Consider the following 576,716-nt stretch of genomic DNA (forward strand, 5'->3'; position numbering starts at 1 on the left):
CTACATTTAAATGGATTCCATATTCACTTACCAGCCTTTCATCAAAGCTTCCCTACTCCTGATGGTTTTTAAATCATGAGTCATCTATCAGTGGGTAAGTTTTTATTGTAAAATATCTTTTTAAGAAGATTCACAGCACTGCCTAAAGATGTCTGTCTGTTACCTTTACATTTGAATGGCACCTTGATGGGGTGGAATGATCTTAGGCTGCACGTTCTTTCAGAACTTGGTAGACATTACTCCAATGTTCTCAGGCTCTGACTGTTGTGAACAATTCTGAGGCCAGTCTAATTTGTCTCTTTTGTAGTTGATTTGTGTTTTTCTGGATGCCTGGAGATTTCTTTGGCTTAAAGCCTCAAGTTCAACAGCTTCTCCAGGCTATGCCTTGGCAAAGGGTTTTCAGTGTCAAAATCTCCAAGAATGTGGAGCGTGCTTTTAACCTGCAGATTCAGTTCTGCCTGGGAAATTTTTCATATGTGTCTCTGAGGACATCTTCTGGTCCTCTTGTCAATCCTCTGCTTCAGGGACACCAATTGTGCTTCTATTGGATTCTCACCATTCACGGGCCGGATCTGTTATCTTCTCTGCTTTAACATTGGTGTCTTTTCTGTGTGCAGTCACTGAGATGAACTCCATCTTTCTTCTGATCTCGGCACTTTGATTCTCAGCTGGGTCCAGTCCTTTGCTTTTTAAAAAATTTATACTTTAGTTCTCTACGTACGATGTTCTGGAGTGTGTGGAAATAGGTGGTGGGGGAGGGGGATGGAAGGAAAAGAAAGAAAACTGAGCTGCGGGGTGTGCAGGCTCTGTTGGAGAAGCTTCCCCTGCTCTCTGCCGATGTGTCACTGAGTGTCTGGAGCTGGTGTCCCCCCGCCCGGCTGAGGGTGTTGTTCATTCCCACCCGGGGCGACCCTCAGGGTCGGATTATTCTCCCAACTCAGGCACCGTCCTAGACCCTCACTCCTGTCAGAGAATCAGCTCTGTTTTTCACTTTCTCCCATTCCTCCCCCCCTCCGTCTCTCCCCCCACCCAATCTTTGTAAAGTGCTTTTCTAGTTGCCGGTCACAAAGAGGGAAAAATAGCAAAATCTGTTGTCTCATTGTTTTAAATAGTTATTTAATCACCTGCCTTTTGATGATCATTTACCATCTTGACTTGTCTTTCTCGCTCACCTGAGATTCATTCATTGGGCATCTACTGTAAGCCATGCATTGGGGGAGGCACTAAGAGTTCAAGGACAAGTGAGACAGTCTCTGCTCACAGAGTTTGTGGTTCATTTTGTTACCTGTCTCATCAGTCACTGAATAGTTTCAATTTACTGTTAGTTATTATTTTCTTCCTCTCTGCTCCTGCTGTCCCTGCTCCGGGCCTGCATTATCTCTGAGATTATTAGCAGATCACAGCAACCGTCTCCTACATCTTCTTTTTTACCTAAGACTTCCTGGTGACAAATCTAGTTGGAATAATGTTTTTAGATAAATCTTTTCAAAATCACTTTTTTCATGACGCTCCTGGGGCCGAGAACTTATCAGTGACTCCTCATTTCTGACCACAAAAATTCAAGTTCCCTGGCACAGGTCTCCTTCCTGCGGCTCCAGGCTCTCCACCTGCAGTGAATCCCGGGGACTGGCTTGTTCAACACTCATTCCAAACCCTTTTGCATTAGCTGCACAAGTGAAAGTGAAGATCCATTTTCCTGACTCTCTTGCAGCTAGAGTTCCAGTTTTCATTTAAGAAGTTCCTCCTCTCGGAGGCAACCCGGGGAGATTCTGATTCACAACTGGGGTATGTGGGAAGAGGAGCCAGGCACAAAGCATCCGTTTTGCTGGTACATATGGCACAGGGGCCGTGCGTTCTGGTTTGGAAGCAGTGACTTCTAGTTTGCAGGCAGCATCTTAATGTGGCAGCTTTCTGATTGTGACGGAGGCCTCAGCCCTCCCGGCAGCCCAGTTCTTCCGTGTGGGGAAGGGACTCACTCTTGGAGGCTCAGCTTAGAGCCTGTTTGTCTATCCGTTCCATTCTCTAGGTGATATATACCATTAAGTCCTTTCTGCTTTAACTAGCTGGGAGGGACCCTGGTTTCTGCAGCCCTTCGCTCTGACCAACACACTACCCAGCTTTACTTCTCACTTTCCCCCCAAACCTATCAGCCTGGTGCCCTCACTGGCCCCGGGAAGATACCCTTCACGTCTGTCCTTCATGCACTTACCCCTTCACCCCTCCTCTAGCTTTCCCCTGCGATGTAACTGTCTCCCTGGGTCCTCCAATTCCAGATCCAGAGCACATCTGTCTCCCCTGGGGCTTCTCTGACCCCCATGTCCCCACTGGTCCTCTTCATGGGACAGAGAAGCCCAGCCCCGAGGGTCAGAGTAGGCTTAGGGCCACAGCTCTCCCATCCAACGGCAATCCCGGATGGACTTGTCCTCAGTTTCCTTTGCCATAAAATGTGGAGGTTGGACCACGTGATCACCACTTTGTTCCCAATTCAAAAGTTATTAAGACTCTAAAACTCAAAGAAAAGCTACTTCCCAAGCCAAGAGAGCCGAGCTGCTCTCAAAAACATTTGAGTTCAAATCCTGTGGCCTCTTTGCTTCCTGACACCTTTCCCCCAAGGTTGGCCATGCACGTGTGGACTGTTTATTTTAACTGCTGGAAAGAAATCCCTGCAGCTGGTCCCGACAGGCAGCGTTCACCAGCTGCACGGGAGCAATGCTCTTGGCTGCGGTTGACCTCTCCACGGCGGGCTCGCAGCTCCTGTCAAATCTGGACGAAGATTACCAAAGAGAAGGGTCTACCTGGCTGAAGCCGTGCTGTGGGAAGAGAGCAGCTGTGTGGCAGGTATTTTTGCTCAGTGAGAGTGTCAGCAGTTTCCTGGTAGCCTGTGTAATATTGGTGGTGATTCTCCTGACTCTGGAACTTCTAATAGATACAAAGCTTCAAAAAAGAAAAAAAAGAAGAAATCCCTGCAGCTGGCAGGGCCAGGCCCTGGGGGATGGGGAGCAGAATTCTTTTTCAAGAAGGCGAGTCCCCCTTAGAGTGTGGGCCCTGTCTCATGGACAAAGTACACAGCTTGCCTATGTTCCGTTACCCAACCTGTCTGCCGAGGCCTCAGGCTGCAGCGCAGGCCTGATGGGTGAGGGTCCATGACAGGGTCTCAGTACACGTTCCCACGGAGGCTGACGACCGGGCCCCGAGAACAGAGCGGTCTCCATGCTGGGCCACATCGCAGGCTCCGGAGTCAGCGCCAGGGGGCGTCTGCTCATTGAGCCTGGGGAGATGGACCAGGCAGAACCCTTAGGCCAGGGTGACATCATCTGTGTGACATCACACATGGCCCTTCTTCAGATAAACAGGCCGCTCTGGCTCCCAGGTCCTGTCCCAGGCAGGTCTGCAGCCGTCCCAGGGCATGGGAAGGCTGGAGACCCTCAGCCGCTTTACGCCCATCTGTCCCAGCTGTTCTCAGCGTCCCCTGCATCCAAGGGCGACATCCCATTGCTTGAACCACCCGCAGGGAGCCTTCCTGGAGCTCAACTGTGCTCTCACTTTTAATCAAGGGTGGATGTCAAAAATGGCCAGTTGGAAACTACTTCTGCCTGTTTCTTTGTATGTGCCTTACACGTGCGCACCAGAGGCCATAGGTGCTACTTTAAAAAAGAGACAAAGCACAGAAGCAGATTGTCTTTGGGTCGGGAATGACTCCAGACTTACCCTATTTCCATCTTCTTGACCTCTTCAAGCACTGGTTCCATCTTTTATACACACACACACACACACCCTTGGGCCCAGCCTCACGGGGCTTGGAGACCCAGCACTGGCCTGTTCCTTCTGACTCTGGCCTGGCATCTCCTCGGTGTCCAGGCCCTGCTTCTAGTAAATGCCACTCACCTCCCAACATTGCCCACAGCTGAACCCACACCAGCAAGGCCCCGCTTTCCAAGGGGGAGATTAGACAGTTCCTGAATGGTGGAAGGCCTTAGACATCATTACACTGACGCCATAATGACAAAAGATCTTCTTTTTTTTTAACATCTTTATTGGAGTAGAATTGCTTTACAATGGTGTGTTAGTTTCTGCTGTATAACAAAGTGAATCAGCTATACGTATACATATATCCCCCCATATCCCCTCCCTCTTGCATCTCCCTCCCACCCTCCCTATCCCACCCCTCTAGGTGGTCACAAAGCACCGAGCTGATCTCCCTGTGCTATGCGGCTGCTTCCCACTAGCTATCTATTTTACATTTGGCAGTGTATATATGTCCATGCCACTCTCTCACTTCATCCCGGCTTACCCTTCCCCCTCCCCGTGTCCTCAAGTCCATTCTCTACATCTGCGTCTTTATTCCTGTCCTGCCCCTAGGTTCTTCAGAACCTTTTTTTTTTTTTTTTTTTTTTTGACAAAAGATCTTTGTAGCAAATTTCTCAAAAAGTTTCTTCATCTTGATGAATTGCTTTGACCTATTTATCGGATGAGAGCTGGGCAACATGTTCCTTCGTTGTCTGAAAACTCTTAGCTCTGTTTTACACCTACTCATAGCCCTTTATAACCCTTAGCCTCCTTTTCTGTTTACTGTCGACACAGCTGCCCAGCCTTGACATAACCTCTGTTGGTAACGTGGAAAAACACAAGCCCAAGAGTCAGACAGATGTGCTTTTAATCCCAGCCTCCATAAACCAGTCTAATGGGTGTGGGCACATCGTTTAACTCCTCTGACATCCATTGCTCCAGGTGAAATAGAGGTACAATCCCCGGTGTCCCGGTGGCTTGATCAGTGTTGAGATTTAATGAGCTAGTATCTGCCCAGAACTCACACATATAAGTGCTCAAAAGATGTGAACCCCCTTTCCTTTTCCATTTTTTTTTTTTTTTAACGGACCCATCCCAGCTGTTTTTTTGCTTCTGGATGCATTGGGAGGCAAGGCATCCATACTGAACAAAGAAATAAGCATGAAGATTGCAGCTTTGTGGATCCTGGCCCCTAGCTGCTAGGACACCTGAATTTTAAGCAACAGGACACTCAGAACCTAGCACTTGACAGGAGGGGGTATGTGCATGAGCTGCCAATGCAAATTGGCTCTCTCAGTTCCCCAAAACTGCTGTGGGGATCCCCAAAACCAGCTCCCAAGTAAGAAATGTAGCTGTAGCTGTAAATAGTCGAGAATGGTCTCCAAGATCGTAAACAAATGTGAAAGCCAGAAACACAACATCGCTGTACAATTCGTGCCTGGCCCAGGGACAGCTGCTCAGCTGGTTAAAATACGTGCCTGCAAATAAGTTTGTGCTGGTGAGCTTGGGTCGTAAAGCTCTTCTCATCTGAGCCCTTATTTTGGGTGTGCGTTGCTCTAGGCAAATGACAGCCTCAGCAGCACTCAAAGAATATTTGATTCATCGGAGAGAGATTGAGGCACCCTGTGCAGTGCAAGAAACAGGCCTCCTGCTCGTCACTTAAGAGCCCGTGCAGCCTTGTCAGGAGGAGAGAGAGCACAAAGGGGACAAGAAACCAAAGAGAATCAAATCAACAAGTATTCATAGGAAGGGGACCCACATGGCCCAGCGATGTCTATTGTCTGGGTACACTTTTTTTTCTTTTCTTCTTTTTTAAAAAATGTTATTGAAGTATAGTTGATTTACAATGCTGTGTTAACTTATGCTGTACTGGGTACACTTTTTTTTTTTTTTGGCTTGGCATGCAGGATCCTAGTTCCCGGGCTGGGGATTGAACCCACACCCTAGGCAGTGAAAGCTCCGAGTCCTAACCACTGGACTGCCAGGGAATTCCCCCAGGTACACATTTAATAAGGCTCCTTTTCACTGTGTTTATTGATACTCACTTTATCAGCTTCCTAGAGCTGCCATAACATAGTACCACGAACTGGGTGCCTTAAACACAGAGATTACCTCACGGTTCTGGAGGCTAGAAGTCCAAGTTCAAGCCATCAGCAGGGTTGGCTGGAGGGAGAATCTGTTCCATGCCTCCAGCCCAGATGTCCTGTGGCTTGTAACAGAGTCCCAATGTCTGTCCTTATCTTCGCAAGGTGTCTGTATGTCCATGTCTAAACTTCTCTTTTTATAAGGGCACCAGTTATATTGTGTCAGGGACCCACCCAACCTACTCCAGTAGGACCTCATCTGAACCAGTTACATCTGTAATGACCCTGTTCCCAAAAAAGGTCACATTTTGAGGGATCGGCAGTTAGGGCTTCAACACACAAATTTGTGGGGGACACAATTCAAACCATAACACCTGCTAGGGGGCACCTTCGCTAGATGCCGAGGAATGGAAAGACGTGTGGATACACAGTCTTTGCTTGATTAACCCACAATCCAGACTGGGACACGTACAGTATTCTGCAAGCTGGGTACAGCCGAGGGCGATGGAAACACGAGTCAAGCTCCATGGGAGCAGGAAGGAAGGAGCCTCAGAGGAATGACCTTCGAGTACTGGGTACACCCTTTAAACTGCATCCTAGTGAAGATGAAGGCGATATTACCGGATTGTCAAAGCCATCTTCAGTGTGTCTGTAGCCTTTCTATAGTGTAAAACCATGTAGTTGTTAAAACTAGCATACTGTGGCATGTAAGTCGTCTGCTCTAGAATTTAAAATGAAAATACTGAAAGTTTCAAATGGTCAGTCACGGTAGGACTATAATTTTAGTTTAAATTGTTTAGAAAATGTATCCAATTAAGTCTGTAATCAGTGTTCAAATGGTCATGAAAAATTATTGTCCAAGTGGGGTTCATTAAAATTGTGTTGTGTTTAAGGCAGGCAGCATCTATTCCCATAAAATATAAAATCATAAAAATACCGTGTTGTGGCTGAATTGTGTCCATCCCCAAACTCCTATGTTGAAGTCCTAACCCCCAGGACCTCAGAGTGTGACTGTACACACATAGGGTCTTCAAAGAGGTGATTAAAGCTAAAATGAAGTCTCTAGGCTGGGGCCCTAGTCCAAGATGACTGCTGTCCTTATAAGAAGAGGGATTAGGACACACAGGGAGAGATGTCTGGGATTCGCACACACACAGAGAAGAGGCCACATGAAGACAAAGGGAGAAGGCGACTGCAAACGGGGCGGCGGGGGGGGCCAGGAAACCAGCCCTACGGACACCTTGACCTTGGACTTCCTGCCTCCAGAACTGTGGGAAAATAAAATACATCTCTGTTGTTTAAACGCCCCAGTCTCTGGTATTTTGTTGTAGCAGCCCTAGCAAACTAATACATACTGTTAGTAGTTTAGAGTCTTCAGGGTTTTGTTTGTTTGTTTGCCTTTTGGCATTTGGTTTTGTTTTGCTCCTTAATTTTTTTTCTTAATTTATTTTATTTATTTCTTTGGTTGTGCTGGGTCTTAGTTGAAGCAGGCGGGCTCCTTAGTTGTGGCTCGCCGGTTCCTTTAGTTGCAGTACATGTGCTCCTTAGTTGTGGCATGCCAACTCCCAGTTGTGGCATGCATGTGGGATCTAGTTCCCTGACCAGGGATCGAACCCCGGCCCCCTGCATTGGGAGCTCAGAGTCTTAACCACTGTGTCACCAGGGAAGTCCCGCTCCTTAAAGTTTAACTTCAAAATGATATACATGTATATCTCCTTTCTACCCCATCCTCATCTCCTCGCCACCCCACCCTCATCTCCTCACCCCATGTAGCCCTTTTTATAATTTGGTGTGAGTGTATACATCTAGAGGATTCTTTTTATAAATAGTATGGTATTGTACATGTTATTTTGCAACTTTTTTTCACTTAATTATATGGCTTTGAGATCTTTCTATATTTTAACATTTTCCTTATTGATATACTTTTAAACTATTTCCAGTGTTTGTTAGTAAAGTCTGTATTTAAAAAAATAGCTCTTTAGGTCTAGTTGGCTGTTTAAATAGTCCAGTTTCTTTAAACTTGTACAAGGAATAAGAATGGTTATTCTTGAATAAACTGTCATGTCTTTGAAAAACGCAAAAAGAACCAGAGTCCTTGGTCTCTTAAGAATTCAGCAGAGCCATACTCCTGAAAGTGATGGTTTCAATGAAAACAAAAACAAAAACAAAAAAACCCTCCAATAGGACAATGTACATTTTTCAACACATAGAACTTACACCCAAACCGGAAAGGATTTCTGATTTCTTAGTGCTAAATTGCTTAAAACGTCAACTGAATGTTTCCCGTAAGGCCTGGTGGGATTCTACTTTAGCTGCAACTCTGGGAATATACGAGGCCTGGTGACCATTTGCATTTTATTGTGACTTGGTATGGATCCGAATTATTTTGAGTTAAAATCAACCCTCAGGCTAAGAAAAGCTGATATAATTTATTTTAGACATTGAACGACATAGCAGATGTGACAGCCCCTCCAATCTGCCATTACCTTTGAGAGATTTAACTGTGTTTCACAATACTTTTGGTGCATATAATTGTCTTATTCTATTTCCAAAAGATTTTTACTGTGCCTATAGCCATGAATGCTTTGTCAGTTATTATTTGTACATTTTACCCATTCAGTTTAGCAGCAAATAGCTTTTATTTGAAGCCCCAAACAAAAGCAAACACAATAATCTGAAAGGACGCGTGCAGATTAAATCTCTCTGAGGCTACCCGGCAGCAGTTGGGCTGCACATGCGTGTGCGCTCCACCCTTCGAAAGAAAATCTATGAATTTTATTTAAAAATCAATTTGTGGCAAACAGTGTACAGAATGTCCTACTGTAAGTTGATGTTAAGTACCTATTAGGTTATAGTTAGAATAACCAACTTTAACTAAATAATAGTGATAATTTAAAGATAATTTGTTCAGATACTACAGTACCAATTAAAATGTGAGCTTTGTAAGTCTGAACATAAAAAGCAATAAAAGTTTTTATTTTAAATTGTCATCAACACTCCCATACCTCTCTCCAAAGCTCCATCACGCCCTCAGAGATGATGGGTCCCCCACGAAGCTGCAGTAGAGGACAGTGGAGTTAGGTCTCTCTGAAAACCTGAACCAGTAGGGTAATAATAGTGGTGGTATTAACAGCAATAGCAGGAGTACTTATTATCCAACTTAGTTAATGAAACATCTGCAATTAAAGTTTTACTGGATTTGGAGTATTTACAGGAATTGGAACTTGAGGAAAGCCTCCGCAGATGTTCTCATAGACTGAGTTCTCTTCTCTCGTCCTAGTGGGTTAACTCTTCTTGGAGGCAAGAACCAGAAAGAGAATAAATACCCTTCTCCTGTTTACGCTCGGCTAGGAGCATGCGCAGAAGGTAGGGTGCCCCTGAATGGTCCCCAGCTCACTTGCCGGGACCACTTTTCACCCTCTGCAGCCCTGGGCTTGGTTCTGAAATTCCATCCCAGTTCTAGCACAACACAAAGCCACTTTGACCCTTCACCTCTTTCTCTTAGAAAGGTTGGAGCTGAGTTCTTGCAAAAGCACAATTTTTGGTGGTTTCTGCCATGAGGTCTGGAAGCAGAGCGGAAAAGGCTTTGGTGTCAGGCCCGCCTGGGCTCAGCTCTTGGTTCCTACACTCACTAGCTGTGAAATCTTGGAGAAATTACTTAACTTCTTTAAGCCCTAGTGTCCTCAACTGAAAAACAGTACTAGTGCTACCCACACCATGGGGTTATTGTAGTGACTAACAGACACAAAGCATGTGTCCTGTGACAATTAAGCCTCTTCGCTGGGTGAGTAACCACATGACCTCAGTTTGGATCCGGCACACCAGCTAAGTCAACATCAGAGCAGGTAGGCTATGAACACCTTGATCACCAAATCTGAGCAAAGTCAAACTCCCCATCAACATGAAGCATCATATAATAGACAGGGAACCCCGATGGCTGACCAGTCTCCCCACCCAATACCTTCGGCTTCTGGGGTCAAGCAAGGATAGGATGGCAGTACTGGGACGAAACAGCAATGTGGTCACATCAGCATCTCTTTAGATTTATTGTAAAGTATTGGTGTTAACTTTTATGGATATTTTTATGAGTGTGAAATTTACCAAATTAAAAAAAAAAACAGTGAAAACAAATATTTACACATCAGAGAAATTATAAACATATTACAAATACTAAGAAAAACATTTATAATGGTTATATTTTATCATTCAAACATAAAATTTTTAGACAACCTTAGTAAAAGTGAAGTGTTTGAAAAATAAGCAAAAACTACATAAATGAAGAACATTTAATCGTAAGTAATGAAAAATAAAAGAAGAATATTTGATCTCTTTATCAGAGCCCAATCTCAAAAAAAAATGTGGTTCAATGGTATTGTTGTTGAAGGGCGAACTTATTTTTATTGAAAATTTTGCAGTACTAAAAAGCTCTTTTTCCTTTTTTTTTGAAAAGAATTGTGAGGAGGTAATTACGAGCTAATGTCAAATATCTCCTTAGACTTCATCTTCAAATAATCTTATCTCCTGTTTGATGATGCTGAAGAATTCTTTTTAAATAACTTTTTATTTTTGGGGGGGGGAGAAGGTGGTCAGAGTCTGAATGTTTTTATTGATAGCATGTTGTTTTTGTTCCGAAAAAAGTATCTCAGTTTTATCTTTCTGCTTTATCGCATATCGAGATTCCAATGCAGTTTCCATATTAACTTCAAAGATACTCTGTTTATATCTTACTTACTAAGAGACTTTTTGAATTGGAGTGAGAAATAGTCTTGTCATAGAAATTCTCCTCCTCTGGTGTCTTCTGAAGGAATGTAGCTTTGTTCTATTTGAAAATTAATGCAGCATGGAATTCTCTGAGTATATCTTAAGACATAACATGATCCCAATTCCAGATTATTTAAATATTTTCCCCAAAAGTTTCACCAACAAAAATATCTATAGTTCAGTAGTCAAAATGAGAACCCTGACTCACAGGGTATTAGTTATCATCAATGCTGTTTTTATGCATTCCTTAAAAAACCATTCCTTGAGCACATATGACCTGCCAGGTCTTCTGCTAGGCATTGAGGAAAAATGGAGAACATGGCAGACGTTATTATCCCTGTCCTTGGGGTGCTCATGGTCTAATGTGAGATGCAATAAACAAATAAATAATTGCAAATGCTGATCTGTATTTGGAGGGAAATAAGTGAGTACTAGAGCAGAGTAAAGGGTAATCTGCCAAGGTCTTTTGCAGGAGGTAACATTTAAGTTGAGTCATAAATGATAACATAATGATGAAAAAAGATAACAACAAACAAGCCATAGAGGGAAGCGGTCCAGGCAGAGGAAAGAGTGAGTAGAAAGGTCCTAGGGCAGGAAAGAGCTTTGTGTATTCCAAGAATTTAGGGATATCCGGTGTGCCTTGGCCGAGTGAGAGAGCAGGAGACAGGCGTGGATGAGGGTGTACAGTGAAGAGGAGCTAGAACAGGCAGAACCTAGTGGGACTTGGAGAAGATATTGGCCTTTATCTTTAGGGCAATGGAACGTCATTGAAGGATTTTAAGTAGGGAGGTGACATAATCGTCCTTTCAAAGAATGCTCTATGGAAAACTGGTTGGATGAGACCGGTTAGGAGGCTACTTGGTCAACCACGTGAGATGTGATGGTGGCGTTGACCCAGATGATTGTGGTGGAGACCAAGAGAGACAAGCGTATGGCAGATATATTTGAGGTTCAGCCAAATGAACGTGCTATTGGGTTCTACAGCACAGAGTGGAAATGCAAGGAATCGAGGATGGAACCCAGTAACCAGGGGGCGGTAGTGATGGGGCAGGGGTGGTGGCGCCTCTTACTAAGAGTGGGAGAGGATCAGACTCGGACTGAGGGAGGCGCTTCTAGGGCTCTGTTTTGTATGTTAAGACTGAGATGCCCGGGGCACCCCTAAGCGGGAATGTTATTGATGGACCTGCTTAACGGGAGAACAGAGACTAGAAGAGGGCCCAGGGCCAAGCCTTGAGCAACTCCCACAACTAGGGGACAAGAGGGGGAGGAGAAGCTGGCAGAAGAGCACGAAAGAGAGGCCAGTGCAGGAGAAGACAGCAAGGACGGGGCGTATCAGAGATGCCCAGGGAATAGTGTCCGGTAGAGCAACAGAAGGGCCAGAGAGTCCACTGGAGTTGGCAGTACGGAGGCTGTGGGTAATCTAGCCTTGCGCAGTTCCAGGGCAGAGACGGGTGGCTGGAAGCTCCACTGGTGAGGAAGTGGATACAGCTCTTGTAGACGGCTCTGCTGAAAGCTTTCCCTTTTCGCCAAGCAGGGGAGTCCAGAACGGGGCCCCGCACCATGGGGCAAGAAGACAATCATTTTGCCCATTAAGCACACTCAAGCCCTCAGCCCAGACACCTTTTCCAAACAGGAGAACCTCTTCTTCCAGCTGCACCCCCACCATCCTCATAATTGTCCAGCTGAGTGTGGGATGGGAAGGGACCGCTTGCTTTGGGCCTCTATGGGGGACGTCTGCTCCTTTTGTTGCCTAGGCGCGCTTCCGTCCCTCTGCTAACAAGCCCCACACCCTCCATCTACGCCTTTTCCACTTGGGCTCACTCACAGCGAGTTTCTGTCCCTTACAACCAAGCCACCCTGACTGATACACCCTTTCTTCTGAAATGGTTCTAGGCCAGCTTTTCTTGACCTTTTCCCTTAGCCAACAATGAGGTAAGACGTGAAAGAGTCTAAGAAACACTGGAGGGTAGGAAATTAAGGAGAATTTGGAAGAATGCAATTGTTCTCACAACATTTTGATTTTTCAAATTTTGTTAAACTAACCACATTATGGGAAATTGCCAATGGAGGAATATTGATTTTTCCAAAGCAGAGCGGTGCTTTAGGAAGAGATTACATGGCTTTTATTGAAATCGCAGAATCGCTTTATTTTGTACGTGCCCTCTGTAATGGCCTGGGGGGGGGAAGAATATGTAATAAAAGTAAGAAAAGGAATAGAAGGAATTTCATTAAGGGTAGGACGCTAGAACATGAAGATTCCAGCTCTTACATAACCGAAGAAGGGTAGAAATTGAATATCGGGAACAAAAGGAAATAAGTAAAGTGAAATAAGACGCAGCAGATCTGATTCTCGCATCACCAGCCAGTTAAACTCTCCTTTGCAGATCAGACATCTTTTCTCTATTTGCTGCAAAGCTTCAAAGCTACAGGCTGGCATCAGGCCATTAGAGTAATTCAAACCACACAGATGACACTTCCTGGAGTCCAGCTTCTAACCACATCCCTCTCTCCCCTCATCTGCCCAGGTCCTGGCACCAAAAATTTAAAAAGATGGGAAAAGAGAATATTCTTTCCTTTCCCTTTCGATGCTCTCTGTGCCTCTCAACAATGTCATACAGTTCCCAACTTTCCCCAGATCCCCCGTCCCACTGCTTCCAGGCAGTTACAAGCCAGGGGAGTCTGGGTGGACCCAGAAGAATGCATGTCTTTTTCTCTAAAAGCCCCTGTGGGAAGTTCCCACTATCCTATGGGGGTAAAAACGCAGTCTGTTTGGTTCATTCTCTATTTCCAGTGCCCCTGGGGCCAGGCACGTGATTGACAATAGTATTTCTTTAATGAGTACATGGATGAATGAGTGAGTTTTCCAAGAGGATATATTCAAATGCCAAACATCTCATATCCATGTGCTTCCAATTACCTCTAAAGAAGTTCCCCTGGTTTTTTGTTTTTGTTTTTAATTTTTTTTTTAAATTTATTTATTTATTTTTGGCTGTGTTGGGTCTTCGTTTCTGTGCGAGGGATTTCTCTAGTTGCGGCGAGCGGGGGCCACTCTTCATCGCGGTGCGCGGGCCTCTCACTATCGCGGCCTCTCTTGTTGCGGAGCACAGGCTCCAGATGCGCAGGCTCAGTAGTTGTGGCTCACGGGCCCAGTTGCTCCGTGGCATGTGGGATCTTCCCAGACCAGGGCTCAAACCCGTGTCCCCTGCATTGGCAGGCAGATTCTCAACCACTGCGCCACCAGGGAAGCCCCCCCTGGTTTGTTTTTGTATCCTTGTGCCTTGGGGGAAAAACTCAAAGCAGCGAAATGACTTTTTGCTGGATCCTGAAGCGTAAAAGTAAAAGGATGGGATCTTGGCAAATCTGTGAAGCTGATGACGCCTTCGCTGGCTCGACTCCCTCTCAGGGTCTCTCTCACGGTCTGCCTCCCTCCCACCTCTCCATTTCTCTTCCTTCCCCTTCCTCCTTCTCCCCCTGGTCTCCAGGGCTCAGCCATGACTTCTGCTGCCTAAAATATAGCTCGTGAGGACTGAACTCTCCTAGAATTATTGGAATTTTAGTAAAAGTTTCTTGAGGACCAGCACAAAGGAATAACCCTAACTGGTAAAATTTCCAGGAGGTGGGACCAGGTGATTTAGGAGGACTTAATTTTTCTATTTCAAATTATCCCCAAATAGGCAGCTATATATATTCCGACCATTCATCAGGCTGTGTCTGCTCCTTGATACTCTGATGGACCAATGTGGATTAGGACCCAGAGTTGCACGATTGCCTTTAACCAGTAACTACCATCCCTGCATCCATCCATTTATCCATCTATCCCATTCATTCATTCATCCATTCACTGAAGAATGAAAATAATGAATTCCCTGGCGGTCCAGTGCTAAGGACTCCGAGCTTCCACTGCAGGGGGGGCCCCGGTTCAACCCCTCGTCGGGGAACTAAGATCCCTCAAGCCGTATGGCGCGACCAAAAAAGAATGAAAATACTGATGAAAAAGACAACTACACGCCAGTTCTCTCACAGCTTACAGACTCAGGGACAGAGAGATGGCAACCAAATAATCCAGCAAGTGAAAGAAATTCCTGAAATTAAAGGAGTGAGGCTACGGGAGTTTGTCACAGGGACTGGGGGTGTCTAGAGGGGCTTCCCAGAGGAAGGAGGACTCAATGGGGGAGGCAGCGTGGCTCTTCCAAGGTACAGAAAGCAGGCTGGAGGGGCTGGAGTGGACGATTAGCTGGAGAGGAAGGCCGAAGCCAGACCATTTAGGCTCTTTGGACCATGTTTAAGATTTTATTCTTTATGTTAAGATCAGCAGGAAGCTACTGAGTAGTCTTAAGTGGAGACGGTCAGTGACGTTATGAAACATATGTTCATGTCTTCCTGTGCTTTTCTTTTCTGCGCTCCTAAATTAGCACAGCTGTTCCTGGGGAGGAGTGAAACTGCGCTTTCCCGGGTGGCAAAGACCAAAACGGGGTCAAAGTTTGGCCATTGGCTTCCAGTCCAGAGATAACAGCTGTGAGAGCCAGAGCTCTGATTTGTAAGAGCAGAGCGTCCAGTGAACCGAAAGGCAAAGTCCCGAAGAGACCAGGGGGATGAAGTTCACCCAAAGTGAGTAGATCATACCCTGGACTGTATGGGGGCGGGGGTGGGTGGGGATCGTGAGCACGAAGCCAGAAGGACTGGCCAGCCTGTAGGAACCATGCAGAGAGAAGGGCATGCAGGGACTGCCCAACCTCTGCCCCAGAAGCGCCAGAGGGCCGGGTGGGACCCTAGCCCACGTGGCAGCCTGTCTACACCCGGGAAAGCACGCTGCCAGGAGGCGGCCTGGGCTGAGGGGTCATCTTTCTCACAGCCCGCTCTCCCCACATCATGAGCCCAGCCAGGGTGACATCATCCTTTGTTCAGCCCACGCAGACTGTCGCCCTCGGTTCAATGGCTCGTGACACATGTAAGTTCTCCCCCCAAGAGAATGTAAATTGGTGCAGCCACTATGGAGAACAGTATGGAGGTTCCTCAAAAAATGAAAAATAGAGTTGCCATATGAGCCTGCAATCCCACTCCTGGGCATATATCTGGAGAAAACTCTAATTCAAAAAGATACATGCACTCCAATGTTCATAGCAGCACCATTTACAATAGCCAGGACATGGAAGCAACCTAAATGTCCATCGACAGATGAATGGATAAAGAAGACGTGGTACATATATACAATGGACTATCACTTAGCCATAAAAAAGAATGCAATCATGCCATTTGTAGCAACGTGGATGGACCTAGAGATTATCATACGAAGTGAAATAAGTCAGACAAAGACAAATACCATATGGTATCACTTATATGTGGAATCTAAAATATGACACAAATGAACTTACCTATGAATCAGAAACAGACTCACAGACGTAGAGAACAGACTTGTGGTTGCCAACGGGTGGGGGGGAGGGATGGAGTGGGAGTTTGGGATTCACAGATGCAAACTATTATATATAGGATGGAAACACAACAAGGTCCTACTGTGGAGCACAGGGAACTATATTCAACATCCTGTTATAAACCATAATAGAAAAGAATGTGAAAAAGAATGTATATATATATATATATATACACATATATACACACACACATATATGTGTATAAGTGAATCACTTTGTTGTACAGAAGAAATTAACACAACATTGTAAATCAACTATACTTCAATAAAATAAATTTTTAAAAATTTCTCCCCCCAAGAGATAATGGTGAAGTAGTAACCTGGATATGCCCCAGTGGGGAACAGTGGCCCCGTGGATAGGGAAACCCCCTGTTATCTGTAAATGAACGAGAATAAAAGAATCGCCTGGGACAAGAAAGTGGAGAGACCCATCCCTCTTTAAAATGAGATTGGCGGGAACTCCCTGGCGGTCCAGTGGTTAGGACAAGGCACTTTCACTACCGTGGGCCCAGGTTTGATCCCTGGTCAGGGAATTAAGATCCCACAAGCCGCAAGGCGTGACCAAAAGCAAACAAGCAAGTGAATAAATAAATAAATAAGATTGGCCTTTTTCAAAGGGCGTCTGGCTGCAGGGTGGAGAGCTGTATGCCAAGGGGCCAGAGCAGAGGTGTGGGACCAGGTGGGAGGCTTTGCAGTGGTCCAGGCAAAGTGGCCATAGCTTGGGCTAAGATAATGGTGGTCCTGGAGCTGGAGAGATGTGATGAGATTCCAGAGATCTTACTGAGATAAACTGACAGGACTAAATGGAGGAGCAGATATGTAAGTAGAAGATAATTATACTAATTAGGTTTCCACTGTAGTATAACCAACAGTTACAGTGGTTTCCACTGTAATGTTGGATAACAAACAACCCCAAATTCTCAGTGGTTACAATACTCATTTCTTTTTCTTGTTATAGGTCTGCAGGTTGGTTGGGGGCGTTTCTGCTTCGGGTTGTAGGTAATCCATGTATCTCTCATTCTAGAATCTGCAGTTACCTGGAGGCAAGCTCTTCCATGGTGGATGGCAGAAGGGCAAGAGGCCAAGCCAAAACACAGAAGCACATTTCAAGCCTCTGGCTGGGCAAAGCCTAATAAGTGCCTGCTCATATACCATCAGCCCCAGGATGCCAAATGGCAAAGCCCAAAGACAGTGGGCCAGGGAATCAGACTCTGCCCAGGGAAGCCATGGCAAGGATGAATTGGGAACGATTAATGCTATCTATCTTAGGAGCCAGGGATGGCGCCTAGGTTTCTGGCTTGCACAGCTGGAGAGATTGTTGTGCCCTTCACCGAGAAAGGAAATACCAGAAGTGGAACAAATTTGAGAGAGATCATGAGTTCAGTCTTGGATATTTGGTTCTGAGATGTCTTTGAGTACCAAAGTGGCAGGGGCTATAGAGAAGTCTGGCCTGGAGGTATGTATCTGGGAGATGTGGCAAAGACTAGCTGGAACCTCCTGTCCATCCACTTACTCCTTCTTCTTTAGTTTTAGAACATCTAATTTTTAGCTGGCCATACATTTCCAAACCTCCCTTGAGCCAGGGTGGTCACCTGACTAAATTTTAACCAATGAAATATAAGCAGTGCCAGGTATGACTTCTGTCAAGTATCCTTAAAGGAAAGGGTGTGTCCTTCCTCCTGACTTAGTCCTGCCTGCTGACAGAAATGTGGTTGTGATGGCTGGAACCCAAGAAGTCATCTTGGACCATGAGGTAAAAGTCCTAGGTTGAGGATGGCAGAGCGACAAGAAGACTAGATCCCTGAATAGAAATACTTTTATAGCATTTAGGCTACTGATACTTGGAGTTTTCTCTCATCTATAGTCAAACCCAATCCTAACTGTTACAAGAGTCATGAGAGCAAAGAAGTACTGGAAGTCGTTTGAGTTCAGAGTCAAGTTTCCAAGACAAGGGTAAGGAGAGCCCAGGGCTGAGCTTGAGAAGCTCCGACGTAGAACAGCCAAGTAGAGGACGCTACATCCGCAGAGAGACAGGAAAGAAGCAGGCAGGGAGGTAGAAGAAAAAGGAGAATGGGGTGTCTTGGACACGGCATGGAAGGAAGAGAGTATCTCAGGGAGGAAAGCGTCGTCAAAAGTTGGAATCAAGCTGCCGAGTGAGATGACGGCAGAGGGCATGAGTTAAGTTCGGCCCATGACAAGGACACGGGGGTAGCATGGTCTTTGAGCGCCAGAAAGTGCCCTCTGGAAGACTTAGGAAGAAAACAAAACTCTATTATGGTTATTCAAACATAATTCCTGACAATTTTCCGAATAGCCTTAAACCACTCTCCATCTTGAGCACACTCCTAGAGGCTTGAAGAGGAGAACGACTTGAGTGCAGCCTCCAGTAGAAGCTGCCAGGACCGATGGAGAGAAGCAGATGAGCCTGGACATCACTTTTTGCCCTTAAACTTCAGCTCTCTCCCCCCTCCCCACCGCCTCTGCCCACCCGCAGGCCTTCTAACAACCTGCGCCTCTCCGGCCTCTCCCTCACCCCACTCCCACTCGGCTTCTCATGATTTTCTTGTGAAAGGGCTAATAACCTCACTTTCTTGCTCAGAATTCTTCCAGGAATCCCTACTGACTATGTTTTAAAGTTAAAATTCCTTAACCAGGCACACTGATCTTTCACGGTCTAACCCTGACCTTTTTCTCTGGTCTCACGTCCTCGACGTTAGCCCCCAGCAACATCTGCCTGCGATCACATGAAAGACCCCCGTGAGCACCGCTCATCTGTGACCAGTCAACCCACAGCACAGTGAAAGATAAGAAAATATTGCTGTTTTAAGGCACTACGTTTTCGGGCGGTGTGCTACACAGCGACAGATAACCAGAATGGAAATTGGTACCAGGAATGGGGTGTTGACGTTTAAAAACGTAAACCGTACGGCATTGGCTTTAAGCCTGTGCCACGGCTTAAAAGAGTTTCAGGAAGATCGTTATCAGGCCTGTAAAAGCAGCGAGGAAATTGTTATTGGAAGCTGGAGGAAAAAAATCCGTGTGATGTAGTGGTGGAGAGTTTAGCAAAGCTGTCACCTGCTCAACTGTGACAAATGTGGAAATGTGGAAAATAAAACCATCCAAAGCTAATGGATAGCGGATTTGGCTAAGGAAGTTTTGGGCAGAAGGTTGAAAGTGTCAACTGATTTCTTTCAGCAGATAAGGGACAGATAAAGAGAAATGAACTAGAAGAAGAATTTTTTAGTTTTCAAACATAATTTAGAGAATATATAAAGAAGCCAGGATTTTCTGGGTTCAAAATTAAACTGCTTCACACTCCCAGCCTTTCCAGAAGGCAAATTATTCTCAAAATAAGACGGCCTTAAGGTAAAAGTTCCTCTCGGACTTGCCTGGTGGCCCAGTGGTTAGGAATCCGCCTGCCAATGCAGGGGACACGGGTTCGAGCCCTGGTCCGGGAAGATCCCACATGTCTCGGAGCAACTAAGCCCGTGCGCCACAACTACTGAGCCTGCGCTCTAGAGCCCGCGAGCCACGACTGCTGAGCCCGTGTGCCACAACTACTGAAGCCCGCTCACCTAGAGCCCATGCTCTGCAACAAAAGCCACCACAATGAGAAGCCCGCGCACCGCAACGAAGAGTAGCCCCCGCTCGCTGCAACTAGAGAAAGCCTGCACGCAGCAACGAAGACCCAACGCAGCCATAAATAAATAAATTAAAAAAAAAAAAAAGTGTCCTCTTAAGGATGTGGTTCTCTTTTACGATTTCAGGAATATTTAATGGCATGTCTCCGAGACCTCTCAGCTGGTCAAAAGACTTCTAGGACTCTTAAGGGTGTTATCCTACAGCATCCTAAATCTAGTCCCAAGCCAGACAGGGCCCCATCTCAAAATATTTGTGAGTGTGACTTTTATAAATTCCTCATGATTCCGGGGAAACCCATACCATGTTAATAAGGTTTGAATTGATGGCTGCGTCATCAGTTTGAACTTAAAGGGCCGGAGATGGTTCAAAAACGAAAAGAAGCCTCTGGACCTCCAAGCTGATGTGGGCAGGAAGCAGGCTATCGAAGCTATTCAGCAGCAAACAAGAGCCCTTTCTTGCAGCAGAGGAAGGATGCTTCAGAGGCCAGCCAATAACTGTGGAGAATAACCCCCCGAGGGCAGGGCTGTGACCTTAAGTCGCTGGGTCCTGCCCAGCTGAGAAATCCAGGATGCTTGCTTTCTCTTTAATGTTGCCCGGATAGGAACAGGGTGGGAAGCCGTGGGCAACAAACTTGATAAGGGGTGCCATGCCTTAGGTCTTAACTCTTCCCACATTCCTCCAAATGGCCCGTCTGCCCTGCAGGACCGTTCTGCTGGGCTGTCACATGTCCTCAGCACTCACCCTGTGGGCCCTGGGATGGCACCCATCACACTGTGTACGCCGCGTGTGTCTGTTGGTCTGTCTCACCAACACGATGACTAGCTTTGTGAAGACAGGCTTGCTCTCAGCATCATTTCTGAAACTGGTGGCCGGAATTCCACTGCTGTGTGCTGTCCTGGAGACGTGGTGTGGATCTGAGAAGCACTGGGGCTCGTTTCCTGTGTCCACCCAGTGCTTTTCTTAGGGTCCCTTTTTCTCCAGGGTCTGAGGTCCGGGTCTCTTGGCAAATGCGAATGTCTTTCCTCCTCTTGCAGAAGCCACCCGAGGAAAGTTGTATTTCTCTGGGTCTCTGCACACAAGGCTCTGCTTATTTTTGGGACTCGAATAGTCACAGAAATTAGAATATCTGGTCCCAGCCTGCATGTGTCCTCAGCCAATGACCTTCAGGGAACTGTGACACTCCATGGGAAACTTCAGCAGAACCTTCTATACAGCAGCTCACACACACCACTGCCTTCAACTGAATGATATTGTCACCAGCTCCTATGCCCACAACGTGCAGGGACCTGGTGAGGCTGCCCCCAAACACATATTCAAACACATCTTTTCTTTTCCCACCTTGAGCATCACAGTCATTACCTTTCTGGGTTGTTATTTTGTTATTTGAATTTCTGACTGCCCTCTAACATAAGCTCTGTAAGGACAGTGTCTTGTCATTTTTGTGTTCCTGGAGCTCAAGCACTCTGGAAACGTTTGTTGAATGAATGAGTTCATAAAGGAAGCAGAGTGATATGGTGAAAAAAAAAAAAGCGCAGGGTATTTATTCGGGTGATCTGAGGGCCAGCTCTGTCATGTACAACCTATGTGACACTGGGCAAATCCGTTTTCTCACTATAAAGTGAGGCTAACATGGCCTGGTCTGTCTCCCAGAGCTATTGTATGGAACAGGTGAGATCTACGAAAGAGTTCTTTCTCAGCAGTGAAGTCTGAATAAATACGCATTATTGTCATGGTGAAAATCTGGAAACCTTCTGTGGGCAGATGGTCAAACAACGTGTGGTCCATCCACACCGAAGGATACTACTCGGCAATGAAGGTGAATCCAGTGTCTACAAACAGCAACTTGGATGGAACTCAAGGGAATTGTGCTGAGTGAAGAAAGTCAATCCCAACTACCCTATGATCGCATTGACTTAACGTGATTGAAATGCTAAAACAGAGAGCAGATTCGGAATTTCCAGGGGCTAAGGAGTGAGTGGGGAGCTATGAAAGGGCAACGTGAAGGATCCTTGTCATGGCAGAAATGCTCTGTATCTTGTCCGCATCAATGTCAATTTTCTGGTGGTGATTTGGACAATCGTTTTTCAAGATGGTATCACTGGGGAAAACTGAGTAATCTCTCTGTATGATTTCTTGCAATGGCATGTGAATTTACAGTCATCTGAAAATTAAAATTCTAAGAAGATGCATTAAAGTTATATGGTTGGATCAGAAGTTTATAAAATAACAACTTATGTTCATTGATTGCTCACATCGGGCCAGTTTATCTTATTCTCGTACTGTACCACTGTTATCCTATTTTACAGATGATAAAACTGGGCACAGGAAATATTAAGGCCACAAAAATAGTATGTCGTATTGCTGGGGTTCGGAGCCCAGAGCCACCACACCACAGTCACCTCCGCTAAGGACAACATGGCGCTCTCGGCATTTGAACCGAACACGGCTTAATCCTCAAACCACCTTTAGGTATATTTAATTAAGTGCAAAGACCACCAGCAATAAGGCTCATTCAAAAGTCATTGTTCAGGATTTCCCTGGGGGATAATGAACAAGCTCTGGGGGTGGGTGGTGGTTATATATGTACATATCTGAGGATATAGTAAAAACCACACACAGAATTGTATACTTTAAGCAAGTGAATTTCAATGGTATGTGAATTATATATCAATCCAAAAAAATCCCCCTCCCTCCAAAAAAAAGTTCCTGTGGTCTGGAAGTAAGGACTTGGCCTCTGACGGTAATGGCGGTGGTAAGGAAATTCTAAGAACGAATGAACTTATTAAATAAAAGTGGTCCACGGCAAAGACATTAAAGATGCCGTGAGGTTCTGAGCCGGGTGACAAGGAAAAGGAGGCACTGGAGATCACAGAGATGTGCTGAATTCGAGATGACAGCATCCCATCCTAGGGACAGCTAGTATCTGAGTCAGGGGCCCGGTGTTTGGAAGAGAAGTCACAGAGCTTTGGGATCCAGAAGTAGATGATATATCTCGGGGAGACAGAATCAAGATGGAAGATCATTTAATAGGAGGAGATAGGGCGGAAGGAATTACTTTCTAGCAGAAAAATAGAGCTCAGCGTGTGAAATCGTCCGTCTCTGACAACAAACTGAATTCACATGTTTCTTCTCTCCCTCAAAGGGCAAAACCAGATCCAGTGGGAAAAGAATAAGACTCAGAAGAACAGGTAAGAAAAATCATGTTTCCCTGGGGAAACACATCACCTGGTTTCTCCTATGCACCTTTGCCGTTGCATGTTTTTTGTGGTCCTGAAAGGAGACTTTGAGTACCAAAACAGGCGACTTTGGTGTTAAAAATTAATACAGTGTTCAATTTTTTTTTTTAAAGTAACGCATTGTAAAACCCAGGTTTTCTCAAGCTTTTCAGTCAAACTTAACAAATTTTATGATTTCACTTAGAAATCTATTTAAATTCAAGTAATTGTTTACAAAAGGACTTTAGAACTTTTGGCTAATTAAATTCCCTTGGACATTTCATAGTGCTTTTATAATGAAAATATGTTTAATTTTCTTTTTAAGCACTTTGGTTGTCTAATGAACAAAACGTTCCCAAATACTTAAACAATGCTTGCAAAATTACTACATCGGCCCTTATACACACGGTGAGAATTAAATTCTCTTGAGCGGAGGCCACTGGTGGCCTCTGACCACCACACAGAACCTAGCAGCCCAGGAGTGGCCTGTGATGACACACTGTTGGAGAGGGTGGGCACAAGAAGGCAGCTGCTTCCCCGTAAAAAGCAGGAGAACAGGCCTGGCTGACAGGATGTGGTACCAACCTGCCCGCGGGAGAATCCCAAGTTGTCCACACAGCTGGCCCTGCCGTAGGAAACACCTCCCATGGGGAAGGTTGCCCTCTACTGGCTTATGTGAGCCCACAGGTGGGAAGGTAGACAGATCAAGGGGGTTCGGTGTTCCAGAAAAGCCTGGCAGATTCCACATATGAGCGGTATTTTACGGCATTTGTTTTTCTCTTTCTGACTTACCTCCCTCTGCATGACAGTCTCTAGGTTCATCCACGTCTCTGCAAATGGCTCAACTTCGTTCCTTTTTATGGCTGAGTAGTCTAGAAAAATGATACAGATAAACTTATTTGCAAAGCAGAAACAGAGACACAGATGTAGAGAACAAATGTATAGATACCAAGGGGGGATGGGGGGGATGAGATGAATTGGGAGATTGGGATTGACATGTATACACAACTATGTATAAAATAGATAACTGATGAGAACCTACGTATAGCACAGGGAACTCCCCTCAATGCTCTGTGTGGTGACCTAAATGGAAAGGAAATCCAGAAAAGAGGGGATATATGTATACGTATAGCTGATTCACTTTGTTGTACAACAGAAACTAACACAACATTGTAAAGTAACTATACTTCAATAACAACAACAACAAAAAAGCCTGGCAGGAAAGAATCCATAGTGTTTGAGTTTCCACTGTCTCCAGATGAGGCTCTGAGGGAGCTGAGCCTCTGCCTTACATCAGGGCCCCCTGTAAACGCAGCACAGCTCCGCCATGAACACTAATACCTTTGGGTCAAATCGCCTTCAAGCGATACCCATGTCGTGTGCCGGAAACCGAGCCTTGGGGATTGACTCCAAAATGGATTTTCCCTATTCCATGTTCTACTCAGTGGTAAAGAGGAAGGTTCCAGATCCTACAAGCATTTACCTAATATACCTAATATGCATGAGGCAATTTCATTTATGTTTTCTCCTCTGTTCCTCTAAAAAGCCTTGCGAGAGAGTTAATATTGTCACCATTTTGAGGCTGAGGACTCAGCAAAGAATTTTTCTTTGCAGCAGTTTCTGCATCTGACGCTGACGGGCTCGTTGACAAGCCTCCTTCCTCGCCATCACTTCTCAGCAATGACTTCTAATCTTGATTCTAATATTGATTATAGCAACCACAGGAAACCCGTACCAAGCAAGTCTGTATCAGGACTAGATGACATTCCTTAGAACTTATGAATGCGGCCCGGGCCACAGGGAAGTGTTTGAAATCCGGTCCCTAGTGTCCTTGATTCTTTGGTAGAACAGGTGGGAGGTGGGGAGGATGCCACCTCCGTGGACAGACGGCTAAGGCACAACAGCTCCAGCTCTGAGGCCAGCACGGAAGCCTTCCCCCCGCCAGCCTGAGACGAGCACTCCATCCAACGGGTCACGCTTAATCTGACTGTCACTCAAGGGGGCTGGTAAAACTCAAGCCTGCTTTATTCTGGATGGCGTGTCAGACCAGCAGTCTGGAAGACTGGAGGCCTGTCACAGCTCGGCCGATGGCTCCATCCTGGGCACACCCCCATCAGCCTCCAACATGCCTGCGTTCAGAGCAGGGGACAGAGCCGGGCCCCTGCAGGCTCCCGTTTCCACTGGCTTCCCCGCCGCAGAGGAGGCCCCGTCCAGGTCCACAGCGTCAGGAAACGCAGGCCTTGTGTTTCTATGGCTGGGGGCTCGGGGGCGGCTGTTTAATAAGGGGGTAGACTTGGCCGTTTATAAAACATCTTCTGAGGTGCTGGGGAGAGAGCCGTTGGCTGCAGTCGCCACCCGTTCCCCCCGGAGCTCAGCCATGCCGTGTCCCCTCTGGCTTTGGAAATCACTCACTTGGAATTCATTTATTAATAGGAATCTGGGCTTGTGCCTTTAAAAGAAAAAAAAAAGTATGGGCTGAGGCACATTTATCTGTTCAGACAGAAACCAGAAAAAGCATCACTGATGGGGAGACGGGAGCCTCCGTGGGTCCCAGCTGGCGGGTCCTCGGAGGAGCGGAATGGTGCCTCCCAATTTTTAACTCGCTTTCCAATCACCTGGGGGTCTGGTGAGAAGGCAGACTCTGACTCAGAGGGGCTGGGGGCCTGAGAGCCTGCATTTCAAATACGCTCCCCCCAGGTGACGCTGACGCTGCCGGCCTCGGACCACACTTTGAGGAGGGAGCGATGGTGGGGTTGGCGGGGGGACCACCATCCTCTTTAGGGTCTTCACATGCCATCTCCTCCCACAGGAAGGACCCCCCACCTTGTGGCCCAGAGTAAATGCTCATTAAATGACACCAAGCGGCTCATACATATAGTATAGAACGTAGTTAATGGCAATGTCAGTCTCAATCTATAAATGAGAGCTGGTTTTGTTTGAGAAGCCTTGACCTTGGGGGTTAACCTATGGTGTTGGGACAATCGTGGGTGACATTTGATCCCTCTCTTTTCCTCCGACGCTTGGACCCATGGCTCCTGTAGGGTGACTTGGGACAGCGTTCCTCTGCCTTTACGTTTGATGAGGGGCTCTCCACGGTGCCCATGGGCTGCACGCAGGGTGTCCCACCTGGCCTCCAGGTGTGATGTGTCCCCCCCTCCGCTCTAACCCTTGAGGCTCCCAACTGGACCTTCGGGCAGCATGACAGCACCTGTGTTTGGAGCTCAGCATCCTGGGGGATACAGGGAGGCCATGGTACAGCGTGGCCAGATTCTGCAGCTGGCAACTCCTGCATCCAATTCACCTGCAGATCCCTGGGCCTCACCTACGACACCTAATTGAGGTCCCTGGGAGTAGGTTGGAGTCTTTCGCACACTGGATTCTGACACTGGCCTTTCTCCCCAGGAAGCCGAGGGAGGCCTCTGTGTGAGCATGAATGGCCAAGAGGTATCTGCCTGTGGGCAGCTCTCCCGTCAGCAAGGAAACCCGCAGCATCGTATGTTTTTTCCCAGAGGCACAAACACCTGCTCTGCAAGCTCTCCGCTGGGCTCCAGCTAAGGAATTGGTTTCCTCCCCTGGGCATGATGACGTGAGCTTTTTCTCCTTGGAACACCATACCCATTTCATCAGCAAACCCTTTCCTGGAGCTTTAAGACGAGGTGAGAAACGACGGTCCTAGCTTAAACACGCGACACCCATAGAGAATATGACGTATCTGTATAAACAGCACCCGAATAAGCAACGAAGTGGAGAGCATGGTGCTGACAAGGAAACCCCAGCTTCCCCGGCTGGAGGGGATGGATACACAAATGCTGGGAGAAGCGGCTTGCCCTGCCCAGGAGCGGTGCGTGACCTCACTGGGGAGGAACATCACATCGGGAAAGCAATGTACCAGGTGGTCCAGGCCAGATCTTCTGACTGTGAGAGACTGGGTGCTGTGACCAACACTTAAGATGCTTTCCATGCTCCTACGAAATCAATGCCTTTTTTCCCCCCTGCTGAATGAATGTGGGGATTGCGCCAGAATCAGAAAGATTTCTGCGGATTTCTCCTAGAATTTCAAGGGTCTGTAAATCCTGTGGCTGGCTTGGAGCCTACTTCGATTATTTTTAATGCAGAAAAGGATGTATTTGAGCATCTGGCCTAGAAATGGACTAAATCTGCCCATAGCATAATTGGTTTGGAAAGAGCTGGAAGACAAATTGAGATTGTGGGTGTAAACAGAAGAAAAGGTGGCAGAAGGGGAGCCAGATGGATGAGCTCAGACACAAAACACACACAAACAAAAGCTGCTTGGGACACCAGAGGAGCACATGGGCATCTGGGGCCCAGAACCGGACTGGTACGAGGGTCCTCCTTGGCTGGGAAGCGTCTAGACACAACGTGTGGCTCCAAGGACGTTCCCTGCATCTGAATAGTGGGAATCAAAACCAGCTTCCACAGGGGCTGATCCCTGGCCACGCTGTGACAGGTGGCCCTCAATTGGCCTGGGTAGTGAATTCAGAACACAAACAAATCACAGAAACATCACCCGGTTTCTTAGAGAATTTAGGCTCGAGGCTGAGGCAGGGGTATGATCGGAGCCAGAGATTTGGAGAAGATGACTTCTTGGTTACTATATATAATTGTGTCTTTGTGTGTAGCGTTCCAGGGCAGCCTAAGTATATTTTGTTTGCAGCCCCGTCAGCATGGTGCAGAGCATCTTGCATGTGGGGGCACCATCAATGCTCGTTTGATGACAGTGATGCTGATGTTTGGTGATAGAGATCTCCTTATTTCATAACGCCTTACTGCAGCAAGGCGGGGTGAGGGGCGGGCATCGATAGTTTAAAACATCTCCTACTGAACCGTACCTCGTGCTCATGAGTCAGCAGTGACCATGAGAAGCTGTTGTCCAAAAGGCATAACTTCTATCTCCACCCAGCAGATACTTATAATTTAAAAATAGTAAGTTTTTCATTTGCTTACAAACACTGAAAACATTTTCCGAGAGTACATAAAAGAGCCTGGGAGGGACAGGCGCAGCGAGAGATGACACCAAGCCAGGTGCCTTTAACAGCCCAAGAGTGAATAGTTACGCTGCCCTTTTCAGAGCTGCGACGTGTGACCCACCCAATTAAGCCTCCGAGAGGCTCATTCTGAAGGCCCACAGTTCATGCCATCCCTTTCATGTTTGTCATGACAGCTTTGCTTTCTGCGCCTGCTTTCCTTTGCAGTTTGCACCCCGTGCAGTCAAATTTCATGCTTCCAAAATGAAAAATACAACTGCCAGTTCTCATCTCTGGGGGAAATGAGTCTTATTTCTCCCATAAATCACGAGCATGCTTCAGCTGTGAACAGAGCATTAGCAACTCTAGAAGTAAATTAACTTCAGTTCCTGGTGAGACCCGAGGTTACTGAGGGTGATTTGGGAATTTTGATTTAGGGAAGGGGAGGCAGGTGGCTTCACAGTGGCTGTGAGGTGCAACCATTTTCAGTTGAAGGCAGGATGCCCACGCCTTTGCCAGGTTGACTAGGGGTGGCCCATGTTTATGCCTGATGTTGCAGGGTAATTATCAAGAGCACCCCTCTCACTCTACATGTGTCCCATTTAGGTTGATAGACTATATTATCAGTCTAATTAAATTGCAGATGAAATAAGGAGCAAAAGCTTGTTTTGTGATAGAAGCCAGGCAGACACAAAAGGCCACATATTATGTGATTCCAATAACACGAGTTATCCAAAATAGGCAAATCCACAGAGATAGAAAGTAGATTTGTAGTTGCCAGGGGCTCGGCATGCTCAGGGGGAAGTGGGGAGTGACAGCTAATGGGGGTGACGGGTTTCTTTTTGGGGGGAGGAAAATGTTCTAAAGTTGATTGTGGTGATGGTTACAAGACTCTGAATATACTAAAACCACTGAATCATACACTTTAAATGGGTGAATTATATCACATATGAATTCATATATTATATACTGTATAATGTATGAATTCCAGGATGAATTGTATAATATATAATTCATATAATACATAAATATATGAATTGTATATATTCATATACACGAACATATGAATATTCATTGTATATATTCATATACATGAATATATGAATATATATTCATATATAATATATGAATTGTATAATATATGAATTCAAGCTGCTATATTGAAACAAAAGCTTAGAAAGAGTTAAACCGGGGTGGAGGGAGGAATAAATTAGGAGATTGGGATTAACATATACACACTACTATATATGAAACAGATAATCAACAAGGACCTACTGTATAGCACGGGGAACTCTACTCAATATTCTGTAATAACCTACATGGGAAAAGAATATAAAAAAGAGTGGATATATGTATATGTATAATGATCCACTTTGCTGGACACCTGAAACTAACACAACATTGTAAATCAACTATACTCTAATAAAATATTTTTTAAAAAGAGTTAAACTGCAGAAATACCAGAAGAGAAAGACAGAAAAAATCTTGGGCCCTGTGTTTCTGCCGGCGAGAAAGACTCTGTACTAGAAAGGCTGGTCCCTCTGAGGAGAGGCTGTCTTCACTTTGAGGGGATGTGGTAACCCTTGCTGGCCTCTGGGGGGCCCCATGCCACAACGCCTGCGTTTTTCTGAGACTTGCTGGAGCAAGAAAAGGAGTGTGTTTCCCCACGGTCACTGCTGAGAGTCAAGGTGTGCGCACTCGCCTTTAGAAGACGGAGGGATTGGTGGGGGACCAGCATCCTGAAGGTGGGGATGAACAGGTGCACGAAGAGCCCAGCAGCAGTGGGTGGCCGGAGGGAAGGTGGCAGGGGATCCTGATCCGGACCTGCCCATCCTCGCTCACGCCCATGGCCAGTGGGCTCCCATTTAGGGAGGGGAAGGGAGGAGTTCCAGGGCAGGTAGGTTTGGGGGATAGGAGTTTGTCCCCACAGGGGAATTAAGCCCATTATTCTACATGTAGCATAGAGTCAGAGTGGGGACAGATCTGCCCAGTTAGGTTGGGAAACTCTAGGACTCACAGGACAACCACGAAGGGTCCACTTGACGGGAGGACCCTCAGGCCACATCCTCTGAAAGAGATAATGGGACCTGGAATGCACCCCAGGCCCCATCCACCACCAGCATTGGGATCCTCATTCAGGGGAACGGAGCTGAACTTGAAACCTGTGAGACGACTGAAAATTTACCTTGTGATGAAGACAGAAAATTTACCTTTACATTTTTATATCCTCAACCCCTCGGACAGGGCCTGGCACTCAGCAGTGGCTGTTTGCACGGATGGATAGATGGCTGGATGGGTGAACAGCACACACCGGGCTCAGGTGAGCAGAAAAGGCTACCAGGGCTGCACGGTGTCCCAGCTCAAGGCCAGGGTATTACGTGTGGGTCACCAACAGAGGGTGCTATATGCCTGAAAGAGCAAGGCCAGGCCCAGGGCCAGAAGCCTGCTTGGCGCAGGGGTGATGGAGCTCTGGCTCCCTGCAGACCAAAGGTGGAGATGCGGCGTTCAAATGTGGGACCTGGGGCAGGCACTGAACCCCAGTATCCACACACCTGGGGCGGGGAGGAGACAGACGCATTCTCCTGCTTGGGCACTTCCTCAGCATTAGGAAAGGAAGCCAACCGCCTGGGTCCAGAACAGGATCCACGCCGGGTTTGTTCACCTGCGCGCCCCCCAGCATCCTGAACAAGGCCCGGCACACGGAAGGCACAAAATCAGTGTTTCTCAAATGGAATGAATTAATGAAGGCGCCTAGGAGGATGAGATCGCCGCTGGACTGTACTATTCTTAGACTGTATCTGAGTGTAGTGGGTTGGCCAAAAGGTTCGTTCGGGTGTTTCCATAAGCTGTGGGGACAAACCCGAACGAACTTTTTGGCCAGCCCAATACATCCTCCCAGGCTGTGCCTCTGGCCTCTGCCTTGTGTGCCTTGGGAACCAGAGTTACACATCAACCCCCGTAAACCACTGGGTGGGGTCTGTACCTGGGTTGGTCTTTCCACTGGATGGAGTTTGACAAGACCAAGGGGGACCCAGCGTCATAAGAAGGACCGTCTCTGGGCGATCAATCCCTACTCACCCACCCTCCCCCCTCCCCCCTCCCCAAACCACATCCACAGACAGAGGGCAGACAAAGCTAAGAAGGAACGGCAGGGAAAGTAGTGCAAAGCCCTCCTGTGAGGGCTGGCACGTGAAGCCACAACATCTTCACGTGCGTGATCCCAATTCCTCCGACATCCTGAAAGTCTGGGATGGTGGGACCACTGGGGATCCAGGAGTGAATGAAACGGCGCTGGGCAGATGTGCTGCGGAGCCCTCATCACGGCGCTTCCTGCTCTTGCACGCCCCTGGGTCTATTTCTTTCTTCAGTGCAAGCCCTTGGCTTTACTGTCCTTCTCTATCGTGGTCAAGGAAAGGGGGCACTGAGCTGCGAGGGGGCCGCCTGGAAACTCGCCTCCCGGGCCGAGGGTGAAGCTCGCACCGGCCTCAGGCCCTCGCTGCAGGCGGCAGCCTCTCCCGCTGGAGGGCGGCTCAAGGACAGATGTGAAAACAAACCACAAGAGTAGTGCCTCACAGGAAGCAGCAGATTTTGCCGAAGGCGCTGGACGCTGCAGACGCTGGCGGAAGAGGAAGAGGATGTGAAAGGGTCCTTTTTTCTCCTGTGGGTTTGGAGCGCTCTGTAAGCTGGGGTTGGTGAAAGCACTTGCGAGCTCGTTGCTTCTGGTTTTAAGTTCTTCTGGGAAGAGCTCCACAGAATCTCAGGGTTTTAGCACGACAGGAAAAAGAGTACGAACTTCAAAGTCTCCCTTTGTTTAGTGTGAGAAGAAACTGTGGTGGCTCGTGACTGGCTCCTACCTCAACACACGCACACACACACACACACACATCATTCAGTCTCACACACACGCACACACAGTCTCACACACACGCACACACACAGTCTCTCACACACACATTCAGTCACGCACACACACGCACCCACACAGTCTCACACATACACATACACACGCACACACACACACACTCAGTCTCTCACACACACGCACGCACACACACAGACACAGGAGAAAAAGAGCAGTAAGGACGAACCTGCCCATCCCTCTGGCATCTCGCTGTGGCTACTCAGCTCACAGAGGACCAGCTTGTCCCCTGGCGGGTGTCCCCACGGAGCCCCAACCACGAGGTGCCTCCCACCCCTCGAGAACTTGGAAATTGCGCTTAGAGTGAAACTAGAAAAATCCACACGGAAAAGATGGGATTAGCCATCTGTGGGACTTGCTGGTAAACATGTGACCAAAGAAACTGGAATCACTCAACACTCAAGGTGGGTCAACGAGGAAAACGGGCCTGTGCGATGTGGACGCGGCAGCTGCATCAGGCCCCGTTCGGAGAAGGGCCGGGAGAACCCCCGGGTGACTCTGGAGCCTAAAGCTCCAGAAGACAGGGAAGAAGAGAAGAAGAGAGGGAATCAGCAAAGACAAACTGACCTGCACCCCACCTCTCCGCACCCCCCAGCAGGGTCGGAGGGCCTGGCTGGACCCCCAGAAGCTACCCAGAGTCCGGTGGGGGCCTTTGTGAAGCTGGACCATGGCCAGCATCCGCCTCCTGCCCAGAGCTCTGCTACAAGGGACAGCGCACTGGACAGAGGTGGCCTCCCCTTCTCGGTTGCGGTTGCATTTCTCCCTGGAAATAGGGAACCCCTTGCCCTGGGGATGGAGCGGGTACAGTGTAGCTAGTAAGCCAGGCCTCATGATGAGGGGCAGCAGAACCTTCTGTTCGTTTCTAGGGATGCTTAACTAATTACCACAAACTGGCAGCTTAAAACAACAGAGATTCACCACTCTCCACCATGGCTCTGGAGGCCAGAAGTCCACACTCAAGCTGCTGGCCTGACCACGCCCCCCCGAAGGCTCCAGAGCAGGATCCTTGCTTTCCCCTCCCAGCTGCCTTGGCTTGTGCCCATCACTCCAGCCTCTGCTTCACCTTCTCGCGCCTTCTCCCCCTTGTGTCCGTGTCTGGGACACGGACCCTCCGCTCTCCTAAGGACACCTGTCACGGGACTTAGGACCCCTCTAAATCCAGAGTGATTTCATCTCTAGATCTTAAACTTAAATACATCTGCAAAGACATTTTTCCCAGGTAAGTCTACAGTCACAGGTTCTGAGAGTTGGGACTTGGGCGTATGTTTTGGGGGCCTCAGTTCAACCCACCACACAGATGCACATCAGGTTCCCGGGCCTGCCATGTGGTGCCAGCATATGGAGGGGGCGCACTTGGAGGAGCGCCAACCCATGGGACTGTTTGGGGGCAAACTGCCTTCGCCAAGGGTGCCCCTCCCTGTCACATCTGGCTCTTATTTTAAACCGATTTTGCTGACCAGTTCAGTTCCGTCTTTGGATCTAGAAAAGCACGTGTCTAGGGCCTCCGCTCGGACTAAAGGCTCAGCCTTGAGGGTCACACCACCTAAGAGATGGAACCTACTTTAACAAACAGCGTGAGGAATTTCTCCTCCACTGTTCACATCTCAGCCACCCCCAGGAAGGAGCTTCTGGAGAGGGCTGGGTGTGCTCAGGTGTGCAGTCAACGAGAGGCCAGGGTGAACGCGTTCGTAAAAACCACAATTTCCTCACCTTTTCCCCTAAGGGGAGCATAAATAGGGATCGTCCTGACTCTGCCAATCTTGGGTCTCCTTTCTGCTTCGGCCTTCAGCCCTGACGGTGGCGGCCAGCTCCCCAAGGGGTGGCGGCTTCTGCCTGAACAGGACCAGCCTCGGGGCAGCTGCCGGGCCCAGCGAGCAGCTCTGCCAGCGCCCGGCAGCCCAGGAGCAGATGCTGAACGTGCACAGCCACCCAGAGGCAGGGGTTAAGACCCCAGAGTCCAGAATCAGGGTTTGAGCCCTAGATGTTCTGCTGACCAGGTACGCGATCGTGGGCAGATTCCTCAACCTCCCGACCCTCACCTGAAAAATGGGTTGTTGTGAAGATTGTAAATTTTCCAGGTAAGCTACTTAACATTATGTGTGCCTGGCTCCCAGGGTGTGTTCAAAACGGGCTTGTTGTTCTGGTTATGATTATGAAGAGAGAGGAAATTCACCGATCACACCCCTTTATCCGGCCTCTCAAAGCTCAGTGCTAAAGGACTGGAAACTGAATTGTGAACTGAATTGTGGAGTCACTTCCACCCCAGGAATTCTTCCACTTTCTCACCTATTTGCCATTAGAAATTTTTTTTCTTTTTTTTCAATCACCCAGAGACACTGAGAGTTTCTCCTGATGGTCTGATTTATGTAAGATGCCAGATTGGTTTTCTAGTTCTAAGGAGCCAAGAGGAAGGAAGCTATTAGAAAATTCTCTGCCTTGTCTCCTAACCGCCGTCCTGGCTATCGGGAAGGATTTCTGTCTACCGCCTTCTCAATCCGCAGCTCCCTCTCTGCGTCCTCTGAATGGGAACTAATTTCTTTCCAACAGGGTGGCCTGTGGAACTTCTGGCAGAAGGCCTGGCAAATAAAGCTCCACTCCTGAGGCTGTGGAAGAAAACACCAAATGCTTCTCACAGGTGGGGTCCCGGCGACCTCAGGAGACAGGGCCCAGCACACCGCCTTCACTCCTGTCCTTGCTCCACAGTTAGGTTGCAACCTGCCTCTCCTCACCTCCCCCAGTCCCACCTGAACTGACCTGGTCCACCCACCCCCAACTAACCCCCACTCACCCCCCCCTCACCCACCCCAGTCACACTGCTTTTCTTTCTTTCCCTCAAATGCCCCAAGTATTCCACCCCAGGGCCTTTGAACTTGCTGTGCCTCCCGGCGGATGCATTCTCCCCGGGATCTTTGCAAGGCTGGCTCCCTTTCATCCCTCAGGTCTGTCCTCAGACGTCACCTCCTCAGAGGTTATGCCACCACACTTCATTTGTAAGTCAAGCAGGCTGTTTTATTTTCTTCATGACGCCTCTCTGTACTTTGAATTGTCTTATTTATGTGTTTACAAGTTTCTTGTCTGTCTTCTCCGGAGAGGACAAAGCTGTGTAGTGGTACGCGCTGTAAAGTTCCCGAGCGCAGAGGATGACGCGCTGGGAGGAGAGAGGATGCGGGGAGGACCTCATGGGCATGGTGGCTACCAACGGCGCTGCTGTTTGGGTAGCTGAAGGATGGGAACGGCATTGCGGGTGAGGCACCGGCAGACACGACGGCTCCGAGGGCGGCACGAAGGCGAAGCTTTGGAAGCCCAGGGAGTCCACACCGGGGTTTCGCAGAGAGACGTTACTACTGTTAACTCTATAGCAATGTCAAGGGCAGCCGTGGGCAAGGTGGAGAGGAGCCCAGGAGAGGGCAGGCGTGGAGACCCTGGGGTCCCAGCCTGTGCTGGAGCAGGAAATGAGTCACCACAGGCTCCTCGAAGGAGAGCCCGCAGTCAAGCTACAAGCCCTGACTTCCACGCAGAGTGGGGCATGATTAATTGTCTGCTGAGTGGGCGGGCGGCTGAGTCAATTAGCAAGGGTGGGAAAGGCGAGCTCCGGCAGAGCTGGTCCCGCCTTGGCGACAGTGAGCATCTGTCTGTCTGCCTGGAGTCAAGGTCGCTGCCGCTCAGGAGCAGATCTTCCGCGGTTTCCTCTCTTTATGGGATTACGCTGAACTGTTCACTCCCTCACCTGTGCCTTAAGGAAACCGTGAGGGTTACCTGGCTAATCTTTCCAAAGGTCTTTGTAGACCCTCTGCATAGAATGCACCAAAGGTGACTGGAATTGTGATACTGTATCTTGAATTTATGTGGTTATTTTGAAAGCTTGGACAGCCTTATTGATGAGGGAGTGGATTTTCTCATAGTATAGTTCAACTTTCATTTCTTTGCCTCCAGAGACTATATATAAAGTGAATGCTGAACTCAGGATCTTAATCCGGATCATTTATTCAATTACTGGGTTGTAAATCTTTTTATTATTCAGTTGCACAAGTTCTTGATATGTTCTAAATGGAAATCCTTTGTCAGGTATCTATCTGTGTATCTACCTATAGATGTCTCTATCTATCTATCATCTATCTACCTATCTATCTATTATCTATCTATCATATCTATGATCTATCTATAGATATCCCTATCTACCTATCTATCACAATTTTTTCCCCCAATCTATGGCTTACCTATTAATTTTCTCACAGTGGCTTTTGATGGGCAGGACATTTGAATTTTATGAAGTCAATGTTTCATAAAAGAAAACATTGGTTAGTGTTCTCTGTGTCTCATCTGAGTAAATTTTGCCTATTCTAAGCTTGCAAAGATATTCTCCTATGCGTACTTCTAAAACCTTTATAGTTTTGGCTTTTACATTCAGGTTTCATAATTAGTTTGGGGTATGGTGTGAAGTAAGGTCAAGATTTATTTTTTCTATATGGACATCCAGTTGTTCTAGCACCATGTATGGAAGAGACTTTCCCCCATGGAATTGCTTTGGCAGCTATATTGAATACAAGCTAACCATATATAATTGAGGGTCTATTAATCCCACTGATGTCTAGGTATATCCTTATGCCAATACCATACTTTCTTGATTAATGCACCTTTATAGTAACACTTGACATTTTGTTCAGAATTGTTACTACTTTACAGTTTATAGCTAATTTATAGTAACTTTTGAATCTCATTCAAAATTGTTTGGCTATTCTAAGTTCCGTTCTTCTCTATAAATTTTATTTTTTTTAAAGATTTTTTTTTGATGTGGACCATTTTTAAAGTCTTTATAGAATTTGTTACAGTATTGCCTCTGTTCTGTGCCTTGGTTTTTTGGCCACAAAGCATGTGGGATCTTAGCTCCCAGACGTGGGATCTTAGCTCCCGGACCAGGGATCGAACCCACACCCCCTGCACCGGAAGGTAAAGTCCCAACCAATGGACCTCCAGGGAAGTCCCCTCTATTTATAAATTTTAGAATTAGCTTGTAAATTTCTACAATAAAAGCCTTCTTGGATTTGAATGGGATTGCATTGAATCTATAGATCAATATGGGGAGAAATGACATCATAACAATATCGCCTTCCAACCTGTGGACAATCTACTTATTTGGATCTTCTTTAATTTCTCTCAGAAGAGAGGTTGGAAGGTGGTCGGAGGCTGGAAGAAGGGGCATCCCTGGGTCTGTTCTGTCCAAACACCACTGAAGCAAGAGCAGATTTGTGGGTCCGCCGGGTGCACTGCCTGTTGTTAACTAGTTTTGGTATCAGTGTCTATCATTCAAGGTTGAATCAGAGAAACAATTAGTAGGAGATACATTAAGAGATTTATTGCAAGGAATATGTGATTGTGGGAGCAGGTGAGGCAAGTCTGAAATCCAGATATTAATATAGACACTCAAGCTTTCTTATGATTGGTGTATATATGGTATATATTTTCCCATAATTTTAACCTATTTATACCTCTATATTTAAAATATGTCTCTTATAAATAGAATAAAATTTGATCTTGCTTTCTTTATCCAGCCTGACAGTCCCCTTCAATTGAAGTATTTAGTCCATTTAAACTTAGTGTAACTTTTGAGATCTTTGTGTTTAGGTCTAATACCTTCCTATTTTTTTCTGTTGGTCCCATCTGATACCTCTCTCTCTCTTTGTTGCCCTTCCTGATTTCTTTTGATTACCTGAGTATTTCTTAGTATTCAGTTTTTCTTTTTTTTTATTGGCTTTTTAACTGAACCTCTTTATTTATTTATAATGTATTAATTAAATACCCGATGTCTTCATTGGAAATAAGTTCCTCAAATCTCACATCGGCCATGAGATTCTCTGAGAAGGTGGCATGAGCTAAGTTAGTACAGGAAGAGTCAGGGACCTCTAGGGAACTAACCGTAGGGAGCTCTACCACAATGGGTGAGAAGAAAGGAGGACTGATCAGAGGGCTGGAGGGAGAACGGGAGGAAAGCAGGGTGTTGGAAGTAAAGGCAGACAAGAGTTTCAAGACAGAGGTGGTTGGTGGTCAAGAGGTGTCTTGAATAGACATTTCTCCAAAGACATACAAATGGCCCATATGCACATGAAAAGAGGCTCAACAACACTAATGATTAGGCACATGCAAATCAAAATCACAATGAGATACCACTTCACAGTAATTACAATGGCTATTATCCACCCCGTGTCCCCCTCCAAAAACACCCAGAGAATAAATATTGGCAAGGATGTGGAGAAATTCGAACTCTCACACATTGCTGGTGGAAATGTAAAATGGTCCAACCACTGTGGAAGACTGTAGAGCAGTTCCCCCCAAAATTAAACACAAAACTGTGATATGATCCAACAACTCCACTTCTAGTTATAAACCCCAAAGAACTGAAAGCAGGAACTGGAACAGATATTTGTACACCAACGTTTACAGCAACATGATCCACAATAGCCAAAAGGTGGAAACAAGTCAAAAGGGCATTGTTGGATGACTGAACAAACAAAATGTGGTATATACATACAAAGTAATGTTATTTAGCCTTAAAAAGGAATTAGATTCTGATACATGCTACAACATAGATGAACTTTGAAGACACTATGCTAAGTGAAATAAACCAGACACAAAAGGACAAGTATTATACCTAGAATAGTCGAATCCATAGAGACAAAAAGTAGAATAGTGGTTACCATAGCCTGGATGGAAGACAGAATGGGGAGCTGTTTAATGGATACAGAATTTCAGTTTGGGATGATGAAAAAGTTCTGGAGATGGATGGTAATGATAATTACTCAAAAGTGCGAATGTACTTAATGCCACTGAACTATACACTTTAAAATGGTTAAAATGGTAAATTTTATGTTATGTATATTTTACTACAATAATAAAGAATAAGTACCAGCAGGGACACCGCATTCCTTCTTTTATAGAAAGAAACAGCACAGATACCAAGGAACTTGCTCAAAGTCGTACTCGGGACGGGCAGAACTAGAATTTGCACACAGAGCGAGTTCAAAGCCTACTGTCTGTTGACCTGAAACAAAAAGACTGCCAGATATTTCTCCAGCAAAGGTGGGTTTATTTGAGATCAGCAGAGGATTGCAATTCCGGGTCTGCAACCATGGTGAGCTATGGGGGCAAGTCCCTGCACAGCAAGGGAAGGAAAATGCTTTTATAAAGAGGAAAAGGGAGCTGGGTGGGCTAAAGTAAACAAAGAGTCCATGGCTTTTCGTTGGCTGAGCCCTGGCCTGGAAAGAAGTGGAGTCTTCCTTCTTCCTGTTGGGTTCTGCTGTTGTCACAGGATGTGAGAGCTCCCCCTCTGGGCTCCTGACTCTTTTTCATTGAGGTTTCTGTTTATTAATTTTTTACAGGTCTTAATCATTCACTATATTGTCTCTTTCCAAGATATTTACTGTGGTAATGTTTATAACAGCAGAAATATGTTAACAACTTAAATGTCTAAAAATATGGCTCAGTAGTGGGCCATCCATTTAATACATTATAAAGCCATTAAACTTATATTTCTGAAGAATTTTCTAATGACATGGGTAAATTATCTACAATGTATTTATACACTAAGTGGGAAAATGGCAGTATACGAAAATGAACTTACATTATGAGCCCAGTTGTATGTTTTAAAACTACAGACATGTTTCATTTAAGCATGTTGATGCATAAAAAGAAGGGATTATATCCAAGTTTTAATGAAGTTATTTTGGAATTATAATATTTGAAGTGATTTTTTTATACCTTTCCCAGTGTTTCTGTATTAGTTACCGAACTGCTGTGTAAAAATTATCCCCAAACTTAGTAACTTAAATACACACTGAATATTTATTTTCTCTAGTTCCTGTGGGTCAGGGATTTGGGAGCAGCCTGACTGAGCAGTTTGGGCTTTTGGTTCCTCATTAGGACCAGTCAGATGTCAGCAGGGGCCGCAGCCACTTGAAGGCTTAACTGGCTTTGGAGGATCTGCCTCCGATGGTCTCATTCACGTGGCTGCCACGCGGGTTCCTCTCCACAATTATCCTTCAGCAGCTTCACAACAATGTCCTCCAGAGCAGTGGTCCCCAACCGCTCTTTGGCACCAGGGAAGACGGTTTCGTGGAAGACAATTTTTCCACGGATGGCGGGGGGCGGGGGATGGTTTTGGGATGATTCAAGCGCATTACATTTATGGTGCACTTTATTTCTATTATTATTACAATGAAATAATTATACAACTCAGCATAATGCTGACAGGAGGCGGAGCTCAGGCGGTAATGTGAGAGATGGGGAGCGGCTGTGGATACAGATGAAGCTTCGCTCACTTGCCCGCTGCTCACCTCCTGCTGTGCGGCCTGGTTCCTAACAGGCCACGGACCGGTACCGGTCCATGGCCCGGGGGCTGGGGACCCCTGCTCCAGAGTAAGTGCTACCCACAAGACCAAGGGGGTGTTGCAATGCCTTTTATGACCTAGCCTGAGATGTCACACACAGTCACTTCCCCAATATTCTACTAGATACACGGACTAATCCTGATTCATGGGATGGGACCACACAAGGGAATGCATCCCAGGAGGTGAGCATCTTCTTGGAGGCTGGCTAACACAGTCTCCAATTTTGTAAATGAATCACGCGGAACGATGTAGCGTCATGGTTAGAGGTGTACGTTCTGGAGCCAGACCGCCTAGATCAACCCTAGTTCAGCCACGTATAATGGTTTTCTCAAATATCAAAATGTGTACAATCTTGAGCAACACACTTAACCAATATGTGTCTCACTCTCTTCATCTGTAAAATGAGAATGAAAATAGTAATCAGCTTACAGGATTATTGTGAGGATTCAATGAGTTAATAGATGTAAAGCCCTAGAATACCACCTGGCCCATAATAAGTGCTACATGACCATTAGCTGTTATTATTCATTACGTTTAAAGTCAGAAAACTGATTACTGGAACAGTCATTTAAGGCCCCTGGTTATATAATATGATGCAATCGTGAAAAATCTATATATGCATCAAAAGAAAATTCATCATTATGTTACCGTTGTTTGTCTCTGGGTTGTGGAGTTATGAGGAGTGACTCTTTTTTCTTCTTCTTTCTGTTGTTATGGTATCCATGTTTTCTAGACAGCATTATTCGCTTTATAATCAGAAAAGTAATAACTTATTTTGTAAGCATTCATTGTCTAACATTAAATCCTCATCCAATTGTTTCGTTTGTTTACATCAGCCAATATGTAGAATAGCTGCCTGGGAAAACATCTAGTTAAAAAGGAAATACTAGTTCCCCTCATCTCAGAGGGGAACAGTATAACATCATAAAACAGTATAACAGTATAACATCATAAAACAGAGCTGAGCTTTATGTCGGCTTTGCTTGTCCTTTTTCCCATCAGGGCAAGTGTGGGCAACCGTGAACTGGGTTATAGTGGCAGGAACTTAGCAAATATTTAAGATATACTGGTAGTGTGCCAGGCACTGTGGTGGGCACCGGAGGGAATGAGCCTTGATGTTTATTTTAATCTTTATTAGAAGGACCAGTTTAGACTCTGTGATGTTTGTGATTCTCTATGACTTTAGTTTTGTAGACTCAACCCTGAAGAAGTTATTCCACTTTTCCAAAAGCCTCACTTTTTCACTTTCAATTTCATTATTATCAAGAAAATGATTCCTCCTTATTTCTAAAAGAAATCCAGTCAGTCAAATATTTATCTTTATTTTAAAGACACATTTCCTTTTTAAATAAACTTTTTTATTTTGTAATAATTCTAGTTTTAAAGAAAAGTTGCAATACAGAATTCCTATATTTCCTCCATGTGGTTTCCACTAATATTAGCATCTTTCATGATCGTGGTAGGTTTGTCAAAGCTAAGGAATTAACATTGGTTCAGTACCGCCGATTAGACTCCAGCCATATTTGGATTTCATCAGTTTGTCCATTAATGTCCTTCTTCAGTTCCAAGATCCAGTCCAGGATCCCACATGGCACTTAGTCATCGTGTCCCCATAGTCTCTCCAGTCTTTGACAGTTTCTCAGTCTTTCCTTGTTTATCACGACCTTGACAGTTCTGAAGAGTGCTGTCCAGATATTTTGTAGAATGTTCCTTAATTTGGGTTTGTCTGATGTTTTCTCATGATTAGACTAAGGTTCTGGGTTTTGAGGAAGAATACCGACAGGCAAAGTGCCTGAGAGGGATGTTGTTTAGCTTCCTCGATGCCTTTAACGCTAATGGGGTGATGTGTATGATGAATTCTCAAGAGGGCAAGCTATTTCTTACAGAAAAAGTTTCAAGGAAAAGATATCAAAAGGTACCTTTCTTGCGTATTCTTTGTTTTCCTATACGTTTTCATCCCGACCCTATTTGCTGACTGGATGTCTGAGTCTGTCCTCAACGTTTTACAGCTGGCTCAGCAATAAAGGGTCTTGGCCTTTTCCTGCTCCTTCGGTACAAGCACCCCCTGTGGTGCTAGCTGCAGGGGGAGGAGCCGGAGTCTCAATGGTGATGAATATAGGCCCCTGCTCTCAAGCTCACCTTTAGTTGGAGAGACAAGGTATTGCAGACTTAAACCAACTTGGTTTCATGTTGGTCGGGTCCTTTTTGGTGGATGACAGTGGCTTCAATGATCCAGGATGCATGGAAGGATGCAGGTGCCTCCTGCCAACCCCCGCTCCTCCCTACCAGGTGGTGTGTTGCAATAAGAGCCATATTCCCGAACGTGAAGCAACTTCTGTCAGCAAGCAGGTAGAATACCAACCAGTCTCTCCAGCTGTTCCGTAATTCTGGTGAAGTCCCTACACTCTGTTCTTTCAGGCTCTCCCACAGACACCTTGCATGAAAGCTTCTCTAGAGGCCAATGCAACTGTATCCCGACAATAAATCAACTCAATCAAATCAGATGGCAGACCTCAGGCTCCCTCTCTTCTGCCCGTGACAGGACAGCGGTGCCTGTACGAGACTTTCTGGTCCACCATGTATCTCTGGATACTAACCATTCTAGAAGTGAAAAATTGCTTCCACATCCCCTAGCCGAAGAGCAAGGCCTCTGGTGTAGATGGCAATAAGGATGCTGGAAGTTGCTGCAGCCCCTCTGGGCGGTGAACTTTTTTTTTTTTTAATTATTTATTTATTTATTTTTATTTATGGCTGTGTTGGGTCTTCGTTTCTGTACGAGGGTTTCCTCTAGTTGCGGCGAGCGGGGGCCACTCTTCATCGCGGTGCGCGGGCCTCTCACTATCGCGGCCTCTCTTGTTGCGGAGCACAGGCTCCAGACGCGCAGGCTCAGTAGTTGTGGCTCACGGGCCTAGTTGCTCCGCGGCATGTGGGATCTTCCCAGACCAGGGTTCGAACCCGTGTCCCCTGCATTGGCAGGCAGATTCTCAACCACTGCGCCACCAGGGAAGCCCCCTAAACTTTTAATGTTTGATCACTGCCCTAGATGAGTGAGTTCCTGACCAAGATACTTCAAATACTAACTAAAAGCTCTAGGCTGTGGATTAAAATTTATTTACACACAGATGTTATCCTGTTAGAGAAAATATAACATAAAAAAGGGAATAACTATAATATAGTATGGCAGGAGAACTCAAATATGTAGGTGGATGAGGACTGGGTGAGACTCATGATGGGGGCTCAGAGAAGTTCCCAGAGAAGGCACTCTTCAGCAGAGCTCCAGAGGATAAGAGGCCACTGGTCAGGGGCCGAGGGGAGACAGGGATTCCAGGTCGAGGGGGCAGCCGCGGAAGGACACAGAGGGAGGAACGGGGTCAGGGAGAGGCCGTGCGTCAGGGAGCACAGAGGGCAGGGGTGGTGGAAACAGGGACTGGAAAGGTGAGGGAGTGCCAGTCTTGTAGGCGTTGGACACTAAGCAATCTCAAGGCTTTGAACAACAAAGAGCTTTATTTGGGGGTCTTAAGAATTGCAATTCGGGAGACACATATTCGGGTAAACTGAAAGGGTCAGGGGCTTATAAAGGCAAAAGCCACGAGGCTGTTCTCTGACACAAGAAATAAATATTTGCTCGTAAGGGATAGGGTAGGGGTCTGATAAGCAGATAGGCTATCGTGAGTAGGGTAAGGGTCTGATAAGTATCTTGAGTTTCTGGTGGATGTTCTGGATGTCTTCGTTAGGACAAGTGGTCAAAAGTTCAGATTCCATCCCGGCTGAGACGTGCGTAAGCCTCCCTTCCTCAGCAGCCACATCGTAGAGAGCTCTCTTAGCAACACCAACTCCATTCTGATTTTCGTTTCACAAAGGTCACCCCAGAGAGACGAACATGGATTTGGAAGCCATGAGATGTGCAGTAGAATTTAAAATGCATGCTCAGGGCTTCCCTGGTGGCACAGTGGTTAAGAATCCACCTGCCAATGCAGGGGACACGGGTTCGAGCCCTGGTCCAGGAAGATCCCACATGCCGCAGAGCAACTAAGCCCGTGCACCACAACTACTGAGCCTGTGCTCTAGAGCCTGCAAGTCACAACTACTGAGCCCGCAAGCCTAGAGCCCGTGCTCTGCAACAAGAGAAGCCACCAAAATGAGAAGCCCCCGCACCACAAGGAAGAGTAGCCCCCGCTCACCACAACTAGAGAAAGCCCACGTGCAGCAACAAAGACCCAACGCAGCCAAAAATAAATAAATAAAATAAATTAATTAAAAAAAAAAAAAAAGAAAAGCCATGGACTCTGTTTAATCCTCCCAACTTCCTTTAAAAATAAATAAATAGGGGCTTCCCTGGGGGCGCAGTGGTTGAGAATCTGCCTGCCAATGCAGGGGACATGGGTTTGAGCCCTGGTCTGGGAAGATCCTACATGCCACGGAGCAACTAAGCCCGTGTGCCACAACTACTGAGCCTGCGCGTCTGGAGCCTGTGCTCCGCAACAAGAGAGGCCGCGATAGTGAGAGGCCCGCGCACCGCGATGAAGAGTGGCCCCCGCTCGCCGCAACTAGAGAAAGCCCTCGCACAGAAACGAAGACCCAACACAGCCAAAAATAACTAAATAAATTAATTAATTAAAAAAAAAAAAAGAACTTGCTTCCTTTAAAAATAAATAAATAAATAAATAAATAAATAAAATGCATGCTGAGAGTTCTAGAAGATGTTATGGAAAAACCCGAACGAACATTTTGGCCAGCCCAATATTTTCCAGTGATATCTACGGCCGTCACACGGAAGGAAGGTGGGAAAAGGAACCGGAGTCAGGGTGACCAGTTAGAACTTGTGGCAATGGTTCAGGCAAGTGATGCTGACAACAGTGGCGTGAAGGAGTAATGATAACGTCGCCGCAGTGAGCACGTACTCTGCGCCAGGCTCCGTTCTAAGCACTTTCCGTATATTAAATCATTTCATCTTCACCACCTTGTAAGGATCATAAGGTTACCATCCCCGCGTTAGAAATGAAGAAAGCGAGACCCAGAGGAGGAGGTTGCCAGATGAAAGACAGATGCCCCACTACATGTGCATTTCAGATAAACAAGGAATGCTTTTGTAGTCTACATACCTTCCATGCACTATTCTATTTGTTAAATCCGGCACCCCCGGGCCCTGAAAGGTGAAGGAAGTTGCTCAAGGTGGCGTGGCCGCCAAGTGGCAGCGCCAGCACTGGAATCGGGTGGGCAGGTGCCAGCTGGCCGGGCTCCACCCGCCTCCACTCGGCGGCCTGCTTCTGCCGCGCGGGCACAGCCAGGCGGGCTCCCTGCCCACGGACGGGACGGGCAGTGCAGAGGGCGAGCCGTGGTCAGGCCGTCAGAGTTAATCAGCGGGCAGCCCTTGGTTTGACCCTCCACTCCTCCTACTCTCAGAGAGCCTGTTTTCTTAGAACAGGTCTGCAAAGCTACCCTAAGCCATCTTAATGCTTAGAGCGAAATCCATGCCCAGTTGACCAAGTAACTAAATCCCCCGCATCTCCAAAGCTTTCTCTGCCCTAAGGGATCTGAACATCTTTAAGGGTTTCCAGCTCCCAGCTCCCCTCTCCAATGAGCACTGTAATTAGGAACTTCTTCAGACCTGATCTGCACACAGTATGCATTTACTGCCCTACATACCTGTTGCTACTGGCCTGAGATATAAAACACAATTTAAACAGATACGTTTGAAAAGATTTAATAAGGCTTCACCTGAGGTGCAAAAGACAATTATACTTTCAACATGGGAATGTTCCAAATATTCAGCAAATGCACGCTAGGTGCTGGCAGTACAGTGAAGTCCAGGGCAGGATAAATACCCTTAGGAGATTACTACCCTTAAGAGTTTCAGGAAGAAGATGGATATCTATTTTTAAAAAAAGAAAGCAGACACAGAACAATGCAAGGAATATTGTCAGAAGGGAATGTAGGGGAAGCTATGGGAATCTAGAGTGGGGAGCTCCTAATTTTGCTGGAAGAGGATGGGGCCATGAGGGCCTGGTACTCAGTGCGATCCTCGTGGACCAACAGAATCAGACCCTGCATTCTAACAAGATCTAAGGATGACTCCTCTGCACATCAGAGTTTGAGAAGCATACCTTGAAGAACACCAGAGATGAAACATGAAATGAATCTGGAAGGATGAATGGTCTTCCAGGTGGGGTCCAGAGGGAGGGGACAGCATAAGTAAAGGCATAGAGCTGTGAAAAGAAATATGCTCAGGAAACAACACAAACTTTGGTCTATCGAGAGCCCAGTAGTACAATACATGGGAGTGACGGATGGGGAGATTGAAAAGGTTGGCAAAGACAGCCTCAGAGGGGGCAGTATTGTAGGTGGCTTTTTTGCCATGGTGAAGGGTTTGATTTTTTTTTTTTTTTTTTCATGAGCATAAATGTTATTTATTTTCTTTTCTTTTCTTTTTAACATCTTCATTGGAGTACAATTGTCCACAATGTTGTGTTAGTCTCTGCTCTACAACAAAGCGAATCAGCCAAACACATACATATATCCCCACATCCCCTCCCTCTCACCCTCCCTATCCCACGCCTCCAGGTGGTCACAAAGCATGGAGCTGATCTCCCCGTGCCATGCAGCTGCTTCCCACCAGCCATCCATTCTACATTTGGTAGTGTATATATATCAATGCCACTCTCTCACTTCATTCCAGCTCCCCCTCCCCCCACCACCGCCCCCGCATCCTCAAGTCCATTCCCTACATCTGTGTCTTTATTCCTGTCCCGCACCCAGGTTCATTAGAAGAACTTTTTTTTTTTGGATTCCATATATACGTGTTAGCATACGGTATTTGTTTTTCTCTTTCTGACTTACTTCACTCTGTAGGACAGATTCTAGGTCCATCCACCTCACTACAAATAACTCAATTTTGTTTCTTTTTATGGCTGAGTAATATTCCATTGTATATATGTGCTACATCTTCTTCGTCCATTCATCCGTCGATGGACACTTAGGTTGCTTCCATGTCCTGGCTACTGTAAATAGAGCTGCAATGAACATTGTGGTACATGACTCTTTTTGAATTATCGTTTTCTCAGGGTATATGCCCAGTAGTGGGATTGCTGGGTCGTATGGTAGTTCTATTTCTAGTTTTTTAAGGAACCTCCATACTGTTCTCCACAGTGGCTGCATCAATTCACATTTCCACCAACAGTGCAAGAGTGTTCCCTTTTCTCCACACCCTCTCCAGCATTTATTGTTTGTAGATTTTTTGATGATGGCCATTCTGACCGGTGTGAGATGATATCTCATTGTAGTTTTGATTTGCATTTCTCTAATGATTAATGATGTTGAGCATCCTTTCATGTGTTTGTTGGCAATCTGTATATCTTCTTTGGAGAAATGTCTATTTAGGTCTTCTGCCCATTTTTGGATTCGGTTGTTTTTTTTTGATATTGAGCTGCATGAGCTGCTTGTATATTTTGGAGATTAATCCTTTGTCAGTTGCTTCATTTGCAAATATTTTCTCCCATCCTGAGTGTTGTATTTTCATCTTGTTCATGGTTTCCTTTGCTGTGCAAAAGCTTTTAAGTTTCATTATGTCCCATTTGTCCATTTTTGTTTTTATTTCCATTTCTCTAGGAGGTGGATCAAAAAGGATGTTTTTGTGATTTATGTCATAGAGTGTTCTGCCTATGTTTTCCTCTAAGAGTTTTATATGTCTGGCCTTACACTTAGGTCTTTAATCCATTTTGAGTTTATTTTTGCATATGGTGTTATGGAGTGTTCTAATTTCATACTTTTACATGTAGCTGTCCAGTTTTCCCAGCACCACTTATTGAAGAAGCTGTCTTTTCTCCATTGTATATTCTTGACTCCTTTATCAAAGATGAGGTGACCATAGGTGCATGGATTTATCTCTGGGCTTTCTATCCTGTTCCATTGATCTATATGTATGATTTTGTGACAGTACCATACTGTCTTGATTACTGTAGATTTGTAATATAGTCTGAAGTCCAGGAGCCTGATTCCTCCAGCTCCATTTTTCTTTCTCAAGATTGCTTTGGCTATTCAGGGTCTTTTGTGTTTCCATACAAATAGTGAAATTTTATGTTCTAGTCCTGTGAAAAATGCCATTGGTAATTTGATAGGTATTGCATATTGAATCTGTAGATTACTTTGGGTAGTATAGTCATTTTCACAATGCTGATTCTTCCACTCCAAGAACATGGTATATGTCTCCATCATCTTTAATTTCTTTCATCAGTGTCTTATAGTTTTCTGCATACAGGACTTTTGTCTCCTTAGGTAGGTTTATTCCTAGATATTTTGTTCTTTTTGTTGCAATGGTAAATGGGAGTGTTTCCTTAATTTCTCTCTCAGATTTTTCATCATTAGTGTATAAGAAGGCAAGAAATTTCTGTGCATTAATTTTGTATCCTGCTACTTTACCACATTCATTGATTAGCTCTAGTAGTTTTCTTGTAGCATCTTTAGAATTCTCTATATATAGTATCATGTCATCTGCAAACAGCAACAGTTTTATTCTTCTTTTCCAATTTGGATTCCTTTTATTTCTTTTTCATCTCTGATTGCTGTGGCTAAAACTTCCAAAACTATGTTCAGTAATAGTGGTGAGAGTGGGCAACCTTGTCTTGTTCCTGATCTTAGTGGAAATGGTTTCAGTTTTTCACCATAGACAATGATATTGGCTGTGCGTTTGTCATATATGGCCTTTATTATGTTGAGGTAAGTGCCCTCTTTTTTTTTTTTTTTTTTTTTTAAACATCTTTATTGAAGTATAATTGCTTTACAATGGTGTGCTAGCTTCTGCTTTACAACAAAGTGAATCAGTTACACATATACATATGTTGCCATATCTCTTCCCTCTTGCATCTCCCTCCCTCCCACCCTCCCTATCCCACCCCTCTAGGTGGTCACAAAGCACCGAGCTGATCTCCCTGTGCTATGCGGCTGCTTCCCACTAGTTATCTATTTTACATTTGGTAGTGTATATATGTCCATGACACTCTCTCACCCTGTCACATCTCACCCCTCCCCCTCCCCATATCCTCAAGTCCATTCTCTAGTAGGTCTGTGTCTTTATTCCCATCTTGCCACTAGGTTCTTCATGACCTCTTTTTTTTTTTTTTTTTCCCTTAGATTCCATATATATGTGTTAGCATACTGTATTTGTTTTTCTCTTTCTGACTTACTTCACTCTGTATGACAGACTCTAACTCCATCCACCTCGGGTTTGATTTTTTAAATAAAACTTTTCAAGCACACAAAAAGTATAAAGTATAAAATCATGAGTGTAAAGTATGAATCAAACTTTACAGCTACAGCCTCCTGTGTATTCCCACCCTCCCCGACTCCATTCTCCTCCCTCCTTCTTGGACCTACTATTCTAAGTTTGGTGCTTACCATTCTCGTGTCTGTTTTTATGATTTTTATACAGATGTTTGTGTACATAAACAATACTGTTTTGCATGCAATGTTACTATATGTATTTTACCACAACTTGATTTTCTGGCTCAGTGTTATGTTTTTCGAGATTTATCTATGGTAACACAACAAGGCTCTAGATTCATTTTCAGCTATGATATATTACTTCTTTGGAGGGATATATCACTATTTATCTGTCTAGTCTTCTAATGATGGGTATTTTGTTTCCAGGTTAAACAATGCTTAAATGAGAGGAGTTTGTGGGTCTCCTCGTGCACATGCTTGCGTTTCTCAAGGGAACATCTCCAGGAATCTTCATCTTCACTAGACACCTTCAGATTGTTCTCTAAAATGCTTGGACCCATTTACAGTCCTCCCAGGAAAGTATGAAAGTTCCTGTTTCTCCACATCCTCTCCAACACTTGACACTGTCACATTTAAAAATTTTTGCTAATTTGATGAGAGTGGGAAGGCATCTCATTTTCGTTTTCATTTCTTCAATGACCAGTGAAGTAGGACATGTCATTGTATATTTATGGGCTATTCAGGTTTCCTCTTTTGTGAACTGTCAGTTAATATCCATTGCCTGCTTACCTACTGGGTTGGTTGACTCTTATTGATGCGTAGAGTTATTAAGATATTCTGGGCACTGCTGCTTTATTAGATATTTGTATTTACAAGTCCCCTCAAGCTCTGGTTGGCTTTATCATGTTGTTATGGAGACTTCTGTTGTATTCAAGTTTTTAAATTTTAGTATAATCGAATGAATCTGTTTCCCCTTTTGTTTCGGGTGTATAGCTTGGACTTTATGCTGTTCCTTGATGTTATAAAGCTATCCTACTATACTTCTAAAAGTTTTAAAGTCTTGCTTCCCACATTTGAGTCCAACTTTGTTTTCTCATGTTGACAGTCAGTTGTCCATGACCATTTATTGATTAGTCCATCCTTTCCCTCTGAGGTGTAGAGTCACTTTGTCATAGGCCAGGTTAACCTCCTAGGGCAGCCGGGACTAAATGAAGAAACCATCTGGGTGGCCCCATCCGTCTTCTTCCAGATCCGCTCACAGGTTTACGGCACATTCTATTTATCCGCCCTGAATTCATACAGTCATGTCGCTAAAACAAAGAGTTTTAACCAGACTTCTATCCTCCTCTAAGTCTTTGATATTCATTTTAACTTTCCCAGGATTATAACACACGAGACGAAGGAAAACTGTGATTCGTCTCGGGGCAGCGGCCCTCCACCCTGAGAGAGAAGCTGGGCGCCACACCTCTCATCCCTCCCCACACCCACACCGCCTTCACTCCGACTCCCTTCACCTCCCTCCTCATACTAGTTTCTTGCTGTTGCTGTCATGAATCACCACAAACCTGACAGCTTAAAGCAACACACATTCATCACCTCACAGCTCCGGAGGTCAGAAGTTCTGTGGATCTCACTGGCTAAAATCAAGGTGTTAACAGGACTGCATTCCTCATGGAGCCTCCAAGGGAGAGTGTGTTTCCTCACCTTTTCCACCTTCTGGCAGCAGGCATTCCTCGGCTTGTGGCCCCCTTCTTCCGTCCTCAAAGCCAGCGATGGCCAGCTGCCCCACTAGGACTCTGTCTCCTTCCTCACATCTCTTTTTGCTCCCTTTTTCCCTTATAAAGACCCCTGTGATAACGCGGGGCCCCCGTCCCCGGGGAGTGAAGGATAACCTCCCATCTCAGGGTCCTCAATCAAAATCAAAGGACGTGGGCATCTTTGGGGGCATTATTCTGCCTACTACACTCTTAGACTAATGTTGTTTAAACTGAAAGTTGTGACTCATTAGTGACTCAAGAAATCAACAAAATGGTTCGGAACCAGCATTTCCCCCCCCGTTTTATTCAAGAATAATTGACATACATCACTGTATAAGTTTAAGGTGTACATCGCGATGGTTTGACGTACACGTATTGTGAAATGATTACAATATGGAACCAGTATTTCTAAGTGAAATCAGAGTACTTTGCTTCTAGTAAGGTTAAGTATTGTTTCATGGGCTTCAGATTTTATATGTATGTGTGTGTGTGTGTGTGTGTGTTTGTGTGTGTGTGTTACCTGATTAACAATATAAAAATAACAATATAAATATATATTTCTTACTGTGAGTTTTGATTTTTTTTAAAAAAGGAAAGCAGCTACAGAACCATCATAATGGCCTCCTAACTGGCCTTTCTGCCCCCAGGCTCTCCAATCCATCCTTCCACGATGCCGTCAAAAAGTTCTTCCTAAAAGTAAACTGGACGTGTCACTCTGCTTAAAGCTCTCTAACGGCTCTCCCCAGTGAGCTGGACATTCTGTGCTTGTTCCTCCAGACCCACCATCCACTTTCCTCCCTGGGGCTGACCCTCATGAACGGCCTCAACCAGGCTCCCGTGCTTGGACTTCCACTTGGGTGTGGACAATGGGAGGCATGGGAAAAAGTCAGAGGGCTGGAAGAGAGAGAAGTTTAGGGCACTTCTCCTCCAGCTTCTTCTCTGCCAGGCAAGGCCAGCTTCACGGGGGTGTAACCTGTACAACAGCATGGGCCCCCGTGCTCAGAAAAGCCCCACGCTTGGCTTAATGCTCTGCTGTTGCCATCTTGAAATTCTTAATCATTTTTGAACAGGGGTCTTCATTTTCACTTTGCACTGCAAATGCGTCACCAGTTCTGCTTCCAGGCCACACGCTGCAGTGGCAACATTTGTCTGCCAGAGGCATGGCCCTTGTCTGACACCCATCTCCTACCACGACAACTGCCGGGTTCCAGCAAACTTACCCACCTGCCTCAGCATTCCTAGCAGGGATGCCGCTTCCTGCTACCGACGACCTGCGTCATCCACCTTTTGATAGTCGCTTCATTAAACTCACTTCACCCCTTTGAGGAGTGCCTGCTTCCTCTCCGGACCCTCACTGATAAACAGACTACAGGGTAATATACGAAGTCTTGGCATTGCTTCACAGGTTAGCCCCTCCTGGTCTTTGTAGCTGACCCACCACGCTACCTTGCTCATACTACGACCCGCTCCACCAGCCCTCTTGTTTCCACAAATACGCTATGCCTTTTCAGGTCGTTAGTGTTCTGCAATTGCTAAAGGTTCCCCAGTATGTTTTCCTCTTCTTCCACAGTGGCAGATTTTTTTAGCTGGGCACCAAGTTATCCACATTATGACAACACATCCCAGCTTCCTCTGTAGGCAGCGTGGCCCTGAGACTAAATTCTGGCTAAAGCTATAGAAGAAGTGCTTGTCTGCTTGGCAGATTCCAGAAACCTCCTCTAAGGGACCCTGCCGGCTCTTCTTCGTCCCTTCTCCCATCCTGTGGCCCGAAACGCGGGCCGTCTTGGACCATGAGCACGAGGAACACACCCTGGGCGTGCAGCATGACAGTGTGGAAGGCACCTGTGTCCCTGAAGACGGTATGGAACAAAGGCTTGCCAGCTCTGGCCTAAATGCCTAAAGGCCTAAGGACTTTTAAATAAGGGAGAGAGAAACTCTTTTTAGGCCACTGATATTTGGGTTTTCTATTCCTTACTGATGAACCTAACTAATCCTACACCTATCATCATTCACTAAAAAAATACTTATTGAGAACTCCCGCGTGCCGGCATGTTAGAAGCTCTAGGGACGCGGTTTGGAATAAGCACGTAGCAACGGCGCCATGTACGGGTGGAGGTGATGCAATCTGAAGTGGTCATGGCTGGAGGGAGTGCACTTGGAGGACAGGTGAGGAGGCCTGGCAAGAGCACAGACAAGACCTCAAGGCAGAGCTTGACAATGACACAGAAGCCAAAGTCCCAGGAACACAAGAGGTTACAACCGGCAAACAATAAAATCCAACCAGATACTGAACAAAAGGCCCGTTACCAGACCTACTGACTGGGAAATGTGACAGAAATGAACAAAATATGTTTTGCAAATACAAGCAAAAACAGACCGGAAGCTGAATTATTAATACCGAATGAAGACTTCTAAGAGGAATTCTTTATTTTTTTTTAAATAAATTTATTTATTTTTGGCTGCATTGGGTCTTCGTTGCTGCGTGCGGGCTTTCTCTAGTTGCGGCGAGTGGGGGCTACTCTTCATTGTGGTGCGTGGGCTTCTCATTGCAGTGGCTTCTCTTGTTGCAGAACACAGGCTCTAGGCATGCGGGCTTCAGTAGTTGTGGCACAGGGGCTCAGTAGTTGTGGCACGTGGGCTTAGTGGATCCGCGGCATGTGAGATGTTCCTGGACCAGGGATCGAACCCGTGTCCCCTGCATTGGCAGGCAGATTCTCAACCACTGCGCCACCAGGGAAGTCCAGAAATTCTTAACAGGACAAAGTGAATGACTTTTTCTTGATGAAGGAGAAGGCAAAAGACGAAAAAAATTACTATTGTAAACAATTATGTGCCAAATGATGGACACCAAAATACACATACCACAAACTGTTAGAATTATGTCTAAAATTTTAGAAAAAATAATAATATTGATAAATTTTTAATACACTCCTACTTAGTCCTTTAAGGATTAGGCAGATAAAAAATAATTTTGGATAGAGAAGACCTGAACAATTTATTTTTAAAACAATTTAATGCAAACTCTACACCATAAACAGATTGTAAACCTTTTTAAGTATCTGTGTGCTATGCCTGTGTGCGGGCAGGGGGTATATGGGCAATCTCTGTAGCTACTCATCAGTTTTGCTGTGAACCTAAAACTGCTCTAAAAAATAAAGTTTTAGTATTTGAAAAAAGTACCTAAATGGAACATTTTCAAAATTTAACCACAATAAGCCTTAATAAATATATAAAGAACTGATACAAGTAACACTACCTAATCACTATACTATAAAATTTGAAATTAACATTGCAAAAAAATCTCTACCTAATTTTCTTAAAACACATACACACAGGCATCTACATACACACACTAAATATTTCTGGGGCTAAAGAGGAAACCAAAATGGCAACAACATAATACTAAGAAAATAACCGTAAAGAGACATCTACAGACCAACAGGTAAGGGATGAGAATTCCACTTGGGCTTGGGACCTAGAGAGCCATATGGAATGTTCCTTCCACCTTAATGATGAGAGAGAGTCTTGATGATCTATAAAATCATAACTCTCTTTCAGCCCATCTCAGAGTTAAGGTTGCAGCCAATCAAGTGAACCAAATTCCGGTGGGTGACAAGCCCTCCAAGGAAAATGGGATGTAAGGACTGTTTTACCCCTGTGGGGGCTCAGGAAGAAGAGGCGGCTGCATTAACGTGAGGGGGAAGAAAACAACTCAAACGTCATGGACTGTTAAAGGTCAAGTGTAGACCGCCATGAGAGTTGAGAATCCCTGGGAGCCCGAAACACGGGGTGTTGAAACACACTCAAACTCTTTTCCCCAGGCCTCCATCAGAGGTTTGCAGAAAGGCTGGGGCAGGACAGGTGACCCGAGGGCGCTCCCTTCCGTGACACACGGGCACAGGATCCTGCCCTCTTGCCTCTCCCTTCTCTCATGCCCCAGGGACCCAGGCAAAGATCCAGGGCTGCTGGGGAAGGAGTTATAGCAAGAGCTGTGTGATGCCAAGAGTGGGGTGGAAAACTCTTAGACACAGAGGAATCATAATTGATCGCTGAGCGAGGGACAGAGGCACAAAACTGCTGCTGGAGAAGGGGAGGGACTTCTCTCCTGCCAGGGCCACCCCACACACACTGCAGAGGTGTATGCCCTGGGGGAAGGGGCGGGACCACGGAGAAAGCCCTCCTCCAGGGTCCAGGTGCCTAGGGCCTGCCTAAGACTGAAGCTAAGACATCAGGTGGTTGGGGACTTCCCTGGTGGTGCAGTGGTTGAGAATCTGCCTGCCAATGCAGGGGACACGGCTTCGAGCCCTGGTCCGGGAAGATCCCACATGCCGCGGAGCAACTAAGCCCGTGCGCCACAACTACTGAGCCTGCGCTTTAGAGCCCGCGAGCCACAACTACTGAAGCCTGCGCCCCTAGAGCCTGTGCTCCACAACAAGAGAAGCCACTGCAATGAGAAGTCTGCACACCGCAACGAAGAGTAGTCCCAGCTCGCCGCAACTAGAGAAAGCTTGCGTGCAGCAACAAAGACCCAACGCAGCCAAAAATAAAATGAATAAATTTATTAAAAAAAAAAAGACATCAGGTGGTCCAAGAACGTTCCCCTTTGCTCACCATTCATCTCACTGAGTAACAAGCCGCAGTCACGTACCCCTCAGGAGGTGGGGGGAAGTGATGGGGAAGAGGGTTCCATGGTCCAGGGGTGCAGAACAGACACAGCAGCCCAGTCCCACACTAAGTACAGGTGGCTTCACCTGCATACTTTGAAGGATGTAAAGCAGTAGAGGCAACTACAGTAACAGCAAAGCAACACTTTTAAAGTCCTGAATGAACTGTCCGCCCAGAGCAGCTGGGGGCGCCGCTCTAGGCTTTGCAGAGGAAAAGCTTAGCTGAGACTAAGCTGGTTACCTGTGCGTGTCTTCCCTCCTCCTGGACCCGCAGCTACCAGACACGTTCCTCTCCCAGCAACAGCAGAAGCGCCAGAAAGCTGGCCCCATCGCATGAGCACTTTCTAAGGTTCTCCTTGCGCCGACTCTGTCAACATCCAGTCGGCCAACGTAAGTCACATGGCTGAGCCCAGGCCCAGGAAAGCCCACCTTGCCTCAGGGTGGAGGACACTGGAAAACTATGTGGTTTGACTTCGGTTAATCAGCAGTTGAGGAAGAGAGAGGGGGCTGAATTCAGAGATGCTAGGATCTCCTTGGGCTCGGACACTTTAGGATTGAACCATACTGTTCCTTTCCCAAGTGTGTGACAAACAAGAAGCGAGAAGGGTAAAGAGTGAGGATCTTTGGGCTGCCTCAGCCCACTGGGGTGGTCGGGACAGTCCTGTCAATATCGCATCAGAAGTGCCCCTCAATGGAGCCTTCATCTCCGCCCAAGGCATCAAAGGAAAAGTTCATTACTTTATTATGAATACATACCTATTCCCAGGCTTCTCCATTCAATCACAGTTCAGAGTAATCAGAGGGGCACATTTTAAATCAGGCAGAGGAAGATACATAATAAATGCATACATTTTTAGAAGGCTGCTTCAGTTTCATGGAAGAAAAACCAACATAGAGTCAAGGAACGTAATTGGGAAAGAGGTAAAATTCATAGCCTAGGTCAGAAGATTTAATTCATTGTGGTATGAATAAGAGAACAATGCAGTCGCTGAAGGTTTCTTGAGTGATTCACAGACTGACTCATTTCAGTGCGTTGCCAGTTACACCAGGGACGGATCTGAGGTGGCCAGGTGCTGCTGGGTAACATCAGAATGAATGAAATTCACATCACAGATTCTATTACGGGGCTGCCGGCCTCTGTGGAGCTTTGTGTGCAGCCATGAAGGAGACATTTGAGCAGCAGGGAAGGGCGCGGCAGCTGGCTTAGAATGAGGCCTCACACATCTGAAACTGAATATTATGGACTCTAAACATAGGTGCTAAATAACCACTCTGTCAGGAAATAATATATCACAAAGTTAAGCTTTCGCTTATGAAATTTGGAAAGACTTTTCTTTTTCTCTGCTATGATCTATCTTAAGAAGACGAAAAGAAAAAAGCCCTTCAGAATTGGGAAATGTGAGGACTCAGAATTTAGACATAGGGGATTCTGCACCTTCTCCATCTAGGTCACTTTAAAAAAAAAAAATGAAATCGAACTAGTGAGAGTAACAAGATCCTTTAGCTAAGCGTAGAGTCTCTGTTATATTCTTGGACCAGGGTTCTGGGGACTGGATTCCCATGACGCCAATGCCTTCAGCAAAATACCTGCACCCCATCCTCACCTCACCTTCAACCAGTGCTTTCATCAGATAAGTACTGTAAAATGATTCTTTTGAGTTACAGATGATTCAAACATAAACTACTGCTGACGGTGATGGGAAAGGAAAAAGGCAAGAGCACAGGTAAAAAGATAGGGTGAAGGGAAGTATTATGGACTGAATTGTGTCTCCCCCAAAACTCGCATGTTGAAGCTCTAACCCCCAATGTGGCTGTATTTGGAGATAAGGGCTTTACAGAGCTGATTAAGGTTAAATGATGGCATAAGGGTGGGGCCCTAATCCAACAGGACTGATGACCTTATAAGAAGAGGAAGAGATGTGGGGACATTCACACAGAGAAGAGGCCACGAGAGGACACGGCAAGAAGACGGCTGTCTGCAAGCCAAGGAGAGAGGCCTCAGGAGAACCAACCCTGCTAACACCTTGACCTTGGACTTCCCAGCCTCCAGAACTATAAGAAAATAAATGACTGTTGTTTAGGTCACCCAGTCTGTGGTATTTTGCTATGGCAGTCCTAGCAAACTCATGCAGGAAGAAACATTTATTAATCGTCCACTAGGTGGCAAACGCTGAGATAAACAGGCCGTTAACTTAATCCTCACAACAACCCAGGAAGTTAGTAATAGTTGAGAGAACTAAGGTTCAGAGAGAGCAGCAGCTTGCTCAAGGTCATGGAATGGTGGCCTCTGATTCTCAACTGTCTACTTGATTTCAAACTCAAACTGTTTCCACGATATTAGGGTTCTCAAATACTGGTGTGCTTCAGAATGCTCGAGGGAGCTAGATCTGCCGACTGAGCTTGCGGCCTGGGACCTGGGCCTCTGTATTTTGGTTTTTCTTATTGTTTTTGCTGTTGTTGTTTTTGTTTTTTGGGCCTCTGTATTTTTAACAAGCTCCCAGGGGATGTGGATTCACACTACTGCCCTGGTTCACGAGGCTGGTGGTTTTTCACCGTTCCATGGTAGACAAGCAGTGTCTAAGACTAGTAAAGCTAATTTAGGATCTTTCTTAACCTCCCAACTTTATTAGAACTCCAGGAGCTATCATTTTCATTAGCTTTTATGGGGGAAATTTCCAACAACATCAATTTAAAACACATTTTGGCACATGATCTTGAGTAATCATATAACCCTGATTGATAGTCTTTAGTTTCTGAGGGTCTGTCTTGCTCTACATTCTGAGGTATTGACACATGAATCTCAGAATTTTTAGCATGGAAAGCTCCGTAGTCTCTGACCCATTTATTGTTAGCCTCATCCCTTACAACAAAATTTCAGCAAGATAAAAACGCCAATTGGTTTTGGAAAGCTAATGACTACTCTTTACTTCTTAATGTTTTGTAAATTTAGAGTTCTGTTTATTGTATTCTCAGAAAATATGTGCACCCATAGTTATTCTTGACCGTTGGATTATCATTTTGTGCAGAGAACCAGGCAAATACCAGATATTCCTTCCTTGACTAGGTTTCCTGAACTTTCTAATTAGTCTCAAGGAGAAAGATACACGTGCATGCCAGCCTATTATTTTCCTAAAATCAGGGAATATCCTTCTCAGCGTACGTCCTATCCCCAAAGGCATGGATTGCTGGGCTGCTTCACCATCAAACGGGAACATAATTTGCTTCTACGTGATCCTTCTGAGGCCCAATGCTTGATTTCTTTTCCACTGTTTTAGGAATGCAATAAATTCAGAAACTCAGTTTGGCTGCAAGGGTTGTTGGCTATTTCCTAACTGTTCCTCTACAGGAAAAGAGGGAGTCAAAGGAACCGAGACGATGGGAAAAATCGATAGAGTGTGCATGAGTTAGCTCTCTCCCTGCCTCAGACGTCGCGAGCCTGTGCTCTCAGCATATGGGGAGCCGGTGGGCGCGCAGAGCCCCAGCCAACGCAGGACCACAGGCTGCAGGCAGCCACGCGAAAGGCAGACCTGCTTTCCTCTCTGCCAGGGGAAACGCACAGGAAGAAGCTGCTCCCCCAAACAGGCTCGACAGAGGCTAGCCCGCAGAGGAAGAACTGAAGGAGCCAGTCTACCCCAGGGCCACCAGACCGTCCACTTGAAAAGGGTGAGTTTTACGGTGTGCGGATTATTATACCCAGTTTAAAGAAGTTGTGCGAGAAGAAAATCTCCACCGAGGGATTCTGGTTTAGATACATTAAGAAGGAAGAGAAAGCAAACGCACTCCCAAAGAGGACCCTGGAAGCACCCAGAGATAGAAGGCCGTCACGGTCTGAGGACAGGGCACCTGGCTCTGATGTCCCTGTTTGCATGGAGTCTGGGTTCACAGATCTGCTGTCCCAGGTCATGGGTCTTGCTTTAAGAGATTCCCCTTCCTGAGGGGTCAGAGGAGGAAGAGGTTTTGTCCCCAAAGCAGCCACAGAAAGGCAGGCTCCCCAAGATTTGACACTTACACCTCCCACTACTGCCCCTGGGGTAAAGGGGGACCTGTCTCTAGGTTGTGCCATAGGACCACAGCCTTGTCCTTCCTGTGTCATCCATGCTGACCCTTAGCAGCGAGTCACCCAACCCACGGCCCGGGCAGAAACTACTTCATCTCAGGTGGAAGCTATCTGTACACGTAGCCTCTTGGGAGTCAGCTTTGGTCCTGAAACCAGCTTCTTTGCTGGGCTTTGTCCTTTTCGTGCCTGAGTCATTCAGGCTCCACCTCTCAGCCACCAGCCCTTGCAGCAAGGGACATGCTGGTGCTCCAGGCCCGCAGCTGGGGACTGTTGCCCCTCAGCTCCCTTGCTCTGAATGTCTTGGACAAGTCTCTGGGCACACAGTCTAGGGCAAGATTAACAAGCCATGGTTCCCTTCTCTAAGATCATAGCTGCCCCCCTAATCAATTCAAGTTTTCTTCTCCAGGATTCCTATCCCTAATTGTATAAAACAAGTCTCACCGGAGCCAAAAAGGGTACACAGACCTAAGTAACTTAAGATGACGGAATTAGTTCCCAAAGCCCTCAGAATCGGGTCTTCTTTTCTTAAAAATATACTATCGCGATATTTAAGATATGCCAAGAAAAGGAATAAAGAATAATAAGATGCCCATGTCCTCATCCCCTAGCTTAAGGCATCAAACACTGTCAATAGAGCAAAAGTGCCCCCCATGCCCCTCCCTCCTCACTTCTACTCTGTAATTCCACCAGGAGGCGGCCCTGTGACCCTGCAGCTGAAGGACACTGCTGCTCTCTAAAAGCTGTAAATCAAAAGGAAGAGAGATTGCTAGTGAATGAGATCTTCTGTGTTCTTTTTTATTAGCACGTGAAATTGGGCTTCCTCCAATACATTTTTATGCTCTGCAAACACAAATGTGATGCATATATCTTGGAAATTAATGACGTAATTTAAGAATCTGTCCTCTCCAGAGCGCTTGCTGGTGGTTACAGGTAGATTTCATCTTCTTTTTCTCAGCAGAGTTGATGAAGCCCAAGTTGATTTTATGTAAATAAACTAAAGGATGCTCACAAAGATTGGATATAAATAAGAATCACAAGTTGAACTTTTTCCCAATGGTCAAGATTCTATTTCCGATCATTCCAACCCCTCCCCCCTTTTTTAAATCAATTATTGTTTCGAGTTTTTGCTGTTGTTGTGTGTTTTCCTGAAAGAAATGTAATTTACATAATGCTCAGTATGTCCACTTACCTGTATGTTAGTACCAGGTGATAAGGTTTGCAGCTCCCCTCAATTTAAAAATTGTACCGAGAATATGACACGTACAGTATCTAAAAAAGTACCCAGTGCCCTGTCAATCGGCAGCATCAGCTCCACACGTCAACGTGAAAAGGGTCAGGTGTGAAGGGATGGCATCCTCACACCACAATAATCCCTCTTATGGCTCCACGATTAAAGAGAGGTGCTCACTGGGTCTGCCCCATCCATCCACCATAGAGCAGGATAAAGACTAGAAATGGTGCACTGCTCAAAATATCAGAATTAGACCCATCTGGTTCATATCTCTCTCTTTAACACCATCCAGAGAGTTCCTCTAACTCAGAAAATTAAAAAGACCAAAAAATCCATTAAGAACTAAAACATTATCTATCTATCCATCCAAAATCGTAATATATAATATATAATTACATAGATCATAATATGTTACGTAATTTACTAAAAGTTAAATTTAACCAAATATACCGTGAATTTCAAATAAAAGCTATGTTTTCAAAATGCCTTGGCTGCCAGCCTCTCTCCCTGACCTCCCCACCAAACCCTGCACACGGGGAAACCCTTGGCTGGGGTGGGAATGGGTTTTCTGCCCTGGTTCCAGCCTCCTCTTTCACCATCTTGATTAAGTGTGTCTGATCCATTCTCAGTATCAACCTCATCCAGATTTCATGCTGATGTGGTCATGAAATTTGTCCTAACAAATCAGATAATATAGATGAGCCAGAATTATTTTATAAACAGAAAAAAATGAGGTCAGAGAAGCTAGGACTTGCCCAAGATCCTGTTAGTTACTGGTGAAGTCAGACCTAGAATTCCACATTCCTAGCCTGCGGTGTACCATGCTTTATCCAGAATGCTTTTTGTCTCATAAAGAAGACTGAAAGATGCTAATTAAGAAAATGCTAATTAACCAGTGCACTTCGGGGGAACTCTCAACATTACACGTAGCAAGTTCAAGAGAAAATGTGCACTTCATAGGCCTCATCTTGACATTGTGTATCTTCTTAGAGACAGTGAAACCATACTCTTAGGACATTTTTACTCAGAGTTGAGGATTGACGCTTACTTGAAACAACTGTTCCAAAGAATCCCAGAAACCCTGAAGTCCTGCGGATCTGTTCTGTGTTTGGATTTGACATGAATTTCTCAGCAATTGTGTTAGTATTTCAAACCAGCTGGAGATAAGCCAGGAAATGAGAAAAGTAGCTAGAAGAATCCAATGCCCTTCATTTAATAGCTGCTTTAAACTCCTAATGAAGTTAACATCAGGCTCTTTTTTGGCCAGTGATGATTAATTCTTGTAATGACTTGGTTTTCTTTTGCCATAGCTTGTCTAAAATACTTTTCTTGCATAATCTTCTGTCAAAACTTTTCTGGTTAAAAAAAAAAAAAGACAACTAACAAATATAAAGGGACATTTTTCAGTCATTTCCATGGAGTGAGGTTAAACCCAGGGCCGGTTTCACCTTCCCCTTGAATTGGACGAGTGCTGATGAGGAACAGCTCTGCAAGCAAAGCAGAAATGTGTTAGATATTCTAGCAGAATGAAGCTGACTGTCCTTTCTCAGCTGACAGAGGACAGTCTGGAAGCAGCTGCTACGTGCCATGCTTGCCACCGCTCCAAAGGGAATGGGTCGATGGATCCCCAAGCCAGTAGCTCACAGCTCACACTTTGGCAAATTTTCTCAAGGCTGTACTTTGGAAGATAATTCATGAGATGGGGTATTACTCCTCTGTTTAACATAATAGGGTTTTTGATGGGAGAAAGTGGGTGCGCCCTCTTTAGTTTATTCCTACTGCATCTAAAGCTGGTCTAAATTGTACCTAGACTCCAGGGAGTGATGGAGCTAAGCCTTCCGTCCCTTGCAGGCTTACGGGGCTCTGGATGGTCCCTGAGGTGCCACATCCTGGGCTGCATGGCCCCTGCCCTGAAATACGATACGGACGGATGGCGCTGGCCTTTTCCCTGGCTCTGCAGCGGTGCATACGTGTCTTCAGAAGAGGCCTTGATTTACAGATTCCTGTTCCCACTAGGAGTCCACAGTCCTCGTGCAGACAAGGGGTGTTGGATAAACGTCTTGCATGAGGCAGACAGACCATGTTGTCCTGTGATATCAAACATAAATCCAGCCGATGGAAAACAGTGTTGGAGGTTTCTCAAAAAACTAAAAACAGAGTTGCCATATGATCCAGGAATCCCACCTTTGGGCATTACTGGGGGAAAACTCTAATTCAGAAAGATACGTGCACCCCAATGTTCACAGCAACACTATTCACAATAGCCAAGACATGGAAGCAAGCTAATGTCCTTTGACAGATAAATGGAAAAAGAAGATGTGATATATATATATATATATATATATACACACACAAATATGTATATATATATACACGTATATACACAATGGAGAACTACTCAGCCATAAAAAATGAAATAATGCCATTTGCAGCAACATGGATAAACCCAGAGGTTACCATAATAAGTGAAGTAAGCCAGACAAGAACAAATATCATATGATATCACTTACATGCAGAATGTAAAATATGACACAAATGAACTTATCTACGAAACAGAAACAGACTCACAGACATAGAGAACAGACTTGTGGTTGCCAAGGGGGAGGAGGTTGGGGGAGGGATGTATTGGAAGTTTGGGATTAGCAGATGCAAACTATTATATATAGGATGGATAAACAACAAGGTCTTACTGTATAGCACAGGGAACTATATTCAATATCCTGTAATAAACCATAATGGAAAAGAAAATAAAAAAGAATATATATATATTCAGTTTTATATATATATATAACTGAATCACTTTGCTGTACACCAGAAACTAACACAACATTGTAAATTAACTATACGTCAATAATAAATAAATAAATAAATCCAGTCATTTTCAACCCCCAAGATGTACTTCTCACTCGTGCTTGACTTGCATCAAAGTTTGGCTGAAGCTCTGCTGCACACAACCTCCCTTTGGGACCCCGACTGCTTTTACAACCTGGGCTGGGATGGTGATGGTTGTACAGCAGACGGGAAGAGGACACAGAAAACCTCGCTTTGGCTCTCGGCACTTCGGCTCACGTTTCATTGGCCAAAGCAAGTCAGATGGCTGCGAGGGTTATCTGTAAGTTGGGGACGTATAAGCCTCCCCTAGGCAAGGCTAGCGGATATTTGAGAACAGTAAAACTATCAGGCATGCTAATTAAATGCTAGACCCATAATTTTCAACACTTTCAGTTCACAGGCGTTTTGGTAAGACAGAGACCACCACATTTGCCCATTCTTAGTTTCACCAAAACCACCATTTACTTGTACATGGTGTCCTTTGAACTACACTTATCTAGACTAATTTTTTCCTTTACCCTTAATTACACGAAGAATACATAAGTATATTCTTGTTGTGAAATACTTAGATAATAAAGTATTATTGGCAAGAACAGTATGGCAGTTGCTCAAAAAGTTAAAAACAGAACTACCATTATGATTCAGCAATCCCACTTCTGGGTATACACCCACAAGAAAGGAAAGCAGGGTCTTGAAGAGATATTTGTACACCCATGTTCACAGCAGCACTATTTACAATAGCCAAATGGTGGAAGCAACCCAAGTGTCCATCTACAGATGAATGAATAAATAAAATGTGGTCTATATATAGAATGGAATATTATTCAGCCTTAAAGAGGAAAGAAAATCTGACACTTGCTACAATATAAATGAACATTGAAGACATGCTAAGTGAAATAAGCCAGTCACAAAAAGACAAATACTGTATGACTCCTCATATATGAAGTATCCAAAGTACTCAAATTCATAGAGATAGAAGGCAGAATGGTGGTTACCAGGACGGAGTGCAGAGGGAAACGGGCAGTTGTTTAACGGGTACAGAGTTTCAGTTTTGCAAGATAAAAAAGTTCTGGTGATCTGTTACCCAACAATGTGAATATACTTAACACTAATGACCTGTATACTTGAAAATGATTAAGATGCTGAACTTTATGCTATGTGGGGATTTTTTTTACCACAAACGAAATTTTTAAAAATTAAAAAACAAAGCAAGAGTCTCTTTGATGACCACTTTTGATCCCATTCACTTCTCTAGAGGTAGCATCTGCTTATTAATTTCCCATGTGTCCTTACAGACATTTTTCTATGTGTTTACATACATACCTATGTAGTTAAAGATAGAAATGAACAGTTTGTGCAGATTTTTTATTTAACATATATTACATAGCACTGCATGTATTTTCGGCAACATGCTTTTTTCACTTGACAATATATGTCTGAGATATTTTAATGCTGGTATATATTGATTTAGGTTTCCTTAAAAATTGCTACAATGATCCACAGCATCAAAGTATGATAGATTATTTAACCATTCTGCTTTTAAAAACACTTAAGTTGGTTTCCAATTTTTCACTGTTAACCATCAATATCTCTTTGAGCATATGTGAGAGTATGTCTCTATATTAGATACCTAGAAAGGCATTTTTGGCTCACCAAGTATGTATATTTAACATTTTAATTCACGCTGCCATGTTGCTCTCCAAAAGAGCTGAACCACCTTTAATGCAGGAAAATACCATTTCCCCACTTCTTCATCAACACTTGCTATTATCAGTATCTTCAATTTTGCCAAACTGATGGCTGGAAATGATGTCTCAATCCTGTTTAATCTGCATTTCTCTGATTGTTATTGAAATTGAGGATCTTTTCATTTAGTTGCTGGTCATTTGTATGATTTCCTCTGAAATGTCTTTTCACGTTCTTTGCCCACTTTTCTTTTGCACTTTGTATTACTGGTTTGTAAGAATTACTTGTATATTCTGTCTATTCATCCCTTGTCTTTTATTATATGTTGCAAAGACCTTTTTGCATCATTTATTTTCCAGCATCATTTATTAAATTTTTTACTTACTGGTCCAAAGTATAACCTTTGTTATTTACTAAATTCCTATATATACATAGGTCTGTTTGTGGACTCTATATATTATGTTCTATTGATCTGTTTATTCCTTCCCTTTAAGTTACATTTTGAAAATTACTATAACTTATAATGTACTTTGATACCCTCATTGGTCTCCTATTTCAAAGTAGGCTTTGCTGGTCTGGTGCGTACTCTCAAAAATTTCAAATGAATTTTTGAAAACATTTGACATGGGTTGTAAGATTTGGGCTGGGGAAAGGAGTTTTGACTGGTATTGCAACAAATTTACAGTTTAATTTGGGAACAACAGACATTTTAAAAATGTTGACTTATCTGAACTAGGAATATGGTTAATTCTCCATTTTTTCAGGTTCTTTTTTGTCCTTTAATAAGTTTTATTTTTTTGTCCTCATAAGTGTTACATTTCTCTTGTTGGATTTGTTCCTAGGAATTTTAGAGATTTTGTTGTTGTTATGAATGGAATTAGTTTTTTCCATTATATTTTCTAATTGCTTCTGGTTGGCATATAGGGAAGCTATTACTTTTCATATGTTGATTTTATACCTGTCCACCCTGATGCAGTCTTATTGGTTAACTAGGTCTTAATTTATTCTCTTGGATTTTATGGATGAATAATCGCGTCATCCTAAATTAAAGACATTTTTGTCTTTCCTTCCCAGTATTCATATCTTATTTGTTTTTCTTATCACTTTGACTAAAGATCTCCAGCACAATGAATGGGACAGGAGCCTTTTCTTGCTCCTTTAATAATAATGCTTCTAATTTTTCATCATTCAGTATGATATTTGCAGTAGATTTCTGGCATATGATCCTATAAAATCAGATTCCCAGTAAGAAACTGATGACATTTTGGAAGAGCATGATCTGAGAAGAATTCGTTTATAATGGAACTAGAATCACTGTTCATGATTCTGTACTTGCAAATTTGCTTACTTGCTAAAATTTACTTGAAACCCTAAAATCAGTGCTTGTGGGGCTTTTGCAGTTACTCTCACAGTCACAAGCAGAGTGGCAAAATATTTGTCGCTGACATGCACCTTCACAGCTGAGGATGGACGAGGTGACACTCGGTGAAACGTCAGCTCTCATATCGTACACACTATCCTCTTCACTGTCTACTCAGTGACACACTTTTCATGTTTTTGTGCTTCTGTTGATGGTTTTGCTGTTTAAAATCTCCCCCAAGCATAGCATGAAGTGCTGTCTAGTATCCTAAGCACAGGAGGGCTGCGTGTGCCCTACACTGAAAACACACGTATCAGGGAAGCTTTGTTCAGGCATGAGTTACAGTGTTTTTGGCCGTGAGCTCAATGCTCATGAATCCTGCCCCTTACCTGTCCTTCCCGGCCTCCAAGCCTGGCGGGGTCAGAAACCTGGGCCAGGTTGCAGGCGCGGAGCCGTGCAGGGAAGCAGCTGAGAAGCCGCCACCAGGCCAGGCCCAGGGAAAAGATTGACGTAAAATCCAGAGTTCTGACTTTTACACAGGGCTGGACACTTTCAATGTTGTGAATAGAAGTGACCAGAGGCTTTTTTTTTTTTTTTTTTAATCTAAAAGCAACAGAAAAGGTTATGTAAGCTGCTGGAGACTTTAGCTGGGGACAAGGAAGAAACCGTAAAGGAGGGGAGAGAAAATGGCTTTCTGCCTCTGCCTCCTTTGGAGCCTTGCTTCTTCACTGCTGGGGACAGATGAGTTAATCAAGGCATGAGCATTGCCAGACTGCTTGCCAAAACAAGCCAGAGCAACTCACACACCTACCAGCGACACAGGAACGCTTCTTCATCTGAATCTTTGCCAGTTCTGCTTGTTTTAACTCCTGCAACTCTGCTGAATAACATTATGTTGTGTTAATTTGCCACCCTCGGTTCACAAACAAGACCAAGTTCATCCTGGAAGTTCAGTGTTTGGAAGCCGGACTGGATGTTAGCAATTCCCGCGGCCTCGAGAGACAGAGGACGTGTCAAAGCCTCAGAGCGAACTGTGATGACCCTTTGGTAGGACAGTTCTCAGATCCATGCCATCCGTTAGATGCAAAATTCTTCACGGAAGTTCACCTTTTAAGAGGAAAGATGATCTGCTATGACCCTAAAATTTCTGGCAATACGATCTCATTCTTATCAAGACCATTATATTTGGTGGTTATAGGACTGCATCTCAAATACTTGGTGCTTGGTGGGCACTAACATCCAGGTCTATTTAATGGCATCTCACAGACTTCTTCTCACGGGTTTTATTTTTTAGCTTTCCCTATTTTAAAACCTCAAATTGTCCACTTTTCTTTGAGAATCAAGTTAGGCCTGTTTGCGGTTGGACACATGACAAGCTTTGAGAACAGAATGACCCCCCGAGATGCATAGCTTTGGGAAAAAGCCAGCTACATGAGAAGCTACCGTCACACACACACTTCCCAGAAACTACTGATATATGTAGCTTAGTGAGTTTTACAGCCTCGCGTTGCATGCTTTCAAAAGCCCTTCCCCTGTGCAGTGGGAGGGGAAGGAGTGGCCCCACTGCCTTCCTCTTTCCCTGGATCAGAATATGCTGTCCAATGGCACCAGAGAAACAACAAGCAGAGAAGATTTTTGAAGAGCAAAAAATGCAGTAATTTTATTCTTACTCAAAGGGAATAAGAAGCAAAACACAGCAAGAGATACCATAGGTGTTTCCTTCAGCAAGAGCTTTGGTGGTTCTTAAGTCCCGTGTATATTATGTTTCTGCTAAACTAAACCAGTTTAGCTGGTTTTAACTCAGCCTGCACCCTGAAGATTTCTTTATGCATCACACCCACAAAGACTAGAGATTTTGCCTGGGTTTTAGGGATATTTTACACACACAGCATGCTTCCTGTGCATTTTCTCAGGTCGGTCTTCCTTAAATTAAAATCATATTATTATCCCACGTGAATTTGTCACATATACATTTTTCCCTTCTCTAATACTATTCACTCCCTTCTATGGTGAAAGCTAACTCCCAAGTCCTGTTGCAGAAATACAAGATGATAGAGATAAGACAGCCAATTGCTTTGAAGGGTCCTTCATTATGAATCACCTTAGCTAAGGCACAGGTGGCCTATGGCCATGGTTTGAAGGACATGTTTCTAACTGAAGAAAACGGTTTTGGTTTTCACAGAAATATACTCGCTGATGAAGTTGAGGAGCACACGTCTGAACATGAGAACACGGCCATTCCCTCTGGTATTTATTCAGGATGCGCTTTGGTCCATGCTCTTCTGGCTGGACCCCTCCTTTTGTCCCCCTTCACACAGACGGCCAAGCTCAAAATCTCTGTTTCTTCTCCCTCCCAGTCCCCTGTGTCTCTCCCCCACTGCAGGGAGGTGTACACCATGCATGTGGCGCGTCCCCTCCCCGCCCCCCCCCGGGACGTCACAGCATCCCTGACCCACGTCCTCTCCGCCTCTGAGTCACTCCTGTCTCCTCACGCTTCCCCAGTCTTGAAAACACCTCCTCTTCCTTCCTTCCTTCTTTCCTTCTGCTGGAAAGCAACTGGCTTTCTTTCCCCTTCCCTTTATTGACATGTTTTATTTATTTGTTCATTTTTTTTAAATTCCAAGAGCAGAAAACAAACTTGTAAAAACATCAAACAGAATGGAAGCGTATTGAACGTAAAAGCCCCCCATCCGCCCTCTCCCTGCCTCCCCTTCACTCAGCTGTTAACAGTTGGGTGTGCAGCGTTATCAGACGTCTATGACATATAAACAAACACATAGCTATTTCTGTGGAGTTCCTCAACCCTAACTGGGGCATAGTACACAGCTCCGTAGCTTGCATTTTTCTTTTGCTTTTCTGTTATTTTAAAAAATCACTTGAAAAATGTAAACAATACAGAAGCATATGTTATGAAACATTAAAGTCCCTCTTGTGGTATATTTACCCACAAAGCCAAGCTGTCCTGTCGTCACTCTGGGTCACCAAAAACAGTTAAAGAAAGAAGTTCACCATCCAAAATAATTGTGAAGTAATTCGAATCTTTACTGTAGACTTTTTCTCTCTGTAACCCCTTCCCTCTTTTGACACACACACACACACACACACCACCGACACACACATACACACACCCCCACACACATACACCCCCCCCACACATCCCACACACGTATACACACACACACCCACACACACACACACCCCACACACATACACACACACTCCCCACACACATATACACACACACACCCCACACACATACACACACACACCCCCCCCACACACACACAGAGGAGTGAAGGGCATTCAGGTTCCTAGTTCTGTCACAAACAGTATGGCAGTGAACAGCCTCACGCAAACACCCCTTTGGGAGTGTGTGAATATTCTGCAGTACAGATTCCTGGAAGTGAAAATATTGTATTTGAGTGACGCACATTTAAAATTTTGTTAGAACCTGCCAAACTGCCTCTCCCAAAACAGCTCTACCACTTTGTACTCTTACTAACAGTGAAGGTGAGTATGACTGTGTCTTCACATCCACATTAACACGGTATATGATCAACCTCCTAAAAGCTTTTTCTCTTTTGCCAATTTAATTTGTTAAAAACAGGATCCCGTTATTTAGTTTTAATTTTCTTTTTCTGTTACATATTTGATAAGAACTGTCGATCAGCCTGTTGTTTGCCTTTACTTTTATTTGTGGGGACTTTCACTATGAGGACATATTTAACTCTTCTATAGTCAAATTTGTCAAGATTTGCCTTTGTTTTCTCGTTTTCCTTTGTCCTAAAAAAAATCCTTCCTCAGGTTAAGATTATTAACACATTTATCGATCTATCTATCTATCTATCTATATCTTTAAACCATTTGGAATTTATTCCTGTGTAAGGAATGACATAAAGATCTATTATTCTCCTAAATGAACTGCCAATCATTCCAACCTATTTATGGAATAATTCATCCTTTCCCTACTAATTTAAAGTGCAATCTATATCATAGGCAAAGTGTGTGCGTGTGTGTGTGTGTGTGTGTGTGTGTTGTGTCTATTTCTGGACTTTTTTTCCCATCATGCTATATATTTCTGAATAATGCCACCCTATTATAATTACTGTCATTTTGATGACATAGAAAATTCCACTTTATTGTTCTTCTTGGCCGATTTTAGGAAACAATCTGTCAAAGTCCACTTTTAAATTCCCAGAAATTTTTAGTGAATTCTCTCTGAATAAATAGATTATTTGGAATAAAGTTCACAAGGGACATTTGAAATCTCCTGTACGTTCCTGGGAATCTAAAAGGCCACGTGCATGTGCAGGGCTGTGTTCATGCCAAGGGTTGTGCACATGCCCAGGAAAATCTGAGAAGGCTGTAAGTTTTCACCTCTGGCTGACCGTCAGGCTCTGTACAAATAAGAAGTGAGAGCTAAGGCAGAGTTGTCAACTTCTTATGGGAGCTTTGAAGGCATGAGTAGCACACACACAGAGCCAAAGGATGGAAACATATTGGTTCAAGGCACATTAGCCTTAAAGGCATAAAGCATGACATGGCCTTTCCAGAAATCCAACCCAATGACTTTCACTTAAACCTCAACGATCTGAACTAGGTCCTATGGCCATATAATTGTAAAGACATCTGGGAGAGTCAGTGTCTTAGCTGGACACATTCACACTCTACAGGAAACCAGTGTTCTGTGTGTAAGAAAGGCAGGCTGAACATCACCAAGGCAGCTAGCAGTGTCTGCCACAACCTGTCGGGTTTTTACTTCTTGGAATTATCGTGTAGATCAATAAATAGATTTTTGAAAAGTCTATGTAGTTTAAGTTAGTGCGGTAGAAAGTTTATGAGTCAATGAAAATGAACTTGCTAATAGTATTTTTATTTTCTCAATCACTGCTGTCAAAAGAAGTTTGATAAAGTCTCTCATCATGATTCTGTATTTCACCTGGCAACACAAGGACCTGAGAATGCTTTATTGAGAATCATAGCTCACACTTATAAAGCACTTGCCATGTATCAAGCACTGTTCTAAGTGGTTCACATATATTGACTAACTTAAGCATCACAGTAACCCTATGAGCGATACTATTACTATCCTCATATTAAGAGAAGTAAATAGACATACAGAGGTGTTAATTAACTTGCCTAACGCAAGGCAATAGGTACCACCAGATAATTAGTACCAAAGTCAGAATTCAAACCAAAGAAATCTGGATTTAGCATCTCTTCTCTTAATCACGAAACACCACTCAAATCTGACCACACATCCAGTTGTTCAGTATTTTAGTTCTACTCTATTATCCCTACCCCTAAATTAGATACTACTTTATTTACTTTATACCATCTGTATCTATATTTAGCAATATCTTTGCTCACAATTTCTTCTTGTCCCTCAGACATTCTACCTGAGGTATTTTTTTCCACATATTTTTAGTATTTCCTTTAATGAGTGTCTTTTAGAGAAAAACATTCTTAGTTATTCTAAGTCAGAAAATGTTTTTATTTAACCTTTGTTCTTAAAGATGGTGTCAGTGGGTAGAGAACTGTGGGTAACTCTTCAGTGTCTCTGAGCACACTGAAAATAATTCACTGACTCTGATATCATGGTCACTGAAAAATAAAATTTTACTCTCATTGCCATTTCTTCGTAGGTAATCTGGCTTTTTTTCTTGGATGCTTTTAAGATCTTTTGTCTTTCATGTCCTATAGTTTCTCTATGTTGTTTCTAGTTGTGGACTTTTTTCCCTACTTGAAGTTCATTTGGATTCTGATATTTTAGAATTTAAATCTTAGCAATATTTCTGAAAATATCCTAGTCATATGTCATTGAAAATTGTCTCTCTGTATATGCTAGGACTTATTACTCTTACTTCCTTATTTTTGGTATAGTTTTATATTTTGCATCTCTGTCTTTTTAGATGGTGTTCCAAATAATTCCTTCTGTTCACAATTTTTTTTAAAAATTCAGCTGTGTCTAACCTGCTCTTTAATCTTACAGATTTGTGACAATTCTTTGTCAGTCATATGTATTACAAATACCATCTTCCACTCTTTGGCTTCCATTTGCATTTTCCTAGTGGTGTCTTTGATAGACAGAAGTCCTAATTTTAGTCTAGTAACATTCATCAATTAAGAGACACTGCCAAGCTTTGCAGAGATGTTGCTTTCCCTTTCAGTAACCTTGAAGATCAAAAAGAATATGTCTGAGAACTAGAAGCCTAGCAGCCGCTAGAGGGGGCAGAATGAGTGCAGAGTTCCCAAAAGGGCCATTCCCAAAGAACTGTCACAATTTGACCTGTCTGACAGCCTGCTGAAAAGTTCCATTTTCAGGGCACCTCTTTTGTTGATGTGACTTAGAACTCCCTCTGTGAGAACAGCCCTACTGACAGGGTATTTGTCAAAACAATCAGCATTAATTGTTTAACATTGCAGTTGCTTAAGGAAGCGTTACAAGTTGAGGCTAACAAAAGGCTATGAAAAAAAACTTAAAAGGAAACACTGGACACATGATATCCATAGGGTGCTTTCAAAAGTTTCTGTATATTCCTGGGAATCTAGAAGACCACAAACACACACACAGGGCTGTGTGCATACCTAGAGCTGTGTCTATGCCTAAGAAACAACTGAGAAGACCCTAAGCTCTCAATTCTGGTTGACCTTGAGGGTCTGCACAAGCAAGAAGTGTGGGCTAATGCAGAGTTGTAAGCTACCTGTGGGAACTTGGCAAGCATGCCCCAACACACACACAGAAGCCCTAGAGAAAGGATGAGAGACTTATTGGTTCAAGACATATAAGGAAATCTTAGTGCAATCATTCACTGAACACTAAGCTAAGTAGCAGAGATTTCAGTGGCTATATATGACAAAGAATACAGACTTTATAAAATTTGTCTAGTAAAGTCACTGAACAAATAAACAGAAAACAGCAAGAACAACAACAAAAAACCTTGGGAAGGAGAGAATCTTATTTCTAGGGTGGTCACATTATTTATCTAGAATGTACAGTTTTCAGCAAAAAATCACAAGACATGAAAAAACAAACAAACAAACCCAGGAAGAATATCTTTTCACAAGGGAAAAAGCACACAAAAGAAACTGTGCATGAGAAAGGGCACATGTTAGATTTACTAGACAAAGACCTAAAGTCATCAATCATGTAGGAAACCATGTTGAAAGAATTAAAGTATGAGAATGACATCTCACAAAATAAAATATGTCAATAAAGAGATATAAATTATAAATTATTTTTTAAATGAAAATTCTGGAGTCAAAAAGTATAAAAACTGTAATGAAAACTTCACTAGAGGGGTTCAACAGAAGATTTGAACAGGCAGACAAAACAACCAATAGACTAATTGAGATTATCCAGTCTGAAGAACAAAAAGAAAAAGAATGAAGAATAATAAACAGAGTCTCAGAAACCTGTGGGACACCATCCAGCATACACATAAGGGGAGTTCAAGAAAGAAAGAAAAGAGAGGAGAAAAAAGAATATTTGAAGAAACAATGGCCAAAAACTTCCTAAGTGATGAAAAACAATCTGCTCACCAAGGAAGCTCAATGAACTTCAAGTAGATAATTTTAAAGAGATCTATACCAAATACATCATAATCAAATTGCTAAAAAGCCAAAGAAAAGGAGAGACTGATGAAAGCAGCAAGAGGAAAGCAAACTCATCCTGCACAAGGGATCTCAATGAGGTTAACAACTAACTTCTCATTAAAAACCATGGTGCCAGCAGGCAGTGGGATGACATATTCAAAGTATTAAAAGGAAAACACTGTCAACTAAGATCCTACATCTAGGAAATCTGTCCTTCAAAAATGAAGGAGACAAAAAAATGAGAGGCTTCATCACTATCAGACCTGACCTACAAGAAATACTAAATGGAGTCCTCCAGGCTGAAATGATGGGACAGTAATTAAAATCCAAATGAACAATGAAGAACACCAGAGAAGGTCAATACATGGGTTTTACAAAGATAGTATGAATGTGTCTTCATTTGTAGTTTTTTTCTTCTTTTGGATTTAAAGACAACTGTACAAAGCAACAATTATAAAACTATCTTGTTGGGCTTACAGTGTGTAAAGATGTAATTTGTATGACAACAAAAGTATAAAGAAAAGGGAGGGAATGGAATATAAAGAAGCAAAAGTTTAGTAGACTATTTAAATAGCTATTAATCCAAACTAGATTGTTCTAAGTTACGATTTCATTTTAATTGCCAGGGCACCCAATAAAAAAATCTCAAAAATATATAGTAAAGAAACAATAGATAATTAAAATGGTATGCTAGGAAATTTTACCTAACACAAAAGAAGGCAGTGTGAAGAAATAAAGGGAAAAAGACATGACATAAAGAAAATTTTAAATGACATACAAAAGCCCTAACCTACTAGTAATTATGTTAAATGTAAATGGACTAAACATTCCAATTAAGAAGTAGAAATTGGGAGAATGAATTTTAAAAAAATCCAATTACATGCTGTCTGCAAGAGAAGAGCAAGCAATGACACAGAATTGCTATTATCAAAGAAAAGAAACTCTTGTGCACTGTTGGTGGGAATGTAAATTGGTATAGCCACTAAGGAAAATGGTACGGAGGTTCCTCAAGAAATTAAAAATAGAGCTACCATATGATCCAGTAATTTCACTTCTGGGTATTTATCCAAAGGAAATGAAATCACTATTTCAAAGGCATATGTGCCTCGGAGACAGGGCGGATGTGCCTGGAGTGGTCGCTGGAGCTGGATGGTGGTAACACACAAAGAACACGTGGTCCAGATGCCTCTAGGATGGGCTGGGGGACATCTGAACGAGCAGGGGAGTGGAAATAGAGGGTGGACACCAGTTTCTTTCTTGTCTCCGCACATTCCTTCCCTGTGGGGACTACCTCTTCCTCTATTTCTGTGATAGTAGTGGAACTACCAATCAACCTCCTCTCTGCACTGTCCCCCTGCCCCACAGAGGTGGGTATGTGACCCAGGCTAGCCCACAAGAGAACACCACTCTGCAGGAATCAGGGAGAGGTATGTAAGCTTGGGCATGTGACCCAAGCAGAGCCTATCGTGGTCCTTTTGTAGGATTGAAATGGATGCTGGAAGGGGTTTCCTTCTTCGCTGCACTTCAAAAACCACTGCTTTTACCAATGGAGAGATTTGGCAAAGAATACAGCCATCAGGAAAACTGTGAGATAGACAGACTGAGATATATTTTGAAAACCTAGCTCCAGACATACGTACATCTGGCAAATCCTAAACTTTGCAGTTATGTAACAATAAATTTAAAAGATTTCCTAGAGTTGTTTGAATCAGGTATGGATTACTTGCAGTTGAGTGATTCTTGACTAACACAGAGAAGTTGTTGTTTCTGTTTTTGACCATTTAAAACTATGGTTGGTTGTGACTTGTGGAAACACGAATCTCCAAGGAAGAAGTCAGGGACAGATTATCCTCGGTCTCCTACTATTTTAGGGAAATGGTTAATAAGAACACAAAGATTTATCTTTGGGAGTATTCAATAAGGTGATGGTTTGATGAGATGATGATAATTAACTAATATGATGTGCCCAAGAGTACTTCCTTGTTAGTATTCATATCTCTCCTCTCCTGAATAGAGCCTTATATTATGGGATTGGGAACCTGGATCTCCAAAAGACTGCAATGATCTCATAGCATCTGTCTCTGAGAAATGAGGAGGATGGGAGACGATGAAACGGGGAGCTGTCTTTGAGGGTAATAAGATTTCCAATCTGTAGCCAGTTGGGGAGGAGCTGAGAAAAGATAGTGGGGCTTTATCCTTCCCATCACTGCTTCATGTAGAATCTCTGCTTCTCATCTGGAATCCCCTCCGGTTATTCATCATTTAACTAATGTGTGAATGCCTCTTCTGCGCAGGCACTCAGCTTAGCACACAGCGGTGCGCAGGCAGAACAGGGCTTTGCCTTTATGGAGTTTCAGCCTAGCTGGGGGAAGACAGACAATTAAACAGTTAATTAGGATGAAATGTGATATGTGTTAATGAATGGGGAAGTAAGGTGTGTTCATCAAGACTCTTAATAACAAGAGAGAGAAACCAAACTCAAGGCAGTTTAAGTAAAACGACTTAATAATAGCCCTGGGTATAGCTGTCTTCAGGCTTGGCTTGATCCAGGGTTTCAACAGTGCAATCTAGTCTCTCCGTCCCCATCATCCACATTTCCCTGCCTCTGTCTCTCTCTGACCTTTGTTTTCTTCTGCATCATCTTCACTCTCAGGCAGGCTTTCTTACTGGCAAAGACGGCTTAGCCCCTGTTGACTCCAGCAAAATGTCAACCTTAGTACATGAGACTTCATAAAAAGAGAGCTCCTCTTTCTCTCAGTCTCCATAGCAACTCCCTCAATTATTCAAAGAGCTCTTTTTGGGCCATGCCTACCACTGTATCAATAACTGTGCCCAGGGATTTGGGGATTTATTCATGGCTGGTCTTGTTTGTGGTCTACATGAAGAATCTGGGAGGTGTCTTCTTGAAGACTTTTTGGGCAGTCCCTGAAGATAACATGTGTATCCCATACCATGTGCTATGTGAACCCATAACAGGGCACATGACCTGAGTGAGAGCATCAGGAGAGGTTTACTGGAGGAAGCTAACTTGTGAAGGATGAGTGACAATTCTTATCACAATAGCTGGTATTTACCACATGCTTGCTATGTGCCAGGCCCTGTGCTAAGCCCTTCACGCGTGTTATCTTGTTTACTCTTCACCACAACTGCTGCAGTTAGAACGCTTATTTTGTCCATCTCAGAGAACATGAAATTGAGGCACAGAGAAGTTAATTAACACCCTTACAGCCCCGCAGGTAGTAAACGGGGTGTTAGGTAAGTGAAGTGAGGGGGAGAATGTCCCAGGTGGGCAGACCCAGAGGTGCCTGTGAGGGGCTGGCTGTAGCCCGGACTGTGAGAGGGCCAGGGGCTGCAGGTGGAAGGCTTGGTGGTGGACACGGGCACGTGGGGGACTCTAGCAGCTCTGTTTCTGCACTGCCTTTAACGTACTCTCAGAGCTTTGTTTTTAGAGACTGATAAGATCATTCAGGATCTAGACGATAAACTACACGGAATTCCCTGCTCATATTCAGAGCCTTGGCCCAGCGTTCTGGCCAAAAACCATGCCTCTATCGCAACTGGTCTTTTTGAGGAGGCTCACCAGGGGTGGCCCGTTATTCCAAAGGTTTTAACAACATTGCAACAATTGTGTTCTTGCTTATGGCGGCTGTGTGATTCTACTTGGCAACTGGGCTCATTTTAGGGAGTAACACAACCTAATTTATCCCTCATCTTTCCCTTGGTCCTGAATTCATTGGTACTCCAGTTAGCTGCTGGTTTCCCTCCCCTCATCCCGTACTGGAGGACTCCTCTGGACACAGATCAGACGCCAGTGGCAGCACTTCTGGATGGCTTTCATTTTAATAACAGGTGGCCATCCCCACTGCAAGCACTCTGGGACCCCAGGTCTGAAACCATCCTCTAGAGAAACATGGTATGAGTGCATCAATCCAGAGCCTAAGGACACATCTTCAGAAGTGGTGTATTTCTATTTACAGAGGCAGTGAAGGAGATGGTTCTCCTCTTAAAACCTGCTCTGCAAAAGTCCAGAAGTAGGTAAGTAGCTTGTGGTCATCATTAATGTCAAGCCGTCTAAAATGCCATTCTGCACTATGATTGCGAAAGATGGGGGAGAAGGTAACAGCGTGTGAGAAGTCTATATAGGGGCATTGCTGGAAGCCTCTGAGGTAGAATAACTACCAAGGGACTACTTTTAGCCACCACGATGCTCTTTGAATCAACTTTGCCTTCGCTACACGAACAGCTAAGATCTGTTTTCATCTTTACTTCTTTCAAGAAACCTCCACCTAAGGCTCAGCAAGATGCAGGAACTATACTAAGCATATTTAACAACCACGATGCCCCAGGCACCGATCAATGAGAAGAGGTGATGAACGATACGCAATGGTTCGGTTGAACTGGTGCTGACCAGCTGACTCTCAGCCCTACCTGTTGGGACAGTGCGTTCTCTCTTCACGCAAGAGACAGTATTCAACATCCAGTGCCAGACCATCAGATGCTCGTCTAGGCCAGTGGCTCTCAAAGGGGGGCAACTTTTGCCTTCCAGAAGCCATTTGCAACGTCGAGAGACGTTTTTGCTTGTGGAAGGGTGCGACTGGCATCTAGTAGGCAGAGGCCGGGGATCCTACTGACCACCCTACAATGCATGGGGCAACCAACCCCTACAACAAAGAATTATCTGGCGTAAAACGTCAACAGTGGAGCGGGTGAGAAAGCCTGCCCCAGATAACACCTTCGGTCTGAGTGACAGCTACCCATGCTCTGGGTTATAACAAAGCTTTTGCAGATGGGCTTGTTGGCAAGTTCCTACCAGCTTGTCAAGTTGGGGGTGTGCCGCTAGTTCACAGTGAAAAGCCATATGTAAATACTACTGCTCCTGTGGCTTTTTCTCCACTAAGCCTCTTAGGAGTCGAAGAATAAAAGAGGCACTGAGAAAGTCATTCCTCTGCTATTTCCTTGTATCAGTGGAGCATGCATTAGGTGAAAATTATTGATGATTAGAGTAATAACGATCAGTAACCTTTATGGAGTCATACTATTATGTGCCAGGCACTACACAGGGGACTCTCAGGCTTTATCTCGACTCTTACAGCAGCTCATTAGATTTCCCTTTTTTTTAGATGAGGAAACTGAGGCCCAGAGAGCTTGATTGCCTGCTGAGAGTCCCGGAGATGGCTCTGTCTCTACCCTCTGTGTTCTCGGTCACTGCACTGTGCTCGTTGCCTTGACAGCCCACTCTCCTAGCAGGAAAGTTCAGTGCAAGATGCAAACAGGGACTTCCCTGGTGGCGCAGTGGTTAAGAATCTGCCTGCCAATGCAGGGGACACGGCTTTGAGCCCTGATCCAGGAAGCTCCCACATGCCATGGAGCAACTAAGCCCGTGCGCCACAACAAGAGAAGCCACCGCAATGAGAAGCCCATGCACCGCAACGAAGAGTAGCCCCCGCTCGCCACAACTAGAGAAAGCCCGCACGCAGCAACAAAGACCCAACGCAGCCAAAAATAAATAAATTTAAAAAAAAAAAAAAAAAGATGCAAACACAGAGACCTAATCCCAAGACTGTGAGTGAGGTTCCGGCAGCTCAAGGCAGGAAGGGGTGTCTAGGGATATTGACAGAATGTTTAGAGGCCTGAGATATCTTTGCATAAAGGTTACACTTTTGCTTAACCAAGTAGAAACTTCTGGGGTGTTAGGGTGAGCTGAGATCACATACCTTTTTTATCCTAACACAGCGAGAAAGCCTTATCTGTAATGAGCATTTCCACATACAGCCACTACCGTGTCTAGGTTTGGCTGAAGCTGGCATATCACCCAGTGGCACACCTTTCTAGAAATCCAAAGAAGGGGATGGCTTTTGCCAAATTGAGTCCCTGCAGAAATTAGCCAAGCCCTACGGATGATGATCTGTCCGGTGAGCTGTCTCTGGGTGCCATACAGAACCCCGAGATCCACAGGCCGGCCTTTCCTGGTTGAGGGAAATGGAAGAGAATCAGAAACCTGGGCACCAGGGCTGGTGACACTTTCTTCGATTTCATTTCTTCCAACAAGACGGGGGGGGTGGGGCAAGGGACAGTAGGACAGAGGGAACAGGACGAGCTCGGAGGGACCTTGCACCGTTGATCCCCTCCTTTCACACGGGATGCACGTCGAGCTGACGCGAGCAGTCCTGCTTTCCCCACTCGCCCCTCTGCTCACAGTGGGAACAGCAGCCTTCCGAAGCGGGGCCTTGGCGCTCCTGTCCGTGCAGAGTCAGTGCTGCTTGGGTTGGCAGCGCAGCTACGGAACTGCAGGGTTAGAGACAGGAGGCCGAGGAGAATCTCGAAGGCTTCCCCACCTTCCGCACTGGGCACACGGGCCAAGAGGGAGGAGAGACATTGTCGAAAACACCTCGAGAGCAGCAGGTTGCTGGGTCATCAAACGGAGGCATCAGTCTTCTGTGGGGAAGCGCTCTCCCTTTGGTCCTGTGGCCTCAAGGACTACCCGGCGTCTCCCTGCTGCCGAGGACACACACACTGGTTTTGTGGTGGAAAGAAAGTACTTTCTACCATGACACAGCCATGCATACAGCTGGTTTCAAAGGTCTCCTGAAAATCTGGCAGAGATCTGATTTCATTCTCTATCAACAAACCAACAGTCAAATCCTCTAAGCCCAAGGGCTGCACTTTTCATTCCTACTGGGCACCAGGATGTCAGTCGCTGTCTCTTCTGGAGGGGCAATGCTTTGTCATGGTATTTATAATTCTTCCCATCGGAACCAGGGTAGGAAGCTCCTAAGATAGAAAAGCTGTACGAATCAGGACTCTGGGATACAAGTGACAGAAACCCAAGACAAATGGCTGTGGAGAAAAAGGGCATCCCTGTGGCTCACAGGTCCAGATAGGTGGCCTCAAGAGCGCCGAACGGGGACCTGATTAAGACTTGCCTCACCCCTCCGCTTTGATTTCTCTGCGTGTCCTCTTCATTCTCTCCAGCTGGCCAACTCCACACGGCTGCAGCAGCGGCTGCTGGTAGCACCTGGCTGACATCTGTCCAGCCCCATGACAGGGAGGAGCTCCCAAAGGATCTGGGAAGGCTTCTGAGGTGACCTCGGTTTGTTTATCATCTACCCATACACCGTGGGCCCTCACTGGAGCCAGGGGGTGGCCGAACGCTTAGATCAGACCCATCTCCAACCAAATTTCTAAGCTGAGGGAGGTGGGGTTTTGTGAGATGGCAGTTCCTGTTGAGGACACACCAGTAGGGGAGGTTGGGAGGGACAAGAACAAGGGACAGTGCTGGTTCCAGGAGAACACGAAGGAGCTGGCCAGGCAACAGCAGAGGTCCTCTGAAGAATGTGGTGACAACTGTGCTCCTTACCCTCCGCCTGGGAACCAGGACAGTGAGGTCTTACCACTCAGTCCCCGCAGCCTTTTCCTGCAAAAGCGTCTGGTTGTGAGAACACCTCTTTACTATGGAAGAAGAAATGTTCCCATCTTTGCATTTCGTGTGACCCCGCGAATCCATCTAGCGTCGGAGTTAACAGCAATGTTCTCTGGGCATTCGCTATGTGCCAGGTATGGGCTCAATGTTTTACGAGAGTTACTGTCACTTTTTTTGTCACAGCTGCCATAACCCATTTCTTAGAAACGAGGCAAGTAGCGCTGGAGAACGCTGAAGTCATCTGCCTAAGTGTACGTGGCTTAGACGTTGCACAGCCAGGATGTCAAGCCGTGCTCTCTGACCCTAGAGTCCACATGCTTCACCTACCCAAATACTGCCTTGAAACACTTTAGAAAATGGAGTGGTTTCGTTTCCTTGATCTGCTTAATAGCTATTATTAAATGGGTACTTTCTACAGGAGCTTTACACCTGTACATATTTCTATGTAAATATTATATATAGTCTACATACAGTTTTAGATTTACCAAAAAATTGAAAGTAGAGAGAGTTTCCACATACTCCCTCCTCCGACCCAGTTTCCCCTATTTTTAACATCTTGAATTGTTGTGGTGCATTTGCTATGACTGATGAGCCAATGTGGACATATTATTACTAGCTAAATTCTGTAGTTAATATAAAGGTTTACTCTCTGTGTTGGACATTCTGTGGTTTTTGACAACCGTATAATGACGTGTACCCCCCTTAGGTATCGTTAAGAGTAGTTTCACTGCCCTAAAAACACCCGTGCTCTACTTATTCATCCCTCCCGCTTCTTCCCCCGACAAGCCTCTGGCAACCACTGATCTTTTTACTGTCTTCATAATTTAGCTTTTTCCAGAAGTTGGCATCATACAGTATGTTGTTAAAAGAGGACAAACACAATTCCCCTAGGCCAGCAGCTAGCAGGAAGTAGAGTTTAGTCCAAAACCACATCTGTCTGACTCTGATTCACTACGTTTTCTGTACCCCATCCTGCCTAATGGTGCTGGCCCGGGACTTGGTCTGTCCACCTTCACCTTGGATGGTGCTCCTAGGGCTTAAATTCTAGCATTTCCTTTCCTTAATAATTTCTTTGGAATCTTGGATCCACTGTTCTTTGAGTCTAATCAAGGTTGCCTGTCACTCATGATCCCTCTGGACCTGCAATGTGAGCCTAACCTGCCTGATATTTAGCTTTATTTAAAAATTCAGCCAGTTTTTTTGACTTTTTCCCCTAACTTTTTGCTGAGGCTTTGAGCATAATTATTCTTCCCCTGGTTCGCACTGAATCTTTTCTGCCAGGAAATTGCTTGCTTACGGGCCTTGTCATGGAGGGTGTCCTACAGTTTTACTGAAGACGAAGTCTGCTGGGTGAGGCTGCTAAATGGAGCACAGTGCTGACAATCGTCTTGGTTAAGTTCTACCCATACACCCATCAGGGCCTGGAACACTTGCTCTCAGAATTTACAGATACTAACTCTATGATCCGTCTGCTTGTTGCCCGAGCAGAGCATCTCTACAATCTATTAAATTCTATTTTACTGCCAAGAGTCTTAAAAAAAAAAAAATCCCACAATCATATTTCAAGTACTAAGGGATATTCTGCTAAGAATAAAAGGTTTATAAGCTCCAAACAGAGGTGAAATAGCTTGCGGAAAACCATAAAGGAATGAAATGGTAGAATTCAGATTCAAATCCAGATCAAGTGCAAAGGCAAAGCTGCAGGTCCTTGAATCACACCAGGCTTCCCTCTGTGAAATCCTATGATGGCAGTGTCAGCGGGTTAAGGAGGCTGTGTGGGATTCAGGAAGAGCCCCAGCACAGGAGACCTACTTAATGAAACTTGAGAGCATCCTTTCACCAATGAACAGTTGAAACTGAAATTTACTGTTTTAAAACAACGTGTATGTAGTCACTGACTATGATGCCAAGCACTCCAAAGTGCCTTGCAAATACTAGCCATTGCTATGTGTTCACGAAAACGCTTCCAAAGTTAGCACCCTGCAGTTATATGCTTTATAAATTGCTAGTGTAATTCCAGGAGTATCGCACCCTGTGGCTGACAATGAGGCCCCATCACTGACCAAGGACATTGCGGGGGGAGGGGGGTTGGGTAGGAAGCGTGGAAAGGACTCAAAGGCCGGGGACACCGTGCTACCGTTTTTCCTGTTTTCCTACAAAGTTAGAGAGGAGGCTGGCGGGGTTAATCTATGACCTACTTACCTCTCTCATGTCACAGGTTACTGCATCTCTATAGATTGTGGCTTCTGCTTGGTTTTGGGCGCCAAGAGGGAGCCTGTGAGGTGAGCGCGGTGGGACCCGGTGCTAGTTTCTGCCATCTCGGGGAGAGTAGCTCCGGAAGTAGCCCCGGTGACAGGCCCGCCGGCCAGGTGCTCGTCCTACCGCCAGGGGCACAGGCAGATTCAGGCTTCCGGCCCTTCCGGACAAGGGGCGAGGATACATTATTTGTTGAAACTAAGGGAACAGCAATAAAAGATTCCAATGACAAAGAAATGAAGATTTATGATAATTAAAAAAAAACCAACCTTGAAGTGCCTCCCCAACCTTCTCATTTTGGGGGAGGCAAACTGGCCGCGAGCGCGGGGTCCGCTCGCCGGGGCCCGCGGTCGGGTGGACAGCCCGGCGGCCGCGCCAGCCGGGCCCGCGCGGGGGGGCTGCACGGACCCGGGGATGCGGGCGGGCTCCCACTGCCCGAGCGCTGGCCGCACGCGGGCGGGGCGACCACCAGCGCGTCGGCAGGCGCCGCCCACCCGCGGGGGAATCCCAGGTTGGGGCGCGGGACGCGCGAAGACGCCGCGCCCCGCCCCCCGCGCCGCCCCCGCCGCCGCCCGCTCCCGGAGCCGCCGCCGCGCCGCGCTGCCATTGGTGCCAGGCGGTGACGCGGGCGAGCGGGCCGGACGGCGGGACGCGGGGGGCGGGCGCGGGGAGCCGGGCGCGGCTGATGAGACCGGCTCCCGATCCCTCCCGCCCTCAACGCTCCATTCACTCCGCGCGGGCAGGTGTGAGCGGCAGGTCAGCTGCCGGCGGGGCGCGCGGCCACCCGGCGTCCGTTACCCGAGTCCCGCGCTCCGGCTCCCCGCGCGCCGCGCCTCCGCCCGAGCGTCCGTCAGTCCCGCCGAGCCTCGGTCGATCGTCTGTCAGTCCAGCCGCGGTCTTGCCTGCATCCCGCCGCCCGCCGGCCCGGTGAGTCCCCGGCCGGCGCCGGGGCAGCTGCCCGGGTCCGGGTCACCTTGGGGGGCTGACCCCGGCGGCGCGGGGAGAGGCGCGGAGCCCGCGCGGGGAGCGCTGGCATCCTCCGGGTGGGCGCGGGCAGGGCGGACGGGGGTGTACGCGGCCGGTGCCCATGCGGCTGTCTCCGCCACGGAGTCCATTTTGGTTCGCTGAAGGCGCGGCGTGGTGCATGATGCAACACCCCGTGAGGAAGCGTGGGCGACCTGGCGCCTCCGGGGTGCCGGCCCCGCGCTCCCTGCGGGGCACCGGGCGCCGGGACGCGCGGGTGGTCGCGGGGGCGTGGGGACGGGGAGCGGGCACGGGGCCCGGCAGGCGTCCGGAGACCTTCCCTTACATGGCGCGGAGCGGAGCACGCCGCCCCGCCGCGAGGTCCACGACGTGTCATCGGCCGCGGGTGGGGAGCCCGCCGGGCGGCGGAGGGTGGTCCCGCGGCAGGTGGCCGGCCGAGGACGGCGTCGCGCACCCGCAAGCTGGCCGCGGCGCCCACGTCTCTTCCTCTCTGGAACCCTGCACACTCCCTGGCCCGCCTCCACTTCTCTTCCGGGTCCCCGGAGTTATTTCGGGGAAGTCCCCCCCGCGGGGGGCTTCCTTGTGACCCGATCTGGCCCGTAGAGGCCGGTGCTCAACGCTTCCAGATGGTTTTGAGCAGGAGGCAGTTCTTCCGGCTTCACCGAGACAACCTATTCTCAGTGTGTTCCTTTCTACGTAGTAGGAAACTTCCCGGGCCAGGCGGGTCCCGCAGTCATTCTGAGACCTGTGTGTACACAGCAGCAGGGCGCTGTAGTACTACTACCGCGTGCTGTTTTAGCTCCTTCCCCTTTTCAGTGGCTGTGAGAACCCGAGAGGAGTGGTGCTTGACTTGTATGATTAGGACAGCCAGACAAGTGCCTTCTGGAGGAAACGTTACACTGCCCAGTACCCGCCCTCAGGCTCTCACGTGTAGAAGTAACCTGGAGTAGGTTTTACTCCAGATTTGTAAACAGAGGAGGGGGTGAGGGTTTCAGTCCCAGGTGTATTTCCCTAAATGAGCTCTTAAAAATGTGACCAGGACTGTGTTTTGGCCTCTGGCTGAATTTCCTAATTGTGTTTCATTTGAATTATAATTTACTTGGGATTTATCTTAACATTTCTTGCCACTTAGGTTTGGTTCCGGTAGTAGGAAACCGTGATACATTTATCCCCCTGATATTTTTAGTTGATCTCAGTGGAAATTATTATTTTTATATGCTCACACCCTTCTGTGATTAAAACAAAAAGATCTTGTTTAAGTCAGTCAGAATAGAAACTTAGGGAACAAAATCAACAATGGATTAAAATAGTTTTTAAAGGTTTAGCATATTAAGATCATGTTTAATTATTATAGGTAAAATTTAAAGAGTGCCAAAGGGGTTTTGACTAAAGAAACAGGACGAGAATTAATAGAGATCAGAAATGTACTCAGTTGTTTAAATCTGGATTGAACCACATGGGTGCTCTTATGCATATAATTATTTGCTTTAAAGGAAGAAAGGCTTGAAAGACGAGATTGCTGACCTCGGGGCGCTTGCATTTTAGGACACACATTAATTGTATTGGGTTGAGGCTTCCATTCTTTGATGGGCTTAAACATATGTTTACTGACTCTCTAGTCTGTCGTTTCTTGTCTACTAAGGCCAGTAAAAATATGTAATTATGTTGGAGGGCCCAGCATTATGTCTTATTAAATTAATCCCTTTCATTATTAACTATGCATTTGAAGGTATTGGTTTATTAATCCCAGAGAGGAATTCGAAACAGGAATGGGTGTGTCCTTGTTATGGGGAGAAACATTTTCCTCTGACCCTGGAGGTGTCTGGGCCACAGGCATCTTCTGAGATGGCCATCCTTCCACCTGGGGCCGGGTCCTTACTCCAGGTGGGACCTGCGGACGGGCGGGCCCTGGTGCTCTCCTCCGGCTTGGGGCCCTCACCACTGCCTGCTCCAGTTGTTGCCAGGCTGTTTCTCTCAGAGAAGCGGGGAGCGGTGGGTGGCTGTCAGGGGGTGGAGGGATCACTTCAGATCCTGGGTGGAGAAAAGCTGGGGGCCGGGCAGGCGTGGAAGGGGGGAGGCCAGAGCAGAGACTGGTAACTTAAGTCTGGAAAAACACCCAAGCCCAGCGTATTGCTGCACGAGAGAGTGTGTCCATATGTCGCTTCTGCGAGAGGGAGAGATGGTGGCAGCTTGGACGGGGTGGATACGGTAGGAATGCGAGCTGGTTGAGTTCTCCCTCTGCAGGCTGCTGTCCTCGCTCCGTCTGTGGATTTTAAAGGAAGGTTCCACGTGAGGCGCGCAAGGCCGGCTGAGGTTCCAAGCAGAGCGGAGCCACTGTGCCAGTGAGGTGGGGAAGGCTGAGGAGAGCGTGCTGGGAAGGACTCGGTAACAGTCACAACCGGCTCTTTTCAGACGCTTCCATCCTCACGGGCCGGGGCGGAGCCAGAGCTGCCTTGTTGCGCCCACGTGCCGCCGCGGCGTTGGGCCTCCTTCCCCTCCGCCCAGCAAGCCTGCAGCCTCCCTGTTCTCCCCTGCGCCCTCCAGTGGGCATCTTGGCCGTGGGTTTGTCCCGTGGCCCGCTTGGGGACTGCAGCCGTGGGGCGCGCCTGCTTTTTCATTCCTGGCCTTCAGGATGCCTGCCTGCCAGGGGTTTCTTGGGCCTGAGGCCACTGGCATTGGACCCCAGGCCAAGGTTGTATCTACCCCAAGGTTTTAGGTCTGTTCCAGTCAAAGAGAAGAGTAGCATCTTTGGTGGCCGATTATGGGCCCTGTGGTAACTTCAGTGGCTTCTCTTTCTCTTTCTCCGTAATCATGTCCCCAACTGCAAAGCAGCTTTGACAGCAACTACTCCTGCACTTGTTCAAAGCAAGTCACAGTTTATCATGGGGGGGGGGCGGTTAGTGCATTTGCCACCTGTGAATCTGCTAGAAGGACGGGCAGCACGTTGGTAAAAGGATTTGGTGCACTGCTATCTTCATTTGGCTCCGAAGGCATTCCTTCAGACCTTTGGCCTCGGCAGGGCAGCGGCTGAAGCTGTTTGCCTCACCCGTCGGTCAGGATTTGTTCATCCAGGGGACACAGGCTGCAGGAGAGACATCTCTGCACGTTGGGATAGATTCTGGCACGAGGTTCCCTCGTCATGCCACACCCGAGTCTTTCATTTGGCTTTTCCTCTGGTTATTGTCATTAGCAGTGGGGACCGCCAGGTGGTAGATTTGGTGGACAAACCACGTCAGCTGAGGGTAGAGCTGTGTGGAGTTAGAGGCCAACTTCAGTGCGGCCTGAGGTCATCGCCCTGAAATGCAGACGCTGCTTCTAGGAGCCAGGGCAGGTGGTCCAGTGCCGGGAACGGCGCCACCCGAGGCGTCTGGTGCAGGTTTGCTGCCGTCTCTGTGCAGCCTCCAGAAAGTCCTTTGGGCTGTCCGAACCCTGCAGACATGCTCTTGCCCTGCCTGTAGCTTGGGGAAGCCCGCCCTCTCAGCCTCATAATGATGAAGCCAATAAACATGAAGTGCAGAATATTCTTTGAAAGAATAAAGGTCAGTCCATTTAGATTCTTTCACAAAATAAGTTCTTTCCATTGCCAGCCTTCTCTTCTGATAAAGGCTACCAGAAATCAAGCTCCGTTCAGCCTTCAAAGGCTACCAAGAGGCGGACTTATACTGAGGAGGGAGAAAGAATGTCCTTCGTCCGGTAGGACAGTGTGTGTTTCCACGTCGTCTCCCTTTTCCCTGAGTCACCTTTCCCCTCTGGAGGCAGTCGTTTCCGTAACATTCTGTCTTCCTGCCATAGTGCTTTCTTCAGAAGATCCATGCAGGTAAGGGTCTTGCCTGTGAGAACAGCCAAGTGCTTTGCCACGTGCGTAGGAGTGGGTCCTGATTCTCCGCACGTGCTGGGCGCACAGGGAGCCCCGCATCGCGGAGACCGGCTCGCCGTGCCGACTCCGGGCAGCCGGGGCGGCCTCTGCCCCAGGCGGCCCCCTGCTGTCCCCGACGGGCCACGCGCTGCGGGGCCGAAGGAGGTGTCGTGGGCCTCCTCCCGCCCCGGAGTGGGCTCCGCTTACAGAATCAGTGCCTTTTCTAAGATATTTCTCGGAGCCACGTTTGAATCCTTTTCCATATTGCCTGCATCATAATTGGCTTCTAGTGCCTACCTTACAGGATTGAGAGGATTTAAATGAGGCAATAATCCAAGTTACGCACTTGACACAGCTTCTGGCGCATACCAAGTGCTTCGTATAAATGTTAGCTGTTTTACTGGAAACAAAGCTCAGTTCTTTGATTTTGGCGTGGAGAAGAAAATCTGTAACAACTTTATTTGCCCTCCCATTTTGCCAAGGTGTCAAAAGGTCGTCCCTTCTCCTTGGAGTTGTGTCTGCCTTGCAGTGGGTGGCGTGGCACCGGGGTGTTGGGGAGGCCAGTCCCCGCAGGTCTCAGATGCACAGCCTTGGGTTTGTCCCCTCCTCACGCCTCTGGGAAGCAGAGCGCACGGTCCCATCCTCAGGGCTTGCCTGCGTGTGTCTGTGTGCACGTGCGTGTGAGTGTGTGCGTCTTTGTGTTTCGGGGGTGTCTGCCCTCATCCATCCTGACCCCAGACATTTGGTCCAAATTACCCTGAACGCTTTGGGTTTAAAAACTAGGGCCAAGTCTGTTTCCCACCTTTTTTCATCCCTTCCTCTGAGGGCTGAGGTAGATGCCCCAGTGCATTGGCGTGGGATGGGGGCCCCATCACGGGGGCAGCGGCGAGGGGAAGGGAGCAAACTTCTTACCGGCGTTTCATCACACTGTTGTCACCGTCGTCTTCCTGCCCATGAAGATGCTGGGGGTGACCTTTTAAGGTCAGCTTGGAAATGCTCTCTTCCTCTGTATCTTCTTATCTGCCTACCAAGTACCATTAACCAAAGTCTCTTACACCAAATAGGAAGGAAGGGAGAGGCCCTGGGGCCGAGTAAGATCCAGACTACAAGCCCTTGTTAGTGCTCACCGTGGGCTCGGCACTTTCTTTGTTGTCATTTAATCCTCACAGCCGCCCCGTGAGGTTGGTCCTGCTGTTTGGCTGCTGGGGAGATGGAGGCCCTGAGAAGTGACACAAGTTGCCGATGGGCACAGGGGTGGGTCGTAAGTGGCAGAGCTAGGATTTGCACCTGGGGCCTGGCTCCAAGGTCCTAACACCGAGCGTGCTTAGGGCTGTGGGCGTCAGCCTGTGCCTGGGGCTCCGGCCGCTCGCTCTGGGGACCGTGGTCTGGCATGCGTGTGCGCGGGGCCACGCCGGGCCCTGAGATTAGCACACGGACCTGGAGATGCCGGGCCGCCACGCGCCTCTTGGTTCCAAGTAAGTCCTGGAGGCGTGGGAGCCGGCTGTGCCACCGCTGGGCGGCAGCATGCTGTTTTTCTCTAGCTGCCCCGGTTCTTCTGAGCGCAGATCTTTCCTCTCTGAGCCCTGGGCTCCGGGCACAGCTGGAGCTCTGAGGTCCTTGACACAGCTGTGCAGAAGTGTGACAGAGGCTGGGCTGCGTTCCTCCTGGGTCAGTAGTCTGACATTGGCATCGCCAGAGCTGGCTGGACGAGGGGCTTCCTGCCCGGGCCACGGGAGCCCTGCCTCACTGATCTCCATCTGTCGTCTCGGCTCCCCCCTCCCCTTCCGCTGGGGGAAGGGCCCTTTGCAGGGGGTTGTCTGGTTTGTAGGGAAAAGTGGCTCCCTTCTCGGTTCTCCCTCCTTCTCAAGGCCAGTGGCAGTAGCCGTTCTCCCAGGATCTTCACTTTGCTGACTTCTGTAGTGTCGGGAGGTGGGGAGGGGTCTCCTTCCTTGGAAGGTGCTTCCTTGACGCCCTCAGGAAGCCGGGGCTGGGGGCTGCCCGAGCCAGGGTAGCAGCAGGCACCGTCTACCCTGGAGAGACTGTGCGCTGGCAGGGCCCCCGTGGCCGTGGCCTTGGCCCCATGGGGAGTCCGTGGGTGCTGGCAGGTGGAGTGGGGAAACTCGTGCCCGCCCCTTCCTGCCTCTCTCCTTTCTTCCTTTGCTCTTTCAACTTTTTGTGGATAGTATTTCAAACTTAAAGAGAAGTTGCAGGGGTTACAAGGAGCACCTCAATTTTCTCAGATTCACCGGTTGTTGACATTTCGTTCCTTCTTTCTGTTTATCTGTCAATCAGTTAATCTGTCTACACACACGGATGCATTTTTTCCTGAACCATTTGAGAGTAAGTCGAAGGCATCATGTCCTTTTATTTACCCCGGCATGCTTCAGTGTGTTTCCTAAGAATAAGGACATTCTCTTACGTGACCACAGTACGACATCAAAATCAGGAAATTTAACATTTATGACGTCATCAAGTCCACAGTCCGTATTCAACTTCCAGTTGTCCAAGTAGTGTCCTTTACACATGCATGTAGGTAGTCGGTTTTTTGTTTTTCGTTTTCTTGTTTTTTTTTTTGTTTGTTTGTTTGCTTTCAGGAGAGGCTCTTTCAATGGAACTGTGGTCTAATTTTCTACCTTATAAGCCTGTTTAAGAAAAAAAATGTTTCTAAAAGTTAGAATGCGTATTGTGAAAAATTTGGAAACTACAGAAAAGTAGAAGAAAGAGAAAATAAACAGCATCCATAATTCCGGCAGAGAGGCTGAGCGCCCGGTCAGGGTAGAGGGCTTGTAGGAAGGTGCTTAGTCGGAAGACTTCAGCTCAGGGTGACGTGGTCCCGCAGGCCTGCACTCCGAACACGCAGGGCGGGGGCCCGGAGCAAGGCCCCGGGCTGCGGGGGCAGCAGGCGCCCTGTCTGGAGCGGATGCCTTTCATGCCCCTGCCCACCACCTGGCCGCTTGCCCACCTGAGCAGGCAAACATAACCCCCTCGGGGTGGGGAAGGGTGGAGATGATTAGTAAATACCCAGAACTTGTTCAAGCCTTGAAAAGAAACGTTGCAGGCCCTCTCTTGCCTGCTGTGTAGCCCTGGCTTCCCAGACTAAGCAGAGGGTAGGGATGGGCAGGGGCCCTGATGGAGAGGAATGGTCCTGGCCTCTTGGCCTGTAGCTTACGGTTATTTCACAAGGTTGTTGAGCCTCCCGGCCGCTACGAGCGGGCCAGGGGAGCGATAAGAGGAGAAATTCTAAATGGTGAATTGTATTCTTTGCTAGCCCAGAAGTTCCTGGGGGAAGGTTCCAGACTGTTGGGTGAGGTGTGGATCTTGCTTCTTTCTGTGTTTCGTTTGTCAAAGCCGTCCCCTTTGTCATCACCAGCAGTACCCCCGAGACTCCGCTCTTTCCCTGGCCCTGGAAGGGGCCCTCGCTGGGTGGGGCTGGTTTCTGGAAGGGTTTCGTTCTTAGAACCCGGCTCCCCATGGTTCGTACCTCAGTCTCCCTGAGCTGTGAAACATACACTGTGTGTGAACAGGGCCTCTGAAAGCCATGATCAAAAGCCCCAAGTATTTTTCCATGTTTGTTTTCTCTTCTCCCGCACCAGACCCTCTCCTTGAAGGAGGTGGCCTGGAGAGGGACCGCGGTGGGCAGCCGCCCAGACTCTGCACACCCCGCTGGGGCCACGGAACTCCTAACCTGGACGGGCCAGCACCGGAGGCTGCTCTTCAAAGAAACCCTTTGAAGTGCAAACATTTCCTTTCCTGAAAAGAAGGGAAATTGAAATGAAAACGTATTGTTCTGTGCAGACAATGTTCTCTTGGATCAAAGAGGGAGTGGGGCTTATAAAAAAGGGAGATTCACAAGTTAGGCCTTAACGTGGCACACGGGGAAGCCGTGACCGTGTACATGTCCACTGCCCGGGGTCCGTGATCGGTAAGGTTGTATCTTCCCTTTTTTTCCCCCTTAAGGTCCTAAATCTGGATCTAACATGCTGTGTTTAACTGTGTGTCTCTCTCTCGTTTGTGTTTTTATCCTGTGGTCAGCATTTAGAAATGTCCTTTGGTAAATTATGACACCATCCACGATGGAATATCACGTAGCCAATAAAAGTGATGTTTTCAAGGAACATTTGATCTTAAGGGAAAAACTTGACTGTTAAAAGTGAAAAAAATCTGGACGCAATTTTGCATAATCAGTGTTCTCTTAATGAGATGCATGTATTTGTACAGAAAGAAAACACTTGAAATCAGGCTCTGTTTTGTTCACTGCTAGGTGTGTAGCACCTGAACTCCTGCTCAGCAAATATCCGTTGTATGAATTATTTTTATAATTAGTGAAACAGCAGTATAGTTTAAAGGGGGGGGGGTGTCTTTGAGCTAAGTAGTAACATTTTGGCAAGTGGAAAGAACAATAAATTATTTCGAATTTCTATTGTAATTCTGTCCTGGCATCTCGATGTGGGGTTTATTTTGGAGGGTTTTGGCTACAAACATGTACCACATTTTGTACTTTGATACACATCACCCTGTGAATGAGTGACTGTGACGTTTCTACTTTTGGAGTAATCGGGTCTTGTTGAAATTAGGGTATTGGGATAAGTTTTTCCTGGGTTGGCTACTAGACTCCTTCCCAGATGGGGTAAGGAGACAACTTCTCACGTGCTCTGTGGCTGATGGACCATTTCACCGGCTTGACCTGTCCTCTTGTTGAGAATTTTGCCTGATTTGCCCAGGGAAAGTTTCTCACCTTCGAGTGTCAGTACTACCAAGATATACTAGTAGGCTGTACATCGCCCTGTTTCTGATTCAGAAGGTTCTTTAGTAACACAGCATCTCAGGTTGGCTTTGAGGATGGCCCTGGTCTCAGTGATTGCGTGTCACAGCCGCCCGTGCTTCCCCCTGGTGAGATCGTTTCGTTCCTCCTTCAGAAGGACACAGGCACTTAGGTTTCAGAGCCCGATCTGCACAGGGTTCTGGAAGCCCCTTGGGGAGGCTTCCTTCGGGCTGGTGTAGGGCTGCTGGGGCCCACACCCCGGTTCTCCTGAGAGTGGCAGCTGTCAGCTTCTTTGCAGTCTACAAGAGGAAATAAACTGACACGGTGCTCAGGTGCACACACAGGGAAGTACATATTTATATACAGATTAAAATGAAACTTCCCACCAAACAGTACTCATTCTCGTGCCTGTGCTGCACTCTGATAATTTTTACTCTTTTCTATTGCATCGAGAAAAATCCTGGTGGCGACTTGCAGTTTGCAAACACTGCTGGGCGTGGGCTTGCTGGCCTCCATGCCCACCCTCCCCTCCTCCGTGGTGTCCTGAGTTTTACATTCACTGGACTAGGGTCTGGGAGGAATTCTCTGTCCACACCGATTTAGACAAAGACAGTCAGAGGGTAGAGGTTGTTTCTTTTTGTGGTGATTTAAGGGTTTCGGACCGAAGTGGACATTATTCTCTACGATGATTCCCCAGAAGGCAAATAGGGACACAAGGCAAGACCTGTGTGAATTCCCAGTGTGGTTTGCTGCTGATGCAAACCCGGGTAGCTCTGTCCTAAGCTGACCTCACACGCTGGTGTTTTGAAGGTGGCCTGGTCAGGCTGTGTGTTTTTTTTCAGGGATGGCCCAAACATTTGTTAATTTCAGCACTTTGACCTTTTTGTGTGTGTGTTTACTTTATTCAGTGTGATTTGAGGAAGAGTCCACCTGAAAGGTGAGCCTTCTCTTTCAGAGTCGAGGATTTGTAGGAAGAAGAGGGAGAAAAGTCACTCTTAACAGAAATACTAATTTTTAGACTCTGAGGTCTGATGGATTAAAATTGAACAGGGCATTGAGATGATAATATTAGCAATAGCAATCATACCATTAAATAGTTCTTCTTGAAAAGGTTGAATGCATTTTGTTCTCTTTTTGAGAAGCGTTTGAATTTTTTTTTTTTTTTTTGCTTAGAAAATTAATATTCTTTAACTAGTAAGTCTTTGTATATAATTCCTAAAACAACTGTAAATCAAGGGAATTGATTCTATGGAACAAAAGCACAGTGACAACAGAACTAGAACAAGATAAATCACCTAGTTTATTGAAACAATGTACAAATATCTGTCCTTGTTTCTTGTAACTTCTTTTATTTACTGTGCTTCTCAGTAAGTTTATTGTAAGAATTCAGAGTGCTTAATTTGTAGTCTTTTAAAAATTCATTTATAAATTACAAATATTACCACTGTTGTTAGTATTTGAGAAGAATCCTCATGAACTTGATTTTATGCTGTTATATACGTTAATATTATGTGAAATAGGGGATTATCTGCAATTGTAATTGTATAACATGTCCCCCATAAGTCTATGACCTAAGATTTTTAGCAGCAAGTTTGGTTCTTACAGGAAAAACTTTGGTTGGACGACCTTTCTTTCTCCCTAGAGGGCAATCTTAGGAGACATTAGGCAACAATATTCACTAATTCTTTGAGTAATCCACATTGAGCTGGGAAGAATGTCTTGCTAGCCTCAGAATTTGATGCAATCAGAATTTGAAAAATATCAGCTGTAATTTGTGCTAGGATTCAGGCCTAGTTACTGAAAGACTCTCAGGTCTGTGGTCTGATGAGTCACGGCAAGGGCTCTGCCACCTTGAATTCCTCAGGCTTCCCTGCAGCTCCTGACTGCCTGTTAACTGTCCTGCCTTGAGCATCCGCAAGGCAGCTCTTGCTGAAATCGCCCTGGAGAGCCCCCCCCCCCCCCCCCCCCCCCCCCCCCCCCCCCGTTAGTGGGAGATTTGCAGCCTCTTAGGGGACTGCTGGCCCTGACCCGCGCCCTCACAGGGTGTCTCTTTCCAGCAAGGTGTGTGGCCCTGGCAGCAGGGACAGAGGCAGAGGGATGCTCCGTCCAGTCTGACACTGCGTGGGAGCGAGCAGCGCTGCCCCCAGCTCATGAGGGACGACTCAGTTCTCCCAGCCCCTCCCCCCGCGCTACACTGCCCCCAGCCAGCAGGACTTCCGGGCCGACTTTATCGTGCATGTGGCCTGAGGGCCACAGCCCTGCTCGTCTAGATCTTGCCTTAGTGCCTGGACCTACAGATGCAGTGTGCACTAATAAATATAAAACTTTAAACCAGCGGGCAAGACTAACCATGGCTGGGAAGGTAGTGCACAAAACAGGAGACGCTTCCATTGCACTGTGCATACTGCCTCTTCGTTATGACTGCTACCCCTCCATCCATGTCTAAAAAGCGCATAGGTAGGATTGGACAGATGTGGCAGCAGGGGCAGGATGGAGAAGAGGAATACATTTTGCATAAGTATGTAAGTTAAATTTGCATGATGTCCTAGTGCCTTTCACATCCCTAAGTCAGACCTCAGGTGTCTAAACCATCTTACAGGCTCACAGGTGCGTGCGCACAGATCCCCTCTGGGGATTTCGCCGACCTGCAGATCTGTTTCTGAAGGTCTGGGGCAGAGTTTCTAACCAGCTCCCGGGTTCTCTCAGAGTAGCCGGCACCTGTCAAACTACTGGCAACTGGACCTCGTCAAGGAGACCTTAGCCGCCCTTGGACCGCAAGCCCCTTGAGGCCAGGCTCCTGGACCCACCAGTGCCTGGTGTTGAGTAGATGCTCAAAAGATGTCTTTTCAGGAACCCAAGCACTTGGTGTCCCCGGGCCCTTGGGGTGGGAGGGGCGTGGGGCGCATTCATCTCTGACCAGCCTGGTTATCTGTTTGCCACCAACTGCAGATAGGGAGTGGAAACTCAGGCTGCAGGGGCAGAGCTCCCGGCAGGGGCAGAGGCGATAAGAATAGCATACGTAGAAGGAGACGCCAGAACTCGGCAGCTCCCGTCTCGGGAGTCTGTGTGTGGGACCACCGGCAGCTCCCAGCCTCAGTTTCCCCATTTGGAAAATGGGGGGAGCTACAGTGCCTACGCTGTAGGCTGTGCTGATGATTAGACATGTGAAATGAGTTTAGAACGTTGCCTGGTGTTCAGTAGCCGTGAGCTCTAGTTAGGGTTGGTGTGTAAAGGGTTAAGCGTCAGCCTCTGGAGGTCTCTGCCCAGTGAAGAGCCCACCTCAGCGGTGGTGACTGTGCTGTAATGGAGTAGGTGTGAATTAGCGTGCAGCGCGCTTCAGAGACTGGGGGGTGGTGAAAGGGGCCAAGGAGAGGTTGCTACTTGTTCTCTCTTGGTCAGGAAGTTCTTAATGGAAGAGGGGGTGTCAGGACCTTTAATTAAAGGGGAGCCGTGTGGAGGGTTGGGGCCTGCGGGTGCCGGGGTTCCCTGCTTCCAAGACCCTAGACCAGGATGCCGCTTGGCGAGGGAGGGGGTGGGTTTGGGCGGACTTGCAGGTGTTAAGCCCCTTGCAGTTTCCCTTCCGTTTGCCTCTGAGGAAGTTTCGGGAGCGGTCGGGTGCTCAGGTGAGGGTCCATCCTCCTCCCGCAGCCCGGAGGCCCCAGAGGTGTGGCCTCAGCCCCTGACCTTTGAATAGTCAGGGGATGCATGCCTGCCTACTGCACGTTTTTGCGTTGGGAAGTGTAAGGATGACCGCAAAGCAGAGCAGTGTCTCAAAAAGCTTTGAAGTGGTCCTCTTCCCTCCTGTTTCACTGCATATGCTGTGGAGACGCCCAGAAGTTCTCCAGAACTGCTTGATCTAAATGTTCCTTGTCACAGGGGAAATAACGAGGGGAGAAGTGATGGGAACGGAGTATTACTACACTCAGTCGTACTTGATTTTTATTTTTGCTGTGTTATCTGGCTCATTCATTCATTTGCTCATGGGAAGGCTCTCTGTTAAGTAGTATATGGAAACATCATTTATGTTTTTCTTTAAAATCTGGGACTTGTGATCACTTCTGTAAAAACTGTGAGCCAAGGCCGGACATTCTTGGAGGGCTGTGCACGGTGGTGGTGACGGTGGGGTCTGAGGGGTCGGGGCGGGGCCTGACCCTGTCCTTGACTCTGTGGCCTTTGGTAGCGTCTGCATTTTGCATCCTGCATGTATTGCTTTATGAAATCCCACCACGGTGTTGTTTCTTGGGGAAAATCAGATTTAATTCATGGTGTCTCATACAGAGTGTCTTATAATCAATAACCTTTCGTACACTTTTCAGTCTCTAGAGACGTGCATGTTATCTGTCTCACCAGGTGGCAGGATGAGCGGTGCGTTACATGGGTGAGACCTTGTGGTCGGGCCGTGAGGAATTCCTCAGCTTTTCCGCGCTCGTCACCTTGGCAGAGGGGAAGGCCGTCAGCCGAAGGGGATTAGTCTTGATAGCTCAGCAAAGCAGCCAGTGGGGAAGTTGAGACGTGTGTGTGTGAAGGTGTGGGGAATGTCTGTAAAGGAGCAGGTAGTGCCGTCCAGCCCAGGAGACGTGCTCCCCGCCTGCTTGTGGGTCGTCTCGAGGTGACAAGGGGTGACTTTCGGAAGAGGGATGCGGTGAATGAGCTGGGAGTCAGGCATGATGGCGTCAGGGGAGCCGGGCTGGATGGATGGGGGCTAGAGCTGGAGTCCTTCGTCCCCTGCTGCCCAGCCCTGAGGTCCCCCTGAGGATTCACCACCCCCTCCCCAGCAAGTGCCCCAGGCAGGCCTCCCCCTCGTTAGACTGGCCTGGAAGTCCAGAGACCTCCTTGCTGCCAGCCGAGCCTCGGACCCCGAGTGACCCTGGGTGGGTCCGAGCCCTCAGGGCCATGCTTTCTGCTTCTGGATTCCGAAGAGATGGGACTAGGATACTCGCTTTGGGGTTTCCAGCCCTAAGCAGGAAGTGGGTGACGTTCTGTGACTATGGAGCCTCTAAAGAGCTCCGTGCAGCAGTTTGGTGTCCAGCCTGTAAGAGTGGATGTTGAGTAGGAACGGTAGAGCTCCGCGGTAGCAGAAAACAGAAGCTTGGTGTTAGGACGCTGACGGAGGTTTTGACTGAGAAGCGTCACTTGGCCTGTGTGAGCCCAGAAATGTCGAGTGGCGGGACCTGTTGCCACCAGAGGAGCAGAGTGGCTGTTACAAAAAAAAAAAGCACCGGGTCGCGGGCCTCCACGTGGTCCGTCAGACTCACACCGCCTCCCAGGAGCCCTCCAGAAGAGCCCAGGCTAGTCAGAGCAGTGGGCTTCCTCAGCGCATCTCTGGAAAGAGCGAGCATCTCTGGTCTGATGCAACACTGCCGGCCGCTTACCCGTAGTCCCGGGCAAGGACATCCTAGCAGGGGCAGCCGGTGCTGATGTGTGTGTGGGGCGTCTCCTGTGGAGGTTTTGGAATGTCGGGATAGGCCATGAGAAGTTTCAGTTCCAAACTGTCTCACCAGAGAGGAAGCTTGAGAGAGGTTATCTTTCAAAAGGATTAGGCGGCCATACACGCCAAAATATATACAGGCGCCATCAAAGGAAAAAGAAAGCAAGCTTGCCCGTGTTAACCCGCCCAGCTTGAATATGGATGGAGCACGTCAGCAGCAGAGCCCAGCTGAAGCTCTGGGCCTGTGATTCTAGAAAGAGCTGTCTTTCGCTGGAAACATTTCTTTTGGAAAATCCTTCGCAGGGTCCTTGTTTCTGCTTCTTCCCCACCTCCTCCAAGAGACATACTTCTCGGCAGTGGAATAAAGACAAAGGTGGTCTCAAAGATGTGAGAGAGAACGGAGGCTCCCTGCCTGCCACCAGGCCCCGCAGGCAGAGAAAAGGGCAAAGGTGGCTCTTTAAGGTTCGCTGCTTTCGACAGGCTGAGACAGGGAGCCGATGCGGGTGATACTGAAGGGTCACTGCTTTTCTAGCGTTGGTGGGTCCTCAGGGTGCCCTGTCTTCCAGGAAGAAATAGCAGACCAGAGCGGATGTCCCAGACTTAGGTTTCTCTCTGCATCCAGGCATCCTTCGCTGCATCTGGGGTGGACCAGCCTGGAGACAGACCCTGAGACACCTGGCGCCTTTCCTGGGCCTCGATTTCAAGTAGCCCCTTAAGGAAGGGCGTTCTGCCCAAGGTCCTTTGGATTTGCCTTAGTGGACAGGATCGGAGATGACAGAGCTTTCCTATTTAGATATGCAGATGTGTGTATATAAAAATAACCTGCCCTTGTATTGGGCAGTGCACACTCAGCTGTGCCACTGAGTTCATGTGAGGGTCAACGGCAGACAAAGGATGGCAAACGGTCAGATCTGCAAAAAAGACTTCGATTGTACAGCCACGGTTCAGATGTCTTAAATATCTGCTCTCTGGACAGAAATCCGATAAGGGTTGTATTACAGGAGAGGGGAAGTTTCTAGTCTGCAAATCCCAGTGAAGGCTTGGCTTTTGTTTGGGGATGGAGGAGAGCTCAGCTCGTACAAGGGCCAAGTGGAAGGTTTGGGACCCCCCCAGTCTGGCAGCACCAGCAGAAAGAGACGTGACCCGAGTTTGAAACTCCTGCAGACCACGGCGTGGCGAGCCGCGGATTTCCCCAGCAGCCCTGGCGGTCAGCTTGGCCCTCGTCAGGACTTTCAGCTCTCTCGGCATAAAGAGAAAGCACACAGTGCTTTCTGCAGCTGGTCACTGACAGCCAGAAGCAGCAGAGGCGGAAAAGGGAAGTGGACGCAAGAAGGACGGTGGTGTCCCCGGGTGGCTGGCACGTGGAGCTGGGGTTTATCACGAATCTTTGGAAATGCTATCGTGGGATATGCCTACGTACAAAGTTTGCTTTGTGAGCTTCTCCAAAGACAGGACTCTCGGCCAGAGTAGACCGAGTTTGACCAAGATATAATTTCTTCTGTTCTTGGCTCTCTGAGTCTGGACCGCGTGGCATTTCAGAGGAGCAGGGCGAGCTTGGTGCCTAAGACGCCCATCTGAGTTGTCTTGTTTACCCTCTGTGGTCCTTGTGAAGTGAGACTCAGCCCCAGGATGGGCACAGCCTTCTCGTCTGAATTAGGAGCCCCCTCTTGGCACCAAATTCTGGAAGATTCCTCTGCTCTCTCCAGGGCGTTCTCCCTCCCGTCCACTCCCCTGCAGTCAGTGCCCTGTCCCCACTTCTCTGGCCATTCCGTGTCCTCCTCAGCCTCTCCCACCCGGTGGGGTGCATTTGGCTCGCGGGAGCCGGTTGAGCGCGGTGCCCTGCTCCTGCTGACCCTGACCCACTTGGGTGGGAGGACGGTGTCCGGCCGACAGGAGCAAAGTCAGCCGCAGAGAAGGTGGCACGGAGGAGAGGTGCCCGGTGAGGGAGCCTTCCGCCCCGTCTGACTGTCAAGGTCACTGTACCTTAGCCACGTCAGACCCCAGTGACAGCAGACCACATTATGTACGGAATTGTAGTTGAATTCTAGAATTGGCCTTGTGTTTCTCTGTTGATAGTTTGTAAAGTTTCATATTGGCATTTAAATGTAGGTAATCGATAAAGAAAATCAGCAGTGGAGATGACCAGCCATGACGAGGGCTCCTGTCACCTGGAGCCGCCTGGATGGGAAGCGGGGGCAGCAGGAGCTGTGGTGCCAGACAGACCCGGGTTCCAGCCCAGGGGCCTGCATCTTTCAGATGGACACCACCTGCTGGGCTGTCTGGGGACCGGGGGGGGAGTGGCCGACCGGAGCCCTCAGCCCGGGGCTGCACTCAGCTCTTGGACGGTGGGTGTTCCTTCCTCTTGTCTGTACTTTTCATTCTTCCGTTGACTTTTAATGTCAATAGACACGGCCCGTTTGTCGTCTGGAAAGACCACAGTGCCCTCATCTAACAGGGGTCCTCAGCGGAAGAGGTAAGGCCATCGGCACAGGAGCAGCTGGTGACCCGGAACACCTCCCTTCCAAGTGTGACGTTCCCCAGCCCCACGAAGTACTGTAGGTCTGGTTTGAGATTGGTATTGTTGGGGTCAGCCTTTAGGGAGAATTGTGGGCCCCAAGAAACCAAAGATATGGTGCAGTGACCAACCCCCAGTGTTAGGACTGTGTCAGTGGAGTAACTGTCTCCCTGCTGTTAGAACATTGGTGGGTCTCAGCTGAGACAGTTGTGTGGTTCTTTCCACCTGCAGAAAGCATGGTCTTCCTGGACTCTGCCGGTCCTGTGAGTGTTTGCTCTTGTTCACAGGAGCGCTAGGCAACCCTGAGCATTAATGACGTTTGCTGAAAGTTAATAATAAAAAGTGTATCTCCAGCACTGAATGGCGAGCTGTGGGTGGATAGGTCCTTCCTTAGAAGTTGCAAGGCAGCGGCAGATAACCAGAGCTGGCACCAGTGTCCCCCGCATGAGGACAGAGATACAGTCCCTTGGGCCAGGTTTGAAAAAACAAGTACTAAGAACACAGACTCCATTTGAATTTAAACTTTTCAGGCATTGGTATGAAAAACGTTTGGTTTAATTTGACCATTAAACTGCTTTTAGCTTAGGTTTTTTACTCCATCATAAAATACCTAAACGTTTAGCGGCAGAGACGTAGAGCACGTTTGCTTGATGCCAGGTGATAGTGTATCCCAAAGCTCAACACAGCGTTCACTTTGTCCAGGCTCGATTTGTTTGTAAATTATAAATTAGGGGCCTTTTAGCAGAACGGAAAGTTCATAGTAGCAAAGCAAATAAAAGTTCCTTTATAAAAACTCAAGGTATGCTGGGGATTTATCCTAAGTTAGAAGCAATATGCAGTACTCTCTTTTTAAAAATATATGTTGTCCTCTTTTTTTTGAAGTTTTTTGTTTTAATAAGGCGTCCTTGGGATTTCTTCCAGCACAGAGCAAGGGAAATTGGCGTGGGGTTGAATAATACTTTTATGTATAAATAAGAAAATTGTGGTGTTCTTGGTTGTTTGTTTGATTAAGCGCTCCCGTCACTAAATACCAGTCACAACAGTTACACAAAGGGGCGTAGAAAATAACGCGTCCGGAACTAGATTCACTTTAGTTTGGGAAGTGGTGGCCTTGCTTCTCGGCTTTGTGCCTGTGAATCTTAACGTGTGCCTCATCGGGTGGAATAGCAGGTGTTTTTGGTTCATTTGTTTGGTTTGGGCCCAGCACAGACGCTTGTGACTCGTCCTACAAATAAGCCTCAGCCAACAAACTAGTTAAAGAGCAAAGAATGTTAGCTACCGTGGTGAGTGCCAGGGAATGGAAGATTTACCCTAGACTTCTATTTTCAATAATTATGTACGATTTCAAATTTCAGAACAAGTTCTTTGAGAAAGTGTAGATTCATTCATTCACGCAGCAACATTGATTGGCTGCCCAGAGGCACTTGCCTGAGTTACCAAAGTGCTGGCCCTTACAGGGCACATCCGTGGCGTTCTCTGCAGGCACCGTGGAGATGCAAGCCGTTGGCTGAGAAGCCATTTCCTTATGATTCAGCTGACTAGAGAGGATGCCAGACTCTTAGCTAGCACCTGTTTTCATCCCTATGGAAACTAAGCTACTGAAACTGCTCACTTTTAGACAGTCTTTTTTCATTAGACCCTCTAGTGGTCTGTCATCAGCCCGCACCCCCTGTTGTCTCTGAAATATTTCACACGCTTGGCCATTCCGTTTTTCCCGCAGACTCTCTCCTTTTCTGTGTCTGTGGTGGCAGCTACCTCCATGCACAGTGTGTGTGGGGGGGCTCGTTAGATACGGATGGGGGTCTTTACTTGCTGCTTGGTCTGGGGAAAGGCCTTTGCAGAGAGGCCGTCTGTGGGACTCAGGGCTGGTGGTCAGGGGCAAGGAGGGTGTGGGTGGAGGTGAGGTGCCCAGGCCTGGGCCGTGGACACCAGGCGAGGGTTCCCAGGTAGAGCAACTAAAAATGCTGGACGGATGACTAGTTAAATTTGGACATGCAGTTAAATTTGAATTGTAGGTAAGCAACGGATACTTTTTTAGTACAACTTTTTTTTATACTGAAAAAATATTTATTGGCAATATTTGGGACATAATTATGATACACTAAGCCATTATTCGTTGTTCATGTGAAATTCTGATTTAAGTGGGCGTCCTGTATTTCATCTGGCCTTGTTTTGGCTCCTGGCTCACGTTGAGAGGTGAGGGTGTGGGCCTCAGGGAGAAACATGGAGTCACACCCCTTTCTCCACTTCAGGAAAGTCCAGCTGCTTTGGACTTTTTGGTTGCACCACACGGCTTGTGGGATCTTAGTTCCCTGACCAGGGATAGAGCCCGTGCCTCCTGCATTGGAAGCGTGGAGTCTTAACTGCGGGACCACCAGGGAAGTCCTGCTTTGGATTCTTTTTAAGGTTGTTCTTTCCCCTTCCCTAGAGCGATGCTTCCTCCTTGGGCTCAAAGCGTGGGCCTGCTCCCCACAGGGCTCTTAGCAGCCAGCTTCCCCCCCGACCCCCCTGTCAGCACTGAGCCCCGCACAAGCCCCATCTGGAGTCTTTGCTTCAGCTGCTCACGTACCCCGCTGTGTGCCGGGTGTCTGTGCTGCTGAACACAGGGCATTTTGACACACTGTTTTGTTCTGAGGATATTTTGACTCTGTTCGTGAATATAAATATTTTATCAGAAATATCATCACAGATGAATTTTGGATGAAAAAGTTTCCCTGAGTGAACTTCAGTTTAAGTCGTTAAGTTTTTAGAGCACAGACAAACCATTCAAATTTTGCTTTTTTCTGAAATTATTGTCATCAGGGTAAATTATATTCCATTTAAATTTCCAGCATTTATCAGCCATTTATCCATAGCAGATTCTGGTGAATTTAGCTTCAGCCACTGTTTCTTTTGTGCCATTTATTCCTTCCGAGTCCAGTTTTTCTAGATCGGATTTTGCAGATTTGAATTGTTAACATACTCAGTTGGCCTTTGCCAGTTGTGCGTATGTGTTGCTTGTCTCTAGTTGGTATGTTGGTTAGTTAGTTCTCTAGCGTGAACCGGCCCTGGTCTTCCGTGCTGCTAACGCTCTGCTTTTGTAAGCCTGGGATCACTTGTATTTTGTAAACCAGAGCCGAGAGAGTGCGTGGTGGAGTCAGAATGGCGGGTCACAGCATCTCCCTTGGTCTCACCCTCACCTCGAACTCAGTGCTTCCAAACCCGGACTTGGATTTTGCACCCGAATGTGTGTTCTTGACGTTGCCTCTTTACGAGTCCTGTCTTCCAGTCTCCCAGGCTTGAGAGCTTAGAGTTACCTTTGACTCGTTCCCATCTCTTGCCTCTACTGTTGTCATTTATTGCATCCTGTCGGTCCTTCCTTCCCCATCTGTCACAGCCATCTTCTGTCCTGTGCAGTAACCTTAGAGGTTTCTTTCAGCTTCCCAACCCTCCACCTTTTGGAAATCCTCTTACATATTCACTCTGTGCTTTTTTTTAATGTGCTTTCTCCCTGTTAAATGACCAACCTCCAGGGCAGGGAGCACGGAGCTTTCTCTGTCACCTGCAGTTCCAACAGAGCGTGTGCAGTGGACGCTCCGTAAGCAGCTCTTGGATGGGGGGTCCTGGGGGTCCGGGCTGGTGAACTGGGCTTCTCCGGTGTGGGCGTGGCCAGCAGTAGGTCAGGGGGTCCAGCCGCGGGCCGTCCCTCCTGCCTTTGGTCCCCGGGTCACACACCCCACAGGTAGGCTCAGCTCTGAGAGCGGGTACCCCTGGCTGCTGGCCATCTGACATCTGGCATCGTTCCCGGTGACATTTCACTCTGACCTTTCCTTTGAAGAAGGGTTTTGAAGCAACATTGTACACGTAAAGGTCAACAAAGAAGAGTGGATGATAGGCCGACAGAAATGTAAGTTAAAAGGCAGGAAGTGGGGCTCTTAATATAACCAGGTTGGAGGCGATGAGCGGAAAAAAAATGCCCTGGAATTTATTCTTTAATCATTTGTCTCTTGAGACGTAGAGTGGGACACAGAAAACAAACATTTCCATTCAATGTATATACGGTTTGGCAAAACAAATAACTGGGCTTTGTGCGCGTCCAGACCTCCTGGCAGGAGGAAAGTGGCCTCTCGACTGGGCATCGCTTTCCGCCAGGGGGTTCACAGTGGAAGCAGCCACCCCGGCGGCAGGGCAGGTAAAGCAGAGCATTTCATTTCCTAACGTGGCCGGATTTGGCCCGAGAGCCAAACAGGTGAAGAGGCCCCTGGGTGGAGTGGTGTCAGCCCGCAGCCCGCACCGTCTGACCTGCTCGCTTGTGAAGGAGGCTCCCAGAGCAGCCCCCCGCCCCCGGCTCCTAAATGACAGCGGACACCAGGACAGCCACGGTCACCGCCAACCCCCGACCCATGCACCGCGGACGACGGCGGCCATCAGCGCTACAGAAACAGGGATGTTTACAGATTCAGAAATAAAAACCGGTGGTTGAAAACTCAATATTAGTTGTAATGTGTATGTCTATTTCTTCATACATTTCACATACTTAACATTCTTAACAGTTTTAAGTCAACTTAAGTATTTTGAGGCAATAGTCCTCAAACCTTCAACCATCTGAATTGGTACGGATGGAAATAAGTCAAACAATAAGCTTATTTTTATTGGGTTGGCCAAAAAGTTCGTTCGGGCTTTTCCAAGATGGCGAACTTTTTGGCCAACCCAATACTTCGGAAACTGTATGCTTGCATAGTGCTCAGTCAATTACAGAATACCTTCATATAATTAAAAACACAGTTGTCATTTAAAGTACCTGCTTAATCTTCAAAGCACTTTACACATTGGTTGCTAATAAGATCTCTTACAGGTTAAGAAACTAGTAATAATTAGTGCTTCCCGTGTGCCAGCTGCTCTTCAGGGCACTGCACGTGTTAATCCCCCAGACTGGGAGGTAACTACGCAGAGGGAAGGGGAGCCCAGGGAAGGTAAGTCACTTGCCCGCCGTAGTTTGAATCCGGTTTTATCTGAGATGTTAACCTCGCTCTTGCCTCGCTGCTCTTTGATCCTCACAGCCGGGAGCAGGCAGGAGTCGGGTGGGGAGGCGTAGGGGACGTAAGACTCACTACCCGGTTTTCAGGTGGTGAGACCGAAACAGAGCAGTCTTTCCATCAGAAAACCGGGGTAGCGATGCATGTCTGAGCTCACCCAGCTCGGGGGCGGTGGGACTTCTCATCCCTTACGATTAGGGAGCAGATATAAAATGGGATGTAGGAAAAATGTTCCCATCTCGCATGTGCTCGGTTCAACAATAACAAACTTGAGCCGAGTTTCCAGTTCCCCTGCTCCCCAGGGTGCCCGGATCCCTGTGGTCTCGTCATGCTGAGGTCAGGGCAGAGGACGCTCAGAAGAGGCACCGCTGGGCACGGTGGCCACTTCATTCTGTGCCATAAAGACATTGTGACCACACCTGCCCAGGGGTTCACGCTCAGGTAGGAGCTACTAGGTGTTTTCGCTCCATGGGCCAGGCCGGGCAGTGCGAGAATGAGGCTGTGAGAGAGCTTCCGCGTTATATCAGGAGACCTTCTGCCCACCGTCCTGACCTTTTCTTTCTGTTAACCTAATTTGTGTAATGTGACTGGGACATGTCTGTGACATACCAGCTGCTCAGATTTCATTAAATTGAAGATTTTTTAAAAATGTCTTCTTAGAATGCAGTGTGTTGTTATAACGAATCACTAGACTCTCTGGGCAGTTTTGAGAGTGAGGGGGGGTCTAGGCTGGCCCAGGAGCTGCGGCCTTTAGGGGGAGGAGGGGCCCCCGGCGGCTTCAAGGCCCGTCCAGCTGTGCGGCTCTATAATAGAGGCCTTGTACGTGGGGTGGCCTGGCTGCCCGCGTTCTTGACGGGACATCAGCAGCTGCAGACATCCAGAGCTCACTGCCTGCAAGGCCGCAGCCATCAGGGCCTCTGCATGCAACAGGGCCCTCTCAGACTGGGTCATGTGAAGTGAGTTTAGTACCTGCTTACAGAGGCGGGGACGGTGCAGGGGTGGTCCGGCGTGTTAGCAGCCCGGCTCAGGTAACGAGGGGGCCGCAGCTGGCGGTGTGGAGGGGTCTTCCATCCCGGGGGTCGCCGCCCTCACCTGCCGGTGCCGGAGTGATCTGGATGCACACAGGTGAGCCTCAGTGCCTGGCAGGAGGGGTGGAGTGGTGGGGGCCGAGGAGGCGGGCGAGAACAGGTGGAGGAATGGTGTCCCAGCCCTGCTCCCGCCCCGACCTGGTTTGCTTTAGACGAGACTCACTCCTTACAATGAAGTTGAAGTGGTTGGACGGAGGCCCGTTTTGAAAGCGTTTAACTGATGGCCTCTTGGGTGAAATTCCTTTATCAAAAGCCTGAAGACCTGTGTGCAGTGGATCTGAGTCATTCAGCGGAATTGGTCTTGGGTCGCCTCATCGGCAAAGTAGAGGTGTGGTGAGAACGAGCTGAAGAGGGCTGGGTAGCAAATATTTTCGGCTTTTTGGGCTGCACGTGGTCTCTGTCGAATAATGATCTTCCTCTTCCTCTTTTTTATTTTTTTGTTTTCAACAGACTTAACAGAAACCACTCTTAACTCAGGGTCAATACAAACGGGCCAAGTGCCGTAGTTCGCCAGCTCGTGGACCAGAGCGCGCTGGGTGTGCTCTGCGTGCGGGATGATTTCAGGGAGAACGCGAACATTTTTATCGCAATAGTGCGTTAAATTCTAATGTCTGTTAGATGCTGACACGCCCGGCGCTCACTACCTGTCAGGCCCTACCCTTCGGGGTCCCCGCGGGAAGCAGACGGCGCTCCCGTGGGATGATGGAGCTGAGTTTCGTATCCGATTTCAGATGGTTCGGTGGTGCTCCACTTGTGAGAAGAATGCAGGTTTTCTGAAAACACTTTAATTATGAAAAGGTGGGTTCCTTTAAGGAACAGTATGAGGCACGCAGATCCAGCAGAGGCTCTTGAGGGTGGTGGGCTGGGAGCCTGGTTCGGAATGTTGTAGATCATCTCGTAATTCCTTCCCAGCGCAGGCCTTCCTGTTCCCTACTTCATGTGCAGCCTGTTGGGACCACTTCACACAGATGAAAATGTTCTCAAGAAGCTCCTCGACAAGAAATTTTGTGTAAGTTTGGTGGAGAAAACGAGAACAGAGCCATTTTTGACTTGAGTCCCGGCTGATTGATGGCAGGTGTGCGGTGCCCCTCCCGGGGAGCAGGGCCTCCTGAGCGGGAGCCCTTGGGAGGCACCATCCACTCCTTGCAGTTAACGTTTCTCTGCCTGCCTTCGTGTGTAGAATTGCAGCGACACAGCCAGCGGTTTAGCCCCAGGAGAACAAATTGAGTCTATCGAAGTACAGAAATTCAGAGGCCCAGGCTTGCAAGTGCTTGCCTAATCCCCTTCGGTAATTGCAGGGCTGCACAGGCAGGCTTCTCGTTCCTGGACCCGGGCTGCTCTCCTGGCCGCATCCAAGGCTCATTTGTCTTCTCAGGCTTCTCCAGAGCCACCGCGCTGTCACGGCCAGATCGTGGGAGGAGAGGGGCAGGCAGACACCTGCCCGCAGGGAGACGTACCCGGAGCCTGTGAACGCCCAGGAGGGGGGCGTGAACTCACCTGTCAGGTGTGCCTTGGCAGACAGAAGTCTGTGGCCGAACCTGGGGATCATTCTGAACATTCGGTACAGGAACCCCCCCCACCACCCACCACGAATTCGCCTCCTGTGCATTTTTCCTTGCAGCTTCCCAAGCTGGGCCTGTCTTTCCCCTGCCTCACCGGTGATTTATTCGCCCTGTTAGTGCACCGTGACGGTCTTAGAAAATACTGTGCTGGTGCTAAGAGACTTTGTTAATTTTTTTCCTGCCTGATGATCTTTTCTTCTGATTCACTTTTCTCTGAGGTCCTGGACCATAGGCACACACAGAGCGAGAGGGATACCCCTCCCCTGGGCCCTGTGTGAGCTAGAAGCTTAAACTAAGTGTATCATTTAAACCAACACATGCTGCAGTCTTCCTCAGTTTTATTATTCTGTGCCCTATCACCGTGAAAATGTAAGCTGTGTATTGAAACTGGAGCCTGTGTTCAGTGTAACGGGACAAAAGCGGAGGCAGTGCGTGTAGTTAGGGCTTATTAAACAGGAGCTGATTTCACGTTCGTGAAACACTCGAAGCAGAAAGACTGTTACGTATATTAAATGGCTTGTGCCGATAGAGTGGAGATCGTCTTATCAGCTGCAGCCAGAGCTATAATTATTGATTGGGTGGGGTGGGGAATGGCAGTTTTGACTTGAAGCAGAATTAAAATATGGGGGACAAAGTGCTGCTTTCGCAGCTGAACTTGGATAGAAGTTGTAGAGTCTGCCCGGGCACCTTTAACAGAAAAGCCGTTACTGGGCAGTTCCTTGTGGGTTGGGTGCCTCTCGGCTTGTTTTTTAAAAAAACAGCTTTACTGAATATAATTTAATACCATAAAGCTCATCCATTTGAAGTATAAATTCAGTGGTTTTTATTAGATCCACAGTTAGGCAACCCATTCCCTCAATTTTAGAACATTTTCGTCACCCACCCACCCAGGCAACCACTCATCTACTTTCTGTCTCTATTCTGGACATTTCATATACCTGAACTAACACAATACATGGCCTTTTGTGACATTAGCATAATGTTTTCAAGGTTCATCCATGCTGTAGCATGAATGAGTACTTCATTCCTTTTTATGGCTGAATAATATTCCCTTGTATGGATAGACTACATTTTGTTTATCCGTTCGTCAGTTGATGGGCATTTGGGTTGTTTAACCACTTTGGGGCTATTATGAATAATGCTGCAGTGAACACATGTATGCAAGTTTTTTGTATACAAGTTTTTTACATTTAACTTGGTTATATATCTAGGAGTGGTTGGGTCCTATAGCAATAACTTCAGATTTTTGAGGAATCTTTTTAGTTTTTGAATGTTACTTATTTTTTATTGTACATTTTGAAGTATACACTTCAGTGGCATTAAGTCCATTCACCTTGTTGTGTAATCATCACTTTCCTCCTCGTAGACTTTGATGACACAGTAGACACCATCGCTCGGGCCCCAGAAAGGGAAAGTGGCTTAGACTTTGACTTGGCAAAGCGGTGGGTTAATAATGAGCCCACTCACTGCCCTTTGAGAGTGAGAACGGGTAAGGGGTCCTTGGTCCCAGACCATAGGGTCTGTCCCTGCATTGATGCTATGGCTTTAAAAAATAGAACATGTTGGTTAAGAGGGGCAGGAGGGGGTAACTTGATGAGGCTGCCCAGGAACCGGGAGCAGGGAAATAGAGGGGGGGCTGCTGTCTGCCTCCTGGGGGGCGCCCACTGGGCGTGGCGGAGGGACACCATCCTCTCCCGGCACACAGGCTTATTTGCCTGGTGATCGACAGATCTGCCTGGGCCCTGGCAGGTGGCCTGAGGGGATCCTGAGCACAAAGGGCTGTGGATTATATTTTCTGAGCCTCAGGAGGATGTATCGGTGTGAGGCCAGAATGTGCGTTTCCAGGGAAACCATCGTCGAGCTGGAAGAGATCTTGCAGAAGCTCGGCCTGGACCGTGGGCAGCAGCACCCTGACCTCGGCTCCCTCTGCCCGTCTCCTGGCAGGCTGGGCCCCGTGCTCCTGGGGCCGCCGTGCTCCTCCCTGCCCCGTCCTGTCCGAGGGGTGCCCGCCCTCCTGCCTTAGCCCGGCCACGCCTCCACCGTGACCACGGCCCCCCTGATGACTCCATCCTGAAATTCCCCCAGGCTGCTTCTCTCTGCTGCTGTTCTGGAGAAAACCCTGCAGTTTTTGTGTTGTATTCATATATTTCCTGAGTAGCTCTTTCACCTTCCCAGCAATAATACGTCACTTCCTCACTGGCAAAGACTATCCTTCATTAAACTCTTTGGGTTAAGTCACTGGCAGACAGAAGCCTCAAATGTCCGCATTCGGGGCAGGCGCCATCGTGCAACCCAACCGCTCGTTCCGAGACGGTTCTTTTAAAACACTGACGCACCATGTCATTAAGGGCTGACAGTCACAGGTCAAACAATTCTTCACTTAAATGGGAGGATTTCTTTAAATAGCAGCTCCCCCTGGCTGCATTTCATCTGCTGGTGTCGCTCATTAGCTCTTTGGCAGAGAGATTCCAAAATGCCAGCCAGGGGACTTCCTGGTGGTCCAGTGGTTAAGACTCCATGCTCCCAACGCAGGGGGCACCGGTTCAATCCCTGGTCAGGGAGCTAAGATTCCGCATGCCACACGGTGTGGCCAAAAAAAAAACCCAAAACAAACAAAATGCCAGCCAGGAGCCAGTGCAGTTGGAAAACGGTATGAAATGAAGAGAAAGTATTTCTGAAGTTATGTCACTTACTCAGAGAAAGGCTTCAACAATGAATTGATTTTAAGAAGTGCTTGATATATTTATAGGCATAATCTCAATTTCCAATTATTTTTAAGCAGTTCTGTGAGTTTGACAGTCGTTTCCTCATTGCAGAAGTGGGGAAATTGGGGTTTAGAGTAATCTGCAAAAGCTCATTCAGGTAGTCAGGGGCTGAAACCCAGGTCATCTTCAAAAAACGATTTCTCCTCATTCCACTGCCTCTGACTGTGTTTGCGAAGTGGGAGGGTCATCTTTGTGTCTAATTAAAGTTTTACTGTAATCACATTATGGCCCGTTGTCCTAGGGGACCTACTAGAAGCCTCATGCAGAGTTTCAGTAGCATGAAATATAATCCAGGAGCCTCAGAGTGGTTTTAGACGCGCTGAGGTTTGAGCCGGGGCTCTGCTTTCTACCTGCTTTAGGAAGCTGCTTTTCTGTAAGAGAAGTGGGTTGTGATAGCTGTGTAAACGTCAGAGCTCGGTTTGAGTGGGACCGAGTAGGCACCTAGAGTAAATGTCAGCCGTCACGATTGCTGCTGCCGTCCTTGCGGAGACACCTGACTGCAGATGCCTGCCCGTTACTGCTGGACCGGAGGTGGAGTTGGGTGGCCGTGTCGGAGGGAAATGACTGAATGGAAAGTCAGTGTGCCCTCCGTGGCTCCCCTTCCTCTCTCTCCCCACCGCTTTCCTGCCCTGCTCATTTTTTCCTTTTACAGTCTGCGGGGATTTCTGAGTTAGGTGGCCAGGGGGTCCTGTCCAACTCTTAGAAGGTAAGATTTCGTCTCTCAAACTGTCAGGTGTTAAAAATAGAGGTTGGCTGCTCACTGGCAGGCGGAGCGTTTCTGGGACGGAAGCTGCGGTCCTGGCACGCGGACCTCGCCTCCTCTTCGTGCTCCTCCAGAACCGCAGAGTCCCGTGTCCCCCGCACTCAGACACTGACACAGTATAACAAGAGCGGCAGTGGAGCCTGACAGCCGCTCGAGGCACTTAACCTGTGCTGAGCCCTGCACCTCACCTGTGAAGCGTTGATGGGGCCGCGTGGCAGGTGCCCGGTTCCTTTCTCTCTCAGGGGGCCCCCGCCAGCAGTCCCATCCCCACGGACTTTTGAGCATCTCCACGTGACGCAGGGTGAAGGAGCTCGCGCAGAACTTCAGGATCAGGTTCACTCTTAGAACCTGGATTAATAAGTGAAGCTTGTCTTAGTCCTCAGCACATTTTTTCATCTTGTACTTTTTTCCTTTGCCTGCTTGCCTCTTAGTAATTCCCAGCCCTGGTTTGGGGACATCGAGGGTTTTCCAGCGACGTGGTGACCATGTTTTGCTTTCTTGTGAATACATGTTTAATCGCAGGCATTATTTGTAGGTTTTTTAAGAGTAAAACATTACTTTAAAATATTTTAAAAACCAGTTCGCTTATTAAAAAACTGCATCTGTGGAGCACTTCACTCACAGCTCTGCACAGCGCGGCAGGTTCCCCCCGCCTCGGCGCTCCGCACCCTTCTGTTGGTGGGGACTGTGCTGGCACTGGAGGACGTCCAGCAGTGTCCCTGGCCTCTGCCCGCTACATGCCAGCACCACCCTCCGTCAGCTGCGACAGCAAAGCTGTCTCCAGACATGGCCAAGTGGTCCTTGGGGGGCAAAATCACCCCCAGTTGAGGACCACTGCCCTACAGCCCCCGACTCGGTGCCCCCAGCCCCCCAGCCTCTCTGGCTGCCCCCTCGCTCTTTGAGCCTCCCCAGGAGATTTACGCCCGTGGGCAGCACGGCCTCCCCTGGCCTGCTGCAGCGCACAGCCGAGAAGGATTTGGTGGCCTTGTTGTGGAGTATCTTGCATCTCAAAGGAAGGATGAGTTATCAAATTGTGGTCGTTTCCTTGGTGCAGAGCTGGCTGGAGTAATGTTAATTATTGAAGGGTTGGGAGTGGGATTAATATCTCGCTGTTACTTCTTTGACCACATTTCCTTTAGAGTTTGTAACTTTTTTCCCCCTAATAAGCATTGTAGAACCACAGGTGGCTATATATATTGTGAGGTCTTTCAGACAGCTTTTAAGTTTAAATGTTATTGCTGCCTTAGGGGGTGCACACAAACTGGTGTTGGCCTCAGTAAAGGTGGAATCAGGGTGGACAATGGAAATTGCCGCGAGAGGTGAGATAGTCACATCCTCCGTGGACGCTGGAATCCGTTCTGGGGAACCTTTAGTAATAGCTGTAAGACCCCCTGTCATCACGAGCCCCCTGTCCTCAGGTGGAAGCCAGTCCTTTCTCACTGGGCACCTGTGAACAAGAGCGTGGTCTGCCGTCGTAGAGCCCTGGGCGGCAGGAGGTGTGGGTCGCGGGGAAGGCCGGGGACATGATGTGTGAAAGTACTGTGGTTTCTGGTACCGGCCAGGTCAGCCCCTCGTGAGTGTATTATTTCAGTCTACGACAGTCGGCTCCTTTCTGGATAAATGCCAAACGCAGAGCTTCAAGAATGGAAAGCTCAGGAGAGAGGGGATCGCTCCCAGGTTCCGGTGGTCTGGAAGGCCATGTCGGAGTCACCAGCTCTCGGCGCGTGGCAGGAGCAGCTGCCGTGATGTCAGTTCTCGATGCAGCCCCATGGCGCCCGTCCTGCAGGGTCATAACGGGAAGGGGAACAAAGTGCGAGCGTCTCTGAGGACAGGTTTGGATCCTTGGGTGACGCCTGGAGGCCTCTCTCCCCCACTCAGGTTTTGAGTCCATCATCCCTCTCTTTCCTTGAACAGGAAGGATATTAACTTCTTCGCGGTACTCATCAGCCTCTGAGCCCGTGCTCCCTTTTAACAAACAAAAATCTCATGCTAAAAATTTCAAAACTATTCATGCCAAAGAAAAAATTTAATTAAAATATTCGTTTTTTCAAACTACAGATGCCCTCCTTCCAGGCTTCCAACCCCCCATGCATCCCCTTGGGAGGTCCTTGGCTGTTCCAGGGGCTCGAGGCCAGCCAGGGAGCTCTGTTCTTGCCACATTGCTTGGCTGCCGTCAGAAGACTTAACAGAATTCCCCTAACTGCCTTGAACTCTGTTCTTGTAGCTTCATTCCTTACAATGAGCTTCATAGCTGACCTTCTCATGGGAGGGAGCACTCGCTTGTACAGTGGGGTCTCATCTTATTTCTAATAACTTCACGGAATTGCTTTAGGAGCTCAGAAGCATGCTACCTCCTGGTGATATTTCATGCATCCTTATTTATCACAGACGTGTTCCTAGTCGCAGAATGTAAATTCTGCCGAGGCAGGATTTTGGTCTAGTTAGTTCACCGCGGCATCTCTGGTTTCTAGAACTGTATCTGGCACTCAAAGACATTTGTGGCGTGAAGAACAATACACAAACTCATTCAAAGGCAAAGCAGCTACTTAAGCCGCCCCAAAGTTGGGCATTGTGTTTAATAAAGCAAAAAACCTGTTTAGTAGTTCCTATCAATGTACTTAATGGGAAGGCCTAATTCCTTTGGATTTATAAATTATTCAGTGGAAGTACGTTTGCTGATGTTTTCGGGTGATTTTATGTATGTATTTCCCATCAGTGTGCAGGTGTCCCCTGTTACACAGAGCCACGTGGTGTCATGGTCACACCTGTGCGGTGTCTGTGCCCTTGGAAGCCCGGCAAGGGTGGTGTTGGAATGCTGTTTGCTGTATTTATGAAAGGAGTGAAATCAAATTCTTTAGGTATGAGATGGTTGTAGCATTCTCATTACTCTGTTTTTAACAAGTGAAATTTCAAATCCGAAGTAGAATAAATCGGTTGGAACATTCTTGGATTAAAGAAAAGCAGTACTAATGAGTTTTATTACTATGCATTCCAATCCCATTAATCCTGGTGGGTTCAGCCTGGTTTAATGTACGGCAGGCCTTCCTTTAGCACTTAAGTTTGGCATTAACTGCTTTGATACCATGACAGGGAAGTGAGAGCAGAGTGGGGCTCCCTCTCAGGCTGCCTCATCCTGCCTAAGGAAGCAGGAGGGCAGCTCCGCTGACGGGGCCTTAGTCAGCCTGGCTGAGTCCGCGCCATAGGGCATCCCTGAAGCAGCGGTTCTCAAGCTGTTCGATCTCAGAACCCTTTTCACTCTCAGAGATTATTGAGGGGCTTCCCTGGTGGCACAGTGGTTGAGAATCCGCCTGCCAATGCAGGGGACACGGGTTCGAGCCCTGGTCCGGGAAAATCCCACATGCCACGGAGCAACTAAGCCCGTGCGCCATTAACTACTAAGCCTGCGCTCTAGAGCCCGCGGGCCACAACTACTGAGCCCACGTGCCACAACTACTGAGCCCACGTGCCACAACTACTGAAGCCCAGACGCCTAGAGCCCCTGCTCCGCAGCAAAAGAAGCCACCGCAATGAGAAGCCCGTGCACCACGACAAAGAATAGCCCCCGCTCGCCGCAACTAGAGAAAGCCCGCGCACAGCAACGGAGACCCGACGCAGCCAAAAATAAAATAAATAAATAAGTAAGTAAGTAAGAAAATAAATAAATAAATAAAATTTTTAAAAAAATTGTTGAGAGAACTCCACAGAACTTTTGCTTATGTGGGTTGTATGTGTCATATTACAAATTAAAATTCAGAGTAACTTAAAATATTTATGTATTAGTCCTGCAAAAAGTAACAATAACAATAAATTATTTTACATTAACAAGTAACAATTGTTATGGAAAACAACTAGTTTCCAAAACAAAACAAGTTTGATAAGAGTGGTGTTGTTTTCCATATTTACAAATCTCTTTAATGTTTAGCTTGATAGAGGCCACTTGATTCTTATGTTTGATTATACATCATTCAGTTTTGATGTATTGTTTTAGTTGAAATACATAAAGAAAATGTGGCCTCAGATCTGTACTTGGAAGAGGAAGAGTACTTTAGTAGCCTTTTCAGATGATTGTGGATATTTTTTGGTACCACACAAAAACTCGACAGGTGGTAGCTGGTATCCCGTGGAGTCTGAAACCACATCCGTGAGCTTTTTGTACTCTGAAATGGGTCTATTTTGTACTTTGAATCCATCTTTTACCCATATGTGATTCTGTTTCAGTGGATTACTGTTTTACTGAATTATCCAGATCTAAATGTTGACAGATTTCATCATATATGTTTTCTAAAAACACATTTGTTAATATCACCACCAGAGTCTTCAGAAAAGTCTTAAGTTTTGGGAAGCTGTCGACTGAGATCTTGGTGACAGATACCAGTTTTCCACAATTCTAGGTTTTTTTGCTTGAAAGCTCAAATTTTATCATTGGCAACAAGCATCGCCAGTTGTTTTCCTTCTGGATTCTGTTCCTTTCATTCCGGAGTTTTCTTCCTAAAATACAGATCCAATCATGGTCCTCGGCGGCTGGACTCGATGACTTGGCCCCAGCCCCTAGCACTTTGACAGTTTCCAGCCTTGTTTCAAGCCTCTCCGTTTAAAAAAAAAAAAAAAAAAATGGCTTAAAGCAACACAAATTTACTGGGTTGGCCAAAAAGTTCGTTTGGGATGTTCCGTAACATCTTACTTTTTGGCCAACCTATTCTTCAGTTTTGCAGGTCAGAAGTCCAGAATAGGTCTCACTGGGCTCAAGTCCAGGTGTTGGGAGGGTGTGTTCCTTTCTTAGGGCTCTGGAGAGAATCCAGTTCCTTGCCTTTGTCGGCTTCTGGAGGCTGCCCGCCCCCTCCCCCCTCCTTCAGCGACCCTGGGGATTACATCAGACCCACCCCGGGAACGTCTCACCCAAGGTCAGCTGATGAGCACCTTCGTTCCTCCTGCAACCTCCCTGTCATGTAACCTAACGTAGTCACAAGTTCCCAGAGGTAGGATTTGGACATTTTGGGGTTGGGCGGTGTTGTTCTGGCTGTCATATTCTAGCCTCTCCATTTTTTGTGTTCCGTTCCCGCTCTCTGCGTGTAAGTTGGGTAACCTCATCCTCTGAAAAGCCCCAAATTGCAGAAACCTTTCCTGAGGTCTTCAGGTGGAGCCACCACTTTCTCTTCTGCCAAGACATAGACTCGCGTGTGAGTCAGCTACCCCTTTGTGCCCAGCTCCCAGGAAGGATCTGTGTGTCCGTCTCCCCCTGGGCTGTGAACCTGGGCCTTAACTCCTCTGCGTTTCTGTCACTACCCTTGTGGTACTTGGCCCATGACAGACAAATGCCAGTATGTTGTTGGTTTTGGACATTTGATTGTGGGCTGTGTTTTAGAGGCTACTGAATGAATATTCGGTTTCTAACAAGTGACGTTACAGTTATGTGGGTGAGTGTCATCCTTAGGAGTTACCAAAATACTTAGAGGTCAAGTGTCATGATAGCTATTACAGCTCAGTATCAAATGGTTCGTGAGAAAAGTGTGTATTTACATAACGATAGAGCAGATGTGGCAAAATGTTAAATATTGGCAAATGTAGATGAAAAGTGTGTAAATATGTGCGTTAACTTCTATGTAGGTTTGGACATTTTCAAAATAGGAAGTGGCAAAGACTGAAATAGTAGCACAGAATGAATATACAAAAGGTGTTGGTGGGATGGAATGGTTGGTTCCAGCTGCTGGAAACCTGCTTTGCTGCATTGAAGTGATGCAACTTGAGCTGTTGATGAGCATCTTCACGTGAGCGTTTGGCTCAGCAATAATCCGCATCTGGGTTCACATCAGGTGCAAAGTCATATGCAGGAAGCTTCGCTAAACCACTCCAGCTCCTGGGTGGGTGCGTGCATGAGCCTGCGTAGAGTAGGAACGCTGCAGTTGGGAAAACAGAGGACTTTATATGCCACTCGTCCAGGAGGTTCTTCCTGGATGCCCCCGTGAGGAGTGACCGTCACCGCATTCATTCCTTCTGGGACTGCAGGCCACTCCCCCGGCACGTGGTGACAGAGCACGCCCCGCGTCAGAGCAGTCTGTGGCCCCTCTGAAGTCACGGGCAGGTGGCTGCTCAGTGCCAGCGAGGGTGGTGTACTAGTGCTGTGTGCTCTGCACTGGTGCCCTGACACTGTGTGCTAGTGCCAGCAAGGGCAGGAGAGTGGCCGATCACACAGATGGGAGTCCCGCGTTTCCTGGAGGACGCAGCTGAGGCTTTCTGCCCCTGCTGACCTCGGTTCTCAATGCCAGCGTCAGGAGAGCACTCGCTCCCCTGGCTGGCCCCTCGCAGGGCCGCAGGGCGTGCACAGCTCCACCTCTGTGCCCTGGATGTGTGGGCGTAGCCTGTCTGGAAGACGCTTTGCTGTCGTCCTTACTTAGACACGACCCCACATTTGTGGCGGTGGCGGGGTAGAACCTCTGGTTTGGAGGCCGTCTGGTCTGGTTTCCCGTCTTCTCCCCAGCGGTGCTCCCCGCATGCGGCTCTGTCCCCGTGGTGGGACCTCGTCTGCCTTCCTGATGCTGAGCTAAACAGAATCTTTCCTCCCTGCGATGGCCGCAGGCTTGGAGGTTCTGGGGCCAAAACAGATGGAGTGTAACGTCTCTTCCTTGCCTCCCAGGAGCCTGCAGCCCCGTCTCGTCCCTCCTGAGACGTCTTCGCTCCAGGACCCAGGGATCCTCGGGGGACGAGGTGACAGTCCTCACGTCACAGTGCAGGTACGGTCTGCCCGGCAGCACCCCGGCAGGAGGGTCTGCTCTTTTTTGCTGGAATGTTACTCATTTAGGCCTTTCGCTGGCCGTTGGCTGTTTAAGTTAACTGATAACTAAGCCCTAAGTTGTCTTTTTAATGTCTCACTGCTGCGCCCATCCAGCTCTTCCGTCCCGTCGACTCACCAGGAAAGGTTTGTCTTTTCACACTAATGGGTTCTCGAATTCTTACCTGCACTTCTGCTTCGTACAGACCTCTTAACGTCCTGCGACAGCAAGGCTTTTGGTGCAGGGCTCCGTGGGGAGAGGATGTCCCCTCACTCCGGGCGCCGCCTGGTCTGCAGCCCTTGGAGGGACTGTGCCCTGTGGGCGGCCACAGAGCCTCGGCCGTGATGCATCCGCTCCGTGTCTGCCTTTGCCTCGGGGAGACTTTGAGGTTTCTCAAGGTCAAGGGCCAGTTCCACTTTGCATTCTGCTCCCAAGCTTCTCGTCTTGCTCCTGTGCCTGTCACTCCTCTGCTTGTCACTCTTCTCCTTAAGAATTCTCCCGTAGCTCGTTCTTGGGTTTAGGTGCTATAACGACCTGCTGTAGGTCAGTGTATTTCAGGCTGGTCCTTGGAGCCCTGGAGTCCTGGGCAGGGGCGGGGCACAGGAGCAGGCATGGAGGGCGGGGAAAGTCAAGGCCAGCCAGGGGGGCTCCTTATCCCCTTGTCCCTTTAAATAAGAGCGGGTCCAGTTTCACCTGATGCTTATATTTGGGTTTGGCATAGGATGTAGTTTGGGGAAAAAGGATTCTACTATAAAAATGCCGGAAAGCTGTTGCTCTGCTTATTTTTTGATTAAGAAAACAGGTTCGCTGAGTATGGAGACAATCATTTTTGTCACTGTTTCATTTATCACAAGGTGTTTTCAGCTGTGTGTGTGTGTGTGTGTGTGTGTGTGTGTGTGTGTAAAAGAACTGCACCTGACTCCCCCCCGGCCCTGCAGTCTTAGAGTCGTTTGGGGCCGTTCGTGTTCTTACTTCCGAGTATGGAGCCGTATTAAGGACGCACACATGATCAGCATCAGCGGCCCTCTGAGTCCTTCATCAGGGGGCTTGGTGGACGTGTAGCCATGACCTTTGCCACACGGAGGTGCCTCTCAGGGACGGGCGGGGCGGAGAGGTCGATGCTCTGAGTGAGCACCTTGTTTACGAGGCTGTTGCAGCTTGTGAATGTCAGAAGCAGAAGTTCCCGGGCGCACTTCTCCAAAGAGTCAGGTTAGATCGTGCAGCAGGGAAGTGGGAGCGTGTCCCATCGTGAGCCTTGAGTAGCCTCTTCTCTCCTCCTCCTTTTCGGCACCTGTTTAGTAGATGTGCTTAAATGAGAGTCGTTCACTCTGTACTCCCCCTCCTCTCTGCTGCTCAGATTCTTCTAGAGCCTCTTCCTCTGTTACCTGGTACCCAGGCTGCGGGGAGTGTTCACGTTTGAGTGAAGAGCCTCAGGTTGCTGGCTTCTCGGGTCGGCAGGGCCGTGATGAGGTGTGTGGGGAAGCCCTGGATGGTTCCTAGTCCTCGGGCAGGTCCTGAACCGTGTCTAAATCAGGGGACTTCACAGCCCACCGGCCACACCGTGACGGCGCCCTTCCTGAGTGAAGAGACCAGGTGCCAGGTGGTGGCGGAGGTGATGTGTCTCCGGAGGGCTCGGGTCTCTGCCGCCTGTTTGTGCTCTTTGGTTTGTTGTATTGTCTTCTCCTGCCAGGAGAGCAGGAAGCTTTGTTCTTTCCCTGCAGCACAGGGAAGGGAGAGGCATATAGTAGGTGTCAGTCAGATAAAGACTTGTTGGATGGATGGATGGATGGCTAATTTGGTCTTTTTTCCAGGCTGTGAGCACCCTGAGAGCAGGGACAGCATATTGCTTATCTTTGTAGCTCCTGCAAGTCCTAGAAGAGGGGCACAGGGTAGAAACACCATTTTTTAAAAGTGAAATAATAGCCATTTAATGTACGCCATTCTTCCAGAAAGAGGAAGTTACTTTCAAATCATTCCGCCTTAACCAAGAAAAAATAGTTTCAGGTGAAGTAAAGGTTAACTCCATCATTGAAGCAGAGAAAGTTAAAGAAATGTTGGGCTCTGGTTTTTGGGTCCTTGAAGGTTTAAAGAGAAAGTGAATGCAGACTCACTTATTATCTCATGGCTCTCTGGACCGTGGATTAGTCAGCTGTCACTGCACACACACCGCAGACTTAGGGGCCTAAAACATCTGTCTTCTCATGGTTTATCTGGTCGGGAGTCAGAGCATGGCTTAGCTAACGAGGTGCTTGGAGTACCGCGAAGCTGCAGTCAAGCTGTGGACCAGGGCTTGGTTCTCAGCTGAAGGCTCAACTGGGGTGGGATCTGTGTCCAAGCTTTCTCGGGTTGTTGGCCAAATCCGTGTCCTCATGGTTGTGGGACTTAGGGCCCCAGTCTCTTGCTGGCTGACTTGGAGGCCACATTGACTGCACCTTGGGTTTTCCCAATGTGGCCACTCACTTCCTCAAGCTGGTAAGACAGAGCCTTAAATAGTGTCACATAATTGTGGGGTGACATCCCTCCCCTTTGCCAGGTGCTGCTGGTAGAAGCAAGCCCCAGCTCCCACCCCACTCCCACTCCCACCAGGGGGAGTGGGTCACGGGCCACCTTAGACACTGGCCACCGCAGATCACCTTTCCTTGCCCCTGAGAGGAGGGATTAAAAGTGCTCCCATCTGATATTCATTTTTGTGAAAAATTGTTTTGCTCCTTTCTTTTTTCCACAATGACCCATGACTTTACATCTATTAAAGGATCACAACTCTACAGGATCCATTTATTCTCCCAACCCACGTGGGTGTCCTTGTGCCCTCACTGACCCCGCTGGGCAGTGGGCAGCTCCAGAGAGCTCGGATCCACTTCAGGAACGTTTGGGGTTAAATTGCTTTTTGTGAGCTGCTTTAGAACCCAGTGGTGGCTTTGTCCCATTGTTGGTATAGGAAAATGTGACCCTGATCTCAGGTGACTGACGCGGCTGTGAACTTCTAGAAAGAAGGCAGGCGCCCTCTTCGTGGGTCTTTCTGTGCAGTGGGGCATGTAGAGAGCATTATTTGGGGCATAAGTTGCAACATCTATTTTCAGCCTTTAAGAATTCCTTAAAAACGATAGGAGAAGTCTTTGCTGTGTTTCCTCATTCTCTGATGATGTGGGTTCTAATTGTCATTAAGTGGGAACCAGAGAAGGGAGAATTTCAGTTAACTGCAGTCTGGATATTGAACGTTGGCTTATGGCGAGGCCCTGGGGTCACGTTTGGGTGACATTCTGGAGGGACAGCCTGTCCTTAAGGTTATTGCACTGGAGCGTCCATTACAGCAGAGCTGGGGGCTCTGCCTGTGACATATGGTGTACACACGGTCCATCCGACGTGCAGGAAAACAGCCCCTTCACACTCAGTGCCGCCGGCCAGCTCTGGTCTCGTGTCCAGCACTCTGGGCTGCTTTCTCCATCTCGGGCTCAGCCTGATCGTCTGGTTCACTCTCTCCTGGCCTTTGATCACTCGGTCCTGCATTCCGGTATTCACAGGCCCTCGTGCAACTGGCCGTTTGCTTCCGATGCCTCACAGTGACTTCGGGTAAACGGCGTCACGTTCTCTGTAAGGGAGGCGTTCTGTTACCGCCCACTGGACGTGTCCTCTAAGCGTGTGACATGAGAGAAAACCTTGTGGCGGGAAAGTGCTGGATGGAAGACAGGTGAGGTGGCGAGCCACGAGGGAGGCCGTGGTGTTTCTTTCAAATTGTAAATGCTTTTCTCTTGGGGGTGAGTGTCTGAAGTTTCGGCCACCAGTGAAAGTAGGTTGCCAGTACTTTTACCAGCAAGACCCATCATAAAACATGCATTTCCTACTAGGGGTTATTCCTGCAGGGTGCACCCCACCCCGTGCAGATAATCCCCGTGGTAACCAGGGCGTGGGTGCTGGGAATGGCTCAGGGCTCTGAGCGGAGAAAACAGGGACGGGGAACAAATGCTGGTACATATGAAAGAATATAGCATTTGCTTGCGCAAAGGGGCTTTATTAGTTGGATTAAAATATCCTGCTCAAAGGCGAACATATCGATTTGCTACCCAAGTAAAGAAGGCCGTTAGCCCTCCAGTCTGTCCTGCACGAGACCTGATTAATCCTCCCGGTGTTATGTTGTTGATGCCCTTCCTTTGCACGAAACTTTTACATCTCGAGGTGAATCCCTCAGCTGCCCACCCGTTACTTTCCTAGGCGCACGGCCCTGGCCTGTCCAGCTCCCCACACCCCGGCCCAGCCTCACCTGTGCAGTCTGGCCAGGGTCACCTGCGGCGCAGTGGGCCTGAGCTTCGTCTCCCAGGCAGGTCAGGGTGTGACCTGCTGAAAGGTGGGAGGTGAACCTTAAAATTCAGGTATGTCCCGCACAATGCATAGCACAGAAACACGAATCTACAAGTTTCTCTCTCCCAGCTTTTGAATAAACTATGAACCACTTCGTTTTTCGTTTTTCTTAGACCCGTGCTGGTTTCTGGTGAGGACGAAATGACCTCGTGTGTGTGTCTGGCGGGGAGCTGGTGTCGTACAGAGCAGTGTTGGTTTCTAGGGGACCCCAGCTCCCCAAGAGTCTGTTCTCCAGCTCAGTTTTGGGAAACTGTCCCTGATTTTTCACACCTTCTTTACTTTTGAACCGGTGCATTTTCTGGAAATTCTGAGTTTTTTCAGAGTTGCTTGTGACGGTGGGAAGACCGGGGAAAGGGAGGAAATTACAGGCGTTTGGGGATTAAGGTAGCCCCAGGCTTACGGGTAAATCGGTGCGCTGCCTGGGTTTGTTAGGGTTTGTTGAGTGAGTAACTGAGTACATGGAAGAATAACGGTCTGACTGTGCAGCGGAATTAGATCAGCCTGGCGGGAACCCCCTGCCTTGCTCTGGTTCCAGATGCCAGGTGTCCTGGGGCATTTTGAAAGAGGACGTTTCTAGAAGGAGCCACCGAAAACTCTAATTGACCTTTCAGGATGCCTTAGAGGCCTAGAGAATTAAAGAGGCAATGTTCTGAGAGTCAGTCTGAGTTCTGTCTTAGGGGAAATTTATTTAAGACATTTCTTTTCCATTTGAGATTGGAGAGCCAGTTCGGTAACGGTCGTCAAGGCCCAGGTGAAGTGCCCACAGTTCACACGTGCACGACTTTAGGAAGCCTCCCCGCTCAGGACCGGGACCCTGTTGGGTTCAGGTTCGTGGACCCTGCACTGGAGGCGGGGAGGTGGCGAGTCTCCCCCTGGACCCTCCCCCCAGCATTTGCATGTCGCTCGGTTTCACGTCACTGTGAACCAGGGAGAGAACTTTATTTTCTTTACATCCTGGAGAATAAGTCTGGCTAAGGCATGTGTCAGAGGAGCTCTGAGCTCCTGACAGAACACGCATTTCTGTTGTAACGTGTTTCTGCACACAAAACCGGGCATGTGTCCTGATAAAGCATGGCCTCCCTAGTGATGGAAATGCCGTCCAGAGACATAAAGACTCTCTAATCACATCCTGCTGGCTTTAGGAGGAAACGTTTCTAGATTGTATCTGGTTTTCATGAAGAAGTACTTACTAGATCTTCCACCGGTTGCTTGACTCTTGTCATTCTTGGATTTGGGTAAACAATCTTGGAAAGCTTGAGTGTGGTTAAGTAGGCAGCATTCACAGTGTCTGGCAAGGTGTCAGTTCATGACTGCCTTGTGACGGGGACGCAGAGCTGCCGGGGAGTGTGTGTCCCCTGCTTCTGGGAGGCAGAGCCAACGGGTAGATGCTGAGACTTAAAGAGAAAGAAGCCGTGCCAACTCAGCATCGGAGGGATTGTCTTCTCAGCCTGCTTATCGGTTCCTCATTTAGTCCTCACGAGCTCCTGCACAGGCAGGACCGTAGAGCCACCCCATCTTTCAGATGTGGAGACTGAGGCCCCAGCCACGCAGACTAGTTTAACACAAGGAACCTGAGCCTCGCGAAAGCCCTGGGCAGAGGGGACAGGGACTCCAGCTGTCTCCACAGTGGGGCAGGGTGGGCTGGGGATGGGACACCCCCCATGTGATGGAAGGAACTGTTGGGAACTATTTCAAAGCTTCATAGACCAGACTGTGTTGCTTGGGTTAGATTTTAACCCAACTAGCATCTTCTTGCCTGTGTATTCATTTAGAGAAACAGAACCGAACTCCTTGGTGAATCAAACCTTTAAATATCCAGCTAATAAGATCTCCTTTGATGGACAGACCCTCGTTAGTCGTTGATGGTCACGCCGAGGGTATGACCTAAGATGAAGGACAGAAAGACAGCCCGTGTCCTGTAAGTTTCCTGAATTTAAGTCAGCGACAGTACTGAGTGTGTGCTGTGGGCACTCTACGTGTTACGGTCCCGTAGGCACTGCTGGGTGCCTCCTACGTGCCGGGGGGACAGAGGGTGACTAGATGCGGCCCTGCAGGTGGGACGTGTGGATGCTCAGCCCCGCGATGGGGGGCCGCTCCCCTGGCCGTTAGCTATGCCATCTGTCCCCCCTTCTTTCTTACACAGCCTCTCTCCCCCCCAGCACACCCCCAGGACCCAGGAGATCCTAATTCAGAGCACAGCTCAGAGCTCTGGAGGCAGTAAGATGTGGGTCTGAGCCCCGACTCCATATTTGATTGGCTTGCCTGCCCTCCACCAGGTGACCTGGGAGAACTTCACAGAAGTCACTTGATCTGCGGTGGGCCGGCATCGTTAGTATAAAAACTGTCCCCACGGGACTCTGATGTGTGGCCAGGGTTGGTAATGACTGAGTTCTAGTCTGCCTGGGTCCCCTTATTTCCAGAATGCAAAGTATTGCCTGCTGGATATGGTGATGTGAGAATTAAATAAAATCATTTATGTAAAGGATCTTCCCTTTGGCTGGTGCCCCCAAATGTTAGTTGTTACTGTTGTTTTTTGCTTTACGAAGTAACACATCTCATTGCCACAGATAACATGGCAAATTTAGAAAAGAAGAAAGCAATGCATGATCGGGAAGATGGTCTCAGTTAATATCTCGGTATTTACACCCCATCCCCACTTAATCCTCATCGGGATCCTATCATGTAGTTTTTAATTTGACGTTTTCCCACGGTCTTAGAACTACTGAAAACACTTCACTGTCTGCACCCCGTCTGGTAGCAGATTTGCACCTGGACGATCTCGCTCTAGGTCCCGAGCTGGTGCCACATCCTCGCTCCCAGCCTGGGATTGTTTGCTTGGGCCTCTGCAAGGCGTGATCGTGGGTGACGGCACCGCTTCGGCCCCCGAGCCACACGGGGTTCCCTGCCCCTCAGTGGCTTGGTGCCTGGCCCACAGGGGGCTCTGTGCCCGTGGTCAGCAGTTCCAGTTCCCTGTGGCATCCCTGCATTGGACTCTGCCCCTGGAAGCTGCTCTGCGGGGTGGGTGCGTGCCTGAGCTGGACCCCAGGGCCGCCCTCCTGGGCCTGGCGGCTGGGAGTTAGGACTGAGATGCAGAACATACCTGCCGTTGTTTACGGGACCTTAGAGGCCTCTGGCACTTCCTGCAGTTAGTTCTGTTGAATCCGTAGGAAGGGTCAGCCCGGGGGCAGGGGTCCTGGGGCTTGGCTTTCTGGTAAGGCCGAGGATGGTGGGCCTTGTGCCTCCCATGCCGGTGGAGACCACATTACCTATTGGTTGTGGATTTCAGCCAAGCACAAAGTGTCTTCACTGGAAGCAGAGACAGGCCTAGGCGCCTTGAGGGCTTTAGGCCTCTGTCCTCTCTGGGTGGAGTGGACCTTTTCTTCCCCGTGGAGGTAGTGGTCTTTGAGACGGACCGTTAAGCCTGGTCCCACACCCCTCTTCAGGAGCCCCATCACCCCTCGGCCCGGCCCTGACACTCTGCTTCCTGGGCTGGGACCGGGTTTATGCTTTTCCCTAAACCTGGCCGTGTCAGCACAGGGCATCTTAACAGCTGTGAGATCCGCGAATTTTGGAGGAATTCAGTTTTATCCTCAGCGTGTCCTTGCTGCCTGGGGTCAGACAAGTGTAGATCTTGAGGGACTTTAAGAGAGAATCTGGGTCCTGAAGTCACATCTCACTGGAGGCAGACAGGCTCCTGCTGCCCAGTGAGGACGTCGGGGTGTGAGCCGGGCCCTGTCACCCACCGCAGACCTTCCCCGCTGTGTTGTCCCCTCCCCTCCACCCCCCCCCCCCGCCGCCCCTGTGCTTTTGGTTCCGTTCTGTTGTTTCCTTCCCTCCTTCCACGTGCCCACATGTTGGGTCTTCATCTGCATCAGCCGGTCCCCTCCACACCACAGGTTTTTTTTTAACTTTAAGTTCTTGCACCTGGTCCTCCTGACATCTGGGGGATGTGATTCTGGCTTGGAGAAGAACTTCCTTCAACACAGATTTTGTTCCTTGCCGTGAGTCTCCGTCACCACGATGGCCCATGTCCCGAAACGCTCTTTTTTTGTACCCCTTGGACCACATCTGGTTGAGGTGGCTCTGTCGTGAGCTCTCCGCTCCCTTCCTTGTGAAACTTGCATGCGCTCTAGAGCCTTGGGGGCTGCTGGGGGGAGTCCCCCATGTGGCCGTAGGAGAGCTGAAGTGACTTTGCTGACTCGTCTGCCCCCCGCTCCGTGTGTCCCGCAGGTGAGCGCCCTAGCAAGGACCTACTTTCTCTAGCCCGGGACACGTGTGGACCACAGTGCATCATTCTCCCGCAGGAATGGCAGATTTTACTCTAGGTGGCTCCCTTGTTTGGGACCGTTGTAAAGATCACTTAAAGGAAAAGCACAAGTATGGACAATAAAATTTCAATATTAAGACTTTCCCCAAAGGATCTATGAACTTAGTGTCTATTGCAGCCTACGTCTGACCTCTTCCCCTCCCTCCTACAAGCCATTAAGCGGACTTTTTCAGTGATGGGACTATCATTCCATTTGAGAGTAAAAAAAAAAAAAAAAAAAATCATACAGTTCACACTTGCCCACCTTTATCAGACACCTTGAAAACAGCATCTTTATCTCTGCAATCTGGACCCATTGGATCATTTTGCTTCTATTGTTATATAGTGATTACTAGAATAAAACTTGGAGTTAGAAATTCTGTGGGAAAGGGGCAGATTTTCTTTGCTTTTCTGAGAGGATAACACATAAGGTAAGTGCTCTTTAATAATAAATGAATCGGGAGTAAGACAGATCTGAGGCTCTTGCTATTACAGGATTTCTGTCAAAAACTGAAATGAAAGTGTAGGTGTCGACTGTTGCACAAATCCCCCCCCACATGAGAGGGTAACGTAATTTCCAGATAATCCTTTCAAAGTATTTGGTGACTGTCTGCGTAAATCCCAGCAGCAGGAAGTCCGCATGACCCTGACGTTGCCGGTGTTGGCGTGGTTAGATGGATTTTACACAGAGAAGTTTCATTTGGTCTTACTGTTGGCTGAGTGCCCACCTTAGGAGTCCAGGCATGAATGTGAGTCGTGCCGTAATGTGTACAGAATACCGCCAGACGATGTCACCCGGAGAACAGTTTTTGCATGACTCCCAAGGAGACAGAAAGGACATTTCTTTAAAATAAACCCGAACAAGGTTAGTGAGCATCTCATTTTCTCCTACCCTGGAAAGTAGAAACGGACAGCGCGCATGTATTTTCCGAATTTTTAGCGCTAGGCCTCAGCAGCTGCGTTTCTGTCCCAGAGGCTTCCAAAGAAGTTGGGTTTGCCCTTTCCCCAGACAGCAGGGAGCACCGAGGAAGTAACCAAGGTGAAACTAACGGGCCCTCCTGTGGTCCCGTCCACTGGCACCCGGAGCACTTCCCTCCGGCTCCTGTGAGGGAGGAACAGCCCAGGACCCTTCGTGAGAGACGGGGGCGCTGTGTCCCTGCTTAGAAGAAGTCAGCTGCCTCCCTGGAGTCACGGTTTGTGGTCTCAACCAAGAAGTCCCTTTCACATATGGTTGAAAACCTGTGTCTAAAATCTGTATCTAAATTTATAGAATTCCCCCTTTATTTTGAAGATGGTGCAGGGGCCCCCAGGGTTAGTAAGTGGGTTCTTGGAGAGGGTTTCCACCTGTGCTGGTGATACTACCCAGGGGCATGTGGCACATGCACTGCAGCTGCGCGTCCAGGGGGGGTCATTCCGGCCTAAAGTGAGGTCAGCGGGCTCTCGGGAAAGTGTCCCCAGGCTCCAGTGTGCCCCTTGCCAAGCGTCCCAGTAGGGTCACTCTGGCAGCTCTTGATTCTGCCCCAGACAGTAGCACATCTGAGAAAGGCGTGTGAACTATGGACCCAGCCCTTCCAAAGAGCCCAGGGCAGAGTGTGTCTGGTCTTTCAGAGGAAGGCAGGTGCCTCCTGGGCCTTGGGGTTACTTTACTCTGTGAAGCTGAGGAAAGAAAACGCTATTTAATTGCATTGTCTTTGCTTTGCACTTGGTTTTGGGGAGAGAATCCGTTTGTTATGAACCAAAAACTACATCTAGGAGAGGACAGGAGCAGGTCAGCGCTCTCTAAATGTCAGTCCCATTTACCATCCAAGTAAGAAACAATGCCAGTAATCAGGAGCTTTCACCCTCCGCTGGGGCCCCTCAGGGCCCACTCCTGACCGAGCGTCAGCAACTGGCCAGTGAGTGGCCGGAAACACCCCGGGCCCCATTGCGCTTTTGTGTGTCTCCTGTTCTGTCCCTGCCCTCTCAGCTCTTATCACACCCTGTGTCTGTGATTTTCCTGCTCCACTGCTGTTCCGCTAATAAGGTCTTCTTCCCTCATTTCCTCCCACTTCCTCCCAACCTCACTGACGGTGATATCATTTCCCCCCCGCCAACGCCAACGCCAGACCCGGATGTGGAGCCAGCACCCTGCACCTTCTGAGCTCGTGACGCTGTTTGACACGTGGTCTCTGAGTTGTTTTCCCTCATCTTTACGAGAAGGAGATCGGATCGGATGAGTTTTATTGCCCACTCTAGCTAAAAACTTTGAGTCTTGAGAAACTTTCTCTCTCCTCTTGGCCTGGCAGAGAGGACCATCCACTGGTCCCTCTGTGGCGTGGAGCTGGCCAGTGACGTGACCCACGGGGGCCTGGCCTGAGGCTGGGAGGGGGGCGGGGCCACAAGGGTGAGGGCGGGCGGTCCAGGGTGCTAGGTGGTTGGGTGTGGACTTGGCTGGACCTGCCGTCTCCATTTAGATGGTTTTGCTTTCCAGTGACTTGCTAACAGCAGAGTTAGGTCAGTAAATACTAATGGATCATAAAGATGAATTTTTAGTAGCTAAAAGTCATGGTGATAGCTTATCTCTGCACATGCTGTTGTCTGAAAACTATCTTAGCACACGCTTCTAGATTTATAGAAAAGCCGTGACGATGGTACAGAGAGTGCCCACGTGCCCCGCACCCACTTTTCTCTCTGGTTAACATCTTACGCTAGTGTGGTATCTTAGCTATGATTAACGACCCGATGTCGATACAGCTGAAGTCCGCACTTTATTCAGGCTGCCTTCGTTCTCCCGGCTGTCCCCCTCTGTCCCGGGACCCCATCCCCTCCTTCGCGACGTGCGGCCTCCTGTCTCCTTGGGCTCCTCCTGCTTGTGACGGTTCTCCGACCGTCCTCGTTTTTGATGACTCCTGACGATTGGTCAGGTGTTCCGCAGAGAGTTCCTCGCCTGTGATTTGTCTGATCTTTTTCTCAGGATTAGCCTGGGGTTGTGGGTTTGCGGAGGAGGCTCTCAGAGGTAAAGGCCCTTCTTATCACATCATGCGTTCAACTGTAACTTGTCACTGTTGATGTCGACTGTGGCCACCTGGCCGGGGCCGTGTCTGTCAGCGTTTAAATCACCGTCCTGGGATGCTGACCTGGGATGCTGTTCACGGTGTGGGTGGCATCCTGGGACCCCCATTGGGTGTGTCCCGTGTGAAAGTCGGATGCCGGGAGCCATATGTGCACGGGGGCCCCCTCTTGGCATGTGATCAGGAGTGCATCATGTAGCACTTTGGGCCAACATTTTGGTCCAGAGGAGAAGTGCTTCCCCGAGTAGTGACGGTTACAGGGAGCCCTAACTTGTGAGTAATTCAACGCTTTTCTGCTCTGGACCTAACTCTGTGTTCAAGTGGAGACGGCTTGACCCCTGCCCTCAGAGGATCCCAGGAAGGTCTCTAAAAGGCATTGTCGTTGCTATTCAAGGCCTCTGGGTCCTAATAATTAAATTAAAATGTGGTTTGGTTTTCTTTCCCCAGCAGCCCACTTGGAATAGCGTCTTGCTTTTCCTGGCAAGTCGCACGATTATTGAGGCAGGAACGACGTCCCTAACGTGTGCCTCGCGTGCTCTTTCTGCCCATAGAAGGCTCTCGCTTAAGAACTGAAATCAGTGTGGAGGCTCAGAGACCAGCGTCCAGTCGGCCGGCGCGTTGGCCTCCGGGTGTTTCTCCCGCTGGTCAAGCCTGAGACCGGGCAGCCGTGGGTGGGTGTTGTGACCGCGGGTCGTGGAATCGTGACGTGCGAGGCCTTAGCTGTAGACGACGACGCGGGACCACCTCGCCGCCCGTGCTGCGGTGAAGGGGGTTAAGGGGTGAGAGCGGGCGGTGAGGAAACGCACACCCTGTTCTTTCTCTCGGCAGGTGTGAGCCGCAGGATGGGGTGCGAGGTGCTGCTGCGCCTCGGGCAGCAGATGCTGCGGCGGAAGGTGGTGGACTGCAGCCGGGACGAGAGCCGGCTGTCCCGCTGCCTCAACACGTTCGACCTGGTGGCGCTGGGGGTGGGCAGCACGCTGGGGGCCGGCGTCTACGTGCTGGCCGGGGCCGTGGCCCGGGAGGACGCGGGGCCCGCCATCGTCATCTCCTTCCTGGTGGCCGCGCTGGCCTCCGTGCTGGCCGGCCTCTGCTACGGCGAGTTTGGCGCTCGGGTCCCCAAGACGGGCTCGGCCTACCTCTACAGCTACGTCACCGTGGGCGAGCTCTGGGCCTTCATCACCGGCTGGAACCTCATCCTCTCCTACATCATCGGTAGGTCCAGGGGGCCCGGAGCCTGCCCCCTGCCGCCTCGGTTGTTCCCACCCCCAGCCGTGGGCCGTGCCCCGCTTGGCTCCCCAGACACACAGAGCCTAGCGCCTCCCTGGCACCTGCGCCTCGCCGAACTGCCACACGGTTTCCCTTTTCCTCTAGTGCAAGGCGGAGGCCACCCTCGGGCATCACTGCCCTTGCTTCTTAATGATCAAGTACATGGGCAGACCTTAGTGGGGACAAGCCAGGCCAGCAAGGAGGCCAGTCCTGTTAGCACGACAGATGCAGAATCAGTAGGGTGTTTGTATCTAGTTAAAAAGGACGTAGTCTCTTTCAGTATTTTTTCTGATTACTTGAGTACATACATCACTGATACAGAAAAATTTAGGAAATGTAGAAGAGCGCAAAGAAGAAAGTAGAAATTACCGACTCTGACAGCCTGGAGAAATTAATTCTCTTATTCATTCATTCTTTCAGCAAACGTTTATCAGGTGCCTCCTCTGTGCCTGGCATCCTGCTCAACGTTAGACCCTGTGGAGGAACAGGATGATCTTTGTTCACAGAGTTTAGGGATATAACGTGGTTAATATTTTTGTGAACCTAAATGTATATTTTTCTGTCTAGTATGTCTCTATACTTGTAAAACAATATATAATGTACATTTTTCATAGCGTTAGTTATTTTTCCATAGTAATATTCTTTTTTTTTTCTTTTTGTAAGTTTATTTATTTTATTTTTGGCTGCGTTGGGTCTTCATTGCTGTGCGTGGGCTTCAGTAGTTGTGGCACGTGGGCTCAGTAGTTGTGGCATGCGGGCTCAGTAGTTGTGGCTCGCAGGCTCTAGAGCGCAGGCTCGGTAGTTGTGGCGCACGGGCTTAGTTGCTCCGCGGCATGTGGGATCGTCCCGGACCAGGGCTCGAACCCGTGTCCCCTGCCTTGACAGGTGGATTCTTAACCACTGCACCACCAGGGAAGCCCCATAGTAATATTCTTGATGATGTACCATTATATAGATTTATACACAGATAATTGATTGGGTGCCTTTGTGGGGTATTTAGATTGTTTCCAGCTGTGTTGTTGTTATAAACAGTTAATTACTTAGTGTCTTTGGCATAAAAAAAAGAAGCTGTGCTTTTTCCTTTAAAATGGTCTAAGCAGCAGAATGTCTGCGTCAGCGGGCCTGCGTATTTTCAAGGTCCGTGTTGCCTGTGATCCTCCTGATGGCCAAGGGCCCCTTTTCCTCACGTCCTTGCCGACTCTGGACTTGGCGTCAGCATTAAAAACAACCAACCAACAAACAAAAACACCAAAGACATCGTCTTTTCTGTTTGATAGAATTCAGCGTTATTCTCTTTATGTTATTTGTATTTTGATTACAGCCGAAGCTGAGCACATCCACTTAAAAGAAACAAACGCCTGAATGTAAGAATAACTGAAGGATACGAATGGCCGGTTCGCAAACAGAAATACAAGTGGCCACTAAATGTTCCAGTTCTGTTTTAGCTCTTTGTAGTAATATCAAAAAACCGGGGCGTGGGATGAGTTGAACCCCGTGGGCCCCGCTGGCTCCCATGCCTGCCCTCTGGGAAGCCGTGTGTGGTGCTGGGCCTCCGCCTGGGCTCCACCAGGCTCCCTGGGCGACACCCTCCCTTTCTTTCCAGCACCTGCCGAGAGCTTACTCTTCTGGGTTGGAAAATAAAATTCCTAATCACGTTTTTCTCAGTGCAGCACCAAAACTTGCAACCATACACGTCCTTACAAGCTGCAGCCTCTCGGTGGGAATGCAGCTATTTTAAAGGGGCCATTATGTTTCCAGAGGATTTACCTGCGAATAAAACAGAACAGTGAACATGAAGCGCCTGCAGCTTCTGGCCCAGCAGGTGACGGGGTCTTGGCCAGAGTGGTCTTGGCTTGTGAGACGCACCCCCGTGCTACTGCAGGCGTTTCTCGGCCTCAGCTCCTGAGCGAGGGCAGCTTTTCTATCAAATGTGGTTTTTTAAAAAGCCACGATTCAGAGGTGGGGAGGCGTAGGCTGGCAGGAAAGGCTGGGCAGCCCTGTTGGCAGCAAGCTGGCCTCTGGGGCAGGAGAGGTAGTGACCTTTTTCTTCACTGGGTTGTGGCCTTGAAGGACAGAACTCATCATAGGCTGGCTACTCGGGATGGAGAAATGTGGTTTCCTTTTTGAGTTGTTGGAAAAACACTTAGCGTGAGACCAGACGGTGAAATGGAATCCTGCAGGTCACTCTGGCCAAGTTCTGTGGAAGATCCAGACCACGGTCACCAGCAAGGCCCCCTTTGAAGATAAAGCAACTTTTTGTGGATATTGGAACTTTAGCGACATTTCCCGAGAAGCATTGCTGGAAAAGCAGTGACGTTATTCAGATTCAGAGAGAGAAAGAGGGAGCAGTCAGCCGTTCTTGGCCTTCGGGGTGCCGGAGGCCGCATCCGTTTGTGTTGCCGTCGGGCAGACCCTCGGGGCCGTGGCCCGCGTCAGGTGGTGCCTGCCCGGGCCCGGAGCAGCGGAGGCGGGGGTGAGCGGGTACTTTGCTGCGGAGGTGGAGCCAGCCCCGAGCCGCTGTCCTTAGTCCCCCGCGGCGGGAGGCAGGCCTGTCAGCTCTGCTGCTGGGCTCTTAGAGAAGGAGCTTCCTGAGGAGTGTGGCCCCTGCTCTCTGCAGCCCAGGAGTGGGTCGTGAAGTCACCTAAATGGTTCGCCCTCCGGAGTTCTTGTCGGATGAGATCAAATAAGTAGAACTCAGCACTGTCAGAGTGCCCCTCTGTGCTCAGGGTGACATTAGCTTGTTAGACTTTTATCATAATTGAGTTACATGTATGTTCGAAACGCATGATATGCACGTCGTATTGGTTGTGATGGAAAACGGGTTTCTTGCCAGGCTCCACTGCTCGCGTCTCTGCAAACACTAACTGGCCCTCACTTCCGAGTCAGCACGTCCCGGGGTCCGGCGGCCGCCGCTGGACCCCCCTGCGCCGGCTGCGATCCCTGCGTGAGTGCCGCCGGTGCCGAGCTTGGTGACAGGTGCTCCGTTAACTGTTTCCCTTCAGTTTCGTCTGACGGTGTGTTTCGTGGCAGGTACTTCGAGCGTAGCCAGAGCCTGGAGCGCAACGTTTGACGAGCTGATTGGCAAACCCATCGGGGAGTTCTCGCGGACGCACATGGCCCTGAATGCGCCCGGGGTGCTGGCCGAAAACCCGGACATATTTGCCGTGATCATAATTCTCATCTTAACAGGTAAAGCCACACACCGGAAGGCACTGGGTTGGAGCGAGGGGTCCAAGGTGTAGGACAGGCTCCCATTAAGTTGGTTTCTTCCTTTTCTCTTTCTCCCATCCCCCCATTTTCTTCTTCTCCTTTTTGTAATTGATATAGACATCTTTTTTTGGGGCTTCTTAGAGATTCACGTAGGATTGACCTATTGAATCGGTCGAGTTACGTATCATTTAATTTAAAGAGAATCTCAGGTGTTTGCGTAAGTGCTTGTGGAATAAGATTTTGTTAATGCTGCAGGCTTTTTGATACAGAAATACAAATTCTTTGGAGTCAGCGGATGACTACTTGGAAAAGGAAAGTTGGCATTTGTCAGCCAGGGCAATGTGGAAGAATGAGGGCCTCAGTGTTGGCGAAGGCTCGGATGGTTTACACCCAACGGCCGGCAAAACACCCTTTAAATAAATAAGCTTCACCACGAAGTTGCTGGTACGGAATTTTAAAATCGCAGGCATGGCTTGAACACAGCTGATGGCAGCTTCTTAGTGGCATTTACCCGAGTCTCAGCCACTAGGATGGGAGTTTTGTTTATATAAACATTAAGCTGAAATGCAGATAAGTTCTCCTTTGAGGTTAGAAAATCTTGGATGGGTTTTAAAAACGTGCCTTATTTTACACACCACATAATTGAAATCATTCCGCACAGGCCAGTCTCAGCAGTATTTCTGGTCCAGCTGGCAGGAACATGGATCAGAAATTAAGTCTGCACGAGTGAGATTTTCATAAACACGAGAGGGAGGGACGCTGAAGAACAAACACGGCAGAGAAGTGTTCCCTGTGATGAATGGCTCAATTCTGTCCTAATGCCTGATTTTCAGAATTCAGTCTATTATGTAGAGCGTCTTTTGTTTTAAAACGTATAAGAGACCTACGCGGCAGGGCAGTAGTTTCCAATCAGGTCGGTGGTCACGTGTCACCAGGCACCTTCCCTGCCTCTTTTCTTGCCCAGCCGAGAGTTCACTACAGAAGCGTGTGCCCTGCGGCAGTGGTGTCATGTGGCTCCCGTGGGTTTCTATCATTCGGTGTCTTTTTTATCCTGAGTTTACAAGCTGGCACTAGTCTAGCTTATACATCGTTCTTCATGCGCCGAGTCCAAGGAGGACCCGTACGTGGCAGGGGTCCCGCAGCCCAGGTGGCTGTCACCGCTTGCACCCCTAGCAGTGAGTGCATGACTCCTCTTCTGGAGAACTCTCACTCTCCTGAGAGACTGAGCAAAGCGTCTCCTGGAGGAAATGAAATCCTGCTCCCGGGTGGCTCTCGGGGATGGAGGCTCAGGAAGAGCGAGGGCTCTCTTCCTCCTGGGGGAGGGAGGGCCTTGCTCTCGGGGGCCGTTGGCTGACACGTCGCTGCCTCTGCTATTCCTGGTGCCCCTGGCCTGGCGTCTCAGGTCCAGAGGGGATCTGGAAGGCCAACCTTGATGGCTTTGTTCAGCACCCCCTCGGACCTTGGTTATTTTGATCCCTGCCTCTAGAATGAGAATTAATTCAGCCCCATTCCTCTTCGGAGGTCTGACGCTGCTTGGATTCTTTTTAAGTCACCCTCTCGTCCCCGTCCCCATCCCAGAAGGACTTGCCTGGTACGAGGTTAACACTGAGAGAGAGTTTCTGTTTATGCGCTTTTACAGGACTTTTAACTCTGGGTGTGAAAGAGTCAGCCATGGTCAACAAAATATTCACGTGTATCAACGTTCTGGTCCTGGGCTTCATCATGGTGTCGGGATTTGTGAAAGGATCAATTAAAAACTGGCAGCTCACGGAGGAGGATTTCCAGAACACATCTCGTCGCCTCTGCCTGAACAAGTGAGTGTTGCTCTGTCTCTGGGTGCGTGACAGTCATGAGGTTGGTGATGCCGTCGGCTACGACAATGCGAGTCTTTTTAAGTGTAATTTGAACTAGAATGTTTTGTTATTATTGAATTGTTTTTTTTGCAGTCAAGTAGCTGAGGGTGTTTTATCTGTTTGAAGTTTGGGTTAAGTTTTCTTTCCTTGTACTTGACTGCACACCGTATGACTAAGGAAGACGTTGGGGAAACAGCATCTTCATGCTAATTCCAAAATTGTGCATGGTTGAGGATCATTGTCAGACTCACTCAGGAATCCCTTTTCCCTCATATTCTGTTTCATGACCAAGCTCTGAATTTTGTTTTCAGAAAAGATTTTCTCTGCAGCACCATGGTGATAACCACTTTATTTTGAAATGCCTTCCTATTTAATAACCTAGAACAAAGAAGAAATACGTGGAACTTTTATCACAGGCTTTTATCAGAGGTTTTCAGACTTACTGAAGTATCAGAACGTGATTATAATAATCTCTTTCACTCGCACTCAGCTTGTGCTGCGTCAGCCCTGAGAGACCGTGGCCCCGTCTCCCTGCCGTATCTGGGGCTCAGGACACCCAGGGCTGGAGGCAGGTGCCTGGCCAGCTCCCCACCCTGTGCCTTTGCAGGCCTCTAGGTGCACCCTTACCGAGAGGCGCATCTTATCCAGGAAACAAAAGCCAAACATCGAAACGGGCCTTTCTGATCTTTTTTGTCAGATTTTTGGGTAAATTTTAGGGTCCTAGGATGGAGAATGGGGAGTTTTCATTTTGTATACAATTCTGTTTTAATTATGGCTAAAGGTTAAACTGCTCTGATGAAGAGACCTTCCTAAAAGTGCAGTGGCTTTAAAATGATGTCTCAGGTCCTGGAATGAACAGTCAGGGGGGCTGGCCAGCGAGACCACACGCTGGCTTTCAAGGACCCGATCTCCCGCCGGGCTGTCCCGTCATCCTTGAGGATGCCGTCCTTGTGCGCCTGGTTGCATCTGGGCTGTGGGCACAGGCATGGCCCAGCTCTCCCCCGAGGGGACAGAGCGTGAGGACAGTGCACTCAGATCCGGAAGACCTGTCCCCACCCGCACGGGCACCCGCGCTGTTCGCTTGGCGCATGGGAGGCAGGGGCGGCTTAAGACATGCTTTTCTCCACCGAAACAGTTTGCCCTTTCTAACCGCGGCATCTCTGGAAATGCTTGTTTTCAGACATGAGCCGCTGGTAAACGTGCAGGACTTGGCGTTTTGGTCCCGGGCGGGGGGCTGAGCGATGCTCTGAGGGTCCCGGAGGAGAGGCTGCGGTCGCTGGTTCCTCCCCTTCCTGATGGGCACCCTGCCTTGCGGTCCCTGTCCCGCATAAATCAGTATTTAGCCGGGGCGTCTGGAAAGGGCATGGTGGCCCCTTGCAGCCCTGGCCGTGCAAAGCAGGGAGGCCCGTCGCCCAGGAGTGTGGTGGCTGTGACAGCCGTCCCAGGACCGTTCACCACGGGTTGGGGGCCCGGCCACAGGGGGACAGTCGGGATGGCTCCTGTTGGGGACCACGGAGCGGGCGCTGGTCTCTTGACTGTGGCTCTCTCTTCCAGTGACACAGAGGAGGGGAAACCTGGTGTCGGGGGGTTCATGCCCTTCGGGTTCTCCGGTGTCCTGTCGGGGGCAGCCACCTGCTTCTACGCGTTTGTGGGCTTCGACTGCATCGCCACCACAGGTATGCCGCCACCCTCGGCCCACCTGGGCCCCCCTGGCCAGGTCGCTGCTTCCCTTCCCGGGCGTGCGTGTGTGCCCGTTGCCGCTCTCTCCCTCCTGGGTACCGTGTGCGTTTGCACCTTTCTGCTAATCTTGCGCTTCATCACTCCCCGAGTGGCAGGCCTGACGGGAAACGGCATCCTGAACGAGACCGCCGGTCCCCTGCGGGCCGGGAGGATGGCACCGTACACAGCTGCAGCTGATTGCAGACCTGTGCGCTCCGGGAGAAACAGGGCCGCTAAAAACACCGTCGTCCTGGTGACTGAACAGGCCGGGCTCCCGGGCCTCCCGTGTGTTCTCTGCTAAAGGCAGCGAGTCTTCCTTGCCGACCGTCAGTGTAAAGGCCGAGAACACTGTCCCTGGGCTTGTGGGTGTCGTGGTCTGTGGTGCTGGGGGAAGGCCCTGGTCCCCACAGGGCCACGTGCAATGGGGTGATCCTGAGCCCCCCGGCTGACCCCTTGCTCCTTCCAGGGGAGGAGGTCAAGAACCCCCAGAAGGCCATCCCCGTGGGCATCGTCGCGTCCCTCCTGATCTGCTTCGTCGCCTACTTCGGGGTGTCGGCCGCCCTCACGCTCATGATGCCGTACTTCTGCCTGGACAAGGACAGCCCCCTGCCAGACGCCTTCAAGCACGTGGGCTGGGAGGGCGCCAAGTACGCAGTGGCCATCGGCTCCCTCTGTGCCCTTTCCACCAGGTGAGGAAGCAGAAATCTCGGGAAGGCGGACTTGCTGTGAAGCTTCCTCTCGTCCCTTGGAATAGAGCCAAACCCCAGTCCTGATCGTGTGGCTTCTCCCCTCGTGCTGCTGTCGGTCACCCCAAGGGCTGTTTGTGTTTCTGACATTTCACCTCGAAGAACCCGAGGCCCACATTGTAGCACTGTCTACTCAGCAAGGTCCTGGTTCTCTGTCCCCATCTGTGGCCACTGGACCAGGCCGCCTCTGTGAACAGTCTTTTGGCCCTTAGTTTGGCCGTAAAGCAGAGGCTACCTTGAAAAAGGGAGCATGTGACTTTTAATGACAAACACTTTGCTCTGATGTTTTCTGCTAGCCTGGACACACAGGAAATATTTGCTAAAAACTGACTGACCACAGAGAAATCCTCATGAATGCAGCGATGCTTTTATTTTCTGTTTGATTCAGCTAGAAATAATCACGGGAATAAATACAAAATTTCTCTTCTATAAAACTATGTCTAGCTGCCACGCTAGTTTACGTTACACGTCTCCCGTTCCTGTTAGACTTTGCAGTAAGTGCTTTTCCGGGGGTTGGTGTGTTGAGTCCCTGTCTTTTAGGTGCGGGCTTCACAGTTTGGAGACAGCTCCCTCTCCTCGGTGGTAAACACGCATGGTGCGTTACGGTGCCTTTATTCCCATGAGATATTTTACGGATGCATTTTGCTTTTCCTCCCATCTAGCCTTTTAGGGTCCATGTTTCCCATGCCTCGAGTTATCTATGCCATGGCTGAAGATGGGCTGCTGTTTAAATTTTTGGCCCAGATCAACCGTAGGACCAAAACACCAATAATCGCCACGTTAACCTCAGGTGCCATTGCTGGTAAGAACTGGAATTTCACATGCCAATATTTTAACAGTGGAGTTATTATTCCCTAGGGAAATATCTTGAATTGTGCTGGTCTGAGAGAAGTTGTAACTGGTCTTTTTTAACTTTGGGTTTTTACTCTTGTACCTGGTTTATTGCAAGGTAACTAAGTGCCTTTTTGACAAAAGGCAGAAGCCAGTTTTACCGAGGATGTGATGGAATTCTCAAACAATTTGAATTTTTAAATAGTTATTGTTTCATTGGACAGAGCTTAGAATACACGCTGTTCCTTCAAAACCCGGTGTCTTTCCCCTTTTCTGAATGTCCCTGAGCAGACCTTGGTGGGATGACATTTTACACGGTACAAGCCAAGTGACTTTTCGTTGGTACTGGAAATTCACCATCCGTGTGTCTTAGCTTGTGAATTCTCTGGGAAGTGAGAATCCCTTCCGATCGATGCTTTATAAAACGTGTCACCTATTCCGCAGGGGACATTGAGGGTGTGGCTGGTAAAGGCGTTCGCCCTGAGTTTATCACCAATGGCAGGTCCAGAGGAGGCCGATCTGACCGCATAGCGGGTCCCTCGCCAAGAGGACAGGTCCGAGAGATGAGAGCCGGGGGCTAGAGAACCCTTGGAGCTCTGTGTGTGCCATGAAAGCCATGGCAGCCCCGCAAGGAGACTGTGCTTTCTTTTTATGTTTCCTCCTTGAATTGCGTTTCGTAGCCTAGGAGGCAGGTGCACACAGATGAGAAGCAGAGGCTGAGAGGCAAAGTGTGGATGCTCTCGCCTGGTGAGTGCAGAGCTTGCCTCTTGGTTCCTGGTTTGTTTTGGGGCCAAAGTAGCTGGTTCCTTCCAGCCCATGAGTAGAGCAGTGGGTCTTCTTGGTAAATGATGGCACATGATACCAGTCACAGCTGTATCACAGGAACTTGTCAGATAGCCTTGGGTGAGGTGTATGACCATCTTAACGAGTGAGTTGTTGTTTAGTAGCATTTACGCCCTTAGCAAAGTGTGCTTATAGTTTTGTGGATTAATATTATATAATGAAGGAAAGCTAGTTTTTCTTATTTTACACATTTGTTATGTGAGTCTGCATTCTTGAGGGTGATTGCAGTGGGGAGATTAAGGGGCACCATGTGTCAGAATATGACCAGTATGTTTAAGGGATTAAGGAATTGGAAATAGTGTTTTTTCAGTATTTACTTGTAATCTGATTGTATTGAAGACTGGCCTTAATTTCCTTCCTGTGCTGATTAAGGGACATCAAACTATAATCTTTAAAGTGACTGTAGAGTACTCCCATCGCCAAACCAAGGATTTGCTCTTTCTTTCTGTTTGGCAGGGGTGGTAAATAAGTATTCAGTTTTCTAAAATCACCTCACATGGAAGAAGTTTGGCTCGAGTTCCTCTGAGTGGGAACGTAGGCATTTGTAGCACACACAGGGGGATCCTCTTCTAATTATCCAGAAGGGCCTCACTGCTCTTCAATTCTGTTTTTTAGCCTCAATTTGAATTTGTTTTAGTTGCAGTGGTCTGTGTGGGCTTGAGAAATATTTGTGGAAAAGTTATGGCTTAGTGTTTATGTTTCAACTTGTGTTGATTGCGTGTGATTTGAAAATATCCCAAAGTAGATCCAGCCAAGTTATTTTTTAAATGGGAAACTTGACACATATACCCACATAAATAGACATGCATACTCTCATAAAAATCTACACAAGATGTTCAAAGAAACACGCATGTTCTGTTTTGCTTGAAGTGGGGTCATGGCGAAGGGACTGTATTGTCTGGGAACAACACTGCTTTCCATGCCCACCTTCTGGGTTAGGATCCTCTGTTGAGGGCAGTGGACTTGTCCCCAGCCGCCTCCTCATCACTGTTGCCTGCTGATGCAAGTCTCGGGTGATATGCTTGGGGAGGCCAGCGGCTGTCTGGTCTGCCTTGTTCAATGGCACATACCTAGCACCCAGTGACTGGCATGCTCACGAGTGCCATTGGATGAGGGATGAGGGATGAATGGATGGATGATGGATGGATGGATGGATGGATAGATGATGGATGGATGGATGGATGATGGATGGATGGATGATGGATGGATGGATGATGGATGGATGGATGGATGGATGGATGAATGGATGGATGATGGATGGATGGATGGATGATGGATGGATGGATGGATGGATGGATGATGGATGGATGGATGGATGGATGGATATATGGATGATGGGTAGATGATGGATGGATGATGGATGCATGGGTGGATGATGGGTGGGTGGATGATGGGTGGAGGATGGATGGATGGATGGATGATGGATGGATGGGTGGATGATGGGTGGGTGGATGGATCATGGGTGGATGGATGATGGGTGGATGGATGATGGGTGGATGGTGTATGGCTGGATGATGGAGGGAGGGATGATGGGTGGGTAGTTGATGGATGGATGCATGATGAATGGATGGATGGATGGATGATGGATGGGTAGATGATCGATGGATGATGGATATATGGATGATGGGTAGATGGATGGATGGATGGATGGGTGGATGATGGGTGGGTGGATGGATGATGGGTGGATGGTATATGGCTGGATGATGGAGGGAGGGATGATGGGTGGGTAGTTGATGGATGGATGCATGATGAATGGATGGATGGATGGATGATGGATGGGTAGATGATCGATGGATGATGGATATATGGATGATGGGTAGATGATGGATGGATGGATGGATGGATGATGGATGGATGGGTGGATGATGGGTGGGTGGATGACGGGTGGAGGATGGATGGATGGATGGATGATGGATGGATGGGTGGATGATGGATGGATGGATGATGGATGGGTGGACGATGGATGGATGGGTGGATGATGGGTGGGTGGATGGTGTATGGCTGGATGATGGAGGGAGGGATGATGGGTGGGTAGTTGATGGATGGATGATGGGTGGGTGGATGATGGATAGATGATGGATGGATGGATGGTGGATGGGTGGTGTATGGGGGGATGGATAGATATACATGTCTATCTATGCATCTGCATGGTGTAGGGGAAGACACATTGGGCTCAGAGCCATAAGAAGCTAGCTCAGAGCCTGACTCTTCCACTTAATAGCTGTATGACCTTAGGTAAGTCTCTCAACATGTCTGAACTTCACTTTCTCCATTTGTAGTGTAGGGATGGCTGGCAAAATTGCCGTGAGGGTCAAAAAGGATCATGTTGATAAAAGTACTCTCCATATAAATGTAATTCAGACAGTAATTATTATTACTGTCTGTTGAGAGCTGTGTATATAGTTAATCCTGAGCTTTTCTCCCCTTTAAGCAAAGTCACCGTGTTTTTCCATGGAAAGGGCCAGGGAGTGCGAGGGGGAAAGTAGAAGCAGCACCCCTCACACAGCCTGGGTCGCAGCTGGGTTGTGGTTCTGGCTGGCTGTGGAGGGCCATGCTCGGTCCTGACGTTCATTTCCTCCCCAGGTGTGATGGCCTTCCTCTTCGACCTGAAGGACTTGGTGGACCTTATGTCCATTGGCACTCTCCTGGCCTACTCTTTGGTGGCTGCCTGTGTGTTGGTCTTACGGTAGGTATGGCTTTCTGGGTTCCAGGACAGAGGCGCCCTGCCAGCCTTCTTTTTAGCAGTTTGTGTCAATGGTTTATACAGTGTAAACTTTAGGCTGCGGACAGCTCCTTTGGGACCTGCCTGGGAGAGGGTGGGATCTGGTGGTTGAAAGCCTGGCTACAGAGAATATCCCTGAAGAGTCCGGGGTGGCCCCACCTGTCTCTCTCATGGGCCCTGATTTTTCTGGCTAGATGTTGGGAGGGTAGAGACACGTTATCAACCCGACTGTTGGGCCTGGATCCTTGGATCAGAATTTTTGAAGGCTTAGGGTAACGATTTCAATTTGGTCCAGGTTCTGGGACAGAGAGGACTGGGGTCAGGCCCTGGTGGGAATTGGGAGAATCCAAGACCTGTGAAACGTGGGTCAGTGTGATGCTCCCGTGGCAGCAGTGCACCGGCCCCGGAGGAGTGAGTGCCGTTACAGGTCCCGGAGTAGCCAACCATGTTCAGGAAGACTCTCCAGGTTCTGGCTTGGAGTCCTGTCTGGACCGGGCCAGCCCCGTGGAGGGCCCTAATAAAGCAGTTCTGGGCCGAGGCTTGGTGTCCTAGGGTCCTCCGCTGCCACGGTGCCCCTCTTTTCAAGCACACCCCTGCTCCAGTTTTCCTTTGCTCTGGGAGACAGGGCTCTGCTTCGTCACTCCCAGGAACGACCCCAGGTAGGGTACGTGATGAGAACAGGTACTCGTGGAGATGCTCAGTGTGGTCACCTGGGGAGAGCCCCCGACTTTCTCAGGGGTTTATACTTGCCAGGCCATTGATTCCATCCCTAACGTGCTCTACAACTAATTACCTAGCTTGAGCCTCAGTAGTGGCTCTGGAGAGTCAGCTAGAGCTAGTTTGCTAGTTTCCGACCACTTCTTCCTTCCCAAGAGCTTAGTGCCAAAATCTTCTCTGAGTTCCACCCCACTGTCTTAACTGACCGAATGGTATTGTATGAGTGAGTCAGTGAAAAAAGTGGTTAAATATCTTTATATTCGCTCTTAGATTAGATGCAGAATAATTCAGAGCACTCCGTTTTTCAAAGCTGGTGGGAAAGATTCGACCTTTGTTCATTTTGGCTGGGAAGATAAGGAGCCTCATTTAAAATGAGTGTTTCACTTGCAGGTGGCTTGTGTCTTGGAAATCAATGCCACAGGCTTGGTCCTTCACCCAGCTCTATAGAGTTATTTATTCCAAGGCACTTGGAGTTTTAAAATAAATTGATCCAATTAAGTCTTGCAAACAGGATTTCTCAAATTCATCAGACTGCAGACACATTTCTCTGGCTCTCTGCACCAGATAGGGTCCTAATATAATTGCTTTCTATTTCTGTCTGTACTGTTAGCTCCCTACAGCCATAGTTTTGTTGGAAGTGGCCTAATATCTTAAGCATCCAAGGGCCAGTGCTACTTTTCAGAGCAAGAGAAACTCTCGGGACCTTCCTCTGGGCTGGTTCATGGTGGAGGTCAAGTTGCCTCATAACAGAGACACCAAGGAGGGTGTTGCCCAGAGGTAGGAGCAGAAGGTGAGGCCTGGGTCTCCTCCTCTGTTTCTGTTTGCTGGGAAATGCATCATTGTGATCATCCTCTTCCCGTTTTATGCCTTGTGTCCTGGGCAGCTTACCTTTGAAGGCTTACTAAGAACTTGAGTTAGTGTGTGTCCTTTTGCTTATTAATTAAAGCATATTACGATGGTCAAGCAAACTGCTGCTTTACAGGTATCAACCAGAGCAGCCTAACATGGTATACCAGATGGCCAGGACTAGCGACGAGCTCGATCCAGTCGACCAGAACGAGTTGGTGAGCACCAGCGATTCCCAGACGGGCTTTTTACCAGAAGCAGAAAAGTTTTCTCTGAAAACTGTACTCTCACCCAGAAATACAGAGCCTTCCAAATTCTCTGGGTTCATTGTGAACATCTCAACCAGCCTCATAGGTAAGAGCCTGCCCTTCCCTGTGCGGTGTTTGGGGTCTGGCTTATCCCCGGGGGTGGGCAAGAGCCGGACTTGCCCTGGGCCGTGACGTCAGTTATTCCGTCCTAACTGGGGTTGGTGCCTGCAGAAATGGAGCCTCCCTCTCCATGGGTTTTGGGGAGAACTGAGGATATCTGTGTGTGGGAACTTGGGAAATGATTGAAGTGCGTTTCTCTCTCTCCCTCGTAGCCCTGCTGGTCATCACCTTCTGCACGGTGGCTGTGCTTGGCAAGGGGGCCCTGGTGAACGGGGAGCTGTGGGCAGTCTTCGTGCTCATGGGCTCCGCCTTCCTCTGCTGTGTGGTCACAGCCGTCATCTGGCGGCAGCCCGAGAGCAAGACCAAGCTCTCGTTCAAGGTGAGCAGCTCAGCCTGACCTGGCTGGAGGGAACCCCCCGGGAGGCCGGGAGCCTGGCGCTCCTGCCGGGAGGCCGCCCTGCCTACCTGGGCTCTGCGAGGCCTGGGTGGGCGGAGGGAGGTGCTCGCTGGCCGGCCTCGGGGGATGTGAGCCTGGGGCTCCCAGGCACAGACGGCGCCTGCTGAGAGAGGCCGGGCCCTGGCTCGCAGGTGGGGTAGCGCCCTGCGTTCTCTGGGCTTCTCATAAATACACGTCTGCCCTGGTGGATCGCATGTCATCACCAAGCCTTGGGGATGACCAGGGCTTCTGCATTTTTCGATTCTACACATAATTAGGTAGTTCAGCCTTAGAGATAAAGCAGAAGCCCCTCTTCCGGCCCCTTCAGGGGAAGAGCAAGAGGGGAAATTAGACGAGAGCTCACTTTGGCAATTAGTAGCGTAGAACAAACTCCCACCTACTAGGATTTGCCTGCGGGGGTGTATTTGGGGGGTGCTGGGGGTACGGGGTGTGGGTACGGGGCTGGGAACTGGCACTCAGCCCCTCCCCACGGAGACCTGGCCGTCCGTATCAGCCTCGGGTGCGCTCCTTTCTTGGGTAGTTTCTCTAAATGACTTGAGCAGACGCCGTCTGTCCCGCACGCTCCATCGCGACAGACCTGACGCTCCGCCTCCCGTCTCTGCAGGTGCCCTTCTTGCCGGTCCTTCCCGTCCTGAGCATCTTTGTGAACGTCTATCTCATGATGCAGTTGGACCAAGGCACATGGGTCCGGTTTGCAGTGTGGATGCTGATAGGTACGTGAGTTGTGGGTTTCGAGGTGACCAGCACGTGATGTCCCAGCGTCTCCTGGAGGCCCCCAGCCCCGCCAGCCTATGCTGAGTTGCTCATTCGTCCTCCCTGCTACTGGCTGGATGGCTCATGCCCTCCAGCCGCACCCGTTTCAGATTTCAAAACACAGCAAAAACACGCATAGTCAGCAGTTTCCTCTCTGACAGTGAGGAACTCCTGGTAGGCTGTGGGTCCTCCCCTCCCTTTTAGATAACTTTAAAGCCTTTGTCTGAACTAGTTATCTCGGGCCAGAGCTTGACTTTCTCAGAACGAGCCCATGAGTCTGCTGTCCGTCCCAAACAGTGGGCTGCGGGGAGTGGCTGGGCCTGTGGGAAGCAAGGGGTCACCCTTTGGGTGCTGGCCCCATTTAGCACCGACCGTGGCCCCTCTCTGGGCCTCCGACAGCAGGCGCTGCGGAGATGGACCCGGCTTCCTTCTGTAGTGTCGGAGGCCGGAGGCCGATGCCCGGGAGACTGGCCTTGACCGGTCCATGCCACTGACGAGAGCGGTGACCTCCAGGCCGTGTTGCGGCCAAACCTCCCAGCCCCAGTGACTGCGGGAGTGGAGGTGGCAGAGGTGGAGGACGCCCGCTTCTGAGCATCCCCGACACGCTCCTGGGTCCCAGGGCTTTTGATGGCTGGGTCCTTCCTTCAAGGCCTGCTCTCCTGTGTCACTGGCACAAAGGTGGCCCCGGGGGGGGGATAGTTAAGGGCACAGACCTCTGTGGCCCCTGACACTCGCTGGAATGACTAAATTCACGGGTTGCACGCAGTCCCAGGCGACCTGAATGTCTGAGTCACTCAGGTAGGGAGAACGAGGGCTGTACAGACGGCGCGAAGAGCCTGGGGAGCCCTAGCGCCCTTGGAAGTCCACCGTGGCGGGGACCGCGTGACGTCTGCAGGGTCTGTCCTGGCCACCCCCAGCGCCCGCGGGGCACCCCGCCAGGTGGGCAGTGGATGAGGCTGCGGAACCAGCGCCCACCCCCCGCCCCAGGGCCCCCAGCCCAGCCGCCCCCCTGGCCTGAGGCTGCCCAGAAGGACGCGCCTTGGCCGAGCGTAGAGGCGACCCTGCTCGAAGAGTCGCGCCCTCCTCCACGGGGGGCCCCGCCTGGGGCTGCCGCCTGCGGGGGCCTCTCGGCGGGGCCGCCTGCAGAGGCTGCTGCGGGGACTGCTTCCCGGGGCCCGACGGTGCCGCTCACACCCGGTCTCTGCCCTCGGCCCGCAGGCTTCTTCATCTACTTTGGCTACGGTCTCTGGCACAGCGAGGAGGCGTCCCTGGCCGCCGACCCAGCAAGGACTCCTGACGGTCACTTGGACCATTGCAAGTGACGCACAGCCCTGCCCCCAAGGCCCCGGCAGCACCTCGCCCCCCCCCGCGCATGCACGGGACCCGCCCGCACCCACAGAGCACAGTGCCGCGACGGGGCGGCCCGCGACCCGCGTGTCCTGCTCAGGCCGGCTCGCTGGGCCCGTCACCTGGCAGCTCCCAGCTGGGGCCACGGGGCCGAGGCTGCCCACCTGCCTCAGAGCCTCTCCCTGAGCAAGACGGCAGCCCTTCTCCTCGCCGGCCGGGCGCCCCTGCTGCTGCGGCCTCGGGCAGAATGGAGGTCACCTTCTCTCGTCACCTGAGCGGTCCAGCCTCCCTTCCAGGGACTGTGCTGGACACTCCAGTCCTCGCCTCCCCGCCCGGCCCCGAAGAGCCGCCCCGGATGCCAGCTGAGCACCACGACACGGTCTGTCCCCAGCTGTGCCACCTCAAGCCTGAGGACAGCGGTTTAGTTTACTTAGGAAGGAAAACTAGACGGTCTCCTTCTCCTGCTTCTGCCCTCCGAGCTGCCTCCAGAGGGGTCGTGAGGACTGCGGTCTCCCCCCTCCTTCCAGGCAGGGGCTCCGGCCCCCCTCGCACACTGCACTCTCGGGCCGCAGGCCAGGCTCTGCATGGGGCCAGGGCGGTGGCTCCTCCACCCGGACTCCCTGCAGCCACCAGCCGTCCAGGCCCCGGGCCTCCTGCTGCTCTGGCGTGTCTCAGCGCCGCTGAGTCCTGAGTAACTGGAATGTGACACTGTTTGTGTAGGACCCGCCTCGCATGAGCAGAGCGGAGAACAGCGCTTCCTGTGGTCCTGGCTCCTCCCTGAGTCCTCCTGCTGCTCGCAGGTCGGTGTCTTGGGTCTCAAGGCTCCCAAGGCCGGCGTCCGCTCGTCCTGAGTGACGGCGTGGCCCTCCAGCTGCTTCTGGCCCCTCTTGTGTCCTACCCTCACGTGGAGTCCTCCTGTCCGTCGCTGTGAATCAGTCACGCCACCAAATTCAGTTGGCGCTTAACAGTGGCGCGGAACACGGCCGAGTAATTACCCCGAATTGTCCAGGCTGCGGGGTCTGCACGTGAGATGGTTTGGGGTCACATTGCTGTGCCTCTCGTGTGGGTGTGTGTCGTCCACATGCTGCGGGTTGGTGACCCTGCCCCGTACCCCTGCCTCGGTGTCCGTGTGTCCCTGTGCACACGGCGCTCCCTCCCGAGGCCCTGGGGACACTCCTGGTAGCCGGGCCGAGTCTTCCTTCCCGAGAGAGTGTAATTCAGTAGACGGAAGGGCCCGTGTTGGCAGGAGGTGAGGGGCAGGGATGTTTTACTCCACAGAAAATGTAAATGCTGCTTTTGAAGCTTAGCTCCCCATATCTTCCCCCTCTGGCCTTTGTCACAAATCTGGTAGAAAGAAGCCTGATGAACTGATGGCACTTGGCTTTTCTCCCTCTGCCCCAGAAAGTTCTTGGAGAAAAATGCAAGAATGAGTGAAGCGGCCAAATGGCAGGGTCAGCCTTCGTTCTAGGCTCTGGCCACTCTGGTCACTCGTGGAAGCTTTATTCTCAGTATCACTTGTGACTCTTCCAGCGGGAGGATTATAAGAGCCCAAAGCTTGGATTTCCAAAGAAAGGTATTTAAATTTATGTAGCTTGGTGCTGTACAATATTTTGATAAACATTAACTTATTTTGTTGGGGTTTTGGTTGTCTGCTGTCTTCTTGGGGCCTGTTAGCCATTTGTTTGCTTGATTTGTCTGCTGTTTTTCCACAGAGGCAGAGAGCATGAGGGAAAGAGGGTGTCCAAGAAAGGTGGCAGGTTGAGAGGTGTTTTTTCTCTTTTTCGTTCTGGCTGAAATTTCCCCGTGTGACACCCCCCAGCAGACTGCACGACTGACGTTTCAGCCAGCAGCGCTCATGGCTCTCCAGCCAAGAAGGTGTGTCTCAGCATCTCACGGGGCGAGCGCATCCTGACACGTGGTCCCCTTCCTCACCCAGAGCCGCGAAGCGCTGCGCAGAAGGGCAGTGGCTGCCTCGAGAAGCCCCCCGCCCTCCCCCCCGGAAAGAGCGCCTGGGGTCCCGGGACGGGGCCTGTTGAGAGCAGGTCTTCATACCGTTGCCGAGGGTTTTCTCTTCTGTGCGTGGGGCGGTGCTGCCAGGAATGGTGTTTGGCGGGCGCCTCCGAAGTCAGTGGGCTTTCTGATCACACCCCTCCTTCCTGGCCCTGAGCTGGACACGCGCACAAACACGTACCCACAGAGACCTGCCAGACAGACACACGGACACACACACACACAGCCAAAAGTAACCGCCGGAAGTGCCCGATGGTTTCACATCCCAGCCCCTCCCGCACTCGGTTCCACGGCTTGGCTACGTTTTCCTGCAGGGTCAGAAGTTCCACATTTCCAGTGACGCGCCCTCCGGGGATACCGTGTCTCCTTTTATCTGTGCACCAGCCCCAAACAGTCACATTGGAAAGACCCGCTTGTGATGAGGAAGCGCCCCTTCCTGCCGCCCGTGGCCCCCTCCCTGCGTGTCCACGGCCTTGTGAAAACCCATGCGGGGGTCCCCGGGACCTGTGCCAAAGTGAGGGGTGCGGGGTCTCCGGAGAGGCAGTGGGGCCCCGAGCCACCCCCCGCCCCGGGCGGGGATTGGGGCCTCGGGCAGGAGCTCGAGCCTCCGCACGGCCCCCGGCTCACCTGCTCACCCCTCCTCTGCCCGACTTTGGGCCGGCTTTGCTTTTACAAACCCAGAGGGCCGCGTGACGGAGCCATCTTTCCAGGCCGTTGTGGAGAAGCTGCTGAGTTTATACTGCCGTCAGGGGCACTCACGTCTCCCCCACTCTGGGTTTTGTCCCGTTGAGTCCGTCTCCATCAGGTGGTCAGCTTTCTGGCTCCGTGTAGTTTGGACACCACGGGCCTCGCCCTGCAGCACTGCTGAGGCTTCTCTGCCCACCCCGAGCCCCCGGGCCCGTGACACTCCCTTCTCCACCTCTGACACGTCTGTTCACACCTGGGAGGGGCGCGGGCCCAGCAGGAGCCTTGCGATGTGTTTGCTGTGCTTTGTGCATGGCGTCAGGGGGCGGACGGCAGGAGGCAGGGGGACCCGGGCTGTACCAGGTCTCCTCCCCTCCACCCCCGCCTCCAGGCAGCCAGGGTGAGTTGACAGGTCTTGCCGTCCCGCCTAGGATGGCGTCTAGCCTGATGTAGGCAGAGCTGCCAGCATTGGCTGTGTGAACACGTCTCCTAATGGCCCCACCCAGACTGTAGGCGAGCCCACGGGCATTTGAGGGGCCTCACTGCTGGAGAAAAGCTGCCTGGCTTCATGCTGAGACCTGTCTTTCCTGACCTGGATGCCCCGCTTTGACACATTGAGCCGCTTGTTCTGTTGGCACCCGAGAACCACCCCCGTGGAGACAGGAGGGAGGGGACTTGGTGCCAGGCCCGGTGGCCTGGGTGCTCTAGGATGGATGGAGAGGCATGACCACCATGACCACACTCTTTGGGCGCAGGCGTGTGACGCTTGTGTGAGTTAACTTCAGATGGAACTAAATATATGTTGTGCATAATTGTTAGGTGTAATTTAAAATGCATCTGTTTGCCTTGGTAATGAGAGTATTGTATGTAAGGCTCCTTAGGGAGAGCAAGATGTACATTTTATCAGACTCTTGTGGACTTTTTTGGGTAACGAAATGCTTTATTGGTCCAGTGGTGCAAGAAGCTACATACATTCTGTATCTCATCATCGTAGTTACAATACCTAATGGGAGGTTAAGGCAGAAAAAAAAAGTCAACTGACCTTCCTGTTCATCACTATGGCCCAGTCTTTCTGTGCCCGTTGCTTCGCTGGGTGGCAGTGCTCTTTCAAGAGGGGCGTGGACTGGCCAAGGGTCTCGGGGTGCAGTTCTCCGGAGCCCCCCTGGCCCACCCTGTAAATGTGTTGAACTGCTGAAAACCCCCGTGAGATGAAAGACCTTGGCTTGAAGTCCAAATGGGATTTCTCCTAACAGAGTCAGGGAGGAGGGCTGGGAAGATGCATTCAGACTTTGTTAAATTATTAACAAGGTATATGATTTTGTGTTTCTTGATGACAAACTTTTTAAGTTTGGGACTTATTTTCCCATTGGAGAAGTTATATATTTAAGATAAGTTTCCTGCTTACGTTGTGCCTTTCAGCATTGATGGGTCTAAGGAGCACAGAGGGTGATGATCTTCTTGAGGGTTGGTTTCTAATCAAACCTGAAGAGCTGTGGTTTCTTCAGTACACTTTTTCTTCTACTGAACGTGGAGCCATTATTAAGAAAATTGTGTGTTTTTTATTATGTAAATTGTATAATATTTTTGCTTGTTTGATGTTCTATTTTTCTAATAGTTTTCTTATAGTTTCTTATAATTGTGATACTAGATTTAGATTCTGATGCTAACTGCAAATCAGATGGGCCTCTGCTGGTCCCCCTGTTTTTATTTTAAGGACAAGAGTAGATGTCGTCCATCGCCTTTAAAAAATGTGAACCTCTGCTCTGTATCCCAGTTTTGCTGACAACACTGTGCATTGATACCGTACTTCATGTTGTAAAGTCAAGCTCTTTTGTGGTACATCCTCTCATGCTTCCGCAAATCCTAATAAATTCCGTCTATGGCCTGGGCGTGCTCAGTGTGATCTCAGGAATTCCGGCAGCTCGGGGTGGGGGGGCGGAGGGGGGGCCCCGGGGTGGGTGCCCTGCAGGTAGTTCAGACCCTGCACTTTGCTTCTTGAGTATCTGCCTGCTTCCCCACAACCGGAAGGATGTCGCGTTGCCTCGTTCTCCTTCAGCCGTTTGGTGGAAATCCTCATTCCGGCTTTAGCGCCTCGGCCAGGGAACCCCTCGACCCTCATTTAGGATCCTCTGAAGCCATCGCCCCACCTCCCACTCTTTTCCGGACTTGGCTTGGGTTTGGGCCCAGAGGTCTTCCTGCCAATGGGTCTGCGGGGCCTGACGCTGCTCGTTTGCAGAAGCACTTGGGTGTCAGTGCAGCAAACCCCTCTGCCTTGAACACTGGCCTTGCGTTTCCGGCCACACGCCCGCCACCCATCTGGAGGGTGGGGTGCGCGCAGGAGCGGGAAGGGATGGGGAGGGTTGTAGCTGTTCTCATAATTCTTGATCTCTCACCACCCCCCCGCCCCCCTTGAGAAAGGAAGCGCTTTCTTACACAGGAGGCACACTCAGTCAAGGGGGTCTTAATTCCCAGACCCTGAGGCCCGGCGTGATCACGCTGGGAGGTCTGCTGCCCGAGAGCAGAGCAGGGGGCGGCTGCTGGCCCCGCGCGCTCAGCATCAGGAATGTGAGGGGCATGCGTCGGCCGCGCGGTGAACCACCCACCAGGCCTGGACCGCGTGGATGCTTTCCCTCCGCGCCCAAGGGTCTGCGGGGACGAACGCAGGCAGGGTGCCCCTTTCTGCCCTCAGCCGCCCCCCCCCCCCCCCACACACACACACAAGGCGATCTGTGACAACTGGCAGGCGCCCGTGAGCCCAGACCCGGACTTGTAGACGGGCCGGCTTCCCCGAGCAGCCAGTCCCGTGGCGCCACACTGCCACCTAGCGGGCGGGCGCCTGAAGCGCCCCCGCCTGGCTTCCGGGCAGTTTCCTAGGAAACCCTGACGGGGGCCCCTGGAGGCCTGTGGGCGGGGAGTCACCTGGAGCACAGTTTGGTGATGAAACACGTCTGGTGAGTCAGAAGCTGCCCCCGGACAGCCCGGCCTCCGCAGCGGGGAGGAATCTCACGGACTCCTCGGGTTGCTGTTCAGCCACCAGACGGCCGGGAGGGCGGGGACACCTCCCCGGGGTAGCCCTGTCCGCCCCTCTTCCAAGGGCCATGGTTTCGCTTTACTGTATAAGCCTGTCCACCAAGCCATCAATACGGCCAGAAAAAGTGCGATGTGAGAGAGGCTTCGGGAATGAAGCAGGTGGTACGTCCGCTGATGACGTGAGCTCTGGCCTCCTTCTCAGCACCGATCCGCGAGCACTCAGGACTGAGGTGCGGGAGCCGGGAGAAGCTGCGCGGTCGGACTTTCCCACGGACGCTTTACATTTTCACTCCTTGAAGCCGTGCGGTTACTTGTTGAGCGTCTGCTAACGCAGCCCCTTCTACGTGGATTTGGGTGCAGTTGAAACCGACAGCAGCAGCTGAGCCTGCCTGGGTTGTCTTGGGGGAGGGACCCGGGGGGCCTGCAGGGACGGGGGCGCCCAGCTTAGGCTGCACAGCACTTCATCCCGCGTGGTGCTGGCTCTGGAAAACTCGCCCAGACTTGGTGAGGGAGGCAAATTCGCCTGCATGTCCCCCATGCTGAGGGGGAAGGAACAGAGCTGGGCGTTCAAGAAACCCGAGGTGTCCTGCTTTTGTTTTCAAAGAGGTCTGAGAGAAGCAGACAGGTTCAAAAAAAAAAAAAAAAAAAGATATTTAGCAAACTTAAGCGAATGAGCTCTAGCCTGTGATGGTGGTGATTTTTTAGAGCATTTGACCCAAACTACCCAGCGGGCAGGACCCTGCCTCTTGCCTAGAGGGATGCAGGGATGCGTTGCGAGGGTGCCCCGCGGGCCACTGCTGGGGGCCTGTTCCCGGATGCAGCCGCGGAGTGAGAACAGCCTCCAGCAGTGAGTGGGACGCCCTGCCCCCGGCTTCTACCTGAGCTCTCCTCACTCCTTCCAGCGTCGGGGACCGAGCGGCTGACTTCAAAAGCCTCTCTGCCACGGCAAGACACCCGTACGGGGGGACACAGCTCTCCACGGATGCGAGGCCCCTCCACCCTGGTTTCCTCCGTGGGCCGTGGGCCGGGCGCCAGCGCCCCTCTGTTAAGCAGCTGTGCTGACAGGGAGGACAATGCAGGGTGGGTATGCTAAAGGTGGTGGCACAAGACGCCAGAAGAAATGAACAGGTTGGGACGGGTTGACAAGTAGATCATGAATAGCAGCCATCGCCAATAATCTGGACACGTGGGTGACCCAGGAGGTCCGGGAGTGGTGCTGGCAGGTCCGGAGTAACTCAAGGGGCTTTATCACCTGCCGAGGGGCTCCTGTCCGGCAGTGGTTCGGGAGGGCAGAGTGGCTGGAGTCTCCGGAGGTCCCTCCAAACCCCACAGGGAACCAACCTGCGACCCCAGGCAGGGCAGCCCCGAGGGACACTCCTGGGCAGGCAGCCAAGTGGCTGCAACCCAGCCTGAAGGCCCGGGTGGGGGAAGTGAGCGCTTTTAGGTTCAAGGGGTGTCCTGGCCCCCGAGAACCCTGAGGGCATGAGAAAGCGCATGACAAGGCAGTGCTGTGACCACCGCCCCCAAGCCCGCCAGCCTGTTCCCGGCGCTCTGAGAGGAGAGCTCTGTGACCAGCCAGGTGCAAAGGGACGGGCTTGAGGACAGACCGAGCTCACTCTGGCGTGGAAGCAATAGGTCCACGTCTGAATTTGACGTTGACGGTGAGGGGACTGGCCTCAATCTCGTGTCCTTTTTCCAACCTCCTCCAACCCACCCGGGCCTCCCCAGGACGGGGGAGACGGAGCAGAGCCGCTGAGCCCCCCAAAGCGTGGGCAAGGCTGCTGAAGGATCTGGGCTGGAAGACGGGTGCAGGGATCCTGAATCCGCCGAGTCGGGGGAGAGTTGGGGGCTCTCGCGACTCAGAGACGGCCAGCTGGCGCACACACAAGGGGAGCCCAGCCTTCTGGCCTCCCTGCCTGACCCCACCGGACCTCCTGAAGTCTGGGAGGGCCAGGCCAACGGTCACATCAAGTGCATGTCACAGAAGGTCCCTCAAGTTCATTTTAATATGCTTCAAACACAAATAGGCAACACAGAACCCGCAGGGGCCGGCAGAAGAACGAGTGACCCCATTCAGATGGCCACCAGGTGTGCCCACCCCCCCAGAACCTCGCCGGGTGTGTGCTGGGCGGCGGGAGGGCAGGGCACCGACGGGGTCCCACGCACCAGGAAGAGGTTGGTGCGGTTCGGCGGGTCTGTGAGCGGCAGGCGCGGAGGCTGCGGCATCTCTGCGTGGCAGCAGCTCTGGCCTGGGAGGTGGACGCCAGGGAGACAGAGGTCCAAGTCCTAACAGTGTGGGGCTGGAGAGGCGCAGAAGGGGCCTGGTGGCCGCTGCCCCTTGTGTTCTGGGCTAGGAGCCGTATATGATGGGCGTCCATGACGGGGAAATGAAGCCAGGGCAAGGTGGGAATTAGCTCAAGTACCCAAGGTCAGGGCTGGTTAGAGCCAAGTTCTAGTCGCCTAGTGAGGGATGACTTCATTCTAACACCACTACAACTTTGACTGCAACAGGCTAACACACTGGACCACATTCTAACATAACACTGATACCTGTATTGCTGTGTAACTGCATTTAGCAAGTGCCGTTAGGGAAGCAGTTCCTAATTCGGAGGGCTGAGCTATTGTGTCTGCAGGTGGTGCCTGCTAAAAGAATAAATATTTGTGTATTTAGTCAACGTGGCATGACCTACTCTAACGGGAGGCCCAACTCAACATCACAGCATCATGCAGAGCCACTAAAGGAAAAAAATGTTTCTTCAGTGGATACTCCTGTGTATGTCCCCAGGATGGGCAAACACCTGGCGGTTTGCTAGAAATGAGATGTACATGAGGCCAGGAAGCCCAACCTTGACTCACGCAAGGGACACAGACCAGGTCTGTCTTTACGCTGGCCACGTATTCACAGAGCAGGCAGGGCCCTGGGCCAGCCAACCCCTTCCGTGGGCCATTTCTTCCCTGCTCTGTGGCTCTGGCCCACGAAGCATCCCTACACGAGTCCGCCTGCCTCGGGGATGCTCAGAGCCAGTCCTGTGCTCAGGACCATTTTGAGGGGCCTTAGGGAGAAAAGTGCAGGGTCTTTGTCACAAACAGCGAACAAAGGCATCACTATCATCACCATATCAACTGTTGAAACCGCTTCTTTCTTTTGTGTGTCTTGCTTCTAATCGTCCACGGCACTACAGGAATACCTCTCAGGTTCTAATTCTACCATTTCAGAGCCAAATGCCAGTCCAGAAGCCAGCCACCGCTGGCTGGTTGTTTCCCGGGCTCCTTCCTCTGTTTGGAAGAACCTCCTGGACCAAAGATGGGACCTCTGTCAGCTGTGGCACTGCTCGATCATCCAGCAGAAAATACACCTGGGTTTCTGGGAGGTCATGTGATGATCTAGCACAGCTTGGAACTGATCCCCCAGGATAGAAGAATTGGTTTTCTGGAAGCCCCTGCTAGAACCCCTGAGCTTCTCAATGTACAGGAATGAGGTTGGGTTACAGAACCAAACCGAAGGGGGGTGCCAATGAAGTGGGGCTGAGGGTCATATTTTGGTGAGTTGACCATTTTCAGCATCACATCAGAGTAAAGCAAATAGGATGCCAGAGTATGCTTTCCTACTCTACGCTTAGTCAGAACACAGACCCTATTAGCAGTCTTCCTTCTTGAGGACGGAGCGTGAATGGTCTTGGCCAACTCCAAGGTCACTCTCACCCTCATCCTATAAGGTCATGTGCTTCCATATTTTCCCGAAGATGAAAGAGCTTAATGATGGATTCCAAGATGCCATTTAGGAAAAAAAAGCAGAACTTGTGTTTACAAGACTATAGACGATCCACTGTCATGAGTGACATCTGCAAAACTCCTCACCCTGTCAGGGTTTCCCACTGCTGCCCCTTATCCGCTCATGACAGAAGTATTAATAATTAAAACTTGGCGGATGGAGTAATAGTGACCTCACATCATGTGGACTAAGAAGCTGATTGTTCCAAAGGCAGTTACCGTTCATGAATGGCTGGTGTTTGTGTTAAACAGAGTACCACGTGGTGGTAGGTCAGAAGGCGCTTCTTCTCTGTATCTTTTTTTTTTTTTCCTTTTTCTATTTTGGGTAGAAATATTCCCGGGAAGGTAGATAGAAATGCATTTTCATTTCCCAATAATTCTTAGGCACGAGTTAGAAAACTGCTGACCTTCACCAAAATATGTCAGCACTTCATGTTATAAAAAATGCAATTCAGAACCGCTGCATGTGTATATACGTATATCTAAATATACACACATATCGGTGCAGTACACAATGATTATTCCATGGATATTCAAAACTGAGCTATTTGTAACTAACCTGATATTCTGCAGTGAAAGTTCATTGCTCAAGAACGATTGGTGTTTCTTTCTTTTGGCTCTAATTACGGTCAAACGTTTGCACATCAGACACTACCATTTACACTTTCCTAAGTGCCAGTACCAGGACAGTCTTACACGAGGATCAGAAAAGGACTCTGCCTAGGATGCAGCTATGCAGCTACTGGGCATGTGCGCAGGGTCAGTCGGGCCGGTCCATGGTCACCACTCCCTCGAGGCGGAAATCCTCGTGGACCAGGCGCCGCGGCTCGACCCGCAGCGTGGTGGCGTCATCTGGGCGTCATGCTGACTCTGGCGGGAGAGGAGGGCCCGGAGGAGGAGCCTCGGTAAACGGGGGACGTGGGGGACAGTTTAATCGGGCTGGTTGGGTCCCCTGTTTGCAGCTTCCAAAGCAGCTCTTCATTGGTTCGGCTCAACCTCTTCTTCTCTTGCGTTTCTTTCTCCACGTATTCCTGGAGGTTAGCGTTCTCCTCTGACAGCTGTCTGCACGGGGAGAACAAGCAACTGTCGAGCAGCAGTCACGCCGGAAGGCGCTTAACCTGAGGTCTGCCAGGCCAAGGGGTGCAGGGAAAGGGGGTGCCGGCGGGGGAGAACAGGGTCCTGCCGGACCCCAGGGACCAAGAAGCGGGGTTGAAACGTGATTGCTACTCGTCCCACTGACACATCCGTTCCCAGAGACCCTCCGCCAACACCCGATCTGCCCACAGCCCCTCTGCCCAGGTCAGGGGAGGCGCTGGGGGCCAGGGGAGAGAGCAGAAGCCGCCGGAAAAGAGAGAGAGGGAAGTGGGGCTTGGTGTGGGACGCCCTGCCCCTGGCTCAGGCCTCCCTGGCAGCCATCACCTCTGGTCTCTGCATCTGGCTGCCTGCTGGACCGGGAGCCCTGGAGAACAGGCCCCAGAGCGGTCCTCCTCGAGTGCCTGGCACCCAGTCTGACGCCTGGTACGTAATGGATGCTTAGTTGATGTTTGCGGCTAATGGATGCTAAGTGAAAAAGGAACCAAGGCATTCTGTGCCTCTGTCGTGACAGCAGTGGGTCTGCCCACCTCCTCCCTTCCTGGGGCCCTCCGAGCAGGGAAGGCAGCACCAAGATGGAAGCAGTGTCCCTGGGGAGCAGCTGCATTGGTGCGTCCCCTCCCTGCTGCCCTCCGGCCAGGCCAGCTCTCCTCTGCCATGACCACCTGGCCCAGCGCTGGTGCAGCAGCTGCGGGCCCCAGTGATGGAGCTCGGGGTCGGCTCACACGGTGGTTCTCTTTAGCCTGGGAACCCCCAGCTGGCAGCCTCTCCGAAACCTCCTCCAGAAATATCCCCGTCACCTCCCAGCTGTGCCCCACGCTTTGGCCGGTGTCACTCATTTCCGCCAAGGTGGGACCCACCGCTCTGCGGAGCCCGGGCACCGGCTGGGTGCTCAGAGAAGTGTGTTCTACGCTTCCCTCCACGTGGGGAGGGCCAAGAGCCTGGGTGGGGAAGCCTCAGGGCTCGGACGAGTGAGGACAAAAGCAGAGCGCTCCAAGGTCAAGAGCAAAGCCATCCTGTCGGCGACACATGCTTTGGAAGCTCCGACGCCCAGGCCCACCTACCTCGTGACGACGGTGTTCTGGTCAATCCTGGCTTTGAGGTCTTCATTCTGCTGTTGGAGAACCTGGATCTTTTCTTCCAGGATAATGTTCTTTTCTGCCTATAAAAGATGCAGTGTCAAGAGCTTCTCAGCAAGGCCCTATGGATAGATGGCAGACCAATGCCCTTGGCTTCTGGGCTTTGGAACATTATCAAGAACAGTGTTTTCCAAACCGCAGTTTGCAATGCATTAGTCGGTTGTAAAATCAGGTTAGAGGGACGTGACCAGCATTTCTTTTTTAAACAAAACAGAATAGAAAATACCAGAGTGCACTGTGTGTAGTAAAAGTATTGTATATATTTTAGATACAGTATATATTTCCCTGTTAGATATATTATGTGGGTGTATATATTAGTGTATATCATGGATTTTATGTATTGTATATATACAATTTATGTGTGTGCCTATACTGGATTCCTGTGTAGAATATATTTCTCACGGTGAGTGTCCCCAGACCCCTGCCACTGTCAGAAATGAGCCGTAAGCACCACCAGGACCCAGTTTGGCTGCTGGGTCCCCCGGTTCTTCCCATCAGGCCGTCTGCCCTGCACCGGCATCTCTGGCCAGGCCTGTGTGCACTCCACGACATTCTGAATTAACGGAGGGCTGGAAATACAAATAGCATGGACACACTCTTTTCCTTCTGAGGCTCTGGGCAGCCAGGAACACGCAGCTCAAGCCCAGCGTGGCACATGCTCAGAAGATAACATCCTCTGTGGTCGCTACTCCTCTGCAACTTATGCCCCGCTCTCTCTGTCGGTGTGTCCCCAGGGCCTGAGACCTAGCCAAAGTAGAGCTCCATTCTAAGATGCACTGAGAAATAAATTAGTTTTTGAAGAGAATGTGACAAGTTCACAGCTAGAGTAATCTTTAAGGAAAAGCGCCACCTCTCCATGAATCAGGCTTCGGCATCAGAGCCTAAGGGCTGGGCTCTGCCCCTGCTCTCCAGCAAGGCTCTTCACCCCATCCTCATCTTTGCTCCCAGGAAATGGGAAGTGAATAACTCAGTTCTTCCCCCACCCCTACCCACCCCTCTGCCTGGAAAGGTTTCTGGAATGAGAACTCTTGCATACCTGCAGAATGCCTGGAGCATGGCTAAAAACAGCCAAAGAAGCCCAGAGGCTTGCAGCTGACCAGATAACGATGCAGATGGCCCTGCCTGGAGGAGGAGGGCTGAGAGGGGAGAGCTCTGTTGGCGGGCCCCCCGCCGGCCTTGGCTCCGGCCTTGCTGGGAAGCTCTGGGCTGCTGGAAGGTGCCAGGAGGCCAGCATTGCCTCTGATGCTGGCAATAGGCACTCACACCCCCGTCCGCCCTTATCCTGACTGACAGGCATCCGTGCAGTGAGAGAGGTCCCCAGAGAGGGATGGTGCTAGATCAGGAGAGGGGACGTGACGACTGAATGCAACAGGTGGTCTGGGACCAGCTCCTGGTTTGGATATAGGGGCTTCAAGGACATTTCCGAGACATACGGAGAACTTGAAAAGTTAGAGGAGGTGATCAGTTACTGAGATGGTAAGCTGAAGATTTGCTAACTGAAAGAAAGCGGGATACAAAACACTCGTATGTATGTGTGGGTTGTATATTAGAGTGTGTACACTTGTACAGAAGAAAGGCTCTGGAAATATTAACAGTGTAGAAATATGATATTTTAATTTTCTTATCTATATCTTATAATTTCCTTTTAGAGGAAATTATATTTCCTCTTAGAGTATCAGAAATTTATTTTAAATATAACAGTAAAAAAGAAAAAAATCTATCTGCGACCCTTGGGCCAACCTTCCCCTCAAGAATGGCATCTCCTTGGAGGCAGGCTTCTCTGCTGCTAACTTTGGATGACTATCTCAGCTTCAGCCCTTGCACCCACAGGGGCGGGGAGTGAACTTTGGCTGCTCTATTCCCCCAGAGGGGTGCCCTTTGCTAGTTCTGTGGGAGCCAGGCTGAAAGGTGAGGCAGAGAGTGTGGTGAAAGCCGGGGCTTGGAGCTTTGGCCCAGGGCTCCCGCCTGGGCTGGACCACTGTTTGGCTCTGGGTGAGACATGACCTCGTCCTAAGCCTCCGTCTCCGCATCTGTAAAAGGAGGCTCCTGACAGCACCTACTCAGTGGATTGCTGTCAGAGTTAAAGAACAAACACACAGAAAGTGTCTGCGCCGTGCCTGGTGCACATCAGCGATGCTCCACGGGTGCAGGCCCACCGCACATCTTCCCCGGGGAGGGGAGGAATTGGCACGCCACAGTGATGGATGGGGAGCCAGGCAGGGCATCAGACGGGCTCCAGGTTTCTACAAATGAGGCCACCTCTGAGATTCCTGAACTCCTGGCTTCCTAAGAAAGGCGTTTTCTGCTCAGTTGTGAGCACCGGACGTGTAAGGGCCCCCACCTGGATGCTGTTAATATTGACATCCACGATGGCAGCAGGAATGTCATGCAGGTTACCGGGGCCTCCCAAGGTAAGAGGCCAACTCACCAGCTTCTCCAGCTCAATAATCTTCTTTTCCTGCTGGTGTATTTGCTGATTCTTCATCTCTAATACCTGCTTCAGACTCTTCATGTCTTCTTCCAAGTGCTGATAAGGAGCCAATGCAATCTACAGGGGCAGAGAGCAAGGAGCTATTTACCAGGCATCCCGGCGAAGCCCAGCATTCACCAGCACCATGGATTCAGCAAAATCTAGTCATCCGTTAACAAGCTTCCTAACAGGCACTGGAGAATGAGAGCGAGAGGGCGAGAGGGAGACAATGCTCACAGCCTTCCCTGATAATGATGCCCACGAGTTTCCACTGGGAGAGCTACTAAAAATCCAGCTCCTTGGGGAGGAGGAGAGATGAAGCCGTCATTCCCTGAAACGTCGGATCCTGGGGTGGCCGGACACTACCAGCCTATCGCCCCAAGGGAACTTAGCGGGTAAAAACAGTACATTCAACATTGGCTTTTAACATTCACGCAGACTACTTGATTCAACAGACAGGTGGGGATTGAAAGGTCCCATCTGTGCCCATGGAGGGCCCCGCCCCCTGCCATGCATAGGAAATGAGCAAAGTGGTTTAAAAAGCAGAAAAGGCCTTGTAGAAAAGGAAATGTGAGAATAAGCTTGCCACATGTAACAAATAAAAAGACAGGATGTTCAATTACATTTGAATTTCACATAAGTATTGCATGAGACATACCTGTTACTAAGAAACTCATTTATCTGAAATTCAGATGTAACTGGGTATTGTGTATTTTGTGGCGTGTATTTTATCTGGCAACCTTACATCAGAGGGAAGGAATTGTGCCCGCCTTTCTGGGGAAAAACCCCTCACCCTACCAACTGGGGCTTCAGGGATGCCTCCCTTGCAGGAGGCACTGGGAGGGAACGGGACGTGGGGCTGGGATGGGGCCTGGCCAGGGTGGGGTGTTCCCAGGCCCAGCTTGTCACAGCAGCCCAGGGACAGGGGCTGGGGAGCCGTATGCAATGAGGCAAGAATAACACTTGGATGGAGAACCCAGGGCCGTCCCGACTCGGCACAGGTGCTGACAGGCACATGCTTAAAATCCCGGGAGGCCCTGACCGCTGTCGCTCTGGCGTCAGATCAGCACAGGGGCCCTGCCTTTGGGGTGACTGCTGGGGGAGCCCCCGGCTTCCTGGGGTCCAACAGAACTGCCTTGCAAGGGCCCTGCGGGTGCTGGGAGGCCGGGAGCGCATGGTACCTCCAGCTGCTCCTCAGTGTTTTTCTGCAAAGCCTCCTCGAAGCGTCTGGCTCGGTCCCGCAGAGACTGGCTCTGGAAGGTCAGCGTGTCCACCTGGTCCTGCAGGTAATGCACGAGATGTCCAGCCCGGTCCCCTGCAGACGCGGCACCTGGGAGGCGGTGATGACGGCCACCACCCTTCCCTGGGGGCTCTTCCCAGGGCGTCGAGATCAGAGGCCCCCCCCCCACCGGGCTCCACCAAAAGGCCTTCGCATGCAGGAGGGAGAGGCCCCCGGTCTCCCTGCCTCCGTGCTTTATCCAGAATGGACCACAGAACACTGATGGATGCATGTTTCCGTCGCACGGAAAGTGCACACACGCTGGCGGGGCACTCGAAGCAGGTGGCCCGACACAGCACTTCCTGAGATCAGAGAGCTGTCCTCGCCCCCCATCCCCAGGAAAGCAAGAAGCCTGCGGAGCGGAGGCGTTTAATAATTTAATATCTGACTTCACAAAAGCAGCCCATCAGCAGAGAGCCATCTTAGTCCAGGGGGCCTCTAGCCCCCGGCTTCAGGAAGGACGATTAATCCATCTCAGAGAAGAACTGTTCTCATTTGTTAAGTTCAAGCCAGAAGCTGTCGAACCAACCTTGACTTCTGGCTCTGCCCGAGCCCCGCCCCCCGCACTAAACACAGCGATGGCAGGTCCCGGAGGATTCTGTCTCCTGTGTCACGTCCCCGGATCCGCGAACACTCCTGATCCCACTCGCTCCACCGAGGGTGGAGCCACTTGCTGACTTTGTCCCGGACCCGGCAACTCGTTTGCCCTCAAGGGGGAGTCAGGGTCAGGGCGGGGGGAGGAGCTTTCTAAAGCGCAAGCCTGAGCCCCTCACCTCCCTACGTAAAACCCCGCGCCCTCGGGACCAAGTGACGCTGACGCAGTGTCCCATCCTCCGCATCCGCCTTTCTCGTCTCGCTGCCCCCAGCACGCCTTACATCCGCTCTTCCTCCACAGCCAGCTCCCGCTCACCCCGGCTCTCTTCTGCCCTCCCCTCGGCGCCCCTGGGTGGCAGGCCCCTGGCCTGAGCTGCCACGTGAGCGAAGTCTGTCCCGTTCAGACGCTCCCCCCGACTCGGAGGACCCTGCTGACCCTCACCCCAGCACGTGCCCGCCACAGGGCCGCTCTGTGTGTGAAGGTGGAGAGAATGGAGGCGCATGTGGGGAGGCCCGGGGCCCCAGCCCTGCTGCCAGCACAGGTGCCACCACGCTGAGCCCTCTCCCCGCAGCCCCGGCCCTGACCGATGGCGGCGGGCAGCAGAGGGAGCCGGGCAGAGCCTTGACGCGCAAGCAGAGGGAAGAGACGGTGCCTTGCTGGTGCCACGTGTTCCAAAGTTCTCCACCCCCATCACCATTTCTGTAACATTAAAACCCAGGGACTGAGGTCTTCCCGTGAACACTTCTGGCAAGAGAGATGGCCCCGCTCACCACATGTGAGCAGCTGGGTGCGGTCAACGATGGAACTGCACACGAGAGCACTGCCACATAGCACGTGCTGGCTCGACTGCTTTCTTGTCATCACAGAGAACCCAGTTTTGCAAACCATCCTTGGCGGGTTCCTTTTCCTTCTCTTTTTTGTTTCCAGTTACTTCCATTTCATTTTTAAGAAATAAAAGCCCCCCACAGTGCCATTAAATGCACATGCTGGTGCATGAGGGCAAGACAGTGTCAGTGGGAGCCGGAAGGCACATGAGCCAGCAAGTGTAAATCGGGGCTCAGGGCAGCCGGCTGGGCCCCGGCACGCGTGCGTAGAACGTGACTATAAAATGACTGGAGCGCTATGCAGTTTAACCACTCTGTGTCCAGGTTTCCCCATCTGTAAAATGGGTATGATAATAATAATACCTAACCCAGAGGATGGTGGAGAGTTAATATTTAGAACAGTACCTGGCATACAGTAAGTGCTCAATAAACATTAGCTATTATTTTATTGCAAAAATAAAATAAAATGACTGGAGTGCTACCCACCTCCTATACAAGCCTCGTCAGAGCAAGCATTCCTCTCGAGCCTCTTGTCCTCCATTAAAAAGTGAAACAGTGAAAAACTCAGGCAAGTACCATCTAGGTGGCATCTAAACTATCACACTGTGGTTCTTCTGCTTTCTTCACCATTATTCAAAACAGATCCTCAGGCACACAATGGTGCCCCAGCAATCAGACAGGACGTGCTGTTCTTCAACTTGGATTGGCTACTTTATGCCAAGGTAAGAGCACCAAGACCCAGCTGGTGACCTGGCCCGGCATGGACCACTTGGAGTTAACCAACGGCCCGATAATAATGATGATGATGGCAAATGTAACAACGCCTGAAACTATTATAATAGCACTAGCTGCTGCCTAGTGCTCTATACCCTTTACACATGATGAAATCAATTTATTTTTAAGGCAGGACCAGAAAATTTTTAAACATAAAATTCTCTCTCTGCCCATCTGGGCCACTACCCCTCTTTAGTGTGCACTGTGCATCTGCATTATACATTAACTAGATCCCCTTAGAAGACACAGGAATGCCTGCTCACCGGGGGAAAAAAAAAAAAAAAAAGCAATTTTCTCCTGGCGCCAGCAAGGTAACTCCTTAGGAGATAACATTCCTTTCTCAATCCTGTAAGGGTCACGATGACCCACTACTTGCCCTGTTGGACTATGTACACTGTCAATATGTTACTTTGATGTAAGACCCTTTGTCTCAAAAATTTATATAACTGTGCATTGACCTCTAAGGGACAGTCCTTGGTGCTTTGTCTTTTAATCTTTAAAAAAAATTTAATACAATTTTTAAAGGTTACTTTCTATTTACAGTTATTACAAAATACTGCAATTACAAAATATTCCCCATGTTGTACAACACATCCTTGAGCCTATTTACACCCAGCAATTTGTACCTCCCCTACCCCATCCCTACGTGCCCTCCCCCCCACTGGTAACCACTAGTTTGTTCTCTGTATCTGTGAGTCTGCTTCTTTTATGTTACATTCACTAGTTTGTTGTGTTTTTTATATTCCACATATAAGTGATATCATACAGTATTTGTCTTTCTCTGTCTGATGTATTTCACTTAGCAGAATGCCCTCCAAGTCTATCCATGTTGCTACAAATGGCAAAATTTCGTTCTCTTCTATGGCTGAGTAGTATTTCATTGTATACCACATAAAGACTGTCTCCTGGGTTCTAATCCTCAGGTTGGCTCAAATAAAATTCTCCATTTCTTTCTTGGATTCACTATTGATTAATTTTTTCATTGACACACATATTATTTCCCTTAAGCTGCTCACACTAAGATGGGTAAACTAAGGTTTACAGCTTATGTAGCTGTCCAAGATTTCAAAGCTATTAAGAGAAGGTACAGTGGGGATTTAAACCTCAAACTCCAATCTTTTACCCCAAACCTGTTTCTCTAGCTGCCAGTAGCCCAAGGAGACTGGCCTAAGCAACTGTACCCACCTCACACCAGAAAACCTCCAGCTCAAATGGATTCTGCCCATGAGTTACCACTAAAATGTGCACAGTTCATGACTGTGTGATGTTAGTGGCAAAGTGAAGACTCATGGATGAAACAGAACTCTCCCTTCTTTTGGTTTTGGACCGTTTGGGGTTTTCTGATACATCACAGTATGGCTGTTACTTTCCTGGTTTGTGTTCCTTAAGGGTAATATATCTGGGTGGTGTGGGATGTGGGGTACACAAAGAAGTTTGGGGTTAATTTGCCAAGGATAAGCCACACGAGGAGCACGTGGGCATGTGCAGCCCCACTGATGGATCCATGCATGGATCGACGGATCGGGGGTGGGTTTGCAGCAGGTGGTTTCCCATTTAAAAATTTTTGAATAGTACACTCAATAGTGTGACACTCCATAATCCTAGATTCTTTTCTCGGCAGGGCAGGCTCTGTGCAAGAAAACACTGCCTGGGGAAAGTGAGCCATTGAAGAAACAAAATTCCTGCCTTTGTATTAGAATTACGGTAATCACCTCCCAAATTTCCAGATGTGAATGTCCCTAATATTTAAAAGGTAATCTTTCTATGACTGGGATGTCCAGAGCTGGCAATGGAAGCAGGGCCACCAACCTCCCCCTGGCTTCCCAGGCAGCCCCTCTCTAGGGCTGGGGGCAGTCAACATCTTTTCACAGAAGCAGCTGGTTGGGGTCTCTGGACGGCAGAGACCTCCATTCTCCCCTTCGAGATCAGAAGGAAGCCAGGCAGCGCCCCTGGCATCTGAGACCCACACTCTGTATAGGTTTCAAGCGGGACGCCAAGAAGCTTCATTACATCTCCAGGGGATTGAAGTTGCTTTTACAATTCCCAGAACATGTCCTGTGATTTCTGCCCTACATGAGTCTCCTTACCCCGTTAACCCTGCCTAGAATGCTCTGCTCCCTAATCCTCCCCTTTCCCCAAACATGGCTCTGACCGCAAGCACATGGGGAGCCGTCTCTCGGAACCCCTGTGGCGCTAACGGTATTATTCATTCCGTGCAAGTATGTGTTACCTTCCGTGCTGGTCTGTCACTATTTGTATCACAGCTCTGAGTAGACAGTAAACTCCTTAAGGGCAGGGAGTAGGTCTTATTTACCCCCATATTCCAATGCTTAGTACAGGATCCAGTACACGGTAGGTGCTGGATAAATGTCTGTGGACAGGAATTACAGTGCTGCCATTATCTTGATGTTGGAGTTAAGGAAACACTAACCTGTAATGACAGCCGCAGCTTTTCAAAATTTTCTTCCAATTCTTTCTTTTCAAGCTCGTGGGTAGACATCAGTTCTGGAGAGAAGACATCAAATTGTTAAGTTGATCTTTCTTTTGAAAAGGGATCAAACAAGATTCTTTTGCCAGGCTAAGACTAGTGATGTAGGTGAGTAAGGGACACCAGTATATAGAGGACTTAAGCCTAAAGAGACCTCTCCATTAGTTTGAAATTGTATGCAATGTTATTTAGGAGAGAGGGAGAAAGGATGAGGAAGGAAATAGGAGAAAGGGCGAGGGTTAAGAGGAAAGAAAGGAGGGAGGGAAGCAAACACAGCACAAGCACACACACACACACACACACACACACACACACTCACTTTTATACCCAGCTCTACCAACACCCTGGCCAAGTCAGATTCTCCATTCACAGCACTCATTGATTCTCCAACTTTTCCTAATGGTAAAACTACTAGGTAATTGATGTTAAATCCCCCTTTTCTTCCCTCCCAGGATCACTCTTCTTTTCTACCACGAAGCTGCAATCTCGGGCTGAAGCAGGGACCTTTCCAAGGAGAGCGGAGCATGGGCTTGCTGGAGAATGGACAGGTGAACGGGACCAGTGCTGTGCCTGCAAAGTCACCTTGGTGGCCTCTGGGCCACACTCTGGAAACCACAGATGCTAGGATTTGCTTGAGCAAAGAGTCGATGTTAAGCCACTCAGACGGAAGGAAGGACTCATTGGGCTGGTTCCTCTTGGGGAGTTTGGAGCAATTCTATTCCGTGAAAAGTGTCATTCCAGTGATAATTTGCAAGACAGGCAGAAAGAGATGTCATGTAAGAGTTATTAAGCAAATGGATTCTATTTTCCTCCAGATGGGAATAGTCTTATTAGCTGGGTGAAGCCCGTCTCATTCTAGCTACACAAGCAATTTGTTTTCATGTTATAACTGGAGAGAGGAAAGGTCTCATTAATCAACCTGGATCATATGCTTAGCACAGGAGAGTAATGGAGACCAATAATTATCATTCCGGCTGGCATAAGCTGCAATTAAGAAAAACTTTGTGGTTTCCATTGACCCAAATCTTTTAACTAATGATGGTTAAGGTCTCTTAGAAATCCACCTGTTATAGCTGAAATTTACATTTGGAAAAAAAAAAAAAAGTTTGTGCTTATTTTACTGACATAAAACCGTGTGGGTTTCTGGTCTACCTGCCTTTGTCTAAATGACTACTTTTAACAGTCATTGAGAGCATCATCCATAATAATGAAGTTTTTAGCTACCATTACATACGCCTACATTGTCTTCACATTATATGTAATTCAAAGGCCCTGGATGTGGCGTCTAAGCGAGATTTCATTAGTCAGAAAAATCTACCAAGTCTATTTATACAAAAATCTGGAAACAAAAGGCAACACTCATTGTAACATTTCCATTCCTGTTCCCTTTCCTGAGACCATTTTCCTACAGTGCAGTGATGGGCTTTAGGGCATTTTCAGATACGCTATACCTCACAAGCAAAGAAAAGTCAGTATCTATTAGGTGGCATAAACCATGGCGACTATCTATGTACTCATAATGTATTTCATTATTTTAAGATCCTGACACTCTGTCCCATGCTGAAGACTGTGCTCTAAGAGAGTGCTTCTCCAATTTTGCTACATATTAGAATCACCTGGGGAGTTTTAAAAAATCCTGATGCCTGGGCTGCACCCCAGAGCAATTAAATCGGAACCTCTGTAGTGGGAGCTACACATCAGTATTTTTTAAAAAACTCTCCAGGTGGTTCCAATGTGCATCCAAGGGTGGGAACTGGTACTCTAAACATGAGACACGCTCTCAGGAACAGGAAATACATTTAACTAGTTCTCAGGAAATTCTCTCCCCTGCGTCCAGCTTGGACTTTCCCATGTATGGGTAGTTCCCAGAGGCGGTGGGGATGGTGCTCGAGGGGGCAATCACATGAGTATTGACTATTGCACAGTGGGCCTTGTTGTTTACAAAGAACATTTAAAAATAATTTTAAAACTCTGATATTAATTCTCAAATTTTTATTATTTATTAATCTATTGTTAAATTAATTGTTTTTCATATACTTTAACAATCAGCTGACTGGGGAGGAAAAAATGAGGAAAGGGGAAATTGAAAAACAAATTCTCTATATAACGTAAATGCATGTTAACATGTAAAAAGCTTCTTTCACAGAGTCAAAATCTTAGTAGTACTTAAATGTTGTCGCTATTGTTACAACCCACATAAACTCCTACGTATCCAAAGATAAATCAAAGTTATAAAAAAATGTAAAAAATGTAAAAAGAAAGATCCTGAGAGTCCACTTACATCCATGGTGAATGTGGTCTGAGTGCAAGGTGTGGAGAGCCAGGCCCAATCAGATGCTGGCGTGGCCCTGACAACACCACACCTGTGGGACAGTTATAAGGCCACAAAACAAGACAAAGCCCAGGATGTCTACACTTACTGTAGAACAGTGGGTCTCAAGCTTGGCTACCTGTCACATTCACCTATGAGCTTTAACAAGCCCAGGCTGTAACCCAGACCAGCTACCAAACCCTGGGCTGGGACCAAGGCTCCCAGGGATTCCAGTATTCACGCAGGGTTGAGAGGATCGGCTTCAGAGGAAAGTACAGTAAGTCCCCTACAAAAGAACCTTCAAGCTGCGAACTTTCAAAGATGTGAATGTGCATTCCATCAATGTCAGGCGTGAGTGAAATTGCAGCTTGCCCTCCGTCTCCTATTGCTGACGATCCTTCCGCTCTACCATCTCCCACCTCCTCTCCCTCCTCCAGTCAGTAACCCTTCTTGCCTGTTCACTCCATGCCAGCCCCTGGATGCCAGCTGTTGTACTGTACTACTGTACTTTTCAAGGTACTGTACTGTAAGATTAAAAATTACTTTTTAATTACTTTTGTGTTTGTTTGTTTGTTGTTTTTTATGTATTATTTGTGTGAAAAGTATTATAAACCTATTACAGTACAGTACTATATAGCCGATTGTGTTAGTTGGGTACCTAGGCTAACTTTGTTGGACTTACGAACGAATTGGACTTACAAACGCGCTCTCGGAACGGAACTCATTCATATGTACGGGACTTACTGTAGTTACCCGGGTCCTGGATTTCTATCTTTTCTTAACCCAAGAAGCAACACAAAGGACACACCAGGAAGGAAAGGAAGGAAGAAGGGAAAGGGGAGCAAGAGGGAAAGGGAGGGCTCCTCGTGCCTGCAGCCGGAGAGGGTCAGTGTGCACAGCCCACCCTGCCAGCCACGCGCACCAAGGCTCATAGCTACCTTGCACCTTGTGGTCGTGGTCATCCTGCAGGAGCGAGACGGCAACCGTGTGGCTGTTTTCCATCTCTAGGAGAGCAGCCTCATGGCTGGCGGTGATGTCTTCCACCTGCAGGAGATCACAGCTCTGGTTACACAGAGAGCCGGGGACCGGGGGCTCCGATGGCCTCGCCGCTTGGAGGACCGAGGTGGACTGCAATGAGGGGACATGTCAGCGGCCCAAACATCAAGGGCAGGACACTCTGCTGAGATGACAGCCACCCTCAGCCTTGTGCTGAGGCAGGAGAGCCAGGATCTGGTGGTGACGTGGGAGGCCCGGAGTCAGGGGCGGCAGGGCAGGGGATGTCACAGGGAAGTCACTGCCACAGCCCTGCTGCTCATGCAACGGGAAGCAGCTCCCGGGGTGGGGTGGGTAGCTGCCGAAGCCACCTCTTTACTGCCCTGGGCCCCCTCTGGTCCATTTCCTTCCACCCCATTCCTTCCCCTTCCACCAAGCACTCCATGAGGTAATAAGGGACAGAAGAGGGTCCTCCCCTACCAGATGGTCCGTTCTGCTTCCTGGCAGCAGGTGGGAGCTACAGCACGCGAGGTATCTGGAGGGAACTAACATTTATTAAGCTACCCACTCTCGGCTTCTCCACTCAAGCCTCACAGCAATATGATAAAGTAAATGTTTTCATGTTCACTTCCCAGACGAGGAAACTGAGGCTCAGAGAGGTCTGAAGTGTTTTACCCAAAGGCTAGTAAATGGCAGAGCCAGCAGTCAGCCCAGGGCTGTCTGACATCCACGGGCGAAGCTCTGAAACGCACTGCCCTTGCCTCCCGCCGCAAGACCAGCAACCAGTGCCCAAGGACCCCCTCACCAGCCCCAAGGCAAGTGGGCAGGTGTGTGCGTGTGCTCGCCACCCCTGCTCCCAGCCGTGAACCTGCCCCCCGGATCACGGTGCAGACCTCCCCCTGCCCAGGCTGCGGGACCTGCTCCCAAGAAGCTGCTGTTCTCTGGCTGATGGTACATTTCCAGGAGTTTAATCACAGGTAGTGCAGCCAGCCCAGGATTTTTTTTTTTTTTTTTGACTTTTGTTTTTCATTATTATTTTTTTTAAACATCTTTGAGTATAATTGCTTTACAATGGTGTGTTAGTTTCTGCTTTATAACAAAGTGAATCAGTTATACACATGTCCCCATATCTCTTCCCTCTTGCATCTCCCTCCCTCCCACCCTCCCTATCCCACCCCTCTAGGTGGTCACAAAGCACCGAGCTGATCTCCCTGTGCTATGGCAGCCCAGGATTTTTTATCTTCCCCCTTCCTGATCTCCGTCCGCACCACACACCTTCCATCTTTACTGCTTTTGTTATTTTTGCTGTTGCAGCTGTTATTTTAACTTCAAATGTATGACTTACAGGAGTCATTGCATAAGACGACCTCTCCCTGTGATAGCAAACCAGAACAATGTTTTTCCAAATTCTCTGTTGGTGACCCATTGTAAAAACACCATTGTACATTGTTACACACACACACACACATACACGGGGCGTGTGTGTGAAACCAAAGTTTCACAAAATGACACTTTCCCCTCTTACCTGCAATAATCTCGTTTTAAAATTTTTATTCTATGTTCCTTTGTTGTTTTTCAAAATACAGTTACAAACCACTAAATTCATTTCATGACGTACTAAGGTGTCAAAACCTAGCATTTGAACAACACTGAACCAGCGCACCTGCCCATGCCCTGAAGCTCTGCGGCGGACCAGTTCAGAATACTGTCCAGCCACCTCTCAGAGGGTCTCATTTCTCTGGGGATAATTCACAGGCTGATCTTTGATCTGTAAGGAGGAAGAACCCTTCACAAGAAAGGAAGTCCGCTTGTGAAGGGGATGCATGGGAGTGTCTGTATTTTAAAATGGGATAGATTCCCATTCTGGATACCATCATTGCTTGGGAAAGTTTGCCCGACTTCTCTCTCCTATGGTAAAAGGAACCATCATCCACTAAAACAGAAATATCACTGGCAAAACCAACAATGAACTTGACAGTGTTCGGAAAGCTGCATTACGACATGAAAATGGACATGGTATGCGATGATTCACTTTTATCTACTGGCCATTCTTGATTAAACAATATTTCACTTGAGGCTCAGAGCTATGAATCCACTCAGCAGAAAGGCCGATTACTGCAGTTTTTAATTGTCCAAATCCTGTTTATATGAAGGTTTTTTATGGAATCTTTGTCCAAAGACTTTCAGTCTCTTGGAAAAACAAATCATTGGTTAAAAAATGGAGGGGCTTCCCTGGTGGCGCAGTGGTTGAGAATCTGCCTGCCAATGCAGGGGACACGGGTTCGAGCCCTGGTCTGGGAAGATCCCACATGCTGCGGAGCAACTGGGCCCGTGAGCCACAACTACTGAGCCTGCGCGTCTGGAGCCTGTGCTCCGCAACAAGAGAGGCCGCGATAATGAGAGGCCCGCGCACCGCGATGAAGAGTGGCCTCCACTTGCCACAACTAGAGAAAGCCCTCGCACAGAAACGAAGACCCAACACAGCCATAAATAAAAATAAATAAATAAATAAATAAAATTAAAAAAAAAAAATGGAACTAGTTTTCCTTATGCTCCATTGGTGACTTCCGTTAGAAACAAGTACCCACACATTGTTTGGAGGTATGTTACCCAGTTCAGTATAAAGAAAACTCTTTCATCAGTCCTTAGTATGATTCTAATTTATTGGGTTCTTACACAAATTGCCACGGGTGGTTTCAGAAAAGAGAGATGGATGCAAGGACTAAGTTCCAGAAGAGTCCCTTTCGTCCTGGCGGTGGATCTGCCCTGATCAGCAAGGGTGGTGCTTCATCGCATGCCCTCCCGGCTTGGTGGAGTCAGGTCTTTGATTTAGTGGTGATGGGATACCACACCCAATATATAGGATGATGTAAGGGTGTGATCTATCTGTTACAGCCTCTCAGAGGGGCTTTTGGGGATGAAATACTGATCCCCTAATTCCTCCATATGCAATGAGAGGAAGGCCCAGGATGTTTTGAAGGAAACCAGTGAGAGCCAGTGAGCCAAAATTTGGGCATCATGGTCCTTACTCTCGAGTGATTTAGGTTTCTAGACATGCGTATGGTTTTTAAAGACTGTTCCCTCTACAAGGAAGGGGCCGTGCGCTGTTGGCCGTCCCCCTTCTTATCCCAGTTTCAATCCCCATGGCTTCTCCTCTATGGCTCTAGGCTTCTTTCCAGAGCACGGAGCAGCAGCCCGTCCGAGCTCTCAGCCTGAGAAGACCTCCAGGTCGGCAGGCATTTGAGGGGATTCAGACAAGTTGACCCAAGGGACACACAAGATATGTTTTGTGTTGTAGATCACCAAAAAAGAGACAGAGGCGCTAAACCATTATCCGGCCACAGCAAACTTACGCTGGGTGAAGCTTCATTTTCTTCCTTTTAGAACCCTGGGTGCCCCCGTCCCCCCAAAATCTCTGCTGGGCCAGCCTCCTCCCTCTTCCAGGAGGACAAAGTTCTGAGCTGGCTGTGGAGCTCCGTCCATGTGCCCATCAAGTAGTCCCAGTGGTACAGAGCAGCAGCTGGTCCCTGCACCAGGCTCTGTTCCTGCAGCTGTTTGCTGTTTAGCTGAGTTCCAGCAAAGCAAAGGGCTGGGAAGCCACCCTCTCCAATGGGTAAGAATAGAGCTGTAGGCTTACTTCATTCAGCCATTTGGAAAATGCAATTATGGGAGCCTTCGGCAATTCACTTAGAGAAGACTTCCATTTAGAATGAAGAAGCATGGGCTTTACATTGTCTCGGCTTTACTCATTAAAGAAAACCAGATTAAACTCCCATTTGCCTCCATCTGCGACGACGTGTATTCCTATCTGATGAGACAGAGGGAGCTGCCCTGTCTTTTCTCTCCAGGGCTCTCTGAACGACTCTCCTTCCGGATAACGAGACGACTCACCATCTCTTCTGTCCCTGCATCCCTGCTACAGCATCCTGGGTACCGACTCGGAGCAGGCAGACAGCCCTGCCAGAGCTCCTGGGCTGACTTCAGCCCCCTCCGGGCTGTGCCTTTGTCCCTTTGCTGCCCACCACGTGGGCAGGTGTTCACAGAGGCTTCTATCTGCCCTGCTCTGCCTCTTTCCAGTGTCCGGAGGCTCTGGGCTGCGATGGGCGGGGCTCTGGCGCCGGAAGACAGAGGGGCCCTCGGGACCTCACTCTATTTGATTAGAGAGTGTGGTTTCGCTGATGGCAGCTGTGCACCTGCTGTGCGGGACGAATAAGAGACAGAATGCAAGATGATGGCCAAAGTGGCCTCTGCACGTTCTGATAAAGTGTGGGCGTGCTGGGCCTCCCAGTTAGTCTAAAAGGATGATTTCTTTAGGAAAGGTTAGAAAGCGTGTCCCGGATATGAGACAAAGCCAACATAAACTCCAACTACTGCCCCTCTGGAAAGGAGTCTCTGCTCAAAATGCAGAATCCAGAATGCCTTTAGGAACCAGGGGGCCCTGCACGAGGCGCTTCCCGGCCGGGTCAGGGAGAGAGACAAACTGCCAAAGGGTGTTGGAGGGAGAGGGTCAAAGGTCACAAGTCTGATCACTAAATACCAGGCTCTGTGGGCGATACATTTGGAGCAGAAAAGGAAAAGCATTTGTGTTTACATTGAAAAATCTGTTTCGTGTGCCCTGAGATAGGGAAGCTTGGGAAATCTGGCTTCTGTTAATGTGCGGCTAGCTCTAGAATGAGCACTGATTTGATGAAACACCTTTACAATCCGACTTTTAAGATAAGAGTCATACCATATCTTTAAAGGCACGCAAGAAAGCCAGGAGGCCAGGCCATGCCCCTGCTCATACCCTATCTTGTCTGCAGGGCTAAAGAAGGAGGCCCTGTACATCCCCCGACACCAGACACCTGCAGCTCTGGGCCCCGGGGAGCCCCAGTCCGTGACTCTGATTCCATTAGCGCGGGGTGCAGACAGGAGGAGTGCTTTGCCAGAAGCTCCCCAAGTGACTCCCATGTGAGGCCAGAGAGAGAGAGACGGCCTTTGCCTCTCGAGGCGAGTGGACGGCTGGATCTTCCTAGGGGCATCCTGCGGTAAAGTCAGAGGTCAGCCGGCCTTCTCGAGGGAGTTCCTGATTGGAGGAAAGCCTCAGAAAATCCTGCGTCAGAACGGAAGCAGCCTCCCCGCTGCTGGCCGGGGCACCGGGGCGCCAGGAGAGGCCCCATTGGTGAACTTGAGTTTTAAGGCTCGAGAAGGACAGAGATGGCAACATCTATGGGTCAGTATTGCCGAACGCGACTGTCCCCCACAAAGAGGACCTGAGTGTGGAGGGTCGGCACAGATCGCTGGAACCACAGACCTTCCAGATCCCCACTGCGGTCAGGCACCGAGCCTCCTCCTGGACCAAATACATGAGCATTTACTCTACCTGGAAATTAGAATATGGCTTGATGTGTATTTCACCTTCTTCCACGTTGCCTGTGCGCTCCCTGCTGGAGAAGCTGAAGGTCAGGATAACAGCCAACATCCAGCAGCAAGAGCAGAATAGGGGCCTGAATAATTCATAGATTTCAACCATCCATCCCTCCCCCTGCCCCCAAACCAATGGGTTTCTATAGGAAAGATTTACTCGAATGTAAAGCATGCAGATGCTCTTTCCACCATAAAGCTTTCCCTCATCCTCCCACCTGGAAGGAAACTCTCAGTTCCTAAACACAGAACCTGTATTTTCCACCCAGTATTACAGTTTCTGGAGAAACTGCCTCAGAACTTCCCTGGATTTATAACCCGAGGTTATGGAACAAGCAAGTCCACATTTTATAAACATTGGCATTTCTTGCAGTATGCCGTCATGAGGCCTTGTGTACGGCGGGCCTTCACTGACTATTCTTTGCTCAGATGGATGAATAACTAAATGAATCACTTTAGCTGTTATAAAGGATCAAGAAGAACAGGACTCAGAGCTCTCATAAGACAGAGCACTTTTAAAATACGCACAAGTAGCTCATGTAACTCACTCGCAAGTGGAAAAGTCAGGGCCTCCAATCTCTCCCAGTGTGAAATCTTTAAAAGGCCACTGTCCCAGCTCAAAGGCAGATGAGGCCACACCCCCCCGGCACCGACAAAACTTAGCGAGGTTCTGCCCCGGCTCCCTCCACTGGCGGACAGGCTCTGCTCGGCAGTGGCCCTGGTTCCCAGTTTCTCACACACGACACCCCAGCATGAGTGTTTGTTCGGAGGCTCATCCTTCTGCCTGGGGACCACCTCCTGCCCTTCCTTCCATTTCTTGGCATCTTCTCAACCAACCCAGAACTTTGGACCAAAAGTCAGTGAATATGAGTATAAATACATTCTTTGTGTAAAACTGGGAATGAATAGCCCCAGGATACAGGGCACAGAACAAGCCGATATCTGCACCAGGTCTGAGCTGTATCAAGGGACCATGAAGCAGGTAAGACTAAAGACGGCAGCCGTGCCAATGTCCACTTAAAGCCAGCTGAGAAGCCAAGATGCTGAAGGTTCCACTTCTAATCTTAGCCCAGCAGGTAACCTTAGCTGTAACCTATCTGTTTCCCAGCCTCTAAGTCTGTACCACCTCAAGCAGGCAGATGTGTCTGGTTTCCACAGGCCTCTAGAAAAAGGAGGATGACTAACCCAAGATGCTGAATAGAAGAAAGTGCTGTCAAATAGGAGATCGTTATTCCAACAATAGTACTTACTATTACTCTGAGATTTCTCCCGTGCCCCCTATGATTCACAAGCCTCTGGGGACCATCGCCATCCAGATTATCTACCAGGGAGGCAGCCCAAACATTCATGATAGTGAAGGGCCACTCGGCACCAGCCTGAGATGTAAAGTGAGCTCTTCACAAATGCCAGTTTACCTTAGGGATACCATGAGCAGACTAGGGGTAACAATACACAATTAGAAGGTGGGCATTAAGGCGTCAAGAGCCTTGGCGACTTAGGAAGAAGAGAAGAGGGAGAAGCAAAACGAGCTCTCTCGGAAGCAGAGTGGTCTCGTCTTAACCTGCCTGTCACACCGGCGCCAACACGGTAACGGACACGGCAGCTGGCCATGGGGATGGGCACACCGGGCTCCTACCTGCTTCCAGGCTGACAGGCTCCCTGGGAATTCTTCCCCAGCTATTCCAGGATGAATGACCCTCTCTAGGAAGACTGCTGGGCTAAGGTTAATGAGCGGAATCCTTCTTTCATTCAGCAAATACACACTGAAGGCTCGCTCCGTGCAGGCAGGCAGTCCCGCGCCAGAGATTCAGCAGTAAACCCGGCAGAAAACTCTAGTTCAGTGCTCGAGAGCACGGACCCTGGGATCAGACTGGGTCCAACCCTGGCTCTTCCATGAGCGTGAATGCTGGCAAGTTATTTAACCTCCGGGTCTCGGTTTTCTCACCTGTAAAATGGGGACAATAATGGTACTCCCTCTTAGAGTTATCGTGGGGGTTAAATGAGTTAGTACATGTAAAGAGGGAAGAGCAGGGCCTGGCATACAGCACGTGCTAGATACACATGTGTCTGTCATCACCACTGTCCTTATGGAATATGCAGAAGATCAACAGGGTACAAAGTAAAAGTTATCATACATTAGGTAGTAATAAGTGCCAAGGAAAAACTAAACAGGAAGAGTGTGCACAAGGTGGGGAAGGAGCGGTAATTTTGGATAAGGAAAGGCCTCACTGAGAAAAGTCTGCAAGGGAGGGAGAGAGGGAGCCATGGGGTTTCTAGAGGGAGAGCATTCCAGGCAGAGGGCACAGCGAGCGCAAAAGCCCGGAGGTGGGAGTGTGCCTGGGAGCACAAGGCAGGGAGACCAGAGTGGCTGCAGGGGACGACGGGAGGGGACAGAGGAGAGAAACGAGGTGGGAGAGCGGGCTTGACCGGAAGCTCACCTGCTTGCTGCACGGACTCCCGGCTGACGCGGCTCCCCTCCACCGCCCACCCACGTCTCCCTCCCGACGACGGCAGGGGCAGGCGCAGGGCCGCGCCGGGGCGCAGACTGACCTGCTCCTGGTGCTGACACCCGATCCGCAGCAGCTGTGCGCGGTGCTCCTCCTGGAGCTGGGCCGCCTCGGTCTCGAACTGCAGCTGCAGCCGCCGTTCCAGGTCGCGCAGGTCGGCCTGATGCTGCCGGCCCCGCCTGCGCACCTCGTCCTCACGGCGCCGCTCCAGCTCCGCCTTCTCCCGCTGCAGCTTCTCACACTTCGCCGCATGGAAGGCTGGGGACAGGGAGAGCGACACTTAAAAAGCTGGTCAGGACGCACCGAAAGCGCCGGGCCCGAGTGTCCGCAGCCCCCACGAGTTGCACATCAAGGTGGACCTAAGGACCAAGGTCACACTCAGTGTGTGGAGCACGAGCTGCGAAGGCTAATCTGGGCTTTCTGACCACAAGCCGCATGTTTCTGCCGCTAGATCAGGGTTCTCTGAGGGTCCACAGACCATGGGCCTCACAGATACTGGGTGCTTGTTACAAATGCACGCTCCTAGGCGCACCCTGGTGGATCAGAAACCCCGGACAGGAGCCCAGCATGTCAATTCTTCACAAGGGCCACGGTGACTCTTACACCCATCAAGGCTTGAGACCTGGCACGCCTGGAGGCTGGAGACAAGACGGGATGCACGGGATTCTCTCCAGGCTGACATAACGAATGGGACAATCGCAGAGGAAGTGTGCGTGTGGGTCCTTTCAGGTGACCGAGACCTCACCAGCAGCATCCCTCCCCACTGGTGGAAGGATGGGTAACCACTCAACGCCCCTTTGCACGGGTGGGTCGCCCTGCCGCAGTTCTGGTTTGCTTCGCGGGGAGGGGCTGCGACAGCACTTAGAGTCCGTGCCTCCCCTGGGCCAGAGCGGACTGCTCTCATTTCAAAGTCTCTTCCTCAACTGCAAACTGCTTCCAAGGAGAAAACCTTCCTTGACAATCTACTCTATTTAGGTCACGTGGAGGTGACGATGCACACGCACGCAGACGACAAAGTGGACGGACAGCTCACTTACACTCCACAAAGACTGGGGCCCCTACGCTCCCTGCTCTGTGCTGCAGTCTGGGGAGGCTTGTCGTTTACTCTGAAGTTGAGTGAGCATAGTCAGATAGCATTTGAAACACCCTAATCAAAAGTCCCACCCTAAAGGCGCAGCTCATTCAAGGGTTTCTTTGCCACACTCTGGCTCTCAAAGAGTTTGTTAATTAGCACAGGGGATGTTTAAAAACATTTTTTCCCTGGCGAAATGAGCAGTGGACGGGCTGGATCTTGCCCTGTGTGCACAGCGTGTAAGAGTCTGGCCAGCCCAGCAGCCTAACACTGTCCCCAAAGGCCTTCTTGGTCTGGGGCTTCAATTGGCCCTGTGTCCTGTGTCCCATCATTTTTGGGAGGATTCTGACACACAATCGTGAAGAGTTGTTAGGATCTGCCAGTGTAATCAGGGTGTACTGAGGGTGGGTGGTGGGCACCCCCATGCCTCTTATGGTCCAGGGTGGACCCATAAGAGGACGCACCGTCTGTAGGGAATTTGAAAGCAATAACCACACTGACTTGAAAAGCCCTCTGCTTTTTGCTGTCACCTGTGCCAGCAACTCTAAAGAATGCTGGTGAAAAAATACTCCTCCTCAAAAGTTTTTGGTTGGTCTACATTCTAAGCAATAGCTACAATTACTGTCGAGGTTTTTAAAAACAATTTTTGTATTAAAAAAAAAATCACAAACAGAGAAAAGCTGGAAGTACAGTACAAGGACATTATTGTCCAAATGACGTTTTCCCCCTGAACCATTTGAGAATCAGAGGCTGACTGCTGTCTCATCAACCCCGAATTCCTTAGTATATATTCCCTACAAACAAGGACATTCTCCTACGTAACCACAATGCAGTCATCAAAATCAGGAATCAACACTGATCCAACAGTGCCCTCCAATGCTCAGACCCATTAAAATTTCACCAGTTGTCCTAATAATGTTCTTCCTAGAAAAAGGATCTGGTTCTGAATCACGAGCTGCATTTACCTGTCCTGAGTGTCCTTCTGTCTGGGATACTTCCTCAGTCTTCCCTGGATGTTCAGGACCTGGACGCTTTTGAAGGTGACAGGCCAGTCATTCCATTCGGCCTCTCTGAGGTTTCCTCATTATTACATTCAGGTCAGGTAGGTCTGGCAGGAATACCACAGACTTGGCACTATGTGCTTCTCATTTGAATATCAATCAATTTGAATCACCTTTAAATTGAAATTTCTTTTTTCTAATTGTTTATATAGTGAGTCAGGAAAATTATGCTTATGACTGATTATCACAACGTTATCCTGAAAATGATTTTGTGGTATAGAGGAGGGAGTGTTACAAATGCTGGGTGTCAAATATGCTAGGGATTCCCTTGAACATATATCTTATTGTCACACCTGCTGTGAGTAAATCTTTCCAGTCAGGTATATGTACCTCAGGACGAATGGCTGGGCGTGCACCGGGCTTCCCACCACAAGTAGTGAAAGGGCGTTTTGCTCGATCGCTAATAAATACAGCAGGAAAAGCAGATTCTGGCTTAGGCTTTCTGGTCCCTGGTAGTGAGGTCACGGGAGGCCACAGTCCCCACAGAAAGAACCTACCAGGAGCTAAAGGCCACAGTGCCTCAGGCCTGGAGGTGGTGGTGAGGAATCACCTGTTCCCAGGAGTCTGAGCCTCGGCTGAAACAGAGCTCCAGCTTTCCCCAAAGACCCTCCAACTTGGGGAAGTTGTTAGAATTTCACCAGGGACCCTAGCTAGTGAAAAAGCTATCAGGATCCACAGACTAGGCAAGAGGTGTACATATAAAGACAGGTTTATCCTAGGGTGACTGGGCTTTAACAGAACAAAGACCATGGAATGTCCATTAAAAAACAGTGTTTTATGGATTGAGACAAAGTCAGATTGAGGCCAATGGAGAAGCACTTATTTACACACACAGACACTCTTTCTCCTATTCGTTTCCATCATGGTTTATCACAGGAGACTGGATATAGTTCCTGTGCTCTACAGGAGGACCTTGTGGTTTGCCCATCCTATATGTAATGGTTTGCATCTACTAACCCCAAATTCCCAGTCCATTCCTCCCCCACCCCCCCAAGGAGCAATTATTTCACCTACATTGGGGGAGGGTGGAGTGTCATCCAACAGACAAGAATGGCGGGGGGGGGGGCGCGGGGCACAGGGTAATGACGGGTAAGTCCCGGGCAATGAGCCCCGGGGTGGGTTTCTGGGTGCATGCGGGGCCTCTTTGGTGGGTGCTCTTGCTTCCATAGAACTAACCTCCTAGCAGTCTTTGCCCCATGCATCCTGCCCCGGTGGATGGGATCAAAATGAAGCAGTGACAACAACATGTTTGTTTGTATTTAAAATAGGTCCACAAAGCAGTGCAGAGATGAAGCATAAACAGCCAAGAAACATGAGAACAGATGGTCGGCACCATTCATGATTCAATACATGCAGATCGAAGCAGGAGATGTTTTTCACCTATGAGGTTGATCAAAATGAAATATTTTGATAACACAGGGAGGGTATGAGGAAACTGGCCTTTGAGGGACCGATGGTGGGGTATAACTGAGAAGCTGCTTTGGAGGGCACAAGTATCTTTCAAAATTTAAAAGCTAGGGATGGGAACTTGAGAAGGGTGACAGCTAAAGGGTTTCTTTTTGGGGTGATGAAAATGTTCTAAAACAGATTATAGTTACAGTTGCATAACTCTGTGAATATACTAAAAACCACTGAATTATTTTCAATTCACATTTTAAATGAGTGAATTTTATGGTACGTGAATTATACCTCAATAAAGTTTTTACCAAATATGGAAAGAAAATCTGCAAAATAACATGACAGGAAAAATATCTCAGAGGATAAATTTAGATGTTTTTGTAGAGGAAAAGTTCATGTTTGGATTTCGAGATTCTGTATAACAATGATGAAGATGTTTGCTGACAAAATAAAAATTCCACCACTACACTGTTTTATACGCACACACACACGCACACATGGCTATCTGTGGAGCCTAAGGGAACCTGAGAACCACTCTTACTGTTTCTTAACTAGAAACAGCACATAAGACTCAAATGAAGATAATAAAAAATGCTCATCATGTATTTTTCTTTAACAAGTACTATTTTGTATGGGAAAAATGTATTTGTCATATACTAATATCAGTATCTTTAGGAAATCAGAACAGTAAGTTGACTATATAGATTGCATAGATGGAATAAAACAGACAAAAAGGTAAAGAAATGAATAATAACAATCAGTTACACTGGAGGAAAAATTAAATGACACATATCTTTTAACCTAACAATTTCACAAGGGCACAAAAAATTTGATCAAGGATGACTACTACAGCACGATTTGCCTTCAGGAAATAGTGGGGGGCTAGTTAAATAAATGATGATAAATCCACTATTCACATAGGACAAATCCTACGTGCAATGGGATACGGGTAACCAGTAAAAAAAGATAAGGTGAATCTTTTCATGTTATCGTGGAATGATCCGTAATACACCGTTAAACAAAAAAGGCAAGATGCAGAAAGAGTATGACAGTGTACTTCTACTTGGAATGGAAATGCATCTGTATTTCTGACCCTCCATCTTTCCCTCCTCCCTCAGAGGTTGTGCGTTTAAGTTACAGGGCTCACTGCCCAACAAACACCTGCAACAGTATGTATTTAAGAAAATCCTATTATGTGTTTTCATGTTTTATGAGTTAAAACATTTTTTAAAATTACTACCATGACTAAGGAGAAGACCAGGTTTTAAAAGGTTATGTAGCCTGTGGTCAGAAAGGATAGGACTTTTCCATCTAACTTGCGATTTTATTTATGTTCGTGGCAGGATGATTCATGGGCCTGGCACTCTTTTGAGGGGTCAGAAATGATTGATTTTCATCCTAGAGCTGTCCCTGAACTGTACTGTTGCCTTAGATAAATCATGAGCTTTGTAGGCCTCAGTTTTGCTGTCTATGAAGTGGCAAAGTAATCACTTTCCCACATATAGCACCAATCCCCAAATTCCCAATCGCTATTATATACGAGAGGTGATACTTCTATTCTTGAAATGACCCCATGTCATAAGCCCCAGGCCTGCAGAAGATATTGGATAAGAAGCACAGCTGAGGCACCAGGGAAAGAGCTCCAATAACAGAGTCCCTAAAGAAATAAACATCCTCTTGCCTCTGGTAAATCTTCAAAAATGTATCTATTGGGGCTTTTTGCAGATAGAGATTCATGTAGGCTAATTTAATGGGTAACATCTGGAGTCTTGCTTTCATTATTTCTATTCATGAGAAAACATTTGGTACTTTATAGTGTGAGAGGCAAACACCACAATAATAAATCCCTAGAACCTAAGAAGCTGAGAAAGTAATTTCTAAAAGAACAGGATTATGACAGGCCAAGAGTATTATAACATTTCTAATTCATAAGCATGAGTCTGAAAAGCAAAAATGAGATTATTAGAGTCTGTTGTACAGTTTTAAATAATTGGACATATATCTGTATGTATGAATGAATATATAGAGTGTGTGTGTGTATACAGTATATACATATATACCACAGTTCATAAATCAAATGAGAGGGAAAGAAACCCAGTGAGTGAGATTAATTGTCTTCAAACAATTGCCCCAAATGTCCCTTGAATAATTACAACTTGTTATTGGTTCACCAAAGAGGCAGCAAAGATCAGTAATTACAGCACTAGACTTAAACTGAAGAAAAGTATCTGGCTCTAACTCATGATAAAGCATAAGGAATGATATTATACTGCCTTTTATGTCACAGGAAGTGCTTTAGATGTAACGATCATAAAATAAACCATCTAAATATGAAGAAATGATACTGTATATAAATACATGGTACTATTATAACAGTCACTGTTATGGGCTCAATTGTGTGCCCCCAGAATTTATATGTTGAAGTCCTAACCCCTAGTACCTTGGAATGTGACCATGTTTGGAGACAGGATTTTTACAGAGGTAATTAAGTTAAACTGAGGTCACTAGGGTCAGCCCTAATCCAATATGACTGGAGTCTACAGGACACAGACACCTGTAGAGGGAAGGCAAGGTAGCCATCTATAAGCCAAGAGGAGAAGCCTCAGAAGAAACTAACCCTGCTGGCATCTTGATCTCAATTTCCAGCCTCCAGGACTATGAGAAAATTAATTTCTGTTGTTTAAGTCCCCCAGCCTGCGGTACTTTGTACGGTAGCCCTAGTAAAATAATACAGTCAGTATTGTTACATATTGACAGGAGATCCCACAGTAGATAAAAGATTAAGTTGTTTCTTTGAGAGACGGGGAGTAATTGAAAAGACAAAATAACTTTCAAGGAAAAAATGTAATTTAAAAATTACCCATAACTCACTACACAAAGAAAATGAAAATTTCCATTTGTGTAGTCCCTTCATAGCTGTTGCAGTGGTATGACTTCTTAATATTCTGTTAGGAAGTTTTCATGTCTTCCTACTTAATATTTTTATGGCTACCTTATACTTTCATGTGGATGCACCGTAATTTATATGCCCTTATTGTCGGACATTTGGTTTGTGTCACTCATATACTGTTTTGCTTTGTTCATTAGGACAAATTTCTAGGAGTAGAGTTACGTGGGGTTAAAGATTATGAGTGTCTTTGTGAAGTTTTTTCGGTGTTTTTTTTTTTGATGGCCTTGATCCTGTAACAAATCAGTGCCCACCAGGGGGAGCTATAATGCCTGGGAAAGCCCTCTGGTGGCGAAGGCCTCTGTCCACACTTGTCAAATCACAACGACCCACAGGAGGCCGCAGGCTCAGTCCATGAAACGCGCTGCCTGAGATCCTGGCCACACTGCCCTCTACTGCCCCGCTCTCTCTTTCTCTTTCTTTAGGACTTTCTATTTGATGAAAATGTCAATAAGAGAGAAAAGGAGGGGCTGAGATGGAGGAAAGGTTCAGGGACCAGGAGTAGAAATGGGAGTGAAAGAGCCAGGGGGAGAGTCCTGGGTCTCCCGGCATCTTTGCAGGTCCGTGCAGTATCCCCAGGGCCCGGGACCAAACAGCCGGCGTTTACGGAGCGCTTCCTGGGTACCACGCACCTGGCACGCCCTGCCCCCCAGGCAGGTGGCCAGTAGGCAGGGGGCGCTGAGAAAGGGATAACTCACTGATCGAGGCCCCCGCGGCAGCTGCGAGGCCCTCCAGAGCAGGGGCTGGAGCCCGGGCCCCTCTCCTCTTCTCCAAGCCCCGATGGGGCCGCCACGCCGCGCCAGGGCTTCAGTGCCTCGGAAGTGAGGCTTTGGCATATCAGCCTTCAAGCACTCTCTGTTTTGAATCAAAGCATATGTCTTTACCTGCCCGTCTCCCTCACCAGTGGTCAGGGACAGCGTCAGAGCCACTTTCGTATTTGCGGTCAGAGAGGCAGGTGCAGCATCAACAGACAGTAGTTGAATTTACTGAGCACCTGCTACGGGCCACGCCCAGTCCCGTGGTGAATCAGACACGCTGTCAGGTGGGCAAATACAGACGCGGGCAAAAATTTTAAACGGCAAAATGTTAGATCGTGAAAACCTGAGATAACTGCAGTGAAGAACGTAAAATGAGAGCAACGCTAGGGAAGGGCTAGGGCCGGGGTCAGATTCCGGTGGCCGGCGGATGAAGGAGGCGCCGGAGAAAACACCCACCCGGGTGGATGTGAACGACGGGGAAAGGGCGGCGTCCAGAGAGCTCGAGGGAGGGGGTCCCAGGCGCAGGAACCGCAAGAGCAAAGGTCCGGAGGTGGGAACACTCGGCTCACTTAAGGAACAGGAAGACAGCACGGGGCTTGAGGACCCGTGATGGAGCCAGTGGAGGGAGGTGAAGATGGAGAAAGGCGGGGTCAGAGCACGCGGGGCCCGTGGTCCCCGGAGAGGAGTGGGGATTGTAGTCCGCTAACTGGAAGACCGCCCTCCCCCGCCCCCGACAGTCTTAAACGGGGGGGGGGGGGGGGGGCGGGGAAACAAGAGTTCATGAAGCTTTTACAAGAGCCCCCTGGTGGTTGCACGGAGAATCGCCCGACGGAGGCAAGGAAAGCCGCGCGGAGGACATTTCTGGGGTCCAGGCAGATATAACGGCGCCCGGGACTGAGGATGCCGCCTGGGGAGGGCTGGATGGGTGTGCGAGGCATTTGGGAGGCAAAGCCACCTGCATCTGCTCCTGGATTGGACGAGGGAGGTGAGGGAAAGCCAGGAATCGGCATCGAGAATGACTCAGGCTATTGGTCTGAGCGACTGGGGATGGTGGTGCCGTTTAAGGAGAGGCAAACATCAGAGGAGTCGAACTGGGGAGGAAAGCACACATTAGGCACCAAATAAATCTCTACTGAACTAATAGCCGGATTCATGTACATATAAGGGCCCATGGTTCACAAACGTTATGGTGGAATTCACCTCTGGTTCGCGGTACTCAAGAAGGGCCCTTCTGGATGCTGTCAATTAGTATGAAAAATGTGAAATTCAGGACTGCTGAATTTTGACAAGCCTTGCAACACTTCAATCATTAATGATAATATTCCATTTCACGTGGGCATATGCTGTGGCCTATTTTATAAGTGTTGAAGTCTTAAAAGCATGAGACCTCAGGATAAACTCTCATTATTAAATCTCCCCCAGTGAGGCAGGCGCAGGTTGACAGATGTGCTTCCCTACCTGAGGGTGTATAAATGGTTTGGGGGAGAATACGAGAGACACGGGATGCAGTAAGATGAAGGGCATTTTCTAGCTGCTAGGCGTTTCCAATGCTATGGAACAAATACGTAAAGGTTTCTCATCAAGGTGGCTTTTCAGAGTGCATTAACATTTACCTGTGGGTCAAATTTTGGGAACACGGCCTCCAAACTGGATGACTATATATAGGAGCCTCAAGATCCCCAAATATGTGTCCTGAAGTCCCACTTACATCCCACCCCCTTACAACTTAAACTTCCACACAGAATGGCAGTAAATAACCCTTCCTGCACACTGAATCCGGACTGTCAGTTTCCAACAGATTAGGAGGGGTGGGGAGGGGTTGGGGAGTGAGAGCTCAGGACAGAAATGGTCAGGTGACACCCAGAAGGGACAGGAGACAAAGGCAAGACCCAGTAAGGCGGGGGAGGCAGGAGGAGCCCTGGTCTCCAGGCCAGCCTCTGTCCCGGGCTCTGCAGACACGAGCTGTGGGAATTTTGGCAACTCACTCAACCTCTCTGGGTCTCCACATCCTTATCCGTAAAATAAGGAGGTCAGGCACCGTAACAGGCTGAAGTGTATACCCCTTAAAGTCACATGTTGAAGCCCCAATCCCCAGGACCTCAGAGTGTAACCCTATTTGGAGATGGGGTATTTGAAGAGGTGATTAAGTTAAAATGAGGCCATTACAGTGGGGCCCTAGTCCAACATGACTGGTGTCCGTATAAGAAGAAAAGCCACCAGGGATGTCTCAGAGGCCAGGTGAGGACACAGGCAGAAGACGTCCTCCCAAAGGCCAAGGACAGAGGCCGCAGCAGAAACCAACTCTGCCAGCCCCCGATCTGGACTTCAGCCTCCAGAACTGTGGGAAAACAAATGTCTGTTGTTTAAGCCACCCAACGTGTGGTATTTTGTTATAGCAGCCCGAGCGGATTAAGATAGGCACCTTTAGTGTTAAGCCCCCTTCTGCCCTGGCATGCTAGAATTCTATGGATATTGTAATGGTGACCAAGGGTCATCAAGAAGAGTTTATGTTTGTCCACTGTCCTCTCTTGAAGAAGACAGGGAAGGGTATACCATTTTTATGATGATCTCCCTCCAAAATGGAGCCCTAAAGAGAGAAGCTTCATCTGCAGAGACAATGTGCTTTGCAGAATGACTCAATGCCCAGCGACAGGAGACATTAGTTTCTGCGTCTTCATTTATGAAGTTCTTTAACACACAATATTAACTTGTTTAATCTTTGCAACAAATTTCAAAGCTGGGGGAAGCCAGCATTTTTGCTCTGATTTTACGGAAGAGAAAATGGAGGCTCAGAGGGGTTAAATCACTTGTCCAAGCTGACACAGCAAGCACTCGGGAGCTGGAAGTCCCTCCAGGTGCTCTGAATCTCAGCAGTGCTCTTTCGAATAGTAATAGTAATACTGCTCTTCTGCCTTATGTTTTGGGAGAATGGAAACAAAGAAATATAAGGAGAAACAGATACAAAAATCCCAATTAGTTTAAGGTGCTTTTCGAGTCATAAATACTTGGTGCCATTTTTATGTGTTCCTTAAGATAAAGGATGAGCCTTTCAACAAATGGATAATGACCGATCCTGTGTGTGAATGTAATTGCAATGCTTAGAAGTAACCTTCTTGGTCTGAGAGGAGAAAAATGCAACAGTGATTTATGGGGGCAAAGGAGGAAAGAGGAAATGGATTTAAAAGGATGGTTATAATGATGAGTTTTGAAAAGAGAAACAAATGCCATCCACATAAGAACTAATAACACCACTGCCCATAAGCAGGAAGTGGCTTTCTGGGGAGATGATTCTGCACAGAATCTGTTCCTCCCTCTCCTCCAGGTTAATCTGGGCTGCAGAGCCGGTGCCGGTTCATCTAACACACCATGGGAGCCGCTCTGATGGCTGGCTTTGAACAGGCCAGAGAGTGGGTCCAGTGAGCATTTACTGCTTTTAATATTTTCAACATTTTTTTGTCCTGTCCAAAATGGCATTGAAAAATGACCCTTTAATTTTACCTCAAATTAATATTTGTTACATAAATTGGGCAGTGAATATCATCTCCAGGTTGGACATCCTTTTCAGAAGGAGCTTTCAATAACTTCCTGAAAGATGTTTAAACAGAAGCTTCAGTTGAGATTTTGGAGCCCTTTTCACTGGCTAGAACCCACCCTACAGGGTTCTAACCAGTGAACTCCTGTGACCCTGTCCCTTCCTTAGCTTCCCAGCTGGCGGGGATTCCACGGCGTGTTGCTGACCTCCACCCTCTGTCCCATAGTTTGGGTGGCCCCATTCCCCTTATTTGCTCTTGGAGGGGATGGAGACCAAGGGGCTGCTAGATAATAAATTTTAATCCGTTTGATGGTGGTAAGTTTAAATACTGTCATTCCTTCCTTTAGGATGTCAAATGCATGGCCTGGATATTCTGTGTTCTCCATGGGATTTGGGACATTTTCTCGGAGGTTTTCCCAGACTTATGACTGTCTTTACTTGTTGTTCGAGGGTTTATCGCTTTTAGTTTTGCACAGGAATGAAGGGTTGATGTTTGAAATCTATAGAATCGAATTTTTAAAGAGGTGTGCATTTCCCCATGAACTCTTCCCATCCTTTTGCTATACTACTTCCAAATACATCAAATTGACTCCAAGGAACAAGATGGACCACCTCTAATTGTTTCTACCCACCAATTTTAAGCATAGACACAGAAGAAGTTAAAGTTTTAGGCAATTAATAATGGCTCAAGAGTATGTTTATGATGAGCATTAATACTTGTCTATCACTCTAGCTAGACCCCGTGCAGCCTTCCTCTATGGACGCCCATCTCCGCACAATGCCAGGCCCGGGCAGATTTCCATAAATGCATGCTGGCTGGAAGAGTACCAGGGGATCACTTCCCTCAGAGGAGACAGCGGCCTGGGCAAGCCACACCCCTTTTGAGTTACCCAGGGCCTTCTCACTTCCGGATGCCAGGTTGCCCTTGCTGATGGGTTTGTGTCTCCCATGCGGGGGTGAATCCCATGTAACGGGTAGTAGTCAACTTGGGTCCACTCCACCTAGATGTATGCGTGTAACATGAGTGTTTCTTTTTTTTTTTAATAAATTTATTTTAATTTATTTTAATTTTTGGCTGCGTTGGGTCTTCGTTGCAGTGCATGGGCTTCTCATTGCAGTGGCCTCTCTTGTGGCAGGGCACGGGCTCTAGGTGCTCGGGCTTCAGTAGCTGTGGCATGAGGGCTCAGTAGTTGTGGCTCGCGGGTTCTAGAGCACGGGCTCAGTAGCTGTGGCACACGGGCTTAGTTGCTCCGCAGCATGTGGGATCTTCCTGGACCAGGGCTCGAACCCATGTCCCCTGCATTGGCAGCCGGATTCTTAACCACTGCGCCACCAGGGAAGCCCATGAGTGTTTCTTTATGCTAGGTCCCACCCTACCATTCATGAAGGGTGGGAAATATTCTTACTGTAATATTTCAGTGATTCTATGTACCCCCCCCTCAAAAACAATAAACATCTAATAAACAGCTAATAATAGAGGCCGGCACGATGCTGAGCCTGGCACTTACTCTGAATTATCCCATTTCAACCTCACACTAGAAGCTGGGAGGTAAGTCCTAGTGCAACCCCCATTTCACAGATGAGGAAACTGAGGCTAAGAGAGCTTAATCTCCTGCACAGGAGCATTGAGTAAGACCAAGTCTGTTGGACCCTGCAGCCCATGCTCCTGCCACAGCACTTGGAGGAAGGAGGTCTTTAACTCAGCACTGTGTAAAGACAATAACAGGATTGACCAAGAACGACTGAACCTCTTCTGAAATAACCGAGGATTTTACTTAACTGAAATATGTTATAACCTTTCTTAAAAGCTATAACATGGACCTCTGATATGGTCCCCAGATGTCCCCTACTGGGGATACCCATAGTCTTACTCAGGCCAGTATAGATTGCCACTCCCCCACCAGCACAGCTGGGATCCTGCTGGTCCAGAGCCAAGCCCAGCCTCTCCATACTCATGCTTGTGTGTGCGGGGACTCTCCCTCTCTTGCAGGGTCTCACCTCCATCTAGCAGCTGCCTCCCACCCCAGCCCGTCATATACAGTAAGCACTGCCCGGGCCACTGCCCGACTGGTTCCCTGTTTATTGCTGGAGATCGTAAGCTCTTTGTGTCTCCATCACGCAGGAGCCTTTTGTACACCTGAAACTAACAACACTGTAAATCAACTATGCTTCAATTCTTTAAAAAGTCAAAAAAAAAAAAATAGAGAGGCAGACATGAAAACAAAACAAAAACGCTGTCTCAGAGTAGGTCTGAGAGGCATGTTAGACGCTCTAGCTAGAGGCAAGCGCTGTTTTTGCCACAAGCATTTCTGGTTACTGATGGTTTTTAATCGGGGAAGTGACAGGGGATGGACGCTAGGGGCAGGAAGGAAAGGAAGGGGATGAGTGAGAAGGTGTTTGCAAAAGGAGAGATGAAGTCACTACAGGCATGAAGAGGAGAGGACAGAAGTAGGACGGACTTCCGAGCTAGAATCAACAGAACCTGGGACTTCCTGGACATCAAGTATGAAGCAGACGCAGAGGCGGCGTCGGCGATGCCCCCTACTTCCTGTACCGGTTTCCTCTGCAAACTGTGGTGTCAGTAACTGAGCTTCAAACTGTGGTTGAGCCTACCCGTCCCCCATCTCCTTTTCTTTCTTTTATTCAAAATACTCTCTAAGTGTTAGCAGAAACGGTTGCCCTGCTGGACACGCCATCTTCCAGCCTCCCTTGCAGCTCCATGGGGCCACGTGACTGTCCTTGGGTCAAGGGATGTGAAGAAGCGACGTGGCAACTTCTAGATCAGATTCTTATGAGGGAGCTGCTTGCCCTCGACTTTCCCTCCTTCTCCTTCCCTCAGGCTGAAACCTGGGGCCTCTTGTCTGCAGACAATTACACGGGAGAAAAATACCCCTCTATCTTACTTATTCCATTGAATTTGGGGGCCTTTTTGTTACAGCAGCTTAGCTTGTACTTGAAATAAATTAGGACTGTAACAGGAGAAGTGGCGATTTGGTTCTGCTTTGAAGTGGGGAGCGTGGGGTAGGTGGAGACGAAATTAATTGCCCCTGAAGAGCTGTACTGCCTGTGGGTCACCAAGAGGTGACCTCAGGAGAGACCAGGGCTGCAGCCATGGGCTCGGAAGGGCACTGCTTAGGGGGTAGTCGAAGCCATAGGGGTAGATGAGGCCACCAGGGAGACCACGGAGAGTGAGAAGGAAAGGGGGCTTAGGACAGCATCAGGGACAAAAAGGTATTTTAAGGAGACAGCCACTAACTTTATTTCATGCTATAATCATTCACTGCCATGTCTGCTTTTCCAACTGGTTACAAACTCTTTGAGTTCTTGGATTATAGCTTACCGATCTCGGAACAAAACACCGAGAATACTTTTATGCAGAATAGGCATTCCAATTTATCTTAAGAACGACACCCTTAAAATGCTTTATGTTTCAGGAATAGATTTGCTTTCTATTCTTGATATTCGAGGCTGTAGACTTAGGCCATCCTGAGTCAGTCTTTAAGTGCTGGGAATCAGAAGACAGATCATGAGCACGATGAGGGTGGGCCAGGTGGGAGCGTGGCAGCCTTGAGAGCACCTGCGTGCCCAGGTGAAGGGGGCGTCTGCCGTTCAGCCAAAAGACAAACCGCGCAAGAAAAAACGGGCGACAGACGGCTCATGGAAGATATCCAATAGCTAATTAGCACATAAAAGTGCTCAACTTCCTTAGTGATCAGCGAAATGCAAATTAAAACCACGATGAGATACTGTTCACACCTGCTCTAACAGCTAAAACAACAACAACATAACTGACAACACCGAATGTTGGCAAGCATGTGGAGAAACTGGAACCCTCAAACACTCTCGGGGACGGTGCAAGAATGGAACAGCCATTTCCAGGACTGTTTGGCAGTTTCTCCTAAAGAGAAACTCACATCTGTCCTATGAGCCAGTAATTTCTCGTGTAGGAATTTAACTGAGAGAAATGAAAAACATCTCCGTCCACAAGAAGACTTGTGTGAGGATATTCATAACAGCCTTATTTATAACAGCAAAATGTGGACACCACCCAAATGTCCATTAGCGGAAGAGTGGATAATTAATGTTGGCATATGCATGCCAATGGAACACGACTCAATGAAAAGGAACAAACTACTGATATGCTCAGTGACGTGGATGAATCTCTCATGCGGGGCAAAAGCACCCAGACACCCAGACGCAAAAGACCATATACTGTCTGATCCCATTTGTAGGAAATCCAAGACCAGGCAAAACTAATCTATGGTGACAGAAATACGGAAGTGGTTGCTTCAGAGGTAGGGAGGGGGTGGAATTGACTGGAAAGAGGCCTGGGGGAACCTTCGGGAGTGATGTAAACGTCTTACGTCTTGTCTTGGGTGGTGATTATATGGTTGTATTCATAGACAAAGATCATCAAGCTGAACACTTAAAACAAAATGAATAATCATTTTAAAACAAAATGAATAATCTTTTATATTTATCCACACATTTACCATTTTGACAATCTTCTTTCTTTCCTATAATTCCAAGTTTCTATCATTTTTAAAAGATGTTTTCTCTGGATATTGACTTCTGCTTTCGTTTTTTTTTTAATTCTTTAAGCAGTTCAAACATGTCATTCCACTGCCTCGGTCTGTTTCTGGCGAGGTTAACTGTCACTCAGATCCCTGTCCTCTGTATGTGATGTGTGTCTTTATCTGGTTGCTTTTAATTCTTCCTCTTTACCTTTGGTTTTCAGCAGTTTGTCTAGGATGTCTTTGGTGTGATTTGTGTATTTGTATTTATCCTGTTTGGGCTTCACTGCTTCTTGGGTCTGCAGGTTGCACTTTTAAAACCAAATTTGGGATGTCTTTGCACATCATTTTTTCAAAAAGATTCCCCCCAATCACTCTCTCTTCTCCTTCTGACAATCCAATTACACATCTCTTATATTGCCACAGGTCCCTGACACTCTGTTCATTTTCTTTTAATCTTTTTTTCTCTCTGTTCTTTAGATTGGATAGTATCTGTTGATTGTCTTCAATTCACTGACCCTTTTTCCTGCGGTCTCCAACCTGCTGTAAAGCCCAGCCAGTGAATCTTTCATTTCAGAGATTCGACTCTTGGGCTCTAACATTTCCATTTGGTTCTTTTGTAGTTTCTGTTTCTCTGTTGTGCTTCCCCCCCACCTGGTTACTCACTACGTTCCCCTTTTTCTGGAAGTGCTTGAACATGTTTATGACAGTTTTTAAAAATTTCACATCTACTAGTTCCAACATCTGGGTTATTTCAACACGCATGTCTATTGACTACTTTTCCCCTTGATTATGGGCCCTGCTTTTTGTAGGTCTAAGTTTTAAAAATAAGTGTTCAACATCATGGATGGTATACTGTAGGAAGCGTGTATTACTTTGTCTTCCTTTAGCAGGTGTTGAGTTTTGTTGGCAGGCAGGTAAATTACTGGATGCCTTTGACTCCACCAGACTTGGTTTTATTCTTTGTTAGGGTGGGTCCACTTGAGTTTCCTAGAGAGACCCTTACTCTCGGTCATGGTCCTTACTCCTAAAGCCTGGCCTTTCTCAGGTCTTGTCTCGAGGTGCTCAGTGAGGTCTCTTCACCCTGGCTGGGCTGGAATCCAACGTCTCCCAGCACTATGTGGCCTCTGTTGCCCTCACCCATGTCAGTCCTGCAGCAGCTGCCCTCTGCCAGGCCTCCCCGGGCATGTGATGCCCATGCTTCATCTAAGATCACCCGGGAACCCCCTGTGCAAATTCCTGGGGCCTCCTCTGCATAGGTTACTGCTCTCCAGTGCTCGGCCCCGTGATTTCTTTCTTTCTTTTTTTTTTTTTAGAATTTTTTTGGCCGCGCAGCATGTGGGATCTTAGTTCCCTGACCAGGGATTGGACCGGCGCCCCCTGCACTGGAAGCACGGAACCTTAACCACTGGACCGCCAGGGAAGTCCCAATGGCCCCACGATTTTTAGCTGCTTTAATCACCTGGATCTCTGGTATCTGCTTCTTCAGCTCAGCAACATGGCGGTCACTGCTGGGGCGCCTCTCTGTGCTGTGGTCTGGTGAGTGACTCCAGGCAGGAAGCTGGGGCCAACAGGGACTCCGTGTGATCCCTTTTCTTCAAGGATCATGGGCCTGCGGTGTCTACTGCTTGGAAACAGCTGCCTCATATATTTTGTGTCTTATAGCTGTGTACAGTGGGATGTTAAGTCCAGTACTAGTTACCCTATAATAGCTGGAAGCAGGGCAGGCATGGGTACTTGGTAGAAGCTCCCAGGTGATTCTAATAGGCTTCCATCTCCTCCCATGGGGATCCCTGGCTAAGAACTGAGGTCCCAGGAACAAAAGAGGTATGCAGATGGCTGCCCAAGGCTATCTCAGTGAGATGCCATTATTATTATAGCACATGATTGATTCTGGTCCACTAAGCTGTCTTCTGATTACAATTTTAGCTTTCTAGGTAGATGTGCCTATAAGGAGACATATCATTACTCATTGTAAATTAATAAATTGGGATTTTCGTTTTCTATAATCAGGCTCTAGTAAACTTACTTAAAAGGCGTTTCCTTGAAAGTCAGAGCCATTCTTGGTGCACTAACAATGCCCACACTTAGGTGCCAGCCTGGTCTCTCCATCTGGAACCATCATTCTGATTAGTTAAATTCTGACCAAATTCTTCATCACTAGCTTTTCCTTTTTTTTTTTTTTTTTTTTTTAAGAAAATAGCTGTGTTAAGGAGCCCTGAGATCAGAATCAGATTCATTATCACCGAAACCTAGTAAGTCTTTACATGGTTCCTTGCAATGCAGAATTGGTCTAGTTATCATCTTCACCAGAATTAACCTCCTGAAGACCTGACATTTGGCTGAAAAACTGCAATTTTAATCAAAAAGAGTGATCTAAATATAACATAAGCATATACTGCAACTTATATATTACTTTATTCAAATTAACTGCCAAATTAAGCAAATAGATTGACAGTACTCTTGAAGCTGGACCTGGTGGTATCTGTGGTTACTTGAATGAGTGAGAGTAATTTCATAATGGCATTAGACAAGAAAAACCAAACGTCTAAAAAATCTATGAAGAGAGATTCATTGGAGTCTAATATCCCAAACATTGCCCTGCTTTGTATGCAAATAGTTTAAAGAGTTTCACAGATAAATTCATTTGCCCTATTCCTCTGGTTTAGGGGTCACCCCATGGATAACCAGTCTTTACTATTTTTCCCATCTCCCAAAGGAGAAATTGAGTCAATGACGTCATTAACGCTGTTGATATAATTGCTCAAGTGTAGAAGAACCACTTCTTCAATGACTCCTCCATTTCCTTTAAGCTCAGCTGTTTTACCCCTAAAAGCCCTTCCTGGACCCCTGACTGTGTTACAAACCATCCTCTGAACTCCCAGACCTCCAGCACCTTACTCAGTACCCTGGGTTTTAATTACCTGCTTATGCATCTGCCTCTCCAGTGCCCAGGTGTCCCCTAAAGTCAGAGACCATGTCGCATCCATCTTCCACTCCTGGTACACTAACAGATGCATCTCCTGGGTTCAGTCAAGTTTATACAATGAAGCAATGAATGGTTCCCATTTAATGCGCTAAGCCCTGGGATGGGGCTCGAGATACAAAGAAAAATAAGAGGGATCCAAGTGCATGAGAGACTCACAAGTGGGCGGTGATTACATTTGCATAATTTGTATGTGATTGTCATTTAAAGCATTGTGTTTTGCAAGATGCTCTTCAGCAATTTTCAGGTTAAATCTATATAGCAGATCACGTCTTTTTCTGCTTTTTCTTATCTTCCCCAAGACACCAACTGAAATCTTACAATACAAAGGCAGCATGCTATGGTCATGGTGGAACAAGATAAGGACCCAGCTCCATTATCCTTAATAGTTATGTGATTTGGGGTTTGCTTTCATTCTCTATAGCCACAATTCAGTCACCTTTAAAACGGTGGTGGTATTATCTACCTTACCTGTCTCCTAGGGTTGTTGTCAGGATTAAATGAAATAATACGTGAAAGAGCTTTGTAAACCATACACCACTGTAGACATTAGATTTATTATGAAGTCACAATTTTATGGAAGCTGCTGACTCCAAGTTTCAAGAAACTGCTTGTCCGCAGGGTAGTTTACGGGCAGCCCTTGGTATCCTGACTTATTTTATTCAGTCAGTTCAGGTTAAGGATTAAACCCACAGATTTAAAAATATTAACATATATCAGAAAGGATTGTCTTTATTCATAAAGGAGTAAATATTTTAGAGGACCACAAAACAGATATCTCCATATAAAATAACTAGAAGGTGCTATACCTATAGACTTCAAAGAATTTTATAAATATCAAAAAATGTGTTGCTGCCAATTGGAATAAATCATTGTCTCAAAGAAAGTAGCAGCTTTGTGGAACTGCAGCTGATGATGTATTTTCCATGGCAACCAAACCCAGTCTCTGGTACATCTAAGGGAGTTTGTGGTTTTGATATTACTGTGCATGGGTAAGCACCTCTTTGAGATAGAAACTAAAATGACTTTTAAAAATTACATTTACTGGGATATAATCTAATCATGGCAGTTGACATCACTGGTTTGAATTTTTCCCAGCTCAGAACATCATTTTCCTATAGGAGGGGCAGGTAACTCCCGGACCTCGTCATGCTGAGTGGTCCATCTTGCAAAGAAAGCAGTATATTTGAAGCTCTATTGTCACACTCAAATTTCTGACAGCAGACCAAACCTTCTAGATCAAATCTTCTAAATAACACTATTTGCCCCACCATAGAACCTAGGACAGTGATAGTTAAATAGTAAATACGTATTTGGGTCCCCCCTGCCAAAGTTGTTGAGAAGATTGAGAAGATTCAACTCTGCTGATCAGAGAGAATTTTGCATTCCACAGATATTGTGTTTTTATTTTCATTCAATTCAACATAAATTTCTAATTTACTTTGTGGTTTTCTCTTTGACCCATGTGTTAGTTGTGTGTTGTTTAATTTCCAAGTGTTTGGAGTTTTCCAGGTATTTTTGTGCTACTGATGTATAGTCAGATTCTGTTATAGTCCAAAACAGTTTGTATGGTTCAATTCTTTTATATTTGTTGAGGTTCGTTTTATGGCTCAGCATATGGTCCATGTGGGTCAATGTTCCACATGTATTTGAGAAGGATGTACATTCTGCTTGTTGGATGGAATCTTCTATGAATGTCAATTAGGTCATATTGGTTGATACTGTTGTTTGGGTCTTTCAAATCCCAACTGATTTTCTGCCTGTTCGTTCTCTCAGTACTGAGAGAGGAGTGCTGAAGTCTCCAACTGTTATAGTGGAATTGTCTATTCCTCCTTTCAGTTCCACCAGTTTTCGCTTCATGTGATTTGAAGCTCTATTTTTAGGCACATAGATATTTAGTATTTTTATGTCTTTTTGGTGAACTGACTCCTTGATCATTATGTAATGGCCATCTTCATCCTTAGTAACACTACTGGTCTGAAGTTTACTCTGTGTGATATTAACATAGACAGTTCAATTTTCTTTTGATTGGTGTTAGCATAGTATATCTTTTTTCTATCCTTTTACTTTTAAATATCTATAACTTTATATATGAAGTGGATTTCTCTTAGGCAGCCCATAGCTGCATCTTGCTTTTTGATCCAATCTGGCAAACTGTCTTTTAATTGGTGTGCTTCGAAGAGATATTTTTATAAATCAGAAAATGTACATTATTTTTGTGATCCCAAGATTAGTTATTTTTTCTGAGGTGTCCTCTTGGGTTTTGCATTTTAACTCATCTTTTTTAAAGCTGTGAGGGGAAGGAATACAACAGAATCTAATCTGAAATTTTCTGCCCAACATTCTGCTAGATCCTTTGCTCTCATTCAGCTCGTGTGACAGGACTATTCCCTCCATCTTACTGACGGAGGCAAGTGAGGCTCCACAGCATAGTTCTCCCCTTCCTCCATAGTAACAAAATATCTGGGCAAGGTCACCAAGAAAAAAGAGCACATTTCCCAGTCCCCTTGTGACTAGGTTTGCCCTGTGACTTAGATCTGGCCAAGGAGATGTAAGTTCCTGGAAACTTTTCCCCAAGAGGGGCTGACCCACTGTTTCTGCTTCTTTGTTCATCCCCTCCTCCATCCTACTACCTGGACTAGAGATAAGATGACCACGTGGCACCCAGTGCTGAGCACTGCCACCCTGGACCACGAGGAGAAGCACCACTGTCTTGGGGATGGGTGAACGCTGAGCTGTTGGAAGCCTGGGCCCCCTGTGGAACAGAACCACACCTGCCTCTGGGTGCTCACCTCCTGACTCTTATGTAAGGGAGGAATAAACGTCTACCTTGATTAAGCTACCATTGTTGAGGGGGTTTGTTATTTGTTCCTGAATCCAATCCTAATGGCTAGAGCTTCGGGATGAATTAACATAACACTGTTACATAATTATACTCTAATCTATGTTTGGACAGATTCATACTAGCATCTATCATGGTTTTGGGTGGAAGTCGTATAGAATTGGGATACAAAACTATTTTATTTTGTTTATCTCATTTTTCAATCTATTAAATTAAAAATTACCCAAAAAAAGTGGTGGGGGAGCTGGGGATGCTGTGGTAAAGTTACGCACGATGTGTAAAGTTACATACGATGTGTAGAAGAATTCTAGACTTGGGTTAAGACCTGACTCTGTCCCATCCCAGCTGTATGCTCTTATGGAAGTCACTTAACCTTTCTGAGCCTCAATTTCCTATAAAAGGCACCAGCACCTACTTCACAGAGCTGTCTGAATGAATAAATAAAACATATCATGTGACAGAGCTTGGTAAGTACTAAGCGCTTTGTAAATACAAGGGATTATGACCATAAATTGGAAGACACATTTTATGCATAAACCCTGGAAGGTAAAATCATCTCACAGATACACTTACAGTGGTGTGTGTAAATATATTTAGGTTGCTAGTTATAAATAAGTTGAAAAGTTCATTCTATTTAGTAACTTAAGAACGTAATAAGTAACAATTCAGTGTTTACTGTCATAAACTGAGATTTCTATCATACCTTTATATCAAAGCTCTCAGAAGTCTTTAATATGACTTTATTTCATGTTACAGAAAACATTCAGGTATTGTTTGTTTGCTTTGTTTCAATAAGCTAACTTTAATCTAAATGTGGATTTAACCATTTAGCTTCCTGTACAATACCTGAGAAACTTTAATAGAAGGATTGCTTTGTTAATTACTGCTTTCTGTTTTAAAACTATATTTCATGTTAAGTGTTTTTAAAGTTTTCAGTAGAGATGAAAAAGCAAAGTCCATCTTAAGTCTGAGGCTGGCAGAAAGCTAAAAACCCATGGCCTTGGCTTGGGAAGAGCCAGAGCAGAGGCTGTAACAAGTTCAAGAGAGGAGGGGGTGACAGAGCCACACGTGGGAGCAGAGAGAAGCTTTGTCCGTGAGCACTGGGGCCGGGGCAGTGGCAGGTAAAGAAGGCCAGGAGGAGGGCAGCTGGGTGACTGAGAGCTTCAAAGATGAGAGGCAATTTCACACCACATTCAGACAGTCACAGTTTTGAGCGGCCTCGAGGAAGGAATCTGGTGGGAGGTGTGCAGTGCTGTTAGCGTTGGTCCAACTTGTGTCTGCACGTACATCTCAACAGGACCCTGGTCTGCCTGTGAGAGCATCGGGGCTAAGTAAGGAGTGTGAGCCAGAGGCCCCATTTGAACCTAGCTATTTATTGCATGTTTTTCTGTGGAGTTCATCTAATTCATATTTTTTATAGCTCAGGTTTTCTAATAAGGCAGCTTTGCTGGAGAGAAGACCATAAATATCTACCTGATGGTGGTCAACAACCTGAAGTATAACGTCTCAAAAGGAAGTAATCTGCTTCCGGGAAGAACATCTTACAAATCTATTTCAGCATCTACAAATGTAAAGGATGAACCTTCAAGGATCCAGTAATTGACTTCCAAATTTGGAGAATGCCACTTTATCCAAAAATCAGGGCTCATATTTTAAGAACTATACCTTTTGGGAAAGTTTAAGATGTGATTAAAAAATCATATATTTCTAGCATCTTTACTCCTCCTTCCCTGGATGTGATGCTGGATTCTGGTTTCCTGGAGATCCGAAATGCCCTTTCATCCCACAACCAATACAGCTAGAGGAAGGCTTTTCCAAGGATAGACCCAATTCAGGCCAACTCCAAAGACAAGGCAAGAGCCATCAACCCTGGAGGGTGACCTGAGGATGAGAAGCTTTCAAGAGGATGACTAGAGATCCCCGTCTCCATAGGAGATACAAATACCACAGATGACAGAAATTTCAGCCACTCCACAGGGACTCTACCCTTGGACCACAAAAGGCTCCATCCCAAACTACGTCTTAGTATATGACTGGCAATTACATGTCCCTTCTCAGGTGTGTGTGAGAGAGAGAGAGGGAGGAAGGGAGGGAGGGAGAGGGAGAGAGAGAGAGAGAGAGAGAGGGAGGGAGAGGGAGAGAGAGAGAGAGAGAGAGAGAAATTGATTTAATTCCCTTCTTATAAGGCAAGCCTAGCTACACTGAGATTAAATCCACCATAATCTTGTGCAGTGATTTACAGAATAAATATCCAGGACACTGCGCATATAGATGAGTTTAAAACAAATGTGAAATCCTACCCAAATTATTGGTCCACACTTTTGAGATTATATTCCAAGAAAATAACACAAGAGGAGAAAAGTAACTTGCAAACAGTACACTCACTGTAGCGTAATAGCAAAAAATGGTAAAACCCCAAACACTCAAAGGGGAAGAGTAGCTGATTCTAGTTTATGACAGAGTGTTTTATAACTCTTAAGTGACAAGTGCGAAAACCCCAAACACTCAAAGGGGAAGAGTAGCTGATTCTAGTTTATGGTAGAGTGTTTTATAACTCTTAAGTGACAAGTGCGAAAAGTGTTTTTAATCCATGGAAGGAGGAATGGGTTTTCCTTTCCAAAGGTATGCAGGATGGGTAATGCCCCCAAATGGTCATGGCACCCATAGGTCCAGGGCACATTCACTGGGGGCAGCAGGCATAGCCGGTGCTCAGAAATTGTGCTCTTTCCCTTCCCATGTGCATCTACCCAAGTCTTAGTCACTGTAAAGGCCCATCTCAGATAGCCCCTCCTGCACGGAGTCTTGGATCGTAAGCTCCTTGAGGACATGAGCTGTGTCTCATCCACCACTGCCTTGTCCGTACATGGCACCAGGTCATAGCCAGTCCACATGGTGCCTTTGTGCAAATTAGAAAAAAGCGCCCCTTCCTGTGGGTGGCAGCAATCCCAGGCTGGGGTCCAGGGCTTGGTGAGCAGCTGCAATGTGGGTGCATTTCAGCCCCCACTCAGAGGGGCGCCCCCTGCAAGGTCTGACTGCTTCACCATCCATGGTGACCCTGCCTAGCCTGTGCCTGGCACATACTAGGCACCTAATAAATATTTGATGAATGAATGAATGGACTGAGATTAAGGAGAACTAAGGCTTTCTTCTTGGTACTTCTTACAGACGTCCCAACTTTAGCCAAGATCTTTGACCATGTCTCAGTTTACCGATCTCACAAATGTGGTGAACAGACTATAGTCATTAAGACCTGGATCACCTCTGAAATGCTATGAAGCTGCCTGCTACATAAAGGTGCTCAGAAGCTTGTCAAATGAAGGAACGATTCTCCATAACTGGGCAAAGCCTTGGCTAGGTACCTTGGCTAGGTGTGGTAGAATAATACATTGGTCTTTGTCCCTGGAGCTCCTAAAACACTTTGGATTTCCTGAGTGATAGGAGTGTGTTTGTATTTATAATGAGCTCCTTCTCTGAGTTTATGCTAACAAGGTAACTTACTGGGGGGCCCCTAGAGAGCCTCAGGATGGGGCTGGTCACAGGACAGACCAGGTGATTAGAGAGATGGAATTTTCAGCCCCACTCACCAACCTCTAGGGAGAGGAGACGCTGGAGAAGGGGTTATAAAATCTCTTGATTCAGAGAGCTCCCAGGTCAGTGAACACAGCTAGCTCCTGGGGGAGGGACCTGTCCTGGGAGGGTGTGGAAGCTCCATGCCTCCCCCTCCCCCCAAATACCTCGTCCTGTGCATCTCTTCCATTTGGCTGTTCCTGAGTTGTATCCTTTATGATGAACTGGTAAGTGTAAGTAAAGTGTTTTCCTGAGTTGTACGAGTCATTCTAGCGAATTATTGACTATGAGGAGGGGTTGTGGGAACCCTTGAATTTATAGCCGGTTGGTCAGAAGTATAAGAGGCTCCTGGGACTTAGGACTGGCACCTGCAGTCTTGTGGGGCTGGTCCTTCACCTGTGGGGTCTGCACTCACTCGGAGAGTTAATGTCAAAACTGAACTGAATTGTTGAACACCCAGCAAGTGTTCTCGATGTGGAAAAATCTCCTACACACCTGATGTCCGAAGTGGGATCAGAAAACACCACTTGGGCTTCCCTGGTGGCACAGTGGTTAAGAATCCGCCTACCAATGCAAGGGACACGGGTTCGAGCCCTGGTCCGGAAGATCCCACACACCGCGGAGCAACTCAGCCTGTGCGCCACAACTACTGAGCCTGCGCTCTAGAGCCCGCGAGCCACAACTACTGAGCCCATGAGCCACAACTACTGAAGCCCACACGCCTAAAGCCCGTGCTCCGCAGCAAGAGAAGCCACCGCAATGAGAAGCCCGCGCACCGCAACAAAGAGTAGCCCTCACTCACCGCAACTAGAGAAAGCCCATGCGCAGCAACAGAGACCCCACGCGGCCAAAAATAAATAAATAAAAATAAATAAATTAAAAAAAAAAAGAAAACACCACTTATTTGGAGATGTCCTCAAAGTTTACTTGTAAATCAATTGCCAGAAATTTCCTACTTAAAAACTAATACGGTCAGAGATTCTCAATCAGTGTGGGATAACACATCTCAGAATCTCTGAGAGGGATTCTAACTGCACGCCTTCTAGAAGATTCTGTGGTAGCTCCCCCAGAGAAGTCACAAATGGAAATGTATTGTAAATGTGAAGTGTGTCAGCAAACACACCAGGGGATTACTTTTTGTGTTTAGTTCCCGGAAGCTCATCTAATCCAGATGGGAGTGGACTCAGAGGATGGACACCCAGCCTGGCCGGCAAAGGCGAGGGAAGGAGGATGAGAAGGAAGGGGGACCTCCCTCCCCTTTCCCGGGAGCCAGGCCAACCCTAAGGGTGAGATCAAAGCAGGTGGAATCTGTCTTCTGCATCTTCCCTTTCGGCACCCTCCCTCACCCGCCTGGCTTCTCTGCCTGGGCCCCTCCTGCTGCCCAGAGCCCTGGCCTGCGGGAACCTCCCACTCCCCGGCCAAGCCCAAACCACCCACTGCCTCGCCCTTGTCCCTGATCCAAATCAAAACCCCTGTCCTTCAACGCAATTCAGTGATTCTCAAACTGCACCTAATAAACACCTGGGGAATGAAGCAATGCCTCAGCCTCACCCTCAAAGATTTTGATTCTGTTGCCCTAGGGAAGGTCCTGGGAATCGATGTTCTAAAAAGCACTCCAGGGCCTTCCCTGGTGGTGCAGTGGTTGGGAGTCCGCCTGCCAGTGCAGGGGACGTGGGTTTGATCCCTGGTCCGGGAAGCTCCCACGTGCCGCGGAGCAACTAAGCTCGTGCACCACAACTACTGAGCCCCCGTGCTGCGGCTCCTGAAGCCTGCACACCTGGAGCCCGTGCTCCGCAACGGGAGAAGCCACCGCAATGAGAAAGTAGCCTGCACACCGCGGCGAGGAGTGGCCCCCGCTCGACACAGCTGGAGAGTCCGTGTGCAGCAATGAAGACCCAACGCAGCCAAAAATAAATAAATTAATTAATTAAAAATAAATAAATAAAAAATAAAATAAAGCCGTTAGTGTCATTATTTTAAAAAAAAAAAAAAAAAGCAAGCATTCCAGGTGATTCTAACACGCACCAGGGCTGAGAACCACCAGCAAAGCTGATTCTGGCTGGATGCTAAAAGCCTCTGATTGAATTTATTCACATCAAGGGTGCAGAAAGCTGATGGGTACTTATGAGCAGATATCGGTAGAATTTAGGGCAGCATTTTAATGGTCGTGAAGAATTTTAAGCAGCGATTTTTGAATGTGGGGGACAGGCCAGCCCTGTTCTGGGATCTGTATAAGTGCCCCTAAAGGATTCTGACTTTTTGCAGCTTCTTTTTTTCTTCTATGTCAAACTTACAATCTTTAGAAATTCCATCTCCCCCTCAGAACCGCACCCCTGGCCCCTCCCCTCCAGTGACCCCGCCCCAGGCTCAGCTGATAAGAGGTCCAAATAAGGCTGAGGGGTAAGAAGACAGGACTGACCATCTCTCTATAGGATCACTGGGAAGTCTGGTTTGTAAGCTCAATACCCCTTTCCCTTCAAGGGAATACCCTGCAGGTCAAGACACTAGAATTTATGACTTTATGGTTAACAGACGATCCCGATATTCCCGTCTTTCTCTCTCACAAATGCAGCCTCTCCAGTGGTTCGGGAACTCGCTGCTAAAGTGTCCTCTGGGGCCGAATGCTGGGCTGAAGGGCCCAGGCCGTGGTGCTGCCTTCCCCTCCCCCCATGGCTTTTTCATTTGGCAGGTGAATTCTGGTTCTATTCTTAGCACTAATGAAGAAATCAAGTAAGGCTTAAACACAAAATCCCAGTGTGATCCCCGTGTGGTTCCTGCTGTACTCAGAGCTTCGGGAAAGCACAGAGGGAGGGGCGCTGGATTTGGTACACACTACCTGGCTGGGTGAGGACAAACACCCCGGATCCAACGCTTGCCCAGGGGGTGCAGATGTCCCTCCGGGGAGGAGTTCACCCTACTGTGGAAGAGTTCGTCCTCTGTCTTCAGATTCAAGGTGCTACACACCTAAGAGTTACAGAGTCACCTTTACAGACGGCTTCATCATCACTCTCTTCTTTAATTGAATTTCCTTTCTATGAAGTGGAACCCGAGGGACAGAGACGCGAGCCAGCTCGCCCTACCTGGACCTCGGTCATTTGCTCGAAAGCCCAGCCATTGCGTGGAGAGACACATGCTTGTGGACCTGGGCTGTGCAGGAGCTACCCTCACAAACTCTGCCAACTTCCATTCCTCGGGCCTCTCAGAACACCTCCCTGTGGGTTCATCCACTGGTGGGGATGCCAGGCGTGGGCGCCCCGGTCTGCTGCTCCAATCACACACAGGTGAGGCCGGGGAGGGGCTGCTCTCTTTGGAGCGGAGAAGAGGCCATGGCTGCCCTGTCTCAAAGGTAAAGGAAGTCGCAAAACTTACGGTGAAGAAACAAAATAAATTTTTTTAAGGTAAAAAAAACTGAAAAAAATGGGTAGGGTAAGCTGTGTTTGGAAATCACTACCCCGTCCACTGGGCATCCTGGGGGCCTGTGCTCCCTGGGGAAGCCTGGCCTCCAGACTCGAAGCCTATTTGCATGGCTGGCCTGGAAACAGGTGCCACGCACTAAGGATGGCCGGGCCGGTTCAAGTCCCTTGCTGGTGGAGGAGGCCACACCTGCACAGGCGGGCTGCCCCCAGGACCACACTGGATGGGGGAGAAACGCTCGCTGTAAAGAGAAGAGCAGGCCAAGGGACTACGTCATGTTTGCTTCACCTTTGCTGGAGTAACAGGTCCCAAGAGAGGAATGGGATCAAGAAACTGGAACGTGAGAAGTTCCTGGTCTGATCTTTGGCCTAGAGTGAAAGCCCATCTCTTACCACATCCCAGGGTCTGGGGATCTTCCTGTCATTGGCAAGGTCTCCTGTGGTTCAGCCAGAACTACACCATCGTATCAGACAAAGAGAAGTAGTTTCAATGTGAACCCTAGCATTTTCTAAGCCATCCAGATTCGTGTTCTAGATCACAGAGTATTTCACGGCAGGGTGTACAGTGGCAGGAGGCACGTTACAGGGAGCACCTCAGTTACCCACCAAAGCTGAGTTGCTTCTGCTGGAGCTGTGCCTGTCCGGGGGTGGGGCATGACATGGAGGGGTGCTTGTCACCCCACACAAGGCAGACAGAGAGATGTGCTGCCATCTGGGAGGAGCAGACTCAAGCCTGATTGGTTCCACCGTGAACGGTTAGGAAGCTGCCTGTATAACCACGGAGACATTCCATAGAAATCAGAGCTCCCCGCAAGGCTACAAGAACCCACCACTGTGCTGGGGATGATACTTTCTTTTGTCCAGGCAGGTGTGCTCTGGTTATTACCTGAGACATAATTGCTTTTGTTATACATTCACAGATAGCAGAAAAAGACACTCTTTACGTTCCTCATTGTCAATGCCCTACTTACCAACTTCATCCCTGATGTTTGCAAGTTCGATTGACAGCTCTTTTTCTTTCACAAGGGCACTTTCATTCTGAAAAAACAAAATGGATACCGAGAGTCCCCTCGTTTTAGGCTAAATAAGCACTTTCACATGTTTAATTGATGAATCATATTAAGCAAATATTTATAAGTTGAGCCCTTAAGGAGATAATTTTCTCATTATATAAGCATACAAAAAACTTACAAAGCCAAGTCTGACTCACTCATTTGTATCACATTCAAATCGCAAAGCTTGCCATATAATATTAATAATACCCATGTTGTGCTTTTTGCACTCTGTATACCTGTATGGCACTCTGTACACCTCAACCTACAGTAATTCTTTGCATGTCTATGTCCTACACATTAATCTACTGTTATATATTATTATATATTTTTAATTATTGTCACTATTACGAGATTTTTGACCATGAAAATACCGTATTTCTCTGAGGGACAGATGCTTATTTTACCAGCTGTCCTCTTAAACTTACCCTTTTGTCCATACATGCACTGTTACCTACCTAATGAATAATGGGCAGAAAACCTAACATGAAACATTTCTCTTTGTGATAAGACCAACACCAAAACTTAAGTTTCCAAGGTTTTTTGTTCCATTCTCTGCATCGGTAGAAGGAAGACGAAGAAAACTCACACTCAAAGTGTTACTTACTGTGAAGAATGCCATTTGTCACTAAATGATTGCTTAGTTGTTTTCAAATCAAATACATACTATGACATAAAATAGACAAGTTGAAGACATGAGTCAGCACCAATATTTACATTTGTTATGATTTTTATTACTACTAAAAATAACTAGGAAAGATGTGGTACATAAATTCTCTTCAAGTGACAGATGCCAAAAGTACAGGCCCTCAAGGAAAGGCTCCTTCATTATGTAGAATGTACTCCCAAAGCAAACATTTCCAAAGAGGGAATTTTGGCTAAAATGGGTACCAAATATCTAGCACAGATATCCTCAGGGCCTCGTGAATGCTTTCTTTCTTAAACTTCCTTTGACTTCGATGTCAGCACCTCTGGACAACCTGTGCCGAATGGGAACAGACAGTTGTCACGATCTTGTCTCTGTGTCTGCTGCGTTTAGACCCCGGTGACACGTGTGCTACTTTGGCTTGATGGCAGGGTCTCAGGTTATCCAAAGGGCATTTGCTAAGCAATGTTAGAATTTCATGCCTAGGTAAAACTCTACTTGCATAATAAGCTGAGAGCTATTTTAGTCACAGGCATTAACAATGATTAAGTCATGGTTCTCTTAAGACTAATGTAGCGACCATACACTATTTGAGGGACAGTGGACCCCCATCCCACTCATGGAGCTCCCTCCTCACCCCAGCCTGTAGCATCCTTGCCTTCCCTGAATTTGACGGCTGGAAATCACCCCTGAAAGTGTACATTCTCCTAATCATTACGTGACACTGCCTCGATGCCACGCCCATGGCACAGGGTTGTCCTGAGGGTTAAATAAATTAACGTACGTGAAGCAGTTAGAACGGTGCCTGGCACTTACAAGCTCCATACAAGTGTTAGCTGTTACTACAACTTTGTTGTTTCCTTTGATTTTGTTTGCAACTGGATGGCATCCTATAGATGATAGGTGCTTTTTCACGTTGAGTGCCTGAATGTGTTTAGAGTTGGCATATGTCTTGTTCTCTGCTTTTTTTTTTTTTTTTTAAAGCACCTTCCTGGCTCTGTCTTGATTCTACTCTAACTTCAAAGACTTAGAGAACTCAGAACAGGCAAAGTGTCTAATCAGACTGATCACAGGGATAGGTGCTTGGTCTAACAGCAGCGTAATACAGCCGGCTGACTTGTTACTACAAATTAAGAAAACTTGGTATTCCTGAGAGGGTAAATTTCAGCATTTACCCTGAAATAATCTCAAACTAGTGAAAAAACTAACTTGTTTCTACTATCAAGAATAATTCTGAACACTCGAATCCTCAATTTCCGAAGCACAGCCAGAGAATTGAAATACTGTCCTCATCGGTCCAGAAATAGCATCACCAAGTATTCACTCTCGGGCCGCTGAGAGTTGCAAAGACTTAGACGAGGTTAGGCTGGGACCGACTAGAATGTAACAAAAACCAACAAACGGACTCTAACCTTTCACCCAAAGCCAACGTTTCCCTCAGCGCCTGCAGAAGCCCTGGGACGAAGCCCTGGGTGGATGTTACCCGTGCGGAGGGATCCTGTGTCACAACCCATCACACCCCACTTTCCAGCCACGGGAAGAATCAGGCATTTGGGGACGGAGTGGCTTGAAGGTCCAGCGAGGAGGACAGGCCTCAGCTGGAGATGGTGTTGATGCTGAGGAAGATCTTCAGACTTGAGTCTGAAAAGCGACCGCTGGTATCTGTGGCCAGGCCTGCCCACCCATCTTTGCTTTAGGAGAAACGCAAGTGAGAGAATGAAAGAGAAGACGCAAGAGAGGAAAGGGAAGAGGATGGGAAGGGAGAAGAGATGCAGGGGAAATAGGAGGGAAACCAGGGAGATGAGAGACCCTGCACCCTCTCTCTTTTGAGAAGCAGAGAGGAAGACGATCCATGAAGACCCAGGCCCCCCTCACCCCCAATCTTCTGCAGGCACAGATGACCAAACCAACTGATCTCGGAGTCATCAAATAGATAAAGACAAGCAAGCAACAAACCTGGTGGCTAAAATGTCAAGGAAAACGACCAAGCTTGGTTAAGGTCTGCTGATCACTACGTCAATATTAACACCAACCTTGACCAAACACTTCCTAGATGCCAAGGCACAGCGCTGGGTAAGCCCTTTTCCTCACTTACTCCCCCAAATACTGTCAAGCAGGTCCTGGGTTTTATTTCCCATTCTGGAGGATGAAACTGGGGTTCTGTGGTTAGGTAACTGGCCAAGTAACCTGCACAATCAGCCAGAAGTGGCCAAGCAGGAGTTTTCACCCGGGCTCCACACTCTTTATCAAACACTAACACAAGGAAATTCTCCCCTCTGTCCCGTGCTTACATAGACCCAACATCGAGATCCAAATTGCACCCATCCTCAGCTTGGATCCGAGCACTCATTACCACGAAGCTTTCCACGTCTAACTGGGGGAGAGGCAGTGCCACCCCCGATGACTGTTTCAATGGAAATGTTGCCTGGCTGCATTCTCACCCCACCTGCCCCGTGCCCTCCCTGTGTTTGTCCTTGGTGTGGATTTGTCAGTTGCACTTCATTTCCATTCTAACCTCTGTGTGGCGGTAACATCTGATAGGGCAGCTACTTAGCTTTTCCTCAGTCAGCTTTCTCGAGCCCTTTCCGATGGCCTCCCAATGTACTCCTCCTGAAGGTGCTGGCACGGCTCTGCTCGCGGAGGCCAGCCGGAGCAGTTTGGCTGTAGCCCTCCTTCCTTAAGTGCTTGATTTTGAAATGATATCAACTCTTCTAACTTGTGAATTCTCTGCATTAATTACGTTACTTTCTGTTTTCTGCAAACCAAACCAGAATGATGTGATGCTGCCCTGCAACGGAATGAGTCAACAACTAGGGCTTCAGGGACACTGCTCCTTAGGCAAGAAAAGAACCTAAAGGGAATTTCCACTCTCCACTCCCTGCCTCAGAGAGTCATCTTTCCAGCCATTGTGGCTCAACAGAGCCCAGCAGCCTTCCTGCCAGGCCCTGAGGTTCTGCTGAACATCAGGAGTGAGGCTGCCCCAAAGACTCCCTTCGAAGGGCTCTCATACACCATCCCCTTACCCTCCCCCACCCTAAGCCAGGTCCGGAGTGATGATGCAGTGGGAGGGCTGAAATACAAGCAGGGCCTCCTCGCGGCCTCAGTGTCAGATCAGTGCTTCCCTACATGGGGAATGAGTGGAAAATTCCTCGCTGGTGCCAAGCACATGAGCCCCTGTGTTCAGTCCGATGGGCTAAAAATAGAACTCAGTATTAGGCATCCAAACTATCCTAGTGATACAGTCCAGAAATTGCCAAGTCGAAAAAGGCCATTCCTCTAAAATTACTGTTTACTCTAGGACGGGCTTAACTAGAAACGGACACTTGGACAACATTCATCTCGGCCCCTCACCAGCAGCTGTGTTTCTTAGCCGCCTCTTTTATGCTGTCACGCACCTCTCCTTTGCAATCCGAGTCCTCTAGAGTCTCTGGCGTGGTCCACTGCACTCAGAGACGGGATCCCAGATGCGCTATCCCCACGAAACATCCGAGTCTCCCCTCCACCTCTTGCCCTACCAGGTCTGCTACAGTGTAGCCCACATTTCTTCTTAGACATGGTGCTGCAAACTCTGGGGAAATGCTGCCTTTGACCTTTGCTAGCTACAGAAGCCTGGCAAAGTGCACAAACTGGTCATCATCCCGTTAACTTCAAGCAACTGGATGTGTGGCCAAGCCCCAAGCGAGCCTGCCACACTCTGTTATCCTAACATGCTTGGTCAACGGGGGGCTGTCTGTTCAGGGGGCTGGTGCTGCCCGTGTGATTGGTGGTGACGGGAAGTGAAAACGCCCATCTGTGTTATCATCATCTACGTGACCCTCACTTAGGCATCAGCCACATAAGCCCCTCCCCCAATTAGAAATCGACAGGACAGCCTGGTTTTTATTAAAATTGAAAAGATCTGTTTTGAATGATAATCAACACATAAAACGCTGCGTGAATCTGAGGTGCTTTCACCCCAACTGATCTAGAAACAGGAATGTATCCAACACAACACATATTTACTTAGTGTCTACTATGTGGCAGGCAGACATGCCAGGCAGGATACTTCTGCCTTCAAGAAGCTTAAGAGTCTCCCAAAGAGTCAGTAAATAAATAAGCGATTACAAAACAATGTGATACAACTCAACCAGGCAGGGCTGGCTTGGAGATTTCCTGAAACCAGAGGATGCGTAAGCAGGGGTCCCAGGAAGGGAGCACCCCAGGCAAAGGCCAGAAGGGCCATCGACACAAGACAGCACCTGGGGCTATTTCTGGGAACCTCTGTCATCCCCATCAGAGGGGGCCTTTTCCTTTTCTTGCCAAGTGTCTGCTTCTGGTCTCTGACTGTCCCTGAAAGAATGCTTGATCAGCTACAAGGGTACTGATGACAACTTCATAAAATTCACTGTAGTTCTGAGTGTTTTTATCAGCTCCCTCTTCCCCATGTGATATATTTTTTTAAAGAGGGACATATGTATGTACATTTAAAAATATATATATATATGTAAGCTTAAAGACTTCCAACTAATCTTTCCTATCTTTTTAGCCTGCCCTGAAATCGGTGCAGATCAGGAAAATTCAATCATGTGAGCTGGGCCACTTTTTCCCAGGCTAAACAAAAGAACCCTAACGAGGAGTGAAAAATTAAAATATCTACAGAATTCTGGTATTTGAGGAAACATCCAGATCCTTTTTATTATGAATTTTTGAAATCCTAAGTCATATACCTACACATGAAATTACAAAGAGGTTAAGGGATTTTTTTCATTCTTCCCAGAAACAATATTGCTTCTCACTCATGAGTTCAGCTGAGGGTTTAATTCTACACGGTAGAACTTGTCTTAATAGGGAAACATTTTCTTTTGTATTTCAAAACGAACCAGCCACCAGGTGACATCAACAGAACACCTAAGTCTTTAGTGTTGTTCTCTTTTCACCCTTTGTGAATACTGCATTCATTTTCAATATTAGTATTACTGTGAAGATTGGCCAGATTCATAATATAGCTCTGTGGAAAATTCCTTTGGGAGGTGAACTGACCTTTTATTCATTTCAGTTATTATGGCTTTAAGGCACCATTGATGCCATGCCTTGACTTAATCAATAAGTATTATTTCTTTCACATATAATTAACACAGCCCACTGTATTTTATGTCTGCTTTTCTACTCGGAAATGAAATTTAATATAGACTGGTCAAAGGGAAAGCATCATTCACATTTAATATTCTTAAATATGTGTCAATGTCTAGTCACGTGGAAAATGAGCAAAGCCATATCTGGTTTCAAAAGAAACCAGACTAAATTTTAAGATGCATCATTCCAGCCTTTGCCTTTGTGCATGCTTGGGTGTTGATGACCGCAAAACATCTAGCTTACCTAAGAGGCGGTAGTTAATAGGAGGGCATCAGAACAAACCTGGATTACCTAGGAACATTTAGGAAGGACAGAGACTTGTGGGGCCCAAGGAGAAGAAATGTGAATCGAAAGAAATAAGGCTGGAAAATTCTGGATCCCAGAGCAAGCAAAAGAAAGGAAAATTAGCCAGAACCACAATTTTTAATCCACTTATGTCTCACTGAAGAAGTCTCTTGACCTTTCTGGATTCTATCATCTTTGAGTGACCTTCCCAAATTTATTACTGTCCCGTCACCCGTGCATACCTGGGAGAAGCAGTGAGGTGCCTTCCCCCAACTCACACCCCTACCAAGAATTTAGAGAAAAGGTAAGTAAGATTAGCCTCTGAGATGATAAGCAACACAGAAAAGGTTAGGGTAGAGATATGCAAAGTAACCCCTAAAGGGAAAGGACCGGACCTAAAGCAGTAAGCCAAGAGCGGGTCATAGAAATGGAAGCAAAGCAAAGGGAGATTGGAAGAGGCAGTCACCAGGGCGAGTAACAATCGCACAGCCTCCCAAGTGATTTCAGGCTGGAGTGGGGATGGGACATGAGGTCACTGGATGCCTAAATAACATTCCATCCTCATCAAAGCTTCTTATGAGGCTAGACTTTGACTCTAAAAAGAAATCCCATGTTTATCGGGCTTGTAATCATTCATTTGCTTGTCAGGCGTATTACTCATTGTTAAAAAACAAGTTGGCATTCTAATTGTACATCTACTTGATTTCTCTTAGTACCTCAACATTCCTAAGAATGACCAACTCTGGGAAGTGTCTGCATGTGCAGAGCTGCTGGCTTGAGCCTGGACCACGCTGAGTCCGCTGGTGAATGGACTCTTGGGGATCCATCTGGGTGTCCCAGGGGCCTTCCTGGGTCATACCTTTCCCTTCCAAATACCTGTAGAGGATGAGTCTTTCTACAGACCGCCTCTCAAATCCCAAGATGGATCCCTACTTCTTCTTAACTCAAATTAAAAAACCTGGGTCTGGTTTTCAGCCTAGAAAACATTTCCCCACACTCCCTATGTGCTTCTGTGTCCCGACGTTGACGCTCACCTTTCCCCAAAGTGGGCTAAGACATCTCTACCCCTGCGCTCTTTGCTTAGGGTTTCAGTCCTTCCCAAAACTCGACCCCGTTCCTCAACGGGCAAGTCACGATCCACTCCTTCTAAGAAACCTCGCCTTTGAGTCCAGCACTGACTTCTCCTTTCACTGGATTCCAGAAACAGGTATGGTCAGTACCACATGACTTTCACTTAAGGATACTCCAGTCTTGTACTAATGCTTTAATTGCCCTGTATGTGTTCCTGTTGCCTACCTCACTTGCAATTTCTCTGGAAAAGGTGGAAATACAACCAAACAAATAACTGGTAAACTCCATAGGACAGGCTGTGCCCTTTAAGAATTCTTTGCTCGTCCCCGTAATAACTGGGCACAGAGCAAACGAGTAAGAAATACCGTCGATGTTTTTACAGGTGTTTTTAACGTTAAAATGCCTAGGCACGATCAGCTTTTAAAAATTATTTGTTCACTTAACAACTTTTTATGCATTTTATACTCTAGGTAAGATTCCTTACTTTCTGCCCCCCCCCCAATAAATTCATGTTAAAGAAGCATCTTAAGACTAACATTTCTTGGTCCATCTCTGAACTGATGACTTATCTACAATTATCTCCCCACTCTTTTCAAAACATCTTTAGCTGCACTATAATCAAACTGTTAAAGACATTTTTACTTCACAAAATAAAGTTTTCTATTTTGTATCTATACAGAGTTTAGAGGGAATGTTTCTTTTCTTTTCTTTTTTTATGGTTTATTAAAATGGGCTAAAGTAATCAGAAACAACTTCATCGACCATTTTATCAGGTCTCTTTCAAACCAGCTTGATGCTGGGATTGTCAGAGCTTATCAGCAAACTGAAGGATTTTACTGTGGGACTTAAAGAGTAAACTGATTTCCAGAGTTTGGAATGGAATCCCATAATAGTCCTAGTAGACCATGCCTGGCCCAGTAGGTAACTATTGAATAAACAAATGATTTTGGCATACTGCCTGCGAAGTTATGCTGAAAGGTGGGTAACTAAATAAAACAACAAATTTTTTAATTAAAAAAGGAAAGCCCTTAATCCTTAAAATGAGCACCTATGAACATATATCTATAAAATCTCCAATGGGAATACCATTCTAAAATATAGCAAAGAAACATCAAGAAATGTGGGTGTAAACTTAATGAGAAAGTTTATAAATGCTGTGTAAGTTTTCAAGTTTTCATCAGGAAAGAATAATTTGCCTTAAGTTTGAAGTTTCAAAGCTAAAACATTTGCAAGTCACTTAAACATTGCACTGCGATGAAATAACATTTAATTATCTTCCTAAAATCTCCAATTTAAAGACTGACACAGGGATAATGTTTTTCAACAACTTGATTTGAAACAAAAGAGGAGGATGGATTCACTTTAAAATATATTTTCTCAAAAAAGACCTTTAATCAGCTTCTATTTTGAAAACTTTTGTACCAGAGCTTAGAAATATGAACATTATAATATTGTTGTACTTGTAGCAAATCCTTCCCTTTTATAATAATTACTGTTACAAGGCTTCCTTCAACACCTCTTGGTGACCATTTCTCTTGAAAAAAGGGCTTAATCACCTCCATGTTGGATTTGCAGATAACTGAGTGCAAATGTTGCATATTTCTATTTGCCAAAAGCACATAAATGTGCACATAAATATTTTAGTTCTTAGTCATGGTAGCAAAAGCCAAACCCACTGAGAGAGTTATTTCTACTGGAAGAGAAGGACCAGGGGACTTGTAAGGTATCAGTTTAACTTTCCTAGGTGGTACGTAACCCTCCTTTAGGTCAAGGTTCATAAACACAACTGATAACTAAGATGTTCCCAAGTGACCTCCTCGTAATGTGTTTTATATTAAGCCATTCATTTCCCTTCACCTGGTCACATACTATACCTCAAGCCATATAGCTGACGCCCATGAGTAGAAAGGAGGCAATTTCAACCTCTCGTTAAACTCCATTTCATGCATTTTGAGAAATCCAAATGTGTGTGATAATAAAATATACCACAGAGACAAGAGTGATATATTTTATTTTGTATCACTACTAGAAATGCCAGCACATTTCTAATAGTGAAATTAAAAGCATATCTTAATCCCTCTGCAAGCTCACAGGCAAATGTCAAAAGCAAAGGAAGGCTTTGTGTTGGAATTGTCATACAATGCTTGCTCACACTGTGTTCTCCATTGCCTGGCTGTGAATTTTCCTTCCAGTGAAAACTGGAACACACCCTCAGGCTCTCTGGCTCCTTAAGTTTTCACCTCTATGTTCTTCACCCCTACGTGAGGCAAACACGTACAGAGAGAATAACTGGACCGGTGCTTGCTTCTCTGACCTTAAGAATAGAAATTACAAGGATGGATGCTGTTTGTCAAAAAGAGCGGCAAACTTTCAAAGTTACCAGTTGGCCGAGGGAAACACGTCTAGCTAATCTAAATTCCCCACTGGACCGTCTTAGATTTCACAGGTACATTAAAATGCAGTAAGAATATTCCAAGGATTTCTTGGCAGTTTGAATTTCAAGATGTTGGAGCAGAGCCCCCCTGTTTCAGGAGAATGCAACAGTTACATGTGAGACTGCAGGAAGGCAATTATGTAAGGCACTGCAGAGTATGGGAGACCCTGGTGTTTCTGCCAACACCGCTCCCATCCAGCACCCGGGAGCCAGTCAGGGCGGCTTCCTGCTCACCCACAAGACAAGTGCACACACATGCTGGGGACAGGGACAGAGGCGCTGGCTCTGGCCTTCTCTCTGCCCTTTGGAAGGAGGAGGGGAGGGAGAGAGAGACAGGGAAGGCAAAGTACCGTCTTGTCCAGGCACTGAAGGCAGTTATAAGGCTTGCAGCAGCAGTGGCCCATCTCGGCAGGCTGGCTGGCAAGGGGACCTTCTTCATTCAATGTGTCGGCGGGTAATCCCTAAGGCGAGGTGATGGCTCCAGCGAGAGGGGCGCGCCGCTGGGAGCTGTCACAACTTCCATGTGGTCCCCTCGGCTACCTTATTTCTCCTAATAACTTCAGGAATCCGGGAACCAGAGGAAGGAGAGGAGGAGGAGGAGCGCAGGGCGGCCGCGTTAGGTTCCCGCTGCGGGGAGAGGGAGGGCGGGAGCCGGGAAGGGAGGGGACAGTTGGAGGGAGGGTCACTTTGCCACTGGAATCCTCAGAGTGAGGCAAATCAATCGTCGCATAACAATCGAGCATTTACCGATGCCACCTCCCGGAGGGGACAGCCGGCGCGCCGCTCCCAGCCCTCCCCCTCGCGCGGTTGCGCCCGGGCGCGACGCAGACACGCCTGGAGAGGACGCAGGAAACACAAAAGGGCTGGTCTTCCAGGGATGCTTGGGCTGAGGACCACGGAGAGGACTGGGAGAGACGTGGCTCTGCTCAAATACTGGCTTTCTATTTTCCCGAGAAGTAAAGATGCTTATAAACGTGATGCATAATACAAGGCCTTTCCTCCATGTAACCTGCCTCTCAGGGCATCGTTGCCTGGGCGGAGGGGGGCGGCGCGGAGGGGACCACCCATTGCTCCTTTTCAAATTTGTGTGCCACGAACAGTTTTGCCTCATTGGAGGAAATCTTTATATTTGAAATACAATCGTGAAATCGCTTGTCTTATTTGACAGACCAAACCATTCAAGTGGCTTGAGTAATTAAAATTGGGGTGTGGGCAGCTATATCTCCTGGGCATATCAGCATAAAAGTCTTAGCGGACTGGATCTTTCTGGGCGATCTGCAATTTTTCAGAAAGTTCAAAATCGAAAAGGGACAGGGGTGGGAGCGAAGGGTTTTTTTTTTTTTTTAATTTCAAAAGAGACGTGGTATTTAAAAATATGTTTGTGTAATCCTGAAAGTAAGAGATGCAAATACTTATGAAATTAACTTTAAACTTCCTGATATCTCAGAGGAGAAATCCTGAAATTTACTGTCTGCAGAAATATACAATTACATTTTTGCCCATTAAATTTGCCTAAGACTGGAAGCAGACAATAGTTAAAATTAGATAATTTTACTAACTTGAGATTTTTCCAAGACGATTTTAATTAAGTAGCACAGGCGACTTAGATTTGCTTGTAGAGAGGTCAAGGATATTTGGTGATTAAATAACAACAGACCAGAATGTTTGTCCTAAACTTGAAAGAATAAACTCAAATCTTTCTTTAGCGCTAACAGGTAAACTGGTATAATTCTTTAGGCTGTTTCTATTACAATTTTAAATGTACATACACTTTGACCCAACAGATCGACTTCTATCCTACAGTAACACATATATACGAGAGTGTATGCATAAGGATATTCAGTTTAGCATCATTTGTAACAGCATAAAAATGGGAACACCCTTGATATACAGCACCTTTCCAGTGTATGGAAACTTTTATGAAAAATGAAGCAAAACTATACACACACATGCGTTTGTATATGTCTACAATAAATCTGTTGGAAAAAATCCCACCGTTCATCCAACAGCAGCTGATCCTTGGGGAATGGAAAATAGGGGTGAGGGAGTGAATTTCCACTGTTTACCATCTTGCCAGAATGTATTACTTTTATTGTTTTCAGACAAAGTGTATCAGGGGAAGGCAGTGACCACTGCCTGGGCTCTTTGATGTCAGGAGGTACAGAGGTGCCTCCCTCTCACACCGGCTTGCCCTCTTTGACAGTGAACTCAGGCAGACCTCTCAGAGAGAGAAGAGCTGCCAGAACCTTGAGCTTCAACCTGGGCTGAGAGCTGTTGCTGGAGCTTTTGACACCTTGGGAGAAAAACTTGACATTGCAAGAAGTGATGCCTTGGTACACCCATGTTCATAGCAGCACTGATCACAAGCCAAGACACTTGGGAAGCAACCCAAGTGTCCATCGATGGATGAATGGATAAACAAAATGTACCCATCCATACAACACAATATCATTCTGCCTTAAAAAGGAAGGAAATCCTGTCACATGCTACAACGGATGAACCTTGAAGACCTTAGGCTACGTGAAATAAGCCAGTCACAAAAAGACAAATACGGTATGATCCTACTTACATGAGGTCCCTAGAGTCGTCGAATTCCTAGAGACAGAAAGTAGAATGGTGGTTGCCAGGGGCTGTGGGAAAGGCGGTAATGGGGAGATACTTAATGGGGACAGAGCTTCAGTTTTGCAAGATGGAAAGAGTTCTAGAGGCTGGTCACACCATAATGTGACTGCACTGAATGGTACTGAACTGTACACTTAAATGGTTGAAGTGGTAAATGTTATGTCATGTGCATTTTACGACAGATAAAAATAAAGAAGTGGTGGCGTGCATTCCCCTGGGGGTAGGCGGTCCTTGCACAGTAAGTTTCTGATCAAGTGAAGACAGAGCAAAGCCTCTCTTGTGGGTGGAGGAGCAGGACAGGGAGACTCTAAGAAGCTGACCGTCTCCCAGTGCCGTGTGCAGAAGGCTTTCTTCGGGGAGAACTGTTTTTCTGCACCTGAGGACACGGTTTCCTTCTAAAGGATTTAGATTGCACCGTCCCAGAAAACGACTGCTTGTTCTTGTGCGAGGTCTGAGCATGCTTGCTCCCGCTGCTGCCCACAGGAGAGAGGCTGAGAGGAGAGGCTGCCCAAAGAAAGATGGATTCAGCTTCTCTTCCTGTGCACAGAGGGCGCCAAGGGGCCCGGGACTGGCTGTGCTCAAGTCGCACACATGGTGAGATCTCAGAGCAAACAACCCAGATTTTGAGAAATGTACCAGTGTCCTAGAGTTACGCCATCTTTATTTTCTTTGTCAGTGAAAAAACTTCAAATGTACTCAAAAACAGAGGGATAAATATGAAGGACCTTCATATACCCATTTCCAGTTTCAACAGTTACCAAGATTTTGGCACATTTGTTACATCTATCCCTTTTTTAAACTTTTTTTTTTTTCACATGTCCATCACCCAGATTCAGCAATTAAAGATTTGAAACTTTATTTTCACTTGTCCCTTTTCTTTCTTTTTTTTTTTTTTTGTTAAAGTATTTTAAAGTCAAGCCCTACATATTTTAGTATGCATTGCTGAAAATTCTGAGCATTTTTACATAATCACAATGCCGTTGAAACCCCGAACAAAATTGACAATATATCCTTAGCATCTAACACTTAGTCTGTAACAACATTTCCCTGGCTTCTCTGAAACAAAATTATTTTACAGTTGGTTTTCTTGACCCAAACTAGGTTCACATATTACATTAGGTGTTAAGTCTCCTAGGCCTCTTTTATCAACCAGTAGGTCCCACCCCTCCCCTTCCTATCTCCCTGCCGCCATTGATTTGTTCAGAAACTGGGTTGGTTGGCTTATAGAATGTCCCACATTCTGGACTTGCCTCTTTGCTTCCTTGTAATGTCATTTCCCTTGTTCCTACAACCCTGTAAATAAAATTTAGTTCTTGAGGCTGGATGAGATTCGAGGTTGAATGTACCTGGGCAACAATACCTCGGATGTGATGCTGTGGGCATGACCCTGCAACCCATCGGGAAGCACACAATGACTGGGGGTTCCATCAGCAGTGATGCTACAGTGAATCAGATGTGATGGCTTCATCTCTTCCATTATAAAGTTCCCCATCATCAGCTCATCTAATGCTTTCGTTAATGATTATTACCTGAATCGATTATTTCATTAGGAGTTACAACATGATGTTCTGACTCTATCATCCTTTTGCATTTCTTAGCTAGAATTTTTGTATAAGAAAAGAAGTTTTCTTCATCAACTAGGGTGATTTCAATTCCCAGCAATACAGGTTGTACAGGAAAGATGGGATAAACGCTCACTCCTTTCCCTTTAAGTGCCAATTTTCTGAATAAAGACTTGGGGTTGTAATGGTACCCAATGAGGTTATTTGCTTTCTCTCACTTCTTCCAAACATCATTATAAACTCATGTTTTTATGTTGATACACACAATGTGTTTTCATCGATTGCATTTATTACCCTTTTTAGAGGCTCAGTTTATCTCATCTCTGACCAACGGGAGCACCTTCTTAACGGCCCCTGTGTCCTTTTGACACAACTCATTCGTCTCCCTTTCTTGCTTTCTGACACAACACGGTATCTTAGGCTCACCTGGGATGTTTCCTGCTACAGATCTGGCACCAGCTATCCCTCCCCTCCAGGTGCCCTGGTTCCTTCTAGTTGGGGATGGGAGTTACACGTCACAAATCCCGTGTTGTTCGTTGTCTTTTGAGGGCCACCTGTTTGGACTGAGATTTCCCTTGAAGGAAGTGGTCCTTCCCTCAGACAAAACATCCTTGGAAGATGTCACTGAAGAAATCAGGGTGGGGCCTTAGGATGGAATGAGTCAATAACAGCTCCTTCTCTTGGGGCCTTTAGATGAGAAAAAGTGCTCAGTGAAACTCACTTTGGGGGAGATCAACTGGCCTACACAACATGCCCAAGCCAAGGGCCGGCACAGCAATTTTCTAACGAGTCCCCCAAATGCATGGATATCTGAAGAAAAGGCTGAACTTCTTCAAGGCGTATAGAATGGGGGATTAGACTATTGTAATTTAGCACAAAGGAAGCTGTGACCTCGCAGCCTGATGAAATCTGGGACATTTTAGTTCCTAATATTCAAAAAAAGTTTGAGATGCGTTTTATTCCTGGTATATTTTTTTTTGCATGGGAGTAGGAACAAACATTCAGAAAAGTTATAGGAAGGTCTATTGGGATAGCTCTTCAGAGAAAACCTCATAAACACGCGACGTTTTAGAGCGGTAAATAATGATGAACATTAACTGATCATTAGCAGATGCCAGGCACTGTGCTTAGGGCTTGCATGCAAACAGCTCATGTAACCCTCACAGAGCAATGCGAAATAAGCCCTATTATCATCTTCATTTTGCAGATGAGAACAGTGCGGCTCAGAGATCGTACATCCTGCCATGCATACATCAAGCGAGGAAAAGATGGAGTGGGGCCCTGAACTCAGATCTGACTCAAAAGCTGTGTCTTTACCACTGTGCTTTTATCTGTAAGGCCTACATCATTATAAGTTTGTGTTATAATCTGGATAAGGGATGTGAGTATATAAAAATATAAAAGAAATTCAAACATATTTATGAAATTGCCCCACATTTTCAGAATTTGAAGCAAGAGCCTCTACCGTAGTGTTTTTTTTTTTTTAAGGTACATTTACAAACCAATGTACAAATAACTTTAAACGGACACAGTAGAAACCTTGGGCATAAGTCAACGTTAAAATGGTCAGTTTTATTATTCCTGTTTCTCTGTCTTCCTTGAGCTTGGAGTTGCTGACCTATCCCGCAGCCCCAATCACACATCAGACCCAAGGCTCCCTCTGCGCAAACCCGACTGCCCTGTCCCATCAGTGCCACTTCGCCTCCTCTGCCTGATCCTTCCACTGGAGTGAATCTCCTCCCTCTCTCTGATTTCATGTCATCGTGTGTACTCGCTCTTGCTCATGACATTCTGCTCCACGTCATCATAAGTGTTTACATCTGTCTTCCCCAAAATATCACGCCCCCTTGCTGTGTCTCCCCCAGTTCACACCCATGGCACCAGCAGTCTGCCTTGGGACTAGGTCTCCATGACCACTGCCTCGAGTGACGCGGGAAGGACCTCGCAGGAGAGGAACTCAGTGATGGTGGCTTCCTGGCAGAAGCGTTTTGTTGTTTCGTGCAGTTTGTCAGCCATGGGCCATTTGCAGGAGGTCAATGAGATCAAAACTGTATGTCTGTCTCACTAATTTCAAAAGAAAAACCATGAAAAACTATCATGAAAGAGCCTCTTACAGACTGTCAAGGCAACCATCTGTTTATTTTGGTTCCACCATCCATGCCTCTCCTGTTTCCATGCATCTAAAATATGACCTGCAGCTCTTGCACTGGATTTTAGCAAAGGGGATTGCCAGGAAAATATGCATAGCTTTTACCAAACACAACCCATCTAGAGATTTTAATGAGGTGAGAATGGGCTGGAAAGGGAAAATATGAAACAGAAATTTTGAAACTGGAAGTAATTGATGGTTACGATCATTTGCATACAGACAATAGATGCTCTGAAACACCTTTGATGTAATAACCAGGATCTAGAATATTAAGGGTATTAAAAAAAAAGAAACAAATGACATATATACTATTCTGTTCTTAGATACTTGTCAAAAGAGCTGTCACTTTTCTGTAATACCCAAGTAGGAAGGCTGCTATTTAGGTATGACAATCTTTTTTGTTTTTAATCTGTTAGTCTTTGACAGTACCTTTATTTTTTTCCTTTTAAGTCAGTGACTAGGATGACTGCAGGAGAGGTATCCTCCTTAAGTTTCTGCATTATATTCAGAAGAGCTGTCTACTCTTGTAAGAGACATGAAATTCAAAATGACCTTTACTAGCTGGATAAATAGGCTGGATAAGACTGGATAACTGATAGAATCAGATACAGAGATGGGCAACAGTTGGCAAAGCTGCAAAGTGCATCTGTCTATTTGACATACATTAGATAAGAAGGATGGTCACCGTGGACCACAAGCTGAATATCAATCAGCAATGGGACTGACTGGCCATTATAAAGAAAGGGTGAAAGGATTTGGACACTGGAATGGTGTCTGTGACCAATCTAGGTGTCCATCCCAGTGCCCTAACCCTCCTTACTATACCATGATGAAGCAGTAGCCTCTCCAAGAACAGACGGGATCGCTGCAGGAATGGGAATGATGTGTAACTCACTGAACTCAGCATATGGCTTCTTACTTTTGTTAAGACTAGTCCCCAGCACCTCAGTTAGGTGAAGGTTTTCCCAGAAACCTCTACGCTTCCTTTGTAGCACCTCTCACCATGGCAATCAAACAGTTCTCTGGCCTGTCTGTTTGCCTTCCTGTACAAGGTCACCAGCTCCGTGAGAGCCTCTAAGAACACGACAGCATCCTTAGCACTCAGCACAGCGCCAGGCACACAGTAAGTACCGGTCCATGTTGAATAAATACATTAAACGTTGAACAGACTCATCCTAGTTTAAGTTGAAGAACTTCAAGACATAGAGACCTGCTAATAGGCAACAACACAGCTGTTGCTCTAACGTTTGGTGGGGGGCGTTTACGACCCCTGCAGAACATTAATCCTCAGGCCCAACTGCATAGACATCATCAAGCAAAGACAGGGAAACCGCTCTGACATCCGCCTGGACCTTTCTTTCGATTTGCAGCTCTGAAGAAGTACAAGACATTAAGGGTGCCACTGTGCGTTGCTATCTTTACTACCTAAGCGTGGGAGAAAGCTGACTCTCCCAACCGCCCTACTATTTTCCTCTTCCCCTTTTTCCACTGATGAGAAGACCCTGGCCATTTATCTGTGTGGGTCTGTCACTAAACGTTATCAGCAATGCTCACTCTGGATTGCCACATGGCCTCCAACCAACGGCTCCGTAGCTTCCACTCTACACCATATGCCCAGATTCCCAAATATGCTACCACTTCAGGGAAGGAAATGGTAGGTGCCTCACAACTAGTGATTATACCTGATGTTTGCAAGAAGTCTGAGCTTGCAGTGAAGGTGACCACAATTCTTTGAAAATAATATAATGAACTCTAATCCTACATACAGTTCAGCAGCAAATCCTGTCAGCTCTCCCTGAAAATAGACCAAGAATCTGACCACCTCTTACACCTCTGCTACTGATTGAATTTTGAAATGGAAGAAAAAGACAGGGATCTCAAAAATGAAGATTAAATTACAAAGTGCTCAAAGCAAGATAAATTAAAATGAAAATTTAATAAAAGGCACTTTAAAAGGCAGAAAAGCAAACAAGAAAATAAAAATGAGAAAAAGAAAGGATTAAAAAAGGGCCATGGAGAAAATATGGGAAATGAAAAACAGATAAAGAGGGATTAATACTCATATTATTAGACTCCTGAAGAGAAAAAACAAAATAATGGAACAGGTATGATACTTAAAAAACATACTGTAGGACAGGAATAAAGATGCAGACGTAGAGAATGGACTTGAGGACACAGGGAGGGGGAAGGGTAAGCTGAGACAAAGTGAGAGAGTGGCATGGACATATATACACTACCAAATGTAAAATAGATAGTGAGTGGGAAGCAGCCACATAGCACAGGGAGATCAGCTCGGTGCTTTGTGACCACCTAGAGGGTGGGAGGGAGACACAAGAGGGAGGAGATATGGGGATATATGTATACGTACAGCTGATTTACTTTGTTATAAAGCAGAAACAAACACACCACTGTAAAGCAATTATATTCCAATAAAGATGTTAAAAAAAAACCACAACAACATACTGTAAGAAAGCTTTTCAGAGAATTGAATCTTCATTTTGAAAAGACCCACTAGGTACCTGGGAAAAGTAGCCCAGATTTAAACAACGCTAAGATGTTTAACTTCTACTAAGTCTGTTAGAATTTAGAGATTAGAAAAAAAATCAAGATCTCTAGGCAAAAAGATCACCTAATTACAAGGGCAGAAATGTTAGATATTCAAAGTAAGACAACAATGGAGCAGTATTTAAAGATGAACAAAGAACAACTTAATGAAAGAACATATAAAACAAGGACTTTCTAAAAAGTCAAGTTCTCCAAGTATCAAGGCTATAGAGAAAGTTTAAAACACAAGGACATAGGGAATTTTGTACCTATGAGTCTTTCTGAAGGAATAGCCTAGAGTTTGTGTGACATTCAACTGAGAGATGACTGGGAAATTTTCAGCAAAAGACTGATGTAAGGATTTATGCACAGAATTGTAGATCTAAGACAAAACCAAATGTGAGTACGAGGATGGAAGACTAATGTACAAATACTATACGTCGTGACAACTAAAAAGAAACAATGCAACTAAAAAACTAGTAAGAAAGAAAACTAGGAAGAGGAAAACTAGAAAATAGGAAGAGGATAAAGAAAGTAAGTTAAGCTCCTTGGCTGCTGTGAAGGCAATAGGTAGGAGTTAAAGGATACAATTAAAAACTGGCAAACTAGATGGTCAAAGGTTACATAAGAAAAAAGGGGACTGGGAACACTCAAAAACGTGTAAGTGTAAAGGTAACCACTAAAACAAAAATAAAATGTGCCTAAATTCCATTCTTCAAAATTAAAGAGCAAAGAATATACAGCTTTAGAAAAAGAAACACATCAATAGAACATAATAGATGTAATTATAAAACATTATGATAGAATTGAGACCAAACATATCAGCCATAGCAATGCGTGTAATGGGCTAATTTCACCAATTATAAGAAAAAGATTCTCAATTCAGCTCACAATGTAAGACCCAACTATATGCTATATTCATGTGATATATAAAACAAAATGATTCAGCAAGGCAAAATATAAATGGACGGATAAAGGTATTCCAGGAAAATGAAAACAATAAGAAAGCAGAAGTAGCAATCTTGATATCTAACAAATAAGAATTCAAGACTAAAAGTGTTAAACACAGCAAAGAAGGGCACCTTTTAATGCTAAAAGCCAAATTTATAATGAAAATAAAATACTTATGAATATCTATGCTCCAAATAACAAAGTAACCAACTTTATGAAGCAGATTTACCACTCTCAGTTCAAGACAGATCAAGTGTGTAAACAAACAAAGCAGAGCAGAATCAACTAGGTAGGTCTTGTGGATATATACTGAACTTTATATTTTGATAATGTAAGCAAATATATCTTTTGTCAAGAGCCTTTGAACCATGCATAAAAACAGATCATAAAGAAACATCAGTAAGTTCCATGAATTAGAAATATTACAAACAACACTCTGATCACAATGCAATAAAAGTAGAGATTATTAACCAATGAAATGAAAAGAGAAATCATTAATCAAAACTAAAAACAATCCTATTAAACAACTCTTGGGTGAAAGAGAAAATACAAATAGAAATTTTAAAAAGTTTTAAAAACCACTAAAAACAAACCACCAAACCCCTAACACATGGGATACATTTAAAGCAGTTATGAGAGGACAACTCATAGCTGGAAATGCTTTCATAAGTGAAAAATGAAAGGATGCAAATAAGTGACTTATATACCTAGATGAAAAAACTGGAAAACAACAACAAAGTAAACCAAAAGAAAGCACTGGGAATGAAAGAGTAAAGGCAAAAGCAGAAATTAATGAAGTAGAGAATAGGAAACCAGCAGATTTAATTGAAAGAAGTTAACAAAATTGCAAGCCACTAGCTAACTTGAGCAAGGAAAAAGAGAGAATGTACAAACAAAATAAGAAATGACAAGAAGAAAACAGAAACAAGAATTAAAAGTTATAACAGGCCTCTATACAAATAAATTTGAAATCCTTTATTAAATGGATAATTTTCTAAAGAAATATAGATAACCAAAATTGAGCCCATCAGAAAAAGTTTAAACAGAGCAAATTTCCACAGAGGATACAGAGACAATTATTAAAGAACTACCACACACACAAAAACACCAGGCCCAGATATTTTCACTGTTGTCTTCTATCAAACCTTCAAAGATCTGACCGTTCCGGTGTTCTATAAATTGATCTAGAGCACTGAAGATTGTGGCAGGCAGGATAATGCCTCCCTTTGCCGGAAAGATGTCTATGTCAGAATCCCCAGAACTTATGACTATGTTATGCTCCATGGCAAGGAGGAATTAAAGTTGCAGGCAGAATTAAGGTTGCTAATCAGCTGACCTTAAAATAGGGAGATTATCCTGGATTATCCAGGAGACCCAAAGTAATCACAGGCACTTCTAAAGGTGGGAGAGGGAGGTAGGAGAGTCAATGTCAGAGAAATGTGACAAGAGAAAAACCATTGCTGGCTCTGAAGGTGGAAGGAGACCGTGAACTAAGGATTAGAGGCAGCCTCTAGAAGCTGGTACAGGCAAGAAAGTGGATTTTCCTTTAGAACCCCCAGAAATGAATGCAGCCTGAATTCAGTCTTAGCTCAGGGGGACCCACTCTGGACTTCTGACTTTTACAACAGTTAGATAACAAATCTGTGTTGTTTTAAAGCACTAAGTTTGTGGTGATTTGTTACAGCAGCAAATAGAAAACTAGCTCAAAATACTGATGCAAAAATAAAGGAAAATTTCCTAATTCCTTTAATAAATTGAGTATTTTGATACCTAAACCTGATGAAGACTCCAAAGAAAGTAGGAAAAAAACTTGCCGATCATCGTCACTCGTGAATATTGATACAAAAGGACTGAAAAAACTATTAGCAAACAGAATCCAATAGCATATAAAGAAAATAATACACCATGACCAGTTGAGATTTATTCCAATAATTGAAGGTCATTTCAATATCAGGAAATCAATATTGATAGATCGAAGGGAAAAAATATAATTATCTCCATAGATGCTGAAAGAAGCCTTTGACAAAAATTCAATACCCATTCCTGTTAACAGCACTCAAGAAAATAGGAATTGAAGGACCCTTTCTTGACATGATAAAACATCTTAACATGATGAAAAATATTAGTTCTAAAGCCATTATTTTACTTAATATGGAAACACTAGAAGAATTTCCAGTCAAATCAGGAGCAAGGCAAGGGTACTAATTATCTCCACAACTATTCAATACTATACTAGCAGTATTAGCCAATGTAATTTGAAAAGAAAAATTAATTAGAGACAAAAGATTTGGTAAAGAATCTCTATCTTTGGTAAAACTATCTCTATCTTTACATGATACAATAGTATAACTAGAAAGCTCTAGAAAATAAGTGGTCAATGATAAAACTGACTCAAATGGTACAAAAATTCAGTAAGGTAGCCAGATATAAAATTAACAGACAAAGGTCAATATCCTTCATGTACACAAACAATAGCTAGAGAAATAACAGAAGAGAAACCCCAACTTACAATAGCAATTCAAATTAAATATGTAGGAATAAACCTATCAAAAATTGGCAAAACCTACATGGAAAAACTTGAAATTATTCCGGAAAGACACAAAAATAGACTTAGACAAATAGAAAATATCTCATATTCTTGGAAGGATGACTCAGCATCATAAAGATGTCAGTTCTCACTAAGTTAATTGATAAATATAATGTAATCCCATTAAAATACCAACAAGCCTTTGTTTTATGGACTTGGAAACATTGACACTAATGTTTATGTGGCAAAACAAACATGCAAGAATATTCAGGAAGATACTAAAAAAGAAAAACTATGTAGGGGGACTAGATCCATCAGACATTAAGACATACTACAAAGCCTCTATAATTAAAACAGTGTGGCACTGGCATATAGATAGACCAATGACCAGTGGAATAGAATAGAAAGTCCAGAAATAGACCTAAAGACATATGGAAATTTAGTGTAGGATAAAGCTGACATCTCAAATCTCTGGGATACATACAGACTTTTTAATAAGTGGTGCTGTGTAGCCATTTGGAAAAAGATAAAATTAGATCTACACCTCACACAATACCCATACCTGATCCAGAAGGAACAGGGATCTAAATTTAAAAGTAAAACCATATAAGCACTGAAAAAACTGAAACAAAAACATGGTAGATTTCTCTTTAATGCTAGTGTGGGAAAGACTTCCTGAATATGACTAAAAATAGAGGCAATAAAAAACTAGTAAGTTTGACAGTATAAAATTTTTTATAAGTTTGGACGATAAAAACTACCACTGACACAGTCAAAAGATAACTGACCAACTAGGTGAAAACATATGCAGCATTTATCACAGATAAAGGGCTAATGTTCCTAATATAGAAAGAACTCTTCAAAATTGCAGAATCAAGGACCAAATACCCAACAGTCAAGTGGGAAATCAATAATTTACAGAAAATGTAATAATATGCCTCAAACATATGAAAATTGTTCCCAGTTTCTCATAATTACAGAAATGCAAACTAAAACACTGAAATGCCATCTCTTACCTCTTGGATTGGCTGAAACTGAAAAAGCGTGGCAGCAAATCTGATTGACAAGGCTTTGGGACACACTCTCATACACTGAAAACTGGTGCAAATCTTCTATAGGGGAATTTGGCAAAATCTGACAAAATTATGTGTGTTCTTTTTTAACCTAGTAATTGCACATCTAAGATTTTGTACCTTGCGAATACATCTCTAACAAGGCACAAGGTTGTTCATTATAGCATTGTTTGTAGTTGAAAATATTTAAAAACAACCTAAATGCCCATAGATAGGAAAGTGGTTCAATAAATTATGGTACATTCACATGTATGCAGTACAATGCAGTCTTTAAAAGAAAAAAAAGAATCAAGAAGATTTATATGAATTTATTCGGAATGAGTTCCAGAATATATTGTTAAGTGAAAAAAAAAAAATAGCAAACGAATATCTAAATTGCAGTACGCTATCTTCCAGGTAAGAAAGAACATAAGGAAATAAACACGTATGTCTTCTTTTGTAACAAGAAGGATAGACCAGAAATGAATCCACCACCACAAGAGGGTTGGTGGGAATAAAGCAGAAAGGATGAGGGATGGGAATGGGTTGGGAGGGACAAAGGAAAGTGACACTTCTATACGTATATCTTCTGTGTATTGTGTGTTAAAGCCATATCAAGGTGTCACATACTCATTAAAGTAAAGAAATAATTAAAATCAACCAGGATGTGTGGTTCATTGTACAAACAATGAACCTAACTGGTGTTTTGCAAATGAATAGCATACCTATACTGAAGCAAATGGGGAAGCAAAAAATTAAGTAACTTTGGAAAACAGTATCTTGACTATACGTTATAAGGCTAAAGACAAGAAAACACTATGCAAGTGGGTAAACAATTGAAACTACTTTGTGTTTATTCTGGAATAGAGCAAAAAAGTAAATACATTGTAGGAAATGAGAGCCATGTTTCTCCCTGTTGGAGAAGGGAGTTACAAATAAGCCAGAGCACAGGCTAGAATAAACCCTATGCCACTGGGTTGGAATTGGAGGTCTCAGAACAAACTCATGCCTTTAATATATATACCAATAGATGCACATTTATAGGAACTTGACAAATGACATAGATTTTACTGCACACAAATGAGAAAAGGAAGGACTATTCAAAGGGGCTAGGACAAATGCTTATCCACGTGAAAACAAACAAAATTGATGGATACCTAATGCCATAACAAAAACTAATTCCAATCGTATTGAAAACTTAAACATGAAATTTAAAATGTAAAAACACTAGAAAATATTATAACAACATATCATCACGCCCTTTTGGGAGAGAAGGTTTTTGTTTGTTTATATCAACACAGAAAAAAGTCCAAGAAACAAAGAAAAAAATGGTAAATTTAACTCCCATTAAAATTAGAAATTTGGTTCATCAAAAGACACTTAAAACGAAGTGAAAATCAAGTCATAAACTGGAAGAAAACGATTGTAATAGCTATAAGTCATGAATATACAGAATATGTAAACATTGTCGAATTAGTAAGAATAATACAATAACACTAGAAATAGGAACAAAGACTCCAAAGAAGCAATACTCAAAAGAGGAAAGAAAAATGATCCCCAAACATGCAAAAATAGACTCAATTCTTAAATAACAATTAGTAAAATGCAAATAGAAACCACAATGAGATACCAATTCATACCAACAGACTGGCAAAAATTCAAGTCTGATAATATCTCTGTTGGTCAGGATGTGGAGTAAAGGGTACATTCATCACAGCTGTTAGAAGAAAAAGTAATGCAACTACTTTGGAGAACAATGTGCGACGTAAGAAAGTTGACGAGATATACACATTTCGACTCAGTGATTCCACTTCTAAACATATACCTTAGAGAGAGATTTTTGCACATGTACACAAGGTGACATGTTTAAGAATGTCCAGCTCATTTTAAATAGTGAAAAATGAAAACAGTCTGTCTTTAAATTCTGGATATCTAAATTATGGCATAGTCACACAGTGGAATTCCATACAGCAGAGAAAATGAGTGAATGAGATCTGCATGAATCAACATGGTAACATCTCAAAAACATAAGTTTGTTTTTAGAAATGTTATATATATATATATATATATGGAGGATGATATATATAGTATGATATTTATATAGATCAAAAACATGCAAAAAGCAATGTTATATACTGCTTATATTATTAACATTTATGTGGTAAAAATATAAAAACATTCTTGGAGTTGCAGTAGCCACTCCAGATGGCCCCAATGATTCCCACCTTCTGGGAGTCACACCACTGTGCAGTCTTGTCCCACCCTATGTTAGGGTTGGCCTATGTCATCAAAAGCATATGGCAGAGATTAACCAAGATGGCGGAGTAGAAGGACGTGCTCTCACTCCCTCTTGCGAGAGCACCAGAATCACAACTGGCTGCTGGACAATCATCGACAGGAAGACACTGGACTTCACCAAGGAGGATACCCCACGTCCAAGGACAGAGGAGAAGCCACAGTGAGACGGTAGGAGGGGCGCAATCAGAGTAAAATCAAATCCCGTAACTGCTGGGTGGGTGACTCACAGACTGGCGAGCACTTATACCACAGAAGTCCACCCACTGGAGTGAAAGTTCTGAGCCCCACGTCAGGCTTCCCAACCTGGGGGTCCGGCAACGGGAGGAGGAATTCATAGAGAATCAGACTTTGAAGCCTAGTGGGAATTGATTGCAGGACTTCGACAGGACTGGGGGAAACAGAGAACCCACTCTTGGAGGGCATACACAAAATAGTGTGTGCATCGGGACCCAGGGGAAGGAGCAGTGACCCTGGGGGAGACTGAACCAGACATAACTGCTGGTGTTGGGGGGTCTCCTGCAGAGGCGGGGGCTGGCTCTGTTTCACTGTGGGGACAAGGACACTGGCAGCGGAGGTTCTGGGAAGTACTCCTTGGCGTGAGCCCTCCCAGAGTCTGCCATTAGCCCCACCAAAGAGCCCGGGTAGGCTCCAGTGTTTGGTTGCCTCAGGCAAAACAACCAACAGGGAGGGAACCCAGCCCCACCCAGCAACAGTCAAGTGGATTAAAGTTTTACAGAGCTCTGACCGCCACAGCAACAGTCAGCTCTACCCACCTCCAGCGCCTCCCATCAAGCCTCTTAGATAGCCTCAACCACCAGAGGGCAGACAGCAGAAGCAAGAAAAACTACAGTCCTGCAGCCTGTGGAACAGAAACCACATTTACAGAAAGATAGACAAGATGAAAAGGCAGAGGGCTATATACCAGATGAAGGAACAAGAAAAAACCCCAGAAAAACAACTAAATGAAGTGGAGATAGGCAACCTTCCAGAAAAAGAATTCAGAATAATGATAGTGAAGATGATCCAGGACCTTGGAATAAGAATGGAGGCAAAGATTGAGAAGATGCAAGAAATGACTAACAAAGACCTAGAAGAATTAAAGAACAAACAAACAGAGATGACCAATACAATAACTGAAATGAAAACTACACTAGAAGGAATCAATAGTAGAATAACTGAGGCAGAAGAACGGATAAGTGACCTGGAAGACAGAATGGTGGAATTCACTGCTGCGGAACAGACTAAAGAAAAAAGAATGAAAAGAAATGAAGACAGCCTAAGAGACCTCTGGGACAACATTAAACGCAATAACATTCGCATTATAGGGGTCCCAGAAGGAGAAGAGAGAGAGAAAGGACCAGAGAAAATATTTGAAGAGATTATAGTCGAAAACTTCCCTAACATGGGAAAGGAAATAGCCACCCAAGTCCAGGAAGCGCAGAGAGTCCCATACAGGATAAACCCAAGGAGAAGCACGCCGAGACACATAGTAATCAAAGTGGCAAAAATTAAAGACAAAGAAAAATTATTGAAAGCAGCAAGGGAAAAACGACAAATAACATACAAGGGAACTCCCATAAGGTTAACAGCTGATTTCTCAGCAGAAACTCTACAAGCCAGAAGGGAGTGGCATGATATACTTCAAGTGATGAAAGGGAAGAACCTACAACCAAGATTACTCTACCCGGCAAGGATCTCATTTAGATTTGATGGAGAAATCAAAAGCTTTACAGACAAGCAAAAGCTAAGAGAATTCAGCACCACCAAACCAGCTCTACAACAAATGTTAAAGGAACTTCTCTAAGTGGGAAACACAAGAGAAGAAAAGGACCTACAAAAACAAACCCAAAACAATTAAGAAAATGGTCATAGGAACATACATATCGATAATTACCTTAAACGTGAATGGATTAAATGCTCCAGCCAAAAGACACAGGCTTGCTGAATGGATACAAAAACAAGACCCATATATATGCTGTCTACAAGAGACCCACTTTAGACCTAGGGACACATACAGACTGAAAGTGAGGGGATGGAAAAAGATATTCCATGCAAATGGAAATCAAAAGAAAGCTGGAGTAGCTATACTCATATCAGATAAAATAGACTTTAAAATAAAGAATGTTACAAGAGACAAGGAAGGACACTACATAATGATCAAGGGATCAATCCAAGAAGAAGATATAACAATTATAAATATATATGCACCCAACATAGGAGCACCTCATTACATAAGGCAATTGCTAACAGCTATAAAAGAGGAAATTGATAGTAACACAATAATAGTGGGGGACTTTAACACCTCACTTACACCAATGGACAGATCATCCAAAATGAAAATAAATAAGGAAACAGAAGCTTTAAATGACACAACAGACCAGATAGATTTAATTGATATTTATAGGACATTCCATCCAAAAACAGCAGATTACACGTTCTTCTCAAGTGCGCACAGAACATTCTCCAGGATAGATCACATCTTGGGTCACAAATCAAGCCTCAGTAAATTTAAGAAAACTGAAATCATATCAAGCATCTTTTCTGACCACAACGCTATGAGATTAGAAATGAATTACAGGGGAAAAAGCATAAAAAACACAAACACATGGAGGCTAAACAATACGTTACTAAATAACCAAGAGATTACTGAAGAAATCAAAGAGGAAATCAAAAAATACCTAGAGACAAATGACAATGAAAACACGACAACCCAAAACCTATGGGATGCTGCAAAAGCAGTTCTAAGAGGGAAGTTTATAGCTATACAAGCCTACCTAAAGAAACAAGAAAAATCTCAAGTAAACAATCTAACCTTACACCTAAAGAAACTAGAGAAAGAAGAACAAACAAAACCCAAAGTTAGCAGAAGGAAAGAAATCATAAAGATCAGAGCAGAAATAAATAAAATAGAAACAAAGAAAACAATAGCAAAGATCAATAAAACTAAAAGCTGGTTCTTTGAGAAGATAAACAAAATTGATAAGCCATTAGCCAGACTCATCAAGAAAAAGAGGGAGAGGACTCAAATCAATAAAATCAGAAATGAAAAAGGAGAAGTTACAACAGACACCGCAGAAATACAAAGCATCCTAAGAGACTACTACAAGCAACTTTATGCCAATAAAATGGACAACCTGGAAGAAATGGACAAATTCTTAGAAAGGTATAACCTTCCAAGACTGAACCAGGAAGAAGCAGAAAATATGAACAGACCAATCACAAGTAATGAAATTGAAACTGTGATTAAAAATCTTCCAACAAACAAAAGTCCAGGACCAGATGGCTTCACAGGTGAATTCTATCAAACATTTAGAAAAGAGCTAACACCTGTCCTTCTCAAACTCTTCCAAAAAATTGCAGAGGAAGGAACACTCCCAAACTCATTCTATGAGGCCACCATCACCCTGATACCAAAACCAGACAAAGACACTACAAAAAAAGAAAATTACAGACCAATATCACTGATGAATATAGATGCAAAAATCCTCAACAAAATACTAGCAAACAGAATCCAACAACACATTAAAAGGATCATACACCACGATCAAGTGGGATTTATCCCAGGGATGCAAGGATTCTTCAATATACGCAAATCAATCAATGTGATACACCATATTAACAAATTGAAGAATAAAAACCATATGATCATCTCAATAGATGCAGAAAAAGCTTTTGACAAAATTCAACACCCATTTATGATAAAAACTCTCCAGAAAGCAGGCATAGAGGGAACCTACCTCAACATAATAAAGGCCATATATGACAAACCCACAGCAAACATCATTCTCAACGGTGAAAAACTGAAAGCATTTCCTCTAAGATCAGGAACAAGACAAGGATGTCCACTCTCACCACTATTATTCAACATAGTTCTGGAAGTCCTAGCCACGGCAATCAGAGAAGAAAAAGAAATAAAAGGAATACAAATTGGAAAAGAAGAAGTAAAACTGTCACTGTTTGCAGATGACATGATACTATACATAGAGAATCCTAAAACTGCCACCAGAAAACTGCTAGAGCTAATTAATGAATATGGTAAAGTTGCAGGATACAAAATTAATGCACAGAAATCTCTTGCATTCCTATACACTAATGATGAAAAATCTGAAAGAGAAATTATGGAAACACTCCCATTTACCATTGCAACAAAAAGAATAAAATACCTAGGAATAAACCTACCTAGGGAGACAAAAGACCTGTATGCAGAAAACTATAAGACACTGATGAAAGAAATTAAAGATGATACCAACAGATGGAGAGATATACCATGTTCTTGGATTGGAAGAATCAACATTGTGAAAATGACTATACTACCCAAAGCAATCTACAGATTCAATGCAATCCCTATCAAATTACCAATGGCATTTTTTACGGAGCTAGAAAAAATCATCTTAAAATTTGTATGGAGACACAAAAGACCCCGAATAGCCAAAGCAGTCTTGAGGGAAAAAAACGGAGCTGGAGGAATCAGACTCCCTGACTTCAGACTATACTACAAAGCTACAGTAATCAAGACAATATGGTACTGGCACAAAAACAGAAACATAGATCAATGGAACAAGATAGAAAGCCCAGAGATAAACCCACGCACCTATGGTCAACTAATCTATGACAAAGGAGGCAAAGATATACGATGGAGAAAAGACAGTCTCTTCAATAAGTGGTGCTGGGAAAACTGGACAGCTACATGTAAAAGAATGAAATTAGAATACTCCCTAACACCATACACAAAAATAAACTCAAAATGGATTACAGACTTAAATGTAAGACTGGACACTATAAAACTCTTAGAGGAAAACATAGGAAGAACACTCTTTGACATAAATCACAGCAAGATCTTTTTTGATCCACCTCCTAGAGTAATGGAAATAAAAACAAAAATAAACAAATGGGACCTAATGAAACTTCAAAGCTTTTGCACAGCAAAGGAAACCATAAAGAAGACGAAAAGACAACCCTCAGAATGGGAGAAAATATTTGCAAATGAATCAACAGACAAAGGATTAATCTCCAAAATATATAAACAGCTCATGCAGCTCAATATTAAAGAAACAAACACCCCAATCCAAAAATGGGCAGAAGACCTAAATAGACATTTCTCCAAAGAAGACATACAGACGGCCAAGAAGCACATGAAAAGATGCTCAACATCACTAATTATTAGAGAAATGCAAATCAAAACTACAATGAGGTATCACCTCACACCAATTAGAATGGGCATCATCAGAAAATCTACAAACAACAAATGCTGGAGAGGGTGTGGAGAAAAGGGAACCCTCTTGCACTGTTGGTGGGAATGTAAATTGATACAGCCACTATGGAGCACAGTATGGAGGTTCCTTAAAAAACTAAAAATAGAACTACCATAGGACCCAGCAACCCCACTACTGGGCATATACCCAGAGAAAACCGTAATTCAAAAAGACACATGCACCCGAATGTTCATTGCAGCACTATTTACAATAGCCAGGTCATGGAAGCAACCTAAATGCCCATCAACAGACGAATGGATAAAGAAGTTGTGGTACATATATACAATGGAATATTACTCAGCCATAAAAAGGAACGAAATTGAGTCATTTGTTGAGACGTGGATGAATCTAGAGACTGTCATACAGAGTGAAGTAAGTCAGAAAGAGAAAAACAAATATTGTATATTAACGCATGTATGTGGAACCTAGAAAAATGGTACAGATGAGCTGGTTTGCAGGGCAGAAGTTGAGACACAGATGTAGAGAACAGACATATGGACACCAAGGGGGGAAAACTGCGGTGGGGTGGGGATAGTGGTGTGCTGAATTGGGCGATTGGGATTGACATGTATACACTGATGTGTATAAAATTGATGACTAATAAGAACCTGCAGTATAAACAAACAAACAAAACAACTAATACTAAACTTTCATTGGGTTATTTGTATGGAAATATGTTAATATAAATGTTTCAGACATTACATGAAATTTCTAAAAATCTTATATGTTCTGGTATAATATTATAAGTCATAATCCTAGTTATTACTTTAAAATGTATATCTCAGAAATAACTAATTTTCTTGTCAACTGCATTATTATGAACTTTCATCAAATCTTTAACCGTGGTCATTTTTAAGTCTTTTGTCATTTACAGACAGTTCTGGGTGTACTCTGATGCTTTTGTAAATATGTTCCTATAAAAGGGTTTCATCTTCAGGAAATTCATGGAAAAGACTCTGACAAGTACAGGTTTCTGGTACCTGACTGTACTGCTGAACTGAATGAATAAGCATTTTCAGAACTCTAATGAAAAACTGATGAGCTCATAAAAGTGCTAACAAAAGATCAAGATGAAAAAAAAAAATTAATTACATGGGACTGAGTGAACTGATGAGGATGAGTATAATTTTTGTGACTTTCTGGTTGAATTTAAAAAAAGAAAAAATCCCACAAGAACTCAGAGGCAAAGAATATACAAATCAATTTTCACTGCAAAGTAAAGGAGCTGTTGCAGTGGAGGATTACTGGACTGAATGTCAATATTATGACATAGTATGAGTGTGTTTCATGTTTGGTAATTGCAATCATTGTTGCTTTTGTTGTGGTCATCCATGTACAATGCTTGGTGTCAGTCTATTTATCTCTTGTAAAAATAAAATACAGTGTGTGTGAAAAAAAAAAAAAAAAAAGCATATGGCAGAAGTGATGGTAAGTCACTTTAACCTCCAAGTGAGGTTATAAAAGACTTGTCTTCCATCTTTAGCATCCCGTTTTCAATCTCTCTCTGATCTGTTGCAGTGGCCATGGGAAAGGCCCACGTGGGGAGGACAGGAGCCTCCAGCCAGAGAGCAGCTGAGTTCTGCCAACACGTGAGTGAGTCTGAGGGGGATCTTAGCCCAGTTGAACTGTGAGTTGATGGCAACCTGGTAAGAGAGCCCAAGTCAGAACCACCAGCTTCCACCAGCTAAGCCTCTCCCAGATACCTGACCCTCAGAAGCTGTGAGGTCACAAATGTTTGCTGTTTTAGGCTGCTATGTTTTGTGGTAATTTGTTATATAACAATAACTAACGCAGAGCAGATTTCTTCTTGGGAGGGAGGGTCATAAGATGGTGGAGAGGTACATGGGGGGCTTCACCTTTATCTAAAATATTTTATTTTTAAAGTAAAACATCTAAAGAAAATATGGCAAGATGTTAAGGTTTATTAAACTTAGATAACAAGCACATACTTGTCATTAAATAATTCCTTATACTTTTCTGTATGTTTGGAGTATTTCACATGCATAAGAACCTCACTTGTAGCAAGACATTCTCCAATGTCACAGCAAACCTGCAGAGGGTGACGATTCTGCTCTCTCACTACTAAATTTGCCAAGTCTTTTCTGAAAGGTTTTATAAGTCACTTACACTCTGCAGGATTAAAATATAGAACCTCAGAAGCTAACTCTTTTGGGTGGGCTGTGCTATGTAATTTGGGTTTCTGTTCCAATAAATAAGAAACAGTATTAAACTGGACGCTTTCATTTAAAAATTTTTGATGCTTATAAAATTTCTAAAAGCCCTCACCCTCAGGACTTCCCTCGTAGCACAGTGGATAAGACTCTGTGCTCCCAGTGCAGGGGGCCCGGGTTCGATCCCTGGTCAGGGAACTAGATCCCACATGCATGCTGCAACTAAGAGTTCGCATGCCACAACTAAGGAGTCTGTGGGCCGCAACTAAGGAGCCAGTGAGCCGCAACTAAGGAGCCTGCTTGCTGCAACTAAGACCTGGCCCAACCAAATAAATAAATATTAAAAGCCCTCACCCTCATATTTGGATAATAAAGTCAAGAAGAGGTTGTCAATATGATTTAAAGCTGAAAATTTTTGTCGGGATTCTGATAAGATTATTTAAGAAGCAAATCAAAATGCTTAAGCCATAGCTATTTAACATGATTATAAGTGTTGATTACTCAAATGAAATTAATTAATCACAAATTCCCCAAGAACATTAAACTACTCCTCAGTGGCAAAAAAAAAAAAAAAAAAAAACAGGCACTTTTCCTCCGTCATTGACTATAAGCTGGATTATTTTATTTTCCTGAAAATATGAAAAACAATTGAAGATTTACTGCTCAGTATTTTAAAAAGATAAAAAATTTAGTTCCACAATCAATATATCAATGGTGAACAACAAGAAAAGCTTCTTGAAGCTTAATAACTCAATGTAACATTTGAAAAACAAAACCTGCTATTACTGAATCTCCAGTGGCCTCTTATTTGGAGTTAAGTAAGGATTCCAGGAGATTGGGCAGAAAGACTTCAGGAAGGCAGAAGGAAACCCAGATTTCGTGTTTATTAGAAGTTGAGCTACAAGCACAGTTTTGAGCATATCCCCTTTTTGGTGACCGGGCAGCTATTTGCTTTGCACATTCTGATTTGTCATGAGGACAAGTCCCAAGGGGAAAAGAATAAAGCACATCTTTTTTCTACCCAACCTTTTCCCCTTCCTCATTCTGTCCATGATGTAGGTTTAAACTCTAGAGGTGGTTCAGGGAGTCTGATAGGGCACGGGGCTGACTCAGGTGTTAGCACAGAATTAAATCTATCAGTTCGGTGGTCTCCGTCTGGGGTAAGTAAGCCAGGGAAGCCTCCTGTGGCTCCAAGGACAATGTTAAAATGGGATTTTTGTGGAGAGAAATAAAGCCAGGGAGGCAGGCAGGGGACAAGTAATGGCCTAGACTCTCAAATCAAGGAGCTTGGTTCTATTCTGTTGACCCTGTGACCCTGGAGGGCTGCTGGAAGGTTCTTATTAGGGAAGGGACATGGTGACTGGTATTTCAGGTAGCTCCTTCTCAAAGCAATCAAGACTTGAGACAGGTAAGTACTAGATAGACAGACTGTGGATGGAGTGTCCTGGAGAGACAAGATAAATAGATGTAAGAAAGATATATAGATGTAAGTATACACATTCATGAGAAAAAACTGGAGAGGAATAAGGCAAGGAGGGTGTATCAGTCCAAGTTCTCCAGAGAAAAAGAACCAATAGATATATACATATCTCCAATTACATATCCTATATATATGCATCTGCACAGGTACATAGAAAATGTATGATATGTATAATGTATATACATGTGTATATACATATACATATGTATATATACATATGTTTTAAATATATGAAGAGATTTATTATGAGGAATTGGTTGATGCAGTCATGGAGGCTGAGAAGTCTCAGTCAGCTGTCCGCAAGCTGGAGTCCCAGGAGAGCAGATGGTGTAGCTCCCAATCTGAGTTCAGAGGCCTGAGCCAATGGTGTAGGTCCAGTTTGAAAGCTGACTTACTCAAGACCAAGGAATAGCCCATGTTTCAGATTGAGTCTGAAGGTACAAAAAAGCCAATGTGCCTGCTTGAAGGCAGTTAGGCAAAAGAATGCTCTCTTACTCAGCCTTTTTGAGTAAAAGTCTATTCTGGATCAACTGATTGGATGTGGCCCACCCTTAGTGGAAAGGGCAATCTGCTGTATTCAGTCTACCATTTCAAATGTTAATCTCATCCATAAACATCCTCACACATACACCAAGATAACGTTTGAACAAATGCCTGGGCACCCCATGGCCTAGTCAAGGTGACACATGGAATTAACCAACAGAGAAGACTACCAGTTTCCTAGTTTAGGTGATGAAATGAAATGAAATATGAAATAGAGTGAACAAGCGTTCACTCTATTTGAATAGAGTGAACAAGGGTTCACTCCAAAATGAAATAGAGTGAACAAGGGTAGGAGAAGGTATGACAGGAAGCCCAGGAACACTGTTTGAAATCTGCTGAATCGATGTTCTTGGCAGCTGGGCGGAAACAAGCAGGAAGCTGGATGTACACATTGGGATGCTCAGGGCTAGAGTCTGGGCAGCCCTTAGCAGTAACCTAGTAACCAGGACAGGATTATCCAGGGATGGGATAAGAAAGAGGAGCTCAGTTGAAAAAGAAAGAGAGAAAAGAAATGGTAAGAAGTGGTAGAAAACAAGGAAAATCAGAAGAGTGTGATATCAGAGGCTAAGGAAGTGAAGTTTCTAGAATTAAGGCACAACCAAAATGATCAGCAAAGAGAGTCAAGATAGGGATTGAAAAATACCCTTTACCACCGGCAACTCGGACATCGTTGGGGATGCCCTCCGTGAATGCAGCACCCACAGGAAGCTGATTAAGATGGGTGAAGGAGCAGAAAGATTAGACCACAGGTAGAGATGGGGAGTGACAGGAGCTGTACCTTAGGGAGAAGAGCATGTTTATAGGGTGAGAGAGGTCAGGAAGGAAGGAGGAGCTAAAGAAATAAGTAGGGAGGGTGGTTGATGAGCAAAGCCCCCAGAGTAGAGGCCAGGGATTAAAATCAAGAGCACAAGCCTGTGTGCATGGGGTCAAGAGGTGGAGGGAGAAGACACTGAATTTGAATGAGAGGAAGGGGCTACTCATCCTGAGACTGGTAAGAAACAAGGGAGGAGTAATAGAGAGGTATATTTGCAAGAGAGCAGGGGTGAGAGAAAGTGAGGGAGATCGTGCTTATTAGTCTTATTCTTCATGACGAAGTAGAAGGCAAGGTTTTCTGCTAAGAAGGAGAAACAGGTTTTTCATTTAAGATGGTAGCTTGAGGACGTGCATCTAACTCCCTGCCCTCCCTCCCAAAGTTGAGCTTTAAGTTTATGCGCATTTATTGGAAAGAAATACAGAGAAGTGAAAAACAATATCACAGACCAACTTCATAGAAGACTGGAATACACAGGAGACAAAACAGCTCTGGGTGGCTCAATAATACGACTATTCAAGAGGCTGCCCCAGTGATCTTCTCATCCTTCAGTAACTGGTGTTCCCTGCTTCCTACACTTGCAACTCTGCCATACGCATGATTCGCTTTTTCCTATATTTTGTATTTGTTTTACTGCAGCTGATGCCCACTATTACCTCTAGATGCTTTTCTTTATCACGTGCTTTATGCTTACTCATGAATGGAACTGCCTCTTGGCTTTTGCTCACTGCTTTCTCTTTTTCAGCTTCTTGACTCCACTACCCCTGCGGATTCTATTACTATATCTCAAAACAAAATCCCTAAGAGAGAGGCTCTGACTGGTTCAAGCAGACGCTCTCCAGGACAAAACATGCCATTGGGCAGAGTTCTTGTCTGTTGATGGTCAAATTTGTTGGGGCCAAGGTGCTGGGGTTTGGGTACCCAGCACAGTGACATAATCAAAAGGCACTCGAATATCATTGGTGATTCTTACATAGGTAGTTGTGGGCGGAAAGCTGAAAGGAGGAACAAACCCATGCACAAATTTCATATTCAGAAATGTACAGTACCAATACGAAAAACGTATGGATATTGACACAGACATATGTGCGTGTGTGCACGCGCACACACACACACACAACTTAATTCCTGAATAAATGAGGTAATACCATTTTTTGCTCTTGATTAAATGATCCTATATTGTAAAGATGTCAATTCTTTTCAAATTAATCTCCAAATCCGGGGCAATTAAAATTTAAATCCCAATGAGCCTTTTTTTTTTTAAAACTTGACAAGTTGTTTTAACAATTCAACTGAAAGAGAAAAATGCCTGAGAATAGCCATGAAAATTTTTTTAAAATAATGATGAGGAAATGCTTGATATCTCTATCTCTATCAACTAAACTACAGTAATTAAAACAGTTTGGTCTGGCCCAGGTAAGTTGATCAATGGAACAAAAGGAGCCAGAATCAGAACAATGTACCTTTTGGAACTCAAAATATAATAAAGGTGGCATTTCAAATTCATGGGAAGTAATGGAGCATCCATCAGTGGTGTTAAGACAATAGACTACTTATGTGGAAAAACAAAAAGGTGAACCCTCTACCTCAAATCACATACCAAAGCAAATTTCATATGGATTTAAGATCTAAACATTAAAATTAAAACTATCAAGGTATCAGTGGCAAATATACACTAGTATCATTATCATCTTGGGGATGGAAGGTCTTCCTAAGTATGAAATCAAACCCATAAGACGTAAAGGGAATAGTCATAGACTTGACTACAGACCAAAGCAAAATCTTATATATGTTAAAAGACAGCATAGGGCTTCCCTGGTGGCGCAGTGGTTGACAATCTGCCTGCCAATGCAGGGGACACGGGTTCGAGCCCTGGTCTGGGAAGATCCCACATGCCGCGGAGCAACTAGGCCTGTGAGCCACAATTACTGAGCCTGCGCGTCTGGAGCCTGTGCTCCGCAACAAGAGAGTCCGCGATAATGAGAGGCCAGCGCACCGCGATGAAGAGTGGCCCCCACTTGCCGCAACTAGAGAAAGCCCTCGCACAGAAACGAAGACCCAACACAGCCATAAATAAATAAATAAATAAATAAATAAATAAATAAACCCAAAGTTTAAAAAAAAAAAAAAAAAGACAGCATAACCAAGTAAAAAGAAATCTACAGATCAAAGAAAATATCTGCAACGCTTATGATAGATAAAATGCTAACGTCTCTAATATATATTTTATCATAAATCAATATGCATAAGACAAACAACCAAAGGGAGAAAGCTGTGGGCTTGTCCCATCTCTTCTGAGTAATAGCAAAGAGCGTAAGATTTGAAATTTTAAAAATGATACCCAGGCCCGCTCTGCTAAAGCACCAGGTGCACCTCTGAACTGCTATGCATACTATATCCTAGGGGGAGGGTCTGTTTAACGCGTAGGAATGAATAACTAATGATGACGTTTTAGCATTAACTCTGGCCATTGTTGACAAAGGGCCATCCTACGACCCTCTATTCAGTCCATGGAAGAAAAAAGGCCAGATTTCAGAGATTCCAGGAGAGATTATTATCTGCTCTGATTAGATATTAGGTCCTTTCAGTTTATTAAACAGATGCCGCAGTAATAACATCACACAATCTCCTCTTTTCCAGAACCTCGGGTCTTTAACATTTCATCATTTCTGTGCCGCTCAGAGATGTTCTTAAGGTCTCAATCAATTCATAAGCTCTTCCAAGGCAAAGTCTGGATCCTTATTTCTTCTGTATTGCCTCCCACTGTTTTACTGGGGTTCTTCCTTCATTCCTCATTAAGTGCTGACTGCTTGTAACACATCCATTTCCAGACATAACATCCCTTCTTCCAAATCAGACCTTCTTTCTGAGACTATTTTTTCTCATTTTTGTTATTTGGAAGTTCCTTTAATGAGAGCCTGTAGGTGGCTAAATCTTTTTTTTTTTTTTTAACATCTTTACTGGAGTATAATTCCTTTACAATGTTGTTAGTCTCTGCTGTACAACAAAGTGAATCAGCTATACATATACATACATCCCCATATCCCTTCCCTCTTGCATCTCCCTCCCAACCTGCCTATTCCACACCTCCAGGGGGTCACAAAGCACCAAGCTGATCTCCCTGTGCTATGCTGCTGCTTCCCACTAGCTCTCTATTTTACATTTGGTAGTGTATGTATGTCAATGCCACTCTCTCACTTCTTCCCAGCTTACCCTTCCCTCTTCCCGTGTCCTCAAGTCCATTCTCCACATCTGCGTCTTTATTCCTGTCCTGCCCCTAGGTTCATCAGAACCATTTTTTTTTTAGATTCCATATATATGTGTTAGCATACGGTATTTGTTTTTCTCTCTCTGACTTACTTCACTCTGTATGACAGACTCTAGGTCCATCCAACTCACTACAAACGACTCAATTACGTTTCTTTTTATGGCTGAGTAATATCCTACTGTATATATATATGCCACATCTTCTTTATCCATTCATCTGTCGATGGACACTCAGGATGCTTCCATGTCCTGGCTATTGTAAATAGTGCTGCAATGAACATTGTGGTACATGACTCTTTTTGAATTATGGTTTTCTCAGGGTATATGCCCGGTAGTGGGATTGCTGGGTCATATGGTAGTTATACTTTTAGTTTTTTAAGGGACCTCCATACCGTTCTCCACAGTGGCTGTATCAATTTACATTCCCACCAACAGTGCAAGAGGGTGCCCTTTCTCCACACCCTCTCCAGCATTTATTGTTTGTAGATTTTTTGATGATGGCCATTCTGACCGGTGTGAGGTGATACCTCATTGTAGTTTTGATTTGTATTTCTCTAATGATTAGTGATGTTCAGCATACTTTCATGTGTTTGTTGGCAATCTGTATATCTTCTTTGGAGAAATGTCTATCTAGGTCTTCTGCCCATTTTTGGATTGGGTTGTTTGTTTGATATTGCACTGCATGAGCTACTTGTATATTTTGGAGATTAATCCTATGTCAGTTGCTTGGTTTGCAAATATTTTCTCCCATTCTGAGGGCTGTCTAATTTCATTCTTTTACAGGGAGCTGTCCAGTTTTCCCAGCACCACTTATAGAAGAGGCTGTCTTTTCTCCACTGTATACTCTTGCCTCCTTTATCAAAGATAAGGTGACCATATGTGCGTGGGTTTATCTCTGGGCTTTCTATCCTGTTCCATTGATCTATATTTCTGTTTTTGTGCCAGTACCATACTGTCTTGATTACTGTAGCTCTGTAATATAGTCTGAAGTCAGGGAGCCTGATTCCTCCAGCTCCGTTTTTTGTTCTCAAGATGCACAGAAATCTCTTGCATTCCTATACACTAATGATGAAAAATCTGAAAGTGAAATTAAGAAAACACTCCCATTTAGCACTGCAACAAAAAGAATAAAATATCTAGGAATAAACCTACTTAAGGAGACAAAAGACCTGTATGCAGAAAATTATAAGACACTGATGAAAGAAATTAAAGATGATACAAATAGATGGAGAGAAATACCATGTTCTTGGATTGGAAGAATCAACATCGTGAAAATGACTATACCACCCAAAGCAATCTACAGATTCAATGCAATCCCTATCAAACTACCACTGGCATTTTTCACAGAACTAGAACAAAAAATTTCACAATTTGTATGCAAACATAGAGGTGTAATTTACAACATCAATAACTAGATTCATCATTAATCTTCAATTCACGTTCAATTCCCCTTATTATATGGTATTTCCATAATAACTTCAGATATTTCAGTCAACCTTACACCTCCCAACAAAGATTGTAAAAATTAAGATGTTAATTTAAAAACATTATTAAAATTCCAGACTAAATAACACTGGGCCCACTCAGAGTGATGCTGTCACAAGAGGTCCTTGGACAGCTACTGCTTCGGTCTCAACACTTTGCCTTCCTTTGGGCAAAGCAGCAACCTGAGCAGCTCTTGCAGGAAAACTACTCTGGAAATATTGTTTGTAGATGTCATTGACAGTATTGAAGTCATTTATGTCACCCAGCAAAACAGTTGTTTTTACCACATTGTGAAGTCACAGCCTGCTGCTTTCAGAATTTCACCCATGTTTGTAAGAGCTTGTTTAGTCTCTTCTGCCACCCCTCCTGGCACAAGCTATCCACTTGCAGGATCCATGGCTAGCTGTCCTGAAATGTAAACGGTCCCGTCGACTAACACAGCCTGACTGCAGGGACCAAGAGCCGCTGGGGCTTTCGCGGTGCTCATCACCTTTCTGATCAAAGACGACATGGCTAATCCTTTTCCCTTGCCGCCCCTTGGAGACAACTACCCCACATACTGCTCCTACCCGCGTCTCACGGGTCTGTTCTGGTCTTCTTAAAATTGCTATTTAAGCAAAACAAGTAGCATCCCCAGAAGGGTTTGTTAAGTGGCAGTACCAGCATAGCCTAGTGAACCGATGACAAATATGGATTTTAGGCATTCTGATTAATAATCTTGGCCCTGCTGTGCATAAACGCTATGGATTTTCTTAATAAGGCAAAACTCAGCCTGCTTCTCTATGTGCCCTTGGAGCAAGGAGACCCCACCTTCTCTTCAACGGCATCATTTGCAGTGACTCTGCTCCCAGCCAATGCCTCTTTCAGTTCAAAACATCTTTTCAGATTCAATGTAAATGCATCTTACAAACCCACTGTTTGTCCAGCGCATCAATTGATTTGACTCTTAAGCTACTCTTGACCCTCTTGTACAGCCCTCTCCTACAAATAATTTGGGCCTCATGCTTCCTTACTCTTCCTTCCTTCCAGTAGTCTCTCTTTATTAAAAAAAAAAAAAGATTATTGTCAAAACAACCTTTGGTTTCTCCTTTCTGTCAGTAAAAGGAAACAATGATTGAAACAGCTGTGCCCAGGAGCACACAGCCATCCAGAATGTAACAGTGTCTATGAGATGTTAATAAGCAACATTTACAGATAATCACCGTTATGAGAAAAAGAAGGGATGGAAAAATAAATGCAAATGGCACTTTGTGATGGCATTTCCACTAGGACAGATGGCTGGGGGCAAGACAACAGCCTTGGGCAAGATATATACAGTGAGACACAAAATATGAACCTGTCTTTTCAGTTCAAATGGAGACAAAAGTCAAAAACGTGCCCATCAAAAATCATATACTAACAGAATCAAACTCAAATTCTACTCAGAGGTGATAATCCGATATAAGTCATTCACAGACCATGTGTCATAGGGCATTTCCCTCGTTTTTAGCCCAATTTGCAATGCCTGCAAAGGTGGCTTAATTATTTCTCAGTTTGAAGATAAAATGATGTGTAGTAGGAAAGTCAAAATTGACTTGATTATTATAAGCTATGAACGTGGCTTTTAGCTGTCTTGATAACTAGGAAGCCAAAATAAAGAATTAAATCCAAGCTCTGCGTGTGTAGACAGAAGCCGGACTTTGGATCCTAGAGAACCAAGTTTAGTCTGAGTATTCTTTCCGTTTGGGGAGATGGCAAAGGACTCTTCTGTTTAGAAAGCTCAGTGTGCTGCATTTTATCAAATGGCACTTCATTTACCCACAAAATGAATCAGGGAAACCGTAAAAGATAATGAGAAGAGGACAAAGCCAGCCTTCTGGATGGCATCTTGATTTTTCCACTGGTGAGATCAGCAGCTCCCCAGGAGCCTGGCACTGGCGGACTGAATGCCAACCCTGGGCACAGGCTGGGGTTGAGAGCAGACTGAAGGCCAATCCCGGGGACACGCTGGGGTTGAGAGCAGGCCCGGGGTGGGCTGTAGGCCCTCATCCTGGGTGCTGCCCAACCACGGGGTGATTTCCTGTAGGCTGGTAGAGCTGGGGACAACCCACCTTGGGCTCTGGGGCAGGGGCTGTGCTGGGTGCTCAGAGCCACACAGCTGTGATTTCACAGGGCAGCACGACAAAGTTCTGAGCTCCAGCAAACGGTGCACAGGGTGAAGCGCTGCCACCACCGTATACGCGCTGTATTTCCTTCTTTTTTTTTTTTTTGATTTTTTTAATTGAAGTATAGTTGATTTACAATGTTGTGTTAATTTCTGCTGTACAGCAAAGTGTATCAGTTATACATATACATATATCCACTCTTTTTTAGATTCTTTTCCATTGTGGTTTATCATAGGATATGGAATATATAGTTCCCTGTGCTATACAGTAGGACCTTGTTGTTTATCCATTCTATATCTCATAGTTTGCACCTGTTAATCCCAAACTCCCACTCCATCCCTCCCCCTCCCCCTTGGCAACCACAAGTCTGTTCTCTATGTCCATGAGTCTGTTTCTGTTTTGTAAATATGTTCATTTGTGTCATATCTTAGATTCCACATATAAGTGATACCATGTGGTATTTGTCTTTGTCTTTCTGACTTACTTCACTTAGTATGATAATCTCTAGTTGCATCCATGTTGCTGCAAATGGCATTATTTCATTCTTTTTTTATGGCTGAGTTGTATTCCATTGTATATAGGTACCACATCTTCTTTTTCCATTCATCTGTCGATGGACATTTAGGTTGTTTCCAAGCCTTGGCTATTGTGAATAGTGCTGCTACAAACATAGGGGTTATGTGCTCTATTTCTAGGTGGGACAGGCTAACGGAGTTTCTAGTTTTTATGATGATAGCTGTAAATAGCATTAAGAGGAGTTTTAAATGCTAACTGCCACTGATAGGACCTCAGTTCCTTAGATTGTGGAAGGTACCACATCAGTCTCAGCAAAATGGCCTCACCGTCCACCCAGCTAAGCAATTGGAAGCCAAGCTCTCCCTAAACACCTTTCCTAAGCACCCCACACCTCACAGCCAATCCTTCACCCACTCCTACTGGTCTACCTTTCCCAGTATGGGAAGATACAAGGAAAGGTTTGATCAGAAAGCTAAAATAATCACGTCGTTCTCCCAGTGGGTGAGAATCTTTCTCCTCTTCTGGCAAACAAGAAAATGTCTCACTTCAGTTCACGTCCGGATGAGATGGTGGTGTAGGTGCTGGTGATTCTGTCACTGATTGACTTGACACATGGCCGCTCCATCCTGCCGTTCATCTGCCCCTAAGCTGGGGTGACAGGACAAACGGCCACCAGTGGAGGGAGGGCTCCAGTAATGCCAGGCAATAGGACACCTGCACTAAAGACTTCAGTGCTGGGGAACACCGGGGCCCCTGCCCAGTGTGGGTGTGATGGGGCAGGGGGCTAAAGGAATTCTCTAGCCCCCTTTTCTGATGGGAAGAGCAAGACCAGTAAAGAAAAGGCTTCTGGAAGGAAGCAACCGGGACCTTCTTGGTTGTCTCTGCCATCTCTACACTTCCTACCCCCTCTCTGCCTGGGCATTTGGGCAACAAGGGCGGGCAACTCAGTGATCTGTGGGTGTGGGGTGCCCAGCACCCAGGGCTGCTCCAAGCATCGCTCCTCAGAGAACAGGGACAGGCTGAAAGAGTTATTCTTGGGGCCACTGGGACAATGAAACCAGAAATGATCTGGTCAGACCATAAAAGAACATGTGCTGGGAGAGTATTTTGGTAGAATCATCCTGTCTTTCTTACAAATGATGACACATTTTCAGCCTGCCTTACGATGCTCCTGATAACCTTATCTCACGCTCACCCACTGTAGCCTGGAAGCCAGGGTGGCTCTTGTTCCCTGAGGGGCCCTGGGGGCCCAGCAGCATGACTGGCACACCGGAGACCCAGAAGAAAAATGAAATGAATGGATGAATCTAACTGGGATTGGAATTAAAATTTGGTCCCAACACTAGTGTCATAAACTGATACAGTGGCTCCCCCTAATCGTATTTTGAAAACTATAGTTAGATGTTTTCAGGTCACCACTATTATTTGAGCAGCAGCTGTGGTCTGTTTTCAGCTGAGAATAACTGTCTCAGGTGAAGTGGCTTAAATTAAGGCAGTCTGGACACAGGAGTGGGGTGGGGACACTGCTGGCTGGGGCTGCCATGTTTGAATGATTCGCAGGCTGTGCTTGGGGCGGCACTGGCTGTCTGCAGTGTGTGTGCCCCGGAGTGATGGCGGCAGCTGTGGCTGCACAGGTCTCATGTATCCAAGCTGTTGTCAGGACCGAAGATAAGAGAAGCAAACCACACAGAATAGGAGCCTCAGTGATCACAAGTAGCAGAGGCCTTTGTTTCGGTCCTGTTGCTCTCCAAGGGCCCAGACTGTTAAAGGATGTGGGAATTCAAAATGCAGTTTGGGCCGAGCCCTCCTCCTGGGCTGTTTGGATTCCCACCCTACGTGCTGAAAGAGCACCCAGAGCATGAACACACGTGCTTCTGCATCTGAAGCTATTTTCTTCTGGACAGAACATAACAGATCAGACCCCTGACTACAGAAAGCTGGTATTTTTACTGAACGGGAGCATAAATCCTGACTCTATCAGAAACTTCGGACAACATCAAGAGTCCAATGAACACAGGATCTCCACTGGACTTGGATAAGTAAATGGAATGAACCCACCATGACTTTGTTTCATTATAAAAAAGTCTCTTCCAACGGAAGAGAAGATTATCCTTTTGGCTGTAATATTTCCCCTTGCTGTCTTCCTCTCACAAAATATATTCATTCAAAGAGGATGTTTTATAAATACACACAGATATTTTTTCTCCCTCTCTTTGGGGATTCTGCTGTGGTGCACTGAAAAAGGATAAATCAGCTTAAAAGAATTTTTCAAAATGCAATCCCACTCCAGGTTTAATTATAGACAATATAGGTCAACTTATTTTAAATAGGCCCCAAAGTAGTTGTCCCTGAACTACTTTGTATGTTTCACGTGAGTCAGTTTCCCTATTACTGAAAAAAGTGGACAGTCAGAAGTTAGACAAATGCCTCCTCTCTGTAAGTAGCCTGTGGACGGGTACCCTGGACAGTAGAAGCAGATGGAACTAGAAGATGCTGATTTTATGGTCACTGGGTCTCCGTTCCTAGCAGATCAGGAGGGCGCACCCACACCCTCGGCCGCCCTCTCCTATGCTCCCGTGTGTACACTTTCTGATGGGCTCTGAAATCACAGGGGCTGGTTCCCACCCCCAAAGGAGGTGAGGGGAGACGGCAGGCCTGGTGTGGCAGGAACACAAAGCCCAAAGCCCGTGAAGAGACATCCTCCCTGTGCCGACACATGTTTTTATTCAAATCAGAAGACATTTTTCCAAATGAACCAAAATTCGAGAATAGTCATTTACTCCATTTCTGCCTTGGCTCTCCAGAGCTGTCCATTCCCTCCCAAGGCAGGGCCCCCAGGTTTGATTACAGGTCACCCCAGCTGCCCCCAATAGTTGAGAGTAGGAGTGGAAATAGACATCATTTCCTTGAGGCCCTCACATCTATTTTAAAATATCATTTTCACTAAACTGGCTGTTAGATACTGCCTAAAGCTTTGCATGAGCGTGGGAAAGAAACACACGTACATAAACGCGCACGCACACACACACACTCAATTTTCATGTCATTTGAACTTGGGTTTGCCGTTTGCCATGACTGATCTGTCTTTTAACAAGACCAGAAGGCAGTGAAATAGAAAGTCACAATTCCAAGAATACAAGTCTCATCTTCAAATACATCTCTGCGTTAAGCGGCTGGACGCCGTGACCCAGTGTCTTCTGATGTATACGCTGCAATCTTCAGTCGGCCTCCCACCTCGCTCCTGCTGCCCCTGTCCCAGCACAGAGCTGTGTTTATTCTCTCTTCTCCTGCTCACGTCGGTGTTTCACTGTCTTCCCTCCCACCTGTCCCTCAGCCTGCCAGGTGTGTCCCGTGTGAGTATCAGTTTTTCCAGGAAGCCTCTGCACTCACTTCCAGCACGCCCCGAGCCCTCCTCATCAGTCACACACTGACTTATAATGTCTCATTGTGTCACATGGTCATCTGATCTCACAAATGAGGCCAACTCCGGAAGGAAAGGCACTGTGTTTTACACCAAAGAAGAATCTCTTTGGACCCAGACCATGAAGGCCCCCAGGAGATGCTCTGCCACTTCCTCTTAAAAGTCAGACAACATGTGCCAGCTACAGGTGTCAAAAGCACCAGTTCTATTTAGCCTACTGGACATCTTCAGTGGATGTCTCAAAGGACCTCAAACTCTTCATGTCTGAGAACTCAGTCCATGAACCTCCGCGGAGCCCACCCATCCCGTCTTCCATCTCAGTGAGTGGTACCCCATTCATGTGGTTCCCCAGCCAGAGACCTTGACCTCAGCCCTGGCGGCTACCTTTTCCTCACCCCTTATTCCAACACATCACCACTCTTACCCGACTTACCTCCTGAACATCTCTCCCACCACCGTGGACATCTCTCCATCTCCACATCCATCACGCTGGTCCAAGCCACCACCATCCACGCCCATGTGGACCACAGCCTTAGCTTCCCATTTGGTCTCCCTGCCCGTCTGTTCTGGAAACGTGAGTCTGCTCAGATCACCCTCCACACAGGGTCTTCCTTTTGCTCCTCTGTAAGGAGCGGGCTCCCCATCACTGTTTGGGAGGTCCTGCAAGGTCAGGCCTGTCAACCAGCTCCCCAGCCTAGGGCTCTATCGGCACCCCCTCAGCTCCATGGACATGCACGTCCCCTCCCCTCCGCAGTGATTTTCCACACAGGCCCCTCTCCCCGGCACACCTGCTGCCATCACGTCCCCTGACCTCTCCACCTCTTTCTTCCATCTCAGAGCCTGCACCCCGGAGCTCCCAGACGAGGCTGCACCCTCCAATACCGTTTTTTCTATTTAAAAGACTTGCTCAATCCCTCCACCAAACTCCACAAGGGCACAGACCACGTCTGCTTTGCCCTCTGTCGTATTCCCAGCCCCGAGCACAGTTTCTGGTCCAGAGCAGGCACTTGACTTGAGGATTATTTTCTGATGAAACAGTCATCATCACCAAGGGGTAGCATCTCCAAACCACTTTCGTGGGACTAGCTCGGTTCACCCTCAGAACGGTCTCCTTTTACAGACGAGGAAAGTGAAACAGACAGAGGGTCTGTGGACTTTCCAGACGACAGTGCTGACAAGGATCGGACTGGATCAGTTTTCTGACGCCCAGTTCTGTGCTTTCTCTACACTGCGTTTTCTCACTTTATTGTGCTAAGTATGAATGTAGTCTGAAGGACCTTGCCCTTGGGTCAGACTCCAGCCTGGCTCTGCATCACTTGTGTGACTTCAGGCAAAGCGACCCTTCTCTCTAGGTCCCAACAGTGCCCACCCACAGGGCTGTGGAGAGAATTAAACGGGACAAGGGGTGGTGAGCCCCTGCCAAGGGCTTGGTACGCAGTAAGATACATAAATGTTAGCTAATAACAAGGAGGGATAAGCAGTCTTACTTCCAGTACCTCTACGTGATTCCCCTACGCTAGCAGGTTATTTTCTACACCGTAACTACGCTAAATGCCATAAGCACTACAGCTTCTGATTATAAAGCATCAAACCCTTTTGCTTCGCTGTGTTAGGAATTTTAGCCCTTCTTTGCTTGCTACAGATGCAAACTTTCTCCTCACTCTGGCTAGTCTACTTTATATGCCCCAGAGCTTCCCCTCTCTTCCTCAACTCCGGGACCACCTATATCTGGGCAGAAGCCCAGAACTCTGCCCCTTTAGGCCCCCAGCTATAGATTCCCAGGGGCAGGAAGGATTCTAGCCAGCTACAGATTCTAATTTGGGTGGCTCTACCTCTTTCTTCCTTGGCTATGCCCAATCCTCCTAAAATCGGTGTAGATTTGCCTCGAAGGGAATGCAAAAGCAGGCAGTCACGGCTATTCCCAGGCAGGTGTTTGCTCTGTGGCAGCCTAAGCTGACCTGCCTCTGCTTTGCTGAGAAGAGTACTCTGTGCATCCATCTCGGGTGCATTCCTTCTTCTAGCAGAACAACTTAACTATTGCAAATAGAGGTTAACGACTGAGACGACCAACACAGGACAGCTCACTGGCTACGCCAAACGCACCCCACGGAGAACTGAGTGGGGTGGGGGAAGCCCCCTTTCTCCTGGGAACTCCCCACTTCAAACCTTGTTATCTTTAAAGCAAGCGCTAATACGTGTTACTTGAAATAACAATACAAACTCATGGAGTACGGGTGAGTTCATGGTCTGAGACGGTTCTCCAGGGTCAGCTGAGATTCACAGCTGCCCAATGTCAGGACTGATGTTGGCCACTCCGATGCCAGCACGACTGTGTCCCCTAAGCCTCTCTATGTCCCCGGCTGTGGGACAGGGGTACCCTGGGATCTGAGCGACTGGTTACCCTTGTGTTTCTTCCTGTTGTGAGAGGCTTGTGAAACACCAGGGAAATAGGACAGGTTGAGAGTCAGATGCCTTCAAATCCTGGCTGTGCTGTGCAGCCTTTGCGACTTAGCCTCTCTGAGCTCCAGGGTTCCATCTGCGAAAAGAGACTGCCTCATGTATAGTCTCTGGGTGGTTGTTATAGCCCCGGGGGGCCTCATCTGGCGGCTAGAACATATTACCAGGTCAAAACACATGACTTCACCATTCCTCCCTATTTTCAGTTATAACAATTCTTTAAAGGTATGTTAGAGATATGAACTGCAAAAATTCAAGTATTCCCAAGTATAGTTTTCTTATTCTCTGACTGCCCGTAATCTCTACCTCAAGCCTCTGATTTTCCTCAGTTTGGGGAAAGGCAGTCTAGTTGCTTTTAGGTGAAAGTTAAATCGCATAATTTCTTAATGTAGATTGACAGAAATCAGCCATTTTCCAGTTCGAAACCCCCCTCTCCTGGGTTTTCTTCTCTCCTACGCCACCCCGGCTTGATTCCGAGTGGGTCCTGGCGTGGGCAGGGGCGGGTGGCCTCTGCCTCTCCTTCCATCGTGCTCCCAGGCTGGCAGCCTTTGAGCTGTGACTCATCCGGAAGGATTCTGAGTGTCGTCTTTCACATCACACCCACTGCTGCATATAACCATGCCTTAAGGGCTGTGATCCCTGGCTCTGTCCTCACAGCGTCCTCACTGTGGCCTCTGGTTGTCATGTCCACGCCCATCCCATTCCACCTCATGTTGGTGGTGTTCTCCATCCTCTGAAGCTCCCGGGAGTCTTATTCTACCCTCCCCGCTCTCCACCCACCTCTGCTCTGTCACCCTCAATCCACTGCAGCTCAAGGGAGGTCAGGGAGGTTTGTCACCACCAGGAGTCCAAGTGAGATGAGCAAGGCAAAGCTCCCCATCACCCTGGGATCCCCCAAATTATGAGGGTTCCACTGGGTTTTAGCCTCTCCCCTTGGACTTATCCTGAGGCAGGTGCATATAGACTAAGATTGCATCTTGAGATTCTTCTGGAACACTCTTCCCCCTTCCCAGCTTGGATAATTTCCCTCTAATTGAGGAAGAATGGGAGGCTAGAGATTAACAGCTGCCCAGATTAACTGCCCTTTTCAAATCTTTTTCTGTCTCTCAGGCTTTTCAGGGTGAAGCTGAGAATCTGAGTCCTTGTTGAGCTCCGAGGCTGTACTATTTCAAGTGGTACCTTGTCAGAGGTCAAACAAGTCAGAGGCTGGGCCAGAGCACGTCGATGAATGCTTTGAAGATGACTCACCACAAACTGACACTTTACACACTGTCCTGCTATAGATGTAACTTATTCCCGTGAAGAAGTGAGAACCTGTCTCACCAAACACTAAATCTATTTGCCTTTCCTATAAGCTTCAAAAGAATAAGACCCAAAGGATAATAAGAAAATGACCATATGGATTGTGACTTTTTCTTTTCAAAAAAATTTACTTAAAAATTAAAAAGTAGTAACATTGACTGTGTTGTGTGGGGGGGGGAGACATTTTGTGTACGGTTCTATGAATTTAAAAACATGTATAGATTTATGTAACTACCACCACAACCAGAATATAGAACAGCTGCACTACTCCAAAAATCTACCTCTGCACACCCGCCCCACATCCCTGAACCCTGGCAACTACTAATCTGGTCTCCATCACTATGGTTTTGCCTTTTGGAAAATATCATATACATAGAATCAAAGAGTATGCAAATTCTCGAGTGTAGCTTCTTGAACTCAGCATAATGCCTTTGAGAATCATGCAAGGTGTTATGTATATCAATAGCTCATTCCTTTTTAATACCTGTAGGGTCTGTGGAGATTTCCCCTCTTTCATTCCTGATGCTGGTAAGTTTGTCTTTTTGTTTGTCAGACTTACAATAGGTTTATCAATTTTACTGACTCTCTCAAAGAACCGGCTTTCAGATTCATTGATTCTATTATTTTCTGTTGTCAATTTCATTGATTTTTCCTATCTTTATTATTTCCTTTCTTTTGCTTGTTGTGGGGTTATTTTTGTGCTATACTGTACCTATGATACATGCTACATTCTTTTTCTAGTGTCTTGAGGTAGAAGCTTAGATCACTGATTTAGACTTTTTGTCTCTTCTGAGTTTTTAATACTATATATATCATCCTAGGCACTATGTTAGCCATGTTCCACAAATTTCTAAATGTTGTAATTTTATTTTCCTTCAGTTTAAAGTATTTTCTAATTTCCCTTGAAACTTCTTTTTGACACACGGGTTATTTGGTAGTATGTTATTTAATTTCCAAATGTTTAAAGATTTTCCTGTTATCTTTCTCCTACTGATTTTTGTCTAATTTCATCAAGGTCAGACAACATATTTTGTATGATTCTAATTATTTTTAATTTGTTAATTTTATGACCCAGAATATAGTCTATCTTGGGGAATGTTCCACGTCCACCAGAAAAGAACGTGTATTCTGCTATTGTTGGGTACAGTATTTTATAAACATCTATCACTTCTCGTTGGTTAATGGTGCTATTCACTTCTTCTATATCCTTGCTAACCTTCTGTCTACTGCTTCTGTTTATTACTGAAAGAGGAGGTGTTGAAATCTCCAAGCATAATTTTAGATTTGTCTTTTTCTCCTTTCAGTTCTGTTTTTGCCTGGTGCATTTTAAAGCTCATTGTTAGACGCAAACACATTTAGGACTGTTATATATCCTTGGTAAACTAACCTGTTTACGTTGTGTAATATCCCTCTCATCCCTGGTAATTTTCTCTGCTCTGAGGTCTACTTTGTCTGCTATCAACACAGCCACTCCTGCTTACTTTTGATTTATGGTTCCATGTTATAACCTTTTACTTTTAACCTACATCTTTCTGTATTTTAAGCAAGATTCTTGTTAACAGCAGATAGTTGGGTCATTTTTTTTTTATTATTTATGTTTCCATACATACCCTGACAATCTTGATCTTCTAACTATTATGTTTTGACCAAAGCTTGGCAAAAATTTTTTCTGTAAAGGACCAGATAATAAATATTTTGGACTTTGTGGCCTATATAGTCTGTGGTACTACTCATCCCTGCTGTTGCAGCGAGAAAGCAGCCACAGGCAGTACATAAAGGAGTGCACGCCACCATGTTCCAACAAAACCTTCTTTACAAAAATAGATTTGGCCCATGAGTCACTGTTTGCTGGTTTAAATCATTACATTTAATGTAATTATTGATATGTTTGAATTTAGATCTACCATTTTATTGTTTTCTGTTTGCTCCCTCTGTTTTTGTTCTTCTGTTTCCCGTTTCCTGACCCTTTTCGGTTTATTTGAACATTTTTTAGTATTACGTTTTAATTTGCTAATTACACTTTTGACCACATCTCTTTACATAATTTTTTAGTTGCTGGTTTGGGAACTATAATATAAAAATTTAACATTTCACGGTCTAATTAAAATCAATATTTTACCACCACATATGGAAAGTAGAAACCTCACTGTCAAAATGGGTCTCTCTGCAACCTCTCCTCTGTGTAGTAATCTTAAGAATCACATCTACGTGCACTGAAAACTCCATCAGACAATGTTGTAATTTTGGCTTCCAGCTTTTAAGTATATTTTAAAGAGCTCAATCGGAAAAGAACAGTCTATTATATACCCAGATATTTACTATTTCTGTTGCTCTTCATTCCTGTTGTTCCAAGTTTCCTTGTGGTATCATTTCCTATCTGTCTGGAGAACTTCCTTTAACAGCTCTTTTAGAACAGGTCTGCAGACAAAGGATGCTTTTAGTTTCCTTTCATCTGAGAATGTCTTTACTTCACCTTCAATTCCAAAGGATGTTTTCACTGGATATAGAATTCTAAGTTGGTGGTTCTTTCTCCCAGCACTTTGAAAATGTTCTACGGTCCTCTGCCCTCCATGGTTTACGGTAAGAACTCTGTAGTCATTTGAATTGTTTCTTACAGGTAATGTGTAACTTCTCTCTGACTGCTTTCGCAATTTTTTCTTTGTTTTTAGTCTTCAGCAGTTTGATTATAGTATATCTGGACGTGGATTTCTTTGGGCTTATCCCGTTTGAGGGATACTGAGATTCTTGAATCTGTAGGTTTATGTTGTTCACCAAATTTGGCAAGTTTCTAGTCATTATTTCTTCAAATGTTTTTTTCTGTAAACACTCTTTCTCCTTTTTTTTCCCCCTGGGACTCCTATGACAGAAATATTGGACCTTTTTATTTTCTCTCTCAGGTCCCCAAGACTCTCTTCTTTTTTAAAAAAAATCTATTTTCTTTCTGTTGTTCAGATTTGACAGTTTCTATAGACCCATCTTCAACTTCACTGACTCTTCATCATCTCCATTCAGCGAATTTCATTTTTTTGGCTATTATATTTTTTACTTCTAAAATGTCCATTTGAGTTTTTATATCTTCTATTTCTTTGATAAGACTTTCTATCTTTCCATTCATTTCTTTTTACAGGAATTTTTTAAAAATTTATTTATTTATTCATTTTTGGCTGCATTGGGTCTTCGTTGCTGTGCGTGGGCTTCCTCTAGTTGCAGTGAGCAGGGGCTACTCTTCGTTGCTGTGTGCGGGCTTCTCGTTGCGGTGGCTTCTCTTGTTGCGGAGCACAGGCTCTAGGCACGCAGGCTTCAGTAGTTGCGGCGCGTGGGCTTCAGTAGTTGCGGCGTGTGGGCCTAGTTGCTCTGCGGCATGTGGGATCTTCCCGGACCAGGGATCAAACCCGCATCCCCTGCACTGGCAGGCGGATTCGTAACCACTGTGCCAGAAGGGAAGTCCCTCTTTCCATTCATTTTAAGAGTACTTGGCCTTACTTCTTGGAGCATTTAAAAAATAGCTGCATTTAATGTCTTCATCAAATAAATCCAACAACTGTGTCATTCTGAATTTACTGTCTGTTGGCTGACTTTTCCCATACAAGTTGAGATTTCCCTGTTCTTTGTATGCTAAGTAATTTTAGATTGTGTCCTGGGCATTTTGAATATGACATTATGTGACACTGGGTCTTGTTTAAATCTTATGTAGAATTGATAGCAGGCAACCGATCAGGTAGAGTTCAGGCTATGGTTCCATGCAGCCTTCTATGGGTTGTGCTTCCAGCATCAATTCAGTTTTCAAAGCCTTTAAAGTGCTGTTAGGATCTGCCCCACACATGCACCTAACAATGGCCAGTCTGGCCTTGGGTGGTGGCCTCTCCTGTTCTTCAGTTCTTAGCATCCACATATGCTGTGGGTGAGAGTCACACACATGGAGCTCAGGGGTGAGCCCAGGGGCACATAAACAATTTTAAGGGGTCACTTTCCCAAGTTCCCCCCTCTCCCCAATCTCCACCATCTGTTCCAGTTCCCTGGGGCTCCTCTTTCTAGTCCTCCAGCCAGAAAGCTGGGACATTAGTTGCCCTACTCTGCTGTGCACTTTGTGGCTAAATTGCAAAAAAACCCCAGAGAATAAAACAGTGGGGTTTGCCTCACCCTCTTGGGACACAGCTCCTTCCAGCAGAGAGGAACGTTCCCCTCTCTCATGGTGTGGCAGGTTGCTCCTGCCACCACTACTGTTGTCATGACCACAAGGGTGCCTGTGGGTTGGGGTATGAGAAAATGGAGAAAAGAAAAAAGATTTACTTAGCTCTCTCTGAGTGCTAGGAGTTCCCTTTCCCACTCCTGTAGCCAGAAACAGAGGGCTTCTCCTGGAGACCCCTCTGCCCATATCCAAGTGTCCACTTCCAGGTTTCAAGCTGCACTGAATTCAGGCCAAGGAATACTGGAGAGAAACCCTTGTAAATTCACCATCAGTTCTGCAATGCTTCAAATTCTGGTCTTCTTCCCAGTCTGCCTGCTATATATTACTTTTTAGCATTCTCAAGTAGCTACTCCATGCATTCTGGGCCAGCTGTACAGCTGCATTTGGTGGGAGAGACAACATGGAGTGTACTTCCTTCATTTCACCTGGAACCAGGACTCAACTGGCATCTTGGGGATCACCTGCTCAGTTTGTGTGTTGGGTCTTCACATCAGAAATGGTCATTCTGAGGAGGTGCTGATTGCCAATAGCAAACATTAAGATCTGAAAAAGAGAAAAACCTATCCACAGAGAAGAAAACATTCTGAATATCTCAGGTCTGAAAAATTGCTCAGGCTGTTACTTTTGGTGGGAAGCACAGCATCATGTGTTTCTTTACTTTTGTGAGCATCTTTATATTTATTTGTGAGCATCCCTTTACTTTTGTGAGCATCTTTATATTTATTTATTTTTCTTTTATTTTTTTAATTGGAGTATAGTTGATTTACAATGTTGTGCTAGTTTCAGGTATGCAGGAGAGTCTTTATATTTAAAGACTTGTGGACAATATATAGTTGGGTTAAAAAAAATCCTTTCTATCTCTTTCTTTTAATTAGTGTGTTTAGACCACTCACATTTAATGTGATTATTTTTCTAGTTGGATTAATATCTTTGTAACTTTTCTAATCATTGCATTTATTCTTCGTTTCTTTTTTCCCCTCTTCTTCGGCCTCCTTTATGCCTGTAAAATAGATATAGAATTCTGGCCCTGCATTTCTTTCAAACTGAAAAAATAATGGGGAAATACTATTGCAGAAAAGGTTGAGAAATGATGTCACTTCCTATTCATTTTGTCAGCACAGTTCTCATGTTGTCTCTGTTTTCAAGAGAGCACTGCCATGTCATAGAGTCTCAGTACATTTGAATTTTAAATGTTTCTTCCTCTGTTCCTGGTAAAGCAGATGCCATGGGCCTTCATGTTCTCCAGGGACTGAATTACAGATATAGATTGTTTGACTCTCAGGTTTGTGCAATATATAACTGCTTTTATGAATTATCTCATAGGGAAACTGCTTGCAGTGTGTGACATCAATCTTATTTTTGCTTAGTACTTTGATTGTCAGGAATAAAATGAAAAATGAAAGCAGTTGTGTGATTTTAATATCAAACCTAATTTCAATTACGTCTGTGGAACAGGCAGGTCTGCAGTTCGCACTTTAGTGAACAAGGGGCGGAGAGTGGCACTTGCCTTTTGTAAAACACCCTGGAATTTAAGGTAATATTTGGCAAGCACTCTTCTGGGGGCACAGATTTCATTTCCAGCCAATGCCCTGTAGATGTCACCATTGCCACTTCTCACAGGGAAACGTTCACCGCGGGCTGACAGAGGCCAAACTTGCTAAACCGTTTGGTTGTCAAGGAACCAGGAGAATTTGGTCGTCCTGACCTGTTCAGATACTCCTGTGAGAGTGCCAAACTCTGGGATATTTCCTCATTCTGTGTCATTTTCATCCACTGTCTGGTACCTGGTATTACAAATCACTCCAACCTACAGAAACTCCTCCCTCATTTGGCTTCTTTGAGGTGGGACTTCTTCTGTTTTCAACAACCTTTCTCACCATCTCCTGCATTTCCTTTCTTTCCTGCTCCTCCTCCTCGGGCTGAGGGGCTGTCCTGTGTCTGCCTTCCTCTTCCGTACACATGCTCCTGTCAATCTCATCCCTCTATAATGTCACTTCTATACAAATGACTACCAAATCTACTTTTCTACAGCTTCCTTTTTCCTCCCCTGACATCTAAACCCATGTTTAACTCCCTAATGGAGCTCCCAGCATCACAAAGCACAAAGAATCTTGGAAACCAACAAAGGGGAGCCACACCAGGTAGGCAGGGATGCTGCATGTGGGATGGCAGGAACCCATAAGCTGAGCTAATTTAAAAGAAGCAGAAATTCAGAGCCACAGGTAACTATAAAAAAATAAGCTCATCCCACCTGAAATTCCTGAGAGGATGGGAGATAGGGAGGATACTCCTGGAATGTGGGATGGGATTCTCAACAATTTCTCCTGAATTCCAAAGGGACAAGTGACACTTGAATAAAAGTTTATTTTTGGAGGAAAAATGTCCATCCCTACAAGTACGTTGGTCCTGGACCTTGAGGGTTCACGGATGCACAAAGTGTGCAGTTTCAGAGAAAATAGTTAAAAAGAGAACCTGTGACCTCTTTAAATATTTCTGAACTATAAACACACAAATCCTAAGTGAACTTAACATTCCCTAGTTTTGTGACTTCTGTTTGGGAGCTGCTGGGGTGGGGATGGGAAAGGTTTACCACTTATCACATGGAGCCTCTTGGACCTGTTAAACCCTAATGAGCCCCCTAATTGGCTCACAGCCCGGGTGCTGGGGTCCTGTATCTGCCCTCTGCTTTGCATCAGATCCTCCTCCCCACTCCTCTCACCCCTTGCCTGGATTATTATTACTACCAGCAGAGCTTCCTAAGTGTTTTCTCTGCCTGGGGTTTTCTTTCTACCATCCATCTCATACCTCACTACCATATTAATCCTCCTGAAATGCAACCTCAAACACTTCAGTACTCTGTCCAAAACTCTCAGTGCCTCCTGACTGTCTCATATTGAGCCTCTCTTTACTTTGCTTTTTTTTTTTTTTAATTGGGGTATAGTTGTTTTACAATGCTGTGTTAGTTTCTACTGTACAGCGAAGTGGAGTTCCCTGTGCTATACAGCATGTTCTTATTAATTATGTATTTTATACATATTAGTGTATATAGGTCAATCCCAATCTCCCAATTCATGCCACTTCCCACCCCACCCCCTTTACTTTGCTATTTAAGTCCCCAAACCCTTCCACCTCATTTCTGGTACTGACAGTCCCAGACTCCAAGCTTTAGGCAAATCAGACTCTTCACTCCCCGCAAAACCAGCCTGCCCTGTCCCAGGGCTGTGCTGCCCGCCATCCGTGCTGGTTCCCTCCACCTCTGCCTACAGAAACCTTATTTCCTCTCAAGGGCCAGTCCACGAGCATCCGTCCTCTCTGAATGGGTAAGGTACACACTGACGTGTCTTTGGAGTCAAGAGATAATCCAAAGAGTGCGTGTGTGGTAAAGAGGAGGCTCTCGGTGTAACTCACTCAGGCAACGAAGGTCCTTGCACAAACGGACCACACTCCCGGTCCTCCCCCAGATGGAAGGCATAGCACAAGTCACCGCTTCACCTGCACCTTCCAGAAACAGACGCCCAAATCAGGGGAGGGGAGGGCTTGGCCTCATTAGACAGCAAGTCCACAGCTCTCTCTCCCTGTCTCGTTGCACTGGCAGTATCCCTGAGAAGTTATAGGAGATAATAATATCCTTTGAAATTCACTCCCGTTTTAAACGTCCCACAGAAGTTTGTTACTTGAAAGTGATTTTTCCCAAAGAGAAAACTCTAACGTGTTTTCTGAACGGTGATGGTCACACAGCAGATACGCTTAAAGTGTCTAAGCCAAGGAACAAGCATAGCTGAGCTGAGCATTTCCTGGCCTTTCAGTTACAGCATCGCCTCACAGAGTTTGAGGAAACGGAATTAAATCCCAGGCCCTGGAGCACGAGCGCCCCTCCACTCTAGTCTTGCCCCTGAAGCTGGACCTTCAGTCACACCATTTCATAGAAAAACTTGAGGTCTAGGAAGTCAACAAACTCATCATCTCAAAGAGGTTTTGGAATGGAGGCAACCGTATCTCCTATCTCCTTAAGCAGTAATTATTTTTTTAAAGTTATCATTCCTTCCACTTCTTCTTACTTGGAGGGGAGTTACAGCATTTAATTTATTTTAAAATACATTTCCAGTGACATTTAAGTAGAGACTTGGGTATCTGTTAGAGGGCCTGGGTCCACATAGGCTGGGGGGGTGTGGCCTCAGTGTGCCACTCCCACTGCCCTCTGCTGCCTCCCTGGCCTGGGGGACCGTGACACCCCGTTCTGCATCTTAGAGAATTTCCAAGGCATGCACTTCCACTACAGGCCGCTTTTAGCCAAGTGCAGACCTCCTTTTGAGAGGAGCAGATGAAACTCATCTTTCTTCTCCCATATGTCCATCTGTATTCAAAAGGAGCATCATTTAATCAAACAAAGAAATCATTTATGACAAAGCATAAGAGAAATGAACTGAATTGGGGCAATTAGTCTCAGCCTTAGTCAAGTATCTATTCTTATCACCTTATTATGAAATTTACATTATCATCAGTGAATTTGGGTCTTATCAGGCCCCAGTCTTGGGGATCTTCCATAAAAGCTGAGAAGACTTCGCAATTTAGAGTTTTATTTTCTACCTACCATGATCGCTTCCATAACTGACACCCCACGCCAGGGATTCTTATTACTTCAAAGAGCTGCTTGGCATAGCTGGGGCGGGGAGGGGGTGTTCTAACGCTTGACATTGGGAATATTTTGATATTTGGGGGTTAGGCTAAGCATTTCCTTAAGCTCAAGTCCTAAGGGTAAGAGCTAACACTCATGGTTCTCCCAGCAAAGGACAGTGGTCACATTGACTTTTGGGACACAAAAGTTCTTTTAGAACAACAATCGTTGGAATAGCCAATTTACTATTTCATCCACATTCCCATCAGGTCATATGCTGAACTGTCAGAAATGCCAACCTAGGTGCTCACTTTTTCTCTAAGGCTTTAGTTATTCAAGGTAAAATTAAGGAAGAAAAGATAATCACAGGGCACTGTTTATAAGGGGGAGAAGCACAAAATACTATATTTAAATGGACATTTTTAGGATTTAGGGAGCAACAGAGAGCGTACAGTTTTCAGGGTTTTTTTTTTTTTTTTTTTGGCTGCATTGGGTCTTCGTTACCGTGTGCAGGCTTTCTCTAGTTGCGGCAAGCGGGGGCTACTCTTCATTGCAGTCCTCAGGCTTCTCATTGCGGTGGCTTCTCTTGTTACGGAGCACGGGCTCTAGGTGAGCGGGCTGCAATAGTTGTGGTTCACAGGCTCTAGAGCGCAGGCTCAGTAGTTGTGGTGCACGGGCTTAGTTGCTCCGCGGCAATGTGGGATCTTCCCGGACCAGAGCTCGAATCCGTGTCCCCTATGTTGACAGGTGGATTCTTAACCACTGCGCCACCAGGGAAGCCCCTCGGTTTTCAGTTTTGATCAGGTGTAATCACTGTCCTGAAGCTCCCCTCGGTGGGAAAGTGTCCTGACACATGAACTCCCTTGGCAGCTGGATACAACAGCTTCTCTACTGCTTTGGAGCCCTAGGGCAGACCTTCATCCTGATGATCCACGCGAATGTATTAAATGGCAAAAGCAAGCAAGCATGCATTTATTTTCCAAAAGGATTCTACACAGCCTGCTCGGATGGAAGCAGCCAGCTGTGGAGCAGGGAAGGTGAATCTGGGCCACCTTCACCAAGAGGAGCTGCCGTCTGTTATAAAGGAACCTTCGCACTTCCAAAAACAGCTCCGAGTCCCTGGATCTCCATCCACAAATCATTAACTAATCTACCCTGGGCTTAAAGACAGGGAGGGGCCACCACTCTGCAGACAACAAGGCTGGCCTGTCCTCTGCCCGTACACACTCTCCCCCTCCTCGTTACTCACAATAATCCCACCCAGCTCTCCGTCCGGGCTCCTGCCAGCCTCCTTCCCAGGCCGCCCCTTCCCACTCACAGGGCTGGGCTTCTACCGGAACATACACCACTTTTGTTTGTGGCTTCAGGTTGACTCTTATCTTAGATCATTTTCTCTTAGCATCCTCTACATGTGTTTAACTTTGAGATTATTGTTTCACATTTTGTTTTTCCCCGTTACGTTCTTCCCCCTTAACTACATCAAAACCTTGAAGGCTGGGTGGAGAGGGAGAGAAAGGACCACAATATTGTGGGAAACATATGGGGTGGATACGGGCTGACCTGCATTTGTATCGTGGCTCCATCGCTTTCTAATTCTGTTGTCTTTGGAAGGCTACATAGCCTCCCTGAGCCTCAGTCTCCTCGATTGTCACATGAGAATAATGTCCACACCAGAGTGGGTTAAAATACTATATGTAAAGTGTCTAGGACATAGGAGATGGTCAATAAACAGGAGCGATATTGTTATTAAGGTGCTTTGCCTTCTACTTTTTTGAACCCTCCACAGAACCTTTCATATGGTTGGGGCAGGGTTGATAAAAATCTACTAACATAAGTGAATTAAAGATGAAAAGTTAAGTATATGAACTATATTTAAAAATATGTATCCCTAACTAACAAAAAAAACAGAGATAAAATGGGACTTCCCTGGTGGCACAGTGGTTAAGACTCCATGCTCTCAGTGCAGCGGGCCCGGACCTGATCCCTGGTCAGGGAACTAGATCCCACATGCATGCCACAACTAAGAGTTCACATGCCACAACTAAGGAGCTGGCAAGCCACAACTAAAGAGCTGGCTGGACGCAACTAAGGAGCCTGCCTGCCGCAACTAAGACCCAGCACAACCAAATAAAGAAATAAATAAGTAAATATTAAAAAAAACATAGATAAAGTGAATACAGAAACATGTCATTAAGTATTAAACCTAAATGATGAGTATTTGCGTGTTATTCTTTCCACACTTCTCCACACTTATTCAATATTTTTTTGTGATAAAAAGTCAAAGAGTAAAAGAAAAAATATACATTCATATATATACACTTCAGGGAGAAGGAGGCTGATGCATGATTAATTTTGATTAAGCTTAGAAAGTACACAAATGCTTGGCATAAATTTTCATGCCTTGTATGCCTAAACTATTTAATAATAAATGAAAAATAGTTAAAAACCATTGTCTATCACATTCATAAAGTTAATGATAAAAATGACACAAACCAATATGAAAAAATATTGAATAAATATAACAAATCTGATTAAAACTAAAACAAAAATAAATACACCCTCAGATGTAACCTGTGTAAAACTTGATGCTACAGGGCGAGGCACACCACTTAATACAGGACCATCTCCTGGATTAGCCGCCAGGGGCTGCTAAAGAGTAGCGTTCCCGGGAACCAGGCAGCAAAAGATAAAAGTCTTTCAACTTGACCCTGAGAAGTGAGAGTCCCTGAGAGTCACACTTATTAGTACAGCCCCCCCAGAGGTCTGGGACCACGGATTTCAGCAGAGCTGTCTGGCCTTTGGTGAGGACCGTGCCTTGTTAGGGGGAATAGAGCTGCCTGGAACGAGCACAAGCGTGAGGTGGGTGTTGGCACCTAAATGTGGCATCTTAGCATCCCTGGACGCTGGGCTCAGGCTGTACCACAGCTGACAACTTTCACAGCCGCTCTGCCAGGAGCTGTGAAGCATGGGGCAGAAATGAAAGATCCCTATCCAGGCTCCTAATTCCTTTTTCTAGTGACTTCCCATACTTAATAGCATCAGCACATTCTGGAAAAAATATATAGCAGCAGCAGCTGAATAGCTGGACTAGGAGATTATTTCTATTCTTAAAGTACACCCCAAGCCATATCCTTTATATATATAAAATGAAATAAGAGGGGTTTGGTCTGTGTTTTAGCTTTACATTCCTCACATATGTCTTATTCATCCCGCTGGAGAGTAAAATATTTGTCACATTTTCCTTGTCCTCAAAAAGAATGTTCTATTGAATATTTGTTCAAAGTACCTTTGCCCATTAATTCACTCCATTCTCACAATAACCTTGTAAAGAGTTATTATCAAACCTATTTGAAATTGAGGAAACTGAGAGTCAAAGATGACTGGTCAGAGGTGATTCTGCAGCGGGAAGCCGAGGGGAGCAAGGATGTATTCCCGTTGGTGATGCTGTCAAGGCTCAAAGAGGGGCCGCAACTCGCTCAAGGTCTCATGCAAGATGGAGGTGGGACCGGCTCCTTGCTGGCACGGCCCCCGCTCTCCACTACGCCTGCTCTGTAGACGAATATGCTACAGCGTAGAAAAGATACAGGTGTAGAGTTCCAGCAGGGTCTTCTAAGCAGAAGAGCAAAGAGATACTACTTTTTCAGGCTGGCTAGGGAGGTCACGCCCTGCACAACTGGCATGCTGGGCTGTGACCATTGCCCCATATATAATAATAATAACAATAATAATAATAATAATAATAATGCATTGGCTTCCCCCAAGAAGAGGGACACGGGTCATGAGAGCATCTCAGGATCATGAGCCCTTGTAGTAGGGGCTCCATCATCAGAATTCCCAGGTTGCCTGGCCTCCACTTCCCCGGGTGCTCCACTCTGGTCACACCCACTGGTCTAGTCTGGTATTCCTGGCAAACTCTCAAATCAATCATCTTAAACCATGTAGAACACATGCCAGCCTGAGTGGAAGCCACTTATGTTCAACTACAGACTTTAAAAATGTCCATTTTTTCTTCTGAGGTTTCTCTGGAGAAAGAGTTGAGATCAGAAGGACGGAAAAAAGAACACATTGTGTGGGAGGTGAAATGCCATGGTCATTGGGGAGGCCTGTCTGGAGTTGCTGGTTGTGATTTACTGAAAAGAAAATGAAATTCATGCCCACCATCCATCTTGCTGAAATGTCATGCCGAGTGCGGCTCCAGCCAGTAGGGGGGTCTGATGGAGATGGCTACAAATCACCTGCCCTTTAGGGTCTCTGCTTGAAGAGCCATGTGTATGCTGCAGAGAAATAAAACTCGTGGTCCATGGGCCAACAGGAATATTCCTGGGGCCTAGAAATGCATCGCTACAGGGAACCGACCCTTATTCAACACAGGAACTCTCTTCTCTGCCATGATGCCATAAATGGGGTCCAAAAGTTCCAACTTGAAAACACAGCGCATGTTACCAATGTGTTAATTCGATGTCTGCTGGCATATCTATCCACACGAAACCCTTATCAAGGATTTGCTATGAAGCTGGATGATGCATGGAAGGCGCAATCCCAGAGCGGGCACAGTTACAAAGTAAATGTTATCACTGAACTGCAACGAACAACGCTGTTTTCCTCTCTTTATTAAAGACTTCACAATCAGTGGAAAATACACAACCAGATGAAGAACGGAAAACACGTCACTCTTTGTCTAATAAGAAAAATGCTCAATATTTACCATGGCAAGTCTGGCCCCTTTGGCACCTCAAAAATGTGTTTGTAACTTTAATTCTTACAGGGGTGAGAACGCAGCAACTGCAGCTCTTTAAGGTTGACCCCAGTGGTACTAGACCAGAAGGGAAGACATAAAATTCAAATTGGCCATTTACTGCTGGTGTTAACATTTTGATCAGGGAAGAGGCAGAAACTATTGGTAAAGCTGAAACCTGTTTGTCTTGTCTTTCATCACAACAATAACTTGGTAATTAGCTCTTTGGGCCAAAAGCTTTAAGCAAAAAAGGAAACAACAACAGAACAGGACAGCTCAGGCTTCTACACTGTGGGGCAAGAGAGGCTGCAGGCTATCATCAAAGGTCAGAGAGCCCTCCACACTTCAAGGTACAGATAATAAAGAAAACCAGTGGGCATGGTGCTGGTTATTATTCTACTGATTTTCTTCTTTAAATTAGTTAGAGATTTAGTTAGTTCATTTTCTTAGTTGGGGGGCATTTATATAGCATTTTTACTTTCATTTACAGATCCCAGAAGGTCCATACATGAAACGAATGCCTTACGGGTTATTGATGTGCTAACTCATAATGTTTAAACCTCAAAGGTAAATGTTCAAGTTCTCCCCCAAACAGGCCTTGGCCACCTCAGGGTGGAGCAGGAACGCACAAAGTCAGACAGACCCGCGCTCCCACCACCGCCCTTTCACATTCACAGGCAGGAAAGCCAAACTACACCATAGCTGGTAACAGACTCGGAGTCCGGGTGGCCCAGGAGCCTCTGGACACTCAGGCTGAGGAAATCAAGCCTCTCTGCATTGTCAGAAGAACCGAGGGGGCAGGGAGGACGCCCCTACCCCATGCTGTCCCACGTGCATTGTGAGCATGGCCCCAAGGAGAGGCCCCAGCCCGGCACCTTCCAGGTCCCCTCAACAGCCAAAGTGGCACTGCTCTGTGGCCCTGGCTCCCTCTGTACTGAAAGGTGTAGACATTTCAGACCCTGGCCATCTCGGGGCTAAAATGCAAACAAGCATATGCTCCATTCTCTTCCAAGACCTCACCTTCAAAACGTTCATTTATACCCTTTCCCTTCTTTTTTACACAATTTTCCCTTTTGCAGTCCAGGTTATGAATCTTTCTTCCCAGACTAATGTCTTCCACGCTCAAGTCTAAACTTGGCACCCAAAACATTACGCGATGCTGGCGGAGATGTTGTGTGACCTGCAAATCAAACTGGTCTCTAACCCCAAACTCGAGCTGAAACACACACGCAAATAACCATCACCACCGCCGTCCTCCCTGCAAACCGAAAGCCCTTCAACATTCACCAGGTGTGGACTCACCTTCCCAAAGAAGAGCTGAGTGGACACGGCGAGCGCCTCGAAGCCCCGGACGGCCCTCCTCAGCTCCGCCTGCACGAGGCCCAGCTGCCGCGCCTGCTGGTCGTAACGCTCCTTCAGCCGCTGCACCAGCTGCCGCTCGGCCTCTCGGGCCTGCGGGTCCGGCTTGGGGGAGACCCCGTTGCGGGGGGCCGTGGGCCTCTGCTTGGGGTATCCTAGAAAGAAAAACAGTCACCTGTGAGAAAACATTCAGCCCGAATGTGACAACGCTCCTTATGACGGAAGGAGTCCATCAAGTAGCTGAGAAAGAACTGCCCATCATTTGCCATTTTAGGCGTTAAAAATGAAAAACAGGGACTTTTAAAATATTGCTCTGCTGATGTGGTCTGAAGTGCAAGGTTTCATGCTTGGAAAAAAGAGTAACAGACAAAATGGCCCAATTCCTTCTAGCTGCCTGCATTTCTTCTAGGTCTGCTTAGAGAGATTGGAGCAGTTGTGTTTTTTGTTTTTGTTTTTGTTTTCTTCAAGGGGAGTCCTCTTTGAAAATGTCTAATGGGAAATCAATCAGTCAATCCAGGTCGGAGTCAGAGTTAACACCTAGCAACTCTTTCACTGGGCATCGGGGAGTAATGCCTACACGCCCTTCCCTCCCTTCGGCCCTTTCTTTAATGTCAGGTTCAAGTCACATGTCTGATGACCTCTGCTGCAGGGATTTCTGGCTTTAAATTCCTACAGCACGCGTGCCCTCCATGTGAGCATTCACACCACCTCCACGGCTGAAGGTCCAGTCCCAGCCACCATAACCTCTCACCTTCTAACGGGAGCCCTGCTTTTTCTCATCTTTCACTGCACAGCAGCCAGAATGATCTTTATAAACAGAAAAGAGCCCACGGCCTGCGTGGACCCCTCCCTCCACGCCTTACGCTCCGCTGCAGTGAGAAGAAAGTGCTCGTTCCTTACCTGGCCCACAAAGCCTCTGAGATCTGGTTCCTGCCGGGCAAATGTTAGGGGTGTGTGTGGAGGAGGTGCACAGAGGGAAGAACCAGAAATTCCACCTGGGGTTGGGGAGGCTTTAAGGAGATTACTAGGCTGAAGCATTAAGGTGTAAAGGCCCAGGAAAGAGCTCAGAGACAAGCACTGCATCACGGTCCCAGACCCTCGGGTAAGCAAGAGTCTTCCTCGGATCGGCTGTCCTTCTAGCATGAGGCTCAGACAGACCTGACACCCCCAGAGAGCCCCTGCGGTGGCCAGTGGACTTATGCTCCCTAGAATATTCTTTCCTTGGCTCCAATAGATCACATCCTAGAGGACATGACAGGGACACTGACCACACAATCATGAATAAACTTTAATGTTTCCACCGTTCTTTCGTCTCCCCGCTCTGCCTCCAAAATATCAGGGAGTAACATACAGAACAAATCAGAAAGCAGTGGCCTCTTCAGTACCTGATACCTTGAGTCGCAGCAGAGTCACAGGCCTGAGAACACATAATGGCCTCATCTTTTAAGGGGAAAAGATGGTTAATTGATCTAAATACTTCTGATTGTTAATTTAATGGTAACCATGCTAATTTTAATCAAATCTTCCTCCTTTTAGGAAATCATCAGAGGGCTTCCCTGGTGGCGCAGTGGTTAGGAGTCTGCCTGCCAATGCAGGGGACACGGGTTCGAGTCCTGGTCCAGGAAGATCCCACATGCTGCGGAGCAACTAAGTCTGTGCACCACAACTACTGAGTCTGCGCTCTAGAGCCCGCGAGCCACAGCTACTGAAGCCTGCGTGCTGCAACTACTGAAGCCCGTGCGCCTAGAGCCCGTGCTCCGCAACTAGAGAAGCCACCCAATGAGAAGCCCGCACACCGCAACGAAGAGTAGCCCCGCTCGCCGCAACTAGAGAAAGCCCGCACGCAGCGAGGACCCAATGCAGCCAAAAATTAATTAATTAATTAATTAATAAAAGAAATCATCAGAGACTGGAATGCGACCTCACATATGACATATCTTCAACTAGTATGGATTAATGGAATAAGCCATACTAGTAGAACGTGAAATTATTGCTTCTTTAAAACTGTCTTTACGGCATAAGAGTATACAACATTCCAGAAGGCAAATCAATCTTAATATATACTTAATCCCAACATCCTCAATACTGAAAACAAAAGAAAAATAACTACTGACAAAATGTGAGAAATTTTACTGCCTGCATTAAATTCTAAGACACAGTCTAAGACCCAAGGCAGATTTTCTTCAGGATTACCATTTGCCATTTTATTGCTGCGGCTGGTGATTTTATAAAACACTCCAGTGTTTTTTAATGCGTTGAGGTACCGGGTGCCTGACACCATTACAATAGAAGGCACTTCTTTTAGAAATCTAAAGAAATAATAAAACATACTTCCAGCTCAGTCAATTAAAGCTAATTGGAATCTATAACATATAGAGTTACCTCTGAACTTGTGGATATTATTAAATGCTCATGTTGTCCTGTGTTTTTGGCTGTCAGATTTATCCTCTGTTATTATTATTATTACCATCATCATCATTATTTTTAGGTTAGCAATTATATTGTAAACAGCCAATATGAAAGGCTTTGGTGAAATCCTATTCTTGGTGTTTACTTTGATATTGGTGTTGTTATTTAAATTGGTTTTATTCACACACTCAATACTCCAGGGTTCTACTGAACACCGGTATACTCAGTCCACATTTCTACTCCTGGGGCCACCAAACAGACATTCTGAGCCAGGACATCGGCTCCCCTGAGAACATCAGCTTTTGGTATGAACATATCAAGCAAATGTTTAGCCGTACTGTGACACCAAACCACCTGATGAAACCAGTCCTTACGTGGGACTACAGGTTGGCTGCACTTCACAGCAAAGACAAACGCTCAGGCCTCAGTGCTAAGACTATTGGAAGGAAACGTGGAGAAACAAGGTTCTATGCGAAGTCCTCTATCGCTTTTAGTAGAAAAGGGTACTGCCATCTTTTTAAATATTGGGTTGGCCAAAAAGTTCATTTGGATTTTTCTGTAAGATGTTACAGAAAAACCCAAATGAACTTTTTGGCCAACCCAATATATCAAATATAACTCTGCCTATGACTAATAATCATTTGACTGTCAGCAGCATAGCTCTGATCCTCACTAAAAACAGCATTCTTTTCTTGTGCTGTGGATTTTGTCAAATATGCCTACAGTTATTCCCTGAAGTATCATTCTGTCACTCACTTTCCTGTCCGCCATATGTCAGACCATCCCCAGGACGGTATGGAAGGATGGCCTCACAGCCTCACCCACCGTCCTGGGGACAGAGAGCTTATGTTGAAAGAAGATGAATGACACACAGCCAGCTTCACCTGGCTCATTAAAAATTAAAAAGGATTTTGCTTCCTTCTGCTGTCTTTTCTTAAAAGCCAGCACATGATGAAGCTTAAATACAAACCTGCTTAGGAAGTAAAGGGTAAATGGGAACACGGGACAGAAAAGTTCTGAGCCAGTGATCACAGGAGCTCAGGGAGCACATGGTCGGCACTGGAACGAATGTGATGATGGTGACCCACTTCTGACCTCTTACACCCAAACTTCTCCGGAAAAGCCACCATACACGCTTCAAATGAGGGCCATGCCACATCCCCTGAGGACACTTCCATGCGCTGGAAGATTTTATTACCTCCTTCCCTGTTCTTTGTGCTATTTATATTGCTTCTGGGGAGGTCAAAGGTTCAAAGCAGGCAGACATGCCACTGACCTCTGTCTGCAGCCAGGCAGAGTCAAGTTACATGTGTTTAGTCTCTTTCCAAAAAAAAATCAAAACTCTGGTTGCTTAAAATATTCTGATTTCCATCCAGTTAAACTAGTAAATTGAGATAGCCTCATCCACCAGAGGGCAGACAGCAGAAGCAAGAAGACCTACAATCCTGCAGCCTGTGGAATGAAAACCACATTCACAGAAAGATAGACAAGATGAAAAGGCAGAGGACTATGTACCAGATGAAGGAACAAGATAAAATCCCAGAAAAACAACTAAATGAAGTGGAGATAGGCAACCTTCCAGAAAAAGAATTCAGAATTGTGATAGTGAAGATGACCCAGGACCTCGGAAAAAGAACGGAGGCAAAGATTGAGAAGATGCAAGAAATGTTTAACAGAGACCTAGAAGAATTAAAGAAAAAACAGGCAGAGATGAACAATACAATAACTGAAATGAAAAACACACTAGAAGGAATCAATAGCAGAATAACTAAGGCAGAAGAATGGATAAGTGACTCGGAAGACAGAATGATGGAATTCACTGCCACAGGAACAAAATAAAGGAAAAAAAATAAAAAGAAATGAAGACAGCCTAAGAGACCTCTGGACAACATTAAACGCAGCAACATTCGCATTATAGGGGTCCCAGAAGGAGAAGAGAGAGAGAAAGGACCCGAGAAAATATTTGAAGAGATTATAGTCGAAAACTTCCCTAACATAGGAAAGGAAATAGCCACCTAAGTCCAGAAGCACAGAGAGTCCCATACAGGATAAACCCAAGGAGAAACACACCGAGACACACAGTAATCAAACTGACAAAAATTAAAGCCAAAGAAAAATTATTAAAAGCAACAAAGGAAAAACGAAAAATAACATACAAGGGAACTCCCATACAGTTAACAGCTGATTTCTCAGCAGAAACTCTATAAGCCAGAAGGGAGTGGCACGATATACTTAAACTGCTGAAAGGGAAGAACCTAAAACCAAGATTACTCTACCCGGCAAGGATCTCATTCAGATTCGACAGAGAAATCAAAAGCTTTACAGACAGGCAAAAGCTAAGAGAATTCAGCACCACCAAACCAGCTCTACAACAAATGCTAAAGGAACTTCTCTAAGTGGGAAACACAAGAGAAGAAAAGGACCTACAAAAACAAACACAAAACAATTAAGAAAATGGTAATAGGAACATACATATCGATAATCACCTTAAATGTGAATGGATTAAATGCTCCAACCAGAAGACACAGGCTCGCTGAATGGATACAAAAACAAGACCCGTATATATGCTGTCTACAAGAGACCGACTTCAAACCTAGGGACACATACAGACTGAAAGTGAGGGGATGGAAAAAGATATTCCATGTAAATGGAAATCAAAAGAAACCTGTAGTACCAATACTTATATCAGATAAGATCGAGTTTAAAATAAAGAATGTTACAAGAGACAAGGAAGGACACTACATAATGATCAAGGGATCAATCCAAGAAGAAGATATAACAATTATAAATATATACGCACCCAACACACGAGTACCTCAATAAATAAGGCAAATGCTAACAGTGATAAAAGAGGAAATCGACAGTAAGACAATAATAGTGGGGTACTTTAACACCTCACTTACACCAATGGACAGATCATCCAGACAGAAAATTAATAAAGAAACACTAGCTTTAATGACACCTTAGACCAAATAGATTTAATTGATATTTATAGGACATTCCATCCGAAAACAGCTGATTACACTTTCTTCTCAAGTGCACACGGAACATTCTCCAGGATAGATCACATCTTGGGTCACAAATCAAGCTTCGGTAAATTTAAGAAAATTGAAATCATATCAAGCATCTTTTCCGACCACAACACTATGAGATTAGAAATGAATTACAGGGAAAAAAACCGTAAAAAACACAAACACGTGGAGGCTAAACAATACATTACTAAATAACCAAGAGATCACTGAAGAAATCAAAGAGGAAATCAAAAATTACCTAGAGACAAATGACAATGAAAACACAACGATCCAAAACTTATGGGATGCAGCAAAAGCAGTTCTAAGAGGGAAGTTTATAGCAATACAATCCTACCTCAAGAAACAAGAAAAATCTCAAATAAACAATCTAACCTTACACCTAAAGGAAGTAGAGAAAGAAGAGCAAACAAAACCCAAAGTTAGTAGAAGGAAAGAAATCATAAAGATCAGAGCAGAAATAAATGAAATAGAAACAAAGAAAACAATAGCAAAGATCAATAAAACTAAAAGCTGGTTCTTTGAGAAGATTGATAAACCTTTTGCCAAACTTATCAAGAAAAAGAGGGAGAGGACTCAAATCAATAAAATTAGAAATGAAAAAGGAGAAGTTACAATGGACACCACAGAAATACAAAGCATCATAAGAGACTACTACAAGCAACTCTATGCCAATAAAATGGACAACCTGGAAGAAATGGACAAATTCTTAGAAAGGTATAACCTTCCAAGACTGAACCAGGAAGAAACAGAAAATATGAACAAACCAATCACAAGTAATCTGTGATTAAAAATCTTCCAACAAACAAAAGTCCAGGGCCAGATGGCTTCACAAGTGAATTCTATCAAACATTTAGAGAATAGCTAACACCCATCCTTCTCAAACTCTTCCAAAAAATTGCAGAGGAAGGAAAACTCCCAAACTCATTCTACAAAGTCACTATCACCCTGATTTCAAAACCAGAAACAGATACTACAAAAAAAATAACATTACATACAAATATCACTGATGAATATAGATGCAAAAATCCTCAACAAAATACTAGCAAACAGAACCCAACAACACATTAAAAGGGTCATACACCATGATCAAGTGGGATTTATCCCTGGGATGCAAGGATTCTTCAATATATGCAAATCAATCAATGTGATACACCATATTAACAAATTGAAGGATAAAAACCATATGATCATCTCAATAGATGCAGAAAAAGCTTTTGACAAAATTCAATACCCATTTATGATAAAAACTCTCCAGAAAGTGGACATAAAGGGAAACTACCTCAACACAATAAAGGCCATATACGAACGACAAACCCACAGCAAACATCATTCTCAATGGTGAAAAACTGAAAGCACTCTAAGATCAGGAACAAGACAAGGATGCCCACTGTCACCACTATTACTCGACATAGTTTTGGAAGTTCTTCTCTAGTTCTAGAGAAGAAAAAGAAATAAAAGGAATACAAATTGGAAAAGAAGAAGTAAAACTGTCACTGTTTGCAGATGACATGATACTATACATAGAGAATCCTAAAGATGCCACCAGAAAGCTACTAGAGCTAATCAATGAATTTGGTAAAGTTGCAGGATACAAAATTAATGCACAGAAATCTCTTGCATTCCTATACACTAACAACAAAAGATCAGAAAGAGAAATTAAGGAAACAATCTCATTCACCATTGCAACAAAAAGAATAATAAACCTAGGAATAAACCTACCTAAGGAGATAAAAGACCTGTACTCAGAAAAGTATAAGACACTAATGAAAGGAATCAAAGATGACACAAACAGATGGAGAGATATACCATGTTCTTTGATTGGAAGAATCAATATTGTGAAAATGACTATACTACCCAAAGCAATCTACAGAGTCAATGCAATCCCTATCAAATTACCAATGGCATTTTTTATAAAACTAGAACAAAAAATCTTAAAATTTGTATGGAGACACAAAAGACCCTGAATAGCCAAAGCGGTCTTGAGGGAAAGAAACGGAGCTGGAGGAATCAGACTCCCTGACTTCAGACTATACTACAAAGCTACAGTAATCAAGACAATATGGTACTGGCACAAAAACAGAAATATAGATCAATGGAACAGGACAGAAAGCCCAGAGATAAACCCACGCCTAATCTATGGTCACCTAATCTATGACAAAGGAGGCAAGGATACAATAGAGAAAAGACAGCCTCTTCAGTAAGTGGTGCTGGGAAAACTAGACAGCTACATGTAAAAGAATGAAATTAGAACACTCCCTAACACCAAACACAAAAATAAACTCAAAATGGATTAAAGACCTAAATGTAACACCGGACACTATAAAACTCTTAGAGGAAAACATAGGAAGGACACTCTTTGACATAAGTCACAGCAAGATCTTTTTTGACCCATCTCCTAGAGTAATGGATATAAAAACAAAAATAAACAAATGGGACCTAATGAAACTTAAAAGCTTTTGCACAGCAAAGGAAACTATAAACAAGATGAAAAGACAACCCTCAGAATGGGAGAAAATATTTGCAAACAAATCAACGGACAAAGGATTAATCTCCAAAATATATAAACAGCTCATGCAGCTCAATATTAAAAAAAACAAACAACCCAATCCAAAAATGGGCAGAAGACCTAAACAGACATTTCTCCAAAGAAGACATACAGATGTCCAAGAGGCACATGAAAAGCTGCTCAACGTCACTAATTATTAGAGAAATGCAAGTCAAAACTACAATGAGGTATCACCTCACACCAGTTAGAATGGGCATCATCAGAAAATCTACAAACAACAAATGCTGGAGAGGGTGTGGAGAAAAGGGAAGCCTCTTGCCCTGTTGGTGGGAACGTAAATTGATACAGCCACTACAGAGAACAGTATGGAGGTTCCTTAAAATACTAAAAATAGAATTACCATATGACCCAGCAATCCCGCTACTGGGCATATACCCAGAGAAAACCATAATTCAAAAAGACACATGCACCCCAATGTTCACTGCAGCACTATTTACAGTAGCCAGGTCATGGAAGCAACCTAAATGCCCATCGACAGACGAATGGATAAAGAAGATGTGGCACATGTATACAATGGAATATTACTCAGCCATAAAAAGGAACGAAATTGGGTCATTTGTAGAGACGTGGATGGACCTAGAGACTGTCATACAAAGTGAAGTAAGTCAGAAAGAGAAAAACAAATATCGAATATTAACACATATATTTGGAATCTAGAAAAATGGTACAGATGAACCGGTTTGCAAGGCAGAAATAGAGACACAGATGTAGAGAACAAACGTATGGACACCAAGGGGTGAAGTGAGGGGTGGGCTGGTGGGATGAATTGGAAAATTGGGATTGACATATAAACACTAATATGTATGAAATAGATAACTAAGAAGAACCTGTTTTATAAAAAAATAAATAAAATTCAAAAAACAAACAAAACAACAACAACAAAAAAACAAACACAGACCTTCAAAATGGGGCTTAGTGATGGTTTGGGAGTCGTTAAATGAAATGAACGAGTAAAAGTACTAGTTTTTTACTCTCTGACCCTTGTAAACTTCCCAACTGTTAATGAGGCTTATCCCCAATGCAAGTGTTCGATGTGAAATATATGAACAGAAATACCTAGACCAGTGTCTTGCGGTGACCTTCAGACAGAGACGATTTCACATGTGCACTTCATGTCGTGTGTTTTGTGGGGACCAAAATATCTGACGACTTTTACCGAGCACCTGCTCTGTGAATGACACATGCACGGCCCAGTGGACATGCAAAGGAACGAGGTCCTGCCCTTGCCAGTAGGCAAGCAAGCGTCAGGAGGGGCCCGGCCACGTCTGGGTTTCTGGTATTCTGATTCCTCGCCGGGGCTCTCACCACTCAAGGGCACTGCTGATCCACTCTGCAGCATCTCTGACAGATCTCACGGGTTTGGGGGCATACCCTAAATCTAGAACATTCTCCCATTATCTCAGTCTTGCCCCAGTCACATCCTACTGGTTGCATTACTCTGATTAGGGGCAGAGAGAATCTATGATGGTCCCAGTGACAGCTGACAACCCAGAGGAAAGAGCGAGTAACCTTATATTCTTACAAAGGTGAATGCAAACAGTTTGCGTGCAAAGGCTGAGCGCCAGCAAGAACATGACCCTTCAAAATGGAAAGAGAACATTAAAAATTCATCTGCAGTCATCTGGTCACTATCCAGAGGATTCTAATGGATGGAAAAGCCTGGTTTAATTTTAAAGCTGGAAGCTTAACTGACATGATAACAAGCAAACAGTGCAGCACTGGGACCTGCATATTTATAATCTCAGAGAAGGCCCATGACCTTAACACTTGTAGACAAGAAAGAAAAGAATGAAAGGACACAACTTTGATAGCCCTCCAGCTTAAGGAAAAGCACTTCATGAGTTTGGTCCACATCCTAACAGAGAGGGAGTCCGTTTCTTGCAGCCTGGCACCAGCATGACACCCCAGGGAGTACCCCAGGCCAAATTCTTTGTGGTCCTGGACAGGCTTTATTTTTCTTAAACTGATCTAAATTTATTTCAGAAAAATCTGCCCAGCAGCACACTACCTTCTACTTAGCACTGGCACTTGTTTGCCTGGACTTGGTTAGTGGTGGGGAAAGGTGAAGGGTAGATGGCATGAGGGTAGGAAATTTCCTTCCGGCCAGTTCCGAGCACGGGTGAGGGCAGGAATTACTAAATTGGGCAGCGCCCAGCCATATAATAAGTACCCTAGAAAGAAGAGGTTTACCTTTCCCACTCCAAAGAAAGAGCAGACTTTTCTATTTTGATGTATAGAAAAAGAGAGAGAAAACAAAAGGATGTTACAACCAGAGTTTCCAAAGCCAACTATGAAAAATCTGTTACTATAATCCACGCTCTAGACAAAAATTGACGTAAAATATTCTCATCTTCAGGAAATCTCTTCTTATTTACCAGAAGTACAAGTGCTATTTATGAAGGTAAATCTGAATGCCTCCTTTCTTTGAGGGTGAAAAATCGTGGTTTAATAGTGTTCTAGCAATTGCTTAATTTTTATATTAAAAATTATAGCTACTTCTGGCCAAGATGAAGGATGGGATTTCCCTTCTCATCTGAAACTACCCAAAACACTTGACCAAAATATGTAAGTCAGTGGATTTCAAGACATTAATGTTAGGAAATGAAGCACAGTGATCCCCAGAGTCGGAAAACAAATGAGGTGCCCCCTACAATCCCTACAATCACCTGACCCTATGGCCTGGGTGCCCTTCCAGGCCATGGCACAGAGAGTCAGGAAACCCACGGGGAGCCTAGTGGCTTCCCCAAGTTGGGAAGGTGGAGCTGGGGGCTCGGGAAGTTCAGAGGTCAGAGGTTACAGGTCAGAGTAGTCAAGAGGACAGAGACAGATGGAGACACACAGAGGGACCCCTCGAGTATCTGGACAAGTCTGATCAGTGCAGCCTGTGAGGCCAGTGTCCAAGGCCAGGGAAAGCATTCCAAGCAGGATTAGAGGGAACACTCCCAAGAGCTCACAGGAGGCCAGGATTAGTTCTTGTTCCCACTGGTAGAGTGGAAAACCTCACAATTCCCGGGGCATCAGAACACCTGGGAGGGTCATGCCCTGGTGCTGTGATAAAATCAGCCTTAGACTGATCGCTAGTCGGGACCATGTAACAAGGCTGATGAGAAAGACCCAAGATGCTCAAACTCTTTCCAAGTCACATAGTTTCACCCAAGAACAAAGCTTAAGAATATTTACAGGATTAAAAAAATCCAGTACCCAAAAAGGAAAAATTCACATTGTCTGTCAGCTAAAAAAATTCTCAGGCATGCAAATAAGCAGGGATGTGCAACCCATAATTGGGAGGAAATGCAATCAATTGAAGCCCGCCAAGAAATGACACCTATGATTAACAGTTATTGTAACTATATGCCATATATCAAGAAGCTGGAGGAACGACTGAATATGTCAAGTAGAAACAAAGAAGACAAAAAAAATGACCTAAATAAAAATTCTAGAGATTAAAACCTCAAATGTCTGAGATGAAAAATACACTGGATGGGATTAAGAGTAGATTAGACACTGCATAAGAAAAGATTAATGACATGGATTTTCATAGCAGCATTACCCATAGTAGCCAAATGTTGGAAACAACTCAAATGCCCATCAACCGATGAGTGGATAAACAAAATATGATATATCCATTTAATGGAATATTATTTAGACAAAATCAGGAATGAAATATTGATCCATGTTTTGACATGGAGGAACCTCGAAAACATGCTAAATGAAAGAAACTGATAGAAAAGGCCACATACTATATGATTCCACTTACATGAAATGTCCAGAATAGGCAAACCCCTGAAACATAAAGTAGACTAGTGGTTGTCAGGGGCTGGGGAAAGCAGGGGATGGGGAGTGACTGCTGAGGGGTGTGGGTTTCTTTTGGGGGTAAATGAAAATGTTCTGGAAGTAGTGGTGACAGCTGCACAATTTTGTGAATATACTAAAAACCACTGAACTGTACATTTTAAAAAGATGAAATTCACAGTATGTGAATTACAGTTCAGCTAACAAAAAAACTCAATCAGAATGTTTTGATAGACCCATTTGGACATGGGGACTGGGGGCATTTTGCTGCCATTTTATCAAAATGCCAGTGTCAAAACAGCTGCCTTAGAATGTCCTGTGTCCCTTTAAAACATGGTTTCTGTTATCAAGAAGCTTAGAGTCATGGAAGGGTAACAGGTCTGATATGTTGGTGCTTTACATGTGTTATCACTCACCTTCCCCAGGACCTGCAGCACAGACATAATTCCTATTTGACCAAAGAAGCAGCTGAGACTCAGAGAAGTTATGTTATTTGTCCAAAGTCATTCATCACGTGAGCTACTGAGCCAGGATTTGAACCTGGTTCAGTCTGTTCTTTTGGGCCAAGCAACCTGGCAACCTTTAGAATTTGCAGAAGAGTTTCTAGTGAAGGCAACTCAGTGTAAGCATTTTCAGATGCAGGAAAGAGAGCTAGTAGGAATTGGTGTCACAGAGTTGAAGGAAGGAAAGTTTCAGGAAGGGAGTGATCAATAATGCCAAATGCCACAGAGATATGATAAGGAACAGGACATGTCCACTTAGACTTAATAACCAGGAGGTCACTTGTGGCCTTTGCAGGGCAGTGGAATGGGCGGGGTGGGGTGGGGTGTGGCGCTAGCCGGCAGCGAGGGGAGGAGCCCCTTGTAAGCAAAGGGACAAAGACAGGGATTACAGAAGACTCTTTCCCAAGCCTGGCTACAAAGGTGGGGAGAGAAGTGGGTCAGAAGTACGCAGGTCAGGGGAATTTTGTTGTTATGGCTTGCTTTGTTTTGGGGATGGGATTGATGACATAAAATACAGTGACTGTCCTCAGCCAATCTACAGATCAGCAGGGGAGGGGAGCACACCTCAACTTCACCAGCCCCTCCTCATCCAGATGACAGTCGAAGGTTCAAGGCCTGATATAGGCACCACTGGTCCAGTTCACTTTCTTCTTTGGTACCCAGTAATCTGAAGAAAGGAGAGTCACCCTCAGAGAGGGATGAAGGAAGCAAGGAGGGGAGGCTGGAACCGAAATACTGTGCCCCCAGGTCTGTCCATTATCCATTACATAGGTTTCTACTCACCAAAGCTGGTGTGAAATTCCCCTGTGGTAATCTGGACTCCAGTGTTCTGCTTCCTTGCATACATATCCTGCTGCTTTGAACTGAATGTTTGGGTTCTCCCAAAATTCATATGTTAAATCTCTAATTTCCAATATGACGGTATTCTTAGGTGGTGCTTTTGGGAAGTAATTAGGTCATGAGGGTGAAGCATTCATGAATGGGATTAGTGGTCTTAAGAGAAGAGACACGAGAGAGATGACCTCTTTCCCCCACATGATGACACAGCAAGAAGGCATCCATCTGCAAACCAGGAAGAGGGTCCTCACCAGTAGCCAAATCAGCCAGTACTTTGATCTTGGACCTCCCAGGCTCCAGAACTGTGAGAAATACATTTCTGTTGTTTGAGCCACCAGTATGGTATTTGTTATAGCACCCTGAGCTGACTAAGACACCTGCAAAACGCCCTTGAGTGTGAGTGGAATCTGTGAATATGACGATTATGTAACATTATATACAAAGGGGGAGATTATCCTTGGTGAGCCTGACCTAATCAGGCGAGCCTGTTAAAAGCAGAGTTTCCTCCAACTGGTTGCAGAGTGGGAAGTCAGAGATTTGAGGCCTGAGAAGCATTCAACACACTATTACTGCTTTGAAGATGGAGGGAGCTGCATGGCAAGGAATGAGGGGGCCCTAAGAGCTAAAAGTGCCCCTACAGACAGCCAGCAAGGAAACAGAGACCTCAGTCCCACAACTACAATGAAGTGGTTCTACCAACAACTTGGATGCACCTGAAAGTGGATTTTTCTCCAGAGCCTCTATTCAAGAACTCAGCCTAGCTGAACCATGATTTCAACCTTGTGATACGCTGAACAGAGAACCCAATGAAGCCACACCTGGATGTGTGACCTGCGGAACTGTGGCCTATAGAACTAATAATTGGGTGTTACTTTTTAAAAAAAAAAGGGAAAGGAAAAGATTAGCAAACATATAGCAGCAGAAACTAGCCAAAATTAAACACACAGAGAAAAACGACTGAAAGAAATGAACAGGGTATCAGTTTGGACAGGAGTGGGGCAACTACCAGGGGCCTAACATATGCATAATTGGAGTCCCTGGAGATGAGGCTGTTAGGGTGGAAAATTTTTGAAGAAATAATGGGCAAAGTTTTTCAAATTTGATGAAACCTACATACCCACAGATCAAAGAATCTCAAGAAAACTTAAGCACAAAAAAACAATCCCACAAAGAAAATGCCACCAAGTTATAGTTAATCAATTTGCTCCAAACCAGTGATAAAGAGAACATCTTTAAAGCAGTCAGAGAAGAAAAAGACACATAGGCACAGAGAAATAAAGATAAGGATGACAGTCCATTTTAAATTGGGAACCATTCAAACCAAAAGACAGTGGAACAACATCTTTAAATACCTCAAGAAAAAAATAATGCCAACTTGAATTCTGAACAAAATAAAAGTATCTCTCAAAAATGAAGGTAAGATAAGCCCACGCACATATGGTCACCTTATCTTTGATAAAGGAGGCAAGCATATACAGTGGAGAAAAGACAGCCTCTTCAATAAGTGGTGCTGGGAAAATTGGACAGGTACATGTAAAAGTATGAAATTAGAACACTCCCTAACACCATACAGAAAAATAAACTCAAAATGGATTAAAGACCTAAGTGTAAGGCCAGACACTATCAAACTCTTAGAGGAAAACATAGGCAGAACACTCTATGACATAAATCACAGCAAGATCCTTTTTGACCCAGGTCCTAGAGAAATGGAAATAAAAACACAAATAAACAAATGGGACCTAATGAAACTGAAAAGCTTTTGCACAGCAAAGGAAACCATAAACAAGACAAAAAGACAACCCTCAGAATGGGAGAAAATATTTGCAAATGAAGCAACTGACAAAGGATTAATCTCCAAGATTTACAAGCAGCTCATGCAGCTCAATAACAAAAAAACAAACAACCCAATCCAAAAATGGGCAGAAGACCTAAATAGACATTTCTCCAAAGAAGATATACAGATTGCCAACAGACACATGAAAGAATGCTCAACATCATTAATCATTAGAGAAATGCAAATCAAAACTACAATGAGGTATCATCTCACACCAGTCAGAATGGCCATCATCAAAAAATCGAGAAACAATAAATGCTGGAGAGGGTGTGGAGAAAAGGGAACACTCTTGCACTGTTGGTGGGGATGTAAATTGATACAGCCACTATGGAGAACAGTATGGAGGTTCCTTAAAAAACTAAAAATAGAACTACCATACGACCCAGCAATCCCACTACTGGGCATATACCCTGAGAAAACCATAATTCAGAAAGAGTCATGTACCAAAATATTCATTGCAGCTCTGTTTACAATAGCCAGGACATGGAAGCAACCTAGGTGTCCATCATCGGATGAATGGATAAAGAAGATGTGGCACATATATACAATGGAATATTACTCAGCCATAAAAAGAAATGAAATGGAGGTGTTTGTAATGAGGTGGATGGAGTTAGAGTCTGTCATACAGAGTGAAGTAAGTCAGAAAGAGAAAAAGAAATACAGTATGCTAACACATATATATGGAATCTAAGGAAAAAAAAAAAAAAAAAAAAAGGTCATGAAGAACCTAGTGGCAAGATGGGAATAAAGACACAGACCTACTAGAGAATGGACTTGAGGATATGGGGAGGGGGAGGGGTGAGATGTGACAGGGTGAGACAGTGTCATGGACATATATACACTACCAAATGTAAAATAGATAGCTAGTGGGAAGCAGCCGCATAGCACAGGGAGATCAGCTCGGTGCTTTGTGACCACCTAGAGGGGTGGGATAGGGAGGGTGGGAGGGAGGGAGATGCAAGAGGGAAGAGATATGGGAACATATGTATATATATAACTGATTCACTTTGTTATAAAGCAGAAGCTAACACACCATTGTAAAGCAATTATACTTCAATAAAGATGTCAAAAAAAAAAAAAATGAAGGTAAACAAAAACAGGAAGATTTTATCACCAGGAAACCTCCACTATAAGAAATTTTAAAGGAAATCCTTCGGGCAGAAGAAAGATGATACCAGATAGAAATCTGGATCCACATAAAGGAATGAAGAGCACCAGCAGTGAGAACTCATTGAGTAAATCTAAAAGACTTTTGCTTAAGAAGAAAACTGAGTGCTGATAATCAAAAATAACAATGTAGTGTGGGTTTATACACAGAACATACGTAGAAGGAAAATGTTTGCTAACAGTAGCACAAATGCCAGGAGGAGAGAGATGGCAGCATACTGTTGTAACACTTATGCTATATGTGAAGTGATATAATACCACTTGAACCTAGAATGTGTAAAGTTAAAGATGTAGACTCTGAACCTTAAAACCACCACTAAAATAACACGACAACAAGATATAGGTAGCTAATACATCAACCAAGGGGAGGAACAGAATCATAAAAAATAAGTAATGTGAAAGAAGGCAGTAAAATAGGGGGAAAAAAGAACATGTGGGATGAATAGAAAATAATAGCAAGATGGTAGATTTACTCCCAATCAAACCAATAACGTTAAATGTACATCAAAGGTAGAGATTTGAGATTGGATAAAAATGGAAGAGCCAATGACAAACTGCCTATAAAAAACCAACTTAAATATAAAGAGACAAATAGATGAAAAGGAGAAGTATGGAAAGAGGTATTCCATGCTGAAATGAATAGAAAGCTGAGTGGCACTATTAATATTGAATAAAGTAGATTTCAGGGAAAAGAATATTACCAGGGATAGAGGGTCATTTCATAATGATAGTGGGAAATTCATCAAAATGATAAACAATCCTAAACATTTATGCACCTAATAGCACAGCTTCAAAATACACAAAGCAAAATGATGATAGAGCTGAAAGGAGAAAGACAAGTCCACAATTATACGCTGAGATTTCAATAACCTTCTCTCAATTACTGATAGAACAGTAGACAGAAAATCAGTAAGGCTATAGAATACTTGAACAATGCTATCAACAAACTTGACCTATGACACTGTAGAATATTCCACACAGAAACGGCAGAAAAGGCATTCTTTTTAAGCACATATGAGAGATTCACCAAGACAGCCCTTGGTGTGGGTCATAAGACAAAGTCTCAATAAATTTGAAAGGATTCAAGTCATCCAAAGTATGTTCTCCAACCACAATGGAATTAAATTAGAAATAAAATCAGAAAGATCTCTGGAAAGTCCCAAATATTTGCAAACTAAAAAAACACATTTCTAAATAATCATGGGGACATAAGAAATCAAAAAGGGAAACTTGAAAATACTGTGAACTCAATGAAGATGAAAACCCAATATATCAAAATTTGTAGATTACATAGCTAAAAGCAGTATATATAGAGGAAAATTTACTGTACTAGGTGCACATTAGAAAAGCAGAAAGACTTCAAATTAATGACATTAACTAATTAAATCCAGTGTAAGCAGAAGAGAAATAATAATGGTCAGAGTAGAAATCAATTGTATATCCTTCTGCAAAAAGAGAGTCAAGCCATACCTCACACTATATACAAAAATTAAATTAAATGGATCATAGACTTAAATATAAAACCTATAACTATAAATCTTTTTAGAATAAAATGTAGGAGAGAATCTTTGCGACCTTGGGTTATGCAAATATTTTTTAGATAACACTCACAATATGGTCCATAAAAGAAAAAAATTATGAATTGGACTTCATGAAAATTAAGAACATCTAATCTTCAAAAGACATTGTTAAGAGAAGCAAAACAAGTCACAAATTGTGGAGAAAAAATTGCAAATCACATAGCTGAAAAAACTGTATCCAAAATATATAAAAACTCAAAATTCAATAAAAAGAAGACCAAAAAACCCCAAATGACGAAAGATTGGAATATATATTTTATCAAAGAATATACACAGATGTCAAATAAACAAAAAGATGCTCAACATTATAACATCATTAGTTATTAGGGAAATGCAAATTAAAACCACGAGATACCACTGTGTACCTACTATAATGTATACTATTAAAAAAACTGACCATACCAAGGGTTGGCAAGGATGTGGAGAAACTGGATCTCTGAGACACCACCGATGGGAATATAAAATGGTAAAACCACTTTGGAAAACAGCTTGGAAAACTTTTAAACAGTTTTAAAAAGTTAAACACATAGCTACCATATGACTCAGGCATTCCACTCCTAGCTATTTGCCAAGAGGAATAAAAGCAGAAGGCCATACCAAGACTTGTACAAATGTGCATAGTAGCTTCATTTATAATAGCCAAATCCTTGGGGAAAAAACCCCAAAGTCTCTCAATAGGTAAATGGATAAACTGTGGTTATTTACACAGTGGAATTCTATTCACCAATAAAAAGGAATGGACTATTGCCACGTGGCTAGATCTCAAAAAAGCCATGCTGAGTAAAAGAAGCCAGATAAAAGTAGAGTATATATTATATGATTCCATCTGTATCAACCTTTAGCAAATCCAAACTAACCTTTAGGGACAGAGCGGGGATTGGGGTGTGGGTGCAAAGGGCTAGGTGGAGAGGATGACAAAGGGGCACCAGGGAACTCCAGGGGATGGTGGACATGTTTGCCGTCTTGACTGCGGTGATGGTTTCACATGTGCATACATATGTCGAAACTCACCAAACTGTACACTTTCAATATGTGTAGTTTAATCTTTATTAATTATACCACAATAAAGATGTTTCAATACAAAATACCACACATTTTTTTGTTTTGTATTTTCTTGGCATAAATATTTCAGTCCTTTTATTTTCAACCTTTTAGGATTTTTTTTTTTTGCCACGTGTTATGAGGGATCTTAGTTCCCCGACCAGGGATTGAACCCGTTGAGGAACTAAGATCCCTGCAATGGAAGTGTGGAGCCCTAACCACTGGACCACCAGGGAATTCCCTAGTATTCTTATATTTTAGGTGTGTACTTTGTAAAACAGTCTAAAGCTAGATTTTACATCATACAATGTGCACTTAATAAATACTGTGTGACTGTTCAATAAATGAATCCAGTCTGGTAATCTAAATCTGTGATTTAGTCTAAGAGTTTAGTTCGTGTACATTCATTATGACATCTTTAAATTAATTTTTTTTTAATTAATTAATTAATTTATTTTTGGCTGTGTTGCTGCGCACGGGCTTTCTCTAGTTGCAGCGAGCGGCGGCTACTCTTCGTTGTGGTGTGTGGGCTTCTCATTGCAGTGGCTTCTCTTGCTGTGGAGCAGGGGCTCTAGGCACACAGGCTTCAGTAGTTGTGGACGCGGGCTCAGTAGTTGTGGCTCGCAGGCTCTAGAGCGCAGGCTCAGTAGTTGTGGCGCACGGGCTTAGTTGCTCCGTGGCATGTGGTATCTTCCCGGACCAGGGCTGGAACCCATGTCCCCTGCACTGGCAGGCGGATTCTTAACCACGGCGCCACCAGGGAAGTCCCTGAATTCATTTCTAATACCTTATTTTATTCTTTCAATTTCTCCCATATCCCTACCTCCTCCCTTCCTTCTTTCCTCTCTTTTCCTCTCTCTGTTTTCTTTTTCCTTTCTCCCTCTTTTGCCTTCATTTATATAGATTTAAATTTTTCTTAACCCCTCTTTCCAACTTTTCCCCCTACTGGTTCAGAACTCTATTTTATTGGTAATTCTAAAAATGTTAACATGTATAGTTTAACTTAACCAAGTCTGAAATTACACAATGTAAAACATCTTTACTCTCTTATTGGTGAATAGAATTCCACTGTATAAATACCACAATTTATCCATTTACTTACAAATAAGGACCTCACTCACAGTGGCTTATTTCCTTGTGTGTGTAGCAGTTTCACATTTTATTCACCAAGTGGATACAAGTACTGTAGCATTTTAAGTTGAATTTTCAGACTGTAGTGGTAGCAGGCATTCCAGCTCCCTGATTGAGGCAGGGCGGATTGAGGTGAGGATTTCCTAAGGGAGGACTGGTTCCCTTCCCACCTTCTCTCAGAGCCAAAGCACAATAGGCCAGACTCCTCCTGCAGGGTGAGCTTCTTTCCTTTCCTAATTTGTCTAGTGAGGGTGTTGCCCTTCAGAAATTCCAGATTTATGAAGGGTTCTCCCATCTCATCTCCCACCCTCTTTAGGCACTGGGCTTGTATCTGACTCCATATTAGATCTGTTTCTTTTGCTTTGCTGCCTGTGCTTAGTCATGCTGGCTCTGCACCTTTTGTAAAAGAATGTTGCCTATAGCCTGAAATATACAGGATAGCCTCTTCTCAAGGCTCTGACCTTTAAGAAGGTCATTCTTATAGAGAAAAAAAGTTGCAGAACAGAGAAAAGCATTTGTCTTGTTGGAGGTTTACAGGAACAGCCTAACCTGACCTACATGCACAGCTGCAAGAACAAAGGATTTCGACACAAAGAAGTTTGCAACAACTAACCATGCCCTTCCCTTACCTTGCCTTTAAAAATGCTTTGCTGAAACCCTTTGAGCAGTTCGGGGTTTTGTGGGCACAAGCCACCCATCTCCTTGCATGGCCCTGCAATAAACCTTTCTCTACTCCAAACTCCGAAATTTCCGTTTGTTTGGCCTCACTGTGCATCATGCACGCGAACTTTCCATTGGTAACAGGTTTTGTCTCCTGACCCTCTCGTGTGTGGCTTTGGATTACTTCCTACACATGTTTGATTTACCAGAAATATTAAAAAGTTCACTATTCTCCAAGCATTCTGGTTAACAGTGTGGCAACTAAGAGTGCAGTTTGGGGATTCAGAGTGCCTGCATTCAAACCAATACTCTACTACTTATTTCCTGTGACTCTGGGCAAATTAACAAAAATCTCTGTACCTCAATTTCCTCACATGTAAAGGGAGAGGCAATAATAGTACCTGTCTCCCCGTTATTGTGGGCCTTAAATAAATGAATATATCTAAAGAGCTTAGGACTGTACATGGTATACAGTAAGAACTCAAACATTAGCTGCTATTACTGCTACTATTTTTGTGCTTAAAGAAAATGTTCTGAGGTTATATTGCACTCTATTCTGCAAAGGGGTTGATACCTTACAGTATGAGTTTTCTTAATAAACAATTTTCAACTTTCATGTGACATGATGTAGCTTATTCATATCAGGATGTAAATAAACAAAATAACAAGTATTTGATATCTACCATTTCTCTGTGTTTCTTCTTTTTGGGAAATATTATCTCTTGAAGTTAGATCTCCAAAGTCTATTTTTCAATTATAAATTATTTTATATTCTGTTGGAATAGCAGATACTCCTACACAGAGAAGATTCTACCACTTAAACGTAGCATAACATTTTGTGTTTTAAGACAAAATGATGCCAACAGCTGGTTCATTTCAGCTAGAGTCAGAACACATCCATACATGTATGTCAAGCCCTGGAACCATCACGCATACCACATGGGCTGGCATTGCTCCATTAATGACATTTGAACAAAATAAATTCCAAGTTCAAGTCTCCACAGATAACACAGTTCACATTTCTTAAATACCTGGTGAATGAAGCTTGGTGGTTGAAGCCGCTGTTCTCTTAGGAGATGAAACTGCAGGTTTATTAGCATCTTGATCTTTTTGTACTTCTTTCTTTGTTCCTATATATAGTTTAAAAAGAGAAAAAGAAACAAAGAGAGCTCTTTACAATTGAAACAAACACAAATTGTTTGTGGAAAGGGAGGCTTAACAAAAGGCACAGAGAACAAAATAATATTTGGGTGATTTGTTGCTATGGTCACCACCCCCTGTGCTTCAGGAATGACACACTTGTTTATAGCAGAGGGAATTTCGTTTTGCGTGGTCAGAGGAATAAGTACACTGCTGTCTCTGATTTGATGAAAACCACCCCTATCTCTGGAGGTCACCGCACCCCAAGGACCCTGACAAACTATCTGGGAATTAAAATTGTGCTGTCCTCAGTCTGCCTGCCTCCTTCTGCCAAAACAAATTTTCATTACATGGAGAAGGAAGCTGTAGCCGAATCTAACTGCTAGCAACTCCAGCATCATGAGAGTCGAGCCGCGGGGGACACAGTCTGCCTCTAATTAATTTCCACACAGCTGGTCCACCGAGGTGACCTGGACAGCCTCTGAGCTCTCTCTCTGCTGCAGCTGAGCCTCTGTAGAACCTGCTGGCAGAGCCGGCTGCAGCAGCACGGGACAGCCTGAGCTCGGGCCATGTCTAAGACCAGGCACTCAGGACACAGCACCGTTTCTCCCTTGTGTGCTGGGCACAGACCCTCCCCTTCACATCCCCTTCATCAGAAAGTCCAAGAATGATGGATGGAAGATCAGAGGAATAACGTCGACCTGGGTGTACCTAGACCCATCTCCGCCTCAGCACAGTTTATTATGTCGTTTCAGAAATAACCCCTCGTGATGGTGATGGTTTCTTAGAAGCGGAACACAAACTTCCCACTTTGCCCCACGCCCTGCATCCTTAGTCCTCTTCCAGAGGTAACCAGCTAGCAATCTGGCGTTTACTCTTCCAGACCTTCTTCTAGGTATTTATAAGTATATCTACCCAAATACAAATACAGCTATTAATTAGCTAAATGCATCCCATACTGCAATTTCTTTTTACCTACCCACACTTTTGAAGATCTTTTTCATATCAGTGTATTCATAGGTCTTTAAAAAAATGCCACATCATATTAATGGGCAAAGATGTACCATAATTTACCCATCCTCCTGTTGACGAACATTTAGATTGTTTGCAAGTGTTAGTGATTAAAATTGCTAAATGTGCTGTAATAAACATTCTTCTACTTGTTTCTTTGTACACACGTACCAGTATCTTTACAGGATGAATGCACAGATACGCTTTTGCTGGATTAAGATCCTGCTCATTTGCAATATTACCAGATACAGCCCAATTGTCCTCCACGAAAAGCTACTAAAGTTACACTCCCAACCAAGTGTGTGAGGCCAGTTCTTCCTACACGCCCCATGCCCTACCGACACTGAAGTCTCATCATTTCAATTTTTGCCACACACTTAGAATCTTTTCAAATTGGTCATGTGCATTTCTTTATTTGAAAATGGCCTAATTAAACCCTCTGCCCATTTTTCTTACTGATGTGTAAGAACTCTTCATTTATGCTGGATATTAATCCTTTGCCTGCTATACAAATTATATTTTCCAGCCTTTCACTTTTTACAACTTATTTACAGTACCTTTCCTTGTACAGTAGTTTTAAATTTTTTAAATGTTCAAATATGTCAACTTTTCCCTTACAGCTTTAAAAGCACTATTACAGATCATTTATATGTATGTGTGCATGCAAGTGTGTGTGTGTGTGTACGACTGGGGAGAGATAATTTCCAGGCTTTGGAGAGGGAGGCAGGTGTCTGGAGCCAACCTCTCTGTCCCTCCTCTCTCCTTTTCTGGCCTGACTGGGCTACTGCTTCTCCCAACACCATCGGACCTGCCTCACCCCTCTCTATGCTTGTCCGCCTGTCTCCTGAGGTTCCTCCCACACACCTGTGAGCACCTCCTCTGTTTCACCGCCTTTGGACACACCGTTTGAGTCTTGTTGATTTACCTCTTCTAAGGTCTGAGTTCCCTTTTGCATGTCTAGCCACTACTTTTTTTCTTCCTACTCTCAGAAAAGGCGCTTCACGCATTTAGTGAACATACCCCGAGCCTTTCCCATCTCAGCCAACGGCTCCACCCTTCACTCACCGTGCTCAGGCCGAACACACAAGGAGTCACCTTGCTTGGCTCCCAGCCCCCATTCAGTGCATCAGCAAAGCTTGCTGGATCTCCTCGGTGAACATCTCCCAGGTCTGACCACTTCCTCCCCCTCCCCACTGCCCCTGCAGAGCCCAGGTCACCATCGCCCCTTCCTCCTCCGTCAAGGCCTCCCACCCCTCCCACCGGCTCTGCTGCCACCACCCCCGCCGCCCCTCTACTGCATATGCCCCAGGGCAGCAGGTGAATTAACTTCAAACCCAAGTTAGAGCAAGTCATTCCCAATCTCAAAACCCTCCACTCACCTCCCAAGATACTCAGAGTGAAATGCAGACTCCTACAAGGCCCTACAGACCAGCACTACCCAACAGAAATACAATGTGAGCCACTTCTGTAATTTCAAATTTTCTACCAACAACATGTAAAAAGTGCAAAGTACAGTGAGATTACCTGTAATAATATGTTTTATTTAACCCAACATGCTGAACATCACTTCAGTGTCCAGCACTGGTCATATTTCAAGGGCTCACGGACTGACTGTGGGCCAGTGAACAGCACAGCCCAGAAGCGCTGGTCCCCAGGCTACGTCAGACACCTGTGATGTGTCAACCTGACGGGGCTACGGTTGCCCAGACATTTGGTCATACCTTATTCTAGATGAGAGTAACATTTGAACTGGTAGACTGAGTAAAGCAGACTGCCCTCCCCAGTGTGAGGGGGCCTCATACAATCTGTTGAAGGCCTGAGTAGAACAGAAGGTTCGGTAAGAGGGAACTTCAGCTGCCTGACTGGTTGATCTGGGACATCGGTCTTCTCCCGCCCTCGGACTGGAACCTACACCATGGGCTCACTGCCTGCAGGTCTTGAGACTTCTCAGCCCCCATAGTCACGTGAGCCAATTCCTCACAATAAATCTCTTTTTATATATATGTATTCTATATTCTATAATATATATACTATATACTATACTATATATATACTCTATATATACTATATTCTGTAATTATATATATACTATATATAAGAGTATATATAAAGTATAGACATAATTACATATTTAAAATATATAATAAATATATTTTTATTTATATAATTATATATTTAAAAAATATATAAATATATAAATATATATTAAAATCTATATATTTTAAAAATATATTTATATATTTATTATAAATAAAATATATAATATATTAAAATATATAAAGTATATATGTAATAGTATATATATACTATTCATAATAAATATAATAGGATATTCTGTATTATAAATGTATTAATACATAAATATATATTATTTTCCTATATAAAATATGTTATGTATATACGTATGTATCTCCTACTGGTTCTGTGTCTCTGGAGAACCCAGGCTAATACACACACACACACACACACACACACACACACACACACACCCCTCTGCACCTGCTCACACACGCCAGCCACACTGCCAGCCTTGCTGGTGCTCACACTTGCTGTACGTCCTCCCATTCTGGTCACGTTAGCTTGAGTTCCTTCTGCATGGAATATGCTTCCCCGAGACCTTAGGCTTGGTTCACTCATCTGCTCATTCAGGTCTCCGCACAGATGGCAATCTTCAGGGAGGCCGTGCCTGACACTCCAGGTAAAACAGCCCTCCTGCCACCTGCCACTCTGCCCCTCACCTGCTTCACTCTTCTTCACAGCACTTGTCACCGCCCAAAACATCCACACATCTGTTTGTTTACTGTCCACCTTCCCCACTAGGACATAAACTTCAACCAGAGGACACACCCTGCCCTGGACAGCGTGGCCATTCAGTCTATGCCCCGCTGTCCGCCCATCTCCCACCGGGCTCTTTTCAAGGCAGGTCATGTCCAGGCATTTGGGGGTTACAGAAGGCTGGACCGGCGGGGTCCTGAAAGCCCAGCCCTGACTCCACTCCACTGAAGCCACACCCACCCTGCAGAGTAGCCCACTTATGGTTCACCTCACTCTTCTAACCCTCTCTCTGCTCAGATTTTAGGTTTCGACAAACACAGAAAGTCAGCCAGACTCCTAGGAACTCAGAAGAGAAGAGTTAAAGGCCAAAGTGTGTGCTAAACACAACACTTTAAGGGGAAACTAAACATAAGTATTTATTCAGAGTCTCCATAGTTTCCATCCAGCCTTCATGGAGTGCTATCTGGCAGCTTCCATCAAAAATTTAAACATTGATAGACTTGACCCAGCAATTCTGCTTCTACAGATCTCTCTTTGGAATACTTCTACAAGTGTGAAAAGATGTACATTCAAAGACATTTCATACATTATTCACAACAATAGAGATGTATAAATAACCAAAAATGCACACAGGGGTATGATTAAATAAACTACTGTATATCCATACGATGTAGCACTATGCCGCATTAAAAAGAATGAGGTTGTTCTATATTATACTGGCGTGGAAAGATGTCCATGAGAAATAAATTAAAAAGCTAGCTGTTGAACAGTATGCACGGTATTATCCCATTTTTATGACACAAAAATGTTACATGTATTATAGTTGTAAATATATAAAAATAACTGAAAGGCCATTTACTAGTTTTTAAATATTTTTAATAATGGTTACTTCTGAGAAGTAGGATGAAGGGAATTTTACTTTTTATTTTAATATGCTTCTGCATTATCTCCACTTTTAATGATGAGCACACACATTACTTTTATAATAAAAAATAAAAGGCATGAAACCAAAACCAAAATGAAAATAATCTATCAGCTCTCTGAAAGGATAAGGAAGGAAGAAACCAGCCTAGTGCAACCAATTCTACAAGAATAACTTTGGTCGAAAGTTTCATGACCCTTCCCCCTAGGAACACAGTGCTGCCCGGAGAATTCCTGTGTGGTTCTGGGAGCTCTTGATGGCACAGAAAATTAGGGCAATTAGTCAAGACTTATAGTTGTCTTTGCAGTTTTCTTGCAGTCTGGACTCAGCTTAAATGTTTTTTGAGTATACCGTCAGCTTTCGTTTTACTCTGTAAGATCCCAGAGTACCTAGCAATGCCAGTTTTGGTCTCACGGTTTTCCTGCTGCCCCTCTGGCCACTCTCCCTCAGTCCTTTCCCTACGCCTAGTAAAGCTGCCCCAGGATTCTGCCTCGACCTTCTCCAGTCCGCTCTTCTGGGTGAGCCTGTCCACTCAGCATGCTTGGACCACCGAATTATACCCACTGATGACTATAAAGATCTGTTATTTCCAATCCAGATGGGCCCAGCCACCTCTCCTGAGATCCAGACCCGTTTCTAGGTGTCAACTGGACATGACCACTTACCTACTGGATGACCAGATCATCACACCCTAAAGGGAGCTAATCATCTTCCTCTGCAATCCACTCCTCTGCCAATATTTTCCTTCCTGGTCAACTGTCCCCCTAGTCACTGAAACCAGAAGCTAGTGAGTCCTCTTCCTTATTATCCTCCCAAATCTCATCGGTTACTAAGTCTCTCTAATTCTGCCCCTTTATCCATCCTCACGGTTTCCCTTAGCTAAGTCCTCCTCATTTCTTGCTGGGACAACTAGGAAAGTCTCCTAAGTGATTTCTCAGTCTTTGTCTTACATTCTTCATCTTCAGTCAACTCACCCTCCTTACAGCTGCCAGAATGACCTTTCAAATAACGTGATTTTACTTTTAAAAGCTTTCCCAAGCTTTCCCCGGTCTTCAGGAGGAAGCCCCAATTCTGTGTCGTGGAACAAGCAAGCTCCAGGATCGCACTTCCTCTGCTGCGCGTCCCCTGCTGTGACACCGTGGTCCCCTACGACGCTCTGTGCTCCCACCGTGCTGTCTCGTAGTCTGGAGGGCTCAGTCTCTCCCTCAGCTGCTTGGCCCACCTCATCATCCTCAAATTCAGCTCCTCCCCTCTCTGAAGCCCTTCTGCATGAGTTTCCGGTTTGCCACTGGAACAAATTACCATGATCTCGGTGGTTAAAAACAACACACATTTATTCTCTTACAGTTCTGGGGTGGGGGGGTGTCAGAAGTATGAAATCAGTCTCACTGGTCTACTGTCAATGTGTCAGCAGGGCTGGTTCCTTCTGGAGGTTCTGGTGGAGAATCCACTTCCTTGCCTTTTTCTGATTCCAGCCTTCCTTGGCTGTGGTCCTTCCTCCACCTTCAAGGCACATCACTGCAGTCTGTGCTTCCATCATTACGTCTCCTTCTCCTCCAACTCCTCCCTCCTTCCTCTTATAAGGACCCTTGTGATTACACTGGGTCTATCTGGATCATTCAGGACACTGTCCCCATCTCAAGAGCCTTAACTTAATCACATCAGCAAAGTCCCTGTGGCCGTGCAACGTAACATTCATAGGTTCCAGTGATTAGTACATGGATGTATTTGGGGGCCATTATTCAGCCTATCACACCTTCACTGTCTATGTGAATGAAAAAATGCAGAAACTCTTTTTGCTCACCAAAGAGGCACTAAGTATTTGGCCTATATTAGTACCCTGAATCCCTGTCACTTATTTATGAAGCTTTTCCTAATTTCATCAACTCCTCTTGAATAGCAGTCTTTCCTTAGAGCCCATTCAGCTTTCCCTGTTTTCTTTCACCCAGTGTAGACTGTATGCCTCTAGTGGATGGATGTCTCTTGTCTGGCCTGAGCTGCTTCTATTTACTGAACCCATGCTGACCTTTGGGAAACCAACCCTTCCCTGCTCTTGGTCCATGTGGTTGGGTGGGGCTGACCTGCCTGGATCTGGAGGTGGGCATGTGACCTAGGCCTGGCCAATCAGAGCTCTGCATCACACCAGTGTGACAGAGCATCTTGGCTTAGGAATAAAAAGAAGATCCAACCTGGGATAATAAGAACCCTACCTTGAGAATTTTGCTGGAATTACTAGAAAAGAATTCTTTTTCTGATAGATACCTAGGCTGGTGGGATGTAAATCTGAACTGCCTTTGACCATCTTTGACCAAAGGGGAGAGCCTTTGTGAACAAGAAGCCAACCGAGGGGAAAGAAGGGCCAAGAGATGGAAAACATTGATGATGACCTTGTCTAGGCACTGTGTACAGCCTCACCTTACATTAGCAGCATCTCCTGAACTTTTCAGTTATATGAGCCAAAATCCCTCTGATCTTTTGCATTCTTTTTTGCTAAGGCAGTTTGAATTGGGTTTCTGTAACTTGCAACCAGACAAGACCTGAATTACAGGATGCCAGCCAGTGGAAATAGCTCCTTAATAAATACTTATACACACTCATCTTTCATGGGGCGGTATACTGGCCAAAACTACTCCTTGTGTACCTTACATAGGCTGAGATTCAGAGCTATATAAACGAATGTGTATATACAAAATCCAGAGCCCTATCATCGGAGCTTTTGGGGTGGAAGGAAGAAGGTGGCAGGTGGGGAAAGAAATGCCAGCCTCACTCTGGTCTCAGAGAAGAAGTCATAGAGTTTCATTTGAAACATGGTCACGGATGGTAGTCACCCATTTCCAGACAATCCCTACACATCCAAATGGCCCTCAAGTGTTTCACCATAAATAGAGCAGCAAAACACCGCCCTAAGGCCTAAGTCGGAAGGTGCTCCCTGGCAAACTGTACAGAGCTCCTTGGAAGAGGGAAGAATAGCGTGCGAGCTCAGCTTCTCACGCGGACAAAGGTCTTCCATGGTGATCTGAGTGACTCTGCCAAGTGTTTGTGTTTTATTCCAAGACCCACCTTGTGTTTTATTACAACCTGCTCATCACGATGCTTAATGCCAAGCCCACCTGCGTGGGAGCCATGAGAATGTGACTAAAGCTGCCCAATCAAGAGCGATGGATGGGCATGAGGCTGTCCTCTTAAAAAAATATGACAAACGTCAATGGCTAAGTCAGGATCCTCACTGAGCACATCAAAATGGAAAGAAAAATTCGATTCAAGATAACGGTTAGAAGAATGCTATATACTTTTTTTCATAAAAAGAAATACGCACATCAAAAAAAAGATCAAAGGGAATTTGCAGAGGCTCTTAACCTCACCCACAATAGGCCACAAATCCCTGCACATCAATCTTGGTAGAAGTAAGAAAAGATAAGAAAAAAAGGATAAAGAAATATGCACAATAACTGACTTTATCCCCCAACCATCTAACCTTCTCACTCCATCCACCTGTGAAAGCACAGGTAACGGGGCTAATTCTTCCCCCAGCCCTACAGAACCCACCCAGACAACATGAAAAGCCATGTTAGGAAGATGAAGGGGAGCAAGAAGAAAAATGAAAGGTAAATGTGGCAACAATGAGTGTTATGATCATCAGACAATGGAACTGGAGGAGGTGATTAGGAAAAAATGAATGATGTAATCAGGAAGTAGGGATTCTGATGTCACTTACGAGACAAACAGAATGAGGGAACATTTCAAGGGAAGATTTATAGGGGTTGAATAGAATGAAGAAAGGAAATGTTATCTAGATACGAATACATCAAATAAAACAGGAACCTGGATGAGTTATAAATGAGAGAGAGAGTGCGTAAGAGAGGATTCAGGAGGGCTTGCAGGGATAAAAGAAGGAAACAGGTTTTAGCTGCTTTAAAAAAATCAACAGGAATATCTGATGTTGGTGGAAAATGGAGTTAATGAGGGAACAATCTGAATACACTCGAGAAAACGCTGGATTTAACCTATTTAAGGTTCATTCCATTTCAACTCCATTTATTGCACACATGAGGGCAGACCCTGTAGCTGGAAATTTAAAGTAAAATAAAGGAGGTCTCTGTCCTCAAATAGAGACCTACAAAAAAATCAGACTCACAACAGAGACCTAATTATTTCCTGGGATAAAAGCAGGGATGATTTAATTCTGAAGATTGTTATGAAAAGGTAAGGATAAAAGAATGAAGAAGTGGGTTTGGGGGGAAAATATTATATCTGTTTAAAAGCTTTATAATCCCCCAAGTATATTCTGATTCATTCATTATTAAGCACCAAGTAGGCACCAAGCACTGTCCCAGTGAAAGAGAAGGTGAGAGCTGTCACGGAAGTCATATTTCAAGGAGTGTGTTTATTATCACAAGCATTTATAAATGCCAGGCAGCACCCTGCAGTTGCTTCTATGTGTATCACCTCACTTTAACCCACTCTCATCTCTGTTGGTATTTTTATTGGTATTATTACTTTGTAAATGAAGAAACTGAAGGTGTGGAGGTAGTAACATGTCCCCATTTACTAGTAGGTGGCTGAGCAAGATCTAAACTTGGGCCTCCTGCCCTCATTTTAGCTTGCATTTCACTGCCCCACAAAGGCCTCGGTGAGTCCTGAACGTAATGAGCCCTACTGCCTGCCTGCAGTACGAAACACAATGAATCCAGGTGAGTCTGACTCCATAGGAAGGTTTAAAGGGAAGCAGGAGGGTGTATGGGGGAGAATGCTTGGAGCAGAGAGCGGGGATGGGGCAGGGGAACATAGACGCTGAAGGCCTTCTATTTGGGGCTGTGACCAGGAGACCAGGGAATGCTCAAGCCGTTTGTTTTCTAAAGCTGGAGGCCAATGAATCCCAGCATTCTTTCCATCCCTGGCCCCAACGTTCCTCTCTTTCACTCAGTCTACACTGTGTGGAACTACTTACTCCTTTGGTAAATAACCTCCCTCTCCCACTTCCATCCTTAATCTTTCAGAGCAAGCTTCTCAAATGGTCCTCATCCTCCTCATCCAACTTATCTTCAAGTCAGGAGATTTCTTTCAAACTATCCAATACCGCAGCAGAACTTGAAGCCGCCATGCTCGTGTAAAACTTCTTTTCCTTTGAGGTTCCAAACTTCTGGCTGATGTGCTGTAACACTGCTCCCTGCTGTCACCTACATTATAGTTACCGCCCCTCACTTACCCTTAGGCGTGGTCTTCCTCTTACCCCAGGTCCTGCCATCATCCGGGTAAACGTCGATGACCCCTGCATAACTCATCTGACATCCCAGCCTTTCAGTACTTAGCCATTTGCAACTCTTGCCAGGCACCTTTAATCAGGACACCTGGGTATCACCCTGGACTGTGTCATCACCTAGAACTTCACCTCTGAAAATCACACACCGCCCCTTCTGAGCACAACCTTCTATCCTCCAGCTGTGTTATTGCCACTCCATCAGTTCATGAATCTAGACAACAAATCCCTTTACCCCAAACTGCCAGGCTCCTCCTGTCTTTGCCTCCTTTCTTATCCAATCTGAAGTCACCCCCAGTGTCCTTCACCTCTACTATCCTCTCGTCTACACTCTTGCTCTAATATCACAGAGGCAGCAGAACCACTTGGTCACAACCGTCTGCAGAATCCAACCTCCCTTAACCCAGCTGTCACCCTCCCTAGTCCAGCTGAGCACACGACAACACAGGTGGAGGCGCCAAGTTTACAGTCGACAGCTGTAACTGCGGCCACAACCCAGTCCAGCAATCCTCCTATTGTTTTCTTTTCAGCGTTTGCACTCATTTTTTTAACGTATTTTTTTAAAATCATAGTTCTACATCTGTACCTTTCTAAAAGATTATTCCACATGGCAAAACAAAAAACAGCAGTATCTTGTCCCACCCTCCATATGCCCAATTCATAATCATCACTTTCAACTTTTTAAGCTGCTTTTCCTAGTATTTATCTCCATACATGTAAGTAACATGTCTATACTGCTAGTTCTTTTTTTTTTAAATAAGTTTATTTTATTTATTTATTTTTGGCTGCACTGGGTCTTCGTTGCTGCGTGCGGGCTTTCTCTAGTTGCGGCAAGCGGGGGTTACTCTTCGTTGCAGTGCGTGGGCTTCTCGTTGCGGTGGCTTCTCTTGTTGTGGAGCACAGGCTCTAGGCGTGTGGGATTCAGTAGTTGCGGCACGTGGGCTCAGTAGTTGTGGCTCACAGGCTCTAAAGCGCAGGCTTAGTAGTTGTGGCGCACGGGCCCAGCTGCTCCACAGCATGTGGGATCTTCCCGGACCAGGGATCAAACCCGTGTTCCCTGCATTGGCAGGTGGATTATTAACCACTGCGCCACCAGGGATGTCCCATGTCCCATTAAAATGTCCCACATTTTAATAGCTCTCTACTACAGAAAATGACAAATTTTCTCTCTATAGGCTCTCTATAGGCACTACCTCCCTCTTCAATACAGGTGTATGATAATTTTTAAGTCAAAATTCATTGTTCATTTTGTTACAATTACATAAATATTATTTACAACTGAGCAATTTCCTTACTTGTATGACTTTTTGTTTTCCCTGGATTTAATAGTTGCCTTGGTTGTTGTTTGTTTAGATTGTTTATATCTACGCATTTTGCTAATTCTCCCCAGAACTCTTTATCAGTCACAACTCTCCTCTCACAATTATATAAAAGGTTTCATTATTGTTTCCCTGGAGGCTTCAATTCTCCATTTTCTTCTGGACTTATAACTTCTTGCACTGTTGTGCAGCTGTCATCCCAGAATCTCCCTTCGTCATCATTCCGCAAAATACCTTTGTCTCTTTCCCATACTGGATTCCTTTTTTCTGGACCTCTCATGTATTCCTTTTTCTTGGTCTGCTTCCTTATTTTGGTAGAGTACTTTTTTTTTTGAGTTTCCAGAGAAATGTACATGAGAAATAAATTATTTGACATCTTCAGTGGCTGAAAATTTCTTCTTACAGTTGACTGTTTGGCTTCATACAGAATTCCGACGTGGCAATCATTTCCCCCAGAACTGTGAAGGCATTTCTCTTTTAGCTTCCAGGTTTGCTACTTAAAAGTCTGATGCCACTCTAAATTTTAACCTTTTGTATGTGATCTGTTTACTCTCTTGGTACCTCTTTTTTTCCCCAGTGTTGTGAAATTTCACAATGTGCCTTGTGTGGGTCTTTTTTCATTCATTATGCTGGGCATTTGGTAGGCTCTTCTAGTCCTACAGTTCTGGGAAATTTTCTTGAAAGGTTGCTTTGATAATTTCCTCCCCTCTGATTTCTCTGTTTTGTTTTTATGGAACTCCTATTATTGTGTGTGTATATTTATATATACAACCTATATATAAATATCTCTTTTTGGATCTCTCCTGGTGCACATGACACTCAGTGCTCCCAACACTGAACTCTCTGTCACCTAACAAAACTTCCTCTCAGTCCTATTTTCTCTGTCTCGGTAGATGTGTCTTTTGCCCGAGTCAGTAATGTTGATCGCATCCTTATCTCCTCCCTCATTCTTACTTCTTATATGCAATAAAATGCCAAATCCTATGAAACATACATCTTGTATCTCTCTTAAATTCAGTCCACCTCTTTTTTCGTAGTCGCTGCAACTCCTTAATTCAGATCACTGTCACTTCTCTTGCAGAACTCTGCACCACCTCCTACCTTCTCTTCTCTCCAGTGAACTCTGCTCCAACTCATCCTCCAGACCTCAACCTAGAGGTCTCTGGATGCTGCTAATATGCTCTGTGGCTACAACCTTATTGCACTATAGGTTGAAAGTCCTTTACCTGTCCATGTTCCCCATTAGACAATGCATCACATGAAAATTGCCCACTCAGTAAATATTTGTAAATAAATGGAGTTGGTTATCATTACTAACTAATCATGTTCTTCCTCTGTGGAAAATGAAGTCAACCTTGAGATTAGGTAAATTCCTGACATTTTGAAATCTCTTCTTGTTTTCTTTCTCTTTTTCATTTCTTCTGCAGTACCTCTCTCTCCCCACCTAACCAACCGGCACATCCTAAGTGAGTAATGAGAAATCACCTTACACACTCTTAGAAGAAAAATGAGTAAAGCTCTGCATATGATGGATGGAAAATAATCCAGTTCTGGGGAATCAAGACACTGCATGATCTATTAGGCACTGAGAAAATGTGAACAAGTAAGTCGTGGTGCAAAAAGTATTTTGTATTTTTGAAACTACCCAAATAGATACTGGGGCTTTATTCATTGTGGCAGTTTTAGCTAGGTAAGCCCAAATGAAAGAAATGGTCTGGGATTATTTGTCTCATTCCATCCAATAATTTTACTTTCACATTAATTCAAGAACACAATAAAATCGTGCTTTTCACAGCTAACATTTTCCCCATATAAATATGGTCTACTTAGTATTAAATAAGTGCCCACACGTTAGTTCCCTGTAGTTTTATTCCACAGGCTGCATCATCCCTTTCTTATTTTCTGAACTATTCATTCCTTGAAAAATCCAAAGCATTCCCTTATTCATTCGTTCATCATGTATTTATTGGGTGGGTCCACCGTACTCGATGGGGTATTAGCTGTTGGAGAGTCCAAGGTGAAAGACAAAATCCTTATGTCCAGAAATTCACCAACTAGTGGGACATGTAAATAAGTAGTGACAAGATAATGAAGCAAGAGCCAGCCCAGAGGTCTGGATAAAGATTCCTCAGGGAGCTCAGAGGAAGAGTCAGGTAGGGCTTCACTGAAGAATGTTATGTTTGAGCTGAGGTGTGAACTATGCAGGACAATCACCAAGAAGGATCGGACACAACAGGCATGGGATCATGTGCAAAGGTACAGCACGTTCAGGGGCAGCAGGGTGGGGTATGAGACGTGAGGGTTTGCTCGAGTCCCACCTTCCTGGTCTCTAGCCCTCCACGATCTCCAATTGCACCAGGCAAATATTAAAAATGCTTAGCATAATGCCAGGCACTTATTACGCATGCAGACATGGTACTTATTAACAATATTAACTTAATTATTATAAATATTTGTTTAGAACCTATGGATTATAAGTGCAGTGCTAGTGTATTAAATCATTACTGAATCAGGTTGACAAGAATTACACATTCTTCTTTTTCCAGTAAGGAATCGAAGGTTAGAGAAGTCAAGTAACTGAATTAAAGTCACCCAGCTATTGGTGGGTCTAACTTCAAAGCTCATTCCCTGTTTCCTCTGCCACCCAAAGTCTATGTGGTAGAAACTCTCAATTAACAGTGGCTTATTAATAAAGTTATTCCACTCATTGGAACAAAAATCATGTGGAGACAGAAACACGTCCAAGGTGTCTTTGTTTTTTTAAACCTAAAAAGATGTAGTCAATGAATAAGAAAAGGGTCCTGTAACCTTGTTGTTATATTTTCCCAGGTCATGGGCACAGAAGCACTGCATGCTGGCAGCCCAAGCAGGTGGGTTCTCTGCTGGGTGATGTTGGTCACAGCAGCTGTGTGAAGAGGCCCATCGCTGCCAGGGCTACAAAAAACGGCACCGGCACCGGGTGCAAGTACGGGCTTTGCAGCTGGATGCCGGGGCTTACACCCAACCCGTAAATCTCCTCGTTTTGTTATCCTGGGAAAACTACTTGATCTCTCTAATCCACAGTTTCCTAATCTATAAAATAGGCTTAAGAATAGTACCTACACATCATAAGGTTTTTAAGTGAGGATGAAATGAAACGGTGGGTATGACTAAGCGTACAGTAAGTACTCAATACATGCTGGCTATTATTATTACTATAGTTGCTCATCAATGAACCATCACATCTGTTTGGCCTGTTTAATATTTATCCCATTGTCCCAGCTCGGATACACAGCATGGTACTGTCACATTACTTAAAGCTGCATATACTTAATGAGTGAGGCATTCGGCTTTCATTCATTCCCCATCTACCTGCCATGCGGACTGTTCAACAATCAGAGCTACTTCTAGGCTGGGGGACTCTGCATTTCAGGGTCCTGCGTCTGGTGGTCGTGTGCAGGCTTCTCATTTTCAGCATGGGCTTTAGACTCCTATCAGCGAGGCTGCTTTGGGGCCCAAAGCAGTTCTCAACACAAATATGCTGATTGATGGATTAAAGACGGACAATATGAAGACTCTGCAATGTCCAAGAAATGTGTTATTCTTTGCCACTTATCTTAGAAAAGGGATGGCTGGCATTTGTCTCTTTCTTATTATATTTGCATTTATTCTAGCTCCCCCCTATCCCTGCCCAAAGACAGTAATTAGTATTTGGTATTTCATCAGTGTAAGGTAGCTAGTAAAACATATAAATCTGCAACGAATTGGAAAGTTTTAAACACTGACGTGTAATTAAAAGTTCCATGCTCATCAGGCTAAGAGATGGGGCTACATCATGGTAGCACTTTGCATAACAATGCATTTAATAGTACAGGAGGCAGAGTCCTGAAGCACATAAATGTCAGAAATCACAATGGAAAACCGGCTCTCCAGGACCATTTGCATTAATTACTTCTGGACCAGCTCCCATAGCTCTTCGAGGCTGACAAGCAGAGTGGGCAAAATACCAGGTGTGTAACCTTTGAGATGCAATACGTGCATATACTCTTAAGTGAGAGCTAGGGTTTTGTGCCTTACTTTGGAGGGGCCACCACGTAATAAAAGGTTTCACACCAGCCTGCAGGGGGCTTAACAGCAAGGAGCGTCACGGCATTTTATAAACTCTCTCTGGTACAGTGAGCATGTCCCCCAGTGCTTCCCAAATTATCCAAAATATTATCCGTGCCGTTGTTTCCATGAAAGAATTTGAAAGGCAGAGCAGAGAAAGGGAAATGTATCCTGTCCCTTACTTGGATCATCCTGTGGCATTTCAATGATAATTGTTAAATAGCCCTCTAGGCCACTAAACTGGCAATAGAGGATGAGGGTATCAGAGCTTTAAACTCAAGTGTCCACACACACACAAAAAATCAAACTGTCCCAATGAACTGCTTAAAGGGCAATGTTTGTGTAATGATTAAGGCCAGGGTGGACTCACCAGGAAAATCAGAGACTGATGAAGCAGCTGTAAATTTTCTGTACATTTTTTTCACGCTGTCTTTTTACCACTTCACAGCTTGCAAGTTTCTCCATAAAAGGGACAGAAGGGGAAAGGAGGGTGTTTATTTTAAAATTAATAAGGAGTCTAGTTTTTAGCAGCCCTAGCCCAAGAGTTTAAGGGGAGGGAAGCTTGGGAACCTCTAAGATTTACAAAGAGGGAATCCATGTGTTCACCTGCACGAAATGCTGTTCCCCACCATTGCTGCCTGGCAACTTCGACTGACCCGTTAGGTCTCTGCCTGCGTGCTTTTTGCACACTACAGTAGGTCTGTATGATATGCCTCCACTGTGCACTCAGCACAACTGTAATTAAATAATTACGTGTGTAAGTACAAGTTTTATGTTCCTCTCTCCTGTTACACCATGGGCTCTGTAGCAACAGAGACCTTCTGTCTCATTCATCATGATTTCCCCAAGCATCCAGCACGGAGCTCAACTCAAAGAAGGCGCTCTGTAACATCCGTGGAATGAACGGATGCCCGTCACTCTCCGGGGTGACTGAGCTGGATGCTGGGGTCACAGCGTGTGACTCACAGCGCCTCCTGGCCGCCGCGAGGAACCTCCCCACTGCTGGCCAGAAAGAACAGCAAACAGGCCTTCCAGGACACCCACGAATGCCACCCTCTGAACGATGAAATGGACAGTCACTCCATCCATCATCCCGCCGTATTTTCCTGTCTCTATGACCTCATGCAAAGGAATGGGTCTCAAATGTATCGATTTTTCTCCCACAAAAGTTCTTTCTAACACTTCTACTCTCCTCTAATCTCCTCTATCCCCAACCCATTGCAGGTTCCCCTGTTGGTTCACAATGACAGATGAGCTAAAGTTGGGCTAGCCATGGGGACCCAGCCTCAGGGAGAACACAGCCAACATCAAGTGATAACACCATCTGTACTGAAAAGCCCAGCACAGCCTAATTGCTTTGAACTTGCCTCCTTCAGGTCCCTCTCCCGGGTCAACGTGGGCTTCCACATTGTGAGGTGCCATGATTCCCTCACTGTCAGAAAAATGATAGGCTCTTAGAGCTGTTTATGTTAAAAGAGCATATGCTATGGTAAGAACCACCTCCCAAACCATCCAGACCCAGGATTCCAGTGGCAAAGTGATCCCTTTACCTGTCCTGTCCTTTCCTAGAGCAGAATATTTTATTTCAGCAAGCTCTTACTCAATCTCTTCATTGAAGATGAGCCCAGAGAGGGGAGATGATGCTTGGCCAAACTGAAGAGAGGCGGGGGAGAACGTGCTAGAGCAGCTGTTTCCGGAAGCCTGCACCTCAAAGTGCTTGGTAAACACATTCTGATGGTGCTGACAAGCTACTTGTCTTTTTGAATTATAGTATGCCCAGAAATACCTAAACTTGTGGAATTTAATGCGGAAATAATAATCCCCTGTTCAAGAAGTAAAATTAAGTTTCATGATACAAGTGGAGTTTCTGTAGCCCATAAAATAACAGCCTCATTATTTCCAGAGAATATTTTCCTTAGGGAGAGAGGAACCCAAACAATAAGACATCAGCTGTTCATCTTCTCTATAACCATGGGAAATCCTTCTACAGCTTAGTCTGAATAAAGGAATTTTATTTTCTGTTATACATCATGTCAACATGACAGTATCAGAAGGCATATTGACCTAGAAGTAGTCTATCACCAGATGAATACTTCAACTGAAAATATTTTCCCTTTTGCTACAACAACTGAAAACCAGTTAGAAAAGTCAATCGGTAAAGCCTGATTATTTGTGTAAAATTATATGGATCAACACCCTGGTGAGATTTTGTATTTGACATACGAACAACAGAACAACTTTTCAGGACAATTCTGAGAAAAAGAGTCACCGAAAGACCAAGGTTATGTTTCTAGAATTCTTCTCTTTACACAGCCACAGGGAAGATGTTCAGTGCTTTTTTTTAAACCATTAGCACTAAATCCACAGCAGTTTCCTTTGTCGTCACACTGATGTCAAGAAGGCAATGAAAAAATAAATAAATAAACAAATAAATAAAGGGAATTCCCTGGCAGTCCAGTAGTTAGGACTCCGCGCTTCCACTGCAGGGGGCACGGGTTCAATCCCTGGTCGGGGAACTAAGATCCCACAGGCCGAGGGGTGTGGCCAAATAAATAAATGAATAAGGAGGCAATGATCATTATGAACTTACAGGAAGAGGATATTATAGCAGTGGGTCATGCTTAGCACAGTGCATTAGTTCTCAACCTGTGTCTGGAAACCTGGGGAAAGAGGGGCGTGGACAGAATACAGAATTATTATAGGGGATCTGGGCGCTGTATGTGCAGTAACTAGCATTGTCCCAGAAAGAAGATTCAACCTCTAAGCTGTAGTTTTCAATGATAGTGACTTCAATAAAATGTGATTAACTGGCCTCCACCTGTGTAAGAATCTGTAAGCAGCACAGCACAAAGGTTAGGTATATACCTTTTAAAGTCAGACAGATCTAGGTTGATTCACGTTCTGCTACATAGAAGCTGTATGACCCTGAGTGGGAGGGGGGTTTACTTAATTTCTCTAAACCCCAGTTTCCTCTAGAGCTAAATTAGGTAGAATATAGAAATCCCCAAGCATACTGCATGGTACATAGAGAATGCTCAGTAAATATATCTTTGAAAAGAAGAAAAGAAAAAAGGAAAAGACCTGAACAAAATAGTTTTGTTATTTATATTCCTGATATCTAAAACATTTAAGCATCCTTCCAATTATCCAACACAGACTATTACACTTAAGACAAATTAATATTGACTTACTTGCCATCAAAAACTGAACTAAGACAACTCTTACTTTAGAGGGACAGCCGAAAACACATGCCAATCATTTCCTTCTAAGGGTCCTGTAAACTCTCGATTATAGAGTTAGATTTCATAAACGATGTACTCCTAGATTATACTACTTTAGCTCCAGTAAAATATCTCTCCAAACAACTCATTTAATATTGTTTCCTTGATTTAGTTGATTTATGGCTATAAGAAATAGCTACAGTCAAAATATGTCTGCGTTATTTGTAAAGCCATATTTCAATGTGACTCCATATTTTTGCTTTTAGGAATCCATCATAAAAACACACTGGATTGCTCAAGCCCTGCCCATTCCCAAGAAGGGCTTGTTTTCATGACTGGCCTTTGGCCAGCTCCTGGGAGCTGAGCTTTTGGCATGTTCTGACTGAGGAAAGTGTTCTGCCTACCTGAGGTCTTGGGTCACATGGTACCAGTTTGCCTAGATAGTCCAGCAGGTGCTATATGCCAACGTAACTGACCCATAATAAAAACCCTGGACAACCAGACTCAGGTGATGTACTGTTGCGTATCGCTGCTGAAGGAATTAAGCACACCTGTATGACTCCACTGGGAGGGGACTCCTGGGAGCTGGTGTCTGGTTTTCTCCGAACTTCGCCCCGTGAACTTTCTTCCTTTGGCTTTTTACTCTGGATTCTTCCACTTTCACAAATTGTAATGATGAATATAACAACTTCTGAGTCCTGTGAGTACTTCTAGGGAAATCATCAAGCCTGAGGGTAGTCTGGACAACCCCAGCAAAATACGTTTTTGCAAAATAAACTTATTGCAATTCCTTGTTTTGTGGTAATGAAACATTGAAAACAACCTAAATGCTGAACAAGGGATAAACAGTCCTACAAATTGGGGTAAATCAATATGAAGTTATTACGACAGGACTAAAAGTTAAATTTTCACATGTTTATCATGACATTGGAAAATGCTTAGAATATAATGTTAAGTGAAAAAGCAAGATACAGAAGTATCTATAAAGCATCAGCTCAATTATGGGAAAAAAATCCATACCTGTTTAGAAAAAAGAGTGAAAGGAAATATGCCAATATATATTATTAGTAGCTATTCATGGCCTGAGATTATGAGATCTTTTATTGTTTCATTTTTTTCTATATTCTTCATGCATTTTTCTGGGAGCAAATTATTATCCTATTTTTTACTGAGTTGTTTTAATGTATTTCATTGTAAAAACTGAAACATTTGGGAAAATTCTAACTATAGAAGGAACACAAAACTTAAAAATGAAAGTTCTTTTTCCTAATCACAATTTTTCTCCAATTGGACACCACACTGATAATAACTATTTAAATGATACTTTCCACCTTTTTTCTATAAATATACAAAAAGGTATACATTTAAAAAAGATTTATTTTCATTTTGGGTTTTGAAAAAATGGGATCATGTTCTGCAGCTTTTCTTGCTTTAACAATATATTATGGACAGTTTCCAAATAATTCATATCGATCTAGCTCAATCTTTTCAATAACTAAATAAGAGTTTATTGAATGGATATATATTGTAACCTATTTAAATATTTCCATATTGATGGATATTTAGATTGTTTCTAATTGTTTAGTATTATAATCAGTGTTGCAAAGAATGTTCCTATACATATATCACTGCTTCTTGAGCAAGTATTTTTGTAAAAGAGAGTCCCAGATGTAGAAATACTGGATTACACGTTAAGGATAGTTAAATTTTCATAGATATTAACAAACTGCCCTCCAAAAGACTGTAGCAATTTACATTCCCACTAATGCTACAAGAGTGTTTTTTTGCCATGTTCTTACCAACACCAGCTGTAATAAACCTTTTTATTTTCTCTAATCCAATATGAAAAAGATGGTATATTAAAAAAAACTGAACGTATTTAGTCATTAGTGAATTCGAACATCTTTTCATATGTTTATGGCCACTGACCTCTTTGTACTTCTATTGTATAAGTCACCCATTCATATATTTTACCTATTTTTCAAATGAAATTGTACTTTTTCTATTGATTTTCATAACAACACTTTGTTGAAGCACTGTCATTCAGTTTATCATCCTTCTTACCTCTAGGATGTCCTTTATTGCAGACAATTTAAAATTTGTATGTAGTTAAATCTATCATTTTTTAAAGGTTTCCAGGTTTCACATCATGTTTAGAAAGGCCTTCCCTATTCCAAAATTTTTAAATATTATCTAAGTATTTTCCTATCAGAAAAGATATGTTTAAACTATACAATTAAAATTATTGTCCATTATGTTGTTCAACATAATTTTTTTTAATTCACAGAGTTAAAATTTTACACATTTGTGCTAAAAAATAAGTTTCTCTCTTCTGATAAAGTGGCACACTTTTTTTTTTCCTGATTGTGTTTCTTCTTTTGCCCTTGCAGTCAGGAAGCTCTGAGCCCAGTTTTTTATTATTATTTGGATTTTTATCTTTTTATCTCTGTTATTCTGTGCCCGTTACTACATGTTGCCTTGTATCTTTTCTGAAATCAGAAAGTGATAACATAATACATAAATTAGAAAATGATTAAACAAATAATAAATAGAAAGTGATTAAATAATTTTAAAAGCCTATTATATTTAAACTTCTTCAGGTCATTTGTTTCTTAATCCATCTTACTATGAATTCCTGGTCTGCTAGAATTAACTGGCAGTCAGCTGATAAGATTACAGATCTCTTGCTCTCACTCTAATTATCAGTGTACAAATCTGTTTACCTTATTTTGAGCCCCTCAAGGTTAAGGACTGTTCTAATTATTCTTGAATGCAAGTCGCCTGCAATCACCAAGGGAAAGAAGCAAAGCATCGCAGTTTAGAAATGTTTCCAACATTTGCGTTAAAACAAGGGTTGGTGTTAAAACAAGGGTTGGTGTTCCCTAAGTAATTAAAATAACCCAAACACCTCACAGTCCCAAGAAATACAATTATTTGGAAGTTAACTGTAATTTGCATGCCTGCCTTCTGCTTTTTAATTAGCTTGATGACAGAACAAGGCGATGTGAAAGCTGATTTGGTATTAGGAACTAGATTTTATTTAAATGAAAAATTCATACCAGTGGAATAAATGCAAACCTAAAATTCAGTAATAAAATTTATCTTTTAACCACAATTTTATAATTGTTGTTAAATTAGGTGTTGGAGTGGGATGAAAGTTAGAAGAGAACGTCCTGAAATCTCTCAAGGGAGATTTCTGCTTCATTTTCCCAATCTGTGCCTTCCCCTGATAACGACATGTCACAGGGGTCACAGCCATAGTCTACACAGCAGCTGGTCTGGGGTCCTCTGTCTAGTAAATGGTGGTGCTTAATCCTCGTTCTAAAACACCCTTGGGACATCCCTGGCAGTCCAGTGCCTTCCAATGCAGGGGGTGTAGCTTCAATCCCCGGTCGGAGGGCTAAGATCCCACATGTCTCGCCGCCAAAAAACCAAAACATAAAAAACAGAAGCAATATTGTAACAAATTCAATAAAGGCTTTAAAAATGGTCCACATCCAAAAAATAAATCTTAAAAAAAACAAACACCCTAGCACCTCCTCCTTATGTCAATAATGGGAAAATGTCTAAGAAGTTTTATGTCTTTGGAAAAATCAAACACAGAGCCTTGGGGCATCATTGAAATAGGTTTCCGAGCAGACCTGGACTAAAGCCTCGGGAGCTCTGTCCACTGCCTGTCTCACCCAGTCCTCCAGAGTCTGGGGCTGCCCCCTCTGCCCCGCACTCCCACCCACTGCAGACCCTGGAGAAGGAGGCTGCAAGTAACAGAGCAAGGCTGGCAGAGTTCACAGTTACAGAGAGGAAAAACTGGGAGAGAGAGAAGGAAAAGAGAGACGTGACTGGGGGCAGCTGCCAACTGTTTCTACCAGGCGAGGCCTGTGTAATTTGCCATCAGAGCCTAAGAAGCCGACCTCAGGGCAGTTGCATAAGGGATGTGAAACAGGTGGGAGTCTCCGAGCATCTGCTGGAGCCTGTTCTAGGACACGGGAAAAGGCAGGACTCTCACTTGTCCTCAGGAACTGGTCTATTGCTTCATTATGTAACAACCTGCCCAAGTCACAAGTACTTTCTGAGCGCTCGGCGTGGAAACTGGTAACATCATGGTGACCCCTTCTCTGCTGGGAACATCCTTACCCCCCATGAAGGCCCTATCCCTCCTCACACAGTATCATTCCTTCCCCTCTCCTCCCTCTGGTTAACATCTAATTTTCATGGCATCACCAACCGAATTCTAACCAAGTCGTCTCAAGGAGAGCCTGGCCTGAGGCAAGAAATCCTGTGTACCATTTCTGTTTACCACCATCCCCAGTTCACACATGTGAAATCTAATGGTAATGGGGGACCACAGATGGAATTCTTACACGCCACAGCTGGATATTTATATTATTGTGGAAAAAGCACAGGACACATACACAACATATGTGATTTCCTGATGCCACCACATGACTTGGGGCGAGTCATTTCACCTCTGAATCTTGATTTCCCATCTGCAAAATAATACTTTCCTTGCCTACCACTCTAGGTTTTTGTGAGGACCAAATCATATTTAGCACATTAAAGTGTTTTATAAAGTAATACAAAGTGGAAGAAAATTTTTGTTATCAAGATCACATGGCTTTCCAAAATCCTCTACAGAGCAGAAGTATTTGAAAAAATAATGAAATTTTTATGATCTTAAACACTGTTGCTGCCTTGCCCTCTATTCTTCACACCTGAAATACCTTATTTCCATTTAGCTCTACCTCCACTAAAACAGCTAAAACAGCCGCTCTCTCTGCACAGTTTTCAATGGAACACTTTAAACATGTACTGAAGCAGAGAGACTAGTCTAGTTAACTATGTATTCTATCACGCAACTTCAACAACAAGCAATACCCATGTTTCATCTTCTGTAACATGTTGACTCCACTTGCCACCATCCTGGGTTATTCTGAAGCAAATCCCAGAAAGCATATCACTTCATATTTGTGCACTTCTAAAAGACGGCTTTTTAAAAAAACATACCCACAGGGAGGGATAAATGAGGAGTTCGGGATTAGCATATACACACTACTATATATAAAACAGACAACCAACAAGGACCTACTGTATAGCACAGGGAACTCTACTCAATATTTTGTAATAACCTATAAAGGAAAAAAATCTGAAGAAGAATAGAATATAGGTATATGTACAAATGAATCACTTTGCTGTACACCTGAAATTAACACAACATTGTAAATCAACTATACTTCGATTAAACAGAAACAAAAACATAACCACAAATACTACCATCATACTCAGATTAATAGCAATAATAGTTTCTTAATGTCATCTAAGAGCCAATGTTGGTTCACATTTCCTCAGTTATCCTCAAAAAAAACTTTTTTTTGGTGTGTTTGTTTGAATTGGGATACAAAACAAGATCCATACTTTGCAACTGGATGATAAGTCTAAGTTTTTTATAATCTACAGATTCCCCCTCTATATCCTTTGTCCTCCTCCCAGAATGTTTATCTGCCTTTTTTTTTTTTTTTTTACAATTTTTGTTGTTGTTTCTGTTTGTTTCAATTTACTGTTGAGTAAATTGTTATTTTGTTGTTTCTGTTTCTGTTTGTTTCAATTTACTGTTGAGTAAATTGGATGGTTTGTTTTATAGAGTTTTTCAGTCTGGTTGGTTGATTTTATTCCCATGGTGTTATTTAATATGCTTCTTTGTCCTTTCTATTTCTAGTAAATTAGTAAATCTAAAGGCTAGAGCGGATTCATTTTTCCCCCAAGACTAATTCACATGTAATGTTGTATATCAGTATTAGTTTGTAACGTCTGGTTTTCCCTTTCCACTGATGATCATTGCCTTTTATCTACTGATTCACTAAAGCTTTGAAAAGGTGATATTCTATCATATTTTATTTATTAACTAGAATGCTTTTAAACACTAAAAGAGAAACTTCCCCTCCCCAACTATTTGGTTATCATGAGATACAGACTGAATAGGAGAAGGGGCTAAAATATTTTATTCTTTTCTTTCTTTACCAAATTTCAAAAAAAGTTTCTTAGCATCATCCAAAGTGACTAGTTTTTATTTTATTTTGTATCATTATGACCTCATGGATACACATATATTTTGATTCGATGAATATTATTCTACTGCAGTTATGAATCCTACTGATATTCAATCTCTTCCTTCCTTCCCTCCCTCTTTCCTTCCTTCCTTCCTCCCTCCCTCCTTTCTTTCTCTTTCTTTCTTTCTTTCTTTCCTTTCTTTCTTTCTTTCTCTTTTCTTCCTTCCTTCCTTCCTTTTCTTTCTTTCTTCCTTCCTTCCTCCCTCCCTTCCTCCCTTCCTTCTTTCTTTCTTTCTTTCTTTTCACCAGCAGGAGCTTATTCAGTCTGACTCTTGAGTTGATAGAATCCTAGTAGTCTTTGAATTCCTCTTGGCTGTCTGTTCTGGGGTCTACAGTTCCTGCCCTAGACCTGGAACCAGCCATTTCTTCAAAGACCCTTATCTCCTGTTAATGCAAAATGTATTCAGAGATCACAGTCTGGGCACTGGGGATGCTCAATGCTATTGGTCTAGTCACTGTTCATAACTTTTCAGTGGACAGAGCTGGCAATACTTTTTAAAGATAAACTTCAGATGAGTTCATACTTTATCCCATAATGCCCGTATCCCATTTATCCCATAATACACACATTCAGAATAACAGCAGATCTGGAATCGCAATAGCCACACTATCACCAATAATGTAATTACTAAAAACAGTTTAAGATTTTTTTTGCAATTCTTTTTGAACATAGAGTATATACTATTAGGGAGGAACAACCAAATTACTGTTTTAAAGTCACTTGGGGGCTTCCCTGGCGGCGCAGTGGTTGAGAATCTGCCTGCCAATGCAGGGGACACGGGTTCGGGCCCTGGTCTGGGAAGATCCCACGTGCCGTGGAGCAGCTGGGCCCGTGCGCCACAACCACTGAGCCTGCGCGTCTGGAGCCTGTGCTCCGCAACAAGAGAGGCCGCGATAGTGAGAGGCCCGCGCACCGCGATGAAGAGCGGTCCCCGCTTGCCACAACTAGAGAAAGTCCTCGCACAGAAACGAAGACCCAACACAGCCATAAATAAATAAATAAAACAAATACTTTAAAGTCACTTGGAATAAGTCTTCTCTGTGTGTTTATGCCACCAACAGGCCATGCAATTACTTTCATTTGTTTAATCATGCTTTTGATTTTTAGCTATCACCTTTTAAAATTCAATGTTAATTTACCATTGTGTAAAATATTTATGTAACTTCCAGGTCAAATCTACACAAGGAGGTGTACTCAAAGTCTAGCTTCTGTCCCCATTCCATCCTATTCCTTCTTTTCCCTTAAAGATTTCTTAAAATTTCAAAGGTTATTCTTCTATTGCTTTTTCTTAATTTAAGCAAGTATGTATTTAACTATACATATGATTTCCCTGTTGTTTAGATAAAAGGTTAGGTCTATCTTGCTTTCATCACTTAATGATGTATCCTGAAAACCACCTTCTAGTAACATATAGAGAGATTTCCCCACCCATGTAACAGCTGTATAGTACTGCATCCCATGGATGTATGACAATCCATTCAGCTGGTCCCCTATGGATGGACAGCTGAGTTGTTTCAGTATTTTGCCATTTCAAATAGCGCTGCAATGAATCACTTGGTGCATTCTGCTTTTGCCAGTCTACCTTTGGGAAAGATTTCTGGAGGTGGGACTGCTAAGTCAAAGAAAAAATGCACGTGTGATTTTATTATTAGATATTGCCCATTTCCTTTCATAGGAGTTGAGCTATTTTATATTCCAGCCAGTACACGTACGAAAATGCCTCTTTTCCTGCAGATTCATGATAGTGTATGTTTTCAAACATCTGGATGTTTGCCCACCTCATAGGTAAGATACTATAGTCTACTGTAGTTTTACTTTATGCTTTTCTTATTACGAGCGATGCTGATTATCTTTTCATATGGCTAGGAGCTATGTGCATTTTTTTCTAAGAACTGTCTGTTCAAATTCCTAGTCCATTTTTCTGTAACAGTAGTTTCACAAGCGTTATCTCTAGACCAGCAGGATCGCCAGCACCACCTGGGAATCATTAGAAATGCAAATTCTCAGGCCCCACCACAGACCTACTGAATGAGATGCTAGGATGAGGCCCAGTAATCAGTGTTTCAACAACCACTTCAGGTGATTCTGATGCACTAAAATTTGACAAACACTGGTCTATAGGATTGATTCAACAACTGTATTTTAACTCAGTGTAGGCTTGTCTAGTTATTTTCTATTTAAACCAAGGCCAAACTGTTAAACTGGAACCAAGAGCCAAAGGCCATGTGACATTCATTCATTGATTCATTGATGAATCCAACCATTAACAAATAGATGCTAAGTAGCCACTGCGTGCCAGTCACTGGGGACACTGCAGCAGCGGGGATACTGCGCTAAATAAAACGGACAAGACACCGTCCCCAGGAGCTTTCCCTCCACTGAGGAAGAACAAAACCAAACAAGTCAATTTAAGTCTTACCAAAGGGGATTACAAGGTGGTACTCCATTGAAGGGCAAGTGGTCAGGGAAATGCAAATTTAAAATAACAATGAGATAGTATTTTACTCCCACCAAATGGACAAAAAATTTTAAAAATGCTATCTATTCTTAGCAGGGATATGGGTGGAAATGTGAAGCACTGCAGCCTCTTTGAAAAGGAATCTAATCATATCTATTAATGCATCAAACACAGCCATCCCACTGCTGGGGATCAATCCCGTAGAAAGAATGCCACCAAGGACATGTACTGCAGCATTGTTTATAGCGGCAAACACCAGTTACAAAGTGAATGTCCACCAGTGGGGGAATGGTTCAATAGATCATGGTATATCCACACCAGGCAGCCTTTGAAAAATGAGCCATACACTGACTTGAGGGCAGCTCTATAACATACTTTGAATAAGGAAAGTAACATGTAGAAAAATGGGTACAATCCAATCTTACTTTTAGGAACTCATGCAAGCCCATCTGTGTGTATACGTATATGCATTGGTGCATGAGTATAAGAGCACAGAAGAATAACCTGGAGTAATGAATAGCCATAGGGGTGAGCCATCTACTGTGGATTCACGCTCAACATCCAGGCTTCCTTCCTCTTAGTGTGTCTTCCTACAGCGCAGAAGATGGAAAGCTAAGCCACATGCCGCGCGCTTGGACATCCCGCGGGCAAACGTGCACGTTTGAGATCTGGGAGGAGAAGGCGGGGCGGGGGCCGCACCGGGTTGCTTCGGCTGCTGACCAGCACCTTCATTTGTCACACCTTTGCGTCAGCTGAATTCCGTGTGTCCCTCACTAGTTTCCTGGCTGCGGAGGTGCAGGGCTCGGGGCATCGGCTTTGCTGGTCTGGATAGAGCAGGCACGGCGTGAGCTCGGGAGGGAGCCTTTCTGCGGTAGCTGCTGACCCCTGCATCCCAGCGTGGGTGGTGCGGGCCTGGGACCAGCGGGGGGGTGGAGCCCCTGAATCCCTGTAGAGGCAGCAGTTTCCCCCAGGGATCAGGGACTCACTCCCGGGGGCACAGTCTGCAGCTCGCTCCTACTGGCCTTCCAACGATTTCATCAGCGCCTGCTTCCCTGAACCAAATTTGCCTAAAACAGCTTGATCCCTTTTTTTTTTTGCAATGGAAACTGTGTGATCTGATGGGTTACCAGTCACAGGGAGGAGTGAGAGGGAGTTGTGAGAATTTAAACATAGGAATATATGAAAGTGCCTTGAAAATTGTGGTAGTATTATTATTAATTTTAAATGCCATCTGAAATTCATCTGTCATCCCATCTAAACAACTGATTTATCCAAGGACTTTCAAAAGACTTTAATGAAGAAGAGGCTCTCCACTGCGGAGCTTCTCCACAGCGCAAGTCTTACCGGCCGGTGTGGTCGTGGATTTTGGCGCCGGAAGCAAACTCCTGCGAGGTGTTGTCACACTGGAGGATGCTGGAGGGGCCGCCCGGGCAGCCCCTTTGGGTGTGTCTTTGGAAGGCAGAGTTGCCTTCAGGGCCGGCTGGTCTTCAGTCCCAAAGGTTGAACCTGTGGAAGCATACAAGTTCATGAAAAATGGATGGACCCCCTTGCCGTGTGCCATTGCCGACCATCCTACCACTGCCACCTGCTTTGGAACCTGACCCGACTCCTAGTGAGTGGCCTTGAAAAGCATTTCTCTGGGACCAGATGTGGGAAAGAGCGCCCTTTAGTCACCGCAGGGAAGTCTTTCACTCCAATCCCCACGCCAGGGGCTCCACGAAAGCCAAGAGCAGCCTCACTTCTCTGAAGATTTTACACATGTGCTCACGCACACACAATCTGCTTGTGTGGATGTGGAGCTGCAGATGCGTATGGTCAGCATTTATTCTGTAACTCACAGAGGATGAGAAACAGTGTGAGTGACCCAGGGGAGACGAGAGCAAAAATGCACATGTGCACCACTGGTCCAGGAGGTGTATTCAGGGCTCCCTGAAACCCAGCTGACTTTACCTTGAGAAGAAGAGGCTTGGGATGAAGGTAGATGGGTGAGAAGTATGGAGACAGAGAATCACTTTGAAACTCATGAAGCTTTTTGTCTGAAAAGCTGAGGCCTCATCAAACTAAGAGGACCTTGCGTTAGAGTCCAGTTTACTGCAAAGGCAGATATTTATTGATCATTTCAGTTTCCTATTCAATGCAGAACAGGCTCTGTGTCTATAGGACAGCTTGTTTACAATGGACTGCTCTGAAGATAGGGCATACTGGGATTTGCGTCAGATTTAAATGCCCGGAATGGTTGTGGCCTAATTTTCTCCTCTATATCTTTTCAAACCTATTATGGTTTATACATTCATAATCTCTTAAAGACAATGACACCACCATCTATTCCTATTGAAGGATAAATCTTCTAAATGTACCTCTGGGTACAGCTACAAGGACTAATCTACTAAATTAAATAGAGAGCCTGAATATACTGAGATTACCGCTTGTTGGGGATAAAACTATCCAGTTAGGAACATGACCATCTACTGTGGAAAACAGGCAATGACAGCTGGAAGAAGTATACAGAATTTTAGTGAAAGATTAAATTTTTTTGTTTTCATCATTTTAAAAGGATAGTCATAACATTCTATTTAGATAGGGCCTGCATCAAAATGATAACATTATTAAAATGGCTTTAGTGTTAAAATATTCAGGAGTTTTATTCAACCCCTTAGAGTAAGAGATGGCTGCTCTCCTCCCTCTGAAAGTCTGTTTAAAATGGGTAAGATTTGTTTGGTTTCTAAAGAAAAGTGTATTTAGGAAGGAAAAGTAAAGAACGTGCAATTTCCTAACAGAGAACCTATGCCCTATAGTTATTTGAAGGTCCCGTACAAGGTTTTAAATAGTTTTAAACAGGGCTAGGAGAATGCATTTGATCCACACAAACAGAATAAAAATGATGAAACTCTGCTGAAAGGATGTACACTGTATCCTGAATTTCAGATTAAAAAGTAAGCACAGGACAGCCATATGCAGAAAAATGAAACGACCACTATCTCACACAGTACACAAAAATTAACTCAAAATGGATTAAAGACTTGAATGTAAGACCTGAAACCATAAACCTCCTAGAAGAAAACATAGGCAGTACACTCTTTGGCACTGGTCTTAGCAATATCTTTCTAGATGTGTCTCTTCAGGCAAAGGAAGCAAAAGCAAACATAAACAAGCGGGATTATAGAAAACTAAAAAGCTTCTGTATAGCAAAGGAAACCATCAACAAAATCAGGGGACCCCTGCCAAATGGGAGAAGATATTTGCAAATAATATATCTGATAATGGGTTAATATCCAAAATATATAAAGAGCTCATACAACTTAACAACAAAAACCCAGACAACCATATTAAAAAATGGGCAGAGGATCTGAATTGACATTTTTCCAAATAAGACATATAGATGGCCAACAGGCACATGAAAAGATGTCCAACATCACTAAATTATTAGGGAAATGCAAATTAAAACCATGAGACATCACCTCACAACTGTCAGAATGGCTGTTATCAATAAGACAAGAGGTCACAAGTGTTGGGGAGGAAGTGGAGAAAAGGGAGCCGTCAGGCACTGTTGGTGGGAGTGGAAATCGAGGCAGCTACTATGGAAAATAGTATGGAGATTCCTCAAAAAATTAACGATAGAACTACCATTTGATCCAGCAACTCCACTTCTGGGTATTTGTCCAAAGAAAACAAAAACACTAATCCAAAAAGATACCTGCACCCCCATGTTCACTGCAGCACTATTCACAATAGCCAAGATATGGAAACAACCTAAGTGCCCATCAGTGGATGAATGGACAAAGAAGATGTGCTACATAAACACATACCTACACACACACAATATAATACTACCCAGCCATAAAAAAGATAAAATCTTGCCATTTGAGACAACATGGATATACCTCAAGGGGATTATGCTAAGTGAAATAAGTCAGACAAAGAAAAATACTGTATGATTTCACTCATATATGAAATTATAAAAAACAAATACCCACCAAGCCAAAATAAATGAAAAAACTAAACCAAAGAAACAAACACATAGATACAGAGAACAGCGGTTCCCATAGGAGAAGGGCTCCGGGTTGGGGGCTGGCGGTGGGAGGGTGAAATGGGTAAAAGGGATCAACTGTATGATGATGGATGGAAACGAAAATTTTGGTGGTAAGCATGTTGTAGGGTATACAGAAGTAGAAATATAATGGTGCACACATGAAACCTATATGTTATAAGTCAATGTTACCTCAATAGAAAAATAAAGTAAGCACGTGTTTGATCGAAACCTCAACAAGAAAAGGGACACCAGGCACCTTCAGAACAGTGAGTCTTAGCTTCTGAATCACAGCGCAGGCTCACCCGTCCCACCCTAGGACTCAGAGAATCGCTGGGGGTTGTAGGACATTTTGGGGGGGATGGCGATGGCTCGGCCACTAGAAATATTTCACATGGAATTATCTAATGTTCAGCCTCCTGCTGACATACTGCCAGAATAATCTAGTCACTGAAATGTGTAGTGGAAGTTGAACTGAACATAAAATCTTCCACACAGAGCCTTTTATTTAACAATTTATTAAAGTTTCTTAAGAAGGGGAATATTTTGTATCATTTGTAGAGTTCAAATGCCCTTTTATCAAATCCTCTTGTGCCTGGCATTATTCTCTTATATGAAATTTATCATTCAGTGAACATGTCAATTTGGAGATCTGGCTGCTCTCCAGGCTGGGAAGTAATTCATCTGTTTGAAGTGGGAAGTACCAAGGAAGCTCTGTACTCCCCTCTGAGAGAGGTCTTGAATTACCAAAAAATAAAACAAAACAAAATAATAAAATAAAATACAATAAAATAGAACTCTGCTCTTGTCCCTTATTGTGGGAGACAGCTGGCAGTGAACAGTACCCCTCGTTGAAAACCAGCTTAAGTCGGCCAGTACTTAAAGACACATGATTCAGTAAATGAAAAGTACTCTGAATTTGGAAACGGCTGCTGAATTCTGTAACTGCTCTGGGACTTCACAACAATGCAGACAACATCAAACCACTGCTTGGTAAGAGGAGAAAACAACCGGAAATAAACCGTGCCTGTGTGAGCCAGAAAGATGTTCTGGAGGATACAGCTAGTGAGAGTGGTCCACGCGTCTAATCAGTCATCCCATTCCCAACCAACCAGAACCTACTGTGTCCCAAAGCATCCACATGATAAATGGTGCAGACTCGGGGGAAAAACAACCAGGCTTCCTCTCCCTCCCACCTCTCTGTTCCTCAGTTTCTTCATCTGTAAGTGACGATAATGATCATTGACTCCACAGAGCTGCTGTGAGAATTAAAAGAGCTAATGCAAGTGGATTTTTAAAAAGGTGATGTAAGAGTTAGTTCAAAAAAAAAAAAAAAAAACAGAGTGGTGTCCGGCACATGGTATGCTCTTATGTGTTAGTTATGAACACTTACAGGTTAGCAACACAGCAAATGAGCTTTTCATAGGAACTTGGAAAGTATTCAAGGATTAATATCAGATGTCACATCATCATCACCAAAGTATGAAGGGATTCCTCTGCTCATAATAACCAAAGGACTACAGCATCCTGCTTCACTGCTGGATAGGGGCCATCTTTTGTAGATATCCAAATCATCGTATCATTGACTTGCTATTTGGAAAGTAAGATCTCCTTCATCAGAGCGTGAGAATTTGCAAGGCCTATATTCTGCATGGTTATAGAATTCAGCTGGGTCCATTTCTATACATAAACCTGATCTCTCTACCTTTTTCTCTTCAAACTGTCAGGACAGCGATGCTTGTTCAGCACCAAATCCTAGAAGAAAACCATCTTCTTATTCTTCCTCCAGCGACAGCTCCTACAGTTCATTCCCCACATGCTTGAGCACCCTGAGCTGATCAATTGAGTCTTTCAAATTTTCACTAGCAGGGCTTCCCTGGTGGCGCAGTGGTTGAGAATCTGCCTGCCAATGCAGGGGACACGGGTTCGAGCCCTGGTTTGGGAAGATCCCACATGCCGCGGAGCAACTGGGCCCGTGAGCCACAATTACTGAGCCTGCGCGTCTGGAGCCTGTGCTCCGCAACAAGAGAGGCCGCGACAGTGAGAGGCCCGCGCACCGCGATGAAGAGTGGCCCCCACTTGCCGCAACTAGAGAAAGCCCTCACAAAGAAACGAAGACTCAACGCAACCAAAAAAAAAAAAAGTTGCTAAGAGAGTAGACCTTAAAAGTGCTCATCACAAGAAAAAAAAAAAACCTATTAAAAAAATTTTCACTGGCAGTTCCCTGGCGGTCCAGTGGTTAGGACTTGGTGCTTTCACTGCCGTGGCCCCAGGTTCAATCCCTGGCTGGGGAACTAAGATCCTGAAAGCCGCGCGGTGCAGAAGAAAAAAAAACTTCATGAAGTCATGAATTTCAGACCGTATTCAAAAACTAATTAAAAATGAATCAAAGACATAAATGGAAGGGCTAAAATTATAAAACTCTTAGAAGAAAACTGAGATTATGGTTTCTCAGATATGACACCTAAAGCACAAGTAACTAAAGAGAAAAAATGATAAATTAGACTTCATCAAAATAAAAACATTTTTCCTTCAGAGGGCACTATTAATAAAGTGCAAAGACAACTGACAGAATAGACGAAGATATTTACAAATCATATATCTGATAAGGGTCTAGTATCCAGAATACATAAAGAATTTTATAGCTCAACAATAAAAAGACAAATAACCCAATTAAAAATGAACACAGGATTTGAATAGACATTTCTCCAAAGAAGAGATATTGATAAGAATGGCCAATAAGCACATGAAAAGATGCCAACGTCACTAGTCACTAGGGAAATGCAAATCAAAGCCATTAAATACCACTTTCAACCCACTAGGATGGGTATAATTAAAACACAGACAATAAGAACTGTTGGTAGAGATGTGGAAAAATTGGAATCTTCATACATTGCTGGTGGGATTGCAATACAGAGTAGTCTCTTTGGAAAACAGTTTGGCAGTTCCTCAAAATGTTAAACACAGAGTTACCATATGACCTAGCGGTTCTACCCTTGGGTATATGCCCAAGAGACTTGAAAACATATGTCCACACAAAACCTTGTACACAAATATTCATAGCAGCATTATGCATAATAATTTAAAAGTGAGAACAATCCAAATGTCCATCAAGAGATGAATGGTACATAAAATGTGGTTTACTCATACAACAGAATATTATTCAGCCATAAGAAGGAATGAATTATTGATAGAAGCTACAACATAGATGAACCTTGAAAATGTTATGCTAAATAAAAGAAGCCAGGCATGAAAGGCGACGTATTATACAATTCCATTTATATGAAATGTCCAGAATAGACAAAGCACAGAAGCAAGAGTAGATTAGAGATTGTCAGAGGCGAGGGGGCCAGGGGAGAGAAGACTGACTGCTAATGGGTAAAGGGTTTCTTTCTGGGGGTGATGAAAATGTTCTGGAATTAGGAGTGGTGGTGTATAACCTTGTGAATATACTAACAACTACCAGATTTATGCATACTGTAATGAATTTTATGATATTTGAATTATCTACAAAATAAATCAATCAATTAAAAAATTCTCATACATCAGTTTTCTTTCCTGGATCCCCTGGTTGGAACAGGTTCCTCGAACTGGGATTCAGCTCTCACCTCTCCCCTGAGACCTCCTGTTCTCAGGCAGGAGTGATTATTCCTACTCCCCATCCAGCGTCCCTGCATTGTGGCTACAGCAGATCCCAACCCGTCCGTCCCAGGGTGCTTCTGTCTCCTGGTGGCACACTCTTGAATAACACAAAAAAGAACACTCCTGGAACCCACTACTGCATCCCATCCACTACAGCAGAAGGACCAAGCTCCCAAGTGAGAAGGATGACACCTAAGGCATCGCTAACTCCTTCACTTTGCTCATCTACTCCCACCAAATCAGGTGTGGGTCTCAGCGGCTCTGGTCCTACGCCACAGACGGAGGAGGCCCCGTGCAAATTCAGGCCAGACAAGGCTGCACGAAAGGAATGAAAGTCCCGCATAGGACTTGAGGCACTGGGCGGAGGAAGTGTAGATTTATAGGAGCCCTGATAGCCCCCTACAATGCAATGAGTGGTATCTACCCAACCTGCTCGGAAGGATCATTCTGACCATGACTGCAGTCAGCACGAGACGTCAGGGTTTCTGACGCATATCCCAACGCTCTTGTTACCACTTCATTTATTGGGAATGCCGATAACTGAGACTGAACTTTATTTTTTTTTTTGTAAGTATACACAGAAATTTTATTTATTCTTTTTTTTTTAACATCTTTATTGGAGTATAATTGCTTTACAATGGTGTGTTAGTTTCTGCTTTATAACAAAGTGAATCAGCTATACATATACATATGTTCCCATATCTCCTCCCTCTTGCGTCTTCCTCCCACCCTCCCTATCCCACCCCTCTAGCGGGTCACAAAGCACAGAGCTGATCTCCCTGTGCTATGCGGCTGCTTCCCACTAGCTATCTATTTTACATCTGGTAGTGTATATATGTCCATGCCACTCTCTCACTTCATCCCAGCTTACCCTTCCCCCTCCCCGTGTCCTCAAGTCCATTCTCTACGTGAGACTGAACTTTAAAAGAAGAAAGAATGGCAAGGAGGAATGAACACTAACCAGACCAGAATGAGGTCTTAAGGGGAAGGCTGTAGAAGAAAAGCAAAGCAGTTATTAATACTATGAAGGCATTACAGCCAAACTTGAAGAAACATGTTTTCCTGATCCTGAGTATTTATCCATATTACAATGATTAAACTAGTCTCTTCACGGATTTTTTTAAACAATCCCAGGCAATCAAGTTGTATAATGTTCTGGCTGTGTGATTGCCTAATTGATGCATATTTTATTGATTTAGCAGCATTTATCACTTGGCAGCAAAATTTAGTTTAATTATTAAGGTACCAGCTGGATGTTTTATTTCCCACCTCTTGCATATTTTAACCCAGGTGGATGCTTTATTTCTCACTAAAGAGCTAAAGTAAACCTGCTAGCTTACCATTTCGGCAAAGAAATCTCTTTGTCAAAATGAAGGAGACTAAGCCTTCTCTGTGCCAGGCTCTGCCCCAGGCAGGAGGCGCAGGACAAACGTGGTCCTGTCTTCACAGCACTTACATTCCAGTGGGGGGACACCCAGAGCACAGACAGGGACAGACAAAAGCATCTCAAACTGCGACCAATTACAAAAGAAACACAGGAGCAGGACAAACTCAAGGGTGAAGGGGGTACTTTAAGTGGAGAGGTTGGGGAAAAGGTAACGTCTAAAGCAAACATTTCTCTCAGCTGCACGCTGGCCCCCGCCCTCCTTTATTCTTGATTATTAATAACCATCACTGTTCTAGAAACTTAGAATTAAAGCGTCAGAATCCTCCTGACCCTCTCCATTCTGTCAACCAATGCAAGTCAGTGGGCTTCCATTTCCGCTACAGACTCCAAATCTAAATCCCTGTCTGCTCCTGCTGGCACCCAGGTCCGTCCCTTAGCACCTGTCGGGGACACAATGGCACGGACCCCGCTCTTCCCCCCTCCCCCCTGCTCCCTCATTCAGTGCATCCGCCTCCCTATACCTCTATGCGGTCTTCCACAGAAACTCCAAACTCTTCTTTCTGGCCCTCCAATTCTTGCCTTATCTGGTCCCAACGTATTTTTCCCACCTCAATTCCCACCATCACATCAAGAACAGTAGAAACTCCAGGCAGGCAGGATTCCACCCTGCGAATTCCTGCCCCGCCATAAGCAAGGCTACGCTTCAGAAGTATCTGCTGTATGAACAGAGTACCGAGTGCAAACCTGTCCCATGGGGCCAGTGCTTCCTTTCATAGTCAACTCTTCTTCTCAATTTCTGAGCCCAGAGACACTCTAAAAGCTTCACCCTTTCCTCAACAGCTCCCATGAATGCAGTCACACTGAGCACAGCCAAGGTGGGGCGTCAGTTGCCTAAAAGGTGGGGACTGTCTATGGTAGTGCGGTGGTTTTCAAACATTTTTTAAAACAATACACAGAAAGATAAACAGAATTTAATGGTTTTTGGGTCTTTTTGCCCAAGCACCCCTACCCCTCTCCCCAAGAGAGGGTACCATTTACCTAATACTTTTCCTCTATATCAGTTCAGTACTTGCTTTAGTCTCATCTTATACATTAAGCTCTGGGTTTCATAAAGTTTGAGAGGATAGCAGTTAAGTGGTTAAGACTGACTGGGTTCAAGTCCTGGACAAGTTGTTCATTCTCTCTGTGCCTCATTTCTTCAACTGTAAAATGGGGGCAACAGTGGTATCTACTCATTAGAGTTGTCGTATTAAAAGGGTTATTACACGTTTAGAATAAAGTGCTTAGGACAGTATGAGGCACCTATAAGCCCTTAGTAAAGGCAACATTGACATTACGCCCACTAACCCAGGACTGAGACTCATTCAAAGCCCATCAGCCTTATCAGCCATAGTAATAGTGCCGTATAGTAGAGTCACAGACACCAGAGGCTCTGCCTAAATTCAATACCTGATGTGAAACCTACTAGTAATATTCTCTTTAAAGAGTTAATTAATTAAGCCTCTTTTACAAAATGGCTTATTTATTTACCCTCTGTCATTAGGCTAACCTGAGAATTATGTTCTTTTTTCATTTGTTTTTCGTTTTGTTTTGTTTTGGCTATGCCATGCGGCATGCGGGATTTTAGTTCCCCAACTAGGGATCAAACCCGTACCCCTTGCAGTGGAAGCGCGGAGCCCTAACCATTGGACCATCAGGGAATTCCCAACCTGAGAATTAAATGAGAAAATACATATAGATCACTTTGCAAAGTGCCTGGTACTCAATAAATGTTAGCTGTCATCACAAGTATCATCAGCTGTCATTTTGTCAAGTGCCCCATCTGTCCCATGTGACTCCTAATGGCACCTTGTTTTATGAAATCCTGTTCCATGCAAGCCCTACAGAAATACCCTCAAGACATCTCTAACTCCACCAGATCAATAAGGGAAGCAGATTAGCGGACGCCAACACTGACAGCCATCTCTACCTTCACAAGTTTCCACTGCTTCAATAGGTAGTTTTCGCAGTGCCGCAGGGCTAGGCATACTTTCCCAAAATTTCCTTCTTTTAACCATGATCACAATTAAATCATCACAGACGGTTAGAAAAAAAAAAAAACACCTTTGTCCCCCTACTCTCTACCCCCCTCCTCCCCACCCAGACACTCCAGAAAAGCTTCCTCATCCCTTCCTGGAGTTCATTCTAATACATAGCAAAGAGGGTCCTCTTTTTTTTTTATGTCTGCTCAGGAAACAGGGGGACTATGGGTGCAGCTGAACTGGTAAGGTGAGAGTCACAGTCCAGAGACACAAATGTTAAAAGGAGAGTGGGTCTGTATGAGTGGTGCCCTTCCCTCCCATCTGTGACATCCGGCAACGTGGGCAAGCCTTCCGGTCCTTTGTAGCCTCATTAAATGCCATCTTCTCTATAACATCTTCTCTTAATTCCCCTCTAGGTAACAGAACTACTGTAAGAAAAACCAAGCTGGTTAACAAAGAGAGCAAAGGCCAGGGGTGATCATACCATCTCTCTTAAAAGCATAGATGTAATCACGGAAGATAAAAGCCAGCATCACTCAGCCCAGGACATTTGAACTCCCAGCACATAAGTGACTTAAAGCTTCTTTTGACTTGAGAAATTCTCTTTAATATTTACCAAGTCACATTCCCAAAGGAGAGAACATCGTCAAATATTGATGCAGGGTAGTGACTTAAAAGACCAAAGGCTAACACGGTATTTCAAGAGACTTTTGAGTAATTAAAAGCAACTTCTTACCATTCCTCTCTTACATCAATTAGACCAGTTGTAATAAATCCCTTTTCCTTATCTGAAGTACTTAAAAGCTTGAGGCCTCATCCATGAATACTCTGGTTCATCACTGTGTGAATCTTTTAGTAGTTAATACCTTGGGGAAAACAGTTAAACTGGAGCATTTTAATTATATGCTTAATATGGGAGCTGTTAAAAGATAAGAGCATCTGATCTGAACTCAATTTAAATTCTGCTGAAGTTATTAATAAGGTATAAGAAATTACAGAAATGATCAAGGGCTTATCTACCGGCTTTTATTAATAGAGCAATAAGAAAAGTTAGGTGTTCCACTTCCATAGCTTGGATTTGGGGCTCTAATATAGTTTGCTTTTTGTGTCGCAGATCTGTTTAATTAATTGTTTTGAAGCATCCGAGGAATGCATGAGTTACGCCGCGTCAAACACTGCTTCTGTAAGCCACAGTCTGGCAGCAAACCAAGTCCAAATCCTGAGAAACCAAGTCAAATGTTGAAAAGTGGGTCTTTGCAACTGAGCCCTAACCTTCTTTCCTATATAAACACTTCAGGGGCTGCTAGAAGAAGTCAGAACTGTACCTCTAGCTGGGATTTCTTGCCCTCTGAAAAAGAACCCTTTCTACTTAGTAGCTTCTGGAGAATATGAAGCCTTTAAGGGAGAAGAAACTGAACAGCCTATTAAAAAATGAACAGCCTATTGGCTTTAGAAGGTTCGCCAACTTGTAAATCCAAATAACATTCATCCCTTGAACTCTAAGAATTTTCTCTCCCCTCCAGGGAGCTGGAAAACTCTCCCTCTTCCTTTAGGGTCCGAGAGGGTAGTTATCCTCCCTTTTTTTCTCTTTCAACATAGTATTGGTTTTGTTCCTCAATGACAACTTCATTATTCTTTCCCTTTGGCCCAGAGTTTTCCAGCAGGGCGCTATCCACATCTTGGACTGGGTAAGTCTTTGCTGTGGAGGCTGCCCTGAGCATTGTAGGATGTTTAGCAGCATCCCTGGCGGCCTCTACCCAGTGGATGCCGGTAGCACCCTCTCCCCCTGCCCATCCCCAATCTGATTTGTTGTGACAATCAAAAAATGTCTCCAGATATTGTCAAATGCCCTCTAGGGGCAAAAACCATCTCCAGTGAGAACCACTGCTCTAGCTGAATGAAAGACTGAAAGATTTAGTGAAAAGACAGTACTTACTTGTCTTAGTGGAAAACAAGACTGGTAATATCTAAAATTCTGCTGGGTTAGCTTGATAGCTAATTCTTTAATAATTCTTGATAGCTAATTTTTGGTTACTTCTTTAGCTAAACTAAGGCTGTTCAAAAATAACTTCAATATTCAACAATGCTTTAATGCCTGTCAAGTAATGGACCTTCCCTGCTTTCCATATGTAACACCCTAGTCTGTCTCAATCAGAAACGGGGAAAATGTACTGAAATCTTCCTGATTCTGACAGCCTTGGTCCAAAACCATGAACCCCCAGGAGCTGTACTAATGTCCACATACAAGTATCTTGATAACATAAATAGCAACTGTCTTCAACTGAAATTGTATGGGGAAACCTCAATAGAAAACAGATGGTAATGCTCTTCAAGCAGTTTAAATCATCATGGTTTAATGGCAAATACGTCATTCCTTGGAAGAATCCTAGGGTTACAGAGAGAAATAAACAGTTTTTAAAGCATTATAATTACTGGACTTATGAATCAAAACAAAACAAAGAGAATTCTCCTTTGCTTTGCTTTGGCTGTGCCTTTCTGGCTCCAGTGAAAGGGCACTGTGGTCGCTGAGGCCCGTGGTAAGTGCTGCACACTGAGAACACGGCAACCCTGTGACAGTCACTAACTTTTCTTCCCCTGCATCTTCATTTGTAACATTAGAAGAGCAAGCACCGCTGGGATCACAAAATCATGTCTAGAGTATCTCATATGCAGTAAGCACTAAATAAGTGGTAGGCTCCCCTCTCCTGGCCTCTGAAAACCATTTGCTCTTCCTTAGTTTATGGACACAATCCTTTTCCTCAAAGTCCTTCCCAATAGAAAATTTCAAAATCGAAATCCCTATTTCCAGTCATTGTTTTGGGTAAAGGTATGACTGGTACCTGCTGTCCAACCATCATCTATGCAAAATAAAATCACAAATATTGAAAAACCTATCATAAAATCACTCAGGCAAACATTATTCAAACTGGTTTTTGCAAATTATCATCAACAGACTAGTAAATGAACCTTACAACCCCTTTAAATCCTTCAAATTTCATGATATGTGAACAAAGGCTTCAGTTGACCACTTCCCTTAGGGAAATTTCTCAAGGATGCTGCCAGCAGCCTCCACACTAAGCCTAAAGCAGTGAAGCCAGGCCTGTCTCTTGGCTTCTGGATTTTATGAATCTTTGATCCCAAGCTCAAGCTTGTGAGTTTCAACTCTTCTGCATCTCCTCTCTCCAAGGGCTTTCTTCTCCATTCCTCCAACAATGGCGATGTCTTATGCTGGGTAACCGTGAGGTGCAAACCAGGCACAGGTGAACACCTGGGGTCACCCTGCAACCCCAAAGGGCAGGGAGTCCCATGTCTGCACTGGGCCATGTTCAGCATCCGTTCCTGCCTGCTCTCCCACAAACTGAGCAACTGCCGGCTCATGAATTCTCTTTTACTTCTTGTTTTTGTCGTTGTTAGAAATTCATAAAGTTGAAAAATGTTTGTAAATAAAAAATAAGTATAAATATTACTCATAGAGCTGAAAATCCATAAATTAAGGTTTACAAGCAGAAGCATTTCAATCAGTAGCAGAATCTGAATTCTGCATTAGTCAGAACATGTGTCTGAAGGGCACAGAATTCCAAGAAAGCTTCGCCTTAACTAAGCGGCAGTAGCTTTGGGCCAGGTAGGTCAGGGAATGGGGGCTGGAACCTTCTTTGCGTTCTGCTCTGAACACGGCACCTAAGGCTGTGTGCACAGAAAGCAAAGAATGGGCCAGTCTGCTGCCTGGGGGCTTAAGCAGAAGTGGAATAAATTGTTTCCTAAAATATTAATGAAATGCAACATCTGCTAAGGTCTCCTTCCCGAAGGGGACTTCTGGCAAAGTGTTAGGCAGCAGATAGGAACAAAATCCTGGGCTATTCCAAGGAGGAAAATTTTTATTTTAAATAAAGGCAAATTCTAAACATAAATGTAATCAAGGTATGTGTGTGAGGAGGATGCTAAAATGTCTTCCAGGAGCCCTGTTCCCCAGTGTACATGCCCTGCATAATCCGCAGGAAGGTGAATCTGAGGGATTTGACTCCAGTGAGTAAGTTGCATTACACAGCACATTGGATATTAGGAAAGGGAATTATCTGGGTGTGCCTGACCTAATCACACTAGCCTTTTACAAGCACAGCGTTTTCTCTGGCTGGAGGCAGAAGAGCAAGTCAGAGATTCAAAGCACTAGACGGACTCAACACCCCATCCCCAGCTTGGAGGTTGAGGGGACGAGGAGCAGGGAATGTGGGCAGCCTCTGGTTGCTGAGGGTAGTTCCCCACTGACAGCTGGAAAGAAAAGGGGACCTCAGTCCTACAACCACAAGGAAGTAAATTCTGCCAACAGTTGAATGAGCTAGGAAGTGGATTCTTCCCCAGAGCCTGGAGGGGAGAATTTCAGCCCAACCAACACCTTGACTTCAGCCTCTGAGACCTTGAGCAGAGAACTCAGCTCTGCCATATGTGAGCAAATAAACAGGTATTGTTTTAAGTGGATAAGTTGGTGGTAGTTTGTTAGGTGACAATAGCAAACTCCTACAGACTACTACCTAGCGCATCAGCCAAGTAGACGTGACGAGCTGGTCCAGCACAGTGCTGCATGGAGATGGGCCCCAAGGTAAGGGAGGCTGCAGCAGAGGCAAGGACAGGCCAGGACACCCCAGCTGTTGCCCTGATCCCCTGAGCTGGCTCTCCTAGTGGAAAGCACATGGATTCACCCCATATAAGCTGGAGTGACTCAGAAAAAAGGCTGAGTCCTTCTGAATCTACATTTCCTCATCTATAAAATGGGTTCTGGTGCAAATTAGAAGAAATAACCTAGACAAAGCATCTAGCAGGGTTCCTGACACATAGTAGATATTCACTGAATGTTACCTTCTTTCTCCAGTCTCTTTGACATCCTCCTCTTTCTCAAAAACAAAACTAATCATTTTCAGTGATCCCTTACTACTTTTTTTTTCAATTTATTTTTTTATACAGCAGGCTCTTTTTAGCCACCCATTTTATACACATCAGTGTATACATGTCAATCCCAGTCTCCCAATTCATCACACCACCACCACCCCCCCCACCGCTTCCCCTTACTTCTTATAAAGTAAATCCAAGCTCCTCAGTAGACCAAGGAAGGCCACTCCCTCCTTGGATCTTAAAGTCTGATATTAGACTATTTATCATGCTGTGAATATACCATGATGTTTTTTGCTTTGTTGCCTTTAAGCATGTGGTTCTCTCTACCTGGAATGCCTTTCCCATTCCCCTCCTGCCAGGTGAACTCTGTTTCATCCTTTAAAACTCAGCTTCAGTGTTACAACCATAGTAAACTATTCTGGGAAGGTTGCAGATAATGGTAATAACATTTTGCTCTGAGGTTCCAAAGTCCTCTGCATGTACATCTACTTGCCCCATGGTAGCATGAAGGAGTTTGGACTTGATCCTGAAGGCAACAAAAAGCCACCGAGGGGTTTCAATATGGAATGACATGGTCATGTATACATTCTAGAAAGATGGCCATGGCTGTGGAATGGGGAAAATGGATTAGAATGGGGCAAGGCTGGAAACAAAGACGCAATCCAAAGCTGTTTTAGTAGATCAATAAGACAAAGTAAGGGTCCTGACTAAGTAATATCTATTGTAAATAGTACTGGGTACATCAACTGTTTTGCAACAGTGAAGGTCTGACCAGAAGAAGGCAACTTCAGAGGAAGCATTTAGAAGCAGGTGAGGGGCCAATAGTACTGTTGATGAGCCATCACTGGGTTGAGAATACCTGCTTGGAGAAGTCTTTAATGAGCTAAGATGTGCTAATGAGCCCTGATCTGGACCAACTCCAAGCCTGGTAGGATCCTGAATAAGGTGTGAGGAAAGTTCATTCCAAAGCAGATAAAGCTGGTTTATGATCAATTAAGAGTGAGAAAAGTCATGGTGATTACAAACCACTTAAGGGTCCCACAGTAGTAGAGATGCTGCTTGTTTCTTGCAAAATGTCAAACATTTTTAAACACCAAAATTAAGTCTTAGGTTTCTTTCCTTCCCTGTTTTTAGGAAGTGAAATACCCGTCTATTCTGTTGACAATTGTTCTCAAAGCCATATGCATTTGCAGACCTTAAAGAAACAGGACATGAAAATATAGTGATGACAGTAAAATATAATGATGCCCTCTTCCCTTTGTTGGTGCTTTGCTGTCCTCGCCCCTCTGTCCAGGCTCGGCCCATGCCCCTCACTGTGGCCCTTCCTGCCCTGAACAGTCAGCATGGGGGCTCAGGCTCACCAATCTCCCCTACAGGAGTTGGCAACGGGGCCCATTTCAATGCCAGGACAAGCTGTCCAGTGTTGGCCACCAGATTCCTGCTCCCCAAGTCGCTATCTGGCAGACACAGTGATACACCCGCGCTGGTCACTGGGCTCCCCCTTGGCTCACTGCCCTGTCACTTTATAAACCACAGCCTCACAGCTGGAATCCCCAACAAGGACCTTTGCCTCTGATTTACTGCTTGATATGATGCTAACGCTCCAAAGCCCTCCCAGGAGTAGACCCCTGTCACTGCCCAGGCCTGCAGGAAACAGACACTAACATTGGCCAAGGGCTAATAGCAGACAAATAGCTTTTCCTGAACACCTACATAGATGCACTCATTTAATCTGTGCAGTCTGCTGCTCATCTTGCAGAGCAGAGACTAAGGCTGAGTATTGGAGCCAGGACAGATTACAAAGGCAATAAATGCACAGTCAGCACTCAAGTTCGAGTCTGATTCCAAAATCCAAGTCCTTTCAACAATTCAACACAGCCTGCCCAGAAACTGAAGGCTGTTCCCGAACCTCAGCTGTCCGGCGGCCAGGAGCGGTGAGTGACCTCTGGGGATGGATCCATCTTCTAGAAATCAGTGTCCCCGCACCTGGGGCGCCCATTACCTTCTACCCCGCCGCCCCCAGGCTCTGGCTGACAGCTCTGCTTCACACAGCAGTTAGGAGTCCATGAACCACAGAACTGTGCTCTCCTGGCTTCTTCAAATCCCAAAGGGTAGAGCCTGGGATTTTAAAAGTGTGCTCCTAAGTCTTTAATCTGGTATATTTCTGACACTGTTAATTAGTCTTTGATGGTATTTTCTAGACAAATGTAAAACCATCACAGAACAATGTCCCCAAATGAAATTTAGAACCAATATTGAATATGGGTGAGATCCTTTACCTTTGTGTATAAATAGTCAGAGTTTTAATTCTGGGATGATGACAGTTTGACAGATGGACCAGAGGGGGCTGCAAGCAAACCTAATAGAAACTCACGGAACAGAGGAAGAAATCCTCACTTAATCTCATCTGAAATGGAAAAGCACCAGGATTAGTCTCAAAAACAAAGCCCAAGGCTGATCCGCCTTCCTTGCCCTACCCTCATCTGGATCCTTCCACCCCTGCTCCCTTAGCCAGCTCTGCTTACATGTGCCTCCAGCTACATGGGGTGCAATTACAGTGGCTGCAGTCATAAAATATTCACCTGGGAATGACTTCATGCTGATGCAAGTGTGCACCGTGGGCAAAAATCATTTTGCTTGTGAGCTAGGGGATACTCAGAACTTGGCATCTTTCAGAAAAAAATCACAGGGCACATTTAATTCAAGTCAGCAATTTTGTGAAAAAAAATTTAAGTGGTGGCACGGGTACTGTAACTTTAAAACTACCGAACAGCGGAGAGAGAGGGAGAGAGAGAGGAAAGCAAGGCAGCAAGTGGTCCATGATTATATAGTTTGATTACTAGCTCAGCTGGCAGTTATGTATTTCCAGATCAAGAGTACAAAAAGTTGAGAACGAGTTGCAGAACGAGGTAGGTGGAAGTAATCTGAGCTGACAGGGTTTTCATATTTCTACCAAGTAGGTGGAGGTAATCTGAACTGACAGGGTTTTCATATTTCTATCAAGTGCTACTCGATATTCCTGCCACAGGGAAGGAATCACTGGGGCACAAGGAGAAAGCTAAATGGACTGGAAGCTTAGCAAAGGCAAGACACACTTACTTTTAAACTGAGGTGGGGTTCTTCCTTGAGTGACCTGAAGTTGTGTTTCTCGGAATGGAGACCCCACTGCTATGCAAGTGAGGCACTGAGAAGGCTAAGCTCGTTGGACATGTCCAGCTGCCCTAAAGCAGCAGCTCATGGTCACATGGCACCAATCTTCCCAATAAGTAACCTCCACGCCGGTAAGACGCACTGCTGCCCTGCACTAGGGCACGTCCAGTCAACCGGGTGGCCAAACACCACTGCCTGCTCTTGCATGAAGTATTTCTTAAATCCACTCTTCCATTCCTATGCCAGTGCCTGGGTCCAGGTCCAGGCCATTCTTTTTTCTGTCTTCACATTTCTTTGTTCATTCACTCATTCACTTATTCATTCATTCATCTCATTCAAAAGACCCTCCTCTGTGCCTGGAGAAGACTACACTATGTAAGCCCCAGTGGAATGAAACATTTAGCAAGGAAGACATTAAGCATATAATCACACTTGGGACTTCCCTGGTGGTCCAGTGGTTAAGAATCCGCCTTCCAATGCAGGAGACTCGGGTTCAATCCCTGGTCGGGGAACTAAGATCCCACATGCCGCGGGGCAACTAAGCCCACGCACCACAGCTAGAGAACCCCACGCACCGCAACGAAAGATCCCACGTGCCGCAACTAAGACCCGACACAGGCATAAACAAACAAACAAACAAATAAATAAATATTTTAAAAGAAATAATAAAGTCATTTGAAATCTTTAAAAAAAGAAAAGCATATATAACACTTAAAATTATCCACAGTTAGACATAATGGCAACCAAATCCCCCACCATCATTGTTGCCCAACTTTCCAACTTGCTCTCTTTTTTTTCCAGAGCCCAGGTCACCTTCTAATAAACTATCCCATTTCTGGGTTTATTATGTTTGTTTATTTATTTAGTCTCATCTGTTAGAATGTAAGTCTACAGGGATTTTGTCTCTTGTTCACTGATATATCCCAACACCTACGAGCTCCTGGCTCAGAGAAGCTACCTGATAGATACCTCTTTAGTGGATGGATGAATATCCTCAAGCCTACGGAGGAAAAGTACAAGAAATGAATAAGTTCTAACTTAATCTGGGGGTGGGGAAGGTCTGGAAAGACTGTTCCACAAAGTCATATGTAAACTAAAACCTGAAGGATGAGGTTAGCTAGGTGAATAGGGTGGGGAGTGTTTGGGGAAATGGGAGTGGCACGTGCAAAGGCCCTGAGATGGGAAGGAAGGATGAACTTGTCAGTGGTCTGAAGGATGGTGAAGTCAAGAAACAGGGGCACAAAGGGAGGCGGTGATACTGGGTGAATCTGAATCTGGTAAGAAGGCGGAGCCTGGATCACATATCCGGCTTTTAACCTAAGAGCTATTGGAAGCCACTAAAAGGTCCTCACAGGGGAGCTCATGATCTGATGTACTTTTTTCAAAGATCCCTCTGGCTGCAGTGAGAAGACAGCAAGAGTGGTTATCGAGTGAGGGGTATGCTTTTGTGGTAGTCCAGGCATGAGATGACAGAGATGGTGGTAAAGACAGACAGGAGGACAGATTCAGGAAACACACAGTGGGTAAAATGGACAGGAGTTGGTGGTTGATTGGAAGCGGTGGCAGAGGAAGTTCTTACAGATGACTCCCAGGTCAGGTGTTTGCCTTAAACCACCTGGAGGATGGTAGCATCACTTACTTTGATAGAATATTCTAGAGCAGGGACAGATTGCAGGGAAAGGAGGCAGGTCATGAATTCAGCTTTGGGCAAACTGAGTTTCAGAGCTTGGTGTCATCCAGATAGAGATGTTGAACAGACATGAGATGTCTGCTCAGATGTTAGCTCTCAGGGACAGCTGGACCATCCTACTGAAGCATCCTCCCTGAACTGTCTGTCATCCCCGCTTCCACATCAGCATCCGAGAACAAGGACCACATCTGCTGGTCACTGCCATGTCCCCAGCATCTAGAATACTGCCTGGCCCATAGTGAGGACTCCATAAAATCTGCTGAATAAATAAAGAAGCCCAGAACAGACACTAGGCTGGAGGTGGAAAACTGGGAGTGGACAGCGTAAACTGTGAAGCCACTGGATGGATGTGATTGTTGGAGGGAGAAGAGAAAAGGACTTAGGGTGAAGCCCTCAGAAGAAAGGGAAAAAACTCAAAATGTAAAATGAGGTGTTAAAGACAGTAAAGTCCCAAAGAAGCACATTTAGTATAAATATCCGATTCTCTCTCTAGGTTGCCCTTCTGGCAGAATGTTCTTCCTGCTTTATCTTATCAAGAAATGTCCTTGCGGGGGGCTTCCCTGGTGGCGCAGTGGTTGAGAATCTGCCTGCCAATGCAGGGGACACGGGTTCGAGCCCTGGTCTGGGAAGATCCCACATGCCGCGGAGCAACTAGGCCCGTGAGCCACAACTACTGAGCCTGCGCGTCTGGAGCCTGTGCTCCGCAACAAGAGAGGCGGCGATAGTGAGAGGCCCGCGCATCGCGATGAAGAGTGGCCCCCGCTTGCCGCAACTAGAGAAAGCCCTTGCACAGAAACGAAGACCCAACACAGCCATAAATAAATAAATAAATAAAAATTAAAAAAAAAATGATGGAAACACAGAACTGAACACTATTCAGTCTTTAAAGAGCGTGATACAGTTATATTCCTCCGTAATGAATCGTCGTCTACAATAGATCACATTATGCAGCAGAACTACTCACATCATACGAGATGATCTCTTACAAAATTATCCATCAACAATATGCATGTATATCGAGCAATGTCTGGGAGAACCATTTCCAGTGAAACACTCAGGCAATGGTGAGAAGGGGCAAGAACCGTGCCTGTCTGAATACTGATGAACCCCCAGCACCCAACCTGCACACAGTAGGTACTCAACAGATACTTCTGAAGTGAAGAATTGAAATCAATTCTTTTGTGTGGTTTTCTCTATTGCCTGAATTTTTTCCTCACATGAAACCATACTCTCATCATAATGGGGCACAGACTGGAAGCTATTGTCACTCTAGAAAAGTCCATCTACATACTTCGCGGCAAAAATCACGCTGGGTTCTTGACACTGTTTGAAATTCATTGACTAACTGCTCAATTCCCCATTTTATCTTATGAAGGTCGGCCCAGTCCTACATAGCTTTTCTTTTGAGGAGAACCTACAAAAATAATTGCCTATTACTTCTCTTCACTATGTGAGGCACAGCAGTGGCAATATTCCATTTCAACCTCTCAAACGTCTTTCTCAGACGAGAATAACCTTCTGAAATGGGAATGCCTAAAATGGCTCGTTTTTTTCCTCTTTCCAAAAATCATTCAAAAAAGTTGTTTTCCTTCTTTTCCTATCAACCTCCAGGCGATATGGTAGATTTACCTCTCCCTTTCCAAATCATGGCAGAAATGTCTCCCTGGAAATAGCAACTTCTTAGAACTAAAAAGCTGAGACTGGATCACTGCAAATGCAAAATGCCTGTGGGTGGGTGGAAGAACCAAGTTGCGTCTCTCCCAGCACACTCTGAATTACGGCTTGTCACGGCATACCAGCTGATGGCGGTTAACCATTGGTGGCAATAAAACTGTTTAGTTTTGTGCTTCAGATGATCAAACTTACATAAAAAGAAGTCTAGAATGATATCCACATTGACTGCAATTTGACCTGTTACACTTCTGGGTAAATTTATGCCGGCACACTCACTGACTCGGTCCCAAGAAGCCAGTGGGCTCAGCGTCACTGTCTCCCTAGGGGCATCATGTCTGTCCTCCTCTGTCCTGCCCGAGCAGAGTCCACATCTTGGTTACCTACCCCCCACCATGCCAGGCTAAGGGTGTTTCCACATCACCAAAAACTTTTTTAAACATACTTATAGTTACCAAGGGGGAAAGGGGAGGGGAGAGATAGATTGGGACATTGGGATTGACATATACACACTACTATATATAAAATAGATAACTAATAAGGACCTACTGTAGAGCACAGGGAACTCTACTCAATACTCTGTAATGACCTATGTGGGAATAGAATCTAAAAAAGAGTGGATAAATGTATCTGTATAACTGATTCACTTTACTGTACAGCAGAAACTAACACAACATTGTAAAGCAACTATACTCCAACTAAAAAAAAACTATACTCCAATAAAAATTAACTTTAAAAAAAGAAGGAAATCCTGCCATTTGCTACAACATGGATGAACCTGGAGGATATTATGCAAGTGAAATAAACCAGACACCCATATACACACACAAAACGCAAAAGCCAAAACCCTCAATAAATGGCCCCAGACAATGGTGGAACCACATCACAATTGGAAGGAATAGAGTGGAAAGAAAGGTGAAAACTTGTTAACGTAGATTCTAAAAAGGCAACAGCGAGGCCAGCATGTGACTGAGCCCACATTTCATACGGTGTTTATTCAAAGTAATTGTGATGTTCTTTTTCTTCATACCCAGGCCCAATGCTTTCATGTCCCCTCTGGACAGGAGACTCTGAACTTTTAGAAACATTCACTGTCAAATCCTTTCTAGTTTGGTTTAAAAAAAAAAGGCAACCCTAAATTCAAACACTTTAACTCTTGTGAGGAATGCTTTCACTCCCACAGCATTTAATATGGACATTTCTTGTGGAATAGTGAATACCCCATGTTGTGAAAGAAGAATTTTCTACCTACTTGAAAGAAAGTAGAAGCATATTAATTAATTCTGAGTCACAGATAATGTGGAGAAACCCAGACAATACTAATTCCCTCTTGCCCCCCACAATCATATCTATTGAGGTAAAAATGAGAAAAATATGGATGGAATTGCTCAATTAATTCAGGTCAAAATGAGGAAATTTACAACCCACCAACCACCCACCACTCCCTGAACTCTTTCTGCTTTCACCATCTGGTTATAGCAGGGTTTCACAGTAACAGTGCAGATCAAAAACTCAACAGATTAGAAACCTGCAGTGTCCTGAAATGGGAGTCAGGAGTCTGGGTTCTGAATTCTTCCCCCTCAACAGCTGTTTATTTTTGATAAGCCCTAAAGTTTCTTCCAGCTCTAACATTCTTGGAGTCTATGAGGATATAAAACAGAGATTCCAAACAGACACCTGCAAGCCAAGACAGCTCAACAGACACAATGTTTGGCCCACACATTGTTTTTGGAAATCATGGAATTAATCATATTCAAAATGGAGGGATTTCACCAAAAATATGAATTTCTGCTTTAATTTTTTAAAAAATCAGAAGATATGGAAATATACTAAATAACACCTGGCTGGAGTTGGGTAGTGGCTTCCATCTTCAGACAGGGCACTGACTCTTCAGTTTGCCATAGTCTCCACTGTTCTCTAATGTCTACCCAACTCCAACATCCACCCAACTCTAACATTCAATGTCAGTCGCCATCAGTCATTAAGCTGTGCCACTGTTTCTCTTACACTTGAATGGAAGTAAGTGAAATATTTCTTTATCCATATTAAAAGCAGGAAAATACAAGACAGATCTAAAAAGCTGAATGTGCCATAAAAAACATGAGAAAGTAATATTCTTCACTTCCACACAAAAATATGCTAGGTGTTTAATATGCAAACATGCATGTCTGCACTGAAAGAATACGGCATAAGATGCCATTTTTAAATAAGCCACAATAAATGCTGGCATAAGGAAAGATTTGTAAGAAAAACTTAATAAAATGAGGAAAAAATTCTACTTTGTTTCTATTAAAAACCATCAGATTTGTTTCTAATAGAAACAAAGTGAATGAAATAGCTGCAACTGTGAAATAATGAATTAAGTGAAACAACTGCTGAGCAGTCAACCTTTTAGGGATGGTGAGTTTATAAAAATGCTAATTGAACACAGCTGTAACTATGTATCCTGACCAGACAGAAATAGCCTTGTGGAAATGTAAGTGTGATCGGAAACACTGTTGTTCAGGGTGTTGAGGAATTAGTGGAAAACTTGCAGGAGAAGTTGCATGAAAAAGATTAATTGTGACATTTTCTCTTGCAGCTGATGAAAGCATTGTAAACTACATTTACTTGTGGGTTGAAGAGAACATTGGTGGGATTGAAGAATTGTTGGACATGGTGCCCATGAGATAGACAGCAGCAGGAAATTATTTATATTGATGGGTTGGGAAAAACATTTAAGTGGGTTTTTTTTTTTTGTAATTTAATGTAGTAATAAGCATGTCTAAAGATAGTCCTCCCATGGGTGGTAAAATCACACATGATATAAAATATAACACGTTCATGTTATGTTACATAACATTCAACAACATGTATAAGAATAATTTGAGTCAGTTCATTGAATCATTCACCAAGAAAGGCTTTGCACTGAAAAGTTAAAAACAGAACATAATAAAATTGTGAACTAGATACACTCCTACAGCTTGAACCACAGCAATTCAAAGCTTGGCTGGATGGACCAGACGTATAATACGGTATTTAGCAATACTATATAAAGTCAGATGGTGGTGCTGAAGATATTTTTTTAAGTGTTGAGGAGTAAATTTGTCCTCATCATGCAAGCAAAATCCTGAGGGTAAAAAAGTGGATCAAAGACTTGGCATCCTTGGATGATGCTGCAACCCATCTAGATACTTTGGATACTCTTTTGTTGAGATACTCATAAGCAGTACACAAATATAGGAACTATTAGTAAAGTCATATGCATGAATAATTCAACTCATTTTCCTATACTTAAATTAGTCTCTAGAAATGAAAATGAAGGCCCAAATTCTATTCCGCAGATTGTGAAGCTGAAACCTTAATTCCTCCAAAATGTTATCTGATTTTAAAGTTTATGAAAATAAATTACCCATGTTTAACTGACATTTTTCATTATCATGTATGTTCAGTCTGCTTCTGACTATGAAGGAATAGCTTGTAGTACATCAACCTTCCTACAGAAAATAGTGACAACCACCCACACACAAAAATACAAAATTTAGCCACTTGAAGACATCAGAGAGCAACCAAAGCAGCCAACATACCAGCACGAAGCAAAACATAGTAAGATGTGAGCCAGACCTTCCCTCTGCTTTCTCCCTGAAGCTTTCAGTGACTTGCAGCGCAGGGCACTATGCAAAGTAGGAAGCAGCAATCTAACCTTCCAGCATCTCACAAGGTGATGTTATCAGGGTTTTTTCCTCTTGGTTTTCAGTTATTTGGTCCTCTCTTCTGGGTTGCCTGGTAGTTTTTGCCATAATGCTACTCATTGTGTATGGAACATTTTAGAGGCTCTTGATGATGTTATCATCAGCAAGAAAGGATCCGATTTTCACCTGGCTGCCAGTAGGAGTACAGAAAGATCCCTGGTCAGATTCAAATTTAATATAACTAAGGAAGAAATGCCCACAGTTGAAAATGAGTTACCTCTGGAGACAGTGAGTGTCTTATAGTGACAGGAAAATGTTTAGAAATTTGGCCAAGCTCTCTTTGGAGGTGTTTCAGAAAGTATTATTGTACTTGAAGTATGGTTAGATTAGATGACCTTTAAGATTCCCTTCCAAAAAGATCCCATGCATCTGTTTTTAAGGCAAAGAAACTAGTATGTTAAAATGAGCCAGAGTCCAACCCAAACATCCAAATTCACCTATAGGATTCATGCTTTTAAAGCAACATGAACAGATGCACCTGACTCTCTGCTGTTATCAATAACACAGTTGTTCCAGAATGTTCCATGAAAAGTCAATGAAAGGAAATAACACTTAATATAGCATATCTTAAAACTATCCTTGATCCTGGACCAGGGCAAAGTGGATTAAGCAGACAGGTTATTCTAAGTAAAGGTCAAGAAGAGAATGAAGGAAAAAGGGAATAAAGTACTTTATAGTAAAGGGATGGTTCAAATGTGGACATTACATGAAAGTTAGAGGTCAAAACAAGATCAAAGCCTGTAACCAAAGGTGGAACCAGAGAAAGAACCAGGAATCACTGCAGAAAGCTAGAGGTCAAATCAGGTGATGACTTAGAGGCTTAAAGAGCCAGCAGAAATCAAGCCTCAGAATCAAGGTACTAATGTCTAGGGAACCTTAAAAATGTCCACAGCCTGCCTCAGTCAGGAAGCCCCTTCACGTTCACGTCATGGCAGGACCAACAGAACCTCCCCAGAGGGCAGGCACTCCAGCAGATGGAGGCAGCATGGTGGCTTATACCCCTCACACCTTCGCACTATGGATGTTGTCATGTCATGTATCTCAAGCGAGAACACCACTGCTCCCAGGGCTATGCTGTGATGAGACAGGGAAAGGGCAAAGCCACTTAGCATGAGCCTGTCAGCTTCCAAATTTACAAGAGAGGGGCAATTTGTTTATTTAAAATTTGTATTGCACAGATCACACATACATATCTAACTTCACATGATTATATAAATGCAATATTTTCTTTTCCCCTCCCTCCTTCTTCTTTCATCCCTCCTACCACAGGTAACCTGGTGAGTTACCTATTTCCTCATGCTAATATTATTTACAAAACATATAGAAACATATACAGTTATTCTGTCATTGTTTTATAAACATGGGCTCTTAGATGTATTCCTTGCATTTTGCTTTACTCACAGAAATCCCTTCAAGTCGCCCAGAAGAATTCCAATTCATCCTCTTTAATGGCAGCACAATTCCACGATGTGGTGGCTCCACAATTTACATTCAATGACTTCCCTGTTGAGTGCCATTCATTTTATTCCAATTTTTGCCATGACATGTGGTCATATATATCATTATACATGTATCTTGATGTACTGATGCTTTTATTTCTATGAGACCGATTCCCAGAAGATTGCTGAGTGAAAGGGTACATGTATTTTTAATGTTAACAGATATTGCCAAATTGCATTTCAAAAAGGCTGTAATAATTCACAAAAGTGACACTATAATTCTATTAATGTAAAACTGGATATATTTTGGAATAAGATGCAAAGTTCACACGATTTTTTGGAAAACACATAAGGCTTCAATGAAACATGAGACCTTCAGCTATCTACACGCTAATATTCTCTAGGCTGTGGGTTTTCTCTTCTCTGCCAAGTTTGAGATGTCCTAGATCACATGAGAGGAGCAGTATGTAACCTATAGGAATAGTGCGTAACTCTTTTCTGGTGGAGTTACAACAGCAAAGCCTGACACCAGCTCATTCCAAGGATAAAGTAACTTCCCTCCCAGAGGCTATGAGAGTATCAGCCTGACTATAATGTTATCCTCCTCTGTTTTTCACAGAGGAAAGCATCCCAGCCCAAGTGGCAATAGAGTGCTCTCAGAGTCTCCTCAGCATGCCGGAGAGGACACTGTCTAGGGACAGCCTGAAGAAGTTGACTTGATGGGCTTCTTGGCTCCTCCCCAGCTAGAAGAGAAGCCACCAAGCTCAGTCTCTTGCTACAGCTCCAGGAAATGGGCCTTGGGTCACATGCCCCCAGGTTACAGAGCCATCCATCATGGCAAGGAGACCTTCAGTGATGGCCCACACCCCCAGCCAGAGGCGGGTCTCTCTCAATTTTTCACGACCTAACAGGGATTTTTCTGTGTGAGATGGAGCCACCTCTCTCACCTCCAGATTAGGGTTCCAGGCACAGTGCAGAAAAGAAAGAAGACCCAGGAGTCCTGCTATCATTCTAAAACCTGTAATCTTCTTGAAACAATTCTAAAATCAAACATCATCTTCACAATGGTTTAACTTTGGCACTTAAGTGAAGCTTTACAAGTCACAAAGTTTATCTGTGTGGCTATCTCTAGTTATACAAATTTCTTTCTTTGGCTAAAAAGGCATAAAAAGATCCCCTTTCCTCAGCAAAGATTTTAATATTAAAAAGGCTCCAGGGGCTTCCCTGGTGGTACAGTGGTTAAGAATCCGCCTGCCAATGCAGGGGACACGGGTTCAAGTCCTGGTCCAGGAAGACCCCACATGCCGCAGAGCAACTAAGCCCGTGAGCCACAACTACTGAGCCCGCGTGTCGGAACTACTGAAGCCCACGCTAGAGCCCGTGCTCTACAACAAGAGAAGCCACCGCAATGAGAAGCCCGCGCACTGCAATGAAGAGCAGCCCGCGCTCGCCACAACTAGAGAAAGCCCGCGTGCAGCAAGAAAGACCCAATGCAGCCTAAAATAAATAAATTTATTTTAAAAATCAATTAAAAAGGCTCCAAGTGTAAATAAAAGCAATTCAAGTTTTTAAGAATTTATTTCCACATTCTATGAATTTTGATGATCCCTACTGAACTCCAAAGTCTTAAAGATTTGTAGGGGAAAAAATGTTTGTCATGTTTAACATTTAAAGAATGAATCTAGGTCTTGTTTTGGGAATTCAAATGGAGTTTCCACGAAGTATCAAGTGATGTGGCCTCTGACGGAGTGAGGGTGTCCAGCTCTCTGAATTCTTCACATGAAAAGCTTTGCTATTACAAACATTTAAAATCTAATGCCGGGACTTCCCCAGAGGTCCAGCGGTTAGGACTCCGCGCTTCCCCTGCAAGGGGCGCATGTTCCATCCCTGGTCGGGGAACTAAGATCCCGCATGCTGCATGGTGCGGCCAAATAAATAAATAAATAAATGACTGATACTGACAGGATTTAAAAAAAAATCTAATTCCAATCAATCAATACATAAAAACAAACCAAAAAAAAGTTAATGAATGAAAGTTTACATATAATATAAGCACAATAATTGTTTGTTAAATGAATAATTCTTTTCTACAATATGTCCAAAATTGTCATGTCTCGATTATAACAACAAAACTACTTAATTAAAAAAAAAATCTAATGCCAACGTCTTCTCTCCATAGTGTGAATGAGAACATAAAAAGCCACTTAGATGCTGAGCGTTAAATTTGGCCATAATGTCAAATATTATTTGGCAGAACCAACAATGAACTATCCCGTGAGTACTTTACACCATTTTCATTTTAATTTGAGATAAAAATGAGGGCAAATCTGAAAGGTCCACTTAGAATCTGTAATGTTATCTTTTTAATCTGAGGGAGGTTGCTTCATTAGCATGTTCTAAGATTGATGGCTGAAGAAGATGAGATATTAACTCCGTGCAACACTGGAAAAATACGGCTGGCACTAACTTAAATTTAATATGGCATCTTGGGAGACACAGCCCTAATTCTACAGGACATTGTTATGCTAGAAGCATGAAGTAATGAACAGAGAGAGTTTATTAAAGAGGAGGCACAATTTCTTATTTACTTAGACTGTTGACAAATTGTTGAAAAAAATCACACCGAGTATGGTACATCCCAGAACAATATTAATGTTGTATTATCATTCTTGTTCCAAAAGGGAAATGGGTATTTTAGTGACAGAAAGTATTCTTTCAGTCAGCGCACGAACAGTGATAATATATGACCAGCAAAGCAGTTAGACTTTCTGACACTGCCTTACCTAAACTGGTAAAAACATTTTGATGCTAATTGGGTAAGACAAGAAAACTAAAGAGAATTCATTTCAGTTATTTAAATCCTGTCACTGATGTCCATGCCTTATGTCTCAGATAAACTATTCAGATGTCTCTTTCTAATCATGTTTTCTGAATTAATCTCTCAGCTGGTGGATCATGATATGATTCACTGGAAGAATGTCACCCTCAATTCTATGATCATAAAGACAGATGGGAGCAGGGGTTGAAAGGATGCAGAATTGCACTGTTGTGATAGGCAAATGTGACGGGAACACCACACCACTCTGCAAATTATCTTTTCTAAAATCAGGTTTGGGGACTAGTCAAGATGGCAAAATATGATCACATCTTGATGTATATCCTCCGCTCCAAACATACGCCCATGACAGATTTAAAATATAAATAGAAGTAACCATGGTCGTCTTCCAAACCGAGATAGATTTGTGAATCAGGATTGGAACAGAACATGAAGCCGTGGGAAGGGTCCACGAGGCTCCCAGTCTGGAGACAGATTCCCATGGGGACAGGGATACACTGCACTGCACTGTCCAGAGTGGCCATCAGAGACGGTGGCCAGCCTTGTGAAGGATGCTGAACAAGTCCGCTGTTCACTGCAGACCTAGCGAGGTTAAAGGAAGCAGACGCAGCCTGGTGACGGGAACCGTGGCAGCCTCCGACCCCCTCTCCCCCCACCCGCTGTCCCACCTCCCACTACATCCCAGTGCACTGGACTGGATCAGAGATAATATCGTCATGGCACAGGAGCTCAAGTCACCTATGAGGACCTCGTTTTGACCGGACGACTCAGGGCCTGGCAGACACAACCATTAAGCAGGGAAGGCAAACGTGGAGGGGGGAAAAAGAGAAACAGTAATAACAAAATGAGTAAGCCAAAGCCTCAAAATATTAATACAGCTAATGCTAAGAAACACAGCTAGCAAAATCTACATGAATTTACCATGAATGAATTCATTTCATGGACTAGTCTGACAAAGATTTTAAAATAAGTATGTTTAGGATACTCAGAGAAATAAAATACACCCATTTAAAAAAAAAAAAAAACCACCAAGACTTCATGGAATGAAAACAGGAAGAAATGTAACAACCTATGGATCCAGAAGAGAACTAACTAGAATGTTTGGAAATGGAAGATACAGTCATTTAAATAAATAAAAACAGTCCAGGTGGGATGAACTCTAGACTGGATGGTGGAAGCAAGATTTAGTGAATTAGAAGAGAGCTCTGCGGAATTCACCCATGAAGCAGCAACGTAAGATGAACAGTTAAGCGACCCAGGAGATAGATGAAGAGCAGGAGAAACTTTTGAAGAGATAACAGCTAGGAAGTTACAAGGCACCCAGGACTAAATCATACAGAAGATGCGAAGGGTCTTTTTGAAGTATCAATAAATTACAAAGTGCTACTGAGAGACACAAAAGAACACTTGAATATATGCAAAGCTAGAGCATATTCATGAAAAGAAAACAATATTATAAATATTAATTCTCCCCAAATTATTCTATTAACTCAAAGAATAATTATAATAAAAAATCCTAAGAAGTTTACTTTTTAGCTAAACAAACTGACTTTAGAATTCATATGTAAGAACAAAGGTCCAAGAATAGGCAAGATAATGATAAAGAAAAAAAGAGAAAAGAGTGAGAGCAATTTCCCTGCCACATCTCAAAACGTAGGGTAAAGCTATTGTAATTAAGACAGTGCGGTGCTGACACAGAGACAAACAGAATGCAGCAGAGCAGAGAGCTCAGAAACAATCCTAGACACATTTAGAAAGCAGGGAGATGGGGGTGAACCCTGGCCATGTGCAAAGACTGTTTAATAAGCAGTTCCTGGGCCCCTGGTTAATCTCAAGAACAAAACGAAATGAGACCTCTACCTCAGGCTAGACATAAAAATCAACTGATGAGTTGCAGGAGGAATAAAAACTATAATATGAAAAGTGAATTTTTAAATCTTATAGAGAAATATACTGGGGGAAAAGCATGGGTAGGGAAGAATTTCTCAAGAAACACAAAGAGCACAAACCATAAAGGAAAAGATCGATAAATCTGATTAAAATTAAATTAAAGTGAAAAACCTGAGTCCAAAAAAGACGCCATAAGTAAATTTAAAATATATCTGATATTCGTATAATGAACCAAGGATTGGTAACCAGAATGTATAAGAATAAAATAAGTAAGAAAAAGGCAATACCTGAATAGAAAAATGGAAAGCATATAAATCAGCAATTAATAGAAGAAATCCAGTCCCCAAAATTATGTACAAAAAACGTGCTCACACAGACTAATAATTAGGAAAATGAAAATGAAAACACTACAATACTATTAATGCCCCTCAGTTGGCAAAGACAGAAAAATCTGACAGCAACAACTATTGGCAAAGATGGGGAACAGTCTTTTTATACAGCGAATTGGAGCATTACTTTGAAGGGCCTTTGCCCACACCTGGTTGAAAGAAGAACTATGCACATACCTTATGACATACCCAGCAATTCTACTCAGAGATTTTCTCAACAAGTGGTTCTCATCTGAACCGTAATGACTGGAGGATTATCTTCTCAAAACTCCCAAGGAGCAGTCCAATGGTTAAGATTCCACGCTTCCACTGCAGGGGGCACAGGTTACATAACTAGCACAGTTCTAGATGCATAGGCAAGAAATTAATTCATACAAATAATGGGTGATTTGGGGCATTAGGGCTTAATTCTCCAGGGGACCCTCGGTGAGGAAGGCTGTGACAGCTGCTCAGAGCCCGCTGCTAGAAATAGTCTAAAGTGAAACAAACTATGTGTTCATCAACAGGAGTACAAATATACATATTGTAGGACGTACCAGAATACTGTATAATAGTTGTCAGGAAAAGCTCAAGCTAAATGATGTATCAACATGGATATATTTAAAAAATAATGGAAGTGAAGTAAGTCAGACAAAGACAAATATCATATGATATCAGTTATATGTGGAATCTAAAAAACTGATACTAATGAACTTATTTATAAAACAGAAATAGACTCACAGACATAGAAGACAAACTGATGGTTCCCAAAGCGGAAAGGGGGAAGGGATAAAATAGGAGTTTGGGATTAACACATACACACTACTACATATAAAACAGATAACCAACAAGGGTCTATGTATAGCACAGGGAAGTATATTCAATATCTTGTAATAACCTATAAAGGAAAAGAATCTGAAAAAGAATAGATTTATATACATGTGTGTAACTGAATCACTTTGCTGTACACCTGAAACTAACACAACACTGTAAATCAACTAAACTTCAATTAAAAATAAGTAAATAAAGGGGGAAAAATCATCATGCTGTACACCTTAAACTAAAAAAAAAAAAAAAAAGGAGAATGGAAAAAGTAAGTTACGGAATATTACATATAGTTTGATAACACTGACGTAAAAATGTAAGATATGTAAAAAAAATACTATATTTTAAGCGTAGGTACAAATATGTGTAGCAAAATATAAAACACATGCAAGGGAATAATAAGTAGCAAATTCATACGGGGAGGAGACAGATTGAGGAGAGGTTCACAGGAAAATCTAACTAAACTGTAATGTTTTATCTCCTTAACAATCAAATTACGTTAAATATTAATACCTGTTAAACCTTTGTGGTTGGAAGATGGGTGTTTGTATGACCTCCTATGCTTTTCTCCATGTTTACAACAGCTCTTACTTTAAAAAAAAAAAAAAAAAATAGACTAGGGACTTCCCTGGTGTTCCAGTGGTTAAGAGTCCGCCTTCCAGTGCAGGGGACACGGGTTCGATCCCTGGTCGGGAACTAAGGTCCTGCATGCTGCAGGGCAACTAAGCCCGCACTCCACAACTACTGAGCCCGTGCGCCTCAACTAGAGAGCCCGTGCGCGGCAACTACAGAGCCCACGTGCTCTGAAGCCAGCGTGTGCCACAACTAGAGAAAGAGGAGCCCAAACAAGACCCCACACAGCCAAAATAAATAAAGAAAGAAATATTTTTAAAAAATAGACTAAAGAAATCCACAAAATGTAGGTGTGCACATCTTTCTGTAACATCTGCAGGACTTGAGGCCTGCGTCATCTCAGCTTGGTTATCTGGACAGCCTCTGTGATTCCCAAATTCATCTTCCTCCCTTCCCTGCTGCCAGAGCGATCTCTGTAAAGCACGCATCTGCTCACGTCAGTCACCTTCAAAGGCGCCACCTTCAGACTCCAGAGCAAGTGCACAGGGCTTCCTTGATGCAGCCCAGGAATCCATTACCAGCCTTACCCCTCAGTGTCCTCCCCATCTTTGATGCTTCCAAAATACTCATTTCTTTTAGTTCCTTAAACACATTACACTGCTTTTCGCTTCTGTTTTTTTGCTTAGGTTGCTTCCCCTCATGAAGCACTCCCCCAACAACTGCTCAGGCCTCGCCTTCACCGGGATGACCCTCCTGACTGGGCCAGGCTGAGCTGAGAACCCTTCCACAGGGCTTTCAACTCTCCTCTCTTTTGGAAGATGACACTCTGTGTATCTTTCAACACCAATCCAAGAGCTGTGACCTATTAACTATTATACCTCTTAAGACTTAATACAATGCCTGGCCCAGAAGTGCTTAACGGAACTGAATGGTGAGCTCTACTACTTTCCCCCTTTCTAGTTTTCCCTGACTCAGTACGCCACATCACTGCCTGAGAAAACAAGAATTATACCCAAGGAGTATCAGTCTCCTATCAGCTCCTGCATTGTTTAGCAACCGCAAAGAGATCTCTGCTGACCTGAAACAAACTGACTGCCAGATATCTCTCCAGCAAAGATGGGTTTATTCAGGATCAGAAGAGAATTGCAGTTCAGGGTCTGCAACCATGGCGAGTCATGTGCAAGTCCCCACATGGCAAGGGAAGGAGAAGAATTTTATAGAGGGGAAAGGAAATTGGGAGGGCTAAAGTAAAACAGTCCATGGCTTTTCGTTGGCTGAAAAGGGAAAAGGAAAGCAGAGGAGTTTCACAGGTCCTGGGAGCTCCCTCTTCTGGTCCCCCAACACTATTTAATTGAGGTTTCTGTTTATTAATTTTTTACACCTTCAAGTTATATATTAACATGACTTCTGCAGCCAGAAGGCTGGAAATAATTCATTTTCAATGTTCTGCTCATTGGTCTAAAGTGTAAACTTATGCTATTGATTCAGTCTCCCCATGAATTAATCCTGGATGAAAATACGAAATGCATCTTTTGGTTATATCTTCTCTTCCAGTACTTTCCCATGGTATCCTCTCCCCCACCTCTTCCTCTCACACCCAAGGCATCCTACTGTCTGTCTTACATCTTAATTTACCATCTCTGCTTTTCAACCACTCTGGGATTAATACATTTAAAACACAGAGTGCCGTTCCTAAGTATTCTGTAGGCAGCTTGACTATGGCCTCAGAGATAATGCACCAGTTTGGGTTTAAAAACAAATGACTGGGGCTTCCCTGGTGGCGCAGTGGTTGAGAATTTGCCTGCTAATGCAGGGGACACGGGTTCGTGCCCTGGTCTGGGAAGATCCCACATGCCGCGGAGCAACTAGGCCCGTGAGCCACAACTACTGAGCCTGCACATCTGGAGCCTGTGCTCCGCAACAAGAGAGGCCGCAACAGTGAGAGGCCCGCGCACCGCGATGAAGAGTGGCCCCCGCGTGCCACAACTAGAGAAAGCCCTCACACAGAAACGAAGACCCAACGCAGCCAAATAAATAAATTAATTAATTAATTAAAACAAAAACAAATGACTGAAATTTCAACTGGAGTATGGGAAATGAGACATGGTTAGCTTTTTTAACAAGCAGGTTTCATGCCTTGAACAGAATTACACACCTATTATTCTATATACTTACTAACCTCGACCTTTTCCCAAGCATGACCTCACTAAATCCCAAACAGTCTCAGAAAGCTTGAACAAAATATTTAAGACCTAGATGAAGTTTATGAGCATACACACAAACTGTAATCACTTAATTTGACTGATTTACTACTCATTAAATTTTGCCCAAGTACCATCGATGCTTCAATAAAATATTTTGACACAAAGCAAATTTTGGGATTTATGACATCCTTATGGACTTGCAGGCTGTTAACAGCTTTTCCCAGCTTTATTTACCACTTGGGAAATAACTCACTGCATTATACTCACCACGTCACTGACATATTTCTTTGAAGATGCCGTACAAAGTCCTATTCTGCATGGTCCTGGAGACTTCGCTATGGTAAAGGGACCGGTATAAGAAACTGATGATTATGTGATTTCACAGTCATTACTGTACAACCACACCCATTCAAAAAAGTCAGAGAGACACTCAGGGAAAATTTACCCTGAGCTATTGCTCTTTCTTTTCAGGTCTGAATATGAAGGCTCTCATGATCAGGGAGCGGTAGGTTGACACTTGGCCCCACCCCCCAAGATTTCCCAGGATCATCTTCCGCTGAGTGGTCTGATGTTCAGCACGGGCTCAGTCCAGCTGTGGTCTCTTGGGCACAGCAGCCCAGATACCCCACAGTCCTCAGCCCACCATTTGCACATTAGCTAGCCTACTTCACAAACACTGCAAAAGAGCTTCCAGAAGCACAGAGAACACAGGCTCATTCCCTAGCTGCCAGGATGTCAAAATCTCAGTTATGCTGGTACCCAGGGAGACAAGAGTTAATTATCACCTTTCTCCTTAACAACTGCTTCTCATCACTGTTCTTATACCTGTACTTCTCCTCGTAAATCAGATTCCCTCTGAGCCAATTATGCAAACAAGGCAAAAACAAAAACACATTGATATCTTGGAAATTCTAGCGCCAGCCACGGAATGTTGAAGCCAGCAAGAGACTGAGATTCCCTGTGACATTTTCCCATTTCCTACTGTTCATCACTGTCTAAAGAGTCACCCTCAAACTCAGACTGGATTTCTGAACCTCCAACAACAGTACGACTAACAATGGCTACGACTTGGACAAGCTGAGGCACCCTGAGACTCTGGAGCAATGGGCCTGAGGACGCCCAGGACCAAAACCTCTCGGCCCCGACATCCGGCCACGTGGCAGCTGTAGATGGCGCTCCCGCTTCCCTGCACAGGGTTCCAGAGAGCCCTTCTGTAATGACATGCCTATGCTGGTATATTCTCAGGGCAAATCACGCACACCTGGCTGTTTGAATTAAAAGGGAAAAACACGTAGTCACCAGAGTCCACTATGGTGATGATGTAAATGCCCCCAGGCCAACTGTGGGCAAGGTTTCATGGTCCAGAAATGCCTGGGAAGCAGCCCTTGGCTGATAGAGTGCCACGACACTGTTACTCTGATAACCGCCAAAGTGCTGGAATGACAAGGCAGTAAGTTACACACACGAAGTGCTCTAGCTTGAGAACGAGAGCACAGTTAACCAGGAAAAAATGCCAAGCAAGGTCAGCCTCTCTATCCAGCAGCGCTGAACTGCGGCATCCAATCAATGCAGCTTCTCGTGCTCACCTGTGCCTACTACCCACAGGCCCCTGAGCTCTCCGGGGAGTCACTGTCAAGGCCACAGTGAGGTCAAACCAACTCCAAGACACATGAGTGTGCCAACCACCTCCACAGCCTGGGGCTTAGCAGAGGTGGCCGAGCATGTGGACCATGGATTCTGGAGCCAGATGACCTGGGTTTGAATCCCAACTCCACCATTTGCTAGCTTTATAAATCTGGGCATTTTTCTTTGCCTTGGCTTCCCCACCTGAATAATGGGGTTAAAATAGTATTTAACTCAATAGATAAACAACAAGAGTTTACTGTATAGCACAGGGAACTATATTCAATATCTTGTAATAACCTATAATGGAAAAGCATAGAAGAAAAAGAATATATAGATATACACACACCCATATATATATATGTATCACCAAATCACTTTGCTGTACACCTGAAACTAACACAATATTGTAAATCAACTATCCTTCAATTTTAAAAGAAGTACTTAACTCATGGGTGGCATAAACATTGAGTTAATATGTGAAAAGCACATATTAACGTAAGTGCCATATTGTGTCAGCCGTCACGATGTTACTTTTCTTATTACTAGAGCACCTGGGAGAAGAAAAAATAGGTGGACCCTCGAGGATTAATCACTGAAGACACTGTCCCCTCCTCCCGTAAGAGCGACTGCTTGGGGTCCACTTCAGCTGTGAGATGGTGCTTCCCAGCTTAATCCAATGGGCAATAAATTATATTTTAAGTGTAATAAAGGAAAACAAACAAAAAGACATGTGGTTGGGCTACATAAAAGAGCAAAAGATTAATCAAGTAACTTGGCAAGTTAAGTAATTACAGGAGAAAAAAAATCTCTTTTTTTTTTCCCCTCCAGTGAATTTCTTTAACTGTCCCCTTGCCTGGGCTAGAGAAAATGATTTTTATCCTAAGTGGGTATTACCAGTTTTAATGACTTAACTAAAACAAAGATAGCTTTATAGCCTTAATATTGTGAAGATAACATGATGAACTGTTATGAGAATTTACCATATGGGAGGCTGTCTCTCCACGGAGTGAGATAAATACTAAAAATTGTAATCGTCTCTTCCTTAGGAACAAAAAAGATCTCCATAACAAAACAAATTACTTTTGGCTTCCTATCCTCTGAAGAAGTTTCTAAGAAGTTCCCAATGATGAACGTCTTGAACCTAACGCTTGTGAAAGTCGTGAACATTCTTTCCCGTGATCCCGAGTGCCACACCTTCTAGAGATGAGGTGAACTTGTAATTGACAAGTCAGCCGAGCATCCCAGGCTGGTGTGAGGGCCCCTGGGCACTCCAGGACCTCCACACTACCCGCATTCCGAGTGGGATCCTGAGTTCCGGGCTGTTGGACTCAGAGGTGCTTCCCAGGCTCAGAGCTGACCTGCATCTCATCTGGCCAGTGGTGCTTCTCTTTCTAATGTTCTCTGACTTCCAGAATCTACATGTTGTCTGTTTACCCCCATGGTGCCTGTGTAGGGGATTCGAGGAATTTCAGGGCTGAGCAAGGAAAAAGATATGACCACAGGTGGCAGTAGCACACATAATGGATGGATGATGGACTGACAGCTTGCGTGCAGGGTAAGTCCCTCACAGCCTAGGCTGGTCCAGAGGCTGCCACAGCGGGTTGCTACTGAGAAGGAAAGGAAGGCCAGGGGACTCCTGGGGGAGAGAGGGACAGGAGAGGACACTTGCATGACATTGCTCAGCAGCGTGGCAGGAGTCTCTGGGTCTGAGTGCTCCGAAGGGCAGCAGCAGCTTGGGGTCCTTATAGCCCTTGGCTTATCTTACCTGTGGCTTGCAGATGCTGGGTCCAGTTTTACCGTGTATGGAAAGCAGGCAGGCTATAAATGGCTAAAAGTCTGCTTATCTGGGCTATGTTTAAAACAGTTGGAGGTATAAAAACTTGAGTATGGCGTTGGTGGGCTTCTGAGCTCCTAAGTCTAAGCCTAGGGGTCCAGCATCAGGAGGAGGAGCCCTCAGAGCGTTTGGCTTTGAAGGCCAGCGGGGCTTGATCGCAGGAACTGCACAGGACTGGGGGAAACAGAGACTCCACTCTCGGAGGGCACACACAAGGCCTCACAGGCACCAGGACCCAGGGCAAAAGCAGTGACTCCACAGGAGCCTGGGCCAGACCTACCTGCTGCTCTTGGAGGGTCTCCTGGGGAGGTGGGGGGCAGCTGTGGCTCTCTCTGGGGTCATAAAGCTGGTGCTGGACATAGCGGGGAGTGTCCATCTAGCGGTGAGTGAACTCAGGCTGGAGGCAGACATCTTGGGTCCTTGGCACTGAGACCTGGCCCTGCCGAACAGCATGCAGGCTCCAGCACGGGGACACCTCAGGCCAAGCAACCCACAGGGTGGGAACACAGCCCCACGCATCAACAGACAGACTGCCTAGAGACTTCCTGAGCCCACAGTCACCTCCAGACATGCCCCGTGCACGGCCCTGCCCACCAGAGGGCCAAGACGCAGCTCCACCCACCAGTGGGCAGGCACCAGCCCCTCCCTCCAGGAAGCCTGCACAAGCCTCTAGACCAGCCTCACCCACCATGGGGCAGACACCGGAAGCAAGAAAACGACGATCCTGCAGCCTGTGGAACTGAGTCCCCAAACACAGGTCAGAACCTACCCTGGTCCAAAAATTAAACTAAATTACATTAATTTTGGTAACAGGTAAAGTAATCTGCAATGGAAACTGAGGTATCTTTAAGGAAATGTTTCTGAATTTATGACGTAAGGATGGGTAGGAATGAATAAGTCTATGTGTAACAGTAGCTAACATCTATTTAGCAATAACTATGGGCCAATACCTATAATAATAGCTCTACAAACATCTCATTTAATGCTCAAAGCAGTTTTATTTCTAGGAATGTGTCCCATTATCTAATTTCTTGGTATACAATTGGTCATAGTATCCCCTTATAATCCTTTTTATTTCTCTAAAGTTGGTAGTAATGTCCCTCCCCTCTTTCATTATTGACTTTAGTAATTTGAGTCTTCTCTTTTTTCTTATTTTTCAATTTTGTTGATTCTTTTCTAAGAACTAACTTGTGGTTTCACTGATTTTTCTCTATTATTTTTCTGTTCTCTATTTATTTACTTCGTCTCTAATCTTGTTTCCTTCCTTATGCTTGCATTGGGTTTTGTCTCATCTTCTTTTTCTAATCTCTAAGCATGGAAGATTCTTGATTTGAGATCTCTCATATAATTTAACATACACATCCACAGCTATAAATTTCCGTCTAGGCATCACTTTAGCTGTATCCCATAAGTTTTGGCATGTTATGTTTTTATTTTCATTCATCTCAAAGTATTTTTCAATTTTTCTCTTGGGATTCTTCTTTGACTCATTGGTTATTTAGGAGTGTGTTTTTTATTTCCCAAATTTCTTTCACTTGTTTATTCCTAATTTTATTCCACTGTCATTGAATAACATAGTTTGTATAATTTCAATCCTTTTAAACTCACTGAGGCTTGTTTTATGGCCTAATATATGGTCTGTCCTGGAGAATGTTTCATGTGCACTTGGGAAGAATGTATGTTCTGCTACTAGTTAGTTGAGTGTCCCACAGAAGTCTATTAGGTCTAGTTGATTTATAATATTGTTAAAGTTTTCCATTTTCTTGTTGATCTTCTCCCTAGGTGCTCTATATATTATTGAAAGTGGAGTGTTGAAGTTTTTAACTATTATTGTTGAATTCTCTATTTCTCTCTTCAATTCTGTCAATTTTTGCTTCATGTATTTTGGGTCTCAGTTGTTTGGTGCATATATGTTTATAATTGTTATGTAATTTCAATAGATTGATCTTCTATCATGTTATTCTTCTTTGTTTCTAGTGACAATTTTTATCTTCAAATCTATTTTGTCTGATATTAACATACAGATTCTAGTTCCCTTTTGTATATTGTTTGTATAGTATATCTTTTTCCATTCTTTTATTTTCACCTATTTGTGTCTAAATTAAATCTAAAGTGTGTCTCTTGTACATAGCATACAATTGGATAGTTTTTTTTTTTTAATCCAGTGTTCAACTCTCTGCCTTTTAATTGGAATGTTTAATTCATTTAATTTAATATGATTATTGATAGGGCGGAATTTATGTTTGCCATTTTGCTATTTGTTTTCTATATTACTTATATCCTTTTTATTCCTTTCTTCCTCCATTACTGACTGCTTTCTTTTGTGTTAAATATATAGCTATTGCCTAGTTTACTGTATTAATTCCCTTGTCATTTCTTTTACTGAAGGACTCTTTTTAGTATTTCTTATAGGGAAGATCTGATAGTGATGAATTCTCTCAGATTTTGTTAAGATGGGGATGTTTAATTTCTCCCTCATTATTGGAGGATAGTTTTGCTGGATATAGAATTTTTGGTTTATATTTTTTTTCTTTGAGCACTTTGACTATGTCACCCACTGCTTTCTGGCCTCTACAGTTTTTGATGAGAAATAAGCTGTTAATATTTCTGAGGATCACTTGAATTTCTGACAACTTTCTTCTCTATTCAAGATTCTCTCTTTGTCTTTGGATTTTGACAGTTTAATTCTGATGTGTCTAAGATAATTCTCTTTGAGTTTATCCTACTGGGAGTTTGTTGAGTTTCTTTGATGTGTAGATTCAAGCTTGTAATCAAATTTGGGAAGTTTTCAGCCATTATTTCATCAGGTGTTCTCTCTTCCCCTTCTTCTCCTCTCTTTCTGGAACTTCCATTATGCATATGTCATTATGTTTGATGATGTCTCACAGGTTTCTGAGACTCTTCGTTTTTTTTCATTCTTTTTTCTCTGTGTTCCTCCAACTCGATAATCTTAATGATATATCTTCAGGTTATGTGATTCTTCTGCTTGCTCAAATCTAGCCCCTCTAGTGAATTTTTCATTTCAGTTATTGTACTTTTTCAATTCCAGAATTTCTATTTAATTCTTTTTTGTAACTGCTATCTCTTTTTTGATATTTTATATTTGGTCAAGGCATTTTCCTCATACTTTATTTATTTAGACATGGTTTCTCTTCATTCTTTGAATATATTTAAAACATCTGCTTTAAAGTTTTTGCTAGTATATCCAAGGTATGGGCTTTCTCTGGGACAGTTTCTATTGACTGCCTCTTCCCCTGTGCAGCCCCCTCCATCCTGTGTTTGGCCATACATGCTTAATTCTTTGTGTATCTCATTAATTTCTGTTGAAAACTGAGCATTTCAAATGATATAATTTGGCAGTTTTGGAAATCAGACTTTCCTCTTTCCCCAAGGTTTATTTTTGTTGTTGTTTGTTTAGTGACTTTTCCGAATGAATTCTGTAAAGTCTATATTCATTTGTCAGGTATAGCCACTGAGGTCTCTGGTTTATTATCTTAGCAGACAGCTAATGACTGAACAGAGATTGTCTTAAATGCCTGGAACTAAGAAGTCTCCTGTCTTTGCTGAGTGGCTCTGTGTTGTTGGCACATGCCTTCAATACTCAGCCGGGCAGTTTACACTCCACCTCAGCCTTTGCTTCCTGCTTGCCTAACGCCTCAAGTTCAGCCAGCGGTGAGAGCTTAGGGCCTCCTCAGGTCTTCCATAAGCATGCACACAGCCCTGGGAATATACACAGACCTAAGTATGAGCATGGCCTTCTAGATTACCAGGAACATATCAGAGCTTTTCCAAGCCCCCCATGGATACCTCATTCCCCAACTTTTTTAAACTTTCTGGTTAGCCCATTGTTTGCACAACTGTTATCCTCTGCCTCAAATCACTTTTCCATTTTGGAATCGAAGTGCCTGGAAGATTTTAGGACCTTCCAGATCTGGCCTATAAAAGAGGGAAGAGAGTTCAATCCTAGGAAAGGAGATACTAAAATGGGTAGGCTTAAAATCAAGTGGATATAAGTAAAGTCTCTTTTCAATCAGGCTCATAAGTCCTGTTATGAATATCTGTATATTGAGGAGAACAGCATTTATGGAAAATTATACTCTTATCAGAAGACCAGGACATGAGTGTGCCAATAAGGTCAGAAGGCCTACCCTGAGACTTCTCCTCTCACAGAGCACTGTCCCACCAACAGTAGCCAAATCTAATATTATGTGAACAACCCAGTATCCCTGTTCATAATGGACTGAACCAGAGAAGGCCACTGGACTCAAGGGAAGCCAGTACACAGGCTGGTCAGTGACCTGTGACCTGGAGCAAAATGATGAGTTGGTGTAATCAAAAACTTAAAGAAAATAGAAAATAGATCATGAACTACTGTGTGAAATGTTGCAGATTTATCTGAAGATACAGAAGTATGGCCATGGATGCCCATGCAAGTCTAACCTCTCAGGAAACATTTCAGGCACTTCAATTCCAAAACGAGTGAACTTAAACACCTGCAGACTTATCACAGTAGGGCTGCAACTTAATCTGCTTTTAGTGAAACACAACTTCTGTCTTTGCCCTACATCCCACTTCTCTTTCTTTATCTTAGGGATGTTTGTTTTTTTCTAATACACTAAAATTAATGTTGTGTATGTGTCTGTGTCATTGTGAGCCTCTTCTCATGGGCTCAGTACTGGAGTTCAGTGACCACGGGGTTGTGCGCTTCGTGCGAGTGTAGCCTTGTGAGTAGAGAGATCAATCAGCCATGGCAAAGTGGTTATGAAAAGCCAGCCTTCGAGGAATAACTTCCCTCTCCAATATTAAAGACTCATAAATTATTCAACCCCCTTGGAAGAGGGTTTTACAGAGAAGTATTCAAAGTCATTAAACACCACTTTTCTTTTTAAAAGAACATCTTCATTTGGAAACCAACCAAAGACAAAATAGTTAATCAACCAAACTTAGGACTGAGAAAGCTTTCTCTTCATTTAACATATTTTATGTTCCTATTTTTGGATAAAGTTTGTTCACCTCACACACCTACACAGTATTGATGCCTAAGAACACAGCAACTGTTGACTAGTTTTTAAAGAGTTTATTTATGGTCCACCCATAAAATTTCTCCTCAGTCTGAGGAAAAAGTTCCTACAGATATTTTCAAAGGAAAGGACCTAGCTGTTTTTATATACCAAGTGAGATAAACCAGAAAATCTGGAAACCTAAATGAAATCAGAAATCATAGGTACAGTTTGAAGCAACAACGTACCTACTGGAATCACAGTGCAAATCAAATGTACTTTCAGATTTTCCAAAAAAAATTTTAAAAATAATCAAATTTTCAAAGTTTGTTTTTAATTGTTCAAGAAAGATATTTACTTTCTGTGCTTTTCTTCCCCTGGGTTGAGGACACCTAGCGTCACTGTATAATATTTAGTTTGCTGAGAGTAGGTGTAAGAATTTTAGGAGACTCAACTGAAAACCCCTTCCTCAGCCATCCAGATGGGTGCTTCTGTCTCTCCCCTCTAAGGAAGAACCTCTCTGTGGTTATTACCACAGTTCCTGCTAAATATTTCCAGTGGCATTGCCTCAAACAGTATCTTTTGACAAAATTCAGGCCAGTAATTGATCTATTAAAATCGTAACCCCCTTTACATTTAAGTTTACTCGTTTCTTTCCAGTTCCATACCATTTCTTTGTAACTTACTACATGAGCCCATGTTAAACAATCCCTTGCATTAACATCCCACCCAGCCTTAGAGCCTGAAATGATTTCCTTTAAATTATGATCATTATTTACAGTAGCTTTTCAGGTTTCTTTCCTTCCTTTAAATGAATCCACCTTCTCTCCTCATTTTTCTATCTATATTTACTCTCTTTGTGGTCTTATCCAGGCGCATAGCTGTCAGTATGACCTAAAGGCTAATGACTTCCAAATTCTTATCTAGAGTCCAGACCTCTCCCCTAAACTCCAGACATGCATATTCAACTGCCAACTCTACCTGCATGTCTATTAGCATCCCAAATGTAAGATGTTTAAAAGTGAACTTCTGGGGGCTTCCCTGGTGGCACAGTGGTTGAGAATCTGCCTGCTAATGCAGGGGACACGGGTTCGAGCCCTGGTCTGGGAAGATCCCACATGCCGCGGAGCAACTGGGCCCGTGAGCCACAACTACTGAGCCGGCGCATCTGGAGCCTGTGCTTCGCAACAAGAGAGGCCGTGATAGTGAGAGGCCCGTGCACCGCGATGAAGAGTGGCCCCCGCTTGCCGTAACTAGAGAAAGCCCTCGCACAGAAACGAAGACCCAACATAGCAATCAATCAATCAATCAATCAATCTTTAAAAAAAAAAAAAAAAGTGAACTTCTGGTTTTCCCCTCAAACCTGCTCCCTGCCCCAACATGGTGGCCATAAGGAGAGTGAGGAAGACATCTGGGCAAATCTTAAGGTGAGAGGACCCATCATGGCTCCCTGCCCAAGTATTTGGGCATGGAAGAGATCTGAAAGTTTTCCCACAATTTAAGGTAAGGTAAGGTAAACAGAAGACAGCTGAGAGTCGAGAGCCACATGCCTACTGGGGACAGCCACGATGCAGGGCATGGGGACCTGTCAGCAGAAGCTCGGAGAGAAAATAAGGAGGATCTCAGGAAAGCAGTAGTGCCAATGAAAGCCAAGATATGGAGATGGCCCAGCCAACTCAAGAGCTGGAAGCAGTACTATGTACCACCTGCACCAAGAGAACACACAATGACTGACACAGTTCAGCTATGGAAAAATGAAGAAAAATATGACTCTCTTCATGACCAAGTTGGGACTGTAAATTCAAACCCACTAAATATATAAAGAGAACATACAAATACATGAGGCTATTGGGTGAATCTGTCTCTGTTACAGTTGTACTTGAATGTTTACATAAATTATATATTTAAAATATGTATGATATTAAAGTAAATGCTCATCAGCCACATCAGGATGCAAGCAAATCTCTGTTGTAAGTTTCAAGAAAAAAACCCAAAAAAGCATATTTTTGAGACCCTGCATAATTGAGCTTTGTACTTCCAGACAGCAATTGGTGGCCACGGGCACATAAAGTCAAAGGTCTATTTCTGTTAGCAACACCCTACTGTCTTGCTCAAAGGCAATCATTAGTGAATTCAATATATCCAGCAATCTAACCAAGCACTCAAAATATTGTAGCCCTCTAAGCCAAAATGCTCCCCAAAGTCATCGACAGTCTGTACATATGACAGATATCTATACAGGCTGCTTTCTCTGTTACCATCCTAAAGCGATTTTTTTTCCAGCACATATATCAAGTGGAGAACACACCTTGCCTAATGGCTATTGCAATGGGGTATTGTCATTTTCTCCTCTGTTACTGCCTATGGAAGTTTCAAGTGGAAATAACTATAATTATGGAGGGAGGGACAGCAAATCCACCTCCCCTGGGGGTCAGTGGAATCAAACCCCTTTCCTTTACAATCATCCATAAATAATTATGCTTTACTGTCCATTAGTCTTTGCATCCTGAAAATAAGAGGCATAGTCTTATAATCGGCTTTCATCATTCAAAGAAAGAATTTAGACTTTATCTTTACAATGTATAAGTAATACTGGACTTCAGTGTCAATTTTTCTGTTTCAAATTCTTTTCAGCTTGTAATAAAAGAATGTAAATTTTCTAAAAACAGCATTAAACAACGATATGTTAAGAACCTCAAAAATACGATTCTCAGGTCCTGGATATACCTAAGACTTAAACATTCTACTCAGATTCAAACTATCCATTTGATTTATGAACATATTATTGGCTGAAAATATAATTGAGGCATGAAGAGGCTGAATGACTGTCAGCAGAGGAAAAGGGAGCTGCTTCAATTTAGGGGCTAGAAAGAGGCTGGCCAGACACAGTTCAGCATTTCACATTTACTCTGCAAATAGTTAATCCTTATAAAACATAAACAGCAGGGAATTTAATTTTCATGAAATACTGACCATAAATAATCACCATCTGCCCCCCTGGGACAAAGGAATCAGCCCTTCAATTTATTCCACCCAAGGTCTGCAATACTATGCAGAAGGGAAATTCCTGTGCACGTGACCATGGGGGTGTTAGGAGAAAACTGTAATTTGCTGCAAACCAATTTGGACAACAAAGTCCCTAATCAGTGGAGGGCAATATGTTTATTAGGCAAATCGAGAGTAATTTTAGAATGCAAAACAGAATGAAGTTTGGCTATTCTTTTATTCGTGTATCACTCCTTTTTACAGTTCAAACCTAACCTTGTTTCCATGGAATAAAATGCTTTCAAATTCCATAATTCGATATGGACAACCATGACAAACACTAATGAATAGAGCATGCCAGCTACTGTTCTGCTTCTGATGGCTCACTGGTTATTTTAAATGTTGAGGCTTAAGCAGTGTGAAGGATTTCTCAAGGGTAAAACAGTAAATAGAAATGTGCGAAATACCATCGGACCCTCCTTCTCTTGTTGTCAGGAAATTGGTTTCTTGATAAGCTCAGAGGTAAACAGAATACATTAAGAGTGCACCCAAACATGCAAGATGTCACATTATGCAAAAGAAATGGTGCGGGCATATCACTGCATGTCCAGGTAGCATGGAAACATCTGGGATCACTGAAGCACATTTTCCAATAAAGTAAAGAAAGCCTGATTTAAGGGGGAAATGAGAGTGAAACAACTGTTAACTTGTAAGTGTGATATTTCCAATTAATATAAAATCAAATAAAATCAGGCTGCCTTTGCAAGTACAACGTCACAGTTTACAATCTGCTTTAAAGGGAAGGGAGTGTAGAAGGCTGTACTCCCTGAAGAGAGCAGGAAAATATCATCTAAATGGGGGAGAGGTAAAAACATCTCAATTAAAATCTAAGTTTAGGTCTCAGAGGCTATCAGACAGTAATATATGCAAAAGATATGGTTTTTGCAATTTCAATTTCAGGAAATAGACAAAGGGGAGTTTAAGAAGTTTATGTATGTATGTATGTATGTATGTATGTACTTGAGACACAAAATAAAACTGGAAAGAGCCACATAATTTCTTTGAATGCAGTACCGATGCAATCATAATCTTCTCAGAAGGTTCGAATAATTCATCATCTTGACCTTCTCTGGGAGAGAATCAATATGCTATTTCCATCCCAATCATTCACGCTGAACTACAATTTTTTTCCTATGGAAATGGAAGACATTTAACACAGTACTGAAGGCCCTAATATCTCCAGTTACTAAGCCCTTCCACTCACATGTGAAAATTATAGATAGGCAATAGACCAAAAACTGGAGCTTTATAAGCAAATAAATTAAAATGTGAGGGTAAAACCAATATGTAAAACATTTAGCATCACATAGATGCTTAAATTTTAATTTATTTCCTTAAGATCCTTAACATTTAGGCCTAAGGAGAAAACAAAATAAACTCGAAAACACTAGCAAGTAGCTCAGCTACTTACATATCCTGAGGCTCAAACTTACCAAGGAACAGCATCCTTTCTCGATGTTTATTTGCAAACAGACAAATCCTTACAGTAGAATGGCTGACTCTAAGAAGTAAAGATTGAGGATAGAGAGATACTGATTTTAACACATTCTACCAAATATCAATAAAGAAAAGAAAGATAAGTCATGGGAAAAAATCTATAATAAAAAATGAACAGGTGCAATTATTTTGCAACTAACACAGACAAAATCCCAGATCAAAGAATGAACTGCCCGGAAGGGTGCCTGGCATACAGTAGGCACAAATTCCATGTATGTTAGAGGAAAGAATGAATGAAAGAATGAGGATGAGAACCTATGAAAAATGTGATTCGACGATTTCTATGATCTTACTTAGGACTGGGACAGCATTTGCAGTCCCAGAGCAAAATTTTAAACAAGGCCCCTTGTTTCAAAATTATTAAAAATTTCAAGGTGGTGACAACAGAACATGAAAGCAAGTGTGAGGCCCTGCTGAGAGCCGGGCTCTGTGTAGCTGCATAGCTCGTTCACCCACAGAGCTGGCCCTGCTCCTGCCCACGGCATCCTAAGCTGTCCCCAGGCTCGCCAATTCTTTCAGGTCACCGTGGTTCTGAGTTCAAACTCGCTCTTCCCTCCTCCTGGCCCTCAGGTTCTGAGCACACACAAGGGCTTCATTTCCTAATGTGCCCCTTTACGTTTGACCCTTAAATCTCTCACCTTCCCTTCTTGCCCCAGAACATCTCCACCCCACACCCTGTTCATAGCTCACCTACTCCAAAGTGGTGTCTAGCCCCGCCTCGCACCTACAGTACCCTTCAGTTCCTAAACCCAATGGACACTTTCTATTCCTTACTTATATTTGTACACATTCATCTGTTCACTATGCATTCATTCTTTTAGTCAACACACACTTATGAAGGGCTGCAATGACCCCAATTTTATGCTAGTCACTTTACAGTGTTTACAGTGGTCAACAAAACCATTGTTCGCGTGTGTGTGTGCACGCGTGCACGCGCATGCACACACACACACACACACACACACAAGGGCTGCTCCTCACAGAGCGACTTCTAGGAAGCACTGATCTCCTGGGTTTCCTCCTACCTGTCAGCTCCTCCCAACTCTCTCCGCTAACTCTTCTCTACCCTAAATGTTGTCATCCCGAACCCCTGGCCCAGGCCCTCTTCCTAGGTGAGCTCGTGTCCACCACTCATACAGTGATGATTTCGCAACCTACATATTTACCCTGTACTCGACCCCAAAGTTCTCTGCCTACATACCGACTCCCCTGCTGCACATTTTCACGTAGGTGGCCCCCACACATCCCACACCCAGCCCGCCCCAATCTGAACTCACAACTCTGCTCCCTCCTCCGTCTCCCTCTTCCACTTTGTACACACCTTAACCTGATCTCGTGTGCTTGTGTGGGACCCTGCACTAGCCTGGAAATGTCCCTGATGCAGTGCCTGACAGTAGGTAGACACTCAAATTTTTGTTGAGATAAACAATCCCCCTGCCTAGGGTTCTTTTTGTAATTTTATCTCCTTGAACGATTTCAAGCTTGAGTGTGTGCAATTGAATCTTATTATAATAAATTAGAATGTTAAATTCAGTCAGAGCCAAGAATCTTACACCGAAGAAGACGCTGAACTGGACACTGCCAACATTTAATTCCCCGTGAAATATCAGGTCTGACTAATCCTTTAATTCATTACGCCATTTTATTCAGTTTATTAAATGCTTCGATTTGCTGGGTGACTTTTCTCTTCACAGGCCAAAGAGCATTCACATGGACAAGAGTAAATCCTTGATGTATTAAACCCTAAATAACTAGAATCGTAAACCACTTTGGTCTTGTTTTGACCAAACACTTTCAGGAGGAGAGGAGACAGAGCATGTCTGAGGGGCAGTGATCTTACAGAGCATCAGGTTCTGCACCTATACTTTAAAAATGACAGAGCTGAAGCTCAGTAAAGTCAAGTGGCCCAGCCGTGTCACACAGGGAGGCACTAGCAAAGCAGTCATGAGATTCCAGACACAGATTCCTACTAACGGGTGTTGTTTCCATGATACCACAATCATCCATTGTCTCCAAACCTCATGGCAAAGACTGCTGGCTGTCTCCCCATGTGCATTTCTCCTTCCATCTTAGTACTAGAACCCCCATAATTTTAGTGGAGTATGTGGTCACCTGGAAGAAGAAAGACACTTCCCAGCCTCCCTTGTAGCTAGGTAGGACCAAGTAGCTAAATTCTGATGCCTGAAACATAAGCAGAACTAAAGTGTGCATCTTTCAGAAACTGCTTTGAAAAGAAAGGGACTAGCCTGTGTTCGGCTCCTCTTCCTTCCTACTGACTGGAATGCTGACAGCATGGCTGGATTTCAAGCAGCCTTCTTGGACCATGAGGCAAAAGCATTAAACTGAAGTTGGCAGAGAAATATAGTAGAAGGAGCTTGAGTCCCTAACACCAAGTCATACAGGCCCTCCAGATTTCTCCAGATTCCTTTCACATGAGAGAAAGATTAATTCTGCCTTGTTTAAGTCACAATTATTTTAGACTTTCTGTCATATGCAGGCAAACGTAATCCTGACTGATATAACCCATCTGCCCTATCTTTCCTCCATTTGACTCCCGCCACTTGTAGATCTCACCTCCACTACTGTGAATATCAGGTCTACTCCGTCCTCCCCATCCCACCCTACAAGTCTCATCACTGCTCACTTAGAAGAGGAAGTTCTCAAACAGATGACATTTCTGCCCAATTACCTGTGCTTTCTATGTCAATAAGATTCTTATTCACTCAACCAGAATTTAATTGTATACAATGTTCTATATTTATAAGGCAAAGGAGTACAATGAAACATTGGAGAAAGGTTTTTGCCTAGAACCCGAACAAAAAGAGCTCTACGTTAACCCAAAAATTTAATTTGCTAGAACCCTCCACTGACCAAGTCTTCCGGCTAAATGAAGAGACTGTGTTTACAAATTTCCTTGTAAGAATGTGCACCACAATCCACAGTTTACACATGGAGAAGAGGAAATTGGAGAAGGTACAGCAAATTTCTAAAAGTCAAACACCAGTCAGTGAACATCTTATTTCCTGATGCAAAGACGAGTGAGATAGGAAGCCTTGCTCCCTCAAGTGCAAGCCTGGGATGGCTGCCACATTTCAGAAAGATTTTTCTTTTTTTTTTTTTTTTAATCAATGGTCTCTAAACGTAGAAAGCTGTTTCAAAGAACCACGAACAACAACCACAAGAGACACACACTTAATGGGAAAGAGAACCTCCATCACTGTACGGGGCTGGAGGACCAACTGGGTTTCACAGCCGTTTCTCCAAGCTGCCCGTCAGCCCTGATACAAGGTGTGAGCCTCACCTAGGCCACCAGGACCTGAGAGCAGATACCCTGCCCCATTTGAGAGACCTCAGGGTGGAGGGGCAGTAAGGAAACCAGATAGGTGGGCTCCGTCGGAAACGCACTTATGTTAGTAAGCATTTGTATCCAGTTTTACAGTGCACGAGCATCTTTATATACAATCTGTCATTTGATTTAAATAATTCAGCCCCAGAGTTTCCTTGGCTCTCTAGGTGTCTTGGAAGTAGAAGCTGATAAGGAGTGGCATGATTATTAGGAGCGGGGTTGACGAACCTCGAGTGGGAATTCAGCTCTAATTCATTAGTGCTCAATTTTGTTTCCGGTGTCAGTGCTCACGGGAGCAGAGTTAATAGCAATGCAGTAATCATAATAATAATAATAGCAATAGGGTAATAATGCAAGCTTCCTTGTCTTTTAGAAGCTCTCATTAAGAAAAGCTCTTTCTGCACTTATGCTAAGATTTCCTCTTCTCAGATTCACTGCATCCTTGTACATTTTCCTCCACCTGGTCCAACTCAGTTGGTCCCTCATACCCGAGCATCTTCCTCCCCTAGGCTCTCTGTCCCTGCTTCCTAGTTTTCACTTCCACAGACAATTCATATCAGGCCTTTACTTCCTTCTCCACGCCCTTACTAGTAGCCACCGCTGTGCCTCTTCTTTGAACCTTTTCTAATATATCAACATGCTTTTCACAGTGAAGGATCCAGGGGTCTCTTGACAGGGAAACACTCTGAATTGACAGGTTTGGAGGATTTAGCTAGAGGTGAGACAATATGAAAGGCACATGCAAATCATCAAATCTTTGTTCCAGGCACATCTGCAACTTCCTTGGCATCACCTTTACTTTCTGCAGATTTGGCTAGACAGTCCTTGTGATGGAAGAGAACAACCCTTATGTTTATCACATGAGAACTGGCTGGAAATGTCCTCAGCTGCTGGCCCAAATTCAGGAGAACAACAGAAAATTAAATACTTGTAGAGCAAATAGGTAGATAAAATGAGGATATCTCTAAATTGAGAATGAAATACATAATTATATTTATGTGTATAAAATATATACACATAATTATCTACCTATCTATCTTTCTGAAATTTTGCCCTGTCCCAGCATAATCCCCTGTGTACAATGCAGATACCTAATGCTTCTGACACACATATAAATTAAAAGCCTGCCTTATTCTGATATAAGCTCACTGTTGCAAGCACCCCCTCTTATTTTCCAATGCAAAAGGATGAATCACACACTCAAAACCATTTTATTTTCCAAACAACTATTTTTATTTTACTTTTAAAATGCTTAGAAACTGTGTTACCTAGACACACGCATGCTATCCGCTTCACTCTTTTTTTTTCTGTGAAATGAAAGGACATTTCACCAAAGGACCTAAAAAGCACCCCATCCTTGGGCTAATATTCCACTTTCCTTTTAAATCCCGCTTTCATAAACGCGAACCATTGTGTTTCACTCTGCAACATCTATGCAGTTTCATGAGAATTAGTGAGATGTTTTAGATTTCACTTGCTGTTTTGCCCCAACAAGCCTGGGGCACAGAAGTCAGAACTCAGACAGCTGTCCCATTAAAAGCCGTGGCAGGTCACAAAACTAAAGGAAAGTTACCTCATTGGTGAGTACTCCACAGCTAATTCCACTGTTAATATATGGGCAGGATTGACGTGTGCGTGACCTAGAAATGATACACGGTACAACGTATTCTTTTCACATATACACACATGGATTCATAAAGTGAAAGGAGTCACGTGTGTGATGGTGTATGCAAAACATTAGCGTTCTCCCCCCCGAGGCAAGGCTTAAATTGCAGAATCAGCATTTCCCAGCTTGACTTCTTCCTCCTGCTTTGAACTTTAATATAGTGATCCTGGAATAATGGTAACAAAGACTCAGGGAGGAATAAAGAAGGGGCAATTTGTTCACAAGGCTGGAAATAAAATATTTTGGCTGACAGTAGTGTCATATTTGAATGCCTAGCCCATCTTCCTGCTTGAAAATGAGTGCTTCCTTGTTTGGGTAAAATTAAGTAAGCAAAGGCACAGACAGAGATTTCTGAACTGTGAATTCTGACCCCTGCTCTGGCACTGCCTAGGCATTGGTAGGTTATTTAATCTGTTCAACTATAAGACGAGGCGAAGTGCAATTACCCTCCTTGCAAGAGTGCTGAGAGAATTCACAAAAGAACACTGACTGCTACACTGTCAAATCCAACACTTTTTATAAGAACAGAGCTATCATCTAATCTAATTTATTGAATGAGGTGCTTTTCTAACCGCCTGTACGTGTGGAGCTCAGCTGAAATCTGAAACATCATCAACGTCCATAACAAGCACAAGTCACACTCAGGGCTAACGTGAGCTTGGAAAGTCCAATTGTTTCTTGTTTAATGACCAACAGTCAAGGGCAGTCATTTGGGTAACATAAAAACATTCAGATAACATTCAGAATAAACCCTCCTCTACATTTTCTGGGATTTAGTGAGTTGTTTTGGCTTGTTTCCAAGTTTGCTCATCAATGTAAACTTTAAATAAATTTGTCATACTAGATACACTAAATGTCAGCTGATATCATTTGAAATGAGATTAAGCTCAACAAAATTATACATCTCACCGTGTCCCTCTGTACTTTGGTTAAAAGGACACAAAAGCATTGGTTTGCTTCCCTCTTTGTTTCTCTGTTCATGTACCCTTTCTATTTCTTTCGGTATTATACATACGTGAATTTGAAAGGGCAAATATAATATTAATTAGGTTCTTTATTGTGGCTTATTCCTAAAATATATTCTGATTTTAACTTTTCTGGTTAAATAAGACAATTTTAAAAATCTAATTATTTTCTAATGGTCAAATTTAGAAGCCATGAAGATGGTTCTGAGTTATCAATATGGGAAGACTGTATTACAGTTCAACTTACATAAAGCACTAAGCTACTTTTATTTAGAAAGCAGTTTCTTTTAAAAAATGATTGTATTATTAGAAGTACTTTATTTTTAAAAACCCTAATAATTAGTTCTAGAGAATACCTGAGAATTAAATCTAAAGAACACAAGAACCGATATGCGACATTAAATATAAAACATATGGCTTGATAGATGCTCCTGTTCTTCCATAAAGCCACCCAAATTACACTGTTGGAAAAACTGAATTAATTACACAGAAGTGTACTGAAAGGCAATTGAAATTCATTTACTTTCTTTAAATCATCAATTGAGCTGTATTACTTTAAAACTAAATTAAATATTATTGTTAATAATGGTAGGCTACTGACCTGGTAAGCATTTAAATGCCAAATCCTCAAAAAACTTTTTCAGAAGCGAAAGTCTAAAAAGATGTCTGTATAAAATCTATTTGTTTTGAAAATCTATACGTAAATACATATAAAAACCACCACTTCAAAGAGCTACTAGTCTGCATTCCCAAATAAAAACCTATGTATTTAAGTATGTTATAAACACAGAAAAAATAAACCATATCCATTTAAATCCTGGACATTTATTGCTGAGAATTCCTGGAGGATGAAGAAACTTTCAGAAAGGTAGAGGTAGATAACGGGCCTGGAGCAGACACCCATCAACAGTAGCAAGAAGACTCATGGGTTGTTCTGCGTCTAGAAATGGGGGTACAAGGAAGCCCACTTTATATTTAGGAAGAAATGACATCTCAAGAAGGTTTGCTGAAGGGTTCATTTGTTGGAAGAATCCTACAAGAAATTCTACTACAACTTTTTCTGGTTTTCCATGTCAGTCTATTCTTCTCTTCAATTCTATGGATCCATAAAATTGTGTCTCAAAGCTCCTGTAGCCTAAGTTTCCAATCCAAAAGTATTGATATTTACAGATAAAAATCCTAGTCCTAGAGAAACAGACATTGTACGAAATTTAAAATCCTGTGTCCTCACTCCGATTAGGATGAGTGGCCAGGCCATTCTTTAGACAGTAAGAGCAGAGTTCACCTTTCCCCGGTAGCTGTACCCTGACACGAGTGTTTTGGTAAGAGACATGCTTTCTCACTGCATCAGTTTTGTGGATATTCAACTTCTCATGGCATTTAACTATCCCCCACTGTCCTTAGTAGAAAAGATAAAATGCTTCAGAGCAGCAGGAATTGCATCTCAAACAGTTTGCTTCCGCCCAGAGCACAGTGGACAGGTTAACGTTGTATTGCTAGCAGAAATGTAATGACGGCCAAATAAATATGGAAGAGAAGAATTTGCAATTAGAAGATGAATAAGTTCTGGAGATCTAATGCACAGCATAGTGATTATCGTCAACAATACTGGTTTATATACTTCAGATTGCTTAGAGACTAGATCTTAAATGTTCCCACCACAAAAAGAAATGATAATTCTGTGACCTGATGGAGGTGTTAGCTGTATCAAATCAACACGTTGTACACTTTAAACATATACAACGTTATATGTCAGCTATATCTCAAAAGAGATTCTCTGCAACATTGTCTACTCATGAAAACACAAAACTTCCATCGGAAATACAGCAAGCGTTTTAAAAGAAATTTTTTTTAATGTCAAATAAAAGAGCCATTAAAAAGGACCAATCTCACATTGACTGTCTTCTCTTCCTTCCAAAATGTTTATTAAGGCATCAGGGTAGACAGAAGGGATATCATACCAAGCAAAACCAGGCTTAAGTCCCAGCTCTTAAGCAACTCACGGGCTATACAGAGGTTGAGGGAGATGATTAAACAACCTTAAATGTAACTATGGAAGTGCAGCTCTGATAAGAGCTATGAAGGAGAGGAATGTGAAGCGGGTATTGTGTGTGTGGTTGTGGAGGGTGAGGATTAATGTGGTCAAGAAGGTCAGGACAGGCTCCCCTGAAGATGAGATGCTTTAGCTGAGATCTGTTACTTAGTGCGAAAAAGAAAGGGGAGGACAGGCCCGGGGTGGGAGCAGAATATGAAAAGGTCCTGGGGCAGGAGGAAGCATGCAAGCACCTGAAGGATGGTCAGGGCTGTGTCAGTGGAAAGAGTGAGGGCAGCTTGTGTGTGATGACACCAGAGGGAGGAGAGGAGCATCTCACAGCTCCTGCCGAGCAGTGCAGATTTTATCCTAAGAGCCATGGCAAACCCTAGAGTCAAGCTTTCCAACATTTTCCTGATTACAGAGAAATTCATCCCTGTTCCTAAAGTTAAACCTTTAAGAATATTTTTCAATATTTCATAATGATACATTTCTGCCTTAAATGAAATGTCTTTTCCATAATTTCAATGCCTAAGTAGGAAAAAAACACATAATTATTTTAATTTGTTTCATTTATGACTAATAGTAGAGCACCTGATTTTAAATTATTTGTACTTAAGGTGGAAAAAATTATTTCCTCTTTGAAATTATTTCATAAGACCAATACATAATTACATGTGGTGTCAGGATTTTCTCAGAAAATTTTTTTCATGAAAGCACTCTTTATGTTAAATATTCCATAAAAGGATCTTATCTGCAGTCATTTTCTCTTTGTGGGTTCCCACTCCAGTGCAAAAATGCTATGAATTAAGTTCACATATCTGTTATCCCTAGACAAAGGATGGTAATACCTCAAACCATATTACGTAATAGAAAGGCTTTTCTCCAAGAACCCTGTCAATAGCCAATTTTAAAGAGATCATCTTTGAGCACCCAGGTGGTTTATAATCACTGAAATCATTAAGATTTATGTAAGGCACCTGTCTTCCCACCACAGTGTACCTTAGCCAAAATCGCTGTCAAAAATGTAAGCTCAATGCCCAGGGCTGCTAAATTTAGGACAGAAATAATGGTGCAAATAAAATGAGCAGACAGAAGAAATGTCACCAGATAAAACAATGCTGCATGGAGCCTGGAAGGCAAAGGAAGAAGGGCTTGTGCATTTCAGTCCAGCACGGGCACAGGGTCACTTCCGATCTGGACCCACAGGGCAGGTGTCTGGGGCTGTTCAAGCTGCTCCCCACTTTGTCTGCCACTAATCTTGCCTCACCACCTACAGGCAGATCTGGGTAGATTTTACAGCGTCGGGAAGGGGAAATGCTGCCTAACGATTCTTTTTTCGGGATCCTCTGTTCTCTCGGGGAGAGTGGGGACCGGCCCGACAGCCTTGCTCTGGCTTTTCTGAGCTGCTTTCAGGGCAGGTAAGAAAGGATGGGAACTGGAGTTTTCAGCAGAGTTCAATCACAGGGCACATGAGGTCAAGAAAAAGGTGTCTTCATCCATTTAGGGATTCAGGACTCCTGATGGCCGGTGTGGAGGAAAGATCACGGAGGCTATTCTGAAATGCTTTCCCTGATGTGTGCCGACATTCATCGTGAAGTTCAGAAGTGCCCCACGGGTGGACTGAAATGTTGGTTCTGATAGGCAGGACAGACTGGGCTGCACCGTCCTCCGTGGGCTCAGGAACAACCTGGCCCACCCTGGGGTCAGCCTGGCTGGGCCTACCCTTCTAGTGGTGCTGAAATGAAGTCAAACTCTGGGGGACTGTCTTAGCTGAATTTGACCAAGCACCACATAACCATCTGTAGCTGTTCTAGAGGCAAACCCTAGAACAGGAAGTGAACATACAAACACATACATGCACAAACATGCATGAACACACATGCAGCCTGGCATGCGACTCATATTGGAGTGTGAGGCAAGAGGAAACACTTATTAAAAAATTCTCTACAATAAACAATGACTGTGTGTGGTACCCACTTTGCTCAATCTGTGCCCACACAATGGTCAGCCCTTGTGAACCCATCCAACGGGGACGGAAGGACTGGCCACATGGACCCAGAACAGCTCTCTGGCCTCATGCATGATAATCTAGGGTCATAAAACAAAGTAGCAACAGCCTGTTTTATTTGTAAGTTCAGTATTTTGTTTGCTGGGGATTTTTAACATTATTTTTTAAGAATATTGCTTAAAAATATTATTTATTTTATCGATGAGTTTTTTGGGATCCAAGGTGAAGGCTTCACTCACATCACCCTAATTCTGGTCCTGTGACACACACACCACACACACACGCCACACACACAAAGGCTGGACCGGACAAGATCTGACTTGTAGGGAGTGGGAGAGACAAGACACAAAATATTTTCTTCAAGGCCTTCAGAATCCACTCAGCTCTCTACACTCATCCGTGACCCCCAGCAGACAAGGATCAAACCCCTGGGCAGCATCAAGGAACAACAGCCAGCCTCCGACACACCGAGTTTTAGATCCTCGGGGTCTGATCTGACTCTAGTAACTCCAAGTCCATCAGAAAGCAAGAAAGGAAGCAGCTTTCCCTTAAAACACTTTGTTGACAAGTACGTATACACTCTGGATCTTATCACCAAGAATCTTATCAAGCAAGAGTGAAATTTTCACTTAAAAAGAGCCAGAATGATATGATTTAGAAAACATAACATTTTAAAGAGCCAACTAAGGTCTCTGTTTTAACTCAATCACTTGGTAGTCTGTATTTGTCTATTTGTTGAATAAACATTTGTCTAGGGGTTTGAATGACGTTGCTCACGTGTAGAATACCACAGAAGTGTGTCAGTAAACCCCTGAAGTTCATTACGTGATATGTAAGGGTACTGTTTAATTTACTGAGATTCTACTCTTTGCTATGAAACATTCTAGGAACTTGGGATACATTCAGGGCCAAACAGACAAAAGTCTCTGCCTCTAAGAAAGTTACATTCTAGAACAGGCAGCCACACAATAACAAAATACATCAACTGTATAATCATATGGTATGGGTACTGTTTGAATAGTGTCCTCCCAAAATGTATGTCCACCAGGAACCTGGGAATCTGACCTTATTTGGGTCGTGGCAGATGTAATCCAGTTAAGCTGAGGTCACACTGGATTCGTGTAGGCGCTGAATCCAATATCAATGGTGTCTTAAGAAGAAGAGGGAAATCTGTACACAGAGAGACACACAGAGGAAAGATGGCCACATGAAGACAGAGGCGGAGATTGGAGGTATACTGCCAGAGCCAAAGAATCCAAGGATTTCCGGCAAGCACCGGATGCTAGAAGAGTAGAAAAGTCAAGGAAGGATTCTTCCGAAGAGCCTGCAGAGTGGGCACGGCCCTGCTGACACCTTGATTTTGGACTTCCAGTCGCCAAAACTGTGAGAGTAGATTTCTGTTGTTCAATTTGTGGGACCTTGTTACAGCAGTCCTAGGAAACTAATGCAGGAGGCTAAGAGGCGGTTAAGTGTCTTGGAAAGTACTCGGGTAAGGGATTGGGCATGCTAAATGGGGGGAGGGTTTTCACCATTAAATATTCAAGGTAGGCTTCACTGGGAAGGTGAGAGTAGAGTGAAGATTTGGAGTTGGGAGAACTGGTGATGTGGATCCTGGGTGAGAAGCCCTCCGGGCAGACGTGGGAGTGAGCCTGGCAGACCCGAGGAAGAGCAAGGAGGCTGGTGTGGCTGGAACGAGTGAGGGTGGGGAGAGTCCAAGAAGTTTAAGGAGTTGACCGGGGACACGGGACCATCACGGTAGATCGGCTGACTGCATCTCGCGGTGGGTACTCCTACAGTTTTGCGCAGAGGATTGACATCATCTAATCTGGTTCTAAAAGGATCACTGCAGAAGCTCCGGTGACTTTAGGGGTAGGTCTACTGGAGAAACCCATTCGGAGACAATGGAGGCTTGGAGCACAGAGCCAGTGATCTGAGTGGAAAGATGTAGTTTAATCCTGAATGTACTTCAAAGGTAGAGTCACCAGGATTTGCCGACAGACTAGATGTTGGCGTGTGAGAGAAACAGGAGCCAGAGACAGCCTCAGATGTCAGGGGTTTTGGCCTGAGCAGCTGGAAGAACGAAAATGCAACAGCTGAGAGGGGGAGGCTGTGGCTGCAGAAGGCTCTGTTGTGGTGGGGGGGGGATGGGGGATGAGGGGAGGATTGGGGGAGGATGGGGGGAGGATGCGGGGCAGTGCTGGAAGTCAGAGGCTTGGTTTGCCGCCTGCTAAATTTTAAGATGCCTGGTAGATATCCAAGTGGAGACGTCAGGCGTGCGGCTGGGTGTATAAATCCACAGTTCAAGAGAAAGGAGTGAGCTGGAGTATAAAACTGAGTCATAGGCACGTAAATGGAATTTAAAACCATAAACCAGGCGAGATCACCAAGAGCACGTAGGCAGAGAAGAGGCCCAGCCACTGATCCCAGGCCACGTCACTCTAGGGAACCAGGAAGCCACATGCAGAAAGATGTCAAGGAGGAGGACTTCATCCAGCAGGACAAATGAGGCTGCTGGGTTAAGAGAGGTGGGGACAGGGAAGGAGCCTGCAGTTAACACTGTGTGTTCAGTACCTCTGGATAAAATGCGTAGGTGAAACCTTAATGAAAGCGGGTTTGAAAGAGAATGGGAGAACTGGGTACAATGAGTACAGATAACCCTTTCATAGTTTTGCTGACAAGAGGAGCAAATTATTAATTTTATTTTGCAATGATATACGTATTTCCAATTGGTCAAGTTCTTCAGTGATGTATTAGTAATTAATCTATTTCTTATAAATACCAAACTATAATATATATACTATAATGTTATACACAAATAATAATACATGTTATGTAATTATGTAAATATAAGTCAGAAAGAGAAAAACAAATATTGTATATTAACGCATACCTGTGGAATCTAGAAAAATGGTACAGATGAACCTATTTGTAGGGCAGGAATAGAAAGGCAGATGTAGAGAACGGATGTGTGGACATGGGGCGGGGCGGGGAGGGGAGGGTGGGATGAATCGGGAGATAAGGTTTGACATAAATACACTACCATGTGTAAGACAGATAGCTAGTGGGAACCTGCTGTATAGCACAGGGAGCTCAGCTCGGTGCTCTGTGATGGCCTAGTTGGGTGGGATGGGGGGCGGTGAGGCAGGTCCAAGATGGAGGCGATGTGTATATGTGTACGGCTGATTCACTTTGCTGTGCGGCAGAAACTAACACAACATTGTAAAGCAATTATACTCCAATAAAAAAAAAAAAAGACAAAATTACTCAGTTGAAAAAAAAATTATATAACGTTTTCAATCACACTTTCTATTTTGAGATCATTGTAGGCTCACATGCACTCATAAGAAATAACACAGAGAGATCCTGCATACCCTACACCCAGTTTCCCCCAAGAATAATGTCTTGGGAAACTCTAATACAATATAACAACCAGGATATGGGCATTGAGACAATCCACCAATCTTGTTCAGATTTCCCTAGTTTTACCTATATTCATTCATGTCTCTGTGTGTGTGTGTGTGTGTGTGTGTGTGTGTGTGTGTGTGTGTGTGACCACAGCATCCCTCATGTTGGCCTCTCATAACCACACCCATCTTCCTCCCACCTCCTCATCTTCCATCCACAACCCCTTGGACTGTTTACAAATCTGTTCTCCATTTCTATGATTTTGTCTTCTCAAGAAGGTTATACAAATGGAATCATACAATATATAACCTTTTGGGATTGGCTTTTCTCACTCAACAACACCTCTGAAGATTCACAGGTTGATATGTATTGTATATCAACAATGTGTTCTTTTTAGCTGCTGAGTAGTATTCCACGGTATGGACAGACCAAAGTTATTTAATTGTTTACTTACTGAAGGACTTGCGGGTTGTTTCCAGTTTGTGGCTCTTACAAAGAAAGTTGCCATGAACGTTCTTGTACAGTTTTTTTGTGTGAACATAAAACTTCATTGCTGTGGGATAAATGCCCAGGAGTACAACTGCTGGGTTGTATGCTAATCGAATGGCTAGTTTTACATGAAATTGCCAAACTGTTTTCCAGAGTGGCTGTACCATTTTATTTTCCCTCCAGCAAGGTATGAGTTGCCTAGTTTTTCCTGCATTCATCAGTATTTGGTGTTGTCACTATTTTTCATTTTAGTCATTCTGATAGGTGTGTAAAGTGACCACATTGTTGTTTTAACTTGCATGTTACCTACTTTTTCCTTGATGGACCATGCTTTTGATGTCTAATCTAAGAATTCTTTGCTTAGTCCTACGTCTTAAAGATTTTTTCCTATTTTTTTCCTAAAAGTTTTATAGTTTTAGGTTTTACATTTAAGTTTGGAGTATGTATGTGTGTACCCATTTTATTTTATTTATTAAAATAAATCCAAAACTTACTGTAAAACTACTCACTAATTTTTACTATATGTCCTTCCAGTCTTGTTTTTGTGTAATAAAGTTTACATTTATAGATGTGTATTTTAAAGTTTACACACACACACACATATATAACACATGTATATGTAAACTTTTAAAACACAAAATTAGGATTGTATCACCTGAACTTTTCAGTAACAATCACGAACCTTCTCCACGGTAATGCTCTGTAACATCATTTTTAAAGCTATGCAGTATTCCATCACACAATCTGTTTGTTTTTTTTTTTAATTGTATTTTATTTGTTTATTTTTTATACAGCAGGTTCTTATTAGTTATCAATTTTATATCCATCACTGTATACATGTCAATCCCAATCTCCCAAGTCATCCCACCCCCACCCCCACCCCCCCCGCCACTTTCCCCCCTTGGTGTCCATACGTTTGTTCTCTACATCTGTGTCTCAACTTCTGCCCTGCAAACCGGTTCATCTGTACCATTTTTCTAGATTCCACATATATGCATTAATATACTATATTTGTTTTTCTCTTTCTGACTTACTTCACTCTGTATGACAGTCTCTAGATCCATCCACGCCTCTACAAATGACCCTATTTTGTTCCTTTTTATGGCTGAGTAATATTCCATTGTATATAAGTACCATATCTTCTTTATCCATTCGTCTGTCAATGGGCATTTAGGTTGCTTCCATGACCTGGCTGTCGTAAATAATGCTGCAATGAACAATGGGGTGCATGTGTCCTTTGAATTATGGTTTTCTCTGGGTATATGCCCAGTAGTGGGATTGCTGGGTCATATGGTAGTTCTATTTTTAGTTTTTTAAGGAACCTCCATACTGTTGCCATAGTGGCTGTATCAATTTACATTCCCACCAACAGTGCAAGAGGGTTCCCTTTTCTCCACACCCTCTCCAGCATTTGTTATTTGTAGATTTTCTGATGATGCCCATTCTAACTGGTGTGAGGTGATACCTCACTGTAGTTTCGATTTGCATTTCTCTAATAATTAGTGATGTTGAGCAGCTTTTCATGTGCCTCTTGGCCATCTGTATGTCTTCTTTGGAGAAATGTCTATTTAGGTTTCTGCCCATTTTTGGATTGGGTTGTTTGTTTTTTTTTAATATCGAGCTGCATGAGCTGCTTGTAAATTTTGGAGATTAATCTTTTGCCCGTTGATTCGTTTGCAAATATTTTCTCCCATTCTGAGGGTTGTCTTTTAGTCTTGTTTGTAGTTTCCTTTGCTGTGCAAAAGCTTTTAAGTTTCGTTAAGTCCCATTTGTTTATTTTTGTTTTTATTTCCATTACTCTAGGAGGTGGGTCAAAAAAGATCTTGCTGTGACTTATGTCAAAGAGTGTTCTTCCTATGTTTTCCTCTAACAGTTTTATAGTGTCCTGTCTTACATTTAGGTCTCTAATCCATTTTGAGTTTATTTTTGTGTATGGTGTTAGGGAGTGTTCTAATTTCATTCTTTTACATGTAGCTGTCCAGCTTTCCCAGCACCACTTACTGAAGAGACTGTCTTTTCTCCATTGTATATCCTTGCCTCCTTTGTCATAGATTAGTTGACCATAGGTGTGTGGGCTTATCTCTGGGCTTTCTATCCTGTTCCATTGATCTATATTTCTGTTTTTGTACCAGTACCATATTGTCTTGATTACTGTAGCTTTGTAGAGTAGTCTGAAGTCAGGGAGTCTGATTCCTCCAGCTCTGTTTTCTTCCCTCAAGACTGTTTTGGCTATTCGGGGTCTTTGGTGTCTCCATACAAATTTTAAGATTTTTTGTTCTAGTTCTGTAAAAAATGCCACTGGTAATTTGATAGGGATTGCATTGAATCTGTAGATTGCTTTGGGTAGTACAGTCATTTTCACAATGTTGATTCTTCCAATCCAAGAACATGGTATATCTCTCCATCTGTTTGTATCATCTTTAAGTTCTTTCATCAGTGTCTTATAGTTTTCTGAGTAGTCTTTTACCTCCTTAGGTAGGTTTATTCCTAGGTATTTTATTCTTTTTGTTGCAGTGGTGAATGGGATTGTTTCCTTAATTTCTCTTTTTGATCTTTCATTGTTAGTGTATAGGAATGCAAGAGATTTCTGTGCATTAATTTTGTTTAATACATCTCGTATCATCGGTCATTTTGGTTATTTGCAAACTGCTGCTCTATCTAATGGAGCTTTCCACATTATCTGGGGTCTGCTGGTTCCTGTTGTGTCCTCTGGCTAGTGTGTCTCCTCTGGAGGTGGCAGCATGGAGGATAGGCCAGAACACTGAAGAACAGACCTGGACCCATCGTTCCTTCTCATTACTGCCACCCTTGGACAGTGAGTTTCCTGAGCGTCTTGAAATTCAAAGAATTCCAAAATCGTCTGGTAAAGACCCAGGGCAAAACATGAGGAAGTTTGGGGGTGAGGACGCCAGGGCAGGTTTGGGAGCCAGCCAGCTGGAATGACTTATGTTTCTCTTTGCCCTGCATCATCCTTTCTCGAGAGGTGGGCACAGTGTGTGTGTGAACCAGTGGACAGACAGAGGTAGAAGAGACAGAAGCTCCCCTCATTTCTTTGAGACTCCCTGAGTGTGACAGAAGCCAAAGAGGTATCTTTTCTTCTGTGGTTTCCTTGCTTGACAAAAAACAGCTCTCCTGAACTGCTACAGACTTTTCTTTGCTGATCTAGTTGCCTCTGTGGTCCTGATGCTGCCAGGGTATGGAAAGACAGCAGTGATTTCAAGCTTCCCAGACTGACCTAGGCTCAGCCCTGGCTCTGCCATTTCCTGCTTCCTAACTGGCAAAAAGGAAGTAATAACTTACCTTGTGGAATCATCCTGAGGATTAAACAAGAAAATACGTGAAAAGCACCAGAGTCCGGTGTTTGGTAGGTCCTCTAGAATCGGTAACCTTTTGATCCATTTGCAGGGGGTCCCTCCCAGGGATCAGCGTCCAGCTTCCCGGGAGCAGAGACACGTGCGGGAGTGAAGGGTTCTGCTTGTGCCTGGGTGCCGGCATGTGCCATCCTCAGCAAGGCAGAGAGGTTAGAATCCACCACGCGGAGGCACTCACGCCATGAGTCAGGGTTCAGTTTCTACAAGTCAGAGACACTTAACCTGGCTTTTCATGTTTCCTTGGAACTTCTTTCTCTGTTTTTATTTTGTCTCTTAGACCCTTTAACAAACTTTCTGAATAAATGTTGATGGACCTACGTCCAACACTGATCTTTCCTGCCTCATTTGAAGAGCAAACCTAGGTGTGAAGATTCATCCTGGGGGTCCGTTGGAAATGCAGATTTCTGGCTCTAACTTTGGTGATTTTGACTAGCGGCCACACACAGTATTTCATGTATTCCTCCTGATCTGGGGAAGTCAGTCCCTCCAGGACCAAAAGAGATGTCTGAAGCCTATAGCACTCATGGGCAGGAGAGACAGTGCAGCTGGGGCTTCAATCACCCTCAGAACCCAAGGTCGTGGGCACTTGCTATTTTTTCATGGTAGGTATTTAGTTTGGTTACCATAGTTCAATATTGAAACCAAAATATTATCATTTCCTAAATCAAATAAAACCCCAATATTTATTTGTGGACCCGTTTTTCATTTCAAGATACTATTAAAATTAAAAAGGGAAAAACACCAAGTATGAGTGAGTATGTGGAGAAACTGGAACTTTTTTTTTTTTTTTTGGCCACACCACGCAGCGTGTGGGATCTTAGTTCCCTGACCAGGGATCGAACCCGGGTCCCCTGTATTAGAAGGGTGGAGTCCTAACCACTGGACCGCCAGGGAAGTTCTGAAACTGGAACTCTTATACACTGATGAAGGGAGGATGCAAATTGTTAGAACAAGGTATCTGAGGGTATTCTGCTATAATTTAGTAAGGGTGGAGATACGGAGGTGTGTGTGTGACCGAACAATTCCACCTCCTGAGCTAGAGAGACATTCACACGTGTGCACCAGGACATGTGTGCAGGCACGCTCAGGACAGTATGGGCTATCATAGCTCTGCACTAGGAATAAGCCTAAACGCCCAAGAGCAGCGGGCCAGAGCACACACAGTGGAGTTCAAGGCGGAGTTTCGCTGCAGTCATGAAAATGAGTGAAACAGGGCTATGCGTGTGAACATGAGTGAATCTCACGGATGATGAGTAAGTTACAGAATGCAGAGCATTTTGATATCATTACCTAGTATTTAAATACACAATACTAGATGTTCCTCACAGACACACGTTATCTCAGGGATGAAAGTCTTAGGAGTGCATTTGTCAGTATCAGACTCCAGGGTGCCTCGGTGGGGAGGGGAGAGGGGTGTGGATTGGGACTGATTTATTTCTTTCAAAAGCTATCTAAAAGTTGGCAAAACTTCAGATTTTCTCATTCTGAGTGCTGAGTAGGTGGATGTTTGTTTTTGTTCTTCTATAGTTTTCTAGGTTCAGAGAACTTCAGAGTAATTTTTAGAAGATATCAGTACAGATGTTCTGCATCAACTAAATAATACTCCTTCTCATTCCAAACTTGGGAGTTTATGAGACTCTCTGCTTGTGTCATCAGAGTAACCCCAAAGTAGGCAGGGGAAGTGCTGTGTCCATCTGAAGAGAGGGAAGCTCAGAGCGGCTAGTCACTGGCGCAAGGTCACACAGCCAGTAAGAGGTAAAGCCAGGATTCAGACCCAGGTTCCAAATCCGTGCTCCTCCCCTGCCCCGACCCCCCATCATCTGACACCTTTCTAGATCTCTTTATTTGTAATGAGCACTTCAGTGCCCTGTATTGTATAACTTTGAGAGCCTTTTTTCAATAATAGGAATCATTTTCATTTGGTAGACTGAAAAATCAATATAGACAGCTATTTCAAGATATATTAATATATTAAAGTGACATTCAGGAGCATAGGGTAAAGCAGTGTTGGAACCTATACTGCCACCCATGAACTCCTGATTCATTTAGGATTTATTCTTTTCAGCCACAAACTAAAAATCAAGTTTATAACCGTTTATAATCCAATTCTTACAAATACTTTAACATAATTTGTTCACTGCATGATTATAACATTAAAACATGGTCGCCCCCTAAATTATTAACAGTAGGGCAAGGGCTAGGTAACTGTGGTTAATTCAGTCATTAACGTTTGCGTCGTGAAAACTCTTCAGCAATGGATAAGAACGGTACTTAGCCAGCGTGTACGGGTCCGGGTGAGTGGCTGTTTATGGCTGGTGTCCATTCTGATTAGCTACTGCCCATGACTCCTGTGTCAACGCCTGTGCTGTACCAGTTGTTAAGTATCTTTAATAATGCCCTTCTTACAATGCACCATTAAGTGGGTAATAGCAGAAATCAAGTTATATTACACTATGATTACAATCATAGAGATATGTATACCAAAAAAACCCATATATGCACACACACACAACCGACTTACGCAGCTAGAATTACTGCTGGTTTTTCCTCTATCACACACACTTTCCACAATCTGATACTGATTTTATAATTTGAAGATCAAATATTGGAATCTTTTCTTAGAGTACATCTGTCCTGAATCAGCCACTTTATGACCCTATCCTAGACTTTTCCCTCAATTCTGCTCTTCCCACGAGGGCACAGTTTATGTGCTGAGGCAGTGAAGTGTAATTCCTGGCTGAAAGAGGAGACACAATAGCTCTACTTTGTTTTCAGATAAGATCAAATACACTGGACTTATTTTATGTGTTTCTATTTTGCTAAGGGTACTACAAATCATATAGACATATGGAAAGACCAAATGCTATCAGCTCCTTTTAATGAAATTCTGATCCTCTTAAACCCCACAGTTCTCTCAAGTCTTATTTTTCTTATTGGGATGTTACAGACACCCACACATCTCTTCAAGGCTGAAAATGCATGCTTAGTGCTATCAGAGAAAGTACAGTTTCATCAAATATAGGTAAACCTTTCAAATCTTATAAACCCTTGTGATGGTATTATATTTTATGTTTATCAACCTTCCTAACCACGAGAATTCATCCTTACAATTCAGAGGGATGAAACCGGAATTTTAAAAAATAGGTCCAGGTTTTTTGTTACACATCCATATGTGTTCAGGATGCTCACTCTTGGAATTTCATTCCATCAACAGGAGCTGACATCAGTTAAACTTGCCTTCTTTTCCACTTACCCTGATGAAAGGGGCTATTTTAATGTGACTTACATCTTTATACCAATAGCTACTTTTTCTCTTTTTGAAATGATCAGTTTCTTAAAAAATTATAGATTCAAAATATAAGGGGTAGCAATGAGGTTATGAATTAAGAAGCAGAAACACCAAAACAGCAGAATATTTCACTATATGTAATAGTTAACACATAAAATCCAATCCAGCTCAGCCATATTAAATGATTTCAAGTTGGATAAATGTCAATTAAATATATTATGTAAGCAAAAGCTGTAGCATATGGCAGGATGATAGGTAATTTGAATTCTTTTCATGCACTGCTTTTCCTGCAGAAGTATCTAGCAACATCCCAACACTTGGCTTTTTATCTGGTATTAGCTGTGCAGAAATCCCATTTTGTACTATCACTGCAAAAGTATATCACTTATGAAATTGATTCCTGACACATGGTGTTGTAAGAAGGTTAATGGTTAATTAATTTAGCCAGTGGTAGGATTTGCTATGTTTAATAATGCATGAGATGATGGCCTTTTAATTCGTTTATATTTCCTGTAAGACTATAAACTTCTGCAATATTATGAGAAAGATATGTAAAATGATTGTACAGATTAGTTCATGTCGTTTTCAAACATTGGAAAAGCATTTGCAAATTCAAGAGTAACCAAACAAATGAGCTCAGATATTTAACAATGATGTACTTCATGATGGAAATCCATGTTGAAAACTTAGTTCTCCATAAATCTTAAATGCTCACAACTAAGAGTTTATTTTCTATTAAGAGGGTCTACAAAACACAGTAATATTGTTTCTCCCTAATTTTTCTAGCCAGATCCAGTGAACAATGGGAGAGCAAAGCCAGGGTTGGAAGAACACAATAATAATAATCTGACTTCCAACATCTGAATGTGCCTCTATTTGCCATCCTTCAATGCCTTTTGAATGGGGAAGATTAGATTCTTTTAGGTGCCCATGGCTGGGTCTTCTTCCAGCCACCTTGATACTCTTTTTACTCTTGAGCAACCGAGAGTACAGATTGGTATTACAACCTTCTATTTTCCTTCCTACCAAATAAAACCCAGAGTCTCCAAAATGTTAAAAGATACAGTGTCGTCACCTGATCCTTTTCCAACTCAAGTGAAAGGCTGTTAAAGAAAACCAAAAAAAAAAAGAAAAGAAAACCAAAAAGGAAGAAGGGGAGGAGAAGGAGGAGGAGGAAGAAGAGGAAGTAAGCGGGAGGGAAAAGTGGGGGGGATGGGTGGGCAGGGGGAGATCATGCTCACTCAGCAAGAGCCAGGGGAAAACTAGGGAATGCGCAGGATGGGACCAAGGCCCTGGCATCAGGGCAGCACTAGAGATGGAGACAGTGCTGGAAAGGAGGGAGCCTAGTGCCCGCCATCTTCCCCTCCAGGAGATGGAAGCCCGCAGCGGGAAAGCGCTGTGCACCGGGAGTCCCCGGATTCCCTTTCAGAGCATTTGCAGTTGTAACGTTGGGCGAGAAGAGGCTCAGGTAGGGAGGCTGAGAGATGGTGTGCCCGGCAGCCAGGATGGAACCAGGATGGGGTAAGAGTTGAACTGGCTAATTTGTTTCCGAGGGAAATAAATGACTGTGCGTTTGAGGGCAGTTAGTTAAAATTTATCAGTTAGAGTCTATCATGCAGAACTGGAATTGTGAGTTTTTATTTTATTTTTTTAACGTATTTATTGGAGTATAATTGCTTTACAATGGTGTGTTAGTTTCTGCTTTATAACAAAGTGAATCAGCTATACATATACATATATCCCCATATCTCCTCCCTCTTGCATCTCCCTCCCACCCTCCCTATCCCACCCCTCTAGGTAGACACAAAGCACTGAGCTGATCTCCCTGTGCTATGCAGCTGCTCCCCACTAGCTATCTATTTTACATTTGGTAGTGTGTATATGTCCATGCCACTCTCTCACTTCGTCCCAGCTTACCCTTCCCCCTCCCGGTGTCCTCAAGTCCATTCTCTATGTCTGTGTCTTTATTCCTGTCCTGCCCCTAGGTTCTTCAGAACCTTTTTTTTTTTTAGATTCCATATATATGTGTTAGCATACTGTATTTGTTTTTCTCTTTCTGACTTACTTCACTCTGTATGACAGACCCTAGGTCCATCCACCTCACTACAAATAACTCAGAAATGTGAGTTTTTAAACTATGTCTTGAGGCTGTTAATAGGTGAATGGTAATGACAAGGCAATGACCCTGCCCTGTCTAACCAGACAACTGAGCTTCCATTTGGCCTGCACTACTGCAGTACACTGAAGTGTCAAGACCCACCGGAACTGCCGATTGGTCCAAATCAGCCAACTTAGAAAGAACTTTGGACTATTTAAGTGCAAGGCACTATGGAGTTCATCTGGTACAACTCACATTTTGTGTGTGTAAACTTGAAATGAAGAGGGTTAGGGGATTCTTCCAAGGTCACACAAATGATCAGCCTCCAAAGTATATAAAGTACTTTCCCTTCACACATTAAGGCTCCCAGATAAGAAAAATGAAAGCATCTTGGTCATACTTTTAGGAAACTCCTATCCTAACACCTCAGAAGTTATTTATTCTGTGGTGATTATTTAGCACTAGTCTTTAAGGAAGATTCATTGGTGACAACTGAGACATGGTGAATATCAGAATTATGCATATAAAATTCTCCTTTCACAACTAGATGACCAGGAAGACAGGAAGTGTCTGATTTCAGATTGTGGCTCTGACAGATAACTGTGACTGCAGAAATCACACACAATCAGCTAGCTGGTGGCCTCTATTTTATCAGCTATAGGAGTTCTCCAAGGAGAGGAGCTGATGTCTATTGTAAGGTGACAACCATGACTTTAACCTAAATGATATCACAGGCTTCTGAGATGAACATTACTTCTTTCTTGAATGTACTTCATTGATGGTTAATGAGTGTGGCTTAGAATCAGCTGGGTAATAGATTCAGCTTTGACCTCATGATATACAGGCTTTATTTGGATTTTTTTAACATATAATGGGTATTAGAGCCACCTGGCTAAAGTTAACAAGAGTATTTGCAACAACTGTTGTTACCTGCTAGTCCTTGGTTTGGTTTTTCCATCCTGAGTGAAAACTGCCACACAATAATAATTCATCAAGTTATTTGTTCATCCATCCATTCATTCACCAAACATGCATTGCATACTTGAAATATCCTATACAGTGCTAGGCACTCTGCATAAATGATCTTTCACCCTTAAAACAATCCTGCAACACAGAGATTTTTGTGTTTCCCATAGTACAGACAGGAGACCAATGAACTCAGGCCTGTGTACAATCAGGGCACTCCAGTCTGCTACCCCAAGAAATGTGAACACTACAAGCCAAATACTATTAATCTCCATATGGACATTTAGCCATATTTGCATAGGAAGTAACTAGCCTTTCTTGTTGGATAATTTATTTATCTCAAGTTTCCAAGTAAACATTTTTCTCCTGGCATGTTTACCAAACCTTAATGGTTCTTGGTTCAGAAATGGCAAACACTGTACAATTCTAAAATAAAGACAGCTGCTAAGGCTGGATACATGATGGTCTATAATATGAATTGTCTGGTCGTTTTTGTTTTAAAATATCTGTGTAAAGAGCCGAAATCTTTGGATCAAGAAATGGGAGTGTAAATCTGTTTTAAATTATAGTAACCACTTCTCAAAGATTTAATTCTCAACTTTTTTCTTAAAGTTATCTTGCTTCAAATTGAACATGCACGCCATGGATGTAACTCAAGTGCCAAGAAAAGTGGGTGAACAGGCGTCTGATAACTTTTCGAATTTATTTGTCTCAGATGTGTTCTCTGCTAGGAAGCCTCTAGTGTATTACTTGGCAGACAGGTCCACAGTGTGACCTCACCCCCATAATTTCCACCTCCTATTGTTTATGCCCTGTGTAATCCCTTCACCTTTGAGTGCAGGTGGCACCTGGGACTGGCTTATAAGCCACAGAATATGGCAAAGGTGATGACATATCACTTTCAAGATTAGGTTATGTTATGTAAATCTCCATCCTTGACTGGAAGAAGAGATTCTCCTTGCTAATTTGAGGAAGTAAGTGGTCATGCTGGACAAGCCCATGTGTCAAGGAAATGCAGGTGGCCTGTAGGAAGTGCAGGTGGCATCTAGAAGCTGAAGGTGACCTCCAGACAACAGCAAGCCAAAAGCTGGGACCCTCATCAAATAGCCCCAGGAAATAAATCCTGCCAACAACCTAAGTGAGCATGGAAATGGATTCTCCCCCCACCCCCAGTTGAGCCCCCAGATGAGGATGCAGCTAGCCAAGACCTGGCCTGCAGCCTCTGAGACTCTGAGCAGAGACTCTGAGTCTTGTGCCCAGACTCCCAAACCATGGAAACTGAGAGAGAGGTGTGTTGTTCTAAGTCATTTCTGTGATTAGTTACACAGCAATTAAAAAAACTAACGTAAGTACTCATTTGGTGGTTTTGCAGCCTCACGTGTTTACCTTTCCATCCCCCTCACAGGACTGGGAGCTAGCTTACAGAATGGGACTGGACTGCGTCTTGGTTTACTTTTGTTCCCCACTCCCCCTGGTGTTTAGCACACTTATGTGACACACAGACAGTCAGGAAGTGTGCGCTGAATGAATAATCCAGTGAACGGACAAACGAATGAATATGGCCCCTTAGTATTCCGGTGTCTGTATCAACCACACGCCGCTTTTTCCTCTAATATCTCTCGGTTAATCAACGTGCTGAGGAAACTGAAACTATTTCCTTTTCTAAGCAAGTCATTTGTCTTCATTAAAATGGAGCTGCTGTCCTATTTCTGGTCATACTGTTTGATTAGACCCTTCTGGAATATTTTGTAGAATTCTCCGTGGTTTTCACTAGCCTACATAATTCTGTGCCATCAGCTACTTCAATGACCCAGCTACTTTTCTCCAACTAATTATTTCAAATGCTAAGCACCAATTCCTGAGGCTCTCCATTAACTCCTTTCTATGAAGGGAATTTGCACAAATTTCCTTTCTCTGAACCAATTTAAATCCACACGATGAGAACTTGATTTCTTATTCTGTCGTTAGCAATAATAATTATATTCAGACTTTTAGACGATGAAAGCACTTTATACCAATTATTTTATCTGTGTTATACCCAGAGGTAGGCTTGCTACGTAATCCCCATTTTTTGGATAAGAAAAGAGAGGCTGAAAATGCTTTTGGAAGTAACCTGTAAGTTATTTATTTTCTCAGTCAACAATTTATTAAGCACTGAGAATATGTGGAGAATGGTATTTAGAAAAAATGAAGGGAAGGAAGAAAGGAAGGGAGGGAGGGAGGAAGGAAAGAGGGAAGGAAGGGAGGGAGGGAGGGAGGGAGGGAGGGAGGAAGATGTGTCTTGCCTGCCTTATTAAATTATAAGTTCTCCACAGTTTCATCTGTGTTTTTTCAATTTTATTTTTTCTACTAGTAATTCCACAAGAAAAGCTGGGCATAAGCCTTCATCACCTTACAGCTAGAAAAATACAGCAGACTTCTGCTTGCCTTAGTGCTTCTGGGTTTTCCCAGCCTCTGTTTATCCAACTCAGGATTTGGAGAATATTTTGTTAATAAGCTCAATCTTATTGCTTCTGAGGTTCCTACAGTGACTTCCTGTGACTAATATTTAAGATGCAATCATTCTTGCTTGGTCAAAGACCCTTTTAGACATTTCATTCACCCTTCCTTCGCAATCTAATATCCTCTGTTAATGTCTTCCTTATTTCGTAACCAGGAATTCTCTACATCAACTGTGATAACTAGCTTATTGCCCCTTTAAGCAAAACTCCTCCTCCACTTGTTTTCTATACATCATCTCTTCAAGCCAACATGCCCTCCTGGCTCACGCAGGACAACCTGAATTCTCTCTCCTCCTATAAAAGCAGGTACAACATTCACCTCTGATTCACCTTGTCCTCCTCAATTAGGCCTTAACTCTTTGCCTCTCATACACCTGAACTTTTTCATTTTGCTGCATTTATACCAGTGGTCCCTGAACCAGCAGTATTAGCATCACCTAGAAACACACATTCTTGGACCCCACCTCAAATATACTGCATCAGAAGTACTGAGGATAGATCCCAGAAAATCATTTTTAAAAGCCCTGCATGTGATTCTGATGCCCTTTAAAGTCTGAGAGCAAATGACTGATATGTGTAAATATAAGTAAAAACACATACATACAAACATACACACACACACACACACAAACACAAATTTCCAAAAGGGTATGCCACTGAAAAAAATTAGATCCCCATTTAGATTGTAAGCTATTTCAGATGGCAGGAAGCATATGATAAAATTTAACTAGTATTATGAGTGTTTTTCTAACACCCATAGCACCTAGAGCAGTATTTTGCACGTATTTTGTACTTAACTACATGTTTAGCTAAATACCACTTGTTCCTTTATCCCACCTTGGCTTATTAACAAAGCACATTCGACCAAAAGGGTACAAAGGGAAGAAAATAAATGAAGCACATTATTCTTATTAAGTATGTATTTGCAGCTCTGATTAAGTCTAGGAAAACCGAAATTAGTTCTGCACACAAAGCTCTTGCCCTGGGGCTCCTGTGTACCTTCTATAGCTATACCTTCTTCAAAAGGTTCCAGTCAAACTGAGCTATTTGTGTCTCCCCAGCAGCATCTCTAAGCTGTACCTTCTACCTGGGATGCCCTCTGTTCCTTACCTGCCTGGATAACTCCTCTGTATCCTTCAAGGTTCACCTTCAAGAAGCTTCTCTGCCCCGCATTCCATCATAGTGAGACACCCCTCCCTCGTGCTCCCGGGGTACCCTCTATTTATCCCTATCCTGGCACTCACTACACTATATTACAAAAGCACCTCCACCTGTCTGTCTGCTCCACTACACTGAACAGTAAGCACCTTGAAGACAGACGTCTCACGGAGGTATGCTAGCGCTTGTCATGTAAGTTGTTGACCAGGGAAAAAAAATGGCTAAGATTTGATATTAGATGTAATTCAGTTTTCTATGCTTTAATTTCCTCAACAAGCAAACATGAATGTATTTTATGCCAGCAACCCATTTACTTCAGAATTAGAATGCAGTTCATCTCTGCTGGTCTCTGAAGGGATCAGGGACCCCCGAGGCAGTTTCGGTTCCCCTCCTGATGTCCAGGGGACACTGACACTGCCTTTCTTCAGCAGCTACACCAGTGATCCAGCAGCATAAATGTCAGACTTGGGAGAAGCTCCAGCACAGGTTGTGTTGTATTTTCAAGCACGACCTGCAGCTCCCGTGGGAAAGTTTGCACATGGCTGCTTCCCATGAGGACAGCCCCCTTGACTGCGCACTGCATGGGCTCCACTTAAATCTATGCAGATGACGGGTCATTGCGCTCAGGGGAGGAAAAGCTCATTTTCTTGTGATTGGTGCTTCCTAATCACCTAACAGGGCACTGGGGCACGCAGAGGAGAAAAGACAAACAAATACCTTTGGGTGATCATCTTCCAGGCCAGTGAACCCCATCCCATTGCTCAGGACAGAGAACAATTTGTTCAGGACACCACCAAGCACTAGCGACTTGGTTTCCTACAAAAGGAAACCATCCCATAATTGCTGCAGCATTTAGAGCTAATTCCTGTTCTCCTTCACAGCCTCTGGCATCCTGTCCGACAGGACACGGGGCTGCAGAGAGGGCAGCCTCATGGCAAAGCCATGTAGGCACGGGGCCCCAAGAGCTGTGAGCAGTGCCAGCAAATACATTGGCGCCGGGAACAGCCCGGAGATTCCTTAGGAACTGTCATCCCTCTGAGAAGATGACCTTCCCATCCTGTGGGCATCCGTCTCCTCACAGCTTGTTCCTAAGCGTCTGAAGATTCCAAATTTAACATTTTTCCTCACGTATTCTTAAATGAAGATATTCTCCTCATTTAAGAAACTGCTTATCTTGATGAAATCAGGAGAGATTTTCTGCATATATTCATAAACAAATTCTGTCTCTCAGTTGTGAGGGGAGGAAAGCTAAAATGAGGGTTTAAAATGGCATCCGGTTAGCAGCCCCCAGTGCAGTTCCTCATCCGTGAAAACTCAGAGGAAGAAGAAAATCCTCCCTGCTGACAACCATGACTACAGGCACCCTAACATTTCAATGGGATGTTTGGGGAAACAGTTGCTAATTACTGGGCAGGTGATGCTTGGTGGAGAGAATCCAGCCTAGGAAATGCTGGCTGATGGAAGATGTCAGAGGAAGGGGAGGATAGCTACTCCTCTGGCCCCAGACACCTCTGTCTCAGGGACCCAAGACCTGCACAAGTCAGAAATTTAACAGCACAAGAGTGAGGAAGTCATGACCCAAAAGGACTAGAGCTAAGTATCAAAACCAATGAGAATAGATATGAATCTAAATAATGGTTGTACATATTTGCAAAATGGGGCAGTTTTTCTTACATGGTGTAAGAAAATGAAATGATCACCTAGATCTGAAACCTCGAAGACCGAGAAGGGGAGTGAAGAGAACAGGAAAATAAAAGGATAGAAAACACCTTGTCTCAAAAGTAGGATAACTCAATAAGAGGAACAGTGTCAATAAATGTACATCAACTGATATAAGAATCTAGCATGATAATAAACATCTCAAATCAGATGAGGAAAGTATCTTTTTACATGTTGTTTACAAACCACTGGCCAATCATTTACAAAATGAATCAGAGTCTTGCCTAATTGTGCCCCCAAATTAATTCTAGATAGCTTAAAGATTTCAGTATAAAGAATTAAAGTGCTGGAGGAAAACAGAAATGCGTGATGCAGAGAAAAGCTTTCTGAGCATTAACCCAACACAAAATCAAAGAGGAAAAAACATTAATGTGTATTGGACAGCTACTTGTAGAAGAATGAAATTAGAACATTCTCTCACACCATACACAAGAGTAAACTCAAAATGAATTAAAGACCTAAATGTAAGACTGGACACTATAAAACTCCTAGAGGAAAACATAGGCAGAACACTCTTTGACTTAAATCGCAGCAGAATCTTTTTGGATCTGTCTCCAAGAGTAATGGAAATAAAAGCAAAAATAAATAAATGCAGCCTAATTAAGCTTAAAAGCTTTTGCACAGCAAAGGAAACCATAAACAAATGAAAAGACAACCTACAGAATGGGAGAAAGTATTTGCAAATGATGAGAGCGACAAGGGATTAATCTCCAAAATAGACAAACAGCTCATGCAGCTCAATATCAAAAAAACAAAAAACCCAATCAAAAAATGGGGGGAAGATCTAAATAGACATTTCTCCAAAGAAGACATACAGATGGCCAAAAGGCATATGAAAAGATGCTCAACACTGTTAATTACTAAAGAAATGCAAATCAAAACCACAATGACGTATCACTTCACACCAGTCAGAATGTCCATCATTAAAAAGTCTACAAATAATAAATGCTGGAGAAGGTGTGGAGAAAAGGGAACATTCCTACACTGTTGGTGGGAATGTAAATATATTCTCCACAGCCACTATGGAGAACAGTATGGAGGTTCCTTAAAAAACTAAAAATAGACCTACCATATGATCCTGCAATCCCACTCCTGGGCATATATCCAGAGAAAACCATAATTCAAAAAGATACATGCACCCCCATGTTCACAGCAGCACTATTTACAATAGCCAAGACATGGAAGCAACCTAACTGTCCAACGACAGAGGAATGGATAAAGATGATGTGGTACATATATACAATGGAATATTACTCAGACCAAAAAGAGAACAAAATAATGGTATTTGCAGCAACATGGATGGACCTAGAGACTGTCATACTGAGTGAAGTAAGTCAGACAGAGAAAGACAAATATCATATGATATCGCTTATAGGTGGAACCTAAAAAAAGTGTACAAATGACCTTATTTACAAAACAGAAATAGAGTCACAGGTGTAGAAAACAAATTTATGGTTACCAGGGGGAAAGGGCAAGGGGATAAATTGGGAGACTGGGATTAACATATACACACTACTATATATAAAATAGATAACTAATAAGGACCTACTGTAGAGCACAGGGAACTCTACTCAATACTCTGTAATGACCTATATGGGAAAAGAATCTAAAAAAGAGTGGATATATGTATATGTATAACTGATTCACTTTACAGCTGGAACTAACGCAACATTGTAAATCAACTATACTCCAATAAAAATTTTTTTAAAAAGACTGTGGGCTTTTGAGTCCAAATGACTCGGGTCCAAATGACAGTTACTTTCCAAAGCCTAGAGGCCTCAGCTTCCCTCAACTGTAAAATGAGGATAACAGCTACCTCCATGACTGAAAAGTGATTAGCTCAATGCCTGGCATGTAGTAAGAAGCCAATTATTATTATTATTATTATTATTATTATTATTCCTATTAATTTTGCCGTGATCATTTCTATGAGTTAATCTACAAAATTGTAAGCGGGGGCCTCAAGGACTTTGAAACATCGTCATGCTTTTCTGTTCATGGCGTCCCCATGAGGCGCACAAGGAATACCATTTTTGGCAGATGGGGTAACTGACACACTGAGTCTTTAGTCAATTCATTCAACCCTTATTTGAGGGCCTACTACGTGCCACATGCTGTTTTAGGCACTCAGGATACATCAGTGAATAAAGGGGACAAGGATCCTTCCCTCCTTGGGGCACAGGGAGATGGATGATGATCAATATATATAAAGATAAGTAAATTCTATGTATAAATTAAATACATAGTGTGAATAAGTGTGCTAGATGGGGAAAACGCTGGAGTTAAAAAAAGAAGGGTTTGGGGGACTTCCTTGGTGGTCCAGTGGTTAGGACTCTGTGCTTTCACTGCCAAGGGCACGGGTTCGATCCCTGGTCGGGGAACTAAGATCCCACAAGCCACGCAGCGTGGCCAAAAAAAAAAACAAAGAAGAGTTTGGGTGTCCTGGGTTGGGGGGGCGGGTGAATGTGGGCTGATGAAAGCAGACACTGCCGGGAAGGGAACTTTGAGCCGAGGCTGGAAAGAGGAACTGCAGGCCTGCAGGGAGGGGCTGATGTGTGGGCGGAATGAACAGCGAGGACACTACAGTGGCTCAGCACAGTGAGCGGGGGGCGCAGAGAGAAGAATGACCGATGACAGGGGCCATGGTGGCCTTTTCAGTGAGGACATGGGCTTTACTCTGAGTGAGAACGTTAGGGGATTTGGGAGCGGAGGAGACCTGGATCTGACTTCATGTCTTAAAAATGGTGACTCTGGCTGATGTGTTCCTTATCCAAGAGCTTTACATCTGCCTTTTTGTTGAAAGACAGACTGCAACTTCTCCCCCCGTCCCCCCCGCCGTGGTCTATAATCTGACTGCCAACCACAGCTTTCCTATGACAGGACATGTGGGGAAAGTACATGCTCAAGATTCACGCACGATCCTGCTCCCTTCAACGGGGGCCCCAAAGGAAGGGCCAAATCCTCCTCTCTTCTTGACCCTACTCTGCCCTCCTCATGATGGGGGAGAGACCCTAACCTGGTCCTCCAACCCGTGGCTAAGCAAAGCTCATGGGCAGGACGCTCCCTGGAAACATGAAGGGCAAAGCTCTCCTGACAGCAGTGACTAACCAACCAGCAGACAAGACCGGCCCAGTACCGAGAAGGGTCCTTGGGTTTCCTCTAAGTGTAAAAATAAAACCAACCCTCCTTGTTCTGACCATAATGAACCATGACTTCCCCACCCCCCCAACCCCCATTTTCTTTTCTTGCTTTTAAATACATCCCCAGAGCTGATTTATCTTATAATTGGAAGTTTGCACCTTTTGATCACCTCCACCCATTTCCTCCACTCCCCACCTCCTCCTCCTCTGACATCCACAATATCTTCTTTGGGAAAGTGTCTATTCAGTTCCTCTGTCCATTTTTTATTCAGACTTTTTGGCTTTGTTTTTCCACTGAGTTGTATGAGGTCTTTATACATTTTGGATATTAACCGCTTACTGCATACATGATTTGCAAATATTTTCTCCCGTTCCATAAGTTGTCTTTTCTTTTTTTTGTGTGTGATGCTTTCCTTTGATGTGCAGAAGCTCTTCAGTTTGATGTAGTCTCACTTGCTTCTTTTTGTGACTGCCTTTGCTTCTGGTGTCAAATCCAAAAAAATCATTGCCAAGACTGATGTTGAGGAGATTACCCTAGGTTTTCTCCTAGGAGTTTCATGGTTTCAGGGTTTACATTCAAGTGCTTAATCGTTTTGAGTAGATTTTTGTGTATGGTATAGGGTAGTGGTCCAGTTTCATCCTTTTGAATGTGGCTGTCAGGTTTTCCTACCACCACTTACTGAAGAGACTATCTTTTCCACACTGTGCATTCTTGGCTCCTTTGCTGTGAATTGCCTGACCGTAACTGACCCCAACACGTTCTGAAGAGAGTGACCTTCTCTCTCCCAGCACCAGCGCCCACACCACACGGAAGCAAAAGGGCAACAGAGCCAGCGGTCTGGGCTCAAGCATCCTCCTTAACCAGCCACGGCTCAGTCCATCCTCCTTTTGCTCACAATCACATCCCGCCAGCTATCAAAACAGCAAGCTTTCCCTAAAGAATAGGGACGGGACCTGCACCAGTGGGAGGGAGCTGGGAAGGAGGAAAGGTTTCCACACACTAGGAAGCCCCTTCGCGGGGGAGGCTGCGGGTGGTGGAGGGGGGAGGCTTCGGAGCCACGGAGGAGAGCGCAGCCACAGGGGTGCGGAGGGCAAAGCGGAGAGACTCCCGCACAGAAGCTCGGCGCCGAGCAGCACTCACCAGCCCGAGAGGCTTGTCTGCTCACCTACCGGGGCGGGCGGGGCTGGGAGCTGAGGCTCGGGCTTCGGTCGGATCGCAGGGAGAGGACTGGGGTTGGCGGCGTGAACACAGCCTGAAGGGGTTAGCGCACCACAGCTAGCCGGGAGGGAGTCCAGGAAAAGGTCTGGAGCTGCCAAACAGGCAAGAGACTTTTTCTTGCCTCTTTGTTCCCTGGTGCGCGAGGAGAGGGGATTCAGAGCGCCGCTTAAAGGAGCTCCAGAGATGGGCACGAGCCGCGGTTATCAGCGCGGACCCCAGAGACGGGCATGAGACGCTAAGGCTGCTGCTGCCGCCACAAAGAAGCCTGTATGCGAGCCCAGGTCACTATCCACAGCGCCCCTCCCGGGAGCCTGTGCAGCCCGCCACGGCCAGGCTCCCGTGATCCAGGGACAACTTCCCCGGGAGAACGCACGGCGCGCCTCAGGCTGCTGCAACGTCACGCCGGCTTCTGCCGCCGCAGGCTCGCCCCGCCTCCTCCGTACCGCTCCCTCCCCCCGGCCTGACTGAGCCAGAGCCCCCGAAGCAGCTGCTCCTTTAACCCCATCGTGTCTGAGCGAAGAACAGACGCCCTCAGGCGACCTACACGCAGAGGCGGGGCCAAATCCAAAGCTGAACCCAGGGAGCTGTACGAACAAAGAAGAGAAAGGGAAATCTCTCCCAGCAGCCTCAGGAGCAGCGGATTAAATCTCCACAATCAAATTGATGTGCCCTGCATCTGTGGAATACCTGAATAGACAACGAATCATCCTGAAATTGAGGCAGTGGACTTTGGGAGCAACTGTAGACTTCGGGTTTGCTCTCTGCATCTAACTTCTTTCTGGTTTTATGTTTATCTTAGTTTAGTATTTAGAGTTTATTAACACTGATAGACTTATTTGTTGATTTGGTTGCTCTCTTCCTTTTTTAAAAAAATATATATAGATATATATTTTTTTTTCCTTTTTCTCTTTTTGTGAGTGTGTATGTGTATGCTTCTTTGTGTAATCTTGTCTGTTACCTTTGCTTTTACCATTCGTCCTAGGGTTCTGTCTGTTTTTTTGTTTTTTAGTATAGTTTTTAGCACTTGTTATCATTGGTGTTGTTTATTGGTTTCGTTGCTCTCTTCTTTCTTTCGTTTTTTAATGACTTTTTAATTTTTTTATTTTTAATAATATATTTTTAAAAATTTATTTTATTATTTTTTTTGTTCTTTTTTTTTTTCTCCCTTTTCTTCTGAGCCGTGTGGCTGACAGGGTCTTGGTGCTCCGGCCAGATGTCAGGCCTGTGCCTCTGAGGTGGGAGAGCCAAGTTCAGGACATTGGTCCACCAGAGACCTTGCGGCTCCACGTAATATCAAACAGCGAAATCTCTCCCAGAGATCTCCATCTCAATGCTAAGACCCAGATCCACTGAACAACCAGCAAGCTACAGTGCTGGACACCCTATGCCACACAACTAACAAGACAGGAACACAACCCCACCCATTAGCAGAGATGCTGCCTAAAATCATAATAAGGTCACAGAACCCCAAAACACACCACTGGATGCTGTCCTGCCCACCAGAAAGACAAGATCCAGCCCCACCCACCAGAACACAGGCACCAGTCCCCTCCACCAGGAAGCCACTGAACCAACCTTAGCCACTGGGGGCAGACACCAAAAACAACGGGAATTAAGAACCTGCAGCCTGTGAAAAGGAGACCCCAAACACAGTAAGTTAAGCAAAATGAGAAGACAGAGAAACACACAGCAGATGAAGGAGCAAGGTAAAAACCCACCAAACCAAATGAAGAGGAAATAGGCAGTCTACCTGAAAAAGAATTCAGAGTAATGATAGTAAAGATGATCCAAAGTCTTGGAAATAGAATTGAGAGAATACAAGAAACGTTTAACAAGGACCTAGAAGAACTAAATAGCAAACAAACAATGATGAACAACACAATAAATGAAATTAAAAATTCTCTAGGAGAAATCAATAGCAGAATAACTGAGGCAGAAGAACGGATAAGTGACCTGGAAGATAAAACAGTGGAAATAATTACCTCAGAGGAGAATAAAGAAAAAAGAATGAAAAGAATTGAGGACAATCTCAGAGACCTCTGGGATAACATTAAACGCACCAACATTTGAATTATAGGGGTCCCAGAAGAAGAAGAGTAAAAGAAAGGGACTGAGAAAATATTTGAAGAGATTATAGTTGAAAACTTCCCTAATATGGGAAAGGAAATAGTCAATCAAGTCCAGGAAGTGCAGAGAGTCCCATACAGGATAAATCCAAGGAGAAACACGCCAAGACACATATTAATCAAACTATCAAAAATTAAATACAAAGAAAAAGTATTAAAAAGAGCAAGGGAAAACCAACAAATAACATACAAGGGAATCCCCATAAGGTTAACAGCTGATCTTTCAGCAGACACTATGCAAGCCAGAAGGGAGTGGCAGGACATATTGAAAGTGATGAAAGGGAAAAACCTACAACCAAGATTACTCTACCCAGCAAGGATCTCATTCAGATTCGATGGAGAAATTAAAACCTTTCAGACAAGCAAAAGCTAAGAGAATTCAGCACCATCAAACCAGCTTTACAACAAATGCTAAAGGAACTTCTCTAGGCAGGAAACACAAGAGAAGGAAAAGACCTACAATAACAAACACAAAACAATTAAGTAAATGGTAATAGGAACATACATATCGATAACTACCTTAAATGTAAATGGATTAAATGCTCCAAACAAAAGACACAGACTGGCTGAATGGATACAAAAACAAGACCTGTATATATGCTGTCTACAAGAGACCCACTTCAGACCTAGGGACATATACAGATTGAAAGTGAGGGGATGGAAACAGATATTCCATGCAAATGGAAATCAAAAGAAAGCTGGAATAGCAATTCTCATATCAGACAAAATAGACTTTAAAACAAAGACTATTACAAGAGTCAAAGAAGGACACTACATAATGATCAAGGGATCAATCCAAGATGATTATATAACAATTGTAAATATTTATGCACCCAACATAGGAGCACCTCAGTACATAAAGCAAATGCTAACAGCCATAAGGCAAAATCGACAGTAACACAATCATAGTAGGGGACTTTTAACACCCCACTTTCACCAATGGACAGATCATCCACAATGAAAATAAATAAGGAAACACAAGCTTTAAATGACACATTAAAAAAGATGGACTTAATTGATATTTATAGGACATTCCATCCAAAAACAACAGGATACACCTTCTTCTCAAGTGCTCATGGAACATTCTCCGGGATAGACCATATCTTCGATCACAAATCAAGCCTTGGTAAATTTAAGAAAATTGAAATCAAATCAAGTATCTTTTCCGACCACAACGCTGTGAGACTAGATATCAATTACAGGAAAAAATCTGTAAAAAATACAAACACACAGAGGCTAACCAATACACTACTAAATAACCAAGAGATCACTGAAGAAATCAAAGAGGGAATCAAAAAATACCTAGAAACAAATGACAATGAAAACACGAGGACCCTAAACCTATGGGACGCAGCAAAAGCAGTTCTAAGAGGGACGTTTCTAGCAATACAATCCTACCTCAAGAAAAAAGAATCGTCTCAAATAAACAATGTAACCTTACACCTAAAGCAATTAGAGAAAGAAGAACAAAAAAACCCCCGAAGTTAGCAGAAGGAAAGAAATCATAAAGATCAGATCAGAAATAAATGAAAAAGAAATGAAGGAAACAATGGAAAAGATCAATAAAACTAAAAGCTGGTTCTTTGAGAAGATAAACAAAATTGATAAACCATTAGCCAGACTCATCAAGAAAAAGAGGGAGAGGACTCAAATCAATAAAATTAGAAATGAAAAAGGAGAAGTTACGACAAACACCACAGAAACACAGAGCATCCTAAGAGACAACTACAAGCAACTCTATGCCAATAAAATGGACAACCTGGAAGAAATGAACAAATTCTTAGAAAGGTATAACCTTCCAAGACTGAACCAGGATGAAATAGAAAATATGAACAGACCAATCACAAGTAATGAAATTGAAAATGTGATTAAAAATCTTCCAACAAACAAAAATCCAGGACCAGACGGCTTCACAGGTGAATTCTATCAAACATTTAGAGAAGAGCTAACACCTGTCCTTCTCAAACTCTTCCAAAACATTGCAGAGGAAGGAACACTCCCAAACTCATCCTATGAGGCCACCATCACCCTGATACCACAACCAGACAAAGATACTACAAAAAGAGAAAATTATAGACCAATATCACTGATGAATATAGATGCAAAAATCCTCAACAAAATACTAGCAAACAGAATCCAACAACACATTAGAAGGATCATACACCATGATCAAGTGGGATTTATCCCAGGGATGCAAGGATTCTTCAATATACGCAAATCAATCAATGTGATACACCATATTAACAAATTGAAGGAGAAAAACCATATGATAATCTCAATAGATGCAGAAAAAGCTTTTGACAAAATTCAACACCCATTTATGATAAAAACTCTCCAGAAAGTGGGCATAGAGGGAATCTACTTCAACATAATAAAGGCCATATATGACAAACCCACAGCAAACATCATTCTCAATGGTGAAAAACTGAAAGCATTTCCTCCAAGATCAGGAACAAGACAAGGATGTCCACTCTCACCACTATTATTCAACATAGTTTTGGAAGTCCTAGCCATGGCAATCAGGGAAGAAAAAGAAATACAAATTGGAAAAGACAGTGATAAATGGGGGTCACTGTTTGCAGATGACATGATACTATACATAGAGAATCCTAAAGATGCCACCGGAAAACTACTAGAGCTAATCAATGAATTTGGTAAAGTTGCAGGATACAAAATTAATGCATAGAAATCTCTTGCATTCCTATACACTAATGATGAAAAATCTGAAAGAGAAATTAAGTTAACACTCTCATTTACCACTGCAACAAAAAGAATAAAATACCTAGGAATAAACCTACCTAGGGAGATAAAAGACCTGTATGCAGAAAACTATAAGACACTGATGAAAGAAATTAAAGATGATACCAACAGATGGAGAGATATACCATGTTCTTGGATTGGAAGAATCAATACTATGAAAATGACTATACTACCCAAAGCAATCTACAGATTCAGTGCAATCCCTATCAAATTACCAGTGGCAATTTTTACAGAACTAGAACAAAAAATCTTAAAATTTATATGGAGACACAAAAGACCCCGAAGAGCCAAAGCGGTCTTGAGAGAAAAATCGGAGCTAGAGGAATCAGACTCCCTGACTTCAGACTATACTACAAAGCTACTGTAATCAAGACAATATGGTACTGGCACAAAAACAGAAATATAGATCAATGGAACAGGATAGAAAGCCCAGAGATAAACCCATGCACCTACGGTCAACTAATCTATGACAAAAGAGGCAAGGATATACAATGGAGAAAAGACAGTCTTTTCAATAAGTGGTGCTGGGAAAACTGGACAGCTACATGTAAAAGAATGAAATTAGAACACTCCCTAACACCATATGCAAAAATAAACTCAAAATGGATTAGAGACCTAAATGTAAGACCGGGCACTATAAAACTCTTAGAGGAAAACATAGGAAGAACACTCTTTGACATAAATCACAGCAGGATGTTTTTTGATCCACCTCCCAGAGTAATGGAAATAAAAACAAAAATAAACAAATGGGACCTAATGAAACTTAAAAGCTTTTGCACAGCAAAGGAAACCATAAACAAGACAACCCTCAGAATGGGAGAAAAGACAACCCTCAGAATGGGAGAAAATATTTGCAAATGAATCATTGGACAAAGGATTAATCTCCAAAATATATAAACAGCTCATGCAGCTCAATATTAAAAAAGCAAACAACCCAATCCAAAAATGGGCAGAAGACCTAAACAGACATTTCTCCAAAGAAGACATACAAATGGCCAAGAAGCAAATGAAAAGCTGCTCAACATCACTAATGATTAGAGAAATGCAAATCAAAACTACAATGAGGTATCACCTCACACCAGTCAGAATGACCATCATCAAAAAATCTATAAACAATAAATGCTGGAGAGGGTGTGGAGAAAAGAGAATCCTCTTGCACTGTTGGTGGGAATGTAAATTGATACAGCCACTATGGAGAACAGTATGGAGGTTCCTTCAAAAACTAAAAATAGAACTACCATATGACCCAGCAATTCCACTACTGGGCATACACCCTGAGAAAACCATAATTCAAAAAGAAACATGTACCACAGTATTCATTGCAGCTCTATTTACAATAGCCAGGACATGGAAGCAACCTAAGTGTCCATCGACAGATGAATGGATAAAGAAGATGTGGCACATATATACAATGGAATATTACTCAGCCATAAAACAAAACGAAATTGAGTTATTTGTAGTGAGGTGGATGGACCTAGAGTGTGTCATACAGAGTGAAGTAAGTCAGAAAGAGAAAAACAAATACCGTATGCTAACACATATATATAGAATCTAAAAAAAAGAAATGGTTATGAAGAACCTAGGGGCAGGACAGAAATAAAGACACAGATGTAGAGAATGGACTTCAGGACATGGGGTGGGGGGAAGGGTAAGCTTGGATGAAATGAGAGAGTGGCATGGACATATATACACTACCAAATGTAAAATAGATAGCTAGTGGGAAGCAGCTGCATAGCACAGGGAGATCAGCTCGGTGCTTTGTGACTACCTAGAGGGGTGGGATAGGGAGGGTGGGAGGGAGACGCAAGACGGAGGGGATATGCAGATATATGTATATGTATAGCTGATTCACTTTGTTATAAAGCAGAAACTAACACAGTACTGTAAAGCAATTATACTCCAATAAAGATGTTAAAAAAAAAGAAAGAAAAGTTCCCCATCACCAACCTAAATTTTCAGTGTTATAACTCCAATTGTGAAAAGAACATCAGTATACTACTCCACAAATTCTGGGCCCTGGCACAAGGACAGAAAAACGGAACTACAGATCTCCCAAATAACAGAGCTAAATGACAGCCAGTCCTTTCTGAATCGTAATGTCATTCCAGATGAAAAAACAGACTGCCAGGAAAAAAAAGTTCCACAGCGATGCCTGGATTTATGAGTAATCATGGTATTAAATATTTATAAAGCCGGGGAAGTGTACAGTGTCCATCATTCTGTAAAATTGTGCCTGCCAAAACATTTAGAAGAGCCTAAAGAAATGCTCTACTCGGCCCCATGGTTAGGGCCATGGTTGGAATACAGTCACAGTTCTATCACTTACAATTCCCTTCAAACTGGGGTCATCTTTTGATTTAGAAAATAAAGGCATCAAAGATGAAAGGTTTCCTCTTTTTCTTATTTCCCATTTAATCACTGAATATATTCAGTACTTGTTTATTTTTATATGTGAGCAAAGCAACAAGGTCAGAAAGACTCAAAGCTGTTATGATGGTCCTTTTTGATAAACACAGATGAAGGCAACCTGGCATTCCTTTATACATGTACTAACTGCACAATTACTACATGGCTGACATCAAAATTTTAAATAGTGGTAAGGAAAAGAAAAAACAAAACAAAATAAAACCGAAATTGCCTCAAATGCCACCATTCAGAGATATTCACTGCTGATTTGGGAAGTGATATGTTTCTTCATCCTTGCTCTTGTAGGCATCGACAGCTCTTTTTTTTTTTCTTTTTATTGACATATAATTCACATATAAGATAGTTCTTTTTTTTTTTTTTCTTTTTTTGTGGCCGTGCCGCATGGCATGTGGGATCTTAGTTCCCCGACCAGGGATCGAACCGGCGCCCCCTGCATTGAAAGTGCAGAGTCTTAACCACTGGACCACCAGGGAAGTCCCAGTTCTTTTTTTAAATTAAGAGTAGTGAGGTTTAATTTCCATGCAATGATATTTGGTTTTGTCTCTACATTTTATGGCACTCTGCAATTTAGAAAGTGAGGTCATCCTGAAGACCTCTCACACCCGGCCCTTCCTCTCCACCCTGCCTCTGTCCGGGTACAGGCCCCTATCATCTGTCCCTGGACCACTCCTCCCTGGTCTCCTTGAGTTCCCCCTCTCCGCACTCCACACCCACTCTCCGCACTGCCTCTTGGGTGCTCCTATTTAATTCACAAATCTGAGTCATTCCTGGCCATGCATTTCCTTAGGCCCAAATGCTTGCCTGGCAGTGGGCCCCAGAAGACCTAGTCCTGCTGGCTTCCTGCACATTAGGCCTCTCAATTCACGCCGCTATTCTCTCTCTGTCTGTCCCCCCTCATGAACTCTGCTGTTCCTTCCGGTCTGCCTTCTCTTCCTCCACCACCTTTCTGATGTCCCAAGCAAACTATACATTTGCCCCAGAGGCTCACTTTCTCTGTACACGCCTCCATCATAGCATCTTACAAACATCTGCTTCAGTGTTGATCTCCCCACCCGACTGCAGCTCTTGGGAAGTAGGCATGTGGGGTCTTTACAGGTTGGTATGTATAGCACTTTACAAGGTATGCGGCGTGTAGCAAATAGTCAATTAAAGCATTAGCGGAATACATTAATTTTTTTTCCCCAACTTAATTGACAAATATAATTGTCTATATTTAAAGTGTACAATGTGACGATCTGATATATGTATATACTGTGGAATAATTATCAAGATCAAGATAATCAACACATGCATCATCTCACACAATTAACTCTTTTTCTTTCTTCTTTTTTTTTTTGAGATGAGAATGCTTAAGATCTACTTTCAGCAACTTTCAAGTATATGATACCATATTAATAACTATAGTCACCATTAGATCCTCAGAACTTATTCTTACAACTGAACATTTGTACCCTTTGACCTACATCTTCCCATTTCCCCCTCCCCCTGGCCCCGGGCAACGACCCTTCTATTCTCTGTTGCTATGAATTTGGCTTTTTTTCCCCCTTAGATTCCACATATAAGTGACACCATGCAGTATTTGTCTTTCTCTGTCTAGATTATCTCACTTAGTATAATACCATCCAGGTTCATCCATGCTGTCACAAAAGGCAGGACTTCCTTCTTTTTTATGGATGAATTATATATATATATATCTCAGTTATACATATATATAATCTCACATTTTCTTCATCTCTTCATCTGTTGATGGACACATAGGTTGTTTCCATATCTCACCTATTGTAAATAATGCTGCAATGAACGTGAGAGTGCAGATATTTCTGTGATATTCTGTTTTCATTTCCTTTGGATATATACCCAGAAGTAAAATTGCTGGATCACATGATAGTTCTATTTTTCATTTCTTGAGGAACCTCCATACTTTTTTCTTAGTGGCTGCCCCAGTTCACATTCCCACCGACAGTACACAAGGGTTCCCTTTACCCACACACTTTTGTTATTTCTTGTCTTTTCAATAAGAGATATCCTAACAGGTGTGAGGTGATACCTCGTGATCCTGCTTTGCATTTCCCTGATTAGTGATGTTGAGTACATTTTCATGTACCTGTTGGTCATTTGTACGTCTTTGGAAAAAAAAGTCTATTCAGATCCTTTGCTCATTTTTAATTGGGTTATTTGGGTTTTTGTTACTGAGTTGTGTGAGTTCATGTATATTTTGGATATTAATCTCCCATCAGATATGTGGTTTGCAAATATTTTCTCCCATTCCATAAGTTGCTTTTTCATTTTCTTGATGGTTTCCTTTGCTGTGCAGAAGCTTTTTGGTTTGATATGTGCAGTCTCACTTATTTTTCTTTTGTTGCCTGTGCTGTTGGTGTCAAATCCAAAAAAATCATTGCTGAGACCAGTGCCAAAGACAGGACCCCCCCTGTGTTTTCTTCTTGAACTTTTATAGCTTCAGGTCTTGAATTTAAGTCTTTAATACAGTTTGAGTTCATTTTTGGGTATGGTGTAAGATACTGTCCAGTTCCATTCTTTTGCATGTGGCTGTCCAATTTTCCCAACACCATTTATTGAAGTGACTATTCTTTACCCCCTGTGTATTCTTGGCTTCTTTGTCATAAATTAATTGACCACATACGCATGGGTGTCTATTCTTATGCCATTAGCATACTGTTTTGATTACTATATCTTTGTAATATAGTTTGAAATCAAGAAGCATAATGCCTCCAGTTCTGTTCTCCTTTCTCCATATTGTTTTAGCTAATCAGAATCTTTTGTGGCTCCACATAAATTTTAGGTTAGGTTAGTTTTATTCTTTTTTTTTCAATTTTATTTATTTTTGTATACAGCAGGTTCTTATTAGTTATCTATTTTATACACATTAGTGTATATATGTCAATCCCCGTCTCCCAATTCATCCCACCACCACCACCCCTGCCCCCCCAGTGTTTTTCTATTTCTGACAAAAATGCCATTGAATTTTGATAGGGATTGCACTGAATCTGTAGACTGCTTTGGGTACTAAGGACATTTTCACAATATTAATTCTTCCAACCCGTGAGAATGGAATAGTTTTCCATTTATTTGTGTCTTCTTCTTCAATTTCTTTCACCATTGTCTTATAGTTTTTAGCATACAGGTTTTATACACTGAAAGAATAGTGTACAGTGTACACCTCCTTGGTTAAATTTATTGGTTAAATAAATTGGTTAAATTTAATAAAAAGCTATTTTATTATTTTTTGTAAATGGGACTGCTTTCTTAATATCTCTTTCAGATAGTTCACTGTTAGTGTACAGAAACACAACTTATTTTTGTAGGTTGATTTTGCATCCTGCAATTTTACTGAATTCAATCATTAGTTCTAATCATTTTTTGGTGGAACCTTTAGGGTTTTCTATATTTAATATCATATCACCTGCAAACAGAGACAATTTTACTTCTTCCATTCTGATTTGGATGATTTTTATTTCCTTTTCTTTTACTACAGTTAGGACTTTCAGTACTCTCTTGAATAGCAATGGCAATTTTGAACATCATTGTCTTGTTCCTGATCATAGAGAAAAGGCTTTTAACTTTTCGTCATTGTGATGTTAGCTGTGGGCTTTTCGTATACGGCCTTTATTATGTTTAGGTACATTACTTCTATACCTAATTTGATGAGATATTTTTTTACCACAAATGGATGTTGAATTTTGTGAAGCACTTTTTCTACATCTATTGAAATCATCATATGATTTTTATCCTTCATTCAGTTAATGTGATGTATCACACATTCCGGCACGCTGAACCATCCTTGCATCCCAGTGATGGATCCCACTTAATAATGGTGTATGATCATTTTAACATGCTCTTGAATTCCACTTGCTAGTATTCTGTTGAGAATTTTTGCATCTAGGTTCATCAGCAATATTGGCCTGTAATTTTCTTTCCTTGCAATGGCCATCTTTAAAGCCACACTGTGCAGCAGGAAGGATGGAATTATTAATCCCATTTTACCATGTGGGGAAACTAAAGCACAGGTGATTTCACAACTTGAGTGACATGGTTGGGGTTCACACCCACACTGTCCAGCTAAGTTCACATTCTTTCTGTAAGACTAAAGCCAGCCTGAGCTGCTGCCAGGATGGGGAAACTCAGCTTAATACCCCGACTCTCTTACAGAATTTGTGTGGCAACCACAATATCTATCCCTTGTCAACCTGCATGGAGCAATTAGCGCACAAAGCTCATCTTCTAGTGGGGACAACCTTGCTGAACGTCCCAGTCAATGACTTAAGTTCAAAATGCAGACCACCTTCCCATCCTGAGCCTCTCTTTGCCCTCATCCCTGTAGCTACAACCCCACCTCCTGCTCTCTCAGTCTGGATCGAGGCTGTCCCTCCAAAGCTCTGACAATACCCTGTGGTTCAGTCCCCACCCCCCTTTTTGGTGCTGAGCCCTTCTTTCTTAGGGCTGGGGAGGCACAAAGACAGGACAGGATCCTTGGAGGGCACAGGACACTGGCCTCCACTGTCTGATTACACTGTGGCTCCCCTGGGACTGGAACCAGAGACACTGATTCCCAAGAATCAGGAGACACAGTGAATAGAAGTCCTTCCAAAAGCGGAGATGCCCAATACACTTCTCTCCCTGTAAAGCTATTTTTAGTTCCTTCAAGTGTCTCTGAATCCAAACAAACCAAGGAACTGCCTGAGTTCATAGTTTCAATGTGTTCCAACTTGGACAAAATACATTATGTCATGTGGAAAGAGAGCCAGCCAGCCTAACTGCATCACAGACCCACAGCGCCTGCTCAGAAATAGGGTCCTCATCAACGCTGGCGGCGTCCAGAGATGATTTCTGAGGACTGGTGACCCTCTCAGCAGTATCGGGAAGAAAAGCAGGGATTGGGTTTGTGCTGAGCAGATCAATCGCACGAAGAAAGAGTGGAAACAGTGATCAGTGCAGGACAGCTTCCAAACTGAAAATAAAAATGTTGCACAGTAACGTTAGAGAGGAATCTGGACTTTGGAGTAAATACGCATCACGTATCTACACCAGCATCTTCAACCAGCCTCAGCCTGCGTTTCAGAACAAACCTCTTGCCAGAACTTTCAAAGAATCCGATTATAGAAAGAGAAAAATACTAATGAAGGGTGAAGTGGGGAAAAAAAGTCACCCAGCCCCGAACAGCTGTTTATGAACTGTTTTCATCTAAATGCTGCATGCGTAGGAAAATGAAAGAGCCAAATCCCAAAGTGGGTCACAGAAATGAAAAGAATAAATCATGACCCAAATAAATGACTGATTCTATCTCTGAGGCCAGTGGGTGACGCAGAAGGTGAGGGCAACAGCCAAGCCCCTTAATGGCTGAGCCAGGGGGTAAGGGAGACAGCGTTCTGTGTGGACTCCGTCTACAGGGGTGACGGGAAATCACCTGCCAATTAGGAGAGTTATTCTTCTCTACATAATTGTTTTTATTATGCTCAAGGATATGACATGACACATTCTGACGGACTTCCCCAGTATTCATTCATTCAGGACAAACTGAGTTGTGGGATTGGCACATGGAGAAACATGGGTCCTGCCTGCACGTAGCTGTCAGAGCAGAGGAGATTCAGAAAGCAAACGGGGTGTGATGCAGTGTGCGTGCGGTGAATGCTGAGCCAGGCGGCTTCTCCAGGGAAACAGAGCCAGCAGAATATGAACACGCGTATGTATGTGTGAGTGTAGGAATAAATATATTTTCATACACACACACACACACACACACACACACACACAGTTATTTCAAGACACTGACTTACACAGTGATGGGGGCTGGTGAGTCCCAAATCCATACCGCAAGCCTGTGGGGAGGAAACTCCCAGGCAGGAACCAATGTTGCAGTCTTGGGGCAGAATTTTGTCTTCTTCAGGGAAGCCTCAGTTTTGCACGTAAGGCCTTTGCAATGATTGCATGCGGCCCACCCAGATTATAGGGGATAATCAATCTCCTTTACTTAGAGTGGACTGATGCCAGATGTTAACCAGTTCTACCAAACGCCCCTACAGCAATGCCAGGATTGGTGTCTGACGGAAAATGGGGGACTACAGCCCAGCCACGCTGACACATAAAACTGACTGTCACGGAGCGGAGGTCCGGGGAGACCCTCACTCACACTTGGTCCCAGAGTGGGGCGGGGGGACGGGGAATCAAGTAAGTCTCCTGGAGGAAACGCTAATAAAGACTGAAAGCCTGGAAAGCAAGTAAAGAAAGGCTGTGGGAGAAGCTGGACCACCGGGGCGGGGGGCAGGCAGGCAGGAAGCCAGTGGGCACAGGAATGGGCTCCCGGGAGCCCAGCCGGAGGCCCCAGAGCCAGCATCCGCGGCAGAGAAGTGAAGATGCTGAAGCCAGGCATCACAGTGCTTCCCATGCATCACCTCCTAATCCTCACAGGTACCCTGTGACACAGGGCCCGCTAACCACAGTTTGCTGATGAGAAGCTGGTGCACAGCAAGGCCAGCTAGCTTCCCAAGGCCCCACTGCTCCTAAGCACACAGGCAGGATCCCAACCCAGGCCTTCTCACCGGAGAAGGGGTCTGCAGGTTGTGGGATGAGCTGGGGTCAAGGGCACACATGGAGAAGTTACTTTAGCTTTGGACAGAAATAGGAAAGAAAGAGCACAAGGTGAGCATGGAGAGGCAGGTGGATAAGCAGGAACTCCAGAGAACCGGGGAGGTTTGGAGCAGCCACGGTGGGAAACAGGGCAGGAGGAGAAAGGGTGGGAAGGATGGAGCAGACCGGCACAGAGAGCAAAGGTGGCAGCTGTCAGCGTGGAACTGAGGTTCGCTGGAGTCACAGAGGCAAGGAGCTGAGAAGACCGGGTACCGGATGCCTCAGCCACGCGAGCTCCCAGGAAAGAGTAGAGTTTAGGCAAACAACAAGTCCAGGTGCCAGGACTCCCCACCAACCTGACTGGGGGCATTTGGAGAAAGCAACGGAGTGTCAGAATAATTCACGTGCTTAACCATATTCCTCCTTGGTCTGCCCCAGATACAGTCAGTCAAATACGGTGAAGGCTGCAGTCCAAGTAGTACACACAGCTCTGGTTTTAGAAGGAAAAAGAATCCCCTTTCTTCCATATGTAACCTTTGGCCAATCCAGTTGAATCACTTCAATTTTGACCATTTCCTACTGACTCCATTTTTGTGGCTCACAGGCATTAGAACGAGAATGCTTCAAACGAAAAGCTTTCTCGTTGAGGTCTGTTGTGATGCTCCTTGCAGGAAGTACAATGAGTAATTTAACTTCTATCTTTTTCTTTTTTTTTTTTTTTTTTCCTAAGCTTAACCAAAGGAAGTCCTCTGGATTGGGAAAAAAAAAATCATCATTAAAGAAAACGTTTGCCATTGTGAGGCGTTATTTTGCTGAGTGACTTCCGAACATCTCGGATGTACAAAAGCTCAGCCCTCACAGTGTGAATCCGGCATCAGATACCCACTGGTGTCCCCTGGTCTCCTGGAAGACACTTTGACAAAAAAGGCAAAACGCGGGAGCTGACGCATGAAACGCTGTCCTTGTGTAAACGGCATGGCGTGTGACAATCCAGGTGTTTATATTTTCGTTAGAGTAGGTAGAAATGAAAACATTTAGATTGAACATTTCTTCTATCATTTTAAGCGATTATAAAATTAATGTTAGATTTGCTCCTGTTGACGGCAGTCGTATGTTGCTTGGCAACCCCAAGTGTCTCTCGGGTTGAACTGCAAACTACTGGAGCAGCTACTCATTTTTAAACCAATGAAGCTGCTCAAGAAGCTGAACGTGGTGTCTATCACACCCAGACCTCGCGATGATACAGGGTATTTACACGTAAGACGCTCCCACAATTGGATGTAACACCAGATGCGCCACTGGACCTACAAGCTTTCCTGAAGTCATCAAAATGACATCCTGGCCCACTTGATTCAGTTTTCTATTTCCTTCGTGGCTACTGTATCACCGGCTCTCACCAGATTCTTTTAAATTTATTTTTAAATTGTGGTAAAATATACATAACATAAAACTTACTATCTTAATCTTCTTCAGGTCTACAGTTCTGCGGCATTAGTACGTTCACCTTGTGCAACCATCACCACCATCCATCTCCAGAACTTTTTTCATCTTGCAAAAATGAAACTCTACACCCATTAAACACTAACTCTCCACTCCCCCTCCCCCAGTCCCTGGCAAACAACATTCTATTCTGACTCTGATTTTTGAGTATCCTAGGTAGTCATATATATGGAATCATACAATATTTGTCCTGTCTTGTCTGGCGTATTTCATTTAGTATAGTGTCCTCAAGGTTTTCCCATGTTGTAGCATACACCAGAATTCCTTTTTAAGGCTGATTAATATTCCATTATATGTACATACCACACTTTGCTTATCCATTCATCCATCAGTGGACATTTGGGTTGCTTCCACCTTTTGACTATTGTGAATAATGAATGGTGCTATGAACATGAGTATACAAATATCTCTTCAAGACCATGCTTTCAATTCTGTGGGGTAGATACCCAGAAATGGACTGCTGAATCATATGGTAATTCTGTTTTCATTTTTTTTTGCGGAACAGCCATAGTGTTTTCCATAATGACTGCACCATTTTACATTCCTAATAGCGATGCACAGGGATTCCAGTTTCTACACATCCCCGCCAACACTTATTTTATATTATTTTTAATAGCAACCATCAGTAAATGTTGTTAATAAGAAACATAATCATTAAATCTAAGTATGGTGAAAGGAAGCTAAAGAGATAATTAGAGAAGCTAAATCAATGAATAGTGATTGTAAGCTTGAATAAAATGTTCCAAGAACTGATAAGAGAATATTGATATAAAATGATAGGCTTTAAAAAAATGAGCCATCCAAAGATCAAGAATAAAGAAAAGGAAATACGTATGTTAGAAATTATAGTAATTTTTATCTTTACCAGTTTTAAAGTTATTTCCAATTTTTAAACCTTTACTTAGCACCTAAAATAGAGCAGGCACAGAACTAGGCACTGGGAACACTGCAGACCCAGCAATGGAAAAGCTGATGGTCTAGCTGGAGGGCAATCAGGTACTGGCCACAAAAGCTACATTTTTTTTATTCCTTTCCTATATGGTACGTCCCTCTGACAGAGTTTAAAGGGATTGAAGGAAAGAAACAGTGATGTGAGTGGAGATAGGAATTTGTTTAAAGTCACATTGTTTAGTTTCTTTTCTCTGTTTCTGATCGTTGGGCAGATGTAAAGTTCAACTCCTGTAAGAGCCTCTACAAGTAATTAAATAGCTCTTGTCTTCAGCCTGATTCTTTACCAATCTACCCATCTCCCTTCCTCAGCTAGACAGAGATTAACATGAGTGCAAATACGAGAAGCCACTCTAGACAACATTGCAAAAACACATCTTTTTGTCTCTATTAACAGATGCCACTGAGGAGGGAAAGAAAAATAACCTAGATCCTCCCAAAGGAGCTGTGAATACGGGTGGGGAAAAGCTATGCCTTACATGAAATAGTAGGAAAACATATTCTCCTTTTTAGTCATCAGCAAAAAGTGAGTGTGGCTGGTAGAGAAGGAAATGTAGCCCAGGCAGTGACAGGACCCACAGGGGTGAGGGCTGATCTAACAGTCTCCTTACTCATCACTCCTTCTGGGGAAATGTGCCCCCCGCTCACTTCCACCAACACAAAGCCTTCTGTCCTTCAAGACCTACTGCATCTCAGCCCCTCCCTCTCCCTCCAATGAGCCGCATCTGCTCACCTAGGATGACTGTCCCACACTCAGGGGCAGGGGCTCAACCCAGGGGCAACAGTAGAGCACAAATTTCTGCTCAGCACTGGGTTACATAATAAGTAGTCCTATTTATACTACATTTTATAGCCTTTAGCCTACTGAGAGCCTCAATTACATGCTCTCATTCTCACAATGCAGTGGGGAATGAGGTTTGGAGAAGTGATATGATGAGTTGGGCCTTGAACTATGATCTTCTCCATGAATTTCTATGCTCTTTCCACACCCTGCCTTAGCCTAAATACACCTTGTACAGAACTTCACTTTATTACCGTAGTTCTTTAAAAAATTCCCCATATTTATCTATATGATATTGCCTGTCCAAAATCAATATATATATAATTCCTTATATAAAATTAATTTTATAGAGAGAAGTCTTTTTTTAAAAAAAAAATATCATAAATATAAGCTCCTTAATGCCCAGACCCTCATCTTTAGCATATATTTCTCCCTTGCTCCTCCAGCACCCAGCACAGGACAAAAGCAATGGGCTCTTAATGAATATTTCTGGAGTTTTTTCACTACTATATACAATATAGATAACCAACAAGGACCTACTGTATAGCACAGGGCACTTTACTCAGTATCTTGTAATAACCCATAATGGAAGAGAATGTAAAAAAAAGAATATCTATCTATCTATCTACGTATAACTGAATCACTTTGCTGTACACCTGAAACTAACACAACATTGTAAATCAACAATATTTCAATAAAAATTTTAAAAATATTTCTGGAGTTTTTTGAATATGATCATGATCAGAGATCCACGCCTAACAACATCTGTCCAACTTATACTGACACCGTTTTCTTAGGGATGAGTGAGAGTTATTTCTTATAGCTGTCTCATAAAACATCTATATGGTTACCTCTTGAGAACTAATAAGGAATTACGGGGAATTTTATCATCACTGAAATAACACTCCCTCGAGAAACAGAGAAAGATGGGAAATTTCAAACGTTCTCACACGGTTAGGGAAGTGATCTGGCATTTTGTTCCACGTATTGTCTGTCCCATAACCTGACATAACTTATAAAAGAGGCTTTTATCAAAGTCTTTTCTGAAGACAAGCAGGTTCTGCTTTTTGTTGCTATATTAATTATTTTATACAGCCTCCTTTCATCTTTCAATTTTCGTCAGAATGTTGTAGAGATTATTGCTGCCCCATATTGATCTCATTGCTAGAAGTAACTGAATTCAGTCGTGGAGGGGATTGTAATGCACACCAGACCCCAGGGGCACCAGGCCATCCTTAGGTGGTGAACTCCCCAGTCACTTCTTACTGAAATTTAAACTCCTTCTCTGGTCTCTGATAACAATGGGACCATTAGCCATTTTTTCCCTTTCTTTTTATTCTTCTCTTCTCTTAAAAATGTGATATATTTCCATCTTCTTTTTTCTTCTCTCTTTTTTTCTTCTCACTTCGCTCCCCATGCTTAGAAAATATAAGTGAACAAACATATTTAAAAGTCGCCAATAATTCTAATTATTAACGTTAATGTAGAAAGAAATCTAGGCATTTATCTTTGTTTATTAATTGAGATATAATTGACATATAACATTGTACAAGTTTTAGGTGTACAGCATAATAATTTGATATATGTATACACTGTGAAATGATCATCACAATAAATGTAGTTAAGATCCATCAAAAGTCTCATAGAGTTTTGTTTTGTTTTTTTACTTTAATTTTTTTATGGAAGTGTAGTTGGTTTACAATGTTGTGTTAGTTTCTGGTGTACAGCAACGTGATTCAGTTACTATATATATATATATATATATGTAGTAACTGAATATATATATATATACACACACACACACACACACACACATATTCTTTTTCAGATTCTTTTCCATTATAGGTTATCACAAGATATTGAGTATACTCCCTGTGCTATTCAGTAGGTCCCTGTTGTTTATCTATTTTATATATAGAATAGTGTGTATATATAGAATAGTATGTGTAATAGTGTGTTAATCCCAAACTCCTAGAGATTTTTTTTCTTGTGATGAGAACCTGTAAGATCAACCCTCTTAGCAACTTTCAAACACGGTATTGTTAACAATACTATATAGAGACAGCATAACTTGTATGTCCTTCAATCGTAACACAGGAAAAACATATGGGAAACGGAAGGGGTCTTTCCTTACAGTTTCCGAATGAAAATGTAAGAAGGAACACACTTGTGCCCTCAGGGCCCTGGACCCCCTGAGAATCTTCTGCTCAGGAGTCTTGGGACCAAAGACACAGGATCCATAGAAGGCGTGTCAGAAACCATGGTCCCATCCCTCACTTGAAAGGGAGGACACTGGATGCCCACAGGGATGTGTGACTTGTCCAAGGTGACAGCCCAGGGCAGCATCTAGATCCGCGTCCTCTGAACTCCCAGCTACCCTTCACTGCCCCCACCGCCTCTCTGGGCATCTGAGAAGGAGCACAGGGTCCTGCCAGTCTATGTGCTCAGCACACAACACTCGCACCCCCACCCTCCCTGTCTCTGGGGATCGCTCACACAGACCGCAACCAGTACCGACCCACGGCTAACGGGCTCCCGTGTACTGCGGGCAGCTGCACTAGGCTTCCTGCAGATCCTCAGCAAAGGGAATGTCACGGCAAACTGCTAGATTCCAGTGGCTGCCAATTTGCATCGTAGGAGCTCAGTGATGGAATCGAGCTACACGTGGAACAAGCATCCAATTCTCCAATAAACCCTGGAGCGACACTCCGTGCCTCTCACCCTGGCGTGCATCATGGGATGAGGCGTCGGACTGATGCTCCAGCGCCGGGTTCATCACTAACTCACCCTGGGGTGGTGATGAGTCACCTCGACTTTCCTTACATCCTCTCCTTTCTTGTAGAATGGTCACGATCACTTGGATAATACCTGAGGTGCCAGTGTGGACACTGTAGGCTTCTGTGATGGTAAAGCAAGGCTTCTGGCAGCAACAGACAGCTAAGGATACAGGAAGAAGGAAGCTGGTGCAAGCATGAAGATGCCCAAGGCATAGAAAGGACCAGCCGGAGGGAACTGACATTTCCTGGACAAGTAATCAGTCACCAGCCAGTGAGCACATATATTCCTCAACTGAAATAAAAACTAGGAAGAACTGGACTGTTCCTTGTGTTCTTTCAGAGCCACTGTTGGACACAAACTAATAACACCTGCTTGAAACAACACCTGCTCCTTGACCTCCGGCTTAATTAGCATATCTGTCCAGTGAAACCACTATGACAGGTCCATCCAGGCTCATTTGCTTTCATTAGCAAACCTCACTGGTGGCACAGAAGTCTCCTGTGTAGGCACCGACTTTAGAGGCAAACCTCGGGGCTAACGGCACCCGAGATGTGTTGGCATTTTTCATTTTCTATTCAAAGGGGTCAGAGTAAATGGGTGTTGGCAGTTAACAGCTGACGCTGTCTGCTTGTCATCTCCCTGCCACACACAGTTTCTAATAAAGAGTGCCAGGGAAAAGATTCGAGCCTTGGATTTCTGTGACAGGGGCCATGGTAGGAGATTCTGGGGTGGCCGTTTCCCATCACATTTATTTGTGGCAAGGGCAAGAGGTGGAGGTGGGGAGGCTTCATTGTGACTTTTGGCAAAGTTGTAGTAAGGCTGTATGCATACACACATACATCCAAAACACACACACACACGCCACACGCACAGGAATGGAGTGAGGATCCCTGCGTTGCTGCTGTCACAATTTAGGAGCCAACCCTAAAGGCTGACGAGAGGCTGTGGCAGAGGGACCAGCAGAGGCGGAAGAGGGCAGGGCAACCCTCCCGCGGCTCTGAGAGCTGCAGGGGCCCTCCGCTGCCACACCAGTGGCACCAATGATGGCCCTCGCCTGCTCAGGCCAGGGCAGCGTGTGCTCAACCCAAGTCCCTCCCAGGGCAGCAGGCAGGGAGATGCAAAATCTGTGGGTACAGCATCCACATTTCTGCTGGAGAAATCCACGACCCATGTTAAGAAGTTACCTAAGAAAAAGGGTTGTGAAATATCTCATTCTTTGCCCTCAGGAACCCCAATACACAGAAGAAGGACAAAGCACTCCACACAGATGTAGAAAACTAACTTATGGTCACCAGGGCGGAAGAGGGGAGGGATAAATTGGGAGACTGGGATGGACGTATACACACTACTATATATAAAATAGATAACTAATAAGGACCTACTACATAGCACAGGGAACTCTACTCAATACTCTGTAATGACCTATATGGAAAAGAATCTATACATATGTATATGCATAGCTGATTCACTTTGCTGTGCACCTGAAACTAATACAACATTGTAAATCAACTATACTCTGATAAAAATTTAAAAAAAAAAAGAACAAAGCACTCAAATTAGAGAAAACATCATGGGCACAGTGAAGAAGTGCTCTCATGTGGAAAAGAAAATGGAGTGAGGGAATTTTCCAGAACTTATGGGAAGAAGTTAACCCTCCTTACCAAGACTGTGACAAAACTCTTCCCTTGGGGTCAACTTTAAATTAGCACATAAATGGAACCACAGACTAAGGCCTGTTACACGAAAGTGAGATCGCAGTGTCTTAGCTGTACTGGGAGAAGGTTCTCACCAGTTCCTTAGGGAGGAAGAACTAGACCTTTAGATCAGAACCTACCACTTACAATCTAAATTGACTGCATATATTTAGGGTAAAAATAATACATAGTAAGTGCATCTAATTCTATCACATGGGTTTAATTATTCTCACGTACCCCTATTGTCTTCACGAAGTCCTGACCTGCTTGACAAGTAGATATCTGAACTGAACCCCATGCAGCCCCCCACGTAGCGACACTGGGGTCAGCCAGCCAGGTGTGGAGGTGGGCTTGCGGGAGGTGGGCTCACGTTTACCTACGCCTGAGTGTGCTCTCAGTTGTTCGCGTTATTCACAGATATCTACACGTTAAAACAGTAAAGACCACCCTGTGATACATGCCTGGTTGATCTGCTGGATATTACACTCTGTTATGGCCTCACAACCACTGAGTAGAATAAACACACACATTTTGTCATTGAGCTTGACATTATGAGATTTTTTTTATAGAATCATTTGGAAGGAGTGTCATGTATCACCAAGTCCGAATGCTTCATTTTACCCATGAAGAAGCTGAGGCCCCAATGAGTAAAGCAGATTACCTGAGGCCACAGAGCTAGTTAGTGACAGAGCAGAGAGGAGGGCCCTGCATTGCTGGCTACCAGCCCTGCTCTCCTCTTATGTTCTATTGATACTACCTTGATCATTTAAAGGGAACCAAAAGAATACATTTTCATATATAATTATGAAAGATATATTAGATACAATGGTACAAAAGATACATTATCTTTATTTATACTAACAATTTTTCCAACATTTAAATCAGTCTTCTTTTTGGTGTGTGATTTTTGGCAAGACCAACTAAATTTAAAGGAAAACAAAGCAGAACACCTAGTCTTTAGTGACTCTGGTTATTGGTGACCCTGAGCATGTGGCTGGTTGACACACAGCCTGGCCAAAGTCATTCTCCGTAACATGGCCTGGAAGGAATTTTCAGATGTCAGTGCCAAATTCCCAAGTGCATACACAGCTCAATGCTATTCAAACCCCAGTTGGCAATTCTGTTTACTGAAAGCACCAAATGAACCCAATTGGTCACATATACAATGTGCACACATTCAACTGTGCAGGAACATTCAACAAAATATGGTAGTTCAGCCTCCAAAAGTTATCACACTCACCAGACAGAATTTTTGGTGTCTCTTGGTTAAAGAGACACATGTTTTTTGGCCGTGCCATGCAGCATGGGGGATCTTAGTTCCCTGACCAGGGATCGAACCCGTGCCCCCTGCATTGAGAGCATGGAGGGTTAACCACCGGACCACCAGGGAAGTCCCTGAAGAGACACACATTAATAGCACTTACGGCATTAATGGGAGCTAGACATACTTAATCACAAGGTCTATAATATTTCACTTCAGCTGGTGGAACCTGCTAGCAGATAAAAATCTACATTTCACTTCATTTATACTGCATGTTTCTCTCACATCTAGTCTTATCTACAATTCAGGCTGCTCCTGTTCAAGAATGTACCATGCAAGCAAGGTGCCTAAAGTGATTTAACAGGTCTACTGTTTGCATAACAAATTCATAGGGTAAGATTTGCGTTTCACAGAAATGAAGTTTTCTTTTCATCTCTACGCACCCATTTAAGACCTTTTTCTAACTGGCTGAACTAGTATTTCACCGGTAGTCTGGCATCACCCTTACTTGAAAATACAAATTTCTGCATCTCAAGAGACCCAAAGATCTGCCTTGACCTTGGGCTTTGGCTTTAGTTCTTACTAGTCCTCCACCTTGGGGAGGGCCGGGCAGGAGAGTGGCTGAACACAGGAAGGAGTCTTCAAGAAAACCAGGAAGAGGCTGATGGAGCCCTCATGGCTCCTTATTCTCTTCTTGGTTACTTTCCACCGCTGGTACGTCACCACCTGCACCTCATTCCCTTCACTTTCCTTCCTCGCCCTCCCCCTCCAGCTTTCCTTTGATTTCATGTATTTCTCTCTCCTCCCCCCACTTTTTCCTTCTAGTTTGGATACTGTCAAACTCTGCCTAGACAGAATGGGCTTAAGTCGTTATATTTACACCCCATGAAGGTATCTTAAATAAAACGTTCAATTACATGTACTCTGCTTTTCTTATATATGAAGAAAATGGCTCTGTGCGCCATCACTCTGGATGATTTATTCCAGCTTCTATGACCTAGGCTTACGATCAATGGTATGAACTTATAAAGCAACCAGTGAGGGAGAGAGGTAGCATCTACGGTTTTAGAAAAGTCTCCCCAGCTCTAACCCCTGTAACAAGACATTAAAGGGATCAATATGGGATCTTCATTAGTTCGATGTCACCAACCCAGGAGTCCAAAGCTTTAGCCTTCAAGGATTCATGTGGGATGTCTTCACGCGAGGAAAAACTACCCGTCACTATGCACCTTACAGATGTTATGGTCAGTATTATTATATCTTTCAGAAATTCCAAACTGATAATAAATCTGGAATTGTGTTATCCAGTAGGGTAGCCCCTGGCCACATATGGCTACTCAGATTTAAAGTCATTAAAATTAAATAAAATTTAGAAGTTAGTTCCTCTGTTACACTAGCCCCGTCTCAGTGGCTCAGTAGCCCCATGTGACTAGTGGTTACTTTTCCAGAAGCACAGATACGAAGCACATCATCATCCCAGAATGTTCTACTAGACAATGATGCTCTAGAGACACACGGGACCCTATTACAAACCAGCAAGTAGGAAATGCCTTTCTTGGCAATGGTAATTAGGACTTTATATTTTAGAAGAGAATTTTACCCTTTTGTCCACAGTAGTGAATTCTGTCTCCAATTCTTGAGCCAACTAGACATACTTGCCACAAAAACCAGTGATTTCCAATTGTGTTCCATGGATTTCTTAGGGGTTGGTACAGCGGGATGGAACAGGCAAGGGGAAAGGCAGAGAGGGCTCAGGGCTCTCTCCTCCCCCTTCAACGAGCACCTCTGCTTCGATGGAGTTGTATTTAAATATCAGCCGATTCAAAGCTCCCGAGAAACATTATTCACTCTGAGATTTGAATTGCTCTAACTTACAGTACGACAGGGACAAGAGAGGAGAGAGTGGGACCCTCACGTCACCGGGGACAGTCCTAAAATGGGGTCAACTGTCTCCCATATAAAGTCATGTTCTCCAACCTCAAGCTGGCCTTCATGAAGCTCTCCAGTTCTCCGTCACCTCTTATGACTCATTGTTTTGCTCCAGGTAACCATCACGTGCCTTTCTACTTTATGAAATCCCAACTCCATCCTGTGTGCTCTTTGCAAAAGCCCTACTTTTTAATTACCCAGGACAAATGAGGCTCCTAATGTGAGGTCTCTGAACCTCTTTTCCTTCTCTCCAGCGTATCTCTACATTCACCCTTCATCCCTTCCTTCCTGGTACCCTTTCCACTTGTATCTGACATCACTCCTCCTACGCGCTCCAGGAGCGGCTCCATCTATTACCCGCACTTGCTTTCATCTTATCTTCGTCTTCATCTCTCCTTCACTACTGGATACCTCCTCTCAGATTAGAAGCATTCTTATGCGTGCTAAAAAAAAAGGCGAACCAAACACAAACACAAAACAACTTTCCCTGCTCCTCTGCTAAGCTACCACCCTTTCCCTTTCCCTTTCCTCCACCAAATTCTTAACATTAATCTATGTTCTCTACCTTCACCTTCCTTACCCTCTTGTAACCTGATTTCTGCCTTCATGCATTTTGTTCAAACTATCTTCAAAGAGACCAGTGACCTCCTAATCGTTAAGTCAGCAGACCCATCTTTCTCAGTATGGAAAGTCCGCCTCCACAGCACAGATGGCGTTGACTACCCACCGCCTCTCCACGAATCTCTCTCCTCCCTGGGCTTTCCGGAGGTTCCCCGCCCCCCTCGCTGACCACGCCTTCTCTAGTTGTGTCTGCCCTGCTCCCCACCTAGATGGACACGTCCTGCAGAATCTGTCCTCATCCCTCTTCCCATCCCATCCTACAAGCACTCCCCCAGTGACGTCAGTCACGGCTCCACCTATTTTCCATGGCTGCTCTCCTTCGTTTCAGTCCAGCATCTCCGTAAAGCTGCCGGATGTACTCATATGAATGCTTTTCTGGAACTCAACAGACCAGAGCCCCACACACCCACTCCTCCTCCTGAGCCCCCAGTTCTGTGAGTGGCCCCCTCACCCTTCCTGTCACCCCACCCTCTCAGGCGCTCTTGCCCTCTCGGTTCTGACACTTTTCCATCTGGTCCTTTCTTTCCGTGCCCACTGCTGACACCTACTTCAGGCTCCCACCAACCCTCGCCTCCCAGTTGCTGCCTGTTATGGGAGCCAAAGAACCCTCTGACAACACCATTAACTGATTTTCTTTCTCATCAAAAGCAAAAGGAATTATTGATCTGTGCTGCCCCATCTGCTGCCTTAAGGAAGACACTGCAAGGATCTCTATGAACCTTCCCAGATGATAGACTGTGCGTATTACAGCAATACAAGAAAGCATGTACTGTTGGCCAAGTTCCCGGGAGAAGTGAATGAGTCTGGAAGTCATGCACTTCCCTGTCTCTGTTCTGAGGCTGGACCAATAATCCAAGATGCCCAGCATTAGGCAAAGGGCCGGAGCAAGAAGGTGACTTCTAAGAACCTCATACCTCTGTATTTTATAGGAAAAAATCAGGGCAGTAAAACCTTTGAGCTGTTCTCTGTCTGTTAGTGTCCTGAAATGTCCATCTCATATGACAGGAGAAAAATAACAAAATAAGGTCAGGCCAAGATGGGAAGAATCCCTAATTTTGGCAGAACTAAGACCTCTCACTCTCTGTCTCTCTTCTCCAAACTAATTAACTTACATTACCATATTAATGTTTCTCAAATACGATTCTGATTATTCACCACTTAAGAACCATAAATGATTCCATACATTTATAGAATTCAGCCACAAGATCCCAGCTCTTGAGAGCCAAAAGTGGTCAATTCATTTAATTCGATACCTTCCAACTTTTATAATAAAAATCTGAGTCCACTGAGGTTAACTGACTTTCCCAAAGATTATTCTATTACCATAAATGCTGATTTTATTACATATTATGCATGCAAGTGTGGCATATTTCTTATCTTAGTTCATAGTTCAAAGTACCCTTTCTTCATAAAATATCTTGAATGTGCTAAAACATGTAAGAATACGGCACTATTAACCTTTTGAAGGGCAATGTGATTTCTAACAGTTTTGCTCACATATCTGATTCAAAATGGATAAACTAGGTGTTACTTATGCAATAAAGAAAATATTTTCACTTACAGGCAACAGCGAATAACACCCAGAAGAACCCATCCTGACGTGAGTGTATGAAGGAAGCAAAGAAAGGAAAAAAAGAAAGAATTGAATGTGTGGGAATCACTGGGAAGATTAACAGCAAGATTCAGTGAAAATGATTCTGTTTTTTTCCTTACAAAGAATACTTTAAATTACCTAATTACAGATACCAGGGAAATAGGTATTTAAATCCACCAGTGGCATGTGTTTGACTTCCTCATTTCCAGAGAAAATCAGGAGCTTATTTTGGTTTTTGTTCTCACTATTCTCTTTTCCCCACCCACCCAAATCGGGTTGAGATATCCGACAGAGTAAAACCCTAGTACAATGGAAATTAGACTCTAGCAAAATGAGAAGCTGTGTGAAGCCCTTTTCACACTGCAAAATCAAATGTTCCCGTTTTTTCCTGCAGACATTAGAGGCACAGAAATAAAAATCAGATCCAACTCTCAGTTTCTATTTTGAGCAGAGGTTTTAAAAGCCATCAGCTTAGATTAATGTGCTATGTATTAGTCACCTTGCATAAATACGTTTCATTTAAAGGGAACCCAACTGAATGTATTCTCTTAAATGATAACATGCTAAGGGCATGGCAGAGCCCTTTTAGATAAAGAGATCAAAACATGACTTTCCCTGCCTATGTTTTATAAATATCCAAACAACCACAAGCTTATAGCCCAAAAGTAAGAGACGCCCATGAAAATCAAGAGATTAACTTCTAGAACTGCCACCTTACAGTTTCATGAATGATACGTTTTAGTTTAACGCTCAGAAAGGCATTCACCGTACATGAGAGAGTTGATAATAACAACTGTGAAATGGAGTGAACGTCAACTCCCTGACCTTGACGTTATCAATACCAGTTTCCTCACCCCGCACCAGACATGGTTAATCCACCACGGCATTTTTCCATCTGAGCTTTTAAATCCCTCCCAGCAGAGAACTTTCTGCATGTGGGAAATGGATGGAAACAGCCACTGGAACATTATCATTATTATTGTGCAAGGCCCTGTTTGCATACATTAATTCCATTTAATGTCCTCATCAATCCTACAGTGGCTTTTGACATTATTTATTAGTAGTAATATTATTATTATTTTACAATGAGAAAGTAGAGGCACAGAGAGAGTAAGTGACTTGCCCAAGGTCACAGAACTAGCTAGTGGCAGAGGCAGGATGCAAACCCAGCAGTGCACTTCCAGAGACCACATTCTTCACCACTATGCTATATTGACTCTTTTTCTTTTTTTTATGGATGTCACTTTATTTTATTTATTTATATTTTTTAACATCTTTATTGGAGTGTGATTGCTTTACAATGGCGTGTTAGTTTCTGCTTTACAACAAAGTCAATCAGCTATACATATACATATATCCCCATATCTCCTCCCTCTTGCGTCTCCCCTCCACCCTCCCCATCCCACCCCTCTAGGTTCAGTGCTGATCTCCCCGAGCTATGCTTGGAATGTAAAAAAAAAAAAAAAAAAAAAAAAAAATGGTTCTGAAGAACCTAGGGGCAGGACAAGAATATACTGACTCTTAAGAAAGGAAAACCAATACAGAGAGAAGATGGGATTTTAACCTTCTTCCACAGAAGGTTAAATGAAAATGGAAATTTTCAAACATACAAAAAAAAAAAAACCCAAAAAAACCGGGAAGTAAATAGTGCAATGAACCCTCAGAGTTCCATCATCCAGCTTCAAGGATTATCAAACTTTTGCCTAACTTTTCTTATCTATACTGCCCCGCCTCCAGTTTTGTTTTGTCCTTTTCTTTGCTGGATTATTTTACAGCAAATCCAGAACATCTGTCATTACCTAGAAGCAGAGTGGAATAATTAGATCTGCAGATATAACGCAGTAGGGCTGAGACAGCCCAAGGGGACTTGAGGGGCGTGGGGTCAGGACGGGCAGGTGCTCCGTCCTTCGGGTTCCTCCTCCCCTAACCCCTCCCCAACGCTGTGCCGTCTCCAGCCACAGCCCCCTCACAGCTCCCTGCAGGATGCACTTGGATACCCCACCTCCCCACCGACACTAACTTCACAGGGTGCCCTGGCCCCAGCACTGAGTTCCATGCTCACCCCGTAACAGATGCTGCAAGACTGCAGGACTGGGGAAGGGCAAGTGGACAACCTGATCTTCACAAAACAACACAAGCCCCCCAAATGAGGCAGTTCAATCAGACATTACGTTTACTACATATAAAACTATTATCACCCCAATTTCAGTTTATCTTACTTTCAACCATTAATGGTCAGTTTTCTTCGAAACAAAACAAAACACATTTACGCTCTAATCTCATCTCTGGGTAGATGTGATCGTTGCCCGAGTGTTTTGAAAAGGAATGTACAAGGACATCAATAAGGCTCAATCTCAAATAGGCAATAGCTTCTCTGAAATTTAACCTCACAGGTCCCGTTCAGCTCCTTTTTCCATGAATAAAAAATGACTCCCTTTTCGCCAATGGAACATGAGACAGGTTGATGGCTGTTTCAGTAGGGGGTATTAATAATGCTTCTTGTCGACTCTCATTTATTTATTTTTATTTATTTATTTTTGGCTGCATTGGGTCTTCGTTGCTGCACGCAGGGGCTACTCTTCGCTGCGGTGCCCGGGCTTCTCATTGCTGCGGCTTCTCTTGTTGCGGAGCACAGGCTCTAGGCACGCGGGCTTCATTAGTTGTGGCACACAGGCTTAGTTGCTCCCCAGCATGTGGGATCCTCCCGGACCAGGGCCGGAACCCATGTCTCCTGCACTGGCAGGTGGATTCCTAACCACTGCGCCACCAGGGAAGCCCTCTTATCTTATTTAGAATGCATGTCAGTTACAGAAAATCAAACATGTCATGTATGTAGAAGAACTCTATAGTGTTCATAAGCATAAACGCTGAAATGAACACTGCAAAAAGCTTTCATATTAACCTTTACTTTCACTGACTAACTTCCAAAATGGTTAGTGATTTCCACTTCAGATCATTATCTCCAGAACCCAAATTTTATTCAATAATTAAAAGAACACCTACCTATTTATTTTAAGTATGACAATAAGAACTAAAACTCTAGAATTTAATGAGAATATCCAGTCTCTCTAAATTGAGATGTCTAATTGGAAACTAATTGGAAACTTTGAAATTCTCTCATGAAAAGCCTCAACAGTTGGGTTTTAGCCTAATTCTTTTAAAATGGCTAATTACATGCAAGGAGATATATAAGATCTTAGACATCTGTGAGACTAGTAGGTCAGTCCACATAACGATTTAGCTCTGAATATAATTATACTACAAATGACCTATTATCTTTTCCATGCTTTGAGTTGTATAAATTATCTATGGGTACACCAGTCAATGGAAGCAACATTTTAGAGATAATTGAGATAATTTAGAAAAGTGTGAGAACCACAGTGATGGAACTTCAACTATCAAGACCTGTGAAAGTCCTAATAGACTGAAAATGTGTTCCTGGTACAAAATACTTCTGAAAGTTGCCCAAGTTCCTCTCTCAAAAGTCTCTCTTCTTCTATACCCTCACATAAGAGAAAATCTTTCCACTAGGAGAGAATTTCTCTTCAAATTCTACTAGTGGAAAGCCCATGCTAGGTAGTGTGAGGTATACTAAAATTATTAAGAGACATACCCTGTATCCTCAAAGAGCTGACAATCCACAGGGGAGACAGGACATAAAAACAAATAACTATACCAAGATGGTATGTGATAAGCCACAAAAGTGATACAAGCAAGGGGCAGTGGGAGTTCCTAGGAGAAAGGACCACTTCAGGTTCACAGACGAAGGAAGGCTTCTTAGAGGAAATGGTATTTGAATTGCACTGAAAATGACTGAATCCACAGAGAGATCTGTGGGAGGGGAGAGCATTCTAGAAATGAATAGTTTAAACCAAGACCCAAAGGCAGGAAAGCACAAAGCCCTCAGAGGAAAATGTGAACAGCTCTGGTTGTCTGGTTGAGGGTGTATGTCAGGGGATCGGGTGAGGGAAAGGTGAGGAGGGGGCTAAGCAAGTCACGGAGGACCTGGAACTTCTGGAAAACAGTGGCAGTGAGCACACAGGGACGCATGGAGCACTCACAACAGGCTCCGAAGAAAACTGTCTAGGACCACATGCCTTGTGGATTGGACAGTGAGGATGTACTGGGAATAGTTCAGGTGACATACATTTAAACAAAGATGATGAGGAGAAGAGAAAGAGGATAGAGTAAATGTAGGCAAGAACTGATCAGATTTGATCACTGAATACAAAGGAAGGCAAAAAAGAAAAAAAAAAAATGGTGAGCAGTAACAGCTGATTTTAAAATTTCCAGCCTCAGGAGACAGGAGATCATAGATGTCACTACATCATAGAGCAACTTTGAGAGGCGGCGTCAGTTTGGAAAAGATAACGGAAGATTCATTTTGGGGGAAACGTTTAGTTTGAGGTGACTTGAGTCACCCAGCTGGAGATATTTGACAGGTCATTTGAAATGTAGATGAGAAGTTCTGGAGAGAAGTTGGGGCTGGAGATATGGATTTGGTACCACGTCCGAAGTGCTAAGAGCTGAAACTGTGGACAAGGGCACCAAGGGGAAGATGGCAGCATTGGGATAGATGCATTCTGAGGACAGACCCTGGGGAGCTCAAACACTGGACTTCAGCACCAAGGAGACAGACCCCACCATGATGAAAAAGCAGGCTGCATCAGAAATGGCAACCCCTTAGCTTCCGGAGGTTTTCTGGACGTACCAACAGCTTCTCCCAAAGGATCTCCTACATAGAGCCCACCTCCACCTCCCCAAATACTGCCCAGCTCACAACCCCGTCTGAGAAACTCCCTGATCACCCTAATCAGAAATGAAGCCTCCACCCCAACTCATTTAGAAGGCTGTCGGCACATATATCCATGCATCATGATTATTTATACCAATGTCAGTCCCTCTGTCCACATCCAGCTCTATCCCTACATCTCTAAACATTCTACTACTTCCCTGCACCAGAACAAGAAACAACAGAAAATCCTTCAGATTTCTTTTTTATTTCTCCTTTCAAATTCTTTGTCTCATGACTTCTGGTCTCAGCTCACCGCACAAAGAAAACATGAGAATATTGCAGACAGAAAAAGAGGAGGAGAAACTGGAAAGGACAGCTGCAAAGGCCACCTTCTTCATGTTGTTTTCTGATAGATATTTTCTGTTTCTTGAGCACCAATAGGTTAGGTGTTATTCAGAATCCACAATGAGAGATGATCCTCCACATAAATTATTCTATCCTTGTGTGATATGATCTATTTTCACTAATGATTAATTCATGAAACCCTAAGTCTTCCTATTTCCCCTTCCCCCACACACACACCCCCAAAGGTTTTAACTTTAAATTATACCTCCTTACCCACCAGAAAAATCAAGTCTATAAACCTAACTGCTGGTAAATTTGACAGCTACGTATACTTTGGGCTACAGTTTGTTACCAACACTAAATTACACTGTAATTGTTTTTCTCCAAATTTCTATTGCCTGAAGCATATTGGAGAATTTTTAAAATGATGAGCTACATACTGGGTCAGACCTGCTCAAATACTGTGATTTTAAGCTTAAATTTAAGTTTTAAGGTAGAGAATTACTTTTTTCCTGTTCACTTTCAATCTTAAAAAAGCTGTGGGTCACGACCTAATGTCATTTGAAGTTTTATTTGAGGTTCGAAATGGGCCAACCTCATAATCTCCACATGATGAACCTGTACAGGAGTGAAGGGAGGGTGATCTCCTGCGGCACAATGAGGGTAAAGGTTGCGTGTTAATCCAGAGAAACTGAGCTTCTAGCAAGAAATTACAGGGAGGCAGCCTGAACCCACAAGGAGCACGGCCTCACCATGCGAGCTGCTCACCAAACAGCTGGCTTCTTCACATGATGGAAGGTTCCCCATCACCTGAAGCGAGTACCCACCTGGGAAGGGGTGGGGCAGGGACAGCTGGGTTGGGCCTGAGGGGCTTCTCAAGGCAACTCAACTCTAAGATTTGCTTCACTAATAGAAAGAAATGACTTCACATCATGGGTGTGTCTTTACCATACATGACAGCTTTGAGAACTAAACAGAGGAAGAGGAATACCATCCCAGGATGGGAGCAGGTCATTCTGATCTCAGTTTGCTCAGCTATAAAATGCAGGGGTGGGCAGGATGCTAAAATACCCTCAGGCTCTAAGGACCTCAGACGATTCCTTTCCCTGTGTCGGCCCCATCTGCCAAAGTCTCGTGGAAAAGGTCAGAAAACACAGCAGGGCACTCGCCTTGGGAAGCCCTTGCCCAGCGGGGTTGAATGAATGGTGCAGAGCCTGAGCCCGGGGTGGAGGGCAGACTCCAAATGGAACAGCTGAGACCCACACTCAGGGGGCTCCCAGGCCCCCCTCTACAGTCAGCATCACTTGCCCATCAGGACCCAGGAAAACAGCACAGAAAAGTCGCAGCTAAGCCAAGGTGGCCCACAAAACACTAGTAGGTTCATAATGAATCACTTAAAAGTGTCCCCCATACAGCATTCACAGTCACATGGACGCTGTCAGACTGTTTATAGGCACGTGAGTATCTAAAATCATGAGTCGCACATTTGCAAATAGTTCCTCGTTGTAATCATGTTTCAGATTTTGAGGCATCTACTTACTGTGGTGCAATCCCTTTTTATAGTAATATTCCTAAAATGAACCCTAAGTAGTGTCTAAAGAAAGACAAGACAAGGAACAAAAAAGGAACCAACTCTGATATCATGTTAGCTGTTTCCATGAGCTAAACTGGCAACATTTGCTCCTAGGATTTGTCTAAGGACTTTCAGCTCTTCCAAGAGCTTCGTATTTTACTTAATCCTTGTCATCAAAGCATCATTTCTTTGCTAAAGAACAGGAACAGAAGTTTTCTTGACCTTAAATCTGGTAACAAGCATAAGCATAATGGTTAACGGCACTAAGACATCAATTCAAATACGGGTGAAGTTTTTCTGTAATTTACTGGTGAAGGACAAATTTTATATATAGTTAGGTGGCAAATAATTACAGATCGATTCTAACATATTGCATTTTAGAAACAGAAAACAGTTCTGAATAGAGTAAATATTTCTTTTACTATGAAATCTTTAAACTAGGAGTTATTTTCTCTGGCACATAACAGCTCTTATCTCCGGTTGCTCAGGGGGTCCCTAGTTAGTATGCTTTGAAGCACAGGTGAGAAGAAATGCCCTAAGCACACCTGGAATTATTCCGTCCACACCTGTCAGCTCTCCTTTTGAAAAAGTGGCTGCCATGGGGACATGCCTCAGGTCACCTTGAGGTTAATTTTTTTTAAGAAATCAAAATCTTAACTCCTTCCTTGGAAAGATACATACCATATGAGATTTTTTATCATTCATGCTCCATCTAAAACAGAGACATGCCACTGAGAATTTCACTCCTAAAAATGATGACAAATCGTCACTCCTCTATTTCAAAACCTTCAGACTCCTAACACGCACACACATATCAAAAAATAAGAGTTATGCATTTGCAAATTTGAGACTGGCACTGTGCCATGATGCAATCCCTAATTCCAGTGGGGTTTCTAAAATGATTCCCATATGAAAGTAGGTCTGAGACACAGCACCTTCAGGAAATCAAGTGAACCAAGAACCTCTCAGAAATGCTTACAAACACGTCGAGATGCATTACTTTTAGGAATAACCAGGTAGACTAAAATTTAGAACTACAGAGGTACAAATGTTCCACCCATGAGCTCTATAAAGCCGAGAAAGGATAGGGAAAAAACAAGCTTGGAGAGAGGAAATTGAAAAAATAATACAAAATCAATCTCATTCTCAATCTCTCTTCCTCTTCCCTTTCCCCCTCCCCGTCTTTCACTCTGTCTCTATCTCTTATTCCAACTTGATTCAACTACTATAATCCCTTCAAAACAGCTTTCCACATGAAAACCGCTTAGATTTCCCTGGCAAATTCTTACTACCCAACATCTGAGGTGTCATGGCTTCAGATCCAGTAACAATGACTTTGAAGTTGATGAGGTTAGATGGGGTTTGGTCCTCAAAGGCTCAGCCAAATGGGGCAGCCTTGGGTCTTCTTTAGGGACATCAGCTGGTGTGACCTGCTCGGACGCTATTTATACTTTAAAATGCAGCTTACAACACCAGTGTCAGGAACCAGGCCTGGAGTGACACCATCTCAGCTAACAGGGACCTTCCTGGGCACAGACTAGAAGAAGCTCCGCTGGGCTTCCCTATTTTTAACATCGTTTACTTAACTTTTAGAAATCAAGTGCTCCACCAATATGAAGGCATGATGGGTAATCACAGGTGACTAAAATGATTTTTCCACTAATATTTCATGTCTTTTTCTGGCACATTAACTCCCCATAACTTGGAAAATGGTAGTGCCAAACAGGCTTTTATTTTTCTTCAGCAGATTATTTTTAAAGTCCCAACAATGGTAGATTAAGGTAGTCAACCCAAATTCTTAGTTTACACGCAAAGAAAATGCAACCCTGTTGCACCCACACACTGATTCGCCCTCTGCTGGTCCTGCCTGTCTGGGACGCAAGCCCGCCCACCCGCCCGCCCCACTTACGGTTGGCCAGCCGGCCGGGCTCGGGCTGGGCGCTGTCCGCTGACTGGGTGCTGGACACCGAGGTCACGCTGGAGCTCCGCACAAAGCCAAAGGCCGCCAGCTTGGCCGCCGGGAGACGCGAGTAGCCGGGAGGACGAAGTCCAGATTTGGGTAGGTTGGATTTTGCAGCATTTGAACTGGAAGGTTTCTTTAAATCTGCTAAAATGAACCCAAACCAGAAAAAAAATCTCAGTTGATAGCAAGATAGAGAAGACACAGACTGTGAATATTAACCCAGCTCCAGCATAAAAAGACCACAATTACTCTTGCACGGTCAGATTCAACACATTCACAAAGGCATCTTTATGAGAAGGGGCCCTCACTGCGGGCCAGGTGCTAAGAGGAGAGAGAGCAGGCAGACGAGACCAGAACAGACAACTCACCCTGTTATATGAAGAAAGGTATAAAATAAAGAAAGGTATAAAGTGCTTAGGGGGCTGATTGGAATGAGGACACATACTGTTGCAGGTCACCCTAGAATTGTGAAGCTGAGATACACCTTGCTTCTGACATACGATGGGTGAAGAACCCTTGTGGCCAAACACTCATCAGCAATTATAAACTGTATGTAATAAGTCATAGAAACACATACAAAGAGTCATTTAGTGGTGGTAGGAACAAGGTGAAAGAGCACAAACTGTGTAGCTGGCTGAAATCTAGTCTCTACCAATTACTACTGTGTAACCTCAGGCGCTTGACCTAACACTAAGAACCACAGTTTCCTCCCGTGGAAGAAACAGGGTTGATAAAACTAGCCTGGAAGTGTTAGTGTAAGTACTACTGCTTGTAACACAGAACTTGATAGGTGCTTAAACTGAGGCTAGGTTTCATTCTCTCCTTTTTCCATTATCTCTTTTTATGTTAGTCTAAACTTCAAAATTAGTTCCCAGATATGTGCAAAGCCAGCTAATTTGAAATAATAAAACATTATTATAAATGCATGATCTCAGCACTCCTGTGTCTGAGCCGGGCTCCATGCATAGCTACTGTGACGATCATCCCAACCCTATAAGAATTCTCTCAATACCAGATAGAATCAGAACATTATCAACACACAAATGCTCGTTTTTTTTATAAATTCATTTATTTTATTTATTTATTTTTGGCTGCGTTGGGTCTTCGTTGCTGCACGCGGGCTTTCTCTAGTTGCGGCGAGCGGGGGCTACTCTTCGTTGCGGTGCGCGGGCTTCTCATCGCAGTGGCTTCTCTTGTTGCGGAGCACGGGCTCTAGGCACGCGGGCTTCATTAGTTGTGGTGCATGGGCTCAGTAGTTGTGGCTCATGGGCTGTAGAGCGCAGGCTCAGTAGTTGTGGCGCATGGGCTTAGTTGCTCTGCGGCATGTGGGATCTTCGTGGACCAGGGCTTGAACCCATGTCCCCTGCATTGGCAGGTGGATTCTTAACCACTGTGCCACCAGGGAAGCCCACAAATGCTCTTTAATATGACATCTAAAAGGAAAAAGGGCCAAGCGTCCTGCTATTCTGTATAATTGTCCTAGTCAAGCCATTTAACAACTTTCACTGCAGCCATATTTACTGTGAGTGCTTGTTCTTACACTACAGTCAGGCAACTCTTCATTATCTACTGAAAGCTCCACCAGGTTGCAGATTAAAATTAAAATGGGCTATTTGTAAAAAAAATTCAAGGTCTAAAAATCAATGAAGAGTCTACATATTAGAAAGCATCTATGTGTGGAAATACATCAAGAACCAACAGATGCCAGGCTGGGCCTGCAGTGCCCTTTCCTCTAGCAGCAGCTCCCCTGTGAGGCCATGGTCACTCATATGTCCAGGTGACGGCAGAATCTGTACAACTATGGTTTCCTGACTTCTAGGTCAGGACTAGGAAGGGGAGGAATCAGGTGAGTGCAAAGGGAAGAGGGCACAGGGAGCTGGTGCTGCAAATATTCCCAACTCAGGTCTGTGCTAACGCTTGGAAAAAAAATGTTCAACTAGGACAAAGAAGAAATAATCACTGTTTAATGGGTAATATTGGCCCCTTTGTATCAGAAAGTAAATGTCATGTCAATGCCTTAGAATTATTGTTCTCTGCTTCTCTGAAAGACATAAAGTTATATGAAGTAATAACTAAAAATACGTATTACTGGGTTTGTAACAGACATAGATGTAAAAAGGAGAAAGATGGAATAGAGCTAAATAGGAGTAACATTTCTGTATCTCACTGACATTAGTATAAATATTAAGTAGATTCTGATAATTTAAGATGATATAGTAAGCCCTAGAGCAATCAGTAAGAAGATAACTCAAAAAAATATCGTGAAAAAAATCACTAAAGGAATTAAAATGCTACCTTAGAAAATACTCACTCAGTGCAAGAGAAAGCAGTAATGAGTAGAGAAACAAAAAAGACATGAGGCAGACAGAAAAAAAATAGCACATGTAAATCCAACTATATCAACAGTAACATTAAACGTGAATGTATCAAACAATCCAGTCATAAGGCAGAGACTGACAGACTGGATGAAAAACAAGACTGAAACATATGCTGTCTGCTGGACAGACATTTTAGATTCAAACATACAATTAGTTTAAAAGCAAAAGGATGGGAAAAGACATATCATGCAAAGAACAACCACCAGAAAGCTGGAGTGGCTATATTGATGGCAGAAAAAACACATTTTAAAACAAGAAAGAGACAAAGAGGGATATTTTTATCATGATCAAAAGTCAATAAATCAGGCAGATACAGCAGCTGTAAATATATACACATCTAAAACAGGGTCCCAAAATACACAAAGCAAAAGCTTACAGAATTGACAGGAGAAATAAACAATTCAAAATAATATTTGGAGACTTTAATACCCCACTTTCAATAATGGAACAACTAAGCAGAAGATCAACAAGGCAATAGAAGACAAACACTATAAACCAACAAGACCTACAGACATCTATAAAACACCCCATCCAACAGCAGCAGAATATACATGCTTCTCAAGTGTACACAGAACCTTCTCCAGGATAAACTAAATATTAGGCTATAAAATAAGCATCATTAAATTTAAAAAGATTGAAATGACACAGGTGTATTCCTTTCCTGTTTTTTTTCTGTTTTTTGCTTGTTTTTGTTTTTTCATCTAACGTTCCAACAAACGTTCAGCCCTGCAATACACACAGATTCCGTACTTTCATTGCTGAGACAGTTTATGGTCATTGCCAATCCACCATTGTCCAACTTACCCTCCCTGACCTTTAAGAGCAGAATTAGGGCCCAGCAATACCTTGGCAGAGACAGGTGCTGGTGACATAATCGAGTAGCATCAAGGTGTGAATATATAGGAGATTAGACTCTGTAACAAAGTAATGACACCATTTTTCTTGTACCTGGTTTTGGAACACATTTCCTATTGACTGTACTGTATATTTGAAATCAAAATTGCTCATCACAGCTCTGCTCCTCTGAGCTAGTCCTACCCATTCACATTCATTATGTACAGTAACTGGAAAGAAAAGCCATAAAAAATTCACCTCCATTTTGACAATAGGTTAAGATCCTTGTGGTTGCACTACCGTCAACTACATTCGGCAAATGCCTGCTCCCTGGATTTCTGCCCATTTTTGAATCCTGCCCCTGTCTCCTTAAACATGTCACCTGTGATTCCCTGATACTCCCTATCCCTTCTCAAAGGACTATGGTTGACTCAGCTCTGTAGACCCCCTTCTCTGTAGATGCCTGAGATCAAGCTTGCTCAGCCTAGTCAAGTTGACTTTAGCCTTACAAGGGTTATCTATGATTTATTTCCATGCTTGGGTTGCACAGGACTGAATTAGTTTCTAAGTACAAGCTGTAACTCTCCCCAGAAGTGAAATGTTACATGGATTTAAGTGGTGTTAACACAAATCTAAACACATGATAAAATTTCATAGAGCTAAATATACATGTACAAACACACACACACACACACACACACACACAGGAGTGCATGTAAAAATGAGTGAAATCAGAGTAAGTTCTGTAGTCTAGTTAATAGTATTGTCCCAATATTAATCTCCTGGGGTTTTTTATTCCTTTTTTTAAAATTTTCGTTGCTTATGGGAAGCAACTAAAGCAGTACTTAGAAGGAAAGTTATATCTATAAATGCCTACATTAAAAAAGGAGAAAGATGTCAAATCAATAAAGCAACCTTCCACCTAAAGACACTGAAGAAAGAAAAGAGCAAACTAAACCTAAACCAAGCAGAAAGCAGGAAATAATAAATAAGACAATGGAAATAAATGAAACTGAATGGAAAAACAATAGAGAGAATCAATGAAGTCAAAAGTTGGTTCTTAGAAAGATCAACAAAGTTGACAAACCTCTAGCTAGACTAAACAAGAGAAAGGGAAGACAAATTTTTAAATTAGGAATGGAAGAGGGGACATCACAACTCATTCTTCAGAAACAAAAATAATTATAAGGAAATATTAATGAACAACTATATCTCAACAAATTAGATAATCTAGTGAGACTGAAAAGTTCCAGAAAGACACAAACTATGAAAACTTACTCAAGAAGAAATAGAAAATACACCTATAACAAAAAGATTGAATTCATAATTCAAAAACTTCCCAGAAAGAAAAGTCCAGGCCCAAATGTCTTCACTAGTGAATTATATCAGACATTTAAAGAAAAATTTATACCAATTCTTCACAAATTATCCAAAAATGGGGGGAGGGGTGAAGAGAACACTTCCAAACTCATTCTGTGAGGTCAATATTACCTTGATACCAAAACGAGACAAAAATATCATGAGAAAAGAAAACTACAGACTGATATCTATTGTAGATGCAAAATTCTCATCAAAATATACAGCAAACTGAAACCAGCCACCTATAAAAAGGATTATATGCCATGACCAAGTGAGATTTATCCCCAAAATGAAAGATGGGTTTAACATGGAAATCAGTCAATGTACTTACATTAATAGAATAAAAAAAACCCCACACAATTATCTCAATAGATGCAGAAAAATCACTTGACAAATTCCAACAGCACTTCATGATAAAACACCTAACAAACTAGGAAAAAATGAAAATTATCTCAACCTAATAAGGGCATCTAGGAGAAACCCACAGCTAACATCATACTCAAGGAAAACAGACTGAATGCTTCCCCCCCAAATCAGGAACAAGACAAGGATGTCTGCTCTCACCACTTCTATTCAACATTTTATGGAAGGTTCCAGCCAAGGCAATTGGGCAAGAAAATAAAATAAAAGGCACACAGACGGGAAACAAAAAGCAAAACTTTCTCTAGCTGTAGATGACACGATCTTATATATTAAAAATAAATCCTATAAAATCTACTAAAAAACGATTAGAACTAATACATGATTCAATACATGAAAATTAATTTATTTCTATACACTTGCAATGAATAATCCAAAAATGAAGTTAAGAAAATTTCACTTACTATAGTAACAAAAAGAATAAAATACTCAGGAACTGTAATAAAGGGTCAGACTCTATTTTTTCAATGTTTGATTGATCACAGCTGTCAACTTTCAAGCGCTGCACCCCCTGCTGTACTCCCCACGCCCCTCTGCCCCACATCTGAGAAAGCTGGTAAGAACTTAAGCCCAGTGCTCCGTCCTTTGCCGCTGGGAGGAGATTCAAACTACGCAGGCCCCTACCACTTCCACTGAACCCTGCCCCGTCCCACCTCTAACCTCTAACAACAGTAAAAGAGAGCTGAGCCAGTGTCCTTTCCTGGCTCTCTCAAGCCATGTCAGGCATGTCTGAGAGGGCTGCCGATCTCTCCCCAGAGACCTCAATTATGTGAGTAATAAACTTCCTCGTACCCTCTTGCTTTGTGTATGGCATCATCAGTCTTGACATCCAAAACAAATTGAGGGTGGGGATCCCTCCTACTGAGACAGGCTGGGACCTGGGGCCCTTTGCTGCAGGGCTTGCACCTGGACACACATTCCTCGAGTAACAGAATACAAAGAAACGATAAGGGACTAAAAGTAACTGCGTGCATGTGCACTTGGGGCAAATCATAGACAAGAAGATACAGAAAGACCCAAAAAACCCAACTGCCACTTCTGAAGAGCTGGGAGCAAAAACAGGGTGTCGGGAGCAAAAGCAGGGGACTGCGCATGCCCCCCTGCCCTCGACACCACCTAAGGGGCGGGCAAAACACCTAAGCCACCCCTCCAGCCTGACACACCCCTACTCTCACCCCATACAAGGAACCAGCTAGCCCCTCTTCAGGGAGCGAGCAAGGGAACCTGTTGCTTGTTCTTGCTCCCCTCTGCTGCAGCAGGGGCCCCGATAAAGCCTTGCCTGAATTTCTTGTCTGGGCTCTAGTCAATTTCTATTGATCGTGGAAGGCCGAGGACCCCGGTCAGTATCACTACCTCTTCAGGGTGGCCACAACAATAGATGCTGTGATCAGGATACTGAGACAGTGGCCACCATCACAGGGAGTCCTTCTTCTCGCCTTGCTTATTAACTAGCTCTGCTGACTGACAGCAAGCACGCACTGCAAGCTGCTGCTGGCTGGTTAGCTGGTGCTTTGAGCCGTGGGGCTCTGCGTTGCATTAACGAGTCCTACAGAACCTCTGTTATACAGACTTCCCCGACCTAAGTTGGAAGTGTCAGTAATCAACTGGCTTTTAGGAACAGGATTATGGGATTGGAGTGGGCCTCGGGTCACGTATCTTCGCCTGGACCTATGTGTACATCTTGGAATGGAGTTGTGACTGATCCTTGGTTCAGGGGAAAGACTACCTTGTCCTATATGCAGGCCCACTGGGTGGTCACTCATGAAAAAGCAGTCATTAGGGGGAAAACAAGACCAAAAACAAAAAGCCATTATGTGAAGCGCTGAGGTCTACACTCCTAAGAGGAGATGGCTCAGCAGGACCCTGAAATGTCTCTGCTGCCACCTGTACCTCTGTCAGAAATCCTGATCTCAGGGTTACACAGAAAAACACCCACGGCATCTCTGGGGACAGCAAAGGGGTTAATTCAAACCCTACTGAAGCCCAGGGTCCTGAAATCCTATAAAGCAACCACTGCCATGGGGAGGCCCCACCCCAGACGACGCTGATCTGAAGCTCTCCGGAAGAACATTATCAATACAAGCAGATTAGAGAGGACCTCCCCCCCCCCAGTAAAGACAACAAAGGAAAAAAAGACTGGGGATGGGTGGAGGGGGAAAGAGAGAGAGAAAGAAACTGGCATTATTCATAAGAGACACAAGGTGGAAACAATACAAATGTGCATCAACTGATGAATGGATAAACAAGATGTGGAAGGTCAATACACTGCAATATTTTTCAGCTATAAAAAGAACTGAACTACTGATACACGTTACAATATGGATGAACCTTGAAAATATTAAGGCAAGTGAAAGAAGCCAGACACAAAAGGCTGCACATTGTATGATTCAATTATATGAAATGTCCAGAATAGGCAAATCTATAGAGACAGAAAGTAGGTTAGTGGTTGCCAGGGGCTGGAGTTTGAGGAAATGGGGAGGGCCTGATAACAGCATAGGGTTTCTATGAAAATGTTCTAAAATTGATAGTGGTGATGGTTGCACAATTGTGCGAATACACTAAAAACCACTGAACTGTATCCTTTAAAAGGGTGAATTCTATCTAGTATATGAATTGTGTCAATACAGCTGTTATATTAAAACAAAACTTTTTTTAAAAAGAATAAATCTTGTCTTCAGTTCAGTTAACAGGCTTACACTGAGCTGGAGCAATGGTGACTTTCCCAATCTCTATCAGTATCTTCAACTTCCAAAGGGCCTGTGACAGATAGAGGACTTGGTCTGTCGTTGTGAGTCCTCCACAAAAACCCCTTCTAACCTGCAGATGGAAGAAATGCTCTGTACAGCAGATCAAAGACCCTTCCAAATGAATATGACCATAATGGGGAAATTAAACAACTTCAAAAATTAATGAATATTTTAACAAAAAGCCTCTAGGATCAAATATTCAAATCCCATGCAAAGGAGTTTAAGTGGGCTCACTTCTTTTATTTTTATCAAGGCTCTGTATTCTGTCAAGATTTTGCCAAAAAAAAAAGATACAAATTCCTGTGTGAACAACAAAAGAGATTTTGCTGCTATTAAGTGCTTAAAAGATGTGTTGCTCTTTCAAAGTAATACTGTTTTTCTTTTGAAAGATGAACCCTTTGAAGAATGCAAATCTTCACATTTAGAGGAAACGTGAAAAGCTGTATTTATTCTCACCATTTTTCCTTTTGTATTGATTCTCCTTTAAATATGACTTTGTAATGCTAGAATATCTCAATCAACTAGAATCAGATTACAGTGCTTTATGGTTCAATACTGTATTGATAAAGGTCCATCCATCACTGTCTAACATTCTTGACATCTGAGGCAGTAAAATAAAGACTTTAAAACTGTAAATGGGGAGTCAAGATGGCGTACTAGGAGGACACAGAATTCACGTCTCCTCACAACTAGGGCACCTACCAGGCACCGGGGGGGACCACGGACACCTAAGGGGACAGGAGGAACCCCCAGTGACCAGTGATCTCTCCTTTTGGCTTTTTCCCCACCCTCCCTTTTTTTTTTTCTTTTTTCTGTTGTGGTTTTGTTTTACCTTGTTGAAGTTGTTTCAAATAGTTTTATTTTTCCTGATATATTTTTTATCTTTCTAATTTTATTTTGTTTTTTATTCTTTCATATCATACTGCTCCTTTTTTACTTTCTTTCTTCCTTTTTTTTTTTTAACACGCCACGAAGCTTGTAGGATCTTGGTTCCCAGACCAGAGGTTGGACCTGAGCTCCTGTGGTGGGAGCTCTGAGTCCAAACCGCTGGACTAACAGAGAACCTCAGACCCCAGGGAATATCAATCGGACTGAGGCCTCCCGGAGATCCACATCTCAGCATCAAGATCCAGCTCTATCCAACTGCCTGCAAACTCCACTGCTGGATGTCTCAGGCCAAACAACCAGTAAGACAGGAATATAGCACCACCCATTAAAAAAAAAAAAAAAAAAAAGAAACAAAAAAAACTTTGTTACAGATGAAGGAGCAAGGTAAAAACCTACAAGACCAAATAAATGAAGATGAAATAGGCAACCTACCTGAAAAAGAATTCAGAGTAATGATAGTAAAGATGATCCAAAATCTTGGAAACAGAATGGAGAAAATACAAGAAACATTTAACAAGGATCTAGAAGAACTAAAGAGCAAACAGTGATGAACAGCACAATTACTGAAATTAAAAATACTCTAGAAGTAATCAATAGCAGAATAACTGAGGCAGAAGAACGGATAAGTGAGCTGGAAGGTAAAATGGTGGAAATAACTGCCAGGGAGCAGAATAAAGAAAAAAGAATAAAAAGAATTGAGGACAGACTCAGAGACCTCTGGGACAACACACCAGCATTCGAATTACAGAAGTTCCAGAAGAAGAAGAGAAAACGAAAGGGTCTGAGAAAATATTTGAAGAGATTATAGTCGAAAACTTCCCTAAGATGGGAAAGGAAATAGTCAATCAAGTCCAGGAAGCACAGAGAGTACCATTCAGGATAAAACCAAAAAGAAACACACAGAGACACATATTAATCAAACTATCAAAAATTAAATACAAAGAAAAAATACTGAAAGCACCAACGGAAAAGCAACAAATAACATACAAGGGAATCCCCATAAGGTAAACAGCTGATCTTTCAGCAGAAACTCTGCAAGCCAGAAGGGAGTGGCAGGACATATTTAAACTGATGAAAGGGAAAAACCTACAACCAAGATTACTCTACCCAGCAAGGATCTCATTCAGATTCAACGGAGAAATTAAAACCATTACAGACAAGCAAAAGTTAACAGAATTCAGCACCACCAAACCAGCTTTACAACAAATGCTAAAGGAACTTCTCTAGGCAGGAAACACAAGAGAAGGAAAAGACCTACAATAACAAACACAAAACAATTAAGAAAATGGTAATAGGAACATACATATTGATAATTCCCTTAAATGTAAATGGATTAAATGCTCCAACCAAAAGACACAGACTGGCTAAATGGACACAAAAACAAGACCCATACATATGCTGTCTACAAGAGATCCAATTCAGACCTAGGGACACATACAGACTGAAAGTAAGGGGATGTAAAAAGTAATTCCATGCAAATGGAAATCAAAAGAAAGCTGGAGTAGCAATTCTCATGTCAGACAAAATAGACTTTAAAATAAAGACTATTACAAGAGACAAAGAAGGGCACCACATAATGATCAAGGGATCAATCTAAGATGAAGATATAACAATTGTAAATATTGTTTACCTAACAGAGGAGCACCTCAATACCTAAGGCAAATGCTAACAGCCATAAAAGGGGAAATCGACAATAACACAATCATAGTAGGGGACTTTTAACACCCCACTTTCACCAATGGACAGATCATCCAAAATGAAAATAAATAAGGAAACACAAGCTTTAAATGATACATTAAACAAGATGGACTTAATTGATATTTATAGGACATTCAATCCAAAAACAACAGAATACACTTTCTTCTCAAGTGCTCATGGAACATTCTCCAGGATAGCCCATATCTTGGATCACAAATCAACCCTTGGTAAATTTAAGAAAATTGAAATTGTATCAAGTATCTTTTCCAACCACAACTGTATGAGACTAGATATCAATTACAGGAAAAAAACTGTAAAAAATACAAACACATGGAGGCTAAACAATACATGACTAAATAACCAAGAGATCACTGAAGAAATCAAAGAGGAAATAAAAAAATACTTAGAAACAAATGACAATGAAAACAGGAGGACCCAAAACCTATGGGATGGGCAAAAGCAGTTCTAAGAGGGAAGTTATTAGCAAAACAATCCTACCTCAAGAAACAAGAAAAATCTCAAATAAACAACCTAACCTTTCACGTAAAGCAATTAGAGAAAGAAGAACAAAAAAACCCCAAAGTTAGCAGAAGGAAAGAAATCATGAAGATTAGATCAGAAACAAATGAAAAAGAAATGAAGGAAACTATAGCAAAGATCAATAAAACTAAAAGCTGGTTCTTTGAGAAGATAAACAAAATTGATAAACCATTAGCCAGACTCATCAAGAAAAAAAGGGAGAAGACTCAAATCAACAGAATTAGAAATGGAAAAGGAGAAGTAACAATTGACACTGCAGAAATACAAAGGACCATGAGAGAGTACTACAAGCAACTATATGCCAATAAAATGGACAACCTGGAAGAAATGGACAAATTATTAGAAAAGCACAACGTTCCGAGACTGAACCAGGAAGAAATAGAAAATATAAACAGACCAATCACAAGCACTGAAATTCAGACTGTGATTAAAAATCTTCCAACAAACAAAAGCCCAGGACCAGATGGCTGCACAGGCAAATTCTATCAAATATTTAAAGAGCTAAAACCTTTCCTTCTCAAACTCTTCCAAAATACAGCAGAGGGAGGAACATTCCCAAACACATTCTACGAGGCCACCATCACCCTGATACCAAAAACAGACAAAGATGTCACAAAAAAACAAAACCATAGGCCAATATCTCTGATGAACATAGATGCAAAAATCATCAAGAAAATACTAGCAAAGAGAATCCAACAGCACAATAAAAGTATCATACACCATAACCAAGTGGGGTTTATCCCAGGAATGCAAGGATTCTTCAATATATGAAAATCAAAGCAATGATACACCATATTAACAAATTGAAGGATAAAAACCAAATGATAATCTCAGTAGATGCAGAAAAAGCTTTTGACAAATTCAACACCCATTTATGATTAAAAAAACTCTCGAGAAAGTAGGCATAGAGGGAACCTACCTCAACATAATAAAGGCCATATACGACAAACCCACAGGCAACATCGTTCTCAATGGTGAAAAACTGAAACCATTTCCTCTAAGATGAGGAACAAGACAAGGTTGCTCACTCTCACCACTATAATTCAACATAGTTTTGGAGGTTTTAGCCACAGCAGTCAGAGAAGAAAAAGAAATGAAAGAAATCCAAATCGGAAAAGAAGAAGTAAAACTGTCACTGTTTGCAGATGACATGATACTATATGTAGAGAATCCTAAAGACACTACCAGAAAACTACTAGAGCTAATCAATGAATTTGGTAAAGTTGCAGGAAACAAAATTAATGCATAGAAATTTCTTGCATTCCTATACACTAATGATGAAAAATCTGAACGAGAAATTAAGGAAACACTCCCATTTACTATTGCAACAAAAAGGATAAAATATCTAGGGATAAACCTACCTAAGGAGACAAAAGACCTGTATGCAGAAAACTATAAGACACTGATGAAAGAAATTAAAGATGATACAAACAGATGGAGAGATATACCATGTTCTTGGACTGGAAGAATCAACATTGTGAAAATGACTCTACTACCCAAAGCAATCTACAGATTCAATGCAATCCCTATCAAAGTACCAATGACATTCTTTACAGAATTAGAGCAAAAAATTTTACAATTTGTACGGAAACACAAAAGACCCCAAATAGCCAAAGCAATCTTGAGAAAGAAAAACAGAGTTGGAGGAATCAGGCTCCCTGACTTCAAACTATACCACAAAGCTACAGTGATCAAGACAGTATGGTACTGGCACAAAAACAGAAACATAGATCAATGGTACAGGATAGAATGCCCAGAGATAAACCCACACACATAGAGTCCCCTAATTTACGACAAAGGAGGCAAGAACATACAATGGAGAAAAGACAGCCTCTTTATTAAGTGGTGCTGGGAAAACTGGACAGCTACATGTAAAAGAATCAAATTAGAACACTCCCTAACACCATATACAAAAATAAACTCCAAATGGATTAAAGACCTAAATGTAAGACCAGACGCTATAAAACTCTTCGAGGAAAACATAGGTAGAACACTCTTTGACATAAATCGCAGCAATATCATCTTTTTTGACCCACTTTCTAGAGTAATGAAAATAAAAACAAAAATAAACAAATGGGACCAAATTAAACTTAAAAGCTTTTGCACAGCAAAGGAAACCATAAACAAGAGAAAAAGACAACCCTCAGAATGGGAGAAGATATTTGCAAATGAAACAGCAGTCAAAGGATTAATCTCCAAAATATACAAACAGCTCATGGAGCTCAATATCAAAAAAACCCAAACAATCCAATTAAAACATGGGTGGAAGACCCAAATAGACATTTCACCAAGGAAGACATACAGATGGCCAAGAGGCACATGAAAAGATGCTCAATATCACTAATGATCAGAGAAATGCAAATCAAAACTACAATGAGGTATTACCTCATGCCAGTCAGAATGGCTTTTATCAAAAAATCTAGAAACAATAAATGTTGGAGAGGGTGTGGAGAAAAGGGAACCCTCTTGCACTGTTGGTGGGAATGTAAATTGATACAGCCACTATGGAGAACAGTATGGAGGTTCCTTAAAATACTAAAAATAGAACTACCATATGACCCAGCAATCCCACTACTGGGCATATACCCTGAGAAAACCATAATTCGAAAAGATACATGTACCACAGTGTTCACTGCAGCACTATTTACAATAGCCAGGACATGGAACCAACCTAAATATCCATCGACAGATGAATGGATAAAGAAGATGTGGCACATATATACAATGGAATATTACTCAGCCATAAAAAGAAACGAAATTGAGTTATTTGTAGTGAGGTGGATGGACCTAGAGTCTGTCATACAGAGTGAAGTAAGTCAAAAAGAGAAAAACAAATACAGTATGCTAATGCATATATATGGAATCTAAAAAAAAAAAAAAAAAAGGCATTTATGAACCTGGTTGCAGAGCAGAAATAAAGACGTAGACATAGAGAATGGACTTGAGGACACGGGGTGGGAGGGGGAAGCTGGGGCGAAGTGAGAGTAGCATCGACATATATACACTACCGAATGTAAAACAGTTAGCTACTGGGAAGCAGCAGCATAGCACAGGGAGATCAGCTCGGTGCTTTGCGATGACCTAGAGGGGTGGGATAGGGAGGATGGGAGGGAGGCTCAGGAGGGAGGGGATATGGGGACATATGTATGCATATGGGTGATTCACTTTGGGGTACAACAGAAACTAACAGTATCGTGAAGCAATTATATTCCAATACAGATGTATTAAAAAAAAAAGAAAGAAAGAAAATGAGGACAGAATAAAAATAAAGTGAGGGAACCGATGGGAAGTGAACCCTTGTTAACAGGTGGCAGAAAGTTTATCAACAATGTTACCTGCTGTGACATGGAATGTAGAAATTGTATCTAAAGAATTTAGGACTCCAGCTAAGGAGGTTTCCAGGTAGAGTGATGAAGATGCTACCCAGCTTCTTCTTACTCTTCTGGTAAAATGGAAGAGCAGAAGGGTAAGCTAAAGATGCTAATATAAAGTAGCTGTTAAACATTAAGAAGCTACAACTCATTGAAAATTCCCAGCCTCTCCAAACGGTAAACAATATTAAAATCAAGAAATGGCTTCTGGCAAAGATCATATCTAGACCACTGTCAGAAAAACATTGTCATGTGATGAAGCAAAGGGATGACGGTAAAACCCTTTGGTAAGACTTCAGAAAGATCTAAGGCAATGCCTGAAGTTATTAAGTTTAATGCTTCGAAGAATCTTTAGGTGGTTGTCCCTCAGAAGAAGCTCAAGATAAAGTCTTATTTTAAGTGAGACCAACTTAAAATAAGTGTGGTGTTTGTCTAATGGAGTGAATCCAACAATATTCATAGGAGACATAAATTTTTAGGAGAATTATATTAACAGAAAAACTGCCAGCTTAGACTGAAATAGTTGAGAGACAATACTAAGTTAAAGAAGGTCTTTAGATATTCAAACTTCTACATGCAGGAAGTAGGCTGAGAAAACCTCTAAGATGCAAACATTTTACTGAAAAGGAGGACTAAGAGGGCAGAGGGTGGAGCCAAGAGCCACGAGAAATCATTCCCAAATGGTAGTACAAATTAGTCCTAATCAGGGAACCAGCAACATGTGCCCTGCTGCCTCTTTTTTAAGAGACTGTATTGAAGTTATCCTTTGCTTGCCCCACCGCTATCTATTGGATAGGTGGAGGGGAAAATGTATCTCTTTAGAGCACAGGTTTGGGTTCAAGAGGAACTGTACTCAAGGAGCTGTACTCAGCTATACCTTAGTAGCTTCATTCACCCCTGGACCTGATTCACATGATGACATACTGGAAGTTGAGCTGATGCTATAAAGGATGAGACTTTGGGGGGCCATCAATGAGTGAGTGTTTTCTGCACGTGGGAGGGTCATAATGCATTGGAAGCCAGAGAGTAGACTGTAGTAGCCAGCCTCCAAGATGTCCTCTGCCAGCAGTGATCTTCACCTCCCAGTGTTCACACCCTCCCACAATGAGTCAGGGCTGACTTGTGTGACTAGTACAATACTGAAGGTATGAAACTTTTTAGGCCATACCGTAAAAGACATTTCAGCTTCCTCCTTGATCTCCTGGATTGCTCACTTTGGGGGAAGCCAACCACCATGTTGTAACACTCACGCAGCCTTGTGTAGAGACCCACATGGAGGAAACTGAGACCTCCTGCCACAACAATGTGTTAGCTACATGCCATCTTGGAAGGGGATCCTTCAGCCTCCAGCTTTCAGATGACTGCAGCTCAGCTAACATTTGACTCTGGATTTGAGGTCAAGGCTCAATTCAATGGGACATGCTCTCCACCAGGACAGTGATGCCTCAGCCCTACACAGGGAGTGCCGCAGTTTTAGCTCTAAGAGTCACATCTTGGGAAATCCCTAGCACCAAGCAAACCAGGATGGCTGATTATCCTACATTTATAGTTCCCAGGCTTAAACAACTTCAACACTTACAGAACAGTTGTGAATCCGGATATAGGTGGGAAAGTCCCTGAATGTGAAGAGTGATGAAAATGTGAGAGACATGTCTAGAGTAATAATATGGAATGAGCTCCAACCAGACATTGGGCAAATTCTCTAACACCTTAAGATGATTTCAACATCTCAGCAAAACCAAATCATTAACATTTAAAAGAGAAGCCCCGGTGCTGGGTCAAGCCAACAGCCACATACAAAGGAATGTAGTTGAACCCCTACCTCACACCATATGTAAAACTTAACTCCAATGGATAAGAGATCTAAATTTAAGAAATAAAACTATAAAACTCTTAGAAGAAAATACAGGCATACATCTTCATGAACTTGAGTTAGGCAAAGACTTCTTAGATATGGCAGCAAAGGCATAAGCGACAGGAGAAAAAATAGAAAAACTGGACATTATCAAAATTTAAAACTTTATTATTTCAAAGGACTCAATCAAGAAAGTGAAAAGACATTCACAGAATGGGAAGAAATATTGCAAATCATATATGTGACAAAGGACTCACATCGAAAATATAAAAAGAACGCTTGAAACTCAACAATAAAAAGACAACCCAATTTAAAAATGGGCAAAGGATCTGAGTAGACAATTCTCCAAAGAAGACATACAAATAGCTAAGAAGCATGTGAATTTTCCGATAAGCACAGGAGCACACGCTCAACATTGTTAGTCATTAGGGAAATGCAAACCAAAACCACAATGAGATAACATTTCACATCAAGAGGATGGTAATAATTAAAAAGTAATAATAACAAATGATGGAGAGGCTGTGGAGAAATTGGAAGCCTCAAACACTGATGGTGGGAATGTAAAACAGTGCAGCTACTTTGGAAAACAGTCTTGGCAGTTTCTCAAAAGGTTAAACGTAGAGTTATCTACCATATGACCCAGCAATCCTACTCTTGCGCATATACCCAAGAAAAATAAAAACAAATATGTGCCCGAAAACTTGTATGCAAATGTTCATAGCAGCATTATTAAAAATAGCCAAAAAGTGGTTAAAACAACCCAAATGTCCATCAACTGATGCATTTAAAAATAAATTGTGATATGTCCATACAATGGAATATTATTCAGCAATAAAAAGGAATTGTTATAGACTGAATTGTGCTCCCCCAAAATGTATATGCCGAAGCCCTAAACCCCCAATATGACTGTATTTAGAGACAGATCTTCAAGGAGGCAGCTAAGGTTAAATGAGGCCATAAGAGTGGGGCCCTAAATTGATAGGGCTGGTGTCCTTATAAGAAGAGGAAGAGACACCAGAGATCTCTCTCTCTCTGCACTTGCACAGAGAAAAGTCCATGTGAGGACACAGTGAGAAGGCGGCCATCTGCAAACCAAGGAGAGAGGCTCCACCAGAAACCAGTCCTGCTGGCACCTTGATCTTAGACGTCCAGCTTCTGAAACAGTGAGAAGACGAATTTCTGTTGTTGAGGCCAGCTGGTCCATGGTACTCTATTACGACAGCCCAAGCAGGTTAACACAGGGCTGAAGTATTGCCATGTGCGACAATATGTATGAACCTTGAAAACATTAAGGCAAGTGACAGAAGCCAGACACCAAAGACCACATATTATATGATTCCATTATATGACATGTCCAGGACAAGCAAATCTATAGAGACGGAAAGTAGATTCATGGTTGCCAGGGGCTGAAGTCTGGGGAAAATGAAAAGGGCCTGATCATGGGTACAGGGTTACTTTCTTTTTGGAGTCTTGAAAATGTTTTAAAATTGACTGTGATGATGGGTACATAGCTCTTTGAAGAGGCTTAAAACCACTGAATTTACGCTTTAAATGGGTGAATTGTGTGGTATGTGAATTATAACACATTAAAGCTGTTATTTAAGAGAGAGACAGAGACCGAGAGCATTAGAGCTAGTTCTGGTTAACTAGCTCCTGGAAAGGAAAGGAAAGAGGCAAGATAGAAGATGCAGAAAAGCAGGCAGGAGATGGATGACTACATCAGCCCTTCTCAGTGCAGAAGACAGAGGACTCAACAGAGGTACTTGTAGTGTCGGCAAGCACCGCCACCGAGACGAGCACGGAGAGTCAGAGAATGGAAACTGCCTCAAGGAGAGCAGAAATGAAGAAGCAGAAGGAAGAGAGGAGAACAGAGCTGCAGATCCTCTGGCTCCACTCAGTTCAGCCAAGTTCAAGAAACACTGATTGAACAGACAGACACCAGATGTCATGCTAGCTCTCGCAGAATGAAAATAAATGACATCGGCATCAGACACACATGCAGAAAATCACAATAAAATGTGCTCCGTGGTGTGACAGGGGCAAGAACCCAGAGCTGTGGGAGCACAAAAAGGAGGGGCCCAAGCTCAGCACGGGCCGACCAAGGAGCGGGCTCTTGGAAGAGGTGAACAGGAGCGAGTCGGGAGCAGAACAGAGAAGGAGGAGGAAGTTCCAGGGAGGAGGCTGCTGGAAGAAGGCGTCCGGGCGTGGAGAGTCAGGACCTGATTGACAGGGCGTCCTCGGTCTTTCTCCCGATGGCGATGCAGAGCCAAGAAAGACTGTTAAAGGAAAGAGGACAGGGGCTTCCCTGGTGGCGCAGTGGTTGAGAATCCGCCCGCCAATGCAGGGGACACGGGTTCGAGCCCTGGTCTGGGAAGATCCCACATGCCGCGGAGCAACTAGGCCCGTGAGTCACAACTACTGAGCCTCCGCGTCTGGAGCCTGTGCTCCGCAACAAGAGAGGCCGCGACAGTGAGAGGCCCGCGCACCGCGATGAAGAGTGGCCCCCGCTCTCTGCAACTAGAGAAAGCCCTCGCACAGAAACGAAGACCCAACACAGCCATAAATAAATAATTTTTTTAAAAAAAGGAAGGAGGACAGGGACTGATCTGCTGAGCAGAGGATGAGTTGGGACATGTCAAGACTAGAGGTATGGAAATCAGCTGGGGGGCAGCAGATCAGGAGAGAAGTCCTGACATTCTGGGAGCAGGGATGGAGTAGATGTATTCAAGTTACAAAATCAGCAGGTCTGGCTGACTGATTAGCTGGGGGAGAGGGGGGGAAGGTGGGAGGGTGAGTAAAGAGAAATATTCTTTGTTGTAGGAATAAGAAAAGGCCAACATCCCTGAAAAACCTCCAAGGGAACCACTGTGGTTAAGCCATGCCCCACTGAGGTCATGCACACCTGAAAACACAGCAATGTGTAGGAACTCTAGGAAAATCCTTCTCACTGCAAAAACAATAGAAGCAAGCTGTGGTCAGAAGAGCCCCGCGGAAGGCTCTCCTGCAGAGCTGCTGGCCAGCCTGTAGGGTCACTCCCTGTGAGCAGCAAAGCAAACCCCAGAAAGGCCCAGGGTGGATGCGCAGTACCTCAACAGGTGAGGCTGCAGAGGGAGGATGCAGGGGGCTTAGACCCCGTGCTTTTGCTCACTTCATTACAGGTGTGTCTGTCCACAATCTGGGAATGATGATCAGGAGAAACACTTAACTGAGATTGCTGGCTCACTGGCGTTATTTAATATCCAGGCTGGAAAGGGAACTAGTGAAAGTTTTTCGTTTTGGTTTGGTTTTGTTCATGTTTCTGGACTTGCAAAGAGATGGGTCTAAAGGTAAAAACAGAACACTGTGCTAAATGAGCAATAAATAATCTGCAAAACCAAATAAACCTGTGTACGCAGTGTGTCTTTAATCGAGGCCCAAATCTTGAGTTTTACTTCCTTATAATTATCTAAAAAATTGAGACTAAGCATTTTTGCGTTATCGGAGTATAACTGGGCTCTGAGCACCTGCATTTGCATTTCTGTTTAGATCTTGTTCTCTCACCTAAAGCGACTGGATTCAATCCAGAGATTCACAAATATCCAGTGACATATTTTCCACTGTATTAGAGTAAAACCCCCCCTAGGGAGAGTTGGCCTCGCTATACATAATTGGTCGGTGTATAAATTAGTCAAAGCCTTTGTGTAAGAGAAGGGAACTGGAAAGGGTCGGGTCGGGAGCAGGCATGAGAGAGTGCTACAAACAGGACATTCGCAGCAGGGACAAGTAATGTAAGTACTGCAAATGTCATACTTCTGCGGGACAGATCTGCTTATAAATAGCAGCTGTTTAAAAAGAGACGCAAATACAGGTGACCTGGTACTAGCACGTCTTAGAGAATTAGAAGTGTTAGTCAATTATTTTTAACTGACTCTAAACCTACCAATGCCTCTAAACTGCTGTGGGTATACGTGACGACGGAGAAAGCCCTTGGATCCTATTTATATTTGTAGTTCTCGGGGAAATCATCAGAGGCTCAAAGCTCATCGAAAGGAACAGTATCTTTATGAGCAAATGCACTTGAATCATCTGTTTTCTGATCATTGGCTTTAGCACTGCCAAATAGAGGAAAAGCAAAGCACTTGCTCTCTTTGCTAAGGAAAAGACTCAGAAGATGCTGATGACATAGCATGTCTTTTGCATGGAGTGCATTTAAAGCACAGTTCTCACACTGCTTTTGCAATACTGACGGAACAATCATTTTACACTACTGACCGGTACCCTAAGAGGTGCTGGTGACTAGATTTAAGTAGAAAAGGAGACTGCCAGCTCGCGGCGGTGGACAGAACGCAGGCATTTTGTCCCTTTCTTACCAAAGATGCCTTAAAGTGAGAGTAATTCAATTTTAAGAGGTACAATTAATAATAACATCTAATATTTATTGACTTCCTTCTATTAAGCACTTTACCTGTTTAAACCTAGAACAAGAGACAGGCAAGAGTCAGGTACTTACCGAGCCAGATATTTCAACAGTTTCTGGAACAGAGACGGAGGCCCCCGACTGGCAGGCAGAGGAAAGCGCAGCCTGCAGCAGACGGGAGAGCAGCGCTGCCCTGGAAAAAGCAAGTGCTGACCTCCAGCCGGACAGCCAGGGCCGCAGAGCCCCAGATCCCGGGAAGGAGGAGGGAGAGGCTGAAATGATGAGGGAGACACTATAACCTCCACCCCACTGTCTCCCTCATCAGGTCCTGCAGTGTCCAGCACCCAGGAATTTACCCCTACCTGCCCACCCCGTGCCAAGCCCCAGGGTTAGGGGAAACAGACTCCTAAAGAGTCCGAACAAATGGACTTGATGTCCATCCAACTCAATAATAAGCATGAATGATCACAAAGACTTCGAGAAAAGCTGCCAGCGTGACACAAACAACAAAAAAATTGAGAAAAAGAGAAAATCTGCCCCTGAGCATATAGAGAGAATTCAGGAAACAAAAGCTATCTTTAGGATGGGAGGGAGACGCAAGAGGGAGAGGATATGGGGATATATGTATATGTATAGCTGATTCACTTTGTTATACAGCAGAAACTACACACTGTTGTAAAGCAATTATACTCCAATAAAGATGTTAAAAAAAAAAAGCTATCTTTAAAAAATCTAATTATCCCTAGAGAAATTTGGGAAGATATGGCAACAATAAAAGAAAGTGCAATGTGCTATGAAAAGACACAATCAGAAACCAAGACGGCATCCTTGGAAATTAAAAATACCCAAACAACAATTCAAGAGAAGTGTTAGAAAATAAAGTCCAGTCAGATGGTCTAAAATGAAAAAGGAAAGCATGAGGTAAGAGAAAACATGGGAGGAAAAACTAGACACAAGTAATCACTTTGGGAGGTCCAAAAACCAAATAATAGAAATTCCAGGAAGACATAGAAAACAGAGAATTAAAACACCAACGATAGAGACGATTCTAAAGCTTCCAGAGAGAAACAAAAGCAGGTCTCCTACCAAATATATATATATTTCTCAGACTGGCACCAGGTTTCTTTACAGCAACACTGGAAGTCTGCATGTTTTGAAAGAAAATCATTTTCAACCTAGAAAATGATATTTGATCTAGTGAATGCAGACTAAAGGCTGTCTCAGAAAGGCAAAAACTCTGTGAGTTTGCTTTCCCTGAACCCTCTCTTAGAAAATTACCGAGGATGTACTCCAGCAAAACAAACCAGGAAACACATGGATCCATCCCAGAAGAAAGACGAAGGGAAGTTCCAGAAGAACAACATCTAGCTGAGAAGGCAAACAGAAGCTGTAGGACTGAAAGTCCCAGAGGCAGGCACCAGGAGAAACAGAAAAAGGCATCTTGAAACAAAAAGCCCAGGACACAGCGGGTGTCCAGTAAATACATACTGCATGATTCCATCCCTCACTTCGGTTGGAGACTTTACCTACCCAAACCACTCAATACTCTCCAACTTCTGAACCTCTGCTTTGAAATCATGTTTTTATATGGTTTTGGATTAAGGAAGGACAAGAATGTATAAAGATAAGGATATAGCCAGCCCCTTTCCATACTATAGAAAATCCGGGAAGACAAGCTTTGTGATGAGTGCTCATATACAAGGATAAATCAGACAGAAGTCTTGAGATTCCATACCAAACAAGGTCAAAATGGCAAAACAAAAAAATCTAGATGATTCATCCTCATCCTTACTATCACTTTAGAAAGCAAATAGATGGAGCAGCTAATTGCAAGGTCCATACCCTTCAGCTGTGTCCCATTAGAATTAGTAGTGGATTTTTGCCTGTAGAGTTGAGTTAGGGCTGCCATTACTCTTCCTTGCTTTTCATCCTTGAATGATTTTCCCACAATCTATTCTGATGTGAACTTGACTCACAGGGTCGGGGGTTAGTCAAGTCCACCCCCTAGAACCTATCTACTTCTCTCTATACCCTACCACCACCTTGGCTATCATTTAGGGTATCCTGCATCAGTCTCTTAAAAGGTCCCTGTCTCCATCCTTGTTACCCCACCCCACTCCTGTCCCTCAATCCATTCTCCAAACTTCAGTCTAACAGATATTTTTTAAATGAAATGTGATCCTATCAGTCCCTTGCTTAATATCCTTTAATGGCACTATCTTGTTCTTAGGAGAAAAGGCCAATTCCTTAACACAGCTTACCATGTCATTACAATCTTCTGTCTTTTTTCTCATCCTTCTTTGACGTCCTATGTTCCAGGCATACCAATCTTCACACGTAGCATTCCCTCTGCCTGGAATACCCATCCACTCCCATCACCTCCTCATCCCTGACCCCCATACCTCAAATCCTTTGCTCCTTCATACCATACTTCACCTAAGAAACTTTCCTGGACCCTGACTTGGGGTTAGATCCCCTCCTATGTTCTTCTGAGCCCAGAAGACTTTGCCATCCCAGCACTAAGTCACACTGCATCATAACTGCCTGTGGGATCTCTTCTATCCTGTTCATGGCTGTATCCTCATGGTTGTATCCTCAGTGCTGAGACAACTTGACACATAGTAGGTGCTCAATATTTATTACATATATTAATAGTGTTTGTCCAAATAAATAGAAGAATGGTTGTTACGCCTGTGATGCACCCGAGGGCCACTGAAGCTGACTCTCTGGGTCTGGGCCAAGGAAACTTACATTTTTAGTAAGTTTCTGCAGGGCATTTCAGGCATGCTCAGTTGCAATGAAAGTAAGTCAAAGATGGGATGGCTTTGTTGGCTGAATGCACAGTAAAAAAATAGCCACTGTCAAGGTCCATTTCAACAGTATGTAGAAACGGGTGACATTGAGAGATATACTAAGACAAACTTAATGGTTCCTCCAAAGCCTCCAAGATCCGTCCCAAGGTCATCCAGTGTTATTAAGACACCAAAGGAACCATAGTTATGCCATGTTCTCTTTGACCATCTCAGGAATTCATCAGTTTGTCTTATAGGGATGTTTTCCCACCTGATTTAAATTTTTCTTGGTAGATGCTATAGTTGTCATGAAATTAAGTAAAACTGTGATAAGAATAGTAACGTGGCCCTTAAGCGATGCCAAAAAACTTGTTCTCATTCTTTTTTTGAAATCGAAGTATAGTTGATTTACAATGTTGTGTTAGTTTCTGGTGTACAGCAAAGTGATTCAGTTATACATATATACACACAAACATTTTTTTCATATTCTTTTTCATTATGGTTTATTACAGGATATTGAATATAGTTCCCTTTGCTATATAGGAGGACTTTGTTCTTTATATATATAGTAGTTTGTATCTCTTAATCCCAAACTCCTAATTTATCCCTCCCCCTGCCCCCTTTCCCCTTTGGTAACCATAAATTTCTTTTCTATGTCTTTGAGTCTGTTTCTGTTTCGTAGATAAGTTCATTTGTGTCATAGTTTAGATTCCACATATAAGTGATACCATGTGGTATTTGTCTTTCTCTGTCTGACTTACTGCTCTTAGTATGATCATCTCTAGGTCCATCCATGTTGCTGCAAATGGCGTACTTCATTCTCTACTCTCATTACTCACAGAGGAATCCACACCTCACCCACCCTGTGTTTCTTCTCCTTCTCCCTTCCTTTGTCTTACAAGAATCAATGCTCTGCTTCTGTTCCAAGGTTCACCCTCCACATGGGATCGCGATCGCATCGTCTGCCACCCACCTGGGCACCTTGTTCCAACAGTTAACACCACCACACCCTTCAGCCTCTCTCCCCAGGCCACTCCCTCTCGCTCACAATTCCAACTAAGTCCGACCTCTCGCACAGGCTCTGAAAAACAAAACAACTTGCAGCCCTGCTTCCCCTGCAGCGAGCACCAAGGGCTCTCCTCCACCGGTGCATTTTTAGAAACAGCGGTCTATTCTCATTGCTTCCACTTCCTCACTTTTCATTCACTTCTCAGCCTTACTAAGACGTGACTTCCACCCCACGTTTTACTAAAATTGCTCATTCCGAACTAGGTTACCAACTGCTTCCGAATTTCCAATCCCAGCCTCTTTGCATTTTTCCTTGTCCTGTCTTCTGTGAGACAGACTTGACCATTTTCTACCTTGGAAGCTCCCCCTTCCTTAGACTCCAACGTTACATTTTCCCAATGGCCTCCACCCACCCACCCTGCAGTCTCCTGCCTCTTGCAGGCGTCTTTCTTCAGTTACTCCTTAAATGTGGGCACAAAGTCCTCTTCTTGACCCCTTCCTTACTCTGCCCTCCCTCTCCCGCCCTGACCCTGCTCATCCATTTGCACGGCTTCGACTCACATCTAGGTGGCAATGACTCCTACACTGACCTTCGGCTTCGACGTCTCTCCAGTCCCCATTTCTGCCCTTTGGAAATTTCGACCTGAATGTTCCCAAGGAACCTCAAACTCCGCACGTGTCCAATGACTGACTGTCCATCACTCGCCCTACCTTACCAAGCATCCTCCAGCCCTCCCTACTGAGTAATCGGTCCCTGTAAGGGATCTGAATCGCCCAAACTGATGACCTCTTTCTCTGACAGATACACATTCTACCGTTACCCCTTCTGGTAAACTCCTATTTATCCTGCAAAATTCAATTCCACTCACCTCATTCGGAAAATCTTTCCAGAGCCCCGACCTGCCCGAGCTGAGTTGGATAGCCCACTCACGTGCACTCTGCATGTCTCTATCAAGTATGTCTCTCTTCCTGTTGTAATCACTGGTTTAACTCTCTGTATCCCCACAGAGTGGGGATAATGCTCTCACCTCAGAATTCTTCCTTTAGAAATATTAAGTATATGCTTAACAATTTGCTAAATTTCTGACATTATCATGACCACTCAGACTTCTCCACAATCACTACTGTACTTGTGTTTGAAAATTGTTCCAATCAAGTTTACTTGTTCTTCAATATATATTACATTAACTTAATAGCCTACATTTTAAAATTTGGCAGGATTCAACCTGCCTTTTGAAAAAAATTACCAAAGAGGCACGTTTACACAGTATGTTGAACTCTAAAATAAAATTTACTTTAATAAGCAGAATTCATCACAAAACTGAATATAAGTTGAGAAAAACTGTCTCAACTTAACTGACTGAACTTCTCTGGTTATTTATAGAATAAAGTATTCTCATCTCGTCTTTTAAAAACTTCTATTCTGACACTTTATCCCTATCAAAAAATATTACCGTTCTTTCAGGGTGTACTGGCTGACAAAAAACATCATGCTTTCAGCAACACTGGGTATAGTTATTTTCATGAAAACAAATTACATCCTGATATGTTGCATGCAAGTTAACATTTTTTATATAATGTATTACATAATGCCATGAGAGATGTTTTTCAGAAAAAGGAACATAAAACATATATAAATCTACTAAAAAGGCAGTACAGGAAAGCACTATCTTTTTAACTCTTTACATGTGAAGGATCTAATAATGAGTTGTTTTTATATACAATCTTAGGTCTCACTAGTACAGATTCTATGTCCACCTAAAGGGAGGTAACCGTCCTGCTGTTGTACTTGGAGTACTTAAATAGCATCCTGAGTTTCATACCCAGGCCTGATGACAGTAAAACTTCATAGGTTTATGCATGACTGTGGAGTCAGAAAACCCTGTATACAAAAACACAGAAATTATGTAAGAAGTAAGGAAGTGCTTAGGTTTATTTATTTTTCAGCAGACAGAATCACATTAAGATCTGTAAGACTTTGGAACTTCCCTGCCAGTCCAGTGGTTAAGACTCTGTGCTTCCACTGCAGGGGTCACGGGTTCGATCCCTGGTCGGAGAACTAAGATCCTGCATGCCGCGTAGCACGACAAAAAAAAACAAAAAGATCTGTAAGACTTTAACAGTCTTAGGAAAGAGTATTCATTTATAGCAAAGAAACTGTGTAAGAATATGCTTTGTGGGGTAGCATGTACTTATTGCACATCTGGTTCTTCTAAGCCACTTTAAAGCCATGATGCACGTAATGGTACTCACAGAGCCAACACAGGAGTGGAAACAACAGGAATTCTTCCCCAAGTTTAAGTCACAGGTTTACTTGTCTATAGGAGACCTAAGTGTTTTCCTACCTAAGAACTGAAAAAAATACAGTGTATGCAGTTCACATATCAAACCAGATCTTAGGATTCAGAATGAGGGACATCACTTGAGTTTGGAAATGTGAACGCTAAATTACGGGCTGCAGCATTGAGGGCTGTTCCTACCTCCTGTTCTCATTGCCAGTGTGAGGCCGCTCAGAGCCTCGAGTGACCATGTAAAATAATGATCTAAGAATAACCAAGGTAAGAGTGACAGAGAATCCCAATGTTCTGAATATGTGATGCCAGGCACAAAATTAAACACAAACTGCAAACAAAATACAACCATATACAGAAACATTTAAAAAGTATTCTTAAAGTAATAACAAAAAAACCCCAAACAACCATTATAGTCTGAAACTAAAAGAGCAAAGACAAAAGAGAAAGTTATCTCATTAGCTACAACAAACATCATCTGACGTCAACAATCTCTGATGAATATGTAAAAGAAACTTCACCCATAAAAATTTAATTGATATGGAAATTGCCATAAACAATTACAAAATGAAACAAAATATATAAAACTAATGTTTTCAGAAATTGTACAACAACCAGCCCAGGAATGTGATCCTTTGGAGAAGGAAAACCAGTGAGGTGAGCCTTATCACTGCCAATCTCACTGCCTGGAGGCACCGTCCATGCCAGAGCCCAGGAGGGAGGAACTCAGAGAGAGTCTGTCCACCACAGTGAGTTGAAGACACAGAGATCAAAGTTTGGAGAGCCAGAGGCAGTGAGAATGCGTGGGGCAAAGGGAAGGGAGATATGCAGACAAACTGTCCCCTTAGAGCGTGCTCTCAACCCGGCACTCAGAGAGGTCCTGTTTACACAAAACTCAGATCACACTGCCCTACTTCCAAAGCCTCCGATGGTCTTCTCACTCAGACTAACAGTCACATCCTTACGACCTTCTTAGGCCTTCTGCAAGTTCCCTCAATGCCAGCCACCCCTCTACTCTCATCCCCAACCACTCTCCCCAGCCTCCCTGGCCTTCCTGCCACCCCAGGGCCTTTGCACTGGCTCTTCCCTCCCTCCCGTCCTTTGGGGACTGGCTTAAAGGTCATCTCTCAGGGAGGCCTTTTCCAACCATCGTATTTAAAATTGGAATCTCCCTCCTTTCTGTCCCAAATCCCAAATTCCCCCTTCTCTAATGTTTCATTTTCTTCAATACCAGTTATTTCTCTCAATAGCACATGTGCTTTATTTATTTACTAAAAAAAAAAAAAAAGTTTGCCTACCCCCATCCTAAAATTCTAAAACAGGCGCAAGGATTTTTGCCTGTTGTCACTGCTTTATGCCCACACCTAGAACAATGCTGACATGTAACAGTCCCACAGTACTAATTGTTGAATGAGTGACTGAACACATAATTGACCTGTAGCAGCTATGTAACAGCAGGTAGATCCATCATAATATACATATATCATGGGAACCATTAAAAAATAATTTGATTTTTTATAGAAGAGCTTACCAAGAAAACAACTAACCATTAAGACCATCAGTTATTACCCGAGTAAATGACAAGTCACAAAATGGCAAACAGGTAAAAAAAAGTTCCCTTCCACTAATAATAAAAGAAATGCAATAATAATGATAGTAGTAGGAGTAATAATAATGGTAATACTCAATACTGGCAAGGGTGTGGCAAAGAGAAGCACTTTCAAGAAACTCTAGTGTGGGGCTTCCCTGGTGGCGCAGTGGTTGAGAGTCTGCCTGCTAATGCAGGGGACGCGGGTTCGAGCCCTGGTCTGGGAAGATCCCACATGCCGCGGAGCGGCTGGGCCCGTGAGCCACAATTACTGAGCCTGCACGTCTGGAGCCTGTGCTCCGCAACAAGAGAGGCCGCGATAGTGAGAGGCCCGCACACCGCGATGAAGAGTGGCCCCCGCTTGCCGCAACTAGAGAAAGCCCTCGCACAGAAACGAAGACCCAACACAGCCAAAAATAAATTAATTAATTAATTTTTTTTTAAAATGGTGATTGTTTCTGTTAGAAAAAAAAAAAAAAAGGAGAGGCATTCATACGTTAGACAGTTACTATCATTTTATGCGATTACTATTTAAAAGTACAGCAGGAAAAAGCAGTCCCTGCTGCACTGGTTACCTGCAGGGTCGGAGCTGTAGAGGCTGGCAGCTGCCGCTAGGGCTCCTGGTGGGTGAATGGCGCTCGCTGAAGACCTCTGGCTCGCGATCAGGATCCTGCTCCTGGCAGATGGTAAACGTGACATCGCACCCAATCCCAGCTGGGGCTTAAGGAGCATGGCCGATCGATAGAAAGTTGGAGGAACTTCGTAGTGAGTATAGGGAGGAGGACAAAATTCTTCTTTTCCAGGGCGTTCTGTAACCTATGATAAATGACCAGAAGCTCAATCAGAGAACCGCACGTCACAGGATGAGTGCTGAACCTGGTCCGGAGACCAAGGCTCCAACTGTGACCACTCTGGAACCACCGAGCTGCTCCGTCACCCATCTCTTACCTTCTCTGGGCCCAATGTCTTCACCCCTAAGTTGACAACAACTGGATGATCCCTTAGGTCTATGCTGGTTTTAATACTCTATGAATCTACATTTCGCTGGGAGGAAAAAGAATTCCCTCCGTCAGATTTTTAAATTTGATCACTACAAAATCATTGGAATTTGTGCAAGTAGTTAATCTATAAACAAAAAATGTCAATGACGCAAGGAAAGAATTTAGCAAATGTTCATGGAACTATGAGAGTCTCATTATTCCTAAGGAGAAAAGGCACAGTTTTCCTGGTGACCTAGTCTTACAATAAGTTGATGAACTTTATCAATTTATGTTAAGTCTTTATTAGGCTACTTAGGAAATAAAATATGCATTGTTAGTGAGGGGGAAAAGGTTATTTGGAAGAATAGAGAAGTTAATGGAAAGATGTGTTTTCAGGCTTCTACATTCTTTTTACATAATTAAAAATGAGAGACTGTGAATTACCTCTGATTGTCTTCCCTAGTAAGGTGTTGCCTCCAGGAATGTCTGAGCAAGTTTCACTAGAATGGAAGTTTTGGGGCAGAGTCTTGCTGACTGCTGAATTCATAGCACCTAGAACAATGTCTAGCACAGAGCTGAAATCAACAAACATCTATTAAATAAAGGAATCATGTTTCATTCTTTCCTGAATCTAACAACATAACATCATGTTACTATTGCCTGTGATTAACAGTTTGGATTAGAATACAATTGATGGCTACCTTTTATATATGCAATTCTGTACTCACAAAGCCTGTTCATAGTATCAGTGTTTCTTCATGTTAAAAGTAAAAAAAAAAAAAAGACAACAAAATAATATTATTTCCTTTAAGTTAAAAAAAAAGTGCCAGAGGCTATGTATGAAAAGACATAGATGTTAACTAACTCTGCTCTAAATCATAATACATTTTACGTGTCAAACCTCTATCTATTCAGGAAGCACAGGCATTTAACAATATTCTTTAATAGGGGCTATAAAGCTTTGATCCAGGCTGTTGAAGAGATAAACCCTTAATTTAATACTCTTTTACTGTTGAAATAGATACAAAGTTCTCCTTAAATTGATGTTACTGAAACAAAAGATGAGGCCTTTAAAGTTTTATCATAATCACATTGTAAAATATGCATGATTGCTATAGTACGTAGATAGAATTCAGGCCCCAGCAAATTATATTCCTGTGAAAGAACATTCTACATCTGCTCTCTGATAACATTTTTACCATTTTCTACTTACTCTCTTACTGTCAATCTTTGGTTTTTCTATTATACTCATATTTGCTCGATTTTTTTTATTTTAGTGTCTAAATGTTTGGTGTCATTGCTCATTGCTTTTAGCACGTGCTCCCATGGAGAAATTATTATCATTTCTAACCTACATCTGTCAGGTTTTTAGGATTGCAATGTCTTATCTCAGTAATTATTCTGTTCTTTTAAACTGTATAGATTTCAGGGGTCAAAATCCATCATTCCATCATTTTAAAACGACCTTAACAATTTCAGGAACCTCAATGCCTGCCATTTTGTTGGGTAATTTGTCTCTGGTAAGATAACAAATTCTTTGAAAAGGTGAAAAGTACTCCTTAGATGCCTAATCTATGCATTTTTAATAAAACAAGAGAGTCTACAAAAAGCTTCACACTCTTTTCTTTCATCTTTATTGACAGAACACAGCAGGTATCACCGTACAGTCATAAACACAGAGAGATTAACCCCAAATGGGTTTTTTCCCTGTTTCTCTAATGCAGTAGTTTTAGAGAAATAATTCTGAAACTAAAGAATCCTTGTGATTTCAAACAAACTCCTAAAATCCATCAAGGCACACACCACAAGCAACTAAGTTCTTACTGGACTGTCCCTCTTCCTATCTGCCCTGTCCTGTTCTCAGGGGACAGCAGGCTGGGGAGACAATGGGGCAAATGCAGAAGCTTCACTGAGGAGCTACTGCAAGGAGAGGGCTTGTGACAGCTCATTTTCTCAACGTGATAGGCCACGCCACCCAGATATGTGGTTAAAGATTACCCTAGATGTTTCTCTAGTGCTGTTTTTCAGATGAGAGCAACATTTAATTCAGTAGACCTTGAATAAAGCAGATTACTCTTCATCATGTGGGTGGGCCTCGTCCAATCAGTTGAAGGCCTTAATAGAAAAAGACCTCCCTTAAAGAAGAGGGAAATCTCCCAGCAGATGGCTTTCGAATTTAAACTGCAGCATCAACTCTTCCTTAGGTCTCCAGCCTGCCAGCCCACCCTGCATATTTTGGACTTGCCAGTCTCCACAACTACATGAACCAATTCCTTAAAGTCTCAATAGATAGAAAGATACATACATACATATACATACCTGTATATACAATCTGTTTCTCCGGAGAACTCTGACAGGCACAGTGTCCTACAGTGATGGGGTGGTACCAGGGAGGAGGAGCAGAGTTCAGCCCTAATCACACACCTGTATGCTGTAAGCACACAACCTCACCGGGTCCTCTCACTCTTGCTCCCTTCCCCCCACTTATACCAGTAATTAAAAGGATTCCCCCAAGAAGTCAATAGGAGGGAGTGTCCCAGAGGCCTCAGGATAGCTGAGAGCAGAAAGCAGTCTAAACAAGTCAGCATATTTTATCCTCCTGGCATGACTAGACCCACGATGACCTTCAGAGCCACTTCTGGGGGCTGAACACAGGAGGGGGACTCTCTGGGTTACACCAAGTCACAGCTACAGGAGCAAAGGGCAAAGGCCAGCCCATTCTCCACTTGTGATTAGAGACTACTGCAGAAATGAGCCCAGCACAACCCCTGGGGCTTCTCTGCTCTATCCTGTAGCCTGAGGAAAGGACCTGTGCCTCGAATGCTCTGATTACAGCAGGAAATGGTCCTCAGGGCGGCTGGTGCACAGTGGCACTGCTGTCCCCACACCAATGGGGTCTCTCCAAACCCCTCAGCACTACTAAAGCCGCACAAACACTCATACTATCCCACTTCCTGGAGACTTGGGGTGGCTTCTACAGGATTAAGAATAGAGAATATTTGGGGGGGATGTGCATCTAATATAGACATTACTGTATATTTTATGGAGAGAGTGGAAGCAACAAAGAAAGGAAACATACATTAAAAAATTAAGAAGGGTCAAAGAGATAGAACAGTAACAGGATTTTTGCCTGCATCTCCAAATAAAGTTTCTTTCACAATTGTGTTTTGCAGAGAAAAATCTAGGGTATCTTTTTGTTTGGGGGGAGAGGGTACAAAATTACTTTATTTAACGAACTGTTACAAATGAAAGTCTCCAATGAAGTGATCATTGAACAGAGACCTAAAGAACGTGAAGGAGAAAGCCATTCAGATATCTGGGAGAAGAATATTCTGAGCAGAGGGAAGTGCAAAGGCCCTGAGGCAGCAGAGGGAGAGAGAGAGTGAAGGAAGGAGAGGTGGTCGGGAAGTAAAGGAGCCAGATCGAGTGCATCCTAACAGCTGAGCATCCTATAGGCTCCAGCCCATGTTCTGAGTGGCCTGAACAGACGTGGAAGGTGTCAGGGAGAGAAACGATCTGATGCTGCTTTCCTCTTAATTGATCACTGGCTGCCATGAGACTGCGTCCAGAGAAAAACTTCTTTCTGAGCTCTGGGAGCACAACTCACCATAGCACCCCAGTACTGAGAGGGGCCACAGAGAGAGGAAACTGGGCGGGTCTGCGTGAGCATCTCAGTGCTGTCCTTGTTTTGTTGCCTTGGATGAGTGACTCAAAGCTCTCCGAGTCTGCTTCCTCATCTGGGCAACAATAAGAACCACAATCCCGCCCTCCAGAGGATCACTGCAAGGATTAGTGAAGACCGGCGAAGATTAAACGTGATGTTACGTGGGCCCAGTGCCTAGTAGACACTCAACTAAATGCTAGCTGTAATTACTGTTTTGACTTAAAACAGAGCCCATGCCTGACACATTATTTTCTACTCACGGTACTCTTGACATGGACGAATACAAGATTCTCCCATAAGGGAAATACTCCCCCTCAGAGGATGAAGTCTGACTAATTTGAACAATATATTTATTTTGGATTTTTTTCCATTGACCTAATTTATAGAAGAATTATGCTCACTTATTTAAACAAGGAAGCCAATTTGAATGCATACGTATCTAACTTTTATGGATTACGTCAGGGAGAATTTAAATGACCCTCTTCAGACGTTAGCTCCATCTCATGCTGGTCATCAAACTCTTCTAATCGCAAGTGTCCATTTGCCTACGACCTCCTCTAGCTAAAAACATCCATTTCTGTACAAGTGCATCCGTCAGAATCTGCAATTTGCTAAGAGAGGAAATTCTGTTTTCACAATTCATCAAAAATACACAGCAAACTTTAGGATGTTCAACTGATAGACTGTATCACAGTGACATTCCCTTACCTCCTGTAAAAACTTTTCACTCATTTGACTGAAGGGGTGTCCCGGGGGCTTGATCCCAGACACCACGAGTCCGGAGCTGAACACGCGGGGCCTCTGCAGGTCTGGCTTGAACTTGTCGTAGAGGCTGGCGGCCGGCTTCAGGTCTCCACCTACCGCCTTCTCCTCTTTGGGGAGAGGCACGTTACACGGGGGCGGGGCATAAGGTAGCCCCACGGGAACCAGAGACGCGTCCACCTGGCCGAGGGCCTGAGGGCTCCTCCGGATGTAGGTGATGATCTTGGGCCTCACGTGCTTGGGCTTGGGCATAACGATGGGCCGGGGATCCACCCTTTCTTCCGTCTTTTCAACCTGGGGGCCCTCCGTTCCCTCCTGTGAGGCGGGTGTGTCCTCGGGACGGGTGAGGCCAGGCTTGGGGATCCCACCAGGGCAGGGGTTCTTGTCAGGCACTTTCAGGGAAGCATGTGACAACCTGGAGCTGTTGGCAGAAGGCGGGGCGGCCGGGGGGACCCCCATGTCCACATTCAAGGCGCCCAAGTCCGGAAAACGGCTGCTGGGTTGCATGGGCTGGCGGGCCACATTCACAGTTGTCTCTGGGTGGAGGGGCGCTGGGACTCCGGGAAGAGAATCTGCTCTTGCCTGGGGGGTGCTTTCAGTCTTCACTGCAGTCTCTAGACGGTTCCTAGTCTCAGCCACGGATGTAGTGACCTCTGTGCTTTCCTCGGCTTCTGAGCTGCTGCTTGGAGGGTCGGGGGGCTCGGGGACCCCAGTTCCGCTCTCTCCAACAGAATGATCTGAATTAAAAATCGTAGCGCCGTCCCCGTTCCCACCGCCCAGGACCCCTCTCTCCTCACCGGCACCTGAGGGCCTGCTGTCAGTCAAATCACTAGGAACAAAAGCGACGTGACCATCCCTGGGTGAAACGCTGCTGGATGGGGTTTCACCCAGTCTCCTAGCTGCACCTGGTGAACTTCTGCCCGTGGGCTGATGCTCAGCAGCTCCCGAGGAAGCGGGGCTCGGCTTGGGCGTGGTCTGGAGAGACCCCTCCTCACCTCTCTTTTCCTGCTCGCCCCTGCCTCTTCCCATACCCGGCGGGTGGGGACCGCTGTGTGCAGCAGCCGAGGCTTCTTGCCGTGCCTCCTCTGTACACGGCTCCTTTCTCCCTAGGGGTGACACGCCATCCTCCTGAGGACATCCCAGCCCCTCCGCCTGGGTGGACTTGAACTCCTGCACGGCCCTGAGCTGGACAAGTTTCAGCTCCATCTTGGGCTCGGGCTTTCCCTCACCTGACTGTGCTTCTGGCTTCCTCAGGACGTCTTTCAAGGCTGGAGAGGAACTGGGAGCGCACTCTGGGTGGGCGGAAGGCTCTGTGCTCTGGGTGCTAACTTTGGGTACCTGTCCCCCATCCGGCTGGGTCTCTAAGGGGGTGGTCTCCTTGATTACTGAGGTAGATGGTTTAGGATGACGTGAGCTCTTTCCCTCTGAGGTACCATCAGCTGGAAGACAAGCCAGCCCTGGAGAAGGGGCTGCCCCCGTCTTCTGCGGCCCCTCCCCACCACTGGGTACCGGACGGGGGGCTTCTGTGGACCCCAGCACTGCGGGCTGTGGAAGCGGCCAGGCCAGGCCCCCAGCCCACTCCTTAGTAAGCATGCCCCCCGCTACAGCAGAGCTGCTGGCTCTCTCCAAAGAATGCCTCCTCAATTCCTCATTGTCAAGGGTCTTGGCCAACTTATCCTTGGGAACACGCCAGGGAACGTCAACCTCCTTCTGAGCCGAAACCTCTGGGCTGGCCTCACCTGTGACAGTCCTCCAACTTGGCTGACCTTGTCCCTGAAAACCCCGAGGGGCCTGCAGGGGACCTGTGCCTCTCTCCAGCATGGGCTCTTCATTCCGTTCTCTCTGAGCCATCGGAGAAAATTTAAAATCCTTCAGGCTGGCAGGGCCAGCCTGAGATGCCTTCGAAAAGCCCTGAAGGGGGTGAAACTCCTTCTGGACACGGGTACTACTTTCTGGCCCCCTTGAATTTGCATTTCCAATTTCATCTGTCAGGGCACATGTCACAGGCTCACCAGGAGAGGGGCTGACCTCCAACATGATGGGGTTGGCGTTGGTGTCTCCCAGACGTAGGACGCTCTCATTACTGTTTTTCACTCCATTTCTGTGGTCCCGTAACTCAGGGTAACATGATTTCTTAGGAGCCACTGGGACACTCATTTTCCAGCCTTCAGTGGGGGCTGCCTGCCATGCAGTCCTCCTTAATGGGAAGGGGCTTCCTTCAAGCTGCTACCTGGTGAACAGGGAATTCTCAAGCTGCTTGTTGGCCCCTGACAGCATCACTGGGCGATCCTGCCTTCATCATTTTCAGAGCAGTTTTAAAACTGGGCATTGTCTTGATACACAGCAGGATGACTTATCTGTTAGGTTCACAGCTGAACGAGAGCCAATTAGCCCATGAGACCTAGAGAGAAATAAAAAGAAAAGCGCGCTAGATTGACAGATGTAGACTCTCGGGAGAAAAAAGAAGCATGGTAAACACAGATTTATTCCTCACTTTCCTACTATTACTTCATTCACTCAATCCAGGTACTATTTCTCAAAAGCCTTCTAGACAGGGGCTCCTGCTGGCCAAATACGGGAAACTGTAACATCAAAACGATTAATGTTAGAAGTGGATTATAAATACATATTAAATCTTAAATTCGTATTTTAAAAATTCACAAGTTCATACTGATACTGACTAAAAAGAGCAGAGGAGAAAGGAAGGCTCTTCTTCACAGAATACCAACTAATATACAAAAAATTAGACAATTAGAAAAATCACCACTTTGTATTCACCAGAGTAATAATTATCTTGGATGAGGGATGCCAATGGTTGCTAAAATCACTGAGTGCAAAACTGTTGGGGAACAGGATATTTACAGAATCTTAAAGCACCACCCTCCGGATTACTTTATTTCTTACAAAGGAAAATATCATCTGTACAATGGAGAAAGCTGGTAGACACCATCAAATTTAACATCACCATTATGGAAAGTGCTATCATGTGCTCCTGATGTTAGGTAGTTCTCAGGCCTCACATCCCCTATGAGAGTATCCCTGCTGTAAATGTTCAACCTGAGTTTAATCATGAGGAAATAATCAGGCAAATTTGAATTGACGGGCATTCTACAAAATAGCTGGGCTAAACTTGCCCCCCAAAACACCAATGGATATCTGCACACAATGCATGATCCTTGACTGGATCCTGGATTTTTAAAAAAGTTAGCAGAGAACATTGGGACAATTCAAGATTTAAATATGGACAATCTATTGGGTAAAGGTATTTTATCAATGTTAAACTTCTTGGGTGTGTAACAGTATCACAATTATACCAGAGATAATCTGTGTTCCTGGAAGATACATGATATTAAACATGACATGCTTTTTAACATGACATGTTGTCTGTAACTTACTCTCAAACGGTCAGCAAAGAGAAAAATATGTGTGTGTGTGTGTGTGTGTGTGTGTGAAAGAGAGAGAGAGAGCATACAAACATGGAAAAATGTTAGCAATTTGAAAATCTAGGTGATCCACTCGACTACACCTGCAACTTTTGTATAGGTTTGACACTTTTCAAAATAAAAAGTTGGAGGAAATTCTAGTAGCCTGCGAGTCCTGGATGATCCAGCCCCTACATACCTTTCTAGCCTCATTCCCTCTCATCCTTTTCTTTCCTAGGCTGCAGCCACACTCCTCATTCCTCACTTTACCATGTTCCTTTCTCCCTGCTTCAGGGCCTTTGCACATACCCTTCCATCTGCATGGAATGTGGAATTCTCCCCTGACCTCACCCAACAAACTCCCGTTTAGTCTTCAGTTTGCAGCTTAAATGCCACTTCCTCCAGGAAGCCTTCCTGCTCCACTAGATCAGGTCTTTCTATGATGAACTTTCAAAAACCCCATATTTTTACTTAAAAAAAAAACTCCAAATGTGCTAGGCATCAAAGAAAATATTGTTAAATACCTGGCACATACATATATCTATCTATCTATCTATCTATATGGCACTTAATATGTACTCTTAGCATGAGTGAATGAATCCATGACAAGATGAATGATGAAGATCAATGTTATTTCTTCCCTCACAGAGATTAAACTCTAATAAAGTATTTAAATTTCTACCAAAGTAGCTTCACAGATCATCAGTAAACCACTCAAGGCTAACATTGTTTTATCCACTACTATGAATGCATTCATTAGGCCCTGGGGATGGGAGAGTTTAAAAGTAACAAGGTTCTGCCTCGTACCCAATTCCCCCAGTGGGGAATCAAAGTGAAGAACTGTCTTCCACGCCTTCCTCTGCTTCGTGCAAACATGCACGAGTGCACACCCACATTACATGGGAGACTGTTGTTACATTTCTACCAAAATAGGTTACATGGCAACCCAGTTGTCTTCCCTTCATCATTGTTTCATATGCTACTTCACACATTCAAAAGAGTGTGTGTGTGTATATCCACACATACATGTATATTTGTATGTATACTAAACATGTGCATATGTATATATACCATATATGTATATCTACATATATGTATATTTGTATGTATGTATTATAAAACAAAATAACATAATAAACAAGAAAACCAAAGGACTGAAACATCACCAATAACTTTTCACTTGACAGCCTCCCATGGGCACCCCTAAGAACTCAGCTGATGGAGCTCTCTTTTCCTTTCATTTGTTTGCATATGTACGTTTTCCATAAATGACGTCATTTCCTATAAGCTGGGTTTTGGTCAGTTTTTTTTTTTAATTTCCCCCTTCTTGCCACCCCCCCACAAGGCACAGTGACATCCTGATCTAGGTCTTTCCATTCCTTTCCCCATGTTCGTAGAATCCTGTCCAAATACACACACCTGTGCACAGGTTTGCGCTTTCCTCTCCCTGCTGTGCCGCACTTCCGTTCTGTCCCTGTCGCACTCAGGTCCTCATCCTCCCACCCACTTCAGCCCCGTCTCCTGCTTTCTTTTTCTCCTTCTCTGCCTTCTTCCAGGCCTGTCTTCGGTAGGCCAGTGGTACCCCCAGGTCCAGCCTCAAGCCTAACCAAGGTGCTGACACTCTGATCCCAGCCTCCGTTCCCTGATACAGAGGGGCATCGCAAAGCATCCATATTTCTTTCATTATTCAGTTTTCAAGGTGTTTTCCTTGTGCCTCTGGGCAGAAATACGAAAAGCATGTAGGCAAATCATTAAGATAGCAGTTTAAAAGAACACCATGCTCTCTGGGTTGGGAAATGGGCGTCCTGGAAAGTCATGGAGAGCAAGACATTCCATAAATGTGAGCCAACCAGACAAAGTAAGCATCTCTAATTCTCTGTGGGCAGAATTATAAGCATGAAGCCAAGAGCCCTCTTGGGTTTGAACTATCGAGGCTGGCAGAAGGAAATAAATGCATTCTTCTCAGCAGTGACAAACCAAACCAGAGCATCAGACACTGCAATCCACAATGTGATTGCTAGAGAGTGATAAGCAGGTGTAAAATCTTGCTAGAAAGAGTTGTACCTTAATATTTAAGAATTACATAACAGATGTTCTCTGTCAGTAAACAATAAACATTGCTCATTGGAAAGAGGATGGAAAGCTAGAACCTTCTAGGGGCCGAGTATTATTCTCAGCACTAATACATGTTTGTAAATTTTAAGTTTTAAATTGTAATTACTTTTACTGAATTTTTAATTTTAATTTAAGTTAAACTATTTAATATTTGTAATGGCCTCCAGAAACAGATCTTTACATCTCCTTGCTTTTTTTCTCTCTCTCCCCAGGTAAGGAAATGAAAACACAGAGAGGGTAACCTTCCCAAAGTCACACAGCTAAGATGTGACAGAGCAGGGATAGAGGTAGGAAAGTAAAATTCATGCAGAAAGTGGAAACTGTAAAAGAAAAGCTGCCTATTGGTGAAATTATACAGATCACAAGGAAGAATAAAAGGAAAAGTCACTATCATAAGAACAAGGATAGAAAAGCAAAACCAGAAACCAAAAAAGGATAGGAAGCTCACACAAGACAGGAAAAGCAAATTTTAAAACCTTCTTCAATTATAAAAGGCAAAATTATATACAGGAGGTAATGTTTCCTGTTTCCTTCCCTTCTTGCCCAGCTTCACTCCTCCCCCCCTCGAGCGCCACTGTTTCACCAGAAGACAGTCACAGAATCTACACGGGCAAGAGGTTTTTTCTGGATCTGGATTTCACTCCAGGGTACTCTACTGAGATAAATATCCCCCCCACCCCAGCATAAACATGATCGTAAAAATCCAGACTTATAACACAGGAGTGTGTGATTCAACAAAAAATGCAATTATGTCAACCAACTGTGCCGACCCCGCCCCGCTTAAGGTGCATTTTCCCAGGGTGAGGCGTGTAGCTTTCATATGCTTCACATTCATGGCTGTCAAAAGTTACAAACAATGGCCTTAGCAGTAAATGGCAACCTATCCTGGAAAATAATCCATTAACTAAGTCCTAGGTCCAAAAGGAGTTTAATGATTTTCTAGGCTCATAGCCTATCTCATACGTAATAATCTTCCAAGTAGCACCCCCTACCACTAGGGTGAAAACCTATTCTCCCAGTTAAGGAACTCAGATTCTCCTCTGCTGGAACAGCTTTTAAAAACTCCCAACACCTAAGCACACACACTAGGGAGCCCAAAGTACCACTTACCCAGGGTGCTCAGAGCTGCACACAATAATCAGTGCTGGGTGCATCATCCAGGGTCATGTGACAACAAGACTTCCATTCTCTTAGTTATACCTCTAACCACACCATCTAAGAACATGACAGCTTCATACAAATCCTGTAGATTCCATATCATCCACAGAATGCCAAAGCATCTTATGAATTACTCCTAAACTACACTAACTCAATCCTAGAAACTTGCAAGTGGCTTGCAAGTGCAAGTAGCACCCACGGTAGGACTATAAAAACACATGTCTTGAACTGCATCTTGCTGGTCTACGTCCCTTGTTCAATCCTATTTAAAACTTTTTGGGCCCACCCTCAATTTTTCATCCCAAGTATTTGCAATCCATTCTGTTTTCATACCATCTTGGAAGAGGTAAGCGCACCTTCCAGGTTATCATTCATTCACTGATGCCAGAGTCAGCAGAACAAGGCAGGGGGCAGAGCACAGCACCTGGAGCAGGGAGAAGTAACCCCTCACCTCCTCGTCAGCACCCCGTGGCCGTCCACAGGTGCTCCTCCACCCAGCAGGCCCCGCAGTCACTGAGCACACCCCGTCTTGTCCACAAGGACGTCGTAAGAGGACATACTTTGTCAAGCGTGTTACTGAGATAATTATCACTTCACCTCCCACCCAAAAGAAAAAGAGAAGATGAAAATGAAGAAAGAAAAGAAAATGAAGCCGTTATCCCATGACCTGTTCTCCATGCTACCCTGCATTCTCCTAAGGACCACTGTTTCTTTTTCTCAGTACTCGTAACTAGCCAATTACCAATGCTTTTTAATCCAACACGGGCTCAGCATCAGGCTCTACTGACATGTAGTTTAAGCATCCCACCCTCTTCCTTGCCAACAAACAAAACTGTCTTTGCCCATCGTTAACAATCAAGCATGTCTGCAGCTCTCCCCAGCTCACAATCTCTGCTAATGGTTTGACCATCTCATCTAGATGGAACCTTTTCCATTGAATATGCATATACGTTCATGAATCGTTAAGGGGACGGATAAGGATCTAGACGCTCAGATACAACCTCTTCATCCATCTTGCGCTTCCATTCCCTGTTGCCACGCTTGCTCTGCCCAGTATAGCGTGAAAGGCATTCTCGGATAAAGAGGACCTCAGCAGACCCATCACCATCTCTGTGCTGTCCACCAACATGACCACAACACCATCTGAATGACGGGTGAAAGCCAAATTTCCCATCTTGACTTTCCAGGTCTGATGAGCACGGGGCCCATGTTATGTTTCCAGGCGAAATCCCCTTTACTCTTCTACTTAAAATACACCTGCCAGTAAAATTGTCCTCCCTACCCCATAGCTCCACCTTCTGAGCTCAAAAGGGCACCTCTTCCAGGAAGCCTTTCTTAATTTCTCCTCCCTCCCCCTCCCAAAAAAAAGTGGAGAAGGAGCTAGATATTATCTCTCCATGTCCTGAATCCCTAGATCTTTCCTTCTGGCACTGTCATACCATGTTTTTTAAATTATACTTATGTACATCTCATTTGATTATATATAATGAGTCTTTTTTTTTACAGTTACATGCCTTATTTTCATTATAGTTATGGGTGTCTTATTTCCTTTATTAAACTACAAGCTCACTAGGTTGGAGGTTAACAGCTCAAACACTTCTCTTTTCCAGGCAACATCTGGGACAGCACTTCATGCATAGTAGGCCCTTGGGCTGAAGCAATCTCCTCCCAACTTAAGCTCAAAAGGGTGAATGTTTACATCACTTTCAATACAGCACGGGCCCTGTTTTTTTTCAGTCTTGTAAGATGGAGATTACAAAGCCACCCTTCCCAACTGGGTAGCCGGATAGGCACCCTCTCCCGTTCCCCACAGGAGAGCTGTACCAGAATATCCAGGGGTGATTATACGGAAAAGTACTTTCTGATCTTCGTGTTTAACTTATATGTGTCATAAAATGTAATTTAATTAGAAAATTTAAAAACTAAAGAAAGTCTGGGATTTTTTTTATGTTATTAAAAGGAGGCATGGATTTTAAAAGATTGAAAAAATAACGCATACAGCCTTCCTGAGCTGCCAGGTCTGCTGTGGAATGCTTTATCAGTTGTGAATTTTCACATAAATATTCAAGCACTGTGCCTTTGAATGTAAATGCAATTCCATCTGACTTAATAAAACTTAGTTGCCGAAGAAGCTCCAGCTACAATTCCTACCACGCAATAAATAATCCTTCTGAAGAACTCTGGGATACAGAAAAATGCATAGGCTATGAACCCAAAATGTAATGGTAAATATAATAATGATGCAAAAAAGTCAAAATCCCAACTTTCAAAGTTTAGTTGACATTTTTAATGAGCATATATTGAGGTCTATAATGTTCCACCACATTTAAAAGGATAGTTTTATGTGAAATGACTTGCAAACATTTACATACAAGTCAATCTATTCACCTGCTTAGGAAGTTTTGTGGTTATCACTCTTCTATGCTTTCTGCAATGGTAACCATTTAGGAATAGCCAGGTTCTTGGTCCTATTTCATATTATTTATTCATATTATTTAGGAATAGCTGGGTTCTGGGTCCTATTTCATAATGTTCTATATGTTTCATAATGTTATATATGTTTATTCTCAACAGGTATAGGTAAGGTATAGGTAGTTTAAAACTTGATGCACCGCAGACTGAATGAACTTTACAAGTTCAGTTTCACTGCAATATGATTAAAAGTTGAATCACTGGTTGGGGGATGATAACTAAATGTTCTGGGACTCTGTAGCTATCCGTGGTGCTGAATCCTGTGACAACGTGCCAAATTATGTAAAAATATAACCGCTCTATGGAGCCTGCTTCACTCTCCTTATCTATGTACATAACATGAGTAGTACATCACATTTTATTTTAATATATAATCAGAACTGTGTTCAGAAAAACATCTTTTTTTTTTCTTTTTTAGCTAGTAGAGGCTCTTTTATTTTTATTTTACCTTGAGCAAAAAGAGTGAAGAAGAATATACACATAAACGAAATGCTCTATTTCCCCCTTTATAAAGGGCCAGGAAAAGAGGTAACTTGACTTTTCAAAGGTTAGACTAATCTGACATTTAAGCAAAATATTAAACTAAATGATATTTTTAAGTCTCTCCAATAAAAATGTTGCATGTTTCTCCAAAACAGCCTCATTCACATTTGCCAACAAAAAAGCATTTGTTTTCTCCTTTAAAAAACAAATCCTTCCTTCTAGAACAGAATTTCACTCAGAAAATATAGGGTATTCATTCTTTGCCTATTATGTTTAATATTTATTCTGTTTTGTGTTTGCCTTAAATGATTTTTCCCCAAATGGAAATACTTAGATTGCCAATTATTTGAAAAAAAAAATAGATCTTCATTGTGTAAAAAAGAAGTAAAAAATATACCAAAGTCCCCTACTCCCACCCCAAGAAACAGAGATTAATGTGTAGTATCCCAGATTTTTTTAACACTCAAGGAATGAGTTTTTTACCTTCAGTTTTATACTCTGCGTATCATAGACACCTCCCCACATAATACATGTAGTAAATACTTAATCATTTTTAATGACCACTTTTACCATAATTTACCCACCAATCCCCCATTGTCAGACTTTAGGTTGTTTTCAGCTTTTGCCTTTTAAAATAATTCTTCACAGAACACTGCTGAATGCATATCTTTACGGCCCCTCCCTTATCTCCTTACAATATATTCCTGAAGGTAGACTCACTATATAAACAGGAATGCACATTTGCATTTTAATACACAACTCTAAGCCCCATGAGGGGTTTTTGTTTTGTTTACTGGCACAATCTGTGCCCAGACTATATGCCAGGACCTGGCACATAACGGGTGCCTCATAATTATTTGTTGAATAAATACATATTGCCCTCAAGAAAAAAGGTGTCAATCTTCCTTCTGTCCCTCTATTTCCCTGCTTCCTGCTCCATTGCCTCTCTCCCAAAACTCTTCATAACTACAGTGACCAGATCATCTGCCATTCAAATAGCGAAACTGTTTTCTTGCTTAGGAATTTTTTCCATTTTTTATTAAAGTATAATTTACACACTGTAAATTTCACCCTCTTTACTGTAGAGTTCTGCAAGTTTTGGCAAAAGTAGTCAGTCTTGTGACCACCATGACCACAATCAAGATACAGAACAGTTCCACGAGTTCCAAAATCCCCCCTTTTGTAAGTCAACCCTTCCCTGACCCCCAGTCCCCGGCAGCCAAGATCTGATTTCTGTTCCTACAACTATGCCTTTTCCAGAATGTCATTGAAATGTCACTATACCGTGTGCAGCTTCTGTGCCTGGCTTCTCACACAGCACAGGGCATCGGAGATTCACCATGACCCAGGGTCTATCGGTAGCTCGCTCATTTCTACGGCTAAATATGATTCTGTGCTACATACCACAGTTTGTTCATGCCTTCCCCAGTTGAGGGACATTTGGGTTATTTCCAGGTTTGGGCAATTATAAATAAAGCTGCTAAATACATTCATGTACAAGTTTTTGTATAAAACTGGAACGCTTTTGAGAGTTCAAAAATGCTAAAGCAGACAGAATGCCAAGACACCAAGTGCAAACTGGACATATGGGCGCCCTCTTTAGAACACACTTCTAACCACCCCAGATGATCTGGTTCTGGTGCTTATCTGCCTGTTTATTATCTGCCTCCACTCCTCCTATATCAACTCCAGGAGAGCAGGCAACCCCCTCCCCACCCTCTGTTCACCACTCTATTCTTTTTTTTTTTTTTTTTAATCTTTTGGCTGCACCGCACGGCATGTGGGATCTTAATTCCCTGACCAGGGATCGAACCCGCGCCCCCTGCCTTGGAAGCATGGAGTCTTAACCACTGGACCGCCTGGGAAATCCCTGTTCACCACTCTATTCTCAAGTCCAGAACAGTAGCTGGTACATGGCAGGGATTCAAAAACATTTTTTAATGGAATGAAGTTCGCTCAACACTAGGAACTTACTTTCCACACTTGAATAGCATTTACCATTACCAGGTGCTGTTTTCAGTGCTTTACTGCACTGAATCCATATAACAACCCTATGGCTAGAATTTACTATCTTGTTTTTACAGATGAAGAAACTAAAGCAGAGAGATGTTAAAGAACTTCTGGAAGTAAGTGGAAGAGCCAGAATTTAAATCCACAGTCCATGCTCTGAAGCCACCAGGTTATTAAGCTTCCCTGGAGTCCTCAATTTTTAAAGTTAACAGGTTAACAAAATCTTGTTATTTTATTTTGTTATTACTTTACGTCTACGGAAGTTACACGCCATTTCATATGATGTTTGGCTATTTGTATTCCTTCTTTCATGCTGTGTGTGTATCTCCAAAGCAAAATTCTTTTTAACCATTATTTTTAATGGCAAACATGAGAGACAAGCTATTTCCAGAATACAGATTTTATCAAGAGAAAATGAGATATTAGAATTTTAAGGACTGTTCGAGGGAATTAGGGCCAGATAAGAGACCTCTTGCCTACCGCCTATCTCACACCTCAAGTCCCTGGCCCTCCCAGGTCTCTCCTATCTGGATTATTGGTTCCATCATCCACCTCATGACCAAAGCTGGAAATGTGGAGAGTTTCCTTGGCCCTTTCCTTTAGCTCCATCCATCAGCAAGAGTGTATCAGATGGACTTCCACAGTTCATCCCAGCCATTCACTTTTCTCCATCTTCATTGCCACCATCATCTCCCATATAAGCTACTTAGAAATCTCCCACCAGATCTCCTAACCTCCATTCTTGGTTCTCTAAAGAGCCGTTCTCCCTTCACAAGGTGTCCGGAGTAATATCTTGACACTTCAGTCAGATGGGGTCCTTTCCCTGCCACAAACACTCCATGGCTTTCTTGCTCTGACCTGTGTGGTCCCCTCTCCCCTCCCCCCCCCACCCTCCTTCCTCACCGTCCCCTTTAGCCTCCCCACGGGCTTTGCACTGCCATTGTCACTTCTTGGCCCCCAATGCCAGGCTCTCTGCATGGCTGTGCCCTCCTCAGGCTCTCCTGATGTTCATCCTCTGTCCCCTGTCACAGCCCCCATGGTTTCCTTCCCAGCCTGTCCCAGCTATTCTACGTGTTTATTCGTTCACTGTCTTCCTCTCCCAGTAAAACATGCTCTCCTCAAGGATAAAGATCAGATAAGCCCTCCTCACCACTGGTCCCCCGTGTCCAGAAGGCTGTGCTACACACTGTAGGCACTCAATAAACCCCAACAAATCTTTGCTGAATTCATGAATATGGTAGCATAACTGAATCCTTCCTAATGTGTTTGGCTCTCTGGGTAATGCCTCACCGAGCACATATTAATCACAGAATCACTGAGTGTCAGAGGTGGGAAGGAACTGAGACACTAATTAGTTTAACCATCTCATTTTCTATGAGGAAACTGCAGCCTAGAGGAGCTTCACGACTGACTCAAGGTCGCGCCCCGCCACGACCTGTCACAGCAGGGGGTGGAGGGCAGGCCCCTCACAGCCAGGGCTCCTCATCCCCCTTCACAGACCTGACAGGCTCACGCATCGGGAAGGCCAGGGCAACAAGGGCTCGTGGGCACAGGACTCGAAAGGGCTCTGAGATGGAGCCAATTTATAAGCATCAGCCAATAAAAAACACAGTGTGGGGCTTCCCTGGTGGCGCAGTGGTTGAGAGTCTGCCTGCCAGTGCAGGGGACACGGGTTTGAGCCCTGGTCAGGGAAGATCCCACATGCCGCGGAGCAGCTAAGCCCGTGCGCCGCAACTACTGAGCCTGCGCTCTGGAGCCCACGAGCCACAACTACTGAAGCCCGCTCGCCTAGAGCCTGTGCTCCACAACAGGAGAAGCCACTGCAATGAGAAGCCCGGGCACCACAACGAAGAGTAGCCCCCACTCGCCGCAACTAGAGAGGGCCTGCGCGCAGCAACGAAGACCCAATGCAGCCAAAAATTAATTAATTAAAAAAAAAAAAGAAAAAAAACACAGTGTGAGGAACAATGGGAAATAAATACATAAATGAAAGGTCCTAATCCTCAGAGAAACGGTAATCTCCTGAGGGAAAAGGGATATGATGTAGATACAACTAATAACAATGGTAATAAAGGCAAGGCAGGGTGTAATCGAATATGTTGTTAAAGAGAAATACTCAGGACCACATGATGACAAGGAGGAGGGCAGGAACTGCAGCTGAGAGGCTGGGGAAAATGAGATCTTTGCCCCGTCTTGCAATTTATGAAGGGGTGTGTGTGTGTGTGTAGTTTTACAACGATTCCAGCTGGCCACCTTACACTCATGTACACCAGAAGTACTGTGTCATTCAAGGTCTGGGTGCTGGGTTTGTGATGCTGCAGTCACAGGTCCCCCTTTCTTCCCCGTGATCCCTTTACCTCTTATTCCCCCAGTGGGGAAGGGCTAAGGAAAAGCAGCCACTTGGAAGCTCCAATCTGTCAAACACTGCTTGCTCTCAAGAGGATTTCTAACGAAAGGGGGCAAAATAATTGCTAAAATGAGGCATGGGATTATCTGTGGATTTCATTTCTCCTTGCAATCCCTATATTCTTAGCAGGAAAAAACTCAAAGAGTTATCCGTTCTGGTGAAGGAAGAAAATGTCATCATCCAGTTTAAAAGACTGGCAGTTTCAAAAGGCAGCAAGAACAGCTGAATTTGACCACCAAGAGTTGGTGATAAATTCCCTGCCATTACTTCATGAGACAAGTCAGAAAAGCTAATCTATTGAAGACTAATATTGCATCTACAAAATACTGGATGAGACCCAAACTCTTCCAATACCATTAGCACGGGCTTGTGTTTATTAACAGGAGACTGAAAAGAGAGGAAGGCTTCAAACCCAGATAAAAGCAGATCCTTCTTGACTTACAGGAAAGGAAGTGTATTCACACACAGGTGGTTCAACTGGCATCCCAAGTGCTGAGTCAGACAAGGTTTTGGTTGTAGAGTTATGGAGGAGTGAGAGGCACTTTTTAAAAAACTGAGCTCCAATGTTCGTTTGCAAGGCATGTCCTTCCTCCTTCTCCAGTGGCTATCTGGCCTATGAACTCATACCTGGTTGCTTCACAGCCTATGTCACCTGCCTGGCACCTGAAGGCAATTGAGGACCCACTCTAAAGAGCGTCTTAAAAGAGCATCTCCTCCTATTCATTTACCTGCCCAAGTGTTAACATAACACTGTAATATTCATGAGTTTATTCCCTTCTTCGTTTCTAACCACAAATGGCTTATGTGAATATTCCCAACAAATCCACCCCCCTCCTTTCTTCCCCACTAGACCTATGGCCCAATCTGCTCTACAATGCGGATGCTGGGTCAGGCAGTTACGGGAGAATCCTGAAGTCCGCTTGAGCAGGTGGGGAGGGAGGCTGCTTCTTGGGGACTGGGCCTGGGGGGTGGCTTGGTACAAGCTGAGAGGCAGGACCAACACCTTCTCAAACTCCTCTGCCAGGCCCCGCTCGACCTCGCTTCTCCAAGTGCGTTTATTTCAAAGCAGTAGGCGTGCTCGAGCTGCACACCTTGACTCTCGTCCGTGTGCCTCAGACCCTGGCAATGGACTTCAGCATTCATGATGGGTGTGACACATGACCCTCGTTTATCTGCAGGACTGCAGGCTGCAAATCTCAGGGACTGTCTGCTATCTGAAAGGAAGAAAGAAGTCTTTCTCACACCATCAGGGATAAGGTGAGAATCACCTTCAGCTCAAAAGCCTGCACTGGGTCACTACAAACAGTGCTCTTTCAAACCGCTTTTTTCCTGGAAGGTGCATTTCTTTTATCTTTCATCAGAAGCATATAACCTTTCTTCTGTCAAATGAGCCAGATACCTAGAAGGATAAAGCTAAATATTTAACACCATGATGCAGCCCAGGCAAAAAAGTTTGTAACAACCAGAGAGCAAATAAATAAACTTCACGGTGACTGCAAAACAACTACAATTAAATGGAAAGGGATATACGTTCAGGGCCCAGGGCCTTTTGTTAAGGGTCTCTGTATTTTCATTAGCTATACTATGTAATGAATAAGGCATTTTTGATCACCATGTTTGGAATGTCTTTATCTCTAAGGGAGAGATAAAGAAATGAAGACAAATAGAAAAAGAAAAAATATATTCCTTAGTTAGGAACCAACTTGGCCTAGAAACATGCAAGAAAAATAAATGATCTATGCTGGGGAGAATGACTGGTTTTTCTATACAATCAAGCTGAATGAGTAATATTGCTTTAGTGAACTTGTATGATTCCTCCAACATTTCACCAAAACTTGAAGAAAAATAGAAAAAAAAAAACAAAACCGTAAGATTCCCAACAAAATTCAAGAATGCTTCCTTAAAGAGCAACATGGTGATGAGTATTTGAATAGCACTCAATCTACAATCCCAGGGTGGAAAGCTGGCTTGCTAGCATTTTCGGGATAGGGCAGGGGCTTCACGCATTGCATCTTAATGATCAAAACTGACAACTTCCATAAGCAACAAAAATCAAACACTCCCAGAAAGCACGAACCTGAGTAAGGATGAATGTTAATGGGCGTGCTTTAAATATTTAAAACCACAGTTTAGAAATTCACTCTTAAATAACATGAGATGCTCAAACATCCATTTTAATCAAAAGAAATACCATTAAGTCTCATGCTTCTTATCTTTTCAATAAAACAGCCGAAAAGCTAATTAGTCACTTTCATTTAGTGATTCACAATCACATCCTCGTATATGCATGACATGCGTGCCTAAGTTTCAGGCATGGGAAAGGGAGCCATGATGCTAACTGGCCCCCCAGTGTGTGGTCCTGACAGCGTCCAGGAAGGCTCCTGACCCATGTCCGGGGACTGCTCCTCTAACCCGGCAGCTCTCTGAGGCTGCAGGAGCACATTTACACACTGACTGTCCTCCTCCCAACCAGAGAAATAGGATCCAGGTTTACCCTTAGGGCCTCTTCCGAACTAAGTATGAGGACAGCTCAGAAGGGGTGGAGACAAAGGAATCTCCAGGGAGCACGCTGGTGTCAATAGAGTCGTGATGCAGTGAATAAATCAGGAGAAAACCTCTCTCCAGGCAGACAGGCCTGGCCAGGGGTCCTGGGAGCGTTTGGGGTGGGGGAAATGGTCTGCTCAACCCCACGGGAAGGCAGGTAGAGTCGCACCAGCCTGGAAAGACCAAGGCCTGCAGCCTGAGAGCCTGGCAGGGGAGCGGGGAGACCTGTGCCAGGTCCTCTGATTCGCATGAAAAGAATAAAGTGATGCTGGAAAAGTAATGCAAACTCTCCGCTCCCCACCTAAAGCTAGGAGGCCAGAGGAGAAACGAGAAAAGGAGAGGAAACCCAAGGGGCATTGAAGTACAAAAAGACAACTGATACCAGAAAAGAGGAAAATAATTTACTCCTTCTTTGTACTGGAATTACTACTACTCCTTTGCCTGGAATTCCACCTGCGCGAGTGTGTGTGTGTGTGTGTGTGTGAGAGAGTACGCTGTATAGCTCTTCATCCTGCACACTCTCAACACCTCCACAACAGCAAAGGCATACACAGCACAACACATGGCTCTGGATTCCAATCCCACTCACAGGTAGGAATGGACAGCTAAGAATTACAAGATTCGTAAGGAAGGCCTCAGATGAAAAAGAGACAAGGCATTAAAGAAAATACAGAAAACGGAAGAAACCTTTTTAAAATGTATGTTCTAATTTGCATACAATACAATCCACTCTTTTTACTGTACAGTTCTGAGTTTTGACAAATGCATACAGTAACCACCAATCAAGATACAGAACAGCTGCATCACCCCCAAGATATCTCTCCGGTCATCTCTCATAATCAACTCCTCCCCCACCACGACCCACTAGCAAATACTGATCTATTCTCCATCCCTATAGTTTGCCTTTTCCAAAATGTTTTACAAATATAATTATACAGCATGTAGCCTTTTTTAAAATTGAAGTATAGTTGACTTACAATCAATCTTACATTAGTTTCAGGTGTATAACATAGTAATTCAATATTTTTATAGATTACACTGCATACAAAGTTATTATGAAATATTGACTGTATTCCCTGTGCTCTACATTATTACATCCTTGTACATGTAGCCATTTAAATCTGGCTTCTTTCACTTTTAATATAGATGAATCTAGATAATAACACTATATTATTATTTTATTAATATAGTTAGTTATATTAACATTGTTAATATAGAATGCATATTGCATTCTATATTCACTCATATTACCACTTGTATCAATAGTTCATTCCTTTTTATTGCTGACTGGTATCCCACTGCATGGCTGTGCCACAGTCTGTTTACCCATCACCAGCCAAAGGACAGAAGAAAACATTTTAAAATTCTAATTAATTCCCTCAGAGAGAGAAGAGTGTCCATAAAACAAGAATAAGATGCTATAGAAAGGGGCAGTCTGGGAATATATAAGAGCTCACAGGAATTAAAAATATGACCAAATGCAACAATCAATAGAAGGTTTTAAAGATAAAATCTAGAAATTCGATTAGTCTCAGAAATTAGAACCCCCAAAAAGGAGAAACTAAGAAAGATAGAATAATTAATGTATCAATGCAGGAGCTCTAAATTCTAATAGAAATGCAGGGGGAAAAAAGAGAGAACAGAAAAAACAAGAGAAAATTACCAAACAAATAAAACAAGAAAATTCTCAACACTGAAGAACATAAGTGTCCAGATTAGAAGGGCCCATTGAGGGCCCAGAAAATAAAATGTTGCCTACTGCAAAGTACAGCATTATGTACCCCGAACGCACCAGGAATAAAGAGAAGTTCCAGGGAAATAAAATAGGTCACAGATAAACGGAATCACTGGCAACAGATCCCTCAACAGTAATAACAAATATATGAAGTCAGGGAGCAATCCTAACACTTCAAGAAATAATGATTTTCACCTAAAATTCCATACCTTGCTAAACTATCAAATCAAATGTGAGAATAAATTCATTTTCAAACACACAGTAATTCAAATACATCTGTTTCCCAAACCTCTGAAGAATATGCTTCTGCAAAATGAATACATAAATGAAGAAGACAGGGGATCCAGAACAGGGGACCAAAAGAAAATCCCAAGAAAACAAGGGCGGGGCCCAGGCCCAGAGATGCACCGGTTCAGACAGGAGCAGAAGAGGAGGCATGGAAGGCAGACCCAGTAAAAAGAGGCAGCTGGTGGTCCTGCTGAGCTGGGACAGTTGTGCTGAGCGAGAGTGTCCTGCAGGCCCTTGGCACTCTCTTCGCCAGGTGATAGGGAAGGCTGTTTCTTCCTTGCTTGTCTCTCTAAGAACAAAGAAACCTTCCCAGAAGCACCCCTGAGGCCACCCCTCGCAGGGCAGGGGAACGGGGCCCTGGTGACTAGCTTGGCATCATGAGGAGTTACTGAGTCAAGTGGCCAAGGGGTGGACATCAGAACAAAATCAGGCTGCACCAGCAGAGAGGAAGAGGAAGTGACTTCTGGGCAGTACCCAGCAATGTCCCATGCAGTGTTCACTAACCTTAGGGAAAAACCCAAGGGAGAGAAAGCTGCATAGTACACTAGTGGGCCCATCAGTAAATGTCATGTAATATAATAACGTAAAACGTTTCTGCTGATGGACCCACATTTGGGAAGGCTGGGAAGGGAGTGTGCATACGAGCTGACCTCTCCACTGTGTGATGAAAAACCAACTGCTGATGTCCAAAAGGGAAACAGAAGCTGAGTTAGCCGGAGAAACAGCAAAATGATTTGAAATCGGTTGCCTCCGAGGGGTAGGATTTGGAATGGGGACGGGTGGGCAGAGGACTGCAGCTTCTTCTTCTAAGCCTTTTACCATTACAGTGAAATAAAAGTTAAACATTTTAAAACCACTGTTTCCTTATGGAATATTTAAAGAAAACTGAAGCAAAGTGCGAAATTTCTTATCATTTTAATGAAGATCTAAAGCTACAAACTCATCGAAAAAATCTATGGAGTGATTTCTTGGTTTACATTTAAATTTAAAATTTACAAGAGCTGGGATTAACAGATATACACTAGTATATATAAAACAGATAAACGACAAAGACCTACTGTAAAGCACAGGGAACTATAGTCAATACCTTGTAATAATCTATGATGGAAAAGACTGAAAAATCAGTTTTATATATATATATATATATATATATATATATAACTGATTCACTTTGCTGTATACCTGAAACTAACACAATACTGTAAATCAACTATACTTCAATAAAAAAGTATAATTAACAAAATATAGACAGAAATAATAAATGAATGAATCAATACATAAATAAATAAATAAATAAATAAATAAATTTATGAGGTCTGAGGAGATCGTGGTATCAGATGCACCGAAACTCAACACACTGGCTGTTCGCATTGAGATGACAGGACACCTGAAGCTGTGGCTGAATCAGCAGGAGGAAAAGCACTAGTATTTCTGGTTTGTTCAGAGGAGAACAGACCCTAGATTCACCAGCGGCCTGAGCAGGCGAAGGAGACAGCATTCGGAGCTCAGCAGGAGGGTTTTGAAGGAATGCAGAGCTCGTTAGGAAAATGAAGTTACAATTTCAGAAGAGAGTGGTGGATGCATATGAATGAAATTTTAAGATTCTCCAGCTGCCTTTGGAGTAGCAACTCAGGACGTTTCTGAATTATCCAGCACATTCTACTAGAAGACACGGCCCCTGCGTCACCACTGAAAGAGCTAATAAAGATCTGCCTATCTCTGGGCCTCTCAGAATGCCACACGCCCACCCTAAACATAAAGCAGGTCCCCTGGAATAAGGGACGGAAATCCTCTGCTTTGAATCCCGTCCTGCCGTCCTCTGCTGTGCTGTCACTCACCAATCTCACGCTGTTTCCTCATCTGCATTTTAATGCAGCTAAAAATAGGAGCAGCTTGTAGGGTTGCTGTGAGGGCTTGAAGTAAAGTCTGTAGCACACCTACCACGTGGTGGGGATTAAATAAATGGTAGTAGTATTGCATCACTGCAGTAAAAACGTGTGCAGAGACTCATCGCTACATGCTTGAGGGGGCCACAGAGGGGGTCATGCCTGCAGACGTAAGAACGAATTCTGCTGTTGTTTGCTTTTGGCTTGTGCCTGCCAGAATCCAGAACACAGGACCCGAGTCTGTACCTGACTCAGCTCTGAGCATCCTCCACTTTTCCCTGCTCTCTACTCTGTCCATTCTGAGCCCCAGCCACGCCTCCCCTCTGGTTAGTCGTCACCCTTCTCTCCATTCTAGAATTTGCACAGCTCATGAACACTGAATAAATATTTAGCCTGTGTTCCAGAGACTGACTCTCAATCTAGGAAGGGACTGGTGAAAGCATCCCCTGGGCAGAATCTCATCTTTAAAAGAATTGGCTATAATCAGATAAAAAAAGAAATCGTTACTATAGGCCATGTGCCAGGACACAGAAATAGTTTCATTTTGGAAGAACAGATGACACAGCACGATTCCTTTCCAACACCATCTCCGTGCTGCAAGTTCCTGGAGAGCAGATTCTGTGCTCAGCAGAGTCTCAAGAGTCCAGAGAGGTACTTGGATGGATGAACACGATGTACTAGCTTAACAGGACTAGGTTAATCTGGGATAGGAAGAAGCAGGGTTACAGGACACTGGTATCACTACCAGAGAGCCGTAACACGCAGACCATAACATGCGCAGTTCACACCTGCCAGAGCCAAGTTTCCCACCTAATTGCAGCCAGAGGGCGCTGGCCAACACTTTCTCCAAATGAGCCTCGCTTCCACCCTTTCTGTCCTGATTGTTCACAGTCATGTCTATAGATGTCTGTCTCCCACCCAGCTTTACCCCGCTTCATTCACAAAGCCTGGCTGCTCTTTAAGGCATGGCCCTTGCCTTTTAGCATCTGTAGATCCCTTTTCCAGACATTTTGCGTAACAAGTGCTCAACAAAACTTTGCTGGATCACAGATAAAACTTGTGATTTCTGATGGGGGAATGGGCAAGCACTGCCGTCAAAGCCATGTCTGTGAATCCTCGCCTCATTCTGGCTACTGGGCTCGCACCGCCTCCCCCTCCATGAGCTCCCACGGGCATCTGGACCCCACGGAGGGCTGTGTGGGGTCCCTCCGCCATTATGCTCGTGGCTGAGCCCGCACCATTGTCCACAGGAACTCCGTTGCCAAAACCAGGTTAATGTATTCACTGCATACCTACCGAGCGTCTACTCTGTGCCAACGTGGCCCAGTGCTAGGAACAGAGAGGGACTCAGACGGGCATCCTGACTGCACAAAAGCCCCTCTGGTCCACAGCCAGCGTCGATCCACACGGCCCCATGGGCTGCGCCGGGGCGGACACCGGGCCACGGGGAAATCCGGGTCACAGCCTCTGACATCCTCCTTCGTTCCACAGAACCTGCTCGCCAGGAACTGGGCACCCACATTTCTCTGCATTTCCTTTGTTCCTTTCTCATGACCTTTATTGCTCTCCACCTGGCACAACTATTTTCTACATCCTTGTCTTTTCTTCTCGACTAGAATTTGAGCCCAGGAGCCCAGCCCAGGCACCTCTGTATCCTTCCTAACACCCAGCAAAGGGCCTCACCCGGGGCAGGTTCTCAGTTCAAATTTGCTGCATGAAACATGTCTGGTTAAATGACACCAAAAATTGAAATCCCGTTGCTTTCTAGCAGTATCACTGATTTAAATTTTCCTGGAAAGCTATATAAACATGCTAAACTATTATACTGGGTACTTTCTGATTATATGATTGGATACTCTGTTTGGAAACTACAAATTGCTGCTTTTATTACACAACAAATTCGTGTTTTGTCCTCCTCTTCCTCTTCCTCTTCCTCTCCCTCCCCTCCTCCTTCTTCTCCTTTCTCTTGTTCTTTTCTTGCCCACTTCATTGTCAAAGTAATAAGTGCCTTTCTTCAAGGATCTACTTTGCAAACATTTGTTTAAAGACTGGAACTGTGAAAAGGTGTGCCTAGTGTATAAATAAGCTTTTCACGCATAAAACTATTCACTGCGAGTATTTTGAACATACTACACGGAGAACGCTGTAGGGCAAGATTTTCAAACTGGAATCAATTTAGTGACACGTGACCTGCACTTTTAAAAATGAGAATATAACAGAGAAGATCAGTTTATCACATTTTCATGGGTAAGTATTGTTTCCTGAAACTTTTTTCAGTTAAGCATGTGTGTGCATGAGTGTGTGTGCAGGTGTGTGTGTGTATATGTGCGCACATATCCTTTCTAGGTTGCAGACAAAAATGTTTTAAGTGACATTGTTGTAGGGATGTTTGTTTTTGGCCGCCAGGAACGAAACCAACTTCCTATTTGGGGGCAATTCTCAATGCTGTCGGTCTTGCTGGAGGCAGGGAATCTCCACCCATTGAAGAAAAAAAAAGGCAGGAGCCCCTTATCCCCTTGTCCCTCTAGGGAAGTGAACCTGACTTGGTCAGATGGATGCTCTCACTTGGGACTTTGAACCTTGAGCACACGACACAAAGACCGAGACGACGGAAAGATTAGATGTGAGCCGCCCATGTGAGCAGGCGCTGTAGCAGCTGTACCCGCGCAGCGGGGGCTGTGTGTGGGGCAACAGCAGGGCGGCCTGCCTCACTTGTCCCGGCACCAACGCACACCCCCCGGCTGCTGCCCATCACCTAGGCATCAGCCACAGCCTTCCTCTTCCGCTTCCTTTTCTTCCTTTTCAGAGTGGGTTTCTCTTGCTCACAACCAAGATCTTGAATGATGCAAAGGTCAGGCTAAGGAGTTTGGCCTCTACTCTAGGAAATGGGAAACCCATGCAAAACTGTAAACAAGAAGGATGACATCAGGTCAGGCAGTCCTCTGTAACTTGGATTGCAGACCGGAAACAACGGCAGCAGAATAAACAGTTGGCCCAGACCAGACAAAAGATGAGGACTTGAACTAGGACAAGAAGTGTTAAAGGGAAATCTCATTAATACCTTCTGTGCAAGCTACACTGCAGAGGACCAGGAGCCTGTGAAAGGCAAACCCAAAGCACGGCTGATGGCGAGGATGTGTAGAAAGGGAGCCCTCGTGCACTGTCGGTGGGAATGTAAATTGGGGCAGCCACTGGGGAAAACGGTACGGAGGTTCCTCAAAAATTAAAAATAAAACTGCCATATGACTCAGCAATTCCACTCCTGGGTATTCATCAGAAGAAAATGAAAACGTGAACCCCAATGTTCACGGCAGCACTATTTACCATAACCAACATGTGGAAGCCACCGAAGTGTCCGTCAACAGACGAGTGGATAAAGAAGATGTGGTCCATATATACAATGGAATATTACTCAGCCAGAAAAAAAGACTGAAATCTTGCCGTTTGGGACAATATGGATGGGCCTGGAGGGTATTATGCTTAGTGAAATAAGTCAGACAAAGACAAATATTGTATATTTTCACTTACATGTGCAATCTAAAAAATAAAACAAACAAATATAACAAAACATACTCACAGAGAACAAATTAGTGGTTGCCAGAGAGGCAAAATAAATGAAAGGTATTAAGAGGTACAAACTACCAGTTATAAAATAAGTAAGTCATGGGTATGTAATGTACAGCATAGGGAATACAGTCAATATTTTATCATAACTTTGTATGGTGTGTAATCTATAAAAATATGGAATCACTATTGTGTATATATATTATACACCTGACATTAATATATTGTAAATCTACTATATTCCAATAAAAAAACAAACAAACATAGCTGAAAAGATCCAGTGAGGCCAGCAGAGAGCACAGTTAAGAGCATGGACTCCAGAGCCAGACTCCCTGGATTTGAATCTAGACTGACCAGCAGGATGAACATGAGTTAATTACTTAATCTTTCTGTGCCTCACTTCTGCTATCTGTAAAATGGGAACAATGATAGTACCTAACTCTGAGTTACTGTCATAAGAATTAAATTAGTTAAAATATATGAAGGGCTTAGAAGGGTGCTAGGCACCCTGTAAGCAGGTATAACTGTCAAAGAAATTTAAAGAAAAAAAAGCCTTCTCCATCCCAATTGCTACAGCAAAGCTGTTGCTTTGGGTCTAATTTGGGGAGTGAAATTCCAGTGCGTTGCTCTTCTTGGGCTGCTCTAACTCTAGTTTTAGTTATGTATTTACAATTCCACAGGGAAAAGGCTCTCACAACACGGTGGACACACATTTAGAGGCTAATCTTTAAATATCTACGTACTCGCATTACCGTTTGTGAATTTATCCACAGCTAAGTTCAGTGACGCTGATTTTCTAGCATCACTGGGGAACTACATGTTCCATAAGTTAATTTTCTAGCAACTGAAGCACATAAAAGTTTGAACTACGTTAACAGATACTTTGCAAAATATATTGTATAATTACCTACTTCCTTAAAAAGAGCATCAGAAATAACTTTATATTTTTAATATTTCTAATATTGACTCAAGTTGACCATTTTGAATGAGCATCAGTCACTTGACTAGTACTGTAATTCATTGATGGTCTTAAGGATTAACCACTATGGTTTGAAGATCTTTTTGAACCTAGTGGCAGGGCAGGAATAAAGACACAGATGTAGACAACAGACTTGAGGACACAGGGGTGAAGGGGAAGCTGGGACAAAGTGAGAGAGTAGCACTGACATATATATACTACCAGATGTAAAATGGATGGCTAGTGGGAAGCAGCTGCACAGCACAGGGAGATCAGCTCGGTGCTTTGTGACCACCTAGAGGGGTGGGATAGGGAGGATGGGAGGGAGGCTCAAGAGGGAGGGGATATGGGGATATATGTATATGTACAGCTGATTCACTTTGTTGTACAAAAGAAACTAACACAACATTGTAAAGCAATTATACTCCAATAAAGACATTAAAAAATAAATAAAATAAAATAAATAAAGATCTTTTTGCCCCTAAACTGTTAGCTCAAATACGAATGGGTTGGAGGCTTTGTATCTCCCTCTTACTTTAATTTTTCCTGCATCTTTCCCTGCTATTAGTTAAATAGTGCATCTTGCAGCTATCACTATTTCTGTTTCAGAAGATAACCTTTCCTGCTTTGTTATAATCTGAAAGCACATTGCAATAGATACTAAAAGTATGTAGTAAATGGGTACACAGTCGATGGATTGTGGGGTGGGCATGAGAGTCCAAAAGGGCAGGAAACATACACTGTACACTTTGTAGAATCTATGTCACCTACTCTCTAAGGACTGTTTCCAGATTTTTACTGCTGTCAACAGAGCATCGTGAGTTTGACTAGTGATGAGTGACAGCTAAAGGGAAGGAAGGTCAGCATACCCGGAGCCCCAGACTTGTCTGGAAGGCCACCTACTCCACATCTCCGCTGTATCTCCACTGAATTCATTTTGCCTCTGTAACAAAGTGCCACAACTTAATGGCTGAAAACAACACAAATCTATTATCTTGCAGTTCTGGAGGTGAGAAGTGCAAAATGGATCTTACAGGCTAAAATCAAGGTGTCGGCAGGGCTGCCTTCCTTCTGGAGGCTCCAGGGGAGAATCCATTAATTTGCCTTTTCCAGCTAGAAGCTGGGGAAATGGATTTCAGGAAATGTGCTGAGGCCACTTGCATTGCTTGGCTTCTGGCCCCTTCCTCCCTCTTCAAAGCACGTCACCCTGACCTCTGCTTCAGTCACGTCATCTTCTTCTCTGACTTGGACATGCCTGTCTCCCTCTTCTGATGACCCTGGTGATGACACTGGGCCCACCTGGATCATCCAGGATCATCTCCCATCTCAAGATGCTTAACTTCATAAAGCCCCTTTTGCATGTGAGGTTCCAGGAACTAGGACGTGGGCATGTTTGGGGGGAATTTGTGTGCTACCCACATAGATGTGGAACAGATCTCAGACTGAACATACACGAAACCGAGGTGCTCATCTTCCCACCCAGCGCCTCCACCTCCACACAGACCTGTTCCACCCACGGCCCACTGCTTTTCAGGTGGCGGCAAGCTCATCCTTCCAGCCGCTCACGGCAAATGACTTGGGGTCACCCTTGTCATCAAGTTCTGTCAAGTATCCTTTCAAAAGCAGATCCAGGGGGCTTCCCTGGTGGTGCAGCGGTTAAGACTCCGCGCTTCCACTGCAGGGGTCACGGGTTCGATCCCTGGTCGGGGAACTAAGATCCCGCATGCCACACGATGTGGCCAAAAACAAAAAACAAACAAACAAAAACACACAAACAAAAAACTAGATGCAGCATCTGACTGCCTCTCCCCACCTCCACACCCACCACCGTCCGAGCCGCCGTCCTCTCTCAGTGGGCTCCCTGGACACTCCACTACCTGGTCTCCCAGATCCCACCCTACAGTCTATTCTCAACCTTGCAGCCAGAGGGAGAGTTTTAAAATACGAATTTCAACATGTTAACCCTCTCTTCAAACCTCTCCAATGGCTCTTTATCTCACTCAGTAAAAGCCGAAGTCTTATGCAAATGAACTTATTTACAAAACAGAAACAGACTCAGGGACTTAGAGAAAGAACTTATGGGTACCAGGGGGAAAGGGTGGGGGGGAGGAACAGTTAGGGAGTTTGGGGTTGACAGGTACACGCTGCTATACTTAAAATGGATAACCAACAAGGAGTACTGTACAGCACAGGGAACTCTGCTCACTATTCTGTAACAACCTAATTGGGAAAAGAATTTGAAAAAGAATAGATACACGTGTATGTATAACTGAATCACTTTGCTGTACACCTGGAACTAACACAATGTTGTTAATCAACTGTACTCCAATATAAAATAAAGTTTTTTTAAAAAAATAAAAAATAAAAGCCGAAGTCTTATGACAAGTACCCCAGGAAGAAAGAAAATCATGAACAAAAACTCAGAGGTGAGAAAGTGCAGTTTGCCAGGAACTGAAAGCCACTCGGTATGTCCTGAGCAAAGATGGGATACAATGCAGCAGGCAGGAAGGGGAAGAAGCATGGGGAGGATGCTGGAAGGGGCAGCAGAGAAAACGGGGGGTGGGCAGGTTCATGGCCACTTAGGAGGTCAAATGGCAATAGTTGGTGGTGGCTGAGATTTGAGGTCAAGGACAACCCCCAGCGCTGACTTAGCAAACGGGTCTCTAAGACAGAAAAAGTCAGCAGGAAGAATGTCGGGCTGTGACACGCTGACCTTACATGTGGGAGATTTTCAAGTCAAAATGTTGGAAGGCGATTGGCGGAATCGGATGATAAGTTAAGAGATGCTGGCTGGAAATGTGTATTTGGAAGTCTTCAGTTTGCCAATGGTCATTTACGCCACAGAAACAGATAAGAAAAAAAACACCCAGGGTGAGCAGATAGAAGGAAAAGCAAAGAGGGCTCAGGACTGAACCCTTTAAGGGGAAGAGAAGTCTACAAAGGAGACGGAGAAAGAACCGCTAGAGGGTTCGGGAACAAGCAGTAGAATCTGGTGGTGTGGACAGAATGCAAAAGAACCCAGCGTTTGTAAGAGGCGCGTTCACTAGAGTCAGACGCTGCCGACCGGCTAAGCGAAAAGGCGAAAAATGTTCCATCGGTTTCATGTCAAACAAGTGGTGAGAGACCCCAACAGGGGCTGCTGCAGGAGAGTTCACGCTAGGCGCCTATGGAGTGAGGAGGGAAGGATGCACAAGAGGAGAAGCGTCCACAGGGCGTGGCTGGAGTGACAGGGGGCAAGGAGAGTTCTGCTCCTCCCAACTTCTTTTTTCCTTTCCTTCTTCTTTACTTGCTTCTCAGTGTCTACCACATAGTTAAACTCTGATGGGAAGAAGCTTTCAAGGAGAGAAACAGGAGGTTATCGACATGTGAGGTCTCTGAGAAGAAAAGACGGGACCCAGAACACAGGTAAGCAAGGTCACCTTCGGGTCTCTACCATAGTGCCCCCCTCGTCAGAAAGCCATTCCCTGAAAACGCTGTAGAACGGCTCTCCCACCTCCGTGCAAAGTGCTGGGAGTCAAATGGACAATAGGATGGTCCCTACCCTCAAGGGGCTCCCAGCCAGTAAGGGGAGTGGAGGCCACTAGCCAAGCCACACCGGCATTTCAGACACTGTGGTGTCTGCCTGGTAGCACAGGTGCCAATAGAAGCAGCCAGGACTACAGTCTTCCAAAGGCCCAGAGGGGCAGCGAGGGACAGCCAAACGGAGTCCTGGAAACGTCCAGCACAAACCAAGCTATGGGGGAGACTGTGAACTGCCAAAAATACAAATTACAAAAGAAACACTCTTAGCACCTTCCTGGAAATGTGTCAGGAGTGGAATCTGCCTACAGGTCTCAATGCTGCTGACATCCGTGCACCGGGGAGGCCGAGGCGGGGCCCCGCTTTCCTCTCTTGCCTCCCGTGAGGTCCTCCATTGCTCTAGACAGTTCTGCTCACCCGCAGGAAGAGAGCCGGGTAGCTGACCCGGGAGGGCGAAGACTCTCTTCCTCTCCCAGTTGAGAGCTGTGAACACCGTCCCTCAGAGCTGGGCATCCCCTCCCAGAGCCCCAGGCCCAGGGCCAGAGAAAGTCTTCTCACTGGGGCCAGGAAGCCCAGGACCCAAGACCAAATCTTCTCCTGGGTTCTGGTCACGTGCAGCTGGCACAAACCAACTCCTGCCCCTCTGCCTCTCCTCTGCCCCTCCCCTGCTCATCCCTGCCCCTCCCCTGTCCCCCCTGCCCCTCCCCTGCCCCTCCCCTTCCCCTCTGCCCCTCCCCTGCCCCTCCTCGTCCCCCTGCCCCTCCCCTGCCCCTCCCTGTCCCCTCTGCCCCTCCCCTGTCCCCCCTGCCCCTCCCCATCCCCCTGCCCCTCACTTGTCCCCTCTGCCCCTCCCCTGTCCCCCTGCCCCTCCCCTGTCCCCCCTGCCCCTCCCCTGTCCCCCGTGCCCCTCCCCTATCCCCTCTGCCCCTCCCCTGTCCCCCTGCCCCTCCCCTGTCCCCCCTGCCCCTCCCCTGTCCCCCTGCCCCTCCCCTGTCCCCTCTGCCCCTCCCCATCCCCTCTGCCCCTCCCCTGTCCCCCTGCCCCTCCCGTGTCCCCTCTGACCCTCCTCTGCCCCTCCCCTGTCCCCCTGCCCCTCCCCTGTCCCCCTGCGCCTCCCCATCCCCTCTGCCCCTCCCCTGTCCCCCTGCCCCTCCCCTGCTCCCCCTGCCCCTCCCCTGCCCCCTGCCCGCCCCCCACTCTCCCTCTCACCGTCTGGTAAAGGCTGCTCTCAGTCCCACAGGTCCTGACCCCCCCCTCCTCCTCCCCTCATTCCCCACAGCCCTCAGATCTGCTCCCTTTTGGCCCTAAAACCAAACAGTTACATCAACGTGCCACTGTGGGAAAGCATTTGTTGAAATATTAATTTCTTCCCCCTGCTCTCCCTTTCTCCGCCCAAGCAGGTAGCTGGCTGTCAGCTTCTCGACCTCAGGAGGGGTTTGTGACTCAGGAGAGCAGATGCTGCAGGTGAGGTGCTCCCTCCCTGGCTTTTGTTTCCAAATCCTTAAACCCGTGGAGGAGAAAAGGGTTTGCAGGCCAGTGGAGGAGCCCCGTGAGAACTACAGAGAGGGGGTGTGGGCAACTGAAAGGTCTCCCCCCCAAGGCTCTCAGGCCTGAAAAGGAGAGAGGGCTGCAGTTCCCCGTGGCAGCTGGGGCTGTGCTGGCCTTGCTCCACAGCAGCAAAGCCTGGGAAGGAAGAGCCCGGCCGGCCAGAGCCGCCTCCAACCCCAGGACATCTGCACAAAGAGTTATGAGGGAGGAAGCGGCAAAAAAAAAAAAAAAAAAGCTAAGATTAAATCTCCTGCCAGCCCAGAGCAGGAAAAAAGCTCAGAGTCAAAATTCAATTAGTTCTAGAAAATGCAGAGTCACACCTGAGTTTCGTAACTACTCCACCACCTCAACAGAAATAAAACAGAGAAAACGTCCTCGTAAGGCAGGCAAAGCATTTATCCAGCACAAGCTGGGCAGCACTGGCAAGTCTCTAACACACACGCCTGGCCCCAAGATGCTCGTTCACATCCTTCCCGACGACCAACAGCAGCACAGACCCAACCGCCCGCATTAACATGGCTGCAGCCTTTAATGAACGAAAGTCTCATTTTTAAAAGTCTCGCCCTCGAATTAAACGTGCCCCAGCCCACCGGTGCCCTTCGCCAGGCCCTCCCGCAGCAGCAGCCAGCATCTTGTAAATATGCGAACGTGGCCAAGCTACTTCTCTGCTAAGAGCTCCTTTTTGCCCACAGGGCACAACCCGATTTCTCCAGCAACCATGAAGCCCTTCATTCTCTTAACTACAATTGAACGTGTTACTATCACACCCTTGCGCCCACACGGACTTTCTCCAATCAGAAATACATCCTCCCAGGAATATCCCGGCTCCTCTCAAAGTCCCAGGCCGCTAACGTCTTTCCACCTGGAACGCCCCAGGCCCCCAACCCACCTGGTGCTGGTTCGGATAGCATCGAATGAATGAATCACTCAGTGAAGCCTCGCAGGCAGGAGAAGGTTCTGGCGCCCCCGCACACACACAAGCCCCGGTGAAGACAGAAGGGCAGGGGGCAGAGGCCGCAGACGCATGGGCCCATTCTGTCCTACAGAGGCATTTTATGTGACTCACAATGAAATGATTTACACTCAGTACCATCACACATAAATCAGGGAATCCTCCAGAAATCATCCGGATTCCTGACTTCAAGCGGAAAAGCAGGCAACCTGGCACTGAGGGCCCAGCATCCCCACGCGGCAGCCCTTTATAGGAGCAGCACCGGCTCCTGGTTCACCTCAACCCCACCCCTCACAGTCACCCCGACACGAGGCGCAAGGTGGCTACCGCCCATCCTCGTCCTCCCAGCCAGATGCCAGACTCCCGCACTTGGACCCCCTGTCCGGCCCCGCTGGGCACCCAAAGAGACGCCTCTGGATTAGAAGACCCAACCCCATCACATGGTGACCGGGATTCAGTGACTCCTCTATTCCCATCACCCACAAGCCGAATCCAAGCCTCTTCCACGTCTGTTTCCCCCTCCCCCTTCCTGGAGTTTGCTGGGGGATATTTTCCTGGGTGCGGGAAGCTGGTGATGGACTCCGTTAATGAGGCCAATTTTTTAAAAATGTCTTAGCCGAATATCTGAACTAATGTGCTTCCCTAACATTTCCTTATACGTTTATCCCTTTTCTGAAAAGGTGTCACTATCCTGGCCTCATTTTCATAAGCTTCTTCCACTGTTTAGCTTTGAGGCACGAAGAGAATTCATCCCCAAAGGCCGATTACCAAGCAACGATTTTTCCGTGGCAGCCTCGATTCTCTGGCTCCTTCTCAAACCAACAGCTGACCCAGCACGCAGAATCGCAGCCCCCGGTGCTCTCCCAGCCTCGAGAACTGTATAACACATGCCCAGCAGAGCATCTTAAATTACAGGGAATCAATATAAATCTCCCTCAGCAAACACATCTAAGCCGAGGAAACTGTTGACAAGAAAGCATTTGCATCTCTTGATGAGAATCTGGTCCAAAACCAATTGAAACCAAGTACCGCGAAGCTATTTTACAAACAATTGCTTTTGATTACAAGGGAAGCTGCATGAGCAACATCTCTGTGCTGGAAAGGGGCTTGTTCTCATATTAAACTAATATTTTAGGCACGGAGCTTCCATCACTTGAAACTGCATTCAATTCAGGGGGGAAATGCAATTTCATTTCCCCCCTGAATTATTCAAAACCTTCTCTAATTTTCAGTACACATAAATATACTCCCCTTTAATAAAAATGCTCCTCCGAGGCACACCTCTGGTCTTTGTCTCCCTCTTTGAATAGTTGATAATTAATGGACTTTTAACATTTTTGTACCAAAAGTGGTAATTATATTTTTGGAAATAACCGTCCGTATTCAGTAAATATTTTGGACTTGTTCAGCTCACTGAAAGCTTTGTTAGTGGCTCTGTAGAGTTAGACTTTCATCTTTTTCCTGACTGATCTCTTTGCTCACAAATCCATTTCTATAATTTGCTGTTTTCTCCGAAATGATAATCTGTGACTTCTTCGGTGGTGGAGTGGGGATAGGCATAGAAAGGTAAAGCGATTCCTAAAAGGTGGTCACTCCCACCTACGACACGTTTGCTTTACAACACATTTGTCCCAAACCAGTTCCTAAGGAGCAGACAGACTTGCACACACACGAGGAACATGAAGACACGTGGTGATGTGGCCGGGCAGGCACGCAGCTCCTGCCACTTCACAACTGGAGAAGCTGAGTCTCTGTTCTCCCGGTGGCAATAGCCTCATGCCCTTTATTTTAAACAGAATCTGGCATGTATACAATCGAATATCATTCAGTCATAAAAAGACGGAAATCCTGCCATTTGTGACAACATGGATGGATCTTGAGGGCATATGTGCCACATTTTTAAAAATCCATGAACTTGTTTCCATGTCTTGGCTATTGTAAATAATGCTGCTTTGAACACTGGGGTGCAGATATATTTTCAAGATAGCGATTTTGCTTCCTTTGGATAAATACCAAGAAGTGGAACTGCTGGGTTATATGGTAGTTCTAGTTTTAATTTTTTGAGGAACCTCCATAGTGTTTTCCATGGTAGCTGCACTGGTTTGCATTCCCTCCAGCAGTACATAAAGGTTCCCTTTTCTCCACATCCTTGCCAACACTTGTTATTTCTTGTCTTTTTGGTAATGGCCATTCTTACAGGTGTGAGGTGATATTTTATTGTGGTTTTGATTTGCATTTCCGTGATGATTGGTGATGTTCAGCACCTTTTCCTGTGCCTGTTGGCCATTTATATGTCTTTTTTGGAAAAGTGTCTATTCAGAGCCTCTCCCCACTTTTTAATTGGGTTGTTTGTTTGCTTCTCTATTAAGTTGTATAAGGGTTTTTTTTTAAATATATTGTGGATTGTAAATCAACTATACTCCAATATAAAATAAAAATAAAAACATAAACAGAATCTGCACATATCCTTACTTGGTCCCTCCAGTCCCAGAAGCAGAGGGGTTCCCTACATTTGGGGTCTTAATGTGATTCCTTCCTAACTCTTCAGGGTCTTTATCCTCCAATGATCTCATCTTCTACACCAGAGGCTCTCAGCATTGCTTGCACATGGGAATCACCCATTCATCTGCAACAACGCTGATGCCTGGGTCCTTCCCAGCGCCCCACATCCTAACTTAGCTGTTCCAGGGGTGCCTGGGCTGTAGGACTCTACTGCACGGCCAACTGTTAAGGCTCTATCCCCCAGCCCAGGAGCACAGATTCACAGCCTGGGTGCCAAAATGGCCTAGAAATATATGTGCGCGTGTGTGCACTTCTGTGTAGCTCAAATCCACAGAACATACAATTTACCATTTCGACCGTTTTTAAGTGTATAGTTCTGTGGCATCAAATCCATTCACATTTCTCTGAGTGGATATACACGTCTTACGGAAGGAGTAACCACGCTATTTTTTAAATGTTTATATATCAGGGACATTTCACCAAAAAATGCACGTGTCTGGAACCTGGCAACAGAAAGTTAACACGACCTCCCAGCCACAGTCCCCTGGGACAGCATGACAGCTGCCCCTGCAGGCAGAGCGCGTGTCTCAGGGATGCCGGCATCTCCCCACTTCCCCACCGCTGCCCCCAAAGTTACCCCCAGCCTGGTTCCCACAGACAGGCGTTACCTTTGCCCAGCAACAGGCTCAAGCCTCCTCAACCCTGAAAACACCCTCTGTCTTCTGATCCCACTTCTTTTTCCAGCATCACCCCCCTCTGTCGCTTTCCCTTCTCTCCTTCACCTCCCATTCACTCCCCAAAGCCCTGAAATCCAGCTTTCTCCCTTCCTCTACACTGAGCCCACCCTAGCAAAGATCACTGCCCTCACGTCACCAAACCCCAGGGACATGGTGTCATCGCCCCTAGTTCCCTGTGCGGCACTGGATGGTCTCGGATGCTGCGTCCTTCTGGAAATCCTGTGTTCCCCTCCCCACTCTCTCCCCTCTTCCCTCCTTCTCACCCAGGCTTCTATCCTTGGCCCACAGTGAGGGACGACTCACCGCGACCCGCCCGCTGGCAAATCCAAACAGCGGGTTCCTCAGGACTCCACGAGAGTCTGAGAGACAGGTTTTGAGTTCCCGTCTCTGTCACTTAGGAGCTGTGATTTGGGGTCAAGTATTCAGCCTAAGCCCCAATATCTTCACCTAAAAACTGGGGATAATAATTCCCACTCCAAAACACTGTAGGAGTACGTAAGAGGAGGTGTACAAAGCCGGAGACTAGAGCATCACTTTCTGTGGTGATGGAAAGGGTCCACACCTGTGCAGCCCAATACAGAGGCCACGAGCTCCATGTAGCTCCTGAGTACTTGAAAGGTACCTAGTGTGACTGAAGAATTAAACTTTTAATTTTATTTAATGTTAATTAATTGTAAATTTAATAGTTACATGGGGCCAGTGGCTCCCTATTGGACGGACAAACGCTAAACCAGCATCAGTAAACACAGCTATTATTACTGTCACTAGGAACAAAGGGAACAATAACAATAAACTCCTCCAGCTCAAACTTCCCACCTGAGGCTCAGGCTCTGCAGGAACAGACCTCAGTCAAGTCGAGAGCTGGTCCCGTTAGAGAATCCTATGTTCGCGACAGTGACCAAAATTCATCCGGGGACACGGTAAACATTCAGGGACTGTTCTGTCCAGCTATTTGCACCTGGTGAGGAGGCACGCTGGGGCCACTGTCTCCGGGACACTCAGGAAGGCATCGTCACTTCAGTCGGGTGGAGGCCCCAGCTGCAGGGCACCCCTCTGGGGCCTGAGCCTGAGAAGTGGGTTCCTCCCACCTGGAGTAGCACCAGGGACCCAGCAGGTAGGTTCTCACATCCTGCACCTATTAACATCCCTCTGTGACTCACCCTCATACTGTGACACCCACAGTCCAAGTGCCCGTGGACACCTCCACGTGGTTTCCCCTCGGGCCATCAACGGCTCTGAACTGAGCCCCGTGTCTCCAGCCCCTTCGCCAAAGCCCAGGCCCCTTCCTACCCCATCCTCCCAAATGACAGCCTGAGCCGTCTTAGACAACTCCCCAAGCCCAAACTGAGCTGCTTGCAACCCAAATAACTTCTCACACTGCTAAAAGAACCTTGGAAATCATCTTCTTCCATCCTCTTATTTTATAAATTAAGAAACCAAATGAGGTCAAGAGAAGGTGTATTTTCAGGGTCTCTAGAGAAACAGAACCAATAGGATGTGTGTGTGCGTGTGTGTGTGTGTGTGTGTGGAGAGAGAGGGAGAGGGAGATTTATTTCAATGAATTGGCTCATATAATCCTGGAGGCTGGCAAATCCAAACTCTGCAGGGTAGACCAGCAGGCTGGAGAAGAGCTGATGCAGCCATAAATCCCAAGGCCATCTGCAGGCAGAATTCTTTCTTGCTGTGGTGGAAGGGTGTGGTGGGGAGAGGGGAGGGCGGCCCTCTTTTCTTCTGTCCAGGCCTTCAACTGATTGGATGAGGCCCACTCACATTAGGGAAGGCAAGCAGCTTCACCCGAAGTCCACTAATTTAAATGTCAGTCTGATTCAAAAACACCCTTACAGAAACATCCAGAATGATGTTTGACCAGGTATTTGTGCACCATGGCCCAGCCGAGCGCACACACAAAATTAACCATCAAAGAGGATAACTGACTTGACCAAGGTCACTGAGTTAAAATCCAGGGAAAATCTAAGACAAGCTTTTAAAAATACAAGAATATAATTTCCTCCATTGTTATAAGTATTTTAAAACACAAGAAGCAAATTTAGATAAAAACCATTTTATCTGGCACAACAGGCAGTGCTACTTATTATTAACATGTACAATCATAATAACAGTGTAACACGCAGCTAACATTTACTGAGTCACCAAGGACCGCGCTCTGTGCTGTCTGCTGTATATACACTGTCACATTCAATCATCACACAAACCTACGACACTGTGGTGTCATTCTGCATCAACTCTGGGTTTTATTTTCACACAAATAAAATTGTGTGAAATTTGTGCAGCATGCGTATAGCCAGATTCAAGGATGCAGTTGAATTGGGATAATTTATTTTCTGTCTAAAAATCAAAACCACTATGTTAGGCACCAATATCTGAGAAAGCCCCTCTATCCTTCTGAACACGGAAGTCCAGTACTCTTAGGTTGCTGGTGTCAATATCAACTATGAGAGGTTGACTATGCATCAGCTCTTTGGAATCTCCTCCCAACCCAGGGCATTCCTCAGCCATTCCAAAGCAAACCAAAGCTGCACACTTGCTAATCCGGGTTTATTCCGTTATTTCAGACAACACAGTCAATACCCAAGTCCACAACCCCTTATCCACAATCCTGAATACCAAAAGGTGTCAAAACTAAAGGTTGTTTTCATAATTCATTTGACGGCAAAATGTTACCTAAACTGATAGGAAGCTATATATAGTGTTTTTTCAATATCCCACTTAGTGAGAATGTTTTATTTCAGAAACATTAATGTATTTGACTGCAGGATGTTGCCTCAGACCCTAGTAGGAATGCCATGCTCTATATGGTAGAGGCACAAACCAGAAATCTGAAAAAGATGCAAATCCCTGCATATATTTGGCCCCAAGCGTTTTAAAGAAAGTACTAAGGACCTACATTATCCTCATTTTACAAATGAGGCCACCAAGGTTCAAAAAGAACCCAAATATAGCTTCATTAGATGTCAAAGCCGGTATGGGAATTCTTAACCACTGTCCCATATCTGTAAGGCACGCCCACCCTCAATGACAGAATGTGAGCTGCAAAGCTTTAAGTGACATTGGAAACGATTAACTCTGTTTTGCAGACCGGGAGTTAGATGCAATACATTTGGTCTCATCAAAACCAGATGCAGAGGGACCTCCCTGGTGGCGCAGTGGTTAAGAGTCCGCCGGCCAATGCAGGGGACACGGGTTTGAGCCCTGGTCTGGGAAGATCCCACATGCCGCGGAGCAACTAAGCCCGTGAGCCACAACTACTGAGCCTGTGCTCTAGAGCCCACAAGCCACAACTACTGAAGCCTGCACGCCTAGAGCCCGTGCTCCACAACAAGAGAAGCCACCGCAGTGAGAAGCCCTTGCACTGCAACGAAGAGTAGTCCCTGCTTAATGCAACTAGAGAAAGCCTGCACGCAGCAACGAAGACCCAACACAGCCAATAAATAAATAAATAAAATTTTTAAAAAACAAAAACAGATGCAGAGCTCTCCTAAAGATCCCTTTGGTTTATACTAGAAAGAAACCAAAATTTCCCCCAAAAGAAATTAAGGGAGGGACATATTTGGATGCTGATTTTTCCCTAAGAGATTTTCAACGATATGAGATTTCAAAAACCACTGCTAATTCAGCACCTTTCCCCTGACTTATTCTTCTGAACCTCTTTCCCTCCTTTCTAAGCAGAATGAAGACACCATTCAGAATCCAGCAAAGTGCACATGGTTACACTCAGCCATCAGCATCAAGTCAAGGGCACCACGTAGCAGAAACAGCCCCAGATGAGTGCAAGCCTCTGTCCCACGGAATAATGAAAAGGGAAAGCCAAACTCTGTTGTCAGGTCCACTGAACTTGGGGCTGGAAATGGGAAAAGAAACAAAGTGGGTCAGAGGCCAGGCAGGCAAGAGAGTGGAGAGAGATGGAGAGAGCCCGGGACAAAGCAAGAGGCCAAACCATGGCCGCCTTGTGAGGGTGCCATCCAGGGCCCTGCAGCCCATCCTGCACGCGCTGAGATCCAAGCACCAGCAGTCTCTCAGCTGTAGTCACGGGTGCACGAATACCGCCGCTTCATTCACTGATACCAGTTGGCTCTCCCCTTCTTATTCATTGCCTTTCGCTGTAAACGCTCTCCATAAAATCACTAGCGACTTGCAAACTGATTGAGAGAGAGTCGCTCAAGAGCCCCAGATCTCAAACTTGACCTGTGTCAGAATCACCTGGAGGCCTGTGAAACACAGCTCGCTGGGCCCCGCCCCAGAGTCTCTGCTTCCCTGGGCCTGGCGTGGAGCCCAAGAACCTGCATTTCTAACCAGCGTCCAGGTGACGCTGCTGCTCTAGTGAAGTGCTGACCGAGAGGATGACAGCTGCACACGTAACTTCAGATCTCCCAGTAGCCACAGTTTAAAAAGTAAATCCAACACGCAAAATGAACTTTAATAATGTATTTTATTTTACCCAGTATAACCTGTTATCATTTCAACATATGGATATAAAATAATCGATGAGGTCTCTCTACATGTTTTTTTTTCATGCTCAGTCTTCAAAATCTGGTGTGCATTTTACATTCACAGCAAATCTCCATTTGGACCGGCCACCGTGAAAGCCCTCCATCGCACACGTGGCTTCTGGCTGCTGTCTTGGACAGCATAGCTGAGGATGATGACCACTGCATGTGAATAAGAGTGTGTGTAGCGGGGGATTAGACTGAGCCCAAGTGACAGTTATGGGGTATCTGAGAGAAGCTGGGCATCTGTGGAGGGCTGAAGAGGTGGGATCTCCACGTGAGAGCTCTCAGGGCCTCCTGGGAAAATACACCCTAAAGGACGTGAGAGTGGAGGCCCTCATACTCCAGTCAGTGAGGCAGGAGGGGGGACCTGGGCCCTCATGCAGCCCACAACTCAGAGTGTCCTCTGTCCAGCCCATGGCCTCTGCCCAAGTTCTAGGTAGAAAGATTATTAAGCTACAGGATGACTAAACCCTAAAAGAAAGGCCTTGTTATACAGCATCAGGAGCTCAACAAAGCCCCCCTAGGTAATCCCTGCAGCCAAGAGACACCAAACCCACTCCCTGCTGCCTCTGCCACCACCCAGGCACCAGTGCCGAGAAAGTCCTGGGGGGTGTCCTGCACCGGACGTCTGTGGGGTGGGAACAGAGTTTCCCACCCACCGTTCTAGCCTCCGCCCAGACTCAGGGCCTGGGCAGCAGGACCCACGGCTGCAGCCAGCCGGGAGCAGGGCTGAGCAGGAAGGCCCCCTGCCACTCACGAGACCCTCTCTGGGAGGACTGAGCAGGACCAGGTGACAGCCATGGCTCTCTGGAGGAAGGGACAAGGCCAGGTGTGCCAGCAGACCCTGACCGCTGGGTCCCTGCTCATCTCAGGTCAGGCACCTGTATCACCCCAACTCCCAGGAGGGCACGCAGGAGACAAAGGAGCGACAGTGCATTGCCTGCGATGCCCACGACCCTCCGTGAGCGGGCAGAGCACACACTCTGCACCCACGTCCCTGCCTCACCCACCTGGGGAGACTGCAGGATCCCCCGCACCCGGTTTTTCAGGTGAGGCTCACTTGATTCGGCTCACTCCCCTCTGATTTGTCTTTTAAGATGACTTTTCTTATGGTAAAATATATGTAACATAAAACGTACCATTTTAACCATTTTCCAGGGCACAGTTCTGTGGCATTGAGTAAACTCACACTACCGTGCGACCATCACCACCATCCACCTCCAGAACTTTTTCATCTTCTCCAGCTGAAACTCTGTACCCATTAAACACCAACTCACCACCTCCCCTCCCCCCAGCCCCTTAACCCCACAGTCTACTTTCTGTGTCTCATGTTTGACTCCTTCCCATACCTCATGTAAGTGGATCATACAGTCTTTTTGTGACTGGCTTATTCCACTTATTGGAATGTCCTCGAGGTTCATCCATGCTGTAGCGTGTCCGGATCTGCTTCCTTTTCAAGGCTGAACAATATTCCATTGTATGGATGGACCACATTTTGTTTATCTATTCATCCGTCAATAAACATTGGGTTGCTTCCACCTTGTGGCTTTTGTGAATAGTGCTGCAATGAACATGGGTGTACAAATATCTGTTTGAGTCCTTGTTTTCAATTCTTTTGGGAATATACCCAGAAGAGGAATTGCTGGATCATATGGTAGTTTTGTTTAATGTTTTGAGGAACTGCCATACTGTTTTCCATAGCAGCTGGACCATTTTACCAACCGTGCACAAGGGTTCCAATTTCTCCACATTCTCACCAGCACTTGTTTTTGTTTTTGTTTCTATGATAACTATCCTAATGGATGTGAAGTGGCATCTCACTGTGATTGGACTGGCATTTCTCTCGGCATTAGTGATGTTGAGCACTCCTCTGATTGTGACTCTTCACTGCTTCTGAGGGCCCCCAGAACCCTTTCCACTTCACTGTCTTCATGACCCTGGACTCTACTTAACCTGTGGGACCTTCTGTTCTTGCCCATCTGAATGTTCTAATTACTTGGTCCAGATGCAGCAGATATTCACCTTGGCCATCAAAACCGGCACCTTCTGTCACAGCCAAGGCTGATCAGAATGCATGAGAATCCTTTCCCGACCCCAAGAAGAGATGAGATTGAATCCTCATGGCAGGCAAAGAAAGGCCGGGCACTGGGAACCAGTCCTCTGGCTTGCTCCTTCCTTCCAGGTAGACAGAGAACCAGACCTATTCGTACCCAGTTGACCTTGTGATGATGTCCTCGGGGGCCAGACGAGCCTGGGACCCTGACACTGGCATCTGCAAGGTCCCTGAGGCGGGCCAGACAGATGCTCACAGAGCCAGATTTCTTGAAGCAGCAGGGCCACCGACGACAGCTAGAAAAATGCAAGTGACACAAGTGGTCACCAGGCGGGAGGCCCATTGGCAAGTGCCACTCAGGGCACCCTGCACTTGTCCAGAAAAGAACACCATCAGGCAGGGCAACTTCCCCGGAGCTCCAGGGAAACAATCCTGAGTGGATTTACTTGTTTATTCCATTTCTTTTTGATTTTTGTATTAAGGTATAACCCGCATACAGTAACATGCACCACTTTGCGCGTGTAGTTCAGCAAGTTTTGACAAACACATACAGCATGCGTGTGATTATTACGCAACCAACACATAGAACCATTCCAGCACTCCCAAGATTTCCCCCTGCTCTTACACTCAACTCTCCCCCATACCCCAGCTCCTGGAAACCACTCATCTATCTTCTGTTTCTACAGTTTCACCTTTTCCAGAGTATCTTATGAACAGAATCATACCAGATGTAGCCTTTTGAGACTTTCTTTCATTTTGCATAATTTGAGACTGATCCATACGGTTTCGTGTACCCATAGTTTATTCCTTTTTTTAATTTTTATTTTTTAATTGTGGCAAAATACACATAACATAAAATTTACCATTTTAACCACGTTTAAGTGCACAGCTCAATGGCATTAGGTATGTTCACACTGTCGTGCAACCATCTTTGGTAACTTTACTTTTAAAGGCTGGCCTCATTAAAATGCTTACGTTTGAACTTTAATTCCACTCAAGGTCCCTTGAGAACAATGTGAAAGTTTGACAGCACATTCTGTTGGCGAGACCACGAGTAAGTCAAGATACGTCCAGGCTGCCAGCAAAGCCCTGGCCCCTGCCTGCTGCCCCACTATTTTTAGAGCCACTTTCACTCTTAAGAGTGTCCTGGTTTGGACGATAAGCTTTGGTCACACTTTGCCACAGGGAAAGAGTTTCTCTCTGACATTCCTGGTGAAAGACCAATTTTTTTTCTAAATGTTTAAATAAAAACCTTATGGTCTATCAAGTTACAACTGTCAGAATTACAGATACATTTACCTTTGACCCAACAATCTCATTTCTGAGATTTTATCCTAAAGATAGAGACACCTGCACATGCGCGTAAAATATCACAGCAGTGTTTGCAGAAGAAAAACATCAGAAACCATCCAAGTGGCCGTCCATAGAAGCAGGTCACATAAACGATGGTGCATCTACCTCCCCCTCCCCCAAAGAATTAATGTGCAGCTGTAGAAGAAACGGAGAAGCTCTCTGTATTCTGATATGGACGGAGCTCTAGGATACACCCTTAAGTGAAGAAAGCAAGGAAGAACAGTATGTATGAAGGGCTACCTTTTGTGTAAGAAGGTGAGGGGGGAGACAATATATCTGTACATTTGCTTGCATATGCATAAAGGAACACTCCCAGAGATCCTAACTAACCTGTCTATCTATGGGGTGAGGGGTGGGATGAGAATGGAGGTGGCAGTAAGGTCTCTAAATGTCTTTTAAAATGTTTTCAACAGTGTAAGTGTATTACTGGTTAAAAAAATAATTAATTTAAAAAGCCAGAGTGTAAAATGTTCCCAGGGAAAAGAACTGCTCCATTTGATGGCATGGACTCTTTATTATAATCAAATTATTTCCAATATCCACAAAATCAATAAAACAATCAATGTACCCTTCAAACACTGAACGTACCCCAAAGCCCTCAAATTATCTAGAAAGCCATGTCCTTTTCAAAATTCATCGTGTAGTTTGGCGAAGCACGAGAAAGTTCCTTCTGATGATGTGCTTTTAAATTTAAACCTGGGGCTTGGGCTTCCCTGGTGGCGCAGTGGTTGAGCGTCTGCCTGCTAATGCAGGGGACACGGGTTCGAGCCCTGGTCTGGGAAGATCCCACATGCCGCGGAGCAACTGGGCCCGTGAGCCACAACTACTGAGCCTGCGTGTCTGGAGCCTGTGCTCTGCGACAAGAGAGGCCACGATAGTGAGAGGCCCGCGCACCGCGATGAAGAGTGGCCCCCGCTCGCCACAATTAGAGAAAGCCCTCGCACAGAAACGAAGACCCAACACAGCCAAAAATAAATTAATTAATTAAAAAAAAAAAAATTTAAACCTGTCATCACAAAAGAAAAGGCATGCCTCCTTAGTTCTCTTCTGGATGCCATGATCAATTCTTTTGAGGGAGAAATGTTTCTTGATAATTGGAATCGCTTTAAAGCCAAAAAAAGTCGCTAGTGCCCCTGACAATGACCTGGGCAGATGGTGCAGGGTCCGAGTGGCCAGTCATGAGAGAGGGGAGGCTGGAGGGCCAGGCACGGAGCCCACTGGGTCACGGGGCCAAGGATGTGCTGCTGTCTTATGACCAAAGGACATGAACACGAGTAACTACACGCCACAGGACACACACTCCTGTAATTCTTCGGAGTCTCTATTCTAAAACAGACTATACTCACAACCTTCATATCACAGTAATTTCCAACAGACAGGAGCAATCACTCTCTCAGTCGAGTTCCAATATGAGAACGACATAATTCTAAGTGCACAAGAATGCTGTAAGGATTCACACAAGCCCAGGTATACGATTTCTACATCCTAATGAGAAAACAAAGATATACATGATGCTCCCTTTCCCACTCTTCTTCTTGCAAATGATGTTATTTAAGCTCTTCTGTGTTGCCTAATCCAACAAAGTTTGCATTCCTGAGTTGGCTTCCTTGGATATTGTATGCTATTCACTAAGCAAAACTGGATCTACAAAGTGAGGGGTCAGGGCCCCATCTAGTTCATCCTTGTCTGAACTGTTTCATGAAACTAGGAAAATCCCTCTGATGCAAGTTCTTTAAACTATGGGGAAAGTTTTCACCAGCAGACATTTGCCTGTTTCACTAAACTTTCTATGTTCTTAGCATACTCTAATAAATGTCAAGTGCAAGAAGAATGCTTAAAGAAAAGAAAGAGCACATGTGACAAGAGAAATGTAGTCAAGAAAATAGTTTTTGAACTTGGCAGAGAAATTCTATTTCATGGAGCAATGTCACCACTCTTTGTGCAACTGTGATTTAGAAGTCATTTTCCTATCTTCTTGACCATTGCTGGGCTATGAATCTCTTGCAGAGGGCTGTGCTGGTCTGAGAAAGAGATAGAAAATGGATTATAACCCACATCAAAGTGTGTTGCTGAGAGAGGTCAGTTTTGTAAATTAGTATTTTTTCCTTTTTTAAATTTTTTTTGGCCACGCAGCGTGGCATGCGTGATCTTAGTTCCCCGACCAGGGATTGAACCTGTGCCCCCTGCAGTGGAAGCGCAGAGCTAAAAGAACAGCTCTAACCACTGGACCACCAGGGAATTCCCTGTAAATTTTTAAACTGAAAACAGTATTTTTTAAACTGAAAACAGTAAACAGGCAAAAATGATAACTTTCTGAATGCATAATGTTTGAATTTCCCATTAATAAAATAAGTAAAGCCTGGACTCCGCCAGCTCAGAAACTGAATTAGCACAGTACTGTTTTGTTTAATTCTCTTTTTCTCTGCCTGCTTCCCAGTGAAGAGAAACACTTCTGTATCATTCTGATTATAATAAAGGCTTTCATCTCTTACCTGATAATACCGCGAAGTAACATTATGATGGTGGATGAACATGCGAGGCTGTTAACAGGCTATAAATGCCTGTTAACTTACACAGTTCTGTTGTGTCGAGTAACTGATGAAGAGAGAGCAAGTAAACATAGCTCGCCTCTTACCAAATCGGTTATATTCTAAAAGTTTAGGGATAAGTAAATTGTCGGGGACTAAGAAAACATTATCCCATAAAAAATACAATAGTGTTTCCTCTAAACTGTAAAGTAAGTGTTTACATTACAGTAGTGTTTAATTTAAATTTTTAATTAAAAAATATTATAGTGTTTAAGTGTCCAGGTGAATTCCCCAGAGTCAATTTAACTCATGAATGACTGATTATAATAAGTGCTTAAGTCCTGGTCATTAAGACTTTCCTTTCCTTCTCCTAAGAAGAGTGTCAGCCTTGGACAAGACTTTTAGAAACACATAAAGGTTCTCTGCTTTCCTCTGGGCTCACTTTGTAAGTCCACCTCCAACTCTCCACTTCTAGAACTGTCCTACACCTCCCACCATGGCTTCCCACCAGGCCTGTCCATTTTCCCCAAACTGGTCCGCGTTCCAAATGGCCCATCTGTCAAACTTCTTAATCCCAATGCCAGGAACCTGATTCACAGAACCTTGGAGCTGGAGGGACACAGAGGTCCTCTGATCCACTCCCCGCCTGCCGCCCCGTCGCCACCCTACGCTCCTGGAAGTAATCCAGACCAATGTAAGAATGCCTAACTGCATCATAATCTATCCAAAGACATTTGCATGCAGTAAAAGTTGGCCAGTAACCCAAAGGATTACATAATGTATAGAATTCCAGGAAGCGTTAAGCAGTAAACATGAAAACATCTAAGCCATCTACCTGAAGATATTTTGAACCCAGGACACCCACAAGAGCAGGCTGACACCATCTTAGGTCTGCCCCCAGGGTCAACCCTTCTAAGCTGGCACTGCTTTTCACAGCTTCTAGCCTCCTCCACTTGTGGACTCACAGGCCCTCTAAGAGCTTCCACAGAACCTCTGGAAGGATGGGGCCAGGGCAGGGAGGTAGGGGGCGGGGCAGCCACGTGCACTTGATTCTGCAGTTTCAGGTGGCGGCTGGGCAGGGGGCCGCGAGGGAGTGCTGCTTCTGTCACCGGAGCGAAAAGAACAGCTCTAGCAGCTGAAAGGGATCTCCCTAAGCTAAAACTCCTCCTCTCTTAAAACTGGTCTAAGCGAAGGCCAGTTGGGTTGAAATATCTTAAAACAACACTTTGGGCAATTTTAAACGGAAAAGCGATATGGTAATGAGATTGATCGATCATAAATTTCTTAATCCCACTATGAGAAAAATATATACAGCTGTACATAAAACTCATCATCTCGTCACCCTTCCTCCAGCCTGGACCCCCACCTGACTCTTCACCTACAGTCCCGAACCTGGGGTCACGGACGGCTCTCTCCTCTCCCTCACTCCTCAGACCCAATTCACAAGCAGAGGACGGTAAAGCTGAGGTAATCTGTACCCGCGGCACCAAGTTCAAAAGATGGAAGGATCCACCTGGTGCTGGTGAAATCCACATCCCTTACTCCATCCCTTCCCCCAACTATCTATCTGTCCTGGAAGAGCCAATTACTTCCTTCCAGAGTTAGTGTACGCACGTTCTTTGTTTACAATCCGGGTTAGCACGGTATGCAAACAGTTTTTACACCTCTCTCCTCCCACCCACTCCCACTCTCCTGGAAGCTGGTCCTTCCAGCCCACACAAAGCTGCCTTTTTTCTATGTAACAGCTGATCGTTTTCCATTGCATCTACGAACCTAATTTAATCATCCTTCACCAGCAGTCATTCAGATTACTTCCAATCTTCTGCCATTATTACAATGCTCTGCTGATTTTAACTTCTAAATGTTTCTCACATCCACTCTCTCTAGGATCCTCCTACTATAGATACTTGCACTGACTCTACCCTGTACCTCACCATCCCTCCCCTGGACTGCCGCCATAGCCGGGTAACTGACCCCCCCTTGATCTGAACCCTCCCCCCACTATCCTTCCTCCAAAATTCACCACAATCTACTGAATTACAATTCTGTCCATGTCTATCTCAAGCTTAAAACTCCTCAACAGCTGCCACAATGTACTTAGTGAAGGCCAAGTTCACTAGCACCTTACACAAGGCCTCCTCCAATGTTCACCCAGTGCAGTCGTATCAACGTAGTAATGTCACACTGTCTGTATCCTCAGACAACATCAGGCTGCTCTGTACCCTCTGCCTTTGGCCATGCTGTGCCCTCATCCTGGAACACGCTCCCATCTTATCTCAACAGCCTTCCAGACGGCTCTACCGCCCCTTCCCCAGAAGACGTCCCTGAGCCTCAGGATGGACAATGAACTTCCACAGCTGCCTGTACCTACTTCAACTTTCCCTTGTACAGCTCCCAGTGAAGTCACACCATAGAACGCTCTCCCGCTCTGCTGTAAACTCAGGACGGAAAGAATCCTGCACCTCTCCAACTGAAATACGGCAGGCACTTAAATGTTCATTGCAAGGAACCGGTACGGAAGAGAGAAGCTGAGTTTCAAAATGGCAAAGGTACAGCAGAAATTAACACAACATTGTAAATCAACTATACTTCAATAAAAAATAAATTTTAAACAATGGCGCAGGTGATCAAGATGTTACTGTGCCTCAGTTTTCCCACCACAGAAATGAGAGATTACAGTATTTTCCCCATGTAGCTGTGGTAAAGACTAAATGAGGTAATATGCACCGAATACTTAAAACAGTGCCAACATATGGAAAGCACTCAGCAGATGTTATTATAGTGTGAGGAAGGAGAATAAGGACTGGGGAAAAGACCTTCCAGTTGGCTGACCAGCTGTGACCACGGTCGTCTGAAGAGCTTTCCTACAGTGTAAAGGCAAGGCTGGAAGGGACGGCCGTGATGCTGGCCCGGGGACCGGAAACTCCCGCTGAGAAACCAGCCTGAAGACTCACTGTGGAGTGCTGGAGGGGAGCCCGGAGACTGAAAGGACCACGAGGGTCCCACGGACCACACGTGCGCCTCTGTGGCCCAGGCCGGGAGGGAAGCGAGCCAACAGGGGGAGCGGCCAGAAACGGCCCAGGAGGAGGGTCAGGTCTTCAGGTGGGGCCTGAGCATCAGGGAGGAAGGAGAACTAAGAATGGCTCTGAGTCAGCTTTTAGAATCGAGACACTTAAATAAATGTCATACCTTGATGACTCTGGCCACCAGGGTTGGAAAGGGCTGTGGCTAAAATTCCAACCCACTCAACACGGACAATTTCAATGACGTCCTGCTGCCAATCCAGTCCGGCTGCCTATGGAGTTAAGGGCGGAAGAGTGTTAATTGTTCCAGAATTCCGTCAGCACTGCAGTTTCCTGGGCTCCATCACATGCCCCATATGGAACTTCATTTTCTTCTTTAATGACTGAAGGATTATCACTCTGTCCTCTCATTTCCTCCAGGGAAGCAAAGGCTCCAGATGGGCCAACCCCCGTTACGTGATTTTCCAAGAGCAATGCATATTTGCTTTGTATACATAGCTCTGCCATTTATTATTCATTCTACCGACTATCTAATCTATTAATGTGCTGAGCTTTCTTTATGAATCATGAATTAGCTATGTGGCATTTTGGTGAACAGTAAAACTGTCGGGGAGTGACATGGGGAGAGTCTTTTTTTTTTTTAACATCCTTATTGGAGTACAATTGCTTTACAATAGTGTGTTAGTTTCTGCTTTATAACAAAGTGAATCAGCTATACATATACATATATCCCCATATCTCCTCCCTCTTGTGTCTCCCTCCCACCCTCCCTATCCCTCTCCTCTAGGTGGTCACAAAGCACCGAGCTGATCTCCCTGTGCTACGTGGCTGCTTATGGGGAGAGTCTTGTTAGAAATCTCCTTTTGCTACAAGTCTAAGGAAATAATACACATCTGACAAAGAGTAACCACAATTTTTAAGACTGTCAGTTCTAAAGGAACCCCGGAACTGTATGTTTTCATCATTCATGTGTTCATTCATTTAACAAATGTTTATTAGGAACCTACTAAACAAGCTCTGTAGGAGGTACTAAGGAAAAGGAAAAAGGGATGTAATTCTGTATCTCACAGCTCCTTCAACACCCACTCATGCACCTAGGAGGAGACAAGCAAAATGACAAAGTAGGTCATAAGGAATCAACCTTAGTGTTCACGATTTTTTAAAACTGAAGCCATTTCACAATTCAATTCTCCTAACAGAAAATCAGTGCAAATCAGTGGCCTGCAGACTAAATTCAGATAGGGTTTGTTTGGCCAAAACTGTTTTGGTGTTTTTCAAAGGTGGGTCAGTATTTTAAAAACAAAATCAAGAGATTCACAGAATTAATTTTTTTAAAAAATATTTCTAATTTCTCTTGGAAGACACATGAAAATATCTAGCAACACTGGAGGCACATTCCCTCAAAACAAAAATCCTCCAAAGCGGAGACACAGCTGTCCCGTTAGATGCGCCCCGCCCCCTCCAGGACATGCCCCTGTCCATCACCTCTCAGTCTGGACATGCCCTGTCAGGTACCACTCACCAGCCCCAAGAGTGCTCTGCACCCACACAGGGATCAAAGGTGGAGAATAAAAGACAGACTAAGAGGGAAGCCTGACTCAAGAAAACTAGGGGGGAAAAGAATTCTTTGAATCAGTGAAGAACAGTCCTACGTGTTAAACATGCAAATACACCGCACCCAGCACACTTTATATAAAACATTTTATAAAACTGCAGCTACGGAAGGCATCTATTTTCACTCTCTGCCCAAGTGTAACCACTGTTTACACTTAGCAATACCATTCCCATCACATACTAGACAGCAGAGAGCACCATAATTCCAGTCCCTTTCTAAGGCTAAAGTCCTTAAAATCAGATACCAAAATATTAGATATTTCTCACCTTCCTTCTTCCCTATCAACCTAGTAAGGACCCCAGCCTCTACTTTTCACTTTCCTTAGTCATTTTTCTCATGACTGTCCAGGACTGTGCTAAAATAAAAAATACAAATTTTCTCCCCATTCATTTTCAACACTTCGAAATGACTTATTATCAGCATCACTAATAATCAGGAAAAGCAAACTAAATTTACAATTAGAAACCCCGGTCACGGACTTCCCTGGTGGCGCAGTGGTTAAGAATCCACCTGCCAACGCAGGGGACACGGTACGAGCCCTGGTCCGGGAAGATCCCAGATGCCGTGGAACAACTAAGCCCATGCGCCACAACTACTGAGCCCACATGCCACAACTACTGAAGCCCGTGCACCTAGAGCCCGTGCTCTGCAACAAGAGAAACTACCGCATTGAGAAGCCCGCACACCACAATGAAGAGTAGCCCCCGCTCGACGCAACTAGAGAAAGCCCGCGCACAGCAACGAAGACCCAACGCAGCCAAAAATAAATATAATTAATTAATTAATTAATTAATTAAAAAGAAAAGAAACGCTGGTCACAAAATCCCAGGGCTAAAATGTAGCGAAACAGGAAGGAACACTGCAATTAAGATACAGCCACTTTGAAGAGCAATTTGGCAACAATCAACAAAGCTGAAGATGCACATGGCCCAGGACCCAGCAGTGGGACCCAGCGTGTGCTCTGAGTGGTGACTCCTGACCTTCCTTTACTATGACCCTCAGTAAGAAATACATTTGACATCACAACCCAGTGCACCCACATACATACACATCTAACTAAAAGAAAAGCCTAACAAAACCTACCCACGTAATGTGCAGTGCATTTTGATATTATTTATATAACATATAACATAATGAATCTTTATTAGTTTTTAATGTGGGTTGCAATCCATTAAATCGATTTCATGACACATAAATGTGTGACAGTTTGAAAAATGCTCAAAGAGGATACCTTTGAGTGTTAGAGGATACCTATCCCCTGTGTCTATGGACTTATCCATCGGAAATCCTGTTGCATTACTTTTGCTAAGACCGAAAATGTTTAAATAATCTCAATGTCCATCAAAGCAGATGGGAAAAATAAAATTTCATGTTCATATCACAGAACAGTGAAAACTGAGTAAACTAAATCCAGGTCTTCATTTTGATAAAGCTTAAAATTAATGTTACATTTTCTTCTTAAAAAAAAGCAAGTTATCAATACATATGCAGAGTGTATGTAGACTTAAAACACCAAAAACTGAGCTATATATTCCTTTGGATACACACACACATAGTAAAGGGATAACACCACACAAGGAAAGGAGTCACACTTACTTCTGCACAGAAGTTTTCTTGGGGAGAGACGCATAGGGAAGGGATTAAGGTAGGGGTGTGAAGCTGTAGCTGCATCTGAAACATTTCTTTAAAAAAAAAAAAAAAACCTTCAGCAAATGCAAAACAGCAGCATCTCTTAAACGTGGATGTTCATACAAGATGAATTATTTTCTGTATTTTTGTATGTTTGAAAAAATTCACAAAATTTAAAACTAGTTTATAGAGTTACCTTTTCAAGGTACACACTTCTCCCGTAAGACAGGAAATGAACATCAAAGGATGCAAAGGTGATTCTCTAATGCCTGCAGCTCTTAGAATGTGGGGTGTCAGTGGGAGGTGTGGACTACACCGTGGACCAGAAGGTAAGACTAACCTACGTGGTTGTGCTTCTGGAATTTTTGACAACTGAACACGTTAAAACACTAAGATCATTTGGGATTTTTACACGTCGAAATGTTCTGCTCCCAAACACATACTGCTTATTCTGAAGCTCTGGTGGTTGAAATGCTGCCTGGTGCTGAATAGGCATGATTTTAGCTGACTCCTCGCAAGGCCACCTGCTAAAATAACGCAGAAGGACTCTGTGGGGACCAATTACTCCATGGATTAATAATGCTGACTATCTCTGTGGTGGAGGGACCTGGAAGAACAGAGCGTCGCTGCATCAGAGAAGCCAGCCATTACCGCGCCTGTGACGCTGTGCTCGGAGGGCTGGTGTCCCCCATGCCCCCGCCATAGCCGCACCTGCAGGCACATTCTCACACCCTCCAGAGGCAGCTTTCTTTATGCACATCTAAGATGCTGAGATTTTTTTCAAAAGCGGTTTGATCTAAGCAAATATTTCTTTCTCTGCAGTAGTCGCTCCGAACGTACAGTTTTAACACCCTCTGACTCAATCCTGTCTATACCTTGTGAAATTCGGAAGTTCTCGTTAAAGTCACAATTCATAGGTGGGACTTCACCCTTGGCTATTAACGCCTGGCAGCAGTGCTACCATGACTGGTCCAGTGTGGCTGTTTGAGTGCAGCCCACGGACTTCATCCATTACTTTATTGACAAGAGAAGCTTTGCTATCGCAGAAAGAACATGGCAAACAGGATAAGAACACCTAAATCTGTGTCCCATTTTGGTGTCGCAGAAGCTTTCAGACCTCGGGCAGGTCCCTTCGCTGTTTGGGACCTCAGTTTCTGTCTCTATTTTCTCACATGTTTAAATGAGAACTAAATGCGCTGAAGCACCTGGGAAGTTCCATATAAAACAGAGGCATCACGAAAACATGAGGTGGAGCTGTTATTAGAGGCAAAAGCAATACATGTAATGTCTGCACCCCATTATATAATGCAAATAAACACCTGAGAATGCTATTTCGGTACATTGCAGCCCATTCAATTTTTCTATAGCCCTTTTTGCTAAAATCCTAATGGGTTTCATGTTTCTCTCAACTATTAATTTGAACTTTTTATTACAATTTCTTTCTCAGCTTGAGAGAACAGACACCCAGTTTATTTCTTTTTCTTTTCTTTCTTTAGGCCACACCTTGCGGCATGTGGGTTCTTAGTTCCCTGACCAGGGATCGAACCCGCGCCCCCTGCAGTGGAAGCTCTGAGTCCTAATCACTGGGCCGCCGGGGAAGTCCCCCAGCTTATTTCTTCACATCTAACACACTTGTATTCCTATCACATGTGCAACATGCTCCTGTTTATAATGGGGGGAGGAAGGCACTTGCTGAAATTGTCTATTCACCTAACACCTGTTAGGATGGGTATGGCCAAAAAAATAAATAAATAAAACCAACAGACAAGTATTGGTCAGGATGTGGAGAAATCGGAACCCTGTTGGTGGGAATGTAAAATGGAGCAGCCTCTATGGCAAACAGTATGGAGGTTCCTCATCAGATTGAAAATAGAACTCGCATATGATCCAGCAAGCCCACTTCCGCATATTTATCCAAAAGAACTGAAAGCAGGATCCTGATGAGAGATTAGCGCCCCCATGTTCACTGCAGCACTATTCACAAGAGCCAAGACGCAGAAGCAACCGAAGTGTCTATCAATGGATGAATGGACAAAGAAAACGTGGTGTGTATATATACAATGGAATGTCATTCAGCCTTTAAAGAAAGGAAATTCTGCACCATGCGACAACATGGATGAACCTTAAGGACATTATGATCATTGAAATAAGCCAGTCACAGAAGAATAAATACCACGATTCCATTTACATCAGGTACCCAAACCCAAAATAATCTAACTCATAGAAGCAGAGAATAGAAGTGCGGTTGCCAGGAGCTGCAGGGGAACAGGAAATGTGGGTTGCTAATCGATGGGTATAAAGCTTCAGTTAGGGACTTCCAGTTTCTGGCTCCACGTGTAAGAAGCTTGCAAGTTACCACTCTGTCCTAACAAGTAAAATCAAATAGTCTGAAAAAGCACCAACTCTTCTTGGATCCTGAAGAGATGGGGGAGCAACACGGGGCACAACTCGGCCCCCGAGACTGGAGAGACCGCCAGGCAAACACGGCTTCCCCAGCAGAGGCTCAGGAGCAGAAGCCACTGCAGGAGCCAGTGCCGGGGCAGGAAAACCGGAGCTGTGCTTGATGATGCTGCAGCATCAGTGCGGGCAACGCTGAGAATCACAGGCCATGGGGGACCTGGACCGGTCCTGAAGTGTGCTTGATGATGCTGCAGCATCAGTGCAGGCAACGCTGAGAATCACAGGCCATGCGGGACCTGGACCGGCCCTGAGCTGTGCCTGATGATGCTGCAGCACCAGTGCGGGCAACGCTGAGAATCACAGGCCATGGGGGACCTGGACCGGTCCTGAAGTGTGCTTGATGATGCTGCAGCATCAGTGCAGGCAACGCTGAGAATCACAGGCCATGCGGGACCTGGACCGGCCCTGAGCTGTGCCTGATGATGCTGCAGCATCAGTGCGGGCAACGCTGAGAATCACAGGCCATGGGGGACCTGGACCGGTCCTGAAGTGTGCTTGATGATGCTGCAGCATCAGTGCAGGCAACGCTGAGAATCACAGGCCATGCGGGACCTGGACCGGTCCTGAAGTGTGCTTGATGATGCTGCAGCATCAGTGCAGGCAACGCTGCGAATCACAGGCCATAGGGGGACCTGGACCGGTCCTGAGCTGTGCTTGATGATGCTGCAGCATCAGTGCGGGCAACGCTGAGAATCACAGGCCACGGGGGACCCGGTCCTGGGGGCCCACAGCATCGTGAGATTTACCTCCAGGAGCTCAACCAGGTTCCCACAGTAAATATCAGAGGAAAGGCCCCTCCTGCTCCCAGCAGCCGGAGGGGAAAGGAACCGTACTGAAATACACCGGAGCCCTCTGTTCTTAACAAGGCCTGCCCTCAGGGGAGACCAGGTAACCAGAGCCTGGCCTGCTGGGGTGTGCACAGAGCCAGACTGACTGCGGAAGGGACACAGCCACCTCCGCCCACCCCAGCCATCCTGTTCCACACAAGGGGGAAAAACAAACTGAGAAACACGTACGAAGCTCACAGTCCAGAGACACAGGCTCCGGGAAACACAGTGACCCAATCACAGGCCCACAGGACATTCCCCAGCCTCTCACGCCTCACCACCACATCACTCAAGGCCTAGTTACAGCAGTTCCTTTTACCTGGTACCTCATGTCCAGCCATCGAGAAAAAAAATCACAAAGCATACCAAAAGGCAAAAAGCATAATTGGAGGAGACAGAGCAAGCATCAGAAACAGACATGCAAGGGACTGAGAATCTAAAACAACTCTGATTAATGTGCTAAGGACGCTAATGGATAAAGTAGACAGCACGCAAGGACAGATGGGCAATGCAAGCAGAGAGATGGAACTCCTAAGAGAGAACCAAAAAGAAATGCTGGAGATCAAAAACACTGTAACAGAAATAAAAGAATGCTTTGATGGGCTTGTTAATAGACTGGTCACGGCTGAGATAAGAATCTCTGAGCTCAACATGTAGATCAATAGCTTCGAAAACTGAAAAGCAAAACGAACAGAGTTTCAGTTATGCAAGAGGAATAAGGTCTCGAGATCTGCTGGACAACACTGTGCCTAGAGTTAATAGTACTGATGTGTACACTTAAAAATTTAAGAGGGTAGATCTCATGTTAAATGTCCTTACCGCAATGAAAGAAAGAAAAAGAAACATGAAGAGGCACTGTTGTCTGTGTTAAGGGCTTGGGATTTTATTCATAGTCATATGGGGAATGATACAATCCAATTCACATTTTCAAAAGCCCTCTTAATTGCAGAATAAAGACCAGTTTACAGGAACAGGTATAAGGGAGAGTAGTTGGACTAGAGTAATATCAGTGAAGAAAGAAAGTAAGGGACATATTTTTTTGAAAATAGAGGCAATAGGACTAAATAAGGTTGTTGGCTTAGGCAACAGAGTGGAGGATATTGGCATTTGCTAGAACGGGGATGACTGGGGAGGCACAGATTTGGTAAAAAAGATTTAGGATTACTACTTTGGAAATGTTAATTTCGAGATATCTATTAGACATCCAAGTGTAGGTATCAAGTAAACAATCAGTCAAGTAAGTATGGAGTTCTGTGGAATGGTTGGGGCTAGAGATGAAAATTTCAGAGAGATCATGGCTTTTACGGTCAAGAACGTGGGTGAGACCATGTGGGAGAAGTGGAAATGAAGGCCAGCAAGCCCACAGCTGAGCCCTGGCTCACTCCATCATTCAGAAGTTGAGCTGAGGAAGAGAATGAGACATGTGGCCACGAAGACGCAGTAAAACCAGAGGTGACAAAGAAGGCAAGAAAGAGTGTTCCAAGGGGAAGGGAGTCGGCGTTTGTGCAAAGGTTCCTGAATGAGCAAGTAAGATGACAACAACTGACCGCTGGGGATGCCAGATGAAAGTGGCTAGTGAGGCAGGCAAGAGCTGTACCCATGGAGCGATGGGGCGGGGCCTGACTGGAGTGAGATCAGAAGAGCAGGGGGCGATGAGAAGGTAAGGACAATGTCTGCAGATGACTCTCAAAAAGCCCTCCTGCAAAAGGGGATGTGAAATGGACAGAAGAAAGAGCAGGGAGGAGAAAGGGTTCTTCTTGTTTGTTAAGGAAGGACGCGTTACAGCACGTCTATGTGCTCTTTGGGAGTGATACAGTAAAAAGGGAGAATTATGGGAATAAAGACACAGACCTACTAGAGAATGGACTTGAGGATATGGGGAGGGGGAGGGGTGAGATGTGACAGGGTGAGAGAGTGTCAGGGACATATATACACTACCAAATGTAAAATAGATAGCTAGTGGGAAGCAGCCGCATAGCACAGGGAGATCAGCTCGGTGCTTTGTGACCACCTAGAGGGGTGGGATAGGGAGGGTGGGAGGGAGGGAGATGCAAGAGGGAAGAGATATGGGAACATATGTATATGTATAACTGATTCACTTTTTATAAAGCAGAAGCTAACACACCATTGTAAAGCAATTATACTTCAATAAAGATGTTTTAAAAAAAAAAAAAAAGGGGAGAATTGATGGTGCAGGAGAGAGAACCCCAGGGGATGCTCAGGACATTCCATCTGCAAGCTGGACCCCACACTCCCTGAGGCAACACTGACCAGGATGGTTGGGATGCAGGACACAGAGACCCTGTGTCCATGACGCTCTACCAGTTCCCACGTAGCCCTCCATGCAGCACACCTGAGGAGGCCAGGGCGAGGCTTGGGTAGAGAGGGCTCTGAATCCTTTCCTCAAACACTCCTCCCCCAATCTGGCTGATAAGACCAGCAACTGTGGATCTATTCTATGAAATAATAATAAATATAAGACTGAGGCAAAAGGAGACCAAGAGATGTCAGCAAAGAAATCTCCAGAGATTCGAAAGCTATAGTGATCAATGGCAGAAACTGGCTGGAAACAGAAAACTATGTATTTGTTGTTGTTTCCTTTCAAAAAAGTAGCATTTCCCCTAATTCCTCAGAATGTCCTGCCATCCATAACATTATATTAAAGATATACTGGAAGATATATAGAAACAGAAATGGTGGCAAGAGGAAGATGTTAACTCAAAAAATAATAGAGAGCCAGAAAAGCAGATAATTAAGTCTAAGTAATTTCATTATTTGAGAAAACATTAGGGACATTCTAAAACTAATATCCCAGAAAATCATAAGATGGGAAATATCACAAAGTTGGGGCCAGGAACAGTGTGGGATATGAGGAGAGAAGAGAGAAGAAAGCATGTCAAGATTCTTGACTTGATTGGTGGAAGACTGCATTTGATAGTTTTTTAAGAATACACACACACACGCACACACACACACACACACACATATATATTACCATCACATAAACTAGTACTATTTTTCTTGGACAGCAAATTGACAAAATATATCAAGAGATTTTAAGTTTATTCTCCTAAGAATTCTACTTCTCAGACCTTAACCTAAGAAAACATTCAGTACTGCAGTCAGAGATCTATATTCAATGATGTGCATGGGAGTGTTATTTAAAATAACAAAAATTCGCAAACCACCAAAATGACCAAACATAAGTCATTTTACCCTCATAGTATGGAAGGTAATACAGTGATTAAAAATCACATTCATGAACACTATTTAACCAAGTGGTCAAACTCTAATGATACAAAGATAAGTAAAAAGGTACACCACAAAACTGTGTGTCTTAGATGATCTCAGTTTTGTAAAGTGTACAGTAGAAAGACTGGAAACAAACATAACAAAAATTAACAATGACTTTCCACGTGGTGGGATTATGGGACATTTGCATTTTCTCTATGTTAATTTGTATTTCCCAATTTATCAACAATGAATATTTTTATAATTGGAGGTTTTAAAATTCGAACTTTTAAGTTTTAGCAGAACTGTGGGAGAGGAGAGTCAGTGAAAGTAATTACAATGGAGTTAAACAGAATGTCTAGATTTCACTTCCTTCTCACTTCCATAGTTTCTGATGAGAAATTCAATGTCATTCTAACTGCTTTTCCTCTATAGATAAGATGTCATTTCTCTAATGTTAACTTTCAAGATTTTTTGTCTGATTTTCAAAAGTTTGACTAGGATACATTCTGGTGTGGATTTATTTGGATTATTCTATTTAGCATTCCTTCGGCTTCTTGAATTTGTAGGTTTATGTCTGACAAATTTAGGAAGTTTTCAGCCATTACTTCTTTAAGTACTTTTTCAGCCCACCCTCTCTTTTTTATTCCTTTCTTTCCAGGACTCTGATGACACAATTGTTAGATCTTTTGTTAATGTCCCACAGGTCCCTGAGGCTCTGCTTATTTTTTTTAATCTATTTTCTCTCTGTTGTTTAGATTGGATAATTTCTATTATTCCATCTTCCATTTCCCTGATTTTTCATTCTTCTGTTGAGCGCATCCACTCTACTGTTGAGCCCATCCACTGTTTTTTTATTTCAGTTACATGTTTCAGTTCTAAAATCTCCATTTTGTTCTTTTTTATATCTTCTATGTCTTTGTTGAGACTTTCTATTTTTTTCATTCATTTTAAGTGTGTTTGTAATTGCTCTTTGAAACACTGTGTTTATTGAGATGTAATTCACATACCATAAAATTCATCACCACAGCGGGGCTTCCCTGGTGGCACAGTAGTTGAGAATCTGCCTGCTAACGCAGGGGACACGGGTTTGAGCCCTGGTCTGGGAAGATCCCACATGCCACGGAGCAACTAGGCCCATGAGCCACAACTACTGAGCCTGCGCGTCTGGAGCCTGTGCTCCGCAACGAGAGAGGCCGCGATAGTGAGAGGCCCGTGCACCGCGATGAAGAGTGGCCCCCACTTGCCACAACTAGAGAAAGCCCTCGCACAGAAACGAAGACCCAACACAGCCAAAAATAAATAAATAAATAAATGGGAAAAAAATGAATATTGCTTTAAAAAAAAAAAATTCATCACCACTAAATAATTCCAGAACTTTGTATCACTCCAAAATGAAACACCATGCCCCTTAGCAATCACTCCCCATGCTCCTTTCTCCCTAATCCCCGGAAACCATTAATCCACTTTCTGTCTCTGTAGAGTAGTCTGATCTGTACATTTCATATAAAAGGAATCAAACAATATGTGGCTTTGTGTGACTGGTTTCTTTCACTTAACATAATGTTTTCAAAGTTTATCCATGTTGTAGCATGAATCACTACTTCATTCTTTTTCATGGCTTAATAATATTCCATTATATGGACAAAGGACATTTTGTTTATCCATTCATACTGCTTCCACTTTTTAGTTATTATGAATAATGCTGCTGTGAACATCCATGTACAGACTTTTTTGTGGACATATGTTTTCAATTCTCTTGGGTATATACCTCGAGCAGAATTACTGGGTCACGTGGTAACACTGTATTTAACTTTCTGAGGGACTGCCAGACTGCTTTCCAAACTGGCTGTACCATTTTACATCCCTACCGCCATGTATGAGGGTTGCAGTTTCTCCACATCCTCGCCAATGGTTCTTATTGTCTGTCTTTTTGATTATAGCCATCCTGGTGGGTGTGAAGTGGTATCTCATTGTGGTTTGGGTTTGCATTTCCCTAATGACATTAACAACCTTCATGTGTTGTTGAAGCATATTTGATGATGGCTGCTTTAAAATGTTTGTCAGATAATTCTAACATCTGTGTCATCTGAGTGTGGCATCTGTTGTCTTTTTTCTTTTGGTTTGAGATCTTCTTGGTTCTTGGTATGACAAATGCTTTTTTATTGAAATCTGGACATTTCAGGTATTATGATATGAGAACCTCTTATTTAAACCTTCTGGCATTGCTCTGGCAGAAAAGGATGAGGGTAGTGACACTGCCTCATTACTTTACTGACCGGTGGAGCTGGAAGTCCAGGTTCCCCACATGGCCCCCAATGAACCATGGAAGGGTGTGTGGCCTTATTACCACTAAGGGTGGGAAAAGTCATGACACCCCACTAGGCCTCCTCTGATACCACCACACTGAGGAGGGGGAGGGGGTCTTGTTACTGCCAAGTGGGGGCAGAATCCCAGGCTCCTTACCCAGAGCCACCACCCTGGCAGAGATGTCAGGGCACCTCATTACTGGCTCACAAGGGAAAGTCTAGATTCCCCACCAGGTCTTTGCTGGCATGGGTGGGAATGGGGCCACAACTTTTTCTATGGTGTTTGACTAGAGCAGAGTGGTTACTGTCTAAAAGTTTTCTGTCTTGCGAACCTGCTTCTTCCGTGGCCCTTTGGTGAGAGAAACCAGGCATTGGGGGGGTGAGGGAGAGCTTTTAATCTCTGCCCATGACTGTTCTGGGTTGCTGGCTTCTTCTGCTCCAAGTCTGGGATAGATTAGGCAAGAAGAAAACCCAAAAAACTCACCACGGTGTCATTCCTCAAGGTCCCTAGCTGGCCTGCCTCCTTCTCTCCACCTTTGAGACCCACCTCATGTTTGTTTTATGTATAAAGTACAAAGTTTTTAGTTGCGTTTGAGAAGAACAGGGGAAAGTATGCCTACAACATCTTCCCAGAGACAGAAGTCCAGCTTGTCTTTTTAAACAAAAAAATTTTTTTTAATTTTTAAATTACATCTTAAACATAGAAATAGTTTTAAAGTGAAAAATGCACATCCTTATCCTTCTGAAACATAAGCCACTAAAATTAATTTAACCTTTTTGACAAGGTTCAACAATAAAACATCCACAGTTATACATTTATTTTTTCCACAAGACTCGTTTCGCGTTTACTACGTGATAAGCACTCTTCCGTCACATTAAACGGGTCCTGTTGACCCGATTTTGGAAGTTCCTGTGATAGCCTGCTCCTTTTTCTATTTCTCACTCTTGTCAGTGTGGCTGCCTCCAGAGAGTCCCCACACCTTTTAATCCGCTACTTCTAACAGTGTGCAGGCTGAGAAATCAGACAGTCAGTTCTTTCAGAGATATTTTTAAACCGTAGTAAACAGACTAAAAATAATAGACTCTCCACTTTAACAGCAAATTTGCCAACATCTACTTGGGCTACTCCGACGTCCTTTTGCCTCAGTTTCCTCATCATATCCCAGTTAGTTGAAATTGGGCGACAAATGGTCTCCAATAACATGAAGTGCTGCTGTATATATAACTTTCATTTCACCTTCCTCAAGATCAGATCAAGCAAGCAGAAGCCTGCGGGAAAACAGGAGACCCAGGCCAAGTACAGACCAACAGGGAAATGTTCTCCTGGTGCCTCTGACAAACCCACTACCCAGGAAGGACGCCTGAGTTCACAGGCAAGCTGGAAACTGAGGACGCCAAACTACTGGGATAATTAAGCACGAGGAACAAGTTAAATGCAGATACCTAATAAGCACTTTGAAATTTTTCTTACTTCATTACTGTTTGAGTATAACCAAAACTGACACTTCTAACACAACGGTCCTAGCACCTGTTGGTTTCAGGAAATGTGCTGTGCTCCGGGAACACGTCCCAGAGGCATGTTTTTCCAAGATGCTGAGGCTAATAATTGCTTAAAGGCTGACATCAGGGCTCAGTCTCACACCTTCTCCCACATGCATATCACAAAATACAGAACACGACGTTCCTGAACTCCATGGCATTCAGAATCAGCGCCTGACATCAGACTGCAGACCTCATGCCCATCTACGCTCCTGAGAGAGAATACTTGGTCCCAAGAGAGACTGTAAGTTCTAAACTCACCTCTGTGGTCTTGGAAAGTTATCTGAGTATTTTCCTCATCTAACATAAGGAAAATATCCCCTGCATTACTGAGTTTTGATGAACTCTACAGAGAAAAACCACAGTACAAAAGAGACATAAATATTTAATGAATGCAGGGACTTCCCTGGTGGCTCAGTGGTTAAAAATCCGCCTGCCAATGCAGGGGACACAGGTTTGATCCCTGGTCTGGGAAGATCCCATGTACTGCAGAGCAACTAAGCCAGTGTGCCACAACTACTGAGCCCGTGTGCTGCAACTACTAAGCCTGTGCTCTAGGCCCATGAGCCATAACTACTGAGCCTGCGCACCACAACTACTGAAGCCTGCGTGCTCTAGGGCCCACGTGCTGCAACTACTGAAGCCCGCGCACCTAGAGCCTGTGCTCTACAACAAGAGAAGCCACCGCAATGAGAAGCCCATGCACCGCAACAAAGAGTAGCCCCTGCTCACCGCAACTAGAGAAAGCCCGCGCGCAGCAACAAAGACCCAACGCAGCCCCCCCAAAATATATATATTCAATGAATTCCAAATATCGTGACTGTTACTGATTTTTATTACTACAGGGAAAAGACGGCCTCTCTATGAAGGGACAGGATACCAGATACTATCCTCAAGTTACCGCCACCTGTAAACCAAAGTACTGAGTTGATTTTCGGTCTAGACAACTCAGTGTCTCTGAATTCAGAGTTCTTTGTGTGATGTGGTACAGTTTTTAGCACATGTGGAAAGGCAGTTGCAGAGTCCAGGTCTTGAAAGTTACCTGCATCTTCTCTGGGGTGGTGAGCAGAGAAGGTCACTTCCCCTCTGTCCCCACCAGCTCTAACCAGTCTCCCCATGACTGCCGCCCACACTCCCTCACCCAATGCCTCGCTCTCCCTTTAATATTCTCGGTTATGGTGTCTGGTTTGTTGGTGTTGGTTTTTTTCTTTTTCTAGCCATACACAATCCCCTAGACTCTGGGTCTTTATTCTATATGTTTTCTACCCACCAGTCCCTCTCCTTTCAGTGCAATCCTCCTGACCTTTCAAATCTCCAGTTCTACTGGAGTCCACTGTCTTTGAAAAGGGAGACTTTGGTAGTTAAACTACAAGTCTTGGTGGGGAGACTCCAGGTCTTGGTGGGATGCTCCATACAAAGGTGGGAACCCAACCTTGAAGCAGGGGTGGGGCAGAAAGAAAACCAGAGGAGCACTGGTGCTGCAGCCCACCGAGCTGACATGGAAGACATCCAACCTGTGGAGAGAGAGAACCCCAGGGGGGCTGGGAGTGGAGGTGGCAAAGCCTGGTGAGAACTGTGGCAGAGATGGTCTAGTCCTGGAATCGAGAACATTCATCAATGCCCAGAGCACAGCAAGGCGTCCAGGCTCCCGTGGCTTCCCCAGGCAGGAAGGGAGCACGCCACCCATGCCTGTGCAGGTCCTCTTAAGGCAGCGGACTGGGCTGCAGTAGGCACTTGTCTGTCAGTGTCAGGCCAAGCGGGTGGTGGAAATGTGGCTGGGATGAGAGAGTGACAGAGTGCCAGCTACGACCTGACCACAGGTGCAGGCAGACAGGGATGATGGGGACATGGGGTCTGGAGGGAGGGAGGTAAGAAATGACTGGCTTGGAAACTAAGCCCACATTGCAGCAGTGAGAACCATCTCGTACAGGAGCATCAATTTTCCCGGACACAGACACCTAGAAAACCATCATGTATGTGGGTCACACTGAGCCCCTCAGTCATATCAGAGTCTTTTTATGGCAGCATCATTAGGCTATTTATAGTGAGCAATTAAAGATAGCCTGAGTGGGCCACCACATTCCTATCTGGCTGGCTCTGGCTGGTGTGGGGTAACGTTAACAAGATAAAGGCTTTCTTTAAATGCCATGCTACACAAAAGCCTTGTCTAGATACTTAAAAGTCTGCCTTTCGTTTGTATTTATATTTTATTTTTAAAGGCAATTTAATTATTCATGGGATGCAGTCTCCATAATGTGAGCTACATTGTGGGAAACTTCACAAAAACTGTTCAATGCCCGGCAGGAGGCGGGCACGTGGACATAACGTGGGGGTAGGAGACGGTGTTGGGGGGGATGGGGGGCACAGTCTTTGGACCCAAGCAGACCAGAGTCAGAATCGCACGGCTGCACATAAACCATTACATAGGGAAAGTCAGCCTCTCAAACCTCAGTTTTCTTACCTGTAAAACCAGGATCTATCAACTGACTTTAGAGCCCTTTTGTATATAAAGTGCCTTATGAATTCGGGTACCTGGCGATGCTCAGGAAATGGTAGCTGTTTTAGGGACAGTCAACAGGGCACATGAGAAATGAAGTCAGGGTTATGAAGAGACTTCTGGATATACTCCACTACCCTCGAGGAACACTTCCAGAGACAACTCAGCCCCGTGTGGGTCCTTCGTGCTAGGACCCTACTCTGCTCACTCCTGCCTAAACCTGATCTCTCCCTCCCTCTCCTCATACATCTGCTCCTCCAAACCATCACACATACACGTCTGTGTCTGTGGCTCGTGGTCCTGAAAGGCCACTCCCCAACCCAGGCCCCAAATATCTACCTGCTCAAAATCATACCTGTGCTTCCTGGCCCTACTCAAACGAGATCTGCTGTCTTCAAGGAGATGCCCAGCCCGATACCTCCCCACCCAGAATCTCTCGGCACTGGCCACCTGCCATGGTAGTCACAGTGAGAACGTCAATGCACTCATGAGCATCTCCTCCTCCTGATCCAGTCCAGGTATGTTCATTTAGAACACGTTGCCAAAGGCTTTGGATGCACGGGATAACGGGAGAGAAACTAACAGAAGGCAGCAATTTGATTTTGGTTTTCAGGACAGAAAGCTTGAGCAGTCTGTATCATCTGCAATGCTTTGAAATTAAGAAGCGCAGTGGTTAAGAATCCGCCTGCCAATGCAGGGGACAACATTCGATCCCTGGTCCGGGAAGATCCCGCGTGCCGTGGAGCAACTAAGCCCGTGTGCCACAACTACTGAGTCTGTGTGCTGCAACGACTGAAGCCCGTGTGCCTAGAGCCCGTGCTCCGCAACAAGAGAAGCCACCGCAATGAGAAGCCCGCACACCACAACGAAGAGTAGCCCCCGCTCGCCGCAACTAGAGAAAGCCCGCACGCAGCAATGAAGACCCAACGTAGCAAAAAAAAAAAAAGAAATGATTCACTGGGATCTTAACTCAGACGTGTCAGCACTCACAGTGTGAAGCCAGGAAACGAGCTTTCACTGTCACATTCACCGAACTACACTGAAGACAAGCCACTGGGAATTTGAGTCAAGATTACACATTTTTCTGCAGAACTTACTGGCAAATGGCACAAAAATTCATCCACATTGTTAGCAAAAATGAATGCGCTCTGAAAGTTCTTTCTTCCCCTGAAATTTCAAGGAAATGGGTAAAACAAATAGACTGCTCTCTACCAATAAAACTTAAATGTCACTTTGTCATATATTAAAATTTTACTTGTACCAGCATATTTCTGGAGTCTCCATTCTGTCTCACTCTAGTAGCCTTTATGGTATGTTTTCTTCTCTGATAAGGGAAGTCTCAACTCTCCCTTCAATATTTTTTTGACTTTAAAAAGAGTGCTGGCACTTTTAGCTGTCTATTTGGAACAAAATAATTTTCTTACACCATATGTAAAAATAAATTACAGATAAAGTAAAGGCTAGATGCCAAAAATAAACTAATAAACTCTTAAGAGAAAATCTAGGGGACTATGTGTACAACCTAAAGATGCGTGGAGACCCTATCTCCCTCTGAAAACAAAGAAACATAAAAGATGTATTTTGCTATATGAACATTTAAAACTTTTATAGAGCAAAAGCTATCATAAGCAAGGTGTACATAAAAACAATAGATTTGGAAAAAATATTTGCAATAAAATGTTTAAAATAAAGTGCTAATATCAATAACATGTAGAAAGCCCTCTTAGAAATAGATACAAAAAAGAAAAATAATTCAATATAAATATGTGCAAAAACATATGAATAGGAAATCTGCAGAAAAGCCACGCTCCAAAAGACCAAACATATGAAAAACTACTCAAATGCACTCTTTCTATTCAGACTAGCAAAAATTATAAAGATAATTAACACCTATCGCTAACAGAAATGTCAAAAAAAGACACTCTCATAAATTGCTGGTGGCAGTGTAATTGTTACAGAAATTTTGGAAGCAATCCAGCAATGTCTATTGCTAAAAATACACTGATGAGACGCCAACTACTGTAACATTTTCTTTAAAAAAAAAAATAGTGCAAAAGAAGAGATGTACAAATACATTTACTGCACTGCTACTCCTAACGGCAAAAAAGGAAACAAAATGAATGTTTATTAATAGGGTAACAGTTGAATAAATAAAGATGGGTCCATACCCATACCATGGACTATAGCCATAAATAGAATGAATGGGAACTATACTAGAGGAGTCAGAGGTACTTCTATGAGGCTTTGCTAAACGGGAAAATTAACACAGAAAAGTGTGTTTAATATGACACCAGTTAATAAAGCAAACAATTACCCCCAAATCCTTATATATTCATATGTTTATATGTTCATATATGGTTATCTGGGCAAAGAGGAAAGCACAGGAGGATATACACCAGGTAATTCACGTGGGTTATTTAGGGTGACAGAGGGAAAATAAGTGAAAACAGAAAAAAAAAAAAATCCCAAAGAACACCCAATGTGTATATGATCTCATATATATATATTTCTTTAAAAAGAAAATTTTAAAAAAGAGATCGGATTAGATCTGTATCTAGCAATTTGCAGGGATATACACCAATTGCTGTTAAATTAAAAGAACAAATTGCATAATAATGTGTAAAAAAAATTCTGTTTGGATAAGGACAAAATATCACTATATTTATAAATAAACTTACATATTTTTTGGAGCAAGGAGAAAGATTTGGAAAGCTATACACCAGGCTATTACCAGTGATTATCTCAGGAACGTTGTGTTGGTTCAAAAAGAACATTAGATCAGTAACTTTGCCCATATATGATCTTTGTACAGAATTCCTTCAGTTATTAAAGCGAATGTGTTTTACTTCTATAACTAAAAATAAATACAGAAATTTTGTTTTCTAGAAAAGGAAAAACAAGCGTAACAGTAACAGGGAATAAGAAGTGCTTCATGGAATTCTTTTTCGAATTCCATCCTAGAATTTACCACCGGTGCACACCCACATAAAAGTTGCATTGAAAGAGAAAAGATTAGATTCTAGAATAAAATTTCCTAGGATTCTTAAAAAAAAAAAAAAAGTTGCATTACCTGCTTGTGCTGCACATACACACTCCATCACTACACCCTGCCCTTCAATAAACACCACTCCACCCTAGCCAGTAGCAGAGGTTCTATCAACTATTATCATTTGCTTGTCGATATTATCTCCAGGTCAGATCCTTCATCTTGGTTTCCTAATCACGGTGCCTGGCTTTAATTTTTTTTAATTAAGAGAATGTACTCAAAAGACTAGGAATGGAGGGAAACTACCTGAACATAATAAAGGCCATATATGAAAAGCCCACAGCGAACATCACACTCAGTGGTGAAAGAATGAAAGCTTTCCTTCAAAATTAAGGATAATACAAGGATGCCTGTTTTCACCAATTCTATTCAACATAGTACTGGAAGCCCTAGATAGAACGATTAGGCAAGAAAGAGAAACAAAGCATCCAAATCAGAAAGGAAAAAGTAAAATTATCTCTGTTTTCAGACAATGCTCTTATATGTAGAAAACTCCAAAGATTCCACACACAAAACAAGCAAACAGACAAACAAAAAAGACCTGTTAGAATGAACAAGTTCAGCAAAGGTGCAGAATTCAAACTCACACAAAAACCAGTTGCATTTCTGTACACTAACAATGAACAATCAGAAAAGAAAGTTAAGAAAACAATTCCATTTACAATGGCATCAAAAAATAAAATAAAATACTTAAATATTAACTTGACCAAGGAGGCAAAAGACTTGTTCATAAAAAACTGCAAAATGATGCTGAACAAAATTAAAGAAGACACAAATGAATGGAAAGACATCCCATGTTCATGGACTGGAAGACAATATTGTTAAGATGCCAATACTACTGGAAGCAATCTACGGATTTAATCAATTCCTATCAAGATCCCAGGGACATTTTTTACAGAAAACAGAAAACTCCATCCTAAAATTCATATGGAATCCCAAAGATGACAATAGCCAAAATGATCTTCAAAAAGAAGAACAAAGGTGGAGGTCTCACACTTCCCAATTTCAACACTTATTACAAGGTACAGTAATCAAAACAGTGTGTTAATGGCATAAAGACCATATGGATCAACATAACAGAATGTACAGTCCAGAAATAAACCTTTGCATATATGGTGAAATGATTTCTGACAAGAGTACAAGACCATTCGATGGGGGAAAGACCATCTCTTCAACAAATGGTGCTGGGAAAACTGGATATCCACAGGCTAAATAATGAAGTTGGACCCTTACCTTAAACCATATACAAAAATTGACTTGAAATAGATCAAAGACATAAACCTAAGACCTAAAACTATAAAACAGAAGACAACGCGGGAGACAGCTTCATGATATTGGTCTTAGCAAGAATTTCTTGAATATGACACCAAAAGCAAGGCAACAGGGTAGGTAAATTGTACTACATTAAAATTTAAAACTTCCGTGCATCAAAGAACACAACCAATAAAGTGAAAAGGTAACCTATAGAATGGGAGAAAATATTTGCAAATCATATATCTGGTAAGGGGTTAATATCCAGAATATCTAAAGAACTCCTACAATTCAACAACAAAAAACAAATAATCCAATTAAAAAATGGGCAAAGGATTTGAATAGACATTTCTCCAAAGAAGATAAACAAATGGCCAACAAGCGTATGAAAAGATGCTCAACATCACTAGTCATGAGGGAAATGAAAATCAAACCCATGAGATATCATCTCACACTCATCAGGATGGCTACTGTCAAAACAGAAAATAACTGTTGACAAGGATGTGGAGAAACTGGAACCCTTGTGCACTGTTGATGGGAAATTAAAATGGAACACCTGCTATGGAAAAGAGTGTAGCAGTTCCTCAAGAAATTAAAAATAGAGTTAACATATGACACAGCAATTCCACTTCTGGGTATGTGTCTAAAAGAATTGAAAGCAGGGTCTCAAAGAGATATTTGCATACCCATGTTTACTACAGCATTATTCACAATAGTCAAAAGGTGGAAGCAACCTAAGTGTCCATCAATGGATGAACAGATTTTAAAAATGTGTATACATACAATGGAATATCATTCAGTCTCAAAAAGGAAGGAAAGAGGAGCTTCAAGATGGCAGAAGAGTAAGACGTGGAGATCACCTTCCTCCCCACAAATACATCAGAAATACATCTACATGTGGAACAATTCCTACAGAACACCTACTGAACGCTGGCAGAAGACCTCAGACCTCCCCACGTACCTGGATAGGGCAAAAGAAAAAAGAAAAAACAGAGACAAAAGAATAGGGACGGGACCTGCGCCAGTGGGAGGGAGCTGTGAAGGAGGAAAGGTTTCCACACACTAGAAGCCCCTTCGCGGGCGGAGACTGCGGGTGGCGGAGCGGGGAGCTTCGGAGCCACGGAGGAAAGCACAGCAACAGGGGTGCGGAGGGCAAAGCGGAGAGATTCCCGCACAGAGGAGCGGTGCCGACCAGCACTCACCAGCCCGAGAGGCTTGTCTGCTCACCCGCCGGGGCGGGCGGGGGCTGGGAGCTGAGGCTCGGGCTTCGGAGGTCAGATCGCAGGGAGAGGACTGGGGTTGGCGGCGTGAACACAGCCTGAAGGGCGCTAGTGCGCCACGGCTAGCCGGGAGGGAGTCTGGGAAAAGGACTGGAGCTGCCAAAGAGACAAGAGACCATTGTTTCGGGGTGCGCGAGGAGAGGGGATTCAGAGCGCCACTTAAAGGAGCTCCAGAGATGGACGCGAGACACGGCTATCAGCGCTGACCCCAGAGACGGACATGAAACGCTAAGGCTACTGCTGCAGCCACCAAGAATCCTCTGTGCAAGCACAGGTCACTATCCACACCTTCCCTCCCGGGAGCCTGTGCAGCCTGCCACCGACAGGGTCCCATGATCCAGGGACAACTTCCCCGGGAGAACGCACGGCGTGCCTCAGTCTGGTGCAACATCATGCCGGCCTCTGCCGCCGCAGGCTCGCCCCGCATTCCGTACCCCTCCCTCCCCCCGGCCTGAGTGAGCCAGAGCCCCCTAATCAGCGCTCCTTTAACCCCGTCCTGTCTGAGCGAAGAACAGACGCCCTCAGGAGACCTACACGCGGAGGCAGGGCCACATCCAAAGCTGAAGCCCAGGAGCTGTGCGAACAAAGAAGAGAAAGGGAAATCTCTCCCAGCAGCCTCAGGAGCAGCAGATTAAATCTCCACAATCAACCTGATGTACCTGCATCTGTGCAATACCTGAATAGACAACCAATCATCCCAAATGGAGGAGGTGGACTTTGGGAGCAACAACATATATTTTTTATTCCCTTTTTATCTTTTTGTGAGTGTGTATGTGTATGCTTCTGTGTGTGATTTTGTCTGTATAGCTTTGCTTTTACCATTTGTCCTGGGTTCTGTCTGTCCTTTTTTTTTTTTTTTTTTTTAGTATAGTTTTTAGCGCTTGTTATCATTGGTGGATTTGGTTTTTGGTTTGGTTGCTCTCTTCTTTCTTTCTCTTTTTTTTTTAATTACTTTTTAAAAAAATTTTTTAATAACTATTTTTTATTTTTTATATTAATAACTATTTTATTTTATTTTATTTTATCTTCTTCTTTTTTTCTTTTTTTTCTCCCTTTTATTCTGAGCCGTGTGGATTACAGGCTCTTGGTGCTCCAGCCAGGCATCAGGGCTGTGCCTCTGAGGTGGGAGAGCCAAGTTCAGGACATTGGTCTACGAGAGACCTCCCAGCTCCACGTAATATCAAACGGCGAAAATCTCCCAGAGATTTCCATCTCAACACCAAGACCCAGCTCCACTCAACGACCAGCAAGCTCCAGTACTGGAAACCCTCTGCCAAACAACTAGCAAGACAAGAACACAATCCCACCCATTAGCAGAGAGGCTGCCTAAAATCATAATAAGGTCACAGACACCCCAAAACACACCAACGGACACAGAACTGCCCACCAGAAAGACAAGATCCAGCCTCATCCACCAGAACACAGGCACTAGTCCCCTCCACCAGGAAGCCTACACAACTCAATGAACCAACTTTAGCCACTGGGGGCAGACACCAAAAACAACGGGAACTATGAACCTGCAGCCTGCAAAAAGGAGACCCCCAACACAGTAAGTTAAGCAAAATGAGAAGACAGAGAAACACACAGCAGATGAAGGAGCAAGGTAAAAACCCACCAGACCTAACAAATGAAGAGGAAATAGGCAGTCTGCCTGAAAAAGAATTCAGAGTAATGATAGTAAGATAATCCAAAATCTTGGAAATAGAATGGAGAAAATACAAGAAACGTTTAACAAGGACCTAGAAGGACTAAAGAGCAAACAAACAGTGATGAACAACACAATAAATGAAATTAAAAATTCTCTAGAAGGGATCAATAGCAGAATAACTGAGGTAGAAAAACGGATAAGTGACCTGGAAGACAAAATAGTGGAAAAAACTACTGCACAGCAGAATAAAGAAAAAAAAATGAAAAGAATTGAGGACAGTCTCAGAGACCTCTGGGACAACATTAAACGCACCAACATTCGAATTATAGCGGTCCCAGAAGAAGAAGAGAAAAAGAAAGGGACTGAGAAAATATTTGAAGAGATTATAGTTGAAAACTTCCCTAATATGGGAAAAGAAATAGTTAATCAAGTCCAGGAAGCACAGAGAGTCCCATACAGGATAAAGCCAAGGAGAAACACGCCAAGACACATATTAATCAAACTATCAAAAATTAAATACAAAGAAAAAATATTAAAAGCAGCAAAGGAAAAACAACAAATAACATATAAGGGAATCCCCATAAGGTTAACAGCTGATCTTTCAGCAGAAACTCTGCAAGCCAAAAGGGAGTGGGAGGACATATTGAAAGTGATGAAGGGGAAAAACCTACAGCCAAGATTACTCTACCCAGCAAGGATCTCATTCAGATTTGATGAAGAAATTAAAACCTTTACAGACAAGCAAAAGCTAAGAGAATTCAGCACCACCAAACCAGCTTTACAACAAATGCTAAAGGAACTTCTCTAGGCAGGAAACACAAGAGAAGGAAAAGACCTACAATAACAAACCCAAAACAATTAAGAAAATGGTAATAGGAACATACATATCGATAATTACCTTAAATGTAAATGGATTAAATGCTCCAACCAAAAGACACAGACTGGCTGAATGGATACAAAAACAAGACCCGTATATATGCTGCCTACAAGAGACCCACTTCAGACCTAGGGACACATACAGACTGAAAGTGAGGGGATGGAAAAAGATATTCCATGCAAATGGAAATCAAAAGAAAGCAGGAGTAGCAATTCTCATATCAGACAAAATAGACTTTAAAACAAAGACTATTACAAGACACAAAGAAGGACACTACATAATGATCAAGGGATCGATTCAAGAAGAAGATATAACAATTGTAAATATTTATGCACCCAACACAGGAGCACCTCAATACATAAGGCAAATACTAACAGCCATAAAAGGGGAAATCGACAGTACCACAATCATAGTAGGGGACTTTAATACCCCACTTTCACCAATGGACAGATCATCCAAAATGAAAATAAATAAGGAAACACAAGCTTTAAATGATACATTAAACAAGATGGACTTAATTGATATTTATAGGACATTCCATCCAAAAACAACAGAATACAATTTCTTCTCAACTGCTCATGGAACATTCTCCAGGATAGATCATATCTTGGGACAAATCAAGCCTTGGTAAATTTAAGAATACTGAAATCATATCAAGTATCTTTTCCGACCACAATGCTATGAGACTAGATATCAATTACAGGAAAAAATTGGTAAAAAATACAAACACATGGAGGCTAAACAATATACTACTTAATAACCAAGAGATCACTGAAGAAATCAAAGAGGAAATCAAAAACTACTGAGAAACAAATGACAATGAAAACAAGATGACCCAAAACCTATGGGATGCAGCAAAAGCAGTTCTAAGAGGGAAGTTTATAGCAATACAAACCTACCTTAAGAAACAAGAAACATCTCAAATAAACAACCTAACCTTACACCTAAAGCAATTAGAGAAAGAAGGACAAAAACACCCCAAAGTTAGCAGAAGGAAAGAAATCATAAAGATCAAATCAGAAATAAATGAAAAAGAAATGAAGGAAACTATAGCAAGGATCAATAAAACTAAAAGCTGATTCTTTGAGAAGATAAACAAAATTGATAAACCATTAGCCAGACTCAACAAGAAAAAAAGGGAGAAGACTCAAATCAATAGAATTAGAAATGAAAAAGGAGAAGTAACAACTGACACTGCAGAAATACAAAGGATCATGAGAGATTATTACAAGCAACTATATGCCAATAAAATGGACAACCTGGAAGAAATGGACAAATTCTTAGAGATGCACAACCTTCCGAGACTGAATCAAGAAGAAATAGAAAATATGAACAAACCAATCACAAGCACTGAAATTGAAACTGTGATTAAAAATCTTCCAACAAACAAAAGCCCAGGACCAGATGGCTGCACAGGCAAATTCTATCAAACATTTAAGAGAGGAGCTAACACCTATCCTTCTCAAACTCTTCCAAAATATAGCAGAGGCAGGAACACTCCTAAACTCACTCTACGAGGCCACCATCACCCTGATACCAAAACCAGACAAAGATGTCACAAAGAAAGAAAACTACAGGCCAATATCACTGATGAACATAGATGCAAAAATCCTCAACAAAATACTAGCAAACGGAATCCAACAGCACATTAAAAGGATCATACACCATGATCAAGTGGGGTTTATCCCAGGGATGCAAGGATTCTTCAATATACGCAAATCAATCAGTGTGATACACCATATTAACAAACTGAAGGAGAAAAACCATATGATCATCTCAATAGATGCAGAGAAAGCTTTCGACAAAATTCAACACCCATGTATGATAAAAACCCTCCAGAAAGTAGGCATAGAGGGAACTTACCTCAACATAATAAAGGCCGTATATGACAAACCCACAGCCAACATCGTCCTCAATGGTGAAAAACTGAAACCATTTCCACTAAGATCAGGAACAAGACAAGGTTGCCCACTCTCACCACTATTATTCAACATAGTTTTGGAAGTTTTAGCCACAGCAATCAGAGAAGAAAAAGAAATAAAAGGAATCCAAATTGGAAAAGAAGAAGTAAAGCTGTCACTGTTTGCAGATGACATGGTACTATACATAGAGAATCCTAAAGATGGTACCAGAAATCTACTAGAGCTAATCAATGAATTTGGTAAAGTAGCAGGATACAAAATTAATGCACAGAAATCTCTTGCATTCCTATACACTAATGATGAAAAATCTGAAAGTGAAATTAAGAAAACACTCCCATTTACCACTGCAACAAAAAGAATAAAATATCTAGCAATAAACCTACCTAAGGAGACAAAAGACCTGTATGCAGAAAATTATAAGACACTATGAAAGAAATTAAAGGTGATACAAATAGATGGAGAGATATACCATGTTCTTGGATTAGAAGAATCAACATTGTGAAAACGACTATACTACCCAAAGCAATCTACAGATTCAATGCAATCCCTATCAAACTACCACTGGCATTTTTCACAGAACTAGAACAAAACATTTCACAATTTGTATGGAAACACAAAAGACGCCGAATAGCCAAAGCAATCTTGAGAAAGAAAAACGGAGCTGGAGGAATCAGGCTCCCTGACTTCACACTGTACTACAAAGCTACAGTAATCAAGACAGTATGGTACTGGCACAAAAACAGAAATATAGATCAATGGAACAGGATAGAAAGCCCAAAGATAAACCCACGCACATATGGTCACCTTATCTTTGATAAAGGAGGCAGGAATATACAGTGGAGAAAAGACAGCCTCTTCAATAAGTGGTGCTGGGAAAACTGGACAGCCTCATGTAAAAGAAAGAAATTAGAACACTCCTTAACACCATACACAAAAATAAACTCAAAATGGATTAAAGACCCAAATGTAAGGTCAGACACTATTAAACTCTTAGAGGAAAACATAGGCAGAACACTCCATGACATAAATCACAGTAAGATCCTTTTTGACCCACCTCCTAGAGAAATGGAAATAAAAACAAAAATAAACAAATGGGACCTAATGAAACTTAAAAGCTTTTGCACAGCAAAGGAAACCATAAACAAGACGAAAAGACACCCCTCAGAATGGGAGAAAATATTTGCAAATGAAGCAACGGACAAAGGATTAATCTCCAAGATTTACAAGCAGCTCATGCAGCTCAATATCAAAAAAACAAACAACCCAATCCAAAAATGGGCAGACCTAAATAGACATTTCTCCAAAGAAGATATACAGATTGCCAACAAACATATGAAAGAATGCTCAACATCATTAACCATTAGAGAAATGCAAATCAAAACTACAATGAGATATCACCTCACACCAGTCAGAATGGGGATCATCAAAAAACCTACAAACAATAAATGCTGGAGAGGGTGTGGAGAAAAGGGAACCCTCTTGCACTGTTGGTGGGAATGTAAATTGATACAGCCACTATAGAGAGCAGTATGGAGGTTCCTTAAAAAACTAAAAATAGAACTACCATACGACCCAGCAATCCCACTACTGGGCATATACCCTGAGAAAACCATAATTCAAAGAGTCATGTACCACAATGTTCATTGCCGCTCTATTTACAACAGCCAGGACATGGAAGCAACCTAAGTGTCCATCAACAGATGAATGGATAAAGAAGATGTGGCACATATATACAATGGAATATTACTCAGCCACAAAAAGAAACGAAATTGAGTTATGTGTAGTCAGGTGGGTGGACCTAGAGACTGTCATACAGAGTGAAGTAAGTCAGAAAGAGAAAAACAAATGCCGTATGCTAACACATATATATGGAATCTTAAAAAAAAAAAAAAGGTCATGAAGAACCTAGGGGCAAGATGGGAATAAAGATGCAGACCTACTAGAGAATGGACTTGAGGATATGGGAAGGGGGAAAGGTAAGCTGGGACAAAGTGAGAGAATAGCATGGACATATATACACTACCAAATGTAAAATAGATAGCTAGTGGGAAGCAGCCGCATAGCAAAGGGAGATCAGCTCGGTGCTTTGTGACCACCTAGAGGGGTGGGATAGGGAGAGTGGGAGGGAGGGAGACGCAAGAGGGAAGAGCTATGGGGATATATGTGTATGTATAACTGATTCACTTTGTTATAAAGCAGAAACTAACACACCATTGTAAAGCAATTATACTCCAATAAAGATGTTAAAAAATAAAATAAAGTAAAATAAAGCATTTAGTGATTGGGAAAGAAAAAAAAAAGGAAGGAAATTTTGACACAGGCTGCAACATGGATGAACCTTGAGGACATTATACTAAGTTAAATAAGCCAGGCGTTGAAAGGCAAATACTGTATGATTTCACTTGTATGAGATGTCTAGATTAGTCACATTCATAGGGACAGAAAATAGAATGGTGTTTGCCAGAGGCTGGTGGGAGGGGGACATGGAGCGCTATTGTTTAATGGGGATAGAGTTTCAGTTTTGTAAGAATGAAAAGAGTTCTAGAGATTGGCTGCATGGCAATGTGAATGTACTTAACACTACTGAACAGTACACTGAAAAATGGTCAAGATGGTAAACTTTATGTTATGTGTATTTTACCACAATTAAAAAATTTTTAAACATTAAGAGAATGGGATATTGTAATTAAAAGATAACAAGGTGAGTGAGGTATTGGTAGGAAGTTGGGCTAGAAAGTGAGAGAGGCTGGGAAAACCCAAAAGCACACTAAACGCCAGGGCCCCCAGGCAGGAGAGTAGGTCCCATCTGGAATAACCGAGATGCACATTAAACCGATGCCCAAATCATATGCGACAGAAAAACATTCCTGCTGCTCAAAGTCAAAGCCTGGTCATGCTCAGTGGACGGGAGAAGGGATGTCAATATTCCATCCTGGGGAAGGCCAGCCTTCCCATAAAATGGGGAGAAGAGCCCCCCGTCCTATGCAGCAAAGATTGAAAAACAAGTTGTTTGCCTCATTTTTAAAAAAAGTTTGAACATACATATCCTACTACCTTGTTGGGAAAATTAATAAAGTAGTCTTGTTCAGGCTTCAGAGGCAGACGCAGGCCTCTGCCCGACCTGTGACCCTGCCTGCACTGCACGCCTGCTCGCACACCTAACAATTGCTGCTAGCAAGTCAAGCGGCACTTACCATAAGAAAGGGAGTGGGTCTTGGAATTTCTTGAGCCCTGGGGACCTGGCTAGTCCCCCGGGGTCTAGAAAATCTTGTGACTCACCTGGTGAAATTAACAGCATTGTTACAATTGAACCAGAGCTGCATTTTTGCGTGTAAACTGATAATATCAGTTTGCGGCCTGGAATTATAAACGGAAGCCCCCAGGACTCCATTCTGAAATCTCTCCTGTGGGGTGGACGCACGGCCCTGGACCCTTCCCAACTGGGGCCCCAGCGTGCTGTTACTCGGGACTTCCCAGCTGCTGTTTGGATCTGGAAGTACGGGTCGGCCCAATTCGGTGATGTATACCTTGTTATGTTTCTCTAATAATCTTATTCCTTTCCTGCTAATGATTGTATATTAAAATTAAGTTAAATCACCTTTCATTAAAGAGTTGATTAAAGCTGTTTATTTGTGTGAGATGAGTGCTTATTTTGCCAGCGAATTCAACAATCCTTAAAACCGAAAGCAAGCTTTCAGCAAAACATACCTACACATGTTCTCTTTTATATCCTTTAAAATATACATATAACCTATAAGGTGAAAGAAAAATGAAGCTCAGAGATGTTAAGTGACTTCCAAGATTTACAAGCTGGTCACCCAAAGGGGTAGTGGGGAGGACATCCACCCCCCCACCAACCTGTACTCGGGACCTGCACTGAGTTTGTGATGTAAAAGCTCCAGCTGGGGCCGTGGACAGTGGCATCTGTTATAATATAGAGTCAAGCGCAGGCCCAGGAAAAGTTGGTCCCTTTCCTCCTTGCCACACCTGTGAAACGAGCAATGGCTGACATTATCACAGTGAAAGCTACATGTCTACCATGGTGCTCTGAAATAAGTTGCCAACAAAGTCATAAAGCCTCCTCTGACATTTAAACAGACGGGAAGCAGCAATTTTATGAGATTATAGAAATAAGCAATCTTGAGATGAGGAAAAAATCTTAGGAACCAATAAGACTAATTTCTCACCTAACAGAGGAATCCCACCCACAGATTCTCTGGCAGGTAGGAACACGTCTAATTGTAGGGGATGTCACTACCTAACGAGACGAGCCCATTCTATTTTGACCAGCCCTAAAGAATTACGAAATGCCTTCCTATACAGAACCAAAAAGTGCCTCCCTGTAACTTCTCCCTCTTGACCTGAGCCTTATCTTCTTAAAATAGAGAGATGATTTCAAATGATTTAGGAAACTGACGATCATTTGAAAACACTCCTACCCACCATGCAGTAACACATTACTTGCTTAGAGGTAAATGTTAAGCCACACAAGCCAGTAAGTAAACAGTTGTTCAGCAAGTCCTTGGGCACAAATTTCCAGCTCTGAAAAAGCTTAAATCCTGGACAACAGGGCAACAGTACAATTATTTATTATTTTCCATTCTCTGATGAAAGATACAAAAAGTAAAATTAAACAAAAAACTGACTTCTCATCTTTTCCTTAAATAGAACATTTAAACTGTCAATTAACTAACAGTGGCAAGACCCAGGAGGTGTTGGTGATACTAGTGCTGCGGCACCAGATTCTTTACATGTGAAGAATACACTTTGAAAATGTTTTTAAGTAGGAGGCTGCTTGAGGTCCACAAGAAGAGCTCACTCATAACTTGTTTCCATCAACAGGCACAAACAGTTTTTTGCAAAGCCCAAAAGATCTCTTGTAACTTTGGTAGATACTTGGAAGACTCCTTTTCTAAGTGAATAAATCACTCACAAACACATTGGATGTTAACTTTTTTGGTACTTCATCAAAATAAAATTATAAAATTACATGGACAAAATTTTTTCCTCCACAGTACGTTCTATAAAATCAACACTGGCCCATGCATCCCAAAGCAACAGTCTGGCCCCTGATCCTGAATTCAGTTCAGGATATATAACCATCAATAAGCAGCTACCAAGCAGAGCGCCAGGACTTTGAAAGCATCCCTGGCTTTCGAGAAGCAGACACTCCTTTCAGCCATATTCCTTAATGCCCGAAACATAAAATTCCAGTGAAATTTTAATTAACAAATTCAAGGCTCAATCAGGATGCTCACATAAAGTAATATAAAACCTTATGTAAGCCACAGTAATGAGAGTGAACTCAATCACAATAAAGAAACATTTAGTTAAACAAAAATATTTTTATTATTGCCTATTCAGAGATGTATATAAGTGGCAAACGCAATTAAATATCCCCATAAAATGAAAACTAACTGTAAACAGCCCCAGCATACTTCTTTGCTTAACATCCTATAGCTCCAATTAATTTTATTTCCCCAAATAGTCACTCACAACCTACTCACATAAATTTTTCTCCATCTCAAAAGAAGTCGGCTCCTTTGGCTGTATCAGCATCCCAGGCAAAAAGGACCATGCGAGTCATACTTGCCCAAGGGCTTCAGTTTTGGACATTGGATACGTGGCTTCATCCAGGGGCCTGTTAGAAATGCAGACTCTTAGACTCTACCCCAGACCTGATGAATCAGACCCTACATTTTAACAAGCTCCCCAAGTGATTTCCAAGCATATTATAGTTTGAGCAGCACTGCTACAGACCAACCAGTGGGTCTCAAAAGGTGGTCCCAGGACCAGCAGCAGCAGCATCAAATGGGAAATGCAAATTCTCGATCCCCACATACAACTCAACATAAAAAAAAAAAAAACACCCAGTCAAAAAATGGACAGAAGACCTGAACAGACATTTTTCCAAAGAACACATACAGATGGCCAACAGGCATATGAAAAGACTCTCAACATCCTTAATTATTAGAGAAATGCAGATCCAAACAACAAGGTATCACCTCACACTTGTCAGAATGGCTATCATCAAAACATCTACAAATAATAAATTCTGGAGAGCATGTGGAGAAAAGAGAACCCTTGCACACTGTTGGTGGGAATGTTGGTGCAGCCACTGTGGAAAGTAGTATGAGGTTCCCCTAAAAACTAAAAATGGAACTACTACATGACCCAGCGATTCCACTCTGGGTATATATCCAAAGAAAATGAAAATACTAAGTCAAAAAGATACATGCACCTTGTGTTTATAGCAGCATTATTTACAACACCCAAAACATAGAAGCAATCCAGGTGCCCATCAACAGACAAATGGAAAAGGAAGATGTGGTATACACAATGGAATACTACTCAGCCTTACAAAAGAATGAAATACTACCATTTGCAGCAACATGGACAGACCTAAAGAATATCATGCTTAGTGAAATAAAGCAGACAAATACTGTATGAAATCACTTACATGTGGAGCCTAAAAATAATACAAATGAATGTATATGCAAAACAGAACAGACTCACAGATACAGAAAACTCAGTAGTGGTTACCAAAGGCGGAGAGGGAAGGGCGGAGGGACAAGTTGGGGGTATGGGATTAACAGATACAAACTACTATGTATAAAATAGATAAGCAACAAGGATATATTATAGAGCACAGAGAATTACAGCCATTATCTTACAATTACATAACAATGGAGTATAAGCTGCAAAAATACTGAATCACTAATGCTGTACACCTGAAACTAACATAATATAGTGAATCAACTATACTTCAATTAAAAAAAAAAACCCTGGAGGTGGGGCCCAGCAATGCATGTTTTTACAAGCCCTCCAGGTGAAGGACCAGATAGTAAATTTAGTCTTTGCGTCCATATGGTCTCTGTCGCAAGCACTAAATCACGCAGCCGTAGCACTAAAGCAGCCGTGGACAAAACATAAACAAATGAGCTTGGCTGTGTTCCAATAAATCTTTACTTACGGACTCTGGAATTCGAATTGTATATAATTTTCACGTGTCATGAAATATTCTTCTCTTGATTTTTAAAAATCATTTAAAAATGTAAAACCATTCTGAGCTCATGGTCCATACAAAGCCAAGTGGTGACCGAAACTGACCCGTGGGCTCTAGTTCACCAGCCCCTGCTTTAGAGGTGAGACGATTCTCCCCAGTTCCCACTGCCCTCCTTTCCTGGCCCACAGGGGTCCTTAAGGTCACGCCCCCAGGATCGATGCAAATCAGAGCACTAAAGCAACCTAGCCTCTCAGCAAAACAGCAACATTTCAAATACATCCTATAATTTTGTAGAAACAGCCTTGCTGAGGAGGGGATACCAATTCCCATATTAATAATGCTCAGGAAATAAAGTAAGATTCTGCTGAGAAAGTATAATAAGACTTGTGAGCTTTTTAAAACTTAATTATAAATGTTCAAGGGAGGGAGAAAAGCAAATGAAGCAATCCAAAGGTGTCCGCGATCGGGAGTCCAGCCCATCTTTCTAATCTTACTGATCTTATCTACTACCTCTTCCTAAAACCCCCTGTGCCTCAAATGAATGCAACCGCTCTCTGTTCCCAAACCCCAGTCTGAGGATGCCCACAGATCTCTCCCACTCTCTCCGCATTAGGAAGGCCCTGCTCCCCCAGCCCCATGTGTCCAAAACCTGCTCATTCCTTGCCGTCTGGCACAAACACAAGTCCTCCAAGGAGCACTCCCAATCCTCGAGCTACAATGAATCCCTCTGCAGTCTGTCCTTGTGTTTCTATTCTCCTGATTATCACATTCTATTCCTTATTTGTAGATTTTTTTTATACCCTGCACTAAATTATAAGCTTCTTGAGCATAGGAATATCTCACTCATATTTCTTCAACATATTTAGTCCCCTAGCAGAGGGACATAGTAATGGTGACTTGCATATTTTCTGAAATGATTTTTATTTCATGAAAACAATATAAAATTACTATAGAAACAGCAGCAGCAGCTACCATTATTGACACTTTAGTTATCGTCAACCTTATAACAAAACTTCCTTTCAGGTAGGAATCCTTGTGGCTCACGGGACCCACATCCCGCTCGGGTGATTCTTGGCACTCAGGAAAGGACACTGAACTTTGGTAAGATCTTGCCACAGCCTTCAAGGGAAAATGCAGAGGGATCATTCTTTGATACAGTGTGGGTTAGAGACCATCTTCTTCCACAAATCATTGCGTTAATCCCAACTCAACCCAACCATTGTGCAGTGGATGGAGAGGCAAAGACATCGTATGTGGGAAATCCAGCTACTTTCATCAGGTCCAGATAAGCATGGACTTTATGAAGACTTTTCATAATCTCAGAATGCAGTGATGGAATGAAGTGACAATAATGTACAGAAAACACAAAGTAAAAAAAAAAAAATTATTTATTCCGACTGGTGGCTAATTGAAGAGCCATGATTTGTTAGGGCATTAGTATTTCCTAGGTCCTAGTTGAAAAAGAAGGAAGGGAGCGAGGGAGGGAGAAGGGAGGGAAGGAGAAAGGAGGGAAGGAGGGAGGGAGGGAGAGAGAGAGGGAGAGAGAGAGGGAGGGAGGGAGGGAGGGAGGAACGAAGAAAGGAAGGAAGGGAGGGAGGAAGAGTGAGGGAGGGAGGTTGGTTAACTAAGGTTAAGGGTAAAATGACAGGCTTGAATATCAAGAAGATATCTTAATTTACCTTGAGACCCACTTTGCAAAGTTCATAAGTAAGTTAGACAATGACTCAATACAAGAGCATCAAAGTGGATATTCAGGCAGGAGGAGAGGCAATCAGTCATGCGAGGCACATGGCAAATGCAGCCCCAATGGGAAGGAGAAATTCAGTAAGGGCAGTAATATAAGTGAGAGTAGCCCGAAACTTTCTAAACAAGAGGGAAATGAGCAGCCTGATCTATGAAAACATGTGTTTTCTTTAGCGGAGCTGATTCAAATAGGCATGGAGTTCGTTTTCCGTTGCCTCCTATAATAAACCACATAACCCATGAGCAGACAGCAATAGGAAAAATATATACGGCAAAACTCATAGGCTGGCCTCAGGACAGAACTTAAGGGGAAATGATTATCTGTATGAATAAAATGGCTTGTGCAGTTTTCATTATAGTTGTATATTTGTAATGCACTTATAACTAATAACTAACTAAAATAAATAAATATGTTCCTCAGTGGGGCAATTTTAAACACAGTTATATTGCAGTCTTTATAACCATGAATAATCATGGACAGATGGATGGCCATTATTATTAGAGTGATTCTGTTTGTTTTCATTTTATAGAAAACCCTGAGGAATAGGCTGGGAGAACTCTGACAAATCTGAGACACATGGTAAATTGAAAAGGGGCTTACTCTCTATGGGGGATGCTTCTTACGCCCTATAAACCTGGGTTTCCTCATGTAAAATGTAGTTAATATTAACACCTACCTCACAGGTATGTCGTAAGCATCAAATGAGATGAGAGATGACAAAGGTGCCCTGGAATGGTAAAGCTCTCTACAAAGAGAGGCGTTTCCACGTGGGAATAGTTCACATGGAATGAATGAAGGGCAACAATTTTAAACTGTTGGCTAATTTCTGTAAATGCTATTCCATTTAAACTAAGTGATAATATCTGAATTTCGAATTGTTTGAGAAAATTGCTGATTATTCTTTACAGCAACCTCCCAAAAACTGAACCATTTTCTGGTTACATAAATGATCCGCCTAAAGGCAAAATGCCAGAACATGAGACACAGCAGGTGATGCTACTGGATATATTCAAGGAACACTTAAAATGCCAGTCAAGCCATCTCCTCAAAACCCAGCCACGACCTCCTTATGATCCACTGTAGGATTGCGTTTGTGAATTACCACTGCGTACAAAAGTCCTATTCCCTTGTACCCTCAACCCCACTCCTCAGCCTGTGCACACATGTGTATACACACACACACACACACACACACACACACACACACACACACACACAGAGAAATGCCAGGAAAAGGAAAAGCAATTCTAGCTAGGCTAGTTAATTTAAAGCATCTTCAACCTGCAAGTTATTTCTAGCTTTCTGAGTCTTCCAATCAATAAAATGTCAATAACAGAACTTTTTCTTATAGCTGATACTTGTAGATGAACATGGTAATATTAAAGTACACAAACATGAATCTCAAAGGATGGCAACACTGCTACAGAAGATCCTTTCCACTCTCGGTGGCTGTGTACTAAACGCACCACTGAATCAATCATCATCCATGACGTATAGCAGGCTTTCAAAGCACTACAAGACCAGCACATACATTTCCTAAAGAGGTACACCTCCTAAGTGAGTGGTGTTTTCAGTAAATACCATGCCAGCCCGGACCTCAGTGACAAGCTGTGTGATTCAGCCTATTCAGACCACTCGGGAGACCTATGTAATCATGAGTTTCAACTTTCAAACAAACAGAATTCATTTTTCAAACAAATATAGAAAGAGAACTAAGTAATCATGAGTTTTGATTTACAAACACAGAAAGATACTTAAAATTTTTGTGGCATAAATAAACAATGTTATATCGGACATAAGAAAAGAAGGCAATAGAACAGAACTAATGACTCAGAAATAAACCTCATTATATATAAAAATGTAATACGTGACAAAGAATCCATCAGCAGGAAGGAAAATATTGTTTAATAAATGGTTTGGCAAGTACTAGCTAGTAATTTGTGTGTGTGTGTCTATATATATATACACACACACACGCACATTCACACACATATATGGATGTATATATATGTTTTACACACAAATATATCTGTAACAAATACTTGTTATGTGGATGTGTAAAATTTAGGCACCTCATTCTAGATATACAAAATTAATTTGACACCATTTTATACTAAAAAATATAAAAATAAATCAAAATTGAAAATATCTCAGGCTCTAGAGGTGACACCTTCTATGCTTAGAAACTACAAAGGAAAAGAGGCACAGGCACCTACATAAAAATGTAACACCACTGCATGTTTGGAAAAAAATAAGACTAGGAAAAATATTTTTGCTAAATATGAGTTTTTGTAGGTAAATTGATAAAAGAAGCATTAACTCAAGAAATAAGCAAGTCATAGATAAAAAGCCCTCTTGAGTGTCCTGTAGAAAAGCTCCTCAGTTGGGCATCCTCCGCCCTTAGGACCCAGGCTATGCTTTCCCTTCCAGCCTCATCTCTTGCAGCCAGGACTCCTGCCACACCGAACTACTTAAAGCTACTGACGATCTCCAGGTGAGTCAAAGCTTCCAAAAGCCCTATGTCTTTGTGCTTTCACTGTACTGGAGTGGCCACACTCCCCATTCTCCCACCTGAAAATTCATCTTTCAAAACAGCTCAAGCCTCATCTGCACCAGGACACCTGCCAATGCCTACCTGTATCCCCATATGCTGACCTGCCCTGTCCAGCACTGTCCAGAAGGGCTTTCTATGGTGATGAAGATGTCCCATATCTGTGCTGTCCAGCATGGCAGCCACTAGCCACATGTGGCTATGGAGCACTTCTCAGTAGCCAGTACAACTGAGAAAGTTTATTTTAATTTTATTTTTAATTTTACTTCCATTTAAATGTCTATATTGGATGGTGGCTCCCCATATTAGACAGCACAGCCATCTAGACTGAGGCCTTCAGGAGTTCCCTAACTTTGTCTTATTTATCTCTGTATCCCCATCATCAGCCCAATGCCAGGTACATGAGCAGAAACTTCGTAAATGTTTTTGAAATGAATAATTTTAGGTGTCAATTATGAACCAAACACTCTGAGTACATTCAATGTATTATCTACCTGACCCTTAAAAGACAACAGTATGAAATACCACTTTATAACCTCTGTTTTACCAATGAGGAAATGAAAGAACTAAGAGGGCTGAGCAAGGTGCGGACTAAATGTGTCCCCTCTCCTGCCACATTCATATCTTGAAGCCCTAACCCCAATGTGATGGTATTTGGAGACAAGGCTGTTGGAGGTGATTAGGTTTAGATGAGGTCATGAGGGTGGGGCTCCCATGATGGGATTAGTGCCCTTCTAAGAAAAGGAAGAGACCGAGCTCTCCCTCTCTCTCTCCATCATGTGAGGACACAGCAAGAAGGTGGCCGTCTGCAAGCCAAGAAGAGAGCCCTCTCCAGGGAAATGAAACTGCTGGTGCCTTGATCCTGGACTTCCCAGCCTCTAGACTGTGAGAAGTCAATGTTTGTTGTGTAAGCACCCCCCAGTCTATGGTATTTTGCCGTAGCAGCCCAAGCTGACCAAGACAAGTAACTTGCCCCAATCACACAGCTAGTAAATTTGGGAAGGGATTCTAAGCAATAAGCCAAAGGAATGATTGTGGATATTATGTTTATTTCACTATGCTTCCAAGCTTTTTGTGATACAGGTGTGGTAACTTTCTAATTTACATTTCTTTCTTAAGTATCTTTATATTAACTTTTTTGTATTAAAGTATAACATACAGGGCTTCCCTGGTGGTGCAGTGGTTGAGAATCCACCTGCCAATGCAGGGGACACGGGTTCGAGCCCTGGTCTGGGAAGATCCCACATGCCGCGGAGCAACTGGGCCCGTGAACCACAACTACTGAGCCTGCGCGTCTGGAGCCTATGCTCCACAACAAGAGAGGCCGCGATAGTGAGAGGCCCGCGCACCACGATGAAGAGTGTCCCCCGCTTGCCGCAACTAGAGAAAGCCCTCGCACAGAAACAAAGACCCAACACAGCCAAAAATAAATAAATAAATAAATTTAAAGTATAACATACATACAGAAAAGTGAATTAGATAGTTAAATGAGACAACACAAAGTGAATCCCAAACAACTACCACCCAAATCGGAACCAGCACTCTGGAAGCCTCCTCCAGTGCCCTCCCACACTCCCCCAACCATCTTCCCTACAGACAAGCTCTCCTCTGACATTTTACACAATAGATTTGTCTTGCCTATTTTTGACCTTGATAACAAGTGAACTCATACACTGTGTACTCTTGTCTGTCTGGCTTCATTCACTCAACACTGTGAGGTGTGTCCCTGTCATTGTGTTCAGCAGCAGCTCTACTGATTACCGTACAGGATTCCACTGTAAGAATACACCACAGGCTGCTCATCTGTTCTCTTACTGAAGGACACCTGGGGCTATTAAGAATAATGGTGCCATCCACTTAATCTTTCTAAACTCTAGTTTTCATGTCTTTAAAATGGAGATATGATTTACACCAAAGTGTCATTGAAAGTATTGATCAGGATAACACACAGGGTGGGCAAGGAGGGTGAAGGGAGTCAAAAGGTACACACTTCCAGTTACAAAATAAACAAGTCATGGGAATGTAATGTATAGCATGGTGACTATGACTATAGTTAACAATACTATATTGTGTACTTGAAAGTCACCAAGAGGGTAGATCTAAAGAGTTCACATCACAAGGAAAAACATTCTGTAATTGTGTATGGTGACTTATTGTGGTAATCATTTTTCAGTATATACAAATGTCAAATCATTATGTTGTACACCTGAAACTAATATAATGTTATATGTTAATTACACCTCAATTTTTTTAAAAAGATAACACAAAATACTGAGCATGTAAGAGGGAGTAAATACATGGTAGCTCTTATTCAATTAAAAAAAAAAAGAATAATGGTGCCACGAACATCCTGGTATGTCTTTTGATGCACGTATGTGCCACACTTCTGTTGGTTATATTCCTAAGAAAGGAATTATTGGACTATAGGACCTGCAAATATTTAAATTTTGACTTACAGTTTTACAAATTGGTGTACCCATTTACCCTCCCACCAGAGTATGAGAGTTCTAATAACCTCCAATGTTGTCAATACTGATATTTTTGTCTTTTTAATTCTAGTATTTGTGGGGTATGTTTATTGGTACTTCATTGTGGTCTTGTTGCATTCTCCTGAGGACTAATGGGATTGAATATCTTTTCTTTATTTATTGGCCCTTTGGATACTCTTTTTTTGTGAAGGATATGTCAAGTCTTTTGCCTACATTTCTACTGAGTTGTTGTTACTGCTTTTTAAATGTTTAGTTATTTAAATATTTGGATATAAGATCTTTATCACCTGCATTTTTACAAATATCTTCTCTCACTCTGTGGCTTGCCATTTCAAACTCAATCATCTTTTCCTAATAAGCATAATTTCCTCATTTTAATGTAGTCCAATATTTTCTAAAGACACTGATAGTGACTTTTTAATATCATATAATGAAATTTCTACTTTTAGTTATGTCATTTTTTTCTTTATAGCTGTCTTTTTTAGTTACCTATATATTTAGAATAGCTACCATTCTCTCTTTACCTCTAGCAATGATCCTTATCTCTAGGTCTACTTAGATAATAGTGATATAGTCACACTAGCTTTCTTTTGGTTAATGTTTTCATGGTATACATTTTCAGCCATTATTGTTCAAATATTGCACCTTTCTCCCTACTGCCTTCCCTCATTTTCTGGGACTCTAAATACACGTACACTAGATTGTCTTACCATGTCTCTTATGCTCCTTTCTGTTTGGCATTTTTTTCTAATTGCTTTTAATTTCCAGGCCTCAGCCTGAAGATTATTTTAATCTATTTTCTAATTCACTATTTCTCTCTTTAGCTGTATCTAATCTGCACTTATGCCTACTGTTGAGTTCTTAATTGCAGTTAATTTTTTAGATCTAGTTTTTTTATACTTTCTTATAGTTTCCAGTTCTACTCTTTTATAGTTCTAGCTCCAGTCCAATTCTCCAACTTATGCCTGAATATAGTAATCACAGTTATTTTAAAGTCTGTGTTTGATAACTCCAATAACAGGGTAACCCCAATACATGTTCCATTTCTTTTGTCTGTTTTGTCTCTTGGTGTTCAGTCAATTTTGTGTTTTTTTATACTGAATTTTTTTTTAATTGAAGGCTAGAAACTCTGCATGAAAACTGTTGAAGATAACTTGAGACTCTGAAGAATGTTACCTTTCTCCAGAAGGGATTTTACTTTTGCTTCTGGCAGGCAGTTATGGTAGGGAAGATTGCTTAATTTAATAAGGGATTGTGCTAGGCTTCTGTCTTTGCAAGGGCTGGCCTATTTCCAGCTCAATCATATTCCTAGATTATAAGCTTAAGGTATTCCAAATAAAAGCATGATGTGTTTATTAGAGCCCCTCTTTTTTTGGTGGGCTCTGAACTGCATCTTTATTCTCTGCCACCCATGAGTCTTCTAGAAGCTTCGCTCAGCTTGAACAAGCCTATGCTTCAAGGGGAGATGTAGTGCCAACAGTCAGGCTCACTCCTCTGGGATCTTGGATCCACAGCCCTTATCTGCATTGAAAGCTCTCCAGTGCACTTTGAAAATAGTCATTTTTAAAATTATTATTGAGGTGAAATTCACATAAAATGAAATGAACTGTTTTAAAGTAAACAATTTAGTGTCATTCAGTACATTCACAATGTTGTGCAACCACCACCTCTATCTACTTCAAAAACATTTCCATGTGTGCAAGAGGAAATCTCATACCCATTAACCAGTAACCTCATTGCCCCCTCCCCCAGCCCCTGGAAACCACTAATCTGCTATTTCTATGGATTTACCTATTGTGGATATTTCATATAAATGGAATCATAAAATATGTGACTTTTTGTGTCTGGCTTCTTTTGCTTAGCACAATGTTTTTGAAATTCATACACACTGCAGCATGTATCAGTACTTCATTCCTTTTTATGGTTGAATAATACTCCATATTACATATATATCATAACTTGTTTATCTGTTCATCTGCTGATGGACACTTGAATTGTTTTCACCTTTTGGCTGTTGTTAATAGCACCACTCCGAATATGCATGTACAAACACAGGTTTTTGTTTTGTTTGGGCTTTTTTTTTTTAGTTTTTCTATTTTCAGCAGGTGAATTCTTTTACAACAAGTCAGTCCACCATTGCCAGAAGAACTCAAATTTAAATTTATACTTGAAAAAATACAATATAGAAAAAATTGATCCTGAACTAGTTACTAACTGGAAGGCTTATTCTTTAGAGTATAAAACAAATACTCAACTTCAAATAATTTGACAAACATTTGGAAACTGCTTTGTTGGTGCTTTTTTAAGACTATAAACTTTCCTCAGGGTTAAATACGGAAACAATTAGTAGTGTAAAAACCAACTCAGCCCTAGATACATATGCTATACAAATTAAAATATGAAAATTCCCTTTTACACAAAAAATAAAAAAATAATCTTAAGTAGTTCCCCCTTTATTTCTCAAGCTAAAAATGCCTAGTTTTCAGCTATATGTTACTCCTACATTTAAAAAGTACTACAGTGGCTATAAGGACATTGACATTTAAAAATTAACATTTGACAGAAAAGAAATAACATCTTAACACAAGGAATATTAATTGGGCACAAGTAACCTAGATTCCCAGCCCAGCTGAGAAGCTTATGCATAAGAATGATGAAAGCTAAATGTAAACTTTATAAAAGACTATAAAGTTTAAGAGGAATATGAAATAGAACTATGAAAACAGACTTGCCCAACAAAGAAGAGAAAGATGGTTATAAGACTGTGCCAGATGACTTTGGTTAATTCCTGAAATGTCTAGAAATGTGAAAGTAGAATAAAGAAATTACAAGTGTAGAAATCTGATTTCACAGCTTATCTCATTACTCTACACCAACACTATTGAAACAAGTGCCAGGTTCATTTGAAAAACACAATATTAAACTATGATCACTTACATGGATTCCCATTTTAAAGTAAATAAAATTATCTCAGATGCTTTTCAACATCTTAAACTGAAAGTTTTAGTAGCCCAAGAAACCCACTGCTTATTTGGTCTCTAGTGAGAAAGGTAACAGGGATTAAGCAAAACCCTTGGCCTTTTTGTGGCTCTCTGTGCCTCGATTTCTCCAATAATAAATTCCTTTTTATTTCTGGAACTAAAGACCCCATACAGGATGTTTGGGAGAATCTCGCAGTTGTGTACTACATATGCTAGTAAGAAAGAGAAATGAGCAAAATTATTTTTAATATAAAATGTCAGTGTTTTTGTTTCCTCCAGACTATATCCCCTAAAAACTCTAACCTTCTTTGTGATATACCAACTACTGGTTTTAAAAAGGGTAAGGGGCTTCCCTGGTGGCGCAGTGGTTAGGAATCTGCCTGCCAAAGCAGGGGACACAGGTTCGAGCCCTGGTTCAGGAAGATCCCACATGCTGCAGAGCAGCTAGGCCCGTGCACCACAACTACTGAGCCTGCGCTCTAGAGCCCGCGCGCCTAGAGCCGGTGCTCCAAGACGAGAGAGGCCACCGCAATGAGAGGCCCGCGCACAGCAATGAAGAGTAGCCCCCGCTCACCGCAACTAAAAAGAAAGCCCACGCACAGCAACGAAGACTCAACGCAGCCAAAAATAAATAAATAAATTAATTAATTAATTAATTAATTATTTTTAAAAAGGGTAAGAAAACATTCTTATTGTTCTGACTAATATCACAAAAACCAGAGGATAGCGATATCCTTCTTTTACTAAATCCTTTAGGAAAACATAAATACATTTTTAATGAAGTCAGTCATGTTTAACAGTAAATCAAGCTTTAATTTTCATATTATCAGAAGGCTGCGTGCACACAGGGTTGGATTAGGGAAACATCCTTATTCCTGGGAATACGGGACCACTGGATAAACAGGGAGGTGTGGGCCAGTGGTTAGGCATCCACCAAAGTTGCTCTTCTTTTAAAGGAATAAGGTGGCTAAGGCCCCGGGCCATCCCAACTCAATGCCTTCTCCCCAGAACACAGTCCAAGCCCTTGCCTTCTGTCCTAGGGATTAGCCGACCCAAGTACTGGCCCCACAGGCCACAGGAGCCTCCTCTGCCCCTCAGTCAGAAGCCAAACCCTGCAGCCACGGAGAAGGCAGCTGCCTCCTGCACCCAGGCTCACTCTAGGCTGCTCTCCCAGGGCACGCGGCATCCGCCTTCACTGCCCCGAACAGCCAGAACATGCAGCTTGGCACCATGATGATGTGAGCTTGGGAGTCCATCCAGTGGCTTGACTGCCTTCCTCCTCCTGGGCACCCACTCTGTTCCTCTGGTCTAAAGCCACAAGAATCTGATCCCCTCAATTCTCCTTCAACTCAAACTCTGCTCCTATTCCGCCCCCACTCCTTTAACAGCCCCCCTTACGGGGAAATATATATATCTATATACCATACAGATATAGAAAGTCATGTCATATTCTTATAGCACAAAGGAGCGAACTAGAACTACCAAACAGGTGAAGTCACATGCCACTCTGAAATAGTAACAGATGGGCCCCCTCTTCCTTCTCTACTCTTCCCTCCGGCACAGGGTCCCCACTCAGGCCGCCGGGCGTTCGGCACCATCTCCTCAGGATCGGTGTCCCAGAAGAAAGCAGAGACAACCGGCTCAATCCTTGGCCTTCGAGTTTCCAAAGCCTCCGGGGCCACAGGTGGACATCTGATGAGGGAAAGATTAGCCCAGCACTCGGCACGCCCCCTCCACCGACGCTGCGGGGCGGGACAGAGTCTCAGCACGGAGGGAGGCGAAGGGAAAGCCAGGCGTGGGTCGGTACCCTGGTCCCCAGGACAGGGCTCTCTCCCTTCGCGCGGGCCACACTGGGCACCCAAGGCCTCCAGCAGCAGCTCATCAAAAGGCACGGGCGCCAAGGAAAGGGAGAAAGCCACACCACCACTTTCTCAGCTGTGAGTCAGACATCCCTAAAGACTCCTAGAGATAACAAGCGCATTTGGAGGCAAAAACTAGGTCAGGACAGAAGTCAGAGAAATCATTTTTATCTCCAAGTAAAACGCGTAGCCAAGGGAAACCCATATTACAATTGTAAAAGGGAAAAAAAATCACCTATCAAGTTGACTTTCAGGCTCGCAAGCGGGGCTGGAGCTGACAGGGGTGCCGTGTGCTCCACCTGCTTTCCTGCCAACAGCACAGAATCAGGGAACAGCACAACACCTAACAAAGTCTCCCTCGGCGGCTTAAGGAACACAGGGGGAAGCAATGCCGAGTCGGAGCAGCTCTCTTTATTTCCCTAGTACAAAATCTGGCCTCAGCAATCATGTCCGGTCTTGAGGCACTGCCCAGAAGAAAAGCAAATGCAATTATAAGCACGTCAACTCGGCCTCAGCATCCAAACATTTGGAACGTTACAAGAGGTCATCAGAGAATAATCTGTGGAAATTTATACAAAGGGCTTGCCAGGAACAGCATAAAATTCAATAAGCTAATCATACGGAGACAGCATGTGATCATTATTGCCGTCAGTAGAGTTGCTTATACAACTCCATAAATCTCTTCAAGAGAACTTGAAGAGTATTTTAAAACCAAAACTTGAAGTATTTTAAAACCAAATACAGAGCAAGTGTTGGTGAGGACGCAGAGCACCTGGAACGATCACACACTGTCAGTGGGAGGATAAGTTGGTACCACCACTTTCAAAACCTGTTTGGCAGTCTCTCCTAAAACTAAACCCTACAACTCAGCAATTTCACTCCTGAGTATATATGAAGAGAAATGAGTACAAAAAATTATGTACAGAAATGTTCGTAACAGTATTATCCATAATAGCCAAAAAAACTGTAAATGATCCAAATGTCCCTCAACAGCAGAATGGATAAAGTGCAGACTATCCATACAATAGACTATCTCACAGCAACGAAGAAAAAACTCCAAATGTCATATGCTACAGACATAATGCTTAGCTAAAGAAGTCAGACACAGGAGAACAAACCCTGTGATTCCATTTACACAAAGTTCAAGCACGGGCAAAAAGCTTCTATGGTGACAGAACAGTGTTACCTTGGAGTGTGGAAGGGTTCGGCAGGAGCACGCCCACTGGAGTCCTGGAAACATTCTACACCTTGATGTGGACTGTGGTTACACAGACATACATACGTGCAAATTCATTGCGCTGTACATTTAAGATCGGTGTATGTAAGTTATAACTCAATACAAAAGTAAACTTTAAGAAAAGCAAATCACATAACACATTCACCACAAGGATGGCCTGTGATTGTCAGCATTAAACAGCCCCTGTATCCTTACGGTACAGTGGTGAGTGAAACAGAAGGGATCCTTCTCTTTAGAAGCATAAACTGGAAAACAGACACAGGAACACTAACACAGAAAACCAATTAATGAGTACACAGACGGAGGAAACACACAAAAACAGGATGCAATAGTGGAGCGACATGGAATAAACACCAACAGTCAATACCTCCATCAGGGACAACGTCAGACTGACTTTTGTGCGCAATTAATCTATCGTTTACAGGCATGTGTGACAGATTTATTTCATTTTCCAGCAAGCATCTTAACTTAATCATGGTATTTGGTAGAATTTGGGGTCTAATTCTGTTAATTCCACTCCTGGGAAGTGTCATCTGATAATATAAAATGTGCACTCATAAAAGCCTTCAGTGTTTGCTGCAGTTAAAATTTACATCAATAAATTCCCATGTCAGTAGTCCAACTGACTAACAGCCATCCAGGCCTGAAGTCAAGGAATCATGAGTTACTTTCTGCCAGAGAATCCCCGGATAAATAAGCTGCATCTCCCAGAACCGTGGCCATCATCATCTGGGAAACATCTCCCGTGAGGGGCAGCATAGGGAATGGACATAGTAAGATCCTTAAATGACTTACTACCTGAACCTTGGCTTCCTCATTTGCTATATGGTGGAAAATAGGGCACATCTTTAGAGAGTTACTGCAACAGTAAAAACAAGGTAACAGTCATTGGATGGTGGACGCCATGTGGGTGGCCACCAGGTCTATTCTGTTTCATCTCTGTGTGCCCAGCCCAATCACACAGCAGAAATACCATAAACACATGTTTGTGGTGGTTAATTTTGTGTGTCACCTTGGCTGGGCTATGGTGCCCAGATGTTTGGCCAAATACAAGTCAGTCTAGATGTTGCTGTAAAGGCCTTTCTTAGATGTGATTAACATTTATAATCAGTGATTTTAAGTAAAGCAGTAATGTGGGTGGGCCTCACCCAATCAGTTGAAGGCCTTCAGGGCAAAGAATGAGGTTTCCCAACAAGGAAGGAATTCTGTCTCAAGACTGCAACATAGAAACCCTGCCGGAGTTTCCAGCCTGACAGCCTGCCCTACAGATTTCAGACCTGCCAGTCCCCGCTATCCTGAGCCAATCCCATGAAATAAGTAAATCAGTCGAAAGAGAGAGAGGGAGGGAGAGAGAAGACATACTCACACACACACACACACACACACACACATCCTGCTAGCTCATTTCTCTGCAGAACGCTGACTAATACATAGATTGAGTAATGAGTAAAACTGAGTAAACATAAAGCACCCAGAACCATAAGGAGTTTACAGTAAACACACAAAACAATGGTACAGCCTTACCTCCTTCCGCTTTACTTGGTTAATTTCCCACTGTGCTGAAGATATGCACTGATTTGTGTGTATCTCATACTTTAAGTATTAAAACCAGCTACAATGTACGTATTGCCTGCTTACTAGGAGTCGAGCACTGTACTGACCAGATTGTTTCATTTTAAACCACTGACCAATGGCGTGAAAGGAAGGAGCTGATATCCCTGTTTTACAGGAGAGGACGTAGCACAGAGTGTTGGTTCTCTATTGCCACACCGACACTACAGAACGAAACCCCAGATCCCAGTGGCTCGTGACCCCACTCATCGTCCAGGGCACACGTCTGCACGTTCACTGAGGCACCGGGTCCAGGTGGGTTCGGGTCTGTTCCGGGTCTCACTCTGGGGCCACGGCCATGGGGGTGGCAACTCCAGGGCACTTCTTCTCAGTGAGGACCCCCTGAGCTTGAGCCCAGCACACAGCCCGTTCAAGCCTCCACCTGCGTCCCCTCCACCTGCATCCCCTTCGCTGATGTTCAGACTCACCAGCCAAGGCGAGTCACATGGCGAGTCACACGGCCACGCCCAACATCAAGGCCAGGAGGAGTGTACTAGGCGCCACGGCCACAGTGTGAAGTATGATGCCATTAACAGGGGGCGAGAAAGGGGACTCAAGTATTTAATCTACCATGAATACCTTGTCCAAAGTCACAGAACAGCCAGTTAAAACCAGGACCAGGTCCACTGGACTCCAGGTCTGCCTACCTGACTGTTCTAATTCTTCTAAAACAAACAGCTATAAAAAGGCAGTGAGTCTCAGCCCCACTAGCAGGAGTTACTGCAATGACCTTCATACTTTTTTCAGTCAACTATAGCCCCCGAGGCACACCCCACCCCAATCCCGTAAGTACCTTACGGTTCCTAACAAGAGTGCCCCCCGCCAGGGGCACTGGAGTTAACACTGGCCACCGTTAACTGTGTCCAACCAATTTAAGATGTCCCAGATCCCACTTCACTACAGTCGATGTTCCAGGTGGAATTCTACCAGGGGAACAAAGTAGGTACTCAAAAACCAACAGTTGAACTAAACTAAAAATCGCTGGTCTTATTAAAACCTATGAATGCCTGAGGGACTAAAATAATCTTAGATATGTGAGATGTTCTTCTTAGTGAAGTTGCCAACCATTTCTCTGTACATTGAGTTCTATGCACTTCCACTCTACCTTTGGTTCATATGAAAACAGAGAGACCCAACACTGAATCTCACCAGGAAGGAAGCCAGAAGTGCTATGGAGAACCGTGCCTGGCTCCCATTCCTGGCCCCAAAGGGAGAGAGCAAGGCAGGCAAGGCTCCACCCACCACCCAATATTCTCCATGTTCTAAGCCAACCCACCCAGCCCTCAGTCTGCCTTCAGGCTAAATGATGAGAAAACTGCTGGTCAATTACACCTAGACAATCACATTTTAGTGGATAAAACACCAAGCCAGTTTTCTCAAAGACAATCTTCTATTTCATACATAATTTCAGTTATAAACGCACCTATTTTTACTACATCAGGCTAAACAAGTTATTCTAAAGAAGAAAAATTAAAGATCACAGCCCATAAACATTTATTTTTTCTTAGAAAGGTTCGCATAGAAAAAGGAGGTGGCTCATGGCTGAGCTGGACCTTCGCAATCTCAGTGCATCCTGGGTGATGCTGTGTCCCCTCCACCCCCTGCCCTGCTCCATCCTCGCTGCCTCTGCTTCCCCCTCCTCCATCCCACCCTCCCCTCCACAGCTCACCAGACATTTCTTCATAAGCTCTTGTCAAGAGCATAGAACACTCCTCCTCAAAGCACACGATGGCTCCCAAAAAGGTACACGCTCCACGGCAGTGCCCTCACCTCCCCAGCGGCCAGATCCTGCGCTTCTCCTCCAGACTCAGCTCCCACCGTGACCACCTTCGTAGCCCAAGCAGCTGGCACACACCTGGCACCCAGAAGGTACCCAAGTGTTTGTTGTCGAGTGAATAAATGTGAGTGTCCAGACTCATTTCCTACTAAATAAAGCTCTCTCCCATCACGTGTATTTACCAAATTCTCCCACTGCTCCCCAAGTGCAGTATGGACTCTCTCTCTCCACACCTCCGCTCGTGCTGGGCTGAATCTCAGCCTGGAAGCACCATTCCAGCTATTTTCTACTCATCAAAATCCTTATTTCAGGCCAAGCTCAAATGTCAAGTTTCAGGACTTCTCAGATTTTTCTCTTGAAATCATTTTATCTTGTTTGGAACTGATTTCCTATTCCTAGTGCTTTGTATTATTGTTTATCTGTCTGTCTCTCCATTACAGAGAACTTAAAAGTAGGTGCCTTAAAAAAATACATCTTTGTATCTTCCTTGTGCTGATTTAGCACAATATTTTTCAGACAGTAATACATAAAAAATATTTGTTACGTAAAATATCAGGCTGCTGCAAAATTCATAAATTATTCTTCTATTTGCATCAACTAAAAAATAATTTTATGCTATACATGCTGCACATTTAAGTAGAAGAAAATCTCATGACTATAAACACTATAACACCTAGTTATATCCCACAAGTATAACAAAATCTCGATTATCTGGTACCTTCCTGCCCCCAATATCTTAGTAAAACAAGAATCTAATAAACCAACAAAGATCAAAATCCCATTTACATCCACATTGCAAAAACAAACGAACGAATATACAACAAACAGCACACACAAAACTAAAAAGGCCTTAATGGTCTTCGGAAATCACATTCTAGATCTACTGTTATTTTATCAACTAAACAACTTCGCTGATACAAGTCTCTCACATCAGATTCTGTTTTTCATTGCAAATTGTACTATGATTTTTCAGTATATTTTTGTAAACATGATTTGTAGGGGGTTACTAGACGAAATTTCAAATACTGAAAAGATGGCTGACAAACTATTGTCATGAACGAGGTTAATTCAGAATGCATTAATCAAGTACAAAAGTCAAGTCTAGAACTAATTTTTTTTTAAGTAACTTAGAAAAAGAAACCAGAGTGAGACAATAAGATGGCTGCCACTGGCTTCCACACCATCTGTGACTGAGTTAATGTGATTAAAACATGAAGGAGAATTTACCTAATTAAAATTAAGTACAAGTTGTCTTATTTGATTAGTTCTCTCCTTCACACTCCTGGGCCCCGTAACTAAATGCCCTGGTGATGACTCTTCTACACAGCTGTCATTTTAATGGAAATGGATTTCAGTAAATTCAACAAATTTCTGTCCACCACCAATTCTTAATCCATGTCAATCCCATTTAACAACCAGAAGAGCCATTATAAATTTGTCAGCACTTTAATTTCCCTAAATGCATTTAATAGATTTTTCATTACTCATTAGGTATTAACATCATCGTCTCTTAATAACAAAGTACAACAAAATTAACCATCATAAAAGCTCACTATTTTTAAAGCCGTACCTTTTAGAAACAGATTAGATGGGGATTTGTGTGTTCAATAGCTAATTTGACTGTTATTATGAAGAACATAATAACGAGAGGCTGAAGAGAATTCCCACCTTGGGGAGGGAGGGGGAAGGGGGGAGCATCAGATGTGGCAGAAAACAGTAAACAGAGCAAGACTGTTAACACCCCCAGAGCAACACAGCATCAAACTAAATATTAATGTGTGCCATTTTTATTAGGCATCCAGAGTATCAAGATCCTGGTGACGGATAACAATGCCAAGGTGGTCTTATCTTTAAGTCTTTATTTTAATTCCCGCAGTCATACCTACTTTCTTTTGGTTTCACAATAACAATAACCACCCACCACAGGAAAAGCTAACACCTCCTACGTGTTTGCTAGAAGCAAGATATTGTTCTCAGTGCTTTGCATCCATTGTTCCATTTCATACTCACAAGACCTCGCCACAGAAGCGCTCTATTCCCCCAGTGTGTAAATGAGGCAACCGAGGAGCAGAGGTGAGGTCACTTACCCAAGGCCCCAAGTTTGTCAACAGTGGAACCGGACTCAAAACCAACCCGTGGACTCAGATCCAGGTCCTATCGAAAAGGTAGTTTCCCCCAAAGTGTGAGGGGCCCTCAGTGTGGGACAAACAAGACCCACCCCAGAAAGAAATGGGAGGCCCAGGGGGTCACTCAGATGGCAGTTAAGATTTTGAAAACATAGTGCTAGATATTTAGAAAATGTTTAAATAGCTTAAAAGTAGCTGATGCTTAGTATTTCTTCATGAAGGACAACCAAATGTTAGTTTGTAAAACATTTAAATTGACTATATGTTCACCCACGTGTGCTAGTATCAAACACAGTTTCATTTGTCCAATGAAAATATGAGTCTTATATAAAACAGAAAATACAGAAACTTAACCAGGAATTCATTAATTGTTTAGTCATTAAATGAGTAGACCCAGAATCAATATATTTCAAATTCTTTCCTTAAGGAATCTTCAGTTCCATTGACTTCTGCAAAGTTAGGGATGGTCAACAGCTTCTTACGTCAGAATAATTAAGCACAACATTCCAATTCTGGGTACAATGCAAAAATGATCCAAAAGTGCCTTACTTGACCCAAACCATTCCAGGACCCAGAGGCAATCCAGGCCTCTCTCATCTCCCTGTCCTCTCATCATTAGAGAAAGAACCTGGGGCTTCCCTTGTGGCGCAGTGGTTGAGAATCCACCTGCCAATGCAGGGGACATGGGTTCAAGCCCTGGTCCAGGAAGATCCCACATGCTGCAGAGCAACTAAGCCCGTGTGCCGCAACTACTGAGCCTGTGCTCTAGAGCCACGAGCCACAACTACTGAGCCCGCGTGCCACAACTACTGAAGCCCGCACGCCTAGAGCCCATGCTCCACAAGAGAAGCCACCACAATGAGAAGCCCACACACGACAATGAAGAGTAGCACCCATTCGCCGCAACTAGAGAAAGCCCACACAGCAACGAAGACCCAATGCAGCCAAAAATAAATAAATAAAATAAATTTATTTTTTAAAAAAAGAATCTGAGATAAGGAGGAGGAATGAAATTATTTCCTTTATAGTACAGTATATAATGGAACCGATCTCACTAATGGAACACATCTTGCCTGAGAAGACAAATTTGGTGCTGGTTTATCTTTCTGAGCAGAAAGCGATGCAAGTACCCTTTTTTGAAAAACAAACAAACAAACAAAAAACAAAAACAAAAAACGGCCATCAGGTAGAGATCTCATCTACTTCTCCACTAATTCCCACTAATCTTAAAGTGATTTCCACACTTTTTCCATTCTTTTTCAGTGCCCAAAGGATAAGAATTACTTTGAGATAATCCAAAAATAGTCCCCTGGCTGAGGGCTACTGGGCACTGCTGCAAGTGATTGAAACTGGGAGACCAGATGGCCACAACCCTCCCCTTCAGGCAGGACAAGCACTGACCACAGGCATGGTGCCACAGAGCAAAGGGCACACTAGCTTAGCCCCACGTCCCCACAGAGGGGCTGCAGCAGCTCCCTCCCCTTTATTCTCTATGCATGTGGGCTTAGACTTTTGTCTCCACATTTTTAGAATGAAATGAATCCACAACAGCAAAATAAATTCTACTGGAGTTTTTACCTTGGTCAGATACATCTGTACCCAAGAGCTAAAGGATACTGCTTGCTTGCAGGGTAACTCGCAAAGCTTTTCAAGCAAAAGGGGGGAAAAGCAAATACAGAAAGCAAATGAAAGCTAAACAAAAAATATATGAGTCTGGTCAACATGGCATGGACTCTTTTCTCTGTGCCCCTTCTACCTAAGTACAACTATAAACCCTGGAAAGAAAGCAAGAGTCAACCAAGGCAGAATTCTGAAAGGTGGAAGGCAGAGGAAGGTAGATGGTTAGGGACTCTAGGACTGAAGGAACAACAGAGCAGCAGGGTGCCTTAGGATCTCCTGCCCAAAAGCAGAAGGCAGCCCAGGCCTGGCATTTCCTGATTCTCCACCTAGCAACAGAAGGCAGCCCAGGTAGGCGCATTCCTCCCCTAAATCGAAAGGGAGTGCTGC

At 44.4% G+C, this 576,716-nt stretch overlaps 2 protein-coding genes, 1 long non-coding RNA gene and 1 pseudogene across 10 annotated transcripts; 1 reads left to right on the plus strand and 3 right to left on the minus strand.

The window, feature by feature from the left end:
* Positions 1–53,637: 53,637 nt before the first annotated feature.
* Positions 53,638–84,647, minus strand: LOC133076679 (uncharacterized). 3 transcript variants are annotated; one of them, XR_009697574.1, is made up of 3 exons: positions 84,546–84,647; positions 84,223–84,436; positions 53,638–53,951 (listed from the first exon to the last, which is right to left on the minus strand). It is a non-coding gene; the product is annotated as an uncharacterized LOC133076679 (long non-coding RNA). The 3 variants fall into 3 exon arrangements; XR_009697575.1 differs by lacking the exon at positions 53,638–53,951 and adding an exon at positions 67,644–68,111; XR_009697576.1 differs by lacking the exon at positions 53,638–53,951 and adding an exon at positions 81,243–81,371.
* A 259-nt stretch (positions 84,648–84,906) lies between these two features.
* Positions 84,907–153,744, plus strand: SLC7A1 (solute carrier family 7 member 1). Of its 5 annotated transcripts, none has more exons than XR_009697571.1 (14): positions 84,907–85,203; positions 119,646–119,742; positions 132,322–132,705; positions 135,790–135,948; positions 137,609–137,783; positions 139,377–139,498; positions 140,008–140,230; positions 140,950–141,089; positions 144,545–144,647; positions 146,383–146,600; positions 146,827–146,993; positions 147,676–147,784; positions 149,043–150,744; positions 150,884–153,744. XR_009697571.1 is itself a non-coding variant. In XM_061171262.1 (13 exons), exons 3-13 carry the CDS (start codon positions 132,336–132,338, stop codon positions 149,144–149,146), a joined length of 1,890 nt encoding a protein of 629 aa, XP_061027245.1. In that variant the 5' UTR covers positions 84,907–85,203; positions 119,646–119,742; positions 132,322–132,335; the 3' UTR covers positions 149,147–153,744. The 5 variants fall into 5 exon arrangements, 2 of the variants coding, with proteins under 2 accessions (XP_061027245.1, XP_061027246.1); XR_009697572.1 differs by having other exon boundaries at positions 150,991–153,744; XR_009697573.1 differs by having other exon boundaries at positions 149,043–149,971; positions 150,573–153,744.
* A 5,770-nt stretch (positions 153,745–159,514) lies between these two features.
* On the minus strand, positions 159,515–477,646 carry MTUS2 (microtubule associated scaffold protein 2). 2 transcript variants are annotated; one of them, XM_061170836.1, is made up of 14 exons: positions 475,379–477,646; positions 470,602–470,842; positions 441,808–442,005; positions 324,874–325,035; positions 296,267–296,365; positions 274,627–274,838; positions 209,603–209,669; positions 180,585–180,799; positions 172,577–172,682; positions 169,271–169,344; positions 164,549–164,647; positions 163,326–163,445; positions 160,823–160,920; positions 159,515–159,728 (listed from the first exon to the last, which is right to left on the minus strand). In XM_061170836.1, exons 1-14 carry the CDS (start codon positions 477,587–477,589, stop codon positions 159,515–159,517), a joined length of 4,116 nt encoding a protein of 1,371 aa, XP_061026819.1. In that variant the 5' UTR covers positions 477,590–477,646. The 2 variants fall into 2 exon arrangements, with proteins under 2 accessions (XP_061026819.1, XP_061026818.1); XM_061170835.1 differs by lacking the exons at positions 274,627–274,838; positions 296,267–296,365; positions 324,874–325,035; ... (1 more) ...; positions 470,602–470,842; positions 475,379–477,646 and adding an exon at positions 219,582–219,635.
* On the minus strand, positions 250,044–250,550 carry LOC133076534 (2-iminobutanoate/2-iminopropanoate deaminase-like; annotated as a pseudogene).
* Positions 477,647–576,716: the final 99,070 nt, after the last annotated feature.

Source organism: Eubalaena glacialis, chromosome 16 (assembly GCF_028564815.1).
Source record: "Eubalaena glacialis isolate mEubGla1 chromosome 16, mEubGla1.1.hap2.+ XY, whole genome shotgun sequence".
NCBI lineage: Eukaryota > Metazoa > Chordata > Mammalia > Artiodactyla > Balaenidae > Eubalaena > Eubalaena glacialis.

What these genes read in the sequence shown, in the direction of transcription:
- SLC7A1 (XM_061171262.1), top strand. Translation starts at nt 132,336, where the DNA reads ATGGGGTGCGAGGTGCTGCTGCGCCTCGGGCAGCAGATGCTGCGGCGG. An exon ending in CATCCTCTCCTACATCATCG is followed by an intron (nt 132,706 to 135,789) that starts GTAGGTCCAGGG and finishes GTTTCGTGGCAG; the next exon opens with GTACTTCGAGCGTAGCCAGA. An exon ending in CGTCGCCTCTGCCTGAACAA is followed by an intron (nt 137,784 to 139,376) that starts GTGAGTGTTGCT and finishes TCTCTCTTCCAG; the next exon opens with TGACACAGAGGAGGGGAAAC.
- MTUS2 (XM_061170836.1), bottom strand. Translation starts at nt 477,589, where the DNA reads ATGAGTGTCCCAGTGGCTCCTAAGAAATCATGTTACCCTGAGTTACGG. An exon ending in AAACATCAGGGATGAAGTTG is followed by an intron (nt 180,800 to 209,602) that starts GTAAGTAGGGCA and finishes CCCTGTCCCCAG; the next exon opens with CCTTCCATGCGGCGAAGTGT. An exon ending in AGCTGCGGCTGTCATTACAG is followed by an intron (nt 164,648 to 169,270) that starts GTTAGTGTTTCC and finishes CATTACCTGCAG; the next exon opens with GACCAGGTGGACACGCTGAC.